This window comes from Hemitrygon akajei, chromosome 11 (genome assembly GCF_048418815.1).
Source record: "Hemitrygon akajei chromosome 11, sHemAka1.3, whole genome shotgun sequence".
Taxonomy (NCBI): Eukaryota; Metazoa; Chordata; class Chondrichthyes; order Myliobatiformes; family Dasyatidae; genus Hemitrygon; species Hemitrygon akajei.
In genome coordinates, this window is record NC_133134.1 from 150494116 (window position 1) to 151013651 (window position 519536).

The 519536-nt window shown below is 41.9% G+C and overlaps 4 protein-coding genes and 2 long non-coding RNA genes across 8 annotated transcripts; 2 read left to right on the top strand and 4 right to left on the bottom strand.

The window, feature by feature from the left end:
* Positions 1-18713: 18713 nt before the first annotated feature.
* Positions 18714-29993, bottom strand: LOC140735201 (glucagon family neuropeptides-like). Its single transcript, XM_073059984.1, has 6 exons — positions 29914-29993; positions 28677-28796; positions 25993-26097; positions 23512-23646; positions 21427-21509; positions 18714-19660 (listed from the first exon to the last, which is right to left on the bottom strand). The coding sequence occupies exons 1-6, from the start codon at positions 29991-29993 to the stop codon at positions 19653-19655; spliced, it is 531 nt and encodes a 176-aa protein (XP_072916085.1). The 3' UTR covers positions 18714-19652.
* Positions 29994-44313: 14320 nt separating this feature from the next.
* On the top strand, positions 44314-111238 carry manbal (mannosidase beta like). The gene is made up of 3 exons (XM_073061917.1): positions 44314-44458; positions 54850-55072; positions 110061-111238. Exons 2-3 carry the CDS (start codon positions 54926-54928, stop codon positions 110166-110168), a joined length of 255 nt encoding a protein of 84 aa, XP_072918018.1. The 5' UTR covers positions 44314-44458; positions 54850-54925; the 3' UTR covers positions 110169-111238.
* A 30813-nt stretch (positions 111239-142051) lies between these two features.
* On the top strand, positions 142052-357306 carry LOC140736124 (proto-oncogene tyrosine-protein kinase Src-like). Of its 3 annotated transcripts, XM_073061919.1 has the most exons (14): positions 142052-142658; positions 146399-146504; positions 234088-234357; positions 260109-260208; positions 263234-263248; positions 282465-282563; positions 286120-286223; positions 311120-311269; positions 323092-323247; positions 330243-330422; positions 333676-333752; positions 340649-340802; positions 345475-345606; positions 353748-357306. In XM_073061919.1, exons 3-14 carry the CDS (start codon positions 234096-234098, stop codon positions 353954-353956), a joined length of 1638 nt encoding a protein of 545 aa, XP_072918020.1. In that variant the 5' UTR covers positions 142052-142658; positions 146399-146504; positions 234088-234095; the 3' UTR covers positions 353957-357306. The 3 variants fall into 3 exon arrangements, with proteins under 3 accessions (XP_072918020.1, XP_072918019.1, XP_072918021.1); XM_073061918.1 differs by lacking the exon at positions 146399-146504 and having other exon boundaries at positions 142054-142658; XM_073061920.1 differs by lacking the exons at positions 146399-146504; positions 263234-263248 and having other exon boundaries at positions 142056-142658.
* On the bottom strand, positions 336387-341441 carry LOC140736127 (uncharacterized). The gene is made up of 3 exons (XR_012100891.1): positions 341154-341441; positions 339652-339761; positions 336387-336991 (listed from the first exon to the last, which is right to left on the bottom strand). It is a non-coding gene; the product is annotated as an uncharacterized lncRNA (long non-coding RNA).
* Positions 357307-370682: 13376 nt separating the features above from the next.
* Positions 370683-378276, bottom strand: LOC140736128 (uncharacterized). Its single transcript, XR_012100892.1, has 3 exons — positions 378031-378276; positions 373222-373445; positions 370683-370838 (listed from the first exon to the last, which is right to left on the bottom strand). It is a non-coding gene; the product is annotated as an uncharacterized lncRNA (long non-coding RNA).
* A 20918-nt stretch (positions 378277-399194) lies between these two features.
* On the bottom strand, positions 399195-400712 carry blcap (bladder cancer associated protein). The gene has a single exon (XM_073061921.1). The coding sequence runs from the start codon at positions 400488-400490 to the stop codon at positions 400227-400229; it is 264 nt and encodes an 87-aa protein (XP_072918022.1). The 5' UTR covers positions 400491-400712; the 3' UTR covers positions 399195-400226.
* Between the last annotated feature and the right edge of the window lie 118824 nt (positions 400713-519536).

The window sequence follows — 519536 nt, forward strand, 5'->3', positions numbered from 1 at the left end:
ATGTCCTTTCAATCTGCCTGGTTAAAGTTTATTAAAGGACACTTTTGATGCCCTGCAGCAGGTGGGGTACATACAGTACTGTTCAAAACTCTTAGGCATATGTATAGAAAAATTCTATAAAGCAAAGATGCTTTCAAAAACAATGAAATGAAAAGTTTCAAAATATCAATAAAACTATAAAAAGCAATAAACCGTACAAAAAATGAAATCAAATATTTTTGGTATGACCATCCTTTGACTTTAAAACTGCTTCAATTTCATAAGGTACACTGTCATGCAGTTTTATAAGAAAATCGGCCACAGTTTTTCTGCAGACTTGGTCTATCTCGCTTGCTTCTGTCTCTCTTGGTAATTCCAGACAGCCTTGATGATGTTGAGATAAGGGCTCTGTGGAGGCCTTACCATCAGAAACCGTAATTTTAAAAAAAGTAGACTAAGACCCCAGCCGTCAAAGCCTAAGTCTTTTGCACAGTACTGTACATTAAAATACTATCTGCTTAAAAGTTGCTGTTTTATGTAATTACATTGCCAGCACATGTTGACTGGTAATTTTTTCCCATCTACGAATGGCATTGCTGTTTTCACTTGTGCTCTTCGACACCCTTCAGTTCCACCTCCAAGAAGGACAAAGTTAACTAGTGCATAGGGACAGCACCACCAGTAGGTTTCCCTCCAAATCAGCATGGTGATCATACACTCAATAACCACTTTATTAGGTACACCTGACTGTTAATGCAAATATCTCATTAGCCAATCATGTGGCAGGAGCTCTTGTGCATAAAAGCATGTAGACATGGTCAAGTGGTTCAGTTGTTCAGACCAAACATCAGTTGACCACAATACAGCTTCTTGTCTGCTGAGTGAACACTGGGGGGGCAGCACTGCCTCCAGCTTGGATGCTGTGTCCGGTGGGGCACACTGACACCTCTCTCCTGGACAGCTGTAAACAGACGACAGCACAGCCTGAGGCCTAGTCCTCACCACGACTGAGGCCACGCAGGTCCAGCGCCATCAACTGATAAATCAGTGCATCAGATTTGGAGCATTCCATATTAACAATGTATCTGGGTCTTGCAATCACAAGAAAAGCAAGTAAGATGATCACTTGCTATTATCAGATATCCCACCCTGCAAAATCTCATTTCAGGGAGGTAGCACCATCAATTTGCAGGAGACTCCCAGGAGAGGTGAGATGTCTGCTAGCTCCTTAGCAGCTAGCCAGCTAGTTTAAATAACGTTAGCTATGCTAATGAATGAATGACACCTGTTAAACTCACCTCAACATGTCTTTTACATTTTAATCCCCCCCCCCCCCCCCATGGGCAATAGAAAAGTCACTGTTGCAAACAGTGCAGCGAGCAACACTCATTATTTCTGACCCCTATTAGGCAGGGGTACACTTTAGTGTAGTCTGGGGTGAAGTACGTTTTATATTTTCTTTTTTGGAACACTGCCATGGTGTGTGTGTGTGTGTCTCTCCTCCTCCGTCCTCTTCGTCCTCCTCCTCCTCCCCCCGCCCACACCGATTTCCGGGAGATTGTATATAATTTGTGGGCATCAGGGAGCCACTATCCATATGCGGGGAACTTCCGGGAGAGGTGGGATGCCTGTATTATGGCTGCACGCTCTCTTCGCGGACCAACCCCTCTGACGCAGGCAGCATCACGATCCACACTAAGTCCAGCTCCTTCAGTTTTTCTGCCAATGAGTAACTCACTTATGGGATGGACGTGGAGTACTTTAAGTTCTTAATGTCCAGCAAGCTCTTGTGATTGTAAAAAAATATATATATTTGGTTGGCCCCTCAGGAGTAGTTGCACTCAAGCACGCTGCCATCTTGCAGTCTCTGGAGTTTGCAGAAAATGGTGCAAAAGAACAAAAAAAAATTCCAGTTCTGTGAGCGAAAACACCTTTTTAATGAGAGAGGTCTGTGGAGATTAGACCGAATAGTTCAAGCTGACAGAAAGGCAAGGGTAACTCAAATAGCCATGCATTACAACAGTGGTGTGAAGAAGAGCATCTCGGAACACACACATTGAACCTTCAAGTAGATGGGCCACAACAGGTTCCTAATAAAGTGGCCACTGAGTGTAAATGGTGAACAGACTTCCCATTTGTTTCCACTTAATATTAGAAACAGAAAAACCTACAGCACAATACAGGCCCTTCAGCCCACAAAGCTGTGTCGAACGTGTCTTTACCTTAGAAATTACCGAGGTTACCCATAGCCCTCTTATTTTTCTAAGCTCCATATACCTACCCTTTCATTCCTGGAATCATTCTTGTGAATCTTCTCTGAACCCTCTCCGATGGACTAGTTCAAATTCAGCTCACCTTCACGTTCTGCAGTAATCATATTGTAAAGTTGCTTCTCTCACTGAATGAGCAATCTAGTTTAAAATCTGTTTTAAAGGGTGGGCAGACTAGAAGAATTTGTCGAGAACTATCATGGTCATGAAAAGACCAAGATCGTCCACGTCATATGACATGGCTCATAACAAACCAGTGTCTAAAGGTGTGCACTATAATTCCTCTCAAAGACTTGTGAAGACAATCACTGTTGAACTACTGGCATATTGAAAGAACTTAAAGACTTTTATAAAAAAGAATTAATGGTGTCTGGCTTGTTAACTGAAACAATCAGGGCAATTCAGTGCTTCACTGGAAGGGGCTGTCTAATCATTTGTATTAGTTTGTGCCATGCCTAAATTCCTAAGGTTGTGTTAATTATTTAAAAGCTATATTTTAATGAGGAAGTTCTGCTCAAAGGAGGAATGTTTTGCAAGGTGTGATGTGCACCATGTATAGTTTATGTATGACATCATGCAATAAACAATCATTCAGATCAGAAGATAGCTGAGGGGTGGAATCAGTGTATGTAAATCTAGGTGTCTGGAGTTGAAAAATAAGAGTAGGCCTCAAAATAATTTGCTACCTTTTAACAGTACAGGAATAGTAGTACATTGCAACACAGTGGTTTAATTATTTGGTTTTGGGTTTTTGATCCTCCACATCAACCCGGCACGGTGGAGAGCGCACTCGATAGCGATCTGTCACTAGATCGAACTCGGGAACTTCCTGAGCCTGGTGCTGAAACATACGTTCTGAAGTGTTTTATATGCATAGAAAGGTAAAATATATACTATATGCAAATACAAAAGTTCGACTAACTGACGCTAAATAATACTGGATGTACCTGTTCCAACTTACTTAGTAAGAAAACTTATGATTTTTTTCGATCCGATGCACAATAACCTATGCACATCCTCCCGTATACTTTAAATCATGTCTAGATTACTTATAATACCTAATACAATGTAAATGCTATGTAAAATGGTTGTTATACTGCATTGTTTATGTAATAATGACAAGACAAAAAAAATGTTACATGCTCGAACAAGTGCTGGAGGAGCGCTTCCAGTTTTTCGTGATTTGCGGTTGGTTGAATTCGCGCATGCGGAATTCGCAGATAAGGAGGGCTGACTGTATATCCTTTCTAAAATAAGGAACACAAAGCTCTACACAAAACTCCAAGTGTGGTCTCACGAGTGCTTTACAGAGCCTCAACATCACATCCTTGCATTTATATTCTATACCTCTAGAAACGAATGTCAACATTACATTCGCCTTATTCACATCTGACTCAACCTGGAGGTTAACCTTGAGGGCATCTTGCACAAGGACTCTCAAGTCCCTTTGCATCTCTGTATTTTGAATTCTCTCCCCATCTAAATAATAGACTGCCCATTTATTTCTTCCACCAATGTGCATGATCATACACTTTCCTACATTATATTTCATTTGCCACTTCTTTGCCCATTCCCCTAAACTATCTAAGTCTCTCTGCAGGTTCTGCTTCCTCAGTACTACCCGCTCCTCCAACTAACTTTGTATCATCGGCAAATTTAGCCACAAATCCATTAATCCCTTAGTCCAAATCATTGACATACATCGTAAAAAGCAGCGGTCCCAACACCGACCCCTGTGGAACTTCACTGGTAACTCACAGCCAGCCAAAATAGGATCCTTTTATTCCCACTCTCTGTTTTCTGCCAAAGAGTCAATACTCCACCCATGCTAGTAACTTCCCTGTAATTCCATGGGCTCTTATCTTGCTAAGCAGCCTCATTGTCAAAGGCCTTCTGAAAATCCAAGTACACCACATCTACTGCATCTCCTTTGTCTACCCTGCTTGTAATTTCCTCAAAGAATTGCAGTAGGTTTGTCAGGCAGGAATTTCCTTTCAGGATACCATGCTGGCTTTGGCTTATCTTGTCATGTGCCACCAGGTACTCCGTAATCTCATCACTAACAATCGATTCCAACAACTTCCCAAACACTGATGTCAGGCTAACAGGTCTATAGTTTCCTTTCTGCTGCCTCCCACTCTTCTTAAATAGCAGAGTAACATTTGCAATTTTCCAGTCATCCAGCACAATGCCAGAATCTATTGATTCTTGAAAGATCATTATTAATGCCTCTGAAATCTCTCCAGCTATCTCTCCATACCTCCATCTTTTAGTGTTTTAATATATTTAAGCAGTCCAAGTGAAGTTTGTAAATCTTCTTTTTCCAGCCCTGATGAAGGGTCTCGGCCCGAAACAGCAACTGTTTACTCTTTTCCATAGATGCTGCCTGGCCTACTGAGTTCTTCCAGCATTTTGTATGTGTTGCCTGAAGTTTGTAAATGTTTAGTTATTTAATGGAATCATGGAAAGGCATGGCATAACATCTTTCAATTCTCTGTGCTGCCCATCACATTTCTGCCATTTCTGTCGATTGCTACCTTTTGAAATGATCTGTTTCCAGTACTCTGTATCCAGGTCATTAACATATATCAAAAAGGACAGTGGTCCAAATACCAGCTTCCCGAGGTAACTACTGCACAGTGCAAAGTTCAAATTTATTAACCAAGTATACAACTTGAAATTCTTCTTCTCCAGGTAGCCATGAAGCCAAGAAAGAAAAGAAAGGCAGCACGATTATCAACCCCCAAATCCTCCTTCCCTGCGCAAAAAAAAATGAACAAAACGGAACAGGCATCTTAACCCCCAAATCCCTCCTCCCACATAAAAAAATGAACAAAAATGGAACAGGCACATCAGACCACAAATCCCACTCTCTGCATAAAAAAACACGAAAGATTGGGTGAGAAACAGAATATAAAAAACTACAAGACTGAAGAAAAGTCTATAGTCCAAGTCCACATCCAGAACGCGGAAAAACGTGGGGACCATTCTCCAGGCTCAGCAACAGTACTTTCCTTCATTGTAGAAGGTTGGTCAAAAGACAGGCAGCTAGTGCTCACCCTCCACACTTGCCTTGATGTTTCAACCTCCCTTGTCGCTTTTATCAGCGAACAATGGAAACTTTAATTGATGAAATGGTGTCAAACAACAACTTGCACCCCAGTCCCACAGCCTTCTCGCCATGAAGTTTGCATACCCTGCCCCTGTCTCCCGGAAGACTGCAGAGCGCCAAACAATCTCCAAGCTTCTGCTTTCGCCTCGATGTTTCAATCTCCGTCATCACTTTTATCGGCGAACATCGGAAGCTTTAATCGGTGAAATGGAGCGTAGAATAGGCCCTTCCATCCCTTCAAGCTACACTGCCAGCAATCCCCGATTTAATCCTAGCCTAGTCATGGGAAAATTTACGATAACCAATTAACCTACCTACTGGAATGTCTTTGGACAGTGGGAGAAAACTGGAGCACTGAAGGAAACTCACACAATCATGAAGACAACAAATAAACTTACAGGCAGTGGCAGAATTGAAACCGGTCAATATTCTGTAAAGCGTTGTGCTAACCACTATGCTACTGTGCTGCCCTAATTCTTTCCTTAATACGTGCAGTTCATTAAGGCAGCAACACTTTAGCAGACAACAAAGAGAATCCATTCTGCTCTGAGAGCAGAAAAAGATTTTCAGTATATCAAACATGTTGCCAATCTTTAGAATTATTTATCTAAGTATTCATTGCAGGATGCTGACCAATTGAGTGTATAGTGAGTGAGGCAAGATCAATACAGTGTATAGAAAAGCAACATGGGCTTGGTGGAAAATAATTAGAAGCCTTCAGTATCAGTAAATCAAAAGACCAACAGTCTGAATCTAGATAGGACTTCAATGTGCTGGCAGAACTCTTGGGACAATCTCATGCCACTGAGATCTGCAAATCTAAAGTGCTTTTAAGATGTACACGTAATATTGACAGAAGTATTTTTTAAAACATTTTTGCTATCAACCTCAGTGGAAACCTCAGTTCATTAACTCAGTTGTCTTCCTATTTAACAAGAGAAATGAATATTCTGCATTTTTGTCCTTTTGTACAAATTCTCTTGATGAGCAGGATCCATGGTCAAAGATGACATGTTTCCATGTGCTGAATCTGTAGTGGGCTCCTGTGGTTAAGCTAATCCAGTATTAAATACAAGAGATTCTACAGATGCTGAAAATCCAGAGGAGCAAGCACAAAATGCTGGAGGGACTCAGCAGGACAGGCAGCATGTGAAATTAGGACCTAGATAATTTAATATTTTTAACATAATGCTTTGCGGTAAGCTTGTCACTTCAGTCCTACCTTTTCCCTCATACCTTACGCTTGGCAATTACAAATGTACTTCCTTTTCAAGCTTTAAGTTGACCCTAAATATTCATATCTTTCTGATGCAGCTTGTTCAGGTTTGTCAGGGGTTGCTGGGGTGGTGTGGCTCAAAAGGCCGGAAGTTCAAAGTTCAAAGTACATTTATTATCACAGTGCCTACTCAGCGCTGTATCACTAAATAAAACCAATAAATAAATAAATATTCCATGCCCAAACAAGTCTTTATGTGAAGAATATGCTCCTAGATTTACTTTTAACCACTTTAGCTACATTTCAGTTTTCCCTTTAGCAAAGGAAACAATTATTTCTTATCCAGCTTGTTCATTATTCTAAACCTCTAAATCACCTATTTACCTCCTCAACCCCACAGGAAATAATTCAATCAAGCCAGTTTCTCGTCAGACCTGCTATTCCTGATATTATAACTGAGCTTTTACAAGGCCCCCATTATCTTTCCAAAACTTAACACTGAGTACAATGCTACAGATGAGCTGTGACCTTAGCTCACTCTGAATATATAGTAATATTCACTCTTTTATATTCTGTAGCTTTTGCAGTTCTACATGTAGTGTCAAGCACAAGTCAGAGGATAGGAATATTGGGCAACTAACTCACATCCTGACTCCATAAAATACGTATACTATCCACAAAGGCTCAAATCAGGGATTCAGATTCAGAATCAATTATTTGTTACATGTACCGCACATCAAAACACACAAAGGTTTTTTTTTTGTTGCTGTTTACACGAATTTGATTTTTTTGTGCATGTGGCGGGTGAGGGGGATTATTTGTTTTCTTTGAATGGGATCTACAGTTCCTTGTTTTGTGACTGTCTGTGAGGAAGATGAATCTCAGGTATACTGCATACATACTTTGAATAGACGTACTTTGAACTGAATCCTTTCAAATGCGTTGTTTGCAATAACAACCAACACGACTGAAGGATTTGCTGGAGGCAGCCCGCAAGTGCCACCACACATTCCGATGCCAGCGTACATGCCCCAGAGTGCTCGGTAGAACAACAAGAAACACAACAAAATAGAAAATAACAAGCAACATACATCAACGGGGAAAGAAAACAAGCCTTTATCCTCAACCTCTAGAAAGACAAGGACAACAAAAGTTTGAGAAATCCAGATTCTGAATAAGTAGCAATTAGAGACTTATCTTCGATTTGTATTTTTATCCATATTCAACACACAGTATGTTTTACACAAGGGGCATAAATCACACATTTCTGCAATCCCTTCAGTTGTCAAAGAGAAAGCTGTGTAAAGGGAGTAATACTTAACATCCCACAGTCAGACAGCAATGATTGGAACTCCGAACACAGGGGATTTGGAGGAAGTAAAGGCGAATTGCTGTTCAAGTGTCTCAAGACATATTCTTAGAAATTATCATCGAGTCCACTGGCTTTGTGAGGGCAGGCTCTGTTTATCGATGAGGTGATGAAGATAATTGATGAGGGTAGAACAGTGGCTGCTGTCTATATGATTTTGGTAAAGCATTTGACAAGCCGCTCATGGTAGGCAGAAGCAGAAGGTTAAGATGCATGAGATCCAACATCCAAGAGCCGATTTCGCTCGTTCTCGGTGATGGTCATCAGCATGGTGCTGAGGCTATGAAGACTACACTGGCTGCTGTACACCATGCCCACTAATATGATGAATCAAGACTTTGGGCCTACTCCAGGCTGCTATGGGAATCGGATCTGAGGACTCAATTTTGGTTCAGAATGCCGTAATTTGCTTCAATTGTTGGCACGACGTGTTTTTTTTTCTTTCTCTTGTGCATGAGTGTTGGCTTTGTATTTTTATTTTATTCTTTTTTTTCTTTAATTGGGTTCTTTCTGGTTTCTTGCTTTGTGGCTTCCTTTGAGCAAGCAAATCTCAAGGCTGTATACACTCTTTGATAATAAATGTACTTCAATCTCATGGTATTGCATGATATCCTTGGTAGGCCGGATTCAAAATGGGCTTGCTCATAGAAGGTAAGGCATTTGACAAGGCCCCTCATGGTAGGCAGGACCAGAAGATTAAGATGCATGACACCCATGGTGGTTTGGTAGACCAGATTAATAATTGGCCTGCTCGGAGAAGACTGAGGGTAGTGGTGAAGGGTTGTTACTCTGACTGGAGGTCTGTGACAAGTGGTGTTTTTGCAGGGATCAGTGCTGTGGCCACTGTTGTCTGTGAAACATAAAAATAACTTGGATAAAAAATGTCAGTGGGCTGATTAGTGTGTTTGCAGATGATGTGGAAATTGGTGGAGTTGTGGATGGTGATGCAGGTTGTCAAGATATACAGAATGATAGAGATCAGTTGCAGATATGGTTGGAGAAATGACAGGTGGAGTTTAAAATGGGTAAGTGTGAGGTGTTGCAGTTTGAGGGGTAAAATGTAAGGGAAGGTACCCTGCAAATAATAGGACCCTTAAGAGCACTAATGTAAGGTAAGATCTTGGGGTCCAAGCCGTTGAAAGAGTTAAGTGAAGTTGATAGAAATGAAATGTGTGGGATGCATGCATTCATTGAGTATAAGAATCAGGAGGTAACGATGCCGCTGTATAGACCTCTAGTTAGGCTGAAATCTCAAATACCGTGTGCAGCTCTGGTCAGCCCTTTATAGGAAGGATGTGGAGGCTTTGGAAGAAGAGGCTCACCAGATTGCTGCCTAGATTAGAGGGCATGAGCTATAAAGGGAGGTCCCACTGTTATGGATTATTTTATCTGGAGTATCAGAAGTTGAAGGGAGGCCCTATAGAAATCTATTAAAAAATGACAGGCATAGAAAAGATAAATAGAGTGTCTTTCCCAGGGTGTGTTCATTTGTGATGTGCCATGTCGCATGATCTGGCGATTTTGGTCTTTCCATGACTTTCATTGTCCTTGGCAAATTTTTCCATAGAAATGGCTTGCCATTGCCTTCTTCTGGACAGTGTCTTTACAAGACGGGTGACCCCAGCCATTATCAATACACCTTCGGAGATTGTCTGCCTGGCATCGGGAGTTGCGTAACCAGGTCTTGTGATATGTACCAGCTGCTCATACCACCATCCACCACCTGCACCCATGGCTTCTCATGACCCTGATCAAATGGGCTAGCAGTGCTACACCTTGCCCAAGGGTGACCTGCAGGATAGCAAAGGGAAGGAGCACCTTACATCTCCTTCAGTAGAGAGGTTTCTCCACCCTGCCACCCTTCCCCCAGGGTAGAAATGTCAAACATGAGATAACAGAGCTTCAAGGAGGGGGGGGGGGGGAGTGTGGTTTAAGGGAGATGAGTGAGGTAGGTTTTTTCCATAGAAGGGGGAAGATGCCCAAAACCTGCTGTCAGGGTGCTGGCAGATGCAGATGCCATAGTGACATTAACATCCATTTCTTTGTTTATTTGTTTGTTTGTCTGTTTGGCAATACAACACTGAAACGGTCCTTCCAGCCCAGCCAACAACCTATCACAGGACAATGATAAATTTACCAACTAACCAGCATGTCTTTGTTCTGTGGGAGGAAACAGTTTGTGAAAGTCTATAAGTCTTGAATTATAAAAGTAATTTTTAGAACTGAACTCCAAAAATGCTCAATAGACCGTAGGAATTTCATCAAACTTTTAAAAATTTACCACTGCTGTTGGCAGCTGCCACCTGGGTGAAGAGAATAATGATATTGCATTTTCTAGGGCAGGATTGGGGAGCTTGTTTAAAGCTACAGAGAATTGTTTGGCATGTGTACAAAAATGTTACTTTCTCTTAAAAAGAGTTCATTCATTTTAAATTGTCTTTGGGATATGGAGATTATTTTCATGTAGACAGCTGTTAGAACATGGAACGCTCTACCTTAAGGATTAATTGAGGCGCAAATTATTCCATGCTTCAGGGAAAAAATGGATAAGCATTTGAAGCAGAGCATTAAACAGCTCTGGGAAACAAAAAAAAACAGCTCTGCAGTGGATTAACTTTGAATTATTCTAATAGAAAACCAGCACAGAAACAATCAGTCAAATGATTTTCTCTGAGTTGTCAACACCTGTTGTTCTAATTGTCAATTTTATATTCAAGGTATTAAGGTTTTAGCACTAGGATATGAAACACTGACTTTCACCACCCAGTGCCAGAATAGATCCCAGTTCAAAGATCACATATGCAACATTTGGCAAAATATTATATCCGTTCATTTTGACTCATTCCCAGGAATGTACATTTTCCCCCTTTTTTTTTGCACGATTGACTCCTTGAATGAGATATCCAGCTGAGGGTTACATTGTGGTCCCACGTTCCCTGGGAACTGAAATTGAGATGGATGAAATTCATTTTATTAACAGCCATCATACATTGAAATTCAAATTTTCATCATAGCAGTCTGATGCAAGTTTGGATTTTCATCCCCAAGTGAAAGGACGTTAGTGCTCTCTACTCATTTGCACCATTCGATTTCCGCACAGATATACAAAAAAGATGGAACAGTAAAAGGCCAGTTAATAAACAGGTTGTTACAAACCCTAGCCCAGTTCTGACAGGTGGGGGGGGGGGTCAAGAGAAAAATTGCATCTTCCCTCCAACATTTTGCATTCAGAGATGTCAGTTAATCTAAAACTCTGTGGTCCACAGGGAGATATTTCAAATATTATTTTGTTTTATGATTGCATGGTTTGAATGCATATCCATTTGTTTTCACTCAAATTCAAAGTATCACTTAATGCTGTCTCCTAACTTTCAAACTTCCTATTAAATCTCCCATGCCTGTGTTCATTTTGTTATGAAAAATAGTTCCTTATCCCTATTTTTGACATTATAGGTATTTATCAAGTAGATCTTCTTAGAACCTTTCCTGTTACAGGATAGAATTCAAAGAAGCACTAATAACATGTTACCATAAAACCCAAAAGAGGAATTTGGGAATTTAGCCCATCTAGTCTTCACCATTCGATTATGGCAGATTTATATATTTTTTCCCTTTCAACCCCGTTCTTCTGCCTTCTTTCCATAACATTTGATGCCCCTACTAACCAACAACATTTCAACCTTTGCCTTAGGTATCCCCAATGACTTGGAGTTCACAGCCAGCAGCTGAGATTCACCCCCTCTGTCTAAAGAAATTCCAATTCATCTCTGTTCTAATTGGATGTTCTTCTATTCAGAGGCTGTGCTTTTTGCTCCTGGACTCTCCTGCTATTGAAAATATCCTATCCATGTCCATTCCATCAAGGCCTTTCAATATTCGATAGGTTTCAGAGAGATTCTCCGTCACTCCAGACTGAGAGCTATTAATCACTCCTCATACGTTAACTCTTTCATTCCAGGGATCATTCTGGTAAGGCTCCTCTGGATCCTCTCCACTGCCAGAGCATCCTTTCGTAGCTATGAAGGCCAAAACTGCTTACAATACTTTAAATGTGGTCTGATCATTACCAAACAAAGGCTCAGCATTATATCCTTGATTTTAGATTCTAGTCCTCCTGAAATGAACTTGCCTTCCTTACCACAGACTCAACCTGCAAGCTAACCTTTAGGGAATCCTACACAAGGACTCCCAAGTCCAATTACAAAACCAATTTCTGAATTTGCTCCCTGTTTAGAAAATAATCTACACCTTTATTCCTTTTACCAAAGTGCATGACCATATATATCCCTATGCTGTATTCCATTTGTCACTTGTTTGCCCATTCCCTTAATCTGTCCAAATCCTTCTGCAGACTCCCTGCTTCCTCAACACTACTCGCCTCTTCACCTACCTTTGCATTATCTACAAACTTAAGCACAAAGCTATCAATGCCATTATCCAATGACATGGAAAATAGCGGACCCACCACCAGCCTCTGCAGACCACCACAGGTCAATGGCAGACAACCAGAAATGGTCCTCTTTTATTCCTACTCTTTATTTTCTGCCAGTCAGCCAATCTTCTGTCCATGTGAGTATTTTTTCCCGCAATACCCTGGGCTCCCATCTTATTTAACAGCGTCATGTGTGGCACCTTGTCAATGCCTTCTGCAAATCCAAGTAAACAACATCCACTGACTTCCCTTTGTTTATTCTGCCTGCTATTTCTTCAAATAATTCTAATAGACTTGTCAGACAAGATTTTCCCTCAAGGAAACCATTCTGACTTTGGCCTATTTTATCATGTGCCTCCAAGTACTCCAAAACTCAACCCTAATAATAGACTGTAACATCTTGCCAACCACTAAAGTCAATCTAACCAACCTATAATTTCCTGTCTTTCCCCTCTCTCCCTTCTTAAAAAAGTGGAGTGACAATTGCAATTTTCCAGTCCTCCGAAACTATTCCAGAATCTACTGATTCTTGAAAGGTTACTAGTAATGCCTCCATAATCTCTTCAGCTACCTATTTCAGAACCTTAAGGTGTAGTCCACCTGGTCCAGGTGACTTATCCATCTTCAGACATTTCAGTTTCCCAAGCACCTTCTCCTAATTAATAGCAATTCCACTCTCTTCTGATCCCTGACTCTCTCAAACTTCTGCTATGCCACTGGTGTCTTCACAGGGAAGGTCTTAAGCAAAATACTTATTCAGTTCATCCGCCATTTTTTTGTCCCCCATTTCTACCTCTCCAACTTCACTGTCCAGTGATCTGATGTCCACTCTTGCTTTTTGCTGTTTATATACAGTATCTGAAAAAACTTTTAGTACCCTCTTTTATGTTATTGATAAGCTTACCTTCATACTTCATCATTTCTTATTGCTTTTTAGTTGCCTTCTGTTGGTTTTTTAAAAGCTTTCCAGTCCTCTAGCTTCCCACTAATATTTGCTCTATTGTATGCCCTTTCTTCTGCTTTTATGCTGGCTTACTCACAAGGACATAATTGTGTATTGTGAACAAAATAGTTTGCTTTTTCTATAGCCTTTCTTAACTGGATCTGTCTTTATTATCGGCCTATCAATAACATTGTTGGCATGGTCAGAATATACTGTCCATTTATGGATTCCCTAGTGATGATTTGGAGAGCCACTTTCTTGAACCCCTGCTGGAGATGTTCCTACTGTGTTGAACACAGCAAGGAAGAAACAGAGATATAACAGAGCAATAGAGATATATAATAGAGCAAAACTTAGTGGGAAGTTAGAGGATTCAAAACTTTTTAAAAACCAACAGAAGGCAACTAAAAAAAAGTCATAAAGAAGGATAAGATGGGTTATAAAGGAAGTTAGCCAATAATATTAAAGAGGATACCAAAAGTTTCTTCAGATATATAAAATGTAAAAGAGAGGCAGAGTAGATATTGAACTGCTGGGAAATGATGCTGGAGAGGTAGTAATGGGGACAAGGAAATGGTGGACAAACTGGAGAGAAGGTTCTTGGGAAACTGAAAGGTCTGAAGATAGATAAGTCACCTGGATGAGGTAGTCTACACCCAGCATTCTAAAAGAGGTGGCTGAAGAGACTGGGAAGGTATTGGTAATGATCTTTCAGGAATCAATGATTTCTGGCATGGTTCTAGAGAACTGGAAAATTGCAAATTCCACTCCACTCTTTAAGAAAGGAGTGAGACTGAAGAAAGGAATTTAGAGCCCAGTTAAACCGACCTCTGTGGCTGGGAAGATGCTGGAGTCGATTGTTAAGAATGTGGTTTTGGGGTACATGGAGACACATAATTATATAGACTGTAGTCAGCATGGTATCCTTCAGGGAAAATCTTGCTTGACAAGTCTGTTGGAAATTTTGAAAAAATAACAAGTAGGATAGACCAAGGGTAATCGGTGGATGTCGTTTCAGAAGGCCTTTGACAAGGTGTAATGCAGGAAAGATGCTAGCATGGATAGAGCTTAGTGGGAAGCTGATTGGCAGGAGGCAAAGAGTAGGAACAAAGGGAGACTTTTCTGGTTGGCTGCCAGTGACTAGTGTGGTGCTTCACAGCGGTCAATGTTGGAACTGCTTCTTTTACGTTATACGTCAATGACTTGGATAATGGAACTGACGGCTTTATTGCAAAATTTACAGATGATATGAAAATAGGGAAGGAGCAGGTAGTTTTGAGAAAGTAGAGAGGCTACAGAAGAACATAGATGTAAAAAGTGAGTTCTCATGGCAATTGTGATGCTAGCATTAATTTTGAGAGGACTAGAATATAAAAACAAGGATGTAATGTTGAGGTGAGCACTGTTGAGGTTTCATCTGGAGTATTTTGAGAAATTTTAGGCCTCTTATCTAAGAAAGGAGGTGTTGACAAAATGGTTTACAAAAATGATTCTGAGATTTAAAGGCTTGCCATATGAGGAATGTTTAATGGATCTGGGCCTCTACTCACTCAGATTCAGAAGAATGAGTGGTGACCTCATTGAAACCCTTCGAATGTTGAAAGTCCTCGATAGAGTGGATGTGGATAGGATGTTTCTTCTGGTGGGGCACAGCCTCAAAATAGGGGGACATCCTTTTAGAACAGAGGTGAGGTGAATTTCTTTAGGCAGAGAGTAGTGAATCTGTGCAATTCATTAGCATAGGGGGCTGTGGAGGCCAGGTCGTTTGGTATATTTAAGGCAGAGGTTGAAGAATTCTTGATTAGTTAGGGCATGAGGTGAGAAGGCAGGAATCTGGGGCCGAGGGGAAAAATGGATCAGTCATGATGAAATGGTGGAGTGGATAAGACGGGCCAAATGACCTGATTCTGCTCTTATATCTTATGGTCTCATATGCAAGATGATGTATGTCCTGGAGGACAGCTTGCAAAGACTGACAGTTCCATGAATAATAACTATGTGCCTAGCAACAGTACAAACTGGTTCTCCATCAAAGGAACAATTGGGCCAAATGTGAACAGATGGGACACTCTCATCGGGCAATATATTCGGCATGGATGAGCTGAGACAACGGTTCTGTTTCTATGCTGTTTTACTCTATTATCTTCCCTCCAATCCTACAGGACTGCAACCCATTGAACACGGGTCTTTGTCTTTTATTGTAATTGGCTGTAGGTTAGATGCACAGGGAACAGTAACATTATATTAAACATCATTTTATGTGACGTGATGGTGAGAGAGAGTGACTAGAGCAGCTCCTGTCCAATTATAATGTTATTAGATCTATTCATTAGAATTCCCATCCAAGATTTTACAGATCTACTTTCAACAATTTGAATTAATGGCTGCACTTATCTTTCCATTAGGTAATTGTTAAGAGAACAAAAAGTCAATAATAATTTATAATTATTATGTTGGTTCAGAAACTCTTCAGAACCTTATGGAGCTTACATACTTTCTAAACAAATGTGATGTACTGATTTAATATATATTTTTGCAAAAGACCTCTGTAGAGCCATGTATCTATTTTCTGTCTGTATTGTATTTTGTGTTGAGTGTTTATTATGGTTAATTAGCCACGTGGGTTTTGGGGTGACAGAAGCGAATGAGCATAGTTATCTTTTTGGCACTTTGTCTAAGTTCATTTTAGTCTGGTTAGAGCCAGGGAGTAGGCTGGGGTCAATATTTTTTGTCGACCACTTAAATATGCTAAGATTGTTAACTCTGGTGTTTAGGTTGCTTATCTCATTATATTGCTAGTTATTGTTTCATTAGCTTTTTTTCATTACAAGCTTGTTCATTTTTGCTGGTTTCTTAATAAAGTACTCTTTTGAAATTTGCAACTTCATTATTTTGAACCGCATCATACAGTGTCAACCTTCGTGCTTAGTCTCTGAGTGGTTTTGATTTGTTTTCAAGTAACTGCTACAGACCTCTTTTCAGCTGTTTAATTGAAGTTTCTATTTGATCTACAAGTTGCTTCAAAGTACTACTATGGGATAATCAGACAATGACCCTCTGTCGGTCAGGATCAATCATGGATGTTGTGTCCTAGCTATCTACATGATTCGCAAGCCAGGGCAGTGTGATATGGAGAGTAAGCTATAGCCCACACAACAGACTCCCTCTCTCCACTCAGCTGATGAATTCAAAGGAATGTCAGAGGCCAATACAGTTTGCCACCAGCAGGGTCACAGGAGTTCTCAGTCAGCGTTGAACTCAGCTACTTCAGGGTCTCTAACTCTGGATTTTTCCTCAAGGCTTACTCCAGAAGCCTTCCATATAAGTGGTTATAACCGCAAGTCAGCAAAAGTTTGAGATCAGAGTTTTCCTAGAAGAGTTGCCAACCACGCTGGAAAGGCCCATCTGCCCAAAGCGACTAGTTTTAAGGTGCCAGTAACCTGCTCTTGTTAGTAGAAATGTGAAGGCCAGGAGTTGGATTTAGTTGTCTGAAACTATTTCTATTGCATGCCAATGGGGGCATTTAATAGGTAGAGGGAGCTTATTCCCACTACTTCCCTGGCTAAAACAGCCTTAAGGAACCTAATCAGACTCTCTAAGTTATCCTACCAACATGGGTGGATTTGATAGTGTATCAGGAATAAATAATTTAATGACTCACATGAGCTGTGTTGGGCTGAGTTCAAAAGCTTTTGTGAGCTACATATGTAAAATGCAAATAGATTTTTACTTATAGAGCAACACACACAAAATGCTGGTGGAACGCAGCAGGCCAGGCAGCATTTATAGGGAGAAGCGCTGTCGACGTTTCGGGCCGAGACCCTTCGTCAGGACTGATGAGGGGTCTCGGCCCAAAATGTCGACAGCGCTTCTCCCTATAGATGCTGCCTGGCCTGCTGCATTCCACCAGCATTTTGTGTGTGTTGTTTGAATTTCCAGCATCTGCAGATTTCCTTGTGTTTACTTATAGAGGCTTATATTGATTTCAGAAGTGGCACATGCTCTTCTAGACCCTGTATTATTGGTGTTCATTCTCCTGACCAATGGGACCCATTAGAATTTATCACTGATGACTTGAGATGTATCATCATTTTATTATCTAATTATTTAGCAAACTTAGAGAAATCCACTGCTTAGATAACAGTGCTCGTCATCAAATGAGTTCAAAATATCCTTTCAATGGTTTTTATATATAAACGTACACTCAGTGACCATTGTATTAGGTACAGGAGTGGAACCCAGTGTGGTCTTCAGCTGTTGTAGCCCATCCACTTCAAGATTCGATGTGTTGTGTATTCAGAGATGCTCTTCTGCACACTGCTGTTGTAATGTATGGTTATTTGAGTTACTGTTGCCTTCCTGTCAGCTTGAACCAATCTGGCCATGGTCCTCTGACCTCTTTCATTAACAACGCATCTTCACACATAAAATTACCACTCACTGGATACTTGTTGCTTCTCACATCATTCTCTGTAAACTCTAGAGATTGTTATGTGTGAAATCCAAGGAGATCAGCAGTTTCTAAGATACTCAAACCATCCCATCTGTCACCAGCAATCATTTCATGGTCAGAGTCATGTAGATTACATTTCTTCCCCATTCTGATGAACAACCGAACCTCTTGACCATGTTGCATGCTTTTATACAGAGTTACTGCCACACGATTGGCTGATTAGGTATTGGCTGATTGGCTGATTGTCTGATTATCAAGCAGGCATACCGGTGTACCTAATAAAGTGAGTATATCTGCTTCATTGGAAGTTATTAATTTTTAAGTAATTGTAGATGGTTCTACATTCTCAGTTTAAAATTCTGTCATAACTTGTTGTACATGATGTTCACTTGTACAAGAGGCAGAGCAGTATTCTGTTTGAAAAATGTGTTCAGACAACATTCGCACAGCTGCCAGATGCCTCTGCACTCGAGCGATCTCTCTCTCTCTCAGTCAAACGCCGCAACTAATTGTCACATTGAAGCAGCAAGCTGTGGGACTCCCCTCTTGCTGTTGCAGCAGCGATATTTCTCTCTCCTTTGCTAGTGAGAGAGAGCCTGTTTGTGATGTTGAAGTGTTGGGATGAATAGTAGTTTCTGATGGGCTCCATATCATGGTCTCTGGGGGCTTTGCTATTGTTTGCATGATGGGTGGTGAGGGGTTAATGCTTTTGCTAGAGCAAGTGGGGGAAGGGGGAGTGGGGAGGGTTGAGGTTTCTGCTGCTGCTTGTGTGAAAGGGGAGGGGTGCTTTGAGGTTCTGAAGTTTTCTGTCATTCATTCTTTGTTTTTTCTGTTTCATGGATGTCTATGAGGAGTAAGAATTTCAGATTGTATACATTCTCTGATACTAAACTGAACCATTGAAAAATAAACAGACCAGAACGTATCAAATAACAAATAGATGCTTTGTATTCACAAATTAAGATTCATGCTCGTCAATGATATTTCAGTGACTATATAATTTCAAACACATATTTCATCACACAATCATATAGATTTTCCTTCAGACAGGATGTGATTAATTACAAATAAAACTGCAGCACATAAAATAAGTTGTATTTCTGAATAGAATTGTAAGTAGCATTGTAAGAATTACTTTTAAGTGTGCGCATATTTGCACTATTATTTAAAATGAGATAACCTCTGGGTAAACATAGTATCCAATTTGTTGTACAGGATACCTGTTCACTGGAGTAGGAAGCTGATAACTCATGTACTATTATTCAAGTATTAGGATATTTGGATTTCATCAGATTTTTGTGGGACTTGCTCACCATATTAAGTTTCTTGAGTTTAGTTAGTAAAGAAGTCATCACCATTTTAAATGTGGTAGAATCTTTCTCAATGTGATGGACTTTAAGGTCTCAATAGTGATATTATCTTAAAAACATCACTCTGAGAGAGTTAGTCTCCCTCAATATTAGGTGTTCAAAATTATTAAATCAGAATCAGTATTGTTGTGAAGGAATTCTAAGTTTGAGAACACCCCATTTCAATTACAAATTAGACTGTCAACATTTACCACAAAATTAGAAAGTTTTGATGAAAGTCATGAATAATGTTGAAATAATGTAGTAAATTTTTTATGAATGTAAGTGTCAGGATTTTACTAATTACAAGTGTGAGTGAAAAGGAATTTGGCCTTAACAATCATGCACATACAACTTTAACATGATAGCAGAGGACAATTGACTACACCAAATTAACATTTCCTGCCAATTCTAACAATAAATTTAGTGCATAATAATGTACATCAAAAATAATTTAATGAAAGATTTCTCTCCGAAGTAAAATACATGAATTATCAGGGCAGAGATTGTCACTTCTTCTATCAGCTCATTAGTTACCTGTGAGGAAAAGAGAAATATATTAATTTGCATTCAGTATTTGTACTAAAGACAAAATTGTGACTTGAGATTTAAGCAAAATTTGGGGATGGGCAGAGAGAGGCGTTGTGTGAATTTGACAGAATGTTATATATTTTTACAAAAGGAAAACAGCTGGCTGTCCAATTCCAAATACTTATGTCCAAGTTTGCAAAACCAAAACTCTCAGATCCCACCAGATTACACAAAAGTACTAATGTGGATGCTGTAACTAAGACTGACCACTTAACCATTCAAGATTATGGCAAAGTTTCTGCATTTTGTTCAACTAAGACCATTACGATTCTCAAGGTACTATATGGTGACATACAGTATGCACATTTTGATAATAAATTTACTTTGAACTTTGATGATACACACTGCTAGACTTTCAGAGTCATTTGGAGCTATTTGGGAGAAATTATTGGATTGTTTTTCATTGCAGACTCCAATAATTAATTAAGCAAGCTGATTATTCTAAAATCGAAGGTATTATTGATAGCTGATGTATCTACTGCAGAAAAAAGGCTTTGGGTCTATCTCCCAATGTTGTCTGGAGCCAACTTTAAGCTAGGTAGGGTCTTCTGATAATATTACCCATGAGATATTAGATGTTGGACAACCAATAGTCACTGTTATGATACCTCACTGGATGGGCAGTAGGCAGTGAGTAAGATCATAAGGTACAGCAGCATTAACTACATTAATAATGTGAATAAACTACTAATATTCAGACCATAGCATGGAAGCATATAATACTCCATCAAAGAATTGTCCCTCCAGTTGGAAACCCATTGCCCTAGTGCAGAAGCTTGACTCTCTACAAGTCAACCTAGAAGACATTGCATCCTGGATAACTGAGGCAGTTACAATGCAGAAATCCAACCTGTCGGCATGAACATCAATTTCTCCAGCTCTGTTAACTTCTGTCCCTCCCTCCTTCTCACTTCTTCCATTTCCCATTCTGGTTACCCTCTCACCTCTTCTCTTCTGATTACCTGTCCATCACCTCCCTTTGGTTTCCCTCCAACTTCCCGTTCTTTCATGGCTCACTGGCCTTTTCCTATTAGATTCCTACTTCTTTGGCCCTTTAGCTCCCACATATCCCCTCCCAGCTTCTTATTTCATCCCCCCCATCCCCCACCCATCCAACTTACCCCTCAGCTGGCCTCACCCATCACCTGCCTTTCCCTTCCCCCTCCTTCTTATTCTGACTTCTGCACCCTTCCTTTCCAGTCCTGATGAAGGGTCTCTGCCCAAAACATTGACTCGATAGATGCTGCCCTGGCTTGTGTAGAACGCAACATTCATGGTCGACCCCGATCAATGGAGGGCCTCCGGTATGTGTGTTGCTCTAGAATTCCAGCATCTGCAGTATGCTCATGTTCTAGAACACATGGTTCTGGAAGAGGCTTTCCATTTCTCAACACTGCTAAGTGGACAGGAATTCATCAGGGTTAAAGGACTTTAGTTCATCACAAATGATGCTGTCTATCACCACAGTCTTTCTCACTATATGCTCAGTTGGTGTTGATGGAGTATTTATCTAAAAATTTTAAAGAACTGGATCCGCTGTGAGAATGACTCTTTGTTCTCTGATCACAAATCATAATGCAGTCAGCTTCATTTTTAAACCATGCACCATACTAGCTGTCTAAAGTCACCTATCACGAGTGGAGAAATTTGAAGAAAGCAATTGTTTCTTCAGAAAAGGAAATTGAAGTGAAGTTCAATAATAGAAAACTTACCATAAGTGGGATTGGTGCCATAATCTGCTTCCAGCACTGCAGAGATGCTGTCAGGTAGCTGCCGAATATTTAAATTTCCAAGTCTGAGATAAATCATAAAAAACCCATAAATTCCAGTCCAAAATTTAAATTTCCTCATACTAAATCTGTTTTTTTTTAATATGACCATGCTTCTATAATGATTTCTAAGAACAGTTAGCTGTGTACAGCACTAGCTGAAAAAATCAGGTGCTCAGAATCTGAAATAAAAGCAAGTAACATTGGGAAAACACGACGGATCAGACAGTATCTGTGGAAACAGAAACAGTTAATACTGCTGGTTTGAGAAGGGTTTGAAGACCCATCATGTTGCCTATTTCTCTTTCCACAGACTTTATTATTTAGCGATCCATTGCAGAGTAGGGCCTTCAGGCCCTTCAATCCAAACTGCCCCAGCAACCCTACAACCCAAATTAACCCTAACCTAATCACAGGACAATCTCCAATGACCAGTTAACCTACCTGGTACATCCTTGGACTGCGGGAGGAAACAGAAGCACTGGGGAATCCCCATGCATTCCACAGGGAGGATGTACAGACAATCTTTAGAGAACAGTGCTTCCTGATGCTCCGTGACCTGCTGGGCTTTTCTGTTTATCATGTACTTCCTTATTTTTATCCCCCCTTTTCACTCTTCCTTTCTCATCTCCTCTCCTGAATGTGCCTGCTCAATCTCAAACCACTCCCTTGTCCCGTACCCCCATTATCACTGGGCATTTCTCTTCCTGGTGGTGACACCAGTTACCATGCAGGGTAGCAGGCAAGTACAGCTATGACACATACTTTCCTTGCCTGAGGCATACGCACGAACATTCTCTTCCAATAGGATTCTCTTTCCTCCTTCCGGTTCCCGGAACACTGAAGACAATTGTTCCAGTTCCCTATTTGTACTATGTCTTTGGTTTAATTCAAGTATTTGAGCACAATTCAAATAAGGGGCACATGAGGAGAAACTTCTTCACTTTGAGGGTCATGAGTGTGTGGAACAAGCTGCCAGCACAACTGCTGCACGTGAGCTTGATTTCAACTTTCAAGCGAAGTTAGGATAGGTGCATAGATGGTAGGTGTATGGAGGGCTATGGTCCCATTGTAGGTCGATGAGAGTAGATGGGCCAAAGGGCCTGCTTCTGTGCTGTACTTTTCTATGACTCTGTGACTTCTAACACACTGCTTTTGGTAAAAACTGCCCAATCATCAATTGTTAATATATCAGTTCTCTATCAAATAATCATTGGCGTCTTATCTCATAATGCAGAGGGTGTGTGTGTGGCAATGGATTATTGTGATTAAAATCCTTTGAATGACTGTCCTTCATCAGGCAGCTCTTCCAGGTAAGGAGACACTTCACCCGCGAATCTGTCAGGGTTATCTATTATATCTAGTGCTCCTGGTGTGACCTCCTCTAAGTTGTTGAAACACAAAGCAAATTGGGGGACACCATGGCAGGATTACCCTGTGATACTTACTTCAATTCAACTTCCCTTCCCATTCCAATATGTCAGTCTATGGCCTCCTCAACTGCCAAGATGAGACCACACTCAGGTTGGAGAAGCAGCACCTCATATTCCACCAGGGTAGACTCAAACCTATTGATTTCTCTAACATCTGGTAATTTCTCCCTCCTTCCCCTTCTCTCTTTTCCATTCCCCATTCTGGCTCCCCTCTTACCTCTTCCCTTCTTCTCACCTGCCCATCACCTCCCTTTGGTTTCCCTCCTCCTTCCCTTTCCCCTAAGGTCCACTGTCCTCCCTATCAGATTACTTCTTCTTCTATCATCTTTTCTAAAACTAAGCATTGAATGGCTGAATATTCACCTGAATTATCAAAATTAACCTGTACTTTCCTATTCGATTGCATCTTAGTTCTGTATTGATTAGTTCCTTTGCTACTTGAGCATGAAGTATAATTTCTTTTGTCTTACGTTAGTAATAATTTGTTTCTTTGTGGCTTATGGGGAAATCAAAATCAATGATCTTCAAATAAGTTAATGCATTCTATATGAAACTTAAAACTTCCAATGCTGACTGACTTAAGTTTGAATTATACCTTTGATTGCCCAGAATTGCAGCCAAGTATTTTCTAATTGCCATCTGCCTCTGGTATCGAGCATAGCTATCTGTAAAGATGTCATCAGAATGTCTCTTGACCAAGGGCTCAAGATCTTCCTGGAGGCCGCTGTCACTATTAAAAAATAAAATGACACCAAAATGTTACAAGTGGTCTGGCTTAGTGATTTCATGTCATGTTGTTCAAGGCATGTCTTACATTTAATATTCTTCACCAACCTAACAGAAGAGACCTGGACAGAGTCATACAACATTGAAAGCAGCTACTCAGCACACTGGGCCCATAGCAGTTACCAGGGGAATCTTCCCAGTGTTCACTGCTCCTTTTCATCTCTGTAACTCTATCTCCCATAGCTCCCATTAATATACACTCAGGGCAATTTATAGGAGGTAGTTAAACTACCAGCACATATTTGAGGTATGGGGTTTGGGATTGGGGGTGTCAAAGAACCTGGAGAAAACACACTCAGTCAAACTCCACACAGGCAACACATTAGTTCAGGATTACAACTGGGTTCCTGGAACCGTAAGGCAGCAGCTAACTGCTATGCCTTCCTATAAAATGTTTGCACCCACAGACTGAGGTTAACACAGCATACCATCTCCTACACTGAAATATATTGATGATGCTGAATAATCTAATCAGTCTGCATTGAAGTACATAAATCATGCTGCCAAAGCTACATTATATAACAAACATTGTACTCTTTGTACAAAATCTCAACTGAAAATATAATTATATATAGTTACGTACTTAGATGATTTAGCATTATATAGGTGATGGCATTTAGACCTTTTTTCCTCAATAGAGTGGATTGAGATCAGATTCAGATTTATTTATCACATGTACATCAAAACATACATCATTTGCATTAACAACCATCACACCCAAGGATGTGCTGGGGGCAGCCTGCAAGTGTCGTCACACATTCCAACGCCAACGTGGCGCACACACAATGTTCATCAGAACAACACAAACAGCAACAATAATAACAACAGAACGAAACAAAGCCCTTTCCACACACCCACCCACTCACCTCCAACACAATCACACACACACGCAAGCCTCTAACCCCAGGACAGGCCACCTCCAGGCCTCCGGTCCTTGGTCCTAAATTATCAGACCCTCAGATATTGGGCCTCCAACCTCCAATCCCTGGCCTGGAATCTCAGACTTGTAGACTACTTTAATGATGGCATATGAGGAGTTAGGACAAATACTTAACATTTTCAAGAAATACATGTTAGTCCTCCCAGAAGGTACTACCACACAGTTACGTGCAGTGACACTGATTTGCCATTGCACAACCACTATGCAAATATTTTGCAGACCTTTTAAAAAATTATCTGCAAGTACTGATATTTTACTTTTATTTCCTGAGTCCATTATTTATGTAAATTGTGATAAACATTTACCTCAGCACTGGTCCCTGCAAGAGACTATGTTCAATCATCCAGCAGTCTGTGCAATTACCTTTGACTACTGTTTATTTTTGTTTTGTAGCCAGCTTGCAATACATTGTGCTACATTCTTTCTGTGTTACATTCCAATCAAGGTTTTATATAACACATCATGAAAGGGTTTCCAAAAGTCTATTTAGATTACATCCACAATGTCCTTTTTGTATTTTTCAGGTTTTAGATGCAAAATGTTAAATCCAAGTAAATGTTCCTGATTTCTTTTCATAGGTCCTCTGGATCTATTTTGAAGCACGAATAACAAAAGTACCTGCCAGTACTCATTGTTTCCTTTTCTAGCCCTTTTTTTTTAATCTACTCCTGGCCTTTTGGGGGATAAAACATGAAATTCACCCCACAGTGTAATTTTATTGTCTATAAATTGCTCCAAAATACCAATTATGTTAAATGTGTTAACATTCTTGAAGATCCTTTATCACCACATCCACTTCGTTCCTAGTAAAGATCAAAACTAAGTTCTGCTGCAATTTCACTGCCATGTTCTATGCCTTTAGCTTATTCAATGTTTGATAACAAAAATTATATCTAAAATTTTTGTCCTTTGAATATTTGAGTATTTCTTTTTCTATTCGATACTTTTGATTTAAGAATTACCTTCATCTTCCCATTTGCTTTGGTTCAAATTTCAAAGTACATCTATTATCAAATAATGCATAAATTATACAACCTCGAGAGCTGTTTGCTTGCAGACTTCTTTCTGAAAGTTTCTTTATTTTCTCATTAACAGTCATAGTGAAATATTTAAGAATTCCAAGGCATTTTAGATAACTGTGATGATCTGGCTATCTTACATTTCCTTCTTTTGATAAATCAATATATATGTGAATGTAGTAATATATATTCAAAGTAAAAGTAGATGTAATTAACTTAACATTGATTTTTTTTTCCTTAGGCTATTGTTTGAGGCAAATAACTAAACTGAATAAATGGTCTGATGTGATTGGCTACAATATAAATTGAATGAAAGGAAGTGTTAACTCACCCCAGTCTTTTGTCCACTATGCTCTGCAAAAACTTTCTTGCAGAAATTTGCCCTAGCAACTTCCTGTAGCTGTTGGTGAATACTGCATCTGCATGCCTTTCAGTTCTGAATAAATTAACAAATAACACACTTCAATATTTTCTGTTATTTCCACACAAAATAACATAAATGGCTTCATTTACATTGCACAAAAGTATTCATAAAATGGTTTCATTTTTCTTTCAACCCTAAACTCCTCACAATAAATGAATCACAATCTGAGAAGCTCTTCATTTTTTTAATAAAATATCAAGATGGAGCTCATATGTCAGCACTGTAACTAAATTCTAAATCCTCTAGCACTAAGTGTGATTACGCTCATGCAGATACAGTCATAGAAAAACTGAAAAAGTTGCTGCAGAAAACACCTTTGACCAGAAGTCAGTCAAAGCACTGGAGAAACTCAAGAGATCAGTTAAAATCTATGGAAAGAAATGAACAGTCACATTTCACACTGAGACCCCTTCATCCGGACTGGAAAGGAGAAGGAAGAAGCCAGAATAAGACAGTGGGGGGAAGGGACAGAGTATAAACTTGAAGATGATAAGTGAAACCAGGTGAGGGGAGATGTAGTGAGAAGCTGAGGTGATTGGTGGAAAAAACTAAAGGGCTGAAGAAGGAGGAATCTGATAGGAGAAGCAAATGGAACATGGGAGAAAGGGAAGGAGGACAGGCACCAGAAGGACAGAATAGGCAGGTGAAGAGAAGTGAACGGGTAAGAGGGGAGCCAGAATGGGGAATGGAAAAAGAGAAAGGAGGAGTGAGAAAATGGCAGAAGTTAGAGAATCAAACTTTCTGATTGGCTGTCCAGGTGGAACAATGTGGTCTGCAAGTTCATGTAAAAAGAGGAGATAGTGGAATCCTGAATGGACTGTCAAGGTTGCTAAGACACTCCATAGCAGATCTTTCTCATGGCCAGAAACACAGCAGCATTGCAGGCTGTACTTGTAACGATCCGGTTCAGGTTGAGACTGTAATTTATCTGCTTCATCTGACAAGAATTTCTGGAAAGAGGTACACGTAGTCTTTGTGAACTTCATTCTGACCAACGTTGTAACACAGGATTCTGCTCAACAGACTGTTCTCACCATCATACACCGAGATGAACACCAGTTGCTGCTGAAAGATCACCAGCTTGGTGAAAGATACCTCCTGGTCTGCTCAAAACATGCTGGGCTTCCAGTGGAAGGAGTTATCCACAGCCGACTGCTGCAGACCAGCACGCTTTGTGGTCCAGGAACACAAGCTGACAGATGCACTGAAGGTCAGTGCAGCTATATGCTACGTTTCTCTGTGGAGAAGCCACAGTCTGCAGTCCACCCATCATTGCACATTGAGGTGCTGGAACCCAAGTCAAAAGAAAACCTTGTACTGTTTGCTCAAGAAATGAATGTATAAACACAGGAGATTCTGCAGATGCTGAAATCCAGAGCAACACGCACAAAATGCTGGAGGAACTCAGCAAGTCAGGCAGTATTCATAGAGCGGATTAAACAGTCAATGTTTCAGGGCAAAATGAAGGGTCCCTCCATAGATGCTGCCTGACCTGCTGAGTTTCTCCAACATTTTGAATGTGCCACTTTGAATGTAAAGGAATCTGATGTCCTTCAGAAATGGATTTGCTGTATCAAGAAGAATGACATGTAAATGTATTCTACATATTTGTAAATGTTGGATAAGTTTCAAAAAGCTGAAAAGCCTTTAACAGAGAGCAACCTTGGTTAATGGGAGTCCCATTGTGCAATGAAAGATGAGAAGATGGTAACTGGTTTATTATTGTCAGATGTGCTGCAATATTGTGTAAAACTTTTGTATCCATGCCATCCAGACTGATACAAGTAAAATTGTTGGTGATTTACACCAAGGAACTAGAAGCTCTCAGTCATGAAGATCAGCCTCTCAGTATCCATCCTGTCAAGGCCTCCATGGAAGCTTATTTGCTTCAATGTATTCTATCCTCTAATTCCCAAAGAGAGATCCAATCCCCACAATTCATTCAGATGGAACAACTTTTACCAGGAGTAAATTATCTTTATCAGACTGCACTACCTCCCCTGTTCCCATCTCCACCCCATCCATGTTTGTCACCCAGCCCACCAAAACTTTACATAATTGCCTCAAGACTGTCTTACGCATGTCCCATATAGTAAATGTTGATACATTATTTGTTTTCTTTACAGCTTGCTGTATCTACATTAACTTTCTCTTTGTCCATGAGGACACCTGACATTACCAAAGTCGGTATTTCACAAATCTCAATATCTGCCGTCTTTACATCCAATTACTTAACTGGTAAATGTTACTTTGCCTCCCCTCTTTGAAACTAACTATTTAATCAAACTAGGATACAAACTATACTGCAGAAATTAGGAACAACTTTTCTGTCCCAGTGTTGGTTTATCTGCTAACTGATAGAAGTCAGAATATATATCACAGAAGATATATCTTTTGAATAGTGAATTGATGAACCCTTTTATAAAAGTTTTTAGGATCAGGCTATCCAAAAAAACGGGAAATTGGTCTCGAACAGTGCAAGAACTGAATGAATGGATAATGAAAGGGTGAATGGGACACCAGTTAATGTAGCTGTTAAAAAAGGTGTGAGTTAATACACTGCACCTTACACTGCCATTGTTCTGACTCACCGTTTCCCAGTGGTGTCCATAAGGGACTCGGTGTCCTCATAGTGCTCTCCGTTCTGGACCCTGTCGGTCTCCTCTGGTGAAATGTTGAGCAATTTTCGCAGGGTCGACCCATCTTCAGATCTATAACCAGACACAACATTGTATCGACTGACTACAAGAAGTCTACAAGTAGCAATCTGTAACTAATCGGCCAAAAATATACATTTAAAATCCCTCTGTCCAGGAACCTGACAATAATAGATCCCGCGGGGGTGGGAGACACGATATTCTGTATCATAGTCTGGTTTAAAAATGAAAGATAATAATTTAAAGTCCACTAGCAAAAGGGTTTAAGTTAGAAAACTTCTGAGCATAACTTCAACCCATTCAAGCTGGAGAACACCTGTCTACAGTTTAATCGATTCATCTTGTTGGTTAATACAGTAAAGCCCCATCTATTCATATCAGTGGGAACTGTAAGTTGCTTCTGAGCAGAAAGATTCGCTATGTTGTATTTAGAACTTCTCTATTCAAACATGCTTATACCTTGCTTACAACTTCGAGGTCGTCTAAAGAACTTTGTTCAGGGCAGACGGTGGTCAGCAAAGCGTCTTTGTTTAGGAACCTTAAATCTGCTTTTACCGATTCAGATCCAAAGGCACCAACAACTAAAAGCCGGCCTTTTCCAGGGCAAAGAACAACTGGAGCATGCGGAGGGGTAATTCTTTATTTTGCATCGTGACTGGATTTAAATTATCCAAAAAGTTTGATAACTTAAACCTGTTCGCTGTTCGCATTTAAAACACCGCCCCTTCATTTAAGATCCAGTCACGGTGCAGAATGTAGTCAGGGTTAGCCGAGGACGGGGAAAACAAATACAACAATCACCGAAATGCAGGAAGAACTCAGACAGGCTGCACCTGTGGAAAGAGAAATCAGTCCACTTTTGACGTCTGAAACCCTTCAACAGAACGAAGGGTGCAAAGATTCTGATGCGGGGTGTTCGACCTAAAATGATAACCCCCCCCCCCCCCACACACACACACACACACACACATACCGCTGTCTTTTCAACATTTCTGTTTTTGCTACGTTTAGGATGTCAACACCAATCTAATACTTTGTAAAGGTAAAAGCACCTCAGTGTTTGTAATCGGTTCTGCATTACACTATATATTACATAATAGTGAAAGTCACACATATTATATTAATGAATACTGTACAATCTATAGCACAGTCGTTCTATAACTAAACTCACCGTAAAGCTGGATACAAAGGCGAACACAACGTGTGCACAGAAAGGCAGTAGAATACCAGGAGAGATGTTTTGTCCAGCATTTTCTGTACAACAGAAGAGATATAGTTTAGAAATAGGAAAATGTTTGAAGCAACATTCAGTTATCAAAACATTTCTTAAAAGTTTGATTTTAAGTCTAAGGTAGAGAACGCTGGCCCGATGTAACTTACGCTGTCAGGGAGACTGTTGGTCGCGGCGAGTGGGTCACGTTGAAGAGCTCGATGCTTTAAAGCGGTTTCTCGGCGGTATTTATAGTGATCTGTAAGCCTCGCAATTTTCTGCAATGAGATGTTCTCGTCGAATCGTGAGGGAGGAGGCTGCGCCCAGCGGTTACATCAGGTGTGAGATGAGGCATCCTACCCGCGTCACCAGGATTTCCACACGAGACAGCTAGAATTTCGAATTCAGAAAACTACTCGAGCATTTTATGAATGTTTTTCTCTCCCTCTGTGGCAAATGGTCGAGAACACTGATGTATTCCTGTCTTTTAATGTGTTTCATTAAAAGATGGAAGAATTCCACAAATTATTTGTCTCTTGATATGATTTCAAAACTTCATTTATCATTTGTTGCCGATAGTGTGGCTCGTTTTCGTTATCCTAGAGCCTCAGCAAGTTTCTGAAAGTTGGAAACTAGTTGAAATGATAAAGCTTTATGGTAAAAATTTGCAGCTAGAACATTAAAGCTGATAAGTAGCCCTACAGAGAAACGACGAACGCTGGAAAGCTGAACTCAATATTAAAAACATCTAACGTGTCCGACGTCAAAAAAGTTCTTTTACATATTTGACATAATTATGAAAATGAGAGTAAAACTAACAATATATACGGATTGACTGTATGCAGAAAAACAACTAAGACTTGAATATGCGTGGAATATTGCTTTGACTTTTAAATATGAATGAAGAATTTTCCAGAAGAAAATCATGCAACCAGAATTTACAAAATTGAAGTGTTTTATTTTTTTTCTATTTGCATTTTTCTGTAATTGCAAAACATCCTTCTTTCAGTGGAGCTGATGACATTGACAATATTCTGTGAACTGAAGGAAAAACACATAAGACCATAAGATACAGGAGCAGGTAGAATTCGTCCATTTGTCCATGGAGTCCGCTCTGCCATTTCATCATGGCCGATCCTTTTTCCCTTTCAGCTCCAATCTCCTCCCTTCTCCCTGTATCCTGACTAATCAACCTCTTCCTTAAATATACCCAATAACTTGGTTTTCACAGTAAATTCCACAGGTTCACCACTTTCAGGCCAAAGAAATTCCTCCTCATCTCCGTTCTAAAAGACATTCCTCTATTTTGAGACAATGTCATTTGATCTTAGACTCCCCCACCATTGGAGACACCCTCCCCAAATCCACACTATTGACATCTTTCATCATTTGATAGTTTTGATAAGGATAGCAGCTATCCATGAATGTAACATTATTCTAGTTCTCTCTCTTTAAAATATTGCTGGACCTGCTAAATATCTTCATCATTTTCTGCTTTAACTCATTACGTCTGTCCATTCTCTAACTATTAGAGTGTTGAAACTACTGATATTCCTTACACTCACAGTGCTTGCACCTCAAAATATTTTGAGTGGAAGTGTTTCCAATAAAGCAGAAAATGCTGGATAGAACATCTGGCAGAATCTGGGAAGCAAGAAACTAGTCAACACTTCAAGCAAATGATCTTCCATTAGAACTTTCCAAAAGCATTTTTAACTTCTTTGGCATTTAAGTTTAAATCTGATTGTTCAAGCCCAGATTATAGCATATACAGTACTGTGCAAAAGTCTTAGGCATCCTAGATTTTTTATATGGCTTCAGATGGTATGGCCTCCATAGAGCCCTAAACTCAACACCTTCGAGGCTGTCTGCGATTACCTGGAGAGGCAGATGCAGACAAAGTCTGCAGAAGAACTGTGGCAAGTTCTCCAAGATGCTCAGAACGACCTACTAGCTGATGTTCTTATAAAACTGCACAACAGTGTGCCTAAGAGATTTGATACAGTTTTAAAATGGTCACACCAAATATTGATTCGATTTTGGGGTTTTTTCACGTTTTACTGCTCTTTACAGTATTTTTGATATGTAGAAACATTTCATTTCATTAGTTTTGAAAGCATCTTCACTTTACAGAATTTTGACATGTGCTTAAGACTTTTGCACATTACTGTATAAGTGTCCCAACTTGTGCAGTGAACACAGATCTGCTGTACTTGAATGAACTATAGGTATTAATTATGTAAACTCCAGCAAATTCTCCTAAGACTCACAAAAGAAAATGTTTGGAAAAACCCTAAAGACAATATGGGTGAAAAGAATCTTTGAAACCTCTTGTATGTGTCCTGAAGTTGGGGGTCTGCCATTAGAAATGGTCCAGTGCAGTTCAATCAAGCAAAATGTAAACACAAGAAGTTCTGCCTGATGCTGGAAATCCAGAGCAACAAACAACAAATGCTGGAAGAACTCAGTAGGTCAGGCAGCGTCTATGGAGAGGAATAAAGAGTTGACATTTTGGGCTGAGACCCTTCCTCAGGACTGGAAAGGACATATAAAATATAAGTGTAATTGTTTCCATTTTTCATCCATATGATTCTACTTTCAGCACAGAAATGCTAATGTGGTTTCCTCCTTTTAGAGCTCAGCTATTCTCAGAGTCTCTCTTGTCTTTTTCTATTCTCCATTCTCAGTGGGCCTGATTGCTCTCCCATCTATGCAGCTCTCTCACATATCTTTCAGGAAAGCTTCATGAATCATTAGAGAGTGGTGAATCTGTGGAATTCTCTGCCACAGGAAACAGTTGAGGCCAGTTCATTGGCTATACTTAAGAGGAAGTTAGATATGGCCCTTGTGGCTGAAGGGATCAGGGGGTATGGAGAGAAAGCAGGTACAGGGTTCTGAGTTGGATGATCAGCCATGATCATACTGCATGGTGGTGCAGGCTCAAAGGGCCGAATGGCCTACACCTGCACCTATTTTCTATGTTTCTATGTTTCTATATTAATCCAAATTTAAGTTCCCATTGAAATGAAATATTTAGTTTTATGTGTGATATGGGAATCTATATACATTGACTGAACATCAAAAAATGTGAGTTGGTTACAATGTTAATTCACCCAGTTCATTTTGATGTAACTCATGCATTCATAAATCCAGCGGTTTTGCCCAGAAATATTAGGGATTACATCTTATGAGGGATACATTGATCTTAGAAAACTGGCTTTGTCTTTTAGTTGGGAAGTTCAGGATTAAGAAATCTTAGCAAAACTGAAATGTGGCTAGTTAGTAGAGAAGCTAGAAAAGTTCAAGTTTCTTCTCAAGTTTAAAAAATCACTTCTTCACAAACAAAAATGTAGTTCATAGGCCCCTCAAAGTTGCCATGCAAGTTGGCAGGGTGGTTAAGATGGAGTGTAGTACTTTGGCCTTCATTAGGCAGAGGACTGAGTTCAAGAGCTCCAAGGTAATGTTGCAACTCCATAAAACTCTGGTTAGACCGCACTTGGAATATTGTGTTCAGCTCTGGTCACTTCATTATAGAAAGGATTTAGAAACATTAGAGATAGTAGAGAGGAGATTTTCCAGGACACTGCCTCAATTAGAGAACGTGTCTTACCATGCTGTACTGTTCTATGTTAAGGTTTTAAGGGAAACCCTCTCTCACAAGATGCAGTAGATGTTGGTTCATTGATAATGTTATTTTGGATGGATTTTATTTAGCCATAGATATTTGAAGATTAAAATAAAAGAGAATAATTGCTCCACTGCAAGCACTCAAAGTCCTGATCATGCTCCACGTAAAATGTTATAGATTCATAGAGTAATACAACACAAAACAGGGCATTCAGCCCGATTTATCATACTGACCAAGATACTCATTTGAGCTAATGCCTTTGCACATGTTTAAGTATTTCCATGTACAGTATTTGGCCAAACAGCTTTTAAATGTTCTTACTCTTCCCAGCTCAATCACTTCCTTTGGCAGCTGGTTCCATATAAGCACCATATCTGTGTGAAAAAGCTATCCCTCAGGTCTGCTTTAAATCTTTTTCCTCTTACTTTAAAATTATGCCTCCTAGGTTTTGATTCCCATTCCCTGTGTGCATTCTCTCTATCCAAACCCCTCATTATGCTAGATCAGTATAAAACAGTGGTTAGGGGTCAGCTTGAGAAACACACGTAGTGCTGGCACCACACAATGAGATGGTGTTAGAGCTGGAGGCGAGGGATGGGCCAGTTCGAATCGCTGCTCAGTGAGTTTTACTCGACTCTGCATTGAACTCCATCCAGCTCATTGCTCCGCGAGGTTTACACATCTCTGCACCGAACAGCAACTTCCACTGTTTGGGCTCATTTTTGTGAACTTCAGTTCTGAATGTTATTTGTTTACTTTTATTCTGTGTTCCCCCTTCCTCCCCCCCCCCCCCTTATTTTCTCTGCATGTTTTGTGTTTGATTGTCTGCTGTTGTTTTAATGGGTCCTATTTGGCTTCTTTGGTTTGTAGCTGCCTGTAAGAAGACAAATCTCAAGGTTGTATAAAGTATACATATATTGATGATAAATTAACTTCGACTGAAAAAAAATCCTTTCACTGGAGAAAGTACAGAGGAGACTATGAGGACTGGAAAACTGCAGCAAGGAGGAAGGGCTGAATAAGCTGAAGTTGTTTTCTTTGCAACAGTGAAAACTGAACAGCAATTTACTGAGATCTATTCAGAATGGTAGGAGTTTGGAACTTACTGCCTGAGAATGGGAATGGTGACAGAAACCCTCAGCACAATTGAAAACTGCTTGCATGTCTACCTAAAGAGCTGTGACCTACGGAGTTATGAGCCAAGAACTGGAAGGTGGGACCAGGATAAATCACTCTTTTCAGACTGACGAAGTCACATCTGCCTTGTTAATTTTTTATGATTCTGTGATTTTAAGGGTTAATTTCACAGAACAAATTAAACAACGTGGTCTGTTCCTTGGTTAGGGAAAGGATGTCTCTAGTGAGCTCTTTGAGCTGTGCAGGGAGCCAGTGTTGGGATCAGAGGTTTCTAGAGCACTTGAAATTAGTTGTTGCATTGATGAGAGTGGTCAATCCCTGGTGCTTTTTATTTAATCTTGTTAAATTTATTTTGACTGGCACGGGTTTTCCATGTGCTGTGGTTATTTTGGCACAAGCCTGGTTAGTGCTTATTGTAGGGGGGGGGGGGTCCTAACTTTGAGAATGCTACTTCTTGCGTTGTCGCTCTGATGAACCACTGATGTTTTGTCGGAACTGTTAAGAAAAAACTCTGGTTGCTCTCTCCACCTTGGAGTCTGTCTTTCCTCCACACTAGGGTTCAGTCTTTGCCAGCGCATACTGAGGCAGATATGTGTAGGAGTTTAATTCTGGACTGACATATATAGAACAATTTGTATCTGTGGGGAGGGGAGTTATCCATAAACGGATGATAAGATTTTAGATGATTATTGAGAGAAGTGCCTCCGCCCTTCTTTACACCACCACCTCCACAAATTGATACCTGCCCGACTTGGGTGACTTGATTGTTTTAATGAATAAATAGAAGGAAATAGTAGGATCTATTTTTAGAAGCTGAGGGGTCTGGAACAACTGTACAGTCTTAAACTTAGAATCTTAATTTTAAGAAACACTGCTACACACATATGTTATATATGTGTATGTGTGCATAAGGTCCAAGGCATAGACCATTGTACCACATTGTGCAACAGGATCCTCAATTTCCTCACTTGCAGATCCCAGTCAGTTTGGATTGGCAACAATATCTCCTCCACAATTACCATCACCACAGGTGCACGACAAACCTGCGTGCTTAGCCCCCTGCTCTACTCACTTTATACTTATGACTGTGAGGCTAAGTACAGGTCCAGTGCCATATTGAAGTTTGCTGACGACACCGTCATTGTTGGCCGTGTCAAAGGTGGTGATGAACTGACATAGAGGAAGGAGTTTGAAAATCTGGTTAAAATGTGTCACAATAACATCCTCTCACTCAACACCGGAAAAACCAAAGAGCTGATTATTGACTACAGGAGAAGTAAAATGGAGCCAATCGTCATCAGGGGATCTGAGGTAGACAGTGTCAGTAACTTTAGATTTCTTGGCATTATTATTTCAGAGGATCTGTCCTGGGATCTGTAAGTATGATTTCAAAGAAGGCATGGCAGTGCCTCTACTTTCTTGGGAGCTTGCGTAGAATTTGCATGACATCTAAAACTTTGACAATCTCCTACAGGTGCGCAGTGGAGAGTGTCCTGATTGGATGCATCACAGTCCTGGTATGGGAACACCAATGGCTAAGGTCAGAAGAACCTACAAAAATTGGTCGATGCATCTCAGTCCATTACAAGAAAAACCCTCCAAAACCACTGAGCACATGTACAAGGAGCACAACCACAAGAAAGCAGCATCCATCATCAAGGTCCCCACCGTCCAGTCCTTGCTTCTGCCATCAAGAGAAAGGTACAGCAGCAACACATGCGAAATGCTGCCTGACCTGCTGAATTCCTCCAGTATTTTGTGTGCGTGTGCTGCTCGGATTTCCAGCGTCTGCCGATTTTCTCTTGTTTGTGAAAGGCACCGGAGCCTTACATTCCACACCACCTGGCTCCTGAATCAGTGTGGATAACTTTACTCAGCTCCTCTCTAAACTGATTCCGCAACCTATGAACTCACTTTGAAGGACTCTACAACTCATGATCTCAGTATTATTTACTTACTCACTTAGTATTTGCACAGCTCATCTTCCTTTGTATATTGGTTGTATATCAGTATTCGTGTTTAGTTTTTCATTGCTTTATTGTATTTCTTTGTTCTACTGTGAATGCCTGGAGGAAAATGAATCTCACGATAGTATATGGTGACATAAAATGTATTGTGATAATAAATATACTTTGAACGTTATTTGCAGCTCTATGACACCAACTCAATGAGTGCAAGATCAATTGAATGCAAGGATGAACCCTTGAACACAATTTCCCAACCTATCTCATCATGGGGACAAGAAGCTTGGCTACATAATGGCAGGACAGGAGCAAGAGATTAAATGGGTTCCTTTTGTTTCTGTAATAATAGAAAAAGCTGGAAACTTTCATCAGGTGTGGCAGCATTTGTGGAAAAGAAAAAGAGTTGACACTTTAGGTTGTTAGGAAATTTCCTTTTCCACACAAGACTCAGACCCAGGTATTCTTTATTTGCATGACACAGAGAGCCATTCTTTAGGAGGGCAACAACTCTACTTCCTGTACAATCAGTACACGCATTCTCTTTATAGTTGATTCTAACAGGTACGGTTTGTTCAGCTTCTCCGTATTTGGTATAGTTCTAAGCAAACTAGAGGGAAAAACACTTAAGTCAAGTAGCCTCGTATTGTACAGCCGTAGGCAAGGGGGCAGTACCACACAGTCTTGTGTTTAGAGCTGTAGGATAAAGGGCAGCTCCTGAGGTAGCCTCACTGTGTGCAGCAGGAGGCTAAATTCTCTGCTGATCTAGGCATTAAGCAATACAGACATGCAATTCTATAGTCTTGCAAAAGTATTTACCAAACCCAGTTGGCCAAAATTCTCCACATAGGTCAACAACTTATGGTATTTACATTTTTTGATTCTGTGCTTCCCACCTGACAGTGAAAGCAGCACAAGAATGAACATGCATTTATTACCATAAGTACATAATAAAGTATCTTCGTATTTCACAGAGGAGAAGCAACACATGGAAAAAGAGATTTGATGACAGTTAAATATATCATTTTGGATGATATCTGGGAAAGAAATGAAAACGTTGCAGGGAGTGGGGGATGGAGAAGAAGAAATTGTCCCAGTCTGAGTAAAGAACAAGAAAACTCTCCCACCAAAGGTAAAACAGAGGAAGGAAAAATGTGAAGAGATCAGAGGGATCTTTAAATGATGAAGACAATGAATTTGATGAATCAAAGACCGAAGGCTGCTAGAAACCTCCTGAGGAGGCATTTAGGCACACAGCATTTAATTTCACTACACCAAATGACAAACTACAAGACCTGCCAGTAATGTCAAGGTTATTCAACATCAAAATAAAGCAACATTTATTCCCATGCTTCTTTTATGGTAAGATAAAGATTAGCTTAATTTGTCACATGTACATCAAAACATACAGTGAAGAGCACCCTTTGTGTCAAATCGAATCAGTGAGGATTTTGCTGGGCAGTGCCCAAGGTCACCAGGGTTGTGGCATAGTATCAATAGTGACAACGTAGCTGTCCCCACAACCTACTAACCCTAATTGTACACCTTTGGAATATGGGAGGAAACCCACATGGTTATGGGGAGAATGTAGAAACTCCTTACAGACAGTGGTGGAAATCAGACCTCAAACTTACTTACCAACCACTACTCTCTCATGCTATCCTTTTTGCTAAAAGTGAAGGGAATGTGGCCAATGTCCATCAAAGTGTTTATAGGGAGTTCTAATGCCTCTACCCCAAGGTGTCAGTCAGTCCAGCCTGTAGCATGACAAGGGCTGATTACTCCAGTATTGTACTAACAACTTCCAGTCTTAGGCATAATGTTGCACACTGATTATAGCTTTGCCACCCTGGCACCAAGCATAGGTAGGATCAGGTGGGGTTGCTTGTTTCCACGGGAATCGGCTTAACCAAACAGTCTCCAGTGCTGTAAATTTTCAAAAATTTCACAAAGAAGAAGTCAAAGAGTAGCACAATGGAGCTGCAGGTAGTGTGGCTGCCTCAAAGTTCCCAACAACTGGGTCCTCTCATCTGGTGCTTTCCGTGTGGAGTTTGCAAGTTCTTCCTCTGACCATGTGTGCTTCCTCCAGATACTTTGGTTTTTCCCCAGATGCTCTTTGTTAGGATAATTATCCATTGTGAATTACTCCCAGTGTAGGGGTATGGCAGGGACACCATGTTCGAGCTGATGGTAATGGAGAGAATAGATTACTGGGAGATAACCAGAGGAATGGGGATGCAGAGATTGTTCTAAGAGCCTTGTGGTCTTGATGGGTGGAATGGTTTCTTCTATATTGTAGATGCTATAAGATAATCTCTGTGATATTACAAACCCCTGCTCCCCCAGAGAGTGATGAGGTCTGTAAATCCCTCAGTGTTATTATTTCAGCGGAACTGTCCTGGCCCCAGCCCTTAAGTGCATATAAGAAGAAAACACGGCAGCACCTCTATTTTCTTAGTAGTTTGTGGAGATTTGGCATGACATCTAAAACTTTGAAAAAACTTCTATAGATGTGTAGTGGACTGGCTGCATCACAGCCTGGTATGGAAACGCCAAGCCCTTAAATGGAAAATTCTACAAAAAGAAGTGGATACAGCCTAGTCCATCATGGGTAACGCCCTCCCCACCACTGAGCATGTCTACATGAAATGCTGTTTCAGGAAAGCAGCATCCATCATCGGGGCACCCCACCACCCAGCACATGATCTCTTTCTCAATGAAACCACAAAAGAGCCTCAGGGCTCACACCACCAGGTTCAGGAACAATTATCATCCCTCAGCCATCAAGCTCTTAACCAAAGGGGATAACTTCACTCAACTTGCCCCATCATTGAAATGTTCCCACAACAAGTGGACTCACTTTCAAGGACATTTCATCTCATGTTCTCAATATTTATTGTTTAGTTATTTATTATTATTACTTATGTTTGTACTTGCACAGTTCGGTGTCTTCTGCGCTCTGGTAAACACCCAAGTTAGGTGGTCTTTCACTGATTCTGTTATGGTTATTTTTCTATGGATTTATTGAGTGTCCACAGGAAAATGAATCTCAGTGTTCTATATGGTGACATATATGTACTTTGATAATAAATTTACATTGAACTTTGACTTTCCTCCACCCTCACCTCGCACAATTCAAAATGTAATTTCAGACAAGGTTCAACGAGGCTGCTGAGAAACTTTCAGAACTCAGCCTCATTCGGCTTTAAGCCATTACAAGGTCTAAGAGAAGGGACTGATCTCTTGCCGGAATCGAGCCTTTCGATTGTTAACATGGACTATACTGAAATAAACCTTTGGATCCACTGTTACTCGGTGGACGCGCTTTGAACTTGCTCTTCATGGACTCAAACACCCTCATTGGGGCAACTTCGCCTAACTTGTCTGAAGAATTGATTCGCCCCAAACTTTTGAATTTACATGAGAATAAGAGATCGCAAAAGCCACATTTGCCTTTATGATAAGTAGGCGCAGAAAAGCGCCACAGTGGAAGAACATTTACAGATTCTCTGAGTTTTACTGCCTGAGACGCCCTTCCGTTATGCATTCTTTGTTCGATGCTGCCGTTCGGTAGTACCTGGATCCAATCTGCTCTCTGGGATGTTTCCATAATCCTCTGTAAATGTTAAACATTAAGTTCCAACACGACCATGTTCTTCCACTAATAGAAAACAACTACAATATCCGCAGTTTCTGAGCCCACTGTGATATAATTTGTTCTTACTTATCTCAGAGTTACCTCTGTTGATTTAACGATGTTTAATCGCGCAATCTCCACTCACGTTGAGATATTGAGTTTAGCGACTGCTTATGTGGAATATTCGGACGTAGATAGTAAAATTATATTTACCGTGTCTCGGCTGTACAGATTGCAAAAGTCTGTCTTTTTATAAAAGTAATCAAAGCAATGGACGAGGTAAATATATTAACATTGTTTTTATTCGTGCTAAAGGAATAAATAAATTGCAATAAGTCTTTATATGTATCCCAAACACCGAAGATCAGTATGGTTGCTGTAATAACTCTGACCTACTTCATTCACTTCTTCTCAGTTTCCTGACATCATGATGGTTTTTTTGCGCCAGAAGCATTAATGCTAATATGACTCTTGAGGTGTAGGGGCAATGCTTGACGACAGCCGAATAATGGGTTTCTCAAAAGAAGTCTAAATGCCTCCCTGAACGATAAATGAGTTTCATGGACTTGAAAAGAAAGCTTAATCGGATCTTTCCAAGCAGAGAGAAAGATCAGCCCTGCGCTGTTATTAAGTCTAAAGTTGATCGGAAAGTGTGAGGCACTGTCACGAACTTGCGATTTCCAGTACCTCTCAAATTAGACCATACAGTGGCATGCAAAAGTTCGGGTACCCGTGGTCAAAATTTCTGTTATTGTGAATAGCTAATCGAGTAAAAGACGACCCGATTTCCAAAAGGCATAAAGTTAAAGATGACACATTTCTTTAATATGTTAAGCAAGATTACTTTTTTTCTTTCCATCTTTTACAGTTTCAAAATAACAAAAATAGGAAATGGACCCAAAGCATAAGTTTGGGCACCCTGCATGGTCAGTACTTAATAACACCCCCTTTGGCAAGTATCCCAGCTTGTAAGTGCTTTCTGTAGCCAGCAAAGAGTCTTTCAATTCTTGTTTGGGGAATTTTCTCCCATTCTTCCTTGCAAAAGACTTCCAGTTCTGTGAGATTCTTGGGCCGTCTGGCATGCACTGCTTTTTTGAGATCTATCTATAGATTTTAGATGATGTTTAGGTCAGGGGACTATGAGGGCCATGGCAAAACCTTCAGCTTGTGCCTCTTGAGGTAGTCCATTGTGGATTTTGAGGTGTGTTGAGGATCATTATCCTGTTTTAGAAGCCATTCTCTTTTCATCTTCAGCTTTTTTACAGACAGTGTGATGTTTGCTTCTAGAATTTGCTGGTATTTAATTGAATTCATTCTTCCTTCTACCAGTGAAATGTAGTGTACCTGGACTTCCAGAAAGCTTTTGATAAAGTCCCACATAGGAGATTTGTGGGCAAAATTAGGGCACATGATATTGGGGGCAGAGTACTGACATGGATTGAAAATTGGCTGGCTGACAGGAAACAAAGAGTAGTGATTAACGGGTCCCTTTCGGAATGGCAGGCTGTGACCAGTGGGGTACCACAAGGTTCAGTGCTGGGACCGCAGCTGTTTACAATACACATTAAAGATTTAGATGAAGGGATTAAAAGTAACATTAGCAAATTTGCTGATGACACAAAGCTGGGTGGCAGTGTGAAATGTCAGGAGGATGTTATGAGAATGCAGGGTGACTTGGACAGGTTGGGTGAGTGGGCAAATGTATGACAGATGCAGTTTAATGTGGATAAATGTGAGGTTATCCACTTTTGTGGCAAGAACAGGAAGGCAGATTACTATCTAAATGGAGTCGTTAGGAAAAGGGGAAGTACAACGAGATCTAGGTGTTCTTGTACATCAGTCAATGAAAGCAAGCATGCAGGTACAGCAGGCAGTGAAGAAAGCTAATGGCATGCTGGCTTTTATAACAAGAGGAATTGAGTATAGAAGAAAAGAGGTCCTTCTGCAGCTATACAGGGCCCTGGTGAGACCCCACCTGGAGTATTGTGTGCAGTTTTGGTCTCCAAATTTGAGGAAGGACATTCTTGCTATTGAGGGAGTGCAGCGTAGGTTCACAAGGTTAATTCCCGGAATGGCGGGACTGTCATATGTTGAAAGATTGGAGCGACTGGGCTTTTATACACTGGAATTTAGAAGGATGAGAGGGGATCTGATTGAGACATATAAGATTATTAAGGGATTGGACACACTGGAGGCAGGAAGCATGTTCCCACTGATGGGTGAGTCCAGAACTAGAGGCCACAGTTTAAGAATAAGGTGTAGACCATTTAGAACAGAGGTGCGGAAAAACTTTTTTACCCAGAGAGTGGTGGATATGTGGAATGTTCTGCCCCAGAAGGCAGTGGAGGCCAAGTCTCTGGATGCATTCAAGAGAGAGTTAGATAGAGCTCTTATAGATAGCGGAGTCAAGGGATATAGGGAGAGGGCAGGAATGGGGTACTGATTGTGTATGATCAGCCATGATCACAGTGAATGGTGGTGCTGGCTAAAAGGACCGAATGGCCTACTCCTGCACCTTCTGTCTATTGTCTATTACCCTGTGCCACTGGCTGCAACACAAGCCCAAATCATGATCGATCCACCCCTGTGCTTAACAATTTGAAATTTCTTTTCATGAAATTCTGCACCATTTTTTTCTCCAAGTATACCTTTGCTCATTGTGGCCAAAAAGTTCTACTTTAACTTCATCAGTCCACAGGACTTGTTTCCAAAATGCATCAGGCTTGTTTAGATGTTCCTTTGCAAACTTCTGATGCTGAATTTTGTGGTGAGGATGCAGGAAAGAGGTTTTCTTCTGATGACTTCCACAAAGGTCATATTTGAGCAGGTGTCACTGCACAGTAGAACAGTGCACCATCACTCCAGAGTCTGCTAAATGTTCCTAAGGTCTTTTGCAGTCAAACAGGGGTTTTGATTTGCCTTTCTAGCAATCCTAAGAGCAGTTCTCTCGGAAAGTTTTCTTGGTCTTCCAGACCTCAATTTGACCACCACCGTTCCTGTTAACTGCCATTTCTTAATTACATTACGAACTGAGGAAACGGCTACTTGAAAACGCTTTGCTATCTTCTTATAGCCTTCTCCTGTTTTGTGGGCATCATTTATTTTAATTTTCAGAGTGCTAGGCAGCTGCTTAGAGGAGCCCATGGCTGCTGATTGTTGGGACAAGGTTTGAGGAGTCAGGGTATTTATAAAGCTTTGAAATTTGCATCCCTGGCCTTTCCTAATGATGACTGTGAACAAGCCATAGCCCTAACAAGCTAATTAAGGTCTGAGACCTTGGTAAAAGTTATCTGCGAGCACAAACTTTTGGGGTGCCTACACTTTTGCATGGTGTTCCTTTCCTTTTTTCACTCTAAAATTGTACAAAACAAAAATAATACACTAATCTTGCTTAAAATGTTCAAAAGAATGTTTCATCTTTAACTTTATGATGTTTGGAGATCAGTTCATCTCACTTAACTATTCACATTAACAGAAATTTGGACCGGGGTGCCCAAACTTTTGCATGTATGTGGCATAGGAGCAGAATTAGGCCATTCAGTCCATCGAATCTGCTCCACCGTTCCACCATGGCTGATTTACTATCCCACTCAGACCCATTCTCCCGCGTTCGCTCCGTAATTATTGACTCCATGACTAATCAAGAACCTATCAACCACCCTTTAAATATAAGCAGTGAGTTGGTATCCACTGCCGCCCGTGGCAATGAAATCCACACATTCACTACCCTCTGGCTAAATTGGTGTTTGATCGTGGAGTCAAACTGTTGCATAATTTTACACACTATCAACAACGGTGTGTTATAGAATTTTACATCGAGTTATACAGTCGGTCCACCTTCTGTGTGTTTTTCAAGTCCTATTTTCCCGATCTCCTCCACACCCCTGCTCCTACCCCTCCGAAGTATGTATTGAACCCCATGATGAAAGGGGTAACTGAACGTGCATTCACTATTCTGCAAGGTCGAGTATTCCAGACCACAATCATCCGCTGCTTCGTTCCCTCCTCGCAGTCGTGGGTTACACTTCGGAGTGCGGGAGCTCTGGGAGGAGGGTGGGAGGTACTTCCTGCCGTCAGGCTGAACGAGCCGCGGCTTCCTGAGTAACGTGGAGCGGAGATGCAGTGTGGGCGAGCCGAATGAAGGTAAAACCGCAGTACGGGAACTGTCCCCGTGCGAGCGCAGCGTCCCGCCGTTCGCCGCCCGCCGCTGTTGCTGGTCCCCGCTACATTTAGACTGCAAAAGCCGCAGTGTCTGTCCGGAAGGCCGAAGCCCCGTCCCGGAACGGGCCTTGCGCTGTTACATTGTTGCTAATGCTCCTACTTTGTTACCGTTCGCATTAGGCAGGAGTGAGTCGAATTGCGGCTGGGCTCCCTCGCAGTACCGAACTTTCACTTAGGAGTCCTGGAGTGAATGCGGGACAAGAGGGAGGACCCTGGGTGGCTTTACCGGGTGCATGGTGGTGGGGGGGGGGGGGGGTGTAAATCGCAAGGATGCTGCCATTCATTGCAGTGTACAAGTTCAAGTTCATGGCTGAGATAAACACACACGCACAAAGCGATAAAATGCCAGGAAAATCCGTTTTTTTTACAACAGCAGCACAGCACATTAGCAGATGATGCTAAATTTAAATTAACATAAACTGAGATTATCATCCACCGTCCGGGCCATGCTCTTTTCTCGCTGCTACTCTCGGAGCAGGTACAGGAGCTTTAGTCCCTCACCCAGTTCAGGAACCATCAGGCTTCTGAACTAGCGTGGAAAACCTCAGTCACAACACTCAACCAATTCCACAACCAATGAGCTCGCTTTTAATATTTCATGTCCATAATCTTTCATGAAATGGAATTCATCTGAAAATTCTGCTCTGGAATGCCAACTCTGTTACTCGGCTTAACCTGCTGAGTATTTTCAAACACTTTAAGTTTTTATTTACACAACACTATGATAGCTAACTATTTCTTTTGCTTTACTGGAATGGGGGCCCTGTGATTGGATTTTTGTTAAGAATAAGTGGAACAGTTTGGAGACATTCCTTTGCACAGTGATATTTCTGATGAATATAGTGTTGGAGGGAGTAATAGAAGTCATTTGGTTTATTAAGGAAAGGCTAATCACCCATGGAAGATGAATGTGCACCTGTATGGCAATTTCAAAATGGAAATTTTGAGTGTTGATGGGGCAGTCTGTACATGATGGGGTGGAGTGGCTATGTGCATTAAGTGGTTGGGGTTAATTTGTCTTGAACATTTCCCCCACCACCATCCCCACTTGCTTGACCATCTGTGTTTTCATGCCATTGTAATAGCTGTCCTGAATTCAGTCTTTGGCAGATTTTAAAATGATTCAGTTAATATTAACAGGCCTTAAGAGAGGATCACATATTTAAATATATGATGTTTTCTCAACTGTCCTCAGGGACCTGATTTCACTTTCAAAGGTTGCTTCCCACTTGTTCTCAACTGGTCACATCTCCACCCTTGTCCTCAGACCCTTCAGCAGAAAGACGTTCTCTCTTCACCCTATCCCCCTAAAAAAAGAAAATGATTAAATCACTGCTGAACATTCTAAATTAGAAAGAAGGCAAGACTAGTTTATATAAATTCTGACTGTAATCTGACTGGTTAACATCTTAGGAAACCCTGCATTGAACTCTGAGATGATGTAGTGCCCAAAATGGAAGCTCTACTTTAAATATGGTCTGTATGAAGTTCTGTACAGTGATGGGGTGGGGTGGGCAGTACTTCTCTGTAAGTAGTGCTTTCTCATCATTGATAAGTTAGATATGTAGTTCTATATTGGGATAGTAATAAATGTAATGAATGAGGAGCTGTAGGCCAGCACAGATTTTTCTGAGGAAAGGTCTGTTAATCTGTCTCACGGATTGTTTATCCGGTCTTGGCCCTTCCTGGCATTTAGCCTTTTTCCTTTGAAGTTTATCTTGCCATTTTTTTTGTCTCCAAGAAGTACACAAATAATCACTAAGAGTATAAATCCATCATATGGGAGGAAAACAATCATTCAAATTCATTGTCAACCAACAAATCACATGTATACAACTAAATGAAACATTGTTCCTCTGGAACCCAGGTGCAAAATACAGTACGCATACAACACGTGGTTATGATTCAGCATGTACATTCACAAAATAATATTCAAAACATACCTGAATGGCATGACCTGCAGATTGATAACATAAAGTGTGAATGTATGTTTATGTAAGATAGAATAATTTTACTGGCACTAAAGGGTTAAATGATTTATTAAAAAGTATATATATATTGGCTTTTAACTCCCATTCAAGATAACCTGCACTTTTTAAAATCTGTTGGAGAAGTTTTCACTTTTCTCCAATGTTATAAGTTATTTTCTTCAAATCAACCAATTTGGTGCAATGACGCAAAACGCTCTTTCTTTATTGGATGATTTTGGTTGAAGTCCATTTGAGCGAGCCATCTATTCCCTTCATTATAAAACTAGTTCCACTTTTGATACAAAATGTTCTCGTTCCTGTGTCACTTCAGATTATTTCAGATATTTATACATCAAGGGACATGATGTGATACTTGGATGGGAACTGTTCCTACTGATCTTTTGTTATCCCGTTCGTGGGTCTGTAGACCTGCAGGTAATTGCATTTAACAAACGTAAAGTGGTGTCACATGTGGATCATATTTAAGAGGAACAGATCGTTTAGCTGTTCCTTTGATTCATTGTCTTTTACAATGCCCTGGCAGGCAAATCAGTTCATTTACTTAGCTCTTCTGCTGTAATGGCCACAATTCTCTAAAGCTCAATTTAATCATAACCTGTATTAAAGTGCAACTGCAATTACCTTTTAAGACTCTTTCATATTAATTTCATTGTAAAGTTGCAAATCTGAAACATTGCTTACGGGAAAAGCTCATCTACTATGGTGAAATGCTTGACTTGGGGCAACAAAAGGATGAGAGGTCTATAAGAAGTTGGTTGCACAGTGTTACTCAGATTTGCTTACAGAATTACTGATTTAAAAAAAAAGACTTCCTTGTCCAATCAGTGTCCTGAAATTGTAAAGATAAATTGGGAATTTAATGAATTTAGCTGGATGGAGATGTTGAGAGGAATCTTGACATTCATACAGCGATACAACTTTAAGTAAAGAATGGATCTGCAGAACATGCAATCCCTTAGTGTGGCAATTTTAATTTTGGAGAAATGCTCTGCTGCTTATAGGCTTTGTGACTTTAATCCGAATCTTCCAGGTTCCAGGAACCTTGGGTCCCACACCACCAGTTCAGGACATTATTACCCTACAGTACCCGGCTTCTAAACCAGAATGGAAAACGTCACTCACCTCCAACACCGAACTGATTCCACAACCTGTGGACTCACTTTCAAGGACTCTACAGTTCGTGTTGTCAATATTTATTGATTTATGATTATTTTGTTCCTCTCTTGTACGTGCATAATTTGTTGTCTTTTGCAGATTGGTTGTTTCTCCATCCTTGCGTGCCATTTTTCATTGATTCTATGGTCTTTCTTTGTATTTTCTATGAATGCCTGCAAGAAAATCAGATTTAATATCACCAGTATGTGTCATGAAATTTGTTAACTTAGCAGCAGCAGTATAGTACAATGCAATACATGATCAATATAGAAAGAGTGAATAAATTACTATATATGTGTGTATGTTTTTATATATATATATATATATATATATATATGTAAATAGTTAAATTGAAAATAGTAGAGCAAAAACAAAAATAATTTTTTTTAAAGGGTGAGGTAGTATTCATGGGTTTTCAGTGTCCATTTAGAAATTGGATGGCGGAGGGGGAAAAGCTGTTCCTGAATCATTGAGTGTGTGGCTTCAGGCTTCTGTACCTCCTTCCTGATGGTAACAGTGAAAAGAGGGCATGTCCTGGGTGATGGGGGTCTTTACTAGTGGACGATGCCTTTCTGGGGCACAGCTCCTTGAAGATATCTTGGAAACTATGGATACTCAGGGTGGTATATCGTGACACATATTTACTCTGATAATTTACTGCACGCCTTGGTTGTTCTGGGCAGTCCTTGTTATTGGACTCCAGGGTTTACAAAAACAAGAAATGCTGGAAATATTCAGCAGGTCAGGCACATCTGTGAGAACAGAAATGGAGCAGATGTTTTATGGTGGAGATCCTCAATCAGAATATGAAACATTCTGATTTCTGAAATTCTGAATTTTATGTTTCTTCCTGTATTTTGCATACTATTGAATATATCCGGCACTTTCTGTTTACTTTAGAGTTCCAGAGTATATTTTGTTTAGATTTTCTATCGTATTTAGAGAGGGTGCAGAGGAGGTTTACCTGGATGCTGCCAGGATTAGAGAGATGTCTTATGAGGTAGATTTGAGTGTACCAGGTCTTTCCTCCTTGGAGAGGTGATTGAGAGGTGTGTTAATAGAGGTGATAAGAGGCATAAATTGAGTGGATAGTCAGAGACATTTTCCTAGAGCAGAGATGGCTAATACGAGGGGCATAACTTTAAAGTGGTTGGAGGTAAATATGGGCGGGAGGGTGTAAGAGGCAGTTTTTTTTACATAGAGTGGTGGGTGCATGGAACCTACTCCCAGGGGTGGTGATACAGGCAGATACATTAGGGTATTTTAAGAGACTTTACGGTAGGCTGTGGATGAAAGAAAAGTAGAGTGCTATGTGGGAGGGAAAGGGTTGATTGATGTTTGAATAGGTTAAAGAGTCAGCACAACATTGAGGGTTGAAGGACCAGTACGCTGCTGTACTGTTTTATGTTCTACACTAGAATAGACAATTAAGTTCCGGATGGTTACGAGGCACAGCTGTCTTGATATTGTTGCCAACTCTTGATACAAGGGAAACTTTGGGAAGGTGGAGTTCATTAAACCACAGAGAATGTGTGGATGTGATTGTCAAGAACAGCACTGATGTAAGTCTGTGGACTGCTGCACACGGATCCTTGGTGGGTATTGAATGGGGGCATTGTTACGATGCTTCAGTTCTGCCACTTAGGACCAGGAAAAATCAGCCAGATCCCCCCCTTCCTGATTCGTTCCACTTCCTGCCAAGTCTCCAGTGCGAAGCTGGAGAGTGTATGGAAGTAGGTAAAAAATAGCTTGAATGGGGTGACGAGCAAGCTCAACTGGGCTCTCGTTTTTCCATTGTGTTGTAACAGCTCCAAAGTACTTGGTGGGGCTTCAAAGCTCACTGGAGAGTCCTTAGGGAATGAAGGGCGTCAAATATGTACAGGCCTTTTCTAGAGCATGAGCCTCCCCATGCATTGAGGAAGGCGATGCCTCAGAAAGGAGGCATCCATCACCCAAGATGTGCTCTCTCTCCTTATTACAGGAGAGAGGAGGTACAGGAACCTGCAGACATACACTCAATGTTTCAGGATCAGCTTTCTCCCCTTCCACAATCAGATTTCTGAACAAATAATAAACCAATCCCTGAACACTCCCTCACTAATTTTATTCTCTTTTTGCATTACCTTTTTAATTTTCTTTATACAGTGGATTCCGGTTAATTGGGCTATTGGTTAATTGGTGCAGCCATTAGAACTCATGAAGAATGAAAATGAAATTGAGAAGATGGCCGGGATTTCATTCTTTCATTTGGGACACTGTGCCGCTTAATTTGGGTAGGAGGCTGATGCTGAACAGTTTCTAACTAGCATCGGTCTCGTGCACTTTCATGGTGATTAGATACTAAGAGTGATCAATTTTTAAGTGATGTCAGTTCATGTGTTTGTGCTGGAAAAAAGCAGTGATTTTTGTCAGTAATCGTAGCTGAGAAATAAGCGCTAAGACAATTCAGAACTGTTTTGCTCACTCTGGTTTCAAACTTTCAGGCTCGGGAATGCCAGAAATGGGCCAGGAGTGAAAATGAACAACTTCACTGCTTTGGCAAGTTAGGAAATACTTGAAGGAAGTATTTGAAGTATCGACAATCAACTTAATGTTACATGAAAATGAGAATTTGGAGGATGCGATTGCCTGAAGGCAGTCCACTCTCTGCACTAGGTGTCTGCTGTGTTTATTTACAATCAGAAGAAGATGGCAGATGAATTCCTCTGATGTTAACTGTTAGGAGCTAATACACAGTTTCATTGTACCGTCAAGGTATTGGCAATGTTCTAATTCATTCTGTATTTCATTTAAATACATGAATAGTTACTCAGTTAAACAAGTACAGATGGCCCTCCTTATCCGCGAATTCAACCAACCACGAATTGCGAAAACCCGGAAGTGCTCTTCCAGCACTTGTTGTTCGAGCATGTACAGACTTTTTTTCTTGTCATTATTCTGTAAACAATGCAGTATAGCAACTATTTTACATAGCATTTACATTGTATTTGCTGTTATAAGTAATCTAGACATGATTTGAAGTATATGGGAGGACGTACATGGGTCGTCGTGTATCGGGATCGAAAAAAATCGGAAGTTCTCTTACTAAGCAAGTCGGAACAGGTCCTTTTTATGTTTTATCTGCTCAGCCTATTGATTACACCTTATATCTCTAATTTAATATTTTAGAATTTAGAGTCAAAAACACAGTGTTACAATTTCAAAGGTTCAAGGTTCAAAGGTTCAATTTAATGTCAGAGAAATGTATACAATATAAATCTTGGAATGCATTTTCTTCGCAACCATCCACAAAAACAGAGGAGTGCCCCAAAGAATGAATGACAGTTAAATGTTAGAACCCCCAAAGAGTCCTCTCAGCTTCCCCCCCCCACGCGGAAGCGGCAGCGAGCAACAATCCCCTCGCCCCACCGACAGAAAAAAGCATCAGCACTGCCTCTGAGCACTTAAGCCTGAGCAAAGCAACAGCAAAGACACAGACTTGCAGCACCCCAAAGGCTTCGCGTTTCACCCGGTATTCGACATACCACAGGTTCTTTCTCTCTCTGATAAGGGAGAAAGAGGTGTCGCCATTTTCCCAGCGAGTGGGGAGACATAACAAACAACTCCTGATGAAGGGTTTCGGCCCGAAACGTCGTCACTACCTCCTCCCATAGATGCTGTCTGGCCTGCTGAGTTCTGCCAGCATTTTGTGTTTTTATTTATTTATTTCCAGCATCTGCAGATTCGCTCGTGTTGCATAACAAACAACTCGCTGGATTACAATATTAAAAGTCCGTTACGTTGCTTTTTTTTTCGAGACAGTTTGCAGAGACACAAGAGATTCTGCATATGCTGGAAATCTTGAGCCACACACACAAAATGGTGGGAGAGCTCATCAAATTTGACAGCATCTATGGAGGCAAATGAACCAATAAACCTTTACCTGCCCAAAATATCTACTGTTTATTTCCCTCGATAGATGATACCTGACTTGCTGAATTCCTCCAGTATTCAGTGAGTGTCACAAATTGCAGTTATTTTCTATGTTTGGGAGCATCAAAGGACAACTATAAAGATACTGTAATAAAGTTTAGAATTAGGCATGTCATCATATGAGTTTCAATGGCTGAGATATTTCATAACAACAAGAAATAAAATGGCTGCTTGAGGTCATGGGAGATTATCCACTCAGAACCATTTTATGGCTATAACCCTGCAAAGTATTCCCATCACCCAGGTCATGCCCTCTTCTCATTGCTACCTTCAGGAAGGAGGGCCAGAGGCCTGAAGCCACCCACTCAATGATTCAGGAACAACTCCTTCCCCTTTGCCACCAGATCTCCGAATGGACATTGAACCCATCAACGCTACCTCACTACTTTGTTTTTGCACTGCTTGCTCATAAATCTTTATCTCAGCCCTGAATACCCTTCATGACAAACATCTACAGGCCTCCGAATAGAGGATGCCAAAGATTAGTGAGAAATGAGATTGCATTTAATTTAGCAAATACTCCTCTCAGGAGAACAGGGGTCTAGGAAGAAATATGGACTAAAAGGGCATACATAAAAAGAAAACCAAGCTCTAGAGCCTGGAGTATCTTTTATGCCATGGAGCCTTACCATTAACCGAAGGGTCCATGGACCCCAGCTTGGGAGTTCCTGCTCTACAGTTTATTTCCAGAGAATAATGTTAACATGAAGATAAGTTGTACAAAAATTGCATTGAATCTTGGTTAGGTCTTCCTTTGAGTGCTTTTCCATGATTCTGCTCTCCATGAAGGTACTAGCAGAACTGCTAGGTTATTGCTTCCAGCCGAGGATGAATGAACAGGTTGTCTTCTTTTGGAAAGAGAAGGTTAAGGGTGAATGATGAAATAAGAGTAGGGAGAATATTCTTCAGATTTGGGAGAGTAAAATTAGAAGTGATCAATAAAAAATATTCAATAAAATATAAAATAGGGGGGTTCAGAAGTAACTTTACCAATCGAGCAATCAGAATGAGGGAGATGCTAACATTGGGTGTAATTGATGTATAACGAAGATTAGCTTTATTTGTCGCTTACATATCAGTGGAATTTGTTGCTGTGGAGGTCAAATCATTGGGTATATTAAGGCAGAGGTTGATAGATTCTTGATTAGTCATGAAGGGATATAGGGAGAAGGTAGGAGATTGGACTGAGAGGGAAAGTGGATCAGCCATGATGAAATGGTGGAGCAGACTCGATGGGCCAAATGGCCTAATTCTGCTCCTATATCTTATGGTCTTATGAAAACATAAGTGACGTGTAATTTGGATCAGCAACCAACGCAGTCTAACGTGTTGGGTATGGTGGCAGAAATTGAACCACGACCGCTATCACTGTAAAGTGTTAACGCTAGCTGCTACCCTACCATGCTGCCCTTACTATGGAAGCGTTAATGGAAAATCGTGGGGAGAGTAGGGTGCTTTCAGACTTTTGTATTTTCTGCCCAGTTGCACTGAGGAGAGGAAAGAATATCTGGGGTGGGAGGGCCCTATCATCCATTCCAGATACTAACGACTTTGCTGAAGAGAACTTTTTCCTCATTTTTTCCCTTTTTTTTGCTCGTGTCTTTAAATTTTACATCCCCAACAATTCCATGGATAATGAAAGTAGGGTTGGGGGGGGGGGGGGGGGTGATATGCCTTTACCAAAGGAACTGAGCAGGCTAATGATATAGTGGCATTTGCACTGGACTTCAAGGCGAGTGGTCCTGGGTTCAGATCTGGCAGGCTCCTTGCACACTTTCCTTCCCTGCTGGGTGAGTGTCGAGCTAGCAACTCAGCCTCATAAAAAAAGAGACCAAAGTGTTAATGAAATGGCAAGGTTGCCACCGAATGTGCCATAAGGCGCGGAAAGGAACAACAACCACAACAATAAAGGAGGGGTGAGGTGCTCCCTCCCACCACTAGCCTGCAGGTCACGCTTGGGCAAGATGTAACACCCGCTTAGGTTCAATGATCAGGGCCCCATGAAGCCATGTGGTGGTGGTCGGCCGTATGAGTAGTTGGTGCATATCACACGTCCTAGTTATGCGGCCTGTGACGTCAGGCTCTTGTAAAGACACTGGCCAGAAGAAGGCAATGCAAACTAGTTATGTAGAAAAAATTACTAAGAACAGTCATGGTAACAATCATGGTTGACCATGATCGCCAAAGTCAAATTACATAGCACATGATAATGAGATACAGTACTTCTCTCTGGATCTCTCATTACTTTCAATACTTCTGTCACAACTTCCAAGTTATTCAACGTTTTCCTCTAATATCCCTGGAGCCACTCTCCTAAACATTTTGCAGCCTCTCCATGCTATTTGTATTCTCTTAGAAGAGGGGACAAGTGAAGGTTTTTAAATAAATACTTCACTTTATTTGTTCATGCCTCTGTGCAGGCGTTCCTGAAAAACTTGACGGTCATGAATTACAGCCCTATTTACACAGTGACATATTGTAGTGGAAACTTAAGAAGATATTATGTACATCACTTCAGAGCAGTGCTTTAGATGCTTCAATATCAGGGGTTTTAAAATGAATGATTTACTGTACTTTAGATGCCATCAATATCACTTGCAACTATGTTTCAGCCAATTATTCTCCTTTCTTAGATCATAGACCATTTATTTTCCCTCTCAAGCCCATTCTCCTGCCTTCTCCCGGTAGCCTTTGACGCCCCTACTAATCGAGAACCTGTCAACCTCTGCTTTAAGTATACCTAGTGACTTGGCCTCTGGGTGTCTGTGGAAATAAATTCCACAAAGGCATGAAATTCTGGCTAACGAAATGCCTCCTCCTCCTCTCTTCTAAGGGACATCTTACTTTGAGGCTGTGCTTTCTGGTCCGAGCCTTTCCAGTATTGGAAACATCTTCTCCAATAAGGCACTCTGTCCAGGCCTTTCAATATTCAGTAAATTTCAATGAGATATCCCCCACCTCCCCCTAAATTCTTCTAAACTCCAGTGTGTACAGGCCCAGGTCTATCAAATGCTCCTTATGTTAACCCTTTAATTTCTGAGATAGTTCTTGTAAACCTCCTCTAGGACCTCTCCAATGCCAGCACATCCTTTCTTAAGTATGGGGCCCAAAACAGCTCCCAATACTTCAAATATGATCTGACCAAAGCCTGATTAAAGCCTCAGCCATTACATCCTTGCCTTTCTTTCTCTATAGATACGTACGGTGACAGAATAAGACCAAGATATCGTAAAACTTTGCAAAGGACCTCCAGACGACAGGAGGAAGCAGAATGGCTACAGAGTTTGATTTGACACCTCCAGAAGTACCCGAACCCACATTCTTTGATAACATCCTGCGATACGGCCTGTTCCTAGGGGCAATTTTCCAAATCATCTGCATATTATCAATCTTGCTGCCTTCTAAATCACCAGAACCGGTAAGAATTGCCGCAATTGCATTTTTCTTCTGATCTTTGAATGTGGATAGGGGCAGCACCATCGTTTTCTGCTCCTAGTTGGGATTGTAAATCGACCTCCAACCAATGGATTTGCATGAAGTTTACATAGCTTCAAGAATATTCTTTAACTCAAAATCAATATCCATGTTGTTTTAAATGTTCCTTGTGCCTACCAGTTTAACATTTAACGATCAAGAAGGTTGTCATGAAGATGTGCATGATGGAGCACAAAATAATTTGCTGGAGGACTTAGTGGGTTGAGAAGTATCAGTGGGAGGAAAGGAATTTTTGACATTTTGGACCAAAACCCTGTAGGTTTGGTGGAAAATGTTGCTAATACCTTTCCTCCCACAGATGCAGCTTGATCCGCTAAGTTCCTCCACTCAGGTTGCGTGTTGAAGTAGATTGTCATTGTAAGAAGATGACAAAGGCAAGGGGAGGGTGCAAGTTTTCCTTAAGGATGAGAAACTACCGGGGCTATGTCAGATATTCACGATCGCGATCTATTTTCCTGGGAATGCCAGAAGAATTCCCAGCTGCAAACGAGATTTTCATGGAGAATGCACTGCTACTGTGAGGTGTTGAGGTGCACTACTGTTCTCAGTAAACAGGGCAGAAATTCTTTATTGGGTGAGGTTCATAATTTGCCCAAAGTGAGTCTTGAAACCCGAGCGACACACACAAAATGATGGAGGAACTCATCATCAATGGGTGTTCTGGCTTTCTCTCCCCTTCCTTGCCAGTCCAAATGAAGGGTCTTGGCCCGAATTGTTGACTGTTCATTCCTCTCCAAAGATGCTGCCTTCCTTTGGCATTTTGTGTTTGTTGCTTTGGATTTCCACCATCTGCAGAATCTCTTGTGTTTGAGACAACCTGGGTGTTGGGGAGATGGAGTTTTCTGCCTTGTCCTTCCTTCAGCAGCAGTGGAAGGGCAATTTAACCCTCTCACTGGGCTCGTATACAAACCTGGCTCATTAGCTCACTCTGCTAACCGCCACGTGACTCATCAGTGAGAAAGCCACTTTTCATAAACAATATATGTCTCGGGTGGGTTTGATTCGGGGGTTCAACCAAACAGGAAAGTTGGGATGTTCCGATTAAAGAACATTGATTGTAGAGAATGCTGTGTAAATACTGCCGCATGGAAAGTTAACAATTGCCAGAAAAATAACAGATCGTACGTCAGCGTAAAAATACAAAAGAAATATGTTTACGAGATTTTCAACTTTAATAAACAGTTACAGAAAAAATAAAAAAATAAAAGGGTGCTTTACAGTTAAGCCAGTCCAATGTGTAAATAAAAGTTGGAGCTCGTTTCTGGAGTATTTGGATGTGTTGCTGTACTCACACACTGAACCCACGTTCTGCGTGAAAGACACCAGCCACAAGTAGAATTTCCCTTCTTGAAATCCTTTGCCTTGCAAAGCACTCCTTGCGTAAGTGTCTCCCCTTCGGACGGGACCCTCCAGCTATCATTCCCTGGTGCTCTTCTCCCTGCACCTCCCACCAAAAAAAACAAACCAGACTACCGTCCTTCAGAATCCTGAGTTACAGCACGAACCCAGACAATCCTGATTTGCTGACATGACGAAGTTGGACAACATCGCTCCTTATCTTTACTGAAGCCAAAATATTCTTACCAGCAGGACACACTGCTCTTGCAGAAAACTGCTAAAATAAAAAAAAACCTCACCGCATTGCAGTAGAAATCTTAACCAGGGAATTACAATGAGAATGAGGAATCTCCTGCACTCAAATCCTGGGCTTAAATCCTGGGCTTATTTTTCAGGCAAAGGGGAACTTTGATCTTTGGGTGTAGGGGCATTTCCCTTTTTCTTTGATTTTTAACTTCAGGATCACCTGTTACTGAGTAATAAAAAGAGAAGTGCATTCTTTGTGTCACTTAATGATGAGGGAGAGTCTCAGTGGTCTGTTTTTATGTTTAGTGTTCAATCACATACCAGTGGTCAGTGGCCTACGATGGGCGGTTGTGCCTGAATCATTCATTGAAAGCAAAGTGGGAGGATTAAATTTTATTCCATTTCCTGCTTCATTGAGACAGAATGCACAGAAACAAAGCAACGGGGAGACCTTCTGAATTGGTGTTTCTGTAGGAATCTGGCAATTCAAGACTCCTTGAGTCATGGACTTCCTCATAGAAACATAGAAAACTTACAGCACAATATAGGCCCTTCGGCCCACAAAGTTGTGCCAAACATGTCCTTACCTCAGAAATTACAAGGCTTACTTGACTTGACTTACCCATATTCCTCTATTTTTCTAAGCTCCATGTACCTATCCAAAAGTCTCTTAAAAGACCCTATCATATCCGCATCCACCACCGTTGCAGACAGCCCATTCCACTCACTCACCACTCTGAGTAAAAAAAACTTACTACTGACATCTCCTCTGTACCTATTCCCCAGCACCTTAAACCTGTGTCCTCTTGTGGCAACCATTTCAACCCTGGAAAAAAGCTTCTGACTGTCCACACAATCAATGCCTCTCATCATCTTGTACACCTCTATCAGGTCACCTCTCATCCTCCATCACTCCAAGGAGGAAAGGCCAAGTTCACTCAACCTATTCTCATAAGGCATGTTCCCCAATCTAGGCAATGTCCTAGTAAATCTCCTCTGCACCCTTTCTATGGCTTCCACGTCCTTCCTGTGGTGAGATCTGAGCTATTCAAACATTGCAGCTGTTTCCTTGGAAATTTGATTTTCCAGGGAAATAGCTTATTATTGAAGATTTTAAGTTCCTTATGCTTGGTAAGATGCAAGGAATTAGAGTTTCTAGTCAGTTAGGCACTTGTGAGACCACACTTGGAGTATTGTGTGCAGTTTTAGACTCCTCATTTTAGAAAGGATATACTGACATTGGAGAGAGTTCAGAGAAGATTCACAAGAATTATTCCAGTAATGAAAGAGTTACCATATGGGGAATGTCTGGCAGCTCTTGGGCTGTATTTAACTGGAGTTCAGGAGAATGAGGGGGGATCTCATAGAAACATTCAGAATGTTAAAAGGCCTGAACAGATTAGATATGGCAAAGTTATTTCCCATGGTAGGGGATAGGACAAAAGGGCACGACTTCAGGATTGAAGGAAGTCCTTTTAGAACTGAGATGCAGAGAAATTACTTTAGTCAGAGGGTGGTTAATCTGTGGAATTTGCTGCCACGAGCAGCTGTGGAGGCCAAGTCACTGGGTGTATTTAAGGCAGAGATAGATAGGTTCTTGATTAGCCAGGGCATGAAAGGGTATGGGGTGAATGTAGGGGAGTGGGGATGACTGGAAGAATTGGATCAGCCATGATTGAATGGTGGAGCAGACTTGATGGACCAAATGGTCTACTTCTATATCTTATGATCCTATGGTCTTAAGAAAAGTTGAAGAAAGAAGTTAATTATTACATTTTGCAGCCAATTTCAGCTTTTAAAACATTGCACATTAATATAAAGGATCTGCATAGTCACTGAAGCTTTCAATTAGTAAATTGAAATTATAACTATACAAAAAAACAATTTTCTGTGAAGCCTGAGGCAGGATGTATTTCTGCAATGAGAGTAAAACAAATTCCTATGTCAAATACATCAGTTTTATTACCTGCGATGACATTCAAACCCATTTACTCAGCACGAAGGAAAGGTGCAGAGAAGTGCTGTTGTATTTTTTTTTAATGTGCTCATGCCGTGATTCGACCACAAGGGAAAACAAAATGGTGTCAATGGGTAATTGACCCAAGTCATTGATCGGCCTGTGGAAATTAAGTATAGGAAAAAAAATGAAGTGTTCTTTCAAAGGCTGAATTATTGAATGCACAGAGAAGTGTTGGCATTGAGTTTTCAGGAATAAAACACCTTTGGAAAGAAAGCTGACTGTGGTAATTAAAATGCAAGTCTCTTTCCTTATAACTGGCCCATACCATAAGATGTTGGAGCAAAATTAGATTATTCAGTCCATCGAGTCTGCGTTGACAATAATAGCTAACCTGTATGTTCTAATGTGACACCAGACCCACCCATGTGGTTGCATCTTCAAAATTGACCTTTCTGCCCACTCACGCTCAATGGTTACGTGATGTTATGTCATGATTAAATTTACAGACGATCCGTTGTTCAATTTCTGAATCTAGCCAAGACTTTCAAACATTGTGGGGACCATTTTTGAACTATTTTTAAAAATTATTGATTATTAAATTATTGATTAAAACTATTTGATTTGCTGCTAAAGTACAGATGTTGGCTAATAACATATTTCACTATATGATAAGGATTTTTTTTTTCCTTTTTTCATTTTTACCAAACAGCTTCGATCTTGGTAGCGGGCTTAGGTTCCTTTCTTTTGTATAATAAATTTATCACATTTCAATATTACGATTTAATTTGCATGAATATAGGGTAATGAGATTGCAAGTGTGATTCAAGGTATTATTTTATTTTATCTTTTTTGACTTATAAAATGTATCTTCTTGTACTGTAGTCTTCTATGTAGAAATTAATAAAAATATTGAAAAAGAAAGAAAATTGACCTTAAGTGGCCTGGAGAGTCACTCAATTGTAGGTGGTTCATCCTGTGTTCTGTAGAGAAATTAGGGATGGGCAATAAATGCTGGTCTTTCCACAGACACCCAGAGCCAACAAAAAAAGTGTATAACTGAAAAGTAAACAAGTTTATGCATCTTTACTGTAAATAGGGGTGAAGTCAAAAATATCTAATTGGCTTTGAGTTAGTTTGTGCCATTAACTCAGTTAAGGGCAGCCAGGATTAGGGCAACTGTTGCGTATCAGATGTTTAAAAACAAGTACAGTGTATTGTAAAATAAAATCAAGGCATTAGTGAACTGTTCTGATTTTATAAAATGCTGCATTTTATTGTTAATATACTCAGAAATCTTTCCTTCACTTTATATGTACCTCTTTACTTCAGTGTCATTTTTCCTCATGACTACTGCCCAGTGTGGCATCGCTGGTCGGGCTTTTCTCACAGGTTTGTAGATGTCAAACCTTTGTAGTGGTTAGAATTTAGTCTGCTCGAATTCTCTCGTAATGTGGCATAGGTACAGATCCAACAATGACCACCAGATGGCGAGCAGGAGCAGTTCATTTCCTATTTTATCTTTTTATATGTTCCTGAATGCTGAAGTTAATTGTAGTAGCTATTCTAAGGACTGGCTATAATTACCTAGATCAACACAATCAAGATGATCAAATCCAGGAGCCTCAAGATTTGAATGACAATATTGAGCAACAGTGAGTACATTTCAGGCATCCAATTTGAACCTTTTCAATTTAGTGCGGTCATATAAGCATTTCCTCCGCTCCTGAGATTGTAAGAAAAGGAAATTTAATATTGACAAAAAGACATTGTATTATGTTTTATGAATATGTGATCTGAATTTAATATTTGCTTTTTTGTGATTGACTTACGTTTTGAAATATTTGCCAAAGTAAGACTTGCCATTAGAGATGCTGTCATTTGTGCTGGAGAGATTGAAGGTTAAAGATATTCCAGTTTTCATGAGTTCAGCGTTTAAGTTTGTATTTTGGATAGTGTTAATTCACCTTTGTATCTCTCTATTGCTTTACATGACAGAAAGCCCTGTATTTCTCGCATATGTGATCAGACATAGGAGTAGAGTTAGGCCATTTGATCCATCGAGTCTGTTCCGTCATTCCATTATGGTTGATTTTTTTTTGGATTCCTCTCAACTCCGTTCTCCTGCTTTCTTCCCATAACCTTTGAGGCCCTGTCTAATTAAAAACTTATTGATCTGTGCATTAAATATATCTAATGCACAAAATACTCTGCAGATGCTGGGGTCAAAGCAACAGGCACAACATGCACAACACGCTGGAGGAACTCAGCAGGTCGGGCAGCATCCGTGGAAACGAACAGTCAACGTTTCAGGCTGAGACCCTTCGTCAGGACTATAATGACTTGACCGCCACGGCCATCTGTGGCAATGAGTTCTACAGATTCATTGCCCCCTGGCTGAAGAAATTCCTCCTCATCTCTGTACTGAATGAACATCCCTCTATTCTGAGATTGTGTCCTCTGGTCCTAGACTCCCCCACCATAGGAAAAATCACTTCTACATACACCCTATATAGTCCCCTCCTCATTCTTCTAAATTTCAGTGAGTACAGGCCATCAAATGCTCCTCATATGTTAATCCTTTCATTCCCAGAATAATTTTTGTGAATTTCCTCTGGACCCTCTCCAATGCCAGCATCTCTTTTCCCAGGTAAGAGACCCAAAACTGCTCCAAGTGTGGTCTGATCAATGCCTTACAAAGCCTCAGCATGACTTCGTTGCTTTGATATTCTGGTCCTCTTGAAATGAATGCTAACACTGGATTTGCCTTCCTCACCATTGACTCATCTTGCAAGTTAAACTTTAGGGAATACTGCACAAGGACTTACAAGTCCTTTTTTTACCTCTAATTTCTAAATTTTCTCCCCATTTAGAAAATAGTTTACTCCTTTATCCCTTCTATCAAAAAGCATTTCCATACGTTTCCCTATACTATATTCCATTTTCCACTTCCTTTCTCATTCTCTCAATCTGCAGACTCCTCGCTTCCTCAACACTTTATGCCCCTCTGCCTATCTTTGTATCATCCACAAACTTGGCCACTTAGCCATCAATTCTGTCATCCAAACCATTGACATATAATGTGAAAAAAGTGGTCCCAACACCAACCCTTGTGAACACGACTAGTCACCGGCTGCATAACCTTTGAGGCCCTGTCTAATTAAGAACTTATCGACGTGTGTGTTAAATATATCTAATGACTTGGCCACCACAGCCATCTGTGGCAATGAATTCTACAGATTCACTACATCTCCAGCATAATTTTCCAGTGGTTCGATACACACTCTCACCTCTCCTTTATTCTATATATCAGAGAAAATGTTTGATACTCTCTTTCATATTATTGGTTAGTTTACCTTCGTAGTTCATCTTTTCTTTCCTTTTGGTTATATTTTTGTTGCTTTCTGTTGGTCTTTGAATCCCCCAAGACTATAGTAACATTGCCCTTTTGATGTGTCTTTTCCATTTCCTGTTGTAATTTGTACTCCACATCTTGGCTGCAGTTCGGGGGCCTGTACATAACTCTCATCAGGGTCTTTTTACCCATGAGGATTCTTAACTTTACTCACAAGCATTCCACATCTTCTGATCCTATGTCACCTCTTTCAAAGGATTTGATTTCATTTTTACCACAGAGCTATGCCACCCCTTCTGCCTACCTGTCCTTTTGAGACAAGGGGGATCCTTAATGTTAGCTCCCAACGATGATCTTCTTTCACCCGCAACTCAGTGTTGCACACAATGTCATACCTGCCGATCTCTAACTGCGTTACAAGCTCATCTACCTTATTCCATATACTGCCTGCATTCAAATATAACTCCTTCAGTCCTGCATTCATCACCCTTTTCGAATTTGCCTCATTGTTACACTTCAACTCAACCCACTGACTGCAATTTAGCCATGGCATCTACTTGTCCTTCCTGACAGTCTTGCTACACAATGCATCTACTTGTATACCAACTGCCCCACACCCCCGCCAATTAGTTTAAACCCTCCCCAACAGCTCTAGCCAACCTGCCCACAAGGATATTGGTCTCCTTGGGTTCAGGTGTAACCATTCCTTTTTGTATGGGTCATACCTTCCCAAGAAGGGATCCCAATGATCCAGAAATCCGAAACCCTGCCCCTACACCAATTCTTCAGCTAATCATTCCTATGCCAAGTCATCCTATTCATCTCCTCATCGATGCAGGGCACAGGCAGCAATCCAGAGATTACTATCCTAGAGGTCCTGCTTTTCAGTTTTCCAACTAACTCCCTATATTCTCCCTTCAGGACTCTTTTCCTACCTGTGTCATCGCTACCAATATATATCACAAATTCATGCTGTTCACTCTCTCCCCTTTTAGAATGCTGTGGACCCATTCTGAGACATCCCTGACCCTGGCACCTGGGAGGTAACAGGCCATCTGTGTGTGTCTCTCTCACACCCCCAGAATCTCAACTCTAACTATGGATCACCTGTACTTACTGCATTCCACCCCCCCCCCCCCATCCCTTTGAGCCACTGAACCAGACTCCGTATCAGAGGCACGGTTACTGCAGCTTACCCCTGGTAGGTCATTTGCCCCAACAGTGCTCGAAGTGGTACATGTATGACTGATGGAACAGTCACTGGGTACTCTGCACCTGCTGCCTGCTGCCGTTCCCTCTTCTGAGAGTCACCCAGCTACCAACCTCCTGTAAGCTGGGGCTGACTACTTGCCTGTCTATCACTTCCTCACTCTCCTGTCAGGGCCGAAGGTAATCACATTGCAGCTTGATGCACTTGGTGCAGATATTGTTATCAGGGAGGCTGGAGATTCGCATATCTCATACAAAGGACATACCATAATCCCTGGGCCCATTTTCATCATACTAGCTACTTACTACCAGAGAGAGAGGGGGAAAAACTTACCATAAACTTAGAGCTCCAGACACTTCTTTCCTAAGCTTGTTGAGCCAAAGCCTAACAACACTAACACTGTCCATTCACACAATGGCTGCTCCAACAGTGGCCACTCCGCATACACCCTGCTTCTTTTTTTACTCGTCTTTGTCGAATGCCTTATAGATACAAGGGCTTATCTCCAAATCTTTATAAATAGCATTTCCCTATCTTTTCTCTTTCACTCCTTATATTGTCTTGGGTTAGTGAGAATTTAGGCAAAATGTACGATCAGTTATTGGGATGAACTGCTGGTATGAAATGTAAAATAAGTCTTACAGTTTGCAGTATCACCTCTTGTCTGATCACTGCTGGTCCTGCAGTTTGCTTTCCATTTACACCCAGAGGCCACTTTACTCGGAACCTGCTAACAAAATGGCTACTGAGTGTACGTTCATGACCTTCTGCTGATGTATCCAATCTACATCAAAGATCGACGTGTTGTGCATTCAGAGACGCTCTTGTAATGTGCAGTTATTTGAGTTACTGTCTCCTTTCTGTCAGCTTGAACCTCTGTCAGTGACCTCTCTCATTAACAAGGCATTTTTGCATACAGAACTGCTGCTCACTGGATGTTTTATGTGTCTCTGTAAATTCTTGGGACTGCTGTGTGTGAAAATCCCAGGAGGTCAGCAGTTTCTGAGATGATCAAACCAGCCTGTCTGGCACCAACAATCAAAGTCACTTAGATCACATTTCTTCCCCATTCTGACGCTTGATTTGAGAAACAATTGAACAGTTGCTTCTTGTGAAACTTAATGGCAGTGGACAGACCAACATAAGGGCATTGCCACCACCTATTGAGTTGGAGTGTGGAGCAAAGAGACAGGAAGTATATCCACTAAATTCTCCCACCAAGAAAAAAAGCTCAAATAATATCAAAATGTCATGTGCTTTTCAGAAAGTCAATAATGCAGTTATATATGTACATTACAAAGGCAGAAATATCCTAACAAACTTCCCATGTTAAACTGTGACTGTCCTAAAGGTCTCAATTTAGTAAATAGATGTTCACTTTGCACCTCACAGGAACTGTATTCCAACAATATATGATTTTAGGTACCCTAGCCCCGGGCATTTTGTATTCACCATGGATGTCCAGTCCCTATACTTCTCCATCCCCCACCAGGAAGGCCTCAAAGCTCTCATTTTCTTTTTGGACACCAGACCCAACCAGTTACCCTTCACCACCACTCTCCTCCGTTTAGCAGAACTTGCCCTCACTCTCAATAATTTCTTCTTTGGTTCCTCCCATTTCATTCAAACAAAAGGTGTAGCCGTGGGTACCAGCTATGCCTGTCTGTTTGTCAGCTGCATGGAACAAGTCTATGTTCCAAGCCTACACTGGTGTCACTCCCCCTCTTTTCCTATGCTACATCGACATTTGTTTTGGTGCTGCTTCCTGGACCCATGCCGAGCTCAGTGACATTATCAACTTTGCCTCCAACTTCCACCCTACCCTCAAATTTACTGAGTCTATTTCCAACACCTTCCTCCCCTTTCTTAATCTCTCTGTCTCTATCTCCAGAGACAGCTTATCCACTTATTTCTATTACAAACCCACTGACTGTCACAGCTACCTGGATTATACCTCTTCCTACCCTATCCCTTGTAAAAATAACACTCCCTTCTCTCAATTCTCTGTCTCTACTGCATCTGCTCTCAGAATGAGGCTTTTCATTCCAGAACGAAGGAGAAGTCCTCCTCCTTCAAAGAAAGGGGCTTCCCTTCCTCCACCATCAACGCTGCCCTCAACCGCATCTCTTCCACTTCACACATGTCTGCACTCACCCCATCCTCCCGCCACCCCAGCAGGGATAGGGTTCCTCTTCTCATCACCTACCACCCCACCAGCCTCTGCATCCAGCTCATAATTCTCCATTACTTCTGCTATTTCCAACGCAATCCCACCACCTAGCAGATCTTTACCTCCCCATTACTTTCTGCTTTCTGCAGGGATCACTCCCTACATGTCTCCTTCTCCATTCGTCCCTCCGTCCCTCCCCACTAATCTCACTCCTGTTACTTATCCTTGCAGGTAGAACAAGTGCTACTATACCTGCCCCTGCACCTCCTCCCTCGATGCCATTCAGGGCCCCAAATAGTCCTTCTAGGTGAGGCGACACTTCACCTGCGTGTCTGTTGGGGTCATCTACTGTATCTGGTGCTTCTGATGTGGCCTCTTGTATATCGATGAGACCTGATGTAGATTGGGAGACCGCTTTGTCGAGCACCTACGCTCTGACCGCCAGAAAAAGCGGGATCTCCCAGTGGTCATCCATTTTAATTCCACTTCCCATTCCTATTCCTACATGTTTGTCCATGGCTCCTCTACTGTCGCAATGAGACCACACTCAGGTTGGAAGAGCAACACCTTATATTCTGTCTGGGTAGCCTCCTACCTGGCATGAAAATCGATTTCTTGATCTTCCGTTAATGGCCCCCACCCCCCTTCACCATTCCCCATCCCCTTCTCCCGCTCTCCTCCTATCGCCTTCCAGCGCCTCTCTCTGGTGCTCTGTCTCCCCCCCCCCCCCCCCCTTCTTGCCTCCATGGTCTTCTGTCCTCTCCTATTAAATTCCCATCTCCCCCAGCCCTGTGTCTCTTTCACCAATTAACTTCCCAGCTCTTTACTTCATCCCTCCCCCCTTCTGGTTTCACCTATCACCTTGTGTTTTTCCCTCCCCCACCTTACCCTTTTACTCTAACTCCTCATCTTTTTTCTCCTATCCTGCTGAGGGGTCTTGGCTTGACGTATCGGCTGAACTCTTTTCCATAGATGCTGCCTGGTCTGCTGAGTTCCTCCAGCATTTTGTGTGTGTTGCTTGGATTTCCAGCACCTGTAGATTTTCCTCTAGTTTCTTAATATGTATTGCACCATTTCTTGACAAATGCATTCACCACAAATGCCCATATCATGCATATTAATTATGAACAAAGAATTATGTCCAATACGTAACCATGCAAGAATAACTTCTTCCCTCCTTTTACGCTCATCTCCGAGTTGAGTTCCCACCGTCTTCTGAGTTTTATATAAATGCTGTCTTCTCTTTTCCTTATGCCACCTTTGTTGCCACAGTGACTGAACAGACTTTTTAACTATGGCTTTCTCCTCCCCTTTATGCAAAGGCACCAGTACATTTAGATCTTTGATTTTAAGTAATTGCTTGGCAAGAATGTCTGCCACCTCATTTCCTTCAACCGCATTGTGGGTCGGGACCCATAGGAACTGGATACACAAGCTCTGATGCCATTTAGGGCCCCAGACAGTTCTTCCAGGTGAGACGACAATTCACCTGTGCGTCTGTTGCCTCAACAGATGTTGTTCAATCTCAAGAAGAATGTCTGGCCTACAATCTGGAACATTTTAATAGATGTCAAAACCAAGAACAAATCAGGGCACAGAAATACATAATCAGGGTGTCCTGTGACCATTTCCAAAGCTAAAGAGATAGCAACCATCTCAGGCATGAATACTCATAACTTAGATAGTCTTTTCTGGTAGTCACCTGGAACTTAGGAACATAAACAGAAACACCTAAACGACCTGTCACTGGATCTTTTGAGCCATTTGTATAGATAAGTAAGAAGCCATAATAGCTGCCTTGCAGACTGTAGCTGCCTGTATTTTCCGAACCGTATAATTTATAATCCTGCTTCACTTTCACCATGCACCATCATCATCATATAATGACTTGTAAATGTCTGAGCCAATGTTTAAGAAACTATCATTATTCATAAGAAGAAAAAGTAGTGGGCCTACACACTCTCCTCTGTGGAGTCCCGTTCTCTATCTTATACTTCTTAGGGAAGTATCAGATACTTCTGTGTTGCTTTAGATTTCCAGCAGCTGTAGAAATTCTTGTGTTTTTATTAACCTGGGCCTTACGAACATCAGATTCCAAATTTAACACCAAGTGTATGGTCATTCTCCCTTTACAAAATTCACATTGGTATACAGCTAATTTTCCACAAAATAAGAAACCCTTGCCATAACCATTTGTTCCATTAGTGGAATCTTGTGTCCATGCCTGCATGCTTTTATCTATTGAGTTATTGCCTTATGGTTGATTGATTAGATATTTGGCTTAACGTGTAGGTGTACTTCATAAAGTGGCTCTGAGTGTATGTGTGTTCGAAGGTTGGTGGTTTATCTGGAAGCCTGAGTAAAATGAGTGCTTCTTGAAAGAAATATCTCCCTCTCTTAGGCTACATCCACACTACACCGGATAAATCCGTAACCGAAGCTTTTTCGCTTCATTTTTACCCTCCGTCCACACTAAAACGGCGTTTTCATCCCCCGAAACCGGAGCTTTTCAGAAACGCTTTCCAGGGTGAGTGTTTTTGAAAATGCTGCTCGGGCAGATCAGTGTGGACGGGGTAACCGGAGAAATCTGAAAACGCTATCAGATGGCAGAGTGCCATTTCATTGTTTTCTTGAACATAACCTAACAACTTCAGAACAAACGGCAACAAGACTGAAGCCAGAAGAGTTAGAAATGTACTCACCAAATACTTTGGCCCATAATTTACTGAATAAATAGGTACACTCACTTTGCCCTGTTTTCTGTCCTTGCTTGTATGAAGGTGGTTTACCTATTTATGCAAGTACTTCTCTGACAATAGATGTGTAACAGCCTAATGTACCATTGTATGGAAATACAAGATAACACTGATGCAGACATATTTTACACATTTAACAAGGTGCTTTATTAATGCAACAGAGTTAGTCAGTTTTTCAATGTTTGTCGTCAGCTGGGTCATACAGTCCGTGAACTCCCTGTCGGTTGCCTCTGTACGCTCCAGTATTTGTTTTTTTTTTAACTTTTAATTTCTCCTGCACAAAAGCCAACAGCTGTCCGTTTTAAGTTTTTCTAGTCTGTAGCTACACAAACATGCACTTCTACGGCGAGATTCGACACCAAACGTGTCGCTTGTTTTCGGTAGATGTGTCCTGCGCATGTGCAGTAGGAGGAGATTCGCTGAAATCTCCATTTCAATGTGGATAGAGATATTTTCAAAAACGCATAGTGTGGATGCCTATCGTTTTTATGTTATCCGGTCTAGTGTGGATGTAGCCTTAATTTCCTCTCACAACACCTGTTCTCCGTTGGGCACCAATGGGACCAGTTAGTTTCCTTATCATTTTTCCTTTACAAGCTTAAGAAAAGGGTATTTACCTGCATGCAGAATAACTTTCAAAGTGTTTGCTCATGGAATTTTCTAAGGAGATAGAGGAAAAGCACAAAATGCCACCAATTTATCTCATTATGCTGTTGCCTGAAATTAGCTCAATTTATCGTAGAAAGGGGTATTTTTATGCTTAGAAGTAATGAATATCAGAGATCAATGTTGATCACTTAGAAAAAATCAAAATGAAGTCTTTGTGTCATTGAGTTGAACAGTACAGAAACGGGCCCTCCGTCCCACATGTTCATGGTGACCTTTCTCCCCGACTATGCAAATTCCATTTGCCTACATCAGAATCAAATCCTATGCCGCCCTTTTTAAGTGTTTATTTAAATCCTTCTGAAAACACAAACATTAATAATAATTCTGTTAATGTCACAGAGATGAACTTGTAAGACATTGGGATGTCAGTAAACTAGCTACTGGGAATAGAAAGCAACAAAAGGCCTCCTCTCTGCCTTCAGTGCCAATAAAATAAAATAATGGAATTAGTCATTGGTATTAGCATGGGCTGGCTGGTGGTGTAGTGGCATCAGCACTGGACTTCAAGGTCCTGGATTCATACCCAGCCAGGTCCCAACCTGGGCAGCAGCAGTATCTGTGCAGAAGAAAGGCTTGCAATCTACTTCCATATCTTGCCATGAAAACCCAATGGACCCCGTGGTCTACGAAGTCACGAAAAGTCGGACTCGACTTAACGACTGAACAACAACAAAGTAAGCATGAGGGTTAGCGGTATGGTTGCAAGGCCCACTCGTGGGATGAATCCTGTCAGAGAAGAATTCTTGGCCCAAACTTTGCTCAGAAATATCAAAAGATTTTTTTTTTGTGTATCTGCTGCAATTCCCTGAATATAATTGTCTGGAATTTTGTACAAATAAAAACTGTGAGCATCAGTTGATAAAATTTTACTAGTGACGTTGGAAGCCATTAGGAAAGTTGCATTAATTCTCCTCCATTCTTGGTATGTAATCTATTTAAATAACCTTTGCGATGTTGGACTAGCCACATTTATTCCTTTGGGGGAGCGTAGTTAAAACAATATTAGTGCTTTTAGTTTTGATTTATTTCGTTTAATTATTTGTTTTATTGCTTTTTTTCTTATTTTAATATTTTGACTGTTCTTAGGGGTCTAAACAGTTCATATTCTTAATATCTGGCTTAGCAGGAGACTTGCCTTGGATGTTGTCAAATTAGTTCTGTGCGTGGGGCGCTTCCTGTCCATTCCCTTCCCCCAGCGCCATGCCGTTACATTGCAGAAACGAGTATCATTGAGTTGTGCCCTAACTTCATTCATCACAGAAAGCTGCGTCTTTGCATGGTACACTCTACTGAGGGATGAAGCAGTTGTCTCAGCTGGTTTCTCTCAGGCGATCACCCAGAGTCGATGGGAACTTCAGCCACAAAATAAGTGGTGGCACAGGGAGTTCCACCAGGCAGCAGTCTGGGAGGGTAACTTTATGCCAAGTCGACTGTACTGAACGTTATGACAACGCGTATCTATCGATGGACACTTTCGTCAAGGTTGAGAGGCAACTTATAAGGGGTGATTGATAAGTTCGTGGCCTAAGGTAGTAGGAGTCAATTTTAGAAAACCTAGCACATGTATTTTCCTACATTTACACACTTAGTCCGGCGGTTGTGGAGCATACGGATCGCTCCTTTATAGAAGTTGGCATCTTGGACCTCCAGAAGTGGTCCACAGCAGGGGTGATTGATAAGTTCGTGGCCTAAGGTAGAAGGAGATGAGTTATTAACTTCAAACTTTCTGCATGATCACTCAAGGAATTGAACTGCACGTGCATGTAACGAGAGCTGTGTAACTCCTCTTCTTCTACCTTATGGACCACCTGGAGGTCCAAGATGCCGGCTTCTATATTTGTATATAGAAATATAGTTGTATATTTATCATTATATACAACCCTGAGATTCATTTTCTTGCAGACACTCAGTAAATCCAAGAACCGTAATAGAATCAGTGAAAGACCACTCCCAACAGGACAGACCAACAACCAATGCAGAAAACAACAAACTGTGCAAATACAAAAGAGGGGGAAAAAAGCCATAAATATCGAGAATATGAGAGGAAGAGTCCTTGAAAGTGGGTCCAAAGGCTGTAGGAACAGTTCAGTGATGGGGCGAATGAAGTTGAAAGAAGTTATCCCCACTTTTTCAAAAGCCTGATGGTTGAGGGGTAATAACTGTTCTTGAACCTGGTGGTGTGAGCCCTGAGGCTCCTGTATCACCTTCTACCCGATGGCAACAGCAAGAAGAGAGCATGGCCTTTGTGGGGCTGGGATGGTCCCTGATGATGGAAACTGCTTTCTTGTGACAAGACTCCGTGTAAATGTATTCAATGGTGGGAACACTTTACCTGTGATGGACTGGGCCATATCCACTACTTTTTGTAGGATCTTCTGTTAAAGGGCAGTGGTGTGTCCATGCCAGGCTGTGGTGCAACGAGCCAATATACTCTTCACTACACATTTATAAGGCCAGCTGATGGTGTGGTGGCATCTGCACCAGACTTCGAGGCGAGTGGTCCTGGGTTCAAATCCGGCCGGCTCCTTGTGCGCTTTCCATCCGTGCTGGGCCGAGTGTTGAGCTAGCAACTCGGCCTCATAAAAAACAGGCAAAATTGCTAAAGAAACGCCAAGGATTGCCACCCAATGTGCCATAAGGTGCAGAAAGGAGCACTACGTCTTTAGAAGTTTGTCAACGTATTAGATGTCATGGTGAATCTTCGCAAACTTCTATAGATGTGGAGCTGCTGCCGTGCTTTCGTCATAATTGCATGTGCATGCTGAGCCCAAGGCAAGACCGAGGAATTTAAAGTTGCTGACCCTCTCCATCCTTGATCCCCTTATGAGGACTTACTCATGAACCTTTAGTTTCCTCCACTTCAAGTCAATAATCAGGCCCTAGGTCTTGCTGACATTGAGTAAGAGGTTGTTAGGTTGTTGTGGCCCTGCTCAGCCAGATTTTCAGGCTCTGTCCTACCTGCTGACTAATCACCACCTTTGGATTTGCCAATAACAGTGATGCTGTCAGCAACCTTAAATATGATATTGGAAGTATGATTAGCCACACCGTCAGTATAAAGCGAGGGGGAGGACTGTGCAAACTTACTGAACCATCTTTCTTAATAAACACAGTGATGAGTAGTTTATTATGTACCTATGAAAGGTTATGATGGTATGTAATTTCCAGAAGATATAATTGGTTTCCAGTTAATCAACAACAGATGAAATTTATTTTGTTTCGATATATATACCTTCTGTATGTCTCTCTGAAATATCTCTGTTAAAAGATTCTGGAAGATATGATACAAATTTCTTTTCTTCAACTAAATATTTTTTGACATATTACATGTAACTGACTGGAACGATTGTGCAAGGGACCGTTTTACCAATAAGTTAAAGCTCGATTCAAATTAGTTGCTTGCCAAATAAAAATGCACGCTGTTCTGAGTTCCATTTTAAAGATCATCCTGCAATTCATTTTATTGGCCTTTTGAGGATTAAATACATCACATAATATCTTGGATTTTATAATAAAAGGTTAGAGTACAAAAATTAAATGCAAACTATCAGCGGGTACAGGATCCCAGTTGGAAAATTGCACCCCTGCCATCATTGAGCCTTAGGATGGGTGCTGGTTAATGACTATAATGGAGGATGGAAAAGGTTTCCTGGAATGTTCCCCATATTGAAAAGCTTTAAGATGTAAGTATGGCAGGACAAAAATCTGAGTGCTGACGGAGATGTTTGATAATGTTAGAATGTTAAATCTTTGGTTCCTATAGGACATAAATTTATCATCACCCAAGACGGGTGATTTTTTTTTTAAACAGAGAGGTATCAGGTCTCCTGGGGTCACTGGAGGTAGCAGCATTCATAATTGCCTCTGGGTAATTTCTTTAAACTACATGGGAAAAGAGCAGATTAGTGGGATTAAATAACTGGCTGTTTGATGGCCACTGCAGCTGTGATGGATGGAGCAGCCTCCTATGTTTTCTATTAACTCCTTAATCAGATTCGTTTCTCTCAGCTCTCATGACCAGCAGTGTCTGGAATTGGTTTGAATGTACAACGCAGGAAACACTGTCTACAGCTGTTTACCGAAACGCTCCACTGTTCTGCACTCCGCTCCTGTGGCATTCCGGCATTCCGCAGCCTTCTCTTTTCCAGCATGAAGGGACTCAAATAGTTTATCGAAACAGGAAGCTCTGAAGAGTTCTGAATGTTAGCAAAAGGGAACACTGAAGCCAACAGAAGGAAAATGGCCTGGAAAGGATGTTGTCAGCAAGCGAGAAGGAAGAGCAATTTCTTCGGTGAACAAAAGCGGAAGAAGAGTTAAGAGCAACAAAGTTCACCTGTGGCCATGTTGGTTAGCAAGCCGGGTTTGGGGGGCCAGCTGGCTTGCTTCTGCCCCTGCTTCCTGTTGTGGGAAATATAGGAAAAGAAATGGGAACTGAAATAAAAAGAAGAAAATGCCGACAATAATTCACAGGTCATACAGCATCTGTAGAGAGAGAGAGCAAACATATCATCCTGTTTAATTGAAGTGACGGGAATTGACTGACGTTATCCAATATTTCAGAATAAAAGATTTGTCGCTATATTAGTTTATCCTGTCTTTTAAGTATTCTGATGTAATGTTATCAACCTGAAACACCAACCCCATGTCTCCCTTGCTGCTACCATGACCGCTGAGTATTACCATTATTTACTGCGTTAAATTGATCCATTTTGTTCAGAACTCTTGGTGAACCCTCATTTTGTTGAGCTAGCATCTGTTTAAAAGCCATTAATGATAACGACTTGGCATTTTGAGAAAGGCTTTGAGCTGATTGTATTTTACCCAGAATACCAATCCTTCTGTTTTACGTATTACACTAACAAGCTGTTACTATGTCCATGGCAATTATTTTAAATGTAGAAAACTAGTCTGACTGCTATCCTCAATTTTTCCCTCCATAGCCTTGAACTTGCTCTGCTCTCTTGGCAGATCTGAAGTTAGCGTCTTGGGTTTACTTTCTCGCTATCGTGATTATACATGGACCCTGTGTGATATTAGCAGTTGCTGTGAAGAGCCCTACCTACTCCACTTGTTCCACTGTGCTTTTCTGATTGGCACTGTGGTGTGCTTTTAACATTCCCAAACTCTAATGAATTCAGTCAAAATTTGCACTGGCTCTCGGGGGAGTTGTTTCTTACTCTCATTAAAGACATGAAAATTCGCCATTCAGTGGTGTGATGCATTGACTAAAGCACAGAACTAATCCTGGATTTTGTCTTCCCATTTCCTAACAAATCATATTATAGTTGTCCTCCAGCAAAAGTATTTTAAACCCCATTTTTATCCTTCAGCAATGTAGACGTGTCTTCTTTTCCCTTAAGATTAAATTCAAGAGAATGTGTGCAATTCGTGGGTTTGCAAATGCTGTCTCTTAAGAACACAGTCCTTACTGAGGTAAGATCAAGCTGTATCAAAGCAGAATGGCACATTTTTTTAACCCTTAATGAATGAAATGCTGAATGCGGTCTCTCAACCTGAACAGTTCCAGTTTTTATCTAAGTTCAAGTTTAATTGTCATTCAACCATACATGAATACAGCCAAATGAAAAGCATCACTCCAGGGTCAATATGCAAACCACACAGCACAAAGCACATATAAGATAGTTACTGATTGTTACGCCACTGCTGTTTAGGGCAGCAATGAAGGTCCTCCATTTCTCTCTGACCTTGGCCATCTTCCCTATTGTGCCCCAGGTATGGTTCAGGATCCTCATTTCTGCTTCTACGGTATGGCACCAAGTTCTTTGGTCTCCCACATTTCTTCTGCCCTTCAGGGGCCCAATGCAGTGTTGTCTTGACGATGGAGTTGGCCTCTCTTTGGTGTTCATTGTGCCAGTAGCTTCCTCTTGGTTTTCTCTGCAACCATGCATATCGTGAGTTGAGACTCGGGAATACTGTCGTGCACAGATCTAGCAATCTTCACTGCCGTTTCCGTCACGTGAATTTTGACCAGTCAGGGCTGTTAACTCCGCGCTGAACCCCTGAACCTGGAGAACCGGTGGACCACTCTGAGAGCAGATCCTGCCCTTTAACCTGTCCTGACGATAGATCTCGGCCGGAAACGTTGACTGCTCGTTTCAACGGTTGCTGCCCGGCCTGCTGAGTTCCTCCAGCTTGTTTGTATGTGTTGATCTGCCCTTTAACCTGTCTGGCATGGGTGACCCTACCAAGAGTCAAAGCACAAGGCCCTGACTCCAGCCAACATAGTTCTCTGGGTCATTGAGGCACGCAAGCCTCCAAAACCCTACGACAAGGTCGTGGTCCTCTTGGAGGACATATAAGATAACAAACACATATAATAATCAGTAAAATATAGTCACACAGACTGCCCGACCTGAGTACTTTGAACATTTTTTCCATAGTCATTATAGGTTTCCAGCATCTACCGTTTTTGCTTTTTGCCTCCAGATTCATTCCACCTTTATCTAGTCGAGTTTATTGGCATGTATACAAGTACAATGTAAACCCCACTTACATCACAATGTCCAGTTACAGATACATGGGTACAGAAAACACAGATACACAAGGCAGTGAAGAGAGAGAAAAAAAGACTGTGAGGTGCAAGAAAAAAAGACACTTCAGAAACGTGTTCATGGTGTTAAAGAGGTGCTCCTGGTGTTCCATTGCTGAGGAGGGCATTAGGGTAGTGCAGGCTGTTAGGTTTATTACTTTGTATTGGAGGGAAACATTTGTTTATGTGTGGTTGTTGCTGAGAACTTCTTACCAGTGCACATCATACAAAGCTGCATTGTGCTGGATGAATCCTACTGCTCTTCTCGTCATGGAGATTATTAATTTGTGAGCTGCTGTGATCGCAAGTCATGTGCTTTCGCAGGTCATTGGCATATTGCACTTCAGACTTGATTTCCCTTTATTAATGTTACTACATTCCAGAAAGAGACTGCAAGTTCAGGCCCATCTGAACATTGTATCATGAATGTCAGTGTCTGGGACACTGAGGTGTAGTGGAGTCTGCCTGTTAAATTATGATACTTTTCAACAGTTTGATCACAGTGGAATTATGCTGAAGGATAAACCAGAAATCATGGATGTGACAGTTTACAAAATTGTCAGACATTTCAAGTATATGGACTTTTGTCAGTGTGTGAATATTTCCACAGTGGAGAATCATTTGACATGCACCCTCTTGTCTTAATGATTTAGCCATATGTCTAATTGTGTATCAGCTTATATAATCATTCACTGACCTGGAGTAAGATTTTTTTTTAAATGTTTTCTTAACTGGCAGTGATACTACTGGAGTTCTGAAAGAGTTAAATTAATAACAGACCATAAAGTAATAAGGAAAATGGGTGTCATTTATGAGTGCCTTTGAAGATAGATGCGTGTCTAACCATTGCCTTAATAAATAACTTGCTGAATGTCATGCATAAATAAATATCAAAGTGTGTGGAAAGGCAGTTGTTGTATTTCTAGTTTTCCTCCAGGGGGCAGCAGCCTCACATTTCTCTCTCTGGTTAATTTCCAGCTGGATCCCAATTTAATTTTTGAAATGTTGTTCCATTTAATTTCTCCTTTTCTCTACCTGGACATGAAATTATAAGAATTATATGCCAATTACAATTGCTCGAGATATCGGAGTTTAATTCCTGCATCGGCTGTATGTCCTTCCCATTGAATCCATGGGTTTCTTCCGGTGCTCCGCTTTCCTCCCACAGTCCAAGCACGTACTGGGTAGCTTAACTGATCATTCCAAAAGCCGGAGGAGCTCAGCAGGTCAGGCAGCAACTACGGAAAAGAATGAGTCGACCTTTTTATTCCGGCATCTTCCCTCTTCCTTCTCAGTCCTGAAGAAAGGTTTCTGCTTGAAACGTTGGCAGTCTATTCATTTCCATGGATTCTGCCCGGCCTGTTGAGTTCCTCCAGCATCTTGGGGGTGTTGTTTTGGATTTCCAGCATCTTCAGACTTTCTCATGTTGCTGATTGTAAATGATCCCGTGACTAGGCTAAGGGTTGAATTGGGGGTTGCTGGGGTGGCATGGCTTGAAGGACCAGAAGGGGCGATTCTATGCAGTATCTCTAAATAAATCATTCATATCTCTAAATAAATCATTCAGTGGATACACATTGTCTTCCTACACCTATTTTCCAAATGATGGATATAGCAATCATTGGACTATTCAACCATAAGGAACATTCCAGCTCTATCTGTATTGTATCGCCACGGGAGTCTTCCCGCAGGGATAATGGGTCCATTGAGTACTGGAGTATTGCTTGATTATTCCCCCAAATGTTTCCTTTTTGTCATGGCTGAGGGGCTGTTGCAATTAATCGTCATTGGAATAGTTGTAAAATCATTCAGCTCCATCATGGGTCCTAGCCTCCGTAGTATCTATGGCATCTTCAGGGCATGCTCAGAAAGGTGTTGTTGTAATGTGAGTATTGTTAAAAGTAAGTTAATACTAATCGGGGAGCTGTTGGTAAAAAGAGTCGGGTTCCGGGGTTGGCGGGGTTTTATTTCTGCTCTTTTCACTCCCGGTGCCGCACGAGGTACCTGAAAGGCTCGGTATTGTAAATATCATTTGCTGTCCCAGACAATGATGTTCTTTTGGCCGTTAAATTATCGAGTGATCCTTTTGTAAAGTAGAAGTTACCACAGGTGGCATCCATCATTAAGGACCCCCACCACCCAGGGCCTGCCCTCTTCTCAATGCTACCATGAGGAAGGAGGTACAGAGGCCTGAAGAGGCACACTCAGCGATTCTGGAACAGCTTCTTCCCCTCTGTCATTCAATTTCTAAATAGACATTGAACCTTTGAACACTACCTGACTACTTTTTTAAAAATTTCTGTTTTTGCGCTACTTTTTAAATTTAACTACCGGTATTTAATATACATATATATATATACTAGATGTGATTCAGTATTTTTTCTATATTTATCATGTATTACATTGTACTGCTGCTGCAAAGACAACAAATTTCATGACATATGCCAGTGATATTAAACCTCATTCTGATTCACTGGTGCTTCGCATTTCGGATTCAAAGATTTTCTTTTCATTTATTTCATTTCCAGTAAGAGAAATCAATCACATCATTGTATTCCTTGTTCCCTGCTAGGCTCATTAATACACAACATTCAACCTAATATGATTGAATTTGTGTAGTTGCAATCAGTGTTGAGGATTGTAATCTCAGTAGCATCTCTTTTAGCCTTGTAAGAAAGGACACTCCTCCTCACCCGTAACAATAATCTTTTCATAAAAAAACTGTATGGTTCTGAGGTAACGGACATGTAAGCATATTCCACCCTTAACTTTAAGGATTAGCAGAGAGTGTCCCTCCAAAAGCAGACAAATTTCAATTCCTAAACACATGGGTTAATTCGGACATGAAGTTCCAAAAGGTGTGGGGACCTTTTCTTGAATATTTTCACAATTCCTGTTTTGATTAAGGGTTCATTTTCCTCCCTTTTTTCTTTTGTATTTAAATCCTTTACTTCCAGCTTCTTATGGTTAAGATTTATGGTTTTTTTTTGATGTGTTAACATATTATAGATTAGGTAGTAGACAATATACCTTTTTATAAATACAGCTCTGTGGTGATAAAGTTCTGGTTAACTGTTTTATATATCGTAAGGTTGGCTTGGAGTTGGGTAGTGGGGGGTGGGGTAGTAACTAACTTTATAGGATTCTACAATGGGTGCTTTTCTTAATTGTTATGAACTGTAATTTTGATATGTTTGTTTTGCACTGTATAAATCTTTTTTTCACTTTTTTTTGTTTTGTCGCATTGTAGAAACTCATTAATGATTAAAAAAAAAGAAACACAAGGGTGCCACAGCAGCGTAGTTGTTAGTGCGACGCTGTTACAGCTCGGGGTGCCGGAGTTCAGAGTTCAATTCCGGCGCTGTCTCTAAAGAGTCTCTGTATGTCCAGGTGCTCCAGTTTCTTCCCACAGTCCAAAGACATACCGAGTCGGTTAATTGTCATTGTAAATTGCCCTGTGAGTTGGCTAAGGTTAATCAGGGTTGTCGGGAGGGGGTCCCGTGCTGGGGTGCCATGGCTCAAAGGGCCATGCTGTATCGCTGAATAAACTAGAGGTTCTGTAGGTGCTGGGAATCCCAAGCAAAACAGACAAAATGCTGGAGGAATTCAGCAGGTCGGACAGCATCTATGGAAAGGAATGAAGAGTCGACATTTCAGGCCAAGGGCTTTCACCACTGGAAAGGAAGAGGGAAGAAGCCAAACTAAGAAGGCAAGAGAATGTGCAGGAGCACAAGCTGGAAGGTGATAGGTGAGACCGGGGGGGGGCGGGGAGGGAGGGTGCTGAAGTGAGAACTTGGGAGGTGCTGGGTGGAAAAGGTAAGAGGCTGAAGAAAAAAAGAATCTGATAGGAGAGAAGTGTGGACCATGGGAGAAAGGGAAGAAGGAGAGGGACCTGAGGGAGATAATAGGAGGGTGAGGAGAAATTTAAGATCCAGAACACACTTTTGCTGAGTCTGGGTTAACAGACTCACAGTAAGATCACCCACTACCTTTCCAGCTCCAGTACAGTCATGACTATGGTTAAACCGTAGTTTCAATTTTCTCCACCGTCTTTCTTCGATACTTGCTTCAGAGAACTACTGCCAAATCTCATTGTAAAAGAGGCAAGCTTGAATACTTCATGTTAATATCGGTTGCTATACCTGCTGGTGTCAGCTGAGAGAAATCCACTTCTTTCTCAGTTTAATACACTGCAAATTGATCCACTCTCTTACGTACACAGTGTCTTTATTCTGATATCTCCAGATGATCCGTGGCCCACAATATAACTCCAGAAGGCATAGGAGAAGAATTAGGCCATTTGGCCCTTGGTGTGCTCTGCCATTCAGAATCAGGCTCAGCATCACTGACGTATGTCATAAAAGTTGTTATTTTTTATTGGCAACAGTACAGTGCAATACATAAAAAATTGCTATACAGTCAGCAACCACTTTATTTGGTATACATGTTCGTTAATGCAAATATCTAATCAACCAATCATGCGGCCGCAACTTAATGCATAAAAGCATGCAGACATGGTCAAGAGGTTCAGTTATTGTTCGGACTAAACATCAGAATGGGGAAGAAATGTGATCTAAGTGACTGGCCATGGAATGATTGTTGGTGCCAGATGGGGTGGGTTGAGTATCTCAAAATCTCCTGTGATTTCCAATCACACCAGTCTAAAGAGGATGGTGTGAAAACTAAAATCAAAAGCATCCAGTGCACGTCAGTTCTGGAGGTGAAATCGCCTTGTTGGTGAGAGAGTTCAGAGGAGAACAGCCAGACTGGTTCAGGCTGACAGGAAGATGCCAGTAAATTAAATAACCACACGTTACAACGTGGTGTGCAGAAGATCACCTGTCAATGCACAACACATTGAACCTTGGAGTGGATGGGCTACAGCAGGAGAAGACACATTGGGTTCCGTGCCTGTTCCTGATGAAGTAGCCACGAAGTGTAGCTTACCATAAAACACGGTGAATAATTCACAGAGAGAGAAAAATAGTGAGGTGGTGTTCATGGATTCATGAAGCATTCAGAAATCTGATGGCCGAGGGGAAGAAGCTGTTTCTGAATCGCTGAGTGTGTGCCTTTGGGCTCCTGTACCTCCTCCCTGACGGTAGCAATGAGAGGAGGCCATATCCAATGTGATGGGGGTCCTCAATGATGGATGCCTTTTTGTCAGCGTTATTGGACTGGTGTTATTTCCAGTCCACACAGAATGTGGTCCCTTTTTGCGGAAGTCGAGGATCTAGTTGCAGAGGGAGGTACAGAAGCACATGGTTTGGAGCTTTTTGATTCGAACTGAGGGTATGATTTTGTTGAACACTGAGCTACAGCCAATGATGTAGATATTGCTATTATCCAGGTGATCCAAGGCTGAGTGGAGAGCTTGTGGAGAGGCAAGTAAGTGCAGCCATGGGAACAGTGTGTTCAGTGATTACTTCGAGCAGATTGGATAGGTCATGGATAATCCAGCTCCGTCTCTTTTTATAATCTTGTATTACCTCAGGGAAGAATATTGCAATAACTTTGGGCTGATTTAAATATCCACCCACCTCCACTCCACAGTTCATAGTAGAGCATGACAGGTGACTGTGTGGGTCACTGCTGACCCCTTTGGAAGAGCAGTCGAGTTACAGACTATGTATTTGGTTGTGAGACCCTCTGGACTGAGGCTGACTTGAATCTCTTCTCTGCTTCCTGTTCCAAACCCTATCTTTTTCAATTTTTCCTTATGGCCGCGGTTTTCCAATCTTGGTTACAACTCTGGTGTAACTTCTCAGAGCAGTCCTGTATTTCCAGTGGTGACCAAGACTGCATGTGGTATTCAAACCGTGGCCTAAACATCTTCAGTTTAACCAACTTGCTTCTGTATTCTAAACTTCAGCTAACAAAGGAAAGTGTCCCTTAATTTTCTTTAACTGTCTTGTCGATCTGCCCAAGTTTTATAGGATCTCTGGCCCTTTCGCTGCCTCTAGCACTTCACACCACTCAATACCCTCCACGTGTTGCATACTCCCAGAGTGATGTTGCACCTTCCAAAATGCATTAACTTTCACTTCTCAGGATGAAAGTCCATTGCTCAGTTTTCTGCCAAGCTGACCAAACCACGGTCAGGCAGAGTGGCTGACCGTGCAAAACACCCGAGTTCAGAATTTTTCAAATCATAGTGCTCAAGCACTCATCACCTCAGTCAGCTGAAGACTGCATTGGTGCAGTGGAAGCAACAATTAATTTTAACACTGATTGATGTCTGCCTTAGCTGCAACATTACTCCTGAGATGTGGAAGGCGACCTTGATAGAAAGGGGGCAGTGTTGTGCAGCAGACAGCAGCTTTGTTGAGGATCTTTAAATTACTGATGTTTAATGGGATTCCAATCCTTTTGTACATGTCAGAGATTGACTCGACAAAGACTTGGAGTTCGTGCATATATTCAGAGACTATGTACTGTGATTGGGCAGCTGAGGTAAACGGGATCTGGGCCCTGGAGTGTGTCTTTCCCATTTGCCTAAATACAGTACTGTATATATATATAATATTTATGAGAGAGAGACTTTTGCACAGTACTGTACTAAATGGTCACCAATATTAACAAAAACTTGACATACTCAGATATTGCTGTTCCAAGGGCAAATAAAGGCGGTGATGGAAGCCTTTCCACTCTGTGCTTCAAATCAAATCAAAATTAACCCACGCAGGAAATGATGTAAAAACCTCTTGCAGTACAGTGCAGAAGTCTTAGGTATCATATATATATTTCTGAGCTCCTCCAGGTAGTGTGTGTCTGTGTGTGTATGTCTAAGATATTTGCAAATACTGTATATAAAATACGCTCCAGTGTGCAGCTTGTACAGTGTAGGAAGTAACCATTCAGCCCACAAAATCTGCACCAAATCCATTAATAGGGCAATCCAACAGTCCAGTATAACTCTATAACATTCTCTTCAGTTACGTACAGCTTGCTAGAACGCACTAGACCTATGAAAGGTAAAGCCAACTGCACAAACCACTAGGAGGTGCAAATCTTTACTAAAGCTGAGATTTACTTTTCAATGTCATCAAAAAATTAAATAATATAAAATTTCCCTGGTGCATTTGAGAAAAATATATTTGTTGCTCCTGGGGTATCCATTCTAAAGAAAGTCAGACTAAATTAGAATCAGGTTTATTATCACTCTCCTACGTCCTGAAATTAGTTCTTTGCGGCAGAGGTATAGTACAAGACAAAAGTTAACTATAAGTTACAAAGGTAATAAATAGTGCAAAGGATGAAAAACGAAGTAGTGTTCATGGGTTCATAGACTGTTCAGATATTTGATGGTAGAGGGGAGGAAGCTGTTCTTAAAATGTTGTGTGTTGGGCTTGAGGCTCTTGTACCAACCACCTCCCTGATGATCGTAACGTGAAGAGGGTGGTGGGGATTTTAATATGGATGCTGCCCTCCTGAGGCACAGAATAGATCCTCAGTGGCAGGGACGGTTGTGTCCATGATGGAACTGGCAGAATCTTCAACCATCTGCAGTCCTATGCACTGGAGGCTCCATACCCGCATACAACCATTGAGAATGCTGTCCACCTTGTACCTGTAGAACTGCTCACCCGTCCCAGCACTGACCCTCAATGAGGACTGGCGAGTGTCCTCCGGCTTCCCCTCCCTGAAGTCCACAATCAGCTCCTTGGTCTTCCTGACATCGAGTATGAGGTTAGTGTTGCAGTACCGCTCACTCATCCCCGTGTGCCTCTTGAAACGTACATAAGCCATGCTGAAATCAGCCCTCCTGGTAAGGCAAAGAGGATGAGGAGTGAGAGTTTTGAAGCAGAATTTGGCACTTCAGCCAACGCATTAGGTAAACCGACAAAGCATTCACGCAGCAGTGTGTCTCCTTAATAGAAATTCTTTTAATTCCTTAGCTGTGTCTGCAAGAATAAAAAGAGTTAACCTTCACTCCAGGAAAGAACATTATTTGGATTTTATGCAAAATCTGTTGGCTTTTTGTCCCCAAGGACCGTTTATACAATATTCCCTGTGGTGTGCAATCAAGGCAGTCGATTTCTGGAAATACTTGCCTTCATCAGTTATCTCCAATAGCAACCCGTTATTATGTCCCCTAATAAAACAAAATTATTCCTGTTCCTTTGCTCTTAGACTGTAAATGATTAATTCAGGATTAATTTCTGCATTAAGTACAAGTTACAACTGATGATCACATACAAAGCAGTGATTACTTTATCAAAACAGTTGCAATAATAGAGGTTTGGTTATGTTAAGTGTTTATTTTTCTTTCTGCATTGTGACACCCTATGATCACAGGAATTGAAGTACAGTGCGTCCAGCTGAGAAGCCGTTTACAGTTTTAGCTGACTTGCGAATAAAAATTAATCAGAGTGTTGGCAGACTCTACGGTTATGACTATGGTGGAGGAGTGGAAACCAACATGAGGCTCTCCGGCTGCTTCTCATTCCAATGCAGTTACAACTTTGATGTGCTTGAGTAAAAAGAGATTTATTTCAATGTCCTGGCACTTTTTAGTGAAATATGTTCCAACAGAAAGCTTCTGTGTGCAGTCGGAGAATATTAGTTTGACATTAATTGAATGCTTGTTGACTTTGCATATTTGCTGTTCTTTTCCTTTAGTGACGCTCTGGAGAAGTTAGACCCCAGTGAAATGTTGAGTGCTTCTGGTGTTCTCAGCGGATCTGGAATTGAATGACGTGACTGTTCAATTCCTTCCTAAATTTCTAATGTCTCCTCCCTCCCTGCTTCCCTCTTTTTCCATTCTCCATTCTACTTATTTTTCACCTTTTCCCTTCTCCTCACCTACCCTTGATCTCCCTCTTTCCCTTTCTCCCGCTGTCCTCTCCTATTAGACTTCTTCTTCGACCCCTCATCTCTTTCAGCTATCCCCTCCCGACTCTTCATCCTCCTTCCCCCACCCAGCTACCCTTCCTCTTCACCTGGTGTTGCCTTTCACCTGCCAATGTGTACTCCTGCCACTCCCCCCCGCCCCCGCCACCACCTTCTTATTCTGGATTTTAACCACTTCCTTTCTAGTCCTAATAAAGGGTCTTGACCGAAAACAGCAACTGTTTATTTCCCTCCATAGATGATGCCTCACCTGCTGAGTTCCTCCAACATTTTGTGTGAGTTGCTCAAAATTTCCATCATCTGCAGAACCTTGTTGCTGAATGTTGATTAGCTTAAGGGCATGGGATTGAGAGGTGTATAAATCATGAGGGACATAGGGTGAATGCATTCCATCTTTTTTTTTTCCATTTGGGGGTATCAAGAACTAGAGACCATAGGTTTAAGGTGAGAGGAGAAAGGTTTAAGCTTAATTTGAAGGGCAGATTTTCTTTGCACAAAGGATTGTATCCATGTGGAATCGGCTGCCGGAGGAAGGAGCTGAGGCAGATACATTAAAATTTTTTAAAGATACTCGGATAGGAATGTGCATTGAAAAGGTTTAGAAGGCTATGGGGCAAATTCTAAACAAATTTAATCGAGATACTGAAATAACTAAAAGCATTGTTGTTTCCGTAACAACCATTTTTGGCCAGTCGGGGTTGTTAGCCCTGAGCTGAACCCCTGAACATGGAGGACTGGTGGACCACTCTTAGTCTGGCCTCTACCCTTTGACCTGTTTGGCATGGCTGACTCTACCTTGAGCCAAAGCACAGGGCCCTACTCCAGCCAACATATCTCTCCGGGTCATTAAGACACGCAGGCCTCCAAACCCCGACAAGATTGTGGTCCCCTTGGAAGTCTGCATTATTCACTTGCACATTTTTTAAATTCTTTGTTTTCCCTCCACTACTGTGTGTTCCAAACTCTCATAATATGGTTGACTGTCTTCTTGTGCTTTACCAGGCAATCAGACTTCCTTATCAGAGGTAGTATTTTATTCAGCTGTTGTTTATTTTTATCTCTAAATATTGAATCTGGTAATTGATGTACTTTTTTAATGAAAAAGTTGCAATTGAAAACACATCTGCCATTTACTAGCTTGAGGCTTCAGCATAAAGGAGATTAGCCTAATATGTTTTGCTCTCTGTATAAAAGAGACATTGTTTCATTCCATAAATCATGATGCAACCCTTCCTTATAAACTTTGAAATTTGGCCATTTGGATGCATGGTCTGTTACCTTTGCCAGTTTTCTGATGTAACATTCCTCTTCTCATCTCTGGAAGGTATTAGCACTTTTTTTTTTGATCTGCTGTTACAAGTTAAATCCTCTCCAGTATGTCATCAGATGCACTTGATATAAACTCTTCATTAGTCCCTCCTGTGAATTAAAGAATAATGGGCAGGGTAGAAGAAGTTTGTGTCTGTTTACAACTTGCCTCTCTGTCACAGCCTCTTGTGTTCCTATGCATTGGAGTTTCCGTACCAGACCATGAGGTAATCAATCAGAATCAGGTTTAATATCACCGGCATATGGCATGAAACTTATTAACTTTGCAGCAGAAGTACAATGCAATACATGATAAATATGGGGGGGGGGGGGGGGAACTGATTTACAGTAAATATATATGTGCTAAGTTAAGTAAGTAGTGCAAAAACAGAAAAAAGTAGGTAGTGTTCATGGGTTAAATGTCTATTTAGAAATCGGATGGCAGAGGGGAAGAAGCTGTTCCAGAATTGCTGAGTGTGTGCCTTCAGGCTTCTGTACCTCCTTCCTGATGTTAACAATAAGAAGGGGGTATGTCCTGGGTGGTGAGGATCCTTACTGCCTTCCTGAGGCACCACTCCTTGAAGATGTCTTGGAAACTACAGAGGCTAATGATGGAGCTGACTAATTTTACAACTTTCTGCAACTTACTTCGATCTTGTGTGGTTGCGGCCCCCCTCCCCTATACCAGATGGTGGTGCTGCCAGTCAGAACGCTCTCCACAGTACATTGGTAGAAGTTTTTGAGTGTGTTAGGTGACAAAACAAATCTCAAATTCCTAATGAAGTATAGCCCCTGTCTTGCCTCGTTTATAGAATGCTTTTTGCTATACATCTGTAGAGGTGTGTTACGGTCTTTGATGACATGCCAAATATTCTTAAATGTCTAAGAAAGTACAGTCGGCCCTCCTTATCCGTGAGGGATTGGTTCCGGGACCCCTCACAGATACCAAAAACGCGGATGATCAAGTCCCTTATTCAACCTGTCTCAATGCGGTGGGCCTTAGGACCCAGTGGAACCCCAGACCTTATTTAACCTTTCTCAGTGCAGTGGACAGTAGGACCCGGCAGTCGAGCTCTGAGTCTGCAATGTTTCTGTTCACGAAAATAATCACAATCACGATTGTGGCACTGAAACATGGGTTCTTAAGTGTTTTATATGCATAGAAAGGTAAAATATATACTATATACTAAGACAAATGTTTGACTAACTGACGCTAAGTAATACCGGATGTACCTGTTCCGACTTACATAGTAAGAGAACTTACAATTTTTTTTCCCATCCTGATCCACGATAACCTACGCGCATCCTCACGTATACTTTAAATCATCTCTACATTACGTATAATACCTAACTCAATGTAAATGCTATGTAAAATGGTTGTTATACTGCATTGTTTAGGGAATAATGACAAGAAAAAAAAGTCTGTACATGCTCGAACAACAAGCGCTGGAAGAGCCCTTCTGGGTTTTCTCGATTCGCGGTTGGTTGAATTCGCACATGCAGATAAGGAGGGCTGACTGTATACTGTAGATACTGGTTGCACCTTCTTCATGGTTACAAACATGTCCTGGGCCCGTGATAAGTCCTCTGAGATTTTGGCACTCTAGAACCTGGGCCTAGTCACCCTTTCCACTGCAGACTCTTTGAGGACTGGTGTTCATTCATCTGACTTCCCCTTCCTAAAGTCCACAATCAGCTCCTTGGCTTCGCTGATGTCGAAGGTGGTGTCTTTTGAGATGAGGCTGACTGGAAGCTTGATGGGGAAGAAAGAAAAATAAATTTATATCAATAAGATAAGAAAGCACAATTTTAAAGATGAGTTTTTAATTCATTATCAACCCCTGTCAAAAATAGTTGCAGAAATTCTGTTTACCTACTAGTTGGTGCTCCTTAAGCTAACTGGCACTAACTTTTTCTCAAATGGGCAGTTCAAGTTTTTATCCAGCCTGCAGTGTGTAAACATTCTGAGCAGAAACATCTTGACTTTGCATGCCATAGAAGTTAAGGCATTGGTGGAGGTGAAGGGTGAAAGAGAAGTAAACCTGTTGCTTTGACCCTCCCTAGGCTATGTGTGCCGAGATTCCAATGAAAATGGCCAACTTGAATTGCAATGCCTCCTGCCCCTCCCTCCCTCTGTGCAAGTATTAATGAACTTCATTGTCTCCAAACTAATATGTCCAAGTGTAACCAAACAACTTGACATCTGCACTGATTGGTGTCCTGGAAGCCAGCCCAGAAATGGAGCTCAACCTCACTTTGCAGAAATGTCGTGAAGAACTAAAAGAAAAAAAATTCCTCCCAGCCGATTAGGTAAGCCACAAATATGTTATACAGTTCAAGGAAGCATATAGTGTCAAAATCACATGCTGGTATCAGGTAAATAAAAACACAAGAGATTGTGCAGATGCTGGAAAACTAGTGCAACACACAAAAAATGCTCCAGGAACTCAGCAGGTCAGGCAGCGTCAATGAAGGGGGACAAATAGTTGAATTTTAGGCTTGAGACCCTTCATCTGGACACTGATGAATGGTCTTGACCGGAAATTCCACTCCATAGATGCTGCCTGACCTGCTGAGTTCCTCCAGTATTTTGTGTGTGTGTCTGGTAAATAAAAATGTCTTTTATGAAAAGGTGTCAAATGTGGCTTTTTTTTCCATTTGGAGCATGGTTTCCCAACCTTTTTTCTGCCATGGACCAATACCATTAAGCAAGGGGTCCATGGACCCCAGGTTGGGAACCCCAGATTTAGAGTATCCACATCAGCTTCTTTCCACTATTTGTTACACTGCCGTTTCTTGGATGAAATATATTTTGTTAGGGTGGATCTGTATCTCTTCATTTCAAGAGGTTTAAAGTACAGGGGTTAATGAAGCCATCATCTGCAGGGCTAAGGTGAAACTACACCTGCAGTTCTGTGCGTATGGGCTCCTATGGATGATAATGGGCACCCTACCAACTGGAGGCAAGACAACAAAGATTTACAAGACTGATTGATGGGATGAAAGGGCAGTTCTGTTCAAAATAATTTGGTATAATGTGCTCTTTGGAATTTGGAAGGCAAATTGGTGATCTATTTTATTCTGAGGGAGTGCTTTCTCTTAGCTACTCTCAGCATAAGGGACGAGATACTGCAGAGCTTTCTTGGGGTTGTGAATCATTTTATACCTTCTTGATAGCTATTGATGTTTAGTCATTAAACATAGGCTTGAGTATTTATAAATATAATAGTACTTATAGTACTTAAATATAGTATATTTATATATTAATCATAATATGTAGTAGACATACTAAAATATTATATGCAGTGGATTCTGGATAAATGGGACACAATGGGACCAATATGTTTTGGCCCAATTAAGTAGTTGCCCCAATTAGCCAATGTTTCATGGAAATAATTAAAAAGGTATAAAAAGACTAACTGCTATTTAACTGAGTGACAAATTATGTATTTAAATGAAATACCAAACAAATTAGAAGACTACCAATACTACTACAGTACTATAAAACTGCATCAGTTCCTAATAGTTATCAACAGCAGAATTCAGTGTGCACTGCTGCATTCTTTTGATAGACTGTAAATGAACAAAATCAGTGCAGACACCAGTGGCTTCATACAATGCTACTGACAATTCCATTTCCCAAATCTTCATTTTCGTTGTAACATTCAAGATGATTGTTGATACCTTCAGATTCTTTGTAGATCTTAACTTGCTGAGGTAGGGAAATCATTTCTTTTCACTCGAGGCCATTTATGGCATCTCATAGGCTGATTGCTTGAAACTGCAGAGTGCAAAACAGTTCTGAATTGTCTTACTGCTTATTTCTTGGCAATTATCAGTGACACTACTTTTTGAACAGATGCACACACAACTAATGCTATTTCAAAACTATTCACTCAAGTACATGGCCTGATGCTAGTTAAAGACTATTTGTCAACAGTCTACTGCCCAACTTAAGCGACGTGGTGTCCCAAATAAACAAAGGAAATCCCAGCTATTTTCTCAATTTAGTTTTTGTTCTCTCATTGTTGGTCCAAATAATCAGCTGCCCCAATTAACCAGAATCTACTGTATTTAAATATTCAATATGCATAGTATATTTAAGGATTAAATGTGCTTTTAGACTCTTTTGGCATCCACTTTAATCTTATGGAAAGCTGTGCTTCATGCTCTATTCTTCCCATACCTATGTCCTTGACCTTGTGCATTTTATGGAAGTAGGAAGACTTTAGAATGTTGTTTTCAAACCAGTCGACTAATAATCATCCCAACGCACAAAGTAAATGAGGAAAGCTTATTAGGCAGTAATACCGACCCAAACTGATCTTGTTTGTTTCCAGAATTGGAATTGAATTTGCAGCTGGTACAGTGAAAAGCTTGCCTTGTTTTTTTTCCCTCCATGAGGTGACAAGGTGGAAATAGTATATATTTTACCTTTCTATGCATATAAAACACTTAAGGAAAGTACGTATTTCAATAATTAAACCACTGTGTTGCTTCGTAATAATTGTAGCTTTCATCGGGGCAGGGCCTTTCTCACTTTATCCTTTAAAATTGTTCCGATCGTTGACCGACTGTAGCCTAACACTTTTCCAAAGACCGATGGCGTTTCATCTTTCGGATTGCTTTATTACTTCCACTTTACTTTTAATCGCGATCATGATTATTTTTGTGAACAGAAACACTGCGAATTCAGAGCTCCGCCGGATCCTAAAGATCCGGTTAAATAAGGTCCAGGGTTCCGCTGGGTCCTAAAGTCCGCCGCACTAAACAGGTTAAATAAGGGACTTGGGCATCCGCGAGGGGTCCTGGAACCCATCCGTCGTGGATAAGGAGGGCCGACTGTATTGCTGCTGCCCAGATTGGGACCCGGCTGGATTTGAATTTGGAACAATCCACCTCAGGTTCAATACTGATGCCACTGCACCAGTGGCTGGCCCAATATTGTTATATTGTTTATTTTTTAAGTGATGCCATAAATGCACCTTATTACCACTAGTAAATTAACAAATAATATTACTTTGTGTTGTGTGTGAGTTATATGTGCTGTACTGTGCACCTTGGTCAGGAGGAACATTTTGTTTGATGGTATGTGTGTGTGTGTGTGTGTGTGTGTGTGTGTGTGTGTGTGTGTGTGTGTGTGTGTGTGTGTGTGTGTGTGTGTGTGTGTGTGTGTGTGTGTGTGTGTGACAATACACTAAACTTGAACTGGAACAGATCAATTCATTACACAGCACATTGAGGTAGTACAAGGTAAAATAATAACAGAATACAGAACAGCCACAGAGAAAGTACAGTGCAGGTAGGCAATAAGGTGCAATAAAGGGTAGATTGTGAGGTCAAGAGTTCATTTTACCATATTTAGGCACTGTTCAATAGTCTCATAACAGCCGAGTAGAAGCTGCCTTTGAACTTGGCAAAAGTTTTCAGGCTTTCGTACCTTCTGTCCAGTGGCGGAAGGGAGAAGTGAGAATGTCTGGAATTGGGTGGGGGCCTTCTGCGGGCCGTTTTACTGAGGCCACAAGAAGTCTGGTGCATTCATGTATCATTGAAGCTATTGTGTGAGGCCTTATCTACTGGCAGAGATCTGCTTTTCCAAATTGATTCTAAATCGCTTTTTAAGCATTAAGATGATAAATGTGCACAAAAGAAATAGTTTCTGACAATATTAATGGATGAATGCATAATACTTGTATGTTCATCTGTTACAATGCCGGTACTGTTATTGTTGGTTATTGTTTCCATTAACGTTAATGGACGGATGACAAAATGAGTCTTTTGTTTCACGATTCATACACTAAATTCAGGTTTTAGTATAAAGTTTCAACACACGTCTCCTGTTGTCTGGAATATAATTGATGGTACACACAGGATTCTGCAGATGCTGGGAATCTGGAGCAACACACAAAATACTGGAGCAATTCAGCAGGTCAGACAGCATCTATGGAGGGAAATGAAGTTGATATTTTGAGCAATGGTCCTTCATCGGGACTGGAAGGAAAGAGGTCAGAAGCCAGAATAGAAGAGTAGGTGGAGTGGAAGGAGCACAGGCAGGCGGGTGATAGGTAAATCCAGGTGAGAGAAACAAGGTGGGGGTGGGGAGAAATGGGAAGGGTGCAAGAAGCTGGGGAGCGATAGGTAGAAAAGGCAAAGGATTGAAAAAGGAGGCATCTGATAGGAAAGGACAGTAGTTCAGGGAATATAGGGAAGGAGGTGGGAAAACCAGAGGAAGGAAGATTATGGGTAGGTTGTGAGTGTGGAGTTGGGAAAAGAGATGGGGGTCAGGCCATCAGAGAGGTAAGGGAGAACAAGAGGGAGGGTGCAGACCGGGTACCGTGTATCATAGTTGGAAAAATCAATGTTGATGTTATCAGGAGATTTCCAGCTACTGCCCCTCCAACATGCATCTGGCCCCAACTTGGCAGTAAAGGAGGTGTGGATCGACACGTCAGTGTGGGAATGGGAAGTGAAATTAAAACGGCTGGCCACCAGGAGATCCTCGGTCTTACGGCAGACACAGCACAGAAGCCGTCTTGTCATATTGTGGCTTAACTTGTGATAACGTTACTTTTTGTTGTACATACTGAGCTATTGCTGGAAAATGTATGAAAATATTTCTCTTTGCAAAGGTTTCTGCTCTTATTTTCCAGGAAGTTCTATATAAAAGCAAATAAAGAATTTTTCACTTTAATGTTAATGTCAACCAACTACACTGGTGTTTAGTTGACTTGTTCTTCTTACCAAAGTACAATCGTAGGATAGAACATGTCTATAACATTGAAGACATACAGCAGTTTTTCTCTTACTGGGGAACCCTTTGTTATGAAGTAACACACAAAATTTTGGAGGAACTCAGTAGGTCAGGCAGTATCCATGGAAAGGAATAACCAGTTGACATTTTGGACCTATATGTCGACTGCTTATTTCCCTCTGTAGATGCTGCCTGTCCTGCTGAGTTCCTCTAGCATTTTGTATGTGTTGCTCAAGATTTCCAGCATCTGCAGAATATCTTGTGTTTGTTATGAAGTGTTTGAAGGTCAGCTCAGGATAGCAAAGAGTCTGATGTAGCTGGCTGCAGTGGTCACAGACTAGAGGAATTTAGGCCAGGAGTCAAGGATAGTTGCAGCTTGCCCAACTGTGGATGCACACCAAGTTTTGCTCTCTTGTCTGTGGAGTAGTTTGATTTAGAAAACACATTACAACAGAGACCTGCGATGTTTCCTTTTTTAGCAACTCTTAACTTATCCAAGCAATGCACGTAGTTCACAGGCAATAATTACTGATGCATCTGGTAATGTTTAAATAAACCCTAACATTTCCAAAATGGCTTGCCTGGACCATTGCAACACACACCATTAGTCTTGAGAAAGCTTCCACTAGGAAGTTTGAATTGTTTTAATAATTAAAATTTGAGTTAATTTGTAGCACACTGAATATCTTAAATTCAAAGACGAGATATATTGGATCATTAAAAGAAGGATAGGCAGATGTTGAATTTCCAGTATTAGTGCTGAAAAATGATTTCAAGAAACTGTTTTAAATTAGTTTGGTGGCAGTCTATATAGAAAATTAGTTATCTATAAATCCTAGAACATGCATATTTATATAGCTGATTCCATATTCAGATTATTTGTCATATGCATATCAAAACGTACAGTGAACTGTGTCACTTGTATTAACAACTAAGCAAGTGTCACCTTGCATTCCGGCGCCAACATAGTAAGTCCACAAATCCGTAGCAGCGAAAGGTGATTCAGTCTGTTCACCCATTGCAAAGTGTTGTCCACTATTGCTGCACAGTCCCAAGGGAGGGTCAAAGCCTTGGTCTGAAAGTGTGCGATTAGGTATGATGCCCCATTTGGCAGTACTTCTACCTTGAGGAGGACTTGCTGGCCCTCCCCAAGTTATGAAAGTTCACAGGAGTGGAACCCTGCCAAAACCTGGGGAGGTCCTCTACTTCCATTCTCCTTGTGAGAACTTTTTTCATGAGGCCTATTTTGCAACTGCTAGCTTCCACCGATTGGGCAGGATGTGATTAAGAGGAAAGGTAGGTGGGTAGTTTGTAAGGTTGTGCATTCTTGCTGTCTATGTTGAGATTCTATGTCCTAAAAATGTGTCAATTCAATTCTCAATGCCAGCCTGAATGCTCCTTCTCTTTTTTGATGAGACATGGGCCAGAGATTTCCAGAGGTCAGTCAAATTTTTCTTTTTTCTAAGAAGCTTTGAGCATATATTTAATTCTTCTCACAAACAAGAGAAAATCGGCAGATGCTGGAAATCCAAGCAACACACACAAAATGCTGGAGGAACTCAGAAGACCAAGCAGTATCTGTGGAAAAGAGCATAGTCGACATCTCAGGTTAAGACCCTTCATCAGGACAGGAGATAAAATGATGAGGAGTCAGAGTTAGAAGGTGACTTTCTGGAGACAGTTTATTTACTAATGTCTATTATAAACCCATTAACTCTCACAGCTGTCTGGGTTCCAAGCCTACACTGGTGTCACTCCCCAACTTTTCCTACGCTACATCAACGACTGTATTGGTGCTGTGTCCTGCATCAAATTTGCTTCCAACTTTCACAAACTTCCAAATTTACCTGGTCCATTTAAGACACCTCCCTCCACTTTCTCGATCACTCTGTCTCTATCTCTGGAGACAGCTTATCTACTGATGTCTATTATAAACCCACTGACTCTCACAGCTACCTGAACTATAACTCACCCCACCCATTACTTGTAAAAATGCCATCCCTTTCTCTCAATTCCTGCATTTCAACTGCATCTGCTCTCAGGATGAGGCTTTTCATTCCAGAACAAAGGAGATGTCCTCCTTCTTCAAAGATAGAGGCTTTCCTCCCTCCACCAGAAACGTTGCCCTCAACCATCTGTTCCATTTCATGCATGCCTGCCTTCACCCCATCCTCTCGCCACCCAGAGATAGGGTTCCTCTTGTCCTCACCTACCACCACACCGGCCTCCACGTCCAGTGCAAAATTCGCTGTAACTTCCAGCATCTCCAATGGGATCCCACCACCAAGCACATCTTTCCTTCCTCTCCACTTTCTGCAGGGATTGCTCACTATGCAAATGCGTTGTCTGTTCGTCCCTCCCCACTGATCTCCCTCCTGGCACTTATCCTTGCAAGCGGAACATGTTCTACACCTGCCCCTACACCTCCTTCCTCACTACCATTCAGGGCAACACTCCACCTGTGAGTCTGTTGGGGTCATCTACTGTATCTGGTGCTCCCGGTGTGGCCTCCTGTATATCGGTGAGACCTGACGTAGTTTGCTTCGCCGAGCACCTACGCTCCATCTGCCAGGGAAAAAATGGGATCTCCCAGTGGCCACCCTTTTTAATTCCACTACCCATTCCAATTCCAACATGCCGGTCCATGGCCTTCTGTACTGCCGCGATGAGGCCACACTCAGGTTGGAGGAGAAACACCTTGTATTCCACCTGGGTAGCCTCATACAGTGAAATGTGTCATTTGCATTAACAACCTAACATGTGTCACCACACAATCCAGCGGCAACATAGCAAGCCCACAAATCTGTATCGCTGAAAGGTGATTCAGACTGTCAGTCTGTTCACTCACTTCAAAATGTTGTCTACCATTGCTGCCCAGCCCCAAGGGAGTGTCAAAGCCTTGGAATAAACATCGATTTCTCGCACTTTTGATAATGCCATCCCCTTTCATTATTCCTCATTCCCTTTTCTCTCTCTCTCTCACCTTATCTCCTTACCTACCCATCCCCTCCCTCTGGAGCCTTGTGTCCTCTCTATCAGGTTTCCCCCTTCTCCAGCCCGGTTTCACCTATCACTTTGTGTTTCTTTTTTTCCTCCTCCTACCTTCTAACTCTGACCCCTCGTCTTTTTCTCTCCAGTCCTGATGAAGGGTCTTGGCCTTTTCCATACGATGCCAGCATTTTGTGTGTGTTGACTGATCCTTCTGTCATCCGCTTGGTGATGTCTTCCCAGGATACAGATGCCAGTAGAATACCGACCATAGGGCTGCGATTTCTAATTGCTGACAGGTTGCGTTATGGGAAATGAAATGTGCAAAGACTTTTTTTTTCAGGAATGGAGAATCAAGAACTAGAGAGCACAGGTTTAAGATGAGAGGGGAGAGAATGAACAGGAACCTGAGGGACAACACCCAGAGGATGGTCATTTACTATAATGAGCTGCCAGAGGAAGTGGCTGAGGCAAATAGATTAACACCGTTTAAAAGGTACATGGATGATAAAGGTTTAGAAGGATTTGGGCCAAACAGAGGCAATGGGATGAGGTTAGATAATTGGTATGGACTAATTGGGTTGAAGGGCCTGTTTCTGTACTCTGTGATCCTGATTTTATGCTCATGTCTCCAATACCATGGGAGGTTATAAATACGTAGATCCCATGTGATTATATCTTTAATAAAGTGCCCATAAATTTTACACATTATTGATCCAGAGCTTCTGCCTGATGACTTTCTGGATCTCATTTGCAGAAACCTGAGAACTATTGATCTGTTTAGTTTGTCGAGACCTCTCTAGTGTACACTGATTCTATAATGTAACGCTGACTTCTACATTCAGCACCAGACCAGTATGCTGTACGTCACCTTTACCACCATATCCATATGTATTGCCATATTCTACTTGCATCCCAAGATCCTTACTGAAGGGCCTTGTACATTCCTGTTGCATTTGACTCCAGAGGCCGATTCCACAATGAGCTGGATTATCCAATCGTAATTTCAGAAGGTTATCTGCACAACTCCTCTGCGGTCTCTGACCCCTCCCTCTCAACCAATTCCAAGGCTCGTGATCTGTCAGAACACCACAGACCAAAATGCTATTGCAGTACACCCCATGAGCCGAGCTAATTGAGTGATGTTTGCAGATGACTAATTAAAAGCACTGAGGTTAGTTTTCCCCAATTTTGCCCATCTTATTCAAAGCTCAACATAGAAGCCTTTTTAAACTTGACCCACGGAGCAGTCAGGACCTTAGGCGAATAAAGCAATGGAACTCTTGGTCAGATTGAGATTAGTCAGTTTGAATGTGTTGCAGAAACTGTGGCATTCTCCCCGCAAGAAAGTGATTTTAAAGGACAGTTCTTTAATGAATAACAAAGACACCATGCTTCAAAGCTCGCTGGTTCTGAAATATCAAGCAACTCGTTTTTTTAAAAAGGCATGAAAGCCCTGAAGGGAAATGACACCGAAATACAGAGTGAATGTCAGGAGAACACAGCAAGAAATAAGTCAAAAACACGAGAAATTCTGCAGATGCTGGAAATCCAAAGCAATGCATGCAAAATGATGGAGTCGCTCAGCTGGTCAGACAGCATCCGTGGAGATGAACAAACAGTCAGCGTTTCAGGCCGAGACAGTTGAGTTCTGAAGAAGAAATAAATCAGTATGATTTGTCATTCAGATTTGAATATTGCAAGAGATGTGAATAATATAAGCAGCATTTAACTTCAAAATTTCAAAGGTTCACTTATTATTAAAGTTTGTATGCAGTATACAGCTCTGAGATTCTTCTTGTCCAGATAAGCCACAAAACAAAGAAAACCACAGAAGTCAGTTCAAAAAGAAACAGTAAACCCACCCCCTCTGAAAAAAAGAATGGCAACATGATCATCAACAACCCCCCACACAAAACACAACCAGATCATCAGCCTCCAAATCCCCTCTCCCTGCGCAAAAGTGCAATGAGAGCATCGACCCCCAAACCCTCCTCCCCCACACAAAAAAACGAGTGAAGGGTGACAACACAGAATATTAAAACCATAAAGATAGAAAAAAATCCATAGCCATTGTCCAGATCCATAAACACAGCACCTAGGAAACACTATGGAAATAGAGAAGCATGGCTTGAGTGCAGAGGCCTATACCCTCCGGACACAGTGATAAGCCACACAGACTCCTTGTCCGGCAGCAGAGTTATCAAATGGTATGCAGCCAGCGCTGAATCCTCACCTGCCTTCTGCATTCACTTTGAAATTTCAATCTTTCTCACAGCCTTAATCAGCAATATGGAGTCGATCATCTGCTCACGTCCCATCTCAAAGTTTCTTTGTCATGAAAAAATATAAGCAATCATAATTGAACATGGGATTAGAGAGGAGTATCAAACTTATCGATTAGATACTGAAAAATGCTAAATAAATTGGAGCTGAGGTAATTGGTTTATTATCGTCACGTGTAGTGAGGTGCAGTTTTAAAAAAAACTTTGTTTTGCATGCCATCCACGCAGATAAGTTTATCACATCAGTATATTCAGTTAGCAAAAGGAGGAAAGCAGTAGCTGAATGAGAATGTAGTGTTACGGAGAAAGTGCAATGCAGCAGACATTACAGTGCAAGGACATAACAAGGTAGATAATGGGCCAAGAATCCATTTTATTGTATATGTAGTCTTGAAACAGCAGAAACAGTGGTGCATGTTTTCAGGTTTTGTGTCTTCTGCCTGATGGCAGGGATAGGAGAGGGAATGTCCAGGTGGGTGTGCTCTTTAATTATGTTGGCTGTTAATCGCTTAATATTTGTGAGAGAGGAAAGTTGATTGTTGGACGGTTGGCCAATTTTTAACGAGTAGGCATTGGTAACTTGTTTGATCTGGAGATGTCACGAAGTTGCGGAAGTGAGTCATCACATCGGTCATCTGTTTGCCGACTTTCCTGTTGAACAGCTGTGCATTTTTATGATCAGTAAACAAGGTGATCTGATGGTCTCCAGGGAACAAATGCAGAAAATAGTAGGGACCCCAGCACATCTAACTTAGCTACTGGAAAGATATGTGCAAAAACTTTAACATTTGACAATTGATTCTTAATTTTTTTTCCACTCAAAAGAGATGCAGGAAATTTCAGACTAGTGAGACAGGCATCAGTTAAGGTTAAAATTATGAATGCTTTAATAAAAGATAATATGCTCTGTGTATAGAAATAAAATCAAAGGGAGGACTTTTCAATGTACTTTAGAATATTTGAAGATACAGGGCATGGTAAGCTTTAGATTTTGGAAAGATCTTGATTACAGTTCCCATGAAGAAAGATGAAAATGTTGCAGAGGATATGTATTTGATTAGAATCATAGAGTCATAGAAAAGTACAGCATAGAAACAGGCCCTTCAGTCCACACCAACCTATTTAAACTGCCTACTCCCATCGACTTGTACCGGGGACCATAGCCCTCCATACCCTTACCATCCGTGTACTTATCCAAACTTCTCTTAAATGTTGAAGTTGAGCTTGTGTGCATCACTTGCATTGGCAGCTCGTTCCATACTCTTACAACCCTCCCTAAGTGAAGAAGATTCCTCTTGTTCCCCTTAAACCTTAACCATGATGTCTAGTTATGGTCCCACTCAACTGCAGTGGAAAAAGCCTGCTTGCACTTACCCTATTTATATCTCTCATAATTTTGTATTCCTTTATCAAATCTCCCCTCAATCTCCTGTGTTCCAAGGAACCTATTCAATCTTTCCTTATAACTCAGGTCATCCAGGTACTCTTTCAATCTTATTTACATCTTTCTTGTAAGTAGATGACCAAAACTGCACAAAATACTCCAAATTAGGCTCACCAATACGTTGCACAACATCAACATATCATCCCATCTCCTGTACTCAATACTTTGATTTATGAAGCCCAGTGTGCCCAAAGCTTCCTTTACAGCCCTATCTACCTGTGACACCACTTTCAGTGACTGATGAACTTGTATTCCCAGATCCCTTTGTTCTACAGCACTCCTCATTGCTCTGCCCTTCCCTGTGTAAGATTTGCCCGGGTTGGTCCTACCAAAGTACAACACCTTGCACTTGTCTGCATTTCTTTCAGCCCATTTTTCTGGATGGTCCAGATCCCACTGCAAGTTCTGATAGTCTTCCTCGCTCTCCATTACATGACCAATTTTGGTATCCTCCATAAACTTGTTGATCCAGTTAGCCACATTATCATCCAGAAGATTGATATAGATGACAAACAACAATGGACCTAGCAGCACTCTACTAGTCTCAGAGAGGTAACCATCTATTACCAATCTTTGGCTTCTCTCACAAAGCAAATATCTAATCCAATTTACTACCTCATCTTGAATGCCAAATGTCTGAACCTACTTGACCAAACTTCCCATGCATAACCTTGTCAAATGCCTTGCTAAGGTCCATGAAGACAACACCCACTGCCCTGTCTTCATCAATTTTCCTGGTAACTTCCTTGAAGAATTCCATAAGATTGATTAGACATGACTTAACCATGCACAGAGACATGCTGACTTTCCCTAATCAGTCCATGTCTAACCGAATACTCTTTTCTCCAGTCCCTTAGAATAACTTCCAATAACTTTCCCACTGCTGATGTCAGAATCACTGGCCTATAATCTCTAGGTTTATTTTTAGAGCCTTTCTTAAAGAGCGGAACAACATTAGCTATCCTCCAATCCTCTGGTACCTCACCTGTTGCTAAGTATGATTTAAATATCTCTGCTAGGGCCCTGCAATTTCTGCACTATCCTCCCATAGGGTCCTAGGGAATCTCTTCCATTTTACCTCAAGACATGGATTACCATTCTGATCTTCCAGGCGATCAATTTTATCCTTTGCAATCCGTTTGCTCTTAACATATCTGTAGAATCCCTTAGGATTCTCCTTCACTTTGCTGTGAGGGCAACCTCATGCCTTTAAACCCTCCTGATTTCTTTCTTATGTGTTCCCTTGCATTTCTTGTACTCTCAAGCATTGCACTCTCAAAATTTCACCTTTGAAGGCCTCCCTTTTACTAAGTACACCTTTGCCAGAAAACAGCCCGTTCCAACCCACACCTGCCGGTTTCTTTCTGATACTATCAAAATTGGCCTTTCTCCAATCTAGAATCTCAACCCGTGGAGCAGACCTCTCCTTTTGCATAATTACTTTGAAACTAATGGCATTATGATTGACGGGTATATTCTTTGTGGTGCAATTTGCAGGAATATTTGATGAAACTGTTAACAGTGAAGTCCCTTAAGAGTCTTTTCATGCTTAATGCCTTCATAATTAATTCATTCATTCCTTTATTTATCACATGTACATCAAAATATACAGTGAAGTGTGTCGTTGCATTAACAACCAACACAGTGCGAGGGTGTGCTAGGTGAGGCCCGCAAGTGTCGTTACACATTCAGGCACCAACGTAGCACGTTTACAATGTTCAGAATGACAACCAACACCAACAACAGAAAAACAGCAAAACAGGCCCCTTTCCTCCCACCTATGCATCCACTCATGCATGCATAATTATGTCCTGTAACCCCATAAATGCTCTTGAGCTGGAAGCTGTAAAGATACGAAGATAATGCAAAGCAAGTGATGGTGGGTAGTGTTCAGCATGAAGTAGGATAAGTTTCACAAAGATTTACATGCACTTTAGTGCCAGGGCAACATTTCTGAAATCAAAATTGGTGCAGTTTTGGTCATCTATCTGCGGGAAGGATGTACAAACGGTAAATTAGGTTAAAAGAATATGTAGAAAGTTTACAATGATGTTGCTGGCTCTGGAGGACCTGAGTTATAAGGAAAGATTGAATGAGTTAGGACTGTATTCCTTAGAACATAGAAGATGGAGCGGAGATTTGATAGAGGGTTACAAAATTATGAGAGGCATAGCTAGGGTAAATACAAGCAGGCTTCTTCCACTGAGGTTGAGTGGGATTTCAACAAGAGGCCGTAGTTTAAGAGTGAAAGGTGAAAAGTTTAAGGGGAACATAAGTGGAAACAACTTCATTCAGAGGGTCGTGAGAGTACAGAATGAGCTGCTAGCACAAGTGGTGCATCTGAGCTTGATTTCAATGTTTAAGAGGCATTTGGGTAGGCATATTATGGATAGTAGGGGTATGAAGGGCTTTGGTCCTGGTGTGGGTCAATGAGGGTAGGCAGTTTAAATAGTTTGGCATGGATCAGATGGGCTGAATGGCCTGTCTCTGTGCTGTACTTTTCTATGATACTAAAATCTGCACTTTGAAATGCAGGGATTAATTAAATAAGCACAGGTTCATTAGAAGGAAATTGTATTGGACCAATTTGAATTTACTGAAAAGGTAACAAAATGTATTCATGAGGGTAGTTAAAGTAGTCTATGTGGATTTTGGTATGGCCTCTTTAAGGATCAAACATTGGGGATTGATCCAAAAGTTTAGAACCTCTGGGATCCAGGACACAACGGCTATTAAGATCTGATAGGGGAGACTGAAAATACTACAGGTGCTGGAATCTGGAGCAAAAAAAAATTCTAGTGGATGTCAAGCAGATCAGGCAGCATCTGTGGAGGGGAATAGTCAGATGAGTGGTTTGGTAGTAGGAGACAGAGGTTTGCTTTTGTGATTGGAGCGATATGAATTGAATTGACTATTACTTACATCCTTCATATACATGAACAGTAAAAATCTTTATGTTACACCTCTGTCTAAATGTGCAATTATAGTCATTTATAATAAATAGTATGTACAACAGGATAGTCAATATAACATAGAAATGCAGATGTGTCAGCATGAATTAAGTAGTCAGATGGCCTGGTGGAAGAAGCTGTCCCGGAGCCTGTTGGCCCTGGCTTTTATGCTGTGGTACCGTTTCCTGGATAGTAGCAGCTGAAACAGTTTGTAATTGGGGTGACTCGGGTCCCTAATGATCTTTCGGGCCCTTTTTACACAACTGTCTTTGTAAATGTCCTGAATAGTGGCAAGTTGACATCTACAGATGTTCTGGGCTGTCTGCGCCACTCTGCAGAGTCCTACGATTAAGGGAGGTACAATTCCCTTACCAGGCAGTGATGCGGCCAGTCAGGATGTTCTCAGTTGTGCCCCTACAGAAAGCTCTTAGGATTTGGGGGCCCACATCAAACTTCTTCAACCATCTGAGGTGAAAAAGGTGCTGTTGTGCCTTTTTCACCACATAGCTGGTATGTAGAGACCACGTGAGGCCCTCGGAACTTAAAGTAGTTTACCCTCTCAACCCCAGATTCATTGATGTCTACAGGGGTTAGCCTGACTCCATTCCTCCTGTAATCCACAACCAGCTCCTTTGTTTTTGTGACATTGAGGGAGAAATTGTTTTCTTGACACCGCTGTGTCAGGGTGATGTCTTCTCTGTAGGCTGCCTCATTATTATTTGAGATTAAGCCAATCAGTGTAGTGTTGTCAGCAAATTTATTTAGCAGATTGGTGCTGTGGGTGGGGACATAGTCATGGGTATACAGAGAGTAAAGGAGGGGGCTTAGTACACAGTCCTAGGGGGCACCTGTGTTGAGGTTTGGAGGTGAGGGAACCCACTCTTACCACTTGCTGGTGATCTGACAGGAAGTCCAGGATCCAGCTGCATAAGGCAGGGTGAAGGCTGAAGTCTCTGAGCTTCCTGTCGAGCCTGGAGGGAATTATGGTGTTGAATGCTGAACTGTAGTCTGAGAACTGTATTCTCACAAAAGCATCCCTTTTCAGATGTGTAAGGACAGTGTTTAGAGCTATGTCTATTGCGTCGTCTGTCCATTGGTTGCATCGGTGAGCGAGTTGTAGAGGGTCCAGTGTGGGTGGTAACAAGCTGCAGATGTAGTCCTTGAGCAGCCTCTGAAAGCATTTGCTTATTATTGAAGTGAATGTGACAGGATGGCAGTTGTTCAGATGTGTTACCTTGGTCTTATTAGGTACAGAAACAATGATGGATGTTTTCGAAGCAGGAGGGCACTCTACACTGGGACAGGGAGAGATTAATCATATAATCAGTAGGGCCTGCTACCGTGCTGTATCACTTAGTAAAAAAATTCTCCTCTGCAAAACAGTCAAGTGACTGGGCACGTCCTCTGCTTGAAAAGGGATGGGAGCAGGAAATTCCAAATTAATCTTCGGTGATTAAGGAATAAGGGTAATGATCAGGCTCCTGTAGGGTACAATGAAACCAGATGCTACTGAGTCATTCAGTTGCAAATTAGATCCACGCCTGAAAATATTTAGCAAAATTTGTATAATCTGAGGCTACGTCCACACTACACCGGATAAATCCGTAACTAAAGCCTTTTCTCTTGGTTTTTATCCACACTAAAATGGCGTTTTTGTCCCCTGAAACTGGGGCTTTTCAGAAACGCTTTCCAGGGTGGGTATTTTTGAAAACGCTGCTTGGGCAGATCAGTGTGGACGGGGTAACTGGAGAAATCTGAAAACGCTGTCAGATGGCAGCGCGCTATTTCATTGTTTTCTTGAACACAACCTAACAATTTCAGAACAGACGGCAACAAGACTGAAGCCAGAAGAGTTAGAAATGAACTCACCAAATACTTTGACCCATAACTTACTGAATAAATAAGTATCCTCACTTTGGCCTGTTTTCTGTCCTCGCTCGTATGAAGGTGGTTTACCTATTTATGCAAGTACTTCTCTGACAATAGATGTGTAACAGCCTAATCTACCATTGTATGGAAATACAGGATAACACTGATGCAGACATGTTTTATACATTTAACAAGGTGCTTTATTAATGCAACAGGGTTAGTCAGTTTTTCAATGTTCGTCGTCAGCCGGGTCAATCTGTCTGTGAACTCCCTGTCGGTTGCCTCTGTACGCTCCAGTATTTGTTTTTTGTTTTTTTTTACTTTTAAGTTCTCCTGCACGAGAGCCAACAGCTGTCCGTCGTTTTAAGTTTTTCTAGTCTGTAACTACACAAACGTGCACTTTTACGGTGTGATTCGACACCAAACATGTCGCTTGTTTTCGGTAGATGTGTCCTGCGCATGCGCAGGAGGAGGAGATTCGCCGAAATCTCTGTTTCAATGTGGATAGAGATATTTTCAAAAACGCATAGTGTGGACGCCTATCGTTTTTACGCGAAACCGGCGTTTTCAAAATTATCCAGTCTAGTGTGGATGTAGTTTGAGAGTTGATGTATCGTGAATGGAAGCGGGAAAAAAGTCGTTGAGCATTTTCCTCACCTGCTGGCAGGTTTAATGGAGACTTATGGATTAATTCCAGTGTTTACTGAACATGTCCATTGGTGGTATGTTGGGATTGTAGGCAATCTAGATTGCCTTGATCTAAGAATTTACAAAATGGGAATGTGATAGTGAAGGGAAATGATGTTCTGTTAGGTGCTGGCAAGACAATGGCAGTCAGTATCAGTGGAGGGAAACAGAGAGCCAAGTTTGAAGGTCAAGACCCTTCATCTGGAGCCTGTGACTTCTGCTGCTTTCCTGCTCCTCGACCACACTCTCACCCATGTGTCCAGATGAAGCTCTCGACCTGAAATGTTAACTGTCCATTTCCCTCCATGGGTGCTATCAGATCCGCTGTGTTCCTCCTGCACTTTGTGTGTAGCTCTAGATTCTAGTGTCTGCAGTCTCTTTCATTCCCAAGTCAAAGGGTTTTTTTTCCCCTAGAGTCATGAGATTTAACAGCTAGAAAACATCTGGCCCAACTCACCCGTGCATGGCAGCATAGCTGCCAGCGTAACTCCTTAGTGCCAGCAACAAGGGTTCAATTCCTGCTGCTGTCAGTAAGGAGTTTGTACATTCCACCTGCAACTATGTGGGTTTCCTCTGGGTGCTCTGGTTTCCTCACATTCCAAAAGTCACATGGATTAGTAAGGATTAGAAAGTAAATGGCCATGCTATTAATCTTTGGTGATTAAGGGATAAGGATAATGATCAGGCTCCTGTAGGGTACAATGAAAGCAGATGCTACTCAGTTGCGAATTAGATCCACGCCTTAGATCTGGCTACCCCCAGATCTTCCTTGGACTGTGTGGGTCATTGATGCCAACAACACATTTCACTGTATCTTTCAATGTATATGTGATAAATGAAGTTAATCTTTATATTTTATTAATACCTTCACAGCCCTTGGTCAATCTCTATGCCTAAGCAACTCAAGTGCTCATCTGGAAACCTAATGACTCTCAGTAACCCAGCTTCAAGCACAGTCTTAAGCAATTCTTTCCAGCTGCTTACCACTATCTGTATGAAAAGAGCCCCATCACCTTTTCCCCCTAAAATCTATGTCCACTGGTTTTATCTCTCACTGATACGGGGAAAGGTTCCCTGCAATCTTCCCCATCGATACACACATAACTTTATGTACCTCGGTTATGTCCGCACTTTATCTCTTGCACTCCAGGGAGAACTCCTGGTGTTCCTCCTTGTAAATGAGCTACTGCATCCCAGGAAACACCCAGATGAATCTCCTCTGCGCCCTCTCCAGCACCATCCAATACGTTACTGACTAGAACAGTATTCTACATAAGGTCAGAATCAGAATTAGGTTTATTATCACTGGCATGTGTCATGAAATTTTATAAAGTTAGAGCTTAAGATGTCTGCTTCTCTATTCGATGCCTTGAGAAATGCAGACTAATTTCCCATATGCCTTCCTAACCATGTTATCGACTTGCACTACCATCTTCAAGGATCTGTGGATAAGTTCTCTCTATTCTTTTAATAATCCTTATGACCAACCCTGCTGTAGTATACATCTTAACCTCATTAGTGCTCCCAGAATGCATCACTGCTCATTTATCTGGATTAAACTCCAACTGCTAAATTTCATCTCATTTCACGTTACATTGATATCTCTCTACAGTAGGGGTTCCCAACCTTTTTTATGCCCTGGACCAATACCATTAAGCAAGGGGTCCATGGACCTCAGGGTGAGAACGCCTGCTCTACATTCTGAGACTGTTTTTAACCACTCCGCCAATTTTCGTATCACCCACAGATATACTAATCTCGTCTCCCGTAATCACATGCAAATCATTCACATGTATTGCAAGCTTCAGAGGTCCCAGCACTGGTTCTTGCGGAATATCACTAGTCACAGGCTTCCGATCACAAAGAGTCCTGTCCTAGCATTCCTGTCTCCTACTATTCCTTTTCAAAGTTCAGAGTAAATTAATTATCAAAGCACATAACAGTTACATGTCACAATGTACAACCCTGAGTTTCATTTTCTTGCAGGCATGAATTTCATGCCCAGGGTCTGCACATGAGCTCGTTCTCTGTAACTGGGGATTTTTAAGTTAGTTGCTGCAATTTGTCACTGTCTCATTTTGAACTGCTTAATTTAACATAGGTCAACCACTAAATCAGGGTTTGCAAGTACTGGTGTCATGCAGTCAATATTTCAATTGTGCATCAATACATTACCATTCATAGAACTTTGGTCATTTTCCCAGAAATGTTTTACTTCCCCCCCCCCCCCCATCTGATTTGAAGCTAATCTGATTTATAGGCCAAAGTTAACATGTTTTTGTGGTGATTTCAAAATTATGTTTTAGCTTTTCCTGTTAATTCTACTGAACCCCGGAATGGTTCCTTGTATGTTTCTATAATTGAGAAACTTTTCAATCAGTGTTTACTATTTTTAGTCATTCCTCGGGAGGTTTTGTAAGCACAGAATCAATCAATGTGTTCAAAATGCAGTGACCATGAGTACTGCGCTTGTTCCAGTTCATGCTGTCCCTGACATCCCTCTGAAATATTAGAGGATGCATTTAACTACATAGAAGACTGTAGAAAATAACTTAAAGCTGGTTTAATAAATTGCATAAGGTATATAAATACTGCACCTTCATAGCACTTTGGTAAGACCTTACTTTCAGCATTTACAGTATAACAGTGGCCACTTTATTTGTACTTCATTAATGCAAATATCCAATCAGCCAACCATGTGACGGCAACTCAATGTATAGAAGCATCCAGTCATGATCAAGAGGTTCGGTTGTTGTTCAGACCAAACACCAGGGTGGGGAAGAAATGTGGTTTTACTGACTTTGATTGTTGGTGTCAGAGGCTGTGGTTTGAGCATCTCAAACTGCTGATCGCCTGGGATTTTCGTACACAACGTTCTCTAGAGTTTACAAAGAATGGTGCAGAAATTAAAAAAATCATACAGTAAGTGGCAGTTCTATGGGCAAAAATGCCTTGTTAAAGACAGAGGTCAGAGGAGAATGGTCAGAGGAGAGGTCAGTGGTTCAAGCTGACGGGAAGGTGATTGTAACTCAAATACAGTCGGCCCTCCTTATCCGCGGCTTCCGCATGCGCGGATTCAACCAACTGCGGACCAGGAAAACCCGGAAGTTCTCTCTCCAGCACTCGTTGTTTGAGCATGTACAGACTGTTTTCTTGTTGTTATTCCTTAAACAATGCAGTATAACAACTATTTAGATAGCATTTACATTGTATTAGGTACTATAAGTAATCTAGAGATGATTTAAAAGTACAGACAGTCCCCGGGTTATGAACGAGTTCCGTTCCTGAATCCATCTTTAAGTCGGATTTGAAGTCGGAACAGGTACATCCGGCATTATTTAGCGTCAGTTAGTCAAACGTTTGTCTTATTATTTAGTATATATTTTACCTTTCTATGCATATAAAACACTTAAGAAATGTATGTACTTCAATAATCAAACCACTGCATTGCTTAGTAATAATTGTAGCTTTCATCAGGGCAGGGCCTTTCTCATGCTCCATTAAAATTGTTCCAATCGTTGACGGATGTAGCCTAACGCTTTTCCAATGACCGATGGTGTTTCACCTCTTTCCGATTGCTTTATTACTTCCACTTTATTTTCAATTGTGATCGTGATTATTTTCATGAACAGGAACACTATGGATTCAGAGCTCTGATGCCAGGTCCTAATGTCCACCGCACTGAGACAGGTTAAATAAGGTCCGGGGTTCCGCTGGGTCCTAAAGACCACCGCACCGAGACAGGTTAAATAAGGTCCGGGGTTCCGCTGGGTCCTAAAGACCACCACACTGAGATAGGTTAAATAAGGGACTTGAGCATCCACGGGAGGTCCCGGAACCAATCCCCCATGGATAAGGAGGGCCGACTGTAATTGTATGTTACAATGGTGGTGTGTAGAAGAGCCTCTGAACACACAACACATCAAATCTTGAAGTAGGTGGGCTATAGCAGAAGAAGACCATGAGCATATCGAAATACACTCAGTGGCCTCTTTATTAGGTACAGGAGGTGTGTGTATAAAGTACATATTCAGTTTCCCTTTCTCTCAATTCCTCCGCCTCCGCCGCATCTGCTCTCAGGATGAAGCCTTTCATTCTGGGACAAAGGAGATGTCTTCCTTTTTTAAAGAAAGGGGCTTCCCTTCATCCACTATCAACTCTGCCCTCCATCACGTCTCCCGTATTTCACGCACCTCTGCCCTCACTCATATCCCCCCGCCAGCCCACCAGGGATAGAGTCCCCCTGGTCCTCACTTATCACCCTACCAGCCTACAGATCCAACGCATAATCCTCCGTAACTTCCGCCACCTCCTACGTGATCCCACCACCAACCACATCTTCCCCTCCCCCCACTCTCGGCTTTCCACAGGGATTGCTCCCTACGCGACTCCCTTGTCCATTCATCCCCCCCCCCCCATCCCTCCCCACCGACCTCCCTCCGGGCATTCATCCCTGCAAACGGAAGAAGTGCTACACCTGCCCCCACACTTCTTCCCTCACCACCATCCCAGGCCCCAGACAGTCCTTTCAGGTGAGGCACCACTTCACCTGCGAGTCAACTGAGGTGATATACTGTATCCGGTGCTCCCGATGTGGCCATTTATACATTGGGGAGACCCGCCGCAGACTGGGAGACCGTTTTGCCGAACACCGGCACTCAGTCCTCCAGCAGTGGCGGGATCTCCCTGTGGCCACACACTTCAATTCCACAGACCACTCCCACTCTGACATGTCTGTCCATGGCCTCCTCTACCGTCAAGATGAGGCCGCACGCAGGTCGATGGAGCAATACCTTATCTCCCGCCTGGGTAGCCTCCTACCTGCCGGCATGAACATCCAACTCACAGACCTCCGCTGATACCCCTGCCCCCACCCTTACCCCCATCCCTATCTATTATTTTAGTCTGGTTCTCTTTCTCTCTCTTTCCCCCCCCACTATAATCTCCCCCCAGCCCTACCTTTCTCTTTTATTTCCCATAATTCTCCACCTTCCCCCAGCCCATTTCCCTCCAGCCTATCACTTCCCAGCTCTCTACTTTATCCCTCCCCCCACTTCTTATCCCCCCTCGACCATCCCATGTTACTTCACTCCTGATGAAGGGTTTCGGCCCAAAACGTTGTCACTACCTCCTCCCATAGATGCTGTCTGGCCTGCTGAGTTCTGCCAGCATTTTGTGTTTTTATTTATTTCCAGCATCTGCAGATTCACTCGTGTTGCCTTTGATATTCAGTTTCATTATGTTTGCTGCTTGGAGAGCCAATGATAGGTTTGATTTCTGTTAGTGACCTGATGAGAGCTGAAACCTTGTGGTTGCCATTAAAGTCATAAGCAATCATGTCAATAATGAATTAGAAGTTTAAAGTTTAGATCTGATTTTTCGTATGTTCAATAACTACTCATTTGCATAAATGGTCATTTCATTTGTTCAGTAGGGTTTATGCTGACACTTTATTAGAAAATGCCTAATATGAGGAAGTCGAAACCAAATTAAATATATTTGTTTTTTATCTTAACCTCATCAGGAATGGGAGCAATCTGAGCTGAAGCCTTCAGATAACAATAAAAAGCAGAAGCTTACAACTCCTTCATCAGGAAAGAAAGCAAAGAAAGAAAGCAAGAAAAAGAGATAAATCGCAGGAAGTCCACCAGAAATGGAATAACAAGACTGTTTCTGTCTTCGTTCTCATTTTGTATTCATTGTTCCTGGAAATGTTTTTTTAATTCTCTGCTATTTATACATTTGATTTACACAGTTGTTTTTCACAAGTGTTTGAACCTAAAAATGTAATTTTCATATACTGTCTCTCTTGCAGCCTCTAGAGAATTAAAGAGCTACTAGCTTGTAACCAGCCTCCTTATGTTAGTCACTTCATTAGAAATATATGAATCACTATTACACGTTCTTCTACATTGCAGTTCAACATAACCCCATTCTTATATACTACAAGGAAAATATTCTTTATTTTAAATAGTCCCCAAATAGAAATGGTGCATAAATTTAACACTGGACAGCAACACTACATATTTTTCAGTGATCAGGGTCAAATCATCCATCAAGTCACTGTGGGGAGTGACACACTAGATATGATTTAACATTTTTATTCGGTAGGAAACGGTAAAGCATCAAGACCTTACATTTACATGAGAGCTCACTAGGTCTCCTGTAATAAATGTATGATGCTTCTCTGGAAGATCCCTTTGTTTTGTATTTTTTTAATAAAAAGGATTCTGTTACATAGAGAATTGAAAATTCTAACCTGATGTTCTGCTTGGCTGACTATAACTTGCACATTAGTAATGAATATTATCAAGTGCATTAAAATTAATTTCCAAATGTAACTGAAGCAGCCCCAGCAATGTGTTTAGATGAAAGAGCACCTTGGCCCAGTATTTTCTGTTTTGATTTATATATAGTAAAACAGGTTGAAATGTATTTCTTACCCTCTTTATCCCTTAAAAATCCCCTTGTCTGCTGATTTAAAAATATAAACTCATTAGTTATTTTGTCTCTTGGTGCATTTTATTTTCATTGATAATCAATTTGAGATTTCCATTAATTTCGAAACAGATGTTCTTGACACAATTGTTCATATTAGAATTATAAATTATATCCAAACGCGTGGAACTTTTCAGATGTCACTCATCTTAAAATGACATGAAAGTTTTCCTCTGCATTTTCAAAATAAAATTAATAAAATGATGAATTTGTCTTCATCAACATTTATTCTATTTTCTGGTTTACTTTATTTCCTATTCTACTCAAATGGTGTATTCATTGTAGTCAAACATATTTTACTTTTATTTGATATTGTTGCTACCTGGTTGAGTTCCTTAATGCTTTTTTATGTTTTTGAAGTGTAGAGACTTTTATTCCAACAGTAGTTGCTATTATTAAGTGTTATTGGAATTTTCTTCATGTTAAGAACAGATGTTCTTGCTTTGTATTTATCAGAATAGAGCACACAAAATGGCACAATACAAATAGAGAACTAGAAAGGTACTTTAACATACCAACAATGGGCAAATATAACTATGGATAAAAATAAAAACCAATTAGGTGGAACATTTGGATCTAGTGCTTGAAGTAGCAACTAGATTGCAGCCAGAATCTCAAATTGATAACTGTGGCCTGTGATGCACATAAACCTGTGTAAAAATGCAAACTGCGAGTCACCTTGGAGTCGAAGCTCCAAGCATAGATTGGATGAAATCAGAAAACCAGCTGTCTTTATAAGTTAAGCTAGAATTAAAATAATTTTGCTGCATTTTATAAACTTGTGGTATCTACTGAAGCTTGGAGTTACAAAGGTCTCCACCATTATTCTTTAGTATACATTATGGCTAAGTCCTAATCTGACACTCAAATCATGCTTCCATTTTTGCACTGACAAACTTTCAGACAGTTTCGTAATATTATAGAAGTAATAATATATCTGCTCCGTGTATTTCTGAAAATATACACATGCTGCAGGTTAGATTTTTAATTTTGAAGCATTATTATATTAAATAGCTTTCTCCTTTTCAGGTTATTGTTTGTAGAGAAACTGAAAAGATTTGATAGCTGCATTGTAAGTAAATTGATTCATGAATCTGCATGAAATATGTGTATTGCATTTCTGAATTGCAGCAGGCTTGCTAGAGATGAGTAAGGATTGAATCTGGGGTTTTTTAGGAGACTCCATTTTATTAAAACTAATCAAGTCCACCATTAGTAACCAAATTAAATTTTAAAATATCTTTTTGGAATTTTTAATTTGATTTACCTCATTCTGATAAAGATGAAGGCAGGTTTTGCTGAAATTAAATATCACCAGACAATGAACAAAAATTGAGTAATTATTTCATTCTCTATTTTTGCTTTCTGCATACATATGCTCTTATTTAAATAAAATAAACTGTTGGAATGAGTGACATTGAATAGCAAAGCATTCTTTTGTAACATTCCCTTTGGGTAGCTAATATAAATTAGCAGGCTACCAACAGATGAGATTCAAAGCTAGACTTTTTGTCTATAGTCTATCATCTTGCAAGAAAGCTGTAACACATACTGATATTTTTGGCCCAGACTTTTCTGTCTCTGCTGACGTGAAGCTCTGCTGTTAAGACATATCGTTTAATCTTATGAGGCAGCTGCTAATAAAATGAATAATAAAATCAAGATCAATAAATTGCAGTGGTCAATGGAGCTTCTGAACTAGAGCCCTCTTGCTCAGAAAAAGAATTGAAGCCGTTAAGAGGTACACTCAGGAGGGTTTAGTAAAAAGCTTGTATTATGTAGCATGCTGCATTTGATTGCATAAAGACTGTAGAAGAGACCAGAGTCTTACAGAATTTCTGGGACAACAGCATAAGTCTGCTCCACCCACAATTGTGGTGTTGTTTCTCATCGATCTGTCAGATGAGAGTTTTGACCAGCTGCCTAACCCTGTGATTTTTCAGAATGACCTGACTGGATTTTGAAGATGGTACTGTGCAGGTGACAGTGGCAATACTCATAACACTGAGCTAAAGGCCAACTTGATCCTAGCCACTAAAGGAAGAGCAAGACATCGATCAACAGGATGATATGATTCATGTGTCTGTGGACTTGATGGACACAGCGGGGTGGTTCCCTGAGCAGACTGTCCAGAGCATATATGTCAAACTCAAGGCCCGCGGTGGAATTATGTTTGGCCCGCGAGATAATATCTAATTACTATTAAAGCTGGCCCCAGTAATCGAAGCGCCTATGGCGTATGATATGGCTAATGCTGAGTTTATTCAGGTACCAGGTTTTCAGGGTTTTTAGTGTTTATTCGGCAGTCTTGCTCGGCAGTCTTCTTCATAAGAAACGGAATTTGTAAAGTGAAACACTTTGTAGTTATAGCAGAGACTGAGACACATGAGAGCAGGCTGAAAAAATGGAGGCAACGAAAGCTGCGTTCGCACGCGTCCGACTGATCCGGCCCGCATGAAGCTGCATTTTGCTCAATCCGGCCCGTGATCTAAAATGAGTTTGACACCCCTGGTCCAGAGCATCAGGCAGAATTCCTCACCAACAGGCATCAGGACCTCATCAGCAGTCCACTGTTGGTAAGAGGGGCCTTCCCAGTCCGATCCTTCTTGCACGTCCAGAGCATACTCCAGCAAGTGCTGCCTGTGGGAAGAGATGGTAGCTCACCTCTTCGTGGGCTGTAGGTTTGCGAAGAGGATGTGGAGAAAGATTAAAGAGCCTGTGTCATGGTTCATCTCGAGCAGCTGCATGGCCTCTCTGATTTATGGCAGCTCCTGGGGACACACACGGACGCAAACATCAAGTGCTGCTGGCAGATCGTCAACTCAGTGGTCTGCAAACACGTTGAGATATCCAGAGAGAAATGCCGCCGACTGGCACATTCCAGGCTGCAGGAGTACCTGCTGACGGACCCACTAAAGCTTGATCCAGCCACCAAAAAGTCTCTGGGGAAGGAGCATGGTATAGGCTTCTTGGGCTACTAGAGAGGAAGCCCCTCAATTATTGTAGTAGTGTACCACAGTACATCTTTGCCCGCATTGACCTTTGCAATATATGATTAAGTATTGAATATCATCTCAGCATAGGGTAGAAGTGTTTCTGCATCCACTGATGTCATTGTTATCACTATTTGTGCAAACCTCCCTTTTAAAAAGAAAGCTAAATGGTTGTTATTCTTGGATTAGTGGGACTTGCTGCAAATATTCTCTGGTGGGAGTACCAAAACAGGGATAATATGGTTCATGATGGACCATACTCATTTCAGTGATGTTCAACAGTGATGTTTCGGTAGCTGTCCACAGCTGTGTCTACATCTTCGTTGGCTATGTGGGACAAGTCCAAGTTCCAAACTTATACACTGGTAATGCTCCGTAATTCTTTCTCTACTGCATTGACGACTGCATTGTTGCTATTTCCTGTACCCATGCTGAGCTCATCAATTTTGCCTGCAACTTCCACCCTGCCGTTAAGTTTACTTGGTCCACCTCTGACACCTCTCTCCACTTCCTTGATCTCTCTGTCTCCATCTCTAGATTATCTATGGACATCTTTTACAAATGCACTGACTCTCACAGTTATGTTGAATATCCCTCTTCCTATCTTGTCACTTGTAAAACTGATATTCTCTTCTCTCAGTTCTTACACCTCCACCATGTCTGTTCTCAGGATGAGGCTTTCCATAGAACATCTGAGATGCCCTCTTTTCCTCCTGAAGATGCAGTGTCCCTTCCACTACTATCGGCACAGCCTTCACCTGCATTTCCTCTATTTCCCAGATGTCTATATTTACCACTTCCCACGCCCCCTAACATAACAGGGATAAGGTTGCTTTCTCCTCACCTACCACCTCATAAACCTTCATACCCAGCACGTCATTCTCCGTAACTTCCACCATCTCCAATGGGATTCTATCACTCCAGGTCCATCTTTCACTCACCCCTGCCCCCTGTTTTCCACAGGGATCACTCTATTTGATTCCCTTGTCCACTCATCCCTCCCCACTGATCTCCCTTTTGACACATCCCTGCAATCATGACCAGTGCTACAGCTGCTCCTACACCTTCTCCCTCACCAACTGGGCTCCAAACAGTCCTTCCAGGTAAGGCCTGAAAGTCCATAATATAGGAGCAGAATTAAGACATTTAGCCTTTTGAGTCTGCTCCCCCATTTCATTACGGCTGCTCCAAATTTCCTCTCCGCCCCAATCTCCTAGTTTCTCCCTGTATCCCTTCATCCCTCCCTGTAACCAATAATTTATCAACCTGTCTTAAATATATGCAAAGACTTAACCCCCACAGCAACCCGTGGCAAAGAATTCCACAGATTCACCATTCTCTGGATAAAGAAATTCCTCCTCATCTCCGTTCTAAAAAGATGCCCCTCTATTCTGAGGCTTTGTTAGACTTTCCCAACATAGGATACATCCTCTCCACATCCACTCTATCAAAACCTTTCACCATTTCAATGAGGTCACCCTTCATTCTTCTGAATTCCAGTGAATACAGGCCCAGAGCCATCAAATGCACTTCCTATGACAAGCCATTCAATCCTGGAATCATTTTGATGAACTTCCTTCGAACCCTCTGCAGTTTCAGCACATCCTTTCTAAGATAAGGGTCTCAAAACTGCTCACAATACCCCAAGTGGGGCAACACCAGTTCTTTATAAAGACTCAACATTACATCCTTGCTTTTATATTCTGGTCTTCTTGAAATGAATGCTAACATCGCATTTGCCTTCCTCACCACAGACTCAACCTGCAAATTAACCTTTAGGGAATCCTACACAAGGACTCCCAAGATCCTTTGCACCTCAATATTTTTTGTATTTTCTCTCCATTTAGAAAATAATCAACCCTTTCATTTCTTCTACCAAAGTGCATGACCATACACTTCCTGACACTGCCATCGTCTGCCATCTCTTTGCCCATTCTCCTAGTCCGTCTAACTCCTTCTGTAGCCTCTCTACTTACTCAAAACTACCTGCCTCCACCTATCTTCATATCGTCTGCAAACCTGCAACAAAGCCATCAATTCCATCATCTAAATCATTGACAGAGAACATAAAAAGGATCAGTCCCAACGCAGAGCCCACTAGTCACCAGCAGCCTGCCATCAAATGCTCCCTTTAATCCTACTCATTGCCTCCTGCTGATCAACCACTGTTTTATCCATGCTAGAATCTTTCCTGTAATATCAATGGGCTTATGGCTTGTTAAGTAGCCTCATGTGTGGCACCTTATCAAAGGGCTTCTGAAAATCCAAGTACATAACATCAACTGATTCTCCTTTGTCTATCCTGCTTGTTATTTCTTCAAAGAATTTCAACAGATTTTTCTGGCAAGATTATCCTTTGCAGAAACCATGCTGACTACAACCTATTTTACCATATTCCTCCAAGTACCCAGACCCCACCTTTAATAATCAACTCCAACATCTTTCCAACCACTGAGATCAGACTAACTATAAGACCATATGTGTCAGGACCTCCAGTTGAACTCTGTCTTTTTGTGTGTTTTCCCCCTAGCTGTCAGTCTCTGGTTTTGTATTGCCATGTGCTCCTGTCGCTGCTCCTGCTCTACCACCCTGTATTACTGAGTACTCTGTCTCTCATCTGTTTCTCATTATTACCTGTATTGCTGCCACCTGTGTCTCATTGTGCTCCACCTATCATCTGCCTCTCTGATTATTGCTCAGTGCATTTCAGTCCTGTGTTTTCACCTGTTTGTTGCCAGATTGTGCCAGGGAATTTTTCCTGAGCTTTTCCAGCATTCGTATCTGTCTGTCCGAATATTGACTCTGCCTGTTTCCTGATTCTGGTTTTTGAATGTGTCTGATCTCTGCCTGAACTTTGGCACCAACTTTGTTTGCACCTCCGGATTGTACACTGCCCTTCCGAATATTGACTCTGCCTGTTTCCTGATTCTGGTTTTTGGATTTCTCTGGATGTTTTTGATCTCTGCCTGAACTTTGGTGCCAACATTGTTGCCCGCTGGATTTGCTACTCAGTAAGTATCACAGTGTGCACAGTGCTTGGGTCCCTGCTTCAGCGTCCTGACAGTACAATCTGGCCAGAATGGATCCAGCAGACCCCGGTGGCCTGACAGGTATTCTAGAACAATAGGGAGTGATGCTGATGAGACTCCAGAACCAGCTGGAGTCGGCGTTCAGGGCAGCGGAGTCGCTTTCTGCCCATGTAGCCAATCTTTGACCCAGACGCGGTCACTCCAGCTGCCACAGAGCGCCCATCAACATTCTGTGATGGCATCTTCCACCCCGCCCTCCATGTCCTCGCATGGTCCTCCTGTAAGAGCCCCATCTGCCTCCTCCAGAAAAATACACGGAAGGCAATAAGACATGAAAGCAGGATTAGGCCACTTGGCCCATCGAGTCTGCGCTGCCATTTAAATATGAGTGATCCTTTTTCCCCTCTTCAGCCCCACTCCCCAACCTTCTCCTAATAACTTTTGATGCTGTGCCCAATCAAAAACCTATCAATCTCTGCATTAAGTACACCCAATGACCTGGCCTCCACAAGTACCTGTGGTAATAAATTCCACAAGTTTACCATTCTTTGGTAAAGAAATTTCTCCACATCTGTTTTAAATGGACACCCCTCTATCCTGAGGGTGTGATCTCTTGTCCTAGACTACTGCACCATGGGAAACATCCCTTCCACATCTACTCTGTCTAGGCCTTTCAACATTCAAAAGATGAGATTCCCCCCTCAACCTTCTAAATTCCAGCGAGTACAGACCCAGAGCTATCAAACGTTCCTCACGTGATAACCCTTTCACTCCTGGAATCATCCTTGTGAACCTCCTCTGAACCCTTGCCAATGCCAAGCCTTCTTAGATGAGGACCCCAAAACTGTTCACAATACTCAAGGTGAGGCCTCATCAGTGCCTTTTAAAGCCTCAGCATCACATCCCTGCTCTTGTATTCTAGGCCTCTTGAAATGAAAGCTAGCATTGTTTTTACCTTCCTAATCACTGACTCCACCTACAAATTAACTTTCAGGGACTCCCAAGTCCCTTTGCATCTCAGATTTTTGGATTTTCTCCCCATTTAGAAAATAGTCTGCACATTTATTTCTACTACTGAAGTGCATGACAGTGCATTTTCCAACATTGTATTTCATTTGCCACACTCTTGCCCATTCTCCTCATCTGTCTAAGTCCTTCTGCAGCCTACCTGTTTCCCCAACACTATCTGCCCCTCCACCAATCTTCATAGCTGTGCAAACTTGGCAACAAAGCTATCTATTCCATCATCTAAATCATTGATATACAGCAAAAAAGGAAATGGTCCCAACACTGACCCTGCAGAACACCACTATACACTGGCAGCCAACCAGAAAAGGATCCTTTTATTCCTACTTGCTGCCTCCTACCAGTCAGCAATGCTTTAACCATGCCAGTAACTTTCCTATAATATCATGGCCTCTTCACTTGGTAAGTAGTATTATGTGTGGATTTTCCCTTTAGGAAACCATGCTGTCTTTCTCCTGTGTCACTAAGTACTCCATAACAATTGACCCCAACATTTTCCTATTCACTGAGGTCAAACTAACTGGTCTATAATTTCCTTACTGCTGCCTTCCTCCTTTCTTAAAGAGTACAGTGACATTTGCAATTTGCCAGTCCTCTGGCAACGTGCCAGAGTCCAATGATTTGTGAAAGATTATTACTAATGCCTCCACAATCTCTACCGCTACCTCTTTCAGAATCCTAGGGTGTAGTTCATCTGGTCTGGGTGACTTATCTACCCTTGGGTCTTTCAGCTTTTTGAACACCCTCTCGCTTGAAATAGTAACTGCACTCACTTCTCTTCTCTCACACACTTCAACATCAGGCAGCCTGCTCATGCCTTGCACGGTGAAGACTGTTGCAAAATTCTCATTTGGTTCATCTGCCATCTCCTTGTCCCTTAGTATTTCTCTGGCCTTGTTTTCTAGTGGTCATATATCAACCCTCATCTCTCTTATTTTTTTACAATACTTGGAAAAAGCTTTTACTATCCACTTTGATATTGTTTGCTAGCTTGCTTTCATATTTTATCTTTTTCCTCCTAATGATTCTTTTAGTTGCTCTTTGTAGGGTTTTAAAAGTTTCCCAACCCTCTGTCTTCCAACTAATTTTTGCTCTGTTGTTTGCCCTCTCTTTTGTTTTTACATTAGCTTTGACTTCCCTTGGCAGCCACAGTTGTACCATTTTGCTATTTGAGTATTTCTTTGTTTTTGGAATATATCCTGCACCTTCCTTATTGTTTTTTTTAGAAACTCACGCAATTGCTGCTCTGCTGTCATCCCTGCCAGCATCTCCTTCCAATTTACTTTGGCCTACTCATCTCTCATATCACTGTAATTTCTTTTACTCCACTGAAATACTGTTACATCAGACTTTAGTTTCTCCATATCAATTTTCAAGTTGAACTGAATCATATTGTGATCACTGGTTCCTAAGGGTTCTTTTACCTTAAGCTCCCTAATCATCTCTGGTTCATTACATAACACCCAATCCAGTATAGCTGATCCCCTAGTAGGCTTAATGACAAACTGCTCTAAAAAGCAATCTTGTAGGCATTCAACAAACTCACTCCATTTCCAACCTGCTTTTCGCAATCAACCTGCATGTTGAAATCTCCCATGACTATCATAACATTGCCCTTTTGACACGCCTTTTCTATTTCCTGTTGTAATCTGTGGTCCACATCGAGCTTCTGTTGGGAGGCCTGTATATAACTTCCATCAGGGTCCTTTTACTCTTGCAGTTTCTTAACTCAACCCACAAGGACTCAACCTCTTCTGATCCTATGTCACATCTGTCTACTGATTTGATGCCATTCTTCACCAGCAGAGCCACGATACCCCCTCTGCCAACCTTCCTATCCCTCCAATACAATGTGTAACATTGGACTTGCAGCTCCCAACTACAACCATTATTCAGCTATGATTCAGTAATGGTCATAACATCATGCCTGACAATTTGTAATCATGCAACAAGACCATCCCCCTTATTTCTTATACTCCATGCATTGAGATATAACACTTAGTGCTGTATTTGCTACCCTTTTAGATTCTGCATCCCTAATACACAGATACTCACCCTGCTGGCTGCAATTACATCCTATCATCTGCCTGCCCTTCCTGACAGTCTGACTGCTTGCTATCTTTGGTTTTTTACCATCTGTCCTATACTGAGTCCCTTCACACTGGTGACCACCACTCTGCCAAATTAGTTTAAACACTCCCCAGCAGCTTTACACACCTGCCTGCAAGAATATTGGTTGCCCTTGTGTTCAGGTCCAACCCTTCATTTTTGAACAGGTCATACCTCCCCCAGTAGAGATCCCAATGATTCAAGAACCTGAAACCGTGTCCCCTGCACCAGCTTCTCAACCATGCATTAATTTGCCAAATCTGTCTGTTTCTACCCTCACTGGCACGTGGCACAGACAACAATCTGTCCTGCCCTGGAGATCCTGCTTCTCAGCTTTCTACCTAGCTCTCTAAATTCTCTTTTTACTTTTCCTTCCTATGTCATTGGTAGCAATATGTACCAAGACATCTGGCTGCTCTCTCTCCCTCTCCAAAATGATGTGGACGTAATCTGAGACATCGCTGACCCTGGCACCTGAGAGACAACATACCATCCAGGTGTCCTGGTCACGTCCACAGAATCTCCTGTCTGTTTCCCTGACTATTGAGTCCTATAGTTTCCCTTCTTCTGCCTCCCCTCTTCTGAAAGAGTGGAGTGACATTTGCAATTTTCCTGTCTTCTGGAACTATTCCAGAATCTAGTAATTCTCAAAAGATCATTACTGATGCCTCCAAGATCTCTTCAGCCACTTCTTTCAGAACTCTGGGGTGTCCACCATCTGGTCTTGCTGACTTATCTACCTTCAGACCTCTCAGTTTCCCAAGAATCTTTTCTCTGTTTATAGTACCTTCACACACTGCAAGACCCCTGACACCTGAGACTTCCACCATACTGCCGATGTCTTCCACAGTGAAGACTGATGCAGAATACTTGTTCAGTTCATTCACCATTTCGTTGTTCTCCATTACCATCTCTCCAGCATCATTTTCCAGCAGTCCGACATCCATTCTTGCCTCTCTTTTACACTTTATGTATCTGCAGAAGCTTTGGTATCTTCTTATCCTCTTTAGTATTATTGGCTAGCTTACTTTTGTATTCCATCGTTACCTTAATTACTTTTTTATTTGCATTCCACTGGTTTTTAAATACTTCCCACTTTTTCTCTACTATATATGCCCCCTCTTTGGCTTTTATGTTGGCTTTGACTTGTTACCAGCGGTTGCACCATCTTTACTTTGGAATACTTCTTCCTCTTTGGTTTGTATATATCCTGTGCCTCCAAAAATTCCAGCCGTTGCTGCTCTGCCAATGTTCTTTTCCGATCAATTCTGGCCAGCTGCTCTCTCACGTCTGTAATTCCCTTTACCCTGCTGTAACACTGATGCATCTGACTTCAGCTTCTCCTTGTCAAATTTCAGGATGAATTCAGTCATATTTTGATCACTTACCCCCTAAGAGTTCTTTTACCTTAATGTCCCTTCTAATCAATTCTGGTTCATTGCGTAAGAACCAATCCGGGATAACTGATCCTCCAGTGTGCTCAATCATGAACTACTCTAAAAAGCTATCTCGTAGAAATTCCCCCTCCTGGAACCCAGCACCAATCTGATTTTCCCAATATACCTGTATATTGAAGACCCCATGACTATTGCAACATTGTCCTTTTGGTATACATTTTTTTTTCTCCTGTTGTAATTTGTAGGCCATGTCCTTACTATGGTTTGGGGTTTCTATACAACTCCCATCAGGGTCTGAAAAAGCATCTAGTGCTTTCCCAACGTATATGACGAATAAACTCATCTCAGGCTTCTAGCCAGGTACAGGTATTGATTATAATTGCCGTTTCAATGACAAACTCTGTCATCTTCTTCCGGGATGATGCCTGGGCATGTCTCGTTCACTGGTATTTATACCCCATAGTCTGTCCCTCCTGATTGGTTAGTCCTCATCCAGTCAGGTTTCTGTTCTCCCACCTTGTTTACAATCAAATTCCGGTTCTTACTTAGAGCAAGACCTTCATCTTTGTTAAAATCCTTTTCCTCTAGTTTTATTTCAATGGCTTCCTTCGCCAGGCAGTCCTAAAGCTATTGGTGTGACATTGTAGTTTTGTGCTGTCGAGGTCAATCCTATGGCCTTTGCAAATGCATTGTTCTGCTACCATCGATTTCTCCAGGTAACCTAAATCTCCTGTGCTCAATCGGGTCCTTAAAAGGGCTGACAGAAAAACCAGGAAACCTAACAATGAGGATTAACCTGTCACCACCAGCCGTCTCCCCTATAATTCCATGGTTTCTGGAAGGATTGTCAGGATCCTGAATCAGATTAATCCTGGATCAGATTAATACCATTCACAAGGAAGCTAAAGTCACAGCTTATGAGGGTCAAAGATGACATGGGACTCAGGTCGGCTGGTGTTTACAGGATTCCCTGTGAATGCACAGCAGTATATATTGGCCAGACAGACGCAAGGTGGAGCACAGGAGGTGTATCTAGTCACACCATGCTCAACCTTTTGATTCCTAACTTTGTCTGAGGTCTTACCAGCACTTGCCTCCACAACCTCTCCGCTAACTGTTCTAGCACTCTGGTTCCCATCCCCCTGCAACTCTCGTTTAAACCTCACCATGCAGCATTAACAGATCTTCCCACTAGGATATTAGTCTCCCTCCAGTCCAGGTGCAAACAGTCCCTTCTGTACAGGTCACACCTTCCCTGGAAGAGAGCCAAATGATCCAAAAATCTTATGTCCTCCCTCTTACACCAACACCTTAGCCAAGTATTAAACTGGATAATCTTTCTAGTTCTGGCCTTATTAGCATGTGGTACAGCTAGCAATCCTGAGATCACAACCCTGGAGTTCCTGCCCTTTAACTTGGCACCGAACTTCCTAAACTCCCTATACAGAACCTTGTCACTTGTCCTACCCATATCAATGGTACCTACATGGACCACGACTTCAGGCTGTTCACCCTCCCACTTAAGAAGGTTGAGGACTCAATCTGAGATATCCCGGACCCTGGCACCCAGGAGGCAACAAACCATCCAGAAATCTCGTTCTCACCCATGGAACGTCCTGTCCAATCCCCTATCTAATGAATCCCCTATCACCACATTTCTCTTCTGAGTCACAGAGGCAGACTCAGTGCTAGAGACCCAACCACTGTGACTTTCCTCTGTTAGATCATCCCTCCCCTGGCCCCCTCCCCCCCCCCCCCCGACAGTATCCGAAGTTATATACCTGTTGTCGAGGGGGATGGACAGGGTTACTCTGCACTGGCTCCTTATCCCATTTCCCCTTCCTGACTGTCGCCCAGTTTCCTGTGTCCTGCACCTTGGGTGTAACTACCTCTTTATATGTCCTATCTATCACAGCCTCAGACTCCTGAATAATCCAAAGTTCATCCAGTTCCAGCTCCAGCTCCTTAACAGGGTTTGATAGAAGCTGCAGCTGGATGCACTTTTCACATTGTAGTCGTCAGGGACACTGGAGGTCTCCCTGCCTTTCCACATTCCGCAAGAGGAGCATTCCACTATCCTGCCTGGCATCTTTACTGTCCTCACTGAGCAGATATAGAGAAGAGAACAAAAAAGCTTGTACTTTTCTTCCCTTTGCTTTCTCTGACTGAAGCCTCTCTTCGCTGAAGCCGTAAAGAGTTAAACCCTCAAGATCACTACCCTGTGTCCACTCAGATGATGGCTGCTGAGCTTGCCCCTGCCTTTCTTTAATTTGCTCTTGCTACCCAATGCCAAACATTGGTCGTCGGTCAAAGCACTTTTTCACTCTCAAGCGACCCACTGCTGCCTTTTATCCTCAGGCAGTGGACCCGATTGAAGTCCTCTCCTCTCAACACTTCTGATGTCTGGATTGGCCACTGGTCAAAGCTCTGAGTCTGTCAGGGTCAGGTCTTGGAGTTCAAAGCAGATAGAAACCATTTATTTGTGAACAGACTGTCTAAAGCTGCAGTGAGCCAGTTGTAAGGAACTGAAGAGGTCTGCTGTGGCTACTTAAAAGATTCTACAGTGAGAAAGTTAAGAACCATTGAGATCTCCGTCCATGCTGAGAACAGTCCAGGCATGGTGAATATAACCCATACTTCTTTTGCTGTTTGTCTTTCTTTTTTAATATATACTTATTATTATAATTTATAGTTATTATTATGAACAGCATTTTACTGCTGTTGCTAATCAACAAATTTCATGACATATGCCGGTGATATTAAACCTGATTCTGACTCTAATGACTACTCAGAAAGTCCCTGAAAATATTTTATTCCTCTGGAAGAACTATATAAAGTGTGATGTCTGTAAAGACTTTCTGGGAGTATGTTCATTGCTGACAGGAATGTCTTTTCCCCTGGACCCGAGTTCTACAGCCTATTCAGTGTATCAAATCATGGTTTTAACCAAGTTGCCAGGAATGGAACTCTGCCAGCATGTTCACTGCAGAGGCATCTGTGAAATGAGTATCTCAGATAGTAAGTGCTGGACAAAATACACCAGGGAAATGCCCCAGAGGCATCTCCAGGTGCCTCTTGAAATCAAGAAAAAGCACAGAAAATTAGCATCTGTACTGAACCCTTGTCAGCCATAGTGTGAAATCTGAGTTGTGGTTTATATGGGGTTGTGTGGAAATGAGCAATGTCTGCCCAGTAACATCATTAGCTGTGAACATGAAGCCAGGGAAATGTTAGTTCCGTAACATGACATAGCCAGACCAATTTCACATGACTTCATCCAGATATGATCACCTGCACTCGATGTAAAATCAAATTGGGTGCTATGTGAATCAATTTCTGCCTGATGTTGGATGCTAGATGACAGCCAACATTAACCAGGCGCTTGCCAGTGCAGTGGCTACAGCTGCTGCCTCAGTCTCATTGAATTGGGTTCAACACTGACCCCTGGCACTGTCTGAGTGAAGTCTGCGTGTTCTCCTGGTGACTATGTGGAGTTCCACTGGCTTCCTTCCAGGTGTATATTTGGTAGGAGAGTGGTAGAGTCTGGCAGAATACAAAATAGGATTAATATAAATGGGTGGTTGGTGGCCACCACAGACATACTGGGCTTGAGGGACCCATTTCCAAGGTGTATGCCTCTATTGCTTTATGTAGAGACAATAAGGCCATGAGTGATTATATTGGTTGGAACCATTTCACATTCTGTCATGGGGCAGCACAGTAGCTCAGTGATTTACAGTACCAGCAACCCTGGTTCAATTCCCGCTGCTGTCCGTAAGGTATTTGTACATTCTCTCCGAGACCACCTGGGTTTCTTCCAGGTGCTCTGGTTTCCTCCCACAGTCCAAAGACGTACCAGTTGGAAAGTTAATTAGTCATTGTAAATTGCCCTGTGATTAGGCTAAGGTTAAATTAGGGAGTCGTTGGGTGGCGTGGCGCAAAGTGCCGGAAGGGTCTGTTCCGTGCTGTGGCTCAACAAATAAATAAATAAAATTGAGAAAACCCAAAAGCTCAGGCAATTTCATTGTCAATTGTATGGAGCTAGAAATTATGGCATGTGGCCAAATACATTTCCATCCATCAACAAGGGAAGAGTTATCTTTGAAATAGCATTGTAATTTGTCTCTGAGGTAATATCTTTCATTTGAGTTTATTCTTGAGGCTATCTATGATCAATGGTCAGATTCCCCGCTGTGACCAAACAGCTCTAGACAGTATTTTCAACTCTTCATCGATACAAGTGATTCTGCAGATCATGCTGGAAATTCAGAGCCACACACACAAACTGTTGTCGGAACTCAGCAGGTCAGGCAGCATCAGGACTGGCGAACGCGCTCAGCCCAAAACATCGGCAGTTTACTTCCCGCCGTAGATGCTACCTGATCTGCTGAGTTTCTGTAGGAGTGTGAGTGTGAGTGTGAGTGTGAGTGTGAGTGTGAGTGTGAGTGTGTGTGTGTGTGTGTGTGTGTGTGTGTGTGTTGCTTTTCAATTTTTCATTTGATCACATTACACTGGCTTAGATCATGTTGAATCAAAAACATGATTTGTGTTCATTGAGCCTTGACTGTTCATTAATCCCACCCATTAACTGGTGGTTATTAGTTAAAGCCATCTCACTCTTTGTTACTAGCTTTTGTTTGACACTGATGCTCTGCTGCAGTATTCATAAATGTAGCAAATATTTTGATACCTGTTTACTCGTTATGTTTAAGTTACCACCAATATAATATTTAGCAAATAAATATGCATACTCCCTTAGCTCCTTCAGCCGAGTTTTCATATTCACATACTTTTTCACTGTATGGTATAATTTTTTATGTAGGTTTATGTATAATTTATATTCTGTGTGCTGTCTGTACCTATGTGTTTGAGATGCTGCTGCCAGTTTCTCATTGTACTGTACCTCAAAGCATGTGACAACAAACTCATCTTGAGTTGACTTGATATTAATCAGTTTTGGAGAACAGATTTTACAGGCCTCCCCCTTGGTCATGACAGCATTCCATGACAGCAAACAAGCACAATGAATGCAAGAAGACAATAGAAAGAGCAATGAGCAGGGGTGGGGATTCCTGACGCTACCAGTAAGGAGTTAGTACGTTCTCCCTGTGACCGCGTGGGTTTCCTCCAGGTGCTCCGGGTTCCACCCATAGTCCAAAGACCTACAGCTGGGAGGTTAGTTGGTGATTGTAAGTTGTTCTGTGATTGGGGTAGGATTAAATTGGGTGTTGGAGGGGGCGTATGCGTGCTGTAACTCAGTAAATAAATAAAGTGGCCACCAGCCCACCTCTCTGGCTCAACTCAACCTAGCCACTCGATTTGTGGCTCAACAGAAAGGAGCTGGGGAGAAAATGCATATATAAATGGGCTATTTTAGTCTGGCAGAAGATGCCAGCAACCCTACAAACATCTGCAAATCCCTTCCTACCCATCCCAAATATTCACCTGTATGTAAAGTGTGTCCATAACTTGGGTGTTTGTAACTCGGGGAGGGCCTGTGGTATATTTTTTGTTATAGCTAAATTGTTATTACTTGCTTATTAATACATGGTCTTTTCTCACCAAAACAAATTTTCAGTAATAGCTTTCTTGGAACTCGAATCCACTTGCATCAGTTCATCTTTTAATGTACCTAAATTTTTGCTGACAGTAAACTATAGATACAGTATAAGTGATTCACAGCCATATTAAGCTCAGTTAAAATTTAATTGAAGTAACTTTCATTGTTCCCATGGGTTCTATTGAACAATGAATCTATAGTCATTCCATTTTTTGTAAACTATTTTATTACAGCATCAAAATTAGACTGATATTGTTGAAGAATTAAGACAAGCACTTAATTCCATGAAACAGACAATAAATGCCTGTAAAGGTTAGGTTAATTGGAGTCTTCACCCTTTTTGACACCAGCTACCTCCTAAATATTCTATCTGTTGGATTCAGATATCTAAATAACTAATTAAGCTACACACACAAAATGCTGGACGAACTCAGCAGGTCAGACAGCATCTATGGAAATGAATAAACTGTCAGTGTTTCGGGTCCAGACCCTTCTTCACGGCTGGAAAGGAAGGGGGAAGATGCCAGAATAAGACGGTGGGGGAGGGGAAGGAGAACTAGCTAGAAGGTGATAGCTGAAGCCAGGTGGATGGTAAAGGTAAAGGGCTGAGGAAGAAGGAATCTGATAATGAGAGGAGAGTGGATCATAGGAGGAAGGAAAGGGGGAGGTGACCCAAGGGGAGGTGACAGGGAGGTGAGAAGAGATAGGAGGCCAGAGTGGGGAATAGAAGAAAAGGAGAGGGGAAGGGATTTTTTTAACGGAAGGAGAAATTGATAGTCACGCCATCGGTTTGAATTATGTAAGCTCACAGTTTAATGCACTGGTGTTCATTTGTGAAAAAAGCTCTCTGCCTTCCGAATCTTCATGAACCTCAACCTATTGAGCAGTAGGCTTTCATTTCCTGTCTTGTCAGTTTCCATACACCGATGCACAATGTAGTTCACAGAATTACCGCTGAACCTTTGTCATTAGATATTTCACTGCTAAATCAATGCTCATGTTTTGAATTTATAATACATGAGGAGCTGCATACTCCATTGTGCGTCCAAGAGAATGATTTCATCTTTCAACTGACAATTACGGAAGGAATACTTTGGGTCAATTTAGTTGATAAATGCACCAGAAAGCTTTCATCTACTCCACGATGGTGTAAGTGTGGTTTAAGGGATTACGATTGTTATGGGCAGGATACTTGAATATGTGCTTCAGTACATTGCTGCACTACTTGAAGAACCATCTGACGGATGAAACATTCGACCCAAGATAGAAATAAAAAAAATTCTATTGATTTATTCTGGGAGCAAGGATATCTCCCAGTGCCTTATCCAACATATGTGCTCACTAACATCATCAGAAATAAGTTGTTTAGTAATTTATCTCATAATGTCTGGAGGATTCTGTTGTGACCAAGCAGTTGTTGTATTTCTTTTCAAAAGCAATCTAATTGGCTGCTCAGTGTTCTAGGATATTCAATGGTCATGACATATTCAGCATACCATAAAGTACTGATAATTACAAGAGATTCTGCAGATGCCGGAAATCCAGCGTACACATACAAAATACAGCAGTTCAGACCGCATCCATGGAGAAGAATAAAGATTTGATGTTTCATCAAGATTGGAAACGTAAGGGGGAAGAAATCAGTATAGAAAGGTGGGGAGGAGGGAAAGGATTACAAACTGGCAGGTGATAGGTACAACCAGCTGAGGGGAAAATTTTGATAATCCCCATTATCCAATTTTTTTTTACAAATCCTGATACCTGTGACCAGCCCTTCCTGTTCAACAGGGCTTTGATTCACACGTTCTTTCTCACTCAGTGAGGTCCAGGTTCATTTACTCCCTTTAAATTTACTGATTTCACTGGTAATAGTGTAACATCTATAACAAGTCGATCAAAATTATTTTGAGGTGTTAATTATATTAATATTTAATAGTCTGGAAAGTCTGCCACCTTAATCTAGACTATGCTGGATTAACAGTGTGTTACTGTAACCGGTATTTTGTTGTCTGCTTTCTACTAAAGAGAGAAAAGAGATACTCAAGGTGGCAGGGAATTAGCACTTAAGCCCTGACAGTGTTCTGAAATATAGAATTAAAAAACTCTGCAGCTCATTTGTAACTGTTTCTACCGGACTAGAGATGAAGAGCTATAGGTTAATTAGTTGCATCCTACATTACCGGTTAATCTTCCTAATGCAGGTAAGGAAAAATTCAAGTTCAAGGTTATTGTTGTTCAACCATATACAAGTATACAGCTAAATGAAACATTGTCCCTCTGGAACCCAGGTGCACGGCACAGTACGTATGGTCACACACAGTACATATAATCACACCCAGTAAATAAAAAGTGGTCATATAAATATGTGAAACATCAGCAATAAGAGATGAAAAGTGACCCGTGCAGGGTGAGAGTGTGTCTGTGAGTTGGGGAGTGGGGCATTCAGACAGGGTGTACATGTTGTGCAGGATTTACATGCTGTGTTGCCAACAAATGATGAAAAGTGAGCAGTGCTGTATGAGAGTGTCTGTGAGTTGGGGAGAGGGGTGGAGGGGGCAGCAGGGTTTTCAGACAGGGAGGTCATGTTGTGCTGGGTGACAGCAGGGTGTTAAGAAGTCTAACTAGGTGTGGGAGGAAGCTGCAGAAAGTCGCACGTAGTTGTGAAGCATACAGCTGACCCATTGAACTGTGGCCCATTTGATGTATTCAGTTCAAAGTGACCACTGGAATGAATAAACAGAAGAGACATAGAGACATAACAATCATTACAAATATTCATTTTTGCAATTGCCTCCTCTCAAAAGGAAGGAAAAACGTATTGCTGAGGGCCAGACTAGTGGCCAATCTCAGATTAAAAATTGTATATTTGGTATTTTTTCCTGGGTATTAGTAACTTGAAAGGACTGGTCACAATTGCGGAGTCACTCATCTTAAAATCTAAAACAGTAATAGTTACTTGAATGGATTGGCAATTTGTTAGGATTCTGAAATAAGCACAGGGAATCCATACTGTTCAGTGAGAAACAAACATGACAGTTACTTGAGTGATTTTTAATTGAAGGGCAGAACTTCAAAGGTTTCCTTGATTGTGTTTATATTGGGGATGTTGACTTACAGTGACAGCACTTACTTCTAGTGGATTTGAAAACTGAACAGGTTATCATTACAGTCAATCAAAAATACTGAAGCAAGCAGCAATTATCCCTACAGAATCCATCGAAGAATTACTATTTCATGGGTTTGTCCAATTGCGAAGTGTATTTTTAAAATAGTCACTTCACAGAGAATACCCTCAGTCCAAACGGTGTCAATAACCTAATGGAATATTGCCATACTGTATTCTGAAAGATTAAAGGTGAAATTAAATGTTAATATATACGTCAATCATCCCTGATTGGCACAGAAGCATTGCATCTGGGACTGCATCAAGGCAGCTTTCAACTCAGTAGAAAATGGAGATGGGCAACGTTTGTTGTTCTGACAGATAAGGATCTTATCCCATGAATGGATGATAAATGGGGCCAAGTGATCCCTCACTAAAATGAGAAGACCTTCAGGCTTCTGACAGCTTTTTCTTTTTATTCCGCTGGCTGTCATGAAACATAGGACACTACAGTATTGTACAGGCCCTTCGGTTCATGATATGCCATCATCTTAACTCCTCAATCAATCTACCCCATTCCTAAGCAGCCCATAACCCTACTTTTTTCATCTCCGTGCCCATCACTCTCAGGAACTCTTCATCTCATGTTCTCGATATTTATTATTATTTCTACTTTTTGCATTTGCACAGTCTTTTGTCTTCTGCACTCTGGCTGAATGGCTTAGTTGGGTGGTTTTTCGCTGATTCTGTTAGGGTTATTATTCTACAGATTTATTGCGTGTGCCCACAAGAAAATGAATTTTAGGGTTGTATATGGTGACATGTCTGTACTTTAATAATAAAATTTAATTTGAACATAAAACTTTTATCTATGAGTTTCTGAAATGTCTCTAATGAATCAGCCTCTATCACTGCCCCAGGCAATGCATTGCAGACACTTACCACTGTGTGTAAAAAAAACACCTACCTCCAACAACTTCCCTAATCTTTCCTCCACTCAGGATGTCCTTCCGCATCAGCCATTTCCATCTGATAAAAAAGGCACTGGTTGTCCATTCTATCTATGTCTCTTATTATCTTATACACCTCTATCAAGTCACTTCTCATACTCCTTCGTTCCAAAGAGAAAAGCCTTAGCTCACTCAACCTTTCCACATAAGACATGTTCTCTAATCCAGGCAGCACCCTGGTAAATCTCCTCTGCAATGCTCTTTTAACACCTCCACATCTTTCCTACAAATAGGTGACCTAGACACAGTATTCCAAGTGTGGTCAGACAAGAGTTTCATAGAGCTTGTCCAACAGGACACAATAACTCTTAGTTTTGTCATCAGTGCCCGGATATTACACCATGCAACATGCTCTGGTCTTGTTTGGTGCTGACAGAAACTCCCATGGACCAAATTGTACCATCACCCAGCTTGTGACCATACTCTGAATATAAAAGCAAGGATGTAATACCAAAGCTTTATAAGGCATTGATCAGACCGCTCTTGGAGTATTCAGCTACTTATCTAAGAAAGGATGTGCCGGAATTGGAGCAGGTCCAGAAGATGTTCATGAGAATGATCCCAGGAATGAAAGGGTTAATGCAGAAGGAGCACTTGATGGCTCTGGGCCTGTACTCACTGGAGCTTAGAAGAATGAGTGGTGATCTCATTGAAACCTATCAAATGCTGTGAGGTCTAGATGGAGTGGAAATGGAGAGGATGTTTCCTGTGATGGGGGGGAGTCTCAGACTATTGGGCGTACCTTAGAGATAATGAGGGTGGTGAATCTGTGAAATTTATTGCCACAGATGGCTGTGGACGCCAACTCATTGGGTATATATACTTAAAGTGGAGCGGTTAATGGGATCTTGATTAGTCAGAGCATTAAAGGTTACAGGCAGAAGGCAGGAGAATGTGATTGAGAAGACTAATAAATCAATCATAATGGAATAGTGGAGCAGAATCAATGGGCTGAATGGCCTAAGTCTACTCCTACAGTACTGTGCAAAAGTCTTAGGCATATATAAAACTAAATTTCACACCATATATGAGTGATGATAAACCTGATTCTGATATGGGTCTCTATTGTGGACTGAGAGTGGGAAGGGGGCAGGGAGAGGAGAATCACAGTTGGGAAAAGGGGAGGAGAGAGGGGAGGGAGCAGGAAGCACCAGAGAGATATTCTGTAATGATCAATAAACCAATTATTTGGAATCAAATGACCTTGCCTGATGTCTCAGAGCTGGATGTGTCTGCACCCATGCCACCCCCTGCCCCTTGCTGTCCTTTTCTACCACCTGTCCCACATTGTTCCTGCGGTGCGCGTGCACCAAAGACTTTTGCGCAGTACTGTAGGTCTGCTGGACAGGATGCAGAGGAGATTCACCAGCATGTTGCATGGAATACAGCATGTTAGTTATGAGGAGAATTCTGGAGAACTTCTAAAATCCCCGCAAAATAATTCATCCCTTCCCCTAAATCTAGGTCCTCCACTTCCATTAAGGGGTAAAAATTCTGCAGTTTATCATATAATTTTATGTATCTAAACCTGTCCCCTTTAACCTCAACCTCCCCCCGCCCCCATGTTCCAGTGAACACAGGCCAAGGGTCTCAAAGTTCAAATTATATATATGTCACTATATACAACCCTGAGTTTCATTTTCTTGTGGCATACTCAATAAATCTACAGAATTGTAACCATAACAGAATCAATGAAAGACCGCCTAACTAAGACTTTCAACCAGAGTGCAGAAGAAACTAACTATGCAAATACAAAAAGAAGAAATAATAATAAATAAACAATAAATATCCAGAACATGAGATGAAGGTCCATTGGTTGTGAGGACACTTCAATGATGGGGTAAGCGAAGTTGAATGGAATTATCCTCTTTGGTTCAAGAGCCTGATGGTTGAGGGGCAGTAACTGTTCCTAAACCTGGTGGCGTGAGCCTGGAGGCTCCTGTGCCATCGTCCCAATGGCAGCAGCGAGAAGAGAGCATGTCCTGGGTGATGGGGGTCCCTAATGATGGATGCTGCTTTCCCATAACAGCATTTCATGTCAACGTGGTCAGTAGTTGGGAGCGCTTTACCTATGATGGACTGGGCTATATCCACTACTTTTTGTCGTAGTTTCCATTCAAGGACAGTGGTGCTTCTATACCCAGCTGTGATGTATGTGTGGATCTTAAATTGACAATCAAGATTTTATCTCAAATCAAGTGAAGTGAAATGATATATTTTCCTGTGAAGGGAGTGAGACTGAAAGCCTACAAAATTAGGTCAATACCTCAGTGGGCTCCTGACAGACCATTTGTGTCACCTTGTCCACACCAACCAAGGTACAGTACAGAATTATGTATTAATCTGATCTTCCAGCACATGGTCCCTAGTCTTTGGGGCCAAGGCAATTCCAGTGCTCATCTGGACAGCTCTTCAATGCTGTTGGTAACTCTGCTTCCCCCTACTCCCTCAAACTGCTCATTCCAGGCACTCCCTACTCCCCAATTTAAGATTCATACCTAGAATATTCATTCTCAAAGTTCAAGGTAAATTTATTATCAAAGTACGTATATCTACTTTGCCTAGAAGAATGCTTATACATATATAAGCATTCTTCTAGGGTGCATCACAACCTGGTATGGAAGTTGTCCTGTCCAAGACTGGAAGAAGCTGCAGAAGATTGTGAACACTGCCCAGCACATCACACAAACCAATCTTCCATCCTTGGACTCACTTTACACCGCACGCTGTCGGAGCAGTGCTGCCAGGATAATCAAGGACATGACCCACCCAGCCAACACACTTTTTGTCCCTCTTTTCTCTGGGAGAAGGTTCCGGAGCTTGAAGATTCATACGACCAGATTTGGGAACAGCTTCTTTCCAACTGTGATAAGACCGCTGAACGGATCCTGACCCGAATCTGGGCCATACCATCCAAATATCTGGACCTGACTTGCACTACCTTACTTTCCCTTTTCTATTTTCTAATTATGATTTATAATTTAAATTTTTATTATATTTACTTCAATTTGTACTTCAGGGAGCACGAAGCGCAGAATCAAATATCACTGTGATGATTGTACGCTCTAGTATCAATTGTTTGGTGACAATAAAGTAAAGTAAGTAAGTAATGTAACTATATACTACCCTGAGATTCATTTTCTTGCAGGCATTAACAATAGAACAAAGAAATACAATAGAATCAATAAAAAAATCACACACAATCGAAGATTGACAAGCAACCAGTGTGCAAAAGAAGACAAACTGTGCAAATACAACGGATAAATAAATTAATAAAATAATACTTGGACATGAGTTGACAAGTCCTTGAAAGTGAAGCTGTGTTCAACAATCAGTTCTGTCTGTGTTGTGGCGAGTGAGGTTATCCATGCTGGTTCTGGAGCCTGATGGTTGAGGGGTAAAATCTGTTCCTGAACCTCATGGTATGTGGCATAGGGCTCCTATATCTCCTTTCCAATGGTAGCAGCGAGAAGAGAGCAGGGTCTAAATGTTGCCAGGCCTTGACGATGCATACTGCTTTCTCATGGCAGCACTCTTTGCAGATGTGGGCTTAATCCAAAAGGTAGATTTCACATCTGTATAGAATCTAATGGAGTTTTATTCAATTGAAACCAATGATTTATACCACTGCTAAACTTGTAATGGGATGCACTAAGGTATAACGGAATAAATGTTATCAAGCATCACACATTATATCATACCTGATGATACCTCCTTCGTCATATATTTAGGAAGATTATTTTTCTCAGGGTGGAAATTTTAAAAAAAACAGAGGACATAGTTTTTAAGTGAAAGTGGTAAAGATGGAAAATCTCTTTTAAAAAGAGATTTATAAAGCAGGTCTTTTATACAGAGTGGTAGGTGCCTAGAATGTGCTGCCAAGTGCAGTGAAGGAAATAGATGTACTGACAAGCACATGGACAGGCAGTGAATTGAGGAATATAGACTATGGTTAGGTCAATGGGATTAGTTAAATCGGCATGGTTAACACAGGCATAATGGGCTGAAAGGCCTGTTCTTGTGTTGTACTGCTTTATCTTTGTTGAATTTTGCGTGAAGGATAATAATACCGAGCCAATAAAATAGCACAGTAGAGAATAAAATGCCACCCAAATGGTGTTGGAGGATTCTCTTCATTTTCTGCATCAATTTAGATTGTTTATTGTCTAGTGGAAAACAAGGGGAAAAAACTGCTCAGAGGGAAATTCTTGAAGAGGAGAGAAGGGAAAGATAAATGGAAAAACTCTTTCAAAAATATTCCATTTGTCCAACTGTCTGAATAATTTCTGTGTGCTACAAATTCATGATTTAGAATGAAGATTTAAATTATTTTAGCTATTTCACCAAACATGCAGAATATATATAACCCAGAGGAGCTGCCCAACCCTATTTATGGCACAGACTATAACTGATTCACAAACTCTTAACTACTGAGTTTTCCAGACAATCGTCCAAATCAAAGGATGAATCATATGCAATATTTCCAAATGATGTTTGATCTTTTTGCATTTCATAACACAAACCTTTATGAATTTAATGAGTCAACAAATGTGTACTTTTGGAAATGGGACAACTTTGCATACTCAGCTTTTCAAACTGTTCTCCATCAAATCAGTTCCTTAAGTTCAGGCCAATCTCAAGTAGTACGTCTTATTAGTATGATTTTGACATGTTGAATTAAAGAGAAAATATTGACAATACTCAGCAGGTCACGCAGTATCTGGAGAGAGGAACCACAATGAATGCAGTGGTTGATAGCCTTTCATTCACATTATTATTCTTTCCATGTTAAAGGTGAATTAATAACGTACATTATTACTTACCAATATACACATTCTAATAGCTGAATATTGAGCAGGATAACATTAGCTAAACAAGGTCATTTTGTAGTTGCATACAGCGGGCATTGCTTGATCCTCCATTAATCAATTACTTGTCATCATTAATTTATTTAATTAGAAAGTTGGATCTATTATCTTTTCCAGTTTGATAGCTTTTCTGTTAACGTATCTGATTTCCTGACACATGTTAATAAATATTTCTCAATGCATGGAAGCTTAGTATTACATTGTTTTAATAACTTCTGGGAATTGGCAGAGGTTTTTTTTTATCAGAGCCTTGTCTTATTACATTTAAACAGGCAATAATGGGACCAACAATGACCAAAGAAGTATTTACTTGTTAATGAAGATTATGTAAACTCTTGCAATTTTATTAATGCACTTTCTGCTGGATTATGTTTCTATTCTGTTTGAGTACTTGAAAAATAACCAGACCCATTAATCTATTGATTTTGTATAACCATTAAGAACATCTCTTATGTTTTGGGATAACAATTGCTTATAACTTTTTATTATAATTATTACTTAACATCTAAAGTACGCAAGTAGTAATTAGGAACTACATCATGAACCAATAATTCTAGTCAAACTTTTTAACTGGCTATCCAGATGTTTAACCTACTCAAGAAAGGATTTGCAGGACAACTTTCTAAGAATGCATTCAATATTTATAACTTGCTATAAAAAGATAAAGTATTTTTGAGTTTATAAAAGAATTTATGATATAAATTGAAAAGGAGTAAACAGTCGATGTTTCAGGCCAAGTCTCTTCTTCGGACCGAAGAAGGATCTCGGTCTGAAACATCGACTGTTTATTCATTTCCATAGATGCTGCCTGGTCTGCTGGGTTGCTTCAGCATTCTGTGTGTGCTGCTTTGGATTTCCAGCCTCTACAGAATTTCTTGTGTATTTGATATAAATGTTAATAGAATTGAACAGTAAGCAATAGCTAGGTGCTAACATTCTGAATCCTATTTCAAAGCCTATCTATATTGAAAACTACTTGCTTATTGCACTTGCCTTGTGAAGACCTTGGCAGTCTATTAAAGATGAAGATGAAATTTATCTTCAAGAATATGAAAAGAAAAATGATTCAAGGTTCAAATCAGAGCTCACAAAATGCTTGGAAAATAAATCAGTGACTATTATTAACATTCATTCTAATAGACTAAGCAGATACAGTTAACAATATCTAATGTATTGCAATCACGACACATATACATATATTATAACCTGAAATACAATTAACGTGGCATATCAAAGTTACTCGATGTTAATTGAAATCTTTTCACAAAGGAATTCATTATTACGACCATAGCTTATTGAAACAGATAATGAATCAGTTGTAAGACCGATGAAATCCACTGAAATTATTATCCTGATAGAATGGAAATGGGGAAGGATATAAGTAATTTACCATTATCAGTCACTCTTTCAATACTTACTGTACATATTCAGTATATTCAATCATTAATTAGATTTCATTATTTTCAGATTTTTTAAATCTTTCTGTAAATCTTTCTAATTTCTTTAAGATATTTTTATCTACTGTCTTGTGCTACCTGCACTTAAGTATCATAAGTTTGATTAGAACAGTAACAGAATTTAAAATTCAAGTACTATTGTGTATGGGAATTTAGATGGATTTTTCATCCGTATTGCAGACAGCAATTGAGCCAGACAGCCAAATGAAGACTTAATTGGAAGCCTCTCTAGAACAAGAAGGTATAGAGTGACTATAGTTGAGGGTAGATGTCTACATATACAACAGCTACTTGTACATTGTAACGCACACAAAATGCTGGAGGAACTCAGCAGGCCCGGCAGCATCTGTGGAAAAGAGTAAACAGCTGACGTTTCGGGCCATGACCCTTCATCAACCTGATGACCGTATGTATGTTTTAGACCTGCGTCCTGATGAAGGGTCTCTGTCCAAAACATCAGCTGTTCACTCTTTTCCATAGATGCTGCCTGGCCTGCTGAGTTCCTCCAGTATTTTGTGTGAATTACTTTGGATTTCCAGCATTTTCAGATATTCTGGTACGTGTACATTATTTATAGGATTGGTTTTTTATATTTATTGTGTTTTTTATTGTGTTCTTTATGCTATTGTGTTTTTTATGCTGCATTGGATCCAGAGTAATAATCATTTTATTCTTCTTTACACTTGTGTACTGGAGAATGACAATAAGCAATTTTGATTCTTGAATCTTGAATGTAGTTGCACTATAAAGAATAGTTTGAATTTAATAGCCTTCTTTAAGTTTTATATTGCTCTATTGTAATTCTGTACCATAATAAAAATCACTGCTCTAACTTTACCAAACTAATGACAGGAATACTTTCTGTTTGCTCTGTATGATTATTAGTGCAATTAATATCATGCAGAATTTAATAATATTGGTATACTTTTCTGTTGGTATTGTTTAATGTACATTCATTATTTCTTTCAAGGCTTCTGCTCTGAATAATTTATACCAATAATATTCTAAACAACCGGTAAGAAATATTGAATGCATTGGTTGGAATGTGTGGCTCCTATCACAGTACAGTTGATCTTTCTTCTGCACTCTTCATTCATTCGTAATTAAGAGCCAGACTACAGGGTCAAAAATCATAGAACAAGTGTCATCAGTGGCTCAATAGAACTCTCAGCATTTGTCAGAAAAGACTGAACATCTGACCTTCCAGTGACTTGAGCACATAATCTTGACTGGCAGTTGAGTACAATGTTGAGGAAGTATTAAATTGTCAAAGGTGTGGACTTACAGTTTAAACACTAAACTGGAGTTCAGTCTGATCTCCCAGATGAATGCTGAATGTCCCCAGGCATTAATTTCAATATGGTCAATGCTAAGCACCCCCATTTCAGGGCAGTTCTTTCCATTCTCTAGGACAGCATTTAATACTCACACAGATTGATATAGATATCGTCTGTTCACAGTTGTATATAGAACCGTGCTGTTTCTTGATAGGCTGGCGCACCTCTCAAACCACAGCAATAATTACAGAGCAAAAGTATGCTATTGATTTTGAATGCCCTCAGGTCACGAACAGCACTACAGCAATGCTGGTTGTGAGTGTCATTGCCACAGCCGGTGCTTTTTCTCATTCCTAATCGCCCTGGATAGGTGTTGGTGATGTGCCCCATCTTTAACAACTGCAGTTCATATGGTGAAGATACTCCCTTGTGGTATTAACTATGGAGCCCAACGTTCCCTCAGTACCTGGTGCTGCAGGCCTGTAAAGTTGGGAGGTGCTGATGAAAATTTATTGGTGAATGGCAGAAGTTGATATGCATCACATTCATAGGTTTTGGTTTTGGTTTGTTATGGTCACAGGTAGAATGAAAGGCTTGTCTTGCTTACTGTTCCTACAGATCAAATCATTACACAGTTAGTACAGAGTAAATAATAACAAGACAGAATAAAATGTAACAGCTACAGAGAAGAACAGGTACAGAATAGAGGTCATAATAAGGTAGATTGTGAGGTTAAGACTCCATCTTATTGTACTAGGGATCTACAAACGTTTGTATTTAGTAGCTTTATTACAGTTAATTAGAAGCTGTCATCGAGCCTGGTGGAGCAGCAGTGCTGGATGTGGAAAGTGGCAAAAGGCGTACCAGTTAAATAGACTGTTTTTATCTGGATCTTTCCAATTTCAGGTAAGTCCCCTCCCCCATCTGTCTCCATCTGCTTGTCATCCGCACACTATACATACCGGATCTCCTCTTTCCTTCTTCAACTGGCTCTATCTGCCAGTTGGCGAAGGTGTTGGAGATGTGTCATTTATTGTTCTCCTCTTTTGTTATCTCAGCGTACTTATGTATGGAATGATCTGTCTGGACAGCACGCAAACAAAAGCTTTTCACAGTATCTCAATATACGTGACAATAATAAGCCAATTATCAATTATCTTCCTTTATTTGGTTCCACTTAACATCTTTTTTTTATTTGCAGCTTCATCTGTCTCTTCCAGATTTCTATATCTTCCTCCTCTCTCCCTTTATCTCATCTGGTTCCATCTGCCTCTTCTATTTTATCTTATCTGTCTCTTCCTATCACCCACCAGCCACAGTCTCCTAACTCTACCCTTCCTCCTCTCTCCCCTGACTCAATCTATCCATGGTCGCCTTCCTCAACTGGTTTCACCTTTCACAGATTCATCTGGAGCAGTAAATAAAGGACACAGGCCCTTCAGCCCGAGCAACCACAATGGCAACCCTCTAGCCGCAATTTCCTTCATTCGGTTCATATCTCTGAAGCCGGCCACTCACATACGCTAGTCAAGAGCTTATTAAATGATACTATTGTACCCACCTCAACCACTTCCCCGGCAGCTCATTCCACATACTCACCACTCTCTGTGTGAAAAAGTTGCCCCTGAGACCCCTTTTAAATCCCTCCACTCTCATTCTAAATCTGTGCCCCTAGTTTTGCTCTCTCTTACCTTGGTGTAACAGCCAATTCTAATCAAATCAATTGCCGCTGCTGGCGAGCCCACAGATTTGTTATACTTGTATTATACACCCTTAGCTCCAGTGATTGTTCCAAAAGTCGAGGATATGTATTTGGTCCTTTATTAGCAACTAGCAAACATACGATCTTGAAGTGATGAAACTTAAGCATACGTGAGGGTAAGTAATTGAAATTGAGTGGTCAACAAAAGATATGACAACTGCCTTGAACAAAGCACAAATACGTAACTTATTCCCTTTGCCTTTACCTTGCCCCCAGTCGTGACTGGTTAGCACAATAAACATAGTAAAAGTGCAACACAGAATACAATGCAGATAGAGACCAGATGCGTGGCTCCTGCACTTGGGGAAAAGATTGTTGCCATCATAAACACAAGAAATTCTGCAGATGCTGGACATCCAAAGCAACACACACAAAATGCAGGAGGAACTCAGCAGGTCAGGCAGCATCCATGGAAATAGAGATTGTAGATTGTGCAGCTTGTTTGTTCAGTTCCACGGATGCTTCCTGACCTGCTGAGTTCCTCCAGTATTTGGTATGGATTATTACCATCAACCTTGCTTATGCCTTGCATAATTTTAAACATCGTTGTAAATTGCCACTCATTCTCCTAAATTCTAAATTAGGTCTGGCCAACCCCTCGCAATAATTCTAGATCTGGCACATCATCATAAATCTTATCTGAATTCTTTCCAGCTTTAACCACAACTTTTCAATAACAGGGTGACCAAATCTGTATACAGTACTCCAAGTTCCGCCTCACCGGCTACTTATTCAACTGCAACAGTCATTACCTTTGCTGAAACAAGTGGGTGGAGGGAGGGAGGGCTGTTGCTTTTGCTGCTGCTTGTGTATGGGGGGGGGGGGCTTTGGAGTTCTAACATCTTCTGTCATTCATTCTTTTGGGGAGGGGGTTTCTGCTGCTTGGTGGATGTCAGTGAAGAGTAGGAATTTCAGATTGTACACTGTATGCTTTACCCGATATTAAACGGAACCATTGAACACAATGTGCCAGCTCAGAAACTCACTGCCCTGTCACTTGACAGGCTCCAAGTGCAGCCTCACCAGTGACTTATGCTCAATGGACAGTTTATTAGGCACACTTCCGGCTTCTGAATCCTTTGTTTGATGGGATAGGGGAGAAGGAGGAGGATTATGTTGACAGCCTTCCCAAGGAAGTGCAGGCAAGATTCAATGGAGGGGGAGGTGGTTTGTGCCACATTCCATCACACTAATCACTTCTTCCAAGTAGAAACGGAGGTACGTGATAGTAGTCGTAGAATACTCCACCTACCTTTTCATAAATGCTATTCGCATGATTGCAAACCTGCCGGGGGCTGTAATGAGTAAACCGATCACGAAGAAATGGATCAACTAAAAAGAGTTGAATAATGGAGAAATGGGGCAAAGAAAGCTGGGGGAAATTAGAAAGGAGAGCATACGACTGAGAAGGGGCGCAAACAAACAGGAGGTAACCAAGGCACTATGTCCGAAGAGTGATAGCAGAAGGAATGAATCAGACAGCAACACAAAGAAAAACAGATGATACACTGTCTCAGTGCTTTGGCTTAAAGTCATGACGCTACACCACGTCCCAAATTCTAGTGGATTCCGTCTCAACCACGAGTGGAGCTGTTTGCTTTAATTTCGAGGATCAAAAAGGTGGTTTCTGCTGTGAAGCGTTTCCGGAGCAAGACTCGGCAATTATTGCACCGCCCCTCCCGCGGCTTCACCAGACTTGCACTCTGCTGATCTGCGAAAAGAGTAGTTTCCAGGTGAAGTGGCATGTCTTTGCACAGATTCGGCGTTTATCCGCTTGAGGAGGAATGAATAATTAAAAGTGCGGATCGCGGCGTGAATCGGGGCGGCGGTCCTTTTCAGACATCACTTGGGATTGGAAGGAGGTTCGTACTATTCAGCGGCTGCCGTTTGGGAACGAGGTCTAGCCCCCTCCAGCACGGGCATGGCGTCTGGGCTGTGAACCTACATTAACTTGGCGTTTCAATGACCGTTTCAGCCAGCGGCTGGCAGAGGAGACACGTGTCAGGGGCAGCTTTGGGGGAAGAGAGGCGAAGGTAAGTGACCTATTGTGGTAAAATTGATCAGCCCTTGAAAGGCAGCCAATCACACCCACCGGCGGCGGACCCCCACACACACACACAGATTGGATTTCCCCGGGACCCCGCTCACTCTCTGAATCTGAACGAATGTCTGATCGACACCCACCAGCCCCCGCAGCTGAGCCGTAGACCCCTGCTTCCAGTTACCCTTTCGCTGTCTGATCTGCTCTGATCCCGCAGCGCGAAATATTTTCTCGGTGTGTGGTGTTGCTGTAAAGTTTGGTGCGTTTCTTTCATTTTGGCTGCATCGGAATGCGGTTCGATTGACCACGGGGGAGGACGGTCCGACTCACCCCTCTTTTTTAAAGGCTTCCTCCTTATTCATTGACTGTTAGAAAGAAGTCTGCCTATTTAGCCCATTCCAAATGACCGTGCCTTTACCGTTAATTTCACTGGATTGACGAGGGAAGGTGCCACAATATCCAGATCTTGGTCTGGAACTGTCCCCAAACTTTCGCAGTCTTGCCTAATTTATCTTCTTCCTAACAATGTGATAATGGAAATAGATTTACAACGTGGGTTATAACAGGACTTCGGCACTGCCTACTTGTAATCTTATAATGTTGTATTGATAACTGATGCGCGCATTCGCACGTACAGGCGTGCACCATAGCCGGGAGAAATGGGCAAGTCGATGTGATTATTCAGTATGAGCGCGTTTAATGATCTTTTTATTTATGTTGGTGATACACATTTGCACCATCCAGGGCGTGACGTATCTCGCCGGGCACTCCCAGTATCCCAGCGCAACGGGCTGTGCCCAGTGTACATAGGGTGAAGGATAAACGCAGCTTGTTCGTTTGCACTTGATTCATGCTTAAGTACCGCAAAAAAATCGCATTGAGTAAATACGTGTTGGATGCCCACTAAACCTGCAGCTCATCGTCCGGTGATGCCAGACACCCAAATAATCCCTCAGCAGAGTCTTGACTGTGAAGCGAATCCCATTAGTTGAAGATGACCAGCCGATTGTCTACACCTTCGTGCGTGTTCGTGTACGTGCGTGTTTGTGTGTTTTCAATCTGGGGGAGTATCTGCAGAAGCATTGAATGGTATATTTTATCGTCAACATTTCCAGATGATCTTTTTGTAGTGGAACAAAGAAACTTGTATCAGCAGAACGTGTTGGAAACACTCAGCAGGTCAGGCAGCATCTAGGAAAATAGAAGCGATTAAAGTTCAAAGTAATGTTTTAAATGGAAAAACCTTCATCAGAACCGTGGAGTTTATTGGCTGATTTGCTCTTATTTGCATATCCGGGTGCTCTAAAGTCCAAAGTGCTGGGTTTTGATTATCAGCAATCTCTTGGTATTTGCACAGCTGAACCATCTCTGGTGTTTACTCAGATATTGGGTATATTCCATGAATAAATATGATTAAAAGCTGCACACTTCTTAAAATGAAAAGTTAAAGAACAAATAATCTCATGTCTCTGTAACTTGCGAGTTTCTGATCACTTTTGTATGGTTAAATATAAATTTGATTTTCAAAAGCAAAAGAAATATAAGAGATGTGGGTTGAAGCAATGGGGAAGTTAAACTTGTTTCTTGTTGAGTTGCCAGTTCCTGATTTGTGTAGTTTTACCTGTTTAAATACATTTTTGTTCAAAAATGAGAGGTGTGGGCTGAAGCAGAAGAGAAGTTAATGAATTTAGCTCATTCCAAATGAGGAACAAGTAGTACCAGTGATGAACATTTATAGTAAATTCTATTTCATTGTGTTGATTTCCCCCCCCCCCAAACTAAGAAAAATTGTGATACACAATTGAGAGGTTATCACCCTGAAACGTACAAACTTCTTATGAGGAGTTTAGATGAAGGGTCAATCATTTTCCTGGCCTGAATGTTTCGAACTGGGATCACTATCACTGAACTCAAAAACAGTTAGACCATAAGATATAGGAGCAGAAATGGGCCATTTGGCCCATTGAGTCAGCTCTGCCATTTCATCATGGCTGATCCAATTTTCCTCTCAGTCCCAATCGCTTGCCTTCTCCCCATATTCCTTCATGCCCTGACCAATCAATTCCACAGATTCACCACTCTCTGCCTAAAGAAATTCCTCCGCATCTCTGTTCTAAAAGGATGCCCCTCTATTCTGAGGCTGTGTCCTCTGGTCTTAGACTCTCCCACCATAGGAAACATCCTCTCCACATCCACTCTATCAAGGCCTATCACCATTTGATAGGTTTCAATGAGATCACCCCTTATTCTTCTGAAATCTAGTGAATACAGGCCCACTGGCATCAAACACTCTTCTTATGATAAGCCGTGCAATCCTGGAATCATTTTTGTGAACCTCCTTTGAACCCTCTCCAGTTTCAGCACATCCTTTCTAAGATGATGGGCTCAAAACTGCTCTCAGTGCTCCAAGTAAGACCTCACCAGTGCTCTAGAAAATCTCAACATTACATCCTTGCTTTTATATTCTGGTCCTTTTGAAATGAATGCTAACATTGCATATGCCGCCTTCACTGCAGACTCAACCTGCAAATTAACCTTTAGGGAATACTGCACAAGGACTCCCAAGTCGATTGTACCTCCACCTATCTTCATATCGTTGGCAAACTGTACAACAAGGCCATCAATCCATCACCCAAATCATTGACAAATAACATAAAAAGCATCTGTTCCAACACCGAGCCCAGTGGAACACCACTAGTCACTGGCAGCCAGCCAGAGAAGGCTCCCTTTATTCCCACTCTGTCTCCTGCCAATCAGCCACTGCTTTATCCATGCTAAAATCTTTCCTGTGATACCAATGGACTTGTAGCTTATTAAGCAGCCTTATGTGTGGCCCCTTGTAAAAGACCTTTGACAATTCAAGTACACACCAACCGATTCTCCTTTGTCTATCCTGCTTGTTATTTCTTCAAAGAATTCCAGCTGATTTGCAGGCAAGATTTTCCCTTGAGGAAACTACGCTGACTATGGCCTATTTTATCATGTTCCTTCAAGTACCCTGAGATCTCATCCTTAATAATTGACTGCAACCTCTTCCCAACCACTGAGGTCAGACTAACTGGTGTGTAGTTTCCTTCCTTCTGCCATTCTCACTTCTTGAAGAGTGGAGTGACATTTGCAATTTTCCAGTCTTCTGGAACCATTCCAGAATCTAGTGATTCTTGAAAGATTATTACTAATACCTCCATGGTCTTTTCTGCCACACTTGGGTATACACCATTGGGTCCAGGTAACTTATCTAACTTCAGATCTTTCAGTTTCTCAAGAACCTTCTCTCAAGTTATGGTAACTTCACACACCTCATGACCCCTGACACCTGGAACTTCCACCACACTGCTAGTGTCTTCCACAGTGAAGACTGATGCAAAATACTTACTCAGTTTGCCCTCCATTTCCTTGTCCCCCATTACTGACTCTCCAGTGGTCTGATACCCACTCTCACCGCTCTTTTACACTTTATGTACTTGAAAAAACTTTTGGTATTCTCTTTAATACTATTGGCTAACTTACTGTTGTATTCCATCTTTACCTTTTTAGTTGCCTTCTGTTGGTTTTTAAAAGCTTCCCAATCTTTTAACTTCCCACTAATTTTTGCTGTATTATATGCTGTCTTTTTGGCTTTTATGTTGGCTTTGACTCCTCTTGTTAGCCATGATTGTGTCATCGTTCCTTTAGAATACTTCTTCCTCTTTGGGATGTAACTATTTCTTGTACCTTCTGAATTGCTTCCAGAAATTCCAGCCGTTGCTGCTTGTGCCGTCATCCCTGGCAATGTTTTTATTGTCAAATCAATTCTGGCTAGCTCTTCTCATGCCTCTGTGATTGCTTTCTCTGCACGGTAAGGCTGATCAACACCTTCACCCACTGACCCACCCATCACCATCACCAAGCAACATTTTCTGTCAGAATCCTTGTATGTACAGACACTCCTGTGCCTGGTGACTCTTTATGGACATACCATCAATTTATGTATATAATCTACCTTATTTATGTTATGCTTTTAAATTACTGTGTTCTTTGCATTATTGTTTTGTTTTGCTGCATCAGATTTGAAGTAACAGTTATTTCATTCTCCTGTACGCTTGTGTGCTGGATCTGATATTGAAAACAAAGCGCGAGCTGTACAGAGCTGAGAATCAAAGCTGCTTCATCCTGTGGATGATTAATCTTTGAAATTCTGTATTCATGAGGCTGTAGAAACTTTGTCACTGTGTATATTTAAGGCAGCAATCAGTAGATTTTTGAGTATTAGGGGAATCAAAGAATATGTGTTTGGTACAGGAAAGAGACGGGTAAAAAAATTAGCCACAGGCTTATTGTATGATAGAGTGGGCATGACCGGCTCAAGTAAATGGAAAAGGGATAAGAACTTGCCTGCCTTTCTAATGGACATTTAGAGCTCTTCAGAAGTATCTTTACTCAGCATAGTATTTGTAAACTGAATTAGCTCCCAACAGTCTGTTCCCAACTTAGTCATCAGACCTTATTCTAACATTCCCAGCCATTAATTATATTAAAGGGAAGTGAGAGCTTAACAGTGGAATCAGTACTGATGAAGGTATATTTGTGCATTGGTATCAAAATTGTGCATCTATAATCTCCACAGTAAACCTATCAGACAGGGCAGATTGGAGAAGTTGGGTTGGTACTTGGGCAAAGATGGTCAAGAGGAGATTTAATGATGATGTACAAGCTCGCAAGTAGTTCAGGTGAAGTAAATAGAAGGTTGTTTCCATTGTTGGATGGTTCAAGAACCAGGTTTAAAATTTGGGCCAAAGATACAATGGAGGATACAAGGATTTCTTTAAACGGAGACGAATTATAATGCAGCATTCAGTTCTGGGATGTGTGATAGAATATATGCTTTCAAAAGGGAATTAAATACGCATTTGAGAGAAATAACTGTAGGGTATTGGGGAGAATGGAACTTCTATGAAGCCGGAATCGGCTTTATGGGCTGAATGGCCCTGCCCTACGCTGTACCAATGCTATGATTCAGATCCCTTCTACACAAAATTAAGTTTGAACCGTACTTTTACTAATGAATTGAAATCTTTGCTCACAGTGACTAGATGAGCTGAATAGTTTGTGTGTGTGTCATGGATTCTGTGTAGCACAAATTAATAAAAGGACGTATGTTCTGATTTGTATTTGGAGCGGTTTATCAAGGGAATGATTTCTATGAAGTTTCAATAGATTATAAAAAAGTAATACGTTTAAAATGTGTGGTTTTGAATTGATCATCCTGGACTCCTATCTAGAACACATGCAGTAGGGCATGGGGGTTGTGGCTGAGGAAGAAAATGCAATCATATAAAATTATGATATACAGCTAATTCTAATTTTATTAATTTTAGAAGCATTGAGATGATTTTTCACTTTTAATGTGACAATACAGGTTTCGTAGCCAGATTCCTTCCACTGATTTCCTTACTTTGCTAATTGAGCCAAGGTGTAATCTCTTGAAGGGTTAAATGAATAAGACAATTTCTGAATTAACCAATGAATGTGTTTTGCTGGTATAATTTGTGCTTATAAATATTTAAAGTAACCTATTTCTGAAGCCCATCAAATTCTTGCTTTTTACATAGAGCTGGTGAAGCTGTGTATTTAGGTACTGAAAGGTGAATTCCTTTATTTTACAGAGTCCCTTCTACTTAGGCAGCACCAAGTGTTCAAAGATCACTTGCTTCCACTTTGGTTTTGTGGGTCCTGAAGTGGTTAATGAGGCCAATATGGGAACTTCATGCTCTTTCATGAATGGGTTGGGTGGTGACTAATGGGGCAGGTAGTTTGTGTGCTAGAACACGGCTTTCTCTACGGTCAGAAAATTATTTAGAAATCTGTGGTTTAGTACTGCATGTTCATATCAAAGCTTTGGCTTTATTTTAGTTTCATTCCAATATCAGTAAAAAAAATATAGAAAACCTGAGGATATTAATGCAGAAAGGGCAGCATTTACTTTAAAATTAAAGAATAAAGTTGTGATGGAGCACTTGGAAATTTGCTCTGACCCTTAGACCTTTACCAGATTAACGCAAAATACTTGCTGGATCTTTTATTTAAAGAGCTTGGTTAAAGTTATAATTTTTTATGCATAGAATTTGATATTAGAGTTTAAAACTGCCATAAACAGGTTATTATCTAAGTTTTCTTCCTATTAAAATTGGAGCAATGATGTTAGAAGTTAATTGAATTCAAATTTGGAGTTTATAAAATAATTTCATCAGGAAGATTGGACAAAAACATTGTCGTCTTGATTTGGCGTTAGCTACCACATCTTTGCATCGTAGTAATCACAGTGTTGTAGTGCACCTTGCTACATAATACAGTATTGGTACTCAGATTAATATCTTCGATGCTTCACAGAGCACTGTGACCACTTAACATCTTGATGCAAATTTCTGGATTTTTGTACATTATAAATACGTTCGAAGGGTAAAGGGCATTAATGAAATTAACAAGATTGTGAGTGTTACCAAAGTGCCCTTAATCATTAAGGGCATAAATGCAGCTTTATTCAGTGACATTAGGACGGGGAAGAACAACAGTTGAAGCATTCACCAGTTGAAATAGACTGATTCCACTGTGGTTCACCACTGAACGCCACAGGAGATCCTTTCTCCCTGTGGCTACAGGACTCTACAACTCCTCCTCCTTAAGTCTATAAGTATATGGTTTCATTGCACATCTGTATTTTGCACTATTACTTTTTAATGCACACTTTGTATTTTTTCATACCTCGATGCATATAATTTTTATCTTAAAGTACATATTTCAGACTGAACAACCTTGCAACAGTAATTTCCTTCAGGATAAATAAAGTTTTATCTTATGGAGAAAATAGCAACTGTGTGTTTAATAGTATTACAAATATCATCTTTATGAAGTGATAGTACTGTTCAGTAAAACAATATAAAGCACATCACAGAAGAGTAATCTGACAAAAACTGGGCAAATTGTATGACAGGGTATTCCAAAGCTTGGCTTGGGAAGTAGCGGTTTTAAAAGAGAGAATAGTCTGTGGAGGTCATTCCAGTGCAGTGAACTCAGATGGCACAGCCATCAATCATACTATTTGATGAGAGATAACAATGCCAGAAATATTTCACTTGCTACATTAATTTTACTCCACAATTACTTCCATGTTGGTGGTCATATTTTCATCTTTGATACCCAGCAGTAGTATGATGTGGCTTTGTGCTTGAGTGTAGCATGTTTGCGTAGATGGAGATATTAATTCCAAGTTGCTGCTTACCTAAGTTTTGATGTACTAAAGACTCGAAAGATGATTAATCATGAATTTCCATTTAGCATTAATAACTAAACGTCTGTCAGCTATCAACACTTGGTAAAATACATGATGTACTGTTTCCACTCTATTAGAAAACTCAGCAATTACAATTACTTTGAATATTTTTAACTCAACTCAGGTTACAAACCTATACTTCTAATTTAGTCATGACATGACAAATTATTAAATAATCCAACATGATATTTGGAAGTGTGAAATGGCTTCCCTTATCTTGTTAGTAGGAAACGCATTAGTTAAAATTAAAGCCAATTCTGTATATATTTTAAAAATAATTGTAAGTTACGTTGTTGCATTGAGCTAATAATAACTCAGATGTACTTTAAGCCAGGGGTTCCCAACCTGGGGTCCACGGACCCCTGAGTTAATGGTAAGCCTCCGTGGTATGAGAAAGGTTGAAACCCCTGTTTAAAGCAGTTGGATATTAATTTCTGTTTCCCATTGTCTGATTCTTGTCAAGATATGTTAATGCTGGAGTTCACAAATGAGTCTGATCAGCAATTGCCTCATCATTAGATTTATTTTGTGAGGGGGCATGGAATAATTCCGTAGTAAAGTTCATGCTGGCTGTTAATCACAAGCAGAAATTTAGATCTGGATTTTGCATTAACCATCTCCATTTGGCCTTCAGCATAACTTTTATTGAGGAGTAAGTTTACAGCATATGCCCAGTTAACTCTGAAATTAAGAAGTTGCTGTGTACATTGCACTGATCCTTCACACATTGTCCCTTGCTGGGAGATGTAAAATCAAAGCATGGATTGTGTATAGTTGTGGTACTTGCACTCCAAATGTGCCAGGAAGAGCTTCTGTTCAGTTGTAATGAACTCCTTAGACAGTGTTAAATGTGCAGGTGTCCTGGAGGGTACTTGACAATCAAGCCAGCCATGGAAGTACCTGAAGGAGAGTATTGACTATGAATTGCTGCCCAACAACCTCTCTGGCCTTTCTTCAGCTGTGGTATCTCCATCATTCATATTTTGATTTTGAAGATTTTGTAAATCTTTTTATATTTCTCTCTTAATCCCATCTTTCCATCCCTGTTTTGCTCTTCACATATTAAAATGTTAAAGGATTTGAAGGAGGTACCTTCAAATTGACCAGCTAAAGACTCACTCCTTTTTCTTTTTGCATCGGTCCCAGAACCCTTGCAGATGGTCACACTCTGAATAGGACCTTAAATGGGAAAAGATGATATACAAAAGCTGCCAAAAAAAAACCTTGCAGGTCACTGTAACACCATTCCTTTACCATTGATCACAAATCCTCCAGCATGAAGTAAAGGCAAAACTTTCCTCCCACAGTTAGTCACCTTTTGAATCCACTGCCAGGTTCTGGAAATGATCAGATTTCAAGCTGAAATCCAGTTGCTTGGTGCGGCACTGAGGGAGTGCTTTAGTTGAGTAAGTAATTGATAAAATGATACTCCCCTGAATGTCTTCGCATATTTATAGCATTAGTTAAATTCATACCAATGGAAGTTTTGGAAAAATTCTGTTTCCTGAGTGGAGCTTGGTGACTGCACTGAGATGCTTTAGGCAGTCATTAATTGAACTGCTTAAGAATAATTCACAAGTATCAGAATCAGCTTTATTATCACTAATGTTTTTGTGAGATTTGTTGTTTTGCGGCAAGAGTATGGTGCAGAACATAAAATCACTTGAAGTTACAAAAATAAATGCTGCAAAAGATGAAACATGAGGTAGTTTATATGGGTTCGTGGATCATTCAGAAAGCTGATGGGGTGGGGAAGAAGTTGCTCTTAAAACATTGAGTGTTGGCCTTCTGGCTCCTGTATCTCTTCCTAGTTGGCAGTAAGGTGAAGAGGGCATGTCCCAGAGGGTGAGTGTCTTTGATGATGGAGGCCACCTCCTGGAGATGAACTCTACAGTTCTCCGAGGCTGCTTGCAATCTTGCGCATCGGAGGCTACGTACCAGGCTCTGATGCAACCGGTCGGAATGCTCTCCAGTGTACATCTGTAGAAGTTTGCAGGTGTAAGCAACCTTAAAGTAAAGCCCCATTGAATAACTAGACAATTACTTTCTAGGTTAATTAGTTTGGCAAAGCATTGTGGGCTGAAGCGCCATTCCTGTGCTGACCTGCTCGATGTTTTATGTTCTATGAACCAAAGCTGCAATGTGCCTGTCTTTTTGTCATCATTTCTCGTCACTTCAGTAATTCACTCATCCATTGAAAGCAGTTATATTAGAGTTTTGTGCTCCGAGACTAAAATAGTCTCTGTACTGCTATTCTGTATCACGTAGTTAGATCTTTCTTGCTTGACTAGTTTCTGGGTGTTGCTTTATGAAACATGCAATGGCTTAATAACCTTGCCGCACTCTGCCTATATTTATTTCCCGGAGCTATGGTTTCATAACCTGGAATTGCTAATACGATTTTTTTTTGCAGGTCAAGATAGTTGACATGGATTTTGTCATTTGTTTTGAAAGCATCTAGTGATTCAAAAATGATCGTGTTGAGTGCAGGTCTTAAATTGCAGAAACTTGCATTGCAACATCTGTCTGCTAGTATGCTCCGTGCCAAAATAGCTGCAGTGTTTACCTACATAACAACAGTAAGTATTGGATGGCCTAAGGACATGTAAAGGCAGAAATCAACCTCAACTTGTATCCTTACCAGTTCTTTCTGCATCAAGTCACTGCACAGGCTCAGGACTTCGAAAGATGGGGGAATTGGGGAGCCCTGAAATGGAGCTCTGTGCCAGGTTAGCTCTCTATCCGCGCAGGGTAGAGGCTCAACAGGGTAACTTGGTTTATTATTGTCACCTATACTATCATACAGTGGGGGGAGAACGTTGAGTTAATACACGGTAAAACAATAATAAGAATACAGAATAAAGTATTACAAAGAAAATGGGCTAAAAGGCCCATTCCAGTGCTTACTGTTCTATGTTTTATGTACCATGAACAAAAGGAGCAATATGCCTGAATTGTTTTGTCATAATTTTGTGTCATTTAATAATTCACTCATCCATTGAAAGTAACCCTCTGTTACAATTATATGCTCCGAGACTAAAATAGTCTTTCTTCTGCTGCTCTGTATCACATGGTTAAATCTTTCAAGCTTGATTAGTTTCTGGGTGTTGCTATACTCTACAGGCAATAGTTTAATATAAAGCACCAGATCCTTTTTCATGCAATACTTGCTATGTTTGTTTCCCAGAGTTGTGGCATCATAACCTGTGATCACTAATTAGATTTAGGTTGCAGAGAAAGTGCACTGCAGGTAGACAATAAGGTACAAGATCATAATGAGATAGAATGTGAAGTTAAGAGTCCATTCTTATTGTGCTTGGAACTGCTCAATTGCTTTACAAAAGCGGGTTATAAATTGTCCTTGAGGCTGGTGATACCTTTATTCTGGCTTCTAATCTTCTGCCCAGTGGGAGGAGGAAGAGCGAATGCCTGGCATGGGTGGGGTCAGCGAGTATTGCGAGAGAGTCCACAACTGGGAGACTGGTTCCTCTGATGTGTTGATGAGTATCCTTGACTCTCTATCATTTCGCCTGGTCGTGGGCAGAACAGCTGCCGTACCAAACTGACACATCTGGTTAGGATGTTTTCTACAGTGCATTGACTAAAAATTGGGTAAGGGTCAGGAGAAACAAGCCAAAATTTCTTTCACCTCCTGAGGAGGTTAAAGATGTTGAGGGAAGTGGGATTGTAAATTCCTCAAATTATGTGAAACAGAAGTAATTTACTGCTAAATATTCAGTTTCTTCACTGACTGAAATGGTTCAAACTCTTTGCCTGAGTATTGAAGGTCTCTGATCATTGCTAGAAATGCTTTAGAAGGGAAACTCCTCTCCATTACTGTCATAAAGACCAGGGAAGCCATTTTGAAGGTTCCATTAGGTTCCTTTAATAACAGAATGTATACAATATACAACCTGGAAGTCTTACCCTCCACAATCATCCATGAAACAAGAGACCCCTCAGAAGGAAAGATAGAACATCAAAACCCCTCCCCCCCCCACCATCCTTCGCAGAAGAAATTTTCTTCCTTTTTCAGCATTGATGCTTTTGCTGCTGCTTGTGTGAGCCATTTTTGGGTATAGTTTTGCAGGCAACAATGTGATAATGAACATGCTGTACAATATGCTCTTCAGTGCTGGCTCTAGAACTGCCATCTAGATGAAAGAAATACAGCTTTTCCATCCTCCTACACTGACAGAAGGTAAAACACCAAGTAGGTCACCTCCCTAGAACAGCCTCATCTGCTTAAGGCAGTTAGTGCCGCTGTCTCCCCGTGCCAAGGGTCATTGCTTCGTTCCTGACTTTGGGTGCTGTCAGCATAGAGTTTGCATGTTCTCCCTGTGATTGCATGGTTTCCTCAGTGCTCTCAGTTTTCTCCTGCAATACAAAGACAAGTGGGCAGGTTAAATGGTGGCTGTATATTGCCCCTTTGTGTAGTAAAACAGAAAAACATCCAAAAGGGATTTGCCTAAGTATGGGAGAGAAAATGAGGATCATTTGTTTGCCATTTACAGTACATTTATTTGCTGTGGTATGTTGGTCAGGGCGTGACATGCAACGAAAAACAATATTCATCAATTATGAAGAACCAGACGTTAATGGCTAATATGAGGATGCTCTCTGTGATTCCGGGTGAATAGGATTGTTTTCTTGGGAGTGTGAGTGAATGAGCCGTAAATCTAAGATTTAAACCTAAAACTTCTTTCCCAGATCTGTCGCATTTTGACGTTTTGACTGATGATTATTGCCTGGTAGGGAGGCAAATTACCTTTTGACTATGCCTACAGTAATCTGCCCAATGACCTTGATATGAATACTTATAGAAACGGAGGATCTCTTCATCATATCCTGAGGATAGTGGAAGTGGTAGACTTGTATATTTACCAAGTATTCAGATGCTCAGGCAGCTTTCTGGTAGAACTACAGTGCTCTCGGTTCCTTAAGGTTGTTATAGCTGTGGTTGGAAGTGGGATAAGCTTCCACTACCTATTAAATGGTCCCATTGGTGTACATCTCAAATAGCCTCTGACAACCAAGTCCAGCTCTTGGCCTTCATGTGTGGTTTAGCAACTAAGACCAGCAGAACCGTTTCTACTGACAGGATAAGGGGCCTTAAAAGCAGTTGCTTTGGGCAGATGGGGCTCGTCGGCCGTGGTTACCAGCTCATCTAGGAGAGGGAAAAACTCTGATCTCACACCTCCGCTGCTTTGTGGCTATACCCACTCATGGGGTGGGCTCCGGGAGTAAACCCCGAGGAAAAATACATAGCTTGAGTTCAACTCTGACTGGAAACTCCTGTGACGCTGCTGCTGCCAAACCGTTATCGGTCTCTGCCGCTCCTTTGGATTCCTCAGCTGCATGCAGAAGGGGGTACCTGCTTGCTCTCCATATTGTATTGGCCTGGCTTGCATATCACATAGAAAGTTGGGACATAGCGTCCGTGGTCGACCCCGGCCAACACAGGGCCTCAGAAACAGTAGTCTTGTTTGACTGAAATTGTTTGAACTTCTGCCAGAGTGTCGAGGGTTTGTGATAATTAACGGAAGTGCTCGAGGAGAGAAAATCTGCTTTACACAGGCTGTACTGAGATGAGAGAAGATGCTCATTAATACTGTTCTGGATTGTATTGTTGGGATATATAATCAGCTCAGAACTTAAGCCTTCTCCACTTCATTATCTAATAATGTAAGTATTATGAATGTAACCTGCATTCTTAAAGGGGATAAGTGACTAAAGGAACCAATTAGATTTACTGGGCATTTCTCGGGCATCGAAGGAAGCTTTCTTAAAGAGACACTGATTTATTTCTTATTGCTAAAAGATAAAGAAGCAATTGATCTTATTGATGGTTTCTGTGTCAATACAAGATTTAGTATACATAAATAACAGATTGAAGATGGATTTTGAGATGCTATATGAATTTTGCTAAATTTACCATTTTCAGACATGTTACCCTGCGACCCAAGAGAAAGCTAGTGTGAAACAGAAATGGAATGTTATTTACTGGAATTTCAAATGATACTTGAATCGAGACCAATTTAAAGTCCTTTTGCCAAGAAATTGTAGGATTTGGATTCTGGTTCTGCTTCAGTCGGTGTTTTGATATAACTGGAGTGATGAGGTCTTGTGTTTAGATTGATGTCTGTTCAGATCCAATTTTTGTTTTCAATCTTTACCCAGCTCTGTGCAATCTTTATTGAATTTCAGCCTGGTTGTGAGTGTTTCACATGTAGTCACACATTTGACAGCTGCTGCCTTCTGCATTCCTGATTGTATCTTTTGTAATATCCAGAATGCTTGTGACCAGTAAGTTTGTGCAAAAAAAAAATTTGGTAGCGTTAAGCTAAGTTTGTACTTGAATTTTGTCAGTTTTAGCTGTGGATTAAATTCAACATGGGCTTCGTCATTGACACAAAAAGCTGAAAGCAGGTCTTTTAATTTCTGTTGATCAATGTGAATAATATCTAGTCTTCCTTTTCAACGCAACACAAAAAATGCTGGTGGAACTCAGTAGGTCAGGTGGTAAAGAGTAAACAGTCGATGTTTTGGGCTGAGGACCATCTTCAGAACTGAGAAGGTAGGGGGAAGATGCCAGAATAAAAGGTGGCGGGGGAAGGGAAGAAGGCTAGCTGGAAGGTGATAAGTGAAGCCAGGTGGGTGGGAAAGGACAAGGGCTGGAGAAGAAAGAATCTAATTGGAGAGGAGAGTGGGCGATAGGAGAACGGGAAGGAGGAAGGGACCCAAGAGGAAGTAGGTGAGAAGAAGTTGAAAGTTAGAGTGGCAGGGGGAATTTCCTTATTGGAACGGGAGATTGATATTCAAGCCATCAAGTTGGATGCTACCCAGTCAGAGTATAAGGTGTTGCTATTGCCTTCCTAATGTTTGGGTTTGATGTGGTTATTCGTTTACTGGGGTCTAAGCATTGACCATGTTTATTGCTTATACTTGACTCTTGTGTAGGTGATGCAAAACACTTTCTTAAACCATTCCATCTTTCGGCTAAAGGCAAGGAGAGGGAATTCCAAGACCTTGACCCACCCAGAGACAATGAAGAGATGATGGTGTGTGCAGGTGGTGATGTTCCTTAGTTCCTCTGTATCTGAAGCCATTGTCCTTCTAGGTAGCAGAAGTCATAGGTCTAGGAAATGTTATTGGGGTAGCTCAGATGAGCAACTGTAGTGTATTTTGTAGATGGTACACCTGCAGTGTTGGTGGTGGATAAGTTACTAGTCAATCACACTGTTTTATGTTGGTTGATGTTAATCTCCTTCAAATCTCATTGGAGCTTCACTCATTCAGTTGAGCAGAGATGATTCTGACCTGTGGTTTGTAGATGGTGGAAAGGGGCAACATCTGATGCACTCTTTTATCCGTGGTCCACAGGAAGTTCTGGTTATTGGTAGTTACCCAGATTGTTGAAGGTGGGGGAATCAACAAAGGTAATGCCATTGTATATCAACGTTGTTAAACTCTTTCTTGTTGGTGCTGGTCACCTTCCAGCCCATGCATGAGTGTTGTCTTGTCAAGTTGCAGGCGGGCATGGCTTTCTTTATTTTATGGAGTAGTAGCAGATTATGGAGCTTAGCATTGTATGATATTCGCTGCTGATCTTTGGTTGGGAGGAAGATCAGCAATGAAGCAGTTGATGCTGGATAGGCATCCGGGGAGTGCCTGAGGTGAAGACTAACGTTCAACAGCTGTATCCATTTTCCTTTGGACAAACTACGGCTGCAACCATTGGTGTGTTTTCCTTTTGACCTGAGTTTACCAGCGTACGTTGCTGTCAGTCACTATCAAATGCTACCTTGATGTCAAGGACATTCACTCTCAACCCTCCTCTGGAAGATGGCTTTCTAATTACCTTTTGCTTTGGACCAAGTCTGTGATGAGGTCTGAAGCTGAGAAGTTTTGTGGTGAAATCCAAATGTTGCAAGAACATGAAGTTTAGTTAGGAAATGCAGCTTGATTGTGTTTTCTTTAGAACTTGTATGGATCGTTCTGCCTTCACTGAGAATGAGAATTTTATTTCAGCCTTGACCTTTTGTTATCGGTTTAATTGCCCACTGATTCATGAGTAACAAGAGAAAATCTACAAATGCTGGACATCAAAGTTTTTTACTTACACACACACACACACACACACACACACACACACACACACACACACACACACACACACACACACACACACACACACACACACACACACACACACACACACACACACACACACACACACACACACACACACACACACGAAAAAAGTAAACGGTGGATGTTTTCGGCTGAAACCCTTCATCAGGACTGGAAAAAAGAGATGAGAAGTCAGAGTAAGAACGTGGGGGTAGTGGAGGAAGAAGTACAAGGTGATGGGTGAAACAGAGAGGGGGAGGGGTGAAATAAAAAGCTGGGAAGTGGATTGGTGAAACAGATAAAGGGCTGGAAAAGGAGGAATCTTAATAGGAGAGGATAGAAGGCCATTGAAGAAAGGGAAGGGTGGGGGGTATTCATGTCTAGATGGGGCAGGACTAGGAGACATTTTTATATTAAATGTTAGATGCAGAGTTGAATTAAATTCAGAATATTGCAGTCGAGCAGTTTCTGACTGAACAGTGGCAGATTTACAAAGTAGATGCATCAAATTAATTTATTTCAGAAACAACAAGTTAGACATGCAGTCATTTAGTGGCTTTTTACAGATCTGCCTTGTGTAGATTCTCCTAACATTTTGCAACACTTTGTGTGTAACATTTGACTCTTCTTTCGGCATGCTTTACATATGGTGATATATTTATGCTCTGTTGGAACTGGTGAAATTGACGCAGATTGTAACTTAAACGAAGACAGGTTTGCGTTGTCTTTGTACCCCATGAGTTTTTGCTTACGCCTCGCTGAAAATAAAACCTGTCAGTAATCAGTTTAGCCTTGTGTATATATAAAACACATTTTCTTTTTAAAATCGACTTCTACATAGACCTTGCTCTTAATATAGCAACTAGACGGTGTTTAATCACCGTAGCTGGAAATAGATTTATGAGAGATAAGGATTTTTAATCACAATGTCAATTCCATCACCTTTCTGTAACCTGAATTTTTAAACAAATGAAAATGAATTTTAATAACTTAATATATGTCCTATCTATGATGGGAGACTGTAGTCAGTAATTCAAAAGCTTTTGAAATATTTCTGATGGTGTCACTGAGATCTAAAGAGCTAGAGCAATGTTTAGAACCTTTCTGAAGTTTACAATGGACCCAGTGGACTTGTTGTGGTAAATCATTTGATTTGAGGTTGTGGCTGGTTTAGTGAGCATGATCTTCCAGCATGATGTTTCTTGAACAAGCATGAAAGATTGTGAAACTCAGTTTCTGTTGGATCTTATTTCTGTTTAAAATTCCAGGACTATAACTGAATTACTGACTCTTTAAGGAAAGCCAATCGTATGAGATTTCCAGAACAGTAAATTCCATGCCTCTCATTTGAGGAAATCTTAACAAATTGATTTTATTTTTCTGTTTAACTGCAAACTTGGTTCTTTTGAGCTATTTCTACAAGTCTGGATTGTTGTCGTCTTTGCAACGTAACAACTTCGTATAAAATCACGCTCAGAATTGAACATGTGGTTCAGGTTGATTTAGAAAGATGCCATTCTGTTCCAGAGATTAAGCCAAGGACTTGCTGGAAATTCTGGTCAGCAGAAAACTCCCATGGCATTAATTGAACATTAAGTTCTCCGAGAGCCTTAGCTGATATACTGTCAAAGATTGCCAACAATTATTCAGTTGGTTAATTCCTTTTCATTGTTGTCGCTCTTGCTTCGATTAAAAAGGACAATTTCCATGCTCAATTAAATCTTTTCCTGTTATATTTTGTTGCCACATATTGTGACAGTAATTGACATGGTGCATTCAGGCTAAGTCACTTGTAGATGTGGCCTTATTTAGATGTTATCTTGCTGTATCAGCCGAATTATCAATGTAATGATGAAGTATTGCATGACGCAAGCCTCCTTTTGATGGCCTTCTTAATGAACTCTGTTAAATCCAGTTTGCTGATTAAGAGAGATGGTGGGACTGGTTGTTACAAGCCTGTTCTTGACTGTTGTTCAGTACTCTACAATGTGAAAGTGCTTTAAATCTCAGGAATAAGTTTGATGGCAGCATGCACTGCCACATGAATTCTAAAGCCTTTTGGCTGTTTACCTTGCGCCACCTGCGTTCTGAAAGAAAAGAGTGGAAATGATTGACTTGTTTCAATTCAAACAAAATAGCCAAGATGTACTTGCATGCATATTGGAGAATGACGACATTATCTGGTGCAGTGTGATCTGCTAGATGCATTGAAATTGGTTTAATAGGTGTGTAATAATGGGCTTGAAGCTTTGATAAACTTATTTCTGTCATCCTAAAAGTATTCTTAAATTAGTAGTTTTATTTTCTTGAACATTTCACTTACTTTAAAGATTTGGAAGTCATTGTTGAAATTTTGAGACCAGCATTAAGAGGGCAGGCTATGCCATCCATCAGCTTGAATGGGGACCTGTTGGCCAAAGACTTGGCTCATTCCATATTTTATTTCAATGATCTTCTGATTTCCAGCTCAGTGTTTAAGTCTTTAGTGAAAGTATAGCTTGCGGAATTCATTTGGGGATTTCCAGATTTCTGTGGTATATTTAGTGCAAAGGTTTTGCTTAGAAAATGGCCTGTTGCAGTGATTGCAGGCTTGTTTATTTCTTGGATCTATATACTGCATATATTTTATAATTTTTATTCCTTCTGTGTTGAATAAACTGTAGATGGTATAAAGTGATTGCTGCAATGTGGAATGCAGCTGGCAACAGTCAGGAAGACACACAACTCAACTTGTTGCTTTGCTTGACTTAGATTATTACCTCCGAGCAATCTACCACATGACACACAACTGTGGTAGGAGTCAGTCAGTTTGCCCCATTAGCCCTTCTTGTATTCATAATAAGTTATTCTAAATCCACAGAAAATTCTGTAAAGCTTTTAGGTTGACAAATGCTCATTAAGTTACACCACAGTGCTACATTAAGCAAAGGCTCATGAGATGAGACTAGAAGACAAAGGGGCAGAATTAGGCCATTCGGCCCAATTGAATCAACTCTGTCATTCCATCGTAGCTGACATTAACCTTCTCATCCTCATTTTCCTCCCTTCTCTCTGCAACCTCTGATGCCCTTCCGAATCAAGAACTTATCAACCTTCACTTTAAATAAACCCAATCTCTTAGCCTCCACAGCCACCTGTGGCAATAAGTTTTACAAATTCCTCGCCCTCTAGCTAAAGTAATTCCTCCTCGATTTTGTGGTTCCAAAAGGACGTCCTTCTGTTCAGATGATGTGCCCTCCGGTTGTAAACTCCCCCATTATAGGCAACATCCTGTCCACATCCACTCTGTCTAGGGCTTTCAATGTTCGATAGGTTTCAATGTGATCCTCCCTCATTCTTCTAAGCTCAAGTGAGTACAGGCCCAGAGCCATCAAATGGTCCTCAAACATTAACTCTTTCATTCCTGGCATCATTGTCAAGTATGTCCTCTGGACCCTCTCCAATGCCATCACATCCTTTCTTCAATACAAGGCAAACCAACCAATGCTTTAGTTCCCCAAGTTCCATATGTTTGGTCTTGGGTCCAAACTTTTCTGTTTGGAGGCATAGCCCCCAGAAGCCGTTTTTGCTGTGTACATTTTGTGTTGGAGTGCGAGGATTGCTTGCTGTTGCCAGCTATGTGAAATTTGTACCATAATTCTACAGGACAGACTCCTAATCACTGACATCCAAGTTAATAAGCTTCTTCCAAGCTAGTCCTTGTTTAAATTAGAGTTTGTTTTCTATTTTTTGTATTTGCATGACCGGATGTTTCCCATTCTTTAGCAATACACCCAAAGCTCCTTAGAAAACTGGATGAGCAGATCTGTCATTGCCATGAGAAAGTCATAGAAACATAGAAAGCCTACAGCACAATACAGGCCCTTCGGCCCACAAAGTTGTGCCGAGCATGTCCCTACCTTAGAAAATACTAGGGTTATCCATAGCCCTCTATTTTTCTAAGCTCCATGTACTTATCCAAAAGTCTCTTAAAAGGTATTATCGTATCCGCCTCCACCACCGTTGCTGGCAGCCCATTCCACGCACTCACCACTCTCTGCGTAAAAAAAACTTACCCCTGACATCTCCTCTGTACCTACTCCCCAGCACCTTAAACCTGTGCCCTCCCAACCTTTCTATAATTTCCACATCCTTCCTGTAGTGAGGCGACCAGCACTGAGCACAGTACTCCAAGTCAGATGTAATAAGTTAAAAGAAGGATTGATACTCATCACTTGGCATCTCCTGACCAGGTGCTTGGATGAAGGTGAACCCAAGACAAGAGTAGGACTTTCGGTCCTTTGTCCTGCTCCACCATTCATTGTGCATATGGCCGATCTATTACCTTTGTGCTTCTTTCCTGCTGCATTAATTCCATATCCCACAGTTACTTTAGCATCCAAAAATCTTTTGATCTGTGCTTGAATATTGTGACTAACGCCCCATGGCATCGTTGATTCCATTTACTGCCCACTGGATGATGAGATCTCCTTCTCATCTCAGTTCTGACTGGTCAACTACTTGGTGGTTCTAGAAACATTTACATCTGTCCTCTAAAATCCTCATTATAGATTCAGTTAGATCATCTGTAATCCTTCTCATTAGTATGTCACTTTAAAGCTTGTATTCAAATTCTCTTATAATAAAGCGCTTCACATGGTTTGCCACTGAATCTATGCACTGTATTCAGTAATTTGTGTATTAGGACACTAATTTCATGTGAGCACCAGTACCTCACCCCAGCTGTAAGGCTTCTGAACACCCTGCTACCACCCAGTACACATTATTTACGACAGTGCCAGTCGCATTATACTGTTGTGTATTTAACTATATGCCACATACGCACTTCATGTCAACTTGTACACCTACAATTTTTTGTTTTAATATCTGTTAATATTGTGTTAATATTATTTATCATATGTGATATACTGTATGTACTGTATTTTGCACCTTTCGTCCCAGAGGAACGTTGTTTCATTTGGAGTATACGTGTGTACGGTCAAATGACAATAAACTTGATATTTCAATCTCTCACTATTAAAAATGCTCTCATCTTCTGTATTTTCTCTACCGAAGTGCATAATGTCACTGTAGCAGCCAATTCTAACAAGCCAGTGCCACTACGTGTGACTCCCACAGATTGTTATCCTTGTATGACGTGCCCTCTGATCCCCTCCAATCACTCCAGTAATGATGTTCCAAAAGTTGAAGGACTGTATTCGATCCTTTATTAGCAACTAGCAAAATATACAATCTGGAAGCGATGTAATTACTTGGTAATTACTCATGTGACTAGCAACCATAATACACAAAATAAAGGTGCAGTGCAAAGCACAATGCAGATAGAGAACAGATGCATGACTCCTACAGTCACATTTTGGCTTTGTATTATGACTCTTGTGCCCATTCACTTACCCTATCTATTTCTATCTGTGTAGAAAGCAAGCAGAAACAGTAGTGATTTACCTGTGTGAATTACCTCTCTGTTAAACTCAATCCAAGCGAAATGTGACCATAACATTTCTGAAGTGACAGTTTTTTCCCTTGCGGTATTTCAAGTGTCATTTTCCATAAAACAGTAGAAATTTTAAACTGAGTAGTTGTTGAGCCAGATGCTTCCAGTGGGTTTTACTGAATTTGTTCTCCTTCAAAAAGAGTAAGTAATGATTTAATGCTGCCAGTGTAGAGAGACTTCCTTTGGGAACACCATTTGGCAATTAGATCTTAGTAATATTGTGATCAGAGAGTTTTTGCTGTCTCATGAAGAAAGGGGCTGACAAGGTAGTTCTCTGTCCCAAGGTTACTACTCACCTGTGCCTTTAGCAAAACGTTTCCTTCCATTGTGGCTCTGGAAGTCGTCCTACACAGTGATGCAGCCCTGTGTTGTTCAGGCCCCCTCTCAACATACATTCACCAGCATTCTGAATCATTCTGAGTTTATGTAGAATACTGACAAAAATAATGGTAAAAGATCAGTATTATTTCGAATAAGTGACTGTTACAAGACTGAAAACACACACCATCCTAAAAAGAACAGGATGTATTAAATCAAATGAAGAGATTTACTTGACTTGTTCTTTTTCTGGTAGCATTTTAATTACCCCACTCAATGCAAGGCAGCATGGTGGCTTAGTGGTTAGTGTCGTTCCATTGCAGCGCCAGTGACCCAGGTTCGATTCCACCGCTGTCTGTAAGGAATTTGTACGTTCTCTCCATGACTGCATAGGTTTCCTCTGGGTGCTCCGGTTTTCTCCCACATTCCAAAGATGAACCGGTTAGTAGATTAATTCGATGGTGTGGGCTTGGACGGGCCTGTAACTGTGCATTATTTCTAAATAGATAACATATGAGACTGTTGTTCTTGTGCCAAGTATTACCGCTTCTTCAATGACTTTAATGTCTTCTCTTTCTGTGGTTTTACAGACCTATCCATTGTTGTGATGTGGGTATTATTAAAAGTAAGTTAATACTAATCGGGGAGCTGTTGGTAGCAAGAGGCGGGATCTGGGGTTGGCGGGGTTTGTACTTCCACTCTTTTTACTCCCAGTATGCATTGTATATAGTTCCTCCACCCATGCCGCATGAGGTACCTGGAAGCCTCTGTACTGTAAATATCATTTGCCGTCCCAGATAAAGATGCTCTTTTGGGCATTAAGTTGTCGAGTGGTCTTTTTATAAAGTAGAAGTTACCACATACTCTTCATCTTAGTTTGTTTTCTCTCCCTTTTCCTAATTCTGGTCATTGGATGCATTAATTCACTTTTTCTCTTCACAGGTGCTGCTTCACCTGCTGAATATTTCCAGCACCATTCTGTTTTTAGTAACAAAAAAAGTTGACTTTTTTCCAGATTAATGAGCATACATATCCAGCTTTGAAGCAAAATTCCTAAACTGTTTAGCACTGTGGTTTACATTTGTCTGGGCTATTTTTGGTGATGTATTCATTTTTTGCTCACTCATCTCAGTGTTATTAGTGCAAGTGATGCTTTCAGGAGACATTTGCTGTTTCATACATTACAGCAATTTGTTTCATGGCTTGTAGTAGCTGTAATCATTTTGTGGGAAATCCAAAGCAAACAGTGATTATATTTATTCATTTATTTCTGAGAAGCCCTAGGAAGAGGATTATAGCATAATCTTCCCTGGACTCTACTGCATATTAACCTACAGTAGTTTCCTAATACATTGTCAAGCACAAATCAAATGGTAGATACCAGAGGTGTGGATTTCCTGACATTTATAACCTCCACATTAAATATCTAAGCATAAAACAATTTCATTCAAAAACAAAATGTAGTGGATGCTGAAAATGTGTTAGTTATATAATACATCATCCATCCTTATAAGCAATTATCTTTTAAGAATACTGTGTTGGGACCAATTCCTTTAATGCAGTATGTCAATGATTTGGATGATGGAATTGATGGCTTTGTTGCTAAGTTTGCAGATGACGCAAAGATAGGTGGAGGTGCAAATGGTTTTGAGGAAGTTGAGAGGCTACAGAAGGACTTGGAAAGATGAGGATGGACAAAGAAGTGGTAGGTGAAATACAGTGTTGGGGAGTGTATGGTCATGTACTTCGGTAGAAGAAATAAAATGGAGAGAAAATACAGAAAACTGAGGCGCAAAGGGTTGTTTGCTGTGGGGGGAGAGTCTAGGGCTAGCAGACACAGCTTCAGAATAGAAGGGTGTCCTTTTTGGATGGAGATGAGGAGGAATTTCTTTAGCCAGTGTATGGTGAATTTGTGGAATTTGTTGCCACACGCAGATGTGGAGACTGAGTCTTCATGTATATTTAAGCAGAGGTGGATAGATAATTGATTGGTCAGGACATGAAGGAATACAAGGGAAGGCAGGGGATTGGGTCTCAGAGGAAAACTGTAACAGCCATGATGAAATGCTGGAGCAGATGCAATGGGCCAAATGGCCTAATTCTGCTCTTATATATTTGGTTTTATGGTCCAATACAACTTATTAATAACCTTTTCAATACTTGACAATAGTTGTATCTTGCAAACAATATTTAATGGATGATGTACATTTTTTGTTCTGAGAGAGTTACAAATTTTGTATATGCATTTTTTAAAAATGCCATTTTCACTAGGTTCTCAGAAAGGTGTATAAAATATTACCAACATCTATTAATTGAACTCTGAACACACTACAAAAAAACAGCAATGCATTCTAAGTTCTGTCATGCCAGATTTCAGATTTCAGCTTCTTACACCCAGCTTTCCTTTTGTGATGGATACTGGCCAGATGCAGACGCTGGTTTTAAATGCAGTACCTCTTTCCTTCTCACCACAAGTTGTGGTAGAGTGTTGAGCTGCATTGTATTGATTCTTTTCGGACTTTCGCACAGAATTCCAACCTCATAATTCTGGGTATTTTACACTGAGTGCGCATCTTGTCAACAAACCTTCCAATATTCCATCTTGTTTTCCATGTAGCTCATTCCTAATTTTTGTGACGTTCTTGTTGCTGGTTTGTACATTAACGACATTTAAGGGGAATAGCTGTGGAAGGTACAGCAAGCCTTGATCTATATTAGGCTGGGGAGGAAGAAGAACAATTTTTACTCTAGGCAGGAATCCCCAACATTTTTTTTATGCCATGGAGTAATACTATTAAGCATGGGGTCCATGGACACCAGGTTGGGAACCCCTGCTCTAAGTCGTTGATCATTGGGTGGGGATCAAGCTCTGTATTTTGGTTTCTCTTTATGTTACCACCTCTTTTTCTCCCTTCCCACTCTACTGGACCCTTCACATTGCCACTCCAGACTTCCATGCAATCAAATGAAAATAAGAAAAAGAAAATCCCGCAGATTCTGTAAATCTTCAATTAAAAACAGAAATTTGAGAAATGCTCAGCAGGTTAGGCAACATCTCTGGGAAGAGTAAAAGCTAATTTTTCAGGTTGAAGTGGGAAAGAGACAAAAACTTGTTGAGTTGTAGAGACGAAAGAGGTTCCCTGAGGGTAAAAGTGGGCTGACCCTGGTGAAATGGAGTGGATGAGATACTTGGTCGATGAATGAATGATTGGTAACAGAGTAACAAAATGGACAAAGATTTATGGCAGATGCAAAGTAGACATGCCTGTCAGGACAGGCTGGGCAAGTTCTCCATTCCCAGAAGGGAGTAAAAATGTAACCAAGTTTCAGGAGTTAGCAATAATCTATAACTAAGAATATTATTAGACTACCAGTCCATCAGGAGTATACAGATACCTGAAATGTTAAACGCCTCTGTGAGCTACTTCACTGTGGGAAATCTTCGTGTTACAAAGCTGTGAAAGTTTCAAGGAGATGATGCAATCTTAGAAGAGAGGGGAAGTTTCCTTTTTTAAAAAAGACAAAAAGAGGCGAGTGACGCTGGAAAGGGCAGTGTTGGTGAAAACCAAGACGAAGGGAGATCCCCGATAAATTGAAGTTGAAGGCAGAGTTGTGCGAATGGGAAGTTGAAACTGAAAGGCAAGAAGCAGTAGTATTGAGATAATAACATGAAATGGGAAGTATCTTTAAGAAATGGTTATTTTAAAAAAAAATCATAAGCATATGAGGAAACAGCCAGACACTAGAGGACCGCAGCAAGTTGCCTGAACATTGGATGACTCAAAGATGCCAGACTAACTGCTATTAACATATCTGAAGCAAACTATGGATGATGTAACAAACTGTACATAGTATTTTCTGTTACATCGATGATTACGGTGTTGCTCATTCAGAACATGACAATTTTATTACTTTTTTTCATTTTTCAATATTTTATTGATTTTCAAATAAAGAATATACAAATCAGAGGAGGAGTTTAGCAAACAGATAATATAAAAGACATATAAACAGCAATAATAAAAACAAAGTATATAATGTCAAAATCAAATAAGTAAAATATTATGCTGTTACATATACAATGGTCAAAAAAAACTACAGCTCCTCATAACAATCATAAAAAAAAGATTGGAAATTTTATTTGATAAAGAAAAAAAACCCCACTAACTAAACTGAAACAAAAAAAAAGAGAAAGGAAAAAGAAAGAAAAAGAAAGATTGGGCAGTCCAATTAAGGATAAAATTTAAAAAAAGAGAGAGAGAAAAAAACAGCCTTCCAGTCATCTCCGAACTTTCACGGATAAAGATTTTCCCCAAAGAGAATAAAGAAAAATAAATAAATAAATCAGTTTAGGATAGTACACACGGCCTATATGTCCAAAGATAAATTGGCGCATATTTTTCCTAATATAAGCCCTATTTGCGACAGATGTAACGCAGAAGTAGCTACTCTAACTCACATGTTTTGGTCATGTGTAAGCTTAAACAATTTTTGGAGGGATGTGTTTGGAATATTATCTAAAGTTGTAGATGTGGATGTTCAACCTAATTCACTTACAGCAATTTTTGGGATTATTCCAGAGGAAGCAAGCAAAGTGTCTGCTTCCGCTCAACATGTGATAGCTTTTTCAATTTTACTGGCTAGGAGAGCTATTTTGCTACACTGGAAAGAATCTAACCCACCTACTGTTTTTTATTGGCTCTCCACCATTATGTCATGCCTAAGCTTGGAGAAAATTAGAAGCCGGACATTTGATACATCCTTTAATTTTGAACAAGTCTGGCGACTCTTTTAATATTTTCACATGATTTAATTTTATTACTTTTATTGACAATTTCCTCTTTGCTGTCAGCTTCCATAAGACATAGGAGCAGAATTAGGCCATTCAGCCCATCAAGTCTGCACCGTCATTTCATCATGGCTGATCCCAGATCCCATACACCTACCCTTGCACCATATCCCTTGATGCCCTGACCAATTTGGAATCTATCAACTTCTGGTTTGAATATACCCACAGACTTGGCTTCATGTGGTTAATCTCTGGTGCTGCCCTCTATTTTCTGGATCTTTCTGCCTCATTCTCTGGAGATAGGTTAACAACTAATGCCCATCACAAGCCTACTGACTTGACTACTCTTCTCCTTTGGATAAACATATTTCCCCCCCACCTTCTCTCTTCTATTCCCCATTCTGGCTTTTACCTCGTCTCACCCGACTATCACTTTCCCCTGGGACCCTCCTCCTTCCCTTTCTCCTATGGTCCACTCCCTTCTCCTATCAGATTCCTTCTTTTCCAGCCTTGTATCTTTCCCACCCACCTGGCTTCATCGGTCACCTTCCAGCTAATTGCCTTTCCTTGCCCCTACCATTTCACTCTGCCATCTTCAACCTTTTCAGTCCAGGAGAAGAGTCTCGGCCCGAAACATTGACTGCTAGTTCCTTTCCATAGATGCTGAGCTGTGTGTTGCTCCTCTTCTCAGTCTGTCTCCTGTAAGGAGTTTATTCCATTCTCCTAATTCCTCCATCTCCACCATACACTCAGTGGCCACTTTATTAGGTATACCTGCTCATTAATGCAAATATCTAGTCAGCCAATCATGTGGTAGCAACTCAATGTTCAAAAGCAGTCCGATATGGTTGAGGTTCAGTTATGGTTTAGATCAAACATCAGAATTTGAAACAAATATGGTGGAACTGACTTTGATCATGGATTGATCATTGGTGCCCGACAAAGTGGTCTGAGTATCTCAGATACTGCTCATCTCCTGGGGTTTTCATGCACAACAGTGTCTAGTGTTTACAGAGAGTGGTGTGAAAAATTTTTTAAAAACATCCATTGAACGGCAGATCTATAGGCGAAAATGTCTTGTTAATGAAAGAAATTAGAGGAGGATGGCAGAATGGTTCAAGCTGACAGGAAGGTGACAGCATCTCACTCAACCACATGTTACAACAGTGGTGTGCATCTCTGAGCGTACAACACATCAAACCTTGAGGTGGATGGGCTACAGTAGCAGAAGACCACCCACCCCCAATTCCTGTTGGTGCCTCTGATATTACTTCCTTCTTCCTGAATGTTGGCTGCCCCTCTGTCACTGTTAACAAAGCTCGTCACTGGCATCTCATTCATTTCCTGCACTTCTACTCTGGGGCAGAGCAGATTTACCCCAGTAGTCTCTGAATTCAACAGGTCATTTTACTGTTGTAGTGTTCAAGCTCCTACTAACTTGTAAACTATTTAGTTAATTCACTAAAAATGGATGGCATAGCCAAGAAATGATGACGTTCTGCGTGAGTCTGGGGTCAAATGTCAAGGATCTGGAGTCAGTCATGTAACTTTGAATGTACAAAATTCAAGTTGAGGAACATTTTAAACATGTTGAATAGCTGCAATTCATGAAAGTATTTTAAGGGATTAATATTTTTTTAAAAAGTTAAATATTCACTCCATGAAAAAAACCAAGTACACAAATGTGCCTCTAAGTATTTTGATGTAAAGATTAAAAATATTATCTTGTAATTACCACTAGGGAAAATGGAAAAGAAATTTTGTAGAGCAATTTTCGGTAAGTGAGGATATGCATTAAAGTGTGTTCAGGGGACATGGGAATGGGGGAATAGACTTGTATGTGCAGTGGCAGAACGCAACAGTAAGATTTTTACTGTTTCTAGAATAGGAAATGAATTGGAAAAGGTGAAAGCCATAGGAAATGCTATTAGGCTTGAAGCATAGAATGAGCACAGGATTACTTCCTATTAATATGTAATGAAAGATTTGAGAAATGTACCTACCCCAAGCAAGAATGACAGAAGCAAAATTAATAACTCGAGCATGAATGAAGTGGAAACCTCGAACAAGGCAAAGACTAATCCAAATAAATTGTTCAAGGATTGAAGACAAGAGACTTGTAAAGGATCAACCACTTTCATTGTTAGCCAATTGATACTTCAGACACCTAGTGTTCAATAATTCCAAGCAGATGACCAAGCAGTTAACCATTATTTGATTCTCCACAGTTGATTGTAAACATTTTTTAAAAAAGTTGAAATTCATATGTTTAGGGAAATTATATAGGAAATATGGATTTAGAAGGGAAGATCCTAATTGATGAAACACCTTTATTTAATGGTGGACTGCACATGCTGGAATCTGGAGCAAAACACAAGCTGCTGGAGGAACCTAGTGGGTCAGGCTGCATCTGTGGAGGAGAATGGTTAGTCAACATTACAGGTCAGGACACTTCATCTAGATTGAAAGAATAGTGGGGAGATGGCCAGTATAAAGAGGTGAGAGGGAAATGGTTTAAGCTGGTCTGTAATCTTCTAATCTACTCAGGTTCTCTTCCATACCCCAGTCTCCCCCTTCCTTAGTTCCCTGCCCCTCCCTCCATCTACCCATCATCCACACACTCATCTCACAGGGAACCTATTACCCTCTGTTCCCATCTGGCCACCCTACCTCCTTTATTTATTTCCATTGTCCACCTTCTTCTCCTCTCCAGATTCCATTTTCTTCAGCCAAAGTGGGATTAGAAACTGTGTGCAATTTTTACAGAAGATGCCAAACTTGTAGCTAGTAGAGATGCATAAAGCAACTCAAAGAATGAAATGATTTGAAATGTATGTGTAAAAGTTAATTTGAATGAAGATCAAATTGATGGGCGTGAAAAATCATCATCAGTCACCTGCAAAAACATATATCCATTGCAGTGATGATATGCTGTACCCCAGATTTCTACCCCCAAATTTGTAGTGTGATGTACACTCACTGGCCTCTTTATTATATACACCTGTATACTGGCATGTTAATGCAGATACCTAATCAGCCATTCGTAAAATGGTCAAACGGTTCAGTTGTTGTTCAGACCAAACATCAGAATAGGGAAGAAACTAAAGTGACTTTGACTGTGGAATGATTGTTGGAGGTTTGAGTATCTCGGAAACTGCAAATCTCCTAGGATTTTCACACACAACTCTCTCTAGAGTTTACAGAAAATGGTACAAAAAACATCCAGTGAACTGAGGTTCTGTGGACAAAAACATCTTGTTAAAGAGAGAGATCAGAGGAGAATGGCCAGACTGTCTTAAGCTGAGAGGAAGGTGATAGTAACTCAGACAACCACACATTACAGTAGTGGTGTGCAGAAGAGTTTCTCTGAACACAGAGCACTTTGAACCTTGAAGTAGATGGGCTGCAACAGCAGAAGACCATGAACATACACTCTGTGTGTATATAAGAAACCTTCCATTATGAACAATGTGGTCTGCCCATTGTTTCTGATTCAGTGCAGAAAAAGTCTCAAAACTTTGTTGTTGACTTAGGTGATGTTTATGCTTAAACTTACAGAGATCCTGCCCTTCCAGGATCTTCTGATACAATGTTGGCATTTTTACATTGCCTTTAAGATGCCCACCATGGGTAGCCCAGGTCTTAGAAGCATATAGGACAGCAGTATGTTCAGTAGATCGTAGGTTCTGTTCAAGTCTTGATCTTCAAGGTTTTGCTAATGCATTGAAGGCAGTAGTGAATTCCATCATCCGTAACTGCTCACTAAGTAGTTCTTAAAATATGGAAATTGGTCCACATTAAAGGAAACTCACCTTGAACCAAAAACAAAATTAAAATGCTTGATGGAATTATAGGTTGCATTTAAATGGAATGAATTTCAAAGTTATATAATGGTGATTAAAAACTGGATTTAGACACCGTTAGGGTTTTGAATAATATTCTTGGCACCTCCATTCAGGAATCTTTTGGACTTGGATAGTAAATGATATCGAAGTTTACAAGGATTATATTATGAAAGCAGGTTGTGCAGATGAAGCCTACATTTCCTTTATTTAAAAGTTTAGGAAGCCCAACTCTTGTTTTTAAAATGATGCAAGATTTTATTAGGTTAGACAGGGGAATCAAAATGATCTTTAAAATTCAATCTAAGCTAGGTGGGCTGACGTCAGGAAACAAGTCCTCTCACAGGTATTTGGAAATCTGAAATTCTCTCTGCCAATGAGCTCTTGAGGCTGGGTCAATTGAAGTTGTGGCTTCTAGCTTATAGGCAAATTTTCATAATGAATTACAGAACCTGTGTCTTTTACATTTGTTTTTCCAAATTGAATGTGACTCTGGCACAGTTGGAGCCTATGATTTGCAGTTTGGAGATTGTTTGGATGTTTCGGCGCTCTGTAGTCTCAGAGAGGATTCTGGGAGGTAGAGACAGCATGCGCGAATCTCGTGGTGCAAGCCGATGTTCGACTCCATTTCGCCGATTAAAATGACGAGGGAGATTGAAACATCAAGGCGAACGCAGGTGAGTGCTGGCTGCCTGGTTTTTGATCTGATGGGATTAATCTGAACCTGCTGCCGTGCCCAGAGAATGTTGCCCAGGTTTCTGCGTTTTGACTGTGGCCTTAAGAGTTTTTTTAGTCTTAATAGTTTTATTTATAATCTGTGTTTTTTGCATGATCTCTTGGTTTTTTTGTGTGCGGGAGAGAGGGATATGCCTGTTCTATTTTTGTTTGTGTTTTTTGTGCAGAGAGGAGGGATTTGGGGCTGATGATCGTGCTGCCATTCTTTTCTATTTTGGTTTTGTGGCTATCTGGAGAAGAAGAATTTCAGAGTTGTATACTCTGCTAATAAATGAACCTTTGAAATAGGAAGTGTGTCCTGTTGATTGTGAGCCCAACTCTTAGATGAAAGCATCTTTGGAATATTTATGGTTATCTGCAGTTTACCCTGACCGTACGTTAAGCTATCAAAAGTCAAGTCAAAGCTATTTGCATTTTGTTATGAAAGTTAATGCTGCAGAGCTTCCTTTAGGATGGCCTCAGTCCCTTGGGCTCTACCATATGGCAAATTTGATAGAGAGTCTGTAAAAGATAAGTATTTTAACTTGCATGCGAATGCTTTCTGTTTTGCAGCCCAGCCTCTCAAAACCGAGTGGAGTTAGCTTCCATAAGTTTTACTCTCTGTAAATGAGTAAAACATATTTAATATATTTTAGGGCTGAGCATCATGTTAGTAGTTTCAATGCATCTTTGTTTTTAGTGAACAGTTAGGATGGAATAGTGTATACAGGTACTTGGGTGTCAAAGAAGTCAAATTTGTGGTGTGACTTATTAATTTTCAGTATATTTTTCTTTGTATCCAAGTTGCTCCTGTTTGAGTCAAAATCTCCAGAAGGCAAAACTCAGGTGCCTCTGCTGTTGGCAAGAGGTACAAAAATCCACTGGAGAAGGAGATTAATGCAGATGTTGATCAAAGGATACACTGCTTGAGAAGAAAGTTCTGTCTCCACTGTTATCGTGTCAAATGCACTTTCTATTGATTGGGAACATTGCGGGATTCAAAATCCAACTTTGACAGAAGTGCTCTTAAGTATTTCAGAATCAGTATTGGGTTTATTGTCACTGACATATGTCGTGAAATTTGTTTTGTGGCAGCAGTACAGTGCAACACATCAAAAAAATTACGATAAGCTACAACATGAAATATATTTTAAAAAGTGTGAAAATAATAAAAAAATGTGAAGTTGTGTTCATAGTGTTCTGAGTTAGTTCCAGAGGACTGGAAAATTACAAGTGTCATTCCACTCTTAAAGAAAGGAATTATAGGCCAGTTAGCCTGACTTCCGTGGTTGGAATGCTGTTGGAGCTCATTATTAAGGATGAAGTTTTGGGGTATGTGGAGGCACATGAGAAAATAGGATGAAGTCAATGTGGTTTCCTTAAGGTGAAATCTTGCCTCACAAATCTATTGGAATTCTTTGAGGAAATAACAGGCAGGATAGACAAAGCAGAGTCAGTGGATACTATTTACGTAGATTTTCATGCCTTTGACAAGATGCTGCACATGAGGCTGTAAAACAAGATAGGAGCCAATGTTATTTCAGGAAAGACAGTAGCATGGGCAGAAGATTGACAAGAGACAATGAGGGAGAATGAAGGGGGCCTTTTCTGGTTGGGTGCTGGTGACTAGTGATGTTCCACAGGGGATCAGTGTTGGGACCGCTTCTTTTCAAGTCATATCAGTGACCTTAAAGACGGAATTTCTGGCTTTGCAGCCAAGTTTGTGGCCACAAATGAGTAGTTGGAGGAGGAAGCAGCGACTTGGACAGATTGGGAGAATGGGCAAAGAATCGGCAAATGGAACATAGTGTTGGAAAATGTATGGTGACACATTTTAGTAGAAGGAATAAAGGCATGGGCTATTTTCTAAATAAGGAGCAAATTCAGAAATCACTTGGGAGTCCTTGTGCAGGATTCTCTAAAGGTTAACTTGCAGGTTGAGTATGTCAGGAAGGCAAGTGCAGTGTTAGCATTTATTTTGAGAGGAGTATAATGTAAAAGCAAAGATGTAATATTGAGGCTTTATAAGGCATTGGTCAGACCGCATTAGGAGTGTTGTGAACAGTTTTGGGCCCCTTAATTAAGAAAGGATGAGCTGGTATTGGAGAAAGCTCAGAGGAGATTTACGAGAATAATTCTGGCAATGAATGGGTTAATGTATAAGGAGTTTTTGACAGCTGTTCAGTCCAAGATACTGTGTATATTTAAAGCGAAGATTGATGATTAGTAAAGGCATCAAAGGTTATGGAGCGAAGGGAGGAGAATGGGGTTGAGAAGGATAATAAATTAGCCATGATGGAGTGTGTATGAGGGAGAACGAATTAGAGTGAGAGAGAATTTAAAGTAATTTTTTTTGGCTAACTTTGTTTGGCTGAATAGTTATTATGAATAATAATATAATTATGTATTTCTTAAGAACCACATGCCTATGGGGTTTTGATCCTCCTGTTCCCAGCTCTTTCTCATTTTGTACCTCTGCACATTAAACGAGATCTGGAAAAATTTGATCTATTTGCAAGATAGATGTCGTCTGCAATGATTACAGGTGACTGCAGACACAAACTGTAAATAAGATTTGGAGAAAACATTGCTTGGAGAAGTTAGTTATAGAAAAAGGATTATTATACGTGCCAGACGTGGCATTGAAAGAAGAATACAAGAGTTTGAATCTTGGTGATGGGTGCGAGGCTGAGTGGATATATGGAAGATATGAGGAACACACAGTAACACATAATCTATCCCACAACAAGCAGGAATTTGCACATTCATTTGGTAGACAGATATCACTGTGGCTTCTTGCACGACAGTCTGGAATCTTATCATGTTATTTTAATGTTTGCTGGCTGTAGAGGAAAATAATTTCAAAGCTCTTTTAATACCAAATGATAACCGGAAATGCTGTAAGCAGCATCTTTAACTATGTCCTCTTTTTTTTTGTATTTAAATTTTTAAAGGAAAGTGTATGTAGTCGCAAAGCTGTTGCTGCACCAGCTCGACAGGTTGGGCAAGAAAAAGGAAGAATTATAATTTAAAATAGGATATGGTTGCCATTTCCTTTAAACTGACGTATTGACTATATATATTGCAGATAAGTCTAAGGATCGTTTTGAAAATTCCATAAATATTTAATTTATCCAAGTGTAAATGGCCTTTAATTTTAATATCAGTAGACATTTTGCACTTTGCTACTATAAATAATCTGGTCTCAAGTTTTCCAAATACGTTTTCTCCTAACCACCCCCCTCCTGTAGAATGTGCAAAGGAAACTGGGCACATCCCGATAAAGAGCATTGAGCAATCTAAAACCCAAGCCTTGAGTTATGTGGTTGGTCTCTTACTTGACACTGTGTACTTAAGTTTAAAAAAAACAAGTTAATCCTGTCTTCCTCTTTGAAGCATATCTTAATAAAATGACAGCAAATTGTTCGTCAACACTGTAGAAGGTTACATGTATTTTTAAGAAGTGCCCAACTTTGAAACTCTGTCACATGATTTTCCTTTCTTGAGGGAATTTTGGTAAAACCTTGGAATTGCTTCCTAAGCTTGGAGATCCAGCTGGTTTCAGTGTATGCAAGTGCAATGTTTTTGACTGGTACACAATGAAGGTTCCACTAAGACAGCAGTGTTTGAGCTGTGAACCGGGAACTTGGACTATTTGTTGTAAGGAAAAAAAACACACATACTGTATATATATTTAGGAGTTCAGTTTCTGTGTTCCACTAGCGAGGAGGCGCTACCTGAGGCTTGCTGTTGGAGAGGCTATGTACTGGCATGTAGAGACTTGCACATTCAGCTCGCCTTTTCACGAGACTGCTAGCCAGTGGTGGAAGCTGAGAGTGAGAGCAATAAGCACTACCAACTGCACTACCACACTAGATGCATCACAGACCATTGACACCATGTATCAGATTCAGATTCATTTATTTATCACGTGTGGGTTGGGATGAGAGCCAGTTTCACTCGCTCTCGGTGAGGGTCATCTCCATGGTGCTGAGGCTATGAAGACTACCCTGGCTGCTGTGCTCCATGGCTGCTACTATGATGAACTGATAAATGAAGCTTTGGGGCTGCTGCTTTGTCCATCTGGCATCTGAACTTCTGATCGACCTGGGCTTCAATCAGGACACTCAGCAGCTATTTGCATATTTCTGTAAGCAGCAATGTTATGATGACCAACTAGTCAGCATTGTTATCTTGACCATTGTTCAAAGGTGAACTCCCTTGCTTTTGCCGAGGTCAGAAGAGGTAGTTGCAATACATGTGAGAGATCAGATCTGTGGTTTAGGGCAATCTGAAAGATGGCATACTTGAAAATTGCTTTTTGGAAATATTTTGGAATAAATTGCCACATCCCCCCCCCCCCCCCCCACTATTATCAACCTCAAGTTTATTGTCATCCGAAAGAATATGCGTGTGTGTAAGATTGTAAATCTGGTGGGAGCAAAGGATGTTGGGAATGCTGATGGTGGAGCGCCACAGGAGGGCTATGGGACAGGTGGCAGTGAAAGATGGCTGGGAGCAGAGGGTGACGTGGGTACAGACACACCCAGCCCTGCAATTCCAGGTAAAGTTATTTGATTCCAAACGATTATTTGTTTAATCATTACAGTATCTCTGGCACTTCCCATTTCCCTCCTCGCCCCCCCCCCCCCCATTGCTTCCCCTTTTCCCAACCATGATTTCGCTCTCCCTGCCCTCTTCCCACTCTCAGTCCACAATAGAGACTCATACCCAAATCAGGTTTATCATCACTTATACGTGTCATGAATTTTGGTTTTATTTTGCAGCAGCAGTGCAGTGCAAAACATAAAATTACTACAACATTGTGTAAAAGTCTTACACACATGCACTGGGTATATAATATAAAACGAAGTCCTAGTCCTGATGCTCCTGTACCTCCTTCCTGACAGTGGGTCTCTCAGAAGGAAACAAGATATTAAGTGTACCATGATTTTACAGTTATTGCTAACTCATTGTATGCTTTAAATCTTATTTAATTTTATATTTTCATTCTCTTGCCAGCATGGGTTGGCCAGTGTTATATCTTTATTTGGTTGTCCACTCGTAAGCCCGCTTTATTGGTGATAAAAAGGATGGTGATATTTAAGTTCACCGTGTACCTCTGCCACGCTGCTCCTCCATCCCTGCCTCGTGTACAGACCAGCAGCACAGCTTCATTTTCATATTTCCGTGGCCTTCAGTGACATTAGTATCACCTGCAAAATATTAAGTTAAAACCAGTGACTCGTATCTACGGCTGGATAAGTCCATACCTGAGGGACTAGTCAACCCATTTTGATTTATTATATTCAAGACTGTCTTTCATCCCAGGGAAAAAAAAATCACTTACTAATTTATGTGTTAAATGTCTTCTTCCATGACTGAGTGCAGATCTGCAGAGTGAGGAAACTAATGGCTTAATTATCAGCTGTAGAACTGTACAGCGCAAAATGGGCTTTTCATAGAATGTGGAATTGTACAGCATAGAAACAGGCCGTTTGCTCCATGATGTGGTACCAGACTAGTTAAGCTAATGGTACTGAATTTCTTCTGTCTGTACGTGGTCCACATCCCTCCTGTTTTTGCATGGTCATGCATCTGAGGGCCTCTTAAATGGAACGGCGCGATGCTTTGGAGTACCGATTCCCATCGCTGCCTGTAAGGAGTTTGCATGTCCTCCCTGTGCCTTCGTGGGTTTCCTCTGGATGCTCTGGTTTCCTCCCAGTCTAACGATGTACTGGTTGGTAGGTTAATTGGTCATTGTAAAATTTTCTGTGATTAGGCTAGAGTTAAATTGGGGGGGGGGGGGGGGTTGCTGGGCGGTGTAGCTTGAAGGGCTGGAAGGGCCTGTTCTCTGCTGTATTTCAATAACTGTCCCTACGTTCATACCTACACCACCACCCTTGGCAGAATATTCCAGGCACCCACAAATGTGTGTGTGTGTGTGTGTGTGTGTGTAGATAAACTTCCTGCGCATCTCCTATGAACTTCTTCTACCCCCCCCACCTCAATTTAAATGCAATCCATCTATTATCACACTGTAGGGCAAAGATACTGGCTACCTATTTTATTGATTGATTGATTGAAATTTAGCATGGAATAGGCCCTTCCAGCTGTGCCTCCCGGCGATACCCCCCCCCCCCCCCCCCCCCCCGATTTAATCTGAGCCTGAGCACTGGACAATTTACAATGATCAATTGCCCTACCAATGGTATATCTTTGGACTGTGGGAGGAAACTGGAGCACCTGGAGGAAGCCTATGCAGTCAGTGAGAACGTACAAACTCCTGACGAGTAGCAGCGGGAATTGAACACAGGTCACTTGTAATGATTCTTGCCCCTCATAATTTTCTAAACACTTCTTAGATCTAAGCTTCAGTCCAATGGCAAATCTTTTATACTAAGACTGTATAAATTCTGTTTTAATGCTTTTCATGTTGTCATCCACCGTGGAGAGAATAAAAATGGTGTTTATGCAGAGTGTCTGCACCGGAGGTCAACATGAAACCTAGGTCACTGGCCCATGAGGCAACAGCTTTATTAGCTGCACCACTTTGCCACCCAGATTAGGAACATGGAGATCAGTGTCGTGGAATCCAAAATTTAAACAGAGAAGGTACAATTAAAGTATAAAATACTCTTCGCTGTTGTATCTGAAAATCATTTCCAGGTGTTGAACACTCTGGCAGAGGAACTTAACAGTATTGAGTTTGCTCTGCTAATATTGGTCCTTGACTTGATCTGTCACAATACCGATTATCAGTAATCTGTACTAATCATTGTATTGTGTTCCTCAATGAGACACCTTGTGGCAGTTGCTTGGAGGTTGAAATGCCCAGCATCTTAAATGCCTTTGAACTTGGATTGAACATTGAGGAAAAGTTGCCCCGTGATGCCACTGAGAAACAGTTCTGCGTTATTCCTGCTATGTGAACGTTTGACCAGGGAATCCCAGTTCGAACTCATTGCTGCTCACACTCACCTTTTCTTTTAGTATGTCAGCTGCTCTTAGGGTTCTTGCAGCTATTGTAACGGGAACAAAGTCACCGGAGTCATGGGAGCTAGTGGATATAGAAGTGTTTTACTCAACAAAAATGAATAGGAGGCATCATATTGAGACCCTCTTGGAGGAAGAGTCCTCCTGATCCAATGTTACGTGACGTTTTTATATGCTAAAGATCAAAGGTAACAGCAGGACAATTCTATAGTTACAATGTATATACAGTGCTTCCTTTGAATTACATATAGTTTTCATACGCCTCCTTCTTCACACCCACACTCCAGACACCCAAAATGAATGTTAATCAGCATTGTCTGGTTTGCAATCAACTCCAGTCCCCAGCTGCAGGAAAACTATTGTTCACATTATCAGAAGTTTAACTATTATGATTGAACCTTGCAGCATAAAACACTTGTTGGCCCCAATCTGCCTTTACCCCTCAGTGAAAGCTGAGGGAGCAAGTCCAAAATGGCTGCTGCATAGCATTCAATGATAGCTTCATAACTAAAATGGTTTTATTGAAGCGGAAATAAAGGTAAGATAATTTATGAGCATCCTCTGTTAAAGTAGGCCTTTTCCCAAGAAAACTAGGATACGTTATACTGAGAAAGCAGGGTGAACATATTGATAAAGACCATCTGCAGGTCTACATCCGAGTCTGGCCACCTTGTGTTTTCCCAAATTTCTTTACTCCATCAGTACTATCAGACCTTGTTTCCAGCTGCCAAGGTTTTAAGTTTCTGTCCCTTTCTTTGTTCTATCCCTGCCTCAATGCCCCACCTCAATACTGATCTCCTTGACCAAACTTTTTAATTAATCAGAATCAGGTTTATTATCACCGGCATGTGACGTGAAATTTGTTAACTTAGCAGCAGCAGTTCAATGCGATACATAATCTAGAAGAAAGAGAAGATATAATAATAACAACAAATAAATCAATTACGGTATACATATATTGAATAGATTAAAAATTGTGCAAAAAACAAATAATATATATTTAAAAAGTGAGGTAGTGTTCAAGGGTTCAAAGTCCATTTAGGAATTGATGGCAGAGGGGAAGAAGCTGTTCCTGAATCACTGAGTGTGTGCCTTCAGAATTCTGTACCTCCTACCTGATGGTAACAGTGAGAAAAGGGCATGCCCTGGGTGCTGGAGGTCCTTAATAATGGATGTTGCCTTTCTGAGACACCACTCCTTGAAGATGTCCTGGCTACTTTGTAGGCTAGTACCCAAGATGGAGCCGACTAAATTTACAACCCCCTGCAGCTTCTTTTGATCCTGTGCAGTGCCCCCCCCCAAACCAGACAGTGATGCAACCTGTCAGAATGCTCCCCACAGTACATCCATTGAAGTTTTTGAGTGTATTTGTTGATATACCAAATCTCTTCAAACTCCTAATGAAGTATAGTCACTGTCTTGCCTTCTTCATAACTGCATCGATTTGTTGGGTTAGGTCCTCAGAGATCTTGACACCCAGTAACTTGAAACTGCTCACTCTCTCCACTTCTGATCCCTCGGAGGATTGGTATGTGTTCTTTCGTTTTACCCTTCCTGAAGTTCACAATCAGCTCTTTCGTCTTACTGACGTTGGGTGCCAGGTTGTTGCTGCGACACCACTTCACTAGTTTGGCATATCTCACTCCTGTACGCCCTCTCATCACCACCTGAGATTCCACCAATAATGGTTGTATTATCAGCAAATTTATAGATGGTGTTTGAGCTATGCCTGGCCACATAGTCATGTGCATATAGAGAGTAGAGCAGTGGGTTAAGCACACACCCCTGAGGTGCACCAGTGTTGATCATCAGCGAGGAGGAGATGTTATCACCAATCTGCACAGTTTGTGGTCTTGTTGGGAAATCGAGGATCCAATTGCAGAAGGAGCTACAGAGGCCCAGGTTCTGTAACTTTTCAATTAGGATAGTGGGAATGATGGTATTAAATGCTGAGCTATAGTTGATGAACAGCATCCTGACATAGGTGTTTGTGTTGTCCAGGTGGTCTAAAGCAGTGTGAAGAGCCATTGAGATTGCATCTGCCGTTCACCTATTGTGGTGATAGGCAAATCACAATTCAACATCATGGCAAAGAAATGAAGGTATTGGGACAATTTCTTCTTGGATTTTGGTACTCTGGTGTAGTTCCTAAGGATAAATATACTACTGACAGGGTTCTACAGGAATCTGGAGCAACAGTCAATCTGTTAGAAGAGCTGAACGACCAGAGCAGCATCTGCAGGATGAAAGGAATTATCAACAGATCAAAATGGGCCCTGATGCAGCGTCTTGACCCAAAACATCAACAGTTTCTTTCCTCCCACATTTCCCAGAGATGATGTTTATTTAAAAGAATTTATGTAAATAGTTGGTGGATACCACAGATGTTATCTCTAAACATGGAACCATTCCTTCAAGCCTTTTTTTTTGAGTCAGGAGTCCATGTATCTCAGGAGGTTTACAATCCAAAGTGGTCCAGAAAATGGCCAGGGCCGTCAAAGAGTAGTAAGTTATTTAAATTGGATTGGCTACTATTTATATTTTTGAACAGTGTCTTGCACTGTGCAAAAACAACAAACTTCACAATATATGTCAGTGGTAGTAAACCTGATTCTGAGTCTTGTTTACAATGTGTCAAGGTGATTGTCATTTAATTTGATGGCACGGGTACCGTCTTTCTTTCCTCCGCCTCTCAGTAAGTGTTGGAGTTTCAGACTCAGATTCAGTTTATTGTCATTTAGAAACCACAAGTGCAATGCAGTTAAAAAAATGAGACAACGTTCTTCCAGAATGATATCACAAAAGCATATGACAAAACAGACTACGCTAGAAAATCCACATAACGTTTGGCAATCCCCAATCCAGAGTCCGGAGAGGCTGCTGCGTACTAATATCGCGCTACCATCTTAGTGTGTTCCCCGGAAAGGAGCTCCAAATCCACCAGACAAACAAGACCAAAAACTAAAGCTACAAGACCTGCACAAAACCACATAGTTACAACATATAGTTACAACAGTGCAAACAATAGCATAATTGATAAAAAACAGACTATGGGCACAGTAAAAATAGTTCAAAGATGTTAAAGGACTATAAGTTCAAAAGAAATCACCACACAGTGTCCACAAGTCCCCAGGGTCCCGACAGACTCGCCATCCCATGCCAGCGGTAGAAGGGAGTACCCCCGCTATGGACTTCCACGGCATCGCCCGACTCAGCTTCGCAGACGCAGCACACAACGAAAGCTCCATCGATCCCAGCCTCGCAGACGCAGCACACACCGAAAGCGACCAGACCTCAGCGGACTCCAGGTCCGTCGAACCTCCGAGCCGACGACCATTCCCTCTGGCACAGCTTCTCTGAGCACCATCCTCTGCCGAGTGTATTAAGACGCCCCCACCAATGGCCATTGGCAACGCGACCCCGAGGACTGGGGGCCTGTTCTTCCCAGCAGAGTCCCGGACCTCACAGCAGCAGCAGCAATGAAGAAGGTCTTCCTGGAGATTTCCCAATGTTCCTCCGTGCTCCCACGTCCATTTTCAATCGATTATGATTGCGCATGGCACCCTGCTTCACAAATAACAGATAATCAGCTCCAGAGTGGCCGCTGCAAGCTGCGTCGCACCGCCATCTTGGAAATAGTTTCTAGTTACTTCAGCCATGCCCATTTACTCTTCTCATTGAGTCTACAAGCTCTGGGCCTCTTTGGGAGTTTGGGGCACAATTTTGACAGCTTATTATGTCTTGAGGAATTTTGAAGGCATCTGTCTTCAGACTGTAAAATGAAGAATGCAATGCAAGTAGAAGATTGGAAGCCTTTGTGTATCACTGAAGCTACAAGGTTAGATGAGTCATTCAGAAAAGGCTGGTAGAGTGAATTGACCAGAGACCATAAGACATAAGGCATAGAAGCAGCATTTGGGCCATTCAGCCCATCAATTGAATGCCCATTGTATACTTAGCTCATTTTATTGAGAAGCCTTTGATATAAGGAGGGTGTCCCATTTGAACAAATAGCTTTCAGTAACACATCACGTTGTAACTTAGAAACGTATTGAATTTGGCATGTAGGGACACTTGATATTCACTACCAGATTGATGAAATGGTAGAGGGGACAATTTCACTGTAGGGAACATTATTGAGGAGGGGTGACCATTCTCCTCTCAGGCATACCCAGTTATTGAAGTGGGAAATTAACTCTAATGCAAGGGTCACAATTCATTTTGCAGTTAGAGTCTCCGGAATGGATCCTGATCAGTATTTTCCAGCCCCAACTTGGAAACACTTACCACGTGGAATACTGTTGTCTCAGGCAAACAAGAGTTTAATACAAATTTGGTCCAACCTAGCAGTTTAGTTGTATAAATAAATTGAACTGTAATCTGTCAAAATCCTACTGGCAAGAATAATGAATTTGGACATGAAATGTTGATTTGATTGCAGTTGGTACTTTGAAAGTAAATGAATTCATCAGTGCCTTGGAAAAGGACAAGGGGTACAAAGGAATGGAAAATGGATGTAATATCGATGCAGACTTTTGATGTGAATTCAAGTTTTATGCACAATTCTTTAGCTTAAGCAAAACAATCTTGCAAAATGTTAAAGCATATTACATCACCCATGATTGAGCTTTCAATTGTTTCCAAATACTAACTGTCGCTTCTCTGCCCTTGAATGATTAATTATCCCTTTGAGTGGCTATTGCAATTAAGAACATGAGGATATTTTGAAATAAGTTTTTGTTTTAAAGTTTGCTTAATATTTCAGAGCCTCCCCTAACACTGTGCCCAGATTCCAACCTTTATTTTACTTTCTCTGCAGCGATTGCCATGAGATTTATAATACCTGCCTGTTACCTCCTACCTGCTTCCTTTAAAAAGGGCAGTATGGTAGCACAGCACTTTATAGTACCAGTGACCTGGGTTCAATTCCTGCTGCTGCCTGTAAGGAGTTTGTATGTTCTCCCTGTGACTGCGTGGGTTTCCTCTGGGTATTCCAGTTTCCTCCCACGGTCCAAAGACGTGACGGTCGATAGATTAAAAGGTCTTTGTAAATTGTCCCGTGATTAGGCTAGGATTAAATTGTGGGATTGCTGGGTGGTGTGACTTGGAGTGCCAGAGAGCCTATTCTATGCTGTATCCCAATAAATAAATAAATAAATAACAAATTATGTGGATGATTTGGTTAATCAATGCCCAATCCAACTAGTAGCCTCAAATAAGTCCATAAGACATAGAAGCAGAACTGGACCATTTGGCCCATTGAGTTTGCTCTGCCATTCAATCATAGTTGATTTTATTACCCCTCTCACCCCCATTCTCCTGCTTTCTCCCCATAACTTTTGACACCCTTACTAATCAAGAATCTATCAAAATATACTTTAAATATACCCATTGAGTTGGCCTCCGCAGCTGGCTATGGCAACTAATTCCACAGATTCACCACCCTCTGGCTAAAAAGTATTCTTTGTAATCTTTATTTTACCTGATATTTATAATCACTGCTTTTTATCTCTTCTTTGCTTTCTCTACCAAATTCTTTGGATTAATTTGGCTGATTAACGCACAGAGTAACTGATAGCCCCAAATGCCATCAAATTAATAGTCATATCAGAATAGTTGAAATATCTTTATGGGCTGCAGGATATCTTTGCAGACAAGCCTTACTTCAAGGCTGAAACAAATGCCACCCTTTTACTGCTGATTGCTAGCTTCTTGATTCCTGCAAGCAAGATGGAAATTTTCTTTCAGTGGTTAAAACCTTTCGAGTAAATCAATAATAGAGAACTGTGAACTCTTTTGTGTGCAAACCTCTGGAAACATTGACAAAGAATAAGAGAATCCTAATCCTAATGCTTGATGAATGATGTCGGTAAAAGATTTCTTTTTTATTATTCAAAAGCAGAGCCCGGAAAATCTGCAAGTAAGCCAAGAAAGAAGAGTTGGAAATTGTAATTAATAGTGTACGACTCAGTATTATGAGCTGCAGAAAAATGTGGTAGCCTGTATGGACTCTATTCCTTATGATTTATTACCTCTGACAGAAGTTATCTTTAATGAATGTCGTAAAGAGTTAAAGGTAACTTTTTTTCCTTTGCACAATATTTGTAGGTATTCTCCAACTGTATTTGCAAATTATACTTTTCCAGTATCACATACTTCCAAGAGTGAAAGGGTTAAGTCTTGGCTTCCACCTAGATGGGAGTAACATGTCATAACATATGTGGACTGTTCTTAAACATACAGAATAGGAATGCTGTCAGCTGTCTTCTAAATAGAGAAAAAATATTTTTATGCATTTATGTGATTGGTCACCTAAAGTGTCATCGCTCTGATGATTACGCTGCCATTAATCCAGTAGGATAAATGTGTTGCCTGTCTGGATTTTGCTAATGAGGGAAGTATTATGGTGGGGCAGGAGTGTAGGGGGTGGTGGAGTTTGGCGCCTTTATGAGAAACAACGATAATGTACCATCAGCCAGGGTCATGTTTTATAGATCTTGTGGACTGCGAGGAATGCAGGCTGATTGCTGTGAATGTTGGCAGCGTTAAGAAAAGATCCACCCAGACATTTTTAAATTGCCTCTCGCATTGCAGGGAGCCTTGAGAAGAGCTGGTGTTCTGCAAATGTTCCTGCAGCCCTTAATGAGGAATTATTTGTGCAGGAAAAGTGCTTGTTTCACAAGGAATGCTAATTTGCTAATCAGTGGCAGATTGCCATTTGAAGTGTAAAGTATATGCACAGAGAATCCAACTGTATAATCAGCCACCTCCCCCTCCATCTAAACAGGCATCATCTGCTGCTGGCCTCTTGACCAAGCGGAGAATGTTGAGGGAAGTAGATTCTCAAAACTCCCATAAACGTCAATGAAATAATAAGGGGTGAGCCTGTCGGTCTTGATTCAGAAATAGTGTGGTGGAATATTTTGCTCAGGGAGTTATTTGAAAGCTGAAAATACACATCTTCTGGAAAGTCTATTAAAAGGGAGAGCATGTTTGTTGGAGCAAATAGCAACTGACTTGCCCAGTATTTTGCAGTTGTAGGTAAGTGACTCACAAAAGATAGTTGGTATACTTTTATACAATGATAAAATCTGCATAAGCTATTTCAAAATATAGTCTTCTTTCAAAAAATGAACTTTATTCATTAAAATTTTTCTGTTTTCGTGGATGGTTGCGAAGAAAAAGCATTTCAGGGTGTATATTGTATACATTTCTCTGACATTAAATATACCTTTGAAGCGCTTGAAAATACAATACAGTCAGTATATGTTGTACTTTACTGATTACATTCATAGTATCATCAAATGAATGTATTTATTCTTCCACTGGTCATTTCCTCTGTCTTCCTTCAGGATGTTTCAAGTAGTGGGAGAGATTAGGACAAAGAGGGCACAGTTTAGAATACTAGGATATTACTTTACAACAGAGATGAGGAAGAATTTCTTTAGGTGGTGAAGCTGTGCAATTTGTTGCCATAGACAGCTGTGGAGGTCAAGTCATCGGGTATTTTTAAAGCTGAGGTTGATATGTTCTTGATTAGTAAGAAGTTATAAGGTTACGGGGAGAGGTTAAAAGGTTAACAGGTGGGAGAATGGTTTTGAGATGGAAAAGAAATCAGCCATCATCGAATGGCAGAGCAAACTTGATAAACCAAATGGCCTAAATCTGCTCCTATGTCTTGTAGTCTAATTCAATAAATTTTACAGATGGGTACATTAAAGTCACTCTTTTCCCCTCTTGAGTAATACGACTTTGAAGTGTTTGAGAGGCTGTTACTCAGGACCCAGGTCCTCGGTGGCTAGCGGCAGCAGGATCTATCTCACTGTGGCTCCTTCCTCACTAAGCCTTCACGATTGCTGCACTGGGTTTCAATGCCTCCCTCAGCATCTCCTGCAGCCTGGAATGCGCCAGTCAGGAGCATTCACTTACAGACATCTTAAAGGGTTTAGAGCTGACCAAAGTGAGTTGATGATCTGCCAGCAGCAGTCTGTATTCACCTTGGTACGTGTCCTTTGGAGTAACTTGCTGAGTTGAATCAAATGTGTACTACTTGTAGGTTAATTGTGAATATCGCAATGTAAGATCAGTATATGGCTCTAAGTTGCATGGCTTAAAACACTGCCGCAATTTTCGATGTACAGTTGTGCATTTTGACTAAACTAGACGTGGAGTGGGTGGGTCAGACAGAGTCTGTTAATTCCCAGAACATGAAGCTAAGAGTAAGAGATATAAACATAAGAAATCCTGAAGATGCTGGACATCCAGAGTAACGCACACAAAATGCTAGAGGAATGCGGCAGGCCAGGCAGCATCAGTGGAGAGGTGTAAACAGTCCGCTGTTTCAGGATGAAGAGTCTTGGCCCAAAACGTTGACTGTTTATTTCTCTTCATAGCTGCTGTTTGGCTTGCTGAGTTCCTCCAGCATTTTGTGTGCATTAGAAGGTTCATGAGCCTCAGGACTCGCACCACCAAGTTCGAGAACAGTTACTACTCCTCAACCATCAGGCTCTTGAGTAAAAGGGGATGACTGCACTCACTTGCCCCATCATTGAAATGTTCCCACAATCAGTGATCTCACTTTAACCATATAACAATTACAGCACGGAAACAGGCCATCTCGGCCCTTCTAGTCCGTGCTGAACTTTAAGGACTCTTTATCTCATTATCTGATGTTCTTGTTACTTATCGCTATTTATTTATATTTGCATTTGCACAGTTTGTTGCCTTCTGCACTCTGGTTGATCTTTCATTGATCCTGTTATAGTTACTATTCTATAGATTTGCTGAGTATGCCCACAGGAAAATGAATCTCAGGGTGGTATGCGGTGACAGATGTACTTTGATAATAAAATTTACTTTGAACCTTGAAATAGATGTGAACACCTCTGTAGCAAGAGGCTCTCTTTGTAAATGACCAACCTCCAAAGTCTGCATGAAATTTATTCATCTCCTTTTATTTTCCGCCATCTGTGCTATGACTTGGCAGGGGATGTGTTCCACTAGCACAAGAGTGTACCAGACATTAAGCTGCTTGCATGAATCAATTCATTTCCAACTGGGTCCTGTTGAATATAAAGCTGCTTTGGGCCCTATTTTCTCAGCTACAAGGGCTATGCACTGACTTCTGCACCTTACGTGACGTACACATCCACTTCACTCCATTGTTTTTAGAAGCCTCTGCCATCCCTGGATGTTCCTTACCAGCACTCTCGCCTACTGGTCGATTTGTTTTGTTTCTGCCAGCTGGCACCTTCTTAAATCCCTATTTCTCATCCTGGTTGTCTTGTATTTATACCTCCTGCTCTCTTTTTTGCAGTGCATTCAGCCCCTTGATTTGTTCCAGCTTTTGGAGGGTTCCTCCAGCATTTTGTGTGTTTGTCTCGAAGGAATCTAATTCCTCATTTATTTTGTGCAGTCTGTTCTTTCATACGTGCCTAGTGGCATCATCCCGATTCTTCTACCAGTCGTGTGGGAGTAATTTACAGCTGACAATGAACTTGCAAGCCCAAGTTGCTGGAGCTGTGATACAGGTGCACTACTTGCAGTTATCACTGCTGTTTCTTAAAGAGGAATATCCAATCCAAGAATGGCTTGCATATGTCATTAAAAAAACAACTCACTGATTTCATCTTGACTCCTGTCAATCCAGTCATGATGCTTTTTTCCCCTCTGGCAGAAAATAAATTCCTTTGTAATTGAGGATAACTTGCTTCCATCCAGATGTTATGGTTTCTGAGGTGGCTCCCGTGGCCTGTGTGGGAATTACAGGTTCTTTCCTTCATAACCATACTCTATGCAGCGTTGTTAAAACTCCATGAGACCTTGATTCACACGTTTAGCATCAGCAGCGTACTAGTTCTAAATATCAATATAAAGCTAACTCTCAATATAAAACTAACTCTCACTTAAAGTCCCATGGATTTCAAACTTAACTCAATTTTCTGTGATAATACATAATTCCGGCAGCGGTTTTCAATATTTATAACGAATTAACGTATTTTGCACATTTTTGTAGTATAGGTAATTAAAGGGTTCTTTTTTTTTTACAGATGTCCTTAAGACGCTTTTGTCTATGAGTCAGAAAATATGCACAGTTCTGAGTCCCGATGACTGGAGTTGCAGGGCTGTCCGTGTCTATGGGTGGGTAGGGGTAGGGGTGGGGAAATAAACTTCTTTTACTGTTGTTGTTTTGTTGCTAGTTGTGTTCTGCCAAGCGTTGTGGGAATGTGTGGTGACACTGGTGACAGGTTGCTCCTAGTACAACCTTTTGTGTGCTTGTTGTTAACATAAATTACACACTTAACTGTATGTTTCCAAGTACGTGAGAAATATAAACCTGAATCTGAAATTGTGATATGGTACCTATAGATCCATAGTATTGTAATGGAAGGTACCTATAGATCCATAGTATTGTAATGGAAGGCATCAAAGACAGGCAAGAATAATAAGGAAGAACAATTTCTTCTCACAGTGCTCCTGTTTAATAATCTTTTCTCATCAACCAGTTTAGAAAGCATCTTTTAATGAAAGGAAGCAGACCCTGGTATTTCTAGAAGTATCATCGGGGGGGGGGGGGGAATTGACACAGGTGACCAGAATTGATGTTCTGTTTCTTTTTGTGTGTGGGGGAGGGGTTGTATTTGGGGGGGGGGGGGGTCGATGTTCCTGTTCTGCTTTTTGTGGGTGGGGAGGATTTTGAGGTTGACGATCGGGATGGTATTCTTTTTTTGTGCAGGGTGGGGATGTTTCTCTCTGAACGGTTTTCATGTTCTTCATTTGCTTCATGGCCATCTGGGGAAGACAAATTTCAGGATTATATATGGACACATGCTTTGATGGTGAACCTTTGACGAGGAAAAAGGAAATTTAGTTTTTCCTTTGGCAGGTCTTTCATTTAATAATATGGAAGCTCATTTCTATGTAGGGGTAAAAAAAATTGAGTGTTCATAATCAGGGGACAGCTTCTACTGGTTTTGAATGGATTTTTACCAGTCACAGGTAATTGAATCGTACCAAAGCTATTTTTTTGTGAGGTGTAAGTCCAGATGTTATGCTTTGAATTAGTGCCAATATAAGGCACAGTTATGTGATGCATAATTTGACTCAGATCCAAGTAGACTTGGTAAACATCGCTTTGTACACTTTGCCATTGAATTCAGGCTGCATTTAAATTGTGACTGGCTTCACTGGCTTCTTGCAATTGGCTTAATGGTACATTATAGCTTTGAAGTGATTAACTCTAGGAGGATAAATGCAGTTACTTTTTAATATCTATCTGAGCAAAAAAAGACCTTGAGAAAACTAAATTCTTTTGGCTTTTACAAACAAAAATCCAAAGGTTCATTTTAATGCAACAATTTTCATACTGGTCATTTGAATTTATAGATGGATTTCTTTTCTCGCTTGCATGCTGTTTATCTCATTCAAAATGACAAAAGGGTGATATCGTTTGCTCACAGTTTCTGTTTAATCTTTTCCTGTCAACCATTTTAACTTACAAAGCAATTTTTAATGAAATGAAACAGGCCCTGGTATTTCAGGAAGTATCATCCAGGAGGATTAAAAAATGGCACTGTTGCTTAAGGAGGGTCTGGGACAAATGACAAAGATATGGGATTAAGCAGTAGAGTTTAACACGATGGAATAATTTTAGATGCCAAATACAATACAGTATTGAAACTCTGTGGCATATTTGGAGTAATCAGCTGGGGGTGGATTTCTTGTCATCTACTTCTGGAATTTCTTATCTAAGAGCTCTATTTTTTTCTGCTTTCTCTTCATCTTTAAGGCATTTCTTTATCAGTCACCAGAACCTAGAGATTTGGAACAGGAATTCCCGAGTCAGGTCCCAGAGTATCACTCAGATCAGTAACACCAGCTGCATTTGTTGTTCTTTCCTTCGGTAATAGACTATGATGAACTTTGTGTGCAGTGTTTCCCATAGCAGCAGGCATTTCTGTTTCCTTTCCTTCCCTCTTCTTCTTATCCTTCTTAACCTGGGAAGCAGGGACGAGTCTAGTACTGCAGGGAAAAGTTTTGTGGCCCAGTTGCATACTATCAGTATCACTGATTTGTACGAGGAGATCAAGTGTAATATTACCAAGTTGGCCAATGCTGCATAACTAGGTGGCAGTCAAAGCTATGCTAATACAGAGAGGCTTTTGGGGACAGGGAGTAGAGAAGTAGTAAGGGAATGGCTAAGATCATGACAGAGAGACTATAATGTGACTGAAAATGTAAAATTGCTTTCTTCATCACTCTGACACAGTGGTGTCAAGAAAACAACCTCTCCCTCAATGTCACAAAAACAAAGGAGCTGGTTGTGGAGTACAGGAGGAATGGAGGCAGGCTAATCCTTATTGACGTCAATGGATCTGGGGTTGACAGGGTAAACAGCTTTAAGTTCCTTGGCATCCACATCACAGAGAATCTCACATGATCTGTACGCACTAGCTGTGTGGTGAAAAAGGCACAACAACGCCTCTTTCACCTCAGACAATTGAGGAAGTTTGGTATGGGCCCCCAATCCTAAGAACTTTCTACAGAGGCACAATTGAGAGCATCCTGACTGGCTGCATCATTGCCTGGTATGGAAACTATACTTCCTTCAATCGCAGGACTCTGCAGAGAGTGGTGTGGACAGCCCAGTGCATCTGTAGTTGTGAACTTTCCATGATGCAGGACATTTACAAAGACAGGTGTGTAAAAAGGGCCCGTAGGATCATTGGTGACCCAAGTCATCCCAACCACAATCTATTCCAGCTGCTACCATCCAGGAAATGGTACCGCAGCATAAAAGCCAGGACTAACAGGGTCCAGGACAGCTTCTTCCACCAGGCCATCAGACTGATTAACTCCTGCTGATTTGAGTGTATTTCTACATTACATTGACTGTTCTATTTATTATAAATTATTATGATTGCACATTTAGACGGAGATGTAACAAAGATTTTTACTCATATGTGAAGGGTGTAAGAACTAAAGTCAATTCAATTCAATTTAGTAGAAAATAAATAGAAAGGTGGATATTTTTAAATGATGGGAATTTTCAAAGGATTGGAAGATGGGGGAACTGGATGATGTATATGAAATTGTTGAGAGATAAAATACAAACAGCAATAGACAGAGTAGAGTGGTAGACACAGGATTTAGTGACAGATTATCAGATTGACATGTGGGTTAGTGTCTCGGTCCTATGAGGTGAAAATGCACAGTCAGGGCCTGTACTCCAGTTCAGAAGAGTGAATACTGATTTCATGAAAAAATACCAAATCCTTAAGGGGCTTGATAATGTATTTGTGGAAGTGATTGTTCCCCCTGCAGGGGTATATAGGGCAAATCAAAAACAAAAGGGTCGGCCTCTTTAGTCAGAGATGAGAATACATTTCTTAATTTGGAGAACAGTGAATCATTTGAGTTTGAAATGTTGGGTATTAACAGAATTGGGCACTATTATAGAAGAATGGTATTGAAGTGAAATAGTGGACACAGGCTACTTACTGCATGTTGGAGTAAACATTGAAGGCTGAATGCCCTACCCCTATTGTTACTTCTTATTGCTGTTGCTTTTCTCTAATTTATTTGTATCTTTCTCTCTTTCTTCCCTCCCTGTCTTTTCTTTGAGTGTGTTTCTCTGTCCAGCCTTTTTGTCATTTCTATCTTGCGATTTGGTTCCACATTGAATGCTCCCTAAAATTAATCTGGATAACAGTGCACACTGCAATGCATTTCCATTTAATTATAACAAGTTTATTTTTCGGCATTCTCTCTGGATAATATCATTTGCCTTGAGTTTAAACCCCAGGAGATCCATTTTAATTTGCCAATCCTTTTTGTCTAGTGCAAGATGAATTTGTGCTTGTGTTGCTTTGTAGAACTCTAGAGAGTTGGGTGGATGTGGGTTCAAGACGCAGCCAGAATGTATAATCCAGGCTAACACATTAATAAGGTGGTGCAGTAGTTATAGCAGCTCTAGGAACGCAGAGTACAATGCAGATCTCAAGTGCTGTAGAGAATACATGTTGGCTTTGTAACCTCGCGGGTTTCTGCTGGGTTCTGCAGTTTCTTCCCGTGTGATGGGTTAATTGGCCACTGAAAGTGACCCTTCGTGTAAGGGGTTAAAAATAATTAGTGGTGAAATGATGGGCATGTGAGAGTGGGAAAAAGCTACAAATAAACAGGGGGAGTGGCGCTGAAGGGATTGCGCTGTTGGCAGCTAGCCAACACTCCTCCTGTGACTTAATAAGTCAGCTTGGCATTGCCAGCTTTTTGATGAGGCATTAACCTGCATCTTGTTATTATTTGTCCCTTCCCTTTTGTCTCTTTACCTTCCTACCCTTTCATCTTTCTTTCTCATTCTTCTTCCCTTTTTGATTTCTCTGTATCTTGCTATCGTGGGTTGATATAGCAAGTCAGGAGGTATGGTTACATAATCTTGGATTTTTGATGGTGTTTTTTTAAACACCTGAAGGTATTTTTCACAAGCTGATTTGGACATCAGCCGAAAAGGGACATTAGGAAGGTGACCAAAACGATGCCGTTTAGAGGCAGATTAAAAGAGGATAGAGTTTTAGAAAGTCAAAGACTTCAGGACTTGGGCCTATATGCTGGTCCTAATGGAAAGATAAAAACCAAGATGTACAGAATCATTGCCTTGGCTTTCTGTCTTTTGAATCATGGCTTCTAAAATTTAGAAATGAAAAATGAGTCTCGGATGAGCTGATCTGGTCCACAAAATTAGAGGTGAGCTTTTGGGAATGAAGTTAACGAGCACATCTTCTTCTTACGTCATCTCAGGCCTAGGGGGCTGGCGTCAGGCAAGATGACGGACTCTCCACTCCTCCCTCTCCCTCATCAGTGTGTTCAGTTCATCTACATTAGCCACGCCGCTATCTGTAGGAGCGTGTTGACCATAGTCTTGGGAGGGTGCCCAGGGTTCATCCTCCCATGCTTGGGCTCCCATGTGATGACTAGGCTGGCAGGTAGCTCAGGGTGGCGTAGACAGTGCCCCGCTAGTTGCAGTCTTCTCGCCTCTATTTTAGTGGTGAGCATTGGTAGGTCGTCATAGAGCTCGACGTTCGTCATGTGCTGTTGCCAACTCACGTCAAGAGCCATCCGGAGCATTCGTGTATAGCAACCATCTAGAGACTTTCGCATGGTCTTGGTGAATGTCCACGTCTCGCATCCATATGTGAGAATGGACTCTATGACTGCTATGAAGATCCTCTTTTTGAGCCTCTGGTCAGGTTCAACCTCCATATTTCCTTCATGTTGTTCATAGCCCTCCACGCCAGCACCTTCCGTATCTTTATGTCCTTCTCCAAATTCATTATTCTTGACCCAAGGTACTTGTAGTCTAAGCCTTTCTTAATGGTATCATTCTTCACCGTCTTGAGAGTAACAAACACAGAGGATAGGATATATCTGGAACTTCCCATTCCTCCCGCAATAGTTTATTCATTTGGCGATACAGTGTGGAGTAGGCCCTTTCAGTCCTTTGAGCCACGCCGCCTCACAACCCAATTAAATACAAGCTAATTACATCACAGTTTACAATGTGTTCAGACTGTGGGAGGAAACCAGAGCACCTGGGGGAAAACTTGTGCATTCCTTGGGGAGGACGTACAAAGACTTGCAGAACAGCGCCAGAATTGAACTCCGGAAGTGTACTAACTGCTATGCTACCATGGTGCTTATGGTAGCCACGTGCCTGGTCTGTTGTTAATTTCAAAATGTGAGGTGGAAATGCTTTTGTTAACTTGGGGCACGGGTACAAGGGGATTAAAAGCAAAAGTGTGGTTGGGTCACTGATGCACCCTGGTCTCACAGAATTTCATAGAGAGAGAATGCGTCAAAGCTGTGTACCTGAGAGAAAGGCTGAAAGTTTTGGAAACTTAGCAAGTCAGACAGTATCTTTGGAAATGGAAATGATTCACATTTTGAGTTGAAAAGCCTTCATCAGTATTGGGAAGGGAAGAAAACAGATTATTTGAGTTGCAGAGTGGGTATGGAAACTTCCATAGATGCACAATGGAGAGTATCCTGCTGGGTTGCCTCATGGTCTGGTATGGAAACACCAATGCCCAAGGACGGAAAAGCCCACAAGAAGTGGTGGATACAGCCCAGCCCATCACAGGAAAAATGGTGCTTACCACTGAGCACATCTCCAAAGAGCGCTGCCACAAGAAAACAGCATGCATCATCAAGGACCACTGCTGTTAAGGACATGCTCACTCCTCTCTGCTACCAGTGGTCCTTGGGTCCCACACCACCAGGTTCAGGAATGGTTATTACCCTTCAGCCATCAGGCTTCTGAATCAGGATGGATCACTTCAGTCACCTCGACGCTGAACTAGTCGCTGAATACGACCCATGGATTCACTTTCAAGGTCTTTGCAATTCATGCTCTCAGTAGAATTTATATCCTTTTTCTGTATTTGTACAGTTTGTGTTTTGCATGTTTGTTGCTTGTCAGTCTCTGTAGTTTTTCATTGATTCTATAGGATTTGTTTGTTCTACTGTGAATGCCTGCAAAAAATGGACCTCAGGGTAGTGTATGGTGACATACTGTATAAGTTTACATAAATGATAATAAATTTACTTTGAACTTTGAAAAGAAGAACAGACAAAGGAAATATCTGCATTTTTATCATTAGTTATGTGAGGAAGTGGAGAGGCAAGGTGTTGTCAATTTGGGAGACTGAACTGTGAGTAAAATCTTGGTTGCAATTTTTATCCCTTTTAATTGGTGCCAAATGTTTGTAATTCTAGCTGTCATGTTTCAAAAAACGCTTTCGTGTCAGATTGTTTAAATCACAATTTCCTTTACACCTATTTGGAACTTGTTAAGTGCAATGAGTTTTTTTTTGTTTAACTGAATAAAATGGTTGGAGGCAGAAAAGGGCCCATTCCTGTCTTGTTGCTTAATGAAACCCTAACCCATGAAGAACCAAATGCTTCTTTGAGCTATTGTAACCCAATGAAGTTCCCATAAATTAATTTGGACTTTTAGTCTGCAGAAGTATCTCATCCACTGTAAAATTCTAAATTTAGCCCATGGCTTTTATTTTTAGAAAACATTCAACAATTTTCAGGAAGAAGGGTGTGCACATATGCCTATGGATGAAATATGGCACGAATTCACACAAGGGAGAGTGACGATGACAACATTTGGAAAAGTTTAATATATTTAGAGTTCACAATCCTATTATTGATTGGTAATCAGCCTCCTTAATATATGAGCCTAAATTATGGGATGACCGAGTCTGCCATGTAGTCATCAATTCTTTGAAAAAAAGTTATTACAGCAGAATAGCAGAACTTTTGCATCATTTAAGAGTGTGCCACTTGTTTGTAAAATAATGCAGAGAGCTCCACTTCCACCATCTTTCCTTCAACACAAGATTCTGCAGGTATCGGAAATCTTGAGCAACTCACACAAGATGCTAGAGGAACTCAAAGAGTCATGCAGTGTCTATGGAAGGGAATATGGAGGGTCTTGGTCAAAGCATTGACTGTTTACTGCCCTTCATAGATGCTGCCTAACTTGAATAGTTCCTCCAGCATTGTGTACTTGTTGTACCATCCTTTCTTATTGTTGTACATTTTTTTTAGCTTCCTTTTGAATCCTGGTACTTTTGTGATGCAGAAGTCCTTCAGAAGTCAAGAATCAGGCATAATATTTATTGCATAGAATTGTTTTGTTAAGTGTTGCAAGAGCAGAAAACGGACAAGAAAAAGGAGCCAATAAAAGGAAAAAGTAGTTATGGTCATCTCGTACTCTGACTAGAGATAAGAAAATAGTTCCATTTAACCTATAAAATAGCCAAATTCAAATGCTAGCACACCTGCTACAGTGAAGTAAGAAGCTCCTAGAAAAATACAGAGAAAACTATACTGTAATTACTGAAAAAAAATCACTGAAGAATCTCATGTATATAGTTCCAAGCCAGCATAGGAAAGTTGGCTTACAAGAAATTGAACAATTCTATGTCCCAACCCAACACTTCAAATATTTGTTCAATTAATTTTTGAAAATTACTTTTGAATTGTTCACATTTTATAAAAATGCTAATTTCCTTGTGTATCTCTGGATGTTTGTTGAGACCGTTGAAGTCGTCTCCTCCATGAATGGGAGCCATTGATTTGTATTTGCCCTACCTAATTCCACTAACAATTTTGTTCAGAACACTCAGCCCTGCCTCCCTTTTACCTTCTGCTTCAAGGAGAACAAACTCATATCAGTCCTGATAGCAGAAATTGCCGATTCTCTCCTTGTCCCTCATCCACATGAGTTTTAACATGACAGGACAAGCCCTCCCCACCACTGAGCACATCTACGAGGAGTGCCACAAGAGAACAACGTCCATCCTCAAGGATCTCCTCCATCCAGGTCATGATCCCTTCTTGCTGCTGCCATTGGGAAGAAGGTATGGGAACCTTGCATTCCGCACCACCAAGTTCAGTAATAGTTATTACTCCTCAACCACCCTGAACCAGCGTGGATAGCCTCACTCACCTTAATGTTGAACTGATGACTGAACACAGCCTATGGACTCACTTCCAAGGACTCTACAACTCATGTTCTTGGTATTATTTAATTACTGAGTTAACATTTTTTATATTTGCAGAGTTTGCCTTTTTGTATATATTTTGCTCATCAGTCTTTGTGTGTGATTTTTTCATTGATTCTTTGCTCCACTGTGAGTGCCTGCAGGAAAATGAATCTCAGGGTAGTATGTGGTATATATACTCTGATGATAAATTTACTTTGAATATTGAGTCACCATTAAGCAGGAGGGAGCATCCTGACCTTCATTGTAAAATCTGACATCCCACCCTGTGTGACTACACAGATGAGGATTACTTTAGACCTGTGTGTCTGATTCAGCAGTGTAAAAAGCTGTCAGAGAGGCTCAATAGATAATCACCAAGATTAGTGAAAACCCAATTACATTACCTTATTCTGCCAGAGTCCTTGTCAAGCTGCTTAACTTCTGATATTTTCCTGAGAGCTCGAGGCTGTTTGGGAATGCCTGTGTTGTATTTGTCATAATGACATGGGGGTGAGGAGAAAAGTCGATAGCTGAAACCGTAATCAGAAATTTTATATAAATGCTTTGGGCAGTGAAATACTTTGTGGTGATCTTATCAGATTCTGTTAATAGATGCAATATGCTTTTTTTCTGTTTGCATGATTAGCTGCCATTCATAAGACAACACCCTTGTCTCAGAGTCAGAAAGTTGTGTGTTCACGACCCAAAGCAGAGACTCGGCACAAACGTCTCCAGGACCAAGTTCCGGTGTAGTAGTGAGGTAGCATTGCACTGACCCTCTGCTGACTTTTGAATTTTAAATGTAAACAAAGCTCCCCATCTCTCACATGGATGTAAAAGGTCCCGTGGTGCAACCTTGAAGAAAAACAGGAGACTTAATCTTGGTGTCTTGGGGGCTAATTATCTCTCAATTACATTTTGAACGCAGACATCCTTGTCAATACAGTTGGCCCTCCTTATCCGCGAATTCCAGCAGCCGCGAATCACGAAAACCCGGAAGTGCTCTTCCAGCAGTTGTTGTTCGATCACGTACAGACTTTTTCTTCTTGTCATTATTCCCAAAACAATGCAGTATAACAATTATTTTACATAGCATTTACATTGTATTAGGGATTATAAGTAATCTAGAGATGATTTAAAGTATACGTGAAGATGCGCGTGGGTTATCGTGGATCGGGATTGAAAAACATTGAAAGTTCTCTTACTAAGTAAGTCAGAACAGGTACATTCATTATTATTTAGCGTCAGTTAGTCAAACGTTTGTCTTGGTGTATAGTATATATTTTACCTTTCTATGCATATAAAACACTAAAGAACATATGTTTCAGCGCCGGGCTCCAGTTCGATCCAGTGACAGACCACTTCCAAGTGCGCTCTCCACCATGCCAGGTTGATGTGGAGGATTAAAAACCCAACACCCCAAAACCCAATAATTAAACCACTGTGTTGCTTCATAATAATTGTAGCTTTCACTGGGGCAGAGTCTTCCTCACTTTATCCTTTAAAATTGTTCCGATCGTTGATCGACGTAGCCTAACGCTTTTCCAATGACTGATGGCGTTTCACCTCTTTCCATTCGCTTTATTATTTCCACTTTATTTTCGATCTTGATTATTTTCTTGAACAGAAACACTGCAGATTCAGAGCTCTGACGCTGGGTCCACCGCTCTGAGACAGGCTGAGTAAGGGACTTGAGCATCCGCGAATTTTGGTATCCATGAGGGGTCCCAGAACCAATCCCTCACGGATAAGGAGGACCGACTGTATTGCATTGCTGCTTGTTTAGGTTTGATGGATATAATCAAATTGCCGTGTTCACCTCCAGGCTATATGCTTTTTTTTTTGAAGTTGCAGTAAAGTTGTTCCAAAATGGATAAGAGAAATTCTTCATCAGTACTCCTTACTTAAACACTTCAATGGTTTCCTCAGATTTGAAAATGCAAGTTATTGGGTGTTGCGGTCTGGTTAACAATTCACAGCCTTCTCAATTTCCCCTTGAAGTGAACGAGCAAGGTTTGGAGTCACATACAGGCCAGATCCAGAAAGGGCAACAGTTTTTACTTAAGGGCATTTGTGATTCAGCTAGGCTTTTTCAAGACATTGATGCTTTCATAATGGCTTCTCTTGATGGAAGTGTGAACAAGGTTGGAATGATTTACCCAAAGTGACGAAGGTTAAGAGGACACTTGATTGAGATGTATCAGATAGAGTATTTTATTTATTTAAAGATACAGCTTGGTAACAGGACCTTCTAGCCCTTGAACCTGTGAAGCCCAGTTACACAGATATAACCAACTATCCTACCAACTCGTATGTCTTTTGGGCTGTGGGAAGAAACTGGAGCATCTGGGAGTCACAGTCACTGGGAGAAAGTGCAAACTCTGTACAGACAGCACAAGGAATTGAACCTGGGTCAATGGAATTCTAAAGTGTTAGTTTTCAGGAAACAGGAATATATAAAGCTTGAGGACGTGGATTTATGGTAAGGGGAAAGAGATTTGGAAGGGATGTGAGGGGTCCCTTTTTTGCCCAAAAAGTGACGAGTACAGGAAATCACTGCCAAGGAGAGAGGAGGGAGGTATTTCTGGTGGCATTTGCAAAATGACTAGATGAAGACATTCATACATAGAAGGTTTGAGGTGGAGTATTGGATGATGGGCTTAATGTGGACGGGTTGGCAGTAGTCTGTGTGCATTGATGTCACTTTAGGATATAAACTCTGGACTGCTACTTCGGTAATGACATTGTACCCCGGGAATGCTTCATTATGTGGTGGTCACATTGAAGATATTAATTTGGGGAAAAAATGACAAAAGTTCAGCTGTCAGATAGTGCTGACAGCAGGGTGACATATATCAGACGAAAGAAACCTCATAATTTCCAAGTGAAGCTGTTGACCCCAGTTAGACATATTCCTAGAAGTATGATTGCAAGGCTTTTCATTGCCATCTGCCTAGGCCAGCAGGAAGCCAAAGCTCGACAGGAATGGCTCAAAAACAACAAAATTAATATCATGAGGTGACCAAGTCAGACCTCAGTCCAATTGAGAATTTGTGGCTGGACTTGAAAAGGACGCTTCACTCACAGTCTCCATGCAGTCTGACAGCTTGAGCGGTTTTGTAATAAGAATGGGGAAAATTGAAGTGTCCAGGTGTGCAAAGCTGATAGAGACGTATCCATACAAATTCAAGGCGGTAATTGCTACCAAAGGTGCAAATGCTGACGTGAAGGGGGTGAACACTATGCAATCTGTGTTTTATATTTGTAAATAATTTAGATCACTTTGTAGAAATCTGTTTTCACTTTGACATGAAAGAGTCTTTTTCTGTTGATCAGTGTCAAAATAAGCCAAATTAAATCCCCTCTGATTCAATGTTGTAAAACAATAAAGCATGAAAACCTCGGGGCGGGGGGGTGAATACTTCTATAGGTACTGGATATGTGTGTGTGTGTCAGCCTTCATACAATGCTATCAACAATTGCATCCTCCAAGTTTCCATTTTCATTATAACATTCAAGGTGATTGTCAATACCTAACTTGAAGTAGATAAATTGTTTTATTTTCTCTCCTGACTGTTTCTGGCATCTCCAAGCCTGAATGATTGAAACAGCCAGGAGCGAGCAGAATGGTTCTGAATTGTCTCACTGTTTATTTCTCGCAAACTATCAGTTACAGAAAATGCTGCTTCTTGAACACAAACACAACTGATTTAATTCTGTTCGCTTGAAGTACGGTGTTGTATCTAACGGCCATGCAAGTGTACGCAACTGACACTAGTTAGAAACCGGCAACAGTGCCCTTCGTCAATTAAGTGGAATAATGTCCCAAATAAATGCTGGGAGCCCTGGATATTTTCTAGATGAATTTTTGATCTTTATCAGTTGTCTGGACTAATGTGGCCGGATTAACCGGGGGGGGGGGGGGGGGTGTGTATGTATATGTATGTAGTGAAAAAAGAGTGAAACGTCGACAGCGCTTCTCCCTATAGATGCTGCTTGGCCTGCTGCGTTCCACCAGCATTTTGTGTGTGTTGAGTGAGGTGGTGTTCATGGGTTCATTGTCTATTCAGAAATCTGATGGCAATGGGAAAGAAGCAGTTCCTGAAACATTGAGTGTGTGTCTTCAGGCTCCTGTACCTCCTCCCCCGATGGCAGCAATGAGAAGAAGACATGTCCTGGGTGATGGGAGTTCCTAATGATGGATGTGCTTTTTTGAGGCGTTGTAGTTTGAAGATTATGTACGCGACGCTGGAAGAACTCAGTAGGTCAAGCAGCATCCGTGAGAAAAGAGTAGCCAATGTTTCAGGCCGAGACCCTTCATCAGGAATGGAGGGGGGAAAGAGAGGGCCGAAGCCCAGTAATAGAGTTAGGGGAGGGGGAAGGGCTAGAGGCGCCAGGTGGAGAACCAGTCAGAGGAAAGATAAAGGGGGGAGGGGATAAGCATGAAAGAACTGTAGAGATAAAGGAGCAGAAAGTTGAAAGGGGAGAGAGGCAGAGAGGGACCTAGGATGGGGGGAGGGGGAGGGAATTACCAGAAATTGGAGAATTCAATGTTCATACCACCAGGCTGGAGGCTACTCAAACGGTAGATGAGGTGTTGCTCCTCCAACCTGAGTTTGGCCTGATCATGGCAGTAGAGGAGGCCATGTATGAACATATCTAGATGGGAATGAGAGGCAGAGTTGAAGTGGGTGGCAACCGGGAGGTCCTGTCTATTGTGACGCACGGAGTGTAGGTGCTCGACGAAGCGGTCCCCCAATCTGCGTTGGATCTTGCCGATGTAGAGGAGGCTGCACCGGGAGCACCAGATGCAATAGACGATTCCAGTAGACTCGCAGGTGAAGTGTTGCCTCACCTGGAAGGACTGTCTGGGGCCCGGAATGGTGGTAAGGGGGGAGGTGTGGGGACAGGTGTAGCATTTGCGCTTACGGGGATAAGTGCCAGGTGGGAGTTCTGTGGGGAGGGACGTGTGGACCAGGTAGTCATGGAGGGAGCAATCCCTGTGAAAAGCTGAGAGGGGTAGAGAGGGAAAGATGTGCTGGGTGGTGGGGTCCTGTTGAAGGTGGCGGAAGTTGCGGAGGATAATGTGTTGGATCCGGAGGATGGTGGGGTGGTAGGTGAGGACAAGGGGAACTCGGTCCCTGTTGTGGTGACGGGAGGATGGGTTAAGGGCTGAAGTGCGGGAGGTGGAGGAGATGCGGGTGAGGGCATCTTTGATGACGCCAGAAGGGAAACCACGATCCTGAAAGAAAGAGGACATTTGAGAAGTCCTGGAACGGAAAGCCTCATCCTGGGAGCAGATGCGGCGGAGATGGAGGAACTGGGAATAGGGAGTGGCATTTTTGCATTGGGCAGGGTGGGAAGAGGTATAGTCAAGATAGTTATGGGAGACAGTGAGTTTGTAGAAGATGTCAGTGGATAGTCTGTCTCCGGAGATGGAGACCGAGAGATCAAGAAAGGGGAGAGAAGTGTCCGAGATGGACCAAGTGAATTTAAGGGCTGGGTGAAAGTTAGAAGCAAAGTTGATGAAATTGACGAGCTCAGCATGGGTGCAGGAAGCAGCAACAATGTAGTCGTCGATGTAGCGGAGGAAAAGTTGGGGAGTGGTGCCAGTATAGATTTGGAGCATAGACTGTTCCACATAACCCACAAAGAGGCAGGCATAGCTGGGGCCCATGCGAGTGCCCATGGCTACACCCTTGATCTGGAGAAAGTGGGAAGAACCAAAGGAGAAGTTATTGAGAGAACAAGCTCCGCCAACCGGAGAAGTGTGGTGGTGCTGGGGAACTGATGGAGTCTATTATCCAAAAAGTAGTGGAGGGCTTTGAGGCCTTCTTGATGGGGGATGGAGGTGTATAAGGATTGAAATCCATGGTAAAAATTGAGCGGCCGGGGCGGGGGAAGTTATTGAAGAGGTGAAGGGTATGGGATGTATCCTGGATGTAGGTGGGGAGAGTCTGAACTATGGGGGATAAAATGGAGTCCAGGTAGGCAGACACAAGTTCGGTGGGGCAGGAGCAGGCTGAAACTATGGGTCTGCCAGGACAGGCAGGCTTGTGGATCTTGGGGAGGAGGTAAAACCGAGCTGTGCGGGGTGTGGGAATTATGAGTTTTTTGGCTGAGGGAGGAAGGTGTCCGGGGTTGATGAGGGTGGAGATGGTGCGGGAGACAGTGGATTGATGTTTTTTGGTGGGGTTCTGTGGCAGGGGTAAGTACGAGGACGTGTCAGAGAGCTGCCGTTTGGCCTCAGTGAGGTAGAGGTTGGTCCGCCAGACTACTATGGCACCACCTTTGTCTGCAGGTTTGATGGTGAGGTTGGGGTTAGTGCGGAGAGAGTGGAGGGCAGTGCGTTCAGAGGGAGTGAGGTTAGAATAGGAGAGAGGGGTGGTGAAGTTGAGACGGTTGATGTCTCAGTGACAGTTAGAGATGAAAAGGTCGAGAACAGGTAGAAGGCCCGATGGGGGTGTCCAGGAGGAGGAGGAGCGTAGAAGACGGGAGAATGGATCATCACTGGGGGGAGGTGGGGAATCCTTGTTGAAGTAGTAGGCTCGGAGACGTAGGCGGCGGAAGAAGCGTTCAGCATTATGGAGTTTGAAGATGTTCTCAATGGTGGGGAGGCTAGTTCTCATATGGAACTGTCTGAGTTTGCAACTTTTGGCAGCTTTTTCCAATCCTCTGCAATGGGTCCTCTATACCAGTTGGTAATGCGACCAGTTAGAATGCTCTCCATGGTACATCTATAGAAATTTGCTCAAACCTTTGGTGATATACCAATTCTCCTCAAACTCCTAATGAAATGTCGCCGCTTTGTAATTTCATCAATATATTGGGCCCAGAATGTATCTTACACGGAGATGTTGACATCCAGGAATTTGAAACTGCTTCCTCTTTCCACTGCAGATCCCTTGATGAGGATTACAGTATGCTCCTTTGATTCCCCCCCCCCCCCCACTTCCTGAAGTCCACTGTCATTTCCTTATCTTTCTGACATAAGAGTGCAAATTTGTTGTTGTGTTACTACTCATCTAGCTGATCGTTCCCACCCCTGTATGCCTCCTCATAACCTTCTGAGGTTCTCCCAACAGCAGCTGTGTCATTGGCAAATTTATAAATGACATTTGAGCTGTGGCTAGCGACACCATCATGGGCATAGAGTGAGTAGAGTAGTAGGCTTAGCGTGCATTCTTGTGGTGCACCAGTGTTGACTGTTAGTGAGGAGGCAATGTAATTTCCCATTTACACTGACTAATCTCCCAATGAGGAAGTCAAGGCTCTGGTTGCAGAGGGAAGTACAGAGGCCCAGATTTTGAATAGTACTGGGGTGTGATGGTGTATCAGGGAATATAGTAGCTCTACCTCCTCCTCATCTACATTATGTTGAGCAGAGGAGTGAGGAGTACAAGGACATTGTTCCCTGAAAGGGGCATCACAGATCGACAAGGTGCTGAAGAAGACTGCATTCATCACTCAGGCACTAAGTAAGGAAGCTTTGGGATGCTGTGTTGCAGTTGTAAAAGGTGTTGCTGAGGTCACATATGGAATATCTTGCTCTGTTCTAATTGCCTTGCTATAGGAAAGATGCCATTCAACTGGAGAGAGTGTTGAGGAGAACAATGATGATGTTGCCAGGACTTGACACTGAGTTATGGAGAGAAATTGAGCAGGCTGTGACTTTAATAATTAGAGTATAGGAGAACTAGGGTTGATATTATAAAGGTGTACAACATTATCAGGGGTTTTGATGGGGTGAATGTACAGAGTTTTTTTTCCCAGGATTGAGGAAACAAGAACTAGAAGGCATAGGTTCAGGGTGAGCGGAATGAGATTTAGTAAGAACCTAAGGGGCGACTTTTTCACTCGGGGGGGGGGGGGGGGAGTGTGTGTGTGTGTAAAAAGCATATAACAATTACAGCACGGAAACAGGCCATCTCGGCCCTTCTAGTCCGTGCTGATGCTTACACTCACCTAGTCCCACTGACCCGCACTCAGCCCATAACCCTCCATTCCTTTCCTGTCCATATACCTAATCCAATTTTACTTTAAATGACAATATCGAATCTGCCTCAATGGAATGGCCATGCCAGACGAAGTGGCTGAGGCAGGTATATTAACAATATTCAAAGAACATTTTGATAGGTAAATGAATCAGAAAGGTTTATGGGCCAGATGTGGGCAAAGGTGACCAGCTTAGGTGGGTCTTGCTTACAAAGACCCTTATCACTGAAGGGTCTGTTTTCTTGCTGTATGACTTGTAGTGTTCAGTTGCTATGATCCAAAATGATGAAGTTCCCTTTGGCTTGTCTCTTTTGACCATCGCCAATTATTGACCGGGAGCATCCTGTCACGGCTTGGTATGGCAGCTGCTCTGCCTGTGTCCACAAGAATCCGTAGAGAGTGGAGGACACAGCTCAGTACATCGTGGAAACTAGCCTCTCCTCCTTGGATTCTGTGTGCACTTATCATCGCCTTGGAAAGCAGCCAGCAGAATCAAAGACCCCTCCCTCCCCGGATTTTCTTTCTACTCCCCTCTCCCATAGGGCAGAAGATGCAAAAGCTTGAAAATAAGGGTGTGGAAATATTATTTTTCTTGTAGTTTTTCCCATGCTTGCTTGTATCTTTATATAATCATTTATATACGTATAATTAGTTAGTGATTTTTTGAAAGTAGTTGCTGCTGATCTTTCTGGGAGTTGAGTTTTCTGTAGCAGGTGTACTGACACTTGAATCTTGCTATTTCATAGATTAATTGTTACCTCTGGTCTGAATATGAGACAACCATGGCTTTTTTCTTTTGTCTTTTCCTTTGTTCAGTCTTGTAATGTTTAATAAAATTGGCATAAGTTTGTTGTCCCATTTTTGACTTCTGAAAAGCCTCTAGATTGCAAAATCACCAGGCTGTAACCCATGAAGTATGCATGCTTAAGTCTGACTTTACCTCTGCCTTTGTAATATAGGTGGGGTCCTCTGACACAATTAAAAATGGGGCATTCTTGATCTCTGCAACTCTGCATCATACTGTTGTATTTACAGGGTGCTATTTGTTGTGCAAATTTTTGTTTGAAATTGAATGAATAATTGATGCATGTCCTATCCCTAAATGTTTTGGTAATATATTGATTTAATTTGGGAGCACACTGATGGGACTGATGATTTACGTTTGCTTGTAAATGAAGTTGGCTTTGTAGGGTTGACGAGCCTGTCCTTGGAGATTTTTGTCAGTCGAAGTCGGTTCAGCTGCTTCAAAAGGGCAGAAAGCTGTTCCATGCAATTCACAGCAATTGTCTGCATGCAGACGAGCAAATTCAACAATACCAGCGGGGAGTTGTGATCAAAGCGTGCGTGGATCAGATGTAGTGCTGTAAACCTGTAGTGCTGTGCTGGGGCCTGTCCTTCCCACTCAGCAGCTCCTTTTGATCCATGAACTTAACCTAAAATGAAAGCTTTGCTCTCCGTAGATCAGCTTTCACAGCCTCTGGGTATCCTAAAGCTAGCCTGAGAAGCATGACACCCCCTGGGACACCGATTACAGGAGGGTGTCTGCAACGTTTTAATAACATTGAGGTAATTCATTTACAAGCCTTACAAAAGGCAAAAAGATGCATAAAAGTCCACTTGGTACATGAGCTGGCCTGGCAGTGGAGTTGAATGCTGTCCTGTCAGATCCCTAGGGCACTGTCAGCGGCTTAAAAGGAGCACTCTTTACTGGACCAATACCGAGTTTTTATGGAGAGTGGTTGCATTGTCTGTTTTACCAAGTATGGATGAGTACAACAGAATAAGTCTGCAGTCTGTACCTTTTAAAGCACCATGAATCCCCCCTCAAAGGACTGGGACAGCAGGTACTCATCAGCAAGCTGACAGTCCAGGAGTGGTACAGCACAGAGATGGGCCCTTTAACTCATAGTAATTGTATTATTCCAATTCAGAATTATTTATCACATGTATATTGCAACATACAGTGAAATGAGCTGTTCGTGTTGACGGACAGTGCACCCAACGACGTATTGGGGTCAGCTCACAAGTGATGCCACACATTCCTGCGCCAACATAGCATGTCCACAATGCTTGGCAGAACGCAACAAACAGCAAAACGAGGCTTGTCCTTCCCTCACTCCTACCCACTCATGCCATACACTGGCCTCTAATCCCAGGACAGGCCATCCTTGGCCTCAGGCCTCCAGTGGACTTGTGGATTTGCAGGCCTTCGACTTCTCCACCAGACTCACAGAGATTTGCAGGCATTGGGCTTTTAACTTCTCCGCCAGACTCACAGAAATTTTCAGACTCAGGGCTCTGGCCATTAGGCCTTGACTTCTGGACATCCGATCGATCCCAGGGCTTCACCTGGACTTTCAATCGACGTTCCACTTTGATCTCTGGAGGAATCAGGACATGCTGTTGATGATAAATGAGGACCTGAGCTCCAGGCCTTGAACCCAACCATCAGGCACCCACTCCATCCACAAACATTGATCCAAGTCAAGTTTATTGTCATCCGCACAAGTATACGTACTTGTTTCTTCATTTCTGCAGTATCTACAGTGCGGCCTGCGGATAATGAACACTGAAATGAACTGAAATATGCTTCTTTCATTTTATATTCTGTGTTTTCGCTCTTTTTTTGTTGCCGTTTGCACGATTTCTTTTTGCGTGTTATGGGGGGAATGGGGTTTGATATTTTTCTTTGAACGGTTCTTTGTTTTGTGACTGTGGAGAAGACAAATTTCATGGTTCAATACTGCATAATGCTTTAATAATAAATGTACTTTTTGAATTTTGAATTAACTTCTTTTACAAATCTCCGTAGATTAATAGTTGTTTGTCATTGTAATCCAGTATACATCTCATTCGGTAGTATTGTGGGAAGTTATTTTGAATTGGGCAGTAGTTTAATTTAATAAAAACTGTCGATTCTTACGTGTCAGCCATTTGAGAAAATGTAAAGCTTCAGATATTCTGGAGTTGGAGCAGTACGCACGTCTTTAACGTGATGAGGTGGAGAGGTGTCGACCTGCGTCTGAGCTCAATCATACTTTCTGGATATTTATCGAAGGGCTCTTGCCTTTTCTTGACCACCCCCATCACCCCACATCTCTTCACTTCTCAAATCAGTTTCATAATGTATTGTACTTCAGGGGTTAAAAACCAGAAAGGAAATGTATATTATGTCAGTGTATATTCTGGAATTTGTAAAGGGAACTCAAACTAACATTTGCCAATGGCCTGAAGGATTTCCCCAGTTTATATTCACTATCTTACAGGCTGGGTATTCGACAATCCAAACTGCCTACGTCTGACAGTTAGAGCACTGTCTCATAACTTTGTTTTAATATTGTCTGGTAGGGAAACTTAGGATACATTTTCTTCCATCTAATAGTTCACGATTAAATCTCTGCTGGGATCTCTTCAGTATGCTAAGTGCCTTTTGTTCTGTTGTAAGAAGAAATGGCTAAACTGTAGATAGCCTTTTGTGTTCCTCTGGAGGGCTTTCACTAGACCTTCCATAATGCTTGATGAATAACTCATGAGACCCTTCCAAGGCTGTTTACATTAATCGAGATTGATTTGCATGAAGAATGGATTGATCACCCTTTCCAATTTAACTGCTGCTGTGTAAAGGAAACCGAACTGGGAGTGCTTAGTGACTAGGCAAGCTGAGAAAAACCCCTGACTTACAACCTGTTTATACGCTGAGGAAGCAATGAACTATTACACCCATTACACTAATGATCTGCAGTGAAATAATCCTTGCTGCACACTACATCTACATTAGCCAATGTTATTCACTTGTATTACTCTTTATATCTTTATTTCAGTAACAGGGTGCCACAGACCCAGACACTAAATCACATTGTCATTATAAAAAGATGAATATTAGGCAAAATGTTTTCAACAAAACATGTGCCTTGGTTTGCAATTGTGCAGCTTCTGTAATTAATGTATATATTACACACAACTGGTGCGATTTACAAACTATTCTCTCTGAAGTATGGTATAGTGTCCTATGGCCACACAAGTGCTCTCATCTGAAGTTAGTTGGAAACTGTTCACAACATTTTCCCGTTCCAACTAAGTGGCATTGTGACCCAAATAAATGAAGAGAATCCTGGCTAGTTTTCGCTCTTTAAGAGTTGTCTCAAATTAACTGATGGCCCAATGAACCAGAGTCCACTGTATACAAAATTAATCTCCATCTGAACCGATCTGTATCATCCATTCCAGTTGCTGCTTACTGGAGTACATGCAATGGTTGAGTAGGTTTACATTATGTCTTTGCTCCTGAGGTTCTAAGCATTTGGTATGGTCCATTGTCTGGGGTATTTTTAGGTGATGAACAGCTGTGATGTGAATTTAGGTGATAATTTGCTTTGTATAGCATCTCGTGATTTGACTACTTTCATAACTTTGTAAGGAACTGTTGCATTTCCATTGTGAAATTCTGAGCAACTTCAGAATTCACGTATGTGCAGGTCCAATGAGAAACCACAAAGTTCTCCCCCAGTTATGACGGCAAATCTATATGAAATACCATGTAAGAATGGATCCAGTGTGCAAATGGGCTTGCTGATTATATCAATGAAGGGGAACAATTGTGAGGTTCTTTGGTAAATACAGATTGAGTACCCTTTATCCAAAATTCCAAAATCCAGATTTTTTTTGAGTGTTGACATGACGTTACAAATGGAAAATTCTACAAGTTTCCCATACGATGCTCAGGTCTCTACAACAGTTCTGAGAAGTGATATCACACATGTAATGGACAGAAGTTAATAAAAATAAAGAAAATAACTGTATAGAGCAAGAAATGAAGATCTTCGTGTATTCAAAGAGTGGACTCATCAGCGTCGGAGTGAACATGTGTGGCTTAATGGTATGGTGATCACGAAACAGCAAAGATCTATCGCTACAAACTAAAAATTGAAGGTAATTGAATATTCAGCAGGGTGGTTGAGAAATTTAAGAAAAGGTATGGCATTAAATTTTTAAAGATTTGTGATGATAAAACATCTACTGATCACAAGGCAGCAGAGAAATTCATTGGTGAGTTTGCCAAGATTGTCGCTGATGAAAATCTAGCACACTGAATGGTTGCATTATTATATAGGTCTGTAAACAAGTGCAAGCCAAAATCGCACATGAGTTCAGGGTCCGAAATGATGGCAGTCCCAAGCTATCCTCATTAAATTATTCCAAATTCCAAAATCCAAACCACATCTGACCTCAAGTATTTTGGATAAGGGGTACTTCACCTGTATTAGAGATTTTAAATTGAATGCTTTAGATACTTAAATACTTTCAAAGTTTTAAAAAAGTCTTAGTAGTTTTTGAATGATACCGAATGATTTATCGTGCTTTATTGCATCATCAGTTTTGTTAAGAAAGAGAAAATGAATTAGTTTCGCTGTTCAAGTTTTCTTTTGTAGGTGTTTCTCATTTGTACAGAGGGAGTGAGACTGATAGGAAATGGGGGAGACTATTATGCAAAATTTCACCCCTAGAATCTACATGCCTGTACAGCAGTTATGATTGACTCAATCACTTCAGTTTGGTTCCAACTTTTTTCAGAAGTGGGCCGCTGCTCTCAGCTGAGCCAGAAGTTTGCTTTTGTGCTTGACATTGGTTCTGTGACACAGGCTGAAATGCTTTATTACATTAAAAGCACAATATAAATGGTAATTGCTGCTGTGTGTTAACTGACGTGGTTTGACATTCACAGTAGATACTTTACAGTGATAGAATTGACGATTGTCATGCAGTTGCTTGACCTGTTGTAGTTGCTTGCAATTTATGGATAGAAGACATCTTTTAATTATGTGCATACACAAAAGGTCCTATTGTCTCAACTATTGCATGCAGAGGACTGCAGTAATTAATGAGGTCCCTAACTATTGTTGATGGGACTAGTAAGAAAAGTTAACCATTTACTAAAGCAAGTGATCTCACCACACAAGAATTTGCACTGAAAATATAACCATACTCTACATGAGTAAATTGGGTTTTATCGTGCCTAAAGCTTAAAACTAAGCGAAGTTCGGATATGTTACCTGCTGAGACCCAACACAGACGGAGAGACCACTTTGACGAGCATCTGTGCTCCATCCACCAGAAAGAACAGGATCTCCCAGTGGCCACCCATTTTGATTCCACTTCCCATTCCCATTCCGACGTGTTGGTCAATGGCCTCCTCCACTGTCGTGGGGAGGTCACCCTCAGGTTGGAGGAGCAACATCCGGGTAGCCTCAGTCTAATGGCATGAACATCGATTTCTCAAACTTTTGGTATTGCCCCTCTCCCACTTCACCATTGCCCATTCCCATTTCCCTCTCTTACCTTATCTCCTTACCTGCCCATCATCTTCTTCTGGTCCCCTTTTTCTTTCTTTCTTTCTTTCTTCCATGGCCATCTGTCCTCTCCTATCAGATTTCCCATTCTCCAGCCCTGTATCTCTTTTGCCAATTAGCTTCCCAGCTCTTTACTTCACCCCACATCCCTCCCAGTATAACCTTGTGGTTGTTCCTCCCTCCCCCCACTTTCTTACTCTGACTCTGATGAAGGGTCTCGGCCGGAAACGCCGACTATACTCTTTTCAATAGATGCTGCCTGACCTGCTGAGTTCCTCCAGCATTGATTGATTTTGTGTGTGTGTGTGTGGGGGGGGGGGGAGCTTGGATTTCCAGCATCTGCAGATTTTCTCTTGTTTCTGATGTAAAATTAATTCAGGCTAGTGGTGATAGATGTTATCGATGCTGGTTCAGGATCCTGATAGTTGCATGGTGATAACTGTTCCTGAACCTAGTAATGTGGGATCATCATACAAATCCTTAAAGTAACTACTTCAGATTTTCTTTATAACAGTTGTGTGTGGTAAAATAATTTAAAACAATAAGGGAATAATCTGTCAGATTGTTGGTGTGTAGTTACATTCACAAGTCCAATTTGAGCCATATTGAGTGTCTGTAAGCTCTAACAAAGAGGCTAGTCAGCAAACAACAATTAGGATTTATCCTTTCAAAGAGCGGCTCAAGTGAGAACAGCAAATGTAGTCAGCCATTGGCAATGGGCATCAAAGCCTGAGGTACCTAATGCTGGTTGTAACACTGGCATTGCTTAGAAAATCCTTTTGAACAGTATAATCACTGTGGAGCCCTACAACATGTTGTGGGTCCACTTAATTAGCTGACGAAAATCCAACAATGGTTAGCTACTACCACGCACCGCAAACTTGGAGAAACTGCTACTCTTTTTTAATGGCTGGCATTTATTTTTCTTTTAACTGGTTGTAACCCAGTGGAGGAAAAAGTTCCCAAAAGACCCCCTTCAAAAATTATTGATTTTCTTTTTGCATGCCGATAAAACTTTGCAGAATGTCAAATATTCATTTTGCAATAAATGTGCAGCCCATGAAATATTGATGTAGTGCATAAACTTATGAATAATTGCAATTCATTGTGGACCTGTGACATATTGTTAATCCCTGACAAGTGGAAATAACCTAGGAACATAAAGCCAGGGTTAATAGAGTCACAGAGCCATAGAAAAGTACAGCACCCAAACAGGCTCTTTTGGCTCATCTGGTCCATGTTGAGCCACTAAAACTGCCTACACCCTTCGACCTGCATCAGGACAATAGCCTTTCATACCCCTCCCATCTATGTACCTATGCAAACTTCTCTTGTATGTTGAAATCGAGCTTGTATGCGCCACTTGCACTGGCAGCTCGTTCCACACTGTCGTGACTTCTGAGTGAGGAAGTTTCCCCTCATGTTCCCCTTAAACTTTTCACCTTTCACCCTTAACCCATGACCTCTAGTTGTAGTCCCACCCAAACTCAGTGGAGAAAGCCTGCTTGTATTTACCCCATTTATACCCTCATAGTTTTGTATACTTCTATCAAATCTTAAATTTTAAAAAACTTTATTTATACTGAATAAATAGTTTTCATACCAACACAAACTCCCAGGATTTGTTTTTTGATTTGTAGATGTGATACGGGAAAGTACTGAAGCAAAATGCCATACACAGCAGTGAGAGACCTAACTTCTCTTTGCTAGTGTTGGCTGGTGTGCAACAGTCTCAAAATCAAGAGAAAGCTGCTTTACACCTAGTTTTCTGGCCATCAGATCCTTCATATGCACTTGAAAATGTAAATAGGGTCTTAGTTTGAGAGCTCGCCTGTAAGACTACGTCACTCTTCCAATGCTACTGAAGGAATGAATCCGTAATCTTTCTAAGCTGCAGTCAGTGAACCAAGGCGAGTGTGAGAGGATGCATGGCATACTCTGTGAATTTCAATGTTCTTGAGGTACTTTAAATTTAGCACTGGATTTTCAATCTTTTTTGAAGACTGAGTTGCTTCAGATGGAGAATTGTGTTCCCCCTCCCCCATTGTTCTGCTTTTCTAATCTTCATTTATTTTTGCAGGAAGTGTATTCTGTTCAACAAAATTTGTTGGACGCTGTCCTTGCAAACTTTGCTTTTAGGCGGTCACAGACTGAAGATGACCTTATCCCGATAAGCTTGCACCACAGACACCATTTGGCTCCAAAAATCTGAACGAGACAGGAAAGGTCAATTGGCTGAAGAGGCTATTGATATTAGGGTGTGGTGTCTGGGTCCCTTATCTGGGGAAGGAGGTGTTGGCTTTGGAGAGGTTTCAGAGGGGGTTCATGAGAATGAACCCAGGAATGACAAGGTTGACGATTGAGGAGCGTTTGGCTCTGAGCCTATACTCACCAGAGTTTGGAAGAATGACGGGGAATCCCATTGAAACTTATCGAATTTTGAAAAGCCTAGTTAGAGTGGATACGGAGATGATGCTTCCTATAGTTGGGAGTCTAGAACCAGACAGGGCAGCCTCAGAATACTAGCACATCCCTTTACAGTAGAGATGAGGAGGAATTTCATTAGCCAGAGAGTGGTGAATCTGTGGAATTCATTGCCACAGATGACTGTGGAAGCCAAGTTATTGAGTATATTTAAAGCAGAAGTTGATATGTTTGTGATTAGTAAGGGCACCAAAGGTTATGGGGAAGAAGGCAGGAGACTGCAGTTGAGACATAATAAATAACTTGTGATGGAATGGCAGAGACTGATGGGCCAAATGGCCTAATTCTGCTCCTATGCCTTATGATCTTGATTAATATACAAAGCTCTACGTTTAATGAGTGTGAAATCTGAAGAAGTGGCATATGAAACTATTACTAAATGAAAGATAAAAATAAGATTGTCAGATTTTTCCTGAAGTGTTTGGAAGGGAAATTTTGCGCTGTTTGTTCAGATGCTTGAATAGGGTGGCCTTGTAATAACATGTAATTATAAGCTTATGAAAGAAGAGCATGCAGCCATTTAGAATATCAACATTAACGGCCATTTAGTTTTCAATTAAACTCAGCACACTTGTCTTTGTTTTGAGTGCAATTCAACAAAATGAATGAATAATATTGAATCGTTTTTGATGAGAGCTGTGGCTTTGGTATGAAATGAAATGAGAAGCAGTCAGTTCACAGGGTGGAAAAGCATAAAGCTAGCCAGATGTCAGGTGCTGCATCCTCCTAATGCTGATGTTGACAGATTCCTTTGACAGGACTCCAAGTGTTTTCACATCTGTTTGCAGTGAACCGCTGCAAGTGCCCATGGTAAATTCTGTAAGACTCGGACAGTGTGCAGTAGTTAGAACAGCCCTCGGCAATACATTTCAAAGGTTAATAATTGTGAATGTTTTTACCGCAAAGGATGATTTTGACAATTCGTTAAAGCTTTGCTAATTAATATATTTAATGTTATGAAGCACAATATTTAAAACTCTGTATTTGACAATTTTCTTTCGTGCTTGTACTTTACAGAAATGTTATGATATTCTTCATCAATCCTGATTGTAGGAAGAAGTACCTTTCTTTTTCTCCATGATTGACTAGATAATTTTCAAGATTGTTTATCCAATAGCAAAGTGTTTGCTCTTTGAACCAAAACCTAATAATTCTTTGCTAAATGGTATAGATAGTCAGTATTTACAACACTAGGTGATGGTCTCAACCATAATTTGCTATTCAATGAAAAACAATAATCTTAACATTTTAATATTGAGATCATTTACAGCTAAAAGAGATGATCATATATAGTGCATTTAACTCTATAGGCTGGGAAAGAACATCTTCACCCACTTAGTAACTTGAACGGATCTTTCATTGTGTTAATTCAAACTGTCTGCAAAGAATCCTTTCTCTTGTACAATTTAAGATCGCCCAGGTTCATGGAAATTAAGGAAAACTAGTTTCAATTCCATCTAATCACCTGGTTCTTTGTTTTGATGTTGAGAGATTGTTTAGGGACTCAACACAAGATCATGTTCATCAAATGTACTGGTTGCCACAGTGATAGAGGCCTGAACTGAAACTGTCCAGTAACATGGAATTATTGTGCAGTTACACTTACACCAGATTCCCGTGGTTGATGAGACAAGGTCTTTGCAGTATAAATCTTTAAGTCCTCTAATAACTCATAAGGGCAAGAATATGGGTTCTTTCAGAATTCAGAATGTTTGCAGTATAAATCCTTAAGTCCTCTTACAGCTCATAGGGGAAATACCTTGGTTTCCTTCAGAATTCATTTTCAGAGTGTATATAAGAGTTTTCGTTCCATCATTTGCTGTCTTTCTTGTGTCATCATTTATCAGTATGTCCTTTACAAGACTAGTCAAACTGAGTAATTTGTTCATTGATCATTCAGTCATCTTGTGTGTCCAAGAAGAATAATATTGCATGGAACGAGGCTTCAACTTTCAATTAATGGTAGCACTGTTGCCTTTAGCTTGGTTGAGGTTTTTTATGGCCTGTTGATAGACAGATGTTGGTAATGTTTAATATTTCATTTGAAAGCTGACAAATACTGACATTACTCTGTCAGCTTAGCACTGAAGCATGAGCTTAAACCATTCACTGAAGCTTCACATCTGCAGCTTGAACTTGTGGGCTTTTGATTCAAGTGAGGGTGTTCCACATACTGAAAGCTCATGTCTAATTCAACACAATATCACCCTAACTGAAGAACTTCCATCCACTGCCAGTGAGCTCTTAGTTCCCTTAGCCTGAACTGCTTGTTTCTGCCTTCTCCCTAAGGTCCACAAACCCGACTGTCCAGGTAGGCCCATTGTCTCTGACAGCACCTGCCCCACTGAACTCTTGTCCGCATACTTCGACTCTATTCTATCTCCCTTGGTTCAGTCCCTTCCAAGCTACAAACAGGACATGGCTCATGTTCTCGATCTCCTCAACAGCACTCAATTACCTGGCCCTAACCATGTCATTTTCACCATAATGTCCAGCCCCTAATCACTTCTATCCCCCATCAAGAAGGCCTTAAAACTCTCTGCTTCTTTCTCAACAAGAGACCCAACCAGTTCCCCCCCACCACCAGTCTCCTCCATCGGGCAGAACTGGTCTTCACCCTCAATAATTTCTCCTTCGGCTCCTCTCACTTTCACCAGTCGAGGGGTAGCCATGGGCCCCAGTTATGCCTGCCTTTTTGTTGGCAATGTAGAACAGTCCTGAACAATGTAGTTCAAGCCTTTCCTGGTAATGCTCCCCTAATCTTCCTGTGCTACATTGACGACTGCTTTGGTGCTGTTTCATGCATCATGCTGAGCTTGTCCATTTCATCAGCTTTGCCTCCAACTTCCACCCTGCCCTTAAAGTCACTTGGCTCATTTCCAACACCTCACTCCCTTTTCTCAATCTCTCTCTGCATCTCTGGAGACAAACTGTCTATCGATATATTTTACAACCTACCAATTCCCACAGCTATCTTGACTATATCTCTTTCTACCCTGATCCCTGTAAAACTGCTATTCCCTTTTCTCAGTTCCTTTGTCTCTGCTGCATCTGTTCCCAGGACATCACAGATGTCCTCATTCAAAGAATGGGATTTCCCTCCCTTCACCATTGATGCTGCCCTCATCTGCATCTCCTCCATTTCCTGGACGTCCACGATCACCCCACCTTCTCGTTGCCTTTTCAGGGATAGAGCTCCTCTTGTCCTCACCTACCACCCCATCTTTTTTGTCACGCCAGGATGGGCTGCCTCCTGTGGACTTGTGGCTTTGCAGACATTAGGCTTCGACTCGGCCAGCGGATGCACAGGAACTCACAGACCCAGGCTGCTCCGACTGCTTTGTGTTTATTTGGTCTGAAAGAAATTTCAGCCCAAATTAAAACTAATTCAGTCTTTTGTTTGAGAGGGGTTTGGGAAGCTGGAAAAAGACACTCAAAATCAAGCATATGTATAAACAGAAAAAAGTGGCTTGATTCTCGGTTATGTAGGAAGTTAGCTGTTGCCTTTACCATGTTCTCGTCCTTCTCAATCGGTCCTTTGGGACTGAGGGTGATTTGTGTCTATTCCAGTTTTGTGGGTGATGAGGCCATTGTGGGATCCATAGGTGGGACAGGATGTAGTGAATAGGATGAGGGGAGGCTAGTTTTGTCTGGACTTTTTGCCACATGTGCTTCAGATTCATGGCCACCAGGTTCTCAATATCACCCTAAATGCTCCATCCCCATTTGGAGTGAGCGTGCTGCGGATGTTCCAGGAATTGGCAGGGATGGTGGACTTAAGCAAGCTTGAGAGCATCCTGAAACCTTTTTCTCTGTTCACCTGGCTGTCTCCCGTGACGGATCCCAGAATCGAATGACTGCTTTGCCCTCTTGTGCTGGGGAGGCAAGTAACTTTTAAGGATTAGCTTTGTCACATGTAAACCGAAACCTCTAGCGAAAAGGCATCATTTGCGTCACAGTCTGAGGATGTGCAGGGAACAGGCCCCAAGTGTCATCATGCACTTGGTGCCAACATAACATACCCACAGCTTACTAACCTGTACGCCTTTGGACTGTGGGGGGAGACCGGAGCACACAGCGGAAACCCACCTGGTCACGGGGAGAATGCACGAACTCCTTACTGGCAGTGGCGGGAATTGAACCCCGATTCTAGAAATGGCACTGTAATAGCATGATGCTCCCTGCTACTACCCTGTGGAGTCAATTGAATGCATCTAGGGTTTTTGTGTTGAGGATGTTGTCCTGGGATAAGTGCTGATGTAGGGTTATTTATTTTCCGGTGAATTTGGAGAATTTTGAAGAGACCATGTTTACGTAGTATTTTTCCATCAGTGGTTTGAAATACCTGCTGCAGGAGATGCGGGTCTCAGAGGCATGCAAATGGGTAGGTATCTCTGCTACACAATCAACTTTTATGACAGCCACACCCTCAACTAGTACCATTGTAACAGATTATCTGGAGGTTTACCTCCTTTCATTTTTGACATTTTGCTACACAGAAATCAACTGCTACTTGTCTTGTAACAGTGGCTGGGAAGTACCTGTTCATGAAAGGGAGTAGGGATAACTCAGGAAATTATAGACCAGTGAGTCTTACTTCGGAGATGGGCAAGTTGTTGGAGAAGATCCTGAGAGGCAGGATTTATGAGCATTTGGAGAGACATAATCTGTTTAGGGATAGTCAGCATGGCTTTGTTGAGGGCAGGTCATGCCGTATGAGCCTGAATGAATTCTTTGAGGATTTAACAAAACACATTGAAGGTAGCACAGTGGATGTAATGTATATGGATTTCAGTAAGGCATTTGATAAGGTCCCCATGCACGGCTCATTCAGAAAGTAAGCAGGCATGGGATCCAAGGAGACCTTGCTTTGTGGATCCAGAATTGGCTTGCCCACTGAAGGCAAAGGGTGGTTTTAGATAGTTCATGTTCTGCGTGGAGGTCGGTGACCAGTGGTGTTCTGCAGGGACTTGTTCTGGAACTCCTCCTCTTTGTGATTTTTATAAATGACCTGGATTAAAGAAGTAGAAGGGTGGGTTAGTAAGTTTGCTGATGACACAAAGGTTGGGGGTGTTATGGATTGTGTGGAGGGTTGTCAGAGGTTACAGTGGGACACCGCAGATGGAGCTCAACACAGATAAGTATAAAGTGGCTCATTTTGAAAGGTCAGATTTGAAGGCAGAATATAATATTAATGGTAAGACTCTTGGCAGTGTGGAGGATGAGCAAGATCTTGGGGTCTGAGTCCATAGAACACTCAAAGCTGCTGTGCAGGTTGACAGTGCTGTTAAGAAGGCATTTGGTGTGTTGGCCTTCATCAACTGTGGGATAGAGTTCAAGAGCCGTGAGGTAATGTTATAGTTATATAGGACCTTGGTTAGACCGCATCTGGAGTACTGTGTTCATTTTTGGTCACCTCCCTACAGGAAGGATGTGGATACTTACTATAATGCAGAGGAGATCTACAAGGATGTTGCCTGGATTGGAGAGTGTGCCTTCTGAGAATAGGTTGAGTGAACTTGGGCTTTTCTCCTTGGAGCAATGGAGGATGAGAGGTGACTTGATAGAGGTGTATAAGATGAGGGGCATTGGTCATGTGGATAGCTAGAGGCTTTTACCCAGGGCTAAAATGGCTAACATGAGGGGGTATAGTTTTAAGTTACTTGTAGGTAGGTACAGAGGGGATGTGAGGGTAAGTTTTTCACACAGAGAGTAGTGGTGCATGGAATGGAATGGTGGTGGAGGCAGATACCGAGGGTCTTTTAAGAGACTCTTAGACAGGTACATGGAGCTTAGAAAAATAGAGGGCTATGCAGTAGTGAAATTCTAGGCAGTTTCTAGAGTAGGTTACATGGTCAGCACAACATTGTGGGCTGAAGGGCCTGTAATGTGCTGTAGTGTTCTATGTTTTATGTTCTGTTTAGGGATTCCTGCAGCTGGCAAAGGCATTTAATATGCAAAGGATGAAAACTGAGAAAGAAGGAATGTAATGGCATTCAGAGTTCAGAGTTAATCTCTGGTGCTGTCCAAAAGGAGATTGTATATTCTCCACCTGACTGCACGTGTTTCTTCAGGTGTGCTAGTTTCCTCCCACAGTGCAAAGACGTACATACTGGTTAGTAGGTTAATTGGTCTTTGTAAATTGCCTAGTGATTAGGGTAGTGCCGAGTAGCTGGGTTCTGCGATGGGCCTTGGGCCAGAAGGGCCTGTTCCACACTGTATCTCTAAATAAATAAATAGTATGTTTTACTTTATTATATCCACAAAATACTGCAAAGTGCATTACAGTTTGGCTTCCAAGCTGTAATTGTTACACTGGTAAATATGGTGGTCGCTTTGTTAATAGCAGAATTCCAATAAACAACACAGTTACATCCGTTTTGTTGTATTGACTTGAAGAAAGGACAGTGACCAGGGCATCTCTTGGTTTGGTTTGTGGGATTTTCCGTGCATTTTGAGATGGAGTTTCATTTGTGTTTCAGCTCAACAAAACGCTACTTCAGTACTACGCTGTCAGCTGTGCCTATGTAAAATAGAAAAAGTCCGAGGAATGTGCTTAAGCAGATAGCTTTCCTCACTTAGCACAAGTGCAAGGAATGAATGGCCTGGTTCTGTATTGTATTAATCCATGATTATGTGCTGGAGGAATGGATTTTGCATCTGCAGTGGTCTGGCTGAATCCAAATGGTTTTGCCTGTCCAAGTGAAGTGTTTCCCCAGGAAAAGTGCTGAAATTTGTCATCATTGCAAAGCAACAAGTAACTAAACTGTCTTGCAGATCCAACACAATAACAAAAATAATGTGAAAATAGTTACTCATTTTCAAGGAATTACATCTGGCACAAATGGAAAAATATAGCAGCTGAGCTTTACTTAGGGTTTACAGAGACTGCAATGGACTGCAGGAGGCCTACCCTATTTTGTCCAGAATGCATCACCTCATACTTATCCAAGTTGAAATCCGTTCACCATTCCTCAGCCCATCTCCTTCACTGAGCAAGATCTCGTTGCGATACCTTCAGACCTGCTTCGCTATCACCAAGAACCCCTAATTTCACCATCAAACTCGCTAATCATGCATGTCCATTCATATCCAAGATATTTACATAAATAATGAAAGAAAGAAATCCCAACACTGACTCTTGAGGCTCCCCACTGCCACAGGCCTCCAGTCAGAGAATCGATCTTTACTCATCACCCTCTACTTCCTATCATTGAGCCAATAAGTTACAGGGAAAGGCGGACCAAGTTAGGTCTTTATTGTTTGGAGCGTAGAAGGTTGAGGGGGGTCTTGATAGAGGTACTTAAAATTAGGGGGATAGATAGAGTTGACGTGGGTAGGCTTTTTCCATTGAGAGTAAAGGAGATTCAAACAAGAGGTCATGAGTTGAGAGTTAGGGGGCAAAAGTTTAAGGGTAACACGAGGGGGAATTTCTTTACTCAGAGAGTGGTAGCTGTGTGGAACGAGCTTCCAGTAGAAGTGGTAGAGGCAGGTTCGGTATTATCATTTAAAGTAAAATTGGATAGGTATATGGACAGGAAGGAATGAAGGGTTATGGGCTGAGTGAGGGTCAGTGGGACTAGGTGAGAGTAAGCGTTCAGCATGGACTAGAAGGGCCGAGATGGCCTGTTTCCGTGCTGTAATTGTTATATGGTTATATAATTCTGAATCCAATAGGATCTCACCTTCCAGACCAGCCTGCTATGCAGGAGCTTGTCAAAGGCCTTGTTAAAGTCCACGTAGGCAACATCCACTGCCTTACCTTTATACATCCTCTGGGTTAACTCTTTAGAAAAGCTCAAAGGTTTGTTGAACATGACTTCCCATGCATAATACCATACTGACTATTCCTGATCAGGCCTCGACTTCATGTGATGGTAGATCATGTTCCTCACCTTAACCAAGGAGTTATGTGCAATAATCTCAAGCTTTAAAATAAATTGTTTTAAGTGCATATGGAGCAGAGGGGGAAAAGATTAAAATGTTTGAAGTAGCAGAGATATAGCAATTACAACATCTTTTAATTTTGGTTCTTGCAAAACAATAAATAGACTGTTGAGTCTCAGCAGTAAACTTTTCAAACACTGGCCGTGTTGCCTGATGAAGAGAGTCCCTTTGTCCCATTTTCCCACAGCTTCTCTTTCTCTCCCTATTTCTTCTGGTTATTAACCATACATTTAAAAAATAACAACAGTTACAAACTCTGCTTCTGGTAAGATTTTATTTTCAAATATATATAAAAAAATAATGCACAGTACTTTGATAATGTTTCATATCTTTTAGGGGAAAATGGTATGTTAACTAGCAACATATCTAAAGGTTAAATTTGATGATATAAGTAAAATAACAGTTTAAACGTAAAGTTTGTGGTTTTATTTCTGGTTTACCAGTGATTCTTCTGGTGAAGGCAGTGATCAGCAGAGCTTTACAGGGAAGTATATGCTAGACTCCTAACTTAAACGGAGTTAGATAACCTAAGTTAAGATCATGCTTGGCCAACGACACCAAAGACTTGCACTCAAATTAGGCATCCAACATAATGAAATATTCTGAGGCATTTAACACAAGTACTTCCAAATAGTTGTTTTACAAAAAAAACACTCTTGATGCTGCAAAGTATTTCAGTAGATATAAGTTGGTTTGCCAGAGTTGGAAATTGAAAGAAGGCAAAAAATACTGCAGATGCTGAAATCTGGAATAAAACAAACAAACATTGGGGAAAAACTCAGCAGGTCAAGCAGCGTCTGTGGAGGCATAAGATGTTTCAGGGTCATGCATCAAGGATCAACTTTATTCAGTGTATTAGGAATTTGCTGTGGTATGTTGGCACAACAGGCACCAAAATACAACAACATTCAACAATTATAGAGAATAAAGAATTGTATAAAGTTCGAAGTAATGAAAATGAAAAATATGTGTGAAATACATAAATACCAGCTGGTATTTACAATGTAAGCAGAATGATAATAAGTGGTTTAAAGTGTTTACAGTGCAGTGACTGAGGCAATAGAGGTGGTGGGGTGGCTGATTTGAATGGTTGATCAGATAAACTTCACACCTTCTTAAAAGTTTTGGCAGTTAAACAGTCCTATAGTGCTTTCCAGAAGGATTCATTGACTTTTGCCTTCACAATTGCTGGTTAAACCACTGAGTTCTTCCAGGATTTTGTTTATTTTTGTTGGAGGTTGTTTGGGGTGAAGAGAGAGCTCAAGAGATAGTGAGTTAGGGGAAGGAATTCTGGAATGAAGAGAAAACACAGCCACAAGAGTTATGAGAGCTTAAATTGCCAGAATTGGAGGTGTGAAAGTATTAGTCTTGTCAGCAGAGAGGTTGCAGAGATGTATTGGGGAAGCCGTGTCTCTGAAAGCAATGTTGAGCACTTAGTATTTGTCAAATTGTTGGATAGAGGCCAAAGTACATCAGAAGGTCAGGAAGATTTTGCGAGTTAAATTATGGGCAGAATTGAAAGAGCTCAAGTCTTTATGGCGTAGGCAATCGGAGGATAGTCTGTACATTACATTAACTAGCCTGGAACCGACAAAGGTGTGGATCACAGTTTCAGCAGTGGATGAGCTGGGGGAGGACAGGTTTATTGACAGAGCTTGATTTAACTTCATCAGCCATAACATCAAGGCTCAGAACTGTCCAGGTGATGGCGTGCACGGCCCAAATTACTCCTGGCGGATTTGATGACACGAAGCCATGCTCGACTCCGTTACTCTGTACTGATTAAAATCATGGAGGCCGGGAGCAGAAAACAAACAGGTGTTCAGCGCTATTTGCCTGTGTTTGACCAGCCTCTCTTTCTCTTCTCGCTCTATGGTCGACCAGGAGGTCCTGGAGTCTTGGCTCCCATACCGAGTGGTGGTTGCCCTGCGCCATCGGGCTCTTGGATGGTGTTCACTTGCCTCAGCCCTGAACTGGCTCCGCAGCTGCTGACTAACTTTTGGGGACTCTGCTGCTCATGTTCCATGTGCTATTTTTTAAAACTTTTTAAAAACTATTGTAGTGATTGGTTCCCCTTTGCACATTGTTGGTGGTCTTGTGTGTGTTTTGTGAATTCTGTTGTGTTTCTTTGTTCTGCGAGTGCCTGCGGGAAGATGAATCTCAAGGTTGTATATGATATACATATTTGATAATAAATTCAAACTTAATTCCGTTTTCTGCCAAATATTTTCCAATCAATATCCGTTTGTATAAAGTGCGTAAACATAGAGCAGTACAACACAGTATTGATCCTTGTGCCGACCATTTAACTTTCTCCATGGTCAATCAAATCCTTCCCTCCTATGTAGCCTATAGCTATCAACTTCTCTTTCATATATGTGTCCATCAAATAGTCTCTAAAATGTCCCTAATTTATCAGCCTGTATGACCACCCCCAGCAGTGTGTTCCAGACACTTAACACTGTCTGTGCAAACAAAAACCTACCTCTGACGTCTCCCCTAAACATTCCTCCAATCACCTTTAAAAGGATGTCCTCTGGTATTGGCCGTTGTTGCCCTGGGGACAAAGGCACTGGCTGTCCACTCTGTCTGTGCTGCTTATAATCATGTACACCTCTATCAAGTAGCCTGTCACCCACTTTCACGTCAAAAAGAGAAGCTCTAGCTCGCTCATATTTTTCTCTTAGACGTTTTCTTAATTTGGCAGCATCCTGGTTAATCTCCTCTGCATCCTCTCTAAAACTTCCATGTCCTTTCTATAATAAAGTGACCAGAACTGACAATAATACTCCAAGAGAGGGCATATACTAAGATAGTGAATATAAATAGTGACGGTGAGTATTCTAAGGTTCTACTTCAGTGTACAATTCATGGTCTGGCCACAGCTAACCTGTGCCAAACCTGTCCATTAGCATTCTATTTTCTTAGTGTGACCTAGTTATTGCCATGAATAGCACAGCTTTGTACAATACATACTATTTCAATGCTTGGTATTCCCTTACAACATAGAAAACAACCATTTTGGCACAACTATTCTATGCCAGCTCAAAAGTTAATCTTATGTCCCCGTCAATTTCAAAGGTTCATTTTAATATCAGAGAATGTGTACAGTATACATCCCGAACATCCCAAGGTTCTTACTCTTCACAGACACCCACGAAACCAGACACCCATAGAATGAATGATAGGAACGTTAAAGCCCCGAAGCTCCCTCCCCCTCCTCACACAAGCAGCATCAGAAGTGTCAAACCCTTCTCCTCCCTCCTACTTGTGCCAGCAGGAGCACCGACCCACTCCCTGCCCAACCTCCCACCCTGCAAGCAACATCAAAAGCCACCCCCGCCCTCCAAAGAGACCTCGATCCAGAGTCCATCAAAAGAACAGTCCATAACCCAGGACTTTGGTATCTCAGACAGGCTCCTCTTCGCATTGAAGGAGAGGTCGTTCCCGCAACAATGAGAGCAGAGACCCGCAGTTCGCTGCTCCAAAGTAACCCACTTTCCGCGCATTCCCATCAGCTCCTCCAAGATTCCTCCGCTCCCCTACATACTCAGAGCAACTTGCCGTGGCCAATTAACCTATCCACCCACTTGTTTTTGCAAGGTGGGAGGAAATCAGAGTACCCAAAGGAGTACTAGAGGAAACTATGCAGGCAGGGGAGAACGTGACAACTGTACACAGAGACCACCACCGTGGGTGGTCAGGATCGAACGCGAAGTGGGAGCAGTGAGGCAGTAGCTCTAACTGTGCACTGAACTGCCAGTCAGTTTGATGACACGCAGAATGGTAATGAAGGATGGTGATCGCACTCCACCATGAAGCCAGTGGTTTTCTTGGAATATAGACTTGCCTCGACCAAGCCCAATGTGTAGCTAGGGGTTACTGGGTTTGGGTCAGGTGAAGCAAATTGGATAAGGAAGTATAATTAAAGAAACTGGGGTGGCACGGTAGCATAGTAGTTGGCACAACGCGTTACAGTACAGGTGACCTTGGTTCAATTCCCAACGCTGCCTGTATGTTCTCCCCATTTCCTCTGGAAACTCTTGCTTCCATGCACAGTCCACAGATGCACTGGTGGCGAGGTTGATTGGTTATTATAAACTGCCTCGTGATTAGGCCAGCATTAAATTGGTGGCTTGCTCTGTGGTGTGGCTGGAAGGGCCTACTCCACACTGTAACCCAATAAATAAATAAATATTGGACAATACGTGATTTAGAAGATCAGTATATGCAGAGACCGTCACCATGGTAGAGGAGTGATTGTAGTCCCGAGGCTAGAAAGTTCGAAGTAAACTTATTATTAAAGTACGTTTATGTCACCGTATACTGCCTTGTGATTCATTTTTTTGCAGGCCTTCAGAGTAGAGCAGAGATGTACAATAGAATCAATGAAAAACAAAAGGAAGCTTGACAAACAACTAATGTGCAGAAAGAAGAAAAGCTGTGCAATTTTTAAAAAAATCATAAGTAAAGAAATAAGACAGAGACGTGAATTGTAGAGTCCTTGCAAGGGAGTCCATAGGTTGTGGAATCAGTTCAGAGTTGAGTTGAGTAAAGTTATCAATGGTGGTTCAGGAGCCTGATGGCTGAAGGAGAGTTTGTATGAAGGAAGAGAATATCTGTTAATGCTCCCCTCTCCTAATGGCTCTCTGCTGACTGTTAGTCCATCAAAAGACATAATCTGTGTTAATACTTTCATGTCCTTAGGGTGTCTTATCGAAGCCACTGAGCCAAGGAACTGAATGGTTTTTTAAAAATATAACTGGACAAACCTGCGTAGGTAATGTTGGCAAGAACAAAAGGTCTTTAAGAGATCACTAATCTATTTCTGTGTGACGTCAAACAAGTGTCTAGATACTGCGCTTGTTCCGGTAAAATGTCGTTTTTCTACACTAAACATTTGTCTCTTTTATAATCCCCTTGGGTTCTTACTTAAATGTTTTTATTAAGTGTACAGAGTGGTCCATAAAGGAATGCTAAATGAATTGGTTGCTCACCTCAGGCTACAGAAGGACAAAGGACAATACTACAATTTCCAAGTGATCAAATGGGCAGTGGTGTTTTCATTTCTATCATTTGTTTTTTGTGCATAATTTTTAATGGGGGAGGATGGAGAGGATCACGGACAGAAGCTTCAAGAAGAGAATGGGTAATAATTAAAGCAAGTAAACATTGAACTAGCTGAAGTACCTAAATTCAGATTCATTTATTTATCACATGTGCATCAAAATATAGAGTATAATTCATTGTTTGTGTTAACAACCAACACAACCTAAGGATGTTGCCGGGGGCAGCCCACAAGTGTTGGCACACCTTCCGTCACCAAAATTGTTCAGCAGAGCAACACATGCAACAACAACAACCACAGGAAAGCAAACCCCTTGTGCTCCCTCCCTCCTGCCCACCCACTTGTACACACAACCAGTCCCCAAACCCCAGAACAGGCTGTCTGCAGGCCGCCAGCCTTTAGTGGACTTGTAGACATTGGGCCTCTGACTTTCCCAGGGGGTTCACAGACTGGTCAGCTGAAATAAGAAAGCCTTCACAACTCTTTTTCACCCAGTACCAGAACACCATATCTTTTGCTTGTTACAACCATGAACACTCCTTTGTTGTCTCTACCTTTTTCTTTCTCTGAAACGTAATTTGTCTGTTTTTTAATTAATTAATTTTTATCTTTATTGCTTTTTATTTAGCAATACAGCAGAGTAACAGGCCCTTCCATCACAATGAACCTGTGCCGTTTAATTAACACCCATGTGTCAAATTATCCTACTAACCTCAAACGTCTTTGGACTGTGGGAGGAAATTGGAGCACCCAGAGGAAACCCACATGGTCACGAGGAGAATGTACTAACTCGTTATAGACAGCAGTGGGGATCGAACCCGGTTCACTTGTGCTGTAATAGCATTACTCTACCATGTGGACTCCAGAGTTGGTTAAAGGTCGTCAACCTAAAGCATGAACTTCGTTTCTCTTTTCCCTGATCTGCATATTTACAGCATTTTTCTTCTTTTAGATTTAGGTTTGTTCCAGCGCTATCAGGCTTTTTTTCTTCAATTGAAGGGGTATCCTTTGCTAAAGGAGGTATCTGACATTGCTGTCCCTGTCAGATGTCCAGGAGCCAGTACTGGGAAACTCACAAGTCTAAGCTCCCACCCAGTTCTCCTTTTAAGAGACTTGGGTGGTGAAAATGGAGTCCCCAAAACAATCAACAACACTTCCATTGGTATCACGTGTGTATTTTGCCATCCAACATTTTCATTGCAGTTCACACCCTTTCTGGCTTGGAAATGTATTACTCCTTCACCGATGCTGGGTCTGAATTCTGGTTCTCCCTACCCAATAGCAGACAAGTACCCTACCCAAAGCGGCCTTCGGCAGAAAGACTGGAATGGTTTAGGGGCAGAAAGAAATGGGCAATAAATGCCCGCTGTGCTGCTTCAATGTTCAAAATAAGTTTATTATCAAAGTACATAAATGTCACCACATGCTTCCCTGAGATTCATTTTCTTGTGGGAGTCACAGTCGAACAAGGAAAGACGACAGAATCAAAGAAAAACTACGCACAACGAAAGACTGGCAAACGACCAATGCGCAAAAGAAGCCAAACTGTGCAAATTGCAAAATAAATAAGTAATAAACAAATAACACTTAGAGCATGTGTTATAGAGTCCTTGAATGTGAGACCATAGGCTGTGCATTCAATTCAGTGTTGTGTTCAGAGACGATAGGTTGTGGAATAATTTCAGTGTTGAGGCCAGTGAAGATGTCTATGCTGGTTCAAAACCCTGATGGTTGAAGGGTAATGACGGTTCCTGAACTTGGTAGTGTGAGGCCTAAGGCTCCTGTACCTTCTTTCTGATGACAGCATGGAGATGAGAGCATGGCAGGGACTGTGGGGCTCCTTGGTGCCGCATCGCTCCTTGTAGATGTGCTCAGTGATGGAGAGGGCTTTTCCTGTGATGGACTGAGCAGTATCCACTACCTTTTATAGACTTTTCCATTCTTGTGCATTGGTATTTCCATACCAGGCCATGATACTCGACACCCATATTCTAAAGACTGACTAGAGCTGGGGTTCCCAACCAGGGGTTATGCATCCCATGGTCAATGGTAAGGCTGCATAGCATAATGGTTGGGAGCCACTGGAATAGAGAGAGGGCTGTGATGTCATAACATCACAATGCATCTAGGTAATGGATTTTAAATTTGAGAACAGTAGCTGTAGGGTAGAAGTAGTCATCTACCATTGGGAGGGGGAGGGGTTAAATTTGAACTTCCGACAATATTTGGATGTAATCAAGTTAATTAATTTTGAGCAGAAATGCTGGAGGAAAACCACTGCTTTCCTACAAAGCAAATTGAATTACAATAGGTTTGAATTTTTTTTTGTTCTCATTTTCCATAATTATGATATTTGGCCTCTATTCCACAATTCTCAGCATTTCATATTGTACACATTTGGTGGCTAAGTTAATTTACTGTTTTATTTTGTGATGCTCTGAGGAATTTTACTGGTGTGTTCATAGTTCAAGGTACATCATCAAAGTATGTGCATGTCACCATACAAACCTGAGATTTGTTTTCTTGCGGGCATACTCAATAAATCCAAGAAACACAATAGAATCAATGGAAGACCGCACCCAACAGGACAGACAAACAACCAGTATGCAAAGGACAGCAAACTTTGCAAATACAAATGGGAAATAAAGCAATAAATATCGAGAACATGAAATGAGGAGATCTTGAAAGTGAGTCCACGGGTTGTGGGAACAGTACAGTAACAGGTGAGTGAAGTTATCGCCACCTAGTTCAAGTGGTGGGCTAATAACTGTTCCTGAATCTGGTGGTGTGGGTCCCGTACCACCTTCCTGCTGGCGTCAATGAGAAGAGAACATGGCTTTGGTGGTGGTGGTCCTTGACGATGGAAGGTACTTTTCTGCAACAGTGCTCTATGTAGGTGTGCTCCGTGGTGGAGAGGGCATTACTCCTAGGCTATATCCACTACTTATTGTGGGATTTTCCATACCAGGACATGATGTAACCAATTACTATACTCTCCACACACATCAATAGAAGTTTATCAAAGTTTTAGATGCCATGCTGAATCTTTGCAAGCTTCTAAGGAAGAGGAGGTGAAATGATGACCCCAAGGAAAGGAAAGTTGCTGACTCTCTCCACTTCTGACCCTCCAATGATGTTTGGCTCGTGGACCTCTGGTTTCCTGTTCCTGAGATCAATAATTAGCTCCTTGGTCTTGTTCCCTCCAAAATGTTGATTTGTCCATCACCTTTGACTCAGCCAACAACAGTGGTGTTGTCAGCAAGCTTAAATGTGGGATTGGACCAGTACTTAGCCTCATAATCATAAATATAAAGTGAGTAGAGCAGGGGGCTAAGCACACAGCCTTGTGCTGATGGAGATTGTGGAGGAGTTGTTGCTGCCAGTCCAAACTGACTGGGGGTCTGCAAGTGAGAAATAGAGGATCCAATTGTGCATGGAGATATTGAGGCCAAGGTCTTGGAGCTTGTTGATATATTTTGAGGGAAAGGTAACATTGAATGCCAAGTTGTAGTCGATAAAGAGCATCCTGATGTATGCATCTTTGCTGGCCAGATGTTCTGGGGTTGAGTTAAGAGCCAATGAAATAGCATCTGCTGTGAACCAGTTGGGCTGGTAGACAAATTGGAATGAAACCAAGTCACACCTCAGGCAAGAGTTTGATATGTCTCATCATCAACCTCACAAAGCACTTTATCACAGTGGATGTAAGTGCTACTGGACGATAATCATTGAGGCAGGTTACCATGTTCTCGGGCTCCGATACAATTGAAACATGTTTGAAGCAGGTAGGTACCTCAGACTGTTGAAGCGAAAGGTTAAAGATATCGGTGAACATACCAGCCAGTTGATCAGCACAGGTCATTGGTACTCAGCCATCTACCACATCTGGGCCAGATGCTTTCTGTCGAAGGTTGCATTCCACAGTATGAACCTTTTATAAAGCTAAGGGTCACTGGGCTTATTGACAAAGAACATCATGATGTAAACGAAGGATGCGGTAATCTGACATATTACAAGGGAATTTCAGCTTTCCCTGCCTCGAGAATTTACTTCCAGTAGTCGCTTATGTTCAAACTTTTAAATCTAGCACTTTGACCAAACTTTAGTTGATTAGCCTTAATGTGGCCTGATCTGAAATATTGTTAAATTTGTGTTTACAAGTGCACAGATGTGGATATCACTAGCAACACCAACAATTGTAGCCTATATCTCATGCCTCTTGAATTGAGGTTGAAATTACGATTTAGCTGTATTGGTAGGTCTGTAGTCAAATGTAGGCCGAATCAGGTGTGAATGATTCCTAACAAGTAACAGTGAACCATATAGATATTAATGACAATTTGATTGCTTAATGGTAGCCATTACTGAGACCAAAGTTTTGTTTTACTATTAGAGTATATTTCAAGTCAAGTCAAATCAACTTTGTTTAATCCGCACAGGTACAATGACATAATGGTAGAATGAAAAACTTGTCACAGGCACACAGAACATCAATTAAATATAAATTACTCAAAATAGTGAAGAAAATGTATATAAATAAGGCATTAGTGCAAAGGAGCACAATCAGAGACAAATTCATGGCTGTTTCTACCTGAGCTTGGATTGAGTTGTGCAAACATGAGAAAGTCAGCAGATGCTGGAAACCCAAAACAACACTCCCAAAATGTTGGAAGAACTCGGCCCCAGGTGGCATCTGTGAAAAAAACGGTGTAAACAGTTGATGTTTCAGGCCGAGACCCATGTTCAGGACTGGAAAAGGAGGGGAGAAGTCAGAGTAGGAAGGTGGGAGCAGGAGAGGAAGAAGTACATGGTGAAAGGTGATAGGTGAAGCCGGAAGAAGGGGAGGAGGTGTAGTAAAGGGCTGGGAAGTTGATTTGTGAAAGAGATAAAGGGCTGGAGAAGGGGGAATCTGACAGGAGAGGACAGAATACCATGAACTGAGCACATCAGTTCAAGAACTTGATCATTGTAGAAAAATTGGTGTTCTTTCAACCTGACTGTGATTCCTTGAATTGAAACTCCCAGATCCATGGAGGGTTTTAAATTTGTGTCTCTGGATCAATGTACGTGACTACCATAACGAGACTACCATGCCATTAAACTTCTCAATCCATTTTCCAAGTGGCTTTTTGGATTGTTTTACTATGTTAAATGCATTATCAGCATGAGCTACTGTTATTTTATATCAATTGACTAAAAAAAATTGCTGAGTCATTCCATTTACTGGTGCAGCTAGCGTGTGAAACTGCAGATTTATCATTACTGTGGAAGATTTTACAACGTTACATCTATTATAACATTCTTATTGTTTTCATAAAAGTTGATGTTAAAACTGGCAGTTGGCCATTCAAGCAGAGGAAATGCAATTTACCTGTGAACTATAACTCTAAGAAAACTGTTACCACTGTTAGTAATTACAGTTTTCATTCTATAGGTTTAACAATGGGGAGTAGTAAGAGCAAGCTGAAAGACCCATCTCAGAAACCAAAGGCTGGAGACAACAGCATTTCTTCCAGTACACAGAATCTACGTTATGGTCTTGAGCCACCACAAGAGTCCCACACAACCCCCGCTAAAACGTCGGGTGTGGATGAGAACAGCTCCACTATCACACCATTTGGAGGGACCACGGAATTAACACTATTTGGAGGAGTTATTTCATCTAATGCATCTTCACCGTCGCAACGAACGGGCCAATTGGCAGGTTAGTCTGGGAATGGGAATTGTGCCAGAGGTCACAGAGAGGGAGTACTTTTGAACAATTAATCATAAATTAATTTTAAAATGTTACCTCGAATGGCCTTTCTAAAATTGAAGAGCTTTACCTAGTTATGGTGCTAATTCTTTAATAACCTAGGTTAACCATGATCCAGTATATGATTTTGACTGATTGTAGCAGATGCAAGAAAAGAAAATTAATTTCAGGCTTGTATATGGTGATATATCACCATTTGAGAATTTGAAAATGAATTTACTTTGAATTTAGAGACACAATATATAATCCTTGGCAAGGGGTTTTGTGCTGATACACCAGCATGGTACTAGGGCCAAACGTTTTAAATTCTGAGGAAAAATTACATTCACCAGGCTTGTATGTCCTTGAATGAAGAAGCGGGAGATGTGTTCGTATTTTAGTTTTAAAATGCTGAAAGGTTTTGATAAGGCAGATTGATTGAAGCTGTTCACTCTACAGGTATAATCTTTAAATTGGATCTGGGTTTTTGGAGTGGTATTAGAATTTCTTCAAAAATGTAGTCAAAATATAGAACTCTTTAAATAACAGTTGAGACTCAATTAATTGGAAAATATTCTGAATCTGAGATTGATGTATTTTTGTCAGGAAGGTTCTTTAAGTTATGGAACAAATGTAAGTGATACCGTTGAGGTACTCAGGAGCTGGAAAATGACAGAATAGTGAAGCAGGCTGAAGTCAATTGTTAATCTATTTTTTGACCTTCAGACAAAACACTATAATGAGTCTAAATTTCCTTACTTTGTTGATACACGTGCATGTTGCTAGTTCTTTAGCACCAATGGAAGTCCACTTCATTCTTGGCCAATACTAGACATATAAGCAGACTTGCTTAACATTTGGCCACGTCTTGCTTTCTTCACAACAGTTGTTGGATTTGCTTACATGACAAAAGCAAATGTGCAGTGTAGTAAATTCATCAACTGGAAGATTTGTTGTGTCATAGGCAAGTAACCATGGAACCCCAAATTTCATTTCTGAGCTGATCTGACCTAACCGATCCCAGCAACACTTGTATCTTAATTAGCTTCAGTCTCATTAGCCCCGTGCCTGATTTTCCACTTTGTTGTTGAAAGTGGACAACCCATTTGAATTAGATAGATAGATAGATAGATACTTTATTCATCCCCATGGGGAAATTCAACTTTTTTCCAATGTCCCATACACTTGTTGTAGCAAAACTAATTACATACAATACTTAACTCAGTAAAAAAAAAATATGATATGCATCTAAATCACTATCTCAAAAAGCATTAATAATAGCTTTTAAAAAGTTCTTAAGTCCTGGCGGTAGAATTGTAAAGCCTAATGGCATTGGGGAGTATTGACCTCTTCATCCTGTCTGAGGAGCATTGCATCGATAGTAACCTGTCGCTGAAACTGCTTCTCTGTCTCTGGATGGTGCTATGTAGAGGATGTTCAGAGTTATCCATAATTGACCGTAGCCTACTCAGCGCCCTTCGCTCAGCTACCGATGTTAAACTCTCCAGTACTTTGCCCACGACAGAGCCCGCCTTCCTTACCAGCTTATTAAGACGTGAGGCGTCCCTCTTCTTAATGCTTCCTCCCCAACACGCCACCACAAAGAAGAGGGCGCTCTCCACAACTGACCTATGGTGGAACCTTTCAAAGTCCAGCAAGCAATTTTGGAAATAACTGATACCAGACAGCAATTTGCTGAAGCTCAGCCTTCTGCATCCTACCCTTGCTGAATAATCTTGAGTCAGAGCTTTTAAACAAAATATTTTAAACAAAATATTAATCAGCTTTCAGTCAGCAGTTGAAACCAGCAGCATTTGCACCACATAGGTCATTAATTAGCACTCAGGATCACAACTCTAATACAAACCAGCTGATTTTATCATGCGACAATTAATTCCGGAAAACACCCATATGATGTCAAATCATGTAACACTGGGTTATGTAACACTTTACGGTATTAAAAGTTACTAGATTTGCTTAGTTGAGTAGCTCAATGTCATTAGGCTCCAAGGAAAATATTTACTTTTACTTTGTGTTGAACTAATATTATTTCTAAATTAAGCAAAAAAGACTTCAAACAATGAGGAATGTTTGAACAGAAAGACTTCCGCAATGAAATAACCACAATGAGAAATGCCACGTGTGTGCCACCATTACAACAAAGATGTAATTGAGGAAAGAATCCCAGTTCCAGTGGAGGCAAATTTTTCGGCAGGAAACACCAATCTACTTAGCTTCCAGACCAAAACATATTACACAATATCAGTCCATAAGATATAGGAGCAGAATTAGGACATTTGGCCCATCGAGTCTGCTCTGCCATTTCATCATGCTTGATCCAATTTTTCTCTCAGCCCCAATTTCCTGCCTTCCCACCATATCCCTTCCTGCCTTGCCCAATCAATAATCTGTCGTCCTCCTCCTTAAATATATATAAAATATCTGTGGCAAAGAATTCCACAGATTCACCACTCTCTGGCTAAAGAAATTCCTCCTCGTCTCTGTTCTAAAAGGACGCCCCTCTATTCTGAGGCTGTGTCCTATGGTCTTAGACTCTCCCACCACAGGAAACATCCTCCCTGCATCCACGGTATCAGTCTTTCACCACTCAAAAGGTTTCAATGAGGTCACCCTTCATTCTTCTGAATTCCAGTGAATTACAGGCCCAGAGCCATCGAACACTCTTCATATGGCAAGCCATTCAATCCTGGGATCATTTTCATGAACCTCCTTTGAGCCATCTCTAGTTTCAGCACATCCTTTCTAAGATAAGGGGCCCAAAACTGCTCTCAGTGCTCCAAGTGAGCCCTCGCCAGTGCTTTATAAAGTCTCAATATTACATTCTTGCTTTTATATTCTATTTTTCTTAAAATGAATGCTAACATTGCATTTTCTTTCCTCACCACAGACTCAACCTTCAAATTAACCTTCAGGGCCATTTAGTCAACCCTTTGATTTCTTCTGTCAAAGTGCATGACCATACAATTCCTGACAGTGTATTCTAGTGGTCACCAACCTTTTTAAGACCAAGATCCCCTACCTCAGCCTTAGTGAAAGGCAAGATCGACTCCAAATTGATTAGTTACACGCATGCGCACCGGGGCAGAAAAGACCGGAAGTAAAACCCTGCAACCCGGAAGTAGAAATAATGTATGAACACCAGGGGTCACTGGTGTTTTTTTGCACTGGGGCTGGTTTAATATTGACAATATTCTTGGTGACCAGCCGACGGGGTGGGGGGGGGGGGGTTGTTAAACGCGATCGGAATACAGCGGTACTCGAAGCAGGTTCCTTATGTCCAGTCTATTCCGCAATTTAGTTCACGTGGCTCTCAGCTGCTGTCCCGCTTGCTTACGTTTTTTTGCTGGAAAAAAAACTCAGCAGGTTTGTCTTTAAGTGCAGGGTGCTTGGACTCAGGGTACCAAAGCAGTTTTGAGGGCTTCATTGCCTCATTTAGACAGCCTCTGGGCCCGAGCTCCAGACTCCCGCCTGCCCGCTGCCAGATGCCTTGGCCAGGTGCGGCTGTTCCCGTGCCGGGGCCGCGGTGGTCGCAGTCTGGAGAGAGAGCGACCGACCGAGTGAGGAGTGCGACAGGGCGCCTGCCCGCCCCCCTTGTAGGATCTATCGGCAGACAAAAGTTTGTTTCAGTAGATCGCAGCGAGGTAGCTGCTCTGCTGCTTATGAAACCCTGAGCCCGAATGAGGTCTGCGAATATCTTAGCACCGGGTTCCCCACGAATATTCGGTGTGCTAAACAGGTACAGAGGCGGCGCCCTTCTGTCTGCACTCCAGGCCAGTAGCAGCGGCACTTCCTGCCGGCCGCACGAGGGTGTCACTGTGTTTAGGTGACTGATGACCTCGTGTGCGTTCAAGTTCAACAGTGGACGTGACAGGGAATGAGGAAAGGTGCAGCGGACTCATATCGTTCCCTCATGGCCCGGTGGTTGGGGACCACTGAAGTACACTGTGTAGTGTGTGGCGGGGGAGCTACACGAATGCGCACTGGGCAGAAAGAACAGAACTAAAACCCGGTAACCTGGAAACAATCTCTCAACGGTATTTGTGTATTTATTTTTCTTTTTTTTTCGGGGTCTACTGGGAAAGTCTCAAAGATCGACTAGTCGATCGCGATCGACGGGTTGGCGAGCACTAGTGTAATCCACCTGCCACATCTTTGCCCACTCTCCTAATCTTATCTAAATCCTTCTATAACCTCTCTACTTCCTCAAAACTACCTGTCCCTCTACCTATCTTTGTACCATCTGCAAACTTTGCAACAAAGCCATCAATTCCATCATCCAAATCATTGACATATAACATAAAAAGAATCAATCAAAACACAGACCTCTGTGGAACACCACTAGTTACTGGCAGCCAACCGGAAAAGCCTTCCTTTATTTCCACTCTTGGCTTCTTGCCTATCAGCCACTGCTTTATCCACGCTAGAATCTTTCCTATAATACCATGGGCTTGTTAAGTAGCCTCGTGTGGCACCTTGTCAAAGGCCTTCTGAAAATCCAAGTACACAAAATCAACCTCTTCTACTTTGTCTGTCCTGCTTGTTGTTTCTTCAATGAATTCTAACAAATTTGCCAGACAAGATTTTCCCTTGTAAAAATCATGGTGACTATGGCCTATTTTACCACGTGCCTCTAAGTACACTGAAACCACAGCCTTAACAGTCGACTTCAACATCTTCCTGAAGAATGGAGTGACATTTGCAACTCAGAGAAAACTGGCTTGGAGCTCTGCTTTTTAAATCTTGAATGTGAACCTGACTGGAAGGTAGCTCTTTTTTTATGCACTGCCTCTTACTGATTAGTCACGCCACAACTCGGAGAATCTCTGCCTTAAAAATTTCAATCACTGCCCTGATTTTAAAAATTAGTTCTTTTTATACACCCTGATGTGGATTGTTCAACTCCTAATATTACACATCACTGCCTGATTTGTGGTGTGCCCACCCCAGATTGTGTGTGCCCACCTGTCTCTCCATCTCCCTCTGGTGCTCCCCTCCCCCTTTCTCCCTAGGCCTCCCGTCCCATGATCCTTTCCCTTCTCCAGCTCTGTGTCCCTTTAGCCAATCACCTTTCCCGCTCTCAGTTTCACCCCACCCCCTCCGGTCTTCTCCTATCATTTCGCATTTCCTCCTCTTCCTCCTACTTTCAAATCTCTTACTATCTTTCCTTTCATTTAGTCCTGACAAAGGGTCTCGGCCCGAAATGTCGACAGCGCTTCTCCCTATAGATGCTGCCTGACCTGCTGCGTTCCACCAGCATTTTGTGTGTGTTGCTTGACTCTTTATATGGTTTGGTCACCGTTGTTATTCGTTTTCTGCATTCCAAGTAGGCATTTCCTTTATTTCTATGTCTGTCTATCAGCCATGTTTCCCCACCACTCCTGTTAGTCTTTCTCACTCCCTCCTTTACCAATATGAGTTACTCCTCTTTTTCACCTCATTACCCCATCTACCTCATTTGACAGTAAAGCACACAGCTCTTACATTAATTTACAACAGGCCATCACAAACAAAACAACAATGCAAGCTTTTAAAGGATGTTGCTGAATGATCTCGCTTTTACTGATTTAAAGGAGCACAAAAAACAGGAGCAAGAGTAAGCCATTAAGTTGCTGAAACCTGCCGCACCTTTCATTGTGATCATGGCTCTTCTATGCTAGCTTCCCACAGCACACAATTCCTTAATCTTTCAAATATTTAAAGTACCATGCTAAAGGTTTAGGCACATGTATGTAGCCAGAGACTTTTGCACAGTTTAGTATTTGTCAATGTATGGAAGAGTGAGTTTTAAAATCTGGCAGGAGCAAAGGATGTTGGGAATTCCAAGGGTGGAGCGCCGTGGGAGAGTTGTGAGATAGGGGACAGAGATTGAGTGCCGGGGTGGGGGAGGGGTGTGGGTGCAGATTCCAAACAACTAGTTTATTGATCATTATAGAATTTCTCTCTGGAGCTTCCCACTCCCTCTTCTCTCCCTTCCCCTTTTCCCAACCATGATTCCCCTCTCCCTGCCCCCTTCCCACTCTCAGTCCACGATAGAGACCCATATCAGAAACAGGTTTATTATCACTCGCATATGTCAAGAATTTTTTTGCAGCAGTACAGTATAATACATAAAATTACTGCAGTATTGTTTCTGGTTGGCATCCGTCTGTCTTGAAAGACAATGGGTGATGATGATCATCATCACAAGCCTGGGCGGAAGGTATGGAGATCCTGAGATGCCCAGTTGTCAAGATCCCCCTCTCGGCCTCACCAGTGTGAGGAAAACTTATGGAGCAATATGTTTGATACCAGATTGGCTGCAGGAGCTACTAGAAGGATGTTCAATGATGTCTAGCAACCTTAGGGGCTCCACTCCAGATTTGCTGTCTGGGGCTATTCCTATAGCCTTTTTCTCTCCTGAAGCTGCCTACAAGGCAATAGGGCTATTTACCCATAGCTGGGGATCTGGTTCGTGAGCACCAGGGCGTGTTCACACACTGGTGGGCCTGTGTTCTATGTGTGCAGGGGCCAGACCTCCTCCCCATCCCCTGTAGTTCTGTATGTATCTCCACCTTAAATATATCAAATCCGTCAACCACCCCCTTAATCATTCCTGTTTAGTTTTTTGACTCTTTCTCTGGTTCCCTCTCTGTGTTTCCTGTTTCCTGATCAATGTTTCTTGCTCCCATAGTTTGTCTTTATCTGCTGCTCTCCTCCCAGTAAAAATAACACACCGTTGACTCACTCAACTGTCAATAATGTTTTGAATGTTGTGACAACTATTTGATTGCAAGCTATGCTTATCAGATTATCTGGAGTATGAGCACCACTTCCGTGAGGAGGAGCTTTGGAGGACCGTCCTTGTGTGGGTTCATGCCTGAAGTGAGTGATTAGAAAATTGATTAATAATACATGCAAAGCACAGAATCTTTGACAAAGCATTTCTACATGAGAACTGCACTATAAATGAACTCACTTTTCCTTCACAATTTTTTAAAAAACACAACACATTGATTGATTTGAAAGAAAGAAGCTGAAACTAATTCACTAGTGCAATGCAAAAGCAAGCAAGCAGGGCCTGCTTGATGAATGCAGAGTTTTTCTCCTCAGAGTATTCTTGGAAGCAGCCCCTTTAAGATCTTTAAAATAAAAGGTTCAAAGGTTCATTTATTATCAAAGTATGTCTGTGGTACACAACTCTGAGATTTGTCTTCTCCAGATAGTCACAAAACAAAGAAAACCAATTAAGTCATTCGAGGAAAAACAAGAAACCCACTCCCCTGCACAAAAAAATTATGTGCCACACGGCAACAAGAACATCGACTCCCAGCAACCCCCACTGCAGAACACAGATACAGTATTGCACTAAGTCTTGAGATGAAGTTGGGTCTGGCCGGAGACTGACCCTGTGTTATTCCTGAATCTTTTTTGAACCAGGTCAGACTATTCCTACAGGTTTCACAATTCATGATGTACTTGTTCGCTGGCTACAGAGAGAGCATGGCATAGCAGGGACTCTTAACTGCCCATTATCCCTGACACTGTCTGGAAGCTGCTTCTTGTAATGGTCTTTCTCACTTGTTGTTTTATTTTCCATTTTGCTTTTAAACTGTTTACCCTTCCAACAAATATTATTCTGAGGAAAATCTGTTGCCAAGCAGACCTCAGCATAAACACAAACAAGAGAAAATCTGCAGATGCTGGAAAACCAAGCAACACACACAAAATGTGAAGGAACTCAGCAGGCCAGGCAGCATCTATAGAGAAGAGTTGACATTTTGGGCTGAGACCTTTCATCAGGACTGGAGTAAGAAAGGTGAAGAGTCAGAGTTAGAAAATGGTGGGAGGGGAGGAAGAAATACGAGGTGATCAATGAAACCGGGAGGTAAAGAGCTGGGAAGTTGATTGGTAAAAGAGATACAGGGCTGGAGAAGGAGGAGTCTGATAGAAGAGGACAGAAGGCCTTGGAAGGGGAGGAGCACCAGAGGGTGGTGATGGGTAGCTAAGGAGATAAGATGAGGGACAGAAATGGAATGCGGAAAGGTGAGGGGGGATGGTGAGGGAGACATTACCAGCAGTTCGAGAAAGCGATGGTCAGCCATCAAGTTGGAGGCTACTCAGATGGAATAGAAGATGTAGCTCCTCCAACCTGAATGTGACCTCACTGTGACAGTGGAGGAGGCCATGGGCTAACATGTCGGAATGGGAAGTGGAATTAAAATGGGTGGCATTTACTGTATCTGGTGCTCCCGGTGAGAGCCAACGTAGATTGGGAGACCGCATCATCAGGCACCTACTGTCCATCTGCCAGAAAAAGCAGGATCTCCCAGTGGTCAGCCATTTTAATTCCACTTCCAGTCCCCCTTCTCACGTGCCAGTCCATGGCTGCCTCTATTGTCGCGATGAGGCCACACTCAGGTTGGAGCAACACCTTGTATTCTGTCTGGGTAGCCTCCAATCTGATGGCATGAACATTGATTTCTCAAACTTCTGATGATGACCTCCCTTCACCTTTCCCCATTCCCTTTTCTCTCTCACCTTATCTCCTTAACTGCCCATCAACTCCCTCTGGTGTTCCTCCCCCTTCCATGGCCGCCTGTCCTCTCCTATCAGATCCCTCTTCTCTAACCCTGTATCTCTTTCACTAATCAACTTTACTTCACCCCTCCCTCTCCCGATTTCACCTATCACCTTGTGGTTCTTCCTCCCCTCCCCCACCTTCCAACTCTGACTTCTCATCTTTTTTTCTCCAGTCCTGATGAAGGGTCTTGGCCTGAAATGTCGATTGTACTTTTTTCCATAGATGCTGTCTGGCCTGCTGAGTTCCACCAGCAGTTTGTGCGTGTTGCTCTTGTAGCTTGCATTGCATTGTCTGTAATGAACTCATGAACTGCTGTTTTAATTAATGTACGAGCTGTGTTCATTTCTGTCAAGGTCAGCACTTGCTGCCCTCCTGTCCTCGTGACCCTTGGGAATCCGATGATGAGCTTTGCCCTTGAGAAAATGCTGTTCTTTGGTGGCAAGTAGTATGGCTAGGTGGGAGTTCTAGGATTTAGACTCAGGCAATTAAGGAATAGCTGTAGCTATGTTTTGCTAAATGATCTTGCTTTTACTGATTTACAAGAAAACAGGAATTTAATATCACGGCTGTTCTATGCTAGCCTCTTCTGTACCAATTTTTCACAGCCCTCAATTCCTCAATTCTTCCTTAATTCTCAATCTTTCAAATATTTATCTATCTCCACCTTAAGTGCAGGACATCAAATATCCTCTGTCGCTCTCGGGCAGAGAATTCCAGAGTACAGTGCTGTAATGTTCTGTGACTCACCACTCTTAAAGAGAAGAAATTTCTACACACTTCAACTTAAATGATCAGCCCCTTGTAACTACACCCCCTGTATGTGAACCTCCCAACACTAGAAGTAATTTCTTCCCTTTTTATTTTTTTTAAAACCTTCTTCCATATTTAAACATTGAAGAAAGCTGGCTCCTACATGTTATCCAACATACTAGATGGAGCGGGTGTGGAGAGATTGTTTCCTGTAACCAGGGAGTCTAGGTTCCAGGTGGCACAGCCTCAGAATAGAAAGACATTCCTTCAGAACAGAGATGAGGAATCTCTGTACCCAGAGAGTGGTGAATCTGTGGAATTCATTGCCATAAGGCAGCTGTGGAGGTCAAGTTGATGGGGATGTATAAAGCAGTGGGCATCAAAGGTTATGGTGAGAAGGCAGGAGAATGGGGTTGAGAGTGAAAAGAATCTGCCATGATAGAATAGTTGAGCAGACTGAATGGACTCAATAGCCTAATTCTGCTCCTGTCGCTTATGGTCTTAAACGATTGACCCTCCCCCAACCACCGTAACTACTTTCCCTTGTTTGTAGACTTCCCAACATTGGAAGTAATTCCTTACCTTTTTATTTTTTAAAACCCTTTTCCTTGTTTAATCATTGAAGAAACCTCTGTCCTAGGTTATTCAACGCACTCATTAACCCATCTACGGACATGTTGAGCTTATGCTGTCTTCTGTTGTGTTTCTCCATCCCGTGAAGTAATTTGTGCTCATTATTCTTTCTCAGAATACCCATTATGTAATCTAATTTTATCGACGGCTGTGGATTAACTGATCGCTGTGTGTGTTAGCAATTGCAATTCAATTGAAAACCCCTGTGGCATCAATTCAATTTGAAATGCACAGGATGAAGCCCAGCTAAACAGATACTATACCTTATCTTCATCTAAGTGATCCATGGTGCAAAAATTAATGAGCATTGAATGATGAGAAGTAATTTCTCTCTGTATCACTTATCTCTTAAAATGAAGATTCTTGGTAGAATCCCCTAGCCATCAGATGATTTTATATTTTGAAAATGTACTCCTGAATGATCGATGGCACAAATATACAGTGATCAATATACAGCCTCTTTCACAGGGATGCTTGTTCAGTGTCGTGGAAGAAAGGGGTTGCTGTCTAGTGTATGGTTTTGGTATGCTTGTTCGAAGTTACTCACCATCAAATATTACAGGCTGTGATTGGGTAATTAGATGTAAGTATTCTTTCATCTTCGGAGATGAGGAGGAATTTCCTTAGCCAGTGGGCTGGTGAGTTTGTGGAATTAATTGCCACAGGTGGCTTTGGAGGCCAGGTCACAGGCAAAGGTTGATAGGTTCTTGGTCTGTCAGGGCATGAAAGGTTACAGTGGAAGTCCGGAGAATGGGGTTGAGAGGGAAAATGGCTCAATGGGCCAAATGTCCTAATTCTGCTCCCATCTCTTTTGGTCTTATTATCACATAGGTTCCAAAGCATGTTATTTAATATTTTTTAAATATCTGAAGGAAAACTGTCCTAATTCTGACGGAATCGTGTGATTGAAGTTTTGTCCCCACCCTCATCCCTAGTAGGCTATGCATATCGTCCAAACGTTGCTGGAATGTTGTGGGAGTGCTACAACATCAGAGAAGCTCTCTTTTGAACGTGGCTTTAAAGAGAGTTCCCGTTTGTCTGTTCAAATGAAAGTTAAAGGCCCCATGTGTGGCCGAGAGTTCTTTGTTCTGATCCATAAACCCTTCCTCAATTGACTCTTTTGAACTCGAGCCTAAAACTTTAAGCTACATCAGCTCAGCTTTTTTTTCCCTAATTTCTCCGATCCTCTTCAGCCAAACCCCCATCACCCAGCTTCTCTGCCACTCACTGCACCAGGCTGCTTATTAAATATCACTCCATCACAATAACATCATTAAATATGGAACTGGGCTTTGATTGTTTACAAAGTTCCGGGAGTGCGATCCCTTCAGTGTTTAGATCTAATTTAGCTCAGCTGGGCTTTTGATGCCACCTTATCGTTGCCTTGTGCTTTATTAGACTTTCTCTGTAACTGATGCTATGTTCTGAATTCATTTATTCTTTTCTCTTTTTATATTCTGATGCTGGATGACATGCTAGGAAGTTTCTTTTAACTATACCCTGGGACATGTGGTACAGTAGTAATAAACCACTTACCAATTTTGAGAAGGTTCTCAGTACAGAATAGGGATCTAGTCCTGTGGTATAATGAAGAATTTTGTTTTGATCATTGATTAAGGCGTGTCATTGAGGGAGAGCCTGGGATGCGTGAGTCTACATCCAAGTCATCACGTCTCTGACCATTATTTTGTAATACTGCTCACCTCAATGCATACAACAGCACAGTTCTTCACACAGAAGTTAGTGTGTCATTTTGCAATGAAGTGAAAGACCCTGAATAGTCCTTTGCTGATGCGTGCTTAATGTTAGAATGTAATTGGGCAATGAGTAGCTTTGTTCTTTGTGTTCTCTAAAGTTTATAACTTCACATCGGAGAGCCTGTGCATAAGTCATCCCTTCACCGAGGTGTCCAGACATGCAGAGCCGTGGTAGGCATTTCTAAGTGCTGCTTCCATATATGTGGCTGTGAGAGGCATTCTTTATAGGATAAGGAAGTTTAATGGGGGGGGGGTAGGTTTGAGAGAACTGTTGCTGTTTCACGTTGGGACTCGGGGACAAGGGTCAAGTTGGGTTGGCAAATCGAGAAGAGAGTGAGAGGAGAAGCTGGGTGGAAGGAATTGAAAGTCTCTATCAAAGGGGCAGCAGTGGTTGAGAGGCTAATAGAAATGTACTATACTGATTAAATCTTCAATTTTAAAGACCACCCCCCTAGGACAAAATTAGACACCATAGATTTGTGACCCCATATCATTGAAGCATTCTTTACACTGAAAAGTCTGGTTAAAAATTCTAGTGCTCAGAAATAAATCACAGAATCTTGAGTTTTAAAATGGGTATGAAGAATGGCTTGGAGAATTTCAGGCCAGCCAGAAGCCACAGGAGCAGGATTATGTCATTGGGGGAGCATCAACAAGTCAGGCAGCTTGCTTCCATATTGAATTTACTTTCTCCCCCGGCACTGCTGAAGTGCTTTGCATCTCTCAGATTCAGCATCAGGCTGCTGTGGCTGGAGCACAATTTAAAAAAAAAATTCTGAGTGTGACATTGTAAACTACAGCAATAGACTGTAAAAGGATATGGACAGGCTGTTTGAACGGGCAGTGTTGTTCTAGCAGACAGTGCATAATGTAGAAAAAAGTGAGTAGGAATAATGAAGACACACTGTGAAGCTCTTCCAAAAAGGGTGCAGGAATCGAGGAACCTGAGTGTGTGTGCTGGTTGAGGAGATGGTTAATAAAGCATATAGTGTTTAGGCCTTTATCAACAATGGCACAAAATACAAAAGCTGGAAGTCGTGTTGATCTGGCCTCAACTGGAATATTCTGTTAAATTCTAGTGACTTCAGTGTAGAAAGGATGTGGGTACATTCAAGAGGGCCAAGATAAAGAGTGATAAAAATAAGTTCCTTGAGTAATAAACCACAGTTCAGGAAAGAGTAATGAAAATAATCCCAGCATCTCTGGAGAAGAGAAGGCTAACGTTGGTATGCTAATGCTTGATGGACGTGTTGAAAATGCTGAGGGTTTGGAGTGCGTGTATAGTGGGAGACCATTCCCATTGGAAGGGCTGAGCTCTGGAGGTCACAGGTATAAAGTAAAGGGGGGAGAGAATTAAGAATGACATGAAAAAAAACTATTTTGAGTGATAAAGAGTTGAAAACTGAAGTGCTCAACCTGTCGATGTGGTTGTTCCATTGTAGACTTCCACGAGGGAATTGATGAAGGTATGGTGAAGAAAAGTTTGCAAGGCCGTGGAGGAAGATCTGGCAGTGTGTGTTGAATTAGTGAGTTGTTTTGTTGACACAGACACAATGAGAAGAATAGTTTCCTGTTAAGCAACCTTTCAGTGCTTCAATGAAAAGATTGGGCTGAATTGTTGGCACATATTTTCTGACTGAAGTCCTGTGGCTGATTGACCTTCTGAGCTCTTAGTCATCACACAAGCCAGCCTTCAGCCAATCGAAATCACTGTACAAGATATCAGGGAATTGCTGAGTGCTCTGCTTAATGGAAAAGCTATGGGACAAAACAGTATTCTTGCTCTATCACTGAGGGACTGGGCTTCAGAACCAGTCACACTATCTATTGCAGCTGTAAACTAAACACAATTATCCAACTAATATGGAAAAAAGTTTGTTGTCCTGTCTGAAAAATTCAGGAGGCAAATAATCTAGGCAATTACTGTCTATCATATAACCCTCAAATCTCAGCAGACTGATGATGGAGGCAGATTATACTGTGCACTTCATGAGGGAAGATAATTGTGAAGAAAAGTTTGCAAGGCAGTGGAGAAAGGTCTGTGGGTGTGTGTGTTCATTGTGATTGTGTGTTTGTTGTAAAGATGGATTGCTTTCAAGCACTAATTAATCTCCAATAAATAACCAGTTCACCAAAGCTACGTTGGGATCTTATCTGCTCCACTTAGCCCCAGATCTACAACACAGTCAACAAAATAATCTGAACACCAAATGATAAGGTGAAAGTGGCTGCCCTCGACACAAGTGATTGAGAGAACCGCTGAGAGGATTATTGGGGTGTTCCTCCCCCCATTTATGGCATTTACTAGGAGAGTTGCAGCAAAGGACCCAAAGCATTGTTGAGGATCCCTACCACCCACTGCACAAACTCTTTGACCCACTACCGTCTGGAATGAGGTACAGAAGCATCAGGACTAAGTCTGCCATACTGGGTAATAGCTTCTTTAGGATGTGAGAAAAAAAAAATTATCTTGCCTCTGCTGAGGTCCCTTCACTAGGACAGTGAGCTAGACTGGGAGACCGTTTCGCGGAACACCTACGCTCGGTCCGCCAGAAAAAGTAGGATCTCCCAGTGGCCACACATTTTAATTCCACGTCCCATTCCCATTCTGATATGTCTATCCATGGCCTCCTCTATTGTCAAAATGAATCCAAACTCAGGTTGGAGGAACAACACCTTATATACCGGCTGGGTAGCCTCCAACCTGATGGCATGAACATTGACTTCTCTAACTTCCGTTAATGCCCCTCCTCCCCTTCTTACCCCATCCCTGACATATTTAGTTGTTTGCCTGTTCTCCATCTCCCTCTGGTGTCCCCCCCCCCCCTTTCTTTCTCCTGAGGCCTCCTGTCCCATGATCCTTTCCCTTCTCCAGCTCTGTAACACTTTCGCCAATCACCTTTCCAGCTCTTAGCTTCATCCCACCCCCTCCGGCCTTCTCCTATCATTTCTCATTTCCCCCTCCCCCCACTACTTTCAAATCTCTTACTATCTTTCCTTTCGGTTAGTCCTAACGAAGGGTCTCGGCCCGAAACATCAACAGCGCTTCTCCCTATAGATGCTGCCTAGCCTGCTGTGTTCTACCAGCATTTTGTGTGTACTGTATTGTTTACTGCTTACCTGTGCTGAAAACTTCACTTGCATTTTGAATTGTATTGTATTAACATTTGTGGTAATACTTTTGTTTATGTACTGCGTGTGATATATGTATTCTGGGTACACCCTGGTCCCGAGGAACACTGCTTCATTTGGTTGAACTTGAACGTCAGTGTGCGTCTGATTGGGTATGGCATCAAGAAACCTAGGTTCAACTGAAGTTGAGTAGAGTGCCACTGGCTGGAGTCAATACCACACCAAATACAAGATGTTTATGGTTGATGGGGGTCAGGACCTCAGCCCAGGAACAATCCACTATAGTTCCTCAGGGCAACGACTGACACCTGGCTACCTTCAGCTCACAGTTCACTGTGCTGTCAGTTTTCTGAAGCTCGTTTTGTGTATTGCTTTGAATCCCCAGCTCTTGCTCTAATTTCACCAAGCTGGCTGCTCATTTGTACACTCCTGATATTCACAGACACTCCTGATAGAAACCAGTTGGAATGCTCCTGAATTATTATGAGGTACTTATATCAAGAATGCTTTGAGCTTTTAAGTATTTTTTCTTGACTGTAATAATGGGGACAGATTCAACGATAACTCTCTATGACGTTGAATCTTACAGTCATAATGTAGAATTTTGTGGACAAAATGGTGCCAATGTACACCACTCCCTTGGTCGACATCTTCCAGAGAGCTCATGAAGATGTCTGTTTTACTTCTCTTGCATCTATTTTTTACTTTAAGTGTGTGGCTGTGACTGTTAAGAGCCTGAAATTTACAGTTTGGAGATCATGTGAGTGATCCAGCACTTTGCTGTCTCCAAGAGGATTCTGGGAAGCAAGTGTGTTCTCGGACGGCTTAGATGTGACGAAACTTCAAGACGAGGTGCGAGCTGATGCTTGACTACATTTCACCAGTTAAAGCGTCCATTAATCGCTGATTAAAGAGGCGAGGAAGGTTGAGATGTCGAGGCGAATGCAGAAAGTGAGCGCGAGTTCAGTGTCGAATGTCTGCCATTTGATCGCTACTGGAGGAGTCTGTGAGCAGCCTCTCACTGTGTGGCTCACTGTGGCAGGCGGGTAGACCTCTTTGCCTCATGTGGTGTCCCTCTCTTTCGATGAATGTCAGTGATGGTGCAGGATGGTATCGTGGTTCTGCGTTTATGGATTGTGGTCTTTTTCAGACTTATGCTTTTTATATTTTGTGCTTATTATCGCCCATTCCTTTTCTATCTTGTTGTGCGAGAGGAGAGTGTTTTGGAGGCTGATGATTGGGATGGCGTACTTTTTTGTAGGGGTGGGATGAGTTTGAACAGCTTTCATGTACGATATGGAGAGCAAGTCGTTGTCCATGTAGCAAGCTCCCCCTCTCCGTGCATCTGCTGAACCCAAAGGAACGGCACAGACCGATTCAGTTTGGTAGACACAGGACTGCCTTAGAGGCTCCAGCTCTGGACTTCTCCCTCACGGTTTACTCCTGAAGCCTTCCCCATGAGCGGGTATAGCTGCAAGGCAGCAGAGGTTTGAGACCAGTGTTCTCCTTCTCCTAGATGAGCTGCCAACCATGGCTGATGAGCTCCATCTGCCCGAAGCAACTGGTTTTAAGGTGCCAGTAACCCGCTTTTGCCCCTTCTCCTGTCAGTAGAGTTGGTTCCACCCAGTTTGGTAGCTAAGCCACATGTGAAGGCTGTTTGAGGCACGCGCCATTGGGAGCATTTAATAGGTAGTGGAGTTTGTGCCCATAACCACCCCCAGCTGTAACAACCTTAAGGAACTATATATATTGATTAAGCATTCTTGTTTGTTTAAATAATTAATTATGTGTAATATGCAAAAATATGTTAACTGAACATGTCATCACACTACCACGTGATAAGTGCATGCCTCGCTTAAAGTAAACTCGAACTACATTCATATTTTCAGACTCCCGTGAGTTTCTTTGAATTAGTTTAATGTTTTGACGTTAGAAAACATAACAATTTAAACTCATAATGGAAAGAAAGGTACATGGCTGCAGCTGCTATTACTGTTACAATTCTCTGCTGCACCCAAAGATTCATAACTCCAGCCTTAATTGCTCAAGGATCCATCCCTGAATTTAGTTTGCTCAAAGAAGTTTGGCCATTTTCATACACCCATGTTGTTAGGAAGAAGCTAAACGCATGGTTACAGGCTGTAATCATTGCACAGTAATTGCATATCAATGTTTCCTCATTAATCTATGATTGCATATAAGAGTGACTGTTTCTTCAGTACAGATTAATTACTCACATTTTATTTCTGGAAAATGATTGTAGTGGAAAAATGTACATAATTACTTGCTGTCATATTTGTTTTCCAATTTAAAAGCAGTTGAAACCACTAAATGTTATCAGCATGGATCTAATTCCAAAGAAGGCAGGAGATATTGACAAATAAAATACTTTTATTGACTCCACAGCAAGGAGAATTGCATTGTCTCTGAGTTTCCCACAGAGGCGATGTTTTAAATGTACTTTATTGGTTGTAAAGCACTCTGGGATGCTGTAAGGTTGTGAAATGAGCTGTGCCAATGCTTGAGGTAGATACTTAATCAAAAACGAGAAGGGAGAGTTGACAGCCTGGGAGATTCAAGATAATAGGAGAGAGACTTGCTGCTGGTTAATGGGGCATCAATTGTGCTATGGTCATTTCACTTGTTGTTTAACCCTTTGCAAAAAGGCCTGGTGATTCTAGTCCTGTATCTGAACCAAAGATGAAAGCAAACAGCACACTTTACTTGTGTCACTTTCAAAGGGAGTGATGTGTGATTCCGATGCAAGTGCGTGACACACTTGATAGTATGTCATGTGGACAGTCTGCATCCAGGTGCTTACATTTCTTTGTGAGATTTGTAACTGATAATTTGCCTCAAAAATCAGCTGAGGTCAGCAGGAAGGGCATGGGCACCATGTGATCTGGAACGGCAAGGGCTCCTATCAGTGCGGCTCATTCTAAACCAACTGGAAGTCTGGCCAAGAGAAGAAGAGGTAGGATATTGTCCATGAGGACTGATGTTGAGATGGTAAAGTTATCAAAGCTTGAGAGAAAGTTTCAAGGAATGAGAAATATTAATTTTCTTTTGGAGCAAAGGTGCCATAAGAAAATTAACGAGCATCTTTTGGCTAAGTGGTAAACTACCGATTTTATAAAATGGCATGTGATTGTTAGCTCAGATGAAACTTGGACTGATGGTAGTCTTCTTGGAGGAAATAATGTTAGTATTATTCAGATAGTAGGCCATTATGTGAAGCTTACTATGCAAAAATTACCACAAACACTATTCCTAGCAATATTTGTGCATCTTCCCATAACTTGCTCCTTGCTATTGGCACCACAGTGGAAAGAAAATAGTGCCAGATATTGCTGATTGTGTTTTTCCTCATTTTCTGTGGAGAAAGCTTGCAGTTATTGGCAATTTGCTGCTCTTATTCAATCAGATGGTTTCAATCTCTATTCCCATTGCTTTTAGTTTATATGGAAATCTCTTTACTCCAATTGTCAGTTATTTTACATGCACAATCCTCTTGCCCAACTTTGTTCTCTACCCCTGGGACAAATGGAGGAAGGGCACCCCCAGTTTTTTTGCTCACCAGTATTCCTGATTCTTTGCTGAAGATTGAATCCAAGGTAGTTTCTAGATAGTTTGATTTCCAGTTCCCAGAATAATAGAAAGCAACTCCAAGGCATCCCACATCAGTATGAAATAATGCACAAGGATATCTAGATTACTGTAATGATGTCTTGTAGTATGAACTGGAGCAGGGAGACAGTGATTGTAGTAGGTTGCTGTTTAACCCCATTGAATACTCAGACATATCTCTTGAAGATGAAAGCTACAGCAATATACAAACAAGAGAAAATTTGTGGATGCTGGAAATCAAAGTAATACACACAAAATGCTGGAGGAACTCAGCTGGCCAGGCAACATCTATGGAAAAGAGTAAACAGTTGATGTTTCAGGCCAAAACCCTGATGAAGGGATACACGACGTCACTTCAACATATAAGAATGAGAAACGTGGCTCTTTACTCCTCTCTATAGATGCTGCCTGACTTGCTAAGTTCCTCCAGCATTTTGTTTGTGTTACTCTGGAAATGCAGCATCTCTCGTGTTTGAAGTGAATGAGAATGCCTGTTGCTGACAAGCCAGTGAGAGCATGTTTGTGTTCTCACTGAGTTCTTCGCCAGAAGCAGGATGGAATGAAGAGCTTCATCTTCATGTTCAACTACAACTGTCCGTAAGTTCTCTGGGCGCGGAGCACAGTGTTGTTTCTCTACTGTTCATTGGTGAACTTGCCAGGAATTTGCTGGGGATATAAAGGCTAATTTAGTAGATCAGGTCTTTATTTCTTTGTAAGTAACCAATAAAAGATCCCAGGGAACAAATATGGTGAGAGTTGCAAATTGCTTCAACTTTTCAGAAATTATAAACACAAGAGATTCTACAGATGCTGAAATCCAGAGTGATGTACCCAAATATTGGAGGAACTCAGCAGGTCAGTTAGCATCTATGGAGAGGAATAAAGAGTTGATGTTTCGGGCAGAAACCCTTCAGTTGGAGTTGGGGGAAAATAAAAATCCTGGAGAATGGCCTAGGTTTGAAAAATCAACTCTTTATTCCTCTCCATAGATGCTGCCTGTCCTGCACAGAATTTTGTGCGTGTTACTCTAATTTGGTGTCACAAACGTGGGAACTGGCTGTTACCCACCCAGTTTGCTTCAAGTTATTATTGCATTCAAATTATATGTAAATTTAATCCACCTAGAAATCGAAGACTGATACTTAAAAGGTTAAAAGCACTATTTTGGATGAGGTACCCTGCAAAATCTCTCAACTGTAGCAGTTGAAACTGTGGTATCTCATTCCTGCGGATGCTAATTTATTCACTGAAATGGCTGAAATTAAAAAATGGAGAATTTTTTTAAACAGTCTTTCTCTCCCTCTTAGTCTATTCTTATTATTTACTTTCTTCCCTGTTCTTCCTATTTCTCTCTCCTCTTAAATCTCATGGATTAAGGAGATCCTCGACCATCATTTATTGAGGTCCCTGTTGTCTTCACACTTCCGTAAAGCCACCAAAAATTCACAGCTTGTGGAAACATGATGTCTTTACAAAGTTGTTTTATGATGCCATTAGTGGAACTGTGCCTGTAGTCATTTACATGTCCTTAAAGAACAAAGGGGAGTTGGACACAGTTGAAATGAATATGGATCCTCCAGATGCAATTCTCAACAACAAAATAAATTTGTGGCACTCAGCATTCAGCTAATGAGGCTGTGTAAGACTTGCACCTTACTGGCCTGTGGTAGAACTAGCAAAAAAAAACAGCTATAATTTCCACACAAGGAAGTTGCCAGTTTTTTTTATTGACAATTAACGATCTGTTGGTGAGATAATATTTTCAAAAATTGGCTGTGATTTTGTTGTCGAGGCGTTAAAAGTGAAAAGCCAGCAGCATCGTGAAGAGTTTTATCTCTTAACTTGTGAGGATGATTTTTGTAGTGCTGGCAGGAGCCCAATTCACAATATTTGTAAGGCAGCAAAATGGTTATTGTCCTCTCCTGGTCTAACTGGCATCATTTATGTTAAAAAGGACAGGTCTTGAAAAGTTCTCTCCCACCATTCTAGTACTTGCATTTCTTTCCAGCGATGGGCATAAGAGACCTTTTATTTTAAACTAAACACTAAAATACGCCATTCTAAAGAAAAATCTCTCCTTCGATTGTCCCATAACAGGGCAGGACAGTAATGAGGTCTTTATATAGTTTCAGTGAGTCCACTTTCTTTTCCTATCATTCATTTTTAAAATTTGAAACTTTTCCAGACATCTTAAATAGGCTTTCCATATTAGTTAGCGGGCACCTCGGTAGTGTAGCAGTTAGTGGAATGCTATTACAGCTTGTGGTGATGGGGTTCAGCGTTCAATCCCAGCCTCTTCTATAAGGAGTTTGTACATCCTCCACATGGAATGTGTGGATTTTCTCCAGGTATTCCAGTTTCCTCCCATGGTTAGCAGGTTAGTTGATCATTGTAAATTGTCCTGTGATTAAGCTAAGGTTAAATCGGTGTTTGTCGGGGTTGCTGGGTAGCGGGGCTCGAAGGGTCGGAAGGACTTATTCTGCACTGTATCTCTAAATAAAATACCACTCATCGATACTCCTGAGTTCCTCCAGCATATTGTATGTATTGATCAAGATCAAGCATTTGCAGAATCTCTTGTGTTTAAGACAAAATGTTGTCATATTGCTATTTTTGTTCTTGCCCGGACCCTATTTATTGATGCACCATAATCAAGGTTCTTTGCACAGAGAGTGGCAGGTGGCTTGAACACACTTCCATGGGTGGTGGTGAAAGTAACTTCACTATTGGGGTTTAAGAGGCTTTTAAACTGACACAAGAACATGAAGCAAATAGAAGGAAATGGGATTAGTTTCAATTGGCTTAATGGTCAGCATGGATGTGTGCTGAAGGGACTGTGTCATTGGAGCCTGTTTCTCCTGAGAGTTATGCAAAAATTAGAAAATCTGCAGATGCTGGAAATCCAAGCATTTCGGGCCTGACTGTTTCCTATTTTCCATAGATACTGCCTGGGCTGCTGAGCTCCTCCAGCATTTTGTGTGTGCTTCTCAGAGAGATGCAGTATGTCTGGGAATCATTTGGGATAAGAAAATGAGTAATATTTAAAGTTCAAAAGGTGGCTTGCAAGAAAACTGTGGAAAGTGGTGATCAATGGTGCAGATGGAGATAAATCCCTTTGTGTGATCGCTGGAGTGAATTGCAGTCAGATTCAGAGTTAAAGAGAAATGCACGTGAGTAGCAGTTGAAGTTATAGTTGAGAATTCAAGCTGTGTAAGATGGTTAGAATAGAGTTCACGTTGGTCATAATATTTTATAGGATCTTCATTAGTTGTTACAAGTAACTCATGTTATGTTATTTGCTTTGAAAGGCCTGGATAGAGTGGAGATGTTTCCAATAGTGAAAGTCAACAGGTGGCTGTGGTTAAAAGATGGCTGAGAGATTGTTTTCAGATAGTGAGGTGCCACAGGTGGCTGTGGAGGCCAAGTCATTGGATACATTTAAGGCAGAGGTTGATTTGTCTGCCTTGACTTGATTTGTCAGGGCATGAATGGTTATGGGGAGAAAGCAGGAGGTTGGGGCTAAGATGGAAATGGATCAGCCATGATGAAAATGCAGAGCAGTCTGATTGGCCCAAATGGGCTAATTCTGCTCCTATATCTCATGGTCTTGTATTCTAGGACAGAGGGTAGAGCCACAGTAGAAGGACATCCCTTTAGAAAAGAGGAAGGATTTCTTTCGCTAGAATGTGGTGAATCTGTGCAATACATTGTTACAGATGGCTGTGGAAGCTGTCATTGTGTATATTTCAAAGTCAAAGTAAATTTATTATCAAAGTGTGTATATGTCACCATTGATAATTCATTTTTGTGCAGGCGTTTACAAGAAAATAAATAAATACAATAGAATTTATGGAAAAACTATACATAAACAAAGTCTGACAAATTAAAAAAATAATACCGAGAACAAGAGTTGTAGAGCCCTTGAAAGTGAGTCTATAGGTTGTGGAGTCAGTTCAGAGTTGAGGTGAGTGAAGTTATCCACGCTGTTTTTAGGAGTATGATGTACATGTAGGGTAATAACTGATGCTCAACCTGATTATGTCAGACATTAGGCTTCTGTTCCTTCTGCCCAATGGTAGTAACGAGAGGAGAGTATGGCCTGGATAACTGAGGTCCTTGATGATCCTGGCATGCCCTCTTCTCACTATTACCATCCACAGCAGAACTGGATAGGTTCTTGATAAGTAAGGGCATCAAATCTTACTTGGAGAAGGAAGGAGAATGAGGCTGAGAGAGAAAATGAATCAGCCGTGGTCGAATGGTAGAGCAGACTTGATAGGCCCGATGGCCTAATTCTATTCCTATATTTTATGGTCAGTTTCCGTATATGGTGGCATCCGTTAGTCTCACGAGACCATGGATCTGCACCTGGGCAAGGTTTTATGGAAGACCGGCAGTTGCCCATGCAGCAAGTCTCCCCTCTCCACACCACCGATATTGTCCAAGGTGGTGATCGGGCTGATACAGCTTGGCACCGGTGTTGTTGCAGGAGTTGCCAGATCGAGGTTGAAGGCAACGTCGGACTGCCTTAGGAACTCCAGCTCAGGATTTGTCCTCAGGGTTTACTCCCGAAGCCTTTTCCATAAAGGGCTACGGCCGCAAGGCAGTGGAGGGTTGAAATCAGAGTTTTCCCTCTCTCAGATGGACTGCCTTCCCAGGCTGACGAGCTCCATCTATCCGAAGAACTGGTTTAAGGTGCCAGGACCTGCCTTTGCCCCTTCTCCTGTCAATGGAAACAGTTCCGCCGGGCTTAGAGGCTAAACCACACGAGAAGGCCAGGAGTTGGACTTGGTTGTCAGAGGCTATTTGAGTCACATGCCGTGAGGAACACTTTTAGGTAGTGGGAACTTGTCCCCACTACCACTCCTCGGCTTGACAACCTTAGCAACCTATCCGTATCTATGTTAATTTATTTGTAGTATTTGCTCAGTAACTCTTCTTAAAAAAAAAAAAATGCCATGGAATTGTACAGCACGGAAGCAGCGCCTTCAATCCAACCTGCCCATGATAACTGTCAAGTACGCATTCTATCCTAATCCCATTCACGTTATGGCCCTTGGTCCATAGGCCATTTAAATGCTTGTCCACGTAACTCTTAATTTTGAGTTATGACTGGAGAGGAATCTCAAGGTTGTATAAAGTATACATACTTTGATAATAAATGTACTTTGAACTTTGGCTGAATGAGCTCAAGCTAAACTCTGAGAAGATGTACAACACAAATACGATAATGGTTCCATAATAGGACAATTCTCAGTGAATCAGTCTTGTAAGTCTACTCTGCACCAACTCCAAGGAGCATTTCTTATCTTGCACATGGAGATGAAAACTGTGCACTTTTCTACAAAGGTTTACACTTCCAGCAGGACTCCTCACTTTAGTCATTGAACGCTCTTGAATTCCATGCCCTTTCCTCACCCGTCCTACCCCACTGGCAGGCAAAATATACTCAGTGGCCAGTTTAAAGTACCTCCTGTACCTAATAAAGGGGCCACTGTGTGCATGCTCATGCTATGCTGCTGCTGTTGCCCATCCACTTCAAGATTTGTTGTTTTGTATGTTCAGAGATGCTGTTCTGCACACTACTGTTGTAACATGTGGTTATTTGAGTCACTGTCACCTTCCTGTCACCTTCCTGTCAGCTTGAACCAGTCTGGCTATTCTCCTCTGACCTATTTCATAAGAAAGCATTTTCATCCACACAGAACTGTTGCTCACTGGATTTTTATTGTTTTTCGCACCAACTTCTGTGAATTAAAAATTCCAGAAGATCAGCAGTTTCTGAGATATTCAAACCACTGTCTGCCACAATCAGTCAGAGCCACTTGATCACATTTCTTGCCCATTCTGATGTTTAGTCTGAACCACAGCGGAACCTCTTGCCCATGTTTGAATGTATTAAGTTGCTGCCATGTGATTGGCTGATTAGATATTTGCATTAATGAGCAGGTGTACAGGTGTCCCTAATAAAGTGACCACTGGCTGCATGCTTCAAAACCACTTTGCCCTTCTGCAATTGTAAACTGCATCATTACCAAACATGAGAATTTTCATGTCTCATTATTTTCGACTTCCAAGCTAGGAAATTCTGACAATTTCTGGAGTTTGTGAAATACAAGAAGCTTAATTAAACCAAGGTAAAAACTGTTCTCAAGTCAAGTAATTTATCTATTTGTTTATTATTGAGATACAGCACAGAATAGGTCCTTCCCGCCCTTCGAGCCATGCTACTTAGCAACCCCGATGACTTTGTGGCCAAGTTTTGCAGACGATACCAAGATAGGTGGAGGGGCAGGTAGTTTTGAGGAAGTAGAGAGGCTACAGAAGGACTTGGATAGATATGGAGAATGTGCAAAGTGGCAGAGAGAATACAGTGTCAGGAAGTGTATGGTTGTTTACTTTGATTGAATAAATAAAAGGGTAGACTATTTTCTAAATGGAGAGAAAATTCAAAAATCAAAGATGGAAATGAATATCAACATCCATTTCACGAGGACTAGAATATAAAAGCAAGGGTGTAACGTTGAGACTTTGTAATGCATAGGTGAGGCCTCACTTGGAGTATTTTGAGTAATCTGGGGCCTCTTATCTAAGAAAGGATGTACTGACATTGGAGAGGGTTCAAAGGAAGTTCACAAAAATAATTCTGGGATTGAATGGCTTAATTCTGTTTGTCATCTCATGGTCTTAACCAACGTTCCCTCTAAGGTGTGTGCGTGTACATCTGTTTTGCTACTAGCGCACAAGGGAATTTAAACTGCACAAAAAAGGTGGTCACCCTCTACCTCATTGGCATATTAAGATTATCTCACTCGTATGCAATCACGTTTCCTTTTCCAGTTTCTGATGACATTGGGTGATTATTTGTCTGCAGATTTTAGAACTGGCTTATTTATACTGTTATTATTGAAGAAGTTATGCAATGAGCACATGTTGTTGTCGCTGGGCAAAAAAATTGCACAGCGCAAGATTCTTGCACAGAGTGGTCATTCCAAATTAGAGGGAACATTGGTCTTAACCTTCGCCTAAACTTGGGACAATTTACAATGACCAATTAACCTACTAACCAGTACCTCTTTAGACAGCGGGAGGAAACCAGATCACCCAGTGAAAGCCCACACTTTCCACTGGGAGGATGTACAGACTCCCTACAGATGAGCTCGGAATTGAACTCTGCTCTATTACGGATTTCTGCAAATTGGGGATTTTATTGTATTGTTCTGTCTCTTTATTTCTCTCAGGTGGAGTGACCACATTTGTGGCATTGTACGATTACGATTCCAGGACCGCGAGTGACCTTTCCTTTAAGAAGGGGGAGCGACTGCAGATCGTTAACAACACGTAAGCATGATATTAGTGTGCCTCACTGCCGTTCATTGAGACTACAGCATATATTACTAGTCAATAGAAAGTTTCTTTCTGGCTCTATAATTATGCCCTCTTTCTCCTGCTCCAGATAAGTTTTAAACTTCATTGAGGGGGAATTCAGCTAAATTGGCTCACGTTGGTTCACATCTTCCAGCCAGCCCCCATTCCATTAGATTAAGTTTTTACAATTATTTAGGGCTGATATGAAACTGAATAATCAATGACTGAGTTAGAGGGAAAAAATAAAATTGGAACAGTTTCATGACTTTTCATCTACACAGCATAGCGAGATACTTATCACCTCCTGCCTAGTCTCCACGAACCTGATGTGAAGTTGTTAACTGCTTAGTATTCACCGTTCTTTTTGCAAATTGGATATTGTCAAATGCACATGAAATTGCTGAATAACTCTGATGGAGCTTTGCCCCTTGGATCATTCCGTGTGGAACACTTTGTTCCAAACATTCTTTTCACTTACCATCTAGGGAATTACTCCTAGTGACTGTTTGAGATTTGACAATTAAAGGTTGAATAATTCAATTAATCTAAGAGATCACTCTTATTGATTATTTTTAACCCTTTTGTGTCTTTTCCAGTTGTGTCACTCAGTCTGTTAATCTGGCAAATTCTCAAAAGTGTAACGTCTTTTATGCAGTATTGTGCAAAAGTCTTAGATATATATATATATATAGCTACAGTGCCTAAGACTATTGCACAGTACTATAGTAATTTTATGGTTTGAACTGTACTGCTGCAAAAAGAACAAATTTCATGACATAGGTGAGTGATAGAACTGATTCTGATATGGGTCTCTTTTGTGGTCTGAGTGGGAAGGGGGCAGGGAGAGGGGAATCATGGTTGGGAAAAGGGGAAGGGAGAGAGGAGGGAAGTACCAGGGAGACATTCTGTAATGATCAATAAACCAATTGTTTGGAATCAAATGACCTTTCCTGGTGTTTCAGGGCTGGGTGTGTCCACATCCTAAACCACCCCCCACCCTGGTGCTTCTTCTCTGTCCCACACCCTTCCCACAGTGCTTCACCCTCGTCATTCCCAACATCCTTTGCTCCCACCAGATTTACACATCTAAGACTATATATGCCTAAGGCTTTTGCACAGTACTGTATTTCCTTTTATTTTTGAGACCTATCAGCTAAATTAACAATAAAAATGAATTATTAGTGGCTTGTGCAGTTATACTGGCTTTGTACATTATAAGCTGAATACAATTCAAATTTTACACTTTTTGCTGCAATTTCCATTGGAAATGTTTGAAACAGTAAGAACAAAAGCGCATGAAAAACAGTTAAATACTCACCATTTATCCTGTTCTGCAAATAATGGTAGCTGAAATGTTTTCTACGTGAAAGAGCGCTTCAGTGTTGAAGAGGCTAGTTGCTCAGCTAGAGGGTGGATGTCATTAAACTGAAAAGAGAGCAGAAAAATGCAATGAGAATGTTACCAGGAATGTTGAGCTTCAGTTAGAAGTAGAATCTGAACAAGTTGGGACTTTCTTTCCCCGCCCTGAAGTTTAGGGGTAATCTTATTTGAAATCGCAAGGATATGGATAAGCTGAATGGTCGATCTTTTGCAGCTGGTGAGTTTAAAACTAGAAGGCTTGGGTTTAAGATGAGAGAGCTTGGGCAGTATTTGAAATATACTTTTAAAGGGACTTTGACCTGAAATGATGACTCTGTTAGTCTTTGCCTGAATCTGCTTGACTTACCGAGTGTTTCCAGCATTTTCCCGCTTTATTGAGGGGGAAGTGTGTTTTATTTATTAAAACAGCTTGTGTAGCATTCAGTCAGTGAGGAAAATATTTTACATATTGTGCCTAACTTTCAGGATGTGTTCCGTCCAAAATCCTCCTTCCCAGTGGAGCTCCATCATGCATTCTGGCTTCTGCCCTCTTCCTTTCCACTCCTTAGACATACAAAATTATACAGGGTACAGATGAGGTAAATGTAAGCAGGCTTTCTCCACTGACGTGGAGTGAGACTAGAACTAGAGGTCATAGGTTAAGGGCAAAAGGTGAAATATTTAAGGGGGAACCTGAGGGGGAATTTTTTCACTCAGAAGGTGGTGCGAATGTGGAATGAGCAATCGGTGTAAGTGGTGAGTGTGCGTTTGATTGCAACATTTAAGAGAGGTTTGGATAAGTACATGGACGGCAGGGGTCTAGTCGACTATGTTCCTGGTGCGGGTGATGGGACTAGGCCAAATAACAGATGAGCACAGACCAGATGGACTGAAGGGCCTGTTTTTATCCTGTAGTGCTCTGGTGTTAAGCGTTTAAGTGAGGAAAAATGGTTGAACTTGCAGGTTTGTAAATATATTTTAAATTCTCAATTCAATTGAAATTCTGCTGACATAGAGCAAATTTACCATTTTATGTTACTTTACACAAAGGTGCAAATATTTGATTACATGTTGTTATCCAGAAAATGCTTAATGAGCCATATACCACTATAAATTAAACCTGTTTTTAAAGAATAACCTTTTCCCAGATAACTGCACGATGTGAGTCTAATTGCTGCTCCTCTGGGTTTACCTGACACTTCTGAAAGAGCTAAATGGTAACCAGATTGCATCTTTAAGGAAACTTTGTAAGATGGTGTGTGTAACAACTGATACAAGCTCAGCCATTTCACCGCCTAGCTGACAAGATGAAAATCCAGAGAGATGTGTTGTGCACAGCTTACTTTTCATGCCAGTAAATTAAGTTAAAATTAAACCCTGGGCTGATTTTTCTCCCCATATAAATAGGGAGCAAAATTTTGACTTTGCTGCTAATGGCTACCTGGTGGATGGTAAATCTGCAGTCTTTATATGGATAAACAAAACTTGAATTTTTAGGAAACGAAGTAGTATGAGCAGAGGATTGCTTTAATGAATGAAAAATTGTACCCACTGTGTATATCTTTAAAGGAGTGACATAGTACATGGATATAGTCTAATCCCCTTTTCTCTTTCCACATGCAACATTGATTCAATTTAGGAGATTGGATGGCAGGTCTGTATATTCTCTCTGTTCTTTAGCCGTGTTTCTCCTTGCATGATTCTGAATGTGAACAGAGTTTTTAAAAACATTTTTGTCAATGGAATTTCTAAATATATAAATGCACAAGATGTTTCCAACGAATAAACTCTTCTCGGGTTTCCTGCTGGAAGCCCAAGAAGAGCTTATTCATCACATATGCCGGGAAAACTCTAGGTCCGTTTTCAGATGTTTCCAAGTTTTTTGCTGTGTAGTGACCCTTTGCAAGTATTGTAACACTTCCTACGACTAACTTTTCCACTGTCCTACCAATTTCCAACTTCAAAGGGATCCATAAAATCTGGGTGATACTATATTGAGTGTCGGTTGCATCCAATTTAATTCACAGTGTGTCTAACTGGCAGTCATTTGATCATGATAAATTGTAGAAATGCAGTGCCATAGAACAAGGCTATTCAACCTCTTGACTCAGTCAGCTCCTTGTAGATCAATTCAGTCTGTCCTGTCTTCCTGCATTCAAAACATTCCTTCAAGCGAATCCCTTCCTTTTGGGGATTGTGATTGACACACTGTTGGAAGTGATGGTTTTGGCTGTTTAAAGGAAAATTGTATTACCGATGTGTTAAGCTGGACCTGTTCTTGTCTAGAAGCAGAAATACCTGCTCAAGTAACTTGATAAATAAGAAAACATATGACAGGCAAGAAACTAGTGACCCCAGTCCTTTGAATACAGGGGCATCAGTTTGAAAACCTGTGCTGTAGAACTAACAGAATTTGCTTTGAATTCTCAGGCTCTGGAGACATGTACTCATTGTCCTGGCTTTCCATGACCATTTCTGTCATCTGGAAGCAACTCAAGCTGCCTGGGCAAAATCAAACCTTAACATTTTAGTGCTCATTGCAGCAGACAGTTTGACTTAAAGTATTTAAATATCATTAAAGAAATGTAGACTTTTAAACATGGAGTAGCGCAAAGTGATGCACTTTTGAAATCGTAAAACTTCTCCACAGTTGGTTCACTGAGCCAGGTCGTAGATGATTGATTTGGAGCTGGCACCTGGCATAATTTTCCGAGGCACATGATGTCAGTGCAGTTGATTTCTGGTGGCTGTGATTTACAAATGCTGCAGAGGAGTGAGCCTGTTGTGTGCTTTCTCCTTGATCTGATGCAGGAGAAACATTCCTGCTCACAAATATTTCTGCATGCTTGAAATAATTGAAGTAAATATTGTCAGTAGTCCTGAAGTATGTACGGAAAATTTACAATGTTTTTCTTACAAATGGTGTTGGAAAATCTTTTGGCTGCCTTGGTACAAGTATTCTGCAGTGTAAAATAAAACTGACTTGGACAGAAAGTGTTAGACTTCCATTCTTAGTCACCTTGTGCTAAACACTGACTGGAATGTGGTGGCTGCAGCATCTCAAAAATCTACCTCGTTGACTTCAGTGAAGCTGAATTTCAGAAGTGCAATTCAGTGCACAACCATTTGATACAAGTGACTGCAAATTAATTATAATCTCTGAGACAAAACCTCTAGATGTTTGAAGGAACATTGCTACTTACTGATTGAAACTATTGAGGACGAGGGGATGGCGATTTTGCTTTGCTCATGCTTTTGGTCAGGAGTCCCATAAGCTGGTGAGGGAAGAGGTTCCTTTCTTCAGCAACTTGACTATATTCAACAAGACTAAAGAACAAAATTAAAATAAAATAAAAAGAATATGAGAGCCTGTGGAATTGATGGTGATACATTGGTGTGGATTGTGGACTGGTTTAAGAAAATAGAATGGAACTATATTGGTCATCTTTTGTGTGGCAAGCTATGATTGAAAGTGTCAGTTCTGTGGTCCCAGTTTCTCCTATTTGGATGATTTGGATTATAGTGATTTGGATAAGGGGACTGAGTCCAATATATCCACGAATGGTCTTGATAGAAGCTGGGTGGCAGGGTGAAGAGCCAAGGCACTAAGTCAGTGGTGAGGACACGGTGGATGCAACACACTGCGGAAAAAGTCATTCACTTGGGTTGAGACAGGTATTTGTTTTAAATGGTGAGAAGCCATTTACATGGGTCTCTGAATATTAATATGGAAAAAATTTGGAAAGGGAGAGCAAATGAAACATTGGCTATTATTACAAGAGGATTTGATACAAGAGAATAAATGCTCATGAAATTATTTGGAAACATGAAGAAAGAAGTAGTGGTATACCATTCAGCCCTCGAGGTCTGCTCCACCATCCTGTGTGGCTGATCAGCCACTATAGTACCTGGAACCTGCACTCTCCACATTTCCCTTTAGCTTAAAGCAATGCACCTAATTCCTGAAATAGATAAAATGATGGCTTCCACTTCCTTCAGTGAGAGAGAATTCCACTGCTAACTTGAAGGTATTTCTCCTGACCTCGGTACCGAAAGGCCCGTGGTATGGATTCCCTGGTGGTCGAGAACATACCCTTCCGCATCTGTTTTATTTAGTTCTGTTCAAGTTTTGTAGGTTTGTGAGGTTCTCATCCTTCTGAACCCCACAGAATATTGGCCCAGTTGATGCAATCCCTCCTGCCATCTCAGGAAATGCAGTACTTCCATGGTAGGATCATTCTCTTTCAATTAGGGCTTTGATGTGCCCAGGTCTAGTCTCTGCATATAAAGAAGGTATACTTGCAAAATCTAAGGTAGGGACATGTTCGGCACAACTTTGTGGGCCAAAGGGCCTGTATTGTGCTGTCGGTTTTCTATGTTTCTATATAGGAAAAAAACTTGTCTTTCCTACTGTTCGTATGGATCAAATCTCTCGTAGAAGAAGGTAAAACAGTAACAGGTGCAAAATACTTGCCTCAGTTACAGAGGAAGTGCACTGCAGGTAGACAATACGGAGCATGACCATAATTCTGGAGTGCAGTAAAGGCTTATCAGCTTGATTCTGGGTTGAGTGGATTGCTCTTTGCAAAGAAATGGTGCAGAATGGAGCTATGTTGTCTGGAGTTTAGAAGAATGAGAGGTGATCTCATTGAAAGGTGCAGAATTCTTAAGGAAAATGACTGGGTTGCTGAAGGAATCGAGTTTCCCCGGCAGGATCTGTTGCCTCGGTAAAGCAGCCAGCATAATCAGACCCTCTGCCCACCCTAGGCATTCTCTCTTCTGCCTACCTCCCACCAGGCAGAAGATACAAAAGCTTGAAAGCATATACCATCGGGCTCAAGAATGGCTTCTCTTCTGCTGTTTTAGGACTGTTGAACTATCCCTTAGTGTGATAAGATGAACTCTTGACCTCACAATCTACCTCATTATCGTCATGCTCCTTATTGTCTACCTGCAGTGCACTTCCTCTGTAACTGAGGCAAGTATTTTGTATCTGTTACTGTTTTACCTTCTTCTATGAGAGATTTGATCCGTATGAACAGTAGTAAAGACAAGTTTTTAACTATATAGAAACATAGAAAGCCGACAGCACAATACAGGCCCTTCAGCCCACAAAGTTGTGCCGAATATGTCCTGAATATGCCGAAATGACTAGGCTTACCTTTAGCCTTCTATTTTTCCAAGCTCCATGTACCTATCCAAAAGTCCCTTAAAATACCCTATCGTATCTGCTTCCACCACTGTTGCCGGCAGCCCATTCCACACACCCACCACTCTCTGAGTAAAACACTTACCCCTGACATCTCCTCTGTATCTATTCCCCAGCACCTTAAACCTGTGTCCTCTTGTGGCAACCATTTCATCCCTGGGAAAAAGCCTCTGACTATCCACACGATCAATGCCTCTCATCATCTTGTACACTTCTATCAGGTCACCTCTCATCCTCCTTTGCTCTGAGGAGGAACGGCCGAATTCACTCAACCTATTCTCATAAGGCATGCTCCCCGTTCCAGGCAACATCCTTGTAAATCTCCTCTGCACCCTTTCTATGGCTTCCACATCCTTCCTGTAGTGAGATGACCAGAATTGAGCACAGTACTCTAAGTGGGGTCTGACCAGGGTCCTATATAGCTGCAACATTACCTCTTGGTTCCTAATTCAATTCCATGATCGATGAAAGCCAATACACAATACGCCTTCTTAACCACAGAGCCAACCTGTGCAGCTGCTATGAGTGTCCTGTGGACTGGGACCCCTAGACCTCTCTGATCCTCCACACTGCCAAGAGTCTTACCATTAATACTATATTCTGCCATCATATTTGACTTACCAAAATGAACCACTTCACAGTTATCTGGGTTGAACTCCATCTGCCATTTCTCAGCCCAGTTTTGCATCCTATCAATGTCCCACTGTAACCTCTGACAGTCCTCCACACTATACACAACACCTCCAACCTTTGTGTCATCAGCAAATGTTCTAACCCATTCCTCCACTTCCTTATCCAGGTCATTTATGAAAATCACAAAGAGTAAGGGTCCCAGACAGATCCCTGAGGCCACTCCACTGGTGACCGACCTCCATGCAGAATATGACCTGTCTACAACCACTCTTTGCCTTCTGTGGGCAAGCCAGTTCTGGATTCACAAAGCAATGTCCCCTTGGATCCCATGCCTCCTTACTTTCTCAATAAGCCTTGCATGGGGTACCTTATCAAATGCCTTGCTGAAATCCATATTCACTACGTCTACTGCTCTTCTGTCATCAATGTGTTTAGTCACATCCTCAAAAAATTCAGTCAGGCTCGTAAGGCATGACCTCCCCTTGACAAAGCCAACTACTCCTAATCATATTATACCTCTCCAAATGTACATAAATCCTGCCTCTCAGGATCTTCTCCATCAACTTACCAACCACTGAGGTAAGACTTACTGGCCTATGATTTCCTGGGCTATCCCTACTCCCTTTCCCGAATAAGGGAACAACATCCACAACCTTCCAATCCTCCGGAATCTCTCCCGTCCCTACTGATGATGCAAAGATCATCGCCAGAGGCTCAGCAATCTCCTCCCTTGCCTCCCACAGTAGCCTGGGGTACATTTTGTCCGGTCCCAGTGACTTATCCAACTTGATGCTTTCCAAAAGCTCCAGCACATCCTCTTTCTTAATATCTACATGCTCAAGCTTTTCAGTCTGCTGCAAGTCATCACTACAAACACCAAGATCCTTTTCCATAGTGAATACTGAAGTAAAATATTCATTCAGTACCTCTGCTATTTCCTCCAGTTCCGCATACACTTTCCCAGTCACACTTGATAGGTCCTATTCTTTCACGTCTTATCCTTGTATTGTTCACATACTTGTAGAGTGCTTTGGGGTTTTCCTTAATTCTGCCCACAAGGCCTTCTCATGGCCCCTTCTGGCTCTCCTAATTTCCTTCTTAAGCTCCTTCCTAGTAGCCGTATAATCTTCTAGATCTCTAATGTTACCTAGCTCTCTGAACCTTTTGTAAGCTTTTCTTTTCTTCTTGACTAGATTTATTACAGCCTTTGTACACCTGTACCCTACCATAAATTCCCTGTCTTATTGGAACGTACCTATACAGAAGTCTACACAAATACCCCCTGAATATTTGCCACATTTCTTCCATACTGTTCCTTGAGAACATCTGTTTCCAATTTAAGCCTCCAATTTCCTGCCTGATAGCCTCATAATTCCCCTTACTTCAATTAAACGCTTTTCTAACTTGCCTGTTCCTATCTCTCTCTAATGCTATTGTAAAGGAGATAGAATTATGATCACTATCTCCAAAATGCTCTCCCACTGAGAGATCTGACACATGACCAGGTTCATTTCCCAATACCAGATCAAGTACAGCCTCTCCTCTTGTAAGCTTATCTACATACTGTGTCAAAAAACCTTTCTGAACACACCTAACAAACTCCACCCCATCTATACCCCTTGCTCTAGGGAGATGCCAATCGATATTTGGGAAATTAAAATCTCCCATCACGACAACTCTGTTATTATTACACCTTTCCAGGATCTGTTTCCCTATTTGCTCCTCAATATCCCTGTTACTATTGGGCAGCCTATAAAAAACACCCATTAAGGTTATTGACCCCTTCCTGTTCCTAACCTCCACCCACAGAGACTCTGTAGATAATCCCTCCATGGCGTCCACCTTTTCTGCAGCCGTGACAGTATCTCTGATTAACAGTGCCACGCCCCCACCTCTTCTGCCTCCCTCCCTGTCCTTTCTGAAACATCTAATACCCGGCACTTGAAGTAACCAATCCTGTCCCTGAGCCATCCAAGTCTCTGTAATGGCCACCACATCATATCTCCAAGTACAGATCCACGCTCTAAGCTCATCCGCTTTGTTCACAACGCTGCTTGCATTAAAATAGACACATCTCAAACCTTCGGTCCGAGCGTGTCCCTTCTCTATCACCTGCCTATCCTCCCTCTCGCACTGTCTGCAAGCCTTCTCTATTTGTGAGTCAACCTCCTCTTCCCCAGTCTCTTCAGTTCAGTACCCACACCCCAACAATTCTAGTTTCAGTACAATTCTGTTCATGCAGCTCACAGTATCTCAGTACATCATAATCTAATTTTAAACGTTGGCCATGTACCTGAGGTGCTGTGAGCTGCATGAATAGACCTAGAAAGCGGCATTAGGCATCACATCTTTTTGAACAAATGTCTGGTCTCTGTCTACAGGCTCTCGTTGTCTTGGTAAGGCAGCCAGCATTATTAAAGCCCACACTCACTCTGGATATTCCCTCCTCTCCCTTCTCCAATTGGGCCAAAGATATAAATGCTAAAAACACATACAACCTGGTTTATTATTATAATTATTTTATAACTGAGCTTCTAACTACCTAGCTTCCTGTTATAAAACAATTGAACTATTCCCTGGTATGATGAGAATGGACTCTTGACTTCAGTCTAGCTTTGTAAAGACCTTGCACCTTTCTGTATATCCTGCACTGTACTTTCTCTGTAATTGTTGCACTTTATTCTGCATTCTTTTATTGTCTCACCTAATACTATCTCATTGCACTCAATGTAATGAATTGATCTGAATAAACAGTATGCCAGTTTTTCCACTGTACCTGAGTATTGCTGCTGCACACCAACAAATTTCATGGCAAATATTAGTAATAACCTGATTCTGATGTGACATTAGTAAACCTGTTTAGGATAATGGTGTCAAAATTACATGCTTCACCCAAAAGACAGTGAATCTTTGCAACATGTACAACACGCTGGATGAACTCAGCAGGTCGGGCAGCATCCGTGGAAACGAGCAGTCAATGTTTCGGGCCGAGACCCTTCGTCAGGACTGAAGAGGGAGGGGGCAGGAGCCCTATAAAGAAGGTGGGGGAGGGTGGGAAGGAGGAGGCTGGTAGGTGCAGATGAAAAACCAATAAGAGGAAAGATCAAGGGATCGGGGAGGGGATAGGCAGGAAAGGTGAAGAAGGAATGTAAGGGGAAAGCACTATGGGTAGTAGAAGAGAGCGGAATCATGAGAGAGGGGATAGGCAGCTGGAGGAGGAGGCAGAGTGAAACTGGGAAAGGGGAAGGGAGAGGGAGGGAATTACCAGAAGTTGGAGAATTCAATGTTCATGCCAAGAGGCTGGAGACTACCCAGACGGTATATGAGGTGTTGCTCCTCCAGTCTGAGTTTGGCCTCATCATGGCAGTAGAGGAGGCCATGTGTGGATATATCTGAATGGGAACATGAAGCAGAGTTGAAGTGGGTGGCAACCGGGGGATCCTGTCTGTTGTGGTGGACGGAGTGGAGGCGCTTGATGAAGCGGTCCCCCAGTCTGCGTCGGGTCTCACCGATGTAGAGGAGGCTGCACCGGATGTAATAGATTACCCCAACAGACTCACAAGTGAAGTGTTGCCTCACCTGGAAGGACTGTTTGGGGCCCTGAAGGGTGGTAAGAGAGGAGGTGTAGGGACAGGTGTAGCACTTATGCTTGCAGGGATAAGTGCCAGGTGGGAGATCTGTGGGAATGGACGCATTAACCAAGGAGTCGCAGAGGGAACGATCCCTGTGGAAAGCAGAGAGGGAAAGATGTCCTTAGTGGTGGGGTCCTGTTGAATCTGGTGGAAGTTGCCGAGGATAATGTGCTGGATCCGTAAGATATAACACACTGGAGGAATTTTGGTTGTGTCTTCCCAAGAAGTTGGCAGGGGTGGGGGTGTGGAAGAGTAGTGGAGGATCAGTCACAAGAGGGATTTATACATTTTTGAATATTAAGAGAATTAAAAGATATGGTGGTAGAGTCACAGAACACTACAGCATAGAAACAGGCACTTCGGCCCATCAAGTCTATGCTGAACTATTATCTGACGAGTCCCATCAATCTACATCCGCTTACTTAAAGGAAGTGACACTGAAGTAAAAGATCAGACCTGTTCTTATCGAATAGTAGAAGAGAACTGAACAGCTAGGTGGCCCACTCTTTCTTGAAACTTGTGTGTTCTTACAAATTGGAATACTCTACATAACAGATTGTGAAAGCTTACATTCAGTGTTTGGTGCAAATTGCCTTTTCACAGACTATCACATTTGTTTTCAAAATTCCCTGAAGAATTGTTGATCTCAACAATGGGATTGGAAAGCAGCTTCAAAGTGGAATTTTTTTTTCCTTCTGACTTTTTTTCTTCCGAAGTTTTTCTTCTGACTTGTCAGAGAGTACCAATTTCTTACCTGTACCGTTTTGGTATTTTTTAAAAAAATTGCTGTTGTTTAAAAGAGACATATAACTGGTAGACTGATGCTATTTAAACTTGAGTATATTTTATGAACAAATCTATTGCTAACATTACAGGAACGTAATGTTGCGAGTTTATAACGCATCGGTGAGGCCTCACTTGGAGTATTGTGAGCAGCTTAGGGTCCCTTATCGTAGAAAGGGTGTGCTGAAACTGGAGAGGGTTCAAAGGAGGTTCATGAAAATGATTCCAGGATTAAACAGCTTGTCATAAGAGGACTGTTTGTTGGCCTGGGCCTGTATTCACTGGAATTTAGAAGAGCGAGGAATGAACTAATTGAATTATCGAGAGTGAAAGGCCTTGATAGAATGTTTGAGACCAGAGAGCACAGCCTCAAAATGGCGGGGTGGCCTTTTAGAACAGAGATGAAGAGGAATTTCTTTAGAGGTTATGGTCAAAATGGTCTAAAATGGGCAATTTTAGTTTAATCAAACCACATGTAAATATGTGAAAGAATGTTTAAAGCAAAATCTGAAATGGAAAGGAATCGAAGTAGGCAGGAAAGGAAAGGAATCTGGGGAAGTGGATCTCTAACCTCAGGAATACTGGTATCAAGGACTACAGAATAAGCACACTAAACACCAGGCTGTGTTTCTAGTAAGGTAACATTAAAAAGTAGAAGGGCTTGCTACATCAAACTTCAATTAAACCATGCTTGGGTGATGGCAACAGTTCAGGTCCCACATTATGGCCAGAGTGGATGGAGAGATTGCTAGGACAGCTCAGAAGGATTATAAGATTATAAGATACAGGGCAGATTAGGCCATTTGGTGCATCGTCTGCTCTGCCATTCATCATCGCTGATCCAATTTTCCTCTCAGCCCCAATCTCCTGCCTTCCCCATGTAATCTCATATCCCTTCATGCCCTGACCAATCAAGAATCTACCAACCTCTGCCTTAAATATACATAAAGACTTGGCTTCCACAGCTGCCTGTGGCAAAGAATTCCAAGATTCACCAATCTCTGGCTAAAGAAATTCCTCCTCATCTCTGTTCTAAAAGGACACCCCTCTATTCTGAGGTTGTGTCCCCTGGTCTTAGACTCTCCTACCATAGGAAACATCCTCTCCACATCCACTCTGTCGAGGCTTCTCACCATTCGATTGGTTTCAATAAGGTCACCCCTCATTCTTCTGAATTCCTGTGAATACAGGCCCAGAGCCATCAAATGTTCATCATATGACAAGCCATTCAATGCTGAAATAATTTTGGTGAATCTCCTTTGAACCCTCTCCAGTTTCAGCACACCCTTTTTAAGATAAGGGTCCCAAACCTGCTCACAATACTCCAAATGAGGCCTTACTAGTGCTTAATAAAGTCTCAACATTATATCCTTGCTTTTAAATTCTGGTCCTCTTGCAATGAGTACTAACATTCCATTTGTGTTTCTCAACAAGACTCAACCTGCAAATTAACCTTTAGGGTATCCTGCACAAGGACTCCCTACTACCTTTGCACCTCAGATTTTGTATTTTCTCTACACTTAGAAAATAATCAAACCTTTGATTTCTTATACCAAAGTTCATGACCATACACTTCCTGACACTGTATTCCATCTGCCATTTCTTTGCCCATTCTCCTAATTTGTATAAGTCCTTCCGTAGCCTCTTTACTTCCAGAAAAATACCTGCCCCTCCACCTGTCTTCATTATCGTCTGCAAACTTTACAACAAAGCCATCAATTCCATCATCCAAAACATTGACATACAAGGCAAAAAGAAAGAATCATTCCCAACACAGGCCCCTGTGGAACGCCACTAGTTACCGGCAGGCAGCCAGAAAAAGCTTGTTTTATTCTCACTCTTTTTCTCCTGCTAATCAGCCATTACTTTATCCATGCTAGAATCTTTCCTGTAATACCATGGGTTCATAGCTTGTTAAGCAGCCTCATGTGTGACACCTTGTCAAAAGCCTTCTTAAAAAAAATGAATACATCAACCGATTCTCCTTTGACTATTCTGCTTGTTATTTCTGGAAAGAATTCCAACAGATTTGTCAGGCAAGCTTTTCCCTTGAGGAAATCATGCTGACTATGGCTTATTTTATCATGTGCCTCCATGTACCCTGAGACCTCATCCTTATAATTGACTCCTACATCTTCTCAACCACTGAGGTCAGACTAACTGGCCTACAATTTCCTTTCTTTTGCCTCTGTCCCTCCTTGAAGAGTGCAAAATTGCAGTCTTCCAGAGCCATTCTAGAATTCAGTGATTCGTGAAAGATTATTACTAATGCCTCCACAATCTCTTCAGCCACCCCTTTCAGAGTTCTGGGGTGTACACCATCTGGTCTAGATGAGTAATCTACCTTCTGACCTTTCAGTTTCCCGAGAACCTTCTCTCTAGTCATAGTAACTTCACACACTTCATGACCCCTGACGCTTGGAACTTCCACCATATTGCTAATGTCCTCCACTGTAAAGACTGATGCAACATACTTATTCAGTTTGTCCACCATTTCCTTGTCCCCCATTACTACCTCTCCAGCATCATTTTCCAGTGGTCTGATATCCACTCTGCCTCTCTTTTACACTTTATGTATCTGAAGAACCTTTTGATATCCTCTTTAATGTTATTGGCTAGCTTACTTCTGAATTCCATCTTTTTACCTTCTTAATGACTTCTTTAGTTGCCTTCTGTTGGTATTTGAAAGCTTCCCAATCCTCTGTGTTCCCACTAAATTTTGCTCTAAATTATGCCCTCGCTTTGACTTTTATGTTTACTTTGACTTTTTCTATTAGTCACTGTTGTGCCATCTTTCCTTTGGAATACTTCTTCTTTGGGATGTATATATCCTGTCCCTTCCGAATTGCTTCCAGAAATTCCAGCCGTCGCTGCTCTGCCATCACCCTTGCCTGTGTTCTTCTCCAATCAGTTCTGGCAAACTCCACGCTGCAATTCCGTTTACTCTACTGTAATCCTGATCTGACTTTAGCTTCTCCTTCTCAAATTTCCGGGTGAAGTCGATCATATTTTGATCACTTGGCCCTAAGGGTTCTTTTATCTTAAGCTCTCTAAACAACCCTGGTTCAATGCATAACACCCAATCCAGAATAGCTATACCTCTGGTGGGCTCAACCACAAGTTGTTCTTAGACATTAAGCTCCCAGCTATAGCCTTTCAGCCATGATTCGGCGATGCCTACAACATCATACCTGCCAGTCAGCAACTGTGCTGAAGCTCATCTACCTCCTTCTGTATTCTGTGCACATTCAGATACCAGTCCTGTACTTGCACAACAGCCGCCTTTTCGATTTTGTTCACCCTTTACATTGCAAGTTATCTTGTAGACTGCAGTTTTGCCCTTTCAACAGCTTGTCCTCACTACACGTTGCCTCTGTTTTTAAACCAGCTACCTCATCTTCAGCACTATTATCCGCCTTTCCTCCAGTACTTCTTGCATTGAAATACAGGCAGCTCAGGACACTGGTCACACCATGCTCAACCTTTTCATTGTCTTAAGATCTTACCAGCATCTGCCTCCACAACCTCTCCTCTAACTGTTCTGGCAGTCTGGTTCCCATCCCCATAACTCTAGTTTAAACTCCACCGTGCAGCATTAACAAACCTTCCTGCTAGGATATTAGTCTCCCTCCAGCTCAGGTGCAAACCGTACAAGTCCCAACTTCCCTGGAAGAGAGCCCAATGATCCAAAAATCTTTTATCCTCCCTCGTACATCAACTCTTTAACCACATATTAAACTGTATAATCTTTCTAGTTCAGACCTCACTCACACGCCTGGGGTTCCTGCCCTTTAACTTAGCACCTATCCCTGAATTCATCACTCATTCTACCCATATCATTGGTACCTACATGGACCACGATTTCTGGCTGTTCACTCTCCCACTTAGGAATGCTGAGGACTCGATCCAAGATATCCTGTACCTTGGCACCCAGGAGGCAACATACCATCTGGGAATCTCGTTCTCACCCGCAGTATCTCCTGTCCGTTCCCCTAACTAACGAATCCCCTATCACCAGAGTATGCCTCTTCTCCCCCCTTCCCTTCTGGGTCACAGAGGCAGACTCAGTGCCAGAGACCCGACCACTGTGACTCTCCTCTGTAGATCATTATACTCCACCCTCACCTCCAACAGTATTCAAAGTAATATACCTGTTATACCAGAACGGTCACATTATACCTGCAGAGAAAGGGGGAGCAGGCCCGATGTCCTTGCTCTTGAGGAAAGGTTGAGAGGTTCATCAGGTTATGTAATAGTTTGATATAAGCAAACAAAGAAAGAAATCAGCAGTGGGGAAGGAATGAAATAAGAGGCTGGGAAGTTTGCAGTGAGGTAAGGGTTAAAGGCAACATCCGGGCAAGGACGACCTGGATCATTTGTAGTCAAGTGAGAGTACCAGAGACACTTCTGCTTATGGCAGACGAAATAGGCTGGGGTGACTGTGGCAGTGTGTACTTAAGCCAGACAAGTGAGGCCTCTACTGAGAATTTTGTAGAAAAGTCTTCCTTAAACATAGTGTCCCTTTGCACAATAAGAGATGTCAGAGCCAGATGAGATAGAAATAACGGAAGGATGTGCAGTACAGCCAACATCTGAAGGGATAATTGCTTTACCAACTTCAAAATATCATCAGTTGTGAGCTTGAAGTTTCAATTGACTTTTAACACCTCTATTGTGAACGGTGATTGATCTTGCAAGTAAGGAATTCAAGCAAATAAAATTTACCAGTATCTGTAACCATTAAGCCAATTCTGTATAAAAATAGTAGCTTTCTGTTCAGCCTTCCGAACAGTGTGGTGACAGGAGCCATGCTTTTCTCCTTGAGCACAAGCAAAATAAGAAGAAAGCTTGAGTCGTAAGAGTGCATGTGTTCTGGGCTCAGTTATTTTAGTTATTTCATTTTATTAGTGGTGACAAGGCCACCGATGTATAATGATCGTTAAGAAATCAAGAAGCAGCAAGAAGCCTCAAGAAAGCAGCTTCCATCGTCATGGACCCCCACCATCCAGCCATCCTCTCTTCTCGCTGCTGCCTTTGGGCTAAGAGTTACAGGAGAGTTTGGTCTCACACCACCAGAATCTGGAACAGATGTTACCCCCTCAACCAGTAGGTTTCTGAAGCAGCATAGGTAATTTTATTCAACACTGAACTGATTCCACAATCTATGGACTCATTTTCAAGGACTCTACAATTTCTATTCTCAGTATCATTTATGTATTATCTTTCTGTATTTGTACAGTTGAGCTTTTGCACATTGATTGTGTGTCAGTCTTTGTCCATGTTTTAATTTTTCATTGATTCTGTTGTATTTCTTAGTTTTACTGTGAATGCCTGAAAGAAAATGAATCTCAGGCTAGTATATGGTGACATATATGTACTTAGATAATAAATTTAATTTGGACTTTGAACTTGGAAGGCAATTTAGAATAGTGAGATTGTTATTCATAGCCAGTGAGTATCTGAGGCATGTGGTTTGAATCCATTTATTGGAAAGACAGCCATGCACAGAAGTGACGGGAAGAGATGATTATGCTAAAGTCATAAGAGGAAATTTGGGAGTTGGGGTGTAGAATAAACAACTGACTGGTCTCACGTGTAATGTTTTGTAAGCTACAGAACAAAAAGAATTAGAAAAACACAAGAACAGGGAATGTGAGTCTTTTCGTGATTACTTTAAGCAAGGCATGCACATATCACATAGTGTCATGATAAATGCAATTCACTTATTTTTACATGTCATCCATAATGAATTATTTAAATGAACAAGAATTCTTAATCAAACAATATATGTACGATATTACTCAAATACTACTGAAAGATTAAATACACAACAGTATGTCCTGCTTTTATGTGTCCTCATGGAATTCTATGCAGCATCTTTTTCTATTCATTGTATAGAGATGGGATGAATTACTACGTGGTAAAAGTAAGGTAGTGTAGGAACCCAGGGGCAAGGATGATTTGCTGTAGCATGGACTCAAACATCTTTCTACATAATTAAATTTCCAAACTCCTAAAGAATTAACTGTACTTGCTGTTGACAGAATCATAAATGGCTAACTACTATGACATTAAAGTACTACTAATAACATTACAAAGTAAATCAAGTAGGCTTAAAATATAACAGGAAGTCTATTAACAAATCTTAACTTTAATTCCTCGGAGTCATTCCACTCTTTTGAACTCCTACTGCAAGAAATGTTAAACTTTCAGCTGCATAGTTGGGAAAATACCAGCGAGGTATTGTCACTGAGTATGGGGCTTACATGTTTATGCATGTATGTGTGGAATTCCTGAACTCTCTGCAAACTATGCTGGCAACTCTCTGTAAATTCAGACTCAGTAATAAAATTATTCAGATGTTATGTTTAGGTTACTAGTAATAAAACTGATAGCATTTACTATGGGTGTTAGGTTATGTACCTTTATTCAACAGTTCAACAAGCTTTCTGTGTTTTCATTGAAACAAGGGAAAAAGTAATCAAAACATAATATTCTGCATAAATGATGCATCCTTCCTACAGTGATATTCATTCAAGGCCACATTGAATTGTATGGTTTTAGATTACAAAGGAAAAATATTTGACGGCCTTAAAGAAAGAAATCCAATATTCACAACTATATTAGAAAACACCATTCCGTGTGGGAGTTGTCCTTCAGTATATAATACAGTGATTTGATTCTTCTGGGGAGGATGATAAAACATTAACCAATTGTACAGATGGATTTAGTTAGAAAAGGTGAGTGTCAAAGCACTTCTATAAATGAGTAGACAACTTTTTATTTGAAGGAACGATAACTTTTGGCAAATCACTTGATGCTTAGTCATATTATGTAAAACTGTCTTTATGTCCTTTGCCAAGCTACAAAAATGGAGTCGAGCAATGTTAAAGAGATTAACTTTATGTAGATTGAAGCACACACTGAAATGTGTTGGTTTCGTCAACAGCCAGCACAGTCAGAAATGAGCTGGGGACAGCCCTACAAGTGTCGCCATGCTGTTATTAAATATATTTTTAACAAATCTAGTTTCTATATAAACATCAATCCCAATGCACGGAGTAAAGAGCAAAGCTCAATGTAAATTTATTATCAAAGTGCACCATATACAACCCTGAGATTCGTTGTCTTGTGGGCATTACACAAATGGCAAAAAGTGAGTGAATAGCAGACAGAATATCAATACCAAATCAGGAGTTCAGGAATATTTAGTTTAGTTCAGTTCAGTACCACTAGCTGACTGCAGGCTGCGGAGCCGATTTACAGGAGCGCCCCAGTCCCCACCGATTGCACTAATCAAACCGCTCACAATCAGCAAACAAAAAGTGACCAGAATCCAGTAGCACATGGATTATAGAACAGGTCAAAAACTGCAGTCATCACAGGCGGTGCTCTGAGCATCAGTTTGCAGTTTGTGTTCTGGCAGTTATGTTGCAGTTTACTTTCCTCTTTAAAAACTTCAAATGAAAGTTCAAGAGAATGAAGCACTGACAGCATCAGTTTTCAGCAACCAGAAAGCATGTTGCTTGTAGCAAAATACATCTGATGCCATCCGAGTCTCTGCTGTGTCCACTGTTTGAAATCAAGTGATGGATATTAATATACAAGTTAGTTGCTTGTATTTAATCAAAGCACACTCCAGTCAGAGGCTACTGCAGTATGCACTCACTGGCCACTTTATTAGGTACCTCTGTACCTAATAAGGTGGCCTCTGTGTGTACTTTCACAATCTTTTGCTGCTGTAGCCCATCCAGTTTAAGGTTCAGTGTGTTGTGTGTTCAGAGAGGCTCCTCAGCAAGCCATTGTTGTAATGCATGGCTATATGAGTTACTGTTGCCAGTCTGACCATTCTCCTCTGACTTCTCTGATTAACAAGGCATCATTGCCCACAGAACTGCCACTCACTGGATTTTTTTCTTCTTTTTGCCCCATTCTCTGTAAACTCTAGAGACGAATATCCAGGGAGATCAACAGTTTCTGAGGTGCTCAAACTATCCACTCTGGCACCAACCATCATTCCACAATCAAAGTCAATTAGATACTTTCCTCCCCATTCTAATGTTTGGTCTGAACATTGCATGTCTGCCTGCTTTTAATGCATTGAGTTGCTGCCACATGATTGGCTGATTAGATATTTGCATCAATGAACAGGTGTACAGGTTCAAATTTCAAAATAAACTTATTAGTAAAGTACATATATGTCACCATATATAACCCTGAGATTCATTTTCTTGCGAGCATATTCAATGAATCCAATAACCGTAATAGAATCAGTGAAAGACCACACTAACAGGACAGGCAACCAACAAAGAAAGAATGATAATAAATAAATAAATAAATAAATAAGCAATAAATATTGAAAACATGAGATGAAGAGTCCTTGAAAGTGAGTCTATAGGCTGCTGGAACCGTTAAGTGATGGGACCAGTGAGGTTATCCCCTTTGGTTCAAGAGCTTGATGGTCAAGGTGTAATAACTGATCCTGAACTTGGTGGTCTGAGCCCTGAGGCTCCTGTACCTACTTTCTAATGTCAGCAAGAAAGGAGCATGTCCTGGGTGGTGAGGGTCCCTGATGATGGATGCTGCTTTCCTGTGACAATGCTTGTGTAGATTGCTCAATGGCAGCGAGGTCTTTGCCTGTGATGGACCCCGCTGTACCTAATGAAGTGACCACGGAGTGTATGTGGTATTCAAAGCAACATTAAATAATCCTGTGCAGCAAGTTGTGATATTCTGAAATGTTTTTAGTGTGTACACTAACTGGAAGGCAAATGTTTTCACTGAAAATTATCCCTTTATGTTTTCCATTTCAACACTTTCTTCATTATCGTGTAATTGAAGTCAACGGTGCACTTGTGAAGCAGCCAACAATCTTCTGGAGGAACTCAGCAGGTGTTGGCAGGAGTGGGGAGGATTTGTCAACATTTTGGGTTGAAACCCTGAATCAAGACTGAGTGTTGAGAGGGGAGATGGCCAGAATAAAGGGAGGTGGAGTAGTGAGACAGGTGGACTGAGGACGGGTTAAAAAAAAACGTGCCAGCTGGACCAGGTAGATGAAGGAAGGAGTGTGAAGTTGGAAGAAGGAGGCAGGTGAATATAGAGGCAAATAAAAGAAGGGGGGAGGAAGAGGGGAAATGAGAGGCAGATGGAGTGAGGTGGGAGGAGTGACGGTGAAAGTTGGATATACTGCTGGAGGGTATTAGTGCTACTAGTACTGGAAACTGATAACCAAAGGAGGTGATAATGGGAACCATTAGGGGAGAAATGATTGATGGGGTTGGGGAAAGAAACCAGTGAGTGAACTATATTCTAGTGGGTGTTGGAGGAGGAGGAAGTGATGGATATGGGTGATGTTGGGATTTGCAGTTTGTGTTCCCCTGGTCCTCACTCTTCTTCATATGAGCCTCTGCGTCCTTTGTTATTTTCACCAGATGTAATGTGATCCCACCAGCACCCACATCTTCTCCTTACCCCTTTCCACATCTCCCTGATGCACTCATGCCTTCGCACCCAACCCTCCCTGACCCCTGCAATTGCAGGAAGTGTAGTGTTGTTCCTACACCTCCTCTCACCAGCATCCAGAAACCTAAACAATCCTTTCAGATGAGACAAGGATCTTTGTGCAACTTTGTCCTCTGCAATCAGTGATCCCAATGTGGCCACCAAGTGTGAGATCAAGTGCAGACTGGGCAACGCTTGCATGCAATTTGAATCCATCTTCACATTCTCACACTGACCCGTGCATCATCAGACTTCTCCGTTACTAGGGCAAAGCCCAGCACAAGATAGAGGAACAACACCTCGTATTCCACCTGGATAGTCTACAACCATTTGGTATGAACTTTCCAATTGTAGGTAACACACCCCCAGAGAGAGTTACCCCATTCCACTGCTTCAGATCCTCCTCCCATTTTTGTCCCCATAGTCAATTACCCAATCAAACCCTCAACCCCCTAGACCCCCATCATCTGTCGTCATCCTCCTCTTCCCTTTCTTTCTGCTGCCCTGCCAACTATACACACAGTCTACTTGCAGGCTCATCCCCTCCCTTATCTGGTTTCCATTATCATCTCCTTCACATGTCAGATTCCAGCACGTACCCTTTTCTGTCCCTGTTTAAAAGCCTCCAGCAGCTGTGTCCAACCTTCACCCGCCTCTATTTCTACTGCACTACATCTGTTTTCTTTGTCTGCCTCCATCTGTCACCAGCCTGCCCTCTAGCTCCCGATTCCACCCGCCCTGCTCTGTCTGGCACAACCTGCCCATCACCTTTCTCCACTCCTCAGTCCATCATTCACCTCAGGTTCTTGTGCTGCACTCTTCCTCTCCTCTTTATACTGGTTGTCATCCCTCTTCACTCTCAGTCCTGATGCAGGGTTTTGACCTGAAATGTCAACTATTTCTTCACCCCCACAGGAGCTGCTCGACCCACTGAGTTCCTTTAGCAGGTTGCCTGCCGCAGAAGATTCCAGCATCTGCAATCTCTTGAGTGGACTTTTGAATCTATCTGGGCTGTATAGCTGGATATCTTTGTGCTATTGTTTATTTGAAATTTGAACAGGACTGGTTTAATTGCAATGTAATACTTCTTTTGTCTCTCTTGTATCTTGCAGGGAAGGTGATTGGTGGTTAGGCCGGTCCCTCGCTACAGGAAACACTGGATACATCCCCAGCAATTACGTTGCACCTTCTGACTCCATTCAGGCTGAAGAGTAAATAATTTGCTTTGCAAATGATAATCTGTTTAAGTTTTGATGCAACATTACTTTGTAAGGAGGAATGCCCGTGATATTTCCCTTTGATATTTTAAGGAGAGAGCATGATTTGTTTGCTTAGCCAGTCCTCTAAACTTCTCCAGGTACTGTTTTGAAAAGGGTAAAGACTAGAGTGCCATGTTGTCTAGATATTGGGCTATCTTTAGGTTGAAACAAGGCCGATATCCAGGACAACTCCAGTGTGAAATCTGTATTTTTCACAAAATGTTGATCTCTTACACCAGCGGTTCTCAACCTTTTTTATGCCACAGAGCTTTACCATTAACCCAGGGGTCCATGAACCCCTGTTTTAAATCAATCACAATCTCTAAAAACTTAAACCAGTTTTGCACAGATTCCAGTTCAAGACATCTGTCTTTATATCTGTAGATGTTAATGCTGATTTTATTTTATTACAAAACTTACTGAAGTGCGGAAAAGGAGCACACTTCTTTTCGATCTTCATTCTTGCCCTTCTCCAAACAGTGGCTCAAGTCATCTTTCTTTATTTGAGCCCGATAAGCTGTCTAATTGGAAGGATGGGGGTAAACAGAGATCTTAGAGGCAGATGCAGCTCATCTTGTTCCCTGGTAACACCACTACATTCAAAATGCAAGAGCCTGGCGTTCTTCAGCTTCTCTTCAGCATTGTGTTATTGTAGCTGCTGCTTGTGCTCCAGTGGCCAGATTTGCAGCTATGAGATAAAAACAAACAGGCCTACAATATTAGCAATGCAACTTGTCTTCAAACTTCAAACTTGGATATCCTTAAATTAAACCAGCTTAAAATATATATACTTTTAACATTTATTTTTGAATTAAATATGGCTGTAATGAGCAGCAAGTTATTTGTGGATGTTGGAGTACCATTGAGAAGGGGAAAGATAAGGAGAAGGCAGGGGAATTGTTCCTTTGTAAAAAAAAATGGGGACAAGATTAAAAAATAGAACATCTTAAAGATAATCCTGAGAAGCTGCTTTGGTACTTCAGAGGTTAAACACGCTGCTTGGAGGGCTCCAGCTCTGGAAGGGAGATTTCTTTGGTTCTTTCAACTCAGCAGATTATTGGTGCCTTGGCTGTGAGCACAGTGGGGACTGCAGTGAAGGAATCAGTCCTTAGCTGGGAAGTGCTGGTACAGAAAGAAAAATTACTGAGATGCTACAGAAAATGTCATTATCCAAGAACCAACCTACTGGAAAATTTATGCTCCGATGTATTTCCAAATCTATGCTTTGAGGCAAGCCACCTGAATTATTGAAGCTGCTATCTAGGGGGGCATATGCATTATTAATGGACTGTAGTGTGTGGTCTCAACACAGTGTATGATTGACTATTTGAAGACAGGTTTGAGAGAGATTACTATTCGGTTTAATTTGAATGGGTTAGCTAGGAGTAAGGAATAATTCGCTCTGATTGCAATGTTGATGGCCAAATTCTAAATCCACCTGAACAATATGTATTGGTAATATTGATTACCCTAGCCAGATTTTTGTAGAGGTAACTACTTTTGCCCTCTGGGATTCGGATTCAATTATTGATTATGTACAGCAAAACATAGTGAAATGCGTCATTTGCATTAACAACCAACGCAACCTAAGGATGTGCTGGGGGCAGCCCACAAGTGTTCAAGGTAGATTTATTATCAAAGCACATATATGTCACCAGATACAACACTGAGATTTGTTTTCTTGTAGGCATATCCAGTAACCATAGTAGTATTAATGAAAGACCACACCCAAAAGGGCAGACAATCAGTGTCCAAAATACAACAAGTTGTACAAATACTAAAAAATAAATAAATAAGCAATAAATATTGAGAACAGGAGATGAAGAGTTCTTGAACGTGAGTCCATAGATTGTGGGAACAGTTTGGTGATGGGGCCAGTGAAGTTGAGTGAAGTTATCCCCTGTTTCAAGAGCCTGATGGCCACACATTCTGGCACCACCACAGCATGCCCACGATGCTCACCAGAACAACACAGTAACTGTACAGCTCAAAAACCATTGTCAGCTATTGTCAGTCATCCTGTTTAATTGAAATGCATTTTGTCTTGTCATACATGTACAGGCTGCTGATTTAGAAGGCACAAGGGACGGTACAGCAGCGGTAGCTTCCAAGGTTGCAGTCTCCCTCCTAATATTTCCACATTGCCAGTGAATTCACTCTGGTATACCCTCACCCCATTCCCAAAAGTCTGGCGTTACAACAACATCAAGTGTGTTCAGTGTTGACTGAATCACTGCAGCTTGTTGGGAGAGAGATAGTGGAGACAGATTGTAGACAATGACGACTCTGTTTAACAAACTAAAAATAGTTATGAAAACCATTTAAAAATGGCTGTTTTTGACTCAAATAAGAAATGTGGATTTATCTCCTATCAGTTGTTAAGGGATGCCTCAAAGTACTTCACAATCAACAAGCTGTTAATGTAGTGTAGACACTTAGTGCATAGAAACAAGGCAACCAAGTATTGAGCGGTGATGTCTACAATTACAATGTGACCAATTGCCAGAGAATCTTGAGAGCTCTGTTTTGCCAAAGCCCCCCAGAGAATTCTACTTTTATTCATGAAATACTGCGATTAATTTCATAATGCCAAACAGAGTAATAGTCTGATCTGAAAGACAATACCGTGCTCTTTTTTTTGTACTGAACTCAATTCATATTTTAGATTGTGTCACATCCTGAGAAGGACCTTAGAATAGAGAGTTCAGTCAAGAAGACTGATGGAAAAACAATTGTTTTTAAGATCCCCTGCTGGAGAACTGAAAGGATACCTTGCATGAAATCACAAAGGCATCTAATCTTTGAAAATCAAAAAGAAAAATAGCCAGAAACGAAGCCCAAGTGGCATTTTTAATTATTTTCATTAAGTCATACAATGAATTGGTTACCTATTAAAAAGTCTCTGTGGAGAACAATTTTTGTGGTTAAAATTCCTTGTTACCATAGCTAATAGGATGATTAATTTATATATACAAGGTATGTATGTTTGCTGAAATTCCAAATAGGAGTAGTATTTAAATTTATAATGTGTAATAAGGCTGCTTGATTGAGCTATTCTGACCCAAAAAAAACTGAGTCTTTGAAATTGAAGAGGGGCTTTCTGGACTAAATTTGAGAGCTAAAGGATTGGTAATCCAACAATTCAATGCACCGTACTCTTTTCATTTTGATATCCAGTTGCCTTTTGAGCATAAAGTAAAGATTTGACACTTTAGAAGAAGAATTGTGAAATGAATTATTAAATGCAGTGGTAGGATAAAAGTGCTGAAAATTGCAATGAAGTTGATGATGGCATTTAATGACCATTGTTGCCAGTCTCATTAGTGAAAGCTCCATCGTTTTGATCATTGAACTGTGTAATTCTGTTGGAATTTTCAGCAAAATGGACTAAAAGCACCAGGTTAGATGGAATGGCAATAACCGAATATCTTTCAGTCATGCTTGTTAAAATCGTCATAACTGTACACACTGACCGTGAACTGGAATTGTTTGACTCCTATTCTTTCAGGTGGTATTTTGGGAAGATTACTCGAAGGGAATCAGAACGAATGTTACTAAGCCCTGAAAATCCCAGAGGTACCTTTCTGGTCAGAGAGAGTGAGACCACAAAAGGTAATTATTAATTCTAATGAATGAATGAAATTCCTTTTAGAAAGATATCATGTTGTTTTCTTTCCCTGTGGAGTTCCTTTGCTTAGACTCTTAAAATTGACTTTTTTGACTAAATGTTGTACGTTTTGTAACTCCAAAACATAAAACTAATTTAAAAGGAAAATGCAGAGTCCAGAATGCAAGGCTAACTTTGTTAAGTTGAAGTGAGCTACACATACATTATGTGGTGGCGTGGTGACATATGCCATTTACATACTTTTACAGATAACCCGCAATGCATTATATAAACAACAAAGAAAGCCTAATCAAACAGTGTATTTACAATATTCAGATACTACTGAAATATTAAATACACAAAACTTCTCCCTGCTTAGCTATAAATTCAACATAGAGTGCATCTCACCTATATACACAGTATATGTGTACAACAAGCTGGATGAACTCAGCAGGTCGGGCAGCATCTGTTGAAACATGTTGATTTGACCACAGCATCTGCAGTGTACTTTATATACACGGTATACTATGTAATACAACTATTATATAGATATCCACAGCATAGTACATTTTAAATCATCCCATTTAGGCTCTAAAGATTTAATTGCTGTAGAGGATTTCTTGCTCTTGAGGCATAGTGTCTTCCTTGACAAGGGAGGTCACTCTGCTTGGCAGGTAACTTGTGGCTCTAAAAACAGTCTCGGGTATTGGAGCCTCCTCCGTGGTGGTTGTAGGAGTTGACTTTGAGACTGAAAGAAGCGATTCTTTCAGCTCCAGACACCTTTCTTTCCTTTTCTATGCTTTTCTCTCTGGATCTACTTTGATTCTTGCTTCTCTCCCGGTCCCAGTTTCTTTCTCTTTCTCTTTATCCTTCTTTTCCTTTTTCTTTTTTCTAGGATGCACATCTTCATCTTAGGAAGTTGCATTTAGTCCACTGGAGTATTCTCTTATTATTCCTTCTGTTGCTCCCCTTACAATCTGATTTCTCCTCTTGGTTTCCTCATGCACAACATCATCTGATGAATCTTGTGTTTGGATCTCCATTTGATTCCTTTATTTTTGGCCTTCCATTCATGCAGCTGGGCTTTGGTCTTTGCATCTACTTTTACAAGCAGCTTTTTGTCTCCTACATGAAGTTCATGCAATAACCTTAATGCACGCAGAGTCAATTCTGGTTCATTATACTCCCAAATGCTGAATGCTTGCTCCTTGAACTCTCTTCCAGCTTAAAACCGAGCCACATTTCACGGGTAAATGCATGGTTACCATATCAGAAGCTTTCTCAGATATGTTGCCTACAAAAACTATTGTAGTCAGATCACTATTTTCATCACTTTCACAGTTCATCAGAGCAGCATAGTCCTTCCTTGGTACAATATGCTTTCCAAACAGAGGTACAGAGGCTGGCACCAACACCTGTGCCCTCTGTTGCGCAGTGGCTCATGGTGTACAGCATGGACACAGTTGTGGCATCATCCAGTACTTTTCTTAATTTGCTTCCAGTTGACTTTTACAAGGGAAGTGGGATAAAAATAGTGGATAGATCTTCAGTCAAGATGCAGTTGTCTCAGCCAATCATGTCCGCACAGTGCTGGTCCTCCTGTTTTTACCACATACAAGCCCAATGTGTCTTGTTATAGTTCACTGTTACAGATGTCACTCCCACAGGAGTTAGCTTCTCTCCAGTGTAAGTTCTTAGTTGGATACCTGCAAGCTTCAGTTTAGTATCTTTGAAATCATTCAAACGCACTTTGTGGAATAACTGATACAGCCGAGCCAGTGGCCAATTCAATTTTAATTAATTTGTGTTTACTTCTGGTATAAGCCATATTGCTTGTGTCTTGTTAGTTTTCACACTGTAAATCTCAAGGCTATTCATTTCAGCATCACACACCACGATCAGATTTTTCATCAACAGCATGCAGATTAGTGCTCTTTTTGAAACTGCAACTTGACTTTTTATCTTTTTCTCTTCCCTGTGCAACCCGTTTATTTTTATCTGCCTGACATATGCTTTGTATGTGTCGTACTTGGTTGCATTTTCTCCAAGTTTCACCTTTAAATCTGCATTGGTCCGGTATATGTAAACCCCTGCCATAACGGTAGTACAGTTTGTTCGACCAGGCAGGTTCTGTTTAGACATTGCAATTTTGTTCACGCTCACTTTAATTTCTGACTGCAAGGCAATTGCATCTGTGTCTGCTGTTTCCATTGGTATATGAACTTCAACTGCTCTTTGAAATGTAAATTGGGCTTCAGTTAGGAGTTGTTTTTGAATGCTTTCTTGGAAGATTCCACAAACTAAACAATTTCCCCGTGCACAAGGAAGCCCATCACTGAACTGACAATGCTCAGCCAATCTCTTCAACTCAGTGACATAGGCTGAAATTGACCCCTCTTTCTTCTGGTTCCACTTGTAAAACCTGAAGTGTCCTGCAATCAACAATGGTTTCAGTTCTAAGTGTTCCTGCATTACTTTCATGATTGTATTTATTTTCACCAAGCTCATTTTGGCTGGTTTGGGTGGAGCAGTCAAACTGCTAAGCAAACTGCATGGTTTTCCACCCAATGCACTCAGCCAAACTGGTACTTGTTTCTCATCTGCTATTCCACTTGCATTAAAATACTGCTCAATCTATTCCATATATATTCCAGCTATCTTTTTTGTAATCAAATATATCAATCTTTCCGATGCAGCCAGCCACTTCTGCCCCATTTTTAAATGAACATCACCAGATACTGTTTATGAACCCAGGAATTCTTCTGTTTTCTTGCTATTTTTTTTACTCGATCGTCTTTCCTTTTCACAAAGAAAACATGCTGCTCTAATGGAAAGAAAATGAGCTGAGTTTTTTTAAAACTTGACTGTTTCTCACTGCGCTTTTTAAAGCTCGAATGTCTCGCTACACTTCAGCAGGTAGATAGTCATCTTGGGATCACATTAAAAATACCTTGTCATCACTGTTGTGTTTTGTAAATCCAAAACAAAAAAACTAATTTAAAAGAAAAACATGGAGAGTCTGGAATGCAAGTCACAAACACGAGGAAATCTGCAGATGCTGGAAATTCAAACAACAACACACACAAAATGCTGGTAGAACACAGCAGGCCAGGCAGCATCTATAGGGAGAAGCGCTGTCGACGTTTCGGGCCGAGACCCTTCGTCAGGACTCTTCGTTTTGTACTTTAAGTGAGGTGTGTACATGTCATGTGGCGGCGTGTTGGCATATACCATTTACATACTGTTATAGATGACCTGCAATGCATTATGTAAACAACAAGAATTCTAAATCAAACACTATTACTCAAATACTACTGGAATATTAAATACACAACATTCACAATCAATTATGCACCATAATGGCATATTAATGTACCTAGGAGTAGCAGCCTTACGCTGGGTGTACAATCCAAGAATATCTTCTCTGGACTTAGCCAAAATCATTGAAATCTACCCTGCTGCTGAGATTGTTGCATTCTTCTGCATTTAGAAGAGATTGAGTTATTAAGGAAATGAAAGGACAAATCTTTTTAGGTAGTGGAAGCTCATTAAGGAAATACTCATATCATGATTATTTTGCACCGATTTTCCCAGCCATGGAGGGTTTTTCAGGGGCACCACAGTAGCGTAGCGGTTAGCGCAACGCCTTACAGTACCAGCAACCTGGTTTCAATTCCCATTGTTGTCTGTAAGGAGTTGTATGTTTTCCCCGTGACCGCGTGGGTTTCCTATAGGTGCTCCGTTTCCTCCCACAGGTCAAAGACGTACCGGTTGGTAGGTTAATTGGTCATTGTACGTTGTCCCATGATGTTATGTTTGGGCTGGAAGTGTAGTGGCACTTGAGGGCTGTCACCAGCTCATTTGTTGCTGATCTGATTTGACGCAAAGAACGCATTCCATTGTATGTTTTGATGTACGTGTTAAACTGAGCTGCTGCTTATGCAGACTAGGCTAAAAACCAGCAGTAATTTTAATATTCTCGCTGTGCTAGTGACCAAATAGTCAATGATGACCTCGATATTCAAAATAATCAAAGCCCAAGCATGGCCCTGAGGTGATACACTTGTTGATTTCAGAGCTTGAGGAAGTGAATGAGATAGCTATGTTCTCTTTCTTTAAACGCCACTGATTTGACAGCCTTTTTCTCTAACACTGTATCCTCAAGAACCCGTTTGATCTTGCTAAAGAAGAATGGTTTTGGCTAAAAGCACTTGAACCTGAAAAACACCCAGAATGAAATGATGGACCATGAAAGTTAGGGTCAGAAAGTAAATTCATTTGTTAGTCTTTTATTGTGGGTGGAGTTGGGGGGGGGGGGAGGTTGCTGTTGATGAAGAAGGTGATTCTCTTGTTACTTACACAAAGTCTGACGAGCCTGATTCAGATCGCTTTTAACTTTTAAGCACTTGAGTAAGCATTCTCAGTTAAAGCAAGCTGAAATGCATCTTGCCTTCACCAAAGATCTTTATTCTTGAGCTCTGACTGGTGTGTAAGAGCGTAGGATGTGGAAAGCGGTGCCCTTGGGCTGCAGCTTGACAGCTTCTCACTCCTGCGTTACTTCTGCTTCATTGTTTCTGCGCAGAGGGCAGATGTGAGCTCCTGTCGTTTAGTACGGTGATGAAAAGAACAATATTTCACAGGGTCTGTTGACAGTAGCAGGCAAATCTTCTCCATTTTGACATGTGTAGTGCTCCCATCTCGTGAGCTTTCGTGACAATTTACAAAGCAGCAGACTAAAAGAAAGTACGTGTGAGACAACAGAACTTGAAACGTTCTGTTGGCTACAGCTTTTCGAAATGACTAAGAGTTCACTGGGTGACTGGATGAGGATAAAATGCATGTGGTGAAGTAGAGACTTAATTACAGGCCATACAAATGTGGGCTTGTCCCTCAGCAGAAATACAGTCACTAGGAAGTACATAGTAACCAAATGGCAAGCACAAGGTGCTGAAGGATCTCAGAAGACCAGGCAGTATCTATGGAAAAAGCCGGATCTCCCAGTGGCCACCCATTTTAATTCCATTTCCCATTCCCATTCCAATATGTCCATCCATGACCTCCTCCACTGTAGTGATGAGGCCACACTTAAGTTGGAGGAAACACATCTTATATTCTATCGGGTAGCCTCCAACCTGATGGCATAAACATTGATTTCTTGAACTTCTGGTAATGCTCCCCACCAGCCCCCCCAACCATTCCCCATCCCTTTTTCCTTCCTCATCTTAGCCCCTTGCTCATTGCTTCCCTCTGGTGCTCCTCCCCCACTTTTCTTTCTTCCATGGCCGTCTCTCCTCTTCTGTCAGACTCTCCCTTCTCCATTCTCCAGCCCTGTACCTCCTTCACCAATCAACGTCCCGGCTCTTTACTTCATCTCTCCCCTTCAGGTTTCACCTATCACCCTGTGTTTCTCTCTGCCCTCTCCCCACCTTTTAAATCTACTCCTCAGTTTTTTTTTTAACTCCAGTCCTGCCGAAGTGTCTTAGCCCAAAACCTCGACTGTACTCTTTTCTATTGATGCTGCCTGGCCTGCTGAGTTCCTCCAGCATTTTGTGGGTGTTGCTTGGATCTCCAGCATCTGAAGATTTTCTCTTGCTAGTAACCAAGTGGAATGGCTTCTGATGTTATCAAGTCCTAGACAATATTTGGGTTGGTGATGTAACTGCAAAATAATAGATTCAAGGTCTAGTTCACTGCCAAGTTGGTGAAAGCATTCTGGGAACCTCATTGCATTGATTTCACTATGGCACTGTAAGTATTTTAAGTTAAATCTGAATAGTGTTTTGAATTAACATTATTGGTTGAACAATGATTGATTAGTCAAATTTAGCAATTTAGAAATAAGCCAAGCATTTAGTTTGCAGCCGTGCTATAGCTTTTTAAATATCCATCACCGAATAAAAACCTGCAATCTTGGAAATGGTTGGAAGGATTCATTTCATAAAAAGTCTTATATATTCCGGGGTTCCCCACCTGGGGTCCTCAGGCCCCTTGTTTAATGGTATTGGTCCATGGCGTAATAAAGGTTGGGAACCTCTGTACATCTGTAATCTGAAGGTTTAAAAAAGAAACTATTCTTGTTGCCAGCTTAGTTTCTATTAATCTCATATTCCATTATAGATTTATTGAGTATGCCTGCAAGAAAATGAACCTCAGTGTTGTATATGGCGACATTTACATGGTTTGATAATAAATTTACTTTGAACTTTCAACTTGGTTTAGACATCTTTATTATAGACTGAGTGCTCATGAGAAACCCCTATTGGCTAGAGGCAGAATAGTATGAAAAGTAGGTCACTGAATGGATAAAAATGGTTTGTTCCCTTGCTCTCAAGGCCAAATAAAACAGACACAGGTCAATTCTGAAAGTCTATTAAATACCACAAACTACCCTCATTGTGTCAGGCATCAACAATGCCAGAAAATTGTTATTTGAATATAACACCGAAGTGTTATTTGCTGCTAAAATAAATTATAGATTTTCATTCCTGTGTTGAACGCTACATTTCAGGAATAAACATGGAGAATATGTTTTCACCCTGAGAAAAATTGATAGCCTGTTGGGCAAACAAAGAATCCTAGGAATGTAGAGATTTCCTCATGTAAATTCTGAGTTTTTGGAGTTTTCCTGTTTGCATCTGGACAAAGCCAGTCAGTTGTCAAAGGCACTTTTGCAACCATCCTTGCATCAGACAGAATCAAGCAACAAGAGCCCTCCATCCAACCTGGTGCACTGTTGACTGTTTCACAGAATAATGACTGAGAACTTGGGCATTTTGGTCAGTGCTCCAGGTAGCGAACTGTCTCCAAATTGCAGTACAGACGACATGTGCAGATTGACAGCCTGACTTGTGATATTAAGCAAAAGGACATGTACGGTAGCTCAGGCCTTGCTGTACACCCTGGAAAAGCGCAGAGTTAATGTCAACCTTATTGCATGGTTAATTCGGCAACAGTCCTGCCTAGTTCGGCCTTTCCCAATCCCATGGTAAAATCCACAGCCATAAAGCACCCTCCCCACCCCCCACATCTCTGTCTGTGTTACTTAAAGGGATCACTAATTCATAGAGGCTCCATTCCCACCTTCACATCTCCAGGATGCTGCTGATAGTCGTGAATCATTTGTTGCATAACGACCTGCTCAATGGCAAGCCATTAATCGTTTTAAATTTCCTCTACTTGGCCACTGGGAAGTCTAAATTCAGGATTTTATTGTCCTGCCAGTGATTTTATAGACTCCAACAGTCACTCAAGCTGAACCAAATTACTAACAAACTTCAATACCAAGCTTCATCGCCATACCACATTTTCATTTCCAGAATGTTGCGTCCCTCTGTCATGTTTCAGTTCCAGTCAGTCCTTTACCCTGACTCACTAGTTCTTGATTCAGTTCACGTTCTCTTTGCTAACATCTCTACTGTTCAGTTCTTGGTAAAATGCGCACGACGTGGTAGCGTAGTGGTTTGTGCAGTCGCTTTACAGCGCCAGCGATTTCTGATCAGGTTTTGATTCCCGCCGCTCTGTGGTCGGAGTTCGTCTGTTCTCTCTGTGACTGCTCTGGATGCTCCGGTTTCCTCGCATATTCCAAAGGCATATGGTTACAGGTAGGGTTTGTGAGTCGCGGGCATGCTATATCAACACCAGAAGTGTGGCGACACTTGTCGGTTGTCCCTAGCACAATCTTCACGGACTTGATTTGATGCAAATGATGCATTTCATTGTTTCGATATACATGTAACAAATAAAGGTAAAGTTTGTCTTTATCCTTGAGATCTTTAATCTTTAAATTCTTAGTGTGTGTTAGCATTGGTTACCTGTACCTTGCCCCACATTCTTCTTTCCCTGTTGCCCTGCATTGGCTACCAGTATAAATGGTTTGATTTAAAGCCCCTCATACCCTCAGCCCTATTTAAGTGTGCAACATCTTCAAGCTATAAACACAAGAGGCTCTGCAGAAGCTGGATATCTAGATGGGCACATACAAAATGCTGGAGGAACTCAGCAGGTCAGGAAACGTCTACGGAAATGAATAAACAGTTGATGTTTCGGGCCGAGGCCCTTCATCGGGACTGGAAAGGAAAGGAGAAGAAGCCAGATTCAGAAGATGGGGTAGGGAAAGGAGTGGCGTGCTAGAAGGTGATAGGAGAAACCAGGTTGTGGGGGGAGGGGTGGATGAAGTGATAAACTGGGAAGAGATAGACAGAAAGGGTGATGGGCTGAAGAAGAAGGAATTTGATAGGAGAGGAGAGTAGACCATGGGAGAAAGGAAAGGAGGAGTGGTCCCGGGGGAAGTAATAGGTAGGTGAGGAGGAGAGAAGAGGGAGTCAGAGTGGAGATGAAGTGGCGGGGGGAACTGGAAGTTAGACAAATCGATGTGCGTGGCATCAGGTTGGAGGCTACTCGGGCGGAAGATAATATGTTGCTCCTCCAACTTGAGCATGGCTTCATCATAACAGCCCCTTGTTAGAAAGCGAATGGACATTGAATTCTAAATGGTTGACCACTGGGAAATCCTGCTTGCTGTGGGTAGTTAAAGGTGTTTGACAAAGTGGCCCCCCACTGTACACTGTAGAGGAGAATGCATCGGGAGCACCAGATACAGTAGACGACTGCAACAGATGAGCCAGGTGAAGTGTTGCCTCACCTGGGAGGACTGTTTGGGCCCCCGAATGGAGGTGGAAGAGTGAGTGTAGCAGTTCTGCCAGGAGGGACGAATGGACAAGGGAATCACGAAGGGAATGGTCCCAAAAGCCACCTCCTCTTGTCCTGTGACAATTTGTCCCACACCGGGCTTTTGCATTTGCTGTCTTTCCATCTCTCCTCAATTCCGTCATTAAAATGGCTCCTACTGTCAGGATTTCCTCAAACCTGGTGCTTCTTTTCCCAAGCATTCAAAAGCTTTGTCAATACACATTGTTTTAGACTATACCTTCTAATACTGCTATCTTTAGCTTAGTGATTTTAGAGTCATTGATTTTAAATATTTAATTTATTAAGCTGCAAATGCTCCAGGAGATGCTTTGTTAAGGGTGATGTATGTAGAAAATAAAAGCATTTCTTTTTTTTTGTCTTATTTTTAAAAATCAACCCTTGTTTCTGAAATTTCAGTCCCAGTCTGGAGCTACTTATAATCAGCAATGGCTCTGTGATTGATGTGTTGTATCAGTAGGAGCGATCCATTTACAGAGGAATGAATTTCCAGTAGATAAAGCAATTCACGGTCAAAGGACAAGCATCAATAGTTCATAAATGCTGTGAAAAATGAATCGTTCACTTGCAATTTTTGTCCATTAGTGCAGTAGTTCGAAAGTTCTTGCAAGTGTCCAGGTCCTACTATTCCATAGTGGCACTTACTGAATACTAATGCCAGACGGGCGGCATGGTAGCGTAGTGGTTAGCAAAACGCTTTACAGTACCGGCGAGCCAGGTTCAATACCCGCCACAGTCTGTAAAGAGTTAGAATGTTCTCTCCTGTGTCCACATGCATTTTCTCCTGGTGCTCCAGTTTCCTCCCACAGTCCAAAGACCTATTGATCATGATTAGGGGTGAATTGATCATGTTTAGGCTAGGGTTAAATTGGGGATTGGCATGGCTTGAAGGACCGGAAAAGCCTACTCCACGCTGTATCTAAATAAATGAATATAAATAAATAAATTACAGTACTGTGAAAAGGCCTTTGACACATATTTATTTATTTGAGATACAGCACGGAATTGGCCTTTCTGACCCTTCGAAACATGCAGCCCAGCAATCTCCCAGATTTAATCCTAACCTAATCATGGGACAATTTAAATGATCAATTAACCTACCAACTGGTGCATCCTTAGATTGTGGGAGGAAACCGGAGCATCCGGAGGAAATCCACACAGTCAAAGGGAGAACGTACAAACTCCTTACAGGCAGTGGTAGGAATTGAACCTGGGTCACAGGTACGGTAAAGCATCATGCTAACCACTATGCTATATAGCTAGGGTGTTTATGTCTTTTGCACAGTACTGCTTATATCAGTGTGGAACAGAGTGTAAATCTGGCAGGAACAAAGGATGTTGGAAATAGTGAGGGTGGAGTGCTGCAGGAGAGGTATGGACAGGTGGCAGAGAAGGCGTGCCAGGGGTGGTGTGGGTGCAGGCACACCCTTCCCTGAAACACTAGATAAAGTCATTGGATTCCAAACAATTGGTTTATTGATCATCACAGAATGACTCTCTGGTGCTTCCCGCTCCCTCCCCTCTCCCTTCCCCTTTTATCAAACCATGATTTCCCTCTCTTTGCCCCCTTCCCACTCTCAGCCCACAAGAGAGACCCATTATCAGAATCAGGTTTGTCATCACTTACATATGTCATGTTTTCTTCAGCAGAAGTACAGTGCAATGCGTAAAATGATTGCAGTGTGCAAGATTCTTGGGCAGCCTAGCTATATATATGTACCTAAGACTTTTGCATGGTACTGTGAATTAAAATAAAACTGATGCAACTCATCTGTTGGAGCCCCAGTACCGTTGACAGACATTCGTTTACAAATTCTTTATTGGTCTTGGTCTTGTGCCTTAATTTCTTTCTGAAAGTCTTATAAACGTACTGTTTGTGATGCTCCTAGTTTCCTGCTGCTGCTGCAACCCATCCATTTCGAGGTTTGATGTGTCACGGGGACAGAAGATCCAAGGGTCAGATACAAAGTGTGGCTATAAGGGCTGGACAGGAAAGAGTTTGTCAAATGTGTTCAGGGAAGTTTCATTGCTCGATGCACAGCTGTCCACAACAAGAGAGTGCATGATATTGGATCTCTTATTAGGAGGTGAGATGGGGCAGGTGACAAAAGTTTGTATAGGGGAAAACCTTGCATCTAGTGATCGTAATGCTATTAATCTCAAGGTAATTATGGAAAAAGATAGATCTAGTCCTTGGGTTAAAATGCCCAGTTTTCAAGAGGTAATGAGGCCCTGGTCAAGAAAAGATAAGGTGCTTAACAGGTATAAGCAGGTAGGAACAAGTGAGGTACTTGTCTCACATACAAAATGCAAGAGAGTTCTTACAGAGGGCTAAAAGAAGGCATGAGGTTGCTCTAGCAGAGAAGGTGAAGAAGAATTCTAAAGGCTTCTACAGATATATTAAGAGCAAAAGGATAGCAAGGGAAAAATTGGCCCTCCAGAAGATATGTGTGGAGCTGGAAGAGATGGGGGAGATGTTACAAGGATTTTTTGCATCTGTATTTACTCGGGATTCAGACACAGAGTCTGTGAATGCGAGGCAATGCAACAGCAGGGTCATGGACTCTATACAGTCTGCTGTCCTGAGGCAAATTAGAGTGGATAAATCACCAGGGTCTGGCAAGCGGTGCCATTGGATCCTGTGGGAGGGTAGTGCAGAAATTGCAGAAGCCATAGCAGAGATATTTAAAACATATTTATCCATGAGTGAGGTGCTGGAGGACAGCTGATTTTTTTTTAAAAAAGTCTCTAAGAGTAATCCAGGGAAGTATGGGTCGGTGTGCCTGACATTAGTAGTGGGAATATTATTGGAAGGTTCTTAGGAGGTTACCAGGAAAGTTAATGAAAGCAAGGCAGTGGATATTGTCTACATTAATGGTCACCAACCTTTTTAAGCCCAAGATCTCCTACCTCGGCTTTAGCGAAAGGCAAGATCGACCCCAGATTGATTAGTCACACGCATGCGCTCCGGGGCAGAAAAGACCGGAAATAAAACCCCACAACCCGGAAGTGGAAATAATGTATAAACACAAGAGGAACCCACCCTTTTTTTGCACCACGAACCGGTTTAATATTGATAATATTCTTGCGGAACAGCGGACGGGGGGCGGGGGTGGGGGGGGAATGTTAAACACGACTGGAATACAGCGATACTCGAAGCAGGTTCCTTATGTCCAGTCTATTCCGCAATTTATTCCGCGGCTCTCGGCATTTAGCTTCTGCCCGCTTGCTCATATTTTTTCTGCTCACAGAACTCAGTGGGTTTGTCTTTAAGTGCAGGGTGCTTGGACTCAAGGTACCGAAGCAGTTTTGAGGGCTTCATTGCCTCATTAGACAGCCTCTGGGCCCGAACCCCAGCCTCCCACCGCCAGACGCCGTGGCCAGGTGTGGCTGGTCGTGGGTGGGGTGAGTGGACAAGGGCCGGAGGTCCCCATACCAGAGCCACGGCGGTCGCAGTCCGGAGAGAGTGACCAACCGAGGAGTACGACAGGATATGTGCCTTCCCCCCTTGTAGGATCTATTGGCCGACAAAAGTTTGTTTCAGTAGATCGCAGCAAAGTAGCTGCTCTGATACTTACGAAACCCTGAGCCCGAATTAGGTCGTCTGCGAATATTTTAACACTGGGTACCCCACGAACATTCAGTGTGCTAAACAGGTTTTGAGGCAGCGCCCATTTGTCTGTACTCCAGGTCGGCAGCAACAGCACTTCTCGCCGGCCACACGAGGCCAACCAGTGATCCCCGGTGCGAGGGTATCACTGCGTTTAGGCAACTGATGACCTCGTGTGTATTCAAGCTCAACAGTGGGCGTGGCAGGGAATGAGGAAAGGTGCAGCTGACTCATATTGTTTACTTGCGGCCTGGTGGTTGGGGACCAGCGCGTGGCAGGGGAGCTACACGCATGCGCACTGGGCAGAAAGAACAGAGCTAAAACCCCGCAACCCAGAAACAATCTCTCAACAGTATTTGTGTATTTATTTTTCTTTTTTTGGTGGGGATCTACTGGGAAAGTCTCAAAGATCGACCAGTCGATCGCAATTGACAGGTTGGCGACCACTAGTCTACATGGATTTTGGAAAGGCCTTTGAGAAGGTCCTGCATGAGAGCTTGCTCAAGGAGGTTCAGTGACTTGGCATTAAATGCGAGGTTGTAAATTGGGTTAGACTTTGGCTTCATGGGAGAAGCCAGAGAGTGGTAGTAGATGGTTGTCTCTCTGACTGGAGAACTGTGACTAGCGGTGAGTCAAAGAGATAGCTGCTGGGTCCATTGTCAGTGATCTGGGTGATAATGTGGTAAACTGGGTCAGCAAATTTGAAGTTGCCACCAAGACTGGGGCTATTGTGGCTGCAAGGAATACCATCAAAGCTTTGAGTGGGATCTGGACCAGCTGGGAAAATGGGCCGAGAAATGGCAGATGGAATTTAATGCAGACATTGTGTTGTACTTCAGGAGGTTCAGTCAGGGTAGGTCTTGTGTGTTGAGCAGTAGGCACTGAGGAACAGAGGGATCTTGGAATACAGATCAATAATTCCTTGAAAGAGGTGCCATAGTTAGATAGCTTCATAAAGAAAGCTTTTGGCATATTGGACTTTATAAATCAATGTGTTGAATACAGGAAATGGGATGTTATGTTGAAGTTGTATATGACATTGGTGCAGCCTAATTTGGAGAATTTGGACCAGTTTTGGTCACCTACCTACAGGAAAGATTGAAAGAGTGCAGAAAAAGAATTACGAGGATGTTGCTGGGTCTTGAGGATCTGAGTTGTAAGGAATGGTTGAATAGGTTAAGACTTTATTCCCTGGAATCTAGAAGATGGAGGAAATATTTGGTAAGAGCTATACACAGTTATGAGAGGTATAGATAAGGAAACTAGTAGCAGGGTTTTTCCACTGAGGTTGGGTGAGACTACAACTGGAGGTCACGGGTTAAGGGACAAAGGTGAAATGTTTAAGGGGAACATGAGGGGGACCTCTTCACTCAGTGGCTGGTGGGAATGTGGAATGAGCTGACAGGGCAAGTGTTGGATGCGGGGTCGATTTCGACTTTTGAGAAATCTGAATAGGTACATGGATGGGAGATGTCTGTGGGGCTATGGCCCAGGTGTTGGTTGATGGAACTAGGCAGATTAATGGTTTAGCATGGACCAGATGGGCTGAAGGGCCCATTTCTGTGCTGTACTGTTCTATGACTATGATGGTAAGAAAGGAGATGAGAAGATGTGAGAGGGCCACCAGAATGGAGGGAAAACAAAAAGGTAATGGGGTGGTGTAAACTAAACTTTCATAAAAGTGGGAGAGTGCCATGCATTAACAGTCTTGTTGATTGATACTGGCTCAGACCAATACACGACTAACAATGAAACAGGTTGAATGTGACTCGAATTCAGACCTAGAGCCAGCAGGCTGGGTAGGTATGAGATCATACCAACACCACAAAAATTACTAAAAACATTAGAAAACGGTCAAAAAGCTGATTCACAGAACAGTATTTGGTAAATGAATATCGACATGTATTTTAGGGCAGCAGCATGTTTGAACAAAGTTCATATCGCAAAATTTACTTTTATATTTTCCTTTTAAAAAATGTTCACATGCACACTTTTGAATCAGGCTTGGCTTTGCTGATGGAGAAAAATCATGGTACCAAGTTTATTTGACATATTTGTGTGTATGTTATATAGAATATTGCAATGCTTGTGAGCACGCATTTCATTATAAATCAATAATTGCTGTTATTTTGGTTGGTCTGTGCTATAGAACACATTTCTTTTGAAGAAAGCATTTTCAAGTCCATGTGCTTCTTGGATTTCTGAAAGATGTTCTCATTGATGCAGCATATTGATTTTTCAACTAAATTAGTTCCACTTACCAGGCAAAATAGCCTGAAAATTAGCATTTCATGTCTTGGTGTCTTGAAGAATGCTTTGGGTTTTAAAGCATCTGCAAAGTTGATTTGTATGCAAGTTCTGTCCTAGTATGAAGGAAAAGTTTATCCCCATTCACTTAATGGTGCTGCCTAGAAATTCCTCTTGTATTCATGTCAGTTGATAAATTTGCTTCAGTTTGGCTAAGGCAATGCTGACATGCCCTAACATTTCTGCACCTGGACTATGTGCTTCTCTGAACATTCCTGAGTTACACTCTTGCTTTCATGGTCATAGTTTCAAAATCCTCTCACCAGTCCTCTGCCCTACTATATTTGATTCCTTAAAGTTAGTGCTGCATGGTGAAAACTTATTAGGCGTTTATGCTTAGCATTCTCAGGGCTATGAGGCAAGGAAATATCTAGCAAGTTTCCTGCCTTCCCCCCGCCCCCCCCCCCCCCCCAATCACAGTCTTTTGCAAAGATCCCCTATTACTCTATATATAAAGTCCATTGCGCTAACATTAATTATTTGTAAGGGCAGTCCATATGTGATCCCAATCTCTCCTCAGATCTTTGAGATTTCCTGGTCTGCACTATATCCAGTTTTTCTTTTAAGGCCAGGACCATGTATGTTTACTAAGTAAATGCATTCCCCGTAATCTCCCTCAGGTATCCAGGTTGCAGTTGCCTCAGTGTTCCGAATTACGAATTGTTTGAGTACAAATATTAACAGAAGATTTTTATGAATTGCTATTTTGTGCAGTTGTTTTTCAGTCATCAATGTCAGTGTTTCCAGGTGAGGCAACACTTCACCTGCAAGAATGGTGAGGTCATCTGCTATACCCAGTGTTCTGGGGTGTAGTTTTCTCTACTTTGGTGAGACCTGATGTCGATTGGGGGGGGGCGGGGGCCCTTTTTCAAGCACCTTCACTCTGTCTACAGAAGGGTGGATTTCCTGTTGTCCAACCATTTTAATTCTGTTCCCTATTCCTATTCCAACATATCAGTCCATGGCTTCCTTTTCTGCCATGCTAAGGCCACTCTCCGATTGGGGGAGCAACTCCTCATATTTCGCTTGGGTAGCCGCCTACCTAATGCCATGAACATTGATCTCTCTAACTTCTTACCTCACCCCTTTTTTTTTCTTTTTCCATTCCCCCATTCTGGCTCCACTCTTTACCCCTTCTCCTCACCTGCCCATCACCTCCCCCTGGTTCTCCTCTTCCTTCCCTTTCTCTCATGGTCCACTCTCCTGTCTTCTCAGATTCCTCTTTCCTCAGTCATTTATCTTTTCCTAGTTTCTCACTTCATCCCCTCCTCCCCCACGCAGCTACCATTCTCCTCACCTATCACCTTCCATCCTGTACTCCCTCCCCTCCGCCCACCTTATTCTGGTTTCTTCCCCTTCCTTTCCAGTCCTGATGAAGGATCATGGCCTGAAATGTAAACTGTTTATTCCTCTCCATTGAAATTGCCTGATTGCTGAGTTCCTCCTGCATTTTGTGTATGTTATATCCAATTAGTGTGTTCATCTTTCCTTTTATCAGTCTATGCCTGTCACCTTAAGCTCAATAATTCAGCTGTATTGCCCTTGTGACATCAACCCACAAGTTCCAGAAAGTGCCCTGATTTGATCTCTGGACTGTACAGAGACAACTGATCTGCACTCAGGCTAGGGAGAAGATGACCACAGTGCATTGGCCTTTGATGAATATGTACTTATAATGCCTCCCATGTTAAAATGAATAACTCTTTAACATGCATTGTCTGGCCTCACATCTGTCTGGTCACATGGGTGAAAATTGGATCAATGATTGTGGTCAATACATTTTAATGACTTTCCTTGTTAAATTGAAATGAAGTTCAGGCTATGCATTCTGATTGTTCTCCCTAAACAGAAATCTACGCCAAAGGAGTTAATTGCAGAGACAAAACTGAGATGCTAAGAAATGATCTTGAGGTTTATTTTCAGATTTTTGACTTGAAATACTAATTCAAAATGCATAGTTGGTGCAGTTGTTTAAGGAGTCATTGACGGTGATGTTTAGCTGTACAGAAGAGGTAACTACAAATCTTAACCCCTGATCTGTGCTTAATTATCTGATCTGAGCCAGTTAATAGCAAGGATGCTACACTTAGAGATACTGTAACTACAATAAATGGTATTGTACGGGGGGGAGAGAAGCGCCACTTAGGGCAGGGGTGGCGAACCTATGGCACATGTGCCTGAGATTGCATGCATCATAGTTTTGTTGGCATACAGAATGCAGTTCTGCCGCTCAGTTCTTTAATGAAAAAGATACATAATGATTATCCTTCCTCTCAAATGAGAAAGCAGATGATTTTTTACAGCCCGAGAGCAGGGCGATGTTTTCACAGGAATTGTCTCAAACTGGCTTGGTGCCAGCTAGACAGTGCGGGAACATGTGACATTGGATGATGCATTTTGAAATTCTCGCAGGCCTGGTGTACACATCAGTATATGGACAGTAAACACTTGATCCAGCTGGCATTGGCTTTGCTCTGCTTGTATTATTTTCTTCAGTGCCTTGTGAGCGAACATTGGATATTCAGTAATAATAATGGCAAATACAGTACGTAGTTTAACATCTCCATGAATTCCTACAGTTTTTCACAATAGACACATTTTATTTAAAATGAGTAAAACTAGGTTATTTAAGTTTATTAGTGAGATATCTTTAAATTGCATTTATCCTTTTCAGCGTGATAAGAATGTCAGATACACCAGCAAAGAAACAACATTCAAATATTGGGAGAAGCAACAGAGGTTTCCCAGTGTGTTGGCATGAAAGATTTGACATGACTAAAAGGATGATAGGAATCTTCTGTTCTGAGACAGTAGTGTGCAGGACATCCGCTCTAAATTGAATGGAACACATTTCTTGAGATATCAGCTGCAAAAAATATATACCCACTGTTCACTTTATTATATATTTGTGGTCTGCTGTTGTAGCCAATCCACTTCAAGGTTTAATGTGTGGTGCATTCAGAAATGCTCTTCTGCACACCATTGGTGTAACCAGTGGTTACACTGTCAGCTTGAAGCAGTCTGGCCATTCTCCTCTGACCTCTCTCATTAACAAGGTGTTTTTACTAGATTTTTTTTTGTTGCTGTGCACCAGTCTATTAACTCTGGAGATTGTTGTGTGTGAAAATCCCAGGAGAGAAGCAGTTTCTGAGATACGCAAACCACCCTGTCTGGCACCAACAATCATTTCACAGTCAAAGTCACTTAAAACACACTTCTTTGCCATTCTGATGTTTTGTCTGAGCCACAACCAAACCCTTGATTATGTTGACGTGCTTTTGTGCATTGAGTTGCTGCCACAGGATTGACTGATTAGGTATTTGCATTAATGAACAAGATTACGAGTGTCCATGATAAAGTGGCCACTATATTTTGATAACTTTTAGTTTAGGTCGTTTCAACTACTGTTAGTTTTGAGAGTTCAAAGGTTATTGCCCAACATTTAATCTGCCAAACCACTCACTGATGGGGAATGTGTTAAGAATCATTGCTAGGGTGTGCTCTTTTCCTTTTTGACAGTTCTCCAGAAAAATATTATACAGCGCATTAAGGATTTGCTAGTGAGCAGAAATACAGTAAAAGACAACAGCTGCAAAAGATTGTCTGGAATCACAAACATAGCATGCTAACAGCCTATGCTGCTGAGAATTTTGGCTTGAGAACTGGATTCTGCAGCAATACCAGGAAAGCTGGTAGGATAATTTAAAAGGTGTCAGCGGGCAGGTTCAACCTCCAGTGGATTTTGTACTAAATCTAATTTAACGGTGTTGGGAGCTGTTTCCCTGTAAGTGCACAATGCATTCAAAATGATCTTCAAGCTGTGTTGCTCAACATAACAATGAGCCTCCATCTTTGTTATTATTTCCTGTCTGCTGTCTCTCCCAGTAAGATATTGCAAGCACTTCACTGATCAGTTCTGTGTCAGACAGATTTTGTCTGTGTAGTTAGAAGAGAGGGAGCACTACTTGGAATATACTTTCTCGTTACTCTTTGGGAAAAGTTTAAAGAAACTGAACAACTTTGCACTTGCATGAGTCTTCATGTAAGCCGTTGATCTGGACTTTGATTCAACAGGACCTTATTGGGAATGTTCTAAAGGAGCAGTTACAATCCCTAACAGTTGCTCTCCACAAAATTTACAAGGATGTTGCCAGGACTGGATGAGCTGAGTTACAAGGAAAGATTGAACAGGTTAGGACTTTATTCCTTGGAACGTAGAAGACTGAGAGGAGATTTGATAGAAGTAAACAAAATTATGAGGAGTATTTACAGGGTAAACACAAGCAGGCATTTTTCACTGAGGTTGGATGGGATGACAACCAGAGGTCATGGGTTAAGGGTGAAAAGTTTAAGGGGAATATGTGGGGAAACCTTTTCACTCAGAAGGTCGTGAGAGTGTGGAATGAGCTACCCGTGCAAGTAGTGCATGTGTGCTGGATTTCAATGTTCGAGAGAAGTTTGGTGAGGTACAATGTTGGTAGGGGTATGGAGGCCCTGGTGCAGGTCGATGGCTGTAGACCAGGGGTAGGCAACCTTAAGCACAAATGATTTCCTAGCATGAATTATTCATTAATTCATTAATTTTTAGATGTATTTAAATGGTTAATTCCCATATTTCAAGTTTTTTATGGCATTTATCTGGCCCACCGTCCGCTCATTAATACGCGATCCGGCCTACGGAGGCAGAAAAGTTGTCGACCCCTGGTGTGGACAGTTTATATGGTTTGGCATGGACTAGATGGGCTGAATAGTCTGTTTCTGTGCTGTACTTTTCTATGCCTCTGTGACTAAGTATGAAGTACTAAAATTTCATTACAAGTTGTAATGAAAGAAACTTCACTGAAGTTGAACAGGTGGTATATTTGACCATCTAAACAAAGCTAGTTTTAAGATTAAGGTTATGTGGTGTCTTGTTCATAGGCTTTCTAGTGTAAGTAAATATTCCTTTCCTGAACAACAATGTGTGAACCTGAGGGTCCAAAGATCCATTTTGCATGAGGAATTCGTCATTAGGATGGGGTAAAGTAATGGTCACCAACCCATCGATCGCGATCGACTGGTCGATCTTTGAGACTTTCCCTGTTGATCCCGAAAAAAAATATAAAAAATACACAAATACTGTTGAGAGATTGTTTCCAGGTTGCGGGGTTTTAGTTCCGTTCTTTCTGCCCAGTACGCATGTGTGTAGCTCCCCCGCCACGCACTACACAGTGTACTTCAGTGGTCCCCAACCACCGGGCCACGAGGAAACGATGAGAGTCAGCTGCACCTTTCCTCATTCCCAGTCATGCCCACTCTTGAACTTGAACCCACGTGAGGTCATCAGTCGCCTAAACGCAGTGATACCTTCGTGCCAGGGAACACCGGTTGGCCTCGGGCGGCCAGTGGAAAGTGCAGTCGCTACTGGCCTGGAGCGCTGCCTTTAAACCTGTTTACCACACTGAGTGTTCGTGGGGAACCCGGTGCTAAAATATTCGCAGACGACCTCATTCAGACTCAGCGTTTTGTAAGTAGCAGAGCAACTACCGCGCTGCGATCTACTGAAACAAACTTTTGTCGGCCGACAGATCTTACAAGAGGGGGTGAGCAGGCGCCCTGTCGCACTCCCCACTCGGTTGGCCGCTCGCTCCGGACTGCGACCGCCGCGGCCCCGGTATGGGGACCTCCGGCCCTTGTCCTCTCACCCCACCCACGACCAGCCACACCTGGCCACGGCGTCTGGCGGTGGGAGGCTGGAGTTCGGGCCCAGAGCCTGTCTAATGAGGCAATGAAGCCCTCAAAACTGCTCCGGTACCCTGAGTCCAAGCACCCTGCACTTAAAGATAAACGCGTTGAGATTTTTCAGTGGAAAAAACGTGAGCAAGCGGGACAGAAGCTAAGTGCCAAGAGCCGCAAAAACTAAATTGCGGAATAGACTGGACATAAGGAACTTGCTTCGAGTATCGCTGTATTCCAGTCGTGTTTAACACCCCCACCCCCACCCCGTTGGCCGGTCCGCAAGAATATTGTCAATATTAAACCGGCCCACGGTGCAAAAAAAGGGTGGGTACCCCTGGTGTTTATACATTATTTCTACTTCCGGGTTGCGGGGTTTTACTTCCGGTCTTTTCTGCCCCGGTGCGCATGCATGTAACTAATTGATGTGGGGTCAATCTTGCCTTTCACTAAGGCTGAGGAAGGGGATCTTGGGCTTAAAAAGGTTGGTGACCACTAGGGTAACGGAACAAATCCAAGGGGGAAAAAGCAAACAGTACAGAAAACAAAGGCTTCTGCTTAAGGAGGTGAAACAATTGTAAGGATCTTGTAAATTTTGAAATGCAGTGTGTTCTCTACATAACAAAAGTGAATTACAGGGGGAGAAGTAGAAACATTAGGCATTTTTAAGGAATTTTCAAAGGAATATCTAATTGTTAGCATGTCCAAGCAGGAACCTTATTTGCTCATGGCTGCTATTGTATTAATCCCAGACACCCATGCTGGTAGTGTACAACTGGTGATGATAACGTGATTTATTAGCTGGGATATATTTTAAAGCAAGTATTTGTTTTAGTATGATCTACTTGTGGGCTACCCGTCTTCTTGGGGCCAGGCAGCTCATTAAAGTATTGTGATATTTTGACCCACAGAGAAGACCTTCTTTCTGTGGCGATGTCCCGCTGATAATATTTTAGGTATGCACAAATTCCTTTTGCAGAATAATCAGTTTCACCTCACCCCCCTCCCCCGGCCCAAATGTATCAGGTTCCTTCAGTAACACACAAAATGCCAGAGGGGCGCCGTGGGTCAGACACTATCTATGGAGGGACATTGTTTCAGGCCAAGGCCTTTCATCTGGATTGCTCCCCCATGCTTTGTATGTTGCTCCAAATTCCAGCATCTGCATTCACTTGTGATAGAACCATTGGACACTCCAGCACAGAAAACAGGCCATTTGGTCCTTCTAGTCTGTGCTGAAACTTTATTCCGCTAGTCCCATTGACCTGCACCCAGTCCATAACCCTCCAGACCTCTCCCATCCATGTATCTATCCAATCTTCTTAAAACTTAAGAGTGAGCCTGCATTTACCACGGCAGATGGCAGCTCATTCCACACTCCCACCACTCTCTGAGTGAAGATGTTCCCCCTAATGATCCCCCTAAACCTTTCCCCTTTCACCCTAAAGCCGTGTCCTCTCATACTTATCTCTCTTAATCTAAGTGGAAAGAGCCTACTCACATTTACTCTGTCTATACCCCTCATAATTTTTTAAACCTCTATCAAATCCCCCCTCATTCTTCTATGCTGCAAGGAATAAAGTCCTAACCTGTTCAATCTTTCACTGTAACTCAACTCCTGAAGACCCGGCAACATCCTAGTAAATGTTCTCTGCACTCTTTCAATCTTACTGCTCAATCATGAACAGAGGAAGGGCTATGCAATGACTTATCTTCAGTCCAGTTCTGTAGGTTGTAAGGTGGCCAGTGTGGAATTTGCAGACGTAACCAGATGGGACAGCTAGCTTTTGGAAGTCGGAATAGGAAAGAGATCTGGAAACCGGCACATTCCTCCTGCTGACTAAGCGGGGATCGGGATTAGAGAGCATGTGTTATGAGGAAGGGTTGGCCAAAGCTGGGTTGTTTTCTCTGAGGGGGGGACCCGATAGAAGCTTATAAGATTATGAGAGGCATAGATAAACAGCTAGTATCAAATGTCTATCACTACCTGGAATGCATTTAAGATGAGAGAGTGTAAGTTCAAATGAAATGTGTATGGCAGTGTCTTATCTTTCTGAGTTTTGTTTAACACAGTGGTGAGTACTTAGAATGTGCTGCCAGGAACGGTACTGGAGACGAGTTTGACAAAGGCACGTAAGAGGTTCGTGTTAAGTATATGAATATGCAGGAAATGGAGAGATATGTCTAGGCTGAAGGGATTTGTTAATTAATTTACTTAGTTCAGGGTAATTTTGTGGGCCAAAGGGCCTACTCCTATGCCGTATGTGTTCTACGATCTACGCATATTGGACTTTAGGATAGTCCAGACACTGTGATCACTTTATTTTAGCAATATAGCGTGGAGTGGGGCCTTCCGACCCAGCAACCCCCGACAGACCTGATTAACCCTAACCTAATCATGGGACAACTGACAATCACCAGTTAACCTATCTGGAATGTCTTTGGACTGTGGGAGGAAGCCAGAGGACCCGGAGAATCCCAGTCATTCTGAAATCCGGGATGCCCCGAGCTGCAAATGGCGTTGTGCTGACCGCTGTGCTACCGAGGCACCCCGCTTTGCAGCTCCTGTTGGCTGGAAGTCATCAGGTTGTCTGTGAGATGACATCTTTAAGGGTACTTGAAACATCTAATGTGCATGCTGCAGTTTTTCTGTTACCACCATTGACTTAGGCCAGGCTGATGAAGATCATGGACACCTCTCCAGAGGTTTATGTGACACCTGGGCATCCTGTTCACAACTAGATGCAGGAGAATGATGTCATTAACAGACTACCTAAGGACATGAACTACCACATAATAAAATTTAAGATTAATCTCAAGATTCAAGATTGTTTACTGTGATTCATCAGTGTAATTGAGAATCAAAGGATTGCTACTTCAGATCCAGTGCAGCAATTAAAAAAACACAATAAGCATAAAGAACACACTACAAAAATCACAATAAATACAAATACAAAAGAATAGCTGATATACATAGACTTCTTGTATGCACATGAAGTGATTCTGGGTACAGGAGTGTTTGTACATAAGGTGACTCTGAGAGGAAGTGATAAAGTTGTGGTGGTGGGGGTGTTGATCAGCCTGACAGTTTAGGGAAAGTGACTATTTTTGAGTTTGGTGGTCCTGGTGTGGATGCTGTGCAGGCTCTCTCCCCCCCCCCCCCCCGATGGGAGTGGGACAGGCAGTCCATGAGCAGGGTGAGTGAGGTCCTCCACGATGTTACTGGACCTTTTCTGGAACCTTCCTATATATACAGTATGTCCTTGATGTGGGTAGGACTGTGCTGGTGATGCTTTGGGCAGTTTTGACTACCCCTTGTAGAGGCTTCCTGTCTAGCGTGGAGCAGTTTCAGTACTGTGCAGCTCCACATCTCTATCAGGTCTTGAGTACTGGTGTGCATCATCCAGCTCTCTTCAGCCTCTCCAGAAAATAGAGGTGTTGGTGAACTTTCTTGACTGTGGAGGATTTGTTCTGCGACCATGACAGGTGGTGTGTAATGTGGACTCCCAGGAGTGTGGAGGAGTGTAAGTGGGGCTAAAGAAATTTAAATAAACGACAGTTGTAACTTCTGGACAAATCAAAAAATCTCTTTTGTTTTCTTCAGCTAAGTCACTTCAGTAACTTGATACCTGTGTAGCAGGAGAACCAAACTAATAGTATAGTGGATTCCAGATTTATTGGGGCACATCGGGACCAGTGCACTTTGGCCCAATTAAGCAGCTGCCCTAAATTGCAAAGTTTCATGGAAATAGTTAAAAAGGTATAAAAAAGGCAAACTACTGTTTGACTGAATAACAAATTATGTATTTAAATGAAATACTGAACAAATTAGAACACTACCTACAGTACTACAGTAACTTAAAACTGTGTATGCCTAAAAGTTTTTGACGGACAGTGCTGCTGTATTCTTTTGATTGACTGTAAATGTGCAAAATCAGCCAGGTACCGAGGGCAGATATTGAACTACCTTCAGTCAATGCTATTACATCTTCCCCATCTTCACTTCCATTGTAACATTCGAGATGATTGTCGATATCTTCAAATTCTTCATAGTTCCTAACTTCTTGAAGTAATAAAGACATTTTATTTTCACTCCTGGCTGTTTCTGGCATCTCCAAGCAAGAAAGCTTGAAACCGCTGTGAGCAAACAGTGCTGAATTGTCTTACTGCTTATTCTTGCCAAAAATCACTGCTTTTTGAACACAGGGTCAGACAACTGACACTACTTAAAATCTGATTGCTCTAAGCACGGTGTGGTGTCTGATGGCTGCACAAGTGCCTGTGTCTGACACTAGTTAGAAACTGTTTGGCAACAGTCTCCTGCCTCAGTTAAGTGGCATAGTGTCCCAAATAAATGAAGTGAATCCCATCAACTTCCTCGATTATTTTTTGTTCTTTAAAAGTTTTTCAAAATGAGTAGCTGCCTGATTAACCGGTGGCCAATTTAACCGGAGTCCAATGTACAGAGTTGTACAAAATATGCTGGTTGTAACTGGAATTCACTGTACGGAGTTGTACAAAATATGCCTGATTCTAAATGAATACCTTCTTCCTTTTATTCAGGTGCATATTGCTTATCCGTGTCCGACTATGACAATGCAAAAGGCCTGAATGTGAAGCACTACAAGATTCGCAAACTGGACAAGGGTGGCTTCTACATTACATCACGAACACAGTTTGAAAACCTGCAGCAGCTGGTAGTCCACTACTCAAGTAAGTTGTAAAGAAAGCAAAGGTTGTGCCGCCTGTAATGAAGATATCTTTCATTGTTACAATGGTGCCTTTGGATAAGTGGATTAACGTAAGTGTTGTTCATCTGTCAGCAGAATTCCTTAAACAGCTAGAGTGGCAGAAATAACACATTCCACTGTTGTACATGTTCCTGTTTATACACATCATAATGCTGATTCCACAGGAAAACAGATCCTAAGGTGTCTTGCACCAGACTACATCAATATTGCCCTTCAGTTACACAGAACATAGAACCGAAAGCGGTACAGCATGATACAGGCCCTTCAGCCCACAATGTCATGCCAACCTTTAACCTACTCAAGGATCAATCTAACTCTTCCCTCCCACTTAACCCTCCAGTTTTCTTTCATCCATGTGCCTATCTAAGAGTCTATTCAGTGTCCCTAATGTATCTGCTTCTACCACCACCCCTAGCAGCACATCTCATGTGACTACAGCTCTCTGTGTAAAAACAAAACTAGCTCTGACTTTCCATCTATATATTTTTTATTTTACTTATTGAGATACAGTGCAGAATAGGCCTTTCCGGCCCTTTGAGCCGTGACGCCCAGCAATCCCCCGGTTTCATCCTAGCCTAATCATGAAAAAAATTCCAATGACCAATTAACCTACCAACCGGTACATCTTTGGACCTTGAGAGGAAACTGGAGCACCCAGAAAAAGCCTATGCAGTCATGGGGAGAACGTACAAACTCCTTACAGACAGTGGTGGGAATTGAACCCAGGTCGCTGGTACTATAAAGTCTTGTGCTAACCACTACACTACTGTTGTCCTCTAGTCACCTTAAAATTAAGCACCGTGTATCAGCCATTTCCACCCTGGGTAAAGTCTTTGGCTGTCCACTCTATCTATGCCTCTTGTCATCAATTGAAGTTTTAAAAAAAAAACTGCACAATAAAATTTCAGTTTGAATCAAGGTGCATAGACTAACCAATGCAATGCCTTAATTATTCAAAAGTAAATATCTCAGTTTTCTTGTTGTTTTAAAAATGTGTGGTGGGAAGTAAGAATATTTGGTAATACCAGAGAGAAACTCACATGAACTCCTTCCCCCAGAGTCTCATTATAATCTTGAATGAACCTGCACGTTTATGGAGAGTGCATGCCTTTGAGAGCTGTAGAACAAAGCACATTCATCTAAATAGAATGAGCTGCCATTATCCTGGCTGCCTAACCATCCTCTGAGAGTCTGTGATGGGGATATTAGTGAAAGCTTGCTGAAAAATAATGAACCTTTCTGGAGAAAAAAAACACTCCAGACCTGCAACAACATAGAAAGCCATTCTCAGCTGAAATTCTTTGTATGCGCAAATAAATAAAATAATTTATGTTAACATAAGAAAGATGGAGCTTGGGTGCCCCTGGGATATCCCAAAATGCTTCACTTGGAATTTTCTTTGTGTCGCAATTCATGTTGCTCAATGTGTTTGATAAACCTGTGTTTTCCCCTTCTGAAGTAATTCCTCAGTTTTAAAATAATTTAGCCTTATTTCCAGACCACTTCAAGATCTTGCCCTCTTTGTCAGCAATTATTGTGTACAATTCTGGTCACCGAATTATAGGGAAGATATCCACAAAATAGAGAGAGTACAGAGGAGATTTACTAGAATGTTACCTGGGTTTCAGCACCTAAGTTACAGGGAAGGTTGAACAAGTTAGGTTTTTATTCTTTGGAGCATAGAAAGTTGAGGGGGGACTTGATAGAGGTATTTAAAATTATGAGGGGGATAGATCGAGTTGACGTGGATAGGCTTTTTCCATTGAGAGTAGGGGGGATTCAAACAAGAGGACATGAGTTGAGAGTTAGGGGGCAAAAGTTTAAGGGTAACACGAGGGGTAATTTCTTTACTCAGAGAGTGGTAGCTATGTGGAATGAGCTTCCAGTAGAAGTGGTAGAGGCAGGTTCGGTATTGTCATTTAAAGTAAAATTGGATAGGTATATGGACAGGAAAGGAATGGAGGATTATGGGCTGAGTGCGGGCCAGTGGGACTAGGTGAGTGGAAGCGTTGGCACGAACTAGAAGGGCCGAGATGGCCTGTTTCCGTGCTGTAATTGTTATATGGTTAATCAACTCCAGCCCAGCAATCTCTGATTTTCTACTTTATGATAACGATTTTTTGATCATGCTCAAGTTTAATCACATCACCTTTAGTAACTGTGCCATCAACTGCCAAGACTCCAGGCTGTAGAATTCTTTTTGGAAGACACTCTACACCTCTATCACTCTTTTTGCCTTTAAGACATTTTACAAACTTATTTCTCTGATTAAACTTCCGTTTAGCTATTTAGACTGGCATCAATATTGATATTGATTCTGTGAAAAGTGTCTTAGTTTTGCTGCATCTAATGCACTAAATGGCAATTGATGTTGTGTATAATTCCGATACAGCCAGGTTGCACAAGTTGCTCATGAGGTAGGTATTTAGTTAATATATTTTTTATGTTTTCCGTTGAGAATTGAACACTTGGTGCTGAGATACATCCTGGGATGCCTTGGGGACACATCATCAGTGATTCTACTTGTGATCATCAGATGTTTCGGATCTTTCAACATCAGACACTACTGCCCAGGCAACCCAGCCAGGATTGATCATGTCCTGGCGTGTGTCCCTGCAGCATTGGTGCACGGGTCACACTTCTTGATCCACAGCCGTCTGGAGGCTTGCTCAGCAACTGCTGTGATGGTCCTGATGGCTCTTCCTTTTGCAGCCCCCGTAATGCCAAGGAGAGAGTAGGTTTTGTGGACCGGGAAAACCTCTACGCCCCATCTCGATGAGCTCACGTGGGGCCCCTCCATCCCTGTCTCTGCCACTGCTCTACCAGCTCATGGTATTGGGCTTTCTTACTCTCGTGTGCCTCCGCAATCCAGTTTTGCCAAGGCACGGTCAGTTCTATCATGACCACCTACTCCAATTACTGTTGGGCCTCATTGATGATGATGTGATGAAGTCAGGGAACTTTAATTAAGCACCTCCTCTCCATCCGCCAAAAGCAGAACTTCCCACTGGCAAAACAGTTTCATTCTGATTCCCATTCCCATTCTAACATGCCAGTCCATGGCCTCCTCCTGTGCCATGATGAGGCCACCCTCAGGGTGGAGGAGCAACACCTTATAGTCCGTCTGGGTAGCCTCCAACCTGACAGTGTGAATATCGATTTTTTTTTCCTTCTAGTTTAAGAAAAATCCTCTTTCTCCCCTGTTCTTCTATTTCCCAATCTGGCTGCTTACCTCTTCTCACCTGCCTATCACCAACCCCTGCGTTCCCTCCTCCTTCCCTTTCTCCTATGTCTACTTTCCTCTCCTGTCAGATTCCTTCCTCTCCAGCCCTTATCTTTCCAACTCACCTGGCTTGACCTATCCCCTTCTAGCTATCCTCCTTACCCTTCCCCCATCATTATATTCTGGCATCTTCCTCTTCCCTTTACAGTCCTGATGAAGGGTGTCAACCTGAAACGATGACTGTTTATTTAGTTCAATTGACTCTGCCTGACCTGCTGAGTTCCTCCAGCATTTTGTGTCTTGCTACAGAATTTTAATTGGTTATCAAAACTGATTTTCAGTTGCCAGTCAGATGACATGGTGAGCAAGCCTGCTGGTGATCTGGGCCGAGGTCCCCAGCTTTGACAAAGGCTATGGGCTTTCTGGTGCTTACTGTTGTTAATGGCCGAGGAGATACTTTCTGCCACTACCTTCAGCACCTGGTCATGACACCAGTGTTACTGACCAGGCCACTAGGAGAAATCCATGGTCTTGGTTGAACAATGTGTTTGCTTATTTTTGCCGGCCTCAACAGATGGTGAGCAAGAAACAGTTTAAGTCACTGCTCAAGTTCTTGACATATGTCAAGCCAAGGAAAGAAGTAGTAGTGACTCCTGAAGGTGGGGAAAAGAATAAAAGGGTTGATTGGTTTTATTGTGGTGCTTGCCAATTGTCAGTCAAAGATGACTTACCGGAATTTTTCGCCTTTCTGCTAGCAGACAATGAAAGATAAAGGCATCCTTTATATCATTAAAAATGTTGGTGCATGCCTTCATGCAGGAGGAAAATATACCACAGCATTTTATAAGATGATAAGAATGCTATATACTACATAAACCACTGCGTGTATAAAGACAGTATATTGGGAACAGATACATTTACAAATGCATCCTTTTGACAAATAACTCAGTTACTTAGATGCACACATTTAGGAGTATGCTATGTAAGGTGAATACTGGCCATGTACTCCCTATTTGTTAGGGTCCCAAGTTCGGAGATTTCCCCTGCTGTGGCTATGTCTGTTACTTGAACAGCAGAGTTCAATAGCAGCAGAGCTTGTTTGGAATGTTTCCATGTTCCAGTTGGGAGGTCACACTTCCCTACTCCTACATTGCAGCCTTTAGGATCAGTTGGGTTCCGTGTGGAGAAGACATCTTTGACCTCACCATCTGATTTTCCCTTGTACACTTACTTGAAACTCAGTTACTTTTGGGCATAGATGAAGGAAGCCTATTCTACTCTTAAATGATGCTGTACTTCAGGGTATGTACAACTTTTGGTTGGTTCGATGAAGGGTTCCAGATTCAAGTTCCTCTTCAGAGACTCATCATCATCATTATGTGACGTGGGTGACCATGGTCTCACGATTATGATTATTCTTGGCTATACTTTCTACATAAGTGGTTTGCCATTGCCTTCTTATGGGCAGTGTCTTTACAAGATGGGTGATCCCAGCCATTATCAACACTCTTCAGCGACTGACTGGCATAACCAAGACTTGTGATGTGCACCAGCTTCTCATACGACCATCCACCATCTGCTCCCATGGCTTCACATGAACCTGATCAGGGTGGGGGGAGGGTCTACACTTTGCCCAGGGGTGACCTGCAGGCTAATGGAGGGAAGGAATGCCTCCTTTGGTTGAGACGGATCTCTACCCTGTCACCAACTTCAGAGACTAAAGCAAATACTGATTGTCCACTGAAGTACTGCTCTCTCAGTTGGACATATGATCCAATTGTACTACTTCAAAGATCAGTAGGGTTATCCTGATGACTTGGTCAGCATTTAACTTGTAAACAGCATTTCAGAAATGAAACATGTGATTAGGTGACAATAAGATTGTTAGCTGGGGAATGCCTAGTATGTGCAGGTGAACTGAATTGATACCAGGTAGTCTGTTTGTATTCTGTAGTGACTTGGTAGTAGTGTCATTGACTCAGCTGGCCAAGTCTTGAAAGATATATCCTCGTGTAAAAGCAAAGGAGAGGGCATACAAGGAAGCAAAACTTAGTGGGAAGACAGAGGATTGGGAAGTTTTTAAAAGCTTACAAAAGGAAACTAAGAAGGTGATTAAGAGGGAAAAGATGAACTATGAAAGGAAGCTAGTATTTGATAGGTTTCAATGATATCCCTCCTCGTTCTTCTGATCTTAAGCGAGTACAGGCCCAGAGCTATCAAACCCTTCTCATATATTAACACCTTCATTCCTGGGATCATTCTTGTGAATCTCCTCTGGACCTTCTCCAATGCCCATACGTCCCTTTTTACATAGGGTAAGTTAATTCTTTAACACTGCTTTTGGATTTTAAAAAATGGCATAAGGCTCATTTAAGCATCCAAAATCAAATAGAATATTTAAAACTATAACTAACATCTTTAACTGATCAAATTTATAATTTCTTCTTGGCCAACATAACCTTTGTATGGGATGAGATAATCTAAGAGAAGCCAGTTCTTACACTTTCAGTGACTTAGTAAAACTGCATTTAAACGTATGTTTGTATTTAAACTAAGCAATGTCACTCATTTCAATTTAAAACTAGATAAAACAAAAGCAATTTCATATGGCAACCAAATTACAAGCACCAGTTTGAAAAGCTCCATTGACTTAGAACCATTCCCATACCGAATTTTGACCTCAAGGCTATATCTTTAATTCTCTACAGCTGTCAAAAATTGAAAATAAGACTACAGTGTTTGCAATAGATATTTTAAATTTCCTTCTAAGACAAATATGATGTAAAAGTTCCAAACAATTCTCTGTACATATACTGAAATGAACACTTAAAGCAAGAGAGACAGCACAGAGTTAACAGTTTTCAGTCCTCAGTGTAAGCGACTGACACTGAAGACAAATTGCACTCTTTATAATGGACATGGTTCCACACAAGGAATTGACTAGGAAAACATTCAGACTCATCTTCACTAACCAGTGAAATTGCCATGAGATGCTTTGATCACTCGATCACTGTCCCTCTGCTCTGTCACATGCTATCATACCAGGAATCATGCATTCTCCCCCTTATTCCTGTGCTATTTTTTGCTACCGTTTCACTGATCTTCAGGATCATAACTCAGAGCATAACGTATTTTTCACCATTTGGTCTGTTCTCTCTTGGTGCATTTCACTGAATGCTCCAGTATTAACTGTTCACCATTGAGTCCATTTTTTGTGATCATGACCCTCTTCTGTTGCTTGAATGTTATCCAGGTCAATATAGGAATAATTTGCCTTGCAGTCTTCATTTAGTACAGATCTCTCACTAGGTTTGCAACAGCTGGTCAGTTTATTTTATGTATACTCACCCAAGTGATACTCCAGGTTCACCATATGTTCACTCATGGAAGATCCTGCCCACTGAACCAAATGATGTAGAGCATTCTGGTCTTAATGTCTAAATAAATCATTCAAATGTGTCCGTACTTTGGTTAAACAAGGAAGGATTTGTTTTACCCACTGCAGGGCAGAGAGGACACAGTACACACACTCTCCTTGATTGTATACAGCATGGCATTTTATACACATTTTGGAGATGAAGTTTAAGAATTCTACCAATATACAAAGGTTCATTTCTTATCCTCATATAAAATCCAGAGCCAGATATGGTTTGATTATCCACTTCTGATCACTTTCTTTGCTTGATTATCAAGTGCCTTGGAGACTCTTGCCATTGCTGAGTGACAAGTGGTCCAATTTTTTTTAAATTATTTGTCATCTCCCCAGGGACTGTTTGGGCCTTTTTTTTCCAAAGCCTCTTGCTCCTTCCACCTCCGCTGTCCCATTGATATGTTCCTTCAAAAACATGGCATACACATTTTACTCTGAATATGTCAATATATCCTTTTACTGTACAGTACTGCGCAAAAAGAACTTGGGCACATATGTATATATAATTAGGGTGCCTAAGCCTTTTGAACAGTACTGTTTTTTCCATTGTGGAGTGGGGAGCGAGCTTATAAATCTGGCGGGAACAGCGGATGTTGGGAATGGTGAGGATGGAGTGCGGTGGGAGGGGTGTGGGACAGGAGGCGGAGAAGGAGTGCTGTGAGTGGGGGATTGGTGGCATGGCTGCAGACCTACCCAGCCCTGAGACACCAGGCAATGTCACTTGATTGCAAACAATTGGTTTACTAATCATTACAAAATGTTTCTCTGGTGCTTCCTGCTCCCTCCCCTCTCCCTTTCCCTTAATTGAACCATGATTCCCCTCTCCCTGCCCCCTTCCCACTCTCAGTCCACAATAGAGACCCGTATCAGCATCAGGTTTATCATCACTCGCATCTGTCATGAATTAATTTTTTTACAGCAACAATACAATACATAAAATTACTACAGCACATATACATAGCTAGGGTGCCTAAGACTTTTGCACAGTCCTGTATATCAATATCTATGTCGGAAAAAGCTGCCAGAGAAGGGTAAAATTTTGCATACAGCTCCCAAGGGAATCAATAAGTATTCCCATTTACAACCGTTACAGCTGAAATCTACAGCCACAGAGACTACAGTAAATAAATTGTTTTCAACCCATTTATGTGAAGTAGCCATCTTAAGAACGACAACACAAGATGCTGGAGGAACTCAGCAGGTCAGGCAGCATCTATGGAGAGGGATAAGCAGTCTATGTTTCAGGCTGAGACCCTTTACCAGGTCCTGATGAAGAGTCTCACCCCAAAATCTCCACTACTTATTCCTCTCCATAGATGCTGCCAGACCTGATGAGTTCCTCCAGTATTTTATGTGTGTAGCTCTGAATTTCTAGCATGTGCAGGATCTTGTGTTTATTATCTTAAGACCTAGCAGTCACAGCACTCCAGACCTCCCAGGGAATGTTGAATGCTATCTTGTTATTCCATTTTCTTTTCACAATCTATTTTTGTAATTCATAGATTTTTATGTCTTTGCACTATGCTGCTGCCACAAAGTTACAAAATATCATGCCATATGTCAGTAATAGTAAAGCTGGTTCTAATCCTTCTCACATGCTGTGATCTAGATATCTCATGACATGGAACTCCACTAACAAGTCAGTCAGTCAGTCAGTCATTGTCCTTGGCCATCTTCTCTTTTGTGCCCCATTTGTGGTTCAGGGTCATCATTTCTGCCTCTGCGCTACAGTGTCAAATTGTCTTTGGCCTCTCATGTTTCCTCCGACCTTCAAGGGTCCAATGAAGTGCTGCCTTGATGATGGATTTGGCCTCTTCTTATCACATCTTCAATGTTGCCCCATAATTATTGTGACCATGTCCTCTTGATGGTACTGAAGGAGTAGGGTGTGGTTGGAGATGCTTCTTGGCCAGAAAAGGTGGAGGATCTTCCAGAGGCTCATGGTGTGGAATGACAGAAGCTTGGCAAGGTTGCTGTCTGTCATGTGCCAGCATTCTGATCCATACAAGAGTGTGTCAGCTCTGGTACAGCTTCACCACGCTGTACTTGGTTGATCCCCATATGTTGCTCATTGATCTGAAGCTGTTTCTAGCTTTGCTGAGTCTCCACTGGATGTGGTCCTAGGTCCGGCTATCATACCAAATGACGCTGCCCAGCTAGGTGGGTAAGTCAATGCCATATGCTTTGTCAGGAGGAGGAGTTCTATAGCAAAGACAGCTATAATACTGTGGCTTCCTCTGGCGATGGAAGTTATCTTCAAAGGAATGTTTTATTGAACAGTTTGTATTGCTGAGCTTGCTAACTCAGTTATAGAAACCAGGTCTGGCAGTTGTGGAGTGGAGATAGTTCTTTCATATAACTATATGTTTATACTCACCACATTCTACAGAGGATGTATCGAGAGCATCCTGAGCAGTTGCATCACTGCCTGGTTCGGGAATTGCACCGTCTCGGATCTCAAGACCCTGCAGCGGATAGTGAGGTCAACTGAGAAGATCATCGGGGTCTCTCTTCCAGCTATTACAGACATCTACACTACACGTTGCACCCGTAAAGCTAACCGCATTGTGAAGGACCCCATGCACCCCTCACACAAACTCTTCTCTCTCCTGCCATCTGGAAAAAGGTACCGAAGCATTTGGGCTCTCACGACCAGACTGTGCAACAGTTTCTTCCCCCAAGCCACCAGACTCCTCAATACCCAGAGTCTAGACTGACATCTACATCATTTATTATTATATTATAATTTGTCCTCTACTGTGCCTATTGTCTTGTTGATTAATTATTGTACTGCCCTGCACTGTTTTGTGAACTTTATGTAGTCCTGTGCAGGTCTGTAGTCTAGTGCAGTTTTTATGTTGTTTTACGTAGTCTAGTGTAGCCTTGTGCTGTCTCACATAGTCTAGCGTAGTTTTGTGTTGTTTCATGTAGCACCAGGGTCCTGGAGGAATGTTGTTTCATTTTTACTGTGTACAGTACCAGCAGTCTATGGTGGAAATGACAATAAACTTGAACTTGAGCTTATAGTACAATATGTAGGTTGACTCTGCATTTATTTCCTACGTCATCACAATGGCCCACTTCACTGGTAATTATGATTGACCAGAAACTCAGTTATACTAGCCACATAACAACAAGAGCAGGGATGCAGATGAGCAAGTGTCTCAACCTCGAAAGTCTTTCCCCCATCTACAACACACAAGTCAAGAGCATGCTAGGATACTCTGCACTTGAATGGGTACAAATCCAACAATTCTCCAAGTCAAAGCAGTTCAGTTTATTGATTTATCATCCACTAATCTTAACATTCATTCCCTTACCTGCTAATGCACAGTTGTTATCTTTGTACCATCCATCGAATGATCTGGAGACTACTTCAACAGCATCTCCTAAGTCTATGACCTTAAGCGGCAAGAGGGATAATAAGACATCGGAGCAGAATTAAGCCATTAAGCTCATCAAGTCTGCTTCGCTATTCCATCCTGGCTTATTTATTGCCCCTTTCAACACCATTCACCTGCTTTCTCCCCATAACCGTTACTGATAAGAACCTCTCAACCTCTGCTTTAAATGTACCCTCTGTGGCAACGAATTCCACAGATTCACCAGTCTCTGACTAAAGAAGTTGCTCCTCATCTCTATTCTAAATGGACACCTTTCTATTCTTGGACTGTGCCCTCTGCCCTTAAACCCTCCCACTATTGGAAATATCCTCTCCATGACCACTCTATCTAGACCTTTCAATATTTGATAGGCTTCAATGAGAACTCTCCCACATTCTTCTAAACTCCATTGAGTACAGGCCCAGTGCTATTAAATGCTCCTCCTACACTAACCCTTTCATTCCTTGGATCATTCTTGTAATCCCCCTCTGGACCTTCTCCAATGCTAGCACATCCTTTCTTAGATATGAGGCCCAAAATTCCTCACAATACTAAAAAAAAAACAAGGCTTGCAGATGCATGGGAACACCACCACTTTAGGGTTTCCCTCCAAGTTGCCCACCACCCTGACTTTGAAGTATGTTGTTTGTCCTTCATTGCTATTTGGTCTATATCTTATAATTCCTTACCCAGCAGCGCTGAGGGAGCATCTTCACCAGAAAGAGTCAGTTGTTCATGAAAGTGATTCACCACTACCTTCTAAGGGCAATTAAGGATGAATAAATACCAGCCTTGTTTGTGATGCTCAGATCCCACAAAATGACATAAATCATTTTGAAAGTTCTCAACAGGTTCTTTCCAAATCCAAATCTCCTTTTTACATTGGGTCTTATTTGACTGGGGTTTTTCCAGACATTTCTTGTGCTGAGATTGACAAAACAGATCAATGGCCTAAAACAAACTGCTGAAGGAACTCGGTAGATCATTTGGCATCTGAAGAGGTGAAGAGATGGTCAATGTTTTTTGTTGGAAGGTCTCCATTAGGAACTTCTTCGAAGTGAGTATGCCCTGAAGAGAGTTTGCGGTGGAGTACGAAAGGACACGCAAGAGACTTCAAATGCTGAAATCTGGAGCAAAAAAAAATCTGCTCAAGCAACTCAGCAAGCCAAGCAGCATCTATTAAGGCAAAGGGATGGTTGACATTAAGACCCTCCATCAGGAGCTTCTTCAAAATCAGAAGCCTGTTAAAGTGAATTCATCATACAGTTTCCTAACCCATGCTAATGTGCCCCTGATACTTTGCAACAGGTTATCAAGCTGGTTTACGAGAATAAAACATGGAAGTCAACTCATCTTCAAACCTGACGCAGTGACCTGTAGGTCCAGTGGGTGCCTCCTTTCCACATAGCTGTCAGGAGAGATGAATTTGTAAAATATTATCTATATCTCTGATTTATAGGCTTGTTTTAACTTCATACCGTTATAGCTTAAGAGACTGCTCCCTCCTGGAATAAATCTTAGATAACAATACCAAGATTAGCTGGTAGCTTGACAGACATGGAATTTAAAGCAGCATTAATTACAGTCCTCAAGTACAGCCTGTGGAATACCACAGTATTTTCTGATGCAGCCCACAAAGATGAGAAAGTGTTCATACTGGGTGACGGGAGCTGGAGGAGGTTTACACTGGGCGAAGAGCTTTGAAAGTTAATGATGTACTTATGCTCTATTGTGGCCTTCTTTTGCAGAACACTCTGATGGCTTGTGTCATCGGCTGACAACAGTCTGTCCAACAGTGAAACCGCAAACCCAGGGATTAGCCAAAGATGCTTGGGAAATCCCACGGGAATCATTGAGGTTGGAAGTGAAGCTTGGGCAGGGTTGCTTCGGAGAAGTGTGGATGGGTAAGAGACTTGACGTTCTTTCTATTAATCTTGCAAGGTGAAAATTTCTCTTGATGATAGAAGAAAAAATAACTTTTTGACAACCGCAGTTAAGTGTCTATTGGCAACTTTAAATATTGCCTTTTAGAATAGATTAAGGCCATTTTCAGTCTAAGTAGTTTATTTTTATGACTGCATGTTTCTCTGCTGCTTCATCCGTGATGCCACTGAATGTGTTAAATAGGAGCAGGATTAGGTATAGGCTACTTGCTCCGCCATTCAGTATAATCATGGTTCATCTACCTTAGGCCTTGGTTCTCCTTCCATGTAGTTCTTCATAGCCCTCAATTGTCCAATCATTCAATAAGTCACCTACTTTCACTTCCAGTTCCTCTGTGATCTAGCCTGCACCATTGTCTGGGATGTAGAATTCCAGAGATTCACCAACTCTGTGGGAAGAAAATGGAACGGTTCAAGTATAGACATGGACAGGCGGGCACTTAAGAAACTCTTAGGTATGCACCTGGATGTTAGTAAAGTGGAGGGTTATGTAGGAGGGAAGGATTAGATCTTAGAGTAGGTTAAAAGGTTGGCATAACGCTGTGAGCTGAATGGCCTGCACTGTGCTGCAATGTTCTATCAAAGTAGACTTAAGCTCAGTTTCTACTTATTTTTTGAGGTAGTGAATTGTTGGAGGCGATATGGATTAGGCCTTGATTGTCCCTTTGTTGTGCATGTCCCAGAGGCAAAATAGGCCTCAGGTTATTGCACGTATTGTTCCATTTCCAGACAAGTGGAGACCCAGGAGAGAATGGCAGGAGTTTTGCTTCGTTATTCACTCTGACCCCTGAAAGGTCGAAGTTCCAGCTACTGATTAAATATCAAGTTCAAGGGAATTTTGTCTGCTGTGTCCAGTGTTGGAGATTAAAGGTAAATTTCACCATCATGGAGCTCGGATGTCATTTTTTGAGATCCCCAAATCATTTAATTGTTGATTTAATCAAACTTCAGCAGTGTCATAAAGAGGCACAGCATAGTCACAAGCCCTTCAACCCACCAACTCAGTGCTGGGCGACTCCCATTCCCACATTAACCCAACTCCAAATCATATTATTTTCCTCATGTATCTATCAACTTTCCCATCCCAGATTCTGCCAGTTACCTGCATGTTATCAGCAATTTACAGTGGCCATTCACCTACAGAAATACATGTGCATTATAAATATGCATATATATGTATGTTTGATGTTTTTCCTTGAACCGGTTTGTTCCATGGTCCGTCCTTGTTTCGTGACTGTCTGTGGGGAAGACGAATTTCAGGGTTCAATACAGCATACATACTTCGGTAATAAATGTACTTGAATTTTTTAATATTATTGGGATGAGAGAGGAGAAGACAGGAGAATGGGGTTGGGAGGGGAAATAAATCAGCTACAATCGAATGGTAGAACAGACTCTAACCTCCAGACTGGAGAACCCAGAAGAAGCTGATGTTACAGGGAGAACGTGCGACCTCCACACCTACAGCAGCAAAGATGAGTAAGATTCCTTGTTACTTGAGCTATGAGGAAACAGCTCTACCAGCTGTGCAACTATGTACTTCAAATGCACAGTACTGTAGTAATTCTATGTACAGTCAGCCCTCCTTATCCGCGTGTTCTGCAGGCGCAGAATCGGGAAAACTCGGAAGTTCTCTCTTCAGCACTCATTGTTTGAGCATTGTTCGCCTCGTATCTTGTGTTGTGAGCGAGAGGAAGGAGTTTAAGGCTAGCAAGGGATGGCTGGCTAGCTACGTAAAGCGCTACAGCCTAAAGAACTTAAAGATCACGGGAGAATCAGGATCGGCTGATGCCGAGGCGGCATCAGCGTTCCCAGAGGAGCTACGATGGTTGCGTCTGCACTGAACATGTACAGACCTTTTTCCTTCTCATTATTCCCTAAACAATACAGTATAACAACTGTTTACATAGCATTTACATTGTATTAGGTATTATAAGTAATCTACAGATGATTTAAAAATATACAGGAGGATGTGCGTAGGTTATGTGCAAATACTACGCCATTTTATATAAGGGTCTTGAGCGTCCACGGGGGGTCCCGGAACCAATCCCCCGCAGATAAGGAGGGCTGACCATACTGCATTGTACTGCAGCCACACAAAAAAAAGCAAATTTCATGACATGAGTAATGATAAACTTGATGTGGGTCTCTATTGTGGACTGAGACTGGGAACGGGACAGGGAAAGAGAAATCATGGTTGGGAAAAGGGGGAGGGAGAGGGGAGAGAGTGAGAAGCACCAGAGAGACATTCTGTAATGATCAATAAACCAATTGTTTGGAATCAAATGACCTTGCCTGGAGTATCAGGGCTGGGTGTGGCTGCACCCATGCCACACCACCCTCCCCCCGCGCCAGCACCCCTTCTCTGACACCTGTCACACATCCCCCTGTGGCGCTACACCCTCATTTTTCCCAGCATTCTTTGCTCCTGCCAGATTTACAAACTGGCACTCTACTCCACATTGAAAAATATAGTCCTGTGAAAATGTCGTAGGCACCCTAGCTATATACAGTTGCAAGAAAAAGTCTGTGAACCCTTTGCAATTACCTGGTTTTCTGCATTGCTCATAAAATGTGGTCTGATCTTCATCAAAGTCACAATAATAGACAATTTGCATAAACTAAACTAATAGCACACAAACAATTGTACTTCTTGTCAAAACTGGGCATACTATTTGAACAATCACAGTCTAGGTTCTAAAAAGTATGTGAACCTCTGGGGTGATGCCTTCTACAAAAGCTGTTTGGCGTCAGCTGTTCCAATCAATGAAAAAGAACCCAAGGGTAACAGCAAAAGACCTGCAGAATCCTCTAGAGCTTACTAAAGGCTCTGTCCTTGTGTCTACTATAAGTAAAACACAGAAAGAATGGTGTTCATGGAAGGACACCACAGAGGAAACCACTGCTCTCCAAAAAAAGCAAATGCTGCACGTCTATTTTGCAAAAGACCACCTGGAATTTCCACAATGCTTCTGGGACAGTGTTCTGTGGACAGATGAGACAGAAGTTGAACTTTCTGGCAGACCGCTATGTTTAGAAGAAAATGGGCACTGCATACCAACACTGAAACCTCATCCCAACTGTGAAGAATGGTGGAAGTGGCCTCATGGTTTTGGGGATGTTTTTCTGCCTCAGAGCCTGGACATCTTACAGTCATTGAAGGAACAATAAATTCAAAATTGAATTAAGACATTTTACAGGAGAATGACAGGATAGCAGTTGTCACCTGAAGCTTAACCGAAGTTGGATGATGTAACAAGGCAATGATCTGAAACACAGGAGTAAGTCAACAACAGAATGGTTTAAAAAGAAGAAAATTCATGTTTGGAATGGCCAAGTCAGAGTCCAGACCTTAACCCAATTGAGGTGCTGCGACATGACCTGAAGAGGGTTGTTCATGCAAGGTATCCTGTGAATATTGATGAATTGAAACAGTTTTGTATGGAGCAGTGGTCTAAAATTCCTCCTCGCCATTGTGCAAGTCTGATCAGCAGCTACTGGAAACATTTGGTGGAGGTTTTTCTACCTGCTATGAAAGACAAGGGCTCACATACTTTTTCCAGCCTGGACTGTGAATGATGAAACAATATATTCAATAAAGTCATTAAAAGTGCAATTGTTTGTGTGTTATTAGTTTAGGCAGATTGTGTTTGTCTATTATTTTGTGACTTAGATAAAGATTAGATCACATTTTAGGACTAATTAATGCAGAAGACCAGGTAATTGCAAAGGGTTCATAAACTTTTACTTGCAACTGTATATGTTCCTAAGACTTTGCATTGGACTGGTCAAAGAACACTGAGGCTGTCTACAAGAAGGGTCAGAGCCGTCTCTATTTCCTGAGGAGACTGAGGTCCTTTAACATCTGCCGGATGATGCTGAGGATGTTCTACAAGTCTGTGGTGGCCAGTGCTATCATGTTTGCTGTTGTGTGCTGGGGCAGCAGGCTGAGGGTAGCGGACACCAACAGAATCAACAAACTCATTCGTAAGGCCAGTGATGTTGTGGGGGTGGAACTGGACTCTCTGACAGTGGTGTCTGAAAAGAGGATGCAGTCCAAGTTGCATGCCATCTTGGACAATGACTCCCATCCACTCCATAATGTACTGGTTAGGCACAGGAGTACGTTCAGCCAGAGACTCATTCCACTGAGATGTAACACTGAGCGTCATAGGAAGTCATTCCTGCCTGTGGCCATCAAACTTTACAACTCCTCCCTCAGAGTGTCAGACACCCTGAGCCAATAGGCTGGTCCTGGATTTATTTCCACTTGGAATAATTTACTTATTATTATTTAATTATTTATGGTTTTATATTGCTATATTTCTACACTATTCTTGGTTGGTGCAACTGTAACGAAACCCTATTTCCCTCAGGATCAATAAAGTATGTCTGTCTGTCTTTCTGTTTATATAAAGGAGCTTTAAAAGAGCTGATGGACTTATAACCAACAGAGTTGGAAACTTTCTTCTGATAATCCCAATGCTGACCTAAAGTTTAGCTCTTTGTGACTATTAAAACCTTCACTGCAGTCTAAACTGGAGCTTATCAAAATAGCGTGCTGTCAGTCTTCACTGAGGATAGGGGAATTGAACTTAAAAAAGCAAATGTTTGAAATACTGAACAGAGTTAATGTTTCATCCGCTTGACTTTTATCAGAGCTGGGAAACTTCAGGGATATGACCATTTACAGAAGGAATATGTTCCTGGAATGCAAGCTGTTAATTAAAATTTGCTAAGAGAAAAGGGTAGGTTGATGTGCTTTGTGGATAGTTAAGAAGAATGTTGTCTCTTAGGTGAAGAGTGACATAGTATTAGTGATTCATGAATAGAAGATATACCCTGTGAATCATTGGCATTAAAATGGAAGTTTGTATATTGAGTATAGCTAAATTGAATTATACCTGATAAAAGGTCATATGATCCAGAGGAAGATGAATGTGGGGAAGGGGGCTAAAGGGAATGTGTTAGAAAGTGAAAGAAAGTGATGTTGGGCTCCACAGAAATGATAGATCAGCCTGGAAGATTGTAAGCAGTTGGCTTCCTAAACCAGCAATATCACAAAGGATCCCACCCACTGTGCGCGTGGAGTGTGTGTCCCACTCCCGTCAGGGAACAGGGTGCTCTGCATCCAAGCCAGGACCACCAGACTCAAAAACAGTAATTTCCCCCAAGCTGTCAGGCTGATCAATACCTCCACACATTAACCTACCCCACCACCACTGCTCTATCATATGCTGTCAGAGTCAGCCTATGTACAGGTGCTCTTGTACTTAGTGTCACTTTATGTACATGCAGTCAGTCTATATAAGCTCATCTTATGTATTTATATTTGTTTTTAAAATTGTGTTATTTATGCTTTTTGTGCTTTTTATGGTGCATTGGATCTGGAGTAACAATTATTTCACTTTCATTTACAATTATGTTCTGAAGAATGACAATGATTCTGGGAGTGAAAGGGTTACTGAATGAGGAATGTTTAATGGCTGTGGGCCTGTCTTGCTGAGGTTTAGAAGAATGAGGGGGATCTCACTGAAGCTTATCAAATGTTGTAAGACCTAGATAGAGTGGATGTGGCGAGGATGTTTCCTTTCGTGGTGGAGTCTAGGACCAGAGCCTCAGAACAGAAGTGTTAACCTGAAATTATTAACCTGCTCAGTTGAGGGAAAATACCAGACACACGAAATTACCTCTGAAACGGTTTTTATTCAGAGAGGAGTTCGCAGCCCCACGCACTTCAAGCGTAAGATAGCCAACTCCCAATTTGTCGGTTTACAAAGGTCATACTTATACCCAAAAGCAGGGTACTACATTCGCAAATATGGTTACCGATTCAAATTCATCAATTGATTGGCTATTGCATAGCTAAGCATGCAAAATACTCGAAATAAGCATAAACGTAAGCGTAATTCTTAGAATGGGTATGGACGCAAGCAAAACACTTGAAATAGGTATATAGCTCAAAATACTTTGCCGAACACATTGTCTTGTGGTCGCAAGGTTCCTCTTCTTTGTGGTTGCCACATGCTGTCTGGCATCTTATTTTTGCTACCTCTTCCCTGTCCTCCTACACTTCCCCAATGATGTGTCCTCTGCCTGGTCCTGTCTACATATTTTGCTACACTTACCCCTCACCCACCCCTTCTGCACGTACCCCTTACCCTCTTCACATTCTCAGAAGGATGTCCCTTTAGAACAGATGAGGAGGAATTTCTTTAGACAGAAGATGGTGAATCTATGGAATTCATTGCCACAGATAACTGTGGTACAAATAACCAAATCCTTAGGTATATTTAAAGCAGAGGCTGGTGAGTTCTTGATTAGTCAGGGCATCAATGGTTATGAGGAGAAGGCAGCAAAATGTGGTTGAGAGGGAGAATAAATCAGCCATGATGAAATGGTGGAACAGACTTGATGGGCCAAATGGCCTAATTCTGCTCCCATGACTTATGGTTGAATGAACAATTTTGAATCTTAATGGAAAATCCTGGAGAACTGGAATAAAAAGTCTGGAAGTATTGATTTAACTTGTGTTCAAAAGGGTTGAATGTACTGGATCGAAGGATGAGTTCCACTTTCTGAAGTTGAACTTTGAGAAAACTTGCAGAGGAGGGCAGAGGTTTGAGTGAGTGTGGATGTGGGATGGGGAATTTAACTGAGGTGATTAAAGGTCAGGGTGCTTTTAGAAATGAAATATCAAATTCCATGATGTATACCAAATATTCGGGGATCACAAATAGTGATCTGTCCCTGGAAAGTGAAAGGACTTTTTTATTGCTAAGGCAAGAATGATTTGGATGAATGCTTTATTAACGGAATGAAATTGAGGAGAGGGCACAAAATGTTGTTATTTGTGTGTGGAGAGATGAAGCAGGGGACAGGGGTTAATGAAGAGCAGAAAGTACCTGAGTTCTTTAATGTGTATTCACCTTTGACGTTTTTTTTGTCCTGTTAAGGAACTTGGAATGGAACAACAAAAGTAGCAATTAAGACTTTAAAGCCTGGTACAATGTCTCCAGAAGCTTTCCTGCAGGAGGCACAAATCATGAAGAAACTTCGTCATGATAAACTGGTCCAGTTGTACGCTGTTGTCTCTGAAGAACCAATCTACATTGTTACAGAGTACATGAGCAAAGGTATTTACATATAAATTCAAGACCTTCGTTACAAACTAATTCTTTACATTTATTCCCACTAAAATAAAGTTTAGCATTCTGTAAAATCAATTATGAAATTGATGCAAGTATGAATAGATTCTGGGGCCATAAAATAGGATGATTTTTCTCTCTCAGAAATGAAATCACTTTACAATGGGTTATTCTTTTTATGTTGTGTGAAATTTTGTTTTCCTTGTATAGAAATTCATTAGCAGTTGAGTGTAAGAGCTGATTTCCTTCATGAATTTCAAATAAGTTGTAATACTGACACATCTTAGAGTTTGCAGTGTTTGAATTATGCTCCTTTGTACCATTCAGATAACGCCATAAGGAAGGAAATTTGCTATCTGTGCCTGGTTCAGCTTGTATGCCTTTCCAGACTTACTGTAGTGTGGTTGGCTCTGAACTTCCTTCTGAAATAGCTTGGCAAGCCACCCAGTCATTTACCAAACTGCTGTGACAAAGATTGAACTTTGTCTTTCAGCATGGGGACAGCAGCAGGTCAGGGAGGGCGTCTTATCCCACCACCACGAGCTGGCCTTGCTCGTGATGACGTTGTGCCACTTGTCCAATTAAGCTTCTCAGCTTTCCATTGATGAAAAGCTTTACAACAATTTATTTCATTTTCCCTTGGTGTTGTAGTGGATAGTACAATGCTTTACAGTGCCAGCAGACTGGGTTCAATTCCTGCTTACTGCCTGAAAGGCGTTTGTGCGTTCTCTCCCGTTACCGCGTAGGTTTCCTCCCACAGTCCAATATCGTACTGGTTGCTAGGTTATTTGGTCATTGTAAATTGTCCTGTGAGTAGGCTAGTGTTAAATTGGGGGATTGCAGGGCAGTGTAGCTCGAAAGGCCTATTCCAAACGGAATCTAAATAAATAAATAGAATCCAGCAATTTAAATTTCAATGTGTGCCTGAAGCAGCCCAAGCATTGATGATGCAGCAACTATAGGAAGGGTTGTTGAGCATTCTTTATTGGTATACATTATCCCTGGGAAAAAAGTATTTTTGTGTGTAACAAAAATTAGAGCTAATTCCAATAAACGTAATGGGAATGTGCTCCCACAGAAAATCTTTGAAATCTGCAAAGCTGGCAGACGTAGTGATCCTGTTCACTTTAAAGGTTTGCTCTCAGATCAGTGCCCTGAGGAGTTCATCTGACTTGAGCTTCTTTGCTGTCTTGCGCCTCTGTGCAACTAGTGAAAACTCTTCATCCCTGAACACTCATGAATATGTAAAGCAGGCGCACATCAGATAAAGAATAGGAGAGAATTGCTGAGAAGGAGCTGGCTGACAGAATAATGGCCCATACATTAAACATGATTATGCAGGAGTCTGAACTCTCTGTCAACCATCAGGTTTCAAAGGCTGAGACCAGTGTGAGGAACATAACTGTCGTGGTACCAAAGGGCAGGCGAACAATGTTTTCAGCACTGGAAGACCTATAAATTTGTTCAGATTTGCATATCTTTCTCTTTGCATATTATCTGAAAAATGTTTGTGTAACTACTGATGAGTATTTTAAACGGTGGGAAGGAGCATGTAGGTTTAGGAGCGCTTTTCTGCATTAGAATTAGTCAAGTGCTAGGTTTTGTCATCTCCTCTCGTAGTTTGTAATTAAAACGGAAGTGGCTGTTTGGTTGAAGCTTTGGGAAGTGGTCTGAAGTGGTTTGGAAATTTGTGTTGGGTGGATGTAGTGCCTGATGACACCCTGCACTGAAGCAGTCCTGAGAACTACTGCGTGTCATATCTTTGCACAAGCATACCTTAATATGGAAGTATTGACTCACTGGCTTTCCTCCCACAATCCAAAGATGTACTACGGGTCCATGCTAGTAAGTTGTCCGCTTGCTACATTGGCACCAGAAGCATGACGAAATTTGCCGGCTGACCCCAGCACATCTGCAGAATGCGTTGGCCGCTGGTGCGAGCGGCACACTTCACTGTGTGTTTCGATGCTGACAGAGTAGCAGATGAAGGACTGGTCTGCTTAGTGATGACACCACTGCAGCACTGATGCCAGAATCACATGTTATGGTGAATTTATTATGATTTCATTCTGTAGGTGGCAATTACCAAATTAAGGTCATTAAATAAGGAAGAAAGCTAAAATGAATCTTCATTTTCCTTAGAATTATCAAAAAGTTGTCTTTAATTCCTTTTGATGACTGACTTTATTTTTAGGGTGCTTTGGTCTGCAGTGCTCTTTTTTTTTAATATATAGCTGCGTGGACCAACCATTGCTCTCAACAGGAAATTTTTACGCAGCCTAAAGTGTGTGTGGCACCTTGAGTGTTTAAATGTTAAGAAAATTCTGCGCTGAAATAAAGGCTATGTCCACAGGAGCATTTCAGATATTGCGTGGTCTCGTACCTGCACAGCTTAGGGGGAACAGTGGTCACCAGGGTTTGTGTTCTAGCTAGTTTATGGTACAATGTTCCCCTGCAAAGTGAAATTAGATTAAATGCTGACAGTTTTGGGAAATGATCTTATTTTTAGTTTTGATGACAGCAGTGCATCCACATAACAAAGCACAGCTATTAAATTCAGTTTATTGCTAAGATTTGTTTATTGTCCTATGAGATAATGTTGTACATGTGTGGTCCTTTCAGAAAATGGGTGTCATCGTGATTTTGGAATTGACTTTCACCTTTAGTATCTGATCTCAAATCTAGATGAGATACATGAAGAACAGTATATTTAATTTATTTATTTATTTATTCTGGCCCTTCAAGATGCACTGCCCAGCCATCCCCCAATTTAACCCTACCTAATCACAGGGCAATTTACAATGACCAATTAACCAATCAACCAGTGTGTCTTTGGTCTGTGGGAGGAAACCAGAGCACCTGGAAGAAACCCACACAGTTACAGGGGGAAAGTACAAATTCCTTTCAGGTGACTAGAAGCCTAATGTAAAAATCAGTGCCTGCTAACTGCTAGAGTCCGAGGAACTAAAGGATACTTGATGTGGAGAATTGAAAAAACAGTTCTAATGCTGGTCTCCTCTGAGGATGAAGGCTGCACTGTTTCTAGTATTAAAGTGGAATGAAACTTTTTGGATGCTGCACCTGACTCGGGAGTACACTCCTCATGTCAACAACCAAGTCTGTATTGTATTGTGGCCTTTAACACTCTTTCGAGAAGCAGGAAGATAAGGAGAGTAGAAAGAGTTGTGGAAAGGAATTAACACTGAACCTGAATTATTATGTTTTTATCTTAATATTATAGGAAGTTTGTTGGATTTCCTCAAAGGAGAGATGGGCAAATACTTGAGACTTCCACAGCTGGTTGATATGGCTGCTCAGGTTAGTGCTAATGTTAATAATTGTCAAAGGAAAAGTATGGTTTTTAAAAAGCCTAGTGTTTTTTTCATGGATTCTTTACTAATCTGTACCTTGTTAGCATGATTCATATCATAAGCATCTTCCTTGGGACAGATTACCATTAATAACATACACCCTGTACAACAAAGGAAGATATCATGCGGATAATTTGAAGTTGAACTTGATGCTGGAAATACTCAGCAAGTCAGGCAGCATTTATGCAGAGAGAAGCAGGGTTATCACCTCTGGTCACAGATTCTTCATCTGAATTTAGAAGTTATCTGGCTTAGGAAGCGTGCGTTTGATATTTCAATAATATTTGAGTAATCTTTGTGTGTGTGTGTTTGTGTATATTAAACTATATATACATATACATACAATCTGTATGTATATGTATATATAGTTTAAGCATTCTTTGTCATTAAAATTAATTAAGCATTATATGTAAAATTACATTAATTGCAAATGTCATCCCACTAACATATGATATATATGATATAACATATGTGCCTGCCTCACTTGAAAGTAAAGACAAAGCTACGCCTGTATTCTTAGACTCCCGTGGTATTTATTGAATTAGTTTAATGTTTTGAAGTGACAAAGCATAACAGGAAGCTTCGGTTACTGGGGCTAAGTTAAAACAGAACTATTAATGCAGCTAAATCTTCCCCTGAATTTTTCACAGCCATGCTGAGATAGCTTTGCAATAAACTCCATTGCAATTCCCAAATGGGAATTTGATTTTTTTGATCTAAAACTTGTAATTAGTTCAAGGTGCACATACTGTTGTTAAACATAATGGGTGCAAATGTCAAGATACTGTATAAAGATAAATTATTTCAGAAAGGAAACTGAAGTCAGACTGATTCTCATTTTTGCAATTAACATTTGATTCTAATTATTCCAGTAAGCAAATGTTATTTTTCTTCTTCAAAAGTCAGTTTGTTTCAAAAGAATTGAAAGTGGCATTGTGGTTCTATTAAATAGCATATTCACAGCCTGGAACCTGGATTTTCTTACGAGCTATTTGTAGGAACAATATCACTTTCTTAATGATTAATGTCCATTTGTTTCAGTTCATACATGCTCCTGGTTGGTGGGAACCATTTGTTAGAAAAAATATAAATTGGCTCAAAATTAATTGTATTATTTCTAACATTAAAAATATTTAATAATGGGGCAGAATCCAGGTGTATCATAAAAATCAGTTAGACATGTACCTAGGATTATGACTGGTTATCTAGAACCTAGGTCCCCAACCACTGGGCTGTAAAGCATGTGCTACCGGGCTGTGAGGAAACGATATGATTTGGCGGTATGAAACGATATGAGTCAGCTGCACCTTTCCTCATTCCCTGTCACGCCCACTGTTGAACTTGAACGCAAGCAAGGTCATTACCCACACGAGGTCATCAGTCGGTCATTAACCTACAGCTACTTGAGTAAAAAACAAATGTCACTTGAGAGTTTCTTTGGAAGAGGTGGTGGGGGACATACCGGTTGTGATTAACACCCATTCCCCTTTTGGCTGGTCCACAAGAATATTGTCAATATTAAACTGGTCCACGGTGCAAAAAAGGTTGGTGACCCCTGATCTAGAAGCACAGAGCATTGAAGAGCTTTCTTGGGGAAGAGTGACGTCTCAAATTGAGAGAAGGATAAAATACTGAAAATCAAAAACATGCAGATATTAGAAATCTGAAATAAAACCAAGGTGCCGGAAACATTCCATAGGTCGAGTGGCACCATGATAAGCAACGCTTCACGGCAATAATTTTTCATGGAGAGCTGGGGTGGAGAGAGAACAACTGAGTTTTACGTGAAGGAAAGGGAAAGGGGTGGAGAGGCCAAAGAAACTGTCCATGATGCAATGCAGGTTGTCCAGGATGACACAGCACTTTTGGAGCCAGTTGGTTGATAAATGATGAAGGCTGTGAGACAGGAAAGATACATACTCTAAAGACAGGGATTGCTGGAAATCTCAAACAAAAGATAATATTGGAAATGCCCAGGAGACCAGATAGCACTTGTGGGGAGGCAATAACTGAGTTAAGGTGGATGACCTTGCATCAGAACTGGCCAGTCCACAAACAGAAAAGGCTTGTTAACAAAAATTGTTGAATTCAATAGTAAGGAAAGAGAGTATTTCCCAAGAGATCAATGATACATGTTGAAAGGTGGTTAACCCATTCCAAATAAGTACTGAGTTTGTCCTCTGACACTAAGTTGTATCCCTGCAGTAATTGGAAGAATGTATGTCACAAGATTTTTGTTTGCAATCTTCTACAATTATTTTATGGTTTCCAGCTTGAAAGGAGTAATAAGAAGATATCGTTCAAGTTCCTAGGACGAGGCAAGCAATGTGACTTTGTTGACTTGTGGAATTTATATGACACTCAGCTGAGCAAAGCATTTAAGCTTCAGACCTCTGAAGCAAATGGACTTTGGAACTAAATACTGTGGATTCCAGTTAAATGGGACACACCAGGACCAGTACATTTTGGACCAATTTAGTGGCTGCTGAATTTTCATAGAAACAATTAAAAAAGACAAACTGAGTAAGAAATAATGTACTTACATGAAATACAGAACAAATTAGAACACTACCAATGCTACTACAGTACCTTAAAACTGTATTAGTTCCTAATACTTATTAATGGAGGACTTCATCCACATCATTGTCTTTTGACTGTAAATGAACAAAATTAGTGCAGACACCTGGTGCAGATATTGGCCTGCTCTCACACAAAGCTGTCAGGGATTGTATCCTTCAAATCTTGTAGTTCCTAATTTGGTGAAGTAGTGAAATTGTTTCATTTTCACTCTTGGACGTTTTTGGCATCTTCAAGCCTGAATACTTGAAACTGTAGTGATCAAAACAGTTCTGAATTGTCTTGCCGTTTATTCCTCACCAAATATAAGTGACAAAAATTGCTACTTTTGAGCACAGGTACACGCAAATGATTTAAAAACTGCTTGAAGTACGGCGTTGTGACTAACAGCCTCGCAAGCGCACACGACTGATGCTAGTTAGAAACTGTTTGGCAACAGTTTCCTGTCCCAATTAAGCGGCATAGTATCCCAAATAAATGAAGGGATTCCTGGTAATCTTCTTGAGTACGTAGTTTTTGTTCTTTAAGAGTTGTCCTAAATAAGCGACTGCCCCTATTACCCGATGGCCCAATTAACTGGGATCCACTGTACTTGACTCCCAAGTATACCTAAATGCAGTAAGAGAATATATTATCACATTCATTGAATATCAGACATTTCACCCATTATTTTCCGTACCTTTTACATAAAATCATAGAGCACTACAGCATAGTACCCCTTGCAGTCCTTGCCAAACTGCTATTCTGCCTAGACTGATTGATCCATAGCCCTCCATGCCCCTCCCATCCATTTATCTATCCAAACTTCTCTTCAATGTTGCAATTGAACTCACCTCTACCCCTCTGACTCTCAACACATGGGCCCCTCAGGGCTGTGTACTAAGTTCCCTCCTTTACTCTCTCTATACCAATGACTGTGTCACCACCCACAGCTCTAATCTGCAAATTAAATTTTCCACTGATACTACATTGATTGGCCTAATCTCAAACAATAACAAGGTGGCCTACAAGGAAGAAGTCACCTCTCTGACACAGTGGTGTCAAGAAAACCACCTCCCCCTCAATGTCGCGAAAACAAAGGAGCTGGTTGTGGATTACAGGAGGAATGGAGATGGACTAACCCCTATTGACATCAATGGATCTGGGGTTGAGAGGGTAAACAGCTTTAAGTTCCTCAGCATTTACATCACTGAGGACCTCACGTGGTCTGCACACACCAGCTGTGTGGTGAAAAAGGCACAACAGCACCTCTTTCACCTCAGACGATTGAGGAAGTTTGGTATGGGCCCCCAAATCCTAAGAACTTTCTACAGGGACACAATTGAGAGCATCCTAACTGGCTGCATCACTGCCTAGTTTGGGAACTGTACCTCCCCTCCCTTAATCGCAGGATTCTACAGAGAGTGGTGCGGACAACCCAACGCATCTGTAGTTGTGAACTTACCATGATTCAGGATGTTTACAAAGACAGGTGTGTAAAATGGACCCGAAGAATCACTGGGGACTCTAGTCACCCCAACTACAAACTGTTTCAGCTGCTATCATGCAGGAAACGGTACCACAACATGAAAGTCAGGACCAACAGGCTCCAGGACAGCTTCTTCCACCAGATTTGAGTGTATTTCTATGTTGCATTGACTGTATTATTTATTATAAATTATTATAAATTACTATGATTGCACATTTAGATGGAGACATAATGTAAAGATTTTTTACGCCTCATGTATGTGAAGGATGTAAGAAATAAATTCAATTAAATTCATATCCACCACTTCCACTGCCAGTTCATTCCATACTCAGTCCACCCTCTGAGCGGAAAAAGTTCCACCTCAGGTTCCCACTAAATATTTACCTTTCACTGTTAACCTATGACCTCTAGTTCTGGTCTCGCCCAACCTCAGTGGAAAAAGCCTGCTTGCATTTACCCTATCTATACCCCTCATGATTTTATATGCCTCTGTCATATCTCCCCTCATTCTCCTACAGTCTAGGAATAACGTTCAAAGTAAAATTTATTATCAGAGTACATACATGTCACCACATATAACCCTGAGATTCGTTTTCCTGTGGGCATACTTGGCACAGCTGTAGGACAGTAACCGGACAGGATCAATGAGCAACAAACTGTGCAAATGCAAATATAAGTAAATAGCAATAAATAACAACAGCATGAAATAACAAGATAAGGAGTCCTCAACATGAAACCATCAGTTGTGGGAACTACACTCCCAGAGTGTTGTTATCCCCTTTTGTTCAAGAGGCTGATGGTTGAGTGGTAGTAACTGTTCTTGAACCTGGTGGCACGTCTCCTGAGGCTCTTGTACCTTCTACCTGATGGCAGCAGTGAGAAAAGAGCATGGCCTGGATGGTGAGGATCTTTGATGATGGATGCTGCTTTTCTACGGCAATGTTTTGTGTAGATGTCCTCATGGTTTAACGAAGTCTTAACCTATTCAATCTTCCCCTTTAACTCAGGTCCTCAAGTCCCAACAACATCCTTGTAAATTTCCTTTGTACTCTTCCTGTCTTATTGATAGCTTTCCGTTACGTAGGTGACCAGAACTACACGTAGTACCCCAAATTAGGCTTCAAAGGAGAAATACTTTAGAGGAAGTCAGTGCGTCGGGCAGCACCTGTTGGAGGGTAGAAATGGTCAAGATTTCTCGTTGACACCACGCATCCGCACTGAGACTGGAAAAGGAAGATGGCCAGTATAGGGAGGATGGGGGAGCGGTGGAGACGAGGGCCAGCGAGAGATTGTTGGACCGGGGGTTGAGTAAAGGAGGATGGGCAGATGGGACTAGGCAGGGTACAGCGAGGAGACAGAAGCAGGTGGATAAGAGACAGAGCAAGCTTTAAAAGAAAAGGCAAATGGAATCAGGCTCGGGGAGGTGCAGATAAAGGTGGGAGGCAGCTGCTGGAGGGTGGTAAGTGGAAATATAAAAGCTACCAAGGCTGGTATGTGATAATTAATATAAATGCAAAGTGATATGTTCGTCCATCGCAGTCAAAGCCCTCCCCATCATTGAGCACATCTGCAAGGAGCACTGTCACATCTAACAGGGCCCCATCATACAGGCCATGCTCTCTTCTCACTACTGACGTCGGGCAGGAGGTACAGGACCCGCAAATCCCACACCACCAGTGTCAGGAACAGCCGTCAGGCTCCTGAGCCAGAGTGGATAGCTTCACTCACCTCAATGCTGACCTGACTCCACAGCCCATCGACTCACTTTCCAGGGCTCCATAACTCAGTATTATTCATTTACCTTATTATTTGCACAATTTGTCTTGCTTTGCACATTGGTTGTTTGTCAATCTTTTATTATGTTTGTTTTTTCATTGATTCCATTGTATTCCTTTGTTCTACTATAAATGCCTGCAAGAAAATGAATCTCAAAGTAGTATATGGTTATATATCTATCTCCCTATCTATATATGAGGGTAACAGATTGATAGAATGAGGAGGGCAAGGGGATAAAAGTAACTGTTGGGGGCTGGAGGGAGGGATATTGGAAAGGGGATAACAACGGGAGATATGAGAGATTCTGTAGATGCTGTAAATCTTGAGCAAAGCACACAACATTCAGGAGGAATTCCAGCATTTTGTGTCTTGGATAAAATGGATTCAAGATTCAAGATCGTTCAATGTCATTTCCATTACAGAAGTGTAAAACAGAATTAAATAATTGTCACTCCGCATCTGATGCAGCCAAAAATAAACCACAGTAAGTTAAAGAACACAATAAAGAAGACACAATAAATATAAATGCATTAGACAGCTTATATATGTAGATTGATTTCATGTCACATGCTGGTGATAATAAACCTGATTCTGATTCTGAATGTACTAAAATGACACGAGGCACAGGAGTGTCTGTACACAAGTTCACTGACAGGAAGTGGTCAACTAGTAATGGTGGGGGGGTGGGTATGGAGGGGCGTGTAGTGAGTAACTGTTTTTGAGGTTGGTCCTGGCATGGATGTGATGTAGTCTTCTCCCTGATGGGATTAGAACAAACAGTCCATGAGTAGGGTGGGTGGGGTCCTTTAAGATGTCACTTGAAATTGAAAAAAATCAATGTTCATACCTTTGGGTTGTGGACTATGTAGAAGGAATTCTTTGTATTTCATCGTCTAGAACCTTACAACTGACAGCACGGTCCTAGAACACAGGGAGCTCTGATCCCAGGAAGCAACTAATATATGATACCTCCCTACATTTTTATCTTGAATTCAATGGTATATTAAATTTAAATTTTTCAGATCTCGGCTGGCATGGCGTACGTCGAAAGGATGAATTATGTTCACCGAGACTTACGAGCAGCGAACATTCTTGTGGGTGAAAGCCTTGTGTGTAAGGTCGCTGATTTTGGCCTGGCTCGACTGATTGAAGACAATGAATACACAGCTCGGCAAGGTTAGCTCTGAGCAATTAATAATGACTAAACTGATTCCAATCAATGCCATTTCAGAAGCATCCTGTCAGAATGAATTAATTAAAATTCTTTTATTTTTCAAGCTTCAGCAGAATTTGGGTGTGTGTAATGGAGTTGCACAACGGCTTGAGATTCATGTGTTGGGACAATCACATTCTCCATGTAGAGTTTTTAAAAGTCCAAGTTTAGAGAGAGAGATCACTGTTAATCGTCTCAGGTGCATTTTTGTCACAATGTGGTCCAGGAATTGATTTTTAAGATTGCATTGTGTTTCATTGTATCCCTGGAACACAACCCTATCTAAAAGAATGTGAAATTTTCATTGCTCAGACCTGCCTTTCAGATTCCGATCCCTGTATTGCTTCTAGTAGTACGCATCTTCTTCACTGTAGGTAGCCGAAGTAGACTCTAGACTTGATTTCGCAGTTGTGGTGATGAGGAGGATAACTTGAAAAGTGTTTTGTTATTATCCTAGAAGCTGACATCAACTTGCAGATTTCAAGATTCAAGGTTGTAAATAAGTGTAAAGGAGAACAAGATACCTTGATGCAATTACAAAAAATAATGTAAAGAACACAATAACAATAAAAATGCACCAATAAATATATGTGTAAGTTAATATACATTGATTGTATATCAATGCATAAGACCAAATCAGGCCATTCAGCCCATCAAAGCCTCCTCTGGCATTCCATCATGGCTGATCTATTATCCCTCTCTAGCCCTGTCTTTTCCCTGTAACTTTTGATGCCCTTACTAATCATGAAACTATCATCCTCTGCTATAAATATACTAAATCTGTGGCAATGAGTTTCACAGATTCCTCGTCCTTTGGCCAAAGGAAATACCTCCTCATCTCTGTTCTGAAGGGAACTTCTTTTCTAAGGCTGTGGCCTCTGGCCTTGGATTCTCCCACTAAGATCAGTGATGATATAGTGTAATGATGGAAAAGGCTAAAACTTTTTCGGTTGCAGCAATCATAATAATGCTTCAATGCTTGATTTACAATAATTCAGCCTTTATTTTTCCCTTTTGTGGAAGGTTGAAAGTATTAGTAAATTAAAACCAGTGCTGTGTTGTTCTTGGTTTGTTGTCTTTGGGAATCCTCTGATTATATTAACCGTTCAGCCGGCCCCATGACTCTAATGTTACCGGATGTCAGAGATCCCTTTTGAATTGACATTCAGCAGCAACCAGCATCAGAAAAGAGGAAGTCAGCACCACAGAGTTCATCAGATCTTTATGAATTTTTTTTTTGAGATTAGCTGTGACTGTTACTAACCACAGAATTCAGGCTAATTCTCCTGGTTGTCTGAGTCAGGAAATTTTAGTTTTTCCCACCACTCTGGACTGGAGCTATCTGTTCACTATGAAGTAAAATCTCATAAAACCAGACCTATCCCATATTTGTTTTACTTTCCTCTTTCCTAGGACCCCATACTGCTATTTTGACCTAATATCAAACAGAGTTGCAGAATCCACAAGGTTTTAATAATCCAGTCCATAGTACCCTCCAAGAGGACCACAAACGCCGTAGGGTTTGGAGGCTTGTGTGCCTCGATGACCCGGAGAGCTGTGTTGGCGGGAGTCAGGGCCTTGTGCTTTGGCTCTTGGTAGGGTCACCCATGCCAAACAGGTCAAAGTGTAGAGGCCAGACTGAGAATGGTCCACCAGTCACATTACGCTAGTTCATATCATCAATGGGAAAGCTGAATTTTTATTCACCCCAAGGCTATGACAAGCCTAAACTGATAACATTGCACATTGCCTTAAGCCACAATTTCATTTTGCAGCAAAAAATTGATCTTATAAAGATTCCACTGTGTTATTATCTCTCTACCCCTCTCTCTCTACCCTCTCTCTCTACCCCCTCCTCTCCCTCCCTCCTCCCCCTCTCTCCCCATATCTCTCTCTCTCCCCGTGACTCTCTCTCTCCCTCTCCCTCGCGCCTGCCCTCTCTTGCACCCGCCCTCTCTCTACTCCCTCTCTCTACTCCCCTCTCTCTCTACCCACTGTCTATCTCCCACTCTCTCTACACCATCTCTCTCCCTCTCTCTCCCTCTGTCTATACCCTCTATCTATCTATACCCTCTCTCCCTCTCTCTATACCCGCTATCTATCTATACCCTCTCTCCCTCTCTACTCCCTGTTGTGCCACTGGCGTTTAGGGTAGCAATGAAGGTCCTCCATCTCTGGTGGTGTTCATCGTGTCAGTAGCTCAGTTTTCACTACTGTCAGTCATGCAATTCCCAGGAATACCGTCACACTCAGATGTAGGTGGATTCTTCATTGCTGTTTCTGTAACAATTTTGTTTTACCAGTCATGGTTGTTAGCCCTGAGCTGAACCCCCAAACCTGGAGGACTGGTGGATCACTCCTAGTCTGATCCCTACCCTTTGACCTGTTTGGCATGGGTGACCCTACCAGGAGCCAAAGCATAAATCCCTGACTCCAGCCAACATGGAGCTCCTGGTCATTGAGGCACACAAACCTCCAAACCCTACGACAAGGTTGTGGTCTTCTTGGAGGCTGTTATGGACTGGATTATTAAAATCCTGTGGATTCTGCAACTTTGTTTCATGTTAGGTCAACTAAGCTGTAAAAAAATATAACAGTTGGTACTTATTTATGGATAGGTTAAACAGTAATGTGTAAAATAATGAACTGCTGGGTTCCATAAGGGATATTACATCCACACTGACAATTAGGGCACTCTACTTCCCTTCAGACATGCTGACCTTTAACCTGACCCCTTACCTACAGTAACATAGAAAACCTACAGCACAATACAGGCCCTTTGGCCCACAAAGCTGTACCAAATATGTCCTTAACTTAGAAATTAACTAGGGTTACCCATAGCCCTCTATTTTTCTGAGCTCCACGCACCTGTCCAGGAGTCTCTTAAAAGATGTTATCGTATCCGCCTCCACCACCATTGCCGGCAACCCATTCCTCGCACCCACCATCTCTGCATTAAAAAATAAACTTATCTGTGACAGTGGCTAATACACAATCAGCATATTCAACCATGAAATTAAACTGGCAGACTCCAAAAGTAGCTGCTTTTCTTGCTTTTTGATACATGTCGACAGTAAATTCTGAGAGAGCTCATAAATTAGTGAGTATTAAATATGGTCCAAGTTGGTTATGTGCATCAGTTACCAGATTGGGGATCCTGAGCTAAAAGACTGAGGGTTGAGTTGTGATCCAGGACTTGGAAACATTCATTAGGGCACACTGCTGAGGTGAGGAGTGCTTTCTGAATGGTAGTGTGCATAGATAATTTCATAAGCGTTCAACTTTAAGTGAGCTTTTTAAAGTATAGTGCTGATTTATTACATATAGAGTATACAAGAATGTTGGATAATAAATGTCTATCATTTTTGTCAAGCATTACTTTATGCCACCCATTCACAGGTTAATGTAGTCAACAATTCCATCATATCCAGCAAGGAATCTTAAAAACACTTAATGTGAGTGGATAATACTGGCAGAGTGGCTGTTGACTAGTTTACAACAATGTCCATCAGGTCTTTATCCAACGATCTGCCACTGTTGAAAATAAAAATGTACGCATGTATAAAAGCAAAATTACGTAGTTGCTATAAAACCTAAATTAGTCTGAGGTCTGTCAGCTCGAATGTTAAGTCTGCAAATCTGGACCAGGGTCTGGAGGTCGAAGGTCATATGTTTGAGAGTCCGCAGGCAAGGACTGGAGGCCCAGAGGTGGCTTGCACTGGGTTTGGAGGCCTCTGTGTGTGGGGGAGTGAGTGGAGGGGTGGGAAAGGGGCTTATTTTGATCTGGTTGTGGCTTGTTTGTGTTGTTCTGCTGAATATTGTGGGCACGCTATGGTTGTCGCCGGAACATGTGGCGAATCTTGCCAGCTGTCCCCAGCACCTCTTGGGTGTGTTAGTTGTGAACGCAGACGACTCATTTCACTGTACGTGTGATAAATAAATCTGAATCTGAACCCAAAATAGACGATATTGAAGATACTCGGGTCAGGCAGGTGGAGAGAGGAAAATGACGTTAATACTTCATGATGCTGACCACTCATCAGATGAATGTTGTATGCCGTAATATTTTTAATTCTAAGTAACATCTTAATAATGTAAGAAATACTGTGCCTGCTTTTCAGTGAGTGTAGTGTAGAATTTATAGAGATATAATTGAGTAGCCTCTGTGATAACCTCATGGAAATTAATCTGTGAAATATTCTCAAGTCGAATACATAAGTCTTCCATATTATCTCAATCCCTTCGTTAGCTTGCCTTCTACTATTCATAAATCTATTTCCATATCCCCACGGAATCATTTGCCCTTATGGTTAAGCAAATATGATTGAAGAGAATTATATCATTTGCTACAGCATTGTTGAGTTAAATAGTTTACAATGCAAAGTGGTGTAATTGCTCCCAGTAAATATCTAAATTCTATGCGGTATAATAGTATACAGTTGTGCAACGTCCTGCCGAAGGGTCTTGGCCCGAAATGTCAACTGTTTCCTCTTTTCCATAGATGTTTCCTGGCCTGCTGAGTTTCTCCACTATCTTGTGTGTGTTGCTTGGATTTCTAGCGTCTGCAGATTTTCCCATTTGTGGTAGAAGCTTGCCTGATCATCTCTTTTCTTCACTTGCATTCATGTGTTACAGGAGCGAAATTCCCTATCAAGTGGACGGCACCGGAAGCTGCACTTTATGGACGGTTTACTATCAAATCTGATGTGTGGTCGTTTGGAATTCTGATGACTGAATTAGCTACAAAGGGCAGAGTACCATATCCAGGTAAATCCTAAAGTACAGAATAAATCTCCTGGTAACTGAGTATTAAACCATGTGGAAGGAGCACAGTCAGCAAACACTGTTAGAATCAGAATTAGAATCATGTTTAATATCACTGACATACAGAATGCCATGAAATTTGGTGTTTTGTGGTAGCAGTACATTGCAATAAATAAACTATATATAAAATTATTAAATTAATCACGTAGTGCAAGTAAGTCGGCAAAAATACTGAGATAGTGTTGATGGGTTGGTTCATTGTTCATTCAGAAATCTGAGGGCAGAGGGGAAGAATGTGTTCATAAAATATTGAGTGTGTGTCTTCTGGGCACTCCATTTTTCAGAAAGATATGAAGGCTTTAAAAAGAGCAGAAGAGATTTCAAATAAATGAGCTTTGGGAAGTGGAACCTTGGCAATGTGGGTAAACTGGAGAAACTCTGATCATTTTCTTTGGAAGAGTTTGCAGGAAGACTGATACAGGAGGGTATAGATCTACTGTAGGTGGTAGACCGAGAACTAGAGAGCAAAGAATGAAAGTGAAAACCAGAGATTCAAAGTACATTTATTATCAACCCTGAGATTCATCTTCCTGCAGACAGTCACGAAACAAGGAAACACCATGAAAGAAAATATCAAACACCCATTGTGCAAAGAAAACCAAATTGCGCAAATAGCAAAAATTGAGCAAATAGCACACAGAATATTAAACATCAAACCACAGAGTCCTTGAAACAGGCTAGGAAGGTTCAATTTGAAAGTGACATGAGGAAAAAACATATTGAAGTAAAGGACGAAGGGTCTTGGCCTGAAACGTCGACAGTGCTTCTTCCTATACATGTTGCCTGGTCTGCTGTGTTCCACCAGCATTTTGTGTGTGTTGTTTGAAGTAAAGTGTGGTTTGGCTTAGAATGCACAGCCAGGAGTAATAATGGAGACAGTTTCAAGTGTTAATATTGACCTTGAGGTTGGATAATTATATGGAGCAAACAAAATAATTTGCAGTATTGTAGGGAGAGAGTGAGGGTGTGGTGTTAGCTGCATTGCTCTTACAAAAGCACAAGGAGACCAAATGGTCTTAATGCCTGCTGTGTTCTATGTTCTATAAAACAAGACCATAAGATATAGAAGCAGATATAGATATAGAATTTGGTGTGATATACTGCGTCCGGTGCTCCCAGTGCGGCCTTTTATATATTGGTGAGACCCGACACAGACTGGGAGACCGTTTCGCTGAACATCTACGCTCTGTCCGCCAGAGAAAGCAGGATCTCCCAGTGGCCACACATTTTAATTCCACGTCCCATTCCCATACTGATATGTCTATTTGTGGCCTCCTCTACCGTCAAGATGAAGCCACACTCAGGTTGGAGGAACAACACCTTATATTCCGTTTGGGTAGCCTCCAACCTGATGGCATGAACATTGATTTCTCTAACTTCTGTTAATGCCCCTCCTCCCCTTCTTACCCCATCCCTTATTTATTTATTTATTCCTCCTTTTTTCTCTCTCTCTGCCCCTCTCGCAATCACTCTTTGCCTGTTTTCCATCTCCCTCTGGTGCTCCCCTCCCCCTTTCTTTCTCCCTATGCCTCCCGTCACATGATCCTTTCCCTTCTCCAGTTCTGTATCCCTTTTGCCAATCACCTTTCCAGCTCTCAGCTTCACCACACCCCCTCCTATCTTCTCCTATCATTTTGGATTTCCCCCTCCCCCTCCTACTTTCAAATCTCTTACTATCTTTTTCAGTTAGTCCTGATGAAGGGTCTTGGCCCAAAACGTCGACTGTGCTTCTTCCTATAGATGCTGCCTGGCCTGCTGCGTTCCACCAGCATTTTGTGTGTGTTGCTTGAATTTCCAGCATCTGCGGATTTCCTCGTAGAAGCAGAATTAGGCCATTTGACCTATTGAATCTGCTCCGTCATTTCATCATGACTGGTCCATTTTTTATCTCAGCCCCAATCTCCTGCCTTCTCCCTGTATCCCATCATGCCCTGACCGGTCAAAACTCTATCAGCCTCTGCCTTAAATATATATAAAAACTTGGCCCCCACAGCTGCCTGTGGCAAAGAATTCCACAGATTCACCATTCTCTAGCTAAAGAAATTCCTCCTCATCTCCGTTCTAAAATGACACCCCTGTATTCTGAGGCTGTGGCCTCTGGTCCTAGGCCCCCCCACAAAGGATGAATCCTCTCCACATCCACTGTATCAAGGCTTTTCACCATTTGATAGGTTTCAACTAGGTCACCCCTCATTCCTGCTTCACAATTGGCCATGCTAATCGTGATCAGTTATAACCAGAATCCATTATGTAATTTTTAAAAATAAGTTGCTTATGGATATTGGAAACAATTTGCATAGAAGTCTGTAAATACGGGGTAAGAAATAATTGAGGTGCTACAAGCAGTCACCACACTTAAGGAATTAGAGCAAAACTCAGATGAAGTAAGATGTGTAGATTTTATCTCTGTGGAATGTTCTGTCTGCTAAATGATACAAAACTAAATGGCATAAAAGTGTCAGCAACTGGAATTGATTATCAAAATTTGATGAATTATACCCAAGACAGGTTCCTGTACCTTTCTTGCCATGAAATTGGCTGTGGCCAATTGCAGGAAACATTTTTGTCCCTTGTAAACTCATCTGAACTACAAATGGCACACAAGTAGTTTCAATTAGAGACTCATCAATACCCACTACATTGAGAAATTACTACATTTTAACAAAGATCTTGAGTTGCTGAGCTCAAGAAAGGCAAGGATCTGCTAAAGCTTCTAGCCATGCTTGCTACCTGATCCTTGCTGTGCAAATGTTGCATTTGGAATGGAGCAGACTCCACTCCCTTGTCCCTCCTTATTTACCAAGCCTGGAGGAACAGTCTATGACCCAAGCAATATGGTCATGCCTTTGGGGTGGATTTGAAAGTTCACTTGATAAATGCTTTTGTAGATTTATCTCCTAAAATAGAGCTAATGTTGACAGGTTGGGCAGGGATAGAACAACTAATCCATCAGCCTGCTGGAATTGCACAACCATGATGATTTAAGCAGTGTGATTCACACCAGAGCCGACACCCAGTAACCGTATCACACCCAGACTCTGACTCACTGAGTAAACCGAACAGATGTAATTTTTTAACTTCAGACATTTATAGGTATGGCCACACATCTTTACTCTCCTTATATACCTAGCGTGTTTACCACACATTAACTTATGCAATTTTTCTTAAATTTATTTCTGAAAAATGGAGGCACAAGAGCCTGCAGATGCTTGAGCAACAAAGTTGAAACACATGCTTATTTCTGAAAAAGATTTGTTTTGACATCTTGTAGATTGTTGGTTTTCAGTTTAATTTATTTCATTTTTCTTAAGCTGGTAGCATCACAAGTTTTGTAACATCATAATTCCACATGGTTCTACATCAGAAGAAGTGGCATTTTTGATTTGAAAATGAGTGTCCCAACAGATAATGACTGTAGTGTGTTACCCATTCATCAGTGCTGTGGTATGCACAAACAATTCAGACAGCACCTACAGCCACCCAGTCAAGTTTTGTCTGCCTCATCAGAATCAGGATTAATATCACCGGCATGTGTCGTGAACTTTGCTAACTTGGCAGCAGCAGTTCAATGCAATACAAGATAACAGAGAGGAAAAAAACTGAATTACTGTAAGTGTGTGTGTGTGTGCGTGCGTGTATAAAATAGTGCAAAAAATAGAAATAACGAAGTAGTGAGGTAGTGTTCATGGATTCTATGTCCATTCAGAAATCAGATGACAGAGGGGAAGAAGCTGTTCCTGAATCAATGAGTGTGTGGCTTCAGGCTTCTGTACCTCCTTCCTGTTGGTAGCAATGAGAAGAGGGCATGACCTGCATAATGCCACATGAGACTCATCGGTCATTAATTCTTGGGACTTGTATGGATGTTGCACTTCCTCTAGGAAGCTTTGACCACCTCAACGTTTGTGTTTCCGCAAGCTCAGACACTGAGCTCCAAGGCATCGGTCTTGTATTCCTGGAGGTTAATGAGATGAATGGCCTTTTGCTCAACATCTACAAGACCAGAGTACAACATTACAGCCTGATTCATTGTTCCTTTTTGCTCAAATACACTGAATAGAATTATAACAGTTTAAGTGATGGTCCAGAGAGTTAACTACTTGATGGATTTTTTATCATTTGTAGCAGTTTTGTACCTTGTGGGGAGAAACGATTTTACATTTATATGATGCCTTTTCATACAAATCGTGTTCTATTCGATTAATAGCCTTTTATGAAGCAGCATGAATATTATTGAAAGTAGCACAGCAGGCAATTAATCTGCATCTGAAATTCATATACTGTACCTGGTTAAATAATTAAGTGTCTGTAAGTGGCCCCAGTACAGTTCCCCAATCATTCCACAAGATTTCTGAATGGCCCATGAACCCATGAACAGTACCTCACTATAAAAGCTTCACTTTTTACCCTTGAAGGCAGCCCGAGCAGTGGGGCAGATAATGTGCGTCAACAGGGGATAGTCCTTGGATGGACATTGTCTGTTTATTATATACAGTACATGAAATACAAACTAAGCACTTTGACGGCTGGCTACTTAATAGTCTGCACTGAACTGCATCTGACCAGTCATTACTTTTAAACCCTAGGAGAGTGCAATCAATTCACAGACTATAAGTCGTCCTGATTCATGCTGATTGCTGTTTGCTGTGAGGCTGAGGAGATATCATAGTGTTTGTCAGTGCTGCGTTTAATATATTGTTAGGATTAATGTTAATTGCAAGTTTATAGCTATTGTTCTTCCCGCCACAGAGAAGTATTTTCTGGATGTGGTTTGTTTATTAGTCATCAAAGCAAATTCACAGAGTGACCCTTTCTGCCCTTCTCTGCCAGGCCATTTATTTAATGGAGTTGCTGCGATAATCCCTGCTCCTCCCACGTGTGCGTTCATCTTGTTCCTCATCCAAGTATTTAACCCTTTCTATACTTGGCCAGTTTTATGCCTCTTTCTAATACCCCTGCCCTTTACCTGGATGCTTCTGTTATGATGCTGCTGCTGCTAAGTTAACAAATTTCACGTCACAATGCCACTGATAATAAACCTGATTCTGATGTTCCAGTAGAAAACCTTAATCCACTAGCTCGCTTCCCAGATCAATTGCATTGCTGCTTCTCTGTCACCCTCTAGTCTGCTGCTGCAGGCTTTAGTCAGCCATGATGTTTAATTTTAATTTTGAATACAGCCAGCACACTTCCACTTCACCCAGCACAAAGGAATTGAACGAGAAATTGCTAAATGTCATGTAGGTAGGTGATACCAGTAAATTTTCAGTGATTTAGCTCACATAGAAAATAAGGTGTTCACAGACACCAGCTAAATTTATTATCAAAGTATATATATATATATATATCACCATGTACAACCCCGAGATTTACACTCAATAACTGTTGTCCGCAGCTCACAGAATATCGCTGAGGTTCACTGGTGCCATCTTGGAACTATCAAATTGCACTATCAGATGACTTGTTGGCGTAATCCGATGCAATATGCCACATGGAGGAATTGGAAATTAAGAATATATCTGCAGTTAGCATTCATTTCTACATCAGAATCAAAAGCAGGTTTATTAGCACTGACAAATGTTATGAAGTTTGTGGTTTTGTGGCTGCAGTACAGTGCAATATATAATAGCTGTAAGTTACAATAAAAAATATATATTAACAAAATGTACTGCAAAAAGAGAGCAAAGTAGTGAGGTACTGTTCATGGACCATTCAGAAATCTTGTGGAATAAACTGTTCCTAAAATGTTGAGTGTGTATCTTCAGTATCCTGCACCTCTCCCTGATGGCATTAAGGCGAAGAGGGCATATCCTGGGTGGTGAGGGTTCTTCATGATGAATGCCTCCCTTTTTGAGGCATTACCCTTAGAAGATGCCCTCAATGGTGGGGAAGCTAATGCCGATGAGTTTACATGAGCTAGGCTTACAACCCTCTGCAGCTCCATACACTGATGTCCAAGATCACCATTTCCACTTTAACTCTCCCCTGTCTCCTAGATTGCTTCTCCAAAATCCAGACGACTAAAAACAGAAATTTTCATCAATTACTGAATCCTCATCACAAACTCCCTTTGCCAGCCACACTGATTCAATTCCTTTCAATAGTGTTTGAAACCAAACTAGGCTGTTCACAACCTAACCCTCATTTTATAGCCTGTGATAAGACCACTCAGACTGGCTTTATTCACTGCTGAAACTCTCTTCTATGTCTTTGTCATCTCTAGACTGGACCATTTCAAGGCAGTTATCGCCAATCTCTCACGTTCTTCTCTCAGCAAACTTTATCCTCAGTCCATCCTGTACCAACACCATCCTGAATTGGCCAAAACACTGATCACTGAACATAATCTATGGGTTCATTTTCAAGCAACTCGTACTCTCAGTATTATTTATTATCATCACTATTTGTTTTTCTTTTGTATTTTCAGTTTGTCTTAGAACTTAGATCAAACAGTACTGCACAGGAATGGCCCACAATGTTGTACCAAACCAATTAAATTAGCAATCAAATGACCACACGTGAGGCTGCTTTACAAGCTATGAGCCCATGGTATCTCATGAAATATTCTAGCATGGATGAAGCATTGGCTGATTGACAGGAGGTAAAGTGTGGGAATAAAGGGCTGACTGCCAGTGGCTAGTGGTGTTCCACAGGGGGCTGAGTTTGGACTGTTACTTTTTATGTTATATGTCATTGTTTTGGATGATAGAATTAATGGACTTATTGCAAAGTTTGCAGATGATATGAAGATAGATGGAGGGACAGGTAGTTTTGATGTAGTAGAGAGACTACAGAAGGACTTCGACAGATTAGGAGAATGGGCATAGAAATGGCAGATGGAATAAAGTTTTGGGAAGTGAATGGCCATGGACTTTGGTAGAAGAAATGAAAAAGTTGACTATTTTCTAAATGGAGAGCAAGTACAAAAAAAAACTGAGGTGCAAAGGGACTGAGAGTCCTTGTACAGGATTCCCTAAAGGTTACTTTGCAAGTTGAGTCTGTAGTGAGGAAGGCACTTACGATGCTAGCATTAATTTCAAGAGAATGTAATGTGGAGACTTTATAAAGCACTAGTGATACCTCACTTGCAGGACTGTGAGCAGTTTTGGGCCCCTTTTCTTAGAAAAGATGTTCTGAAAATGGAGAGGGTTCAAAGGAGGTTCATGAAAATGATTCCAGGATGGCTTGTCATATGAAGTGCATTTGATGGCTCTGAGCCTGTTTTAACTAGAATTCAGAAGATTAAGGGGTGACCTAATTGAAACCTATCAAATAGTGAAAAGGTTTGATAGAGTGGATGTCGAGAGGACATTTCCTATGGTGGGAGAGTATAAGGCAAGAGGCCACAGTCTCAGAATAGAGGGGTGTCTTTTTAGATTGGAGATGAGGGGGAATTTCTTTAGCCAGTGAGTGGTGAATTTCAAATTCTTTGCCATTGGCAGCTATGTCTTTATATATGTATATATATGTGTGTGTATGTATATATATATATATATATTTATGGCAGAGGTTGATAGATTCTTGATTGGTAAGGGCATGAAGGGAAATGATAGAGCAGACTCAATGGGCCAAAAGTCCCAATTCTACTCTTATACCTTATGGTTCCGAAGGGCCGTGAACCGCAGTTAATTGGAAAACCAGACAATGCTGATTTAATATTCACTTGGGTGTCAAGTGTGGGTGCGAAGAAATGGTGTGAAAGTTGTTTGTATTTCAAAGGAAGCATTGTAGATACATTGTAAATATATTGTCCTTTGATCTTTAGTATAAAAAATGCCATGTAATGTTGGGTCGAGCTGGCCTCTTTTTCCAAAAAGGGTCTCAATATGATATCTGCTGTGACTATGTGACTACTTCATATTTACCTGCTGCCTCTCTCTGGTGACTTTGTTCATCACAGTGGATTAAATTTACTAGATCACAGAGAGGAACTGAATTCTTCAATTCGGTGGGTTTCAAATTGCAGTATTTTTGTTTTTTTATTATAATTTTACGGAGAATGAAAATCTACTCTACACCAAGAAGAGGCTGAAAGGTGCCAACACTTGGAACTTTTACTCATGCCAACTTGTTTTGATTGACAGGAATGGTAAACCGGGAGGTCCTGGATCAGGTGGAACGTGGTTATCGAATGCCGTGCCCTCCCGAATGTCCCGAGTCCCTCCATGATCTCATGATCCAGTGCTGGAAGAAGGAGCCAGAAGAGAGACCAACCTTTGAGTATTTGCAAGCCTTCCTAGAAGATTACTTTACTTCTACAGAACCTCAGTACCAGCCAGGAGAAAACTTATAGGCTCAATCACTGAAGGTAGCATTGGAGACCGTGTGCAGCTTGAAAAATGCAAACATTCAATCAGCCTAGCTGCACGTTGCCCTTAAATTGGCTTAATAACTGGAATTCCCGTGCACTGTGCACTAATTCATTTTTGCATATTCTTCCACAGTGTATAGCTAATTTTTTTTATGAGGCACTATAGATATTTAATTTGAATTTCAACACCTATTGATGGTTAAGGTTCTGACTGAAGAGGTAATGAAGAATTTCCTTGTACAAAGGCAAAATACTAAATAAGAAATTCTGTCTCCTGAATTGATTTTTAACCTCTCAAACCTCTGACTGTCCCTTCTATAGTTTACCTACAAAAACAAATCTAGAATGTTGCCTTTACAGCAGCATTTCCTTCTACGATCGGGAAAGTATAGTAATCCAACCAAGGATTAAAACACACTAGAGGTCTATCATGCTTTTGGTGACAGACGAGTTAATCTAGAGAAAAATGTTCTTGTATACAATTTACTTAACTGGAAATTGCAACAACATTAGGACATTTTGCACATTTCCTTTTTAGTATTTTTGGTATAACATGCTTTTATTATTATTTATATTTTAATCCGTATAAATTGTAGAGAACTAATTCTGATTAATATGATGGTAAAGCCTACTTATTTCAGTGTTTTGTCTCCCCTGTGGTACTTTATGTATATAATGTTTTTTTTGCTGATGAGAGGAACGAAAACATTGGATAAGCTGCCATCTTTTCTGACTTGATATAGCAATAATGTGTTCAAGATAATGAAACATTTTGCTGTTTCTTAAGAATAATAAGTGAGTTGGTTGGCTTGCAGAGATAGTATTAATTGGTTATAGCAGACATATTAGGCAACCATGATAATCGCATTGTGGTTTCAGTTGAATATGTGTGTGCAAACCCAGGCCCATTGTAGTAGGTGTCCTCAGGACTACCATCTAGTGGTCAATGTGAATATATGAGACAAGCAGTTCTGTTTTCCAGACAGAATTAATGAGGTGCCAAACATGAATGCTTATTACAGATGCACATTTAATGCCACTGGATATATGAAATTTTGCAGAATACTATGGTAAAAATCTTTTTATTGCAAATAAATCAGCCTCAGTAAATATTCACTTAGTTTGAAGCCAAATGTGTACACCTTTGGCCATTGTTATGTGAATATTAAAATATGCATTTGTGTGAAAATTCTTTGTCCTAGAGATGTTAACCCATTCATTTTAAACCTGTTAACATTGTTAAAAAGGAATTGCATACAAATCCATAAATTATTCAGCACTAATATTTGCACAGTGGGATTTCAAGGCCTTGGATTTTAAGGTGATAGAAGTATTTTTGCACAGGCTGTAATATATATTCTGTTTTGCACACTTTAGCAGGATTGCATTATAGAGATTTTCTCATACTCTGCAGAATGTCTGACAACATGTTTCACTGGGTGTTGAAGGTTGTTTCTTTGATGGGCAATGACAATTTACTTCTGTGATCATCAATTTATTGTTGATAGCCAAGTAAAGGTCAGCTGAGGGAGTCAGGCGTGGGAATTGAGCGTCAATGGACACTATTGCTATGGGTACAAACTATATATGTTGGACTGCATTAGAATTGCAACGATCTGCTGTAATGCAAAGACGGGGGGGGGGATCATAACTTTATTGATGGCTCTTTATTGAATCACCTGTAATTTATGTGCTGTATCAAGACATTTATAAAGTTGGATCCAAAGAGTTTGGTTTCCATAAAATGCTGTAATGAGCTATGTTCCAAGAAGGCTCCCTCGTTTCCCCACAAAAAAAACGATGTTCCTCCTGTTAATTAGTTCTATTTTAACCTGTGTTACCTTAATTTCACTACAATAATTTCTGATCAGAATAGAGTTTTAGCAGTATCTTCACTGGTAGTTGGTCAAACTAATGAATTAGTGGAAACATTTTGTCTCCCTTCATAGCTGCCCTCTCAAAAAAAGCAAACTGCTTTCACGTGCGTTGGGAAGAACAGGCTCTGCCTTCAGTTCTTCAGATCAGCACAAAGATGGAGATTGAGATGGTGAAATGAATAGACGACAAGTGAATGACCGTGTGGAAATTATCCCAACTTCCTCATCATCAGCTGAATAATCTTGGCTCTTAATTCATGCAAAGTGAATTTTAGCTAACATGCTAATACGAGTTCAGCTTGAACAGCACATTAAGTGTTTTGTTCCCTTTTCAGGCTGACTATCAAGCTAACAATAATCAGTGCATGAGAGTTCAAATTTTGGAAAATATAGGCAAGAAATGGCACAATTGAAAAATCTTGTTAATAATCCTCTGTGAATTCCTAATGAGTGTGAATAATTTGTTATTCATTAGCTACTAACTGTAGTTGGTAATGCCTCTTAAATCACAGGCCTATCTCTTGTCATTGTCTCACTGTGATCAAAGACTGCACAGAATCTTAAGGATGCATTTGGAATGACACAATGTGTGAGGAGAAAAGGAAAATGAAGTTTGTGCTGAATTGAGAAAATGTTTTAGCTAGCTTGGTGAATTGAGGACCAAGGTCACTGGAGTTAAATGGAATAGGTTCAGTCAGTCCTTTGTATATAATATAAAGTATTACAAGATTTTAGGGCAAAATGTATGCTGTTCAAGTTTTCACTTCCCAGCTGCAGCTATTTCAGGGCAGCACAACATCGTAGTGGTTAGCATACCACTCTACAGTACCAGCGACCCGGGTTCAATTCCTGCCGTTGTCGGTGAGGAGTGTATACGTTCTCCCCATGAACACATGGGTTTCCTCCCACAGTCCAAAGGCGTGCTGGTTGATAGGTTAATTGGTCATTGTAAATTGTCCCGTGATTAGGCTCGGGTTAAATTAGGTGTTGCTGTGCGGCATAGCTCAAAGGGCCTAGTCCGCTCTGTATCCGAACAAACAAATAAAAATTGGTAAAACAGCTACTAAAGTGATTTTCATAATTTCTCTTTGAAGCTCTTTTTTAATTATCTATAATACTGAAATTCCATGTTTTTTTCTTTATGAAAAGAATAAATTGTGTATGCAATGTTTTGTTATTATGGTACTTCAGACTTATGATGTACACATTCCCATGGCCTGTGCAGAGAATATATTGATTTTCAATTATGAATTAATTTTTTTTACAAAAAATGCAATCTTTGCATTTTGAAAACCTTAATATTCACCTTTATATATGTATTTCCACATATTTCTGCTGTGTATAATTATGTTCGGATGTAAGCTCTTTTGTAATTTTGGGGAAGGGTGGGGAGTAAGTTTTTTTTGCAAATTCATGTTCCATTTTTGTGCAATTAAACAAAAAATGATTAAACTACACTGATTTTACCACTACTTTTTGCCTGTAGAAGAAATATCACAATGTTTACTGTGTCTGATGGTGGGAGTATTAATGAACAAAAGATGGTAAGAGCAGAATTTTCATTCAACATGCTTGTTCAGCCTCAGGCCTTATATCTTCTATTCCAGTTCTCACAGCCCTCAATTCCCTGAGCCTATCTACTTTCTCTAAAAATCTCCCAGGGTTTAGCCTCTGTTACTCTCCAGAATAAGGAAGTTCTGCTATTTACCATCATGTGTGTAAAGCACCTCCGTTTTAAATGGCCACACCAACTACATCTCACAATCAAAGGAAAATCATTTGTTTAGATCCAGAACAGGAAGTGTCAGGATTGGATTTCTAAACAAAATTATCTTCCAGCCACATTTTGAACTCTGTTTTACATACATAATTTTTCAGGTTCAAGTTTATTGTCATTTGAATGCCCACATGTATGGGGACCACTTTTTTAATGCTGTATATCAATGATTTAGATGATGGAATAGATGACTTTGTTGCCAAGTTTGCAGGTGATACAAAGATGGGTGGAGGGGCAGGTAGTGTTTAGGAAACTGATAGGCTGCAGAAGGACTTAGATTAGGAGAATGGGCAAAAAGTGGGAAATGAAATACAATATTGGAAAATGCACAGTCATGCGCTTTGGTTAGCATTCATTTCAAGAGGTCCTGAATACAAGAGCAGGATGTGATGCTGAAGCTTTATAAGGCACTGGTGAGGCCTCACCTTGAGTATTATGGGCTCCTCATCTAAGAAAAGATGTGCTGGCTTTGAAGAAGGTTCAGAGCAATTTCCCAAGGATGATTTCCAGGAATGAAAGGGCTATCATATGAGGAATGTTTGATAATGTTGGATCCATACTTGCTGGAATTTAGAAGGTTGGGGGGGCAATCTCAGAAACCTTTTGAAAGTTGAAAGGTCAAGACAATGTGGATATGGAAAGGATATTCCCCATCGTGGGAGAGTCTAGGGCAAGTGGGCACAGCCTCAGGATAGAGGGGCATCCATTTAAAACAGATGTAGAGACATTTTTTTAGCCAAGGGTGGTGAATTTGTGAAATTTATTACCACAGGCAGCTATGGAGGTCAGGTCATTGGGTGTACTTAAGGTGGACATGGCATCAAAGGTTTTGGGGAGAAGGCCAGGGAGTGGGGCTGAGAAGGGGGACAAAAAGGATCAGCCCTAATTGAATGGCGGAGCAGGCTTGATGGACCAAATGGCCTAATTCTGCTCCTATGTCTTATACAGCTAAACAAAACATTGCCCAGTACCAAGGTGCAAAATATGGTACACATCACATACAAAATATTAATAAAATATTCTGTAGGTGCACATTGGCATAACATGCATATATGACAAAGTTAAATATATACGTCAGCACACTGTTACTGGCAGTGTCATAAATAATGTGTACTGAACGGTAGCAGGGTGTTCAGAAGTTTCACAGCCTGGAGGGAAAAAAGCTGATACCCAGCCTGATAGTCCTTGCTCTTATACTGCAATACCTTCTGCCTGACATTAGAAGATCAAAGAGATTGTGGGACAAATAGGAGGGGCCTTTGACAATGCTGAGGTCTCTGAGAATGAGGTGCTTCTGATACATGTAATGGGTGGGGTAGGTGGGTAGAGAGACCCTGATCATGCTCTCAGCAGAGAATCTTCTGTAGACGTTTTTATTTAAGGGGAGCATGAGGGGGAAACTCCTTCACTAACCGGTTCATGAGAGTGTGGAAAGCACTGCCAGTTCAAGTGGTGCTCAATTTCAACGTTTGAGAAATTTGTATGGGTACGTGGGTGGAAGGATTTGGGGGAGCTATGATCACAGTGCAGGTCGATGGAGTAGGCAGTATAAATAACTCCGCATAGACTAGATGGGACGAAAGCTCTATTACTGTGGTGTACTTTTATATGACTCTATAAAGACACGATTTGGCTCAGTCGCACAAAACTAGCAGCACCTGAGCCCGTTGCTCAGTTTGGGCAAGTTAGCTAATTTTTACTGCTGTTGCTGTGACCTTTAACTTCAGTGATTTTGAACTGGAGAAGAGAGAATTAATGATGAGTTAAGTATGTATGCATGAAAATTTGAAAAGGACACAGCTTTGATGTATACCAGCAGTATCAAAGCAGTGTTATCTATTGACTGCTGTCCATGTCAGCATGACAAAGTATTAGAAGCACCTGATATTCAGGCGGCTTATCTGAGCAAAGGAGTCAATGTCCCCAAATAGAGAAAAAGAATTGACTTAGAAACAAGTTCGCTAGCACAAACATAGAATTGGTCCAATATTTGTAAAGACAACGTGGAAGTGGACTGTGCCCACAGACATGTACACAAATAAAATGCTCATTAACCCCTGATGCCAAACAGAATATTGAGCTTTCAACTTTGACATGTGCAAAGTTGATCTTCTGTAAAAGGAAGCTCTTTCGAAGATTGTCACTGTGGTTGACCTCAAGTTAAACATACTTTAATATCTATAAAATTCTACTTAATGATAATAACCATTTTACTCTGTACTTGGTGAGAAGAGAAAGAAGCACCCTTCTCTTGTTTTCTTGAAATAGAAAAAACAGCTGCTTTTTAAAAAAACAATATGTACGTGTTAGAAAACTTGGGAAAACTCCTCAACCAGTCTTGAATTTACAACAAGTTGCTCATAAACAAAATCAGAATACTCAGTGCTCATCCACTATCCACTTCCAGATTTAATGAGGATCCTGCTGGATCATAATGATCCCAACTCTTGACTTATCCAACTTTCCTACCTAGCTCCTTTGATTGACTAAACAAGAACTCCCAAGTTTCTGAGTCCTGCCGAAGGGTTTCAGCCCAAAACGGCATCTGTACTCTTTTCCATAGATGATACCTGGCCTGCTGAGTTCCTCCAGCATTGTGTGTTACTCCATGTTTCTTTTTCTGTTTAAACAAGGGATACCTGTAACTGGTATTTTTATTGGATTAAAACTATCATAGTTATAGAATTATACTGCATGGAACTTGGCCCTTCAGGCCAACTGGTCAATGCCAACAAGAATACCCCATCTAAGCAAGTCCCATTTTCTGTTTGGCCTACAACTTTTAAAAGCTTTTCAATCCACACACCTTTCCAACTGTCACTTAACTGCTTCAACCATTTCCTCCAGCAGTTCATTCCACATAGATACCACCCTTTGTGTAAAGAAGTTGCCCTTCAAGTTCCTATTAACTTAGTTCCCTCTTACCTGTGCTCTGTAGTTCTGAGTAACACACGATATGCTGGAGGAACTGAGCAGGTCAGGCAGTATCTATGAAGAGAAAATATCAACTCTTTATTCCTTTCCATAGATGCTGCCCAACCCGAATTCCTCCAAAATTTGATGTGTGTTGCTTTGGGTTTACAGCATCAACAGAATTTCTTGTGTTAACCCCCTGTAACGCAGTTTTCAGCATTTTATGACCCTCTCCTTTTTTCCCTTTTTACCTTTAACTGAGGGATTATTTTTTAAAAAGTTTAAAACAAAACATTGGCATGGCAGAGAGCAGCTTTTCTAAATAGAAATATCTGCAAGGCCAATAGCGCAAGAGAATTAAATAAAAAGTCATCAAATGTTTGGCAAATATATCAAGACGTATTAAGTTTTGTCATGTACCGTTCTGCTAATATGCAATAATAGACTACAACTAATTCAGAGTGGATCAAACTATAGGCACATTTCATTCACTCGCAAGGGAAGCTACTCCACACATTATCACATAGAAAATAGCTTCAATCTTATAGCTCAGGTAGACCACTTTTATAGAGAACAATAATTAGCTTGCTTCATTCCATAACAGTACTCCATTATTTATTTTGAACTGATAGATAGGAGCTACAGGGAGGTAGTCACCCCTAGGTTCCAGGGGGTAGGTAACGGGGTGACTCTTAGGAAAAGGAAGGGAAATGCGAAGCCAGTGCAGAGTACCCCTGTGGCTGTTTCCCTCAATTATAAGTATTCCAATTTAGACACTGAGGGGGGAACAACCTACTGGGGAGCTGCAGTGTCCAGGTTTCTGGCACTGAATCCGGTGTTGTAGCTCAGAAGCGACGGAGAGTGAAGAAGATTGCAGTGGTGATAAGAGTTTTCATTGGCAGAGGAACAGACGAGATTCTGTGGGCACGATAGAGGCACCCAAATGGTATGTTTAAGCCCAGTTGTCAGGGATGTCTTAGATCAGGTCCGTGGCTTTCTAAAGGGGGAGGGTGAGCAGGCAGAAGTCTTGGTACATAGGTAAGAAAGGAAGGAGGTCCTGAAGAGATTTTAGGGAGCTATGTGGAAAGCTGAAAAATAGCACCTCCAGGGTAGTAATCTCTGTATTGCTACTTGTGCCATGCACCGATGATAGTAAGAATAGGAAGATACGACAGGTGAATGATGGCTGAGGAACTAGTGCAAGGGACAGGGTTTCAGATTTATGCATCATTGGGATCACTTCTGGGGAAGGTATGACCTGTACAAATGGGATAGGCTACTCCTGAACCCGAGGGGGACCAAAATCCTAGTGGGCAGGTTTACTGGAGTTGTTCAGGAGGGTTAGCAGAATGGGAATCAGAGTGATACGGCTGAAGATGAGGTAGTTGGTTTACAAACAGAGGCAATGTGCAGTGAGAGTGCTAGTAAGGAGAGGCTGATATTAGGGCAAAATTGCAGTCAGCAGGATGAGTTGCAACGTAAAAGGTGGACAAAATCAAAAAGGGGTGAATACAGGACTGAAGGCGTTACATATGAATGTGCACGGCATAAGGAATAAGGAACTTGTAGCGCAGTTACAAATCAGCATGTATGACGTTGCAGACATTACTGAATAATAGCTGAAAGATTATAGCTGGGAGTTTTATATCAAAAGGACAGGCAGGTAGAAGGGCGGTGTGGCTTTGTTGGTAAAAAATGAAATCAGGTCATGAGAAAGAGGTAGCATAGGGATGGAAGGTATTGGATCATTGTGTGTACAGCTAAGGCACTGCAAGGGTAAAGAGACCCTGATGGGAGTTATATACAGATCCACATACAGTAGTAAGGATGTGGTCTACAAATTACAACAGGCGATAGAAAATGCATGCCAAAAGGGCAATGTTACAATAGTCACAGGGGATTTCAATACACAGGTCGATTGGGAAAATCAGGTCGGTACTGGATCCCAAGTGGGGGAGTTTCTTGAATACCGAGAGCAACTGTGGTTGATCCCACTAGGGGATCAGTTATTCTGGATTGAGTGTTGTGCAATGAACCAGAATTAATTAGGAAGCTTATTCACCCTGCAATTTGAGAAGGAGAAGCTAAAGTCAGATGTGTCAGTATTACAGAGGAGTAAAGGGAATTAGAGGCATGAGAGAGGAGTTGGCCAGAATTGATCGGAAAAGATCACTGGCAGGGATGACAGCAGAGCAGCAATGGCTGGAATTTCTGGGAGCAATTCCGAAGGCACATCCTAAAGAGGTAGTGTTCTAAAGGGCAGGATGACACAACCATGGCTGGCAAAAGAAGTCAAAGCCAACATAAAAGACAAAGAGAGGGCATATAATAGAGCAAAAATTAGTGGGAAGCTTGAGGACTGGGAAGCTTTTACAAATCAATAGAAGGCAATGGAAAAAAGTAATTAAGGAAAAGATGGAATACGAGGGTAATCTAGCCAATGATATTAAAGAGGATACCAGTAATTTATTCAGATACACAATGTGTAAAAGAAGCAAGAGTGGATATCGGATTGCTGGAAAGCAATGCTGGAGAGGTAGTAATGGGGGACAAGGGAATGGCGGACAAACTGAATAAGTATTTTGCAGCATTTCACTGTGGGAAACACTAGCAGTATGCCAGACGTTCACGAGTGTCAGCAGGCAAAAGAGTGTGAAGTTACCATTACCAAGGAGAAGTTTCCTGGGAAAGTGAAACGTCTGAAGTTAGATAGGTCACCTGGATCAGATGGTTACACCCCAGAGTTCTGAAAGAGGTGGCTGAAGAGATTGCAGAGGCATTAGAAATGATATTTAAAGAGTCACTAGATTTTGGAATAGCTCTGGAAGACCAGAAAACTGCAAATGTCACTTCACTGTTCAAGGGGAGGGAGAGGGAGAGGGAGAGGGAGAGGGAGAGGGAGAGGGAGAGGGAGAGGGAGAGGGAGAGGGAGAGGGAGAGGGAGAGGGAGAGGGAGAGGGAGAGGGAGAGGGAGAGGGAGAGGGAGAGGGAGAGGGAGAGGGAGAGGGAGAGGGAGAGGGAGAGGGAGAGGGAGAGGGAGAGGGAGAGGGAGAGGGAGAGGGAGAGGGAGAGGGAGAGGGAGAGGGAGAGGGAGAGGGAGAGGGAGAGGGGAGAGGGAGAGGGAGAGGGGAGAGGGAGAGGGAGAGGGAGAGGGAGAGGGAGAGGGAGAGGGAGAGGGAGAGGGAGAGGGAGAGGGAGAGGGAGAGGGAGAGAGGGAGGAGAGGGAGAGGGAGAGGGAGAGGGAGAGGGAAGGGAGGAGAGGGAGAGGGAGGGAGGAGAGGGAGAGGGAGAGGGAGGAGAGGGAGAGGGAGAGGGAGAGGGAGAGGGAGAGGGAGAGGGAGAGGGAGAGAGACAGAAGAAAGGAAATTGTAGGCCGGTTAGTCTGAACTCAGTGGTTGGGAACATGGTAGAATTGATTGCTTAGCATGTGGTTTCAGGGTACTTGGAGGCACATGGCCGTAGTCAGCATGGTTTCCTTAAAGGATAATCTTACCTGACAAATCTGTTGGAATTCTTTGATGAAATATCAAGAAGCATAGACAAAGGAGAATTAGTGGATGTTGTGTATTTGAATCTTCAGAAGGCCTTTGACAAGGTGTGAAATAGGAGGCTGCTGAACAACAGCCCATTGGTATTACAAGAAAAATACTAGCATGGAAAAAGCATTGGTTGATTGGCAGGAGGCAAAGAGGAAGAATAAAGGGAAACTTTGCTAGTTGGCTGCCAGTGACCAGTGGTGTTCCGCACACAGGGGTCCGTGTTTGGACTGCTGCTTTTTACGTCATGTGTCAATAACTTGGATGACATAATTGATGGCTTTGTGGCAAAGTTTTTGGATGATATGAAGATAGGTGGAGGGGCAGGTAGATTTGAGGAAGTAGAGAGGCTGTAGAAGGATTTATACATATTAGGAGAATGGGCAAAGGTGTGGGCAGATGGAATACCATATCAGGAAGTGTGTGGTTATACACTTAGAAGAAATAAAAAGGGCAAATTATTTTCCTAAATGGAGAAAAAAAAATTTGAGGTGCAAAGGGAGTTTGGAATCCTCAGGCACAATTCCCTAGAAGTTAATTTGCAGGTTGAGTTGGTAGTGAGGAAGGTAAGTGTGATAGTAGCATTCATTTTGATTAGAATATAAAAGCAAGGATGCAACATTGAGGCTTTATAAAGCATTGGTGAGGCCTCACTTGGAGGACTGTGCGCAATTTTGGGCCCCTCATCTTAGAGATAAGATGGTGACATTGAAGAGGTCCAAAGGAGGTTCCTGAAAATGATTCCTGTATTGAGAGGCTTGTCATATGAAGAGCGTTAGATGGCTCTGGGCCTGTACTCACTGGAATTCAGAAGAATGAGGGGTGACTGCATTGAAATGTATCAAATGTTGAAAGGTCTCGATAGAGTGTATGTGGAGAGTATGTTTCCTATGGTGGGGGAGTCTAAGACCAGAGTCACAGCCTCAGAATAGAGGGGCGTCCTTTTAAAATGGAGATGAGGAGGAATTTCTTTAGCCGGAGAGTGGTGAATCTGTGGATCTTGTTGCTATAGGTGGCTGTGGAGGCCAAGCCTGGGATACTTAAGGCAGAGATAGATTGATTCTTGATTAATCAGAGAATAAAAGGGATATGGCAGGGAACTGGGGCTGAGAAGGAAAATGGATCAGCCATGATGAAATAGTGGAGCAGACTCAATGGGTCAAATGGTCCAATTCTGCTTCTTTTTCTTCTGGTCTTGTGTTATTACATCACAAGTCCTGGTCACGTGACCACAGACGCTAGGCAGACAATCTCTGAAGAGCATCAATAATGGCTGGGGTCACCCATCCTGTAAAGACACTGCTCAGAAGGCAGCAATGGTAAACCAATTCTGTAGAAAAATTTTCCAAGAACAGATATAGTCATGGAAAGACCATGAGCACCCACATCATACGGCACAACTCACAACAAACGAACAAACTTTTGTATGACATTATTATGTGGCTGAGCCACACAAGACAAATGGCTCCCCTGCTTGGTGCTCAGTCTCAGTAAAATAGCTAAGTTCTAGGAGAGTTTTGCGATAGATGCGACAGTTAATTTTGATAATCTTGGGCTAGAAGAGTGAAAATAAACTATGATGTAATTTTGTGTGCATAAGCATTAAAAGAGGACAATTCTGGCTGCTGTTCATATCGATATGACCAAATACTAGAAGAACCTGGCAGTGTGTTTGAGCAAGGAGTCAATGTCCTGAGCAGGGTGAAAAGATTGACAAGGAAAGGTCACTAGCACAAATATAGAATAGGTTCAATGTTTGTAAAAGCAACGTGGAAGTGAACTGTGCCCACAGACATAAACAAATAACATGTTCATTAACCCCTGATTCCAATCAGAGAACATTCAACTTTGATTGAAATCTGTGTAATCTGCTATTAATTGCAAAGTGCAGCTCCTGCAAAAGGAATCTCATCTGAAGATGGCCACTATGGTTGTCCTGCAAATTAAACACACTCTATTTCCAATAAAAAAATGCTGATATATGAAAATTACCATTTCAGTCAGCACCTGGTGTTTAGAGGAACAGGCAACTTCATTCCATTATTTTGTTCTCAGAATAGGGAGAAACTGCCTAATGACATGAATAAGCAATCTTTTAATCCAACATCAACCTGCCAAATAAAACAGCATTTTGCATGAATTGTATGTTAAAGTCATAAAAACAATAATCCCAACACCCTGAAGATGGGATGACCAGTCTACTTGCAAGGCAGATAGTAATCTATACCACAGAGAGGCTACAATTAGCCACCATTTTATATACAGTTCTGGCCCAGTAACTAATTCAAAGCACAGAACATGGAGATAAAATGATTGTTATAGGAGTCCTCTAATTACATAGCTACTTTTCCTAGTCCAAGCGATCTCAAAATTCAAAGTAAATTATGAGAGTACATGTATGTCACAGTATACAACCCTGAGTTTCATTTTCTTGCAGGCATACTCAATAAATCCATAATAGAATAAATGAAAGGCCGTTTGACTTTTGTTCAACAAGTGTGCAAAAGACAAACTGTGCAAATACAAGAATGAATATTAAGTTATAATTAATACATTATTAAAGCAATACTGAGAACACAAAATGAAAAATCCTTGAAAGTGAGTCCATTGGTTGTGGGAACATTTCAATGATGAGGCAAGTGAAGTTATCCCCACTGGATCAAGCCCCTGATGGTTAAGGGGGTAATAACTGTTCCTGAACCAGGTGGTGAGAGTCCTGATGGCAGCAGCAAGAAGAAAGCATGACCTGGGTGGCGGGGATCTCTGATGATGGATGCTGCTGGTCTTCTCACTCAATTTCTTTGATAATCTATCATGGTCTCTAATCTTTTCACGGCCTTTTCACTCTTTTGATATGGGATATTTGCAGGAGGTATATTTGACAATTACTACAAGCTATCTTCAGGAATTAGTTAAATATCTTCATTAAAGCTATTTGTGCAATTGGCAGCAAGTTTAATGTCTAACTGAAGCTGTGCTAAGGTACAAAATCTACACGGAGCACTGCCAAAGGAAAGCAGCATCTTCAGGATCTCCCACTACTCCATCATGTTCTCACTGCTACCATCAGGAGCTTTGGGTCTCACGTCACCAGGTGCAGGAACAGTTATTATCCCTCAAACATCAGACTCTTGAACCAGTGAGGATAACTTCACTTGCCCCATCACTGAACTGTTCCCACAACCTATGGACTCACTTTCAAGAATTCTTCATCTCATGTTCTCGATAGTTATTGCTTACTTATTTTTTATTATTATCTTTTGTATTTGCACATTGGTTGTTTGCCCACCCTGTTCTGTGCAGTCTTCCATTAGTTCTATTGTGGTTCTTAGATTTACTGACTTGACTTGCAAGAAAATGAATCTCAGGATTTTATATAGTGACATCCTGTATATGTACTTCAATAATAAATTTACTTTGAACTTTTCAGTTTCTACCAGCTTAGCATTTCTGTAAGTTATCAAAAGCAAAAATATTGGGTTCAGTTAACTGATCTAATAAGCAAAGGGATTACTCTGTATTGAGTCACTGAGACGCAATGTAGCAACTGGTTGTTTAGGTCACCAAGTCTTCACCGACCATCAAACACCAATTTTTACACTAATCCTATCCCAACCCATTTTATTCTCCCCAGTTTCCCCATCAACTCCCTCCCTCCCCATCCCACATTCTTCATCTCACCTGCACACAAGGGGCAATTTACCAGGAGCCAATTAACCTAGCAACCCTCATGTTTTGGGATGTGGAAGGAACCTGGAGCTCTGGAAGGAGACACGTGATCACAGGGAGAATGTGCCAGCTCCACACAGACAACTTCAGAAGCTGGTTGATTTCAGGTTGCTGAAATGGTGAATTAGGTATTCCACTAGCTACGCCACTTGCATGATTTTTATCCATTTTCACAAAGCTCTAGCTGATTTGATTTCTGGAGTATGGCTGACGTTTGTCTCCTTTCATGTGACAGCAGCAAAATAACTCAAATACTCATTTCAAAGTCAAAAATTTAAAATGAATCCCTCTTACACATCCTGTTAACTTCCTCTATGGGCAACATACAATGATTAAATCAGTGTCTGAATATTAAACACAAGGCCACAAGACACACAAGCAGAATAAGTCCATTCAGGCCAGAGGCTGCTCTGCCATTCCATCATGGCTGATTTATTATCCCTCTCAACCCCATTCTCCTGTCTTGACACCCAAACTAATCAAGAACCTATTAACCACTGCTTTAAATATACCTGATGACTTGTCCTCCACAGCTGTCTGTGGCAATGATTTCCACACATTTACAACCCTCAGGCTAAAGAAATTCCTCCTCATCTCTGTCCTACAGGGACATCACTCTACTCAGAGGCCGTACCCTCTGGTCCTGCACATCCCCACTTGAGGAAACATTCTCACTAGGTCCACTATCTAGGCCTTTCAATCTTCAATGGGTTTCATTGATTCCCTCCCCCCCCCCCCCAATTCTTCTAAAATCCAGTTAGTACAAGCTGATGTTTAGAAGACTAGCCTGTAATGTTCCCTTCAGGATGTGCATGTGTGTGTGCGCACACACACATCTTTGGCTACTAGCGCACAAAGGAATTTAAACTGTGTACAAAAGGTTGTTATCATCTACCTTGTTGGCATGTTAAGTATATTTCACAAATCTACAGAATATTTTTTCCTCCGGTTTCTGATGCAGACAGTGTTGACAAAGTGGAGTTTGCAATAACTTGTCTGCAGATTTTAGAACTGGCTTATTTATACTGGTTTTATTGAAGAAATTATTGATTCACTATGTCAAATGCCAAAGAAGCAAAGGGCATGAAGCACACATGAACTGCTAATTCATTTCAAGTGGAATGGTTCAATGGAAACAGTAGAAACTGCTCCACTGAAAGCTCATGAGCTCAGGAACGTGCAGCTACGAGAAACTGATGCTACTTGTGTGCATTGTTGAGATGCAAAAATTGCCAGAGAACTTGCAAGTGGGAAGAAGTGGAGTGACATTTGGAAACTTGACTTTTTAACAAGCATCATTTAGCAAGCAAATCACACATAGATGGTGTGCAAAAGCTCTGGTGAGAAAATCCTTTATTACCTGCAAAGGACTGCTACGAACGTTTTGAACGGAGCAAAAGTGATCAAACCCAGAGGAGATTCAAAGTTCTAATTGACTGTCTTGCTGTTAAAATGAATACCTCTCTATAAAATTGCTGTCATCACTGAGCAAAAAAATTGTGGAGCACCAGCTTTTTGCACACATTACACAGAGGGAACATTGCCAGCCTGTTTTTGCATTAAGGAAGAAAAACATCTTTAAAGAAAATTTAAAGTTAAAGAAATATTAACAAACCAAAAATACTGTTGCTCCACTTAATTTGCTCCACTTAAGTAGGAGCTCGACTTTTGCATATGGCTGCAATAGGTGACATCACTTTAATTTCCTGGTTTGTCATTTACTACTGATATCAGCGAGGTTGGCCAAATATCGTGACAAGAGGAACAATTTCATTATTTTCACAAAGTGTGAACCAGAATGGAAAAAAATGAGCATTCCCCAGCACTGTGGGCTTTTTGAGAGGGCACATTACTATAGCTTGCATCCACACAACTCCTGTCATCAAATAGCAAATCTGTAAATTGAGAAAGATTCCAGTGTCTCAATGTGTAGACTGACATGGTCATGGTTCATTTATGCAGCACCAGCCATCTTTGTTGTTTTGATTCCAAACAGAGTTAGCTTTTGTTGCTGGTCGCATGGCTTAACGCATGTCCATGGCTCAAGATTTTGGGCAGAGACCATGAAGAGCTCACCATCAAGAGTAACGCAGTCAGCCAGGAGTTTACTGTGCGCAAGTTTTTCCTGCTTGAGCCATTCAGGACAATACATTCACTGCAAGCTGCCTACAATCAATCTGAACTGCAAGAGGAGAAAGAGCCGCACTGACCCTCTCACCCCACACATCCCCGGTAACCCTAACTGGCAAATCTCTCTCATGCAAGATCACTTCATAAAAACATGTCCCTGTTTCTAATAGGACATCAATTCCCCAACTCTGTCATGGACAACTGGGCTTGGGACTATGAAAGGTGGAGTGTTGGGTGGGCATGGAGCTAGCAACTCCATCCCATAAAATCCCAGGGCTACAGAAATGCCACCATAGGCTGCGGCCTATGCCCTTGCCCTAGTGTGTGTTTGTGGGGGGGGGGGGGATGATTAGCTTAAGAATAAGAAGAAACAATTCCTCAATTTTAAAAATGTTCCTTAAATAACATTAATGCTGTTCCTCATTTTAGTCCTTTTTAAAAGTATTCTTTGCCCTACGCTGTGCCCAACTCTCCAGAGTTGAAGGCATTTGACTCCATCTACCAACTGACCCACAAATACAATGCCCCAAGGCCTAAAATTCTCTCCATGAATCTTTTTTTAAAAAATCTACCTTTCTTTATGCCCAGAGTAAACTGGAATAAGAGACAGAGTTAACAGCAATAGCAAGTCCAGTACAAAAGAAAAAAATCAACAGCTCAATGCTGGGCATTAAGATCAAATAAGAGTAATTGAATCACCACTGTGAAATCCTGGGAGCCTCTTTAGTTTGCTTACTTACTCATTCAAGTGTTGTTATGAAATGCATCCCCAGTGCCTGCAGCTTGGAAGTGGAATCCCACTGGGCTTTCATTGAGAGCTCTGTAGATGGCAGCACTGAGCAATCTTGTCCACCCCAACACTAGGAGACTGGTGTCAGAGGAATGATTCTCCTTGCCTCTTGCTGAGAGAAATAGAGAAAAAGCTGCAAGCCAAGCATTTATAGAAAGCTGTATTTCCACCATGATAGTTGGATTTTCTTTCACCCCCCCATCCATCTTCCATTTTACTGTGTTTAAAGATTTTCCCCGTTACTCTATCTTATCAATACAATATTTTGTCTGTTTGTAATATAACTATTCCAAATAGCAGAAATGGTAGCAGACTAAGAACTCTGCAAAAGGTGAACTACTGTAAGGCTAGCGGGCAATATCCCAGGCAGTGCACACCAGCTCACTGACTTCTTCAACCAGACTGCTGTCCCTAGATGCTTCAAATCAGCCACCAGCATCCCTGCACCAAAGAAGTCTACACCTTCAGAACTAAATGACTAACCCAATGGCAGTGGCACCAATCGTTATGAAGTTCTTTGAACAGCTAGTAATTACACACAAAAAATTCTTTACTGCCGCATTGGTTGCACACATACTGACAGAACCACTCTATGACCGATGCCATAGTGTCCATAAAGCACCTGGCCAAAACACACCAAAAAAACAAAAATGCTTATATCAGAACGTGGTTTCTGGATTTCAGTTCAGCATTTAACACTATTGCTCCACAGCCTTTGGTTAACAAGGTCCTACTCCTCAGTCTAAGTACCCCTGTTGGACTTCCTAACCAACAGATCTCAGATAGTCAGAATGCATAAGCCCTGTGTCCTCCAGGGCTGTGTGCTGAGCCCATTGCTGTATACCCTGCTCACATATGACAGCACAGCCAGACACAGAAGTAATCAGATTGTCAAGTTCGCTGATGACACAACAGTGGTGGCGCTCATCCGCCAACAATGATGAGACACCCTACAGAGGTGGAAGAGCTCCAGGCCCAGTGCCAGGCAAATAACCTCTTCCTCAATATCAACAAGACAAAGTTATCAACTTCAGGAGAACTCACACCCTTCTTTACATTGAAAGCAAGCAGTGGAAACTGCGAGCAGATTCAAACTCCTGGGAATGCATATCTCACACATTCTCATGGTCCCAGAACACATCATACACAATCAGAAAAGCTCACCAATGCTTCTACTTTCTGAGGATGCTGAAGAGAGCAGGACCATTGACACCTGAACTCATGTTATTCTACAGATGCACAGTAGAGAGCACCCTAACAAGCTGCATCACTGCTCAGTACAAACACTGCACTGCGGTGAACAGGAAGGCTCTACAACGGGTAGTCAAAAGCACCCAATGTATCACTGGCACCATCAACATTTACTGGCACCTTTTTGTACAAGGCCAGTAAAATAATGAAAGATCACAAAGGACCTGCTGAGGTCGGAGGATATGTAGCATGCACACGAGGACAACCAGACGCAAAAAACATTTTCACCAAGCAGTCAGACTGATCAACGCTCCACCCCTCCACACTCCCCACCACCACTACTTCATTTCCTGTCAGTGTCACCCTATGTACAGGCACTCTTGTGCCTAGCATCACTACAGACATACATAAGATAGCTTGTATACAATCAGTCTATGCATTTATATTTATTATATTTTATATATTATTTGTTCTTTATCTTATTGTGATTCTTTTTGTGCTGCATTAGATCCAGAGTAACAATCGTTTCGTTCTCCTTTATACTTGTGTATTGGAATTGACATTAAATAATCTTGAATCTAATGAAACCTTTGCAAAATTCTTTGGTGCAGAGCAAAACTGCATGGACGCAATTTTATTCTCCAGTTGCAAACCTCGTCTATCACCATTTTAACACTGTGGTTGTGGATTTTAACCAACACGAATTAGCACTTGATAAAGACAAAGCGGCTGTAGTAAAGTGTCAAAATGAGCAATAAATCATCTGGTTTTAAAATTATACATGACAATTCAGGCTCAATTGCTGCACTTGACAGACATGCCAAATGCAAAGCCCTCAGCTGGAGCTGCTCTCTGGGGTACAGGTTCATCAGCATGTCTGACATTGTCAAGGACTTTCCTTTGTTTATTCTTTAAAAATCTTATTTGTACTCTCATTTAATTGGCACTTTGCAATGTTTGTAATTGTTATTTAAATAGATTAGAATGCCATGTCTTCACCCAGATTTAAAGAAGCATCTGTTTATATTTCTCAAGCATTCCAATTGTTTGTGAAACATGTTAAAAGAATATAACTACAAATTTTATATTCTAATCTTTCTGCCCTTTGAATAGAATACTGTTTTTCATTTCTATTCACCTGGTACCAGTAGTCCACAACATCTTGCTTTAATACAATACAAAATCTTGTCTGAAAAAAAGATTAAAGCCTACAGTTATAATGCAGTTTCAAAGAGTCTCACAGAGTGTAGGGAGAGATCGCCATCTGATGCTGGTGAATAGGTTTGCATATGTTTATGACTCACCTTCTAGAAATGCTTAATGATAGCCTTGTTTCACGAGCTCTTTTAACAAGACAATGGAAGTGTGAGAGCTAAATATTATTTTCTGACAGTCCCTTGGGATCAAGGGTGACAGAGTTCAGCTCTGGCTTCAGGGGTTTAGAGCAGTTGATGAGGCCACTGTCTGCTTCTTCAGATGAATTAAAAAATGCACGTTCCTTCCACTTCTCACAGCTGGATGTGGAATCCTAAGATATATTTAAAACAAAAATTGATAGACTCTTGATTACCATAGAACATTACAGCACAGAAACAGGCCTTTTGGCCCTCTTGGCTGTGCCAAACCATTTTTCTGCCTAGTCCCACTGATCTGCACCTGGACCATATCCTTCCATACACCTCTCATCCATGTACCTGTCCAAGGTTTTCTTAAATGTTAAAAGTGAGCCTGCATTCACCACTTCATCTGGCAGCTCATTCCACCTCCCACCACTCTGTGTGAAGAAGCCCCCCCAATGTTCCCCTTAAACTTTTCCCCCTTCACCCTTAACCCATGTCCTCTGTTTTTTTTTCTCCCCTAGCCTCAGTGGAAAAAGCCTGCTTACATTCACTGTATCTATACCCTTCATAATTTATACACCTCTATCAAGTCTCCCCTCATTCTTCTACGCTCCAGGGAATAAAGTCCTAACCTATTCAACCTTTCTCTGTAACTCAGTTTCTCAAGTCCCGGGAACATCCTTGTACACCTTCTCTGCACTCTTCAAACCATATTAATATCCTTCCTGTAATTAGGTGACCAAAACTGCACACAGTACTCCAAATTCGGCCTCACCAATGTCTTATACAACCTCACCATAACATTTCTACTCTTATACTCAATACTTTGATTTATAAAGGCCAATGTGCCAAAAGCTCTCTTAATGACCCTATCTACCTGTGATGCCACTTTCAGGGAATTTTGTATCTGTATTCCCAGATCCCTCTGTTCTACTGCACTCCTCAGAGTCTTACCATTTACCTTGTATGTTCTACTTTGGTTTGTCCTTCCAAAGTGCAAAACCTCATACAGGTGTCCCCCGTTTTTCAAACGTTCGCTTTGCAACAACTCGCTGTTACGAAAGACCTACATTAGTACCTGTTTTCGCTAACCAAAGAGGATTTTCGCTTTTATGAAAAAGACGCCCGCTTTATACGTGTGTTTAACCCGAGAAAGACCACAATGACTGTGAAACCTTGTGGGGCAGTTGTTTGTGCATGCATGTATATGCGTATGCACATGCATACGTATGCGTACATGCGTGTACGTGCCAATTTTTTTCCTCCAAATCGATTTTGGCTCGCTGTCTTCCCGATTTTGATAAGTGAAACTACACCGTACATACAATATTTCTACTTTATATAGAGTGTATATTTATCATATCATTCCTGCTTTTACTATATGTTATTTTAGGTTTTATGTGTTTTAGGTATGATTTGGTAGGTTATTTTTTGGGTCTGGGAATGCTCAAAAATTTTTCCCATATAAATTAATGGTAATTGTTTCTTTGCTTTACGACATTTCAGTTTTCAAACTGTTTCATAGGAACACTCTACCTTCGGATTGGGGGGGGGGGGGGGGGAAACCTGTACCTGCCTGCATTAAACTCCATCTGCCACTTATCAGCCAATTTTTCCGGCTGGTCCAAATCCCTCTGCAAGCTTTGAAAAACTTCCTCACTGTCCACTACATCTCGAATCTTTGTATCATCAGCAAATTTGCTGATCCAATTTACCGAATTATCATCCAGATCATTGATATAGATGACAAATAACAATGGACCCAGCACTGATCCCTGCGGCACACCACTTGTCACAGGCCTCCACTCAGAGAAGCAATCCTCCACTACCACTCTCTGGCTTCTCCCATTGAGACAATGTCTAATCCAGTTTACTACCTCACCATGTACCGGTATACCTAGCGACTGAATCTTCCTAACTAACTTCCTTTGCAGGACCTTGTCAAAGGCCTTATTGAAGTCCGTGTAGACAACATACACTGCCTTCCCTTCATCCACTTTGCTGGTAACCTCCTCGAAAAACTAATAGATTTGTTAAACATGACCTACCATGCACAAAGCCATGTTGACTCACCCTAATAAGTCCCTGCCTATCTAAATATTTGTAGATCCTATCTCTTAGTACTCATTCCATTAATTTACCTACTACAGATGTCAAACTTATCGGCCTACAATTTCCCAGATTACTTTTAGAGCTTTTTTTAAACAACTGTTAAAAACAGCTGTTTTTTTTAAAACAGCTACCCTCCAATCTTCCGGCACCTCACCCGTGGATACTGATATTTTAAATATATCTGCCAGGGCCACTGCAATTTCAACACTAGTCTCCTTCAAGGTCCAAGGGAATACCCTGTCAGGTCCTGGGAATTAATCTACACTGATTTGCCTCAAGACAGCAAGCACCTCCTCCTCTTCAATCTGTATAGGTTCCATGACCTCACTACTTGTTTGCCTTATTTCCAATAGACTCCTTGCAAGTACAGATGCAAAAAACCCATTTAAGATCTCCCCCATTTCTTTTGGTTCCATACATAGCCGACCACTCTGATCTTCAAAAGGATCAATTTTATCCCTTACTATCCTTTTGATCTTAATATACCTGTAGAAGCTCTTAGGATTATCCTTCACCTTGACTGCCAAAGCAACCTCATGTCTTCTTTTAGCCCTCCTGATTTCTTTCTTGCACATTTTATACTCCTCAATCACCTCATTTGCTTCTTGTTGCCTATACCTGTCATACATCTCTCTTCTTTATCAGAGTTCCAATATCCCTAGAGAACCAAGGTTCCTTATTCTTATTCACTTTGCCTTTAATCTTGACAGGCACATACAAACTCTGCACTCTCAAAATATCTCCTTTGAATGCCTCCCACTTACCAATCACAGCCTTGCCAGAGAACAACCTGTCCCAATCCATGCTTTTTAAGATCCTTTCTCATTTCTTCAAATTGGGCCTTTTTTCCAATTTACTACTTCAACCAGAGGACCAGATCTATCTTTATCCATGACTAAGTTGAAACTAATGGTGTTATGATCACTGGAACCAAAGTGTTCCCCTACACACACTTCCGTCACTTGTCCTAACTTGTTTCCTAATAGGAGATCTAATATTGCATCCTCTCTAGTCGGTACCTCTATATATTGATTTAGATAACTTTCCTGAACACATTTTACAAACTCTAACCCATCTAGACCTTTAATAGTATTGGAGTCCCAATCAATATGTGGAAAATTAAAATCCCCTACTATCACAACTTTGTGTTTCCTGCAGTTGTCTGCTATCTCTCTGCAGATTTGTTCCTCCAATTCTCGCTGACTATTGGGTGGTCTATAATACAACCCCATTAATGTGGTCTTACCATTCCTTTCTCAGCTCCACCCAAATGGCCTCGGTAGACAAGCCCTCTATTCTGTCCTGCCTAAGCACTGCTGTAACATTTTCCCTGACTAGTAATGCCAACCCCCCCCCCCCCCCCCCACCCTTCATCCCTTTGCCTCTATCACGTCTGAAACATCAGAACCCTGGAACATTAAGCTGCCAGTCCTGCCCCTCCTGTAGCCAAGTTTCACTAATGGCTACAATGTCATAATTCCACATGTCAATCCACGCCCTCAGCTCGTCAGCCTTCCCCACAATATTCCTCGCATTGAATAGACACACCTTAGAAGATTATTACCACCACACACAACCCTTCTATTTCTGACTTTGCATGAACTTTTAACAATTTTCACCCCCGCTCCACTATCTGCTCTGGCACTCTGGTTCCCATCCCCCTGCAAATCTAGTTTAAACCCTCCCCAATAGCATAGCAAACCTCCCTGCAAGGATATTGGTTCCCCTGTAGTTCAGGTGTAACCCATCTCTCTCGTACAGGTCCCACCTGCCCCAGAAGAGGTCCCAATGATCCAAAAATCTGAAACCCTGCCCCCCTACACCAGTTCCTCTGCCACGTATTCATCCTCCAGAGCATCCTACAATTACCCTCACTGGCATGTGGCACAGGTAGCAATCTTGAGGTTACCACCCGAGGTCCTGCTTTTTAACTTCCTACCAAGTTCTCTATGCTCATTCTTCAGGACCTCCTCACTCTTTCTTCCTACGTCATTGGTACTGATGTGTACCATGACATCTGGCTGCTCACCCTCCCACTTCAGAATGCTGTGCACGCGATCAGAGACATCCCTGACTCTGGCACCCGGGAGGCAACAAACCATCCGGGAGTCTCTGTCACAACCACAGAACCTCCTGTCTGTACCTCTAACTATCGAGTCCCCTATCACTACCACTCTCCTGCTCTTCCCCCCCTCCCTTCTGCACTGCAGAACCAGACTCAGTGCCAGAGATCCAGCTGCCTCAGCTTGTCCCAGGTAAGTCATCCCACCCCCCACAGTATCTAAATCGGTATACTTGTTGAGGGGAATGGCCACAGCAGAACCCTGCTCTGCCTGCCCTTTCCCTCACCTGATGGTAGCCCAATTACATGTGCCCTGCACTTTTGGTGTAGCTACCTACCTGAAACTACTATCTATAAACTCCTCATTCTCCCGAGTGATCCGGAGGTCATCCAGCTCCTGCTCCAGTTCCCTAACGCTGTTTGTTAGGAGCTGCAGCTGGATGCACTTCTCGCAGGTGTCGTTGTCAGGGACACCAGAGGTCTCCCTGACTTCCCACATCCTGCAAGAGGAGCATTCCAACATCCTACCTGGCATTCTCCCTAAACTTACTAGTTAAAAACAGAAATTGAATAAGAAAAAAAAACTTATTGGAACCTACCCCTGCCAATTCACGCCAAAGCCGTCCCACTCTGACTCAGTCCACTCCAATGATGGCCGCTTCGCTAGACAAAACTTCTTTTATAGTGCGCTAGCTGACTGGCTGTCTTCAGCCCCTCTGCTTCCAATTGGTTGGCCGTTTAAAAAACTGAAAAAGCCCGCAAATCCTCTCCTTCTCAAGCTCTGTGATTAGTCAGGATGTCAAAGGTTATGGGAAGAAGGCAGGAGAATAGGGTTTAGAGGGATAATAAATCAGCCATGATGGAATGGTAGAACAGACTTGATAGGCCAAATGGCCTAATTCTGCTCCCTTGGCTTATGGCCTTTCCATCAGCATGTATTTACATAAAAATATAGCAGCCAAGAGAATCATTAGACTAATGAAGAACGCTGAAATTATGGAAAGACATTATATGCCAATGCTTGACATGTGGTCCATATTTTCACTATCTTAATGAATATAGTAATTTAATGTGGACTTTTAGACTATTATGTAAATATTTTTCATTCCCTATTCCCCAACTCCAAAAACCAAAAGTAAACCCAGAGCAGTGATAAATTTCAATAGCTCATTGAAACTCGCCCTGACAGTACAATCTGTGGCTGCATGCCAAGGAAAACCTTGATTTACATATAATACACAATGCATTAGAAAGTTTAGATAAGAATATAGTTGTAATCAGAAATGTAACTTATTTGCCATTGTATCCTTGGGCAAAATTAAAATGTACAATCAATTCTGAAACAGGTATATTATGCAATAAACACCTTGGAAAAAGCTTCAGAAATGTTTAGAAATTAGTAAAAAAAACACTTCTCAGAAAGAGCATCCATGAAACTATTATAAAAATGTCTGTCTGACGTGTAAGGATATCGGTGCCCAGTTTAAAATCATGGAACTCTCGATCCACCAATGTAGTTGGTCCTTAATAATTCCTTCAGTTCAGCGATGCCTTAAATGCCAGCTTTGCTAATGATGCCCACATGATTAGTTAATTATCAACCCTTTGCTAAAAGACCGTAAGTCTTTTGGAAACTTTATCATTTTCTTTACATTCAATAGAATAAATACTTTCCAAGAGCAGGAATGAATGAAATAATAAACAAATCAAACTGAGATCTGAGGACTCACGACCAAATGCTTTTCATTTGAAGAAAGTAGGGAAAAGAAATCATGAATTGATTCAGTTTGATAAACTTTTAACTGCAATAAATCTTTAAGGAAAAAAAAGTGATTGGTCAGCATGATTTTATTGTACCCATTTCTCTGATTGTAGTCCAAGAAGCCATATTTGAATGAAGCAATCTCCCCCAGTCACCATTCCTCAGCAAACTGAAGAAATGGCAGAAGGTATGTCTATGCCTAAAGGGCAAGGGGTTGGTGCCTCTCTAATCCTTCCAGCCTGCAGTGCTCTCTTTTGGTTGCTTCTATCATAATTATCTTTATTAGGAAATGATAAAGAGATAGATATTTAAGATTATCTGCTATAAATTTCATGAAAAAGTGACTACAGTGTAAACAAAAAGTTATTGGAGCTGGAGTGCAACTGTCCTCAAAGCTGCCACGTCATTCATTGCTTATCTATGCAGGGCTCATCTCTTCTGTGCTAGCTTTCCATACCCCGTTTCAAACATTTTCCCACCAAGCTGCATTTAATTTACAGCTTGATTAACTTTGAAGGCTATATATTTAAAAAAAGAGGGAGAATCCAAGGCCCTGAACTGGAGGGGAGAATTCTGCACAGCCCTCATTTGGCAGGTGAAGTAGCAACATGCAAGTGCCAATTTCACACAACTCACCAGATGATGACAAGCTCCACCCTTTATGCTTGTTTTAAGCTGCACTCTGCTAAAAAGTCAAATCATTTGCAAAATATACTGAACTATGGACAACAGTATCATGTTACTTGTAATAAAATCATCTCCCAGAAAAGCAGGTGAGAAACCCAGTTCTGCTAAGGGGTTTCTGTCTGAAACATCGACTGTACTTTTTCCTACATCCTACCTGGCCTGCTGCATTCCTCCAGCATTGTGTGTGTGTTGCTCGGATTTCCAGTATCTGGAGATTTTCTCATGTGAGAAATATCAATAACTAATTTTTTTTATTTTTACTAAATTGCAGATGCTGGAAATCAGAAAATGCCATTACTAAATCAGAATTAGCTCAGGCAGCATGTGCACCAAGAGGAACAGTTGATTGTTACATTCAAAGGCCCTTGATCAGAATGAGAGAGAATGCAAATTCATTTGAGAACTGTGAAAACGATTACTGAATTAAAAGGGAATTCCTCTGATAGGGTGAACCACCCTGAGGATAGAGTGTACAGGTCATTGAGGGTTATAGGGGGCGGCAAGGGAACATGGAAAAAGGTACATAACAAGGGTAGTTAACTTGAGGATGCAGTGAAATGCAGGCTTGTGGGATATGGCCAGCAGGTAGGACTGTACTTAGAGATGAAAAGACTACCCAATATCACAGACGATAATAAACTATTAATTACCACTTCAATGGCTAAAATTACTTACTAAACCTTAATGTTTGAATGCATAGATTTTTCAGAATTACATATTTGTAATGGTAGCACATCCCAACAAGCAGAAACCCTTTGAGTATTCAGTGGTTAGTCCAAAACTTTCTCAGCACAAACTCAAGACACCCAAACTATACTCATTTATTGCAGTGCTGAGGGATGGATTTCTGAATATGCAATTAGCTAGAATATTAAATGACAGAACAGACTGTTCTGAACTGCACATTAAGTGGCAGCAATAAACCTTTAACAATGTTAACACAGGAGATGGCCAGTTAACACTTCCCAGACTTCATGCTGAAGTTCTCCAATTAACATGAACATTCGTCTATTGTTTTCCCCTGTATCCTTTCCAGCCATACAGAATCAGAATGCCCCATGCCTAATGATTGATTTCGATAAAATTACAATTTTAGTTGAAAGCTGAACAGATTTTATTCCCTGAAGACTAGTTCTCATTTCTAATTAATATCTTCTATCCGTAATTTCATTACTCCTGATTCATCCCGAACATAGAAATGATCAGGTTTAATATCAAATATCACTTTAATATCAAATGCTGCATGCTACAGCTACAACCTACACGTCTACACTATGCACCACATTCAGTGCTCATAGTACGAACATTGGAGAAACAATCTAGATTTAGTGAACACCTTGTGAAGCAATGAACTGCAGTGCACAACGATAATACCGAGCTCCCTCATTTTAATCATCCACTGGACTGACATGACGACCTGCACTCTTCTACACTGTTATGAGATCCAACTTTGGCACAAGGAACAGTGCATGCTCTTCCATATGGCTATTTGATAGCCTTCCAGATTTTAAGCTGCATTTTTACAAATTCGGATAACTCAGTTCCTCGTTATATCAGGAAGGGCCAATTCTGCTGTAAACTATTCATCTGTGATAGTCTGTTTTTTCCTCTCTCAATATTCTGACCTGCTGCTCATGCCTCACAGCCCTGTATTTCACAATCTTTACATTCCTTTATGTTTTCACTTGCTAACTTGCCAACAGTGCATTTGAGCCCGTCAGCCAGGTGTCCTCTAAAATTTACCCCAAAGCAACACTGGCTCACCTACTCGAGATGTTCTCTTTGCACTATCCAACCTACCCACCTCTTTCTGCAATTTAAAACATTGTTCATATTTCTGATGTGCGAAAGAGGAAAACTGTCTCTTTCTACCAAGCAGCACACGAAGTGCCGGAGGAACTCAGCAGGCCGGGCAGCATCTATGGAGAAAAGCAAACAGTTGATGTTTCGGGGCAATACAGTTTACTCTTTTCCATAGGTGCTGCCTAGCCTGCTGAGTTCCTCCAGCATTGCATGTTGCCCTGGATTTCCTGCATCTGCAGATTCTCTTGATTGTGTTTCTCTTTCTATCATTACAGCCTGACCCGGGTATTTTCTGTGCTGTTCAAGAAAGGCCAGTGGTTTTTTAAAACAAAAGTTTAATTTCACTAAGCTGAAAGTAAATCCAAGCTACATGAGACTAATGGAATCACTCAGGTACTGTTACCAATGAATGTGCTTTTGCTTTTAAGGCAGCAACAGGGAGGTAGATTAGATCACTTGTCCTTGTGCTATTAGCATACACAACATCTAGGTTATTGTGTCTATGAAATAAAAAGCTACATCTTAAAATAGTTCAGAATAGTCATGTGGCTTTATCCACAAGTATAGGAGCAGAAGGAGGCTATTCAGTCCATTGAGTCTGCTCCATCATTCAATCATGGCTGATCCAATTTTTCCAGTCATCCCACTCCCCTTCCTTCTTAAGAACCTATACATTTTTGCTTTAAATGCACCCTATGACTTGGCCTCCACAGCCACTCGTGGCAACAAATTCCACAGATTCCTCTGACTAAAGCAATTTCTCCACATCTCTGTTCGAAAAGGACGTCCTTCAATCCTGAAGTCATGCCCCCTTGTCCTAGACTCTCCTACCATGGGAAATAACTCTGCATATCTAATCTGTTTGGGCCTTTTAACATTCAGAATGTTTCTAGGAGATTTACCACCCTCCCCCCCGCCATTCTCCTGAACTCCAGGGAATACAGCCTAAGAGCTGCCAGACGAGCCTCATACAGTAACCCTTTCATTCCTGGAATCATTCTCATGAATCTTCTGAAACCTCTCCAATATCAATATATCCTTTCTAAAACAAGGAGCCCAAAGCTCTACACAATACTCCAAGTGCCTTATAAAGCCCCAACATCACATCTTTGTATTTATATTCTATACCTCTAGAAATGAATGCCAACATTGCATTCGCCTTCTTCACCAGCCACTCACCCCGGAGGTTAACTTTTAGTGTATCCTGCACAAGGACTCCTTTGCATCTTCGTGTTTTGAATTCTCTCTCCATCTAAATAATAGTCTACACGTTTATTTCTTCCACCAAAGTCCATGACCATACACTTTCCAACATTGTATTTCATTTGCCACTTCTTTGCCCATTCCCCTAAACTATCTAAATCTCTCTGCAGGCTCTGTTTCCTCAATGCTAACTGCACCCCCCCCCCCCCACCCCCAACCTATCTTTGTATCATCGGCAAATTTAGCCACAAATCCATTAATACCACAGTCAAAGTCATTGACATACATCATAAAAAGCAGCAGTCCCAACACCGACCCCTGTGGAACTCCACTGGTAACCAGCAGCCAGTCAGAATAGGATTCCTTTCTTCCACACTCTCTACTTTCTGCCAATCAGCCAATGCTCCACTCATGATGGTAACTTCCCTGTAATTCCATGGGCTTTTATCTTGCTAAGCAGCCTCATGTGTGGCACTTTGTCAAAGGCCTTCTGAAAATCCAAATACCCACATTTACTGCATCTCCTTTGTCTACCCTGCTTGTAATTTCCTCAAAAAAATTACAGTAGGTTAGTCAGGCAGGACTTTCCTTTCAGGAAACCATGCTAGCTTCGGCCTATCTTGTAATGTGCCTCCAGGTACTCTAATTTCATCCCCAACTATTGATTCCAACAACTTTCCAACCACTGATGTCAGGCTAAAAGGTCTATAGTTTCCTTTCTGCTGCCTCCCACCCTTCTTAAGTAGCAGAGTAACATTTGCAATTTTCCAGTCATCCAGTACAATGCCAGAATCTATCGATTCTTAAAAGATCATTGTTAATGCCTCTGCAATCCCTCCAGCTACTTCCTTCAGAATCTGCAGGTGCATTCCATCAGGTCCAGGAGCTTTATCCACCCTCAGAATATTAAGCTTCCTGAGCACCTTCTCAATCGTAATCTTCACTGCACAAACATCACTTCCCTGACACTCCTGAATGTCCAGAACAATGCAGATGTCATCCACTGTGAAGACTGATGCAAAATACACACTCAGTTCGCCTGCCATCTCTGCATCTCTCATTACAGTATCTCCAGCATCAATTTCTATTGATCCTATAATCTACCCTCAACTCTTTTACCCTTTATACACTTTAAAAAGCTTTTAGTATTTTCTTTGATATTACTCGCCAGTTTCCTTTCATAATCCATCTTTTCTTTCTTAATGACCTCCTTAGTTTCCTTCTGCAGGTTTTTAAAAAGCTTCCCAATCCGCTATCTTCCCACTAGCTTTGGCTTTATTGTATGCCCCTCTTTTGCTTTTACTTTGACTCCAAGTTCACTTGTCAGCCACGGTAGTGTCCTTCTTCCATTTGAAAATTTCTTCTTATTTGCAATATATCTGTCTTGCACTTCTCTCATTTTTCACACAAAGTCCATCCATTTCTGCTCTGCTGTGTTGTGCTTCCTGCTAGTTTCCCTTTCCAGTCAACCTTGGCCAGTTCCCCTCTCATGCCATTGTAATTTCCTTTATTCCACTGAAATACCAACACATTGGAATTTAGTTTCTCCTCAAATTTCAAAGTGAACTTGATCATATTGTGATCACTGTTTCCTAAGGGTTCCTTAACCTTAAACTCTCTTATCACCTCTGGATCATTGCACAACACCCAATACAGCACAGCCAATCCCCTAGTGGGCTCAACAAGCTGTTCTAAAAAAGCTATCCCTTAGATATTCTACAAATTCTCTCGAAGTCCAAAATGGACTTGGTTTTCCAATCCACTTTCATGTTAAAATCCCAATGATTATCATGACATTGCCCTTCTGACATACCTTTTCTATCTCCTGCTGTAATCCATATCCCGGCTGCTGTTTGGAGGCCTGTCTACAACTGCCATTAGGGTCCTTTTACCGTTGCCATTTCTTAACTCAACCCATAGAGACTCTATACCTTCCGATTCCACTTCACCCCTTTCTAATGATTTAATATTTCTGATACACAGGACCACACCACCCCCTCTGCCTACTAACCCATCTTTCTGGTACACCCTTTATCCTTGGAGGTTCAGCTTCCAATGGCAACTATCCTTTAGCCAATTTTCGGAGATGGCCACAATGTCATACATACCAATCTGTAGCTGAATTTCAAGATCGTCCATTTTATTTCTTATGCTGCGTACATTCAAATATAACATTTTCAGTCCAGTATTTGTTGCTTTCTGTTTTAACTGCACCATGCCTCTATTGCCCTGTAACTCATGCCACTGGCTATGATTAAGCCTCATCTCCTGCCCGTCCTTTCTATCATCTCTGTTGCACACTATCTTTGATTTATTTCTGTTTTCCTCTTCCTCAGCCCTATCACTCGAGTTCCCATGCCCCTGCCAAATTAGTTTAAACCCTCCCAAACAGCTCTATTGAACCTGCCTGCTAGGATATTGGACCCCTTTGGGTTCAGATGTAATCCGTCTTTTTTGTACAGGTCATATCTCCCCCAGAAGAGGCCCCAGTGAGCCAGGAACCCAAAGCCCTGCCCCCTACACCAGTCTCTCAGCAACACATTAATATGCCTGATCATGCTATTCTTGTTAGCACATGGCACAGGCAGCAATCCTGAGATTACTTTCCTGAGGTCCTGCTTTTCAGCTTCCTACCCAACTCCCCGAATTTTCTCTTCAGGACCTCCTCCCTTTTTCTGCCCATGTCATTGGTACCAACTTGTACCAAGACTTCCGGCTGCTCACCCTCTCCCTTCAGAATACTCTGCACCCAGTCCGAGACATCCCGCACCCTGGCATGTGGGAGGCAAAACACCATGCAGATATCTCCATCAAGCTGACAGAATCTCCTGTCTGTTCCCCTCACTATGGAACCCCCTATGACTACTGCATTCCTCATCTTCTCTCCCTTCTGCACTACCGAACCAAGCTCAGTACCAGAGACCCAATCCCTGTGGCTGTCCTCTGTCAGGTCACCCCCTCAACAGCATCCAAAATGAGATAACAATTACTGAGGGGGAAGCTCACAGGAGTGCTCTGTACTACCTGAGCTCTTCCCTTCCCTGTCACCCACTTACCTAACTCCTGCAGTCTTGGGGTGACCAACTCCTTGTAGCTTCTATCCATCTCCTGCTCACTTTCCCCAGTAAGCTGTAGGTCATCGAGCTGCAGCTGCAGATTGCCAACACAGTCTCTCAGAAGCACCTGGCACAGATGTGGCCATCTGGGAGACTGGAAGAATCCTAGTATTCTTTAATGTGCATGGGACCCAGAGACTTGATAGAGCAAATCCAAAATTGGCTTGACTATAGAAAACAGGGTAGTGGTGGACAGCTTTTACTCTGACTGGACATTACAGACCAGAGTTGCTTCACAAGGATCAGTGCTGCAACCTCTTGCTTGTGATAAATAGAAACAGATTGGATGAAAACGTGGGTGGGCTGGGTTGGTAAATCTGCGGATGACTGCAAAATTGTGGATAGTGAGGAAAATGATAAAACCATATGAGGCAAGAGCAAAACCAAGCCATTCAGTCCCATCAAATACATTCTGTCATTTGTAGCTATCTTTGGGAAGTAGTAGTACTTACAGCATACAATGATAATAAATATATTTTCGACTTTGGATAATTTATTATCCCTCAACCCCTCTCCTGCCTTCTTCCTGTAAGCTTTTACATTGTTAATCAAGAACTTATCAATCTCCACTTTAAAAATACCCATTGACTTGGCCTCCACATCTATTTGTGTCAATGAACTCTACAGAGAATAAATTAGGATAGAGACAAATAGTAAATATGGGCAGAGAAGTTGAGGTGGCGTTTAAACTGGGCAAGCCATTTCATTTTGGAAAATCAAATGCAAGAGGAAAATACACAGTGAATGACAAGATCCATAAGTGCATTGATACACAACAGAATCATGGAGTGCAAGTCAAATGCTCCCTGGCAATGGAAACAACTAGTCTTTCTCCCCCAGGGTAGAAATGTCAAATACTATTGGGCATAGCATTACAGTAAGGGGGAATTATTAAATAAGATCTTGGAAGAAAGTTTTCTTTTTTGTTTTTACACAAAGAATGGTAGGTGCCTGGAATGTACCACTAGGGGGAGACACTGGAAGCAGGTATGACAGTGATGTATTTGGATAGGCGCATGAACAGGCAGGGAGGAGACAGATCACGTGCAGGCAGATGGGATTACAGGTAGTTAGATTGCCATGAATAGCGAAGATAGCAGAATCGCCATGGAATTTGTTTTGTGGCAGCAGCACAGTGCAAGACAAAACTATGAATAGCTAAAAATAAACAAACAGCTCAAAAGAGGAAATGATGTAGATTTTAATGGGTTGTTCAGAAATCAGATGGCAAAGGCGAAGAAGCTGTTCCTAAGTTATTGAGTGTAGGTGTTCAGGCTCCTGTCCACTACCTTGAGGGTAGTTATGTGAAATGGACATGTTGCAGATAGTGACAGTCTTATGATAGATGCTGCCTTCTGAAGATGTTCGATGCTGGGGAGGGTTGTGCCATTGATGGAACTGGCTGAGTCTACAGCATCTTGTGATCCTGTGCACTGGAGGCTCCATGCCAGATTATGATGCTACTTGTCAGAGTACCTATAGAAATCTGTGGGTGTGTGGCAACATACTCCCATTGAAGTAGATCCACTGCATTTTTTTTTTGCGATTGCATCGATGTGCTGGGCCAAAGGACCTGTACTGTTCTATAATGTTCAGATGGTCGCACTGATTACATTGATACCATCCTAGATGATAAAGTTGCCATACGAACTGAATGAAACAAAAAAAATCAAAATTATGCAGTTTCATGAAGGCAAACAATGTTGTACTATTAGCATACCGGGAAAAGCAGCTCCTATTGCTTGAGAAATGACATGCAAAGACTCAAACTCACTTGCACTGGGATGAATATCGGCCAACATTAGGCAGCAGCCGGTGCACACGTGGGGAGAGTGAAGATAGCTGAAGATTCTCCAGGATGTGGTGGGTCTTGGTAAGGCTGCAGGATTTAGGTGACATGGCTGCTTGGATCAGGGAGCATGGGGGGGGGGGGTGGGTTTCAAGACAGCAGACAATCATAAAAATCAGGGAGCAGCACTGAAGAAGTGCCAGTCAATGGTATTCTTACTTCTGCAGAGAGTCAGCAGCTTGCACCAGAAGATGGACACTGCAACAGTTGTCTTGGACAATATTCTCCGCTTTATAACTGATAGTTTTAAAGTTAGAGAACTACTTGTGTGGAGTTGGAACATTAGCTAGAGAAATACCATCCACCCGGACTGAAAGGAGTTGTAGTAGAATCAGTGCTAATGTCAATTTTTTAAAAAGTATAATTAAAATCTTAAAAGGAAATTCCTTGAGACTTAACCAAAAAAAATTCCCTGTGTTAAGACATCTCAGCAAATAAAATGTTAACTATTCAGATTATACATTTTGCTTAAAGAATGATACACCCATTTAAAAATGTTCGTAGATTGATTTATTCTATGTGATGGTCAGCGGTTTGACTGATAATAGATTTTAAAACTGTAAAGAATAGAAGTATAGAAATCAGTCAAAAGTAGTGACTGACTCACGAAAGTGTTTAAACCCCAAACAAATCTTAAGATTTGCAACTTAATTGCAACTTCTAGATAAAATAATTGATTTTGATAAGACTTGTAAAAACGTCAACAGAACTAAAAGTAAGAAAAGGAAAACCAAACCTTAAGTGTACAAAACACAACAGCCATGTTACACAAAAGGTCTTGCAAACAAATCTACAGATAATTGGTGGCTCAATGATATTGCACAGTACATTAAAGATAACTTCATAGAATTTTTCTTTGCATCCACCAAAAAGTATATTGGATATCTGTTGCCTCATACAAAAGCCAGCACCCCTAGCTGTACTGTTCTCAAGCAGTACAGCGAATAAATAAATCCCAGTTATTAACCCAAGTCTCTGGAACAAGGCTCCAAATTACATCATCCTAGCTCAAAAATTGTTAGGATGTCTGTCAGCCAACTGGTCTAAAATATTGATTTATTCTGGCAACTATTTATTTTTAAGCTCAGTTTATATTCATTTTGAAGATTTCCATCTTTAAGAACACCATGTGCACATGCTCCAACTTCTCATTTAAGTTGGCTGCACATCACACAGCTAATCACGAATATTATCACACAAGCTGGGTCACACATAAAACATTAAATGTGAGTGCTGTATTTTACTTCTGAAATTAAGTTTCATTGAAGTCAGGCAGTATGTGACGTATGCAACTGAGTTTCTACCTTGTTACTAGGTGGCATAGTAGTGTACTGGTTAGCACAACTGCCAGAACACAAAATATAGGACCAGAATTAGGCCACTTCGCTCATCAAGTCTACTCCACCATTTCATCATGGCTGATCTATTTTCCCTCTCAGCTGCAATCTGCCTTCTCCCCATATCTCTTCATTTGCCTTAAATATATCCAGTGATTTGGCCTTCACAGCTGCCTGTGGCAAAAAATTCCCCAGATTCACCACTCTCTGGCTAAAGAAATTCATCTCCATTCTAAAAAGAACACCCCTCTATTCTGAGGTGATGCCCACTGGTTTCATACCACCTCATCATAGGAAACATGCTCTCAACATCCACTCTATCGAGGTCTTTCAACATTTGATGGGGGTGACCTCATCAAAACCCCATTCTTCTGAATTCCAGTGAGTAGAGGCCCAGAGGCATCTAATGCTCCTCAAATGACAAGCCTTTCAATCCCAGAATCGTTTTCAGGAATCTCCTTTGAACCCTTTCCAATGTCAGCACGTCCTTCCTTAGACAAGGGGCCCAAAACTGCTCACAATACTTCAAGTGAGGCCTATTACAGCAGCAGCTACCCAGTACAATTCCTGTATGGAGTTTGTACATCCTGTGACCACTTAGGTTTCCCCTGGGCTCTCTGGTTTTTTCCCACATTCCAAAGATGTCCAGGTTAGTAGGTTAAATGATCACATGGGTGCAATTGGCAGCATGGTCTCATTGAGGCAGAAGGGTCCATTACTATACTGGATTTCTTTAAAAAATACCTCACCATCTGCATTGAAGCCTTTAGATCACCACCCTTGAACTACATCAAAATAGAATCAAGGAAAAAATACATTTTGTACAGTAAGAAAACAAGTCTGCAAAGGGTGAAAGTAGCACATTTAACTCAGCAAATACTGTGTGGTGAAGCTTGAAAGCACAAACTGAAAGAGGAAGATTGATTTTTCCTTCAGCCAACCTCATTGCCAAAAAACAAGATCAAAGCTGGAACTTCCAAACCAATGAATCACTTGACAAATTCAAGACTTCATCCCAGGTAAGGTGACACCCTACCTCATAAAAGCTCAGCTCCAGACCAAGTATCTCCATAGGAAACTCAGCAAGGTCAGAAGTACCGAGCTTCAAGGCAGTTTTAAAAACACTGGAAACAGGAAGAGACTATATGGCCATTGGAGCCTGTTCTGCAAATCATCAGGACATATCTCTACCTTTCAAGCACTGAGGCAATCTACTGGGGCGGGTAAGGAGGGTGGTAATATGCAGATATTTATCCATTTTTGCAGTGAATAAATTCAATGCCAAAGTCTCCACAGCTCATCAGGGGAGAGAATTCCAAAGATTCTTCACCGTTTGCATGAAGATATGTCTTCTCATCTCAGTCCCAAATGTCCTGGCACTTATCCTGAGACTGAACTCCGAGCTCCAGACTCTTCCCACTGGGAGCATTCAGACAGTTGAATTCTGCAAGCTTGACAGCTTTAACATGTCTTTTAAACCCCAAAAATACAGTCTTCATCTACTCACTCATGGCAAACCTACTATTCCTAGAATCTGCCTAGAGAATTTTCAGTGCATTCTTAGCTATCACAAGCATAACCGTTACCTGATTAAAACAAAGCTGTACATACTGCTTCAGGCACCTGCAGATGATACAAACAGCTACTGCTGCATTGGTGGAGTGACTGAATGGCTGTGGATGCAGTGCCTTTCAAGTGGGCTGCTATGTCCCAAATGGTGTCAAGTTTCTTAGTGTTGTTGCAACTGCACCTGTCCAGGCAAGTGGAGAGGATTCCAATTCTAGGATCTTAATATTGGAGTCAGAGCACTACAGCACAGAAACAGTCTCCTTGGCCCATCAAGACCATGCCAAACTATTATTGCATCTGATGCCATCGACCAGCACTTGGACCATAGCCCTCCTTCAGCACCCCCCCACCACCTCACACAATTCTGATTTCAGCCTTGTAGATGTCTTGGGGAAATATCTGGTTAATTACTTGCCATATGATTCCAGGCCTCCATCCTACTTTAGTAACTAATGTGAACAGAGCCAATTCAATTCAGTTTCTGACCAAGAGTAACTAGCCATCCCCCTGCCAGAATATTGATAATAGAGGAATTCAGTGATGGCAATGTCATTAAAAGCCAGGGTGAGAGCTGGATTTTCTCTTATTAGCTATCATCGCATGGCACTTGTGTGACAAATATTACTTGCCACCTATCAGTATATACCATTTATTTGTGGACTGCTTCATCAACCAGCTTCAAGAGATGCTCAAAGGACTCAGCCAGTTAGGCAGAAGTCCAAATCAATTGTAATAGGTTTGAACAGATCATGATAAATAACACAAATATTGACAAAGACAATATATGAAAGGGAAAGAAAAGGGGCAGAAGTATGATTAAGTGAAGCTATGAGAAAAGTTGGAGTTAAAGAACTCATTGCTCATTCCAGAGGGTGGAAAACTGCCTGGACAGAAGATAAACTACTGTTAATCTAGATTACACTGAGCTTCACAATGGCAGGTTGGAATGGGAGTGAAATTAACAACAGGAAGCTCAGGATTACCCCTGTGGTTTGAGGTTAGTTGGTCCACACTGTGCTTGGTTTCTCCGGTGTAGAGAAGATCAGATTATGTAAACTGAATCCAGTAGGCAAGTGCAAGTAATGTTTTCTTCCCCTGGAAGGCCTGGATGATGAAAGGTACATCTCCTCTGGTTGCACAGGAAGCTGCTGTGGGGCAGAAAAATGGACCAGGGAGTTACAAGGCAAGCAGTCCCTGCAAATTTCAGAAAGAGGACAAGGCAAGATGTGACTGATGATAGAATCATGTTGGAGCCAATGCAAAATTGCAAAGGTTATTGCTACGAATGCAATGGCTGGTGAGGTGGAAGGGGAACACCAAAGGAAAATGGCATAGAGACTGCAGAATGGAATAGGAAGCTCTATCCACTAGGGCAGAGAGGAAGCCACATTTGAGGAAGGAAGACATTTGAGAGATAGTGCTGTGGAAGGTCTCAGTTTTGTTGTCCAATAGATACAAAGTGGCACTGGTGTCTAGATCTTTTTTTTGGTAACATTAATGTTTACCCTCTCACCTTCATACACCAAAGTATCTTATAATATTTTCCACATTCATTTTTTCATGTTATGCTCTTGCTTACTCAAATGCACATGTAACAGAAGTCATTGGTATTTGTTCCAGTCTGCCTTTGAACCCACTTGACAGAGTTTACAAAGTGGCCAAGTGCCACTACATATCTGTTCGTACTTCCAGTACTACTTTGTGCAATCCAGACAACAGGAAAAAGATCAAAGTGCACAGAGCTGATGCAATGTTCTATTACACCCATGAAATACTCTGTGCATGGAGATAAGAAAGGTTATGGCAGTTAAAGCATAGTATCAGCAGTGAGAGCTTACTTCAAAAAGATTACTCACCTGAGATAAGTAAATAAGTTATCAAAAAAAAGGGGGGAAAAATCAGAAATTTATGCCATGGACCCCTATCGTTAACCAAGGGCTCTCCGAATCTGAGGTTGGGAACCTCTGCCCTAGATGTCAACCCAAACTGATAGTAACACTCAGCAATATCTGTTGAAAGAAAAACAATGTTTCAGGTCAAAAACAATTCTGGTCAAGCACCTTTCACCCATAAATGTTAACTCCATTTCTCTTTCAACACATGCTGCCTGACCTGCTGAGTGCTGCTAGTATTTATGTTATTAATTGTAATTGCAAATGTAATTTCACACCTTTGGAAAGATGTTAATGGCAACCAGAGGCTACATTCTGCCTGCTAACTAGTCTTCCTGATGTTGCAAACACATCTAACCAAAAAGCCTACTTAATTTGTGTGATAAAATTCAAGAAAAAAAAATTGTGACCGGACTGAAGACAATTCCACAAATATCATTAATTTGCAAGTCATCTGAGATGTGCCTGATGGGCTAGTGAACAAATACTTTAATAATATACAGAATATTGTAAAAGAATTTCCTTAAACTTACTTCAGACGTACAACTTAATAACCATCCCCTGGCTGTTCAGTTCAAAGATGTAATTGATTTTGAGTGATGGAGTTGCTTGAGAAACAGACAAGTCTGTCAACTGGGATTGGGTTAGGGAATAGAATATCTCAGTAACAGCTGCAAATGAGGTCAGAATTACTAGTAAAGTTGCTAGTCAAATGCTGCGGTCCTCTGGTAGAAGGCAGATGTTGCAGAAGTAAAAAAATCAATTTATTAAAAACCTTAATCATTTCAGAGATGAAACATTAGTAATTTCCTACAATGGTTGACTGTAACAGTAATCTTTAACATTCCATAAATAAAATTATAAATCTGAAGTCTGCTTAGCTGAAAAATATTACTGCAATTTCCATTAGCTATATTACCAGAGTCTTAAACATCCATCTTTCATAATTGCTCTCCATGTCTATATCACAATTACTAGTCCTTCACAATGAAGTGAATTGTGGTCCAATCACGATCAAAGCAAATTTGTACTTGTCTCATAAAAACTGACAACTGCAGCTGGGTGTCCCAATAAGATTGCATTACTAATGTATCTGACATATCTTAAAAAAGGCACACATCAGAAGTGATTGCTCACACTGTACGTAGCTTTGCACCTCAGTTCAGTAATATTCTAGCTCATTAGTTGGGAAGTTCAGTAACTTAACTAGTTTCTACTGCAAAACTCTGCCACGGACAGTACCAAGCCCAGTTGTGAAAGGAGAAAAATTGTGCATGGGGCTATAAACTCCATCCAGTTAAACGCCCAGCTGCGGTTGTCAGTTTTTTATTACCGTAGACAAATTAGTTTTTCTATTTACTTTGATCGTGATTGGACCACAATTCACTTCATTGTGAAGGACTAGTAATTGTGATAGAGACATGGAGATGAAGCTCTTAAGACCTCATCCTGCTTTAGGAAAAAATCTTTGGAAGATGGGCTACACCTGGGCACAACTTGAAAGACAGGCCCAGGACAGAACTCTGTCAAGTTGCTGTCAGTGGCCTATGTTCCAGTAGAGGTGATGGGCTTAGGTTTTTACAGCAAGTTTGCTGGCATGATGGGTTTAGAGCAATGAGGGCACAGCGAGGACCCTAAAATCATTAAGTGCGCACATTGTTAATGGGTCCTGGAATATTTCTGATCCTACACAACCCTTTATCTTCCAATAACTTTCAAGTTCAGTCATTGTTGCAAACCTGGAAAAAGAATGCATAATCAAAATACAGGAAGGTCCAACGAACATTGTGAAAACCTTGTTGAACAATGGTGTTGACAGTATAATTATTAGCTTGCCATAAAGAGAAACTGCCTTGGGCATCAAGATTAGGCAAAGCCCAAGAGGAAATGCATTACAGGTGTTTGATGTTTAAAGGTATTGCTGCCCTTTGCAATGTTGAGATACCAACAGATTGTAAATTCAGTCTTCAACATTTGACCACAAGATATAGGAACAGAATCAGGCCATTTGGCCTGCCATTTCATCATGACTAATCCAATTTTCCTCAGTCCCAATCTCTTGCTTTCTTCCCTTCATGTACAAATCACAATCTACCAACCTCTACCTTAAATATTCATAGACTTCTCCCCCACAGCTGCCTGTGGCCAAGAATTCCAGATTCACAGAAACATAGAAAACCCACAGCACAACATAGGCCCTTCAGCTCACAATGCTGTGCCGAACATGTACTTACTTAGAAATTACCCAAGGTTACCCATAGCCCTCTATTTTTCTAAGCTCCAAGTACATATTCTAAAAGACCCTATCATATCCGCCTCCACCACCATCAGCGGCAGCCCATTCCATGCACGCCACTCTCTGTGTAAAAAACTTACTCCTGACATTTCTCTTCCTACTTCCCAGCACCTTAAAACTGGCCCCTCTCTTGTTAGCTATTTCAGCCCTGGGAAAAAGCCTCTGACTATCCATACGATCAATACCTCTCATCATCTTATACTCCTCTATCAGGTCACCATTCATCTTCCATCGCTCCAAGGAGAAAAAGCGAAGTTCACTCCATCTATTCTCATAAGGCACACTCTCCGATCCAGGCAACATCCTTGTATATCTCCTCGGCACCCTTTCTATAGTTTTCACATCCTTCCTGTAGAGGTGACCAGAACTGAGCACAGTCCTCCAAGTGGGGCCTGACCAGGGTCCTATATAGCTGTAACATTACCTCTCAGCACTTAAACTAAATCCCATGATTGATGGAAGGCCAATGCACCATATGCCTTCTTAACCAGACTCAACCAATGCAGCAGCTTTGAGTGTCCTATGGACTAGGACCCCAAGATCCCTCTGATCCTCCACACTGCTAACAGTATACTATATTCCGTCATATTTGACTTGCCAAAATGAACCAGCTCACATTTATCTTGGTTATCACTCCACCTGCCACTTCTCCGCCCAGTCTTGCTGTAACCTCCGACAGCCATCCACACTATCCACAACGCCCCCAACCTTTGTGTCATCAGCAAATTTACTAACCCATCCCCCACACTTCTTCATCCAGATCATTTACAAAAATCATGAAGAAGTCCCAAAACAGATCCCTGAGGCACACCACTGGTCACCGGCCTCCATGCAGAATATGACCCATCTTTGCCTCCTGTGGGCAAGCCAGTTCTGGATCTACAAAGCAATGTCCCCTTGGATCCCATGCCTCCTTAATTTCTCAATAAGCCTTGCATGGGGTACCTTATCAAATGCCTTACTGAAATCCATATACACTACATCTTCTGCTCTACCTTCATTAATGTGTTTAGTCACATCCTCAAAAAAATTCAATCAGGCTCGTAAGGCATGACCTGCCTTTCACAAAGCCATGCTGACTATTCCTAATCATATTTTGCTTCTCCAAATGTTCATAAATCCTGCCTCTCAGGATCTTCTCCATCAACTTACTAACCACTGAAGTTATACTCACTGGTCTTTAATTTCCTGGGCTTTCTCTACTCTCTTTCTTGAATAATGGAACAAGATATATAGCCTTCCAATCCTCCGGAACCTCTCCCACCCCAATTGATGATGCAAAGATCATTGCCAGAGACTCAGCAATCTCCTCTGTCGTCTCCCACAGTAGCCTAGGGTACATCTCATCTGGTCCCAGAGACCTTGCCATCTTGATGCTTTCCAAAAGCTCTAGCACATCCTCGTTCTTAATGTCTATATGCTCAAGCTTTTCACTCTGCTGCAAGTCATTCATACAATTTGCCACGGTGTTTTCCATAGTGAATACTGAAGCGAAGTAGTCACCACTCTGGCAAAAGAAATTCCTCATCTCCATTCTAAAAGGATGACCCTCTACTGAGGCTGCGACCTCTCCTCTGGTCTCAAGACTCTCCCACCACAAGAAACATCTTCTCCACATACACTATCAAAACCTTTCACCATTTGCTAGGTTTCAATGAGGTCACTCTTCATTCTTCAGAATTCCAGCAAACACAGGCCTAGAGCCATCAAATGTTCTTCATATGACAATCCATTCAATCCCGGAATCATTTTCATGAACCTCCTTTAAACCCTCACTCATGTAAGCACACATTTTCTAAGATAAGGGGCCCCAAACCCACTCATAATATTCCAAGCGAGGCCTCACCAGTGCTTTATAGCGTCTCAACATTACATCCTTGCTTTTATTTTCTGGTCCTCTTGAAATGAATGGCAACATTACATTTTCCTTCACTACCACAGAATCAACTTGCAAGTTGACCTTTAGGGAATCCTACACAAGGACTCCCAAGTGCCTCTGCACCTCAGTTTTTTTGCATGTTCACTCCTTTAGAAAGTAAGTCAGCCCCTTCAGTTCTTCTACCAAAGTGCATGACCACACACTCCTGACACTGCATTCCATTTGCCATTTCTTTGCCCAGTCTATTAATCTGTCCAAGTACTTCTGTAGCCTATTTCCTCAAAACTACCTGCCCCTCCACCTACCTTTGCAACAAAGCCTTCAATTCTATCATCTAAATCATTGACATATGACGTTTAAAAAACTGTCCCAACAAAGACCTATGAACACCACTAGTCACAGGCAGGCAGCCAGAAAAGTCTCCCTTTATTCTCAGGCTTTGCCGCCTCCCAACCAGTCACTGTTTTATCCACGCCCAAATCTTTCCTGTAATACCATGGGCTCACAGCTTGCTAAGTAGCCTCATGTGTGGCACCTTGTCAAAGGCCCTGTGAAAATCCAAGTACAATTTACAATCCAATTTGGACTCCTGTCTCCACCAAAACCACTAAGCCACAAAAAACACAACTGACAGAACATAAATTCTATTGCAAATGAGCAATAGAAGTTTTGGACTTTTGTAACCAATGTACAACCTGAATTAGGAGCTTCACCCCCGTAACGCTTGTTTCTGTCTCACCCCCAACAAAAATCAAGTCGTATTTTTTAGTGCTTGAAAATTTGGGTAGCTGCTATATGAAAGTTCCACTAATGCTAACTATTAAAAACAAGTTTTGAGACCAGATTTCTCACATTCTTAATGGCTCAAGGGCATTTAACTTAAATCTATACCAGTTCAGAGCATCCATCAGTCCCATTCCTTCACTATTTTGACTGGAACCCTCTCCTTTTCACATGCCCAATTTCAGGCTACCCTCTACTATACCAAGCAAAAATTACAATGGATAACTAGCATATCTTTGGGATATGAATGAAACTAAAGCGTATTCAGGGTGGTGACTGGTGGGAGACGCAGTGGCACGGAGAACATGCAAACTACACAGACAACAACCAAGGGCCGGTCTGAACCCAGGATACTACAATGGTGCTACAGCAGCCTCAACAACTGTGCTTCCCTGCTGATGTGACAGCCATTTTTATTAGACACTTGAAACAACATTGTTGATTGAATTTATTGCCAGGGAAGAAAGTAAACTGAATTTCTAGTAGTTGCAAAATTGGTACAGCACAGAAGAGGCCCATCAGCCCACTAATGTTATGCTGAAATTGGCAACCCAACAAATTCCACCCAACTGTGCAAGGTCTGTCTGTCATTGCTCCCCTGCTCCACGTGTTTCTCTAGAGGCCAGAAACACTACTAGCCAATTCCATCAGCTTCCTGGCACTACCACTGTGTGCAAACAGAAAAGCTCCCTCAAAACACCCTCACAATTTCCGCTCGGACATTTGCCCTCTTGCCTGTGACCTTCTCAGCTTCAGGGGAAGAGGCTCTGGCAATCTATACCGCTCATAAATTTACACAAGTTCCGCCACAGATGGTAAAGCTACATTGGCTCTACTCATGCGTTATTTTCTCCCAATTGGGAAAGCTGAGGCAAGGTGGAGATACAGCAAGTGGATAAAGGGAATCCAGTCATACTTGCTGCTTGGAGTAACCATTGCTCATACATCTGGTCGGAAAGTACATTTACAAGCACATTGTAAGAAAAGTAGCTTGGTATTATCCTGGGATTTTTTAAGAATATAGAACAATACAGAATAGGAACAAGCCCTTCTGCCCAATGTTGTGCTGAACCAGCTAAAAAGTAAATTAAACACCCCCCCAAATGAATCCCTCCCACCTACACTGTCTATATCCCTCCATCTTCCCAACATTCATGTGCCTATCTAAAGGTCTCTTAAATCCTTTAATGTATTTGCCTCTACTGTCACACCAGGCATCCAGAGTAAAAGAAAAATTACCCTTCACATCTTTCAAATCTACCTCTTTTCATCTCCAATGTGTGTACCCTATCTATGCCTCTTAATCTTATAGATTGAGAGGCATAGATAGACATGCAGTCTGCCAACTTTCATTTGGTCCACAGAAGGGGAAAAAGCAGTTGAAATCTCAGATTAAGCTGTTTTCAATTTGTACTTTAGAAACATTTAACACACCCAAAAGAAATTTATAAAATTTAGTTGCAAAATATGGTTCCCTCTTAGATAAAAATAGCTAATACAGTATCATTGATCAAGCATGGAGGGATAGATGCCAGCACACCAAACTTTAAATGAACAATTCATGATTTCACAAAACAAAGCAAATAATGCTGTAAACCCGTTTTATTTTTTTGAAGCTCATTTAAAAACATTTGGTGCTGTAGACTGCATCATGCAACACGCTCGCACATCACAGACACAGATGGCAGTGCACTAGTGGGTTTAAACACAATCAAAGATTAAGTAGAAATATCACAACTGAACAGGTAGCTCATTTCATCTACAATACTAGCAAGAATAAATAAAATGAGCTCCCTGGTGGCACAAAGATAATGAACTGGAAGTTTAATATCAATATTGCCAACACTATCTGGCTTGTACCTTTCACAAAGATCTCAACCCACTGTGCAAAAAATAAACTGGATATGTAAACCGTGAAGCAATTCATTTAATTGCAGCCTAACACTAAAATCCCTGCATTTTGAAATACAGAAGCGATACTATTTCAGCTAACAAAATTGTGCAGAAATAGCACCATTGTCATAGAAAGGTCAGGAAACACACAAACACCCAAAGAAACTTGTGTATTATATCCTAAATTAACCATGAACACCAAGACCCCCCCACTGAATATAATCCTACACGTTAATTGCCAAAAAAAAGTCTCTTCCAAGACATCTTTCAGAACTTGAAGACTGGTAGTACACATTAGGCCTTTATTTGAGGTTCATCATTTCAGACTTTGAAAACCACCACCGAACACATCCACTAAATAGTTTGTAAGAAGGCCACTTCTTCGGGGGGGGGGGGGGGGCTTGGGAGAACAGTAAAAATACTGAGTTTCATTCACAGCGCAGGCTCTAAATACAAATCCATGCAAGAGTCTTGCTTCAGGTCGACAAGTTATCCTTTGCAGAGAAAGCTGCAGACGAAAAACCTTCTGCTTGGCCAGCGATATTTTTTGGACGCAAGAATGCGGTGAAAGGAAGTTCTGAGATTTCTCCTCTGGCGAAGAGTCGGAGATCACCGCGTCTACTCGCCTGCACGGAGTTGGAGAAGGAAGGAACGGCCAGCAGGAAGGTGAGAATAATTTACAGGCGACTTGTATGCCGGGGTGGGGTGGGGAGGGACTTGCCACAACTAGGTGCCCACGATGCTGGGGTCGTGAGCCGCGTCGGGCAGCGGGGCCCCGCCGCACTGAAAGAGGAAGCAGTTGCCCCAGCAGCTGTAGCAGATGAGAAAGAGGGCGGCGAGGAAGACCAGGGCGCAGATGGTGCAGGGTTTCCTCTCCAGTAGGAAGCTCAGCAGGTAGAAGCCCATGAACATGGAGTGGCTGAACCAGAGCGCCGGGTTCAGCGGCTTGGGGATGAGCAGCACGGGCAACAGCCACTGTAGGCAGTACATGGTTGACTGGAGCCGGGCAGAGCGATCCCCTCCAACACTCGCTGAGTTCAACTTCTAGCGGAACGGGTCTGAGGGGGCGGTGCAGCGGGCTCCAAGACGCCCGTCCCCTCCTCGGCGCACTCGTACGATGCTGCTCCTTCGGCGGCCGCTCTCTCATGCACCCGGCGCGGCACTCCGCTCGCTCGCTCGCTCGCTCAGCGCAGCTCCGGCCGCCACAGAGCCGCTCTCTGCGCAGCCGCATATAAACCGTCAGGACCCTTTGTCCTCCTCCCTCCCTTCCCCCCCTCCAACCACTGCCGTCCGGCGCAGCGCCTGTCACCAGACCCACTCTCGGCCCGGCGCCTTGCTGCGCGAAGTCCGGCTATCTGCAGTCACGTTTAGTATTCGAGTTCAGGTGAAAGAGATTGTAATCCATGCTCGTCGTGTTCGGTGCCGACAATGGACGCACCGCGACAGGCGGATGTTGAGGCGCTCGGAGAGGGTTGCTTGGGGCCTGAAGGGTGGATGGGGGAATTGGAAATAGTTTATTATGTCACACTCTCCAAGGAAAGAGAAACTATGCATATCGTCCATACAGATCATTTCACAGTATCAGTACATTGAACTGGGACAAAGCAATACAGCAAAAGAATACAGAATAATAGTGTTGCAGTTGAAGATGAAAGGGTAACGCAGGTAAACAATAAGGTGCAGGGAGACATTATTGTCAAGAGGACAAGTGATCGTGCTTTCAGGCTCTGCATCTTCTGCCCAACGGGAGAGGGGCGAAGAGGGAATATCTTGGGGTGGCTGAGATCTTTGGCAAGGCTGGTTGCTTTACAGAGGCAGCAAGAAGTATGGGCCGAGTCCATGGAGAGTAAGCTGGTTTTCATGATGGTGCTGAGCTGTGCCCATATCTCTGCAGTTTCTTGCGGTCATGGGCACAACAGCTCCCATACCAAGCCGTGATGCACCCAGATAGGATCCTTACAATCAGGGTCAACAGAGCCATATCAAATCTGTTTAGTCTTCTGGAAACCAAAGGTGTAATGGGAATGGGGGTGAAATCAGGGCACCAGTGGAAGGGGTGGAATCAGGGTAGAGGAGGGTGTGGGCATCAGAAGCTGTTGCAGTGAGAAACAAAATTAAAGCCCTATGTGGTGACAGTGGGGTTACGAAGAACTGGAAAGATTTGAGAAAAGCAGACTGGATTGAGCATAAAAGATAAGATTAAGAGGGAAGGTAAAGAGGGAGAATTAAGTCCCAGGACTTCAGGGGTTGAAGAAGAGCCAAGACTACAAAGGCATCAATACCCAAAAAGGGGGAAAATTAGACCCAAGACATAGGGGAGAGGAATGAGAATCCAGGAGATTTGGAGTAGTGGGAATAACACAAGAGCAAGTGTAAGTCAAGATAGGAAGAGTGTATTTGGAATAGGGGATGGGTGAGAGGAATGCCTGGGGTAATTAGAATTTGCTCAGGGCGTCAGCTTGTGCGGAAGCCAGACTCACAGTCTCTACATTCCTACTTCATTTTGAGTTGCAGATGGTGAACGTTGAATTTTCTATGCTTTAAAACCTTTTGACAGGGTGCCATAGTGGCAAAGTAGTTAGTGCAATGGTGATGGAGATGTCTTCCTTTTTTAAACAAAGGGGCTTCCCTTCCTCCACCATCAACTCTGCTCTCAAACACATCTCTCCGATTTCACGCACATCTGCTCTCACCCCATCCACCCGCCACCCCACTCAGGATAGGGTTCCCCTTGTCCTCACCTACAACCCCACCAGCTTCCAGATCCAACATATAATTCTCCGTAACTTACACCGCCTCCAACGGGATCCCACTACCAAGCACATCTTTCCCTCCCCCTCTTTCTGCTTTCCGCAGGGATCACTCCCTATGCGACTCCCTTGTCCATTCGTACCCCCCCCCCCCCCCATCTCTTCCCACCGATCTCACTCCTGGCACCTATCTTTGTAAGCAGAACAAGTGCTACACCTGCCCTTACACTTTCTCCCTCACCACTATTCAGGGCCCCAGGCAGTCCTTTCAGGTGAGGTGACATTTCACCTGTGAGTCGGCTGGTGTGGTATACTGCGTCTGGTGCTCCCGGTGTGGCCTTTTATATATTGGTGAGACCGTTTCGCTGAACACCGACGCTCTGTCCGCCAGAGAAAGCAGGATCTCCCAGTGGCCACACATTTTAATTCCGCGTCCCATTCCCATTCTGTTATGTCTATCCATGGCATCCTCTACTGTCGAGATAAAGCCACACTCAGGTTGGAGGAACAACACCTTATATTCTGTCTGGGTAGCCTCCAACCTGATGGTATGAACATTGATTTCTCTAACTTCCGTTAATGCCCCTCCTCTCCTTCTTACCCCATTTATTCCCCTCCTTTTTTTCTCTCTGCCCATCACTCTTAGCCTGTTCTCCATCTCCCTCTGGTGCTCCCCTCCCCTTTCTTTCTCCCTAAGCTTCCCGTCCCATGATCCTTTCCCTTCTCCAGCTCTGTATCCCTTTTGCTAATCACCTGTCTAGCTCTGAGCTTCATCCCTCCCCCTCAGGTCTTCTATCATTTTGTATCTCCCCCTCCCCCTCTCAAATCTCTTACTATCTTTTCTTTCAGTTAGTCCTGATGAAGGGTCTGGGCCCGAAACATCAACTGTGCTTCTTCCTATAGATGCTGCCTGGCCTGCTGTGTTCCACCAGCATTTTGTGTGTATTGCTTGAATTTCCAGCATCTGCGAATTTCCTCGTGTAGTGCAATGGTGTTACAGTTTGGGTCTTGGAGTTCAATTCTAGAGTCCTCTGTAGAAAGTTTGAACATTCTACCCGTGTGCACATGGGTTTCCTTCAAGTGCTTGAGTTTCCTCACACAGTTCAAAGGCACTGGTTAGTAGGTTAACTGGTTCATTGTAAATTGTCCCTTTATTGTTAATTGATCATTGTAACTTGCTAAGGTTAAATAATGGGCTGCTGGGCAGTGCAGCTTGATGGCCCAAAAGGTGCTGTATCTCTAAATAACTATTCTAAAAACTCTTAAATCACTGGAAAACTGATGCTGTCAGAACCTTGTAGTTAAGATTTCAGAATACAGTGCCTGAGGTCTGTTCACAGCTCATGAGGCCCCTTTTGCTAAGCCTGCTGCACTTAGAAAAAAGTTAATGCTGATAGACCAAGGTTACAGGCAGCTAGTTGAGATAGTGAGACAGGTCCAAAATAATCCATTTCTCTACAGTATAGTGAGTACTGAAGGCTCTTCAACATCTCACAGGAACAAAGAGGCAATAAGCTGTAAAATAATTTTCTAGCCTTTCTAATGCCTTAAAATAATTCTATGAGAAAATTAAAACCAACCGTAATCAAAATCCTTCAACTTTTTTGGTTCATCACCTAAAATACTCAAAAATTTCTACAGATGTACTGTGGAGAGCATTTTGACAGGCCACGTCTCTGTCTGGTATGGGGGTGGGGGAGGGACTACTGCACATGATCAAAAGAATTCACTGAAAGTTGTAAAATGAATCAGCCCCATCCTGGGTACGAGCCTCCATAATATCCAAAGTATCTTCAAGGAGCAGTGCCTCAGAAAGGCAGTGTCCTTTATTGAGGACCCCCATCAGCCAGGACATTCTCATTTTTAACCATCATGAAGGAGATACAAAAGCCTGAAGGCACACTCTCAGCGATTCAGGAACAGCTGCTTCCCCTTTGCTATCCAAATCTTAAATGGACATAAATATACTTACTGTAATTGATTTACATTTTTTCTACATTATGTATTGCATTCTACTGCTGCTGCTAAGTTAACAGTGTGGACTGCAGGACGTGACTCTCAGGGACTTGGGCTATATCTTTGTGTTTTTTTCTTGGGTGGAGGAGGGAGATATGTCTCAACCAAAGGAGGTGTAAGGCGATCCTTCCCTCCACTAGCCTGCAGCTCACCCTTGGCAAGACATAGCACCTGCTTAGCCCACCTGATCGGAATCACATGATGCCATGGGAGGAGTTGGTGGATGGTTGTATGAGCAGCTGGAGTACATCAGGGCTCCTGGTTACACATCTGACACCAAGTAGACAAACTCTGAGTATTGATAACGGCTGGGGTCACCCATCTTGTAAAGACACTGCCCAGAAGGCAATGAGAATCTACTTCTGCTAAGAACACTCATGAACATAAATAAATCTAGTCATATAATATGACACATAATAACAACGATGATATTTTTCTGCTACCTTAACATGTGATGTGTTGTTACTGTGATTTGCACCTTGGGCTAGGAGGAATGCAGTTTCATTTGGCTGCATTTCTTACGTGTAGGTGAAAGACAATTGAATTTGAACTTGTCTTGGTCTCATTGTGGTTGACCATTGTTTATACACTTGACTTGCAGCTATCACCTGAAAAACAGCATTCCTAAGTATTTAAAAACGCAATCACGAGGAAATCTGCAGATGCTGGAGATTCAAGCAACACACACACACATACACACACACACAAAATGAAGCAGGCCAGGCAGCATCTATAGGAAGTACAGTTGATGTTTCGGGCCGAGACCCTTCGTCAGGACTAACTGAAAGAAAGGATAGTAAGAGATTTGAAAGTGGGAGGAGGGGGAAATCTGAAATGATAGAAGACAGGAGGGGGAGGAGCTGGAAAGTTGATTGGCAAAAGGGATACAGAGCTGGAGAAGGGACAGGATCATGGGACGGGAGACCTAACAACTTTCCAGCTCCTCTTCCTGTCTTCTCCTATCATCTTGGATCTCAACCTCCCCTCCAAAGATTGTCAACACTTCTTGCTGCCTCAGAAAAGCAGCCAGCATAATCAAAGAACCCTCCCACCCTGAACGTTCTCTTCTCTCCCTCGCCATGAGGCAGATTTTAAAACCTGAAAGTATGTACCACCAGGCTCGGGCAGTTCCTGTTATAAACTATTGAATGGACCTCTTGTATAGCAAGGTGGACTCTGGGCCGCACAATTTACCTTGTCGTGGTCTTGCACCTTATTGTCTGCCTGCACTGTGTAATGTTAACACTACATTCCACTGTTCCTTTGTAATGCCTTGATGTACTGATAATGTGAAATTATCAGTATGGACAGCATGCAAAACAAAGATATTCACTGAATCTCCATGCATACAGTAGGCCAGTAATAAACTAGTTTCCAGTTGCCATTGCCTGACCCTGACCCTGCCTCAGCTTACCTGCAGCTGATAACATTGTGGCTTTTAGGACCTCTGAATGGACTTCAGCATTTCAGCTGGCCAGCCTATGGGCACCACGGTAGCACAGTAGTTAGCATAATGCTTTGCAGTGCCAGCAACCTGGGTTGAATTCCCAGCACTGTAAGGAGTTTGTACGTTCTCCTCATGACTGAGTATCCTCTGGGTGCTTTGGTTTCCACCCACATTCAGAAAATGTATGGGTTATGGTTAGTACATTATGGGCATGCTGCATTGGTGCCAAAAGCATGCAGATGCTTGTGGTCCCCCGCACATCCTTGGACTGTGTTTGTTGTTGATGCAAACAACATACATCACTATGTTTCAAAGGCCATGTGACGTATAAAGCCAATCTTAAACTTAATTTTGCATAAAATTGTGGTCATGCACACCTGTCATTTCTAGTTCACACCCATCTATTTTGTCTTCACCCTATTTATTCCTCCCTCCCTAGGCTTACTAAACCACATTGGCTTCACAGGTGGTGATGAGTCAGTGTACAGGACACAATAGGACACGTGGTAGAATGGTCCTGCAACAACAACTGCTCACTTAATGCTGGCAAAACTGATCAGTAACTCAGGAAGGGAAAGGGTGAACATGCCATCTACATTGCTGGATTGGCTGTCGAGAGGATCAACACCATGAGATTCCTGGGTGTAAAAATATCAGATGACCCATCCTGGGCCTACATAGATGCAATCACAATGACAACATGCCAGTGTCTCTACTTTCTTCAAAAGTTAAGGAGGTTCAACATGTCACTGAGCACCCACGCAAGCTTCCACAAATATACCATTGAAGGTCTGGTATGTCTATTTGAATGCAGAAGAATAGAGGAAACTGTGGAGCCATATCCCTCCTCATCATCAGACACATGAGACACAGCATCAAAATAGCAGCATAAAGCAAAGGCTGTCATCAACTGGGCCAGGCCATCTTCTCTTGGCGACCACTGGGCAGCAGATTTAAAAGTCTGAAGTATTACACCAGTTGGTTCAAGATTGGCTACTTCCTTTCAGCTTTCTCTTATTTGTTGAACCAACATGTTCACCCCCAATCTCTACCTCAATATAGTAACATTATGATCACTTATCATATTGCCCTTGTCATAGTGTACACTCACAGGGCTGGACTCAAGTGCAGAGGAAAGGCAGGCATAGGGGTCCCCAGCACCAAACTCAGCCCAGGAGCAGAGGGTGGCAGGCTTACAGCTTGACCCAGGAGCAGAGAGTGGCAGATTCCCTGTGAAGACACAGAAACAAGAGGTTAGACATTCCACTGGCACCTCAGGGCACAGACACCACCAAACAATTCAATCTCTGCAGCACAACAACTCCACTAAAGCACCAACCGAGACTCCTCTTTAAATAATCATTTAGGGCAGGAAACATGTGCCAGTCACAATTAACTTGACAAGATTAAACCAAAAACACAAGGGCTTAACGGCTCTAGTTAAGATAACGATTTGTAAGTACAGGTGCTCAAGAACCCTCGAAGCTCAGAAGGCTGACAGATGGGCTGTCTGCACGGCAGAATTTATAGTCATTATTATTAGTTTGCAATGGGTTGAACAAGAAAAGGCATATAGACTCACGATCTGCTCAGATTCTGCCTCAGTACTGCAGAGTTTGGAATCTAAACATTCAAGGAGACCTGATCTGTTGAAGCAAGTGCACTACAATTTAGGTGTTCTGCAGAGTGTGGGAACAGTAATACAGTTTTGTTGGGTACTTGTACATGTGGATGTTCTGGGTAATGAAAGGGCAGATGTCAGAATCAGGATCAGGTTTATTATCACCTGCATGTGTCGTGAAATTTGTTAACTTAGCAGCAGCAGTTCAATGCAATACATAATATAGAAGAAAAATCAATTACAGTTTATGTATATTGAATAGATTAAAATCATGCAAAAATGGAAAAATATATATTTAAAAAGTGAGGTAATGTTCACGAGTTCAATGACCATTTAGGAATCGGATGGCAGAGGGGAAGAAGCTGTTCCTGAATCGCTGAGTGTGTGCCTTCAGGCTTCTGTACCTCCTACCTGATGGTAAACATGAGAAAAGGGCCTGCCTTTAGTACTGGGGTCCTTAATAATGGATGCCAATTTTCTGAGACACCCCGTTCCTTGAAGATGTCCTGGGTACTTTGTAGGCTAGTACGCAAGATGGAGCCGACTAAATTTACAACCCTCTGCAGCTTTTTTTGGTCCTGGTAACCGCCCCCCGCCCCCCCCCCCCCCCATACCAGACAGTGATGCAGCTTGTTAGAATGCTCTCCACGGTACATCTATAGAAGATTTTGAGTGTTTTTGTTGACATACCAAATCTCTTCAAACTCCTAATGAAGTATAATCGCCTTCTTTATAGCTGCATCAATATGTTGGGACCAGGTTAGATGTTAAAGCAAAACAGGCATTTACTAAGTCAGAGGTAAATATTACAGAAAATATAGGAAGGTATTAGATTGGCTGGGATTAGAAAATGGCCGAATTTGTGGATAGGAGTGGGACAGGGAGGTGGTATTACAATTTGGTTCCATCAATTCAGGTGAGGTGCCTTTTGGAAAGGCTTAGGAGGGAAGATGTGTAGTTGGCGAGATGGAGGTTTGGACATATGGGTTTGCACTCCACTTTGGTACTTGTTGGTAAACACAGAGACAGTGGAACTTGTAATCGTGGTGTGCCACAGATATTTGTCAGATCTTAGGAAGCTGCCTAGGCATTCATTGGGTAGATCTGTGGTGCCTAGGTTGCAGAATTTCTGGCACCTGAAGCAGGGATGGTTAAGTCATGTAGGGCCCTGGTGAGACCCCGTCATGGCTCCTGTCATACTCCATTCCACTAGGTGGCGGTAATGTACCTTCCTGATAGGTGCGAGCTGCCATTAGCACAAAAGAAGAAGAACCGGAGAAGCTCAAAGCTCCATGGCAAGCCACAGAGGCCATAGCGCTCATGACAGCACTGTAATGAAGTTCATTAAATTTTTGTTCCAATTGTGTGCTTTCTTGTTTAATTTATGTTTAATATGTTTTCTCCTGATTGTTTCACCTCTAATACTACATATATGTCTGTAATTCTGCATATGTCCAAGATGGCGGCGTGACGCAGCTTGCAGCGGCCACTCCGGAGCTGATTATCTGTTATTTGTGAAGTGGGGTGCCGTGCGCAATCGTAATTGATTGAAAATGGATGTGGGAGCACGGAGGAACATTGGGAAATCTCCAGGAAGACCTTCTTCGTTGCTGCTGCTGCTGTGAGGTCCGGGACTCTGCTGGGAAGAACAGGCCCCCAGTCCTCGGGGTCGCGTTGCCGGTGGCCGTTGGCGGGGGCATCTTAATACGCCCGGCAGAGGATGGTGCTCGGAGAAGCTGTGCCAGAGGGAATGGTTGTTGGCTCAGAGGTTCGACGGACTTGGAGTCCGCTGAGGTCAGGTCGCTTTCGGTTTCTGCTGTGTCTGCGAGGCTGAATCGGGCGGCGCCATGGAAGTCCATAGCGGAGGTATTATCTTCTGCCACTGGCATGGGATGGCGAGTCTGTCGGGACCCTGGGGAGTTGTGGAAACTGTGTGGTGATTTCTTTTGAACTTATAGTCCTTTAACATCTTTGGACTATTTTTACTGTGCCCATGGTCTGTTTTTTTTAATCAATTATGCTATTGTTTGTTGTAACTATATGTTGTAACTATGTGGTTTTGTGCAGGTCTTGTAGCTTAAGTTTTTGGTCTTGTTTGTCTGGTGGATGTGGAGCTCCTTTCTGGGGAACGCGCTAAGATGGTAGCACGATATTAATACGCAGCAGCCTCTCCGGACTCTGGATTGGGGATTACCAAACATTATGTGGATTTTCTGTTTTGTCATATGCTTTTGTGATATCATTCTAGGGGAACGTTATCTTAATTTTTAACTGCATTGCATTTGTGGTTTCTAAATGACAATAAACTGAATCTGAATCTGAATCTGCATATGAAAATGCAATCAACTTCTGGTTAAGCATTGGTTCAATCTTAAGTTCTCGTTTTTGTTTTCAGATACCAGAATGGTCTTCCCCTCCACCTTTCCAGCCTTTAATTTTACAGGATTCCCCGGACTTTTGCCTCTTGTTTTTTCACAACATCTAATTTGTTTGGCTGCTAATGGTTCAACGTTGTGAATTTCTGTATATTAACTTCAGTCCTCTTTAAAACATCAATTAATACCTTCACCTTTGACAAAACTTTGGTCATTTGCTGTAATATCAAATGAAATGGAAAGTTTTAGTATGTTAAATACACTTTATAAATGGAAATTATTCTTGAGGCTACACTCTTTGTGGAAGTTTCTTGCTTTGTAACTTATCAAAAGCTTTTTGGTGGATTATGTATGAGTTAAACAGATCACATTACTGGGAGTTAAGTAACCAATATCCTGTTGACCTTGAAACAAAGCAATCAAGTGAGTAAGCCGAGGGTGGTTTGTCTTGCAGGAATGCGGAGTGTTTCTGAAATATCTGAATTCAGGTTCAATTTTTAATGGAATACTCTTTTGTGAGGCACCTTAAGAATACTTTCTAGGTTTTGGATGCTGTACAAATGCAAATGATAAAATTTACTAATGAATGATATGAAATTTCATGTCATAGACTGGTGGCATTGACCTCCCACATCATGAAGACCCTGGAGAGTCTTGTTCTAGAGCAGCTCCGGCCTATGGTTAGGTCACACTTAGACCCCCTCCAGTTCACCTATCAGCCCCGACTAGGAGTTGAGGATGCCATTGTCTACCTGCTGAACCGTGTCTATGCCCACCTGGACAAGCCAGCGAGCACTGTGAGGGTCATGTTTTTTGACTTCTCCAGTGCGTTCAACACCATCCGCCCTGCTCTGTTGGGTGTCATGGATCATTGATTACCTGACTGGCAGACCACAGTACGTGCGCTTGCAACACTGTGTATCAGACAGAGTGGTCAGCAGCACTGGGGCTCCACAGGGGACTATCCTGTCTCCCTTTCTCTTCACCATCTACACCTCGGACTTCAACTACTGCACAGAGTCTTGCTATATTCAGAAGTTTTCTGATGACTCTGCCATAGTTGGATGCATCAGCAAGGGAGATGAGGCTGAGTACAGGGCCACGGTGGGAAACTTTGACACATGGTGCGAGCAGAATCATCTGCAGCTTAATGTGAAAAAGACTAAGGAGCTGGTGGTGGACCTGAGGAGGGCTAAGGCATCGGTGACCCCTATTTCCATCCAAACGGTCAGTGTGGACATGGTGGAGGATTACAAATACCTGGGGATACAAATTGAAAATAAACTGGACTGGTCAAAGAACATTGTGGCTGTCTACAAGAAGGGTCAGAGCCGTCTCTATTTCCTGAGGAGACTCAGGTCATTTAACATCTGCCGGATGATGCTGAGGATGTTCTACGAGTCTGTGGTGGCCAGTGCTATCATGTTTGCTGTTGTGTGCTGGGGCAGCAGGCTGAGGGCAGCAGACACCAACAGAATCAACAAACTCATTCGTAAGGCCAGTGATGTTATGGGGGTGGAACTGGACCCTTTGACGGTGGTGTCTGAAAAGAGGATGCTGTCCAAGTTGCATGCCATCTTGGACAATGACTCCCATCCACTCCATAATGTACTGCTTAGGCACAGGAGTACATTCAGCCAGAGACTCATTCCACCGAGATATAACACTGCACGTCATAGGAAGTCATTCTTGCCTGTGGCCATCAAACTTTACAACTCCTCCCTCAGAGTGTCAGACACCCTGAGCCAATAGGCTGGTCCTGGACTTATTTCCACTTAGAATAATTTACTTCTTATTATTATTTAATTATTTATGGTTTTATATTGCTATATTTCTACACTATTCTTGGTTGGTGCGACTGTAACAAAAACCAATTTCCCTTGGGATCAATAAAGTATGTCTGTCTGTCTGTAAAAAAGATGGAGCAAAAGATTGTGTGGCTGGAGAGATGGTGAAGGAGGTCTCTGACATTTGTGTACAAGTCATGTGGATCTTACATCAACTGCGCCAGAACCAGCATCCAAACAGGGCAGATCGCAGGTAATTTTGTGGAGGGTTAAACTAGTTTGGTGGGGGGAAGGAGCCAAAGAAACTGAGAGAAGAGACACCTTGGAGAGAAAGCTGGAAGCGGGAGTTAAGAATAAGGTAAGCATATTAAATAAGCAGAAGGTACAGTGTCAAGTAGCATGTAGAGTTTGCATCACCATTGGTGCTGGTGATGCAAAAAGACTAAATAAACTCATCAGAAAGGCTTGGCTGCAAATCCTCTTACTATCTTTTCTTTCACTTAGTCCTGCCGAAGGGTCTCGGCCCAAAACGTTGACAGTGCTTCTTTCTATAGATGCTGCCTGGCCTGCTGCGTTCCACCAGCATTTTGTGTGTGTGTGGCTACAAACCGGACTCTTTTGAGTTAGTCGTGGAGAGGAGGTCACAAAACAAACTGATATCCGTTATGGACAATCTGGCACATCCTCTCCGAATAAACAGCGAAGCACCCTTTCGAACAGACTCATTCAGCTCCGCTGTCACAAGGATCGCTACAGAAAATCTTTCCTAACAAACGTAATAAGCACATACAACAGTTCATCTGTGTGTGACAGGAGCATGCACATCATAGTACAATAGTATCTGCTTTAGTATTTTGTGCATTTATCATTCCACATTATTGCACATTGGTAAATTATTACTGTGTATGTTATTATTCTGTGCTTTTTTATTAGTTATGTCTGCACACTGCCAAGTGTGTTGTTAAATGTTGTTTCTGTAATTAAAGAATTTCCCACTTGGGATCAATAAAGTATTTATTATTATTATTAAAAGAAAATTGTTTAAAGGTCAAGTTTACAGGTACCTTAAAGTGATTGAAATAACCACACATATAATAGCCAATAGTGATATCTAATTATAATGGAAACATGGTCATTGGGTGACCAAAGCTGGGAGCTAAATATTCCAGGATATTTGACATATATTTGGCAAAGGAGATAGATAGTACTGTTAATAAGAGGACTTGAGGAGAGTAATTAGAAAAGATCTCAGCTCAGCAAATTGACTAGAATTTAGAATCAGTTTGGGTGGAGTTAAGATGCATTAGGGGGTGGAAAATATTGGCAGGAGATCATAAACTTGAGAAAGTTTGCAATTTCTGGAAATCCAGAGCAACACACACAAAATGCTGGAGAAACTCAGCAGGTCAGGCAGCATCAATGGAAATGAAGAAATAGTCGATGCTTTGGGCCGAAACCCTTCCTCAAGACTGAGAAGGAAGGGGGAAGGCTCCAGAATAAAAAGGTTGTGGGGGGGGGGGGAGGGAAGGATGATAACTAGCAGGTGATAGGTGAAGCTGCTTGCATAGTAAAGATAAAGGGCTGGAGAGGAATGAATCTGATAGGAGAGGAGAGTGGACCATAGGAGAAAGGGAAGAAGAAGGGTACCCGGGGGAGGTGATAGGCAGGTGAGAAGAAGAGGCCAGAGTAGGAATAGAAGAAGGGGGGAGTGGGAGGGTGAAATTTTTTTACCAAAAGGAGAAATTGATTTTCATGCAATCAGGTTGAGGATTATCCAGACGGAATATATGGTGTTGCTCCTCTACCTTGAGGGTGGCCTCATTTTGTCACAAGAGGGGGCCATGGACCAACATGTCGGAATGGGAACGGGAATCAGAATTAATACGCTTGGCCACCAGGAAGCTCCGCTTTTGTTGGATGGAGCTGAGGTGCTGGATGAGGCAGTCCCCCAATTTACGACGTGTCTCACTGGTGTAGAGGATGCCATATCGGGAGCACTGGACACAATAAACGACCCCAGCAGATTCACAGGTGAAGTGTTGCCACATCCGGAAAGACTGTTTGGAGTCCTAACTGGAGGTGAGGGAGGAGGTGAATGGGCAGGTGCACCTTGGCCGCTTGCAGGGGTAAGTGCCAGGAGGGAAATTAGTGGGAGGGATGAAAGAAATTACAGAGGGAGCAATCCCTGCAGAAAGCAGGTGGCCAGTGGGGGGAGGTAAAGATATGCTTGGTGGTAGGACCACTTTGGAGATTGCGGAAGTTGCAGAGGATGATCTAGGGTGGTAAAAGTGAGAAAATCAGAAACGTATGCAATGGGTAATTCAGTAATAATGATGGAATTTAAACCACAACTGCACTGAGTAAAACTAGATGTAGTTTAAAGTAAAGACTGGAAAGTCATATCCTTCATGATTTTATACACACCTATAAGATCACCTTTCAGACTTCCAGGGAAAAAAAGTCCTAGCCTGTCCAGCCTCTTCCTATAATTCCCTTCAGTCCTAGCAACAGCATTGTAAATCTTTTCTACACTCTTTCCAATTTAGTAACATCTTCCCTACAGTGGGATGACCAAAACTGGACATGTAGGAAACTGAACACATACTTCAAGTGCAGCCTCACCAGTATCTTGCACAAGCTCAACATGACTGTCCAACTTCTGTACTCAATGTTGCGACTGATGAAGACCAGAGTGCTAAAAGCCTTCCTCGCCACCCAGTCTATTTCCAACTCTACCTTCAGGGAACCATGTACCTGAACTCCAACTCCCTCTGTTCTACAACACACTCCTGTTCGTCTAACTTGATTAGACTTTTCAAAATGCATCATCTCACGCTAATCTGAATTAAACTTAATTTGCCATTATTTGGTCTACTCATTCAGCTGATTCATCCTTCTTCCAGTAAGATGATGGTGTACGTGGTTGCAGCAGCCTCTCCAGATACCAACAAAGGTGGAACTGTTCATCCTTTGTATCTCGAGCTAACACAAGACGTTACTGGATATTGAGAACATCAAGTGCTGAGGGTCTGTCCCACTGGCAGGTCACTCGATGGTAGGGAAGCTGAACTTATTCCACACTGTGTTGCAGTCTGCTACAAGGAAGAATGTGACAGATGAGCTGTGTGGTCCAACACATGGTATAATTATTGTCCTGGATGTGTTTCTTGTGAATGCAAGACCCTGTTGGACATCAATAATGAACACTGACCACAGAATGCTGCTAGTCCGTTTCTCTGGCTCATTGGTGAGACTGACAGCGGGAGGAGCTGGGCAGCCTCGGTTGCTGTGCAGACCTTGTCCACATGCCGCAGGGTCGCCTGGCACTGCTTTCCAGTGGAGGAGACACCAGAGGTGGTGTAGGAGAGAGCTGGAGTCTGTGCTGAGTTCAGGACATTTCCCTCTTCTCGGTGTTGCCTTCAGAGTCAGAATCAGGTTTAATATCACTGGTATACAGTATGTTGTGATGGTTTTATGGCAGGAGTACATTGCAAAAAATAAGAAAAAAAGCCATAAATTACAATAAGTATATATATAAAAAGAAAATTAAACAATTCGTGCAAAAAGAGAGGAAAAATACTGATGTACTGTTCATGTTTCATTTTCCAGTCAGAAGTTTGATGGCAGAGGGGATGAAGCTATTCCTGAAGCAGTGAGTGTGTTTTCAGGCTTCTGTACCTCCTTCCTGATGGAAGCAATAAGAACAAGGCAAGACCTGGGTGATGGGAGCTGCCTTTTTGAGGCATCACCTTTCGAAAGTGTCCAGGATGCAGGGAAGTCTGGTGCCCATGACGAGCTGGTTGAGTTCACAAATTTCTGAAGCTTTTCCAATGCTGTGCAGTGGCTTCTCCATACCAGACAGTGGTGCTCTCCATGGTACATCTGTAGAAATTTGCGAGTGCCTTTGGTGATATACCAATTCTCCTCAAACCCTAATGAAATATATCTGCTGTTGCGCCTTCTTTCTAATTACATCAATATGTTGGGCCCAGGATGGATCGTCAGAGAGGGTGACACCCAGGAGCTTGGAACTGTTCATCCTTTCCACTTCTGATCCCTTGATGAGTACTGGTGGCTGTTCCCTGAACTTTCCCTTCCTGAAGTCCACAGTCAATTTCTTGGTCATACTGATGCTGAGTGCAAGGTTATTGCTATGACACAAGTCAACCAGCTGATCTATCTCGCTCCTGTACATAAGAAATGTCCAGCTTACTCAACCTTTCCTTATAAGACATGTTCTCTAATCTGGGAGTACAATAAATGAACTGTTATGGGTTTTCTTGAACATAAAGTGCCGTCACCGTTTTTATTTGCAAAAACCTACATGGTGACTCCGATACTCCAGGACGATTCCTGAGTTATTGACCATGTCAACCAACGCAGTCGCTTTGGAACTGCCAGAGATTTGGGAGCAATATGCTATTTCTTGATTTGCACAGGCCAAGGCCCGATTCATGCTGTGAGAAATCACCGCCGACAATACCAAGTATTTCTGTGCAGTAGTGTTGCTTGACTGGCAGCTCTTATCCCAGAAAGGAAGTACAGCATGCTTGTCTGTGAACTTCTTGGTCTCTATCTGGCTGTCCGCCATTTTCATTTTCTCTAGAGGGTCTCCATTCCACAGCATTCATTGACCACAAACCCCTCACATAAGCAATGGTCAAAACATCAGACTCTTGGTCTGCACAGCAGCAACGCTACCTGGCCTACATATCAAGAGTTCACAACCAATATATAACATATCAATGGGAAAAATAATGCTGTGGCTGATTGTCTCTCATGGCCAGCCATCGAGACACATAAGGGTTGACTATGCCAGCATGGCAGCCGGCTAAGCTACGGAGCCAGAGGTCCAGGCTTACTAAATAGCAATCACAGGCCTGCGGTTGGCTGACATTAAGTCCAGGGAAGCTGGGTTTCTCTCCTGTGTGATCTCTTAACCAGTCACCCTCATCCCACAGTGCCCACAAACTGCAGATGGACAGTTTTTAACTCCATACATGGCCTCTTGCATCTGGACCAGAAGGCCTCACAGAAACTGGTTGCTCTAAAGTCTGTGTGGCACTGCCTTAGAAAGGATATGCGTGATTATACTGCAGCCTGTGTGAAGTGCCTGCAGGCAAAGATTAACTGTCATGTTCAGATGCTATTGGCACCTTTTGAGGTCTCGGGGCAACAGTTTGAGCATGTCAATGTGGACCTTGTTGGTCCTCTTCCCCTCTCAGGTGGTTTCACACACTTCCTTGCTATGGTGGACTGTAAGACCAGATGGCCAGAAGTCACCCCTCTAGCATCGATGATGTCTGCAGATGTGACTCGTGCATTCATCAGCACCCAGGTGTGCTCAGTTTGGCACCCCATCTGATATTTCACCTGACCGCAGTCCTCAATTCCTATCAGATCTGTGGGATGCGATGGCCCAGTACCCCAGCGTTAGGCTACATCACACCACGGCGTATCACCCGCAGTCCAGTGGCCTGATTGAATGGTTTCACCGCTCCTTAAAGACTGCTCTGAGGGCTTCCCTGACTGACGAGTATTGGCATGACCATCTCCTGTCGGTCCTGCTGGGCCTCAGAATGGCTCCAAAAGAGGACTTGCAGTCGTCATGGCTGAGTTGGTATGCAGGCAGCATTATGAGTGCCAAGTGGTTTCATTGCTGACACCATGACCATCTTGTCAGCCTCTCAACAGCATTCCACCCCTCTCAGTAAATTCAATACGATTTCACCTATTCCCACCTCCCATCATGGCGGACAGCACTCCTGGGTTCCTGTTGACATACATTCCACCTCGTTTGTTTACATCCACCATGATTGCACACCAACATCCCCTTAGGCCCACTTACAAAGGCTTGTTCTGTGTTTTGGAAAAGGGTGAAAAGACTTTTATCATAGATAAGAGGGGTACACCTGAATGTACTTCAGTACATTGCATTAAACCAGCGCACTGAAATTTGGAGAATTCTGCTATCTTGCCCCGGTGTCACATGACTATGAGTGTGTCAACACACCTCTGGATAGGCCAGAGGCACTTGATGTTCCTCTACCCATAGAACATAGAACCCCTGCTGTACAGCTCATCTGAGCTCCACCAGGCTCACAGTATCAGTTTTAGTCGTCTCTGGGGGTGCCTGTGTAGAGTAATGTAATTAGTCGAAACGTGCATAATTCACAACAACTGAAATTGAGTTGGGGTTTCACTTCAAGAGGCTGGACTGACGTGATGGCGTAATCACGTAAATTTTTTAACACGCTTTGTGTTCAGTGCTTGGAGAACAATAAATGAGTTGTTACAGTTTTTCTTAAACATAAAACGCCTCTGCTGTTTTTAATTGCAAAAACCTACACTGCGACTTCGTCTTCTCAGTTGTTTTGTGAACAAATTACCTTGCACAAGGCCTTAGTATCACATAGGGCTTACCAAAAGGGACATGGACACAACCCGTACCGGTTCCTATCGATAAGTACAAGGCAAGTCTGGTATAATGTGACCACCCACTTGCTTTGGCCAGCAAGCCTCATATTTTTTTAAAAATGTACTTGCTGCATTCTGTGAGTGCCACGAGATGGCAGTAAAGGCCATCATGATGGAGCGATCAACAGGAACTTACGGAATTCTGTACAGATCTAACATGCACAACAGCCTTCTAATTATGCTAATGATTTTATTCATCATTTCTGCTGGCTGCAACATGATTCGACCATCAGTCACATCCTTCCCTCCCCAGAGCTGTCTGTTTTCCTCAGGGATCTCTCCCTGTGGCTCCCTAGCACGATCATTCCAACCCAATGTGAGGCTGTTTCTATTTTAAATGTCGGAAGTGCTGCCAGCACCTGCCCCTACACCTCCTCCCTCACAACCATCCAGCTCTTCCTGCTGAGGCAGAAGTCCACATGCATTTCCTCCAACCTTGTCTAATGCTTTCAGTGCTCTTGACGCTGGCTCCTCCGCATCGGCGGGACCAAGCACAGAGACTGGGCGACCCATTTGCCGAGCACAATGTCTATTATGGACAGAGTGCAGTTGCTCCGCAAATGTAGGTTAATTGGTCACGTGGTTGTAATTGGATTTCACAGGCAAAGTGGAAGGACCGGCGTGAAGCACGGAGTTCTCCAATTTCACATAACTCACACTCTCACTGATCCTTGCCCTCCGTTCTTTCCAACCCCTAGCACTCCGACCTCCAGTAACCCAGTGCCTTTTCCCTCCACCACCTAGTTTCGTTTGCCCATCACCTACACACGCTATCCACTCAATCCCTTCTCTTTCTGTTTGGTGGCTTTGGACCTGTACTCGCTGGAGGTTAGAAGAATGAAAGGCGATCTCATTGAAATCTATCAACAATTGAAAGGCCTAGATCGAGTGGATGTGGGGAGAAAGTTTCCTATAGTGGGGGAGTCTAGGACCAGAGGGCACAACCTCAGAATAGAGAGATGTCCATTTAGAACAGAGATGAGGAGGAATTTCTTTAGCTAGAGCAGAGTAAATCTGTGGAATCCATTGCCACAGATAGCTGTGGAGGTCAAGATATTGGGTATGTTCAAAGCGGAGGTTGATAAGTTCTTGATTAGACAGGAAGTCAAAGTTTACTGGGGGGATGAAAGGAGAATGGGTTTGAGAGGGATAACAAATCAGCCATGGTGGAATGGCAGAACACACTCAATAGGCCAAATGACTTAACTCTACTTCTATGTCTTATGGTCTTCTTTGTACTGTTTACCCTCTATCCCCTGGTCCACTCATCAACTTTGTTTCTTATCAGACGCTATCATCTGCAGTCTTTAATTGCCTCCAGTTATCATCTCCTAGCCTTGGCCACAATCTCCACTGCTCCCTCCTCCACATGACTCCATCTGCTTATCAAACTCTGCTCACCTCCATCCATCATACGAAGAGCATTTGGAGGCTCTGGGCCTATGTTTACTACAATTCAGAAGAATGAGGGGAGACCTCAATGAAACCTATCGAGTGCTGAAAGACCTTGATAGAGTGGATGTGGAGAGGATGTTTCCTATGGTGGGAGAGTCTCAGAGGACACAGCCTCAGAATAGAGGGGCGTCCTTTTAGAAAGGAGATGAGGCGGAATTTCTTTAGCCTCTGAGTGGTGAATCTGTGGAATTCTTTGCCAAAGGCAGCTGTGGAAACCAAGTCTTTATGTATATTTAAGGCAGAGATTGACAGATTCTTGATTGGTCAGAACATGGAGGAATACGGGGAGAAGGCAGGAGACTGGGTCTGAGAGGAAAATTGGATCAGCCATGATGGAATGGCGGAGAGGACTCAATGGACCAAATAGCCTAATTCTGCTCCTGCATCTTAAGGTCCTATGTTCTTATGGATCTGCCTTTTGCCAGGTCCTGCCTCAACCCTTCCCCACAACTTCGATTATACCAGCTCACTATCCCTGGCACTCTCAGTCCTGAAGCAGGGTCTTATTCCGAAACTTTGACTACACCTTTGCCTCCTTAGACCACTGTTCATCTACCCATATTTTTTGCTCCAGATCCCAGCCCTTTGTAATCTCTTTGTTTTATTGCTCATATTTAGCATCTGAGAGTCATCATCTTAGCAGTCATTATTTTATGCATATTTAATTTTATTTTTCTCAATTGCAACACTTGCCAAAGAACTGTAAACCCAAGTTGAAAAATGTTGCAGTGTATAAAATGCTGCGTTGAAAAGATCCCAGTTCTGTGAAAGCAATCAGCTAATCACAAAGCTACCACATCTGCTTATATATTGCTGTTTAACTTCACATGCCGAAACAGAATGAAATCACTTAAATAGAGTTGAGGAGTGTTTGATGGCTCTTGGCCTGTTCTCGCTGGAAGGAGTTTAGATGAATGAGGGAAGATCCCATTGAAACCTAACAAGTATTGAAAGGCCTAGATAGAGTGGATGTGGAGAGGATGTTTCCTATAGTGGGTGAATCTAGGACCAGAGGGCATGGCCTCAGATTAGAGGGACTCCATTTAGAATAGAGATGAGAGGGTAGTGAATCTGTGGAATTCATTGCTATTGATCACTGTGGAGGCCAAGTCATTAGGCATTTTAAAGTGATGGCTGAAAGATTCTTGATTAGTAAGGGCATAAAAGGTTACAGGGCAAAGGCAGAAGAATGGGGTTGAAATGGATGATAATTCAGCCATGGTGGAATGGCAGAGCAAACTCAGTATGTGGACTAGCCTAATGGTGTATTATGGCCTTAAATAGAGTAGTCCATTATTTTCAATATTTAAGTTTTACAGTCCTTGATTTAATCCTGAAACAACCTGGAGCAAAGGAGAAAAGATATTTTAAATGTGAAGTATTTCTCAGCTACAACATTTGGATTTACTTTTAAAGAATTAGATTACCCATGAATCACACAAAAGAATCTGGAATAGAACCAACAGCCATAATGAGAGCATTGGGTGAACATAGAAAATAAATAATTCTTCTTTTGGGCCCAGACAGAAGAGGCCTTGAGGCAATCAAGAAAAGCTTGGTTAGGGCAGAAATATAGCTGAAGCTAATAAAGTGCTGATAATCAAAGAAAAATTGGTCTGGAAAGGCATATGCACCAGGTATGGTGGCACCAAACGGACTGAAGAACTTCTGCCCTTTCTAGCCCTAAACTGCAATTATAACTTGGCGGAATCAGACATCTTTCCTGTCGCTATGTTAATGCAATCAAGTTCAATTCAGCTGCTTGAAAGCTTTAGAAAATTGCTCATTTGAAAGGCTGGACAGAAATATTCAATTTGCTTGCCTCTCAACACATACTGGAACCACTCTGAAAATGGTTCCTTGCACTTCAAATCAGAAATATCAGCTGGGCTTAGAACAGGTAGTAATTCTTTAACTTTAAAGGCGCTGGGACTGTTAGTTAGTTGAGGCTTTTCTTTTAGCGGCGTGAGGAAGCTGCAGAACTCCAGTCCAAAGATTTCAGATAGGAGAACGATCAATCCAGTATACTGTATGTGCCCTGATAATTGCATTTCAAATGCACAGTGAATGCTTGATTGAATTGGTTCTTGAAGCTAACTCCTTCAATCAAACAGCTTCGACTTGGTCTTTCTTTCGTTAATGACTTATCTTCTGCTGCAGAATCCTGAGAGGTTATTTGCCAAAAGAAATAGATTGTACAGTAGAAACTGAAGAGCTCTCTGATGGTGTAGCAAAACCAGAAAAAGATGAAAAAAAGCCTTTCTTTCTTTCTGAAGGATATTCTTATATCCTGTATCAAATGAAAATAAGTTTAAAACTGCAAGGCCTGAGAATCTGAAATGAAACAGAAAATGCTCGAAACACTCAGGATCCATTTCATAATGTTGCTGAGGGGTGGGGGGGGGGGTAGTGGATTTGATCATTTGGAGATGGAATTGTTCTTAAAGGCCAAGATAATGGTTTTGGTTTTTTTAGTAAATAGCTGGAAGTATCTGTCCAAAAGTGCACCAGATAAGTCATCTACCAATTTAGAGACACGTCAAGAGACCTGGTGATGATGTAGAATCAAATTTGGAGAAAATGGCATGGATGAAGGTTTCAGCAGGACAGCAGCCGGCCAGGGACAGCATCAAATAATGCAGTGGAACTGGAACTAGACAGTCTTAGAGCTGTGGGGAGATCCAGGACCATCCATCAGTCTCAGATATGGTTCTAGGTTGCAAAATGTCTGTTTAAGCTTCAGATAGTTGTGGAGGATATTTAATGGTCGGGCACTTGTCGAATATCAAATGTCAGGCAAATGACAAATGTAAGGACAGAGGTGGTGGGGTTGGGAGAGATCCAGACAGGGGGTGTAGGACATAAATGTGAACCATTACATGGTGCTTTCAATGATGTTGCAGCTAAGAAAAAGGGGGAGCTAGATTCTGTGGACCACCAGAGGTAAAGGCATAAGAAGTGTCTGGATAGATAAGAAGGCAATCAACCAATGGGACTCTACACCAAATGGGCAAGACCTTTATCAGCTGTGTTTTCAGTTGCCAAATTCCTCCCTTAACTTCTTTGCCTCTTTTTAAAAATTCATTGAAATGCACTCTACAGATAAGTTTTTGAGCATCTGGTCTAATTAAGAGCATAAGATATTGAAGCAGAATTTGGCCGTTCGTCTCATTGAGTCTGATCTGTATCTGGCTAATATATTATCCCTTTCAACTCCAATCTTCTGTCTTCTCCCCGTAACATTTGACACCATTACTAAAGAAGAACCTATCAATCTCTATTTTAAACATATCCCATGATTTGGCCTTCACAGCCAACTGTGGCAATGAGTTCCACAAATTCAACACCCTCTGTCCGAAGAAATTCCTCCTCATCTCTGTTCTAAAGGGATGTCCTTGTATTAAGAAGTTGTGCCCTCTGGTCCTACCCTCCCCTACTATATGAAACATCTTCTCCACATCTACTCTATCTTGTCTTTCCAATGTTCGAAAGGTTTTAGTGAGATCTCCCCTCAGTCTTCTAAACTTCAGTGAGTACAGGCCCAGAGCCAATGTTAATTAAAGAAAAAACTTTCCAGTTCTCTCCATGGTCTCCACTTTCTCTAACCTTTGCTAACTCTAAAACCTCAAACATAATTTCTTCACCATTAGCAGCTGTGTTTTCAGTTGCCAAAGTCCTGAAGTCTGGAAATTCCACCCTCAAACTTGTTGCCTCCCTTTTAAGAATAATTGAAATGTGCTCTACTGACATTTATAACTCTGAACACATTTGTTTTCTTTGCTAACTCTCCTCTTAAGCATCTTGTGATGTTTTTCAATGCATATAAATGCAATTTGTTGTGATTCAAGATGCTATATAATGGATATTGTTTTTTTTTAACTTTTTTGTTCCTTGCAATTAAAAAAAATTAATCTATCTTTTAAAATGGTAGAAATAATGTTAAAAAAGTCTACTTCTGTTGACTTTTGATTTGCTAGAACTCTTGGAAAATGGACAAGGAATTGCTACAGTAAATGAAAACATTAATTGCATGTTCATGGTGAGTGTGACAGAAGGTTCTCCAGCCAGAAACATGTTGAGAAAGTGTTGCACATTGAAGTCTTTTGTTTAAATCAACACTACAGAAATGTTTTCCGTCAGGGACTGACAGTTCCAGTGTTTCAGCAGAACTTTCACATCAGATTCAGAGAACTGTGGAAGTGGAGAGCAAAGTGGACTCTGGAAAGTTAAATCAAGTAGAAGGAGGGAAAATCATTGAACATGAATAGAATACTGATCAGTGAAAGAGAATGCTGGCAAATGGTGAGCATGTGCTGTGGGATTTATTTGCATTAAATTCAAAAGACTGCAGAAATTGAAAATCATAACTAAAAACAAAAAAATGTAAGTTCTCAGCAAGCCAGGCAGCATCTGTGGAGAGAAAAACACATAACTTATCAGGATGAGGAATTAATAATAAAATAACTTAGTTTCAAGTTGCAGAGATTAGGGAGGGCGGGATCATCAAAGGGAATGCATAATAATGTATGTTGGAAAGCTAACATATAAAAAAAATCAGATGCTGAAAATACTGAAAATAAATGCTAAAAGAAAGTGGACATTGCAAACTGCTGAGCTGGAAGACATGCCCAGCATGTCAGTTTAGGTATATCCTCCACTCCCAGAGGGAAACATAAATGGGCAGCAAAAAAAAAGCTGAGCTAATATTAGAGGTGGATGTCTGATACAGGGAATCAAGTTACCCGAAGTTGCAGAATTCAATATAAGGATGAGAAATCAAGTTACCTTAAGCTGTAGCATTAGGCTGTAGCTGTAGTGTTGAGTCCAGAGGTCTGTGACATGCCCAGATAGAAAATGAGGTGCAGTTCCTACTGCATGTGTTCTGAAAGTACAAGAGGCACCAGTGGTATGGGATACGTAATTAAAAGAGAAGGCAATGGGAAACTCAGGATCACCTCTGCAGATCGAATCCAAATATACCACAAGACGATTCTCCGATCCATGTTCAGTTTCTGCAGGGTACAGGAGATCGCAAAGTGAAGACTAAACGCAGGACTCTGCAGCAGTAAGAGTGCAGCTTTGTCCAGTCGGTCGAGGCCAGGGTTACAATGGCGCTATCTGGTCAATATTTTAACAAAGGCAATTAGAGAGAGAGTACAAGCAAAGAAACATGAACAAGCTGCATATCGCGTGGTTGCTGGAAATATGCAGCAGGACAAGGCATAATGAAAAAAACTGAGTCAGCCTGACAGTTCTGCTATAGGTTGTTCATCTTTCGGGCAGGTTTTTAGTGCCAGGTTTTTTCCCCCAAAAAGCTACACTCAATAGCCACTTAATTAGGAACACCAGTATGTTAAGGCAAATATCTAATCAGCAACTCAATGCATAAAAGCACGATGACACGGTAAAACAGTTCTGTTGTTGTTTAGGCCAAACATCAGAATGATGAAGATAAGTGATCTAACTGACTTTGACTGCAGAATGTTTGTTGGTGCCAGTCAAGGTGGTTTGAGTATCTCAGAGACTACTGATCTCTAGAAATTTTCATGCACAATTGTCTTTAAAGTTTACAGAGAATGGTGCGAAGAACAAAAAAAATCCAGTGAGTGGCAGTTCTGTGGGTGAAGATGGCTTGTTAATGAGAATAGTCAGAGGAGAATGGTCGACTGGTTCAAGCTGATAGGAAGGCGACTACAACTTAAATTGTAGTAATTTAAGTGACTAAAAAGCACTACAGCTGTGTGCAGAAGAGCATCTCTGAATGCACAACATATCAAAGCTTGAAGTGGAGTGATAGCCTCATCTCCACAACAGTGAGTGGTGCTACTGAGATCCAGGTGTGTGAAGAATCTGACAGGGAAGACCACCCACACCAGCAGCTAAGCAAGGTTTTGGTGCTTGTTTGAAAACTCAAGCGATGTTATGTTCTTCTAACTGGACTTACCAGTAAAGTCAGTGAACCCCTACCCTACCTACCAGTCTACTCTGTTGAAACAACTAGGATTTCCCCGTGGCCACCGACTTCCCATTTCCATGCAGACATGTCTGTCCATGGCCTCCTCTACTGCCACAATGAGATGAAGCTCAGGGTGGAGAAACAACACCTTGTTGGCCATGGTGGATTTGAAATATGGAAGAAAATGTCAAACTCAAATGGGTCAAGGACAGTGGAAGCAGACACAGCAATTATCTTTGCTCCTGCCATGTGCTTGGAGATGGGAGCTGCTATTTTGTGGATCTGTTTTACGTCCTCCATTTGTGAGACGAAGTTGCTTTGTTTTCTGTGTTTTAAAGTAGACACAATGATGTTTCAGGAAATCTGCTTGAATAGAGATAATTTCCAAATAAGGAGTTATTTGTGAGATGTTCTTTGGTTGGCTATAACATGCAGGTTTTTGACTGTTGGAGTTAATATTTGTTTTGCGGGTATCAAGCACTTTGCTGATTGAGAACAAAGAGACATAAATTACCAATGGTCACTAGCTGGGAAGAGGGCATTAATGGATGTTGGCCTGGAGCAGAGCCAATAAAATGGTGTTTAAGGTCAGCCACATGACCTCCAGCTAATGACATTGGAATGCAACTTTTGAACTGATAAGAAATTAATATAAAACAGTGCAATTTCACTTGCGCTATCGGTGATAACTCATCGCGAGGAAGAACCCCCACGCCAGGGGCTGGAGAAGAAAGGATCGATCATCTGGCCATTGGAGATCCTCTATTTTAGTGTTATAAGTTGGAAAAGTTGTCTGAGTGAGTATTGATACAGAGGGAACAGTAGAATTCATGTTCTAAGTTGTAGGCCTGGGGTCAACATATTTATGTTGTTGTTTGTGCAGCGACAATAAAGTGTGAGCTTCAATTACTTGCAAGTTGGCAAGTGAGTTTCCTAACCTAGTTCTATTGATGAATGCTCAACATATTTTGATGTCCTTGGGTGGGCTTGAAAATAAGTAGAGGTTTGGGACCCTAGCTTCAAGCTGAACCAAGTTAGAATATTAAAATGAGAAAAGGAGAAAACTAGAAGAAAATTGGGGTTCAGATGATTGGAGGGATCATTTTCTTAGTTATTGTGAAAATGGCCCAGCTATGAGGTATGGATAAGAAAGATTGGGAGTGGAGGATGAGGGACTCTGGGGGATGCTTTGTCAAAAGCAGTTAGTGAAAAGAAATCAAAGAAATTACGAGCAGCTAAAAAAGCTGTATGTGGGAAAATTTAATTTGATTGAGGAGAGAAAACATGAAACTGGGAGAGTAATTAAGTAAGTGTAAGGAAGAGCTGGAAAGATAAAGGAAAGAAAATGAAATTCCGAGGGAGCAAGGGCAGGCAAATTTGATCCACATGACTCAGTTTCAGACTCAGTGTGAACGCACAACAAGAGAAGAGGAGAAATGAGAAGAGGAATGTAAAAAAGAAAGTACAGAAGTAGAGAAATGGAAAAGTCAGTGTCAGGATTTAGGGACCGCTATGAACGTCATGCAGAAATCAGTAGCAGAGAACAGAGGCAGTGTCAACCAAACCAAGTCTTTAAAACAAATCAAAAACCTGTGAAGTCAACTTGCAGCTCAGAGAAGAGTGATCTGTACATTTGGTGCGAGGGCTGACGATAATGGTGACACAGATTGGGGTAATTTGCCATATGAGGTGACACACTACAATAGCGAGGATGATTGGGGAAATGGCCCGTCTCCCTATGGACTTTTCCAAGAGGGGGTGGAACCTTCAAGACCCACTGTCCCAATAGCGCCTGTGGTAACAGAGAGAGTGCAGAATACACTATAGCCAGGGGCACCGGTTGTTAACATGCTATTCTACCCCTTTCGATTTGGCCCAGTTGAGTGCTTTAGCTGCGAATATACCAAAGTGTGGGCAGGGAGGTGATCCTCAGAACTTTTCCAGGGCATTCAGCAGAAGAAGATAATTTGTGATTTAGACGAAGGAGAAGAACGGAAATGAACCCCTCTGTGTTTAACTTCAGTGTTACACTGCGCCCTGCCTGGGGAACAGGCACAAGGCCAGGGGACACTAAGTGATTCGCAGAAGGCTGTATTAAAAGCTGCAAGGACTAATCGAGCTGACCCGGTGGAGACAGCGGAAAGGGGAGCACCCCTCTGCGTTTGTCACCAGGTTGTGGTCACTTTTCTCGAGTGTTCATGGCCCCACATTGTATAGGCTCACTGACTGAGTAGCAACTGGCTGAGGACCTTGGTATCACGCAGTACTGAGGAGAGCAAAAGAGTGTGTGGAATGTTTGATCCTACACACTGAAACATGGGATCTCAGAAAGATGAAACCAGCATGGGAAAAGGAAGTAAGGGAGAAAGGTACGAAGGAGGATAAGGGAAAACAGGGTTCTAAACTGGCCCCCTGTAAGAGAACAAGGCATGCAGCATTAAGGTGAAGGGAAATGGGTTGCTTTTCAGGGTTTACCACCGGGCATCGACCCGGTCAGAATGCTTGCATTCCCCCTGCTATGAATACCAGACACCCATGGAGATGTTTCAGTTGCAGGCACGAAGGTAATTTTTCCAAAGATTACCCATGATCCAGATGGATTGGGAACAGTCAGGATGTAGCAAAGGCTCCACTGTCCCTAGAAGGTCAACAACATTACCCACAATGTAACGTCCAGGGTGCTGATGGAGATTCACGACTGTATTTGGAGATACCTACGGGAACTCCAAGTGCACAATGATAGTGTCAGGCCTTGGTTATGTGGGCATGCACTGCGAGGTGGGATGGTTTGGGTAGACTCCTTGTGGAAGCTAGGGTAGGAGGCCGCCCTATAAAGTTTCATTGGGATACAGGAGGCTCTTGGACCACTCTAAACACATTTAATGCACCAATTTGGGAAATACAAGATATTATTATTTTAACTAGATTTACTGGACACTCACAAGTCTGGAATTCGACTACACCCCTGAAAGTACAGTTGGGACAGCTCAGTGTGTCCACTCAGCTGTGCTCGTTGACCTACCAAATGCTCAAGAACACATTCTGGGAAATGATTTTATTAGGAAATCACGTCTGAGCTTTTATCTGCTTAATTGTATGATTTGTCAGTTTTATTTTGATAGGGAGCAGGTCCCAATTAGCATTCCAGTTAGATGATATGAGGACAGGATATGTACTGTTGGGGAGATGTGAGTGAAGGCAGAAAATGTGACAGATGACTCAGGGGCCAGACACATTATTTTAGATTGTCAGGCAGTATTTGCCAAACATAAACACAACTGTGGAAGGATGAAAGGAGGGGTGTGTATACGACGCCCTGATCCGAAACCCAGAAACAATACAGATTTCCGAAATAAGCAGAGGCAGATGTAGAGAAAATTATTCAGAGTTTTTTTAAAACAAGTTCTGTGAGAAATAGTATCTACAAATAATTCACTCATATGGCCAGTTCAAAAGTCTGATGGAAGTTGGACACTCACCATTGATTACTGGGAATTAAATAAAGTTACCCCTTTAACTGCATTCACCGCCACAAGTCCAGAGACTATGATTAAGCAGAATATTGTGGCAAAGTGGTTCACAGTATTGGGTATAACTAATGGATTTTGGTCTGTTCCATTGAAAGGAGAGTGTCAATATAAATTTGTTTTCACTTGGAAATGACAACCGTATACATGGACAGATCTGCTACAGGGGTTTCATAATTCACCCTCAATTTTCCATCAATGGGCTGAAAGCTTTTTTCATTTCCCCAGTGTTTAATTCAATATGTAGATGATCTATTGTTACAGACGGAAACCCAGGATGAGCATTATGAGTTACTTAAAGAGTTACTGCAATTGTAACAGAAGATGAGTTTGAAGGTTAATTATAAAAAGGCTCAACTCATTTCATTTTTCAAACTTTTTATTGATTTTCAAATAAAGAATATACAAATCAGAGGAGGAGTTTAGCAAACAGATAATATAAAAGACATATAAACAGCAATAATAAAAACTGAAAGTATATAATGTCAAAATCAAAAAGGTAAAATATTATGCTGTTATATATACAATGGTAAAAAAAACTACAACTCCTCATAGCAATCATAAAAAAAATTGGAAATTTTATTGATAAAGGAAAAAAAAACCCACTAACTAAACTGAAACAAAAAAGAAAGAGAAAGAAAAAAAGAAAGAAAAATAAAGATTGGGCAGTCCAATTGAGGATAAAATTAAAAAAAAAAGAGAAAAAAAATCCTTCCAGTCATCTCCGAACCTTCACAGATAAGGATTTTCCCCAAAGGGAATAAAGAAAAATAAATAAATAAAAATAAATTAAATCATGTGAAAATATTGAATAAAGGGCCACCAGACTTGTTTAAAATTAAAGGATGTATCAAATGTCCGGCTTCTAATTTTCTCCAAGCTTAGACATGACATAATGGAGGAGAGGCAACTCATGAAGCAGCAGGTTAGTTACTTGAGAGAGGTCCTAACCCCTGGGAGACAAGAGATTGATGAATTACATGTGGATGTAGTGGCAAAACTACCTCTACCCACTGATGTGAAGGAATTGAGATCATTTCTTGGTTTGGTTTGGAACTGTTTTATATCCTCCATTTTATGAGATGAAGTTGCTTGGTCTTTTCTGTTGTAAAATAGACACAATGATGCTTCAGGTAATCTGCTGGACCAGAGATAATTTCTGAATAAGAAGTTACTTGTGAGATGTTCTTTGGTTGGACGTAGCATGCAGGTTTTTGACTGTTGTAGTCAGTAGCTGTTTTGCATGTTGGGAAGAGGGCGTTGGTGGATGCTGACCTGGAGCAGAGCCAATAAAAAGCTGTTAAAGGTCAGACACATGACCTACAGCCAATGAAACTGGAATGCAACTTTTGAAATGATAAGTAATGAATATTACTCCACTGTTTAAGAAAGGAGGAAGGTAGCAGAAAGGACATTATAGACCAGTTAGCCTGATCTCAGTGGTTGGGAAAATGTTAGAGTCAATCATTAAGGATGAGGTGATGGAGTACTTGGACAAGATAGTACAAAGTCAGCATAGGTTCCTTCAGGGAAAATCCTGCCTGACAAACCTGTTGTAATTCTTTGAGGAGATTAGATAAAGGGATAGATAGATAAAGGGAATGTAGGGGATGTTGTATATTTGAACTTTCAGGAGGCCTTTGACAAGGTGCCACACATGAGGCTGCTTAGAAGTTAAGAACCCATAGTATTATTGGAAAGTTACTAAGATGGTTAGAGCATTGGCTGATTGGTAGGAGGCAGTGAGTGAAAATAAAAGAATCCTTTTCTGGTTGGCTGCCAGTGACTAGTGGTGTTCCTCAGGGGTTGGTGTTGGGACCACTTCTTTTTATCCTGTATGTCAATGATTTAGATGATGGAATAGATGGCTTTGTTGCCAAGTTTGCAGATGATATGAAGATTGGTGTAGGGTAGGTAGTGTTGAGGAAACAGGTAGGATGCAGAAGGACTTAGACAAATTAGAAGAATGTGTAAGAAAGTGGCAAATGAAATACAATGTTGGAAAATGCATGGTCATGCACTTCGGTGGTAGAAATAAATGTGCAGACTATTTTCTAAATGGGGAGAAAATCCAGGAATCTGAGATGCAGAAGGACTTGGGAGTCCTTGTGCAGAACACCTGAAGGTTAACTTGCAGGTTGAGTTGGTGATGAGGAAGGCAAATGCCATGTTAACATTCATTTCAAGAGGTCTAGAATACAAGAGCAAGGATGTGATCCTGAGGCTTTATAAGGCACTGGTGAGGCCTCAGCTTGAGTATTGTAAACAGTTTTGGGTCCCTTATCTTAGAAAAGATGAGCTGGCATTGGAGAGGGTCCAGAGGAGGTTCACAAGGATGACTCCAGGAATGAAAGGGTTATCATACCAGGAACATTTGATGGCTCTAGGTCTGCGCTCACTGGAATTCAGAAGGATGGGGGGGATCTCATTGAAACCTTTTGAATGTTGAAAAGCCTAAACAGAATGGATGTGGAAAGGATGTTTCCCATGGTGGGAGAGTCCAGGACAAGAGGGCACAGCCTCAGGATAGAGGGGCACATTCAACTGCTCTATCATCATCGCAAGGAAGAACCCTGACACTGGGAGAAGAAAGGGTCGATTGTCTGGCCAACAGAAATCCCCTATATCAGTGTTATAAATTGGACAAGTTGTCTGAGTGAGAAGCGGTACAGAGGGAACAATGGAATTCATGTTCTAAGTTGTTGGCCTGGTGTCAATACAGTTGCGTTGTTGTTTGTGCAGAGACAATAAAATGTGAGCTTCAATTAATTATGAATTGTGTAGTGATTTTCATAACCAAGTTCCACTGACGAACTCTACTCTGTATTTCTGCCCCTGCACACTCCCGTCTTCTCTCTTCTCCTCCCCTGTCCTTATGACCAGCCCATCATCTGGTTCCTCACTTCCTTCTCTTTATTCCACTGTCCGCTATCCTCTCTTAATTGATTACTTCTACGTCAACCCCTTACCTCTTCTACCCAGCCCCTCACCAGAAAGACATTCTGTAATGATCAATAAAGCTGCCACCTTCCACTCGCAATCCACGATAGAGACCCATATCTGAATCAGGTTTATCATCACTCACATATGTCATGAAATTTGTTTTTTTTTGTACTGTGTATGTTAATCAAAATTGTTTCTTTGTTTGTTAGAAGTAAAACTGCTTCTTTGTTATGCTAACTGCTGAGAGAGTGCTTTTCTTGCAGAGCATTCTCGAAGCTTGTTTGGGTTAAAGTTGCTAATGACGGGGATTATGTTCATTTGTTAACCGATTGGGTTGGATGTTATTTTCTCTTGTGGGTCTGGGAGCTGGGATTGGGGGTCGGGAAGAAGACGGCGAGGAAGGTGGGCGGGTGCGGCACTGCTGGTTGATCACCGAGGGTGGTCCCAGGTGCAGGGGTCGTGGAGGTCGTAGAAGAGCGAAGAGTGGTCAGAGGATTCGATGGTTGAGCTCCAACGATGTGCACTAATTGACTGAACTCTGATAAGTTTTGGCGCCTTTTCTTTATTTTCTTTTCCTTCATTATATACTGTATCGTTATTAATCACTTAGTTCTAGTAAGATTTATAAAGTGTATTCTGTAAATGTACCTGGTGTGCTCTTGATATTGTGTGTGTGAGTTTGTATTAGCATGTATTTCACAGCATCCACGTATACGGGAGGCGCGGTTTGGCGGGTGAACGCATTTTCCCCTAGACATTTCTCCAGCCGGTCGCGGAGGCGTTACATTTCTTTACAGCAGTACAGTGTAATACATAAAATCACTAGACTACTGTGCAAAAATCTTAGGCACCCTAGCTCTATATATGTGCCTAAGTAAATCCAAACATCAAACACACAGTGAATGTGTTGTTTGCTTTGAGACAAACACGGTGCGGGGGTGTGTTGGGGGCAGGACTGCAGGTGTTACCACTCTTCTGGCACCAACGGACACGCCCACAATTGACACCCCTAACTTGTATGCCTCTAGAATAGCACCTGGAGGAGACCCCTAGCGGTCTTGGGGAGAATGTACCAACTTCTTACAGACAGCGGTGGGAATTGAACCCCAATCTTACAGGCTAACCACTACACAATGTGCTACCCCGTCCCAGACAGTTGCCCCTCTTTGACATCTAGTGACGAGGCAGCAAAAAGAAGTCAGAACCATTGTCAATGTGGCAGCAAAATGAAAAGGAAGAAGAGGAGCTAGACTTAACCATTATTCTTCATCCTCATTAGCTTATTCTCCACATTTCCATGATATTTATGTATATTCTTAATCTTCCTAGGACTAGTCTCCCATATATTAACCCATAAAATTATGATTACTATCTATTACTAATCTCATGCAGGTTGGTAAGAAATCACCTGGATCCTTCTAGAGAAGCAAAGAGCCTGTGGTGCCTCAACAGAAGCTGTCATGGATATTGCTGGGTCTTGAGGACTTGAGTTATAGGGACAGGTTGAATAGGTTAGGACTTTATTCCCTGGAACGCAAGAGAATGAGGGGAGATCTTATATAGGCACATAAAATTGTGATAGGGCTATAGATAGGGTGAATGTATGCTGGCTTTTCCCCCTCGGGTCAGTTGGGACTAGGACTAGGAGTCACAGGTGAAACCCCACCAGTTTCCTTGGTTGTGTAAGTCTAGGGAAGACACTCTCCGGTCCCGCCAAACCCGTGACATTCAGTCGCCGCTCCCACCCCTGACCCTGGTTTGCGAGGATGCTGTGTAATTTGCCACCCTGTTACAACTCAGTGCCAAGAAACAACTGACAGCACATTGCGTATGATTAAAGGAATTATGTTTATGAATCTTAACTAAAGGGTTAGTAAAGAAAAAAAATAAAAAGGGTCCATTATAATTAAATAGTCAAATGTGCGGAAGTTGGAGCTCGACTCTTCCAAAAGCTACACGTATTCACCGATCCTCAGTAAACCCCGGTACCTTGCTCCATTGAATCATGGTTCCCTACCAGGTTGAATCCTGCGGCCGGTTCTCCCCTGTGTATTCTCTCTTTATCTCCAGCAAAACAAAAAAACCCTAAGACCAACCTTGGTGTCCCTCACAAAACCTTCCAGTTCCACCATCCTAATTGGATTCCTCAACATCCCTCATCTTCAATGATAACCCAAACAGGCCGACAGCAGAACAGACTGCTATTACAGAACTGCTAAAATGAAATACCTACAGCACAGCAGTAAAAGTGTGAAGCAGTGTGTTACATCGGCTTGGGGTGAAATATTTCAGGCGAATCTGAGAGGGAACTGTTCAGAGGGTAATGCAGGTGTGCAACGAGCTGCCAGTTAAAATGGCATTTGGGTGCTCAAATGTAATACTGAAGAGAAGTCTAGATAGGTACATGGTACATGTAGGTATATATGTACCTATATACATATAGGTATATGTATAGGTATATATGTACCTATATACATATAGGTATATGTATAGGTATATAGATAAGGTGGGCTATGGTCTAGGTGACTAAAAGACATAAAGCCTTTTACATAAAGCTGGACTGGCATGGTCTAGATAGGCTGATGGGCCATTTCTGTGTTGTAGTTCTCTACGACAGTATAACTACAGGAATCCAGGAGCACTAGAACTTCCTTCTCCAAGACTGGGAATTACAAAATGCCCTTTGCACCATGTTCCAAGAATCCAGAAGCAGTGTGAAACAACCTACTGGCTAGCCAAGAGGCACAGATCTGATGGAGATGACAACGTTGTCTAAAACCAACTTTCCCTCTTCTTACCAAGCTGCCCATCACACTACGGCAGAACGCAGCCGATTGGGGGATCAGGATGCGCACAGTGGGGAGAAATGCAACCAGTTGTGTATGTGACCAGTTAGCTTTGTTTCTTTCTTGTTGACAGTTAGAGGGTTGGGGGGTAGGGTTTGGGGCGGACGATATGTTCGTTTCTGTGTGAAGGAGGGGTTAAGTATTTGAGGTCTGATGTTCTAGTAAGTGTTTTCCTGTGTGGGCAATCAGTTAGTTTCTAGTGTGCGTGAGGGGGTTTGGGGTTTGATGCTATTGTCACTGTTATTTTTTTAATGGGGGAGGGAGTTTGGGCTCTGATGTTATTGGTTCTATTTTGTTTGTGATGGAAGGGGGTTAGGGGTTTGGGGTTTTGGATGCTGTTTTCTGGGTGGGCGATCTCTTAGTTTTTTGTGCGAGGGAGGTAGGGGTTGGGGGGGATTGGGGTTAGTGAGTTTTGTTGCTTTGTCTTTTTTGTGCAGCGGGGGGGGGTTGATTGTTGATGTCTTTTCTTTCAACAACAACTCCCATGGTTTTTCTGTACTTCATGCCTATCTGGAGACGATTAATAACAGAGTTGTATTGTATTCTGCGTGCATACTCTGACAATAAAATGAACCTATGAATGTGAGCATCACGTGGGGACAGAGCAGATAACTCTCCTGATACAACATTAAAGGTTACATTTGCAGATTAGTGGATCTGATGATTGTTTCCATCGTTGTACACACTGATAAAAGTATGTTAAGCTGCAACCTTGCTGTGGAAGCCACATATTTTCAGTCTGTATTGTATTTGGTGATGTACATTGTTTTATGGGTTATCGTAATTTGTCATGCGGGTTTGAGCATGGTAGAAGTCAATGAGTATAGTCACGTATTCACCCTTTATGCATCAGCTTTGTTAGAGAGAGATTTAGTAGGGGATGGATATTTTTTGTTGATCGATAATTTTGCTATTTTCACTAATTTCGCTATCACTGCACTAGTTTTGTTAGCTTTATTGCTATTTTTGATCTTTCATCTTTGTCGCTCGACTTTGCAGATTTCGTAAAGGGTCAAACATATTCTTTTCGACTTGGAGCTCAGTTGTTCGGAAGCGCATTAATTAATTCCCTCATTCAGCCTCTCAGCGGTTTTGGTTTGTTTTTCAGGTAGCAGTTACACCTGTTAAGGTCAGGCTGACTGGTTGGCTTTACATGAATGAGATACCAAATCTCAGTAACTAACCACAGTGGTTCCTGTGGCCAGGAGTTAACAAATGCTTGGGTATTTTGGTACATGGAGACAGTTTCACCATCATTGAAGTCAAAGAAAACTGTAGGATGAAGCCATCCAAAATATGGACGGCTTGGTCAATAAGACCAGAGAATTGATTGTGGAATTGAGGGAATGTGCACCAGTCCTAATCGAGGGGGCAGCAGTAAAAAGGGTGAGCATTTTCAAGTTCCACAGTGTCAACATCTCTGAAGACCCATCCTGGCCACAACATACTGATGCAATTACAAAGAAGGCAAACCAGCACTTATATTTCATTAGGAGTTTGAGGAGATCTTGTTGTCACCAAAGACTCTAGCAAATTTCTGCAGGTGTACCATGGAGAATATTCTAACCGTTTGCATCAACGTCTGCTATGGAAGGGCCACTGCACAGGATCGGAAAATGCTGAAGCGGGTTGCAAACTCAGCCAGCTTCGTCACGGGCAATATCCTCTTCAGCATCATGGACCCTTCAAAAGGTGATGCATCAAAAAGACGGTGTCCTTCACTTAGGACTCCCACCACCCAGGACATGACCTCTTCTCGTTACTACCATCAGAGTGGAGGGACAGGAGCTTGAAGATACACGCTCACTGCTTTAAGACCAGTTCTTCCCCACTGCTGTCAGATTTCTGAATGGACAATGATCCATGAACACTACCTCAGTATCTTTGCTCTCTTTTTGTGCTACTTATTTGTCTTTTTTTATATATTTTTTATTCTACGTTATAGTAATTTAATGTATTGCACAGTACTGCTGCCATAGAACAACACATTTAACAACAGTTTTCAGTGTTAATAAACCTGATTCTGATTCATCCCGTTGCTGATGTAACGTGTAAAGAGTCTGCTCCAAATCATCGAAGTGTTCTCTCATCCCGTGGCTGCCCATCACCCAGCAGTACTCACCACCGCTGACAACATGCTGGGTGGGGTTCTCAGTCACGACTTCAAATGCACCATCAGGCACACTGGGTGATCTGGCAAAGCTGACAGCAAATTGACTCCGGACTCCGAATTACCGAATGATGTCAAGCTGCACGATAACCGTGCAGATGCAGCACGGCAGCAACGTGCTGCTGGAGACCCTACATGGCAGTTTGAACACAGGACGTTGAACAGTACGGGCCTTATGGCCTATGATGTTGTGTCGACGGTTTAAACTACTAAGATCTATCTAACTCTTTTGTCCCACTTAGCCCTCCATCATCTGTGTGCCTATCCAAGAGTCTCTTAAATACACCTAATGTATCTCCCACTACTACTGCCCCTGGCAGTGTGTTCCATGCAACTACCACTCTCTCTGTAAAAAGACCCACCTCTAACATTCCCCCGATACTCTCCTTGAATCACCTTAAACTTACGCTCCTTTATCCATTGGCCATTTCTGCCCTGGAAAAAAAGTCTCCAGCTGTCAACTCGATCTCTGCCTCCTATCATCTTGTATAGCTCTATCAAGTTACTTCTCATCCTTCTTTGCTCCAAAGAGCAAAGCCCTGGGCCACCCAATCTATCCTCACAGTATTCGCTCTCCAATTCTGGTAAATCTCCACTGAACTCCCTTCTGATTGGCGTCAAGTACTCTTGGTCAGACCCACAAATGTTTCCCTCATCAGTTTGGCCTTTGATAGAATATTGCATGCAGATGATGAACGTGCTCTCAAAAATAGGGACTGACGAGGGAATGCACAAGTGATTCTGCCACACAAGACATCAGTCGCACAGTTCACATTGGTGGATGGTAACTGGAAAGTTTCCTATCAACCTGTTAATTCCTCAGCTGCAGACTACGATCATTGCATCTCCCTACATCACTTCATGTGCTTCACTTTCAAATAGTTAGATGATGTTAAAGGCTCAGTGAAGAAGTGTACAAATTGGGAATGAGAATGTTACATGGATTAAACTTATAAAAATCTGCTACAATGACACACTATTAATAAATCTTTATAAGAATAAATGTATAACATCCACATTCCCATATATTTTTCTAGGTTAACTATAACTTTCAAAGTTCAAAGTAAATTTATTATCAAAGTGCATATATGTCACAAAGACTCATTTTCTTGCGGGCATTCACAGTAGGTACAATAAACATAATCGAACCAATGAACGACTGCACCCAACAGGACGGACAAACAATGTGCAAAAGATAAACTGTGCCAATACACAAGAAAAAAAAGAAATAATTATTATAATAAATAGTGTTGGAGCGTGGCCTAGTGGATAAGGCATCGGTCTAGTGATCTGAAGGTCACTGGTTCGAGCCTCAGCTGAGGCAGCATGTTGTGTCCTTGAGCAAGACAATTAACAACACATTGTTCTGCGACGACACCAGTGCCAAGCTGCTTGGGTCCTAGTGCCCTTCCCTTGGACAACATCGGTGGCGTGGAGAGGGGAAGGTCTGCAGCTTGGACAACTGCCAGTCTCCCATACAACCCTGCCCAGGCCTGCGCCCTAGAAACCTTCCAAGGTGCAAATCCATGGTCTCACGAGACTAACAGATGCTTATTATAACAAATAAATAAGCAAGCAAGCAATAAATATTGAGGCTGTGATATTTATTGCTTATTTATTTATTATAATTTCTTTTTAAATTAAATTTAAATTTTATTTTATTGAGATACAGCATGGAATACACCCTTCAGCCATTCAAGTTGCGTTGCACTGCCCAGCAATCCCTCAATTTAACCCTACTCTAATCACAGGGCAATCTACAATGACCAATTACCTTACCAAACGGTACGTCTTTAGACTGGGAGGAAACTGTAGCACCAGAGGAAACCCACATGGTCACAGGCCGAATGTACAAATTCCTTACAGGCAGTGGCAAGAAATTAACCCAGGTCGCTGGTACTATAAAGCATTATGCTAAACACTACACTACATTTGCACATGCACATTTGTCATAATATTTTCTCTCAGAAATGTTTTTTTTTAGATGTGTCAACTATAAGACAGATTCTTCCCAGGCCTGTTTTGTTAGGAATGTATTAGATTTGCGTTTGTACCCTATTTTACCTTTGCTAACCAAAGGATATGTAGAAATCATTGAGAAAGGCTCTCTGTATGTACAGCATATCGAACCTTGAAGCTATAGCATCAGAAAATTACAAAAATCCACACAGTGGCCACTTTATTAGGTATAGGAGGTACCCAATAAAGTAGCCACGAATTGCATAATCACACTGTTTAAGAAGGCAGGAACCCATCAGCTTCATTTTAGTTAACAGTTAACACACATACAGTATATCACACAGCCTGAGCCCTTATTATATGATAATTACCTCTTTTTGATCCTAATTTCAGTCATTAATTTTGGGCCCTTAACAGTTGTCTACTTAAACCAATCTAGTAATGGCACAAAGTTGGAAGGAAATCCTGACATGATTCCTGCACCAATATTGGAATTATACTATAATTTAAAATGTATTTTATATGTGGATTTTATTAGTCATTCAGTTCTTATGTCCCCTGAATTCATAACTTAATGATAATGGTTTTTCTTCTTCTTTTGCCCATTAAGCCTCGGGTGTTCAGGGCAGCAGTGAAGGTCCTCCATCTCTGGTGGTGTTCTCAGCTTCCTTTACCGTGTCAGTAGCTTCCTCTTTCCTTTTACAATATTTTTATTCGGAAGAAAAAAAAACAAGATTTACAGAGTGCAACACATAGATACATTTCAACATAACTTGTGTACATTCATATATTGTAATAAAATTGATCAAAATGTTATAGCATAACACATAAAGGTATACCATTCTGTAATCAAAAATTTAAAGATAGGTCATACATCATAAAAGAAATTTTTTATATTTAAAAAAAAGTCAACCCCCTACCAACTACCAAAGAAAAAAGCTGCTGGATGACAATGGATAATTAGGAAAAAAACATATTCACTTAAGAAGAGAAGATAAAAATATATATAAAAGTCTGTGCACTGTTAAACTTTATAAATTGGAAAAGTAATTTAGGAAAGGTCCCCAAATATCATAAAAAGATTGTTTCGAATTTAAGACTGAGTAGCGGATCTTTTCTAAATTTAAATAAGACATAATATCACGTAGCCATTGAAGATGTGTAGGAGGGGTAGACTCCTTCCATTTAAGCAAGATTGCTCTTCTTGCTAAAAGAGAGGTAAAAACTAAAACCTGTAGGTTAGGAGTATTTAAAGTTATATCTTCATTTGCAATAATACCAAACAAGGCAGTAAGGGGATTTGAGTCAAATTGGACCCTAAAAAGTTGAGAGAAGGTATGAAGTACTTCCCGCCAAAACTTTTCAATTGTAGGGCAAAACCAAAACATATGAATTAAAGAGGCATCAGCAGAGTTGCATTTATTACAAAGTGGAGAAACATTCGGGTAAAAACTGGAGAGCTTTTGTTTAGAAATGAAAGCTCTATGAACCACCTTAAATTGTAGAAGAGAATGACGAGCACAGAAAGATGATTTATTAACCCGTTTAAGAATTTTATTCCATCTATCATCAGAAATCTGACAATTTAGGTCATCCTCCCAAGCTTTTTTTATTTTATCTAAAAAGTCTTGTCTAGAATCAATCAACAAGTTATAGATAGATAGATAGATAGGTAGATAGATAGATAGATACTTTATTCATCCCCATGGGGAAATTCAACTTTTTTTTTCCAATGTCCCATACACTTGTTGTAGCAAAACTAATTACATACAATACTTAACTCAGTAAAAAATATGATATGCATCTAAATCACTATCTCAAAAAGCATTAATAATAGCTTTTAAAAAGTTCTTAAGTCCTGGCGGTTGAATTGTAAAGCCTAATGGCATTGGGGAGTATTGACCTCTTCATCCTGTCTGAGGAGCATTGCATCGATAGTAACCTGTCGCTGAAACTGCTTCTCTGTCTCTGGATGGTGCTATGTAGAGGATGTTCAGAGTTTTCCATAATTGACCGTAGCCTACTCAGCGCCCTTCGCTCAGCTACCAATGTTAAACTCTCCAGCACTTTGCCCACGACAGAGCCCGCCTTCCTTACCAGCTTATTAAGACGTGAGGCGTCCCTCTTCTTAATGCTTCCTCCCCATCACGCCACCACAAAGAAGAGGGCGCTCTCCACAACTGACCTATAGAACATCTTCAGCATCTCACTACAGACATTGAATGACGCCAACCTTCTAAGGAAGTACAGTCGACTCTGTGCCTTCCTGCACAAGGCATCTGTGTTGGCAGTCCAGTCTAGCTTCTCGTCTAACTGTACTCCCAGATACTTGTAGGTCTTAACCTACAAGTTACAGATACCGGTAATAGAACCATTAACAAAAGGTTTTAAATTTAAAAGATTTAAAAGTAGCTTCCTCTTGGTTTACTGTCAGTTATCCAAGTCCTGGGTGGAGACTCAGGAATACAGTTGCACTCAGATGTAGAAGGATCCTTCATTGCAATTTTGTTTGACTAGTCACGGTTGTTAGCCCTGTGCTTGGAGGATCAATGGACCACTCTTGGTCTGGCCTCTACCCTTTGTCCTGTTCACCATGGGTGACCCTTTGTTGCTGTTTTTGAAAAGTTTTTTTTACTAGTCAGTGTTGTTAGCTCTGAGTTGAACCCCCCAAACCTGGAGGACCAATGGACCACTCCTAGTCTGATCCCTACCCTTTGACCTGTTTGGCATGGGTGACCCTACCAAGAGCCAAAGCATAAAGCCCTAACTCCAGCCAAGATAGCTCTCTGGGTCATTGAGGCACGCAATCCTCCAAACCACAAGATTGTAGTCCTCTTGAAGGAATGAGATGGTAAGATTTCTGAATAACTCTGTTCCAATCCTTTGGACAAATGAGACAAATTAGCTCTGCAAAGCAGATATCTTTACATCAAAAATATTAATGGCAGAGTAATCAGTTTTAGCATTTGCAAGCTATGATATTGTGCCAATTGTAAATTCAGTCATTTTAAAATGCAGTTTGCTCAGAAATTCATCACTGTTGTAGACAATCATTTTAATCTGACAACTTTTACAGATTTTCCCACAGACTGGTTTCCGTACTGGGACATTGCAATGAAACTGATGTTGTGCAATGGTATCAATTCTTAACGTACACATAGCTGATTTACAAAATGTAGCCAAGAATCCTTCAGGCTCTATACTTTACAATGAAATGGAATAAAATTTATTTATTTAGAGATGTAGCTGATAAACAGATTTCAGAGTTGCTTAAGGGTAAGACCATTGTAAGATGGCAGAGTGCTTGGTCGCAGCTGCCTCTCCAGGTCCAGCAAATGTGTGTTCTTAATGTTTTCATCTTGTGATTGGCCATCGGTAATAAAAAATACTGCCTGTCTGGTTCATTGGATCATTGGTGAGGCTCATGGCCGTTGAGCTGTGTGACCTCAGTTCTCGCACGGATGGTGCCCCCATTATGCGGCACCGTCTGTTACAGCCACCCTGGGGTCAAGGTGATGGACGTGGTGTGGGAGAGAACAGAGACATGGCGGGCACGGCCGGAATCTGCGCTGGGTTGGGGGCTGGCCTCTCCCGTCGGTGTCACTCCGTGGAAGACAAACTGGATTGCCTGCAGCTGACCCAGCTGGAGTCGAGCTGATCTGCCTCCGTCTGCTGAACAGACGCCACATCCCACAGAGTCACTTTCAAAGGCTCTGCCACTCATGTTCTCAGTATTATTTATTTCCTTTTTCTATTATTTGTATGATTTGTCTTTTTCTCCACATTGGTTCTTTCTCATTCTTTATTTATGATTAGTTTTTCAGTAAAAGCCTGCAAGATAATGAATCTCAAGGTAGTATATGGTGATCTATGCATGCTTTTCTGAACTATTCCAAAGACGTTCCCGTTGGTAGGTTAATCAGTCATTGTAATTTTTTCTGTGATTAGGCCAGGACTAAATTTGGAGGATTGCTTGGTGGCATGGCTTGAAAGGCTGGAAGGGCCTATTCCACATTGTATCTCCATAAATAAATACATTTTCTTTGAACTTTGAGGTCTTAACTGGAGAGTTGAGGCCAGTTTTGCATTCATTAAAGAGAACCAACCTTAACTAGTCTAATGTTACTGGGTTTGAGGCACTCATTGTCTTGCAGGGAAATCTTCTCTGGCCCCCACTTGTCCCACCTGCTCCCTGTCGTCACAATGGCGTGTGAACAAAAGCGATCAGTTTAATATCTCATCTGAAAGACAACACACTCAAGAGTATATCCCTTCCTCAGTTCTGCAGTGGACTCTCAGTCTAGATCAGGGGTTCCCAACCATTTTAATGGCATGCACCCCTGCCATTAACTGAGGGGTGCCCAGGTTAGGAACCCCTGGTCTAAATGGTATGCCTATGCCCCTCTGGTGTGACTTGAACTCACAATATTGTTACTCAGACATTTTGTGGTTTTGACACAGAGGGTAGATCCTTCAATGTCGATTTATATAGGTGTGAACTTCTTTCATAACCTCATTAAAAACTGCTTTTTAAAGATCTTAGTCTCGGTTCTGTTCTCAATAGGAATTACTTGTGCACTACTGCTAACAAAGGGAGAATCTTGATTAATTTCTTGCTCACCGTGCTTGGGAAAAGATGCTGCCAATGTGATTTTGAAGTGAGTTAATACCCTCACAAAGGATTTCCTTCTTGTCCTATCTCTCTAATTTATTTCTTTCCTCTGCTTCTTGAACTAAAATGAAAGCATGTGACACAGCTTAAGATTGTCCTATTCAGTTAGGTATTAAGCCAATGATTCTGAATAGCAGTGAGAAGTATTATGACTCAAGCACATCAATAATCTCAAATATCAACAGTTGTTTCAAATGCTATTCAGTCTGCCCAAAAGCATAGATTAGAAAGGAAATAGATGGAAATCTGGTAAAACTCACTTAATTCAGGGCTTTCCTTATTGTGTTGTAAATATAGACCAGTTGAACTTGTAAAGATTCCCTCACAAACATCCATTGACAGAGGGAGAACTGCCATTCAGACTTGTCAAGTCTGACAGTTGTAATTACAAGATCAGGGCTTTTATATACATTGGCTGCTTTGGCTTCTCGAGCTTTGGGTTTGTTGCATCTCCATAGATGAGAACATGGTCAGGTATTTACATCTCTTGTGTTGGTTCATTCTGCAAGTCTGCCAGCTGCCAGCATAGACTGGGAGGGTAGGTGGTGCAGAACTAGTTAGATGGGAGTACTGATCCTGGGTATCCTCAATGTTAATTCAGGAGCCCATGGAATCTTTTGATATCAGGTGAGGAAATCTCACATTCCCTCCTGAGGCTACCAAGCCTCTCTGGGAGTTGGTGTATTAGCGTTCCTCAGCTGGAAGAACTGAGAGTAGCAAAAGTCCATGATGTAACCTATACGGTATATTTTTTCACAAACACAAGTCCTGATGAAGTCTAAAAAGTCAGCTGTTTACTCTTTTCTATAGATGCTGCCGGACCTTCTGAGTTCCTCCAGCAGTTTGTGTGTGTATTGCTTTGGTATATTTCCATTTTCTTCCCCTAGAATGGTTTAATTGCACAATCACAGATTGAACTGGCTGAGCCCAAAAGTATACAACTACCAGACCTGCAGAGTGAACCAACTCAGGGGGATCAGCATACCTGATTTTTGTTGGTGTCCTTGTGAAGATGGTGGTTGCCAGTAAGATGGCGGTGGGGTTTCCCGGTAAGATGGCAGTGTGCTTGGTCTCAGCAGCCTCTCTGGGTACAACAAGTGGTGCAAATATGTGTCTTAAAACACTTTCCTTGCGATTGCAAGATTCTGTTAGTCATTGGTAATATAAAATAGTGCAAGTTTGGTTCATTGGATCATTGGTGAAACGAACAGTGGGGTAGCTACGTGGCCTTGGTGGTTGCAGGGACCTGGCCTTCAGGCCGCAGTATCGTTTGGTGCAGCCACTCAGTGGAGGAGGTGCCTGAGATGGTGTGAGAGATAACTGAGGTGCGGTGGCGCGTTGGAATTCATACTGGGTTGCGAGCTGGTCCCTCTTGTCGGTACTGCCCACCAGTGTTCGCTCTCTGGAAGATAAGCTGGACTGCATGCGGTTGAATCAGTGCAAGACAACTTGCAGCACAACCAGCCTGAGACAGGAATTGCTGCCTACTTGTCCTTGCAGAAACATGGCGCCAGGATAACATCCCATGTACCATCAATCTTCAGGCCATGCCGTTCAGAAAGTTGTGCTGATATTATTTTCTTGTGACTGTATGGGCTATCATAAAAGTATGTGCTGTGTGCTGTGAGTAATTGTACGTGCTGTGTTTTGTACCTTGGCTTGGAGAAACACTGCTTCATTTAGCTGTATGTAAGTGTATGGTTGAATGACAATTGAACTTGAACTTGAAGTGCCGCCTTCATACGGAGAAATCCTTCATGCTGACACTATGCTAAATGAGATGGAATTAGAACAGATGTAACAGCCCAGAAGTAGGCATCCTCAAAATGCCCTGGGCCACTGGTATTGGCATTGGACTGCAGCACACAGTTAATGATCTCACAATCACTGGATCAATGTCCTACCACACCAGCCATGATTAGCTGTGGACGATTCAGTAAGTGTTGATGGAGGCTCCATGAACATTCCTATTCCCAGCAGTGGCAGAGAGAAGCACATAAGTGTAAGAGGCAAGACTGGAGAACTTTCAGCTAGGAGAGATCAGTGGACAATTCACTTTGGCCTCTTCTTGAAGTTCCCATTATTAAAGGAAAGCAACATCATATTCTGCCTGAGTAACATAAGAACATAAGGACATAAGAAATGTGCAGGAGTAGGCCTTCTGGCCCATCGAGCCTGCTCTTCTATTCAATATGATCATGGCTGATCTAGCCATGGACTATTCTCCACCTACCTACCTTTTCCCCATAACCCTTAATTCCCTTACTATGCAAAAATCAATCCACCTTGTCTTGAATATATTTACTGAGGTAGCCTCCACTGCTTCATTGGGCAGAGAATTCCACAGATTCACCACTCTTTGGGAATAGCAGTTCCTCCTCATCTCCATCCTAAATTTACTCCCCTGAATCTTGAGTCTATGTCTAGTTCTAGTCTCATCTACCAGTGGAAACAACTTTCCTGCCTCTATCTTATCTATCACTTTCATAATTTTATATGCTTCTATAAGATCTCCTCTCATTCTTCTGAATTCCAGCAAATACAGTCCCAGGCAACTCAATCTCTCCTCATAGTCTAACCCCCTCATCTCTGGAATCAACCTGGTGAACCTCCTCTGTACCACCTCCAAAGCTGGTATGTCCTTCCTGAAGTAAGGACACCAGAACTGCAGGCAGTACTCCAGGTGTGGCCTCACCAGTACCCTATACAGCTGCAGCATAACCTCCTGATCTTAAATTCAATCCCTCTAGCAATGAAGGCCAACATTCCATTTGCCTTCTTGATAGCCTGCTGTACCTGCAATCCAACCTTTTGCGATTCATGCACATGCACTCCTAAGTCCCTCTGCACAGCAGCATGCTGCAATCTTTTACTATTTAAATAATAATCTGATTTTCTAATTTTTCCTTCCAAAATGGATGACCTCAAATTTATCAACATTACCCACACTGCACTCCATTTGCCAGACCCTTGCCTACTCACTTAATCTATCAATATCTCTCTGCAGATTCTCTGTATCCTCTTCACAATTTCCTTTTCCACTCAATTTAGTGTCATCAGCAAACTTGGGTACACTACAGTCCGTACCTTCTTCCAGATCATTAATGTATATCGTGAACAGTTGCGGGCCCAGCACCGACCCCTGTGACACACCGCTCACCACTGATTGCCAACCAGAGAAACACCTATGTATCCCAACTCTCTACTTTCTGTTAGTTCACCAATCCTCTATCCATGCTAATACAAAATCCCCAACTCTATGCATCCTTATCTTATGGATAAGTCTTTTATGTGGCATCTTATCGTATACCTTCTGGCCATCCAATTAAATAACGTCTATCTGTTCCCCTCTATCCACTGCACTCATTATATCCTCAAAGAACTCCAGTAAGTTTGTCAAAGAGAACTTGTCTTTGCTGAATCTATGCTGTGTCTGCCTGATAGATCCATTTCTTTCCAGATACCTCACTATTTCTTCATTAATAATAGCTTCAAGCATTTTCCCAACTGGAGATGTTAAACTAACTGGCCTATAGTTACCCGCCTGTTTTGAATAGTGGCGTGATGTTTGCCTTTTTCCAATCCACTGTGACCTGCCCAGAGTTCAGAAAATTTTGGTAAATTATCACCAAAGCTTTTATTATAGCCTCTGCCATTTCCTTCAGTACCCTGGATGCATTCAATCAGGATAGTGGATTTGTCTATCTTTAGGCCCACAAGTTTGCTCAGCACTACCTCTTTAGTGATAGCTATTGTATCGAGGTCCTCACCTCCCATCGCATCCATATCATCTCTCTTCAGCATGTTAGACGTGTCCTCCACTGTGAAAACCAACACAGAATTGTCATTCAAAGCCTTAGCCATTTCCTCATTATTTAATATCAATTACCCCTTCTTGTCCACTAAGGGACCTATGTTCAGTTTGGTCACCATTTTCTGCTTTATATAATTAGAAAAGCTTTTACTATCCATCTTTATATATTTTGCTAGTTTATTTTCATACTCTAGCTTCCCTTTCTTTATTGCTTGCTTAATGGTTTTTTGTTGCTTTTTAAAGTTTTCCCAATCTTCCAGTTTCCCGCCACTCTTGGTGACTTTGTATGTACAAGCTTTTAGTTTGATGACTTCCTTTATTTCCTTAGTTATCCATGGCTGGCTCTTACTGTCCTTGCTTTTAACTGGAATATACTGTTCTTGAGCACTGTGAAAAATCTCTTTGAAAGTTTTCCACTGTTCCTCAACCATCCCACCATATAGCTTTTGTTCCCAATCTATTCTATCCAACTCCTTCCTCATCCTGTTGTAGTCTCCCTTGTTTAGGCATGATAGACTGGTTTTAGCTCAAACTATTTCACCCTCCATTTGTATGAGAAACTCAATCATATTGTGATCACTCTTTCCAGGAGGATCTGTAACTACAAAATTGCTAATTTTACCTGTCTCATCGCACAGGAACAGATCCAAGATTACATGTTCCCTTGTAGGTTCAGTAACACGTTGTTCAAGAAAGCTATCATGTATGCATTCTATGAAGTCCTCATCAAGACTGCCTCGACCAACTTGACTCACCCAATCTATGTGCAAGTTAAAGTCCCCCATGATAAATGCTGTTCCATTCTTACATGCCTCAGATATTTCATTGCCTGTGCCACAGAAATGTTATTATTTTGTGGCCGATGGACAGTTCCCATCAGTGATTCTTTTCCTTTTACCATTCCTAGTCTCTACCCAGATGGATTCAACATTCTGCTCCTTAGATCTTATATCGTCTCTCACTATCACCCTGATCTCCTCCTTAATTAAGAATGTTACCCCACCTCCCTTACCTTTCTGCCCATCCTTCCGTATTACCTGATATCCTTGGATATTTAATTCCCAAATGTCTCCACCCTGCAACCACATTTCTGTAATGGCCACTAAATCATACGCCTTCACTGACCTTGTTTCAAATATTATGGGCATTCCGATGGGATAAAGTGCCCTCACACTGATTGAGCCTTCAAAACCTAGTATTCTTTGTCTCTTTTGCACTTGACTTTTCTGCACTCCACCTTTACTATTCTCTTTTTAACTTTTGCTTTTACTTTATCTTTATCCACACTTTTCTCTTTTTTCCATGCTTCTCCAATCTGTTGAACCCACCTCCCCTGCTATTTAGTTTAAAGCCATATCCACAGCCCTAGTTATGCAATGCTGTAGGATCCAGGTCCCATCACGGTTCAGATGGAGCCCATCCCAATGGAGCAACTTCCTCCTTCCCCAATACTGGTGCCAGTTTCCCATGAATTCAAACCCACTTCTCCCACACTAATCCTCGAGCCACACACTTAACTCTCTAATCTTCTTGACCCTGTGCCAAGTTGCACGTGGCTCAGGTAGTAATCCAGAGATTACCACCTTTTTGATTCTGCTTTTTAATTTAGTCCCTAGCTGCTCAAATTCCCTCAGCAGAACCTCTTTCTTTGTTCTATCTACATCATTGATACCTACATGGACCTTGACAACTGGACCCCTCCCACTGCAAATTCCTCTGCAGGTCAGTTAAGATGTCCTGAACCCATGCACCAGGCAGGCAACACAGCCTTCGGGATGCTTTATCGCTGCAACAGAGAACTTTGTCTATTTCCCTGACTATACCATCCCCAACTACCACTACATTTCCTTCTTCCCCCCCCCCCCCACCCCTTGAATTGCTTCCTGAACTACAGTACCACAGTTAGGTTGCTCATCCTTCCGACAGCCCCCACTCTCATCCACATAGGGAGCAAGAATCTCAGACCTGTTGGACAGGCTCAAGGGCTGAGTCTCTTGGATCCCACTACCCACCTCACTCACAGTCACACCCTCTTGTTCTGACCACAGACCGAATATGAGGCAGCTAATCTAATGGGTGTGACTCCCTCCTGAAACAGAGAATCCCGGTAACTCTCCCCCTCCCTGATGTGCCGCAGTGTTTGAAGCTCACATTCCAGGTCATCGACTTTGAGCCCGAGATCCTCGAGCAGCCAACACTTGCTGCAGATGTGGTCACCAGGAACCACAATGGGATCCAGCAGCTCCCACATCATGCAGCTACAGCACATCACCTGATCCAGCATCTTCCTTACTTCATTTAATTAGTTGTTGTTTGGTGACTTTTTATTCAACTACTACAAAAGCTTTACCCGCTACTCAACTGTGCCTCCTCACCAAAGCCTCTTGAGCCAAAGTCGGTAAACTCCACTCTCCGCCGATAAACTATACCGCAAAGTGACTCATATTCTCGCCTTGTTAGGACTATAACAAGATCGCCACTATTCTAATTATCGGATCGCTTTTTTCTTTGAAAAACACACTAAGCGCCTCAATTATCGCTAGTGCTAGCGAACTGCCTATGCAAAGGTGAATACAATGGCTGCCCAAAACAAGGGATAGGTCGGAAAAAAATTCCTTTGTTGCCCCTGTAAGGAGACCAAACATGAGTTATATAAGCAGCCACATCCGAAATTTAAAATCAGATCAAAAAGTGCTTCAGGCCAAACCAACCAAACTTCTTTCTCACACTCACTCACTCCCACTCTCCCAAACAGCGCACAGTCGGACCGGAGTCTGCAGCAGCAGCACCAGCTCAAGCCGGAAGATATTTGAACATTTCCCTAGTATGTTAAGATGGACTCTTGATCACACCTAGCCGTCAGACTGATGGCGTTAACATAGTGGTATTGACAGCCAGTAATTTCTCCCCCTCCACCCTCTCTCTTTTTCCAATCTCCATTCCCTATTCCGGCACCTCGCTGAAGGCAGCACTTCAAGTTCAAATTCAGCTTCCCCACTGGCCTCTTTTATCCTCACCTGCCTATCACATCCTTCTGGATCCCCTCCTCCTTCCTTTCTCCCATGGTCCACTCTCCTCTCCTATCAGATTCCTGCTTCTTCAGCCCTTTGCCTTTTCCACCTTTCACCTTCCAGCTTCTCACTTCATCCTCCCTCCTCCACCCACCCACCCACCTGGCCTCACCTTTCACCTTCCAGCTTCTCACTTCATCCTCCCTCCTCCACCCACCCACCTACCTGGCCTCACCTATCACCTGCCAGCTTCACACTTCATCCTCCCTCCTCCACCCACCCACCCACCTGGCCTCACCTTTCACCTTCCAGCTTCTCACTTCATCCTCCCTCCTCCACCCACCCACCTACCTGGCCTCACCTATCACCTGCCAGCTTCACACTTCGTCCTCCCTCCCCCACCCACCCACCTGGCCTCACCTATCACCTGTCAGCTTCTCACTTCATCCTCCCTCCCCCACCCACCCACCTGGCCTCACCTATCACCTGCCAGCTTCTCACTTTGTCCACCCACCTGGCCTCACCTATCACCTTCCAGCTTCTCACTTCATCCTCCCTCCCCCACCCACCCACCCACCTGGCCTCACCTATCACCTGCCAGCTTCTCACTTCATCCTCCCTCCCCCACCCACCCACCCACCCACCTGGTCTCACCTATCACCTGCCAGCTTCTCACTTCATCCTCCCTCCTCCACCCACCCACCTGGCCTCACCTATCACCTGCCAGCTTCTCACTTCATCCTCCCTCCTCCACCCACCCACCTGGCCTCACCTATCACCTGTCAGCTTCTCACTTCATCCTCCCTCCCCCACCCACCCACCTGGCCTCACCTATCACCTGCCAGCTTCTCACTTTGTCCACCCACCTGGCCTCACCTATCACCTGCCAGCTTCTCACTTTGTCCACCCACCTGGCCTTACCTATCACCTGCCAGCTTCTCACTTCATCCTCCCTCCCCCACCCACCCACCTGGCCTCACCTATCACCTGCCAGCTTCTCACTTCATCCTCCCTCCCCCACCCACCCACCTGGCCTCACCTATCACCTTCCAGCTTGTCTTCCTTCCCTTTCTCCCCACCTTCTTCTTCCTTCCTTTCTAGTCCTGATGAAGGGCCTCAGCCGAAACACTCTCTATTGTTGCTGCCTCTGCTGCAGAGTTCACCTGACATTCTGTGTGGGTTACTCTGGATTCCCAGTATCTGCAGGGATTAAAAGAGATGCTTTGGAGGCTAATTCATTCCACACAACGTTAATAATCAACTGAACACTCTGATGTAGCTGAGGGTACAAACTGTAGTTCAGTATGTCAGGTCTGACTGTAGTATGGATGTAATCTGCTTCAGACTAGCTGTGCTTCTAGCCAAACTCTTCCAGTAAAGTTATAACACTACCAATAACGGACCAGAAATGTGTGAAAACAACTTCAAAAAGAAACCCTGTTGAAAATCTGTTTATATATTTATTAGACCACATTTCTGAGTATCTTAGTACTTGTCAGAATGTTTATCTTATCTTTGGAAGGGTTTCTGCTCCCCAGATTTATACTAGTGTGAAGCTCTGCCAAACGGCATTAATGTGAAGTTTTTTAACCTCACATTCTGAGAAATTTCTATTCCCACAGAGTCACAGAACAAGCAGGTTTTAGAATCATGCAGCACAGATACAGGTCCCCTTCGCCCAAAACAAACAGTTACTAACCCTGTTTTCTTCTTCCAAGCGGACCACAACCTCGTCGAAGTGTTTGGAGGTTTGCGTGCCTCAATGACCCGGAGAGACAAGTTTTCCCTCTTGGTAGGGTCACCCATGCCAAACAGGTCAAAGGGTAGAGATCAGACTGAGAATGGTCCACTGGTCCTCCAGGTTTGGGGGTTCAGCTCAGAGCTAACACCACTGACCAGTTAAAAAACTGTTACAGAAACAGCAACAAAAAATCCTTCTACATCTGAATGCAATGGCATTCCTGAGTCTCCACCTAGAACCTGCATGACTGACAGTAGTGGAAACTGAGCCCCTGACACGATGAAGGAAGCCCCGATCACCACCAGAGATGAAGGACCTTCATTGCTGCCTGAAATACCAGGGGCATAACAGGCAACAGAACCTGGTTTTTATTGAAACTGGCTGATGTAAAGTCAAGACTAAAACTGCAGTTTTTCTACTGACTGAGATGCATCGCCTCCTGTGATCTCAAAGCAGTCTCACGTGTGTTTTATCCAGATTTAGCCATCACATGTACACTTTGTACATCAAAACACACAGTGAAATGCGCTGCTTGTGTTAACTCCCAGCACCACTAAGGATGTGCCGGGCAGGTGTTGCCGCATACTCTGACACCAACACAGTATGTCCACAGCATTCAGCACAACAACACAAGCAGCTGTAACAACAGCAACGCAGAACTAAACGACAATAGTAACAGCAAACAAAAGTCTCTGGACTGCATTGACCATGGCGATCAAGATCGTGGTCACTCTCAGTTTTGTAGCTTCAGGCTCATTCATTGTTGCTTCTGGCCACACCACAGTCCACTGCTCATCTCTGTATTAAGGAGGTCGTCCGAATTCCACAGTCAAAACTTTATCTGCTTGCTTTGTACCTTCCCGTTCACAGATACCACGTGTGTCCTTGCATCTGTCTGCCAGGAACTCCTGGCTGTGGTTTGGACCGTCTCCACATCCTACTTCTCTTGGATGCTTGACCAGCCCTCTGAATCCTGAAGGCCTCTGCTATCTACCCTCACATCTCTGTAGCATCCATTCCTTCAGTAGAATCACGGCCTCGCTGAACACTATCGGGTCGACCGTGAATGTGATAAGTGCACTGCGGCCCATCGATTGCATGCTGAATCGACTGGGCCCTTTCTTCTCATGCGGGCTTTCGAGCACACATGCTTTCATCCCAGCGGGCCCAGTTCATTGCTCCCTGTTATGTCACACCAAAAGTTTTGCATACTGGCTTGGTGACGCAGGAAGATGCAATGATCTTAAACTTATGAAAAAATTGTTTTTTGGGATGGAATAGCAAGCATTAAAACACATGCATCAGCCCCTTTCACTGCAGTGCACCTTCCACTCAATCTGCAGCCCATGGGTGAGGAGTCAAAGACCACCCTCAAGCCCCCCAACTGCTCTACTTGTATACCCATTCCACTGATATGAAATGCTGCAGCAAGTGGACCGGTACATTAACACCAGCTCAAACCACTGAACCAGAACCAATAATCATTTCACGAGACCCACCCCCGTGTTCACACTGAGCTTCGTGTTGTCACAGTTGTATTGCATTCTCGTGGTCACCAGTTTGCATTCCCACAATCGTAATCAAAGCTTCTGCAGCTAATTCATGTACGTCCAAGGCCACAGTGGTGGTAAAGACATTCAGTAAGCACAAGGATTGACCCTTTACGGTACACTCCCAATCTGTAAATTGCCCGACGCATACTGTGGATAACATGACCCGGTAAAAACATTTGATCAGACTCCTCCGTTGTTGGTCTTGCTCAGCATGTTCTTAATACTTACTGCTAGAAGACTGTAGCTTGTAAACCTCTTTATGAGCTAGCTGCAAAGATTGCACTTACGATGCTCCATGCTGACAACTGCAAGAAGGTGTACCACATCAGTAGGGAATGACTTAGCACATTCCCTTATCACAGGGAAACCAGACAATGCTCTTCTTGGCAATTGAGCGTCATGCTCTGAAAGTGACATTTGGAAGCAATGTTGTTACATTCAATAGTGTTCTACAGCCAGAATGAAAGTATGGAGCAAATTCTATGTCAATGCTTCAAAAGCTAGTGTTCTATTAATCTTCCTTCACTGTGTTGAAAGCTGACTGCTACGTTTTCTTGTGGGTGTTCACTCTTTTTGGACAACCGTTATTCTTAGAATCAGAATCAGGTTAAATATCATGGGTTCAATGCCCATTCAGAAATTAGACGGCAGAGGGGAAGAAGCTGTTCCTGAATCATTGAGTGTGAGCCTTCAGGCTTCTGTACCTCCTCCCTGATGGTAGCAAAACATGGATGGTGGGGTCCTGAATGATGGATGCCACCTTTTTGAGGCATTGCTCCTTAAAGATGCCCTGAATACCACAGAGGCCAGTGCCCATGATGGAGCTGACTAAGTTTACAACTCTCTGCAGCTTATTTCGATCCTGGGCTGTAACTCCCCCTCCCCCAACCATCCCAGACAGTGATGCAGCCGGTTAGGATACTCTCAACGGTACATTTGTGGAAAACATACCAAATCTCCTCAAACTCCTGACGAAATGTATCTGCTATTGTGCCTTCTTTGAAAATGCATTGATATGTTGGGACCAGATATTGACACCAGGAACTTGAAAATGCTCATTCTTTCCATTGCATATTTAAAAAAATATTTAGATCTCATGAACTAATTTCGACTATCTGCATTGAAATCCATCTGACCTTTCACTGAATTGATTAACATTTGTAATTTTGTGAGCGATTCAAAGATTGAGGAACTGCAGATATCAGAAATCTGCAATATAAACAGAAAATACTGAAACACTCAGTGTCTCCATGACCTGCTGAATATTTCTGTTTTTACTTTTATCGTACTGTTTACATCTCAGTCTTAGTGCTATCAGGATACGTGGCTCTTTATTCCTTAATATACAGTAGCATATAGCTATGGCTCAGTACAGAATTGTGTGAGCCAGTTACTTGTCATGTTGTTACCGGTCTGTATATAAATCTTACATGCTGTTGAATTGTTCATCTGTTCAAAGTTCAAAGTAACTTTATTATCCAATTATGTATATGTCACCACATATTGTACTACCCAGTGATTCATTTTCTTGCAGGCATTCACAGTAAAACAAAGAAATACAATGGAATCAATGAAAATCTACGTACAAAGTGTGACAAACGCCTAATGCGCAAATTTTTAAAAAATGAAATAATACAGAGCACATGAGTGATAGAGTCTTCGGAAGTGAGTCTGTGGGTTGTTGAATCAGTTCAGTGATGAGGTGATTGAAGTTTTTCATGCTGGTGGTTGAAGGGTAGTAACTGTTCCTGAACTTGGTGGTGTGGGACCCAGGACTCCTGTACCTCTTTCCCGATGGCAGCATCAAGTAGTGAGCATGGCCTGGATGGTGGGGTCCTTGGTGATGGATGCTGCTTTCTTCTGACAGTGCTCAGTGTTTGGGAGGGCTTGTCCCATGATAGACTGGAACGTATCCAGCATTTTTGCATGCTTTTATGTTCTTAGGCACTGGTGTTTCCATACCAGACCATGATGCATCTAGTCAGGATACTATCCATTGTGCATCTATAGAAGTTTGTCAAAGTTTTAGATGACATACCGAATCTACTTAAACTTCTATGAAAGTAAAGTCGCTGTTCTGCCTTCTTTGCGATGACCCTTATGTTATCTGCATTGACATTGGCCCTGGAATTAGATATTGGTTGAGATACTGGTGATACTGTAACTCCCTTGCTCTTCTTTGAAATATATTTTTATGCCCTGATATATCCTAGCTATCTTATATAAAAGATGTAACTTATATAAATCTACGTATACATAATGCTGGAGAAACTCAGCATCTATGGAAATGGATAATGGTCGATGTTTCAGGCCGAGACCCTCCTTCAGGGCTGAAAAGAAAGGGGGAAGACACCGGAAGAAAAATGTTGGGGGAAGCGAAGGAGGTTAGCTTGAAGGTGATAGGTGAAGCCAGGTGGGTTGAAAAGACAAAGAGCTGGAGAAGAAGGAATCTGATAAGAGAGGAGAGTGGACCATAGGAGAAAGGGAAGGAGAAGGGGACATATATATTATATATCTTTTATGAAAGGGAACATTCAATGCCTTACAAATAGATTGCATTTTAAATCATGCAATATTTCTGCACCGTACAGAAGATTCACTCTAGATTTACTGTACGTTCTGGCTAAAGTGGAACCAGCTGACACCAAAACTGACTTTTGGTTAAAAACAGCAAAAACTTAACTTCATTACTTTTGCCTTCTGCCAGAAAGTATCAGCAGGTTTCTGGAGTGTTATTCTGGAAATCCGTGCCAGCACACAATGCCACCTTAGCAGCTACTTCAATCAATAATCATCAAACACTGTCTGGCGTATCGTTAAAATATTCAGCATGTGAAGAAGCAGTCAAAGCTCTCCCCAGGGAGCACTGAAAAACTATGCCTTCGTGGCTGATTTCTAGGAATGAAATGAAAAAGTCTTCCATATGGACATCGCTTGATGTGCACTAGGCTTTCTGTAAAGGCAGTGGCATTAAACAAATGGTTGAAATTATTTGAAGGCAGTTGCGCATTAGTAAAAGCTGATTTTAATCAGAGAGGCCCATGGTATTGATCAGGATTAGATACATGTTATCTCCAACGTCATTACTTGGCTCTTCAGCCTCCCATGACTCTATTCTCCATTTGTTGCTTTGTGGTGCAATATATTAAAGATTACAACAAGTTACAATAGGAAGTATTAACAAAGTACCGGTAATTACGTAGTGCAAAAAGGGAGCAAAATGTGAGGAAGTGTTCATGGGTTCATGGTCCCTTCAGAAATCTGATGGAAGAAGGGAAGAAGCTATTCCTGAATCATTGAGTATATGTCTTCAGGCTCCTGTACCTCCTCCCAAATGGTAGCAATGAGAAGAGGGCATGTCCTGAATTGTGAGGGTCTTGAATGATAGATGTCACCTTCTTGAGGCATTGTCTTTAGAAGATTTGCCCACGATGGAGCTGGCTGAGTTTACAACCATCTGTAGCTTGTTCTGATCCTGTGCAGTGGCCCCTCTGTACCAGATAGTGATGCAACCAGTCAAAATGCTCTCCACAGTACGCCAGCGACAATTTGCTAGAGTCTTCGGTGACATACCAAATCTCCTCAAACTCATAACGACATACAACAGCTGGCATGCCTTCTTCATAGTCACATCAATATGTAACTAGATCTTCAGAGACGTTGACACCCAGGAGAAATATATTGCACTGATGCAAAGTTGATTGTTTCTCTTTAAATGACTATTGATAATATAAATAAATTTACATATGTTGAACATATTTGAATAAATTAACAAAAGAATAATTTTAATTATTTATGTGCATTCCAACTATATCTCCAAAGCCCACTCACTGCTTGCGGCAGTTTGGTGTGGTCTCAACAATGTTGGGCGCCACGTGGTTGCAGAAGATGTATATGACTATGGGGATTCTATTGGGGGAGAATGCAAAGTGAAGTCCCGTCAGGCATGATCCAACCTGATAAGGTGAACTAGTTTAGAAATTAATTCATGCAAATCCAAATGAAAGAAACATGCAGGGGAAAATTGGCTTAACTTGGAGCAGTTGCTCAATCCTAAGTAACTTAGGGCACTTGAGAAACTCGACTCCTGATTTCTTCGTAAGGTTTTTGCTTGTTGTGGAGCTTTCTCTTCTGTAAAGCTCCCCCAGTAAATCTCAGTATAGTGCAATAGATAAAATTAATTTACAATAGATCATGGTCTGGAAAACAACAGTCCTTCTTTCCTCAGCGGAAAACCTAACTTTACTAAACTGGTTTCGCTTAAAGGTCGGCTGGTGGCGCAGTGAGATCAGTGCCGGGCTTGAGAACAGAGGTTCCCAAGTTCGATCCACTCCCAAGCGCACTCTCCATCTGTGCCGGGTTGATGTCGAGCTTGCAACTCGATCTCGTAAAAAAAAAAACACTGCCACCTCCAGTTTAAATTCCCACACGGAATATTGTGGGAGATCAAATACCCAAACCCAAATCCAAACCCAAACCCCATACCCAAACTATGCTATTAAGAGAACCAAAACACAAAAGGAATTCTTTGTTCGCATCAAGATCTGTTATCTCAAATGCATTGCTTCTGGACTACTTAACCCGTTGCGATTGGGTCCATATTGATACACATCCCATAGTTTGCTGCATCAGGGAAGTCACCTAATCAACATACTGAAGGAGAAGGACTTCTCTTTTGTAGTAATAGGCAAAGCAGACACGGCACTTTCAGGCTTCCTCCAAAGAGCAATAATTCATCCTTACATTGACCTCCCTGGCCAACCTGTCCGTACATCGTTTACATGCTTCCTACCTGTTCCTACCTGGTAGTGCTTTCCCACACCATCTGAACATGGAATAATTTACTCAAACAGTAGCAGCATTCCCCATTTGCTGGCAGGGTGTCTCCCTCCACAGATGCTGCCTGACCTGTGGTGTTCTTCCAGCATTTTGTGTGTTGCTCTGGTAGAGTTTGGCTTGCTTTCTTATGGGGCCCGTCAAGAGATGATTACAGAGAATGCACCTACAAGGCTAAACACAGGCAGCTATGAGAACTTGCAACATATTCCCTAAACTTAACAGTGTTATTTCCAACATTACCTTCAACACAGAAACTAGGCTGTGCCTTAGCGTGAATGTTCTAGTCGAGAATTTCCACGAAGCAGCCCTGGGAGACTCACATCTCTGTCCAACAAGCTTGCTTATTAGAAATTCTTGGTTGGTGATTTTGGAATACTTGTTACAATATTTTAAGATGACATAGAAAGAGGATGCAGCTATTTTGGCAGTGGCAATGAAAATCCAGGTGAGGGTAGCTTTATGCAGAAGGGATGCGCGGGGTCTGCAGGGAGTGAAGAGACTAGATCATCCTCCCTTCCTTCACTTTCCTTCTGTTTGCTTTATATCCACTACTTCTGTTTCCGATCTTAGAAATAGAAACTAGGTTCTCTTTAAGTTATTGCCTTTGCCATTGTGACCTCCCCCAGAGGGGCTGTTCTACACTTTGCTAAGAGGAATATAGAGCCATTCTCCCAAATAAATAGTAAGAGCATCCCAATTAATGTAAAAATCAATAGTTTTCCTCCATCTTGGTAACACCCTCTGTAACCTGGAAATGCTTGATTTTATTGGTGTACTACCACAAAATGCCACAAGATGGTGCTGCATCTCTGAAATTCTATCCCTTCAGGCCTCGCGGAGCAAGCGCTTAGCTCACACAGCATGAGTGATTAGCTGTTGTTACACCTTCTAGAGCAGGGGATTTCCAAACTTTTTTATGCCATGGAACCCTATCATTAACTGAAAGGTCCATGGACCCCCGGCTGGGACCATCTGTTCTAGAGAACCCCATCTCCAGGCTCGTTAAACCTGGCACTGAAATTGGATCAAAAATCAAACTGCTGGAGGAACTCGCAGTGTCCATAGGAGAAAGGAATTGTGGGAAAAGGATATCAGTAAGATGAGGGTTTCAACTCACAACGTCAACATTCTTTAGACTTCTCTACAGCAGAATATAATGCTTGGCGTGCTAAGCTGTTAATGGTGCAGTTGGGCTCAAAAATTGTGGCGATAGTTTGAATGACAAATTTGATTTGGAATTTTTTTTGCTGTTGAATTTGATTTTGGCTTTGAGCTGATACTGTGATTGTCAGCTAGATGGGAAAGGTCAGTGAATGGTAAGTTGTGCGCATGGACAGTGTGGACTAACAACCCTCATCAGAAAGCAGGCAACAACTGACCTGAAAGCATTGGTCCATCTGTGAAACATGTGTAGGGTTAAAATTGGATTCGATTCATCACTGAGTATCATTTTGCCTTGATTGGGCTACTCTGCATACTTCCAGCAGACATAATCGCTCCGCAGAATTCCTCATCAAACTCATTAAGTCTTTTATCATATATTCACAACAAATAATTGTCTTCTGTCTAGCATAAGAGAGCATTCATAATGTATCCCAACATGCAACAACGCTATCAACAATAGGCAGCACAGAAGCTCAAAGCTTGCCGATGCAACCTCAATCTGGATTGAATGGGAAAAGATAACGTATGAACAAGAAATATGCATTTCCCCCCATCAAGCTTGCTTCTTCTAGGACTATTTACAATGTGCTCACATGCTTCCTGAGAACATTCCGGTTCTTCAAAGGTTTTCTGTTTTCCTACAGATAAACAAGCATCATTAGTCCTTCTCAAAATTCAATGTTCAGCGCTTCAGGTAAATTTATTATCAAATACATACAGAGCCTATAAAAATATTCACTCCCCCGCTCCCCCCCCCAAGGTTTTCATATTTTATTGCTTTACAACATTGGATACTGTGGATTTAATTTGGCTTTTTTGACACTGATCAAAAGTAAAAGATGCTTTTGTTTCAAAGTGAAAACAGATATCCACAGTGCGATCTAAATTACAAATATAAAGCACAAAATAATTGATTGCATAAGTAGGCAGCCCCTTTAATATGACACACTGGTGCAGCCAATTGGTTTTAGAGGTCACATAAATAGTTAAGGTGTTCTAACTCTATATAAACCTGTGTGCAGTCAAGCTGTTTCAACTGATTGTAGTAAAAATACTCTTGTATCTGGAAGGTCCAGCTGGTGAGTCGGTTTCCTGGCAAAAACTACACCAGAAAGACAAAAGAACATTCCAAGAAACTCTGCAAAAAGGTTATTGGAAAGCACAAGTCAGGAGGTGGATTCAAGAAAATTTCCAAGTCACTGAATATCCCTTTGAGTACAGTTAAGTCAATCATCAAGAAAGAAAAGAATATGGCACAGGTGTAAATCTGCCTAGAGCAGGCCGTCCTCAAAAAACGGAGTGACCGTACAAGAAGGGGATTAGTGAGGGAGGCAGCCAATGACAACAGACCTGTGACAACTCTGGAGGAATTACAGGTTTCAGTGGCTGAGATGGGATGCATACAACTGTTGCCTGGGTGCTTCACTAGTCACAGATTTATGGGTGTGCAGCAAAGACAAAGCCACCGTTGAAAAAAACTCAGAAGAAACTTTGGTTAGAGTTTGCCAGAAGGCACGTGGGAGACTCTGAAGTCAGCTGGAAGAAGGTTCTGCGGTCTGATGAAACCAGAACTGAGCTTTTTGGATATCAGACTAAACTCCGTTTGGCAAGTCAAACACTGCACATCATCAAAAGCCTACCATGAAGCATGGCGGCAGCTGAATCACGCTGTGGGGATGCTTCACTGCAGCAGGCCCTGGAAGGCTTGTGAAGGTAGAGGGAAAATGAACGCAGCAAAATACAGCGAAATCCTGAAGGAAAACCTGATGCAGTCTGCAAGCAGAGAACTGCAACTCGGGAGAAGATTTGTTCTCCAGCAAGACAATGATCCCAAGAATAAAACCAAAGCTACACTGAAATAGCTTAAGAAGAACAAAGTTAATGTCCAGGAGTGGCCTCAATCCAATTGAGAATGTGTGGCTGGACTTGAAAACGGTTATTCATTCATGATCCCCATGCAATCTGACAGAGCTTGAGCAGTTTGGTAAAGAAGAATGGGGAGAAATTGCAGTGTCCAGATGTGCAAAGCTGGTTGAGACCTATCCACACAGACTCAAAGCTGTAATTGCTGCCAAAGGTGCATCTACTAAATGCTGACCTGAAGGGGGTGAGTAATTATGCAATCAATTATTTTGTGTTTAATAATTGTAATAAATTTAAACCAATTTGTAGAAATTTATTTTCACTTTGATTTGAAAGAGTCTTTTCTGTTGATCAGCGCCAAAAAAGCCAAATTAAATCCACTGATTCAATGTTGTAAAACAATAAAACATGAAAACTTTCAAAGGGGGGGGGTGAATAGTTTTTATCAGCACTGTATGTCACCATATACAACCCTGAGATTTGTTTTCTTGTGAAAATACACAGTAAATCCAAGAAACACAATAGAATCAATGAAAGACGGCATCCCAGCAGGACGGACAAGCAAACAATGTGCAGAAGATAACAAACTGCAAATACAAAAGGATAAATGAATACACAAATAAGCAATAAATTTCGAGAACATGAGATGAAAATTCCTTGAAAGTGAGGGAACAGTTCAATAATGAAGTTATCCTCTGTGGTTCAAGACCCTGCTGGTTGAAGGGTTCCGGAATCTGTTACTGTGGGTCCTGAGGTTCCTCTATGTTCTTCCTGATGGCAGCCTCAAGAAGAGAGCACGGCCTGGATGATGGAAGTCCTTTCCTCATTATAGGGATGATATAACAAAAGTTTGTTGCACCCAACTAAGGGTGCACATTCAGAGAATAAGTTCAGTGTTTTCTCGACCAGTTCCACCACTTGGTTTTACATTTCTCCAACCCAATAGCACACTTTTGAAAGTGGTGTGTTTAACTGCACATGATCCCACTGGACCAGTGATTTAAGTAACTTGCTTAGCCTGAGAATGTGAGAAACCATCTTTGACACATTCTCCACTTACTGTCAGAAATGGAGAGAACTTCAGACAGAGCTTCTAATGGTTAATTCCTGAAGATGCCTGTTTGGAACAATTAACACTGTCCTTAAATTCTCAGCATCAGAAATTGCTTTACAAACTTTTCATGGTGTTGGCGAGAGTTGTATAATAATCCAGTGCTGTTTTGTTGATCTGAAGAGTGCTCCATGTAGCACCTGCCCCTGGACAGACACCTGCAAAAAGTCAAGATGTTAGTAAGAATGATAACTGATGGCTTACACCCAGATCAGATGCCAAAGCAGGACCTTTGCAATTCTGGAACTGCTTGTGAAGCTCCCAACCGGAGTTCCTTTGTTGTACTGATCATGGGAAAGGATGTTATTTCTCTCTCTGCTGCCCGTTAAGCTGCTGGTGTTTAGGGCAGGAATGTATCTCCAGCAGTGTTCAGCGACTCCTTCAACATGTCAGTAGCTTGGTTTTCACTAGTCAGCCATGCAAATTCTGGATGGAGACTCAGGAATACCATTGCACTCAGATGTAGAAGGATTCTTCATTGCTGTATCCATAACAATTTTGGTTTATCAGTCAAGATTGTTAGCCCTGAGCTGAACCCCTGAAAGTGGTGGGCCTGTGGACCACTCTTAGTTTGGCCTCTACCCTTTGACCTGTTTGGCATGGGTGACCCTCCCAAGAGCCAAAGCATAAAGCCCTGACTCCAGCCAACATAGCTCTCTGGGTCATCGAGGACTGCAAGCCTCCAAACCATGACAAGGTTGTAGTTCTCTTGGAAGAGAGGGTGTTATAACTTAAGGAACTCTTCCAATGGGTGCATTAAAGGCAGTCAAGGAAGTGAAGGGCTTCATGGGGAGGAGTTTCACGTTATCTTTGGTCTGTGGGGATCCCTCCCTGCTCCTTGCGAACACCTACACTGATCAAGTTTCTCCTGGTGGTAGACCCTTGCATGACATGGAGAGGATAAATCAATGAGGTAAGAGTTTCTGTCACCTAGTTTTCCTGTCCACCATGTCAAAGGATATGATCAGTGACGGGGTGTCAGTTAGAGACAGTGGCCACTTTGTTCAGTATACATGTACACCCGCTTGCTAATGCAAATATCTAATCAGTCAATCATGTGGCTGCAACTCAATGCATAAAAGCCTGCAGACATGGTCAGGAGGTTCATTTGTTCAGGCTGACTATTAGAATGGGGAAGAAATATCATCTAAATGACTTTGATCATGGCATGATTGTTGGAGTATCTCAGAAACTGGTGATTTCATAGAAACATAGAAAACCTACAACACAATACTTGGCCCACAAAGCTGTGCTGAACATGTCCTTACCTTAGAAATTACCTAGGGTTACCCATAGCCCTCTATTTTTCTAAGCTCCATGTACCTATCCAGGAGTCTATTAAAAGACCCTATTGTATCCGCCTGCATCACTGTTGCTGGCAGCCCATTCCACGCACTCACCACTCTCTGCGTAAAAAAACTTACCCCTGACATCTGACTGTAGCTAATACAAAATCAGCAGATTCAGCCATGAAATTAAACTGACAGACTCCAGAAGTAGCTGCTTTTCTTGTTTTTTGATACATGTCAACAGTAAATTCTGAGGGAGCTCATAAATTAGTGAGTAATAAATATGGTCCAAATTGGGACGTGCATCAGTTACCAGTGCTTTGGGGATTCTGAGCTGAAAGACTGAGGGTTGAGTTGTGATCCAGGACTTGGAAACATTCATCAGGGCATACTGCTGAGGTACCTCTGTACCTACTTGCAAGCACCTTAAAACTGTGCCCTCTCGTGCCAGCCATTTCAGCCCTGGGAAAAAGCCTCTGACTATCCACACGATCAATGCCTCTCATCATCGTATATTCCTCTATCAGGTCACTGCTCATCCTCTGTCGCTCCAAGGATTTTCCTCCGATTTTCATGCATAACCGTCTCTGGAGTTTACAGGGAATGGAGTGAGAAACAAAAAAACATCTCATGAGTGCCAGTTCTGGGAGTGAAAATGTCTTGTTGATGAGAGAGGTCAGAGGAGAATGGCCAGACTGGTGATAACTCATATAACCATGTGTTATAATAGTAGTGAGCAGAAGAGCGTCTCTGAACGTGCAGCACATCGAACCTTGTAGTAGATGGGCTACAGCAGCAGAAGTCCATGGAAATACACTCAGTGACCACTTTATTCGGTACGAGAGATACTTAACAAGTGGGTATCCTGAGCACTGTAAACTGATGCATCTGTTCACCATCCTTTAATTCACTTATCATACCAGGGAATTATTTAATAGTCTAAGAGCAGCATTATTCATAAGGTTGTCTTGGACTATTTTCTCAGTTGATTTATTGCTGGTTTTTGTAATTGAACGACTACCATCAACATATCACCCGTGGAACCAGAGCAGCCAACACACTTGACCACTGTTATACCACCGTCAAGAATGCTTATTGTGCCATCTGATCCCATACTTGTGAGAGTCCAGTCTCCTGGTTGTACTTGTAATCCTGCCGAATAGGCAGAGACTAAAGACTGCAGCATCAGAAGTGAGGCCCAAGAAGGTATGGTCAAGGGAAGTCTTACAGGACTGCATTGAGTCGGTGGACTGGACAATATTCAGGAATTCATCGTCAAGACGGAATGAATACGCCACAATTTTCACCAACTTCATCAAGACCTGTGTGGATGGGTGTTTGCCTTCGAGAACATACCAGATATACCGAAAGCCAAAACCATGGACTGCTGAGGACCAGATCTCTGATGTTCAGGAATGGTGATCCAGAATTATACAAGTCCAAGACAACCCACGGAAAGAAATATTAAGAGTGGAAAAACAATTCCGATCAAAGTTAGAGATGGAATTGGATGTGCATGGCCATTACTTTCTACAAGGTGAAACCAAACATCACGAATGGTTGTGATGCTTCACTCCCAGATGAGCTCAATGCCTTCTATACATACTTTGAAAGGATAATGAAACTACACTTCTTCAAATCCCTGCAGAATCTGGTGACCCTGTGCTCACTGTCTTAGAGGCAGACGTCTCTAAGACAGAAAGGCGATGGAGGAGTGGGAGGCTTCTGTCAGCAGGACAAAGCCCTTGGTATTAACCTCTGTTGCTAAATCGATTCCTGATGGGCAAACACGGAAATTGTTTAGAAATAATTGCGCAGACTGTTTTCTAAATGGGGAGAAAATCCAAAAAAATCTGAGATGCAAAAGGACTTGGAAGTCCTTGCGTAGAACACTGTAAAGTAGTGGTCGCCAACCTGTCGATCGTGAACGACTAGTCGATCTTGGAGACGTTCCCAGTAGATCCCGAGAAAAATGAAAAATAAACACACAAATACTGTTGAGAGATTGTTTCCGGGTTGCGGGGTTTTAGTTCTGTTCTTTCTGCCCAGTGCGCATGCGTGTAGCTCCCCCCACTGCACTACACACTGTACTTCAGTGGTCCCAACTACCTGGCTGAAGGAAACAATATGAGTCAGCTGCACCTTTCCTCATTCCCTGTCACGCTCACTGTTGAATACACGTGAGGTCATTACCCAAGCGCGCCAGGGATCACTGGTTGGCCTCAGGTAACCGGCTGGCGGGAAGTGCCGATGCTACCGGCCCAGAGTGTGGACAGATGGGCACTGCCTCTGTACCTGTTTAGCACACCGAATATTCGTGGGGAACCTGGTGCTAAGATATTCACAGACCTCATTCGGGCTTAGGGTTTCATAAGCAGCAGAGCAGCTACCTCGCTGCGATCCACTGAAACAAACTTTTGTCCGCCGATAGATCCTACAAGGGGGGGAGGGGGGCGGGTGCACGTCCTAATGCACTCCTCGCTCGGTCGGTCGCTCTCTCTCCGGACTGCGACCGCCATGGCCCCGGTACGGGGACAGACGCACCTGGCCAAGGCGGTGGGCAGGCAGGAAGCTGGAGCTCAGGCCCGGAGGCTGTCTAATGAGGCAATGAAGCCCTCAAAACTGCTTCGGTACCCTGAGTCCAAGCACCCCGCACTGAAAGACAAACCTGTTGAGTTTTTTTTCCCAATGGAAAAAACTTTAGCAAACAGGACAGTAGCTGAGAGCCATGTCAGCTAAATTGCAGAATAGACTGGACATAAGGAACCTGCTTCAAGTATCGCTGTATTCCCGTCGCGTTTAACACCCCCGTCCCCCCCCCCCCCCCCCCCCCAGTTGGCCGATCCGCAAGAATATTGTCAATATTAAACCGGTCTGCGGTGCAAAAAAAGGTTGGTGACCCCTGGTGTTTATACATTAATTTTACTTCCGGATTGCGGGGTTTTACTTCCGGTCTTTTCTGCCCCGGTGCACATGCGTGTAATTCATAGATTTGGAGTAAATCTTGCCTTTCACTAAGGCTGAGGTAGGGGATCTTGGGCTTAAAAAGGTTGGTGACCACTACTGTAAAGGTTAACTTGCAGGTTGAGTCAGTGGTGAGGAAGGCATTCTTTTTAGGAGGTCGAGATTACAGTAGCAGGGATATGATGAGGCTTTATAAGGAACTGGTGAAGCCTCACCTTGAGTATTGTGAGCAGTTTTGGGCTCCTCATCTAAGAAATCTTGCCAGAGTTGATGTGCATCTAATTCTGCCTCCAACCTCATTCAAAATTGTTCCTTTGCTCTTGAGATAGCCCTCTGTAGGTCATACCTGGTTTATCTGTATAGTGTCAGGTCTCCAGAATTGAATGCGACAGATCTTACCTTCAGCAGGCTACAAAGCTCCTGCTACATCCACGGCTTTGGATTTGGGTATGTACAGTATGTTCTCATAGGCTCACACTCATCCAGTCAAATTTTAATTAAGTCAGTCACAGCCGTGGCGTGTTCATTCAGACTTGAAGTTGACAGTCCAGTCCACTGATTCAATGCAGTCCTGGAGGCCTTCTGCAACTCTTTTCTTGGTCTTTGCTACTGGTGCTGCAGTCTTCAGCCTCTGCCTATACTCAGGGAGTAGAAGTACAGCCAGGTGATCAGACTTCCCGAAGTGAGGGCCTTTGGGCCTTTAAATGATATTGTTTCATATCACGATCTTTTAAGAGATACTTAAAAGAGCATTAGAGAGAAGCTCAGGGAATCTCTAGCCCTTTTATTTAGTTCCAGGGTTATTGTTTCCAGCCTTTTAGCTGATAGAGAGCAACAAAGGGACTGAATTGGATTTACTTTAGGCTTGGAAATTTGTGAGAAATCATGACCAATCAGGTGAAATAATGACATTGTTTTCAACAGTTAACTACCAGAGCAGCCAGACTTGCTTCTAGCAGAGAGGCCTCTGACAACCTATTGCCCAGAGTCACTTGCAAGAGACTGAAAAAGTCACCGACTTAAACATGAACATGAGAAACCTAAACAATATGTGTGATTCAGGGTTAAGATGTTTTACACCAATGTTTCTGTAAAGTATGAAAAAAATTGCACTGGCCTGCCTCTTTTAGAAACTCAGACTTTCTGCGCTCAGCGGGCACTTTATCAGGTACACAAGTACATCTGCTCATTAATACAAATATCCAATCAGCCAATCATGTGACAGCAACTCAATGAATAAAAGCATGAGTTAGGCTGTTTAGTTGTTGTTCAAACCAAACATCAGAATGGGGAAGAAATATGATCCTCGTGCCTTTGACCGTAGAATGATTGTTGGTGTCAGAGGGGGTGGTTTGAGTATTTCAGAAGTTGCCGATCTCCGGCGATCTTCATGCACAACTGTGTCTAGAGCTTACACAGAATGGTGCAAGAAACAAAAAGACTGAGTGACAGTTCTGTGGGTGAAAACATCTTGTTGATGACAGAAGTCAGAGTGGAATGGCCAGCCTGGTTCAAGCTGACAGGAAGGCGACAGTAGCTCAAATAACCACGCGTTACAACAGGGGTGTGCAGAAGAGCATCTCTGAATGCACAAAGTGTTTAACCTTGAAGTGATGGGCTACAGCAGTGGAAGACCATTTGGTACCTCCTGTACCTATTAAAGTGGCCACTGAGTGTATTTCTGGACAACACGGTATATGTTTTTGTTTGCCTGTTTGAGTTTTCAATTCATATATCTGAATGTGCATTAACAAGCAGGTTTTCATTACTTCTCTCTGGTAATGCCTTGGGCTTGTAAACAGCAACTGCTGGTGAGAACTGTCAGATGCAGCTGCATTTTTTAGCCTCTAATTGTATGTCTGAATTTGTGTCCTTCATCCTGACATTTTCATGTAATTTTGTTTTCGAATTAATAAATGTATGGCCTCATGGGGTGATTTAATTGAATGCTAATTTGTAATTGTTGGTGAAATAATCCATCCACTAATTATATTGTACCCCTAATTATTTCAAAGGGTATATTAATTATCTAGAAAGTGGTTACAACCTATTTAATGCCTATATTTTGAAACAGGGAAAGGTTAATGCTGTGTGGTGCTTTCTTTACTCTTCAATAAATCCCAGTCTCAGTATAATCAAACTTCACAAGATACTTGTGGACACAGCCTGGCACATCACAGAAACCAATTTCCCCTCAACAGAGTCTTGTCTATATTTCTCACTGCATCAGTAAAGCAGCAAGAATAATCTAAGAGTCCAGCCTCCTCGGACATTCTCTCTTCTCCCCTCTTAAGTTGGGTAGAAGATACAAAAGCTTACAAGCACCTACCATCAGGTTCAAGGGCAGATTCTCCCCCTACTGTTATAACGTTCGTAAATATAGCCAACTGAACTCTTCACCTCGAAGTCTGCCTCAATATGAAAATCTTGATCGTTTACCTGCACTGTACTTTCTTTGTAGCTTCTACACTTTATTCTGCACTTCTATTGAGATAAGACTTAAGGTGAACTTCGTTTGTCACATGTGCATCGACACATAACAGTGAAATGTGTCATTTGCATCAATGGCGAACACAGTCCAAGTATGTATTGGGGACAGCCCATAAGTGTTGGCATGCTTCCAGTGCCAATGTAGCATGCCCACAACTTACTAACCCTATTCATTTTTGGAATATGGGAGGAAACTGGAGCACGCAGAGAAAACCCATGCAGTCACGGGGAGAGCATACAGACTCATTATAGACAATGGCATCGGACCCTGATTGCCATCGCTAGTGCTGTAAAGTGTTACATGAACCACTATGCTACCATGCAAATATTGTCTTACTTGTTCTACGTCAGTGCACTGTGTGAGGATCTGATCCGCATGAAGAACATGCAAGACAAGTCTTCCAGTACGTGTGGCAATTATGAACTGATTCAAATTCAAATTCCAAATCCAGTTCTTCGGTTGTGGTTGAGTCAGTGGTAAGGAAGGTAAGTGCAATGTTAGAACTAATTTTATGAGGACTAGAATATAAAAGCAAGGATATAATGCTGAGGATTTATAAGGCATTGGTCAGACCACACTTGGAATACTGTGAGCAATTTTCAGACTCAGATTCAGTTTATTGTCATTTAGAAACCACAAATGCAATGCAGTTAAAAAATGAGACAACATTCCTCCAGAATGATATCACAAAAGCACATGACAAAACAGACTACACCAGAAAATCCACATAACGTTTGGCAATCCCCAATCCAGAGTCCGGAGAGGCTGCTGCGTATTAATATCGCACTGCCATCTTAGCGCGTTCCCCGGAAAGGAGCTCCAGTGCCACCAGACAAAACAAGACCAAAAACTAAAGCTACAAGACCTGCACAAAACCACATAGTTACAACAGTGCAAACAATAGCATAATTGATAAAAAACAGACCATGGGCACAGTAAAAACAGTAAAAATATGTTAAAAGACTATAAGTTCAAAAGAAACCACCACACAATTTCCACAAGTCCTCAGGGTCCTGATAGACTCGTCATCTCACGCAGGTGGCAGAAGGGAATACCCCCGCTATAGACTTACACGGCGCTGCCCGACTCAGCCTCGCAGACACAGCACACAATGAAAGCTCCATCAAACCCAGCCTCACAGACACAGCACACACTGAAAGCGACCTGACCACAGCGGACTCCGAATCCGTCGAACTTCCGAGCCTCTGACCATCCCCTCTGGCACAGCTTCTCCAAGCACCATCCTCTGCCGAGCGTATTAAGATGCCCCCGCCAACGGCCACCGGCAACGCGACTCCGAGGACTGGGGGCCTGTTCTTCCCAGCAGAGACCCGAGCCTCACAGCAGCAGCAGCAATGAAGAAGGTCTTCCTGGAGATTTCCAGATGTTCCTCCGTGCTCCCACCTCCGTTTTTCATCTGATTATGATTGCGCACGGCACCCCGCTTCACAATTAACAGATAATCAGCTCCAGAGTGGCCGCCGCAAGCTGCGTCACGCCGCCATCTATTTTGGGCCCCTTATCTGGAAAAGATGTGCTGACATTGGAGAGGATCTAGAGCAGGGGTTCCCAACCTGGGGTCCATGGACCCCTTGCTTAATGGTATTGTTTCATGGCATAAAAAAGGTTGGAAAACCCTGGTTTCCAGAGGAAGTTCATGAGAATGATTCCAAGAATGAAAGTGTTAATGCATAAGGAGTGCTTGATGGCTCTGCACCTGTGCTCACAAGAGCTTAGAAGAACGTGGGGGATCTCACTGAAACCTATCAAATGTTAAAAGGCTTAGATGGGGAGAGGATGTTTCCTATGGTGGGGGAGTCTAGGACCAGAGGGCACAGCCTCAGAATAGAGGGGCATTCATTTAGAACAGAGATGAGGAGGAATTTCTTCAGCCAGAATGTGGCAAATCTATGGAATTCATTGCCTCAGTCAGCTCTGGAGGCCAAGTCATTGAATATATTTAAAGTGAAGGATGATAGACACAGGGTGTCAAAGGTAATAGTGAGAGGCCAGGGGAATGAGATTGAGAGGAATAATAAATCAGCCGTGATGGAACTGTGGAGAACACTCTATAGTATTCTCCTATCATTTTATGGTCTTTTATATGGACAGAATCTGAAGCCAAATTCCAGAGGTCTGAGTCAATATATCAACTCCTGATGTACCTGGTTTTCTGGTGTACTTGTATCCTCTTTCTGGGGTCAAGGATAATTTGCTTTACTCCAGTTCATTGGTGGCTGATGAGATTATGTGAAATTCCAAGTCTCTGACACGTGGAGTGGAAAGCGCATGATAGAATGGATGGCTATTATGGGATGGGTCCTACTCTGCCATTTGCGGTGGGCTCTCAACTGTCTCTGATGAAGATACTTGAGGTTCTCAGTGCTTTCATAGATGCTCCTTCTCATGAGAACAGTCATGTGGGATGTAGTCTATTTTTCCCAGGAATTTATTGTGAACCTTCATTGTCATGGGTGAGAAGGGACAGGTCAATAGAGGAGTGTTTATTGGCTGTTCAGTGTAGTGTTCATTCTCTCATATATTTCTGTGAATGAGCTGATGGTGTTTGGAGCACAACCTCTGATGCTGTAATTGACATGACCTCATTTCTGGACTGGAGGCAATGCAGGGTGAACAATTTCCCATCCATTCTGTAGATTAATTTCATTCCTGATGGAAAATCTCCGGAGATGAGGAGAAATTTCACTGCAAGAAAGATCAAGAAAGATTGAGTTGGTGCGGAGTTAGTTGAAAGGACAAATGGAGAACTGTGGATTACAGTCAATAAAAAACCCAGCCGACACACAAAACAATGTTGCAATAATGATGAATGACTTAAAATACCAAAAATAAAGATAATAAAGTCCTGAGAAAGGTATCATTTAAACATGGCCATAAAATTTGAAAGAAATTCATTGATCGGTAATGGGAAATTTTCAATAATGAAACAGTAAATATACAGTACACTGGAGTAATTTTGGTAAATTGTGAAGAATGTATCATGATGCTGCTCCACACCTCCCAATGATTTTTATTTTTGTTGACTTCAGTGCAAATATAAATCAAGGAACCTGTGAAATAGGTTGGCGATTCTCTTCCTTCCTTTCTAATCAATCGAAATGTTCCCATTTGTGGCGTGACAAATTTGACACTGTTTTAGAGCGAAGTGAAATCTGTGTGAAATTTTTACCATCAATCACTTGATAGTGCATCAACTAAAACCTCGTATAGAGAGAATGGATATACACTCAGTGGCCACTTTATTAGGTACACCTATACACATGCACATTAACACAAATTATCTAATCAGCCAATCGTGGCAGCAGCTCAATGAATTAAAGTACGCAGACATGGTCAAGAGGTTCATTTGTTCTTCACTCCAAATATCAGAACAGGGGAAGAAATGTGATCTGGGCATCAGACCCAACCAGTTTCCCTCCAACACCACTCTCCTTTGCCTAGCGGAACTTGTCCTCACTCTCAATAATTTCTCCTTTGGCTCCTCCCACTTTCTTCAAACCAAAGGTGTAGCCACGGGCAGTCACGTGGGTCCCGCTAATGCCTGCCTTTTTGTTCGCTATGTGGAACAGTCTATGTTCCAAGCCTACACTGGTGTCTGTCTCCCACTTTTCCTACTCTACATTGATAACTGCATTGGTGCTGCTTCCTGCACCCATGCCGAGCTCGTCAACTTCATCAACTTTGACTCCAACTTCCACCCTGCCCTCAAATTTACCTGGTCCATTTCCGACATCGCCCTCTCCTTTCTCCATCTCACTGTCTCTATTGGAGACAGCTTATCTGCTAATGTCTATTATAAACCATGGACTCTCACAGCTACCTGGACTATACCTCTTCCCACCCTGTTATGTGTAGAAACGCCATCCCCTTTCCACAATTCCCCCATCTCCACTGCATCTGCTTTCAGGATGAGGCTTTTCATTTTAGAACGAAGGAGATGTCCTCCTTTTTTGAAGAAAGGGGCTTCCCCTCCTCCACCATCAATGCTGCCCTCAACCTCATCTCTTCCATTTCATGCACATCTGCTCTTACCCATCCTCTCACCACCTTACCAAGGATAGAGTTCCTCTTGTCCTCACCTACCACCTCACCAGCCTTCATGTCCAGCACCTGATTCTCTGAAACTTCTGCCATCATAGCAGGGTCCCACCACCAAGCACATCTTATCTCCCCCCCCCAACTTTCTCCCTTCCAAAGGGATCACTCCCTATGCGACTCCCCGACTATTCGTCCCCCCCCCCCCCACACCATTGATCTCCCTCCTGGCACTTACCCTTGCAAGCAGAATAAGTGCCACATCTGCCCCAACACCTCCTCCCTCACTACCATTCAGGGCCCCAGACAGTCCTTCCAGGTGAGGCGACACTTCACCTGTGAGTCTGTTGTCATCTACTGTGTCCACTGCTCCTGGTGTGGCCTCCTGTACATTGGTGAGACTGCTTCACTGAGTACCTACGCTCTATCTGCCAGAAGAAACAAGATCTCCCAGTAGCCACCCATTTTAATTCCACTTCCCATTTCTATTCTGACATGTCAAACCATGGCCTCTGCTACTGTTGTGATGAGACCACACTCAGGTTGGAGGAACAACACCTCATATTCCATCTGGGTAGCCTCCAACCTAATGGCATGAACATAAATTTCTCGAACTTGGCCCCCCACCTCCCGGCCCCCCTTCATCATTCCCAATCCACTTTTCCCCCTCTCATCTCATCTCCTTACCAACCTATCACCTCCCTCTGGTTCTCCTCCCCCTTTTTTTCTTCCATTTGTTTCAGTTCTCTCCTATCAGACTCCCCCTTCTCCAGCTTTGTCTCTTTTTATTTCATCACTCCCCCTCCCAGTTTCATCTACCACCCTGTGTTGCTCTCTCCCCTCCCCACCTTTTAAACCTCCTCCTCATTTTTTCCTTCTCCAGTCCTGCCGAAGGGTCTTGGTCCGAAATGTCAGCCGTACTTTTTTCCATTGATGCCTCCTGGCTTGCTGTGTTCCCGAGCATTTTGTGTGTGTGTGTTGCTTGGACTTCCAGCATCTGCAGATTTTCTCTTGTTTGTAGACAAAAACGCTTTGTTAATGAAAGAGGTGAGAGAAGAGTGACCAGACTGGTTCAAGTTGACAGGAAAGCAGCAGTATCTCAAACGACTATGCATTACAACAGTAGTGTTCTGAAAGCACAACGCATTGATCCTTGAAGTGGTTGGGCTACAGCAGCAGAAGATGCAAACATACACTCTGGCAGCTTTACCAGGTACAGGAGCTACCTAATAAAGTGGCCACTGAATATATCCAACAACAAAATGAATTTTTGAACCCTAGAGTGATTCAACTCACAACTTCAAGATGCTATTGGACAGGGCTTACATTGAGAACATTAAAGATAAGGATAGCTTAAGATAATTAATACCACAAGGAAGAATTCAGATCAGATAAATGCTTTACACCTGGAAATACAAGCTATATATTTCACAGATGTAGTAATTTTAAAAAATCTCCCGTTTACTATTTTTAATTTCATTGCCACATCATTTGACAATTTTAGTTTTCTTTACTACGACTCCTTGTTGATAAAATTTGATTAATGTCTTAGTTTAAAGCAACATACAGCAAGGGAACTGATGCGACCATTATTAATGGAATGATTTCTAATGTTGGTGCACCACAAAATCATTGTGTGCAAACTTGTCTCCCTCACACAATCAGACACAGTGACACTTATGCTGATTTCCTCTGGTGACTGCCATTCGAACAAAATATTACCAGGAAAATAGGGAAATGCGTAGGGAATGTGTGGAGCATTTGACGTTTTTGGCTGAGATCCTTCATCAGAATTGGAAAGGGAGAGGGCAGAAGCCAGAATAAAAGGATTGGAGGAGAGATTTCTTTTTCAGAAAACAGGGTTTCTCCTCCACTGTTACCAATGTGATCCTCACTCGAATTAACTCCATTTCATGCATGTCTGCCCTTATCACATCATCCCCCCACCCACCTGACATAGAGGGATGGAATTCCCCTTGTTCTCTTCTACAAGTCTCTGCATCCAACACATCTGACATCTCTAGTGGGATCCACCAACAGGCACAACTTCCCTTCCCCTTTGCTCTCCACTGGAATTACTCTCTGTGTGACTCCCATGACTGTTTATCCCTCCCCAGTGATAACGCTTGAGGCACTTATCCTTCCAACTGTGTTAAATGTTACACCTGCCGCTACACCTCCCCCCTCACTCCTTTTCAGGGCCTGGACAGTCCTTTCCGGTGAGGCACGCTTAACATGTGAATGCGTCAGCGTCATTAATTGTATCCAGCGCTCCTGGTGAGGCCTCCACAGGCTGGTGGGATCACTTCAGCGAGTATTTTTGCTTTGCTTGCCTCCACAAGCAGGATTTCACTGATAGCCAGTTATTCCCCATTCCCACACTGTCATGTCTGTCTAGGGCCTCCTCCACTGCCATATTGGAGCCAGATGAAAATTTGAGGGACAAATACCTCCTATTCCATCTTGGTCATCTCCAATATGATGGCATGAACATCCATTTCTCTAACTTCTGATAACCACTCCCCTCTGTTTTACCCCCCAGTCTCACTCAGTTTTCCCTTGTCTCTGTGGCTGTTACCCCTTCTCCTTCTTCTCACCTGCCTCGTGGCCTGCCCATCACCTGCACCTTCCTTCTCCTGCTTCCCAACCTCCTACCCTTTATTCTGTGCTCCTCTCTTCTCTGCTAACAGGTTCCTCCTTTTCCAGTCCATTGCCTCTTTCACCTCTAACCTTCCGGCTTTTCATATGATTCCCTTTTATACCCCCCAATTGGATTCAACTACTCCCCTGCCAGTTCCTGCTCCTCCTCCTTCCCCTGCCTCTTTATTCTAGTTTAGCCCCTCTTCTTTTCCAGTCCAGTCTTGGTCTGAAACATTGACTATAGATTTTCTTCCATAGATTATGCCTGACCTGCTGTGTTCTTCCAGCATTTTGAGTGTGTTGAATAATATGCCATTCCCCATTCCCGTTTTTCTCTCTCACCTAATCTCTCTGCCTGCCCATCCCCTCCCTCTGGCGCTCCTCCCCTCTTTTCTTTATTCCATGGCCTTCTGTCCTCTCCTATTAGATTCCCCCTTCTCAAGTCCTGCATCTACTCCTCAGCATTTTTTTTTCTCCAATCCTGATGATGTGTCTCAGCCTGAAACATCGGCTGAACTCTTTTCCATAGATGCTGCCTGGCCTGCTGAGTTCCTCCAGCATTTTGTGTTTGTTGTTTGGATTTCCAGCATCTGCAGATTTTCTCTTTTTTTGTGATTGAATAATATGCTGTTTATTTTACTAAAATAGCATCTTTTTATTAAGTAAGGTCACAGCTTGGTTCAGTGAACTAATTGCTTTGGTAATTACAGGAGCAAAATAATAAATATCTTTATACGTGGCAGGGAATCCCTCATCTTCAAGCGTGTGAACACTTGCAAATAATGACCATTTTGCCTATTAGGCCTGCTGCCAAGTTTGGTTATTCATGACATTTTATTAAATTAACAGATCAGAATAATCCAGCCACAGGGACGACAAGTTAATTTGCAATCAACAGTGTGTATAGGAACATACAAAGTTGGAAATTGAATAAATGGGAATTCATATCAAATATAACTGCCATTTTATTGTAAGGGTTGTTATTAATGTGTGGTTATTTACTGCCACACACAGTGTAAGTCATCACTGTTGCAGGGGTTCCCAATCTGTTTGATACCATGGACCAATACCATTAAGCAAGGGGCCTGTGGCCCCCAAGTTGGCCGATAGTGTCTCTAATGAGGAAGCACTGCTTTCACTACCAACATTGTCAAACTGCCACACGAATCACTCCGCACTTGAAGGCCAGCGATGTAGAAGGGTGATGATGGACATCCATGTTCCAGGTCAGTGGGTGCTGGGATCGGATGTCTGTGTAAGCATGAGGCATGACGGCTGGTCAGTTGGTGAGCTCGGAGTTTGAGCTTGGAGTTCAGAGACCCTTCATGAGCTAGTCCGGGGTTTGATACCGAAGATCGGAGCCTGAAGGTTGATTGGGAGTCTGGAAATTAGAGACTAATGACTAGAGAATGGAGAATGGAGGCCTAAAAGCTTGTCCTGGTGTTTTCCCTCTGCCTGTTTGATAATCTCTTTGTAAGACAGAGCATGGGCTAGACAGACTACTTTGAATATCTGGCACTGAGCTTGCAAACAACTTGGCCTGCTTACAGAACTGCTTAAGTCTAATGAGGACTCCATTGCAGTAACGTGGATGCTGGGCTTAGCATGCTAAGTTAATGGTTTGGATAGGAACAGAATTAGGCCATTTAGCCCATCGAGTCTGCTCCACTATTCCATCATGGCTGATCTCAGGTCCTACTCAACCCCAGACACCTGCCTTCTCGCCATAAAATTTGGTGCCTGGACCAATCAGGAAACTATGATTTTTCGCTTTAAATATACCATGATCTTGGCCTCCACAGCTGTATGTGGCAGAGCATTACACAGATTCACTACACTCTGGCTAAAATTTCCTCCTTACCTCTGTTCTAAAGGGTCGCCCCTCAATGTTGAGGCTGTGCCCTTTATTTCTGTACACCCCACCAAAGGAAACATTCTCTCCACATCCACCTCAATTAGTCCTTTCAACATTTGGTGGGTTTCAATGAAATCCCCACATATTATTCTAAATTTGAGAGAGTCCAGGCCCAAAGCTGCCAAACGCTCTTCACATGTTAACCACTTCATTCCCAGAATAATCCTCGCGAACTTCCTCTGGACTCTCTCGAATGACAACACATCCTTTCTGAGGTAAAGGGCCCAAAATACTCCAAGTGCAATCTGAATAGTATCTTATATAGTCTCAGCATTATCTCCTTGTATTCCCTTTAAATGAATGCCAACATTGCATTTGCCTTCTTTACCACAGATACAGCCTTTAAACTAAATTTCTGGGAGTCTTGCACAAGAACTCCTAGGTGCCTGTGAAATTCTGATGTTTGAACTTTTGCCCCATTTAGATAACAGTCTGCACTTCTGTTCCTTTTATCAAAATATATTACCATACATTTCCCAACACTGTATTCCATCTGCCACTTTTTTGCCCATCCTTCCAATTAAGTCCTTCTGCAATTGCATTGCCTCCCAGCAGTACCTAGCCCTCCACCTATCTTCGTATCATCTGCAGACTTTGCCACAAAGCCATCAATTTCACTATTTAAATCATTTGATGAACAATGTGAAAAGTAGCACTCCCAAAGCTGACCCCAGAGGAACACCCCTAGTTACTAGAAGCCAACTAGAAAAGGCCCCCTTTATTCCCATTGACTGCCTCCTGCCTGTCAGCTATTCCTCTATCCATGCCAGTATCTTTCCTGTAATACCATGGGATTTTATCTTGCTAAGCAGCCTCATGTGGGGCACCTTATCAAATACCTTCTGAAAATCCAAGTAAATGACCACAACTGTATCTGTTTGTCCACCCTGCTTGTTATTTCCTCGAAAAACTCTAACAAATTTATCAGGCAAGATTTCCCTTGACAGAAACCATGCTGACTTTGACTTATTCTATCAGTAGTCTCCAAGTACCCCGAAACCTTAACCTTAATAATAGATTCCAAAAATTTCCCAACCACTGAGGTTAGACTAACTGGCTTATAATTTCCTTTCTTTTGCCTTCCTCTCTTCTTAAAGATTGGAGAAACATTTGTAATTTTCCAGTCCTCTGGGACCATCCCAGAATCAAGTGATTCTTGAAAGATCATAACCAATGCATCTGCTATCTCTTCAGCAACCTCTCTCAGGACTCTGGGATGTAGTCCATCTGGTCCCAGTGACTGATCCACCTTAAGACCTTTCAGTTTGCCTGGCACTTTTTCCTTTGTAATAGCAATGGCACTCACTCCTGTTCCCTGACACTCACGGACCTCTGGCACACTGCATATAGTGAAGACGGATGCAAAATACTTAATAAGTTCATCCACCATTCCTTTGTCTCTCATTACTACATCACCAGCATCATTTTCCAGTGGTCCAATATCAATTCTCACCTCCCTCTTATTCTTTATATAACTGAAAAGAACATTTAGTATCCTGATTTATATTATTGCCTAGTTTACCCTCATATTTCATCTATTCCCTTCTTATGGCTTTTTTAGTTGGCTGTTATTGGATTCTAAAAATTTCCCAATCATCTGTTACGCCCGCAGCCCCCTCCTTTGTGAGAATTGCAAGAGCCCTGTTGGATTGGGTCAGGAAACCCAGGAAATGAGAGAGAGTCGTGCAAATTGCCCCGTTCCCCGGCGATGTAAAACCTCGGGGCATAGCCATTGTCTCTTGGAGACAATTTTGTGGATTGCGATCCGAGGCTACGTGACAGCCCAAGGGCAAGGTGGGCTGGTCGAATCAGGGATTGCTTCACCCCACCCTGATTGACATCTACAACCCTGAAAGTCAAGATAAAAGAGGGACTGTAGGAACAGACCCCAGAGACGCACCAGAAGGAACACCATCGCTCCCGTGATAGTGGGAAGCCATTCGGAAGCCACGTGCGTTCCGTTCCCTTGCCTGGAACGGGTGGCTGATATCACCGAAAAGGACTTCGAACTAACAACGGGGAACCAACTTTCCCGATTCAACGGATTTGCTTCATAAAAGACCCGGGTAAGTTTCTTTTCTCACAAATCTCTCTCTCTCCAACAAGTGAAAACCCAGCGGTCCCCAAAGGCTGAAGCCTGCAGGAACTGAGAGACTTTTATATTTCCATCGGACAATATATTATCCCCTAGACAAACGATAGAGCTATTTCTTATTGATGATTATTACTATACCTGCGCTTTTAGATTGAGTATTGACGACGTATATTTTCTGAATGTTTGTATTAATCTTATTTTTGTGCCCCTTTATAAATAAAGACTTTAAAAAATAGTACCATCAGACTTCAACGGACCTCTCTATCTTTGCTGGTAAGTGACCCAGTTACGGGGTACGTAACACATCCAACTTCCCACTCATTTTTGCTACATTATATACCCTTTCCTTGGCTTTTATGCAGTCCTTCACTTCCCTTGTCAGCCACAGTTGCCTACTCCTGCCATTTGAGAACTTCTCCTTCTGTGGGACATATCTATCCTGTGCCTTGTGAACTATTCCCAGAAACTTCAGCCATCTCTGCTCTGTCCCGCCAGTACCTCCTCCAATCCAGCTGGGCAAGCTCCTCTCTCATGCTTCTGTAATTCCCTTTATTTCATTATGATTCTGATACATGTGACTTATACTTCTCCCTCTCAAATGAGCAGTATGAATTCAATCATATTATGATTACTGCCTCCGAAGGGTTCCTTTACCTTAAGCTCCCTAACAAAATCTGGATTATTACACCACACACAACCTAAGATAGCCCTTCCTGAGTAGGCTCAAGCACAAGCTGGTCTAAAATGTATCTTGTTGCCATTCAACAAATTCCCTCTCCTGCGATCTGACAACAACCTGATTTTCCCAATCCACTAGCATATAGAAATCCCCCATTACAATTGTGACATTACCCTTGTTACATGCCCTTTCCAGCTCCCTTTGCAATCTCAGCCCCACATTTTGGATACTATTTGGTCTATATATGATTCCCAGTATGTTTTTTTAACTCTTGCAGTTTCTTAACTCCACCCACAAAGATTCGACATTCTGTGACCCTATATCACTTCTTTCTAAAGATGTAACTCCATCTCTTACCAACAAAGCCACACCACCACCTATGCCTTTCTGCCTGTTCTTTCACTACAATATCCTATATCCTTTGATATTAAGCTCTTTCAGCCATGACTCAATGATCCCACAATGCCATACTGACAAATCTCTAATTGTGCCTCATGTTCATCCACCTTATTCTGAATACTATGTGCTGTTAAATACAGAACCTTCAGTCCAACATTCTGTGCCCTTTTGAATTTTGCCTCTGTGGCACAACTTAACTCTGCACTGTCTGCATTTGTATCCAATCATTGGCTTGTCCTTCCTTACATTCACATTACATCCATCATCTACTAGTAAACCTGCTGACTAATCCTCAGCTCTATCATAATGGTTCCCATCTCACTACCATATTAGTTTAAACCACTCCCAACACCTCTAGCAAGGATATTGGTCCCCCTTGGATTAAAGTGAAACCCTTCCTTTGTACAGCTGCCCCAGAAGAGATCCCAATAATGCAGAAACTAAGTCCCTGCCCCCTGCTCCTATTTTGCAGACATGCATTTAACTGCCACCTCATTCTATTCCTATCCTCACTGTTGCGTGGCAAAGGCAGCCGCCTTGAGGTTACTACCCTTGAGGTCCTGCTTCTCAACCTGCTCTTCCTTTCTTCCTAACTCCCTGTGTTCTTTTTTCAGGTCCTTCTCCCTTTTTCTACATATGTCGTCGATACCGATATGTACAACAACATCTGGCTGCTCACGCTTCCTTTTCAGGATATTGTGGATGTGTTCAGAAACATCGCAGACCGTTGCACCTGGGAAGCAAATTACCATCTGTGTTTCTTTTTCGTGTCCACAGATTCGCCTCTCTGTCCCTTTAACTTTCGAGTCCCATATTACTGCTACCATCTTCTTCTGTTCCCTACCCTTCTGAGCAGTAGGGCCAGACTTAGTGCCGGAGGCATGGCCTCTGTGGCTTCCCCCAGTTAGGTCATTCCCCCAACAGTACTCAGGATGGAATACTTACTGTTGAGGGGACAGCCACGGGGGTGCTCTCCATTATCTGACGTGTTCCCTTCCCTCTACTGACAGTCACCCATTTATCTGTCTCCTATAGCCTTGGGGTGACTACCTCCCTGTAGCTCCTGTCTATCACCTCCTTACTTTCCCTAAGGAGGCGAAGGTCTTCTAGCTGCAGCTCCAGTTCCTTAAAACGGTCTCTAACACAGCCCACCCCGATGATGACTGCTCCATTAGATGGTACCTCTCTTTTATGGGGACTGCTTTTTTTTAAGCTCTGATCCGGACCTGCATGGGAATGCTTTTATTGCACCCGTGCTGCTGTCCAATCAAAGACTCCCGCTGAAGATAGGCGGCCTTTTCAAGCTCCACTTTAGACCTGCGTGGGAATGCTTCTACTGTGTCTGTGCCACTGTCCAATCAAACATTGTATTTGCATTGTTTTTATTTGTGACAAAGATTAGGTAAGATGAAGCCATCCACTCACCTTATTAACATTAAGAGCTGATTTGTGAAGTGTACACTGCAGGCTGAGCCTTTGCTGTCATCCTTCATTTTTCACTGATGGACAAGCCTTCCAACTGGGGGCAAGACCTCAGAAAATTAGTCTATAAAAATATAAATCCAGAATTCCAGAACCTGTCACTATAAGTGTTCAGTTATTCAAAAGCATGATTGGATACCCACTGAAATAAACAGTTGACTTTATCCATCCATCAGGGAATAAACAGCATCTACATATGTTATTGAAGGTGTGGTCTGGAGCATCACAAGGGAGTATTTTATATCCCTTGCTGATTGCTGAGAGTGCTGATCCTCTGGTGATGATCTTTGCATCATCAATGAGGACAGGAGAGATTCCAGACGATCGGAGGGTTGCGGATGTTGTTCCCTTATTCAAGAAAGGGAGTAGAGATAGCCCAGGAAATTATAGACCAATGAGTCTTACTTCAGTTGATGGAAAAGATCCTGAGAGGCAGGATTTATGAACATTTGGAGAGGTATAATATGATTAGGAATAGTCAGCATGGCTTTGTCAAAGGCAGGTTGTGCCTTACGAACCTGATTGAATGTTTTTAGGATGTGACTAAACACACACTGATGAAGGTAGAGCAGTAGATGTAGTGTATATGGATTTCAGCAAGGCATTTGATAAGGTACCCCATGCAAGGCTTATTGAGAAAGTAAGGAGGCATGGGATACAAGGGGACATTGCTTTGTGAATCCAATATAGGCTTGCCCATAGAAGGCAAAGCGTGAGGTGGTTCATTTTGTTAGGTCAAATATAATGGCAGAATATAGCATTAATGGTAAGACTCTTGGCAGTGTGGAGGATCAGAGGGATCTTGGGGTCCGAGTCCATAGGACACTCAAAGCTGCTATGCAGGTTGACTCTATGGTTAAGAAGGTGCATGGTGTATTGGCCTTCATCAATCATGGGATTGAGTTTAAGTGCCGAGAGGTAATGTTGCAGCTATATAGGACCCTGGTCAGACCCAACTTGGGTTACTGTGCTCAGTTCTGATTGTCTAACTACAGGAAGGACATGGAAACCATAGACAGAGTGCAGAGGAGATTTACAAGGATGTTGCCTGGATTGGGGAGCATGCCTTATAAGAATAGGTGGAGTGAACTCGGCCTTTTCTCCCTGGAGCGACGGAGGATGAGAGGTGACCTGACAGAGGTGTACAAGATAATGAGAGGCATTGATCATGTGGCTAGTCAGAGGCTTTTACCCAGGGCTGAAATGGTTAGCACGAGAGGGCATAGTTTTGAGTTGTTTGGAAGTAGGGACAGAGGAGATGTCAGGGTTAAGTTTTTAATGCAGAGAGTGGTGAGTGCATGGAATAGGCTGCCGGCAGTGGTGGTGGAGACGCTAACGATAGGGTCTTTTAAGAGACTCCTGGATGGCTGCATGGAGCTTAGAAAAATAGAGGGCTATGGGTAAAGCCCGGGTAGATCTAAGATAGGGACATGTTTGGCACAGCTTTGTGGGCCAAAGGGCCTGTATTGTGTTGTCGGTTTTCTGTGTTTCTATGTCTACATTATATTGCTTGCTTCATATTCAGACATAAAATACAACAACCAAAGTGCAAAAACATACACAGTAGCCAATCAAAAATTTGAATAAATATGAACTGAGTTAAGATCATTGCCATTTCTTATTTCACTTTCAAATCAATGATTTCGATGGCTTATTGTTGAAAAAGATGCCTAGAGAGGCTATTAGCTCTGGTGCAGGTGAGTGAGAAATTTCAAGATCCAGGAAAAAAAAGCATTAATCAGAAGAAAGGGGATGATGCTAATGATATTTGTCCTGCATGGATATAGTGAGTCAAATATCCATGATCTGGACCAGACATATTTATAATTAAACTTGTGCGTATTTCAAGACCATAGGCTGGCATTTAATTGGATGTGCGTGGCTGCACACTCTCTCACACAGCGGGTGATCATGGTCACGAGTGCTCCACTGGAAGCCACAGGGTATTAATACATCCTTGCTGGCAACACTGAGTAGAGATGATAGCTAAAACCTGACTTCCGAGCTGAAGCAAGTGTCATAATGGAACTGGATCCTTCTGCATTGTTTGTTGTAAGTGAGGGCACCAGGGTGAGTCAGGAAATAAAGGCTAAAAGCGGGAAAAGTCAGATTGTTCTGAAAGTAAATTGTAACTAAAATTAAATATGAAAACTTACTGTTTGTCCCCCCAAAAAATCAAAAATTAACTTCAGTTATTCATTGTATGGTTATTACTAATAGTAATATTTGAAATTTTATTTGTAATATTAGTTCCATGTCTTAAAAAGCTCACCCAAAATGTTTCGGTCAACAGAATTAACATTTTCTTCACATACTCTTATGACTTCCTTCTTTGATTTATATTCTGATATTCTACGCTGCTATAGTATTCAGTGTTACTGAACGCTCATAATAGATACAGTGCTTATATAAAGTATTCACCCCTTGGAAGTTCTCAAGTTTTACAGCATTGAATCACGGTGGATTTAATTTGGCTTTTTGACACTGATCAACAGAAAAAGACTCATCAAAGTGAAAATAGATCTCTACAAAGTGATCTAAATTAATTACAAATATAAAACACAAAATAATTAATTACATAAGTATTCACCCACTTCAAGTCAGTATTTAGTAGATGCACCTTTGGCAGCATTTATTGCCTTGAGTCCCTGTGGTCTCTATCAGCTTTGCACATCCAGACACTGCAATTTTTCCCCATTCTTTTTTACAGCTCGACTGAACAGCCCTTTCCAAGTCCAGCCATAAATTCTCAATTGGATTGAGGTCTGGACTCTGACTTGGCCACTCCAGACATTAACTTGGTTGTTTTTAAACTATTCCTGTGTAGCTTTGGCTTTATGCTTGGGGTCATTGTCTTGCTGGAGAACAAATCTTCTCCCGAGTCGCAGTTCTCTTGCAGACTGCATCAGGTTTTCTTTCATAATTTCCCTGTATTTTGCTGCATTCATTTTACCCTCTACCTTCGCAAGCTTTCCAGGGCCTGCTGCAGAGAAGCATCCCCACAGCATGATGTTTACATAGTGTTTAGTCTAATGGCCAAAAACCTCAATATTGGTTTCATCAGACCATAGAACCTTCTTCCAACTGACGTCAGAGTCTCCCACATGCCTTCTCACAAACTCTAGTCGAGATTTCATGTGAGGTTTTTTCAATAATGGCGTTCTCTTTGCCACTCTCCCATAAAGCTGCGACTAATGAAGTTGTATGTGCAGTCTCTCCCATCTCAGACACTGAAGCTTGTAACTCCTCCAGAGTTGTCATAGTGGTTTCCCTCACTAATCCCCTCCTTCTACCTTCACTCAGTTTTTGAGGACAGTGTCAAATTTATGGTTGTGTCATATTCTTTCCAGTTCTTGATAATTGACTTAACTGTACTCCAAAGGATATTCAGTGACTTGTGCTTTTCAATAACCTTTTCACGGAGTTGCTAGGAGTGTTCTTTTGTCTTCATGGTGTAGTTTTTGCCAGGATACCAACTCACCAGCAGTTGGACCTTCCAGATACAGGAGTATTTTTACTACAATCAATTGAAACACTTGACTGCCCACTGATCTCCAAAATCAGATCTCCATCTAACTAATTATGTGAATGCTAAAACCAATTGGCTGCACCAGTGATGATTTCATGTGTCATATTAAAGCAGTGATGAATTAAATAATCAATTACTTTGTGTTTTATATTTGTAATTAATTTAGTTCACTCTGTAGAGATCTGTTTTTCACTTTGAAATAAAAGAATCTTTTTCTGTTGATCAATGTCAAAAAAGTCAAATTAAATCCACTGTGATTCAATTTTGCAAAACAATAAAGCATGAAAACTTCAAAGGGGAAATATATTATCTATCTGTTTATTTATTATCCATCTATTTATTAATCATTTTTATATATTTACTGCATTTATTATGATGTATTTGCACAGTTTGTCATCTTTTGCACATTGGTTTTTGTCCATCTTGTTTCTGTCTAGTTGGTTCTATTGTATTTATTTGTTCTACTGTGAATACTTGCAAGAAAATGAATCTCAGGGTAGTATATGGTGACATATGCATACCTTGATAATAAAATTACTTTGAGAAGTGAGACAGATTGCGTGACAAAGCTTTCAAAGTCACATATCCAACAAGCAGAAGAACACTAAACATATCTAAACCAGAGAATTGTAATTTAAATTGCAATTTGTAGATCAGGGTAAGGAAAGGAGTTTAGTGTGTGATTGTTAAAGAATATCACTTTGTTTATTCACTCAGTGGCCACTTTATTAGGTACATCTGTACACCTGCTTGTTAATGCAAATATCTAATCAGCCAATCATGTGGCAGCAACTCAATGCATAAAGGCATAGAACCATAGAACACTACAGCACAGTACAGGCCCTTCAGCCCTCCATGTTGTGCTGACCCATATAATCCTCAAAAAAAGTACTAAACCCACACAACCTCATAACCCTCTATTTTTCTTTCATCCATGTGCCTGTCCAAGAGGCTCTTAAGTACCCCTAATGTTTTAGCCTCCACCACCATCCCTGGCAAGTCATTCCAGGCGCTCACAACCCTCTGTGTAAAAAACTTACCCCTGATTTCTCCCCTAAACTTCCCTCCCTTAATTTTGTACATATGCCCTCTGGTGTTTGCTATTGGTGCCCTGGGAAACAGGTACTGACTATCCACCCTATCTATGCCTCTCATAATCTTGTAGACCTCTATCAAGTCCCCTCTCATTCTTCTATGCTCCAAAGAAAAAAGTCCCAGCTCTGCTAACCTTGCTTCATATGACTTGTTCTCCAAACCAGGCAACATCCTGGTAAATCTCCTCTGCACCCTCTCCATAGCTTCCACATCCTTCCTATAATGAGGGGACCAGAATTGAACACAATACTCTAAGTGCGGTCTCACCAGAGATCTGTAGAGTTGCAACATGACCTCTCTACTCTTGAACTCAATTCCTCTGTTAATGAAGCCTAGCATCCCATAGGCCTTCTTAACTACCCTATCAACCTGCACAGCGACCTTGAGGGATGTATGGATTTGAACCCCAAGGTCCCTTTGTTCATCCACACTCTTAAGTAACTGATCATTAATCCTGTACTCAGTCTTCTGGTTTGTCCTTCCAAAATGCGTCACCTCACACTTATCCGGATTGAACTCCATCTGCCATTTTTCTGCCCAACTCTGCAGCCTGTCTATATCCTCTTGTAACCTTCAACAACCTGCAGCTCCATCCACAACTCCTCCAATCTTCGTGTCATCCGCAAACTCACTCACCCATCCTTCTGCCTCTACATCCAGGTCATTTATAAAAATCACAAATATCAGTGGTCCCAGGACAGATCCCTGCGGCACTCCACTAGTCACTGACCTCCAGGCAGAATACTTTCCTTCCACAACTACCCTCTGCTTTCTTCCTTTAAGCCAATTTTTTATCCAAACAGCCAAGGTTCCACTTATCCCATGCCTCATGACTTTCTGGATGAGTCTCTCGTGAGCGACCTGTGTTGCATGCAGGCACGGTCAAGAGGTTCCGCTGATGTTCAGCTCAAACATTAGAAAGGGGAAGAACTGCAGATCGCTTTGCACACAACTGTCTCTAGAGTTTAGAGAATGGCATGAAAACTGTCCAGTGAGCAGCAGTTCTGTGGGCACAAATGCCTTGAGGGAGATTAAAGGAGAATGAACCGACTAGTTCAAGCTGACAGGATGGTGAAAGCAACTCAAGTAACCACACTGTACAACTGTGTTGCACAGAAGACCATATCTGAAAGCACAGCATGTTGAACCTTGAAGTGGTTAAGCTACTGCAGCAGAAAACGCTGGGCGTACATTCAGGAGGTACAAGAGGTACCTAATAAAATGGCTACTGGGTGTAAATGATCATGTAGCATTCTGTATGTGGGAGCTAATCTGGTATTATCAACCCTGAAAATTAGTGGAGATTTAGATGGAAGTTCATTCTGAAGTGCCGAATTTTGCTGATGATATGGCAGTTTGAAAATTGAATCCTTTGAGTTCAATTTGGTGTTGCAAAGAACTATAGTGTAATCTCAGGTTTGACGGAGGTGGTTATTACAATCAGCAGGTGACATTATATGATTGCAGGAAGATGTATTTTCACCCAAGATGGATATTAGAGGTTAATCATATTTTCTTTTCTCCTAATAGCACAATCAGCCAGACAATGAATGTTTCATATGAAATGTGTAAATATGTAAAGATGCCAGCTTTTAACAGCTACCATCAGGCAGAAGTCACGGAAGCCCAATGTCCCACATCACTAGTTATTTCCCTTCAAGCGTTTGGTTCTTGAACTGACTGGCCACTGCAGTTTAGCATCAATGTGACCATGTTGATCACTTTATACTAAAATGGCCTTTAAATTGCACTAATTGTGTTCTTTCTTGTAAAAGACAAATGTGTATAATTTATGTTTAATTTACAACTTTCTTTTGAATACTGCTGCAAGTTTTCATTGCACCGTGTGCATATACCTGTACTTAAGACCATAAGACATAGGAGCAGCATTAGGCCATTTGGCCCATCGAGCCTGCTCCACCATTCAATCATGGCTGATCCTTTTTTTCTCCTCCTCAACCCCAGTTCCCGGCCTTCTCCCTGTAACCTTTAATGCAATGTCCAGTCAAGAACCTATCAATCTCTGCCTTAAATACACCCAACAACCTGGCCTCTACAGCTGCATGTGGCAACAAATTCCACAAATTCACCACCCTTTGGCTAAAGAAATTTCTCCGCATCTCCGTTTTGAAAGGGCACTGCTCTATCCTGAGGCCCTCTTGTCCTAGACTCTCCTTTCCACATCTACTCTGTCTAGGCCTTTCAACATTAGAAAGGTTTCAATGAGATCCCCCCTCATCCACCTGAATTCCAGTAAGTACAGACCCAGAACCATCAAACATTCCTCTTATGATAACCCTTTCATTCCTGGAGTCATCCTTGTGAACCTTCTCTGGACTCTCTCCAATGCCAGCACATCTTTTCTAAGATGAGGGGCCCAAAACTGTTCACAGTACTCAAGGTGAGTCCTCACCAGTGCCTTATAAAGCCTCAGCATCACATCCCTGCTCTTGTATTCTAGACCTCTTGAAGTGAATGCTAACATAGCGTTTGCCTTCCTCACCACCGACTCAACCTGCAAGTAACACAGGAATGTTATGGAAAGGAGCAACATAATAACTCTTCTCTGTAAAAAGTATAAAACAACTTTGTTTGAGACATAAGATGTAAGTTATTTTCCAGACACTTGTTTGGTGATCGATCTTCCCTTGCAAGTAAAATAATAATAGTGCTATAATGTGATCCACTCTAAATTTTTTGCAGTGTGTTTCTGTATATTAGGAGAACAATACCTGACAGACTGCAACTTGCCCTGCTGTAGTGATTAGGTCTATGACTGGATTAAAATAACAATTGATTCTACAGGTAGTCTAAACTTTTTTGCTTCTACCATCTGTAAGGATGAAGGCACACCAGCCATTATACTTCATTAGGATTTTGAGGAGATTTGGTACATCACCAAAGACTCCAGAAACTTTCTGCAGATGTACTGTGGAGAGTATTCTGATTGGTTGTGTCACCATTTGCTATGGAGTTTGTAATGGGTTGGGTTGATCAGTCCCAAATGATCCAAACAATTTGAATGTCCAGGAGATGGGGTAATAAGCATACAAGCAAAGCAGAGTAGCTGAAGCCTAATCTATTACCATAAAACAGAAAGCCACACAGAGTACTACATAGTCAGTTACGAAGATTTCCACAAAGATTTCAGGGCTCAGGGTTCATAGTCTTCACTTGATTGTTGCTGCTTTTGGGGGACTTGATTGTCGCTGTTGTCAGAGGAGCTCTGAATTTTTCAACTTGTGAAATCACTCTGGGTTCATCCTAGATACTGATCGCGATCTCTCAGTCTAGGTGAAGTCCCAAGAACTGAGGGAAAGTTGCCCATATAAATAGGGGTTCAATCCACAAGCATAGCCAGACAAACAGAGACAGACAAACTCTTTTATATTTTGTTCTCATGACGGTAACTTCAGAGGGTTGCAGAATTGGCCAGCTCCATCACAGGCTTAAGCCACTCCACAATTGAGAACATCTTCCAAAGGCAGGGCCCCAGGAAGCTGGTATCCATCATGAGGGATGCTAACCATCTGAGGCATGCCCTGTTCTTGCTCCTGCAATCAAGGAAGATGTACAGGGGCTTACTGATGCATATTCAGTGATCCAGAAACAGAACATTCTCCTCACCGTCATCTTTCTGAATGGTCCTTTAACACTCAGTCTGAGTTTCAGACTTAGAATCTCACTGGTTCTGAGTCTGCCTCTGTGACTCAGAAGGGAAGTGGGGTGGGGGGAAGAAGAGGCATGCTGTAGTGATAGGGGATTCATTAGTTAGGGAATGGACAGGAGGTCCTATGAGCAAGGTGATATTCCCAGATGGTATGTTGCCTCCCAGGTGCCAGGGTCTGGGATCTCTCCGATCGAGTCTTCAGCATTCTTAAACGGGAGGGTGAGCAGCCAGAAGTTGTGGTCCATGTAGATACCAATGATATGGGTAGAACGAGTGATGAGGTTCTGCTTAGGCATTTCAGGGAGTTGGGTGCTAAGCTAAAGAGCAGGGCCTCCATGGTTGTGAGCTCATGATTGTTACCTGTGCCCAGTGCTAGTGAGGCCGGAACCAGGAAGACTTTAACACGTGGCTAAGGAGTTGGTGTAGGAGGGAAAGCATAAGACTTTTGGATCACAGGGCTCTCTTCCAGGGAAGGTGAGACCTGTATGGAAGGGATGGTTTGCACCTGAAAAGGAGGAGAACTAATATCCTAGTGGGAAGGTTTGTTCATACTGCATGGTGGAGTTTAAACTTGAGTCACAGGGACTAGGAACCAGAGTGCCAGAACAGTTAATGGAGAGGTTGTGGAGGCAGGTTGGTAAGACCTCAGACAGAGTTAGGAATGATAAAGGTTGAGCATGATGAGACTGGCGTCCTGAGCTGCCTGTATTTCAATGCAAGAAGTATTGTTAGAAAGGCAGATAATAGTGCTGAAGATGAGGTAACTGGTTTACAAATAGGGGCAATGTGTAGTGAAGAGAGGCTGTTGATAGGGCAAATTTTCAGTCAACAGGATGAGTTGCAATGTAAAAGGCGGACAAAATCGAAAAGGGTAAATACAGGACTGAAGGTGTTGTATCTGAATGTATGCAGTGTACTGAATAAGGTAGGTGAACTTGCAGCACATTAACAGATTGACAAGTACGATGTTGTAGGCATCACTGAATCATGGCTGAAAGACTATAACCGGAGCTTAATGTCCAAGGATACACATTGTATTGAAATGACAGGCAGGAAGGCAGAGGGAACAATGTTACTCTGTTGGTAAAAAATGAAATCAAATTATTAGAAAGAGGTGACATAGAGTTGGTTGGTGTTGAATCATCGTGGATAGAAATAAGGAACTGCAAAAATAAAAAAGACCCTGATGGGAGTTATATACAGACCTCCAAACAGTAGTAAGGATGTGGCTACAATGGGAGACAGAAAATGCGTGTCAAAAGGGCAATGGTACAGTAGTCATGGGAGACTTCAATATGCAGGTAGATTGGGAAAATCAGGTTGGTGCTGGAATACAGGAGGGGGAATTTTTAGAGTGTCTACAGGATTTTTTTTAGAGCAGCTCATGGTTGAGCCCACTAGAGGATCAGTTATTCTGGATTAGGTGTTGTGCAATGAAACAGAAATAATTATAAACCTTAAGGTAAAAGAACCCTTAAGGGCAAGTGATCATAATATGACCAAATTCACCCCGAAATCTGAGAAAATCAAATGCATTAGTATTACAGTGGAGTAAAGGGAATTTCAGAGGCATGAAAGAGGAGTTGGCCAGAATTGATCGGAAAAGAACATTGGCAGGGATGATGGCAGAGCAGCAATGGCTGGAATTTCTGAAAGCAATTTGGAAGGTACAGGATATTTACATCCCAAAGAGGAAAAAAATTATAAAGGAAAGATGACACAACCATGGTTAACAAGAGAAGTTAAAGCCAACATAAAAGCCAAAGAGAGGACAAAAATTGAGCAAAAATTAGTGGGAAGTTAGAGGATTACTAAGCTTGTTAAAACTAACAGAAGGTAACAAAAGGTCATTAAGAAGGTAAAGATACAATTCAAAAGTAAGCTAGTCAATACTATTAAAGAGGATACCAAATGTTTCTTCAGATACATAAAGTGGTGAGAGTGGATATTGAAACTCTGGGAAATCATGCTGGAGAGGCAGTAATGGGGGACAACAAAATAGCGGACAAACTGAATAAGTATTTTGCATCAGACTTCACTGTGGAAGACCCACGTGTCAGGGGTATGAAGTGTGTGAAGTTACCATAGCTAGGGAGAAGGTTCTTGGGTAACTGAAAGGTCTGAAGGTAGATGAGTCACCTGGGCCAGATGATGTATGCCCCAGAGTTCTGAAAGAGGTGCCTGAAGAGAACATGGAGGCATTAGTAAGAATCACTGCATTCTAGAATGGTTCCAAAAGACTGGAAAATTACATATGTCATTTCACTCTTCAAGAAGGTAGAGAGGCAGAAGAAAGGAAACTATAGGCCAGTTAGTCTGAACTCTGTAGGAGTCGGTTATTAAGGGTGTGTTCTCAGGGTACACGGAGGCACATGATAGGCCTTAGCTGGTGTAGTTTCCTCGAGGAAAAATCTTGCCTGACAGATCTGTTGGAATTCTCTGAAGAAATAACAAGCAGGATAGACCAAGGAGAATCAGTTGATTTTGTGTACTTGGATTTTCAGAAGGCCTTTGACAAGGTGCCACACGTGAATCTGCTTAACAAGCTATGAGCCCATGATATTACAGGGAAGGTTCTAGCATGGATAAAGGAGTGACTGATTGGCAGGAGGCACAGTGGCAGAATTTTTTGAGGATGTGACTAAACACACATTGATAAAGGTAGAGCAGTAGATGCAGTGTATATGGATTTCAGCAAGGCATTTGATGAGGTACCCCATGCGAGGCTTATTGAGAAAGTAAGGAGGCATGGGATCCAAGGAGACATTGCTTTGTGGACCCAGAGTTGGCTTACACACACAAAGCAAAGAGTGGCTGCAGATGGGTCATATTCTGCATGGAGGCCGGTGACCAGTGGTGTGCCTCAGGGATCTGTTCTGGGACCCCTTCTCTTCGTGATTTTTATAAATGACTTGGATGAGGAAATGGAGGGTTGGGTTAGTAAATCTGCTGATGATACAAAGGTTGGGGGTGTTGTGGATAGTGTGGAGGACTGTCAGAGGTTACAGCAGGACATTGATAGGATGCAAAACTGAGCTAAGACATAGCAGATGGAGTTCAAATCAGTTAAGTGTGAGGTGGTTCATTTTGGTAGGTCTAATATGATGGCAGATTACAGTATTAATGGTAAGACTTGGCAGTGTGGAGGATTAGAGGGATCTTGGAGTCTGAGTCCATATGACACTCAAAACTGCTGTTCGTGTTGACTGTATGGTTAAGAAGGCATATGGTCCATTGGCCTTCATCCACCGTGAGTTCAAGAGCTGAGAGGTAATGTTCAGCTATATGGGACCCTGGTCAGACCCCACTTGGAATACTGTGCTCAGTTCTGGTCACCTTCACTACAGGAAGGATGTGGAAATTATAGAAAGGGTGCAGAGGAGATTTACAAGGATGTTGCCTGGATTGGGGAGTATGCCTTATGAGAATAGGTTGAGTGAACTCAGCCTTTTCTCCTTGGAGTGGCAGAGGATGAGAGGTGACCTGACAGAGTTGTATAAGATGTTGGGATTCATTGATTGTATGGATAGTCAGAGGCTTTTTCCCAGGGCTGAAATGGCTAGCACAAGAGGGCACAGTTTTAAGGTGTTTGGAAGTAGGTTCAGAGGAGATGTCAGGGGTAAGTTTTTTTACGCAGAGAGTGGTGAGTGCGCAGAATGGCCTGCCGGCAACAGTCGTGGAGGCGAATGAGATAGGGTCTTTTAAGAGACTCCTGGATAGGTACATGAGCTTATAAAAATAGAGGGCTAAGGGTAACCCTAGGTAATTTCTAAAGTACATGTTCGGCACAGCATTGTGGGCCAAATGGCCTACGTTGTGCTTCAGGTTTTCTATGTTTCTATGACTTTGCATGTATACTTCACACACACTACACTCTCATGCCATCTGGACACCACTACAGGTCCCTGCCCATCAGCACCAGAAGAGCCTTATCCAGTTTTGTGCTTTCCTCCATTTGCCTCCTCAACACCCAATTTTGAATATATAGTGTGCATAGCACTCTTGACAGTAAAAACCATCAGTTTTATTCTGTGCATTTGTATTTCAGATTACATGAATTAATTTTTTAATGCATGTAATTTAAAATAAAAATACATATAATAATTTTTTAGTATTTATTATCTAATGAGAGTATTTTATATTGTGTTTAACTTATGTAGTGTGGTGGTGTGTATCTTAAGTTCTGTGATGTTGTCTTTACCACTGCACAAATGAAGTTCCTCATGGAAAATTAAGAGAATTGAATTAAACTTGTGACTTTATGTATTTCTTATGTTTGTGTTGTACTGCTGTCACGAACATTATATTTCAGAACTAGAGTCAGTGACAATAAACCTGATTCTGATTTACTTCAGTAATCTCCAAAGAGAACTAGATATTAAAAATCTCAGCCATTTCCTGCGGCTCCTCAAGTAGATGATCTTTAAAACGTCAACACGTTTCGACCCAAAACGTCGTCACTACCTCCTCCCATAGATGCTGTCTGGCCTGCTGAGTTCTGCCAGCATTTTGTGATCTTTAAAACAACCTCGTCTCTGCCCAGTCTCAATTTTATTGTTAATATAACTGAAAAACGTCTTGAGATTATCTTTAATCCTGCCTGCCAAATCCATTTTATAGGACTTTTTTTGTTCTCTTAATTTCCCTCTAAATCCGGCTCTTAAAATTTCTGCATGTGTCAAGGGATTCATTTGCACCCAACAGCCTCAGCGCTATGTAGGTTTCTCACTTTACTTTATTAGAGTCTTGCTATCTCTTGTTAGCCAGGATTCCTTGAACTTGGTGTATCTACCTTCCCCCCAACAGGAATATGCTACCCTTGGAGCCTTGGTTTGAGCTTCCCACTTGCCACCAGTTCCTTTGTCTTTAAAGACAGCCAGTCAACCCCAGCGAGATCTTGCCTAATGCCTTCAAAGCAGGCCCTGCTCCACTTTAACCTGTGAGCATGTTCTATATTTTTCCATAACTATCTTAAATCTAATAGAACTTTCGTCACTGGTCCCAAAGTGCTTTCTGAACACCACTTCAGTTACTCGGCATGCCTCGTTCCTTAAGATAATGTCCAGTCTTTCTCCTTCCCAAGTAGGTTCCTTGATATATTGCATAAGAAAGCTGTCTTGGAATCAGCACACATATTTAGCCCTTTGCACTCTGGGTGGCCCAATCAATACTGTGAACATTGAAATCTGCCACTCGCTCTACCTTAATACTGTATTCTCTAAACTACATGCAAATACTGGGCACATCTGCTTCTCGTTCCCTGCTGACTATTGGGGAATCTCTAATATAGCCCTACCAAAGTGACATCCCTTCTTATTTCTGATTTAGACTGTAAAGTCCACAGCGTATTGGTTAGCACAATGTTTAACGGTACAGATGACATGGGTTCAATGCCCTTCGCTGCCTGTAAGCAGTTTGTACGTTTTCCATGCGATCATATGGGTTTCTTCCGGATGCTCCAGTTTCCTTCCACTGTCCAAAGATGTACCGGCTTGTGGCTTAATTGGCCATTGTAAGTTGTCCCATGATTAGGCTAGGATTAAATTGAGTATTGTTGGGCTGAATGGCTCGAAGGGCCTATTTCAAGATATCTCAATAAATAAATATATTGGAGCAAAATTAGTCCATCCAGCCATCAAGTCTGCTACACCATTTGATCATTGGGGATTTATTGTCCCTCTCAACCCCATTCTCCTGCCTTCTTCCGGTAACCTTTGACGCCCAGACTAATCAAGAACCTATCAACCTCTGATTTAAATGTGGTGAGTTAGTGGAATTCATTGCTACAGATACTTGTAGAAGTCAAGTCAATGGGTATACCTAAAGTGGGGGTTGCTATGTTTTTGATAACTCAGGGCATCAAAGGTTACAGGAAGAATGCAAGAGAATGAAGTTGAGATGGATAATAAATGTTATTTATTATCTATGCCATGCATTCTTCTTGCTACTACCATTGGGAAGGAGGTACAGGAGCCTCCTGACCTACACTACCAGGTTCATGAACAGTTAATACCCTTCAATCATCGTATTCCTGAACTCTGAACTGATTCCACTGAATTGATTCCACACCCAGCAGAGACACTTGCAGGGAGTCTACAACTCATGTTTTCAGTCAGATATATTTATTTTTATTTGTACAATTTGTCTTCTTTTGCACATTGATTGTCTGTCAGTCTTTGTGCACAGTTTTCATAAATTCTATTTTTTTTATTTTCTTGTAAATGCCTGTAAGAAAATGAATCTCAAGGTGACATACACATTCATATTTTGACAATAAAATTACTTTGACTTTGAAGCCTTGTTTTAAAAATGTAGATCTCTTGGAATCAATATCCCTTATGATCTTATAATACAATTACCTTCACATCAATTGATTAAAATCATAATTCAGTTTTTATGCATCCTGATGGGTAGTCAGAACAGCTTCCATGAACATTGTTCTTAGACTCTTTTATCAAACTATTCATGCAAGATGCAAGAGTGGTTCTGGAATGGCATTCAGCCACAAAGCCTATTTCATTGTTTATCTGGATATGTCAGGGAGATTCTTCTAAGCATTAGTAAATTTGTATTATTAACACTGGATCTGTTCTTTTCAACTGTTCATATTGGAAAAAAATATATAATTGCTCATCCATTTACTAGATAAGTGGCTATTCTGCCTGAACACTAGAATAACTTATAAGAGGGTGAAATTAACGACTCATCAAATTGTCAAAATTTAACATTAAATCCAGTCATTCTGTTTCAAGCTATTATCATAAAATAAACCCTATATCAGAATTTTCCATTGACCAAAGTTAATCAAGTCAAGTCAAGTCAAGTCAAGTCACTTTTATTGTCATTTTGACCAGAACTGCTGGTACAATACATAGTAAAAATGAGACAACATTTTTTCAGGACCATGGTATTACATGACACAGTACAAAAACTAGACTGAACTACGTAAAAAAAAACACAGAAAAAAACTACACTAGTCTACAGACCTACCCAGGACTGCATAAAGTGCACAAAACAGTGCAGGCATTACAATAAATAATAAACAAGACAATAAGCACAATAGAGGGAAGTAAGTTGGTGTCAGTCCAGGCTCTGGGTATTGAGGAGTCTGATAGCTTGGGGGAAGAAACTGTTTCTAGTCTGGTCGTGAAAGCCTGAAGGCTTCGGTGCCTTTTCCCAGATGGCAGGAGGGAGAAGAGTTTGTATGAGGGGTACGTGGGGTCCTTCATAATGCTGTTTGCTTTAAGGATTCAGCATGTGGTGCAAATGTCCGTAATGGCGGGAAGAGAGACCCCGATGATCTTCTCAGCTGACCTCACTATCCGCTACAGGGTCTTGCGATATGAGATGGTGCAATTTCCGAACCAGGCAGTGATGCAGCTGCTTTTAAAATACTGGTTTTATTTAGTATTCTGATAGGATCATATGTTATATTCCATCGTATAGCCTTCAACCTGATGGCATGAACATCAATTTCTCTCACTACCAGTGATTACTCCCCCCCACTCCTTTTATCTTTTTCCATCCCCCATTCTGGCTTCCTTCTTACCCCTTCTCAACTGCCCATCACCCCCCACTGGTGCCTCTCCTCCTTCCCTTTCTCCCATGGTCCACTCTCCTCTCCTATCAGATTCCTCCTTCTTCAGCCCTTTACACCTCCCAACTTCTCACTTTATCCCCCTTCCCCACCCACCTACCTTCCCCCTCATCTGGTTTCATCTATCACCTGCCAGCTGGTACTCTTTCCCCTTTCCCCTTACTTTATGATTTGGCTTCTTCCCGTTTTCTTTCTAGTCCTGAAGAAAGGTCTAGCCCGAAATGTTGACTGTTCATTCTTCTCCTGCCTGACCTGCTGACTTGCTCCTGCAGTTTCTGTTTGATACTATGTTGTTATACATTTTTATGAATAGTTATAAAAACAACACAAGAAACATAATGGATTTAAACATGCAAATAAAATAAAAATCACAAGCCAATAGCAACACACACAAATGCTGGAGAAACTCAACAAGCCAGCCAGCATCGATAGAAAAGAGCAAATAGTCGACGTTTTGGGCTGGGACCCTTCGTCAGGACCTGACGCAATTGGCAGGTGATCTGGATAACACTGAATCGTCCACCATCATCTCTGTACATTTTTTGGGCTGCTAACTAATTTAACTTGCACTATGTTGATTAATTTTGTTACGAATGTGCAGCAACTCTGAGGGGCCGAAGGGTATAAAGTCGCCCCCTTCTTTTTGAGAATAGCAAGATCGCTATTAATTCGGGTCTGGGACCCAGGAAATGAGAGAGAGACACGCAGAATCCACAAGGTTTGGAATGTGTCCTGGCCTCAGCGAAACAAAGCCACTGATAATGGCCATTGTCTCTTGGAGACGGAATTGTGTATTGAGTACTGTACTATTCATTGAAGCCCCTCAGGGGACGACCAGAGTGGGCTGGTTGAGGGATTGCATCATCCCAACCTGATTGACATCTGAGACCCCGTGAGTAAGGATAAAAGAGGGTCTGGGGAACAACCCCTTCAGACGCACCAGGAGAAACGCTAGAAATCCTGTGACAGCGTTTAATAGCGACAGCCGGTGGGGGCTCGTGTGCGTCCTTCCCTTGCCTGGGATTGGCGGGCTCACCACGAAGAACGGCTTTAGCTAAAGGAGAGGCCACAAGTGAACGGCCACACCAACGGGACTCCCAACGGATCGAAATCATAAAAGGAAAAGCCGGCAAGTTTTTCTCCAAATCTCTCTCTCTCTCCAACCATTGAAAACCCAGCGGTCCCCAAAGGCTGCAGCCTGCATGAACTGAGTGAACTTTATATTTCCATCGGACAATACATTATCCCCTAGACAACGATAGAGCTTATTTCTTATTGATTATTATTATACCCGCACTTTTAGATTTAGTATTGATGACGTATATTATCTGTATATTTGCATTGATATTATTTTTGTGTATTTTTACTAATAAATACTGTTAAAAATAGTATCATCAGACTTCAACGGACGTCTCCATCTTTGCTGGTAAGTGACTGAGTTATGGGGTTCGTAACAAAGTGGGGGCCTCGTCTCGAGATTTGATACCAAATTGGAGGACCAGTGAATCGGGCTGTTAAGTCCAAACGTGGGTCTGGTTGCGCGGGTAACCAGACAGGAAACCAGCAAAGATGGACGTGGATGAATTTATAGAAAACCCGACTCTGGAGGCGCTAGAGGCGTCCACAAAGTCGGACTTGATAAATATTGTGAAAGGACTAAATCTCGCAGAGGTGAGGTTGTCGATGAAAAAGCGGGAGGTGCGGAGGGCCATAACTCAGTATTATATTGTGAAGAATGTGTTTTCTGCTGAGGTATTGGAAAATATCCCTGAAAAGGTACCAGCTAGTGGGACGGCTCAGTTAGAGTTGGAGAAATTAAGGTTGGAACATGAAATTAAGTTAAAGCAGTTGGAAGCAGCTGAAACGGAAAAGGAAAGAGCCGAAAAGCAATGGGAGCATGAGCTCCAGCTAAAGGAGTTAGAGGTGAAGAGGGAGCATGAAATTCAGTTAAAATAGCTGGAAGCAGCTGAAAAGGAGAAGGAAAGGGCCGAGAAAGAGAAGGAGAGAGCCAAAAAAGAGAGGGAGTATGAGAAGAAAGAGAAACAGAGGCAACATGAGCTGGACATGGAGAAGTTAAGGCAAGAGCGAAGAGCTCAAGGGCCAGACAGAGAGGAATCGTTTAATGTTAGTAGGGAGTTTAGGTTAGTACCTCCGTTCGAGGAGACGGATGTTGATAGTTATTTCTTGCATTTTGAAAAGGTGGCAGTGAGTCAGAAGTGGCCCAGAGATCAGTGGGTGGTGGTGTTACAAAGTGTGTTAAAAGGGAAGGCACAACGGGCATATGCGGCGTTGTCCATGGAGGAGGAGGAGTCTGAGAATTATGAGAAAGTAAAGGAGGCCATTCTTCGGACCTACGAATTGGTACCTGAAGCATATAGACAAAGGTTCAGAAATTTAAAGAAAGGGTGAAATCAGACGTATGCAGGGTTTGCCTATGAGAAGGGTGTGCTCTTGGATCGTTGGTTTGCAGCAGAAATAGTGGAAGAAGATTTTTGGCGTCTCAGGGAATTAATTCTGATTGAGGAATTTAAAGGTTGTGTTTCGGATGACATCCGGATGTATTTGAACGAGAAGCCGAATAAGTCCATATCCGAATTTGCTAGGTTTGCAGATGAATATGCTCTAACCCACAAGACAAAGTTTTCCTCGAATAAAAGTTACCAGAGAGACCGTGGGAACAGTAGAGAAAGCCCGTTGGCTGAGGCAGAGATCCTGCCGGGAGCTAGTGGTAAAATTAAGGAGGATGAAAGGCAAGACGGCAGGAGAGGTCCTGGCTTGACCTGTTTTAATTGTGGAAAGGTGGGTCATATTGCATCTAAGTGCCTTGCTCTGAGGAAGGAGACAGGAAAATGGAAAGTAGCAGTCCCTTCAGGATGTGTTGTGGTGATCAGTAAATCGACAAGAAAGCCCCAGGTAGACAGAATACGAGAGGGGTCTGAGAAATGTATTTCAGAAGGAACTGTGTCTGTGAAAGAGGGAGACACACCGGTTCCAGTGCGGATCTGGAGAGACACGGGAGCTGAGCTGTCATTGATTCGCAATACGGTACTAGGTTTTGGTCGCAAGACTGGAGAGGCATAGGAAAAGGGACAGAAGCGGTGCCCTTGCATAGGATCATTATAAATTGTGAGCTGGTATCTGGACCAGTTGAAATAGGGGTGCGATCCGAATTCCCGAGAACTGACGTGGACCTCCTTCTGGGTAACGATTTAGCTGGTGCTGACGTTTGGTCGGCCATGGAGCTGATGAGCCAGCCTGTAAGTGTTGAGGACCCGCCTCTAGATTCCAAGATCTATCCCGCATGCGCGATCACTCGCAGCATGTCAGAAAAGGCAGCTGAGAACGAGACCAGTTTAAATCCGGCCAGTATCGATTTGGCCGAGACGTTTTTACCGACCCTGTACCAAGAGGGGTTAGAGGGTGGTAAAACGGAGAATAGGAAAGTGAAAGAGAGTAAGGGAGAGGAGGTAGACCTGCACTTAGCCAGGAGGAAATTTATAGAGGCACAGAGTAAAGATGAGAAACAGATAAGGCTGTTAAAAGGTCCAGGGTTGGACATGGATGATCTGTCTGGTTTGGAAGAACTGTTTGAAGAAGTTGAAAATTTTAAATGTGTTCCCGATAATGAAATGAGGGCAGTCCTAGATGAAAAGGATGCCATTACCTTGAAGAAGTCTGCTGGGTTGGCAGATGAGGTTGTTTCAGCCCGTGGGGTTGAGTTTACTCCAGAAGGGAGTTGCCCAGAGAGGAACTGGGAGGATCAGGGGAACTTCGAATTTGAAAAGGGTACGGGTATTGAAAGCCTGGAAGAGGCAGATGTCCCATTTGATTGTGTTCAAGATGTGGATGCACGTGGTACTGAACCTAGTAATGGAGCTCAGAAAAAGTCTGAGGTATTTGATTCAGTTGAAAAGTAATGCAGTCCTTGTGGGTCAGATGGACTTGGTTCAGTTAAGAAAGGGTTAACCTTGGTACTAGTGGGAAGTGAGAATTCCCAGTCGTTTGTGTTCGAAGGTGTGTTAAAAGTTAGTGAGGAGATAAAAGGTGGTGATGTAAATCTTATTATTGAAGGAAAAGGGAAAAGTGTAGTTCCTAAATTGAATGAAGAAAATTTAAAGTCTGGATTGATGTCAGAAGCAGCAACCAGGCTACAGAGACAATGGCTTGGTAACACGGTGCCTGTGAATCAATTACAGGTTGATTTGGAATGTAAAGGTGTCCCACACACTATTGTTATTCAAGAGTCTGCTGTGAAGAGGCAGAATTTGGAATGCTGTTTGGACAAAGAGAGATCGCTTGCAGAGTTTAAACTGAAAACTAATAGCATGAAGGGTCCTGAAGATAAAACTAACAACTTGCTTAAAATTAAAGAATTATGTGGAAATTCGGAAAATGGTCTAAGTTTGGAACACATTGTTGATAAAATAACTCCTATGAAGGGAGCATGCAAAAGCCTATTCCACACTGGTATACAAGCTAACCACGTGGGAGTTAACTGGAAAAAGGGCGAGGGTTGACGGGATGCCATTTTAAATAACAGGATCCGGTTTTAAGGAATTTCGACAAAGCATGTGAATAATAGACAACCCCATGGAAGATTGACTGTTAAGTTTGAAAGTAACATAAAGATTAGTATTTGCATGAACTTTTGTAGTATACACGTAAGCTAAGATCACAACTCTTTAGTTTTTGTTTGCTGAAGGAAAGGAATAAAAAAATAGGTGGTTATTAAATTGGAGTCTGATGCTACAAGAATTTGTTAAGGTACAAGATGTTAAGATATTAAAGGAAGTGACAATGTAATCGCTAACTGTTTAGATGCTGAAGTGAATGTATAACTGTATTACTCTGTAGTGAAAAAAAAACTCTTTTGTATTGTGTTAGATTCTGAAATCCTGTAAGACTCTGGATTAATTCATTTTTACCGGTGGTAAAAATCTTTGAAGGAAGGGGGTGTTACGAATGTGCCGCAACTCTGAGGGGCCGAAGGGTATAAAGTCGCCCCCTCCTTTTTGAGAATCGCAAGATCGCTATTAATTCAGGTCTGGGACCCAGGAAATGAGAGAGAGACACGCAGAATCCACAAGGTTTGAAATGTGTCCTGGCCTCAGTGAAACAAAGCCACTGATAATGGCCATTGTCTCTTGGAGACGGAATTGTGTATTGAGTGCTGTACTATTCATTGAAGCCCCTCAGGGGACGACCAGAGTGGGCTGGTTGAGGGATTGCATCATCCCAACCTGATTGACATCTGAGACCCCGTGAGTAAGGATAAAAGAGGGTCTGGGGAACAACCCCTTCAGACGCACCAGGAGAAACGCTAGAAATCCTGTGACAGCGTTTAATAGCGACAGCCGGTGGGGGCTCGTGTGCGTCCTTCCCTTGCCTGGGATTGGCGGGCTCACCATGGAAGAACGGCTTTAGCTAAAGGAGAGGCCACAAGTGAACGGCCACACCAACGAGACTCCGACGGATCGAAATCATAAAAGGAAAAGCCGGCAAGTTTTTCTCCAAATCTCTCTCTCTCTCCAACCATTGAAAACCCAGCGGTCCCCAAAGGCTGCAGCCTGCATGAACTGAGTGAACTTTATATTTCCATCGGACAATACATTATCCCCTAGACAATGATAGAGCTTATTTCTTATTGATTATTATTATACCCGCACTTTTAGATTTAGTATTGACGACGTATATTATCTGTATATTTGCATTGATATTATTTTTGTGTATTTTTACTAATAAATACTGTTAAAAATAGTATCATCAGACTTCAACGGACGTCTCCATCTTTGCTGGTAAGTGACCCAGCTACGGGGTTCGTAACAATTTGTTCCCTCCACCCCAGATAACTAGTTTTCCCTGCAATCTTGCTGTCTGCTCATACTTTTAGCAAGCTGCCACACAAAAATACTTAAGGACTAAATATGTAATAGTAAAATAACAGAGTGGAGATCTCCACTAATGTAAAACAATAGTTCTTCTGACAAATTGTCAATAATTGCATGAGAAAAAGTGAAAACTTGTGAAAGTCATCCCTAGCTTGTAAACTAATTTTGGTGAAAATTGAAAAAAATATTGCCAATATTGGAAACTGAAACACAAACTGAAAGTATTGGAAAATGTCAGCAAATAAGGCAGCATCAGTGGAAAGAGAAACAGAGATTCAGTTCCGTGAACAAAATTCAAAGCTGAATTTTGATGAAGGATGACAGACCTTTGTTTTGAATACTTCTCTTTGCACAGATACTGCTGACATGCCACGTATTTCATATATTTTGTATTTTAAGCTAATTTTAGTGTGGAGGTAACATTAAGGATTCACTTTTGTATTGCCAGCTGAATTCAATGATTATTTTGAATATTTAGTGTATCTAACATTTTATATATTATGCACATTTTAAGAAGTATTCTATTAACTATTTGGCAGACACGACTACCAAGGGTGATAGCAAATGAAAAGGAGGGAAGCTTTGCATTTATAAAGTACTTTATATTCAATAAAGTCCATTTGAAGAGAATTCATCGTTGCCGTGCAGGGAATACTGCAAACAAATTGTGTACAGCAAGCTCACATAAACTAGAGTGTAACATGAGATATTCTGTTTTTAAAGTGCTCTTGATTGAGAGATGCATATTGGTCAGTGATAAACATCTTGTTCAAAGAAGAGCAGGAATGTAACAGCTAGTATTTTACCTCTATTTATATAGTCTATCTCATTTTAAAATATAATCTCTTGATAAGAGCTGAACTGCCTCAATACTACACTTCAATACCAGCTTTGTGCTCAAATCATTCGAAGACTCAATCTTCTGACTGAGAGGACACTGTAATCCCACCTGAGCCCACAGTTGACAGTCAAGTATAGGACAGATAATAATTGTATTGGTTATACATTGAACACAGAACATTGCTGCAGAGTACGGGCCCTTCGGCTCCCGATGTTGTGCCAAGCTTTTAACTTATTCCAAGGGTGGCACCTTAGCGTAGTGGCTACCACAACTCTTTACAGTCCCAACGACTTGGTTACATTTCTCACCACCTCCTGTAAGGAAGTTGTACATTCTCCCCATGACCGTGTGGGTTTCCCTCAGGTGTTCCAGTTTCCTCCCACAGTCCAAAGACACACCGGTTGGTAGGTTAATTGGCCATTGTAAGTTGTCCTGTGGTTTGGCTAGGATTAAATTGGGGGATTGCTGGGTGATGTGGCGCAAAGGGCCAGAAGGGCCTATTCTTCCCTATATGTCAATAAATCAATCAATAGATAAAGTAAATCAATAAATCAATCCAACCCTGCCCCCACATATTTCTCCTTCATCCATGTGTCTAACTTTCCCTCATGGATTTGCCTTTACCACTACCCCAGCATGTACTTACCACACTCTGTGCAAAAATCCTCCCTCTGACATCCCCCCTATTGTAACACAATATTAAAGATATTTGCTAGTTGCAGCCATTACCATTTGTAAAAGTTTTTAGAGAAACATAATCTCTGCTCACTCTGGAGAATCAATAATGTTGAAACGTTAGTAAAGTTTGAATAAATAATGAAACTACTTTGTTGAATATTTAAACTATTTCTATGAATTGGTGTTGGACTGAAGTCCAGTCACCTGCTGTGCATGTCAAGCATCTGATATCTTGATTTAAGATACCCTGCTTTTAGTTTAAATTTTGATCATAACTTTTTATGGATCCTATCATAGCTTTTGATCTTCTGAAAAACAACTACCATGCAAATCAGTAGAAACCTCTCACAAACCTAATCAATTTTGCTTTAAATTATGGAATTGTACACTTGGTGGCCACTTTATTATGTACACCAGCTCATTAATGCAAATATGTAATCAGTCAATCATGTGGCAGCAACTCAATGGATAAAAGCAGGCAGACATGGTTCATTGGTTCAGTTATTGTTCAGACTAAACACCAGATTGGGGAATAAATGTAATCTTGTTGAGATACTCCCAATTGTTCCAGCTTCTGAGATTTAAACGCTCTGACTCTCCGGAGCGTGGATAGCTGGTGTGGTCTCTTTAAGGGTTTAGGATGTTCCTGTTAATTGATAATCATGTTTTGGGTGCCAAGAATTGAGTATTTAAGGAACACCTGAACATGGATTCAGTGCTCAATCCTAACCTTACTGGTGATTTTGCCTAGTGTTTGTATTGTGCAATCCCGCATCTCAATTCCGTCCTCAGATACTTCAGTAGTTGGGTCCAAGCTATCCTCATCAAGGACTCTCGTCACAGTATCATTGAGCCAGTGTGGACCCAGTGGGGTATCAGAGTGCTGTGACCAGCCACAGTGAAGAGATTTCCAGATGGAGCCTGGAGACTCACAGCCTCCAGGTACCCATTGGTCAGCTTTTGCAAGGAGGAAGCCAGAGTCGCTTGGGAGAACCAGTCAGTCCTGCTCCGGAGCCAGTACATCTCCCAGTCCCGGCGAGATTCAACGGTAACCCGGGCTCCTGCTACAGTTTCCCCATTCAGTGCTCGTTAATATTTGAACTTCAGCCATCTTTGGAGCAGGGGAGAACCCTGCCCTACCTGGGAACGTAGGTCAGAGTTCTGCCTGGATTTGGAGGAGTTCATGGTCGTCACGAGGAAGATTGTTTCATCTCTCCGATGCAGCTAGCTGAGCCTCAGACTGCCTGACGAATGATGAAAGTTCAATGGGGGTTGGGGGGGGGGGGCAGTTGGAATTGTCAGTTATCGACTATGGGATTGAATTTCGGACCTTGGCCCCAGAGAGTGGCTGGAACAGGAGGGTTTGGTCATGCTATACCACCACAGACTCTGAGATGAACCGAAGGATGCCCTCGGCTTGGAAGATCCGGTGGAGAACTTAGATGTTCTCATTGACCAGTCCATCTGTCTCGATAATTGTCTGGCAGAGTGAAGGTGGGACCTCTTCAAGTGGTTAAAGAGGGCCTGTTCAAGCCTGGTCCCTACATATCGCAGTTTCACTCACCAGCCTTGGGTCATGACCAGTCTATCGCCCGTTCAAGATCCAGTCAAACCCATGCAGGTTGGTTGCACTAGACTCTCCGCCAATGAGAGGTCCTGACATCAGAGTCAAGCTTGCTGCTTTTACTGCAGGGAAGTAGGTCACCTGTTGGCCGAATATCTGAAGCTGCAGCCACCAGGGGAACTGCTAAGACCGTCCAGTATCTGGTAGCAGCCACTTTGTCCAATCCCACAGACTCTGGTTTTGTGCTGAGGGCATAGTTCACCTGGGGTAAGATCTTGAGGCAGGTAAAGGCTTTCGTGGACTCGGTGGCAGTGCGTAATTTTCTGGATTTAGAAACTGCCTGACAGTTCAAATTACTGTTGCGTGTGTTGACCAACCCTTGGACGGCCAACAGCTAGGTTCCTGGCAGATCCAGCACCAGACTGGAATTGCAGATGAGGAAAGGGGATCGTGTGGAAGACATTAGTTTCTACATTATTAACTCTCCACTCACATTCTTGATCCTCAGGCAACCCTGACTGTCCTGGCATAAACCATCTGTGGACTGGAGAGAGGAGAGTCATTGTAAGAGGCTTTGTACATGGCATGAGAACAAGGGAACCTGAGACCTTCTGGAGTCCTCGTCCTGTCCTCAAGAGTGGACGTGCTGGTTCTGGGCAACAGGACGGCACAAGTCTCGACACAGTCTAGTTGGAATTCCACAGGAACTCGAGAGAGGGATTTTCTAGGTCAGGGCAAGACCAAGGAGATGCCCAAGCAGTCTGGGAGTTGCTGCTAAGTTGAAGGGAACCATCGGCCGGGTCTCAAGGAAGGGAAAGACTCCTTTACACCAATCCTTGAAGCCTGTTCCCAGAGTTACAAGAACCCTCTGTAACACCTCACTGCCGTAGCCTGTGGATACAGACGGGGAGTCGGACTCTGATTTGGCCACTGTTTCCACAGATGAACTTTGTGAGAAGACTTTGAAGCCTGTTGTAATCATTCTTGTCATCAAAGAAGTCTCAGAAGTTGTCCTCAAAGGAAGGTCTGGAGGAGTTGGCAATATCCAAACCGGATGAAACCCCTCTGTTCACAAGGACTTGGAGGAAGTCTTCAGCAAAGGAAAATCCCCAGTTCACCCAATGACCTACTGACCCAGTGCCATTGACGTACTCCCCAGTACTTGTCCTCCACAGGATCATTTGGACGCGCTTTCGGGTCCAGAGAGAAGTGCAATGGAGGAGTATATAAAGGAAGCTCTTCCCACAGGCTTTGTTCAGCCATCCACCTCACCTGCCGGTACAGGTTTCTTCTTCAGACAAAAGAAAGATGGGAGTCTACGGCTGTTCATTGATTAAGGGGAATTAAGCCGCATAATGACCAAGAATTGTTACACTCTTCCTCTTATGAATATGGCTTTTGAGGTGTTCCAAGGGGCAAGGGTATTCACAGAAATAGACCTCCAGAGTGCCTACCATCTGGTCCGTATCGGGGGCGCAATGGCTGGAAGACGGCATTCAGTACATTGAGAGGGCTCTGAGTAGCAGGTCGTGCCCTTCAGCCTTGTTTACGCCCCAGCCATTTTTCAATCCTTTAAAACGTGCTCCAGGATACACTCCATAAGTATGCCTTCATCGATGATATCTACTTCGATGATATCCTAATCTTCTCTAAGTCCATGGAGGAGAACATCACTCACGTCAGGGACATTTTAAAGAGGCTACCAGACCAAGGGCTTTGTGTCGGGTTGGAGAGGTTCGAGTTTCACGTGACAACCGTTTCATTTTTGGATTTCTTCATCTCTAATGGTAATCTTGAGATGGATCCTACCAAGACCTTTTGATCGAGGCACGACTGCGCAAGTGCATGGATGTCAGCCGGTGAGAACAGCAAGAGCTTAAAAGGAGATAGCTTTATAGAGTGGGTGATACGAATAGAGGAAGTCAACAAGGGTTTGGCGATAATAGGTCAAGGCGAGGTAAGTTACTTGTGAAGAATAGGAATAGGAAGTATGTCTGCGATGCTGGTGTTCTGTACTGGGTGTCTAATGTGAGATGTCCGGGAGGCTCCCAGCCTGTAGATCCTTATGGACTGGGTTAGGGAACTGGAGATGCAGCTTGATGACCTTCGTCTGGTCAAGGAATGTGAGGAGGTGATAGAGAGTCACACTGGGGCCTCGGGAGACAGATATGTGGGTAACAGTCAGGAGTGGGAAGGGCAAGAGTCAGATACTAGAGAGTATCCCAATGGCTGTCCCTTTAACAATAAGTACTCCTGTTTGAGTGTTGTTGTGGGGGGGGGGGACCTACCTGGGTGAAGCAACAGTTGCTGTGCCTCTGGCACAGAGTCCGGCCCTGTGGCTCAGAAGGGTAGGGAAAGGAAGAGGATGGCAGCAGTGATAGGGAGCTCTATAGTTAGGGGGTCAGACAGGCGATTCTGTGGACGCAGGAAAGAAACACGGATGGTAGTTTGCCTCCCAGGTGCCAGGGTTCCAGGTGTTTCTGATCGCGTCCACGATATCCTGAAGTGGGAAGGTGAAGAGCCAGAGATCGTGGTACATATTGGTACAACAACATAGGTAGGAAAAGTGTGGAGGTCCTGAAAGCAGAGAAGCTGAGAAGCAGGAGCTTAAAGGTAGTAATCTCGGGATTACTGCCTGTGCCACATGACAGTGAGTATAGGAATAGAGTGAGGTGGAGGATAAATGCGTGGCTGAGGAATTGGAGTAGGGGGCAAGGATTCAGATTTCTGGATCATTGGGACCTCTTTAGGGGCAGGTGTGGCCTGTACAAAAAGGACAGATTGCACTTGAATCCCGGGGGGACCAATATCCTGGTAGGGAGGTTTGCTAAGGCTATTGGGGAGAATTTAATTTAGAATTGCTGGGGGGTGGGAACTGAACTGAAGAGACAGAGGAAGGGGTGGTTGGCTCAAAAATAGAGAAAGCTTGGAGACAGCGTGAGAGGGAGGATAGGTACCTGATAGAGAAGGGATGCACTCAGTCTGATGGTTTGAGATGTGTTTATTTTAATGCAAGAAGCATCATGAACAAAGTGGATGAGCTTAGAGCGTGGATCAGTACTTGGAGCTATTATGTTGTGGCCGTTACAGAGACTTGGGTGACTCAGGGGCAGGAATGGCTACAGAAAGTGCGAGGCTTTAGATGTTTCAGAAAGGACAGGGAGGGAGGCAAAAGAGGTGGGGGCATGGCCCTGCTGATCAGAGAGAGTGTCACGGCTGCAGAAAAGGAGGAAGTCATGGAGGGATTGTCTACTGAGTCTCTGTGTGTGGAAGTTAGGAACAGGAAGGGGTCAATAACTTTACTGAGTGTTTTATATAAACCACCCAATAGTACCATGGACATCGAGGAGCAGATAGGGAGACAGATTCTGGAAAGCATCAAGTTGGATAAGTCACCAGGACCAGATGAGATGTACCCCAGGCTACTGTGGGAGGCGAGGGAGGAAATTGCTGAGCCTCTGGTGATTATCTTTGAATCATCAATGGGGACAGGAGAGGTTCTGGGGGATTGGAGGGTTGTGGATGTTATTCCCTTATTCAAGAAAGGGAGTAGAGATAGCCCAGGAAATTATAGACCAGTGAGTCTTACTTCAGTGGTTGGTAAGTTGATGGAAAAGATCCTGAAAGGCAGGATTTATGAATATTTGGAGAGGCATAATATGATTAGGAATAGTCAGCATAGCTTTGTCAAAGGCAGGTCGTGCCTTACGAGCCTGATTGAATTTTTTGTGGATGTGACTAAACCCATTGATGAAGGAAGAGCAGTACATGTAGTGTATATGGATTTCAGCAAGGCATTTGATAAGGTACCCCATGTAAGGCTTATTGAGAAAGTAAGGAGGATGGGTTCCTAGGAGACATTCCTTTGTGGATCCAGAATTGGATATCCTACGGAAGGCAAAGAGTGGTGGTAGACGGGTCATATTCTGCATGGTGGTCAGTGACCAGTGGTGTGCCTCAGGGATCTGTTCTGGGACCCCTACTCTTTGTGATTTTTATAAATGACCTGGAGGAGGAAGTGGAGGGATGTGTTAGTAAGTTTGTTAATGACACAAAGGTTGGGGGTGTTGTGGATAGTGTGGAGGGCTGTCAGAGGTTACAACGGGATATTGATAGGACGCAAAACTGGGTTGAGAAGTGGCAGATGGAGTTCGACCCAGATAAATGTGAGGTGGTTCATTTTGGTTGATCAAACATGATGGTAGAATATAGTATTAATGGTAAGACTCTTGGCAGTGTGGAGGGTCAGAGGGATCTTGGGATCCAAGTCTATAGGACACTGAAAGCTGCTATGCAGAATGACTCTGTGGTTAAGAAAGCATACGGTACATTGACCTTCATCAATCATGGGATTGAGTTTAAGAGCAGAGAGGTAATGTTGCAGCTATATAGGGCCCTGGTCAGACCTCAGTTGGAATACTGAGCTGAGTTCTGGTTACCTCACTACCAGGAAGAATGTGGAAACCATAGAAAGGGTGCAGATGAGATTTACAAGGATGTTGCCTGGATTGGGGGGGAATGCCTTATGAGAATAGGTTGAGTGAACTCAGCCTTTTCTCCATGGAGTGGAGGAGGATGAGAGGTGACCTGATAGAGGTGCATAAAATGATGAGGGGCATTGATCGTGTGGATAGTCAGAGCCTTTTCCCCAGGGCTGGAATGGCTAGCACGAGAGGGCACGGTTTTAAGGTGCTTGGAAGCAGGTACAGAGGAGATGTCAGGGGTAAGTTTTTAACGCAGACAGTGGTGAGTGCATGGAATGGGCTGCTGGTGACGGTGGTGGAGGTGGATACGATAGGGTCTTTTAAGAGATTCCTGGATAGGTACATGGAGCTTGGAAAAATGAGGGCTATGGATAACTCTAGGTAACTTTAAGGACATGTTTGGCACAGCTTTGTGGGCCGAAGGGCCTGTATTGTGCTGTAGGTTTTCTATGTTTCTAAGACCTAGGCAGTCAGAGACTGGCCACAACCATCCAATATCAAACAGGTCCAATGATTCCTGGGTTTTACTAACTTCTACAAGAAGTTTATCAGGATCTTCAGCTCATTGGCAGCTCTGTCGATGGCCCTAACTAAGAAATCCACGGGCACTTTGGTCTGGCCTACTGATGTGGAGGCTGCTTTTGCAGAGCTTGATCAGTGGTTTACCACAGCTCCCATCTTAGTTTCTCCTCACCCAGACCATCCCTTCATTTTGGATGTAGACACCTCAGACATCAGTGTAGGTGCTGTTTTGTCTCAACAATCACCCTCGGACTGTAAACTGCATCTGTGTATATTCTTGTGCAGGCAGCTACCCCAGCGGAGAGGAACTATGACATTGGCAATTGGGAGCTTCTTCTGGTTAAGCTAGCTTTGGAGGAATGGTGCCACTGGCTGGAAGGGGCCAAGAACCCTTTTATCACTTGGACTGACCATAAGAACCTGGCATATACTGAGGAAGCTAAGAGGCTGAATTCTAGGCAGGCCAGATGGTATTTGTTTTTAACCGGTTTAATTTCATCCTGACCTATTGACTGGGGTCTAAGAACCAGAAACCGGACATCCTGTCCCACCAGTTTACTGAATTGGAACATGAGGAACAACCTAAAAGCATTTTTCCCCAAGCCAGGGCGGTAGCACCAATTCACTGGGGAATCAATGTGCTTGTTCACAATGTCCAAGCGGAAGGGGAGAATCGGAGAATGGTCCTCTGGCTTGGCTGTTCATCCGAAGTTCTGTCTGGTCCCAGGTTTTCCAATAGGGGCTTTAGCCAGGAATGACCACACACCCACAGAAGCCAGGACTCTCATGTTTATCAAGAGGAGGTATTGGTGACCTGGAATGATGCGGGAAGGTTGGCAATACGTGCAGGTATGCGAGGTGAGCGTCTGGAACAAGGAGCCCTGTATCCGACCATTTGATGTGGGCTGAGATCACCCACAACACCGTACAGCGCTCAGTGTGTGGGATGTCACCATCTGAGTGCCATTTTGGTTATCCCCCACCTCTCTCTCCAGAATAAGAAACTGAGGTTTGGGTCCCGGCAGCAGAAGGTCTTGTCCAAGGCTGCAAGAGAGACTTTGCTGACCTCTACCCAGACAGCAGAGGCCAAGGGAAACTGAAGGAGAAGTTTGGGAACCGCATTACATATGGGGAACAGGTCTGCTGTCCACTCATGATTTGCCTCTCTGAGTAGAATCTAGAAAGTTGGCAACCAAGTTTGTTGGACTGTTTAGGATCCTGAGGAAAGTAAACTCAGTGGCTTGCACCTTACAGTTCCTCAAGACCCTAAAGATCAACCCCACCTTCCACATCTCTGAAGTAAAACCTTTCTGCACCAACCCCTTAGACCCACCACCATTGTCCCTGCTGCCACCCAGGTTTATTGAGGGGGAACAGGTCTTCATGGTGAAAAGACTTTTGGACTCAAGTACTGCTCAAGGTTTTCAGCAATACTAGTGGACTGGGAAGGATTTAGACTAAAGGAAATGTGCGAATGTTGGAAAGAGTTATCATGGATCTGACTCTCATCCATGATTACCATCACTGCCTCTCCGAGCAACCGGGGCCATCAGCAGTCTGCTGTAGGAGACGGGGTTCTGTTCCGAGATGCTCCCAACCATACCAGCTTCTGAGATTTAAATGCTCTAACTCTCTGGGGTATGGAAAGCTGGCACAGCCTCTTTAAGAGCTTAGGACATTCCTGTTCATTAATAATCATGAATTGAGTATTTAAGGAACACCTGAACGTGGGTTCAGTGCTCAATCCTAAGCTTATCAGTGACTTCATCTAGTGTTTGTTTTGTGCTGAGATTCTCAATCCTGTTTGAGACCGTGTCTCGATCCCATCCTCAGATACTCCAGCATTTGGGTCCAAGTCATCCTCAACAAGGACTCTTGTCACAGATCTAAGTGACTTTGACTGTGACATGAATGTTGGTGCCAGACGGGATGATTTGAGTATCTCAGAAACTGCTGATCTCCTGGGATTTTCATGCAGAACAGTCTCTGCAGGGGTTCCCAACGTAAAGTCCATGGATCTCTTGCTGAATGGTATTGGCCCATGGCATATTAAAAGTTTGTGACACCTTGCTCTAGAGTTTATAGAGAAATGTGTGAAAAGCAAAAACATCCAGTGAGTGGCAATTCGATTGGTGAAAGCACCTCATTAATGATAGAGATCAGAGGAGAATGGGCAGACAGGTTCAAGCTGACAGGAAGGTGACGGTAACTCAAATAACCACAAGCATTACAACAGTGATATGGAGAAAAGTGACTCTAAATGCACAACACATTGAAACTTGAAGTGGATGGGCTACAGCAGCAGAAGACCATGAACAAATAGAAATACACTCAGTGTAGGTAGTTGGATAGGAAGTGTCACTTATGACTGCTCACTTGTGTGATGTTTCGACCATTAGTGGTCTGTGCATTTGAATCTGTTAAGTTTTATGAAACCAGTTTTTCTGAGGGAAGCACAGCTCTGCTCTGATACCCTTGTATCTGTTAATTGACAGATTTACTTTCCCAAATGTTTTGAGTTTCTTACAAAGCATTTAGATTGCCTAACCTTTGATTGGTAATACTGAAAGGCACACTGAATGCTGACATTATTTTTAGGTGAAACATGGGAAATCCTTAACTTTAGTGAACTCATGATTTCCTTGCCTTTCACCGTGAGGGATGGAAATATATGGTCTATGAATTGGCGAATGGACTTCAGTGATGTTACATGCTTCCAAAGCTCAAGGTGTCATGACTTGGAATTCTAAAATCTTCATTTCTATGCCTAACCTACTTTATTTTCTCTATTTTTGTGATTAAAAAATATTTTCTACAAGACCACCTGATTACAATGTAGTTGCTGAAGGTATTAATAAATAACAATTGATCACACTGTTGCTAATCTTGGTAATAAGGAAAGTTTAGAGCCTGTTAAATTAATTACAACTGCTCACAATGTAATAACTTGCATTTACATAGCTGACTGAATACATTGTACCAGCTGGAAAGTAGGGTTTAATCCATTTTCCTAGGTTGAATGTCAAATGAGCTAAGAAAGCGTCTTATTAACTGCCAGTTACTGATGTGCTCCCTACTAGTTTTCACATGTATTATATTTTAAAATTCATACTTTCATAGATTGGGGTTTGTTCATTGTTTCTTGGATGTTTGCCTCCCGTTGCATTTTGAGCATTAGAATATCTTTGTTATTTCTCCAATAACAAGTGACATTTTTCTCGAGCCCCAAACAGGTGCAAAAATAGCCAGGTTTGTTCAATGGAAGGATTTTTTTCCCTTTCATTATTTAACAATAACATCCAAAAGCTCCTTGTCTGTGAGAGGTTTATTCGTTCAATTTCATGTTTAATTACAGCATTTAATGATTAAACACATGTCTATAGACTCAGAACTCTGATGCAGTGACTGTTCTTTCAGCTGTTGTGTTCCTTTTGATCTCATTCCAGCTAATTGTATCACCCTCTTACCATTCAAGTAGAGGTGAGTACAATTGGCATTTAAATTCAACTGAGCAGAATCAAGGAAAAACAAATGCAACACTTATACTGATGTTCTAACAGTTTTGTTTCAACCACCTATTAATTTGGTTCAGGAAGACCTGTGTCTTTCTCCCTTTAGGTTTGGTGTGTGTTTTTTTTTCAAATTTTCCCCCTATCAATCATCTGGAAATGGGTTCTTTGCTTTTGGATGCCACCATGAACCAAGCTACATGTGCCAGGATCAGCTGATCCCCATTTCATTTTCATGTGAAACAACTGTCTCTGCCACAACTGCTGTTAGCAGAATCTCAGATAGAGATACGGAGGCATTCAGGAATGACGTAGATCACTTGGTTGAGTGGTGTCACAACCACAACCTTGTACTCAACATGGTTAAGACCAAGGAACTGACTGTGGACGTCAGTAAAGTGGTTGAGAGAACACACACCAGTTTTCATCGCAGGATCAGTGGAGGAAAGGGTGAGCAGTTTCAAGCTCCTGGGTGTCAACATCTGTAAAGAGCTATTCTGGGCCCAACATATTGAATTAATTACAAAGAAGGCAAGCTGGTGGTTATATTTCATTAGGAGTTTGAGGAGATTTGGTATGTCACCAGAGACTCCAGCAAAATTTTATGGATGTACCATGGAGAGCATTCCAACCAGGTGCATCACCATCTAATATGGAAGGGCCAATGCACGGGATCAGAGAAAGCTGCAGAAAGTTATAACCTCAGCCAGCTCCATCACGGACACTCGCTTTCCCAGCATCAAGAACACTTTCAAAAGGTGATGCCTCAAAAAGGCACCATCCATCACTATGGACCCCATTACCCAGGACGTGCCCTCTTCTCATTTCCACCAAAAGGAAAGAGGTACAGGGCCCTGAAGACACACACTCAATATCTTAGAAATAGCTTCTTTCCCTCTACCATCAGATCTCTGAACAGACAATGAACAAACCATGTACATTACTTTTTGCTCTCTTTTTTGTAATACCTACTTGATTTACTTTTTAAATATATATTTTTGATTGTAATTTATAGTTTTTTAATGTATTGCACTGTACTGCTTCCACAAAGCAACAAATTTCATGACATACGCCAGTGACATTAACTCTGATTCTGATGCCAAAATGAAATCCGGAAGAGATGTAGATGCTGGTCCGATACTGTCCATTTTACATTACAAGCCAATTTCTTAATTGATGTTGTTAGTCCATAATCTTTAATATTCATGCTTCTTCATCCTAATACCTATAAAGGTACATCTTATTGAAAGGAAAGAGGACATTCTTTATAATGCAAACATTTAAATGACCTTTATTTGTCCCCTACAAGCTGGCAAAATTCATGCTGCTTTACCAAATCAAATCATCTGTACTTTGCTCTGAGATGACACGCCATTAGAGATGTGCAACATCTGGTCCACATCACGGATGCCAGAGCCTTCCTGCGTGGTAGGTAAATTGTAGGAATAAACTGAAAGGCCGCATGGGGTTGGCGTCCGAAATAACAGGCGATTTATTTTAAAAAAACAGGTGTGCAATGGGAGACCAGTCTACTCTAATCTACCTGAGCATGAACTTTCACATTCTCAGTTGACGAGATTACCAGTAAAACTAACATTTTGATTGCAGAACGGCGGTTACAGAGAGATTTAATTAAGTAAGTTTGTGTGCTGATTACAGAATGAAATGACAATCTACAGGTCTAACAGTAAATCTAATTTTCCATTATAACAATGAGCACACGCTATAAAATAATTAATGAAGTTCCTGAAACTTGGATGTCATCACTGCTGTTTACTTGGAGGCTCTGTTTGCAGTTCCCTGTCACCACATTAGCACAATCCACGACTCTATTTACTAGTTATTAGGCCTCACTATTCTTCCCCAACAAGATCTTCAGACATGATTGACATTTAGTGTGAGTTACCAGGCTCTCTCAACTTCACCTCAATACTATTACCCATTTCATGGACATTTATCCGTACTCTGAAGCTACAAATCTGTCTCCTGGTGCTTTTCTTCCTTAAGGAGCCAAGGACTGCTGCTCTTGTGGAAAGCTTGCTAAATTTGAATTTTGAAGGAGTACAAATTCAGCTACAGTTATACTATAGTTACAAGGATAGATTAGTAGTTTTCTTCAGTGAAGAGACTATAGAAGGATGTGATTTAATTATCGAGATACAGTGCAGAATAGACTCTTCTGACCCTTTCAGCCATTCCGCCCAACAATCCACTGATTTAGTCCTAGCCTAGTCACACAAAACCATTTACAATGACCTACCAACTGCTATGTCAATCGATTGTGGAAGGAAACCAGAGCACCCGGAGGAAACCCACACAGTCAAGGGGAGAATGTACAGGCTGTGGTGGGACTTGAACCCCTGTCACTGGAACTGTAAACCATTGTGCTGACCACTATGCCATCACAACTCTTTTTTTAGAACTTTTTTTTGTCATTTTTGTTTTTACTAAGTCTGCAATTGACTCTTATAATTGGAGGATAATCAGTACATAAACAATACAGTGTAAAACATTTTAACTTTAAATAAATCCATTATTTATACAATATCTGAATACATAAAATGCACAATTGATGGTAACAACAGAGATATACAATAGGCTTACAAAATGAGGTGTGTGGTGAGAATGGTTGGTGGATCGCTGTTCCCTCTGCTGGAAGGGCTGAGAAATAAAGTTCACAGGTGCATAAAATTTGAAAAGCATTAATAGTGAATCAAGGCAAAACTTCTTTACTCAGAACATATTTGGAATCTCAAATTCACTGCCTATCAGCATGATAAAGTCTGGTTCTATTGTGGGCTACAGAACACAATTGAATAAACATATGGTGAGGAAAAAATTGCAAGGTTACGGAGAAGGAGAATGGGGTGGAACTCATGAGTTATTCTGGTGGAGAGCTGGTGCAGACAAAATAGGCTGAATGGCATCTTTCAGAGCTTTAATCATTCTATGATTCTCAATTACACGCACAGCCTGTGTATTGTTGTAGCAGTTGCACATTGTACTCCACATCTGAAATTCATTTCCATTGCCTTCCATAGACTGCATTTAAATCCCCATGGTGAATTACTTAAAAACAATCTTCTAGCAGGATATGGCTTCAAGTGAAACTTGGAGAGGATTTTATGAAGCTTGCAATTGGCTTTTATTAGCAGGCCTTATGAGATTAGAATTCTTGGGGATGTTGCAGGGATATAAAAGGTGCCTGGAATGCGTGGAGAGTTATCACTCCTATTTTAGCAGTTTTCTTCAGGCAAAGCACATTTTCTGAGCTCCATATATATTACTTATTCTGTCCTTCATCTGTTTTCCATTGGGAGAATATTGTGTTAAATGGGTAATCAGCCTGTGGAGATGAAGGGATGGATAATTAAGGTGGAATCAGAATTGATTTTCTCTCAGCAGGTTAAATGGGGGTAGTTAGAAACACTTACACTCAATCTGAACAAGGGCAAGTGATGGACAAAGTAAGATTAGAGAATATACTAATAATAGTAAATCAATACCTGAATAAACTTGTGTTTATTAAAGTCTTAGAAACTTACAAGCATG

Excerpts from the sequence above, each read along its gene's own strand:
- LOC140735201 (XM_073059984.1), bottom strand. The coding sequence starts at position 29,993 with ATGCTGGACAAAACATCTCTCCTGGTATTCTACTGCCTTTCTGTGCAC. Across the intron at positions 28,797-29,913 it reads CCTTTGTATCCAGCTTTACG|ATCTGAAGATGGGTCGACCC; the intron begins GTGAGTTTAGTT and ends GTCTGGTTATAG. Across the intron at positions 21,510-23,511 it reads GCAATTCTGGGCAATCAAAG|ACTTGGAAATTTAAATATTC; the intron begins GTATAATTCAAA and ends GATTTATCTCAG.
- manbal (XM_073061917.1), top strand. The coding sequence starts at position 54,926 with ATGGCTACAGAGTTTGATTTGACACCTCCAGAAGTACCCGAACCCACA. Across the intron at positions 55,073-110,060 it reads CTTCTAAATCACCAGAACCG|GAATGGGAGCAATCTGAGCT; the intron begins GTAAGAATTGCC and ends TAACCTCATCAG.
- LOC140736124 (XM_073061919.1), top strand. The coding sequence starts at position 234,096 with ATGGGGAGTAGTAAGAGCAAGCTGAAAGACCCATCTCAGAAACCAAAG. Across the intron at positions 234,358-260,108 it reads ACGAACGGGCCAATTGGCAG|GTGGAGTGACCACATTTGTG; the intron begins GTTAGTCTGGGA and ends TATTTCTCTCAG. Across the intron at positions 311,270-323,091 it reads GCTGGTAGTCCACTACTCAA|AACACTCTGATGGCTTGTGT; the intron begins GTAAGTTGTAAA and ends CTTCTTTTGCAG.
- blcap (XM_073061921.1), bottom strand. The coding sequence starts at position 400,490 with ATGTACTGCCTACAGTGGCTGTTGCCCGTGCTGCTCATCCCCAAGCCG.